Raw genomic sequence first — 576,716 nt, forward strand, 5'->3', positions numbered from 1 at the left:
GGCTTGATATGTCTGCGGCTCCCTTCACGCACACCTCTGCCGAGCTTTCTGCTCTCTGGGCACAGAGCCCAGCCTGAACGCAGTGGGGGTGGGGGTGGGACAGATGGGCATTATCCTGACTCCAGAAACCAAAGACAGCCATGGCTGGCCCCAGGGTTCCCTGTGTTGCCTGGTGAGTGGGTGTAGTCTGTGGTAGCACTGGTCCTGAAATCTTGCCAACTGGGTGTGGGGAGCAGGCCTGGTGGAATCCAGGGTGTGTTCTCCTTAGAGGAGCCAGACTTGATTCTGGCTGCAGAGGAGCTGAGGATTTGTTCTGGAAGAGTGAACACCACAACCCCACTGCAGAGCTCAATGCCCCCTACACCCCCAACCCTACAGCCCTCTCATCCCATTCATTGGTTGCTAGGCAGTACCTGAAAGGAAGTTCACCTCATGTGGGCAGGCAGCCAAGGGTGCATTTGTAGGGAATTTCATACTGCCTTATTCCACCAAAAAACACTCAATGTTACGGCATAAATGTGAGACTTAGGAGCTCCTGCCTCAGAAATGAACTTGTCTTCCCTGTATGCAGTGCTCTTTTCAAGACCAGTATTTACATCCTCCTGAGGAATTCCTGCCCCTCAGTCAAGATTTAGCCTCAGAGATCTCCTCCTGTCTATCTTGTGGGCTTTCTTTGTGCACGTCTCTGCCAGGGCTTAAGAGTACAGCTCTGCCGTTCATCTGTGGACATGTCACTTTCCCCACCAGACAGACCCTGAGCAGCTTCTCAGGAGTAGCAACTGTTCAGGGTGGGGCTTCCATCACCTAATACGAGACCTCTGCCAACGCCAAAGTTCTGTGCAGTCACTTCCAAAGACTCTTTTCTTAACTCTCCTCATTTTAATTGTTATGGTCTCAACTCTTTCCATAATAGTTTACTTACTTATTTTGACCTCATTACTGAATGTTGATGATGAGTCATCTGTGGTCTGAAAAATACAGTGAAAAAATGCTGATACTGCTGCCTACTATGATTTCTGGAGATAATGACACAGGGGCCTCATGTCTTCCACCAACATCTATGAATTGTGTCAGGCTAACTTATTAGACCAAAAGTAGGGAGAGATGGCAGGCCTTTCACATTGCAGGCAGAGGAAGCAGTTATGCAAAGGCTCTGAGGCTGGGGGAATCACAGCCTATTCTAGGAGTTGCCAGGAGATCAGGGTGACCATGGCATACACTTGGGTGTAGGGTGGCAGGCAATCCCTAACTTCAGGCTTCTGCTAGTTTATTTACTTTTTTTGGTCACGCCTAAGATAGCCTGGTGCTGGAGAAGACTCCTGAAAGTCCCTTGGACAGCAAGGAGATCCAACCAGTCAATCTTAAGGGAGATCAACCCTGAATATTCACTGGAAGGACTGATGCTGAAGCTCCAGTATTTTGGTCATATGATGTGAACAGATGACTTATTGGAAAAGTCCCTGATGCTGGGAAAGATTGAGGGCAGAAGGAGAAGAGGGCATCAGAGGATGAGATGGCTGGACAGCATCACTGATGCAATGAACATGAACTTGGGCAAACTCTGGGAGATGGTGAGGGACAGGAAGGCCTGCCATGCTGCAGTCCATGGGGTCGCAGAGAGTCAGACATGACTGGGTGACTGAACAACAAGAACAACAAGATAGCCTTGATAACTGGCAGGTCCAAGGAACACCAGACAGGAACTCAATTCACAGTCACCGTGGGTAATGTCACTTTACCGCAGTTGTTTCTGTTTTATTGGTGAGCAAGACAATTTGGGAGAACACACTGCAGCAATTATTTTCATACCATTATGAAGACTTTTAAAATTCCCAAGGACCAGGGCTGGGGAGGGAGGTTGATCCAGGATGTACGATGGGGTCCCATGTAATTGGAGAGTGGCATTGAGCTACCTACAGCCTGTGGCCCGAAGTCAGGGAGATGGTTTTTCTTTATCATAAGTGGAAAAGGTTTTCCTTTCTGTGTAATCATGTTCATGCTATAAAGCATCCGTCACTAGGATTCAAAAGAAAGAGGTAGCCTCCTAATTTCTGTTAAAGAACTTCTCAAGTCCTTGATTCCTGGTGACCATATGACATTCTCAAGACCCTATTTCCCTTCTAAGCCCCTTCCCAGACATTTCTGATCTCTCAGGCAACTCCACTGAAATGCTGAGAGATTTCTAATGCTAGACTTCTCAGGCAACCCCAGGGATTTCAGAAGAGAAAGAAAATTCTCATTGAATAAGCCCTTATTATGTGACAGGTATTTGTGAGGGAGTTTATATCCGTTTCCTTATTTAATTTTCACAGCAACACAGTGTGAAGCATAGTGTGATTTCCCTTTGACAGAGGAAGAAACAGATGTGCAGAGAGGTTAATCAACTTGCCCTAAGTCCCACAGCAGGGTCAGAATTTGATCTCAGATAGTTTAACTCTTTCACCTCCAGCACACTGTGCTTTAGAGACTGGGTAAACATGAGCATAAATATGTGAGGGACAGGGAGGCCTGGCGTGCTGCAGTCCATGAGGTCATAAAGAGTCGGACATGACTTAGCGACTGAACAACAGACATGAGCAGACCTCCAAGCCTGGCTCACTCTGTCTCTAGGTTCTAAAAAGTGTTATCTTTCAAATGCCTCTGTGGAATTCCACTGCCTTTAACTTTCTTATATAGAAAATAATCACAGATCTTAAGGCTAAATTAACCAATCCAGAGTCACGTGTAGCCCAGTGTTAAAAAGCTGATGGTGATACCAGTAACTTGTGGTGGCTTCCAGAAATCTGCAGACCAAAGGGCAACTACTTAAAGGCATGGAAATTCTTCTTACACTCCTTAACTCTCAGAGGTACCCTGGGCAGGGGGTTAGGCACCCTTATCAGGGGGTTATTTACCCTGTTACCTCACCCTTCATAAAGGAAGGAAGCTGGAGTCGTTGGGGCCTGGAAGAAATTCAAGGGAGCTGCCCAACCACCAGGAAGGTGCTGAGGAGCATAGCCCAGCTCAGGGCAGGGCACCCTCTGGCTGAGAGCCAACAGGAGTGTCAGGGGAGTGTCAGAGCCTGTATAATTGCATTCTTCCTAATTCCTGAGGATAGTGAATTACTCTCCCTTCCTGTTTACCTAGAAGAGCTTATGTAGATAAAATCCTCCAGAGAAAGTCTTAGAAAGTCACTTAAGAAAACAAGAGACTTATAATGAAACTTCCACATGAAGTTTGCATGGAATAATTTGCAGTTGGCACAGGGCACTTGGAGGTTGGGAGAAGCCTTCTAGTGAGGTGAGCAAACAAATCACAGATCATTCCAGAAAGGAGCCCTGATCACCCCCAGTACACTGGTTTTCATGTATGAATCGCCAGCCTTGGAGGCATGGGAAGGGGCTGGGGGACACAGGTGAATGAGGCTTCCTCCACCTTGCTTCAGACTCAGCTCTCAGACCTGAGAGAGTTCCAGGTCAAGTTTACTCTAAGTCACCCATGTCACCATGGCCAGTGAGACCTTGTTCCTGGGCACTCCACCAAGGAGACCCCCCTCCACTGGAGGTGTCAGACTGACAGACAAGCTAAACAAGAGCCTATGGTGCCTTCCCGGGACAGATCCCTTCCATGCCCTCTGCCTGCCTCTTGTTTGTATGAAAGTTGTAGTCTCCCAAGTTGCCTCTGAGTCACAAAATTCTGGCTCAAGAATTAACAATTGAAAGGATGTGAACATGTAGTGACAGAAGCAGCAATTGGGCCAGGAAAACTGGTAACAGTTTAAATAGTAAATCAGCCACATGGCAGTCATAGAATCCCTAGTTCCTAGCCAAAGTACCTGTGCTGTGCTGAGTTGCTCAGTTCTGTCCAACTCTTTGCAACCCTATGGACTGTAGCCCGAGAGGCTTCTCGGTCCACGGGGATTCTCCAGGCAAGAATACTTGAGTGGGTTGCCATGCCCTCCTCCAGGAGATCATCCCAACCCAGGAATTGAACTGGGGTCTCCTGCATTGCAGGTGGATTCTTTACCAGCCAAGTTACCAGGGATGCCTGAAGTACCTAAATAACAGTATCTGATGCACATTTCCTGAGTTGTTTTACAGATGCTAAACCCCCTACCAAATGGAAGAAGTTAACTACATGATGACCATAATCACGTAGTCCCCAGACTGGCTGAAGCCCCAGGATTGGTAATATCAACCCTTGTGACACTACCCTATTACCTCACAATCAGAGAATTATGCTGTTGGCTAATCACATATCCTGTGACACACTGCCCTGCCCCCACCTTGCCTTTAAAACTGCTTTCTTGAAACCAGTCTGAGGGTTTGGGGATTTTTGAGTATTAGTTGCGCAGAACTCCTTGTCTGATACCTTACAATAAAACGCTACACTTTCCCCTCAGCACAACCTGGTGTCAGTAGACTGGCTTTACTCTGTGTAGGTGATGGGACGCACGTTTGGCTCAGTAATGCTGCTTGCTTTCTGAACAAAGGGCAGGAGGTTGAGACTGGGCAAAAGGCGCCCCATGAGGGCAGCGGCTACAGAAGAGTGGATTCCAGCAGCTGCTGGATGAGAAGGGCCAGATGGCCATCCCCAGAGAAAAAGGCGGCTCCCAAGAGTCCTCGCCTCCAGGCCAACCAAATGGTGGGCAAGGCACCCGGGAGCAAGCTGCTGACTCTGGCAGCTCTGAGCAGTCTTCTATTCTACAAAAAAGGAAAGGGAAGGGAATAGCTCAGAATGCTGGCCTGGCTCCAAGAACCCGGGTCCTCCGGAAAGCGGAAACAGCTGCTCAGGCGGACAGCGGGCTTGTCCAGCACAGATGTGCGCAGACTCTGGAGAAGGGGGCGGAGCGCAGGCTGGAGTCCCTTAGCGGGCGCGGCCGCGCCCACCACACCCCCTCAAGCCTTGCCTCACCAGTGGTGGATTACAGAGAGCCCTGGGCTGGGAGTTCGAGAGCTGGCTCAGCTCACTCGCTTCATCACCCGAGCATGAGTCGGTGACTCACGGGCGCCTCAGAAAGATTTGGTGGGGAGGACCCACACCTCCCCGCTAGCGGAGCTTCCAGGGCACCCTGGGCCTCGCGGCCCTCACGGTCGAGGGCACAGAGAAACGCACCCCCTGAAGGACCCCTGCAGTCCCCCTAGTTTTGTCCCACGCCGGGGAAGCCACGTTTTGCCTCTTGCACGGTTGGTTCACGTCCTCAGCCGTTCCTGGACCAACAGGTACTTAAACAGTGTTTATTGTCTGATTAATAATGAGCCCTGTCAGAGGAGGCTTTGGGGCCCACGAATCTCGGCTCCCACTTGGAGCTGTGGGGCCGAGTTGGAAGCCTCCGCCGCTGCAGGGCTTGGCTTTCTCGGATGTAAAATGTGGCTAATACTTCACAGAGCGGATGGGTGCGTTAAACAAAGTAACATATGGCAAGCAGGAGGAGGCCCGATAAATGAGAGTTCTCTTTTTCTGAGCAACTGGAATCCTTGATCACTTCCCTCCAGAGGGAGAGTGTGAAGCCGGCTGAGCCTGTTGGGGCAGGGGCCTTCCTGGTTTCAAGGTCACATCCGCCACCACCAGGAGAGTGGGGCACATCTGCTAGGCTACTGAGCTTACCGAGAGCCCTTATGCTGCGGTTGTGGCCTCGAAGGGGGTGACAGGGTGTGTCCAGGGCCCTGTTTAAACACAGCGTGGTGTGACCCCGCCCTCTGGAAGGGCCTCCCCGAAACCCAGTCCTTAAGCATCTGTTCTCTCCCACTGCTCACCCCGCTCCTCCCGCCTCCCCAGCTTCGCACTTGTTGTTGGCCCTGAGGACGGGTCTAACCAGTAACGGTTCTGGAACAGAGTGGAGGGTTTGCAATGTGAGTGGCTGGTTCCAGGGAGCAGGAATTTTAACCCCTGCTTGACCTAAATCTATACAAGCCTCAGAGCTATTCCTTCTGGTGGAATTCTGTGTTTCAGTGGCTGTAAGAAGACGGTTGTGCATGTCACTTGACAGCACGGAGCGCACTCGGGTACACTTTCCTGAGATCCTCACCACAGATCTCAAGGCAGGCAGGAAAGGAGTTCTTTGCCCCATTTTACAGACAAAAGCATTGATTCCCAGAGATGCTGAGCATCTTGCCCAAGGTCACACAGCTTATTACTGGAAGGATGGGCACTCATTCCCTCTAGGCTTGGTGTTCTCCTTATAACAGGCCAGGCAGAAGAGAGCCATTGTTCAGCCTCATGTATTGAGTTTGGGTAGATATTTTGCATACACACACACACACACACACACACACACACGTGACACAGCTTCCTGTCACTGTGGGCAGGGAAGGGACATGGGAGGTTATCCCTGACTCCATTCTACAGACCTCACTTTAAGAAAACAGTAGGTAGGGCCTGCTGGCCTTGTCGCATCTCTGGAGTCTGAGAACACCTTTACTCTTGCCCCAGTCACCTTCAGGCTGGCCCCAGGCCCCAGGGCTTGCTTAGTTCCTGTTTCACTGAGGTCCTGGGCTAGGAAGCCTCAGGAGGTGCCTGGGACCTGTTCTCTCTCTCAGGCTGGTGGGGGCAGGGCCTGAGCTCTCCCTCCCCCCAACCCCAGAGGCTAAAAGGCAGGCAGCTGCTGCCAGGACCAGTGCCTTCTGCACAGAAGGAAAAGTCATTTCAGAATCACTTGAGAACTCCTTTTATCACGTTATGTTCAGAAGCCATGCACCCACCCCCAGCTGCGGTGTAGTCCAGGGGTATCCCCTCACTGTGGTGCTGCCCAGAGGCTGCTGTGTGGGCACTGAACAGGGTCAGGGCAGAACCGGGAGGCATAAGAACAAGGACTGCAGAGCCCCAGAGCTTAGATTCAAATCCCAACTCCCTTTCTTAGTTAGCAGTTGGGTAATCTTAGGAAGCCCCTGAATCTGCCCACGTGCCAGATTCTCCATTTGCGGATGGTAATAACACCTACCATGTGGGTTGTTATGCAGTTTAAATGAGGTAATAGGTGTAAATTACTTGTTGTGATGCCTGTTTAGAGTGGTTGCTCAAACCATGTTCACGTCACTCAGTGGTCAGTGACGTTAACTCTTTTCATGGCGGTGGTGCCTGGCACGTAGAAATCTTCAGGGCTGCTTACCACGCTTCCCATGTCATGGGTTTCACTTTTAATTTTATGTTGTATCTCCCTAATTGGAATGTCATTTCCTTGAGGGTGGGAATTTGTGTGATTACTTTTATATATCCTCAGTGCTTAGAAGACTATCTGGTGCCTAATAAAAGCTTGGCTTGATGAATAAAAGGAAAAAAAGAGAGAGAGAGGAAGACTGGGAAAGAAGGAAGTAAAACTCCTTAGGCATATGGTTGACAAAGATGGTCCTTGTCCTGGACAGACAAAGGACAGATCAAAGATCTACCCGGCCTGCTGTGTTTATAATGGCCATGCCCGTGGAATTCTGGTGTTTAAAATGGCCATGCTGAACGATGGCAACCATGGTGGCTTGGGCTGGCTTGGAACACACACAGGATGGGTCCTGAAGAAGTGAGAGGGGCTGGGATTCAGAGGTCCAAGAGCAGAGCAGGAGGAGAGCCACCCAGGACCATGGCCGTCCCTCAGTCACACCTGACTAAAGGTCTCACCATTCTAAGAGCATTGAATTTGGAAGTGGCACCCAACCCCGCTCTTAGTGTTTATTTGTTGAACATATCATTATGCAAAATCTCACCATAGGCTAAGCTGCATCTGGTTCTCACTCTAAATGTGGGTTCTGTCCCTTCAGGATATTCATTTAGCTGCCTATTTAGTTCTTAAAGGCTGACCAGGAAAGGTTTCTAGATTAAGCCCCAAAGGAAATGTGCAAGCAAGGTTCTGGAGTGGGCAGACCAAGGGAGCAGTGGTTGGGTGTGGGGCCTCCTCAAGCCAGCCCGAGTCTGCACGTGCTCCTTGTCACACGTGGCTTCTGCTTCAGCCGATGGCAAGGCAGTGCTGTCCACGAGGAAGGAGAAGGGCTTACAACTGAGTATTACAGTCAGGTACCAAGCCAGAAGTCGGTCTGCCCACGTGGGCACAGTACAGTCAATCTAGTGACATGGGGTTGTGGTGAAGGAAAGTGCACTATTAATTGCAGGGCCAAGCAGCTGGAGCTTAAAGGGCCTGAAATCCCATCAGAGTTTTTAAAAATAGGGTGAGAGAGAGGGTTGCAAGGTGTGTGATCAGTTTGTGGACATTCTTCTGCTTGGTGGTGAGGTAATCAGGAGTCAATACCATCAACCTGGTTCCAGTCAGTCTTGGAGGGGTCTTCCTGCTTGTGGACAGCATACAGTAACCTCGTCGACCTGGTGGAGATTTCAGTATAACACAAAGGACTTGGCTCAGAATATTATCTATAGCCCTTGAGGAGGAACTAAAGGTCCTTGACTTTGCTTAATGGCTGAACTATTATTATTTTGTCTTGTTTGGCTATTTTCTGTCTGCATTTTCTCACTTCACTGGCTAAATTTAGTCCTTAAAACTTGGGGAAGGCCTGGGAGGCCAATGTTTTTCTTCAGATAGGAGGCAGTAGGGGACCTGAGGAGGGTTCTGCCACAGGAAGTCCCCATAGGGTCCTACTTGGTTACAAGGGAGCCCCTCTTTTACCTGGACTTGGTCTAGAAGGTGCTAATTTTCAGGATACTTGTTGCTGTTCAGTCGCTCAGTCATGTCCGACTCTTTGTGACCCCATGGACTGCAGCACACCAGGCTTCCCTGTCCTTCACCATCTCCCAGAGCTTGCTCAAACTCACATCCACTGAGTTGGTGATGCCATCCAACCATCTCGTCCTCTGTTGTCCCCTTCTCCTCCTGCCTCCAATCAACCAGTGAGTCAGCTTTTCCATCAGGTGGCCAAAGTATTGGAGCTTCAGCTTCAGCATCAGTCCTTCCAGTGAATATTCAGGGGTGATTTCCTTTAGGATTGACTGGTTTGATCTCCCTGCTGTCCAAGGGACTCTCAAGAGTCTTCTCCAACACCACCGTTCAGAAGCATCAGTTCTTCAGCGTTCAGCCTTCTTTATGGTTCAACTCTTGCGTCAGTACATGACTACTGGAAAAACCATAGCTTTGACTAGACGGACCTTTGTCAGCAAAGTAATGTTCTGCTTTTTAATATGCTGTCTAGGTTCGTCATAGCTTTTCTTCCAAGGAGCAAGCGTCTTTTAATTTCAGCATATTTACCTTATCATAAATAGTCTGAAGTCCCCATGGGCTTGTGAGGTGATGTGGACGGATTATCTGTCTTAATTTCAGACTGAAAAGATGTTTTTGCAGCCCAGGTGACCAGGCTGAGACCTGAGAGAAGAGCCGAGGGAAGAGGCTAAGAATGAGGCCTGGGGGGGTGGGGGTGGTGATCTGCCTGGGACTGGGGGCTCTTCACCCCTACTGGTGGGGACAGGAAGGGAAAAGACAGGGGTCCCACTCAGACTCTGGGTAGGAAGGTACTTGGGGGAAGGACAAAGCAGACACTCTGCAGGACCCAGCAGGTCAGGCCCCCCTTTCCCTGGGAAAGGCCCAGGGTCACTGAGAACCATCTGAGGCGAGTTCTCCAGACCTGGAGCCCTTCATGTCTCACCCCAGGAGCTAGACCTCATTACGGTCTTGGTTTGCATTTTTCTGGATACTGACAAGATTGGCGTCTCCATGTTTACTTAGCTCTGTGTCTTTCCTCTTTTTCTAGTAACTGTTGGTCCCTTCTAGACCCTTTCCACGTGGCTTGGAGTACCAGACTTCATATATTCTTGATTTGAATCCTTTGTCACTTATGTGTGCATATGTTTTCCTGGTTTGTGGCTTATTTTTTCAGTTTCTTTAAAGCACCTGTGGTGGACTGAGGTTCTCAAATTTAAAGCAGTTGAAATTATTCATTTTTAATTTTATGGTTTTTGATTTTGTGTGTGACTACTCCTACCCCATGAGACCCACTTCCATTCTCTTCTGGTTGGATATTGCATCCACAGGATGCTGCCGCTGTTTAGGGACCTGGCCCGGGTCCCATGTGGGATGGGCAGGCTCCAAGCATCCCTTGATGCCAGGAGGACTACCAGGTCAGGGTACACTCTTCACAGTTCCAGTGCTGTCAACTGCACAGCAACAGGCACTGGGCACAAACTACTACTGCTCTTGTGCCAGCCCGATCTCTGCTCTGGGTCAGTACAGAAGGTGCCAGTGAACCCGAGGCTGCAGGAGTCCGCAAGGAGGTGAAGGCATCGCATCCGACTGGCAGTTCTCAGTACACTGCAAGCAGCACAGAGCTGTCTGCTCACCACATGCCAGGATCTGCCAGGGACCATCTCACAGCTAATGACAAATTCCTCCTGTCAGGGCCACAAAGCAGTGCTTTGTGAGGCCGCGGTAGCCTGCATCCTCCCAGGGCAGGGCTCCAGGCCAAGCTGGTCGGCCCAGGCCACCATGGACAATGGAGCTACAGTGGTGTCTGGGCGAGCAGAGTGGTCAGTGTGAGGAATGGCAACAACAGGCAATCTCTGGCAACGGCCAAGTCCACACACACCTCCCAAGGTGGCTGGGAGGGCAGGGCGTGTCTCAACAGTCACCTGGGCAGCTTGAACCTGGTCAAGTTTGGCCAGCACCCAGGCAAGGTCCGCAGACACCGCAACATGATTTTCCTGTTCTCAGTCTCCCACGTTCTCCAGGAGGCCCTTGATAAATAATGAGTCACTCTGGTCCCTGGGCCTGTGTCTGAAGGACATGCTTAGGCAGTGAAGTGGAGAGAAGCTGATAGAAGCCCATGAAGGGAACCCCAATCCTCAGCTCGCCTTTCTGCTCTCAGTTTGGTTGGAATGGTCCCTAGGGAACTGCCCACCTGCAGGTCTAACCATCCAAGGTTGATGCTTGGGTTTTCTGAAGCCCAGCTCTCAGGCAAGAAGGGGGAAGTCTGGTTTTGAGAAGGGATACCAGTACATGTGGTATTTAAATTGGTGTTTTAAAACACCAATAGTAAATACAGTGGTATCAGGAGATTTTTTTTTTTTAAGCAAGATGCTTAATTGAAAAATTTGCATCTTCCCAGTCAGAAGAGCGAGTCTTGGTCTCTGTGGTTCCACCTGAGCGGTCCCACGGCTTGAGTCTCATTTCTGCCTCCACGCTCTGCCTGCCACTTGCCACAACTTCCTGACCAGGCATCCATCCCTTGGCCACCCCTGGTCATCACACTTTCACACACGGTCTCTCCTCTCTTTCCATGGACTATGATTCCAACAGTTTGTGTATAAAGGTTTCCATTTAGCTCAAAATATTTGACAGACAACCTCCCATTATAATAGATTCATATGGAATCCAATATATATTAGTATTAGACTAATTATATATTAGACTTGTAAGATATATACAGAGAGAACATCCAGTAGGTGAGAAACTCTGTAATGATCAAAGAGACTATGAATTCAGTAACCACATAAAGTGATATTTTATTTATCCAATGAACATGTAGGCACCTCTGAAAATCAGCAATGCATAGGTATGCACACTTTATTGTTTACTCAGGGGAAAAGCAGTGGAGAGTTTGCAGACCCCACACAAAAGCTCTAGTTTCTTGAAGGAGACCCCTTATCCTCAAGCCTGGGCATTCTCTTGATTCCTCCACTAAGAGAGAACAGGGCTTATAGACCCAGGTCTGGATCCAGCGCATGTGTAGCTAAGTAGCTTCAGTTGTGTCCTACTCTTTGCAACCCTATGGACTGTAGCCTGCCTTGGGATTCTACAGGCAAGAACACTGGAGTGGGTTGCTGTGCCCTCCTCCAGGGGATCTTCCTGACCAAGGGATCGACCCTCAGTTCTTATGTCTCCTGTATTGGCAGGTGGGTCCTTTACCACAAGAGCCACAGGATCCAGGGTACCTGGTTAAGTGTGGATCTGGCCCAGGCTGTCTGAGCCCCAGCAAATTCTCATCAAGTCTGATCCTGGAAGGACAACTGGTTGGAATCAGAGGTTCTTTACCCTTTGGGGTGATAGACCCCTTGGAATTTTCCCTGAAAAGTGCTTTTTGCAATTCAAGAAATTCTCAGAATCCTGGAGTCCCTCCATAGATACCATGGACCCCATATGGCAACTGATTGGATTGGGAGATCTCAAACATTCTTTAATTTCTAAGAATCTTTTATGATTTCTTGATGCTTACTGGACTTCAATTCCCTGGCAGAAGCTTTCTGGAGGGGTGTTTGCCTCCTCCTCTGCCAGCAGCGTGTGTGGTCAACCATGACTGCCACCTTGTGCTTCTGTTTTGAAACTGCACCTTTTATGGGACCAAGCTCAAGACCCCCACTGTCCACCCTCCACCCCCAATTCTCTGACCTCATTTCCTACTGTTCTGATACTGGACTAATTTTTTTCTGGCTTCTGAGCCTTTGCATTGACAGTCTTCACTGCCTAGAGGTGTGCTTTTGAAGCTATTTATGCAAATATAGTTAGTACTGTCATATAACAAATCATGAAAAAAGGGAGTTTTTTTGAAGCTGATTCTATTCTCATTTGACCTCATATTGAGAAAATATCACATGAGCACATTAAAGAATTTTTTGGAATTTGAGGGGGCTTTGAGAAAAGGCTAATAAAAATTATAGAGGGTATATTAGTCAGCTCTCATTAAGTTTTGCTGCAATAACAACCTCAAAATCTCAGTGACTAGCAGCCACAAAAATCTTTACACTGAAGTTATTTTTTTACTGAGAGTCAGCTATGGCTTTGCTTTCTGAGGCTTCTTCATTGCAGATTGGAGGAGCTAATGAATAGCAGGGCAGTCTCTCACTTTTACCCCCTTCAAGGAGAAAGTGATACTGAATGAAGTAGCCCCGAGCCCCCCTCTCCCCACTGCCCCCCATTAACAGCTTTTATAAGCAAAGAGGCTCAGAGTTGTGGAGTAGAACCTTCCTCTGGCAATGGGGATACTAGGTTCTGCCTTCCCAGAGCAGGAGTGAAGCTGTCACTGCCCCAAAGCAGGAATGGGCTGCCGCCTTGGGTAAAGGATTGGAAGCCTGGGCACTGGAGCCCTCCTGGTGCCAGCCAGGACCCAGAAGTGCCCAAGGTTGCACAGTCCCTAAACCTTTCCACTATAATGCTACAGTAGGGGAGTAAGAGAGCTTCTGGGTGCTGTAAGAGGGCTTCGGGCAAAGGCAATAAGAAGGAAGAAAGAAGAATCATAAGGAAAGCATAGGCCAGGAGGAAAGAGGGGCGGACACGGAATACATGAGGGGTGTGGCAGGTCTCTCCAAGACAGCTCGAAACAGGCCTGCACAGCCAGCCTCAGCAGCTCTCTCTTTCGAGGAAGCACCATTAGCCAACAGCTAAGCCTAAACCTCATTCTGATCCCTCACCTGAACCTCTTCCCAAAAGTGAAGGGATGTTTGAACAGCCTACCTGGAACATAGATGGGTGGTTTGTGTCCCTCCCTTGAAAGATCTCTTTTCTCAGCCACAGGAAAACAAGTTTCAAAGTGGATTGAGAAAGAGGGGTGGGGTGCAGATATGGAAAGAATGAGGAGGGAACAGATGGTGCCTGCTAAGACAACCAGATTTTTCCCCCCAGTTAATCTGGGAATGACCTAATTTACATAGTATTTGCATAAATTTCCATTTCAAATTATAGCTGTCCTAACTTCAAGTATACAGGAGAAAATAAATGAGATCAGGCAATCTACTGTAATTGAACTCAAGCTGACTTCTGTGAAAGGCAGGTCAAGCTTTCAAAGTCTGGCAGATGAGAGGAAGGAATTTTGTGGCTGTCCATTAGCAAAAGGGGGCCTGGAGAAAGCCTCTCCACCTCTCAAATTAGGCAAAGTTACCATGGGTCCATGTCGGGTCAGAGATGTGGGGAGATGAGGAAATTCAACCTCTTCTCGATCTACTCCCCCTTCCACGGTGGGACCATCCTGGGAAGAAACAACGTTAGGAATGGAGCAGAAAAAGCAGAGACCCTGTCCCGAAGTCAAGGTGGTGGCATGGGGCCCAGCAGGCTCTACAGTTGTATGGAAAGTGGGTGTTGCTTCTGCTCATCCCCGACATCTGTCTGGATACTTTGCTCTCCATCCACTCATTCTTAATTTCCACCACATTCCAAAGCCCATCACACACCCTCACAGACACACCAACTCCAAGAGAGTTAGAACACACACACGCCCTGCTGCTGCTGTTGCTGCTAAGTCGCTTCAGTCATGTCCAACTCTATGCGACCCCATAGACAGCAGCCCATGAGGCTCCCCTGTCCCTGGGATTCTCCAGGCAAGAACACTGGAGTGGGTTGCCATTTCCTTCTCCAATGCATGAAAGTGAAAAGTGAAAGTGAAGTCGCTCAGTCGTGTCTGATTCTTCATGACCCCATGGACTGCAGCCTACGAGGCTCCTCCGTCCATGGGATTTTCCAGGCAAGAGTACTGGGGTGGGTTGCCATTGCCTTGTCCCACACATGCCCTAGGGGTACTGAAATGTCAGTCACTGTCACATACCAAGCCTGTCCCAGGTCGGAGAGGAATCTTAGGTTGGCTCCATCCACTAGATGTCCAGTCTTTCTGTCTCTGTCTCTCTCTCCATCTGGGATTACATCAGATCTGGGGAAGTGGCAGGGCAGTGAGCTCCAAGGGCAGATTAGATAAGGACAGAGCCATAGCTGGAGGCCAGGATGGTATCTTGCCCTGTGGAGATGTGTTGGCTGCTACAGAAGAAACTCCCACCATGAGGGGAGGCCAGCCAGTGCCCTCAGTAAAGGTCACTGTGTCTGCTGACAACTCCTGAGGACTGAACTCTGCATCTTCAGGGTCTGCATCCCTCCTCACCCCACTGATTTCTCTGCACAGGGCCCACCCCTCTGTTTCCACCCCCTTCTGCCCTGAGAACACGGTGGGGGAAGCCTTGAGCCTGAAACAGCTTTGGTCAAGAAGATTCCCCTAGAGAAGGAAATGGCAACCCACTCCAGTATTCTTGCCTGGAGAATCCCATGGACAGAGGAGCCTGGTGGGCTACAGTCTATAGGGTTGTAAAAAGTTGGACAGGACTGAAGCGACTTAGAACAGCACAGCGAGTATAACATACACAACAAAAACTTGGCACAAACAATAATATAAAATATCTCATGAGTAACTTTAAAATCTTAATTATAAGTTAAAATGATAATATTTTGGATATATTGGGTTAAATAAAGTGCCTTATTAAAATGAATTTCACCTGCTTCTACTTTTTTGTGGCCCCTAGAGACTTTAAAATTACATATGTGGCTTCTATTCTGAAGTTGAAGCCAGAGATGCTCCCTCATGGCAGCCGCCTCGAAACAGAGCACAGAACAGCTTGGCTCCTGGCGGTGACAGGGAGTTTGAAGAGAGGAGGTGTTAAAGTCCAGGGAGAGGGGAAAGACATTTATTAATATTTCCCAAAAAACTGACTTTGCCATATACTTTGTTGGGAAGGTGTGACCCAGAGACCATACAAGCCCAAAGAAAAATAAAAACAAGACCAGAGAAAGGTATTGCTAGTAACAGCAAGATAATTGGGAAGAGAAAGGGCAAGGGGAGAGGTCTGAGTCTAGTGCTAGCCAATTTTTCAAAAGCTGAGCTTCTTGAGTTCTGGCCCCAACCTTCCCTGGGTCAGGCTGTGCAGTGCCTGAGGGCGGCAGGGGCCCCTGGACATCTGCTCGGCCGTCAGTCGGTCCTGGGGTTAGAATGATGCTCCTTCTGGCCAAGGAGAGGCTCAGAGGCAGCCTCAGTAAAGCCAGGTTATCTCATCCAGCTTCTCCTTTAAAGGCCCCTCACCGGCAAAACCATGTCTTTGGGGGTCATCCCATAGCATAAGAAATACCACACTTTAAGCCAGGGGTCAAGGCCCCATAGTAAATATTTTAGGCTTTGCAGGCCAAGCTCGAGTCTGCCATGGTAGCGCAAAAGTTACCCCAGATGATATTCAAACAGATGAGTATGGCTGAGATCGAACAAATACAGACACTGAAATTTGAATTTCATGTAATTTTCATGTGTTAGGAAATTTTTCTTCTTTTGATTTTTTTTCGTATAAAATGATTCTTAGCTCATGGGTCTATAAAAACAGGCAGAGGGCTAGATCTGGCTGGTAGGCCATACATTATTCTAAGGAAACTCAAAAGCAGAAGGTTGGGTCCTCATCAATGCAAACTAAAAGTAGATTGATTTGATTTATAGAGGAATCTAAGGAGAATATTCCTTGAATGTGTGCATTTAAAGTAAGATTTGATTGTAACTGTTTCCTGACACAAAGTGTTACCTTGCTTCCTTTCCCTACTTTGGTGTTTTTTAAATGGATATTTGTCATCCTGCAATGGCACCCCACTCCAGTACTCTTGCCTGGAAAATCCCATCGACTGAGGGCCTGGTAGGCTACAGTCCATGGGGTTGCTAAGAGTCGGACACGACTGAGCGACTTCACTTTCACTTTTCACTTTCATGCATTGGAGAAGGAAATGGCAACCCACTCCAGTGCTCTTGCCTGGAGAATCCCAGGGACAGGGGAGCCTGGTGGGCTGCCGTCTATGGGGTCGCACAGAGTTGGACACAACTGATATGACTTAGCAGCAGCAGCAGCAGCAGTGTGCTGCAAAACTTATGACCAGTGTTTTTGGATAGAATAGGATAGGGTAGGATAGGATAGCATAAGAGAGAATAAAATATCAGAATTCATCATACATAGTAAAGTTTGATAATGGAACATTTTACAGCTGTGAGTATATTCATGTGCATATTTTATATATGTATATGTGTACTGGATTGTAATGCTAGAGATGTTTTTTATAGTGGATCTTGGTTAAAAAGTTGAGGGCTTGCCTTGATGAGTATTGGGGAAAAGAGGGGTTGAATTTCCAGTCCTCCTAGATCACCCTCAGGATCTGGAATTTCTCTCCCCACCCCTGTGCCCCTGGGGTTTCCTTTGCCGATTCACCCTGAGAACCACGGGTCACATGTCCTCACAGTGATGCACTGGCAGATGGGGTACTGAGATGAGGAAGGCACAGGCCTCACCTCACTGTCATTTTCAGAGCCCACCACACCATCAGCTAGTTCACCCTGCACCTTGAAAACAGTGGCTGGTGTGTAAGAGAAGCTTGGCAAATGTGTGTTGCCTGAATGAGTGACCAAATCTGGACAGCAGGGTTGCAGGTCCGAGTGCTCTGAGATGTGAGAAAGCGCAGCGCAATTGGGGAACTGAAAGAAACTCAGTGAAAGTGACCTCAATGGCTGTTCTGCCAGCTACCCCTCCCGCCTGAGCTTACAAAGACTGCTCATCAGGGCATAGAAGGTTTGGGCGCAGACCACTCCTCCCCCACTTTTTCAGTTGTTGTTCAGTCGCTCAGTTGTGTCTGACTCTTTATGACCCCATGGACTGCAGCATGCCAGGCTTCCCTGTCCCTCACCATCTCTTGGAGCTTGCTCAAACTCATGTCCATTGAGTTGGTGATACCATCCAACCATCTCATCCCCTGTTGTCCCCTTCTCCCCCTGCCTGCAGTCTTTCCCAGCATCAGGGTCTTTTCAAATGAGTCAGCTCTTCGCATCAGGTGGCCAAAGTATTGGAGCTTCAGCTTCAGTATCAGTCCTTCCAGTGAATATTCAAGATTGATTTCCTTTAGGATTGACTAGTTTGATCTCCTTGCAGTCCAAGGAACTCTCAAGAGTCTTCTCCAACACCACAGTTCAAAAGCATCAATTCTTCGGCAGTCAGGATTCTTTTATGGTCCAACTCTCACATCCATACATGACTACTGGAAAAACCATAGCTTTAACTATACGGACCTTTGTTGGCAAAGCAATGTCTTTGCTTTTTAATAGGCTGTCTAGGTTTGTCATAGCTTTTCTTCCAAGGAGCTTATAATTTCATGGCTGCAGTCACCATCTGCAGTGATTTTGGAGCCCAAGAAAATAAAGTCTTTCCCCATTGTTTCCCCATGTATTTGCCATGAAGTAATGGGACTGGAGGCCATGATCTTAGTTTTTTGTATGTTGAGCTTTAAGCCAGATTTTTCACTCTCCTCTTTCACCTTCCTTAAGAGGCCCTGTCATTCCTCTTTACTTTCTGCCCTAAGGGTGGTGTCATCTGCATATCTGAGGTTATTGATATTTCTCCTGGCAATCTTGATTCCAGCTTGTGCTTCATCTAGCCTGCCATTTCATATGATGTACACTGGATATAAGTTAAATAAGCAGGGTGAAAATATAGAGCCCTGATGTACTCCTTTCCCAATTTGAACCAGTCATTGTTCTATGTCCAGTTCTACCTGTTGCTTCTTGATCTTCATACAGGTTTCTCAGGAGGCAGGTAAGGTGGTCTGGTATTCCCATCTCTTTAAGGATATTCCACAGTTTGTTGTGATCCATGCAGTCAAAGGCTTTAGCATAGTCAATGAATCAGAAGTAGATGTTTTTCTGGAATTCTCTTGGTTTTTCTATGACTCAACAGATGTTGGCAATTTGATCTCTAGTTCATCTGCCTTTTCTAAATCCAGCTTAAACATCTGAAATTTTTGGTTCACATACTGTTGAAGCCTAGCTTGGAGAATTTTGAGCATTGTTTTGCTAGCATGTCAAATGAGTGCAATTGTACGGTAGTTTGATTATTCTTAGGCATTGCCCTTCTTTGGGATTTGAATGGAAACTGACCTTTTCCAGTCCTGTGGCCACTGCTGAGTTTTCCAAATTTGCTGGCATATTGAGTGCAGCACTTTAACAGCATCATCTTTTAGGATTTGAAATAACTTATCTTCCCAAGGCCATGAGCTCACCTGAAGACAGGGCCATCTACCTTACTCAGTAAGAAATGCTAGTTATCTCAAAGACTTCAGAAAAATCCCAGCAACCCTGTAGAATTGTCTTTATGACTGAGAGTCATAAAGCAGGCAGTGATAGGCTGGGTGTTGAGGTCAAGCAAGGCTGGGCTTGTCAGAGAGACAGATGAAGAGGACTGTCCCAGGAGCATCACCATAAGCAGCCACAGCTCCTTCCCTTGTGCAGTCACCACTCAAAGAAATTCCTCCCATGGCTCCTTGGAGACTCCTGCCCTTTGGCTTTGTGCCTCCAGGCTTGTGGTGGCATTAAAAGTGCTGCTCCTTGTCACTAGGCTCTTGTGGTTCTAAGTGTGGTGGAGGCAGCTCTGAGGAGTGACTAGATCCCTCATCCTGGGGTCCTGCCACGTGGGTCCTATCTGAATTCCTGCCCTCAGAAACTGGATTTGACGAAATCCCATAACATGAGTTAAGGAAAACTGGGGAGAGGGACGGAGAAGGCAATGGCACCCCACTCCAGTACTCTTGCCTGGAAAATCCCATGGATGGAGGAGCCTGGTAGGCTGCAGTCCATGGGGTCGCTAAGTCGGACACGACTGAGTGACTTCACTTTCACTTTTCACTTTCATGCACTGGAGAAGGAAATGGCAACCCACTCCAGTGTTCTTGCCTGGAGAATCCCAGGGATGGGGGAGCCTGGTGGGCTGCCGTCTATGGGGTCGCACAGAGTCGGACACGACTGAGGTGACTTAGCAGCAGCATCAGGGGAGAGGGAAAGCTCAAGAGGCCATAGGAGAGCCCCAAGACAGAGGCAGACATTGTCACGTTCCCCCATTCTGTTCTCATTCCTGGTACCAGGGTGAATGGGCCCATAGGGTTCACCAAGTTGCTGAAGGAACATGCATGTTCCTGGGCCCCAGGCAGAGGAGATGTGCAGGCATTACCTGGGGTGTTGTGATGCCTCCTGGGTTGGGGGGTGGTAGAGAGGAACCCTCAGTCTGCACGAACATGAGCTTGGGTGTAGCCCCTCCTGCTGGGAGAGGAGGCTTGGTACCAGCTAGCTGACCAACCCCGCAATGCAGGGAGAGCTTCCAGGGACTCATTCCAGGGCTCCCGCCCTTTGCACTGTGACCTTCGGGCAGCTGCACACTCATTAGCATTCATGTCTGCCTTTGGCACAGCCCACTGAACACCAGCCAGCTGGCTGAGACCCTTCGTGTGCAAAGAGTCTGTGTTGTTCAAGATTTCGGATAGTCTTGCGTGTGTACTGATGACCTCAGCTGTGACTGCCGCTCACACCAAGAGCTGAGACTCTGTGACTGGACTCACACCAATCTCTGCAATGTGAACTTGGAGTGGACCCGGAGAAGGCAGAGCAGGAGACAGAGCAGGCTTTCCCTTGCTGCTTTCACAGTCAGAGATTTGGTTGTGACATTTCAATCTGTGTTGTTCTATCATTTTATTTTCTTGAGGTGAAACAAACATCTGGTGCACAGATCTTCATACATTTTAAATGCCTCTCCCAGCCTCTGCACTGTTGTAACGCCGCCCCTTTTCTTCCCGCATGTTCATTTGAATATGAACTTAATGGACGCTAAATAAGTCAGCAGAGTTGCTGTTTTTCATGCGGTTGAGCAGATGTGTTTCTGAGGAAATGTGCTTGTATGGGCAGCCTCACCCTCTCCACCCAGACAGACCACAGGCACAGCCAGCCTCTGGCACCCAGGAGAGTGCTCCAGCCACCTGTCTGGGGGAATTGAAAGTGTAAATGACACCCAGCCCCCTCTGTAAAGTTTCCTCCTCCCCCCATCTCCTCCCTTCCTCTGTATGCTAAGGACCGGTGGGGTTCTTCAGTAAGGAAGGGACAGCACGGCCCCTGTCCTCGAGTGGTACCAACCAGTCCAGTGCTGAAAAAAATCATCTGTGCTCCGCAGACTTGATGGATTAAAAGCAGGGATCGATCTTTCAAGTTCCACCCTAAGTTCCAGCACTTTAGGAGATTCCCGGAAAAGCAGGACAGGCCAGGGAATGCTCCGGGTTGACTCATCCTCGGGTTGAAAAATTCTTGCCTAAAGTCTAACATTCCCAGCCTAGGACTTGAGAAGACTCGTGGAGGTTCTTGAGGGCAGCTAAAAGCTGGAGCAATCACCTGGGCTGGCTTTGTCCCCTCTCCCCCACAAAGGACTGTTGCTGAAGCTGTGTTGTGATGGACCCTGGTGTGTGTGTGTGTGTGTGTGTGTGTGTGTGTTGCTCCGTTGTGTCTGACTCTTTGAAACCCCATGGACTATAGCCTTCCAGGCTCCTCTTTGTTCATGGGATTTTTTCAGGCAACAATGTTGGAGTGGGTTGCCATTTTCCTCCCCCAGGGAATCTTCCCGACCCAGGGATAGAACCCGCATCTCCTTCATCTCCTGAATTGCAGGCAGATTCTTTACCTGCTGAGCAGTCAGGGAAGCCACATGCAACCTGGGCTCAGGCACAAAGCAGCCTCAAGCTGGGCATGGGCTTTCAGGATGTCTGTCTTCCTGGTCAGGCAAGGGTTCCCAGTCTTAGGTACAGCTTGATGTGGGAGAGAGACAGAGGTCCCAGATAGTGAGCCTGGCCCTGCTTGCTCCTATTAACTCAGTCACCTAGCCCTCTCTGGACTTTCCTCTCTTCATCTACTTGGCAAAGGGGTTGAAGCAGATGACCTCAAAGCTATTCACAGATTTAAAACTCCACAGGGAATTTTCTCTCCTCTAAACTCTGCCCACCCCACCGAATTGTTCTGTGACTGGCCCGAGGCGCATCAAAGCCCTGCAAACTGCAAAGCGCTGGGCACACCAGCCTTTCTAGGGACGATGATTCTGGGAGCCCTGTTTGGTCCAGAAATCCTCCCAGATACTGTTCTTAATGGATTTGCCAGACTCTTAGATCAGCGATTTAACAAAAGCCTGGCTGAGCCCGGATTAGGTTTCTGGGAGCCAGGACCTGGGGGGCCTGTCCGGTTGAGCCACTTTCTCAGAGCCACGTGACTGTCACAGACCAGGAGGCAGGCGGGGTGGGGGTCCCTCCCCCATGTCTGTCCCCTGCTCTGAAGTCCTGTGCACAGTGAAATCGAGCAGCAGTGCACCTAAAAAGAACGCCCGATTGAAGAGTGGTGGGTCACTCACACCCACCGGTGGTCAACACACTTCCCACACAGTGAGGGGCCCCAGTCCAGACTTGTAGGTTCCAAGTTGGCTGTCACCTTGGCCATCTTCTCTGGAGCCCATGACATTGCCCCCAGGGAGGCAGGAGGAACAGAGCTGTGAGGAGAACCCTGTAGCGGCTGCTATGATGTATGATGTTTCTGCCACCTTTACCTAGAAGGGCTTCAAAGTGCAGGCAGCCCCAGAAGAAGAGGAACTTCCCCAGGGGAAGTTCTGGTGTCTCCTTGGAAAATCCCACTTAGCTGGAAAAAAAAAAAAAAAAACAGGGTGTTTACTGCTTACATGTACAAGATCTTGTTTAACTTGCACACTTCTCCATGGGGCAGACTTACAGCATCATCATCCCCATCTTACAGGGTAGGAAACAGAGCACAAAAATGTTAAATGACTTACTCAAGGTCACAAATGTTTGACCCCAAGTATATCCAATATCAGAGTGCATGCCTTTAACCACTAAGCCACATTTCCTCCAGAGTGGGAATAAGTCACCTTGATTTGTCCATGTAGACCAGAGGCCACTTTTGACTTGAGATACTGTTTGGCAGCCAAGGTGAAAAGAGTCCTTGTCTGGTGAATTAAATACACAATGAACAAAGACCCCACAACTTTGGAGAAATGAGCTACTAAGGCAACTTCAGATACAACAAGGAATTAGACTTTACTGATGGTGTTCTAGACCTTGAAGCAGTCAGTCCAGGGGGAGAGGGTAATATCTTAGACCAACCACAGTCAATGTCAGGCCAGGGGAAACTCCATGTTGAAGTAAGGGGGGCTCTGGTGCAGCCCACCCTTCTCACCAGCTTCCTTCCCATTGCCAAGCCTGCTAGTTATGGATTTTTTTTTTTTACTAAGAAGGGAGGCAGCCTAGTATTTTTCAATTTGCTGAAAACTCACACGGTGAGTTAATGCTAGAGCTTGCAGTACTCCATATGTGTGGCTGGTCAGAGATGGGCCTCTCGGGTATGAACCTTTTGTTATTTTGAAAGCACTTTGGCTCAAAGCTGGATGTTCTGGAGTTGGCCTTAGTAGGCTGATGTAATGCCACAGACTAAGCTAGGAACAAGTGGGATACCAGCACAGAGGGTATTCACAGCCCTCTCCCAGCAACAGGGGAAGTAGGCCATCATCAGGCTTAGGGAAAGGAGTTGAGAATGTTCACATATCTAAAGGCACTCGAGCCACAATGAGGGTAGCAGCTGGGAGCTCTGTGTCAAGGGAGAGGGGTGTTTAAATCCAGGCTGTCTCCTCAGAGTTTCTCAAACCCAGTTAACCCTTTGGCTTATAGGAAAATAAAGCTGACAACTTTCAGAGACAGCCAGTACATGTGATGCAGCAAGAACAGAGGTACTGAACCTGAAGCCAGTTCTTCAGAGTTATTATTAGCATCCACATCCCTCATCGTTATGATTTTATTCTGTTATTTATAGGACAGGAGAAGTTACCAGACACATTGATCATGGGAGTGACCAAACACACCATTCCTGGCTGAGAACACTGCCGTGGTCATAGCCTCCAAGGAGAGAAGAGTCCTCAAGGCATTGCTCATCCAGACTTTGCCGTGTTTTGACCATACCATCCTTTGCCCACGTGTGATTGGACAGAGGAGGATGCTTGGCCCAGGACCTCCATGCATGGACCGACTGGTATTGTCAGATGTGGTCCAGCTGAATCAAAGATCATTCAAGTTAGATCTTTCTCTCTTTGGGAGTTGATTTTGGAAATGAAGAGAAAACAAGCCAGCTGGTAGCGGGACAAGAATCATGGAGACACACTTAGAAGAGGGGTGTGAAGATTGTCATCGCTGAGTCACCCTGATGCTGGAAATCTAGGACCAATGGTTCTGAACCCAAATGCCTGTGCACACGGGCTGGCAGCTACCCTCACAGGTGGGTACCATATTGTGTTCAAGGTGGAGGATGTGCCTTTTGTTGTAACTGAAGATATATATTGTTACAACAGTGCACCTCAGACAGAATGTTGAGAGAAGTGTTCAACATGTAGAATGGGAGGACCGCAAATGGGCACATTGTATGGGAGAGGTGTGAGAGGTAGAGTGGACTGACAAGCATGGGCAAAGGAACCTCGTGTTTCCTAGGGTGTGTGCAAACTTGGTTTTGTGAGTACAGAGCACAGTTGGGGCCATAGCAGTTATCCTCAAATGAAAACACAGGCTTGAAGAGTAATCAAGTGAATGATATAAGTGGGGATGTAATTTAATCCCTTTGAAGCCTTGCCAAAAATTCTAGTGTTTGAACATGCACCATGGAATTAGTCAGGACCCTTTTAGTTTTAAGTGACAAAGACTGAACTCAAATTAACTTACAAGGGAATTCATGGCTCATATAATTAAAAAATCTAAAGGATGGTACTGATTTTGGTCCTGGCTGGATCCAAATGTGCAGTATCATTGGAAATTAGGGGCTTCCCTGGTAGGTCAGTTGGTAAGGAATCTGCCTGCAATGCAGGAGACCCAGGTTCAGTCACTGGGTCGGGAAGATCCCCTGGAGAAGGAAATGGAAACCCACTCCAGTATTCTTGCCTGGAAAATCCCAAGGACAGAAGAGCCGGGCAGGCTACAGTCCATGGGGTTGCAAGATCGGGCATGACTTAGTGACTAAACCATTGGAAATTAGTATCTATCTCTTACTCTTGCTTTCCTCCAATAGGGTTTATTCTTTGGTTGGCAGCAACTCCCACACTTGACATGATGACAAGCACTGGCTTCATGTTTCATGCTTACCTCCCCCCAGCTGAGGAGGCTCAGCAGAGTAAGAGTAATTCCCTAGCAATACAGCCCAAGTTCCAGGGATGGCTCTCATTGGTCCACCTTGGGACATGTATCCATCCCTGAACCAATCACTGAGGCCAGGGAAAAGCAGCAACCTAATTGGCCTGGCCTGAGTCCTGTGCCACAGCTTTGGATCTAGGGCAAGATGTCAGTACTACCAGAAGACAGGGCTTAAATTAACAATAGAAAAATGGTTGTCCCTGAAAAAAAAAAGAAAAATGGTTGTCCCTGGAGACATGTTGAATAGGCGGTCACACCAGATATCCACCTCAGCCCCAAACAAAGTAGTTGACTGCAATCTCTCTGAGGTAATGATCCTTGAACTCTTGACATGAACCTTCTTGAATGCTGAATGACTTTCTGATTCCAATATCCATGAAAACTAACTATAATTTAATGGCAGATTTATCTACCAGGGTTCTTATTAACAAACAACTAACTCACTCTAGTATTCTTACCTGGAAAATCCTATGGACAGAGGAGCCTGGTGGGCTACAGTCCATGGGGTTGCAGAGTTGGACATATCCCAGAGACTGAACAACAACAACTCACTCTACTTTGTTTAAATAGAAGAACAATGTATGAGAGGCTATTAGGGGCTTACAGACTCTCTGGCAGAGTTAGAGAAGAGGGCTTGAGGCTCTGCAGCTGTAAACCCTGGTCCAGTCACAGGCTTGATCCCACGGCCTCTGGCTCCTGTTACTGGGAGTATCTCTCCCTGTCCTGCCGCCTCTGGGGGCCCCACACTCCTTGCCATACTTCTCCCCCATCACAAAGATGCAGTCCTGTGTGGCAACTGCTCCCTTGCTTTTTACTCTTCTATTTAAGTTTCAAGTTGCTGCATCCAACTGGCAGAGCCCAGGCCACATGTCTGTGTCTGAGCTGCAGAAGTGATTTGGGGAACTGAGTTCTGATCTCCATCCCAGTGAGGCAATGGCCCTACCATGGCCTATTTCCATAACTTAGGAAGGTTATTCAAATGATCCTGGGCTGGCACCAATATGAGCCCCATCCACTATACCACACTCCAAATAGTCAGGTCTTCTGCATCTTCTGGGTTCTGGAGAGATCACACAATGGGGCTAATGCTCTTTATTTCCACAAGTGGCTTCCCAGTGGATCTGTGAGTAGCTGATTTTTGTGACCAATGGAACCCAGTTAACATAGGTAATTTGGCAATGTAATTTAGATAAAATTTAGCTTGGGGATAAGTATTTCCTTGCCAGTAAGATTGGATTGCCAGAGCTCATGGTTTTTTCGTCAAAAAGAAAGCCCTCAGTGGGTCTCTTGATGGTCCCTGTAAAATATGGCCTCATGGAGCCCTCCCAGGAGTGCCAGCCCACAGGCATTTAATAGGCATTTTCACAGAGCTCTACAAGTGCCACCCTGGGCTACTATTTAACCACAGACCATCCCCAGCCATTGACAAGAAGCTGAGTTGCCAGGCAAGGGTCTTCTTGGCCTGATAAAGTCCCCCTGGAGTCTAGAATCCTATAGCAGCCCTTGCCAGGAAATTGGATTATCTGACCTCCCTCCTGTGCCCTCCACTGCCTGATCAGGAGCTGAAGTCATTCAATTAAGAGAGAGTTTTTGAGCATTAACTATGTCCCAGGCATTGTACTAACACTGGACATACTCTGCCCCCCAGGGAGCCTTCAGACAAGTAAATTAGCCAAAGCTCAAATGGCGCGAAGGGAAGCAAGGAAGGGGATGAAAATGTTCAAGTGCCATTATTCAGAAAGAGATGCTTAGTTTTCATTTTTAAGCAGACTTATTGATCAGAGTGATGATGGAAGCCATGGTCTTTGACCTCATGTAAAAGCATAGTCATATTTTCCCAACACGTGATCTAACAAAGAAATGTCTGGAATTGGTGAATTCATTTATGTAAAGGTCTTCTAAAGGTAATGCCATTAAATACATTCAGTTCGATTCAATAGATGAAAAGAATTAAACCGGAATAAATAATGACCACATCAGAAAATCTAGCCGCTGCAGTCAATTGAATATACATAACTGACTGTAGTAGGAAGTCTGGTCTTTGGCTCCTGGGAATGCGTGGAATTCCTCTCAGAATACTGACATATTCCACAAAGCAAAATATGGTCTTTGACAGCTAGGGTAAAGAGGACGTTTCTGCTCTAGACCCAGAATACCAGACCACAGGCCTCATAGTTTCCACGGAGGCGGCAGGTGCCCTCAGAGACCACTAGGTGTCGCTGTGAACCTGTGAGAACGCGGCCTCACGCTGCGGGCACATTTCAGCTGGGTCTGTTTTCAATCAACACGTTGTCAGTTTTTCTACCCGAGGCCCCAGGGGTGTGCTAGGAATTTTTATTTCCTGAGAAATCCTGTGATTCAGCTGCCCTTTGTTGGCCCTGCGCGAGAGAATGAAGGCTGTGCTTGCTCTATCAGCTCCCCAGGCAGGGGGCTCCCAGGCAAGGGTCTTCAGGCCACCAGCCACCTCTCCTCTCTCTCTCTGCTCTTCATCGTTTGCTTCAGCCCTGTTGTCCCCCTCCCTTTTTGCCTCTTCACTTTCCTTTTTATCTTTCTCACCTGGTGCTCAGTGACACTAATGAGCCCTCAGTTGCTCCATGGGAAGGGCCCCATCCTGGAAGAATGGTCCAAGCCCTGGTGAATTTCAAGACATCCAAACAAGCTCCAGCATCAACTAGCTTGTACATTCTGACCTCACCTTCCCCTTCTGATTCTACACTCAGCCTTGCCCCTTCTTCTAAAGCAACCCCAAGATTAAGGCAGTCTTGGGATGGGAGCAACAGGAGGCTAAGCGGAATTCCAGACCCTGGTCCAGCATGAAGGCGCTTAGAAGCCACACCTCCTTTCAGACCCCACCTGCCTCTGCCACTTTCTAGCTCTGAAACCTCTGGGAGGTAACTCACCCTTTCTAATCTTAAATTCTTCATAGGTAAGTGAGAGAGTACCTCCAGATGCGTTATATTAAAAAACATCATAAATACAAAGGACTCCATGAGATGTTCCACATTATAAGCATTCTATAAACGCAAAGTGATTTTAATTATTATTATACGGACACTTAGACACATCAGCATACACTCAAACAAACATTCTCTGGAACTTGTGGCAGGATCATGTGTTAAGGAAAAAAAGGGAAAGGGAAGTCGCTCAGTCGTGTCCGACTTTTTGTGACCCCTTAGACTGTAGCCTACCAGTCTCCTCTGTCCATGGGATTTTCCAAGCAATAGTACTGGAGTGGTTTGCCATTTCCTTCTCCAGCGATCTTCCCAATCCAGGACTTGAACCCAGGTCTCCTGCATTGTAGACAGACACTTTACCGTCTGAGCCACCAGGGTCATGTGTTAAGGGAACAAAATCCAGGGGTATTTATTCAGAGATTCTAACCCTCTCTGTACTTAAGTCAACAGTGATTAAGTTGTTCTGAGTCCAGCTGGGAGATGTCTTCATCGATAAGCATAGTTTGCTTGGCAAAATGCCCTGATCACTGTCCTGTGGTCTTCAAGGAAAAGGCCACTCATGGGTGGAGTTGGCCACTCCCTCCTTCAGGTTTGGTAGGGCTGTCCTGGTTTCCAGCAACCACACTGCTGTTGTGGATTTCTGTGGGTGGCCACAGGACAGAATCCTGACTGTGGGAGCCCTGTGGCTGCTCTTTGCAGGGCCTGCAGCCTCATACTCTGAAAAGCTTGGAGGAGGTTTTAAAGAGAGGACCCAGTGTATTGGAGATGGTTTCTGGACCACTCAGAGGAAGCCAAGTGGCAAAAAGAGCCCCTGCTGACCAACATACATAACTGCTGCCCCTTCGCCTTGGGGAGGAGGAGGCTGTTTCTGAGTGAACCAGATCTTGATTTAACGTCTTTGGAAAGCACTTGAATACTCATAACCAAGATGAGACTGCTTTTGTTGAGCAGCTGACTGGTAGGGAATGTGTATAGAACAGAGCAAAGAATAGACCATGCCTTTCGCACAGCCCAAAGCTGCATGCGCTGGGCTTGCAGGGCTGCAGGAGGCCAGTGGCTATTTCAGATCCCAGCTCAAGCCAGATGGGAGAGGACGCTCTCAGAGCATGTCTGCTGGTCCAGAAGCTGGTAGTGATGCTGCCTGTGTAAGGGTTGATTTCTGCAGCTTGGGCTTTCAGGGAAGAAGAAGCCTTGGGCTTTCAGGGAAGAGATACTTGGTCAGAGGATCCGTCTGAGGGTTCAGTTATCTGACACCTTTCCACATCAGAACACAAATCAAAGGACATAACTGAGCCCTTCAGCATAGGCTCCGTGGAGGCACACCCAGGTTGGTGTCCTGGCTCTGTGACCTCTGGGCAAGGTCCCTTATCTCTCCACCCCTCAGCTTTCTCATTAAAATGCAGTTAACCAGGCTATCCTCAGAGTGCTATGAGGATTTGGAGTTCATGTAACTAGTGTACCGGAGAAGGCGATGGCACCCGACTCCAGTACTCTTGCCTGGCAAATCCCATGGACAGAGGAGCCTGGTGGGCTGCAGTCCATGGAGTCGCTAGGAGTCGGACACAACTGAGCAACTTCATTTTCACTTTTCACTTTCATGCTTTGGAGAAGGAAATAGCAATCCACTCCAGTGTTCTTGCCTGGAGAGTCCCAGGGACGGGGGAGCCTGGTGGGCTGCCGTCTGTGGGGTCGCACAGAGTCGGACACGAGTGAAGCAACTTAGCAGCAGCAGCAGCAGCAGCATTGTACCCAGCCCATGTTAGACACACAGTTGCAATCCAGAGGTTTGTCCAGACCTGTCTGCAGACGGCTCAGGTGCAGAGGAAGCTCAGTGAGGTCAACCAGCACTCCAGACCATGGGCTACCTCCTCATGCCAGACCTTGACAGTGTCTGGGAAGGGCCAACACTATCACATCCTGGGCCGACAGATGAGAGAAAACATTTTAAAACATTTGTCTATTTCAAAAGTTTGTGACAGCCTAGTGGATTGCTGGTGAGAAGGTAAAATAGTGCAAGTACTTTGAAAAAGAATGTCATGGATTTTCAAAAAGATCAATATAGAAATATCATATGACCTAGCATATCCACTCCTAGGTATGTAACCGAGAGAAATTAAAGTGTGTCCATACAAGAACTTGTGCACTAACATCCAGTGCACATTATTCATAATAGCCACAAGGTGGAAATAACCCAAATATCCATCAGTTGATAAGTAGATAAATAAAATGTGGTATACTCATGCAACAGAACATTATTCAGCCATAAAAAGGAATAAAGCCCTGATATCTGCTACAACATAGATAATTCTTGAAAACACGCGAAGTGAAATAAGCCAGATAATACAAAAGGACATATATGATATGTTTTCTATTCATATGAAATAGCCATAGAGACAGACAGTAGGTTAGGGCTTGAAGAGTTAGATAGTGGTGATGGTTTCACAACTCTGTGAATATACTTGAAAACCACTGAATTTATTGGTATGTGAATTAAATCACAAAACCAATAAAAGTGTTACCAAATAAAAAAGACAGCTTAGCATATCATTTGGAGGGTGTTCTGACTGTGGAAGAACAGATGAGATGGGCAGGACAGGAAATGGAGGAGCTCTTGTGAGCCTCATCTATAAATTAGATTAACCAGCTTCCCTCCCTCGGCCACAGATTGTGTTTGGACCCTGCAGGAATCACAAGGCTTCTGAGTGCACTGGGGCCCCACATGGGCAGCGGGATGCTCTTGTCTAAGCACTGGGCCTGTCTCACTTAGCAGGCACCACATGAGAAAACTGCAAAGCTCACAAGCATGCTTAACACTTGCAAGGATCATGTTCTCCCAACCCCAAATCAGGACTGATAATTATGGTTCACGCTCACAGGAATGGTAGGAGATACCATTTTAAGTAGTGACTGTCTCCAAAAATCCCATCTTGAGGCTCCAGTTTTCTAGGACACACTCACCTCCCTATTTCCTTCTAAACTAATTTGCTAAGAATTTAGACTCTCTTGGAAGTCACAGGACACAGGTTTTTTGTTTTTGTTTTTGTTTTTTTGTACAACTCAGATCTCCTGGTAAAAGGCTTTTAATCACAACTGTATTTTTTCAGATTGTGAGCTAATCTAATGCATGGCTTGGATGAATAAGGTACCTGTGACCTTTTCCACAGCAGGGCACTGAGTTCCGATCGAGAAAACGCCATCCAAGTCTGTTTGCTCTGCTTCTATGAAGCCTGTTTGGAATCTTGACAGGACTCAGTTCAATGCATAGAAATACAGAGGGCTTCTCTCTCACAGTGTGCTTGTGTGTGTGTGTGCGCACACACACACACACACACACACACACACCACCACCACCACCACAACCACCACCACCATCACCACTCCAGACAGCAATAACAGTAGATTTCACAGCCTGGTCAGGGGGCAGTTGCATTCAGGAAGCATTGTTTGGTGTTACGTGAAATAACTGTATTTGGAAGCTTCCACTGAGGGAGTGGCTAGACCCTGCAGGGGCACCTTTATTTAAGATGGGAATTGGCCCAGGAGAACTCAGGGCTTCTTTTGTAGCTGAAGCACTCCTTCCAAAAGGTTCTTCAAGGTTTCCATGTGCCCAACACCCTGAACCAAGCCACTGCCATCTCATACCTGGATTAATCCAAAAGCCACCTCATTGCCCCCTCTACTTCCACTCCTGCTCCCTGCCTCCCTCAAGTGAATTCTCAAATCAGCACTCTGAGAGATGATTTAAAACAGAAAATATGTTGCACCCCTAACCCTGCCATGTCTCCTCATCACATTCAGAGCAAAAGCCGAAGTCTTTACCATGGTTTACAAAGCCCTACATGATGAGCCTCTCATCCCTCACTGCCTCATCATACCCTCCACAGACCACACACACCCAACCCTACCTCCAGATACGCGCCCACTTTCCCACAGACACCTGTGCAAAGGCGTTTTCTCTGGTTCTTGTGTTCATCACTGTTCCTCCAGCTAATCCTCAACTTGGTTTTCCCTTTGCACTCTCTGCCTGGGGTGTCTTACCAGTTACCTGCATGACTCTGCCGGCTTCCACTACTTGCCTCTCACCTAACTGTGGGCCTTCCTTGACCACACTATTTAAAGCAGCCATGCCCACCCTTCATAACCCTGACCTTGTTCATAGTTCTCAATAGCTCTTACCACCATTAAAATATCATATATTTATACATAAAGGATATATCTACCTATGACATGTGCATACATATGAAATATGCATACATGTGATATATATGTACATGTGTATAACCTGTTTATCTATCATTTCTATGGAAATAAACAAAGGCTAACTATATGAGAAAAGCAAAGCATATTTATTTGTACCTTACTGTAGTAAGCAAGTCAGCCACCATCACTCTTGGCAGAGACTCAAAAGCAGGCAGAGGAATGGGAAAGCTTTGTAGTGGAACAAAGAGAAGGCTTGGGGTGCTCTGATTGGAGGCTGTCAGCCTGGGGAAGCTGTCGGTGGGCTCACTGGAGGGAGTACATCCTATGGTGTACATTTAGTTTTCTCTGGCTGGTCCTAAGTTAGAAGTGGAGATAAAAATTAGGGAAGATGACTGTTATCATGTCCTGGCCATTTGGGGCTGATATCCCAGGGACGGGGGAGCCTGGTGGGCTGCTGTCTATGGGGTCGCACAGAGTCGGACACGACTGAAGTGACTTAGCAGCAGCTACAGAACTTATTGTTTAGCTTCCTGGATTGTTACTAGAAACAGCCATTCAGCTTCCTGCAAGCCTGACTTATGGCAGGCTGGCTTCCCGGGCTGTTTACTGTAGATAAGGGGGTTGGTTTCCTAGGCAGGTTGCTGCAGGTTGTGTGGGCCCAAGTTCTATGTTTATATATGGTTGGGCCATCGTCCATTTTCATATTCAGTCTCTCATCCCTCACTAGAATGTTAACACTAGGAACATTGTTTTATTTACTGCTGTCTTCCCAGAGCCTAAAACAGTGCCTGGGACCTAATCGGCACTCAGTAACTATTTGTTGATCACCATCACGTTTGTGTAAATCTAGTTAGAGAAGATGTACTCTGCTACATGACTCAGGTTGGAAACCAGCCGTCACCTTGCTTAATTCTATCCGGTTCTACAAATGTTTGTTGAATAGTTGCCACGCCTCCGGAAGGCTCTATATTGGCTGCGGTTATTCACCCCAGGTGACACAGGACAAGCACTGGTTGAAAATTGATTGACAACCAAGATTCTGAATGCTTCAGCCTTCGCTCAACATTCTCTTCTCTCCCACTGCAGACTCACAGCTAGCTCTGAGAGTCCTTCAGCGTCCAGGTCATCCCTCACACTTTCAGAGACTGCTGTGGCCCCATCTGCTTTCTCCCATGCCCACTACCCACGAAACTCATTTATTTCACATTCAGTGCCAGCAGTCGGAGAAGGCAATAGCACCTCACTCCAGTACTCCCGTGGATGGAGGAGCCTGGAAGGCTGCAGTTCATGGGGTCGCTGAGGGTCAGACATGACTGAGCGACTTCACTTTTACTTTTCACTTTCATGCACTGGGGAAGGAAACAGCAACCCACTCCAGTGTTCTTGCCTGGAGAATCCCAGGGATGGGGGAGCCTGGTGGGCTGTGGGGTCGCACAGAGTCGGACACGACTGAAGTAACTTAGCAGCAGCAGCCAGCAGTGGCTGCTGTCTTTTCAAAGAACTGGTTATCGTCTCAGTTGTATTATTCCTTTGAGCAGGCACCACATCTCACCTCCCATACACATAGTGGGGTCTCGGTGATCTGAGTCTACCCCCCATTCCCCACCCCATCCTGTGACTGACCTTTTCCCTGGCCTCAGAATACATCCATCCTCCACATAAGGAAGTCACACCTGACTCAGAGCTGCCATGCAGAGGTTATAAGCAGTATGCTGTTCAGATAACCCAAGACTGGGGCCCCTCCTTGGGCATCTCAAGTATTTTCTAATAAAGGCTTCCTATTAAATTTGTTTTTTTGGCCAAGCTGAGCAACATGCGGGATCTTAATTTCCTGACCAAGGATTGAACCCATGTCCCCTGCATTGGGAATGCGAAGTCTTAACCACTAGACCACCAGACAAGTCCCCACATTAATTTTTTTTTAATATTTAAGCAATTCTGAAATATATCCTCTTCCAAAAAGGAAATTCCAGACTTGGGTTAATTTATCTTTCAAATAGAACACTCAAGGAACCAAGAAACAGACCAGGATGGGAGTGCAAATAGAATCTTTGAGGATGGGTCACAGCAGGCTGCCTGTGGCCACAGCAGGCCGAGTGTAAGCTCCGAGAGGGCAGGGCCCTGGGGCTTCTGTGTGACAACGAGTCAGCACCAGGCACATAGTGTTTGCTCCGTAAACATTTACTGAATGGATGCAGGTGTAAACACACACGGTAAATTTGAAATCAGAAATGCCAAGTTTCAATAGCCATCATTTTCTAGATTCACTATTTGGTTGCTTTAATTTTCTCAGCCATTACAAAACACATTACACAAAAAGGCAAATGATAGATCTACAGACGTGAAGGGAAGTGAAGTCGTTCAGTTGTGTCTGACTCTTTGCAACCCCATCGACTGCAGCCTACCAGGCTTCTCCATCTATGGGATTTTCCAGGCTGGAGTGGGTTGCCATTTCCTTCTCCCTACAGACGTGAGAGAGGGCTATAAGGAGCGTAAGCCTCATTGCCCAGTTTTTCTTCACACGTGCTCTGAACAAAACGGGACAGCAATGCAGACCCCGCTTCCTACTGAACACGAGGGAAAGCTCCAACTTCAGAATTCACCATGGGCTTCCACATCCCTCAGTGGATCCCTCTGTGACCTGACCTCTGAACATGTTTGCTTTAATTTTTAATGACTCAGAATCAGGCAAGTCAACATTAGATACAATAAATTTATATGTGATTAAGTCCTTGGGAAAGAAATGTGAGAGAACTTTTACATGGTTCCCAATGGAGAAGGAAATGGCAACCCACTCCAGCGTTCTTGCCTGGAGGATCCCAGGGATGGAGGAGCCTGATGGGCTGCCGTCTATGGGGTCGCACAGAGTCAGACACGACTGACGCGACTCAGCAGCAGCAATGGTCCCTGGCTTGATTTTACTCAGGTAATTTATTTTTCAAACCTGGTTTAAATAATCTAGTCCTAGACCTGAGACTTCTGATTGCCCCTAATTGAATAGTCCAATATGCAAAAGAAAAAGGCAGTTTCTTTTGGCAGAAGTTTCCTGGTACTACTCCTGACCCATATCTTGGGCTCCTCAGTGTTCACATCTTGGGGCTTGGAAGACAAGTCTTCCTGCCCATCACCAGGGAGAGAAATGACTCTTCAAGCAGACCCTGGGCTTCGAGAGGTCCCTCCCTGTGCCTAACTTAAATCTCTCTTTCTGTCCAAGAAGCACGATCCCCGCCTGCCCTGTCATCTCAGGAGAAGGGAGAACAGCTGTTTGCCACCCTCCTTTTAATCATCCTTAATGGGCTCGTAAACAGTTATCAGGCACCCCCTTCAGCCTTTTCGGAGCTTCATTTTACTTACATTGAGGCTGAGAGCTTCTGAGGAAGGCCTTTTACTCGGGGCCCCACAGACTTGCCGAGTCTTAAATGGGTAATCAGCCACTTCACCCACTTTAACCTCCACAAATGAGCAGCTCTGCCTTCTTTGCAAAATTTAAACCTATTCAAGGGAGTTCCCTGGCAACCAACCCTTATTAATAAATCACACTTGCTCTAGGCCAGGACGGGGCATTTTCTAAATGTTTCTTTTTCTTGAGAAGTCACACCAACGACAGCAGGCACACAATAAACAGTGCAGCTGCTCCCTCCCAAGTTCTGCATTTGCAAGATGGATCCTGGCTGCCTCGTACAGGCCATCCTGGGCCTGGGAGAGTTCTCATCTGTTACCCCAACCGGGAAAGTGGGTACTGCTCCAGTGGACTCTCATCTAGTCCTTTCCTGTGGTCACAGCAGCTAAGGAGCAGGACATGGAGCGAAGGTGAGGATTATTCGGCCTCTACCAGGCACACACTGAAAATTTCCATTTTCTGTTCCATCACAGGGAGGCTTTATGTTTGGATCATTGCTTGTGCCCACGGTGAATGTCTCAACTGTATGAATGGCTAGGGCTTCCCGTTGTGTCTCTACTCAGTCCTGTGGTCTCCCTCAAGAGGAGGTAGAGAAATAGCTGGGCAGGTAGGTTGCAGGGTTGATGTTGTTTTAGCTTTGCAAAAAAGAGTGGCTTTATTTCAAGAGGAATTTTCACCAGGGTGACTAAAATGAAAAGGACTGACGACACCAAGTGTTGACCAAGGAGGAAAGCAATCAGAGCCCTCCATCATTGCCGGTGGAATTGTAAACTGGGGCCACCAACTTGAGACTCCTCAGATTCCAGCAATGGCTCTGGCCATCCCACTCCTAGGAATAGGCTCAGAAGAAACAAGTGTTTGTGTTACCAAAAGATGTGGAAAAGGAAGTTCACTGTGCTGTAATCTATAATAGTTAAAAAAAAAAAAAAAAAAAAAAACTGGGAGCAGCCACCTAAATGTGGGATGGATAAATGACATGTGGTAGATTCCCTCAATGGGATAAGATATACAGTGAAGAGATGGATGGTTACACACAGACATGATGCTTAGTAAAAGGAGCCAGACACAAAAGAGTGTGTTCTGTGTAATCCCATTTATAGGAAATTCCAAAAAGGCAAAAGTAATTTATGACAATAAAGACCCAAATAGTGGTTGCCTCTGGCAGGAGTCTACATGGTATCAAGCTGAGTGCCTTAGATCTGTGCGTCTTATTGCTTTATCAGTTTTACCTTAATGAGAAGAAATTAAAGGTATCTAGTGTGTTTTCTTCTTTCCAGATGAACAACTTATTATTTATTCATCCTTTTTTCCCCACTGCTCTGCCTCTTTAGAAAAAGATTAGAGGTGATTTACAATGGTGTTGAACTGTATTTATCAGTGAAGAAATCTGGGAGACACCAAAATTAAGGCAGGGAAAAAAAAATGTGGAACCAGATGGGAGGGTAGCCCTCAGAATTTAGGCAGCAGGTCTCCTGCACTTCCCGAGGGTGAATGGAATGGAATGCGGCTTCCTAGAGTCAATACGAAGAAGAAACACAAGTCCACATTCAAGTTAACAGTCCAGCTGATCAGAGGCACAGATGATTGAGCAAAACCACTCCTGGGCCATCTCAGAAAAAGGCAACTCTGGGATCAAACCCATTTCTGTTTAAAGTTTGTCAAACACTCCTTCTGGGACCCTGGATCCCCTACATTTTCTGCCTCCCACTCTGCCCTTGAAGAATGTAAGGTGAAGCGGCATCCAGACAGTCAAGTTCGCTCGCTGCATTGCCTAGTTCACTTCTCTGGGTGCCGTTTGGGGGATGCCCCTCTCGTGAAGGCTGAGTTTCTGTTCTTTGGGGTGCTCGGCATGCTGTCCTGGCTCCTGGGCCCCAGGCCTGCATCCTCAGCCTGGACTTTGATGCTCAGACCATCTCTTTCCTTGTCAGTGCTCCTTGGTGTCCTGGTCCCTTTCTGAGGGACAGGTCTTCTTGGAGCAGCTCCCTGGGGGCTGGACTCTTTCCATTTTGGCATTTGGGTTAAGGAGTCTTTCCACTTTCTGGCTCCAGTTTTTGAGTTGAATTCATATATTGCCCCAGTAACTAGGGGGAAAAAGAAATACACAACCAATATATAAACAAAGGAATCCAAGTGCTTCTCTGCTTCCCCCCTCCACTCAGCTCTCATCTCACCCCCAGCTAGAAAGAAGGAAAGCAGGCTTGTGAAAAACACAGACAAGCTTCAACAGCCTGCCCTTTCCAAGAGCTGAGCTACGTGGCTCTGACCACTCGGGTTGCAGATCTCAATGCTTCCCTAGAAAGAAAGGTTTAAGAGAGTCTCTTCCCCAGTGGCTCAGATGGTAAAGAATCTGCCTGCAGTACAGGAGACCTGGGTTCTATTCCTGGGTCGGGAAAATCCCCTAGAGAAGGACATGGCAAGCCCCTCCAGTATTCTTGCCTGGAGAATCCCATGGACAGAGGAGCCTGGTGGGCTACAGTCCATGAGGTTGCAAAGAGTCAGGCAGGACTGAGCAATTACCACATTCACACTTTCACAAGGTCACCTCAGTGGCAGGACTAGAGGCCACAGAAGTCTGGAACTCGATGGGAGCTTCCGATAAATTAGGTCTGTTTTCTCATGGAGTTACCCATTACGTTCTGATTTGTTTGTTTAAAAAGACCCCCTGAATCCCTGCTATAAGCAGGAACCCACCAAATAAGAAAAGAAACTTTGATTTTTATTTACGTTATGTTAGCAGAGATTTACAGACACAGACCCACAAATCTGGCCTCTTTTGAGATGATGCAAGGGAGCCATTTTTATCATGTCGGTGCCAGCAGACGCTAATTGGTGTTTGTTCACATTAGTCTAGTTGGCTCATTTCTTCCTTTTTCCTTCTCTCAAAAACACAGACGCAGAAGAACAGCCTCGGCCCTTCCTGGCTTTTGCCCCAGAAGATCTAGTTTCCAGCGTGCCCCTGCTCCTGCAGCACGAGTGGCCTCTTAGGCAGAGGATCCCACCAGCACTTATGCTAATGTGGGCACATTATGGTAACAAGTACCTAATAATAGAGGGAAATTTAATTCCAGCAGCAGCAGCAGCCTCCCCTGGAGAGGAGCCATCCTCCTTCCGAGGAGGACCGAGCTGAGCCGTTCACATGTGAGGGTGGCAGGAAGCCAACACACTTGCCTCCCGAATTTGGTTTCCTTCCCTTTATTCACGTCTATAATTGAGCCTTTGTAAGTGAAGGGATGTGTGTAAAGGAGCTAAATTTGGAGCTGATTTCATGGGGGTGATGAGAGCTCTGGAGGCCAGCTTTACCTTATGTTCATCTTGCCGACCAAGAAGAAATTCTTGGCCCTGATCAAGGGGAAAAAGAAGCCAAGCTTGCCATTTCTCCATATCTCTCATTACCAACAGGATGGTGTTAGAAGCATTCAGAAAGGATAGGAGGAGTGGGGAAGAGGGTGGGGGGAGATGGAGTCCCAGTAAGCAGAAAAAAAAAAGTGGGTTATTGAATTCACAAATTCCCTGAGTTGGTTTGTGATTCAGGAAAAGGAGGCTAGACAGAGGCATGGTCCTTGACGGGGAGCCTCTAGGTAGAAATCTTCTGAGGCCTCACACGTGAGATCATATGCTTGAGAATCAGCCAGCCAGCTCTGCTTTGAGCTGATCTCATGTTATAGGGAAGCCTGGAAGGGTCAGCATTGTGTAGGCACCACAACCAAGTGGATTGACAGACTTGAGTGAAGAGCAGGACATCGGACAGGGTCCTCCATGATTCTATCAGCCTGGAATATGAAGAGCCCACTGATAGGCAGCACTGCCATGTAATTACCTGGGTCTGTGGCTTCTCCATCAAAGACTGTGTTCATCTGGATTGTTTCCTAAGGAAAAGAGACAGTTTCAAGCACAGCTCTACACTCTTCCTCCCAGGCGAGACTGCTCTTCCTTATAGCCCAGATTCCTCACCCAGGGCCTACCTGACATTTATTTATTCCATAGGTGCTGTGCTAGGTGCAGGGGACACAGCGGTGAAGAGGCAGGGGGGTTACTGCTTGCAGTCAAGCAGGAGCCTTTGACAAAGAGGCATTGCAATATACAGTGAGGAAGACTATGATGAGAGAATATAGGATACTATGGGGTCGTTGGGCAGGGGGTGGGAAGAAGCCATTTAATGCAGACTTGGGGGTAGGAAAGCATCCTGAGTAAATTCTATCTAAGCTGCATAGAAGGAAGAGCAGAAATGCCATGCAACACTGGCCAAGGTCGACATCATCCAAGATCTGCCAGGCAGATGTTATACTCAGGACAGGCACAGAGCTGAGGCCAGTGCAACGCTGCATCTGGGGCTGGCCTGCCTCACCTAAGCCTAGGGCTCCAGGCCTTTTTCTTCCCCAGATCTGTACTCTGTGCTGCCCCCCAGGATCTGACCTCTGCCCATAGAAACACCCCCACCCCTCACATAGTGCCCTTCCATGATGCCACTCTTCAGCAGGCTCACGAGGATGGTGTTTGGAGTTTAGTGGGCCTTCCACTCCTGTTTTCATCACATAAGCCATTACCTACTCACTTGCCCACAACTCCCTGCTGTGAAAAGAGAAGGAATGGCTTTCATCCATTTGATCTGCTCAGAAGCTTCACTTTTTACAGTCTTGGGAATTGATTTATTTAATCGATGAATTTCATTGTACATAGTTCTCAGTCTCTGTGTGGCATCACAATAAGATCCAGGAGACAGGGGATCACCTCTTCCTTCTGTTTGTACACAGACTGGTACTTATAAGCAGCACTTCCTCCTCGTCCCACATATCATTTCCCAAACTCATGGGTCTTGGGTCATAACAGAATCCTATTATCAGGGGCTGGGGAAACCTGGAGTGGTCACCTTCAAAATCTGTCACTTCCCATGGGGTGCATCAGATCAGTGAAATAAAAACAAAGAGGTCAGGTGAAGAGGCAAATCCCCAGCTATCCTGTAATGCTTTGCCTTTACATGAAGTCGTCACAGTTTTCACAATATTTCCCCACCTGTTATCTCATTCCACCAATGAGGAATCTAAAGCTTAAAGAGGCTGAGGGATCCCCAAGGTCAAGGTCACATGGCCAAGCAGAGAGAGCCATTCCCAACCCCATACACTACTCTTTTTCTGTCACTTTTCCCACAAGGTTGTGGAAAAGCAAAGCAAAACTAAATCCTACTGAAGGCTGTAGCACCAGTTCTGGTCTTTAAGTTCCTCCCCACCTCCCCCAGCTCACTCTCCTGGAGAAGTGGTGTGGATAATAAACACCACTATTCAATATTTATGAAATCCAGTTCTTCTGCAAATATATCAGCAGACAAGTTCAGTGGAGGGAAAAAATTCTATCAGGAGCTCGTCACACAGCAATCAGTTCCAGTGGCCACGTATAGGCATCTCCCTGAATGATAAACACTTCCACGGGGCTGTGGCAGGGCTGCCTGGGAGGAGGATGCGAGCCTACCACCCCACCCTCCCCCCACCAGGTATCCAGGGGTCAGCTGTCCTTACCACCATGACCTCTCTCTTTGTGTTCTTCATTTCTGCAGGGAAGAGGACAGAAGTTAAGCTTCTTGGACACTAAATTGACCTTAAAATTCTACCTCCACCATGAGACCTCATCTTCTCTGAGTTTAGTATTGCAGGCACAGCAAAGAATTTTCTGTCTCTAGACATGTTTGTCGACAGCCTTCCATCTTCTCAGAAACACACACACATCATACACAATTAAAACAATTTAAAAATTCTTTTTCCATGTTATTGTTATTACTAGAAATTAGCTTTTAAATGGCTTTGTACGTGCATGCTAAGTCGCTTTAGTTGTGTCTGACTCTTTGCGACCCTATGGACTGTAGCCAGCCAGGCTCCTTTGTCCATGAGACTTTCCAGGCAGGAATACTGGAGTGGGTTGCCATGCCTTTCTCCTGGGGATCTTCCCAATCGAGGGATCAAACCCAGGTCTACTGCATTGCAGGCAGATTCTTTACCGTCTGAGCCACCAGGGCAGCCTAGTGCCACTGGGAAGCTCAAAATGGCTTTATAGGTAAATAAGAAATGTGAAGTTGCTACATTGGTTGTGTGAGGATTCTTTGCATCCTTATGCCCCTTTAAAAAAGTAACTAGGATGAGAGCTTATGGAAACTCTCGTTTATTACAACGATCTCATTTGATATGATCACTAACTACTGCAGTCGAATTTCTAACCCTGTTAGACACCCCTTGTGCATGTCAGATGCATGCACCAATGGCTGGCGTGGTCAGAACAACCGCTTATCAAAAACACTCTTTCCAGGTCTTTGCCCATCCCTCCCCATAGCTTGGATTCTCCCTGAGGCCACAGCTTTGGTGGCAGTGGTGACCTCTCCTCAGATGGACCTTGCTCTATTCACCAATGCCCTGAAATCACTCAGGTCTCCCAGCGCATCTGACTGTACCCAGCCCTCATTTCTAACTAGCCTGACCTAAATAACATGAGAAAATGACCAAATCCATTACACTCTGAGAATAAAGTATCATTTATCCATAAAAAAAAAGAGACATTGGTCTAATACAGAGCACTAGTTGTCCCCTCCGTGTGTGGCAGTGCATAGATTCTGTGTTTAACCCACAGAGAATTCTTCATTCCTGACCTGCTTGGTGGGGAACAGACCTTTAGATGCTGATGTTGAACTGACGGGAGGAGACTCAGTAAGGAACAGGCAGGACCAAGTGAGAGATCTGAGTGGGCCAAAGGCCCCTTGCAGCCCGTCCTGCCTCCCCTCCCTCCAGCTGCGTGTGACCTCTGTTTCATTTCATCCACAGATGATGTGGCAGAAAACCACCAAGACAGGACTGTGCCCTGATTTTCCACTAAGTTGGAGTGCTTTTATATATTAGATTGGCTGAAAAGTTCGTTTGGTTTTTTCCACAAGATGTTAGAGAAAGAACCTGATTGAACTTTTTGGCCAACCCAAGAGTACAACAGAGCCAGCAAAAAAACAACAAGAGCAGCAAACAAAGGTAACTGACATCATACGTACCTACTTTCTTCACCCTGTGAGGGGAGAAAGGGTGGACAAGAATTAACCCGAGAGCATTCTGCCCTGGTTTACACTTGACAACATGGAAGCCTTTGGGCAACTATGTCCCCCAGGATTCAGAGTCTGATTAAGAGAAGGACCAGGGCTGGGGACTAAAGTGAAGACTGGACTCCCAGCCCTGCTTCATCACTATTGGGTTGGGACTAAGGAGGTTCTGAGAACTTGATGAGCTTGAAAACTACTGCTTTCTAGAACTTCAGGGACTCTATTTCCTCTGACACACTGAGGGAGGGCCATGACCACCCCCATCAGACGGCCGGGCCATTCTTCCTGGCTGGGCTTCTTCCCCAGCAGCCATCTGACCAGAAGGGGTGGCTCACCCTGGGAAGGTTCAGTGACTAGGAGTTAAATTTTGGCTTTCTGTAACATGAAGAGCTGGACGCTTGATGTTAATACCCTTCCGTAACAATCTTGAATTCTGTAGTTCTGTGACCTTAATTTTATTCTTTGTTACTGGACAAATGTTGGTTGCCTTATGATACAACAAATTGCCAGAGAGGCCAGGTCTGAATCTGAATCACCAGCTAGTTTTTCCTTTTTTTAAGTCAACCTTGTTGAAAACAATATTTCAAATGTAAATGAAAGCAACCAGGTTCAAGGTGCACATTTAACCATAAATTGCATGTGAGTTGCAGTGTCTACGGGATTACCTCCTTTAAGAACTTCTGCCCAAATCCCATTGCAGAGCACCACCATTCTTACAAGCTTAAGCATCACTCTTTTGGAGCCAGTTTTTTTTTTTCCTCAAATCAATTTGTGAGTGCAGTCCAAATAAAAATGCCTTTTTTAATTTCAGCAGATGCTCAGGGATTTCTTACCTTGAAGTCAAGGTTGCCAATAGCAACGAATGTCCCCAATAAATATGGCAAAATGCAATGCACATCTTTATGCTAATACCTTATACTTTTATCCAGTCTTTCATCCATAGACTTAAAATTATTTGACAGTACTAGTTAATCTTCAAAATACCTTTAAAAGATGCATGTATCTTATCACCCCTTCTTTTTGCCAGTGAGAAATTCCAAAATTGGAGGTTCCAATACCACAAGATACTTGAGTGTAGAGCTAAACTTGGAATCTGAAGTCCTGTACTCACTGGGACTCAGCCATGAAAAATCATGCAACAAGATTTTAAAAACGTGTGTATTATGCATTTACTCGACATCAGGAACAGTGCTAAGTGCTTCCTTTGCATTTGCTCATTTAATTGTTTGGTTTTCAAATAAAGAAATTGAGATTCACAGAGGTTGTCATTGCTTAAAACCATGTACCCAGAAAATGGTAGAGCCAAGATTTGAACCCTAGCCTTATCTGACTCCAAAGCACAGGCTGAGAAACCCTCGTGTTCTCATTGTAAGAGCTACTGAGACTCAAGAAACTGACTCTGGAGAATCTTATAACAATTCAATGCTTTCTGCACTTCACTCTAGTACCTCCCTTTAGCTGGTAATAGACACTCTGTAGAGCATCACTGAAAGAGGCATATTAGTGAGCAGGTGAGGATCCAAGGGAGAAGAAGCTGACCTGCGTTTACAGCCCTCGAGAGGGAGGGATCAGGGCCATGTGCAAAAGAAAAATGATTATTTAGTCACACCAAAGCCCAGTTGAGTCACTGGAGCCAAAAGCTTAATTCCCTTATTAGTTTCTCATGCTTCTAATTCCATCCCATTCTTTAAATATTCCACAAATAACAGCACAGCATATTCCACTGCTACTCATGACTGGCCTTGTTTTTGAAGCTTTTATCCAGGGCAAGGTTACCAAGAAGTTGAAACCCCAATTTCACTGAGAACACATCAAGGACAGGCAGGTGCCAGGGAAAAGCAAAGGAAGGGTTTTCAGGTCTGGTTTGGTGAAGGAGGTCCACCAGGACAAGGAGAGCTGGATGCCTTCCCTATATCTCTGTTTGCTTCCTTCATTCCAGACACGCTCTCTACCCTGTGGAGAAATCTGAACTGTCTACCTTTTCTTCTCCAGACATCACCAGAACCAGTGTCCTCTGAAAGGAAATGATGGGAGGAACCCAGCCCACTGGCAACTTACAGAGTTTTCTTGTGCTTTTCAGTCTTGCAGGGACAGTGTCTGTGGATGGCTTTGGCCAGCAGGACGATCATGGACACCAGGAGACCCAGAAGCAACATGGAGCCCAAAGTGATGACAAAAGGCACATACCAGGCAGATGGAGAATACACGTTCTTCCTCAGGATCTGGTAGGTGATCCTTGGCTTGAATGATAGAAGCAGGAGAGTGAGTGGGGGCTGGTGGTGTCTTTGACTTCAGCACCCTCTCATGTTGGGTGGCTGAGTGTTCATTCTGCTCTTTGTTCTTGCTCTAAATATCTGATATCTGTGTGCTCATCATTCTAGCTGCTTTAACCCATCACCTTATTTATAGTCTTGCCATACATCATCCAAGGAAATGGCAACCCACTTCAGTATTCTTGCCTGGAAAATCCTATGTACAGAGGAGCCTGGAGGGCTACAGTCCATGGGGTCGCTGGAGTCAAACATGACTTAGCAACTAAACCACCATACATCATCCATTAGACCAAAGCCCAGAAAATGTAGGGAACTGGGAAGCAACTCTAGGCTTAATTTCATTCACTCTCTTCCCCTTTCCCAAAGATAAAAATTCCATTGGCATTTTTTTCCCTCCCAAATAATGGCATAATCTAGGGACTAATATAGCCATTGTCTTTCACTGGAAAGGCATGAGCCATGAAAGTTGTTTTTTTGTTTTTTTTTAAATACTTTGTAGGCTTCTCAGTGTTCACTCACTACCAGCTGCATTGCCAGCTGAGCAGGCTGTTATCACAGTGAGACCTCAAGTTCAGTGTTTGCTTCCCAGAGAGGGAGACAGATAACAAACAAGTTATAGAGATTTCCAGATGGGGGATGTCACAACTGGGTTGTGTAATAAGTCCCAGAAAGATGGCGGCTCCTTATTCAGAGGCACCAACTGGCTCCTACCATCACTGAAAGCCCTTGAGGACACCTAATGCCTCCATTCATTGGAAGGAGAGGAGAGGAACGTTGAGCAGCTCTTGGTAAGACTTGGAGAAGCAGAATTTGAACACCTATCATAGGTTGCTTTCTGAGGTTCTGATTCCTTCTGTGTACTCCAATTGTGGGGCTGCTTGCCAGGGGCACAACTTTTACTAGGAGCAGGAGGAAAGGGGACAAAAGAGTCTGTATGAATAGAAGCCAGTTGATCAAGGAGTCAGGGGTGATAATCCTCTTGTCAGATTCTAAGACTCTCCCCTCCTTTATTACACTGATTCTATTGTGGCACCTGCTTATTTTCTTCCTACTGTTTAGGACAATTTGTAATTAGTTTATTAATTTGCATCCCTGCTTGTAATCTGTCTCCCCCTCTAAATCAGAGGTGCTCAAACTTTGGTGCAATCTAAAGGCTTATTGAAAACACAGATTTCTGGACTCCATCTGCAGAGTTTCTCATCCAGTATACCTGGGGATGTGAAATTCCAGGTTTCAGCATTCTTCCCTGGAGGTCATAGTGATGATCATGGTCAGGAGAGGTATAACTTTAATGTTCTGGGGTGGGCTGAAGAATCTGGTCTTCTAATAAATTTTCAGGTGATGGTGATATTGCTAGTCTGGGGACTACACTCAGAACCACTGACCTCTACTCGTAATATAAGCTCCACGAAAGCAGAGATCATTTTTTACTTATTTACCTAAGTGCTTGCTTGATAATATAGGTATTATCGTATCTACAGATTGAATGAATGGAATTTTTTTGGGGTCGGGGTGGGGAGTAGAGTACAGTTTGGCAAATAATGACTCTTCAAAAGAAGTAGAGAAGGGCATCTGGCAGCTTAGCCGCTCTCGTGGACAATGATTCGCAATGGCTCTTAGGAGCAAGCAGAGGGGCTTGTGAAGGCAGCATGTCCATGAATATCAGCTCCTTTGTCACAGGACTCTGGATGGTCAATACCTGATCTTTCACAAGTCTGCATAAATTAGGAAAAGTTAATGGTGCTCTAAGCCCAAGGTCTCACCCGGATCTTTTTCTACCACCCAGTGACTAATCCTATCCAATCCATGGTTGGTGGTCCTGTCAGTATCCTAACACTTCATGTCTTTTCAGTCCATCCCATATTTCTCCTAGGTCAGAGGGCCCCACCAGTATCAATCACAGGGGATGTATCTGAGAAGTCCAGCTCCCAGAGCCCTTACCTTGGGAGTTGTGGTGATAATCGTGGTTGGGTGAGGAATGACACTAATACTCAGTGTCACGGTCCCGGTTTCAACAAGAGCCCCAGCTCTCTTCCTGCCGGACAGCAAGTTGTCATCGGTTATGTAGACAAGCAGTTTGTAGTTCCAGATCTTATCTAGCCCACTAGCATAGTCAAAGCGAGTCGCCAGGATCAGGCTTGTAACATTGGACCCAGCGTTGGGAGAGAAAGTGAAATGACTGTTGATGTTGCCTAAATGAGATTTGATGCAAGGATTTGGGGAAAAGGAAGAAAAGAGCATGAGAAATAAAGGTTTAAAAAAAAAAAACCCATCCAGTCTTTTTCCTTAAACATCCACACTGCAGATGTAGGTTGTTTCTGATGTACTAGGGTGGGGTCAATAACAGAATATGATCCTTAACTGCTCCAGAGATTTCACGAGTGAAATCTGGTTGTGCTGCTCACAACCAGCGTGGCTGCAGTGAAAACAAGAGCAGAAAAGGGCACCGGCACATGTATCTCAGGAGAATGGCCGCCGTGCTGCTGAGTGTCAGGCAGAAACCTAACAGTCCTGGTGCGGTCAGTGACACTGTCAGCATTCGTTTAGTAACCATGTGTAACTCATGCTCAGACCAATCAGTGGGCAGCAAGAAGGAAGGGGGCACGGTCCCTAGCCATAGGCCAAATTCACTCCACGCTTTTCATGGAACGTGGCTGGTCACACCAGTGACAGATGACCCTGGAGTCCCCAAAAGGAAGGTACCGCCTGCTCAGGCAGGGACTGCAGTCCCCATATCTGCCTCCCTCCACCCTCCCTTGGTGGGGGCCGCAGGCTCACAGTTTCAGGAGCCCAGAGCAGAGAGGCTGCCCCTCCCAAGCAGCCCTTGCTCATTCCTCCGGTGGCTCCAGACTCGTTACCGACTGAAAACCAGTAAATGGAGCAAGGGATGATGCAGTTGTTACTCCCTTAGCAGCGAAGTGCCCCGTTGTAAAGACCTGGAGGGTTCTCAGTATGGATTATTTCTATCTCTGGCAGTTGCAGTTGCTGTCTCCAGGCAGGCTCTGCCCCTGGTGACACAGCCTGCTCGAGAGGCTTCCTGCTGCTTGAGTTCCTGCTCTGCCAGGGCTCAGCGGGTGGCCGAGCTGGATTTTTACTCTCTCACGTGAAATTGCTCTGCTTGTTTGGGTTTAAATCTCTGGCCCCAGCACTTCATTAGATGAGCTATTTTGGTCTCATTTCCATTGAGGGGTGCTCTTTTTTCTCTCTCCCACAATGGTATATTTTTAAAGAGAGAAAATGAATGGAGCAGAAGAGAATTCCTGAGGACACGTTTCAAAATGCATTTAATCTATTTCATCTATTATTATCCAGAGAGAGGTTTGGGATCCCCTGCCCCCACTACAAGCTTGCAGCAAAAGAGCTGGGGGAGGAGTTGAACTAAAATATTTTTTTAACTACACTAATCTGATTCATGAATCACGCAACAGGCTGGGAATAGGAGGGTGTGGAGTCACCATCAAAGGGATTCACCTTTCCTTGGGCCTTTGGGCAGCTAAGTATGGGAGTCTGGGAAGAATTAGGTGAGAAGGGGGAACCAAGGAGGAAAGAGGGGTTCCAGAACCATTAGACCCCTCATCCCTGCTTTCCTCATTCAAGACAGCCTACCCTTCACACGGTGCCAGATCAGTATGTGAACTCTGACTCCCACCCCTTCTACCTAAACAGCTGCTGCAGCCTCCAACACCAGGAGCCCTCAGCAAGGATCCAGGAACACTGACATCAATATCATACCTGCGCCAATGGAGTAACGAAAAGACCTAGGGCTGGAATCAAGGTCAGTACATGTGAGCTTGAAGTTGTGAATATTTGTGCCAACTTTCAGATCCACTGGGATGGCCAGGAAATATGAGTTTGGGGTACAAATTGGTTTTTCATCATTTTCTTCAATGATGTTCACAGTAACCTAGAGCAGCAAGAAAGTGGCCTTGTGAAGTAGTTATCATTTAGTCCTTACTGTGTGCCAGGCACTGGGCTGTGTGCTTTTTGTGAATTAGTGAGGTTTAACCTCATCCAAGATAGATAATATGATTATTCCAACTTTATAGATGGGGCAACTGAGGCTTAGGGAGATTAGGTAATTGACCTAAGGCTATTCATTCAGTTGGTGAGTGGTGGAACTGGGATTTGAACTCAGGTCTACCTTACTCCAAGTCCTGTGTTATTAACTTTATCATGTATGTGTATGTGTACATGCATGTGTGATAATATACATAATAATGTATTTCCACAGCCCTCACACACATGCATCTAGACACATGCACTCATCCCCAGATGATGCTGAGTTGTTTTTTCAGTAACAATGATGGATCTGTGGTGACCCTCCTATGCTTCCTTGCTTGCTGCCTCTCTGAGTTGGAAGTTCTATCTTTAACTTTGGAAGATAAAGCAATGGCTCTCAACACTGGTTCCACTTGTCTGGCCCGCTCCAAACCAAATGAATTAGACTCTCTGGAAGTTGGTGCCCAGGCACCAACTGTTTTTTACGTTCCCCAGCTGATTCTAACACGCAATCAGGGTTGAGAACCACTGGGATAGAAGGAGGCAACCCGGCTTAGCCAGGCTCTCATCTGTAACCCAGGCTATCAGCACCACACTGAGCTGGTGGTGCTGGCAGGCCACAAGCAGGGGCCAGCCTGTTCTCTTTCATCACCATCTTTTATGCCTGGTGAATTGGAATATGGACTGGGATGCCTGCCAGCACAGAACATTGAATGTCAGCCCTGAAAGGGACTTATGTGATCATCACCCTTTTTAAAAGCTTATGAATTTTTGAGTCGTATTCATTCTACCTTTGAAATTTGGGGATTTCAGTTATTCCTGAGCCTGGCAATAAATTGAAATGTTCTCTCTAGTTAGCTCCCAAAGTGGACTCCATTCATTCCTCTCAAAAACCCAACCTAACAAACACAACAATTACCTTCAACTAAGCACATCTTTTCCTTAGCTAGCAACGCTGAGCCTCACACATCGTTAAAAACATTGTCCCACTAATTCAAAGCAAGTCATCAGAGGAACTAGACTATTCAGGCATTGGGTTATGAGGTGATTCTCCAGGTGAGAGAGAGAAATCAAGGTACAAAGATAAGCATTGCTCAGACCCCTTTGGAAAATTGGGATCAAAGTTGAGAAATGAACTCTGCCTCCTGACTCTGAACCAGTCATTCTCTCTATCACATAGGGATGCCTGCTGCTAGCTGAGTTCATTTTGCCTTATGCTTTTTCACTTTATTAACAAAAAAGACCAAGAAATATTTCCCTCTTTGTGGCCCTCATATTATCCTCAAATAGTCCTAAACACTGTTAGCACAGATCACTTAAACCCAGGCTCCTCAAAGTATGGCTGTGGACTAGCTGCATAGGTACTGCTTGGAAGCATGTCAGAAATATAGGTTCTCAGGCCCTACTCAGACCTCCTGACTCAGAAATGCATGTAACCAGATTCTCAACATCAGGGATGGCAAAGCAATATAGCCCCATGTCTAGCCAGATAGTTTTTTTAAGACCTAGCTCACCTGCTGTGATGGGGATAGGGTAGGAATAGGGGAAAACTTTGAATACTTGGGGGTGATGCACAGCACCAGCCCACCACAAAAGCAAGGGGAGATTTAAGAGCAACAGAAGGAAGCTTGTCCCCCAGGGCAGCCTTCCATCTCAGTGCTTCTCGCAGTACACACAAACGTGGGCTTAGAGATGTCAGTCTTTATTTCCTGGCACTCCTGTGTGTGTCTGATTGTGCTGAGTGGGATACCATTAGCCATTTCCTGCAGGAGGTGCCCTTTTAAGATTCTTTCTTGCTACAGCCACACCTGGAGGGTGCCAGGGAGACCCAAAGTCAACCACTTGGGCACGTGTGAATGCACCACAACCCCACTCACAGTGACTGAGCTGCTGTCCTCGCTGTTGGTGGCCTGGATTCTGAGAATATAGACAGGGATTGTTTCATAGTCTGCTTTAGTCACCAGCTGGAGTTCTCCCGTTTGGGGATTAATCCAAAATATATTTGGGTACTGCTGGCTGGCCCCTCCAGCAGAGATGGAGTATGTGATGCGGCTCTGGGGGAAGTCTTTATCTGTCGCTTGCACTCGTCCAACCTGGGTTCTAGCTGGAAGAATAAAGTACCTGTGATTACTCCTGAGAATAATATCTGAGATTAGTCCTGCTTCGGGGGTGAGAGGAGGAACCAGGAGCAGACATTCTCAGTGCCATGGGCCAACAGACTTTTGGAGGCCTCTTTGCTGTTCAAACTCTGTGTGTTTTACATCTTCAATTCTATTACATTCAAATTACGTTAATGACACCCACTAGGAAACTGGCCATGTGATCCAAGCAATACTGTGAAGTGTAAAAGACAATTCATGCCTTTATGTAGACTCCAAGTATGCCAATTATTATATGATCATAACACTGGAAAGAACATCCTCCCATATACATCTTTTTGCAGCAGTGTTGTCTTTTTTATTTTTCAGATTTTTCTCTAATGAGCCTGGGGTGCTCTTATAAGCAAAATAAAAACTAATTTTTAAGGGTTTCGCCACAGGATGATTAGGATATTTTTGATTTTTAAATCCTGTTGCATTTGGCTTATTTTACAAGTCTTGTTGGTGGGGCTGCTTGAATCCTGTCTTGCTTGTTTTGTAGAAGTTCTTCCTCATAAATTACACTCCTCAAGGGCAGAATTTGCTTTTATTCAAATACATAGGCTGGCACTATGTGCTTGACTCAAAACAGGTGATTAACAATTGTATCAGGATCTATAAATTCATAAAAAGCCCATTCCTGTTGCATTTGTTATTCACTGGGTAAGGCATAAGGAACTAAAAGCATTTTCTTGAGACCTGCTGTTTGTGTTTTGTTTAAAATGTAATGTCAGGAAATGGAGCTCATCATAAAGAGAGAGAATGAAATGAAGAAGAGATGATTTTAGAGGCAGAGTTTTGGGTTTGTTTGGTTTTTAGTACAGAAGTAGCCACAGTCAAAGGCTGTAATAAACTCTGATTATTGTAGAGTTAACAGTGTTCTCTTCAAACTGGGAGAGACAGGGAGAAACTCAGCCTGATTGGAAGGAGCCTGCAGAAATCGAGGAGTCCTAAAGGGTGGGAAAAAGAGGCCTCCAGGGAATCCTGTGATGGAGAGAGAAAGCATCTTTATTTTGTTTGTAAATGAGAGAAATCTAGAAATGGGAAGCCTTCTATTTTTAAATCTCAATTCTGAGTGAGCTGGATAAAAATCACAATGGAGACCAAGGGAAAACTTGGGCTGCAAAAAGAGAGGATTAGCAGAATCAGGCACCCAGACAAAGAGGCAATCAGGGGGTTCAGAGAAATGCAGTTTAGTCAACAGTTTTTAAAATCTAGATTTCACTTGAAGGGCTCCTCCACAGTGAGGACAATTTAAAAAGAAGTAAGAGATGCAGTAAACAGGAATCAGCGGTGATTTGCTGTGCATAATACCACCAGGGCCTCTGGCAGGGAGCCGCCCTCCGCCCAAGTGCCTCCATATGAACGGGTCCCTCAAGGGCCCTGCAGTCCTGTCTTGTAGGTTACTTACGTGGGCTCAGTTCTGACACGGCAAATGCATAGGACGGACTATCAAAGACAAGAGGAAACTCATTTTCTGGGCTTGTTAAGATATAAATGTAGATGTTATCTGTAAGTGGAAATAGGAAAAACATTAAATCACAATACAGGCATCCCTCGATCTGTTGCACTTTATTGTAGTTTGCAGATAACTGCATTTTTTGCAAATTGAAGATTGTGGCAACCCTGTGTCAAGCAAGTTGAAAAATATGGCACTATTTTTCCAACAGCATTTGCTCACTTTTGTGTCTGTGTCACATTTTGGTGTTTCTTGCAGTATTTCAAACTTCTTTGTCATTATTATATTGTTATGGTAATCTGTGATCAATTGACTTTGATGTTACCATTGCAAAAAGATTATGACTCACTAAAGGTTCAGGTGATGGTTAGCATTTTTAAACAATAAAGTGTTTTTAATTAAAGTATGTTCATTACTTAAAATTTTTTATTATTATTATTTTGGCTGTGCCATGCAGCTTATGGGATCTCAGTTCCCCAACTAGGGGTCAAACTCATGCCCCCTGGATTGGAGGTGCAGAGTCTTAACCATCTGACCCCCAGGGAAACCCCTGTACAGTATTTTTTCAGACGTAAAGCTATTGCACACTTAACACACTACAGCATAGTGTAAATATAACTTTTATATGCACTGGGAAACCAAAAAAATTCATGTGACCCACTCTATTGCTTTGTGCCAGGTCAAAGAGTTTGAACGGGAACTTGACAACTATGAGGAGACACAGATATGGGGCTTTAAGTAAGGAAGTAATATGATGACATTTGTGTTTCCTGAAAATCACTGTCAGAAATGTGATGGGTGCATTGGAAATGGGCAAGACTAAAGGTGGGCAGAATGACTCTTAAAGACTCTTAGCATGGTAAGTCAGCTAAGAAGGGGAGGTTCTGCATTAGAGCAGTACTAGTAGGGTGGGGCTGGGGTACAGTGGAGGGGGAGGCACCGGGTCTTTGAGATTTTAGTAGGTGACACAGAAGAAAGGATTTGGAGACTGATTAACTGTTCTTGGAGAAGGACAAGAGGACTGGTCTGACTCTCAAGAGTTGGGGGTGTTGGAAGTCTCCTTTTGAATACAAATACATCCCCAGCCCAGGACTGAGCATGGTCTAGCACAGTTTAGTCACTGCAATTTAAGGAAGATGCTTTATGAAATAAGTCAAAATGATACTTGCTTTTATAGTAAGGAGCAGCAACATCCTGTACCTGAATTATCATGGTGTATTTATTGCCAGCTGCTAGATTACTTGGATTTTCATAATCTAGATCACCAATCAACTAGATTAAAACAGAGAGATCGGTTTACACAGAATAAACAATCCTTTTAATTGAACTGACATTTTCATATACTGTTGGTGTACATGTAAATTGCAAAACCTTTCTGAAAAGCATTTTGCCCATAGAAGGAGCTTTAAAAAGTTATGTCCATACCCTTACTCACTACTAGAGGACTTATTTGATAGAATTTATCAAGAGACAGAATCTATGTTTAAAGATGTTCATCAAGCACTATTGTCCAGCATAGGCTCAAGTAAGTTGAAGAGAAACGTGATACAGAATCCTACATGCAGGGCTATTTCCATCATTTAGAATATTTATGGATATATGTATAGACTATATATAAAGTTCATGCACAGGGAAGCAGACAAGAAGGAAACATATCAACATGTTAATAGTGCTTATTACTGAATAGTAATGCTTTCCTGTGTTTCCTAGTATAGTAAACATGTATTAATTTCTTAAACAGAAAAATATAGAAGTTATTTTTATTTGATGTGATGAATAAAATTGGTATAACTCTTGAGGATGGGAAGTGAAGAAGGGGGTAGATGAGATGATGGCTGGTGGGCTGCTTGTTCTTCCTGAGGCTTTATCTCTGGTGCAAAGACCACCTCCCCCATCAAGACCACTCCCTTTAAGATCCCCACCTCCCCTGTCCTTCTATCTTTCTCCTTCTTTGTCCCCACAACCGTTCGGTGGGAACCTTGTTGTGAAGGATCTCACACAGCTCACTGAGACCCGCCTTTCATGCCCATGTTCCTCCATTTCTGTGTTGGCCCCCATGGAGATACTCCTCTTTTTTCTTATCCTCCTTTGGGTCTCCCATGGTCCTACAGTGTAGAATTTAGCAAGACACGCTCATGACCCCAGGCCCTGCTCTCTCTCAGCTCACACCGCTATGGCCAGGAAGGAGCCCTGAAACAAACAAGAGTGCTTGAGCCCAGAGGAAACAGAGGTGACTGTGGAGGCAGCTAACCAGACGCACAGGCGGCCAACTGCGGGCCACGCGAGAGAGAATCCAACCCCTAGCACCCCGGGCATAACCATGCATAACAAACAATTCCTGCAACTTGGGTAAAATAAAGAACAAATGGGGAAAACAGAGTCACTGTCAGTTTGTCAGTTACAGTCGGTCGGAGAGGAAGTTACCTCGGAAATTTCTCTCAGTGGGGCAGCAGGAGCACTACGCATGTTAGACCAACCTCCCCAGTGCCCTCTCGATGATGCAATGCCCATTAACTGACCACGATTTTCCCAGAGCCAGCTGGATCCTGTAGAAACCTGCTGCCTCTCCCCACTCCAGATGGCGTGGTGAAGTTGAATCGGTTGTTTGGTGCTTCGCTGTCATCATCAAAGCAGAACTTGTTCAGGTCCAGAAGCGACGTCCCCCTGGCTGCTCTCTCAGGCACCATAATGCTGGCAAAAAGACACGATTCAATATTTTCCCCAACAAATGGTGACTGAGTGTTCCTTCTAACATAGGCCTTAGGCTAGACAGCCTGACTTTCATTTCAACTGAAAGCAAGTCTGTGGTTAAGGCACTACCCGCCCAACTGGTGTCCCCACTCTGCTCTTGCCTCCTTTCAGAAGATTCTTAGCACAGCAGCCAGAGGGAGCCTGTGAAAAGTGTCATCAGATCATGCCCCTTCTCTGCTCCCAAATCCCAAAAGGCTCCTTATTTCATTCCAAGCCCTAACTCCGATCTATAGCATCTTTCATGATGTGTACCTACCACTCACCCCTACCCCTTACCTGTCTGAGCTCATCTACGAACTCTTCTTGTTCATGGTCCTTCTGCCCTGGCCTCCCTATGCTCCTGGACACTTCCTGGGCCCTGGCCTCAGGGCCACTGCAGTTACTGTGCAATGTTCCTCCCACAAATGTGCACACTGCTTGCTGTTTCTCTTTCTTTAGTCTTGAATCAAATGGCACCTTTTCAGGAGGCTCCCTGGCTACCCCATCTAGAATGTCAACACCCCTTGCCCATTGCTCCCTCTCCCCTTCCCTGCTTTACGTTTAAAGCTTGGCACTTCTTTTTTTTTCAATACACTTATATAGTTTACTTACTTATCCTGTCTATTACCTGTCCCGTTCCCCCGACCCCTGGCTCCAAGAATGTAAGCTCCACAAGGGTGAAGATCTTTATCTGCTTTGTTCTTGGCATGCTCAGGAAATACTTGTTGAATGAATGAATGGTAGCTTATGGGACTAGTATAGGAGTGAAGAAGAATATAAGAGAAATATAAATTCTGTCCCTGCCTGCAGGAGTTGATAATCTGATTGGAGGAGATCCCTATACCCCTACACCCCTCCACACCCATGCTTAGAAGATTAGAAATTCCTCTACTTGTGTTCTCATGACTTCAAAGGCATAGAAGGTCCTCCTGACACCTTAGCATCATTCATTCAATAGAGGCTTATTAAGGGTGGAATTCTGAGTCCCAATCTCAGTTCACTCCTGGAGCGAGGCAAATATTAATAACATGCAAATGAGCAAAGCTGCCGCCAAACTCAGAGCCGTCTGGTCAAGCCCAGCTTGGAGTGGAAGACTCTAAAGAAGTGTGGTTAACACCTCCAGGCTTCAGTTCATTGAGTGTCTTCATGTGTCTCCAGGTTTCAGTTTTTCCCTCTGGAAAATGGACTTGTCAGTTAGCTTCTGCTACAAAACAAACCAGCCCAAAACCTAGGGGCTTAAAACAATGGGCACTTATTCTTTCTTACAACACTGTTGGTTATCCATTTACTTTTGGTTCTAGTCCTGCTTGGCTGGTCTCTCCAGTCACTGATGGCTGGCTGGGGACTGATGCTCCCGGAAAGCCTCACTCACATCTCTGGTGGGAAGGTGGGTGGTTTCTGCTTTGTATTGTCTCTCATCCTCCAGGAGGCTAGGCTGGGCTCTTCTCATGGAGATCTCAGAAAGTGCTCCTTCCAAAAGTTGCAAGTGAGGGCAAGTCCCAATGCTAACACTTCTCAAGCCCCTTCCGTGCCATGTTTGTGAATGTTCTGATGGCCAAAGTAATTCACCTAGTTAAGTCCAGATTCAAGGAGTAGAAGGAGATACCCATCTTTCAGAGGGAGGAATGGCAAAATCACACTGCAAAACAGCCTGTGTATAGGCAGAGAGGAATTTGTATGAGCGCTGTTTCTTTTTCTTTCTTTCTTTTCTTTTTTCTGTACCTACCACAATCGTGTTTTGCCTTGGGCAGAATTTCTTATAAAAATATATTGTGGCTGTCATGAGAATGTGCCTGGAAGACTTTCAGCTGAGGGAACATAATGGACCGCAGATCCCAGATGCTGGGCTCTAAAACCCATTGCTGGATTTGCAGTGAGGTCATGTGCCAATGACAGGGCAGGACAGAGATACTAGGCAGACTCATTCCTGTCCCGTGACAGCTGACTTTGGCTCCTGGACTCCCCATTGCCCTAGCCAAGTTCATGGACTGCATAGCTGACTAGAACATTCTTACCCACGCATCCTCCCTTGTTCCTTTACTCAGGTCAGACTTGCATCGCGATCTGATGGCTCTTGCAGCCTAGCCTAGCTCTGTCCCCATCTTCTCCCGTAGGCATTTCCACTAATAAGAGCCTTGCACCTTTAATCCTGTCTTGGCATCTTGTTCTCGGAGCATCAACATGAGTTAAATTCTCTGATCCTCTGTACTATCACTTCTCTCTGCAACCAAATTATGCTGCTTTCTACCTTCCACATTAGCTCTTCATGGCAGCTAAAATTGGCTCAGCAAACATGGAGCCAAGTCTGACGGCAAGCATGGTCTTGGGCTGCTGAAGATAACTGGGTTTGCTTCCGGGAAAGTGGTCTTTCTTGCAGGTGTAACTACATTTCCATGATGCCACCATGGGCAAAGATCACCTCTGTATCTCATCCGGACAGGAGTCCCAGCATCTCTGCTCCTATCTTGATTGCATGATGTCCTGGATGCTTAGAACAGATACTGTCTGTTAAATACCAACTCTATGCATCCTACCAAACTTTAAAAACTCTGTCTTTCATCCTCTCATCACCAAGAGGTTTGTATTCTTGTCCCCATTTTACAGATGAAGAATGACTGGTTCAGAGTAATTTCAAGACCTATCCCAGAAAGCTGATACATCTACGCAGTATCCTCTATTGTTGGTGTAAAGAGTCACAGTACATTTTACTTTAAGTTCCATCAGTGACTCTCCAGGCCCTAAAGGGTTCAGAATATGAGCTCTGAGTACCAGTCTGCAGAAGCCAGGAGGCTGCAATCATGCAAAGACTCTAGGGTCCTGAAGCCAGACATTTCACGCCCTCCAAAAAAGGCCTTCACATTCAGTTGCTTAGGGCCACCTGGCATGTTCTTTTCATTCTCTCCTGCCACTTGGTATTTTTCCCCTAAACGCATGACTTGGAACACCACTCCCCCTCATTCATCACTCCCTGCCTCAAAGGCAGGCTGCCCTCACTCCCAGTCATCTGACCATGGTTCCTTCCCCACGCAGAGGTGACAGGCCCAGCCGCCTTATAAGTCGTCGACCTCCTCCGCCTACGGCTCACAAACAGCTTTCCAAGCGCTTTCAGCCAAGTGCCTGACAATTTACAACCAGAGTGGGGCTGTCACGGCGCCTTTGATGCCTCCATTGGGGCCATGGGCTCATTCATCACCAGCCTGGGAAAGCCGCAGGGGCTGTTTCTATCTCTAGGCTGCCCGGACCCACGGGGGTGGCGGGAAACACGGCACAAAGCCACTTGCCTCTTTGGATCCCTGGGCAGCTTGGCGCCCTCCCACCCTCTTCTACCTGAGTTCCCAAACCCCACTGCAGGGTCTGCACCAAGATCCCTGAAGAAGGAATGCACATTCAGAGGCGAGGCTGTCAGAGCCTGTGGCAACACTGATTCTGTCGTTTGGTTCAGTTTTGATCTGATAGTGTTTTTCCGGTCTGGTGTGGTGGGAATGGAGAACATACCAAGCATGGGAGGATGGTGGGTGACGCAGTCCAGGGTTTCCCAGCCCCCGGAGCGTGCAAATGAGGCTGGGGTTTGGGAGTAAAAACTTCCACTTCCAAGACGGCAGAAGAAGGAGCCCTTTTGTTGCCCGTCCTCATGCTCTGGCTTTCGAGGAGAGACTGTAGGTTACGCCTGCTGGAAAAGCCTAGAGCCCTTCTGGAACCTTGTTTGGAGTTATCTTTAGTAAAAAACACAGTTAGCTCAGTTCCTGGCTGGTGTTGACCTTCAAGGCTCATTTGGAGAGAAGATTATCAAGAAGAGGACTCTGTGTGGGCTTGTCTGGACAGTCTAGGATATTCAAAATGTGATTTTACCAGCTAATATGGAATGCAGTCTGCAAACTGCCATCTCACACATCAGGGGACTCTGTACTGCAGGAAGCCACAGGATACACTTATCAGAAATGCACTGAGGGGAGAAAATTGACCAGGAAGACTGGAGCTAGCACAGCCTCTCCAGTCATTGATACCCAGAGTTCTTACTCTTCAAGCGTCTTCCCCCACCTCTCAGGGCAGGAGAACAAAGGAGAAAGCAGGAGGGTCTAGAAGAGCAGGACATGAGGAAGAGAATTTCCCAAGATGCACTGGAGCTACCCAGTAGCCTTAGCATAGATTTAGATTCACAAGAAACTGAGAGTGTAAAGTTTATGGATCATCTCTACTGCATTCCAGGGACCAAACTTCTCTTAATAGAGGTGGGTTTGATTTATGTAGAAAATGGTGTGAAAGTCCAGTCCTAACTATCTAAGACAACTGTTTCCACCCATCAAACAGATTCTGCTGTTGGGGTTGGGTTAGAACTTGTCACATGTTCAAGGCTATTATTGATTTGATAGGGGCCTCAGCAAGAAGTAGATGGCAAATTAGGATAATTCTGGGAGGTTTAGTCGGAGAAGGCAATGGCACCCCACTCCAGTATTCCTGGAAAATCCCATGGACGGAGGAGCCTGGTAGGCTGCAATCCATGGGGTCGCTGAGGGCCAGACACGACTGAGAGACTTCACTTTCACTTTTTACTTTCATGCATTGGAGAAGGAAATGGCAACCCACTCCAGTGTTCTTGCCTGGAGAATCCCAGGGACGGGGGAGCCTGGTGGGCTGCCGTCTTTGGGGTCGCACAGACTCGGACACGACTGAAGTGACTTAGCAGCAGCAGGGAGGTTTAGTAAAGGAACTATTACAGTGTGTACACAGGGTACATGAAAACCTCAAAGGATGGTGCAGTATCTCAGGCTAGGAAGAATGGACCTCCCTTTCCACTCCTAGGCCTGGAGGAGCCAGAGGGAGTAGTTCCTAAAACCAGAACCAGGGACAGAAGGTGCTGTGTGCAGGGGGCCACCTTATAGGAACGGAGACCTTCAGGAGGTGAAGGGGCGCATTCAGCTAACCGGAGGGAGGAATCTGGAGGATAAATACCCGGACTTCTATCTCCCCCCTCATTCCAGGGCTTCCCATGAGCCAATTGGAAGCTGCAAGGCAAGGGAGCCGTTGATATCCATGGAAGTCAGCCTCCTGGTGAACAGAGCAGGGTGGGGAAGGCTGGAGGCTGGATTTGAAGAGGCGAATAGCGTCTAGAACAGGGTTTAACTGTTTTGATATCAGACTCAAACCCACTTGATTCTTAGCATTATGCTGGGTATACCAATGAGGAAAATAGGGGGACATTTGAGAAGCATAATACAGGAGTTTGTATTTCTATTGCTTACCCAAGACAGTCTTTGTCCAGGGTCCTTTGTCCTTTGCACAACCACACTATGTATTGGGACTGTGTCCAAAGTCACCTAGAGCTTAAAAGTGAACCTCAAAACCCATCAAAGATAAACTCAGAGTGAGACTATCTCACTGGGGACATCTGAAAGGGAGACCAGCTCTGGTGTTCAGCCTTGCTCCAGACACAGGACACTCCCTCAGCAAGCGTCACTGCCCTCCCAACTCCAGGAGGGACCACCTTTAGACTCTGAAGAAATGGGAGACTTGCTATTAAGAAACCACAGAAATGAAGCTAATCTGGGGAGCTATTCATCTTGTGGTATTTAGACAAAATAGTTAGTGGAAAGACGGTTGCTGCTGTTGTTGTTCAGTTGTTCAATCGTGTCTGACTCTTTGCAGCCCCATGGACTACAGAACGCCAGGCCTCCCTGTCCCTCATTATCTCTTGGAGTTTGCCCAAGTTCATGTCCATTGAGTCAGTGATGCTATCTAACCATCTCATCCTCTGCTGCCCAGAAAGATGGTACTGTTTTCCAAAAGGCATATTAACCCAAAATCACAGGGGACTTTATTTAAAAATAATGGTGAGTAGATTGTGAGACAAAAAGCAGGTCAAAATATCCAAAAGAACTTGTATCCCACTTGTATCTGCCTTTCCCCTCTTCTCTGCTGCCTTTTGTTTACAGGCAATTAAGTTGTGTAAAGTGAATTAGATGCTTTGTTTTAAGTAAATACTTGGTTTGATTTATTCATATTACTGATGGCGTGCTTCTCTGGGAGCTCCTAGTTACTGGTCCTAAGTCTGAATTATCTATTATAACTGCTAACCCACAGTACGGTCTTGCCATGAGTCCGAATAAATAAAGAAAAGGCAGAGTCCAGAGAGGGTCTGAAAAGTCCTGTGGACCTGTCACCAACGAAGATGAACGTGTTGTAGAGGAGAGCAAAATAAAAGTATTTTTTAACAGAGTAAGGAAATGGAGAAGGGAGATACAAAGAGGAAAGAAAATGAAAGAGAGAGGAGAAAAAATGGTGAGGAAGGAAAATTTCTCACCGAAAGAGATAGTTCAAATCAACTTATTTTATTGAGCATGTCTCCAGTGCCCATGATCCTTCAGTCCCTGCCAGACTATAGCAGAGGAGTCAAGGGCCCCTAAAAGGGGTGACGTGACTGCACGTGTCTCAGAAGGCAAATACCTGAAGGTGAACTTGGTGCATGTCGAGGGGTTGTCATTAATGTCTTCCACAGTGAAGGTTATCTGCTTGCGATTCTCTTGACCCCCGGAGGGTCTATCCTTCACCAGAACCTCCAGAGATATGATGGGATTTTGTCTTAATTCGCCTGCATCTCGGTCTATTCTGCGTGCCACTTGGATGGCCCCAGTCACTAAGAAAGCAAAGGTCAGAACATGGAGAGAAATGAAGAGTCAGAGACAGATGAAGACTTGGAGTAAACTGGAAAAGAACGTTTTGATGTGAGGACTGGCTTACAAAGAAAATATCCTCTACATACATACAAAAAAAAAAAAAAAAACCCTTATGTAAGTTCCTGTCTTGGACATTGATTGGTCTGGGTTCTCTGTTTAGGAGGCTTCAGGGTTAAATAAAATGCCCTTTTAAAATGAATTTCACCTGTTTCTACTTTTTGTGGCCCCTAGAGACTTAAAAATTACAAATCTGACTTCTATTCTGTTTCTTTTGGACAGTGCTGATCTGGGTTCTCTGTTTAGGAGGCTTCGGGGTACCCTCACAATAGTGAACTCATTTGCCCCTAGACACCCACCTGCCTCAAAGGGGAAGTAGTGATACAGCTGTCGCACAGGACCCTGTTCAGTGACCCCCAACCCCTAGGCCAGCTGCTTTTAGTACACCATTATAGGAAATTCCCTGCTGGCCCAGTGCTTAGGACTCTGTGCTTTCACTGCTGAGGGCCTGGGTTCAATCCCTGGTCAGGGAACTAAGATCCAGCAAGCCATGAGGTGCAGCCACAAAAACATACCTATTACTCCAATAATTTGTAATAGTCTATAGGGAGTTGGTGATGGACAGGGAGGCCTGGCGTGCTGCGATTCATAGGGTTGCAAAGAGTCGGACATGACTGAGCGACTGATCTGATCTGATCTGATACATATAAAGGCATGCCTCAGACCAAAGGAGAAAATATTTGTAAAACAAGCCAAATGGCTGAATTAAAGAATGCACAAGGATGTATGTGTTTGACTTACACTGATTGATCATGAAATAGCTGTTGACAGTAGTGATGCTATAGAGAAGGAAGCTGGTAAAACCTCTGTCATCAGGGTCCTCCGCTGTGATATGGGCCACGATGATTCCTGGACTCAGCTCCTCAGGAATCGTGTACATGTGCGTCAGGCTGGAACAGAATTTCAGCAGACATGGCTAATTTTCAGGGGCACAGGAGGGTGGAGTCTGGGAGGTGGGTATTTTGGTTCAAGCTAAATATAGCGCTGAGCTGTTGGAATTGCATCAACGTTGTTTGGGAGGGAGAACTCAGCAGCTGAAAAAGAGGGGTGACTGCCTTTTGTGTTTCCAAAGATCACGTCCCTGTGGATGCAAAGAAGTCACCACGCTGTGATGGCAGTGATTTATATCGGCTTCAGTCCCTGCCTCCACGCAGGCCTGATGCCATTTCAGATCAGTCTCAGCATTCACATCTTTTAAAATAAGGATCGTTGGCCTGTCCAGCTGTCTTCTCTTCTCCCAATATGTGTGCAGAAGTCCCCTAAATTCTTTTGAAAATCCCTCTGGACATAATATCCAAAGCTATGGTTTTCTGACACCCATCCCATAGCTGCTGCTAGAGGTTCACAATAAATTGTGAACCTTCTCTGTTCTAGTGCCTCTGCTCACTTTTTAGTTATTTTTTTTTTTGGCCGAGGAGGCAGAATTCACGCACAGAACATGTATGCTTGTCCAAGTTGTGTTAACCATGAGGTCAGTTCTCTGAAGGGAGACATGAGCCCCCCGCCAGAAGCCAAGGTCAGCACACTGCCCTCCAAGGATGACTTCTTACAAGGTAACCCCAAATTACCAACTTACCCACCTTCCTCAGACTTCTACTGCCTTGCAACAAGACAGATAGGTTTGAAGTGTTAACTGCACAACTCGGTAATTGAGTAATTTTGCATGTGCCAAGGGAGGCTTATTGTTTAAAATAACTCTGCAGAAAGTCCTTTTGTGGAGGAAAAATCACTTCTGTGGGGCAAATAGTCATCTCTAGTTTCCTGGTCTCCTAAATTTGGGTTTTCCCACGCGGGAGCTTCTCTAAGAGGGGAATACTATAGCCCGTATCTAAAGGATTGAATTCCTTTCATGAGCTCAGAATGCCTCTGTGGTTTCATGCCATCATCTGCAGGGCCAGAGGGAGGAGAAAGGGGAGGGGACCTCTGGGGGAGTCAGAGGCAAGCCCTCCCAGGCCAAGCTTCTCCCCAGATCCTGGGCCTGCCTTCACTTGTGGGGTGACCCCCTGAAGGCTCACTCCACTGTTGGGGCAGTAATCTTGTTCAGGCCAAGAGGCCACCCCAGGGCTCTGGACCTCTCACCACTGGTGGTCCCACAGAAGCCACCGTTCATCCATTTATTGGCTGGACACAGCTCATTCTCAGGGAAACTGTGCCACCCACTGGGGTCCAGGGATGGACAAAGTTGGTGTGGCCAGGGAAGCAGGGGTGGCAGGAACCAACAGCAGAGACAGAGGGGAAAGGGATTCGGCTCTGGCTTCTCAGGCTGCACTAAGTCCTTATTCTACTGTGTGAGAGCCCCTGTTTCTAACATGTTGGGTTGTTTGAGGGGGATGCTACATTGAGGGGATTCTGTTAACTTCCAACAAAGAGGTTGCTAAGACAACCATGCTACCTTCACAGCCTCACCCTTGCTACCCCAAATGTGGTCCCTGCCTTTCTAACCAGCTTCCTGAGGATGCGGCGTCTGCAGACAGACCTCTAGCCCCTCCAGACCACTGAATTAGGATCCACATTTTCAAAGATACCCAGGAAATGTGTATGCACTTTAAAGTTTGAGAAAGACTACCTGTGTAAGGAATTGGGCTTCCCAGTGGTGCTAGGGGTAAAGAACCTGCCTGCCAGTGCAGGAGGCATAAGGGTGGTGGGTTTGATCCCTGGGTTAGGAAGATCCCCTGGAGGAGGGCATGGCAACCCACTCCAGAATTCTTGCTGGAGAATCCCATGGAAAGAGGAGCCTGGCAGGCTACAGTCCATAGGGTTGCAAAGAGTTGGATACAACTGAAGCAACTTAGAACAGATGCGTTGTAAGGGATCACTAGAGGGAAAAGCCACATGTTCCCAGCCTCTCATAGAACAGACAGGAAATCCCCTTCCTCCCAGACTCCTTTTTTTTTTCCTAAGACAGTGGTTCTCAGCTGTAGGTGATTCTGTTGCTTGTCACAACTAGAGGAACGGCTGCTATTGGCATGTAGTGAGTAGAGACTAGGGATGCTGCTTAACAACCTGTGATGCCCAGGACAGCCCCACCACAGAAAGTATCCTTCTTGACATGTCAGGAGTGCAGCTGTTTAAGACCCTGTTCTGTGGGCTCATCTAGTCCAGGCTGGGTGCTCCAGGAACTCAGGTCCCATGAGGAAGACTGATCAGGCTATTGGTGAAGATACAATTACCCAGATATAACATCCTTTCCTTGGCTGACTTGATACTGAGCCTGGCAGAAGATAAAATCTGTGGTTTATTTGGCTTGAGGATCCAAGGCCCAAGTGTGTATAAAATATCACTTAACTTAGAAGTGTCACCCTGAGACCACAGTAGAGATCTGCTAAATGCACTAAAACCAGGACCCTGGCAGTTCCCTGATAGGGGAAGCTCTGATATTACCACTCCCCATACTCTTCTCTCCATGACACTGGCTCACCAGAGCCTGGGCCCATGGCCACACTCAGGGGAAAGGTTGTGAATCCGGGATGACCTGAGATGGTGTCTTTTAAGCCTCTGAATTGTGTCTACACTATCTGGCACCAGGTTGAAAGGACTGTAAGTGAATGCAAAAGGGGTGGGCAAAAAATAGAAAGACCCCCCTGCCCGACTCTAAAACAAGGATCTCTGCAAAAATATAGAGCACTCTGCCTTTGATGTAGCTGGTGAATGTAAGTCAGGTACTCTTATACTCAGCTGCCCAGCTTTCATAATGGCAGCATCCTGGAGTGCATGTTGAGAGTCCAGGAAACACTGAGACATTTGTCACCATCCAGGAGTACAATGGTGAGACATTTTCAACAACAGAAATAGTACTTGCATCGATTGTGTTCATTGCAGAACCTTAACAAACAGTCAAGAGAGGAGAGTTGCTTCCCCATTTTGCATTTCTACTTCATACTCAAACTCAGTCTACTCAAGTCCATTTGAGAAATTAATTGTGTTAATACTGAACTAAATAACTTATGTTTAGTCTCAAGTTTCCATTAGTCATGAATGGATATAAGAGTTGAACCATAAAGAAAGCTCAGCACCAAAGAATTGATGCCTTTGAACTGTGGTGCTGAAGAAGACTCTTGAAAGTCCCTAGGACTGCAAGGAGATCAAACCAGTCAATCCTAAAGGAAATCAACCCTGAACATTCATTGGAAGGACCGCTGCTGAAGCTGAAGCTCCAACACTTTGACCACCTAAGGTGAAGAGCTGACTCATTGGAAAAGAGCCTGATACTGGGACAGATTGAGGGTAGGAGGAGAAGTGGGCGGCAAAGGACGAGATGGTTGGATGGCATCATCAACTGAATGGACATGAGTTTGAGTAAACTCAGGGAGACGGTGAGGGACAGGGAAGCCTGGTGTGCTACAGTCCATGGAGTCGCAGAGTCAGACATGACTGAGCGACTGAACAACAACAAATGTTTAGTCCAAGCACTGATTTGGGGAAAAAGAAGTATCATGGTTCAAGGGAACCAGGAAACCCTCAAAGACAGTATCTAGTTTGAAACTGAGCAAACCTGTTGAAGGAGCAGATGGCTGAGGGACTAGGTTGGCTCTAACTGAGCAGCCACCCTGCCCCCTTCTAGATCACAAGTCCTTCTAGACCACAAGCTCTTGCAGACCCATCCCTACCAACATCCAGGGGAATACTCTGAAAGAAAGTCGACTATTTTTTCAAAAAAATGTTTAGACAGTCACATAGTTCATGCTTCCTGTCTGGGATGGAGCCTAACAGGTTCAACTCTCAAACTGAAAGTAAGAACCAGAGTTCCAGAGCCATCTCTGGGGGCCTCACCAAACAGCCAAGGTCATGTTCTCTTTGCGCAGAGGCGAACTGCTTTATTTTGAAAGACATAGTTCAAACCAGATGTCCTACAAGTTCTGTCCTGTGGGTGAACTTGATAGTCTGCTTTCCCACCTCACAGACTGGGAAGGGGATCACAGAACGTGTCAGCTCCAGCCCCACCACCATCACCTTCCTCTGGGGATCACTGATGAATCCGCATTGCCATGTTGGTCAATACTTGAGTCCGAATCCAGGCTGGGATGTCACAACTGTTTATAAGCTGCCTGTACTGTGCTCCTGCAGAAGCCTGTCAGCAGGAATGTACTGAGTCATCCTTCTGAGCTTAACCTGGCAACAGGCATGGATGGGAAGTATTTCATGGGAGTATCTCTGCTGCTGTTCCCTTCACATTGACACCCAGCATCTGGGCTATAGACTGTGATAATATCCAGAAGTTTCACAACTGTGATGTGTTTTGCCAAAAGGCACTGTTAGCCTGTGAGTGGCTTTAATACCTCAATCTCAGAATACTTTGCAAGCATTCTACATAGTTCTGGGGCCCAGTGGCTTTTTGTTGGTGGGATCTCCTGAGCTGAATTTATTCCATGAATACAGTGAACTGAGGCAGAGCATTTTGCCAGTTTCCTTATGGTGGTTTTTGAGCCTGGCTCAGAAACTGGGGCAGGCAGAATTTTGTAACCAGTAAGTCAGGCTGTTTGCAGAGTCATATGCTAGCTCAGAATCCCACCTCCCTCTCCTAAATCCTCCTATGGGTGACAGGCTCTGGTCTCCCTTTTGTGCCTACGCTACTGCCGGGCACACTCCCACAGGCTGTCTCCACCAGATTCAATTCCTCATGTCAGCTGGGTGGAGGAGCTGCCAGACACAGGTCCTGGATCCACCACAGCAGGAAGAAACTCAGAGCACCCAGCAGTGAGCAGATCCCTTAGGCATCATCAAAACAGCCCTTCCCTCAGTCAGAGACAATGGTATCCCAAGAGTGGAAAATGATATCCCAAGAGGAAGAAAAGTGTCTGGACTAATGACATTCTCTAGGGTTGTGCTCTTACTAACGGTGAGTGCTTTATCCTATGAGTACCTCATATTTACCTTCTACACGTGCCCATTGGCAGGCCTTGCACAAAGCCAAGGCGTGTGGCCCCCACCCCCTCCCCAACATCCTCAGAATCCCATGGTGCACATGTCTTCAGGCTGTGGAGGCAGGGGAACTGAGGTGGAAGGTGGGAGTCCAGAGGCCCAGGTAAAGGACCCTGATGGTCTGGAGCCTCTTCCCTCTCCTTTTCCCTCTCCTCCAGGCAGGGCAAGGGGCAGCCCTCCACCGGGGATGAAATGAGTCTGAAGAGACTTGGCCACTTGAGGCCCCTCCCCATGCCCCGAGGCCTACTTGGTGAAGCGTGGGATCTCATCATTGATGTTCACGATGTTCACGTGCAGCTCCGTGGATGCTCCGAGTCCTTGACTATCTCTCACTTCCACGATGAGATAACTGTCAGGAAACAGCCCAAGTCAGGCAGGGAGTCAAGCTTTGCTGACACTACCACAAATGAGGTGGAGGGAGTGGGGGAAGTGTCTTTCCCCTTTCTGGCCACCCCCTCTCCAGATGCCCCTGCAGAGTTAGACCTTCTTCGCTCATCTCTAAGACCCTTCCATTCCTCATCCTACAGTTACTGTCCATGGCCCCATCTCACGCTGTCCACGTTGCACAGTCTGTCCTCATCCTTCTTCATGACATCCCAGCAAAGTGCCTCTACACCTACATAAAGAAACCAAGGCTGCCGCAGATGAAGTAACTAGCCCTGCTTTTCACACCTGGTGCAGAGCCCAGAGCCAAACCCCAAGACCTCTGTGTTTGCATCCTTGAACCCTGGCCTCTTCTCACCTCCTTCCTCAGAGGCCTGCTTGCCTCTACCGTTTTGCTCTAATGTCAGTGGACAGCTCCGATGGTTGCCTCCCTGGAGCCAGAAGGGCATCCAAGACAATCCTCCAGATGCCCCAGGGACCCTCTCCCACACCTGCATCCCTGTGGTCCAGAGAGTAGGATTTTTGGATAGGGAAGGAGGCCTTCTGGATGATGGCCTTGTTCCCGATCCCTCTTTGGAGCTCACTACCCTCTGAACCTGGCAGCAAGGCCACAAAACACTCAGGGCCTTCCTGGCTGCACCAGGCCTGCTCTTGGACCCTCAGATAAAAGGTACTTCAAGTAAGGTCATTGGCAAAGGCTACCTGCTGTGTCCTGCTTCAAAGTCAAATTCTGTTGTGGAGAAGAGAGTCCCGTTAGCAGACATTCTGAAATTCTTTGAAGGGGAAATCAGGAGATACTAAAAAAAAAAAAAACAAGGGAAAAAGCATAACTAAGCACACCTATGCAGCTTTCCCCAGGAAGTGAGATTGTTCACTTCACATTTTATATTCATGGCCTGTAGAACCTTTTTGATGCAACAGAATGAAGGCCCGAATGGGCAGTTCTCTGGCTTAATGGTTCTTGATTCAAGAAAACTCTGAATCAGTTGGTCTGAGTCTTTGATCCTGATCTGTAGTACCCTGACAAGCTGGCCACTGGATCCTACTTCAATTACAGACAATGCACATAAACAGCCCCCTGCTTCTGAGTCCAGCATCCTTATCCCAACCACAATATTCTCACTTCTGGCTTTTATTCAATGTCTTGGCTTTAATCAACACTGTTTCAACACAGCTCCCATGTATTAGGAAATAGGACAATCCTAAAGGAAATCAACCCTAATATTCATTGGAAGGACTGATGCTGAAGCTCCAATACTTTGGCTACCTGATGTGAAGAGCTGATTCATTGGAGAAGACCTTGATGCTGGGGAAGATTTCAGGCAAAAGGAGAAGAGGGGATGACAGAGAATGAGATGGTTAGATAGCATCACCCAGTCAATGGACATGAATTTGAGCAGACTCCAGGAGATAGTAGAGGACAGTGGAGCCCGGCATTCTGCAGTCCATGGGGTTACAAAGAGTCAGACATGACTTAGCAACTGAAAAACAATAACAAAGCAAATATGATTCAGTCTCTTCCCTTAAAAGAACTTGGGACATGATGTGGTATGAAAATGTTCACAAGCATTGTTCATTGAAATGATGGCAGAGAAAAGGGAAGAGACAAGTGCAAGAGAAAATAACCTTAGCAGGTACTGGCGTCAAAGTTAGAAGCTAGCTTGGACTCTTTAACATTAGATTGCAGAGCTGTGGCAACTGGTCAAGTCTTTGTGCAAGTTGGGGAGTTGAGAGCCTGTCCTCCTTGGTTCCCAGTACTCAGCCCAGCTCTCCTGTGGGCCCCGCTGCACAGCATCACTTGCTCTGAAAGGGACACAGGCTTATTTGTTCATCCCACTAAGGGCCAGTCCATAGGAGGCCCACCCTGTCCATCCGTGGGTGCTCATCAGGATCATGGAGTCCCTTCCTTGCTCCCGTGATGAAGTCAAGAATTGGGTGAAGGCCGTGGATCAGAAGAGCTGAGTCCAAGTTCTGGATCTCACCTCAGGACCTGGGACAATTCCATTCCTTGCCTGTAGTTTAGGGATGAGACCACCAACACATGTTATGGGGAGGATTAAATCAAATGCACACAGTATAATGAAGAGGGCTGCAGCAACATGTGAGGCTTGCATATTTATAGCCATTTATTCCAAAAGGCTTTAAGGGTAGAAGGTGTCATTATTTGCAACTAGGATGAGGGACGATCCCTGATCAGATCAGAAGTGAAGGTTTTGTGACCAGAGTCACAGCCCCTGAAGTCTAGAATCAAAGGAAACGCTAGCCAAGCTTTCCAACCCAGTGATTTTCTGTGTTGTGATCGCAGCTGAGCTCCCCATAGAGAAGAGAGAATGCACAGAAAAGAGATGAAAGCTCTCCTTTGGGGCCAATATAAGATTCTAAAACCATTTTTAAGTGCTTACTTTCTGTTTATTATTTAATAACATTTTCTAGCTGTAATGAACATATTTTTAACACAAAAATTGGGAAAGACAGAAAAGTTTAAAAAAGAAAATATTAATCACCTATAAAATCTCATCATTTTCATGACTAGCCTTCTGTTCTTTTCTATGTAAACATACACTCTACAAAAAAAATTGAGATGATGTTCTAGTCAAAATCATAATATTTTGTTCTTTTGATTTAGAGATTGAGCATTTGCCCGTATTCTTGTCTTATTTTACAGCCTGGTTGGTTAATGATGATACATTCTACTGTAACAGCTTGTTTTACGAAGTCTTCCTTGCTGGTTACTTAAGTGCTTCCAACCCATTGTTAAGAGGAAATATTTGGGCAACGCCAAGGACTGCCCTTCTCTCAGTTCCTACCACACTCCCTCTCCAAATTGTATGAACACTTTGGCAGCACTCAGAGATGTGATACTTATCCCAAGCCCCCCACAGATTGACTGATGGGGCTTGCAGCTGGCAGCATGTGGAGCAGTTCTGGCTCTGTGAGCAGAGCCTTTCCTGCAGAGAATCCTCACATATCCATATATCAGAGGTCCAAGTTGAAGGTGCTAGAATGTAGGGTTCAGAGCCTGGCAAGGCATTTAGTACATGCACCTGAATCGGTTGGCCTTTTCGCATGTGTTTTAAAATGCTCTAGGAGATAGGTCCCCAGATCTGGTTGTTTTCCAGACAGTCGAAGTCTTGGGATACGGAGATGACAGACAGCCCTGCTCTGCTGAAGATGATGGTCAACCAAAGGAACATACAAAGAATATTTGGACCAGGCGCTCTAGGAGAGATAAATGTAGGATATGATGGGACACAGAGAAAAGACTCTTAGATCCGTCTGGAACGTGAGTCACAGGTCGGAGCCTTTGAGTCATGAAGTGGCTCTGGATCCAGACTGGAGCCAGACTACTGAATCTGAATCCTGGTTCTACCACTTTCCAGTTGTGAGAGCTTGTGCAACAAAGAGGAATACTAAGACATGCCCCATGGAGTGATCACGCAAAGTTCTAGAACAGTGCCCAGCCATGATAAGCCCTTCATGTATGCTAACTACTATTGTCCAGTTAGAATGTGGGATCCACGAGGGAAAGGGCTTCATTTTATTCACTGCTCTATCCCTGTGCCTAATACCTAGTAGATGCTCAATAAATATTGGTTAAATATTGGGACTTTATTCTAGCCTTTTCCCATCATTCCCACCTTAAAGAATCTTAACAAAACAAAAAGACAACAATAACAAAAATCTTGCCAGAATGTGGGGAATTTCTTTTAAATTTTTATTAAGAGGCTGATTTCCTGGAATCCTGATTTTTTTTTCTTTTAGATCCAGGCTAATTTCCTTTATCCCTGAACTTACAAGCTTGTGTTAATGGGAATAGCAGTTTTGTACTTAGAAAGGAGATGATATCCACAGACTAAAAATATTGTGTCATGTGGCCATTTGCCAGCGACTCAGCAAAGCTTTCTGTAAAACCTGGCATTCTCTCCCCTTTTTAAAGGCTTGTTTAATCAAAGCTGCTCCCTTGATATTCATTCTTGGAAAACAGAAATTAAATAGAATGAAAGGCAGTGGCAGCCCCTCTCTGCTCCAGCACTGGCTAAGAAAAGTCCTGAGTAATCAGATCAATTCGGTGAACCAACGCTTGTCAGACAAGCTCTCTAGCCTCCCTGCAGGGAATATTCCTTTACCGCCACCCCAGGTTTCTCTATTTGCAGCCCCTTGGCAGCAGCGTTTTGCTCATGGACACAGAGCTTCAGGGTGGAGGACGTTGAGCGAGTTTCCTGCCCCATTCATCCTTTATTGTGCCACCAGTTTGAGGAGGAAGGAGGATGTGAGAGAGCTGGCCCAGTTTCCTGAAATGTCAGGCTCCCCTGGGAGGATGCGCCACCTCCGGGCTGGCTCCCCCCTCACCCCGCTGCAGTTGACGTCATGGGTGAATAATGATTCAACCTGTGCTGGTTTGCAGCCCTCGGTTGCTTCCAGGCCTGCGGTGGAATCAAGCAACAAGAATTCAGCCTTCCAACTCATAGGAACACAGCAGGCAGTTTCCAGGGGCCAGGTTTCCAGAGGGAAAGCAGGACTCTGATTCCTTCCAAGTCCGAAGAGCGCCAGTAACTTCACCAGCCACTGAGAGCATGCCTCCAAGCCCACCCAGAAGGTCCAGACAGAGCAGCCTCTTCCTACTGGGTTGGGGCAAGTTGTAAATACGACATCACAGTCCAATTATTTTTCAGTGTAAGCTGAATATTTTATAAAAGCCCCATTCCTCCCCCTTCCTCCCCAAACCAGCTCAGAGGTGGGAGGTGGCGGATGCAAGTGAGAGGGAAGGGTACCTAGGAGAAAAGAACAACTACCATAAAAAAAAAAAAAAAAGCCCAGTTCAAGCCCTTAACTCAGCTGGACTCAGCTTGTGTAGGTATTATCATGAGGGTGAGCTAGGTGGGTTATAGACAAGTATTTGTTTTTAAGGTGAGCCACGTGTATAAATGCAAAATGCTATAGATATACCATCCTTTACTGAGGAAGCTGCAAACCTTCCTTTCTTCTGTCAGTCTTTTTTCCCTAATCAGCCTTGGGTCCTGTTCTTTGATTCAGGCTTCACTAATCATAAGGACAACAATCCCCTTCTCTTCAAGGAAGTATCTCTCCTGATGTCTGAATAGTCATCAGTGGTGGTGTATTTGGAGTAGGAATTATCCAATTGCTATTGCTATTGCTAAGTCACTTCAGTTGTGACTGACTCTGTGCGACCCCATAGACGGCAGCCCACCAGGCTCCCCCGTCCCTGGGATTCTCCAGGCAAGAACACTGGAGTGGGGTGCCATTTCCTTCTCCAATGCATGAAAGTGAAAAGTGAAAGGGAAGTCGCTCAGTCGTGTCCGACTCTTCTCGACCCCATGGACTGCAGCCTACCAGGCTCCTGCGTGGGATTTTCCAGGCAAGAGTACTGGAGTGGGGTGCCATTGCCTTCTCCAAGGAATTATCCAATAGCACTGCTTTTTCCTTTCTTGAGCAGTCTCACAAGAACCTGGGGTGTAAAGCATTTTGCAAACACTTCTGGTGGTGACTTCTGAGTTAGGCAGATGCCTGGGGGGCAGTGAATGGGATGTATGTGTGAGGGCACCTGTTGTGGGGATGGACGTCCCTGGGGAACAGGAAGGGTGCTATCACTCAGGAAAGAAAGGAGCAGGACACCAAGGACGATTTGCCAGAAAGGGGTAGAAGGGGATGAGCAGGATCCCTTCATTCTGACTGGCATTACCTGGCCCTGGTAAGGGCCTCAATTCCTTCCCTCGTCAGGAAATAGAATGCTGCTCAAGGCATCTTAAAAGTCCCATCCAGTGGGACCGGCAGGCATCTGACAGAAGTTGCTACCACTTTTCAGAGCCATGAGCCAGATGGAAGCAGAGAGAGAACTGCCTTCCCTGTTGCCTCTCCCGGTAGCCCAGCTGGTAGCAAGGTTATGGCTCTTTTGATTTCATCCTTTGTCTGCCCTGGTGAAGACAAAGCACATTTCACTTTATGCAGAAGTCCTTCCCTAATGGAAAGGCCAAGAGAAAGCCCCTTAATGGAGGAATTGGTGCACTAGATCACTTTGCCTCCAGCTGTGAAACTGATTAACGTTCTTTGAGTCTCTGAGGAGGCTTTGCTGCAGTCACGGTGGCCATTTCCAAGCAGCAGGGGGCGGGGAGTGTGGGAGTTGGGTGGGAGGGAGTGGGGCCCATAGAGCCTCCTTCAGGAGGTGGAGAAAGGGCAGGAGGAAATGCCAATGAATATAATTATCCACATAGGGACCATTCTGCATGTCTTTGTGTCCTGATGCTTGCCTCTGAGCCTGCTCCACCTGCACCCATCACAACACAGAAGGTGCATGGGCAGGGAAGCAAGTACTAGGTCTCAGCCATCAACCACGGGGACCTGTGATCACACAACATTTGCACTGTGGCTGGTCCAGAGAAAATGAGCTGTACATGTAAAATACAGGAGTCTGAAGACATACTATGAAAGAAGGGTGTGAAATATCTCATGAATCATTTTTATGTTGGTTATATGTTGAAAGGATAACAGTTTGGATATATTGAGGTCAACTATGCTAAAATGAATTTCACTTGTATTATTTCACCTTTTTCATTGGGCTACTAGAGCATTTAAACACATAGCACTCATTTCCTACTCACAGTCCAGCTCTATTGGGCAGTGCAGGTCCAAACAATGTGCAACCATATGCTTTAAAACTTTAAAACAGAGGGAGCAAGAACCACCATATGACCCAGCAATCCCTCTACTAGGCCTATACCCAGAGAAAACCATAATTCAAACAGACACTTGCACCTCCGTGTTCGCTGCAGCACTGTTTCCAATAGCCAGGATGTGGAAGCAACCTAAATATCCATCAACAAAGTATAACACAAAGGATAAAGGAGATGTGGTACAGTGGAATAGTACTTAGCCAGAAAAAGCAATGAAATTGGGTTATTTGCAGAGATATGGATCCACCTATAGAGTGTTACAGGGCTTCCCTGGTGGCTCAGAGGGTAACGCGTCTGCCTACAATGCAGGAGACCCAGGTTCAATCCCTGGATTAGGAAGATCCCCTGGAGATAGCAACCCACTCCAGTACTCTAGCCTGGAAAATCCCATGGATTGAGAAGCCTGGCAGGCTACAGTCCATGGGGTGGCAAAGAGTCAGACACGACTGGGCAACTTCATTTCACTATAGAGTGTTATGCAGAGTGAAGTCAGAAAAACAAATATATATTAATGCATATATGTGGAATTTAGAAAAATGTGTGTGTGTGTGTGCTCAGTAGTGTGGAGCTCTTTGCGACCCTATGGACTGTAGCCTGCCAGGCTCCTCTGTCTGTGAGATTATCCACGTAAGAATACTGGAGTGGTTTGCCATTTCCTCCTCCGGGGGAATCTTCCCAACCCAGGGATCAAACCCACATCTTTTGCATCTCCTGCATTGGCAGGTGGATTCTTTACCACTGAGCTACCTGGGAAGCCTGATTTGCAAAGCAGGACTAGAGATACAGATATAGAGAGTAAATGTCTGGATGCCAAGGGGGAGAGGTGGTGTGGGAGGAATTGGAAGATTGGGATTGATGTGGGTGGATGCTAAAACGCTTCAGTGATTGGGATTGACATATATACACTATTGGTACTATGTATAAAATGGATGCCCTGTGAGAACCTACTGTATAGCCCAGGGAACTCTTCTTAATGTGCTGTGGTGACCTAAATGGGAAGGAAATCCAGAAAAGAGAGGATATATGTATGTGTATAGCTGATTCATTTTGCTTAACAATAGAAACTAACACAACACTGTAAAGCAACTCTACTCCAATCAAAATTAATTAAAAATAAAAATTTTAAATTTAAAAATAAATAAAAGGAAGGGAGCAAATACAGTGGTTTTTCTATTAGCCTCAATTTTACACAGTCTGTGACGGACACAGTTTCACTTTATTAAATTGGCCAAGGGTGGAGATTTGTTGTAAATCTCTACCCTTGGGGTTGGGGGTTCTGGAGCTGCCCTAGAACTAGCTTTTATTCATCCTTCTTCCTCTAGTTGCTGCCACCAGCAAGGTGGCTCCTGGATCCTGGAACCCACCAGGTAAGATGAAAGGTACACACCAAGCCCAGGTGTGTTGGTGTTTGCTTTAAGTCTGTGCTTGTTTATTCAGGCCAGTGGTTCTCAAAGGGCAGAGGGCATCAGAAGCACCTGGGAAGTTTGCGTTTCAATTCAGCATTGGAACAATTCAGCCTCAACAGAGGCTAGGAATCTGCATTTTTTGAAGCATCCTAAGTATGTCCGCATGTAGGGCTGGAAACACTGTCTGAGAAATACTCATTGTTGCCAGCCTTTTTGACCAGACCAGTCACACAAGGTATCTGGCAAATATGCAGATTCCCAGACCCATCCCAGACCCATAGAGTCCAAAACTCCAAGGGAGAGACCTGGGAAGTGTGGGAAATAGTATCTTAAAGCGGTGAAATAGGTCGCACAGAGAAAGACTCATATTGGATGATATCACTTATATGTGGAATCGAAAAAATACAACAAACTAGTGAGTATAACAAAAAAGCAGCAGACTCACAGATACAGAGAACAAACTAGTGGTTACCAGTGGGAAGAGGAAAGTGGGGAAGGGCGATATAGGGGGAGGGACTTAAGAGGTACAACTATTAGATATTAAATAAGCTACAAGGATGTATCGTACAACACGGGGAATATAGCTGATATTTTATAATACCTCTAAATGGAGTATAACCTTTAAAAATTATGATTCACTATATTGGACACCTGTAACATATACTATTGTACATCAATTATATTTCAATGTTAAAAAAAAAGCAGCAGTTCTTAATCTGGGTTTGCAAGAGCTCACTCAGGGTGGAGGATCAGGGTTAGAAAACCTGATGCCTGGGGCCACACCCAAGATCAGTCACATCAGACTCCTCAGGGGTGGGACCCAGATCTCTGTGCTTTTGAAAGTTCCTCTGGTGGTTTCCGGAGAAGGCAATGGCACCCCACTCCAGTGCTCTTGCCTAGAAAATCCCATGGACAGAGGAGCCTGGTAGGCTGCAGTCCATGAGGTCACTAAGAGTCGGACACGACTGAGAGACTTCACTTTCACTTTTCACTTTCATGCATTGGAGAAGGAAATGACAACCCACTCCAGTTTTCTTGCCTTGAGAATCCCAGGGACAGAGGAGACTGGTAGGAGGCCGTCTATGGGGTCGCACAGAGTCGGACATGACTAAAGCGACTTAGCAGCAGCAGCAGCTGGTGGTTTCAATTTACTGCCAAGGTTGAGAAGCACAGGTTTGGTCAATAGGAAATTAACCCATCTCCTTTCTTCTTGTAGGAAGCAAAATATGTCATTTAGTACCCTCAAGCGGCCAGAATAAAATGTCTGTGTACAAAGGTCACGGCATATTACTTCCTAGACTGTTATTACCTTTTGCTAGTCTGAGAAAGTTTCCTTCTAGATTGTATTCACTGCTCCTGCGGGCTGGCTGTGACTTTCCGTGCAGCTGTTAGTCCCAGCACAGGTGTTAAATACTTCATTAACAATTTCTGCTGCAGTGCCCCATCCCCAAACAATCCTAAACTCACTGTAGAAGCCACAGTTGCAGCCACCCAGTTCCAAGCCCCTGAAACTGCTCTCTGAAATCTTTGGATGGCATTACATTTTCTTTTAAGGGAGCAATACCCATTGTATTGGGCTTCCACAGTGGCTCAGTGGTAAAAAAAAAAAAAAAAAAAATCTGCCTATAATATAGGAGACTTGGGTTCGATCCCTGGGTTGGGAAGATCCCCTGAAGGAGGCCATGGCAACCTACTCCAGTATTCTTGCCTCAAGAATTCCATGACAGAGGAACCTGGAGGTCTACAATTCATAGGGTCACAGAGAGTCAGACATGACTAAAGTGACTTAGCTTGCCGCACTTGTTGTATTTGCTCCAAACCTGGGCTACTTTCCTTCATCTAAAAGGGTAATGACCTGACTTAGGACATACATTTGAGAGGGCCATGACCTTGTTCCTCTGCCTAATTTGGGGAAGATATATTTTTTAAATGGAGATTTAAAAATAAATATTTTTCTTCACAGCTGAGATTCCTTCCACTCTGACCCCCACTGCCTCTTGTACAAACTTCATAGTAATAATTTTATTGAATTATCATTATTTCTTGTATGCATGAAGGTCTCCCACCTAGACTATAAACTTCTTGAGGTACAAAGATGTATCTTATCCATCTTTGTCTCCAGAGCAGCTAATAGGAAGCCTGGCACATAGTGGATTCTTGGTAAATATTGAGATGAACCAAATGTAGGTACTATGCTTCGGGTTGCTAACGTCATCTCTATCCAAAAATCCCTTTTCCCCCAGTCACTACCAAGCAACAGTTGCATAGCACATGGTTCTGGCCAGTGAGAAGTAAGCAGAAGATCTCTGGGTAGGGTTTCCAGGAAGATCCTGGGTTTTCCACAGAAAAAGGGACAAATTAAGTTGGCCTGCCCTGTTTACCCTGTACCCCTTCCTGCTTTCTTTTTTTTTTTTCTTTTTCTTCTTGCCTGGAACTTAGAGGTAAAGCCTGGAGGTACAGCAGCCATATTGTAATAGGAGGTGAACAAAAAGAGAACAAAGCCAGCATGCACTGAATAGAACCGCAGAAAAATAGGAAGAACCTAGATTTCTAAGGGTGGCAGCTGTGCCAGCCCTGGACTGCTTGCACGCCTGCCTCTGGTCTTCTTTTATGGAAGAAGACTAATCCCATATTCACCCCTGTGGTTAAATTTTCTGTTACTTTGGACAAACACATTTGTAACTTATATAACAAGTGTGTTATTAATAAGTATGCATTAAAGCACCTAGTATTGCTCTTAACACATAGTAGGAACCCATTATGAATTTGAATATTAATCACTTATTCATGCAAATAGAATCTTGGATGAATGATTGGGTTGGTTGGTTGTTCTTTTTGACAGGATTGTCTTCTAATGATAACAAACTGATAACCTTAAAACAGCTTTGTTGCAAACCCTGTAGAACCATATTCTATCAGACCTGGAGTTCACTCCCAAAGCTCTCTTCTTCCTGTTAGAAAAAGTAGTCTTGCTGAAGCTGTTAATCTATGCAGCGAATGCAGAACAGCCTCCTTGTATTGCCAGTTCCCCAGGTGTCATATTTCAAGTATTTGCTTCTCTGTAAGGCAGGTTTTCCAAGGTTAGGCAGGTGGCGTTAGCTCTGGTTTTGTCCTCTCCAGCCTGGGCTGCCTGGCTGCAGTGGGTACACAAGGCCCTGCTGGTGGGCAGAACTGGGAGCTGAGGTATCCTTGCTCAGGAATAAACTAGGAAGCCTCTTGGCCTGAGGGTGAGTAGTTAGAAGAGCTCCATTGGCAGACCCCTTGAGGAAACTGATTAAAGGTGGAGTTCAGTGGTCTCAGACTGAACGCCTCACGTCTCCGTCTCCTGCTTTCCTTTGTGGAAGTCCTCCTTTACTTTGGAATTCCTGGGATTCTCTTAGAATTTTCCTTTAAAACTGGCTCCAAACAGTTTGGCTTCATCTCTTGAAAAGGAAGTGTTATTGCCTGCCTTTGAGGTATACATTGCATGTTTATTTTTGAATAATATAGCTGTTTTTAATTACCATGGAATTAAAAAATGCTGAGCAATTTTGATACACCAGGCTAAGTGACTTTCCGTGCATTATCTAATACTAATAATCTCCTTACTGTGGTACGTGTTATTCTATTATTCTTCCATTTTACTGATGGAGAAATTGAAGCTCAGAGAGGTTAAGAACTTGTCCAAGACCGCACAGAAGCATGGATCCAATGTGGGATGTCTGTCTCCAGAGACCCCTCACCTATTCCAGCCTCCCCGGTGCTCTGTGCCTGGAGGTGGACAGCACTTCCCTCCCATTGCCACTTCCCAACCCGCCCCACTGAGACTCCAGGCCACACAGAAAAGCTGCTTTTCCATTTAATAAGGAAACTTACACTGAGGGGTAGGTTTTGACTTGTGTCTTCTGGATCGAAGGCCTCCACCTGGTAAACGAATCCAGGCTTTGTTCCTTCCACTATGTAGAGGTCTAGACCTGTACCAGGGTCCAAAGGGGAATAAGAAACATTTTATTAGGTAAAGCAAAGGAGGAATTCCAAAACCAGGACAGCCATTCACAGTCAAAGGGAGCCAAGCGTATTGGTGTTGTGGGAAAGAAGACAGCTATAATAAAGGCTGTGAGTAAGACCACTGGTCAGCTTGTAGGGGTGGATCCGTTTATAGGGATTAATAAAGAGCTAGGGTTGGCCAAGCTGGTGTCAAGCCTTTGTGTATCTCCCAGGCTGAGGGGTGACCAGGGGGAAGGAAGTAATAAGGGTAGAGAAGTGGAAAGTAGCCCAGGTGGGAATTTCCAGTGTGAGGCTGCTCCCATTCCAGATCTTCTTTCGTGTGTTCTTTCCTCTTAAACTGAACCAAGGTTACCCCTCAAGTGCACTTAGCATCTCAGCAGAAAGTCGGTGAAATGAGAGGCCTCCTAGTGGAACACAGAGAAGATGTGAAAAGGGAGAGAAAGGGCTGCAGGGACTCAGGAAAAGGGACCAGAAATGGATGTCATCTACTTCAGAGTTCTTGGCGGGCAGCAGAAGGGCGGGCAGGGTCGCTGGGTACCACCAGCCCTGCCTGAGGAGCTGCCATGCTCTGCTCCAGTGCCTTCTTTCTGAGAACCTTCCTGAGACGTGACTAAGAATTTTAACATTAACTCACTCTTTTGGAGACGCTGTGCTGAGGGCTTATATATTTTCTCCTTTCATCTTCATAACAGCCCTATAAAGTAGATGTTGTAATAATTATCTCCACTTTACAAACAGGGAAACAGGATTAGAGGAGTTGTGGGGTTGTCTCAGCTGGTAAAGAATAGAATCACAATTCAATAACAAAAAATGAATAAAATGTGTGAATGTTAGTGAGCAATGTTATGGGGAAAAATCAGGGAAAGGAGTGTGGTGAGTTGGATTGCCATGTTAGATAGAAGGCTTCCAGAAGGTTCACTGACATTAGTGTCAAGATTCTTAAAGGAGGAGACGTAGAGGAGAAGGGGAAGGAGCAGATGAAACAGTAGATAGATGCAAAGATGCCAGTGTAGAGTGTGCCTGGGGTATACATAGGTGGGTGAAGAGGTGTGTGGGAGAGGAGATGGGGATTGGTAGGGGCTCATCAGATCTTCTGGGGCCTTAAGGAGACTCTGACTCTCGTTGTTTAATAGGATCCCTCTGGCTGCAGGGCAGGGAAGCCAGTCAGGTGGGCACTGCCATGGCCCAGGTGAGCCATGGTGGAGATGCTGGGGAGGGGCTGGGTTTTGCATAGACTTAGAACCTGGTGGGATTTCCTAGTGGATTTGATGTTGGGTGTGAAAGACAGAGGGGAGTCAAGGATAACTGTGAGGTTTGGGCCTGCAAAACTAGAAGGATGAAGTTGCCATTAACTGAAATAGGGAAGATGAGAGAAGTAGATGTGGGCAGAGATGGTAGGAAGGGGGGCTTCCCAGGTGGCTCAGATGGTAAAGAACCTGCCTGCCAAGCAGGAGACTTGGGTTCCATCCCTGAGTTGGAAGATCCCCTGGGGTAGAAATGGCTACCCACTCCAATATTCTTGCCTAGACAATCCCATGGACAGAGGCAGCCTGGTGGGCTACAGTCCATGAGGTCCCAAAGAGTTGAACACAACTTAGCTGCTAAACAAAAATAACAAATGATGGTGGGGAGGGAGATGGAGTGGGAGTCAAGGGGTCTGGGGGCACATTTCAGTTTAGATTCCAGCACCAGTTCCAGGTGTTGGGGTGGGGGGCAGAGGGGGGAGCACTTCCCATACCACCAAGCAATTCTTTAAGACTGGCTGGGTGTCCCACAGTCCAACTCATTCGGACACTGTCTACCCAGAGATAGTATCAGACTTCACGGGTTCGGGGCTCCATCCTACAAGACAGCCCCTGCCCCTTCAGATGCCAGCACAGGCCTAGGTGGGCCCCTCTGCTTCTGACCAACCAGGTCTAGATTGGAGGTTCCCACAGTCTCCTCCTCAGGTTGGAATAATTTGCTAGAGGGGTGTGCTCTAGTGAACTCAAGGAAACATTTACTTACTAGATTGTTGATTTATTATGAAAGGATATAAGTCAGGATCAGACAGACCAAAGAGATGCATAGGGCACAGTGTAGGAAAGGGGCAGAGAGTTTTCATGTCCTCTCCGGGCACCCACTCCCCCCAGGTTCCACATATTCACCACGCTCTCCGAACCCCTTTCGGGCTTTTGTGGAGGCTTCATTGCATAGGCCACTATGAAGTCACTGGCCGCTGCTGACTGAGCTCAGTTTAACTCCGTCTCCAGCCTCTACCCACTATCCACTGTTCAGCCCTCTACTCACATAGCTGTTTCCCCTGGTGGGCATCCTTAGGTGGGGTCCAAAAGTTACCTCATTAATGTAACAAAAGACACCTTTATCACTCTCATCACTTAGGAAATGCCAAGAGGCATTTCCCTCCTGTGTCAGGAGGGAAAGAAGACCACATATATATTTCTTACCAAAAATCACAACATCACAGATACCGATTAGACATCCAAATGGAGATGCTGGGTAAGACAGTTTCTATTTGAGTCTAGAGTTCAAGGGAGAAGCTGGTGTAGCAGCTTCCTAATTATCTTGGAGCACAACTCTTACACGTGTGTAATGTGATTGAGTTTCTAACTTGCTTTGTCCAGAGGATAGTAGAATGCTAGGTTGAAGTTTAGCCATCTTACTTGGTTTTATTATTAACATGCTATACTAAAGCAGATTCCTATGAGAAGACCTCAAGATAGTTTGTATAAAATATAATGTTGATAGGTTAATAAAGATGACTGGAAAACAACACCCTCCCCCCGCCCCAAACAAGCAAACAAACAAAAATAATGATGGACTTGGGAGTTGTCAGTGTATACATGGTCTTTGAAGCCAAGAGTTTAGGGGAGATGACACAGGAAGTTATCTTATGCTCCAGTCCCTATACTGTGTCTACTCTATAGCAGATCTCAGATACACAGTCCCCTGGAGGCGTCGGCATCCATGGGGAGGATGAACCATGGAAGTCACCGGCTGGTACCCAGTGCTGAGCCTGAAACGGTCTCAGCCCACATTCCTCCAGCATGATCCACTTGTGGTCCTGAGCTCCAGCTCCCTCCACAGGATCAGGAGAGGCCCAAGCCATGGATGGCTAAGGCTTTGTAAATTATTGGGTGTTATTATTGGGAGTCCTCAGCTGGAGGATATTTCATTTATTCCCTGTTCATTAAGCAGCTGCCTTTTCCAGAGAAACAGCTGTTTGTTTATTTACTCTTCTGTTTTTCTCCATCCCCCAGGGTCCTGCCTGATGCCACTGTCTGGACTGCATCGTACACCCCAGTGCGTCTCACCTTTTGCCAAGTTGCCCTGAAACTCAGGCGGCTCATTCACATCTGTCACCTGGACCGTCAGGACCTGCAGGTCAGTGACAGCCACGTCATCCTTCACATAAATCTGCAAGTCAAATATGTGTGGTCCTTCTTCAAAATCTAACTGTTCCATCCCAGTGGTGACAACCTAAAAGCAAATGCAGAAGTCATAGTAACCATGTGTTAAGAAAAGTTCTGTTTTGTGTGTATACATTTTGCAAATGGATATTAACCAGCAAGGAGGCAACCAGCATCCTGAAAACCATCTTTCCCTCACTGTCAGGGGAATGGGCTGCTTTGCCTGAGTCCTTTCTACATAAACCCCATGACACTGCACTAAAAGGACTCCTGTGTGTGAAGCTGCTCTTCACAGGAAGACAAACATTCAGGAGACATCCTAGTTCCATCTACCGGAGATGGAAAACATGAAAGCTTTAAAGCCTGTCACTATTTGGGGTAGGCTCCGAGGCAAGTCCCTTAGATACCCTGCAGACAGTTTGATTTCCTCTTCTTTAAGAGTAAGATGCCTCACTTCCCTGGGATAGCTGTTAAGTTGCCTCTTCACTCATTTCTCCCTTCTAATTTTCCAAGGCCATATCTAAGACTAAATAAGAGGAGAAGGATAAATCTGCAGAAAGAAGAAATGATATTTATTTATATCAATAGCCTCTTTGGGTTTGGGGGTGTATTTCCACACATTCTCCCACTGTAGGAAACGTGTGCTCTGCACAAGTGTTTTGGAGATGTGGGAGGGGCACCAAGAACCAGGGCCAGAGACATATCACTGGAATCTAGTCTGTGACCAGCAGGAGCCTCCGTGGTGTGTAGTGGGAGGGCCCTGCTGAGGTTACCTGGAGGCCAGCCTGTGACCCCTCACATCAACATGCACATCCCTGCCACCAGCATAGCTGTGGAGCTCCAAGAAAGCCCAGAGCCCTTTGCACGTCAAGGACTAAATTTCATCAATGTCTTAATTATGTCTCAATTAATAACCTTTTGGTTATTAGTGCAACTGGGGCCAGGCAAGGAGGCCTTCAGTATTCTCTGTTGAGAAGAACACTTAGCTCCAATCCAGTTTCCATTGCTGGACTTCCGTGTGACCTTGGGAACATTACTTGACTTTTCCCCAATTTTGTTTCCTCATAACTATCATTAGGTAAATAAGTCTCACCCTAGTTAAACAGCTGGAGTATAATACAAGATATGAAAACAAAGAGCTAGATCAGGGTACTGTGGAAATTCAGGGAGAAAACATTCATTGTGAGATGTGTTTAGTCAAGGAGGACTTCATGGAGGAGGTGGTGGGTGTCATGTTTGACTTTGCATAAATCTGGATTGATTATGAGAGGAGAGGATGGTCACGGATGTGAATGAACCCATGCTGTGGAGGGAACACATAGGGAGGAGGGTTGAAAGAGACATCGCAGTACTCCTGTCACCATCCACAAGTAGGGTCAGCCTAGGTGCCACACAAGTGGAGATAACCTGCCTCTCTGCTTGGCACATGGGCAGTGAGAGGCAGCATAACACGAAGGTCAAGAGCTTAGACCCTGGAGCCAGACCGGTTTTAAAGCCCAGGCTTCCCATGGCTTAACCTTGCTGTGCCTCAGTTTCCCTAGCTGTAAAGTAGGCATCTGATGGCATCTGCTTCCTAGGGTTGTGAGGATTCCACGAGCTAATCCATGGGTTACTTAGATCACTGTCTGGGGCTGAGTGAGCACCCAGCAAATGTTGCCTTTTATTGTCATTAGATGTTGAAAACTGTTCAGTGAATGGGTACCCATCAGAGCTGCTCCCCCATCACGACTATCGACTCTGCTTCCTGACTTACCCCCTAGCTTCCAGCTAAGCCTGGAGCCCTCTTCTGAATCCCACACTTCCAGACCCTTCACCATAGTGTTCTCTATTGACAGCCCTTCTCCTTGGGACTGGCTCAATCATCCTAGAGGAAGGAACTAGAACAGTCAAGTAAGGGTCTCAAATGTTGTCTCTTGGAACCAGAGGAATTGGGTTGCTGCCAATACATGGAAAAGTTGCTTTTGTTGTTGTCTTTATCAGCATCCTTCGATAGCTCAGCAGGTAGAGCAGAGGAGTGTAGACTTGATAGATGTGGACATCCTTAAGTTGCTGGTTTGATTTTGGATCAAAGGAAATGCCTTGCTTGTTTGTTTGTCGGCAGAGTAGTGCAACAGGAGCATGCTGGGCTCATAACCCAGAGGTCAATGGATCAAAACCATCCTCTGCTAAGTGTCCTCTTCTGGAGAAGGGAATGGCTAGCCACTCCAGTATTCTTGCCTGGAGAATTCCAGAGACAGAGGAGCCTGGTGGGCTACAGTCCATGGATTGCAAATAGTCGACATGACTAAGTGACTAACACCAGCATGAATTAAATGTTCATGTGCCAGGCTCTTGCCAAGCTGTTTTGTGGAGTATTTTATTTAATCATCACAACAACTAGGTTATAGGTTGGGAAAACTTCCCCTATTTCATGCATCAGGAGACCAGGGCAGGGAGGGGAGAGAATTCCAAGAGTCATGGCTGAGAGTGGTGGAGCCCCCTCCCCACCATTTAAGAAAAGTATTTATTTGCCTGTGCCAGGCCTTACTTGTGGTGCGTGGGATCTTTAACTGTGCTATGTGTAATCTTTAATTGCAGCATGTGAACTCTTAGTTGCAACATGTGGGGTCTAATTTCCTGTGCAGGGATCAAACCCATGTCCCTGCATTGAGCATGGAGTCTTAGCCACTGAACCACCAGGGAATTCCCTGATGGAGCCTCTTTGATGGTGGGCAAACTAGCTGCAGAGTTTTGGTAAAAGACGATGTTTGGTTTTAGGTTTGAGGTTGTTTTGGACAAGACTGAGCAAATCTAAAGTGTCCACAGTTCTCATGACAGCAGATAAGGACAAAGGGGTATCAAGTTCAGAGGTGTGCTAATGGCAGGGGAGCAACCACGGCTGCCCCGTGACCTCAGAGAGTGCCTGCTCTAGCAGCTCGGCTGTCACACCTCCCTGACTCCTGGGAGTTTTCCTTCTTAGTGCTGCTTCAGGAGGAAACCCCAGCGATGAGCCTCAGGCATCCATCTTGCTGGGCAATGATGAGGCAGTGCAGTGTGGGAGTGATGAACAGGGGTTCTTGGGGCCAGCCTGCCTGATCTCAAATCTGAAGTCTGCCACCAATTAGCCATGTGAACTTGGGCAAGTTGCCCAACCTCTCTATGCCTCAGTTTCCCCACCTTTAATATGCAAACAATAATAGCATAGCACTTCATAGTGTTGTTATGAGGATTAAATGAGTGAATTCACAGAAATGTTTAGGGGAATTCCTGACATACGTTAAGTGTTCCGTAAATGTGAGTTACTGTCATCATCATCATTAATCCTCCTCATACCCCTCATACGCCTCCATCATTAATCCTCCTCACTCCCCGAGTCTCAGCAGCTGTGTCCCAAAGCAGGGTGGCCTGGCCTCTGGCATGACTGGAGGTCACCCTTAGGAAGTCCTACACGACTGAGTCCCAAGGCCAAGAGTGACAGACCTCTGAGCTGGAGACCCCAGAACCTCATGGCTAGGTGACCCTGCAGAGTGTCCAGGAGGAGTCAGGTTCTGCCACGGAGATGGCATCGTCATGTTCTGTAGGAACAGCCCTTGTGAGCAGTTTGGGTTGGAGAATAGGATCTTCCTGGAGGGGATACTTGATGATATTGGGTAGTTTCTGGGGGAGAAGCAACCAGTCGTTAAGAACATGTGAACCTGTGGCCCATTCTAGTACTGACACAAGGTCCTGGGTAGCTGCAGGCTGTGGTGCCAGGAGGGCACCAGGATTGGGACCAAATGCTGAACATTTAAGCCCAGATCAGTGGAGTGGCTAAGACATTCTCCATTTGTAGAGGTCAGGAACAGGATGGAATTCCTCCTTGACTGACAGCCCTGTTTGAATCACATGGGATGTAGGAGGGGAGATATGATAGTGAAAGATTTGGATACTTATCCAAACAGTAATAGCTGTGCGTGGCAATTGAAGGGGACAGAGCCTGAGACTGGGAGTAGGAAGACCTGAGTCAAGTTCTTATTTCATCCTTTCTGGCTCTGTGATATCAGACAGATCAGTTAACCTTGCTGTCTCATTGTGATCTTCTTTATAAAATAGGGATTTACAATTTTAATAGTGATAATATCAGTGTTAGTAGTAACAATTAAGAGATCAGGATGTGAATGTGCTTTGAAACCTCTGACAATCTGAAATAGTTTGGTCATCCTCATCATTAAAGGCAATAGACTGCAAGAGGCTGAGAAAGAGGGCTCTCAAGTGGAAATAACCCAAACATCTGTCAACTGATGAACAAATAGACAAAATGTGGTATATCCATATAGTGGAGTATCATTCAGCCATTTAAAGGGAATGAAGTACTGATCCTTGCTACATGTGTGACCTTTGAAACTTTATGCTTAAGTGAAAGAAGCCAGTCATTAAAAAAAAAATACAATATGATTCAATTCATACAAAGGGACCAGAATGGGAAAATCCATTAAGACAGAAAGTAGGTTAGTGGTTACCAGGGCCAGGGGGGATAGGAGACAGGGGAGTGACTACTAATGGGTTTGGGGTTTCATTTTGGGGGGATGAAAATGTTCTAAAACTGGATTGTGGTGACGGTCTGTGAATAGAGTAAAAACCACTGAACTGTACACTTTCAATGGGTGAATTACATGCTATGTGTATTATATCTCAATAGAGCTGTTTAAAAAAAATAGAGCTCTAAAGCCAGACTGCCTGCCTTCCAGTGTTAGCACAGCAATAGCTGTGCAACACAGGGCAAGTTATTTCACGTCTACTAAATTTTTCCTCATTTCCCCTATCTGTACAAAGGGGACAATCATGCAAATAAAATCACTGGATTGTTGTGAATATTACAAAAGAGCACATGTCAAGTCCTTTCCGCAGCATCCAGCGTATACTGTGTGCTCTGTAAGTGTAAACAATTGGCAAGGCCTAGAGGCACAGATGAGCAGCAGCTGTTAAAGATGAACCAGATGTCAAGGGAGCAGGTCTACAGGCAGGGAAGTCACAGAAACGGCAGCTGGGCCCCAGGAATGTTCACTGGATACTGAGGTGGAGGTTGCCTGAATGTGTGCTCCTTGCATGCCAGAGGCCCGCCCCTGGGGTGCGGAGAATACAAGATGCTGGGCTCTGGCCCCCAAGTCCATGGGCTCCACAGGTGTGTTCTGAGGCCCAGATATGCACACTTTTTGAAAGTTCCCTTAGTGACTCTAATCATCAGCTGGGTTTAAGAATACCTCGTATGTTTCTCAGAGAGGCAACCAAGCTCAGACCAAGCAGGCCCACTGGGTACCCCTAGAACCCAGAACAATGGCAGGTGGGAGCTGGGGCAGGGCTGATGATGACTGTAGGAGAGGTTCCTGTGCCCACTGAGGAATGAGGTAGACATGGGAGAGAATGCACTTCAACAGGGTCCCTACACCCTAAAGACATCCTTAGAAGGCCTTTGAGGTTGTCAGTAGAAAACATGCAATCAGTAGGTTCATCCTGCCTAAGGAGAAGTGACAGCTTTGGGAAAGACCAGATGACAAACTAGAAAACAGAGCTGCAGTGGCATAGCTCTTGAGTGTGATTGATTGGGTCTGAATTGTCCAAGAGGAACAAGAGCCACGCAGTATAGCTAGACATCCAGACTTATATTTTTATTAAGGGTGTGTTCTTCCGTATGAAACATCTTCTCACAAATTTCCTACTGAAGAATCACCAGGTACTAGTTCATCGGGGTCTGGTTTCTAAGAAGATCATTACACAAACTATTCCACCCGAAGAATTCGGCTACCATTGGCACTCCTAACACCTGTTATCATATGAGGGTGGTTGGCAATAAGAAGTGAGCCTTTTATTTGTAACAAATTGAACACACTGTTCATTTGGATTGGATTAAATGCAGGGAAAAAGGTCCAAAAGCTACAGGGGCATCTAGCACAGAGGGCTCTAGAATGCCCGGAACAGAATGTCCAGATCTTACAAGAGGGAAGATTAAAGCAGGAGAAGAGGAAAAAATGACCACTGATCCAGAATTCCACCCATACCATCTTCAGGGCCCCTCTTTGTGAGCAGCTCCCTTGGGAATGAGACAGTGCTTACCTCAAAGTCGGTGTCCGACAGCCAGTTCACCCTGAAGGCCCGAGTGAGGGGACTGGAGTTGATTATCAGGGGGAACCCTGGGACCACAGGTGACAGTGATGCTGATAGTTTCACAGCAAACATGTGCACTGAAGTCTCAGGTGGAGAATTCTCTGCCACTTTGCTCATAGCGGGTAAGTGGATTAGGTGTAGTGCCTGTCCGCCTGCAGATTTAAAAAGGATGCAAAACGACATGAGCACAAAGCCTTGTCCTGAAAACAAGGACTTAGCAGCTTGGTTTGTGGCTTCAACTCGTAGCTCAGGGCAAAGCTGGAAGCCGGTCACTCCCCAAGAATGAGGACTCTTGCCAAGAGCTGGAAACGGGAATGTGAGATCTTGGAGCCAAGAAAACAACCACCACTATACGACCACGAAATCTGCTTCTGTCATTCTGGAAGTAAAGCTGCTGTTTTTCCTCTTACCTCTCTGCTTCCTTTCGTGTTTCTCCCAGCTTTTGTGGAGAGCCAGGGAGAGAGAAACGTGATATCTTAGAACATAGACACCTCTGTGAAGGACCCAGTCTGGTCACAGCATCCTCTGTCTTACAAAGACCAGGGAGCCTTCAAGAGTTTATTTTCCTTCTCTGTGTCAGTGTTAAATACAGAGAACATTGAGAATGGAATGTGCATGACTGGAGAACTCCAAAATCACACCAGCTCTCCCCACATCACTAAATATAATCTCATAAGCCCTCTTGGAGGAGGTCACCATTAATCCCACCATAGAGCTGCTAGACTTACACAGGACTGGGAAATAGACTCTTGGAGGGTGCAAACAGAACCTTGTGCACCAGGACCCAGGAGAAAGGAGCAGTGACTCCACAACAGACTGACCCAGACTTGCCTGTGAGTGTCCAGGAGTCTCCAGCGGAGGTGTGGGTCGGTGGTGGCCTGCTGCAGGGTTGTGGGCACTGAGTGTAGCAGTGCATGCATGGGACTTTTTGAAGGAGGTCACCATTATCTTCATTACCTCCACCATACTTCAGCCCCAGGTAAATAGCAGGGAGGGAACACAGCTCCACCCATCGACAGAAAATTGGATTAAAGATTTACTGAGCATGGCCCCCCCATCAGAACAAGACTTACTTTCCCCCTTTGTCAGTCTCTCCCATCAGGAAGCTTCCATAAGCCTCTTATCCTTCTCCATCAGAGGGCAGACAGACTGAAAACCACAATCACAGAAAATTATCCAATCTAATCACATGGACCACAGCCTTGTCTAACTCAATGAAACTGTAAGCCATGCCATGTAGGGCCACCCAAAATGGATGGGTCATGTTAGAGAGTTCTGACAAAACATGGTCCACTGGAGAAGGGAATGGCAAACCACTTTAGTATTCTTGCCTTGAGAACCCCATGAACAGTAAGAAAAGGCAAAAAGATAGGATACTGAAAGATGAACTCCCGTCTGGGTCGATAGTACCCAATATGCTATTGGAGATCAGTGGAGAAATAACTCCAGAAAGAATGAAGAGACGGAGCCAAAGCAAAAACAACATCCAGTTGTGGATGTGACGGGTGATAGAAGCAAGGTTCAATGCTGTAAAGAGCAATATTGCATAGGAACCTGGAAGGTTAGGTCCATGAATCAAGGCAAATTGGAAGTGGTCAAACAGGAGACAGCAAGAGTGAACGTCAACGTTTTAGGAATCGGCAAACTAAGATGGACTGAAATGGGTGAATTTAACTCAAATGACCATTATATCTACTACTGTGAGCAAGAATCCCTTGGAAGAAATGGAGTAGCCATCCTAGTCAACAAAAGAGTCTGAAATGTAGTACTTGGATGCAATGTCAAAACGACAGAATGATCTCTGTTCGTTTCCAAGGCAAACCATTCAATATCACGGTAATCCAAGTCTATGCCCCAGCCAGTAATGCTAAAGAAGCTGAAGTTGAATAGTTCTATGAAGACCTACAAGACATTCTAGAACTAACATCCCCAAAAGATGTCCTTTTCATTATAGGGGACTAGAATGCAAAAGTAGGAAATCAAGAAACACCTGGAGTAACAGGCACCTACAAGACATTCTAGAACTAACACCCCCAAAAGATGCCCTTTTCATTATAGGGGACTGGAATGCAAAAGTAGGAAGTCAAGAAACACGTGGAGTAACAGGCAAATTTGGCCTTGTAGTACAGAATGAAGCAGGGCAAAGGCTAACAGAGTTTTGCCAAGAAAACACACTAGTCATAGCAAACACCCTCTTCCAACAACACAAGAGAAGACTACACATGGACATCACCAGATGGTCAACACCGAAATCAGTTTGATTATATTTTTTGCAGCCAAAGATGCACAAGCTCTATACACTCAGCAAAAACAAGACGGTGATCTGACTGTGGCTCAGATCATGAACTCCTTATTGCCAAGTTTAGACTTAAATTGAAGAAAGTAGGGAAAACCACTGGAGAAGGCAATGGCAGCCCACTCCGGTGCTCTTGCCTGGAAAATCCCATGGATGGAGGAGCCTGGTAGGCTGCAGTCCATGGGGTCACAAAGAGTCGAACACGGCTGAGCGACTTCACTTTCACTTTTCACTTTTATGCATTGGAGAAGGAAATGGCAACCCATTCCAGTGTTCTTGCCTGGAGAATCCCAGGGACGGGGGAGCCTGGTGGGCTGCCGTCTATGGGGTCGCACAGAGTCGGACATGACTGAAGTGACTTAGCAGCAGCAGTAGCAGCAGGGAAAACCACTAGACCACTCAGGTATGACGTAAATCAAATCCCTTATGATTATATAGTGCAAGTGAGAAATAGATTCAAGGGACTAGATCTGATAGTCAGAGTGCCTGAATGAACTATGAACAGAGGTTCATGACATTGTACAGGAGATAAGGATCAAGACCATCCCCAAGAAAAAGAAATGAAAAAAAGCAAAATGGCTGTCTGAGGAGGCCTTATAAATAGCTGTGAAAAGAAGAGAAGTGAAAAGCAAAGGAGAAAAGGAAAGATATACCTATTTGAATGCAAAGTTCCAAAGAATAGCAAGGAGAGATAAGAAAGCCTTCCTCAGTGATCAATGCAAAGAAATAGAGGAAAACAACAGAATGGGAAAGACTAGAGATCTCTTCAAGGAAATTAGAGATACCAAGGGAACATTTCATGCAAAGATGGGCTCAATAAAGGACAGAAATAGTATGGACCTAACAGAAGCAGAAGATATTAAGAAGAGGTGACAAGAATACACAGAAGAACTGTACAAAAGAGATCTTCATGACCCAGATATTCATGATGATGTGATCACTCACCTAGAGTCAAACATCCTAGAATGTGAAGTCAAGTGGGCCTTAGGAAGCATCACTACAAAGCTAGTGGAGGTGATGGAATTCCAGTTGAGCTATTTCAAATCCTGAAAGATGATGCTGTGAAAGAGCTGCATTCAATATGCCAGCAAATTTGGAAAACTCAGCAGTGGCCACAGGACTGGAAAAGGTGTTTTCATTTCAATCCCAAAGAAAGGCAATGCCAAAGAATGCTCAAACTACTGTACAATTGCACTCATCTCACACACTAGTAAAGTAATGCTCAAAATTCTCCAAGCCAGGCTTCAACAATATGTGAACCATGAACTTCCAGATGTTCAAGCTTGTTTTAAAAAAGGCAGAGGAACCAGAGATCAAATTGCCAACATCCGTTGGATCATCGAGAAAGCAAGAGAGTTCCAGAAAAACATCTATTTCTGCTTTATTGACTATGCCAAAGCCTCTGACTGTGTGGATCACAACAAACTGTGGAAAATTCTTCAGGAGATGGGAATACCAGACCACCTGACCTGCCTCTTGAGAAACCTGTATGCAGGTCAGGAAACAACAGTTAGAACTGGACATGGAACAACAGACTGGTTCCAAATAGGAAAAGGAGTATGTCAAGGCTGTATTTTGTCACTCTGCTTATTTAACTTATATGCAGAGTATATCACGAGAAATGCTGGGCTGGATGAAGCACAAGCTGGAATCAAGATTGCTGGGAGAAATATTAATAACCTCAGAGATGCAGATAATACCATCCTTATGGCAGAAACTGAGGAAGAACTAAAAGCCTCTTGATGAAAGTGAAAGAGGAGAGTGAAAAAATTGGCTTAAAGCTCAACATTCAGAAAATGAAGATCATGGCATCTGGTCCCATCACTTCATGGGAAATAGATGGGGAAATAGTGTCAGACTTTATTTTTTGGGGCTCCAAAATCACTACAGATGTTGACTGCAGCCATGAAATTACTCCTTGGAAGAAAAGTTATGACCAACCTGCTGCTGCTGAGTTGCTTCAGTCGTGTCCGACTCTGTGCGACCCCATAGACAGCAGCCCACCAGGCTCCCCCGTCCCTGGGATTCTCCAGGCAAGAACACTGGAGTGGCTTGCCATTTCCTTCTCCAATGCATGAAAGTGAAAAGTGAAAGTGAAGTCGCTCAGTCGTGTCTGACTCTTCTCGACCCCATGGACTGCAGCCTACCAGGCTCCTCCATCCATGGGATTTTCCAGGCAAGAGTACTGGAGTGGGTTGCCACTGCCTCCTCTAGACAGCCTATTAAAAAGCAGAGACATTACTTTGCCAACGAAAGTCCATCTAGTCAAGGCTATGGTTTTTCTAGTAGTCATGTATAGGTGTGAGAGTTGGACTATAAAGAAAGCTGACTGCCAAAGAATTGATGCTTTTGAACTGTGGTGTTGGAGAAAACTCTTGAGAGTCCTTTGGACAGCATGGAAATCCAACCAGTCCATCCTAGAGGAAATCAGTCCTGAATATTCATTGGAAGGACTGATGCTGAAGCTGAAACTCCAATACTTTGGCCACCTGATATGAAGAACTGACTCATTTGAAAAGACCCTAATGCTGAGAAAGATTGAAAGCTGGAGGAGAAGAGGACGACAGAGGATGAGATGGTTGGATGCCATCACCGACTCAATGGACATGAGTTTGAGTAAACTCCAGGAGTTAGTGATAGACAGGGAGGCCTGGCGTGCTGCAGTGCATAGGGTCACAAAAAGTTGTACATGACTGAGTGACTGGACTGAACTGAACTGAGAAACCATAGTAATGCAGCTACAAACCAAGGCACAGCAAACAACCCCCAGAAGTCAGGATGTAGGTGTGGAGAAGCATCTCTCTCAGAGACTCTAGAAGGAACCAACCCTGTTGAGACCTTGATTTCAGATTTCTCGGTTCCTGAATTGTGAGAGAATACATTTCTGCTGTGTTAAGCTATTCAGTTTATGGTAATCTGTTATAGCAGCCCTAGGAAACTGATACAATTGCCACTTATTCAATGTTCCAAATAAATGCATTCTGTAAAATGCTTTCCCTCATTTACTCCTCAGAACAATCCTTTTGGATAAACAGTAGTGTCATCATTTTATAGATGAGGAAACTGAGCTGAAGCACACACAGTGAATAATAAGTAACAAAGTCAAAATTTACACCAAGGTCACCTTCTCAGCCAGCTTCTAACCTTGGCCACCATTAACCATTGGGGACAAAGTCCCTAGAATGGGAGGAGGTACAGGCGGGACAGATCTACAGGGTGGAAGAATTTCTAGAAACAAACAAGCCATGGGAAAACATTGACTTTTATAAGAGAATGTTTTTACTTCAAATTTGAGGGAGGGGAGACAGAGGAGCAGGTGGAAATGCAGGAAAAATTGAAATATAAACACATTCATTGATACAAGCATTCCTAAATCTAAAATCACCTGATTTCGTTTAGAGACTAAAATGCATTATGCATAAGTTATATTTTGCTGGCAGAATTATCTGGTTTTATGGACAAGGACTGTGCAAGGACTCAGAAATATCAATACAGCTGAGGTTTAGGGTGATGTGAATACAAATGGATTTTTTTTAATCTATTAAAATTGACTTTAATATTATAGCATTCTTGTGATTAAAAAAAACCCAGCAGCAATATAGTATGTCTAGAGTATTTAGAGGCAAAAATTTCCCTGAAATAGTTTTTCAAAATGAGCAAAATAATCAATTGCTCTGGTGGGTTGGGTGTTGTGGGTATAATTCCCTCAAGCCCTCTTTTCCCACCATTGGAGTCTCCAGCACACCGCCCTGCCCAGCCAAATTGTTCACAAGAGTGTTCCCTTTCGGCTCAGCAGGGCAAGACAGTCATGAGCAAACGGAAAGACGCAATTTGTTTCCAAGGACCCCACCTGATCTTGCTGCAGTGATTTGTGCCTCTCTAACCAACAAGGAGGTAAAGAAAATATTCGGAGAAGGCAATGGCACCCCACTCCAGTACTCTTGCCTGGAAAGTCCTATGGATGGAGGAGCCTGGTAGGCTGCAGTCCATGGGGTCGCTAAGAGTCGGACACGACTGAGCGACTTCACTTTCACTTTTCACTTTCATGTATTGGAGAAGGAAATGGCAACCCACTCCAGTGTTCTTGGCTGGAGAATCCCAGGGACAGTGGGGCCTGGTGGGCTGCCATCTGTGGGGTCGCACAGAGTCGGACACGACTGAAGCGACTTAGCAGCAGCAGCAGCAGCAACCAACAAGGAAAGAGGCTTCTATGTATGTTTAAGCAAAGATGTAACTCATTAGATTTTTCTCATGAACAGCCCAGGTTAGGGCTTCCCTGGTGGCTCAGTGGTAAAGAATCCTTTTGCCAGTGCAGGAGACACAGGTTCAATCCCTGATCCAGGAAAATCCCACATGCCATGGGAGCAACTAAGCCTGTGCACCACACCTATTAAGCCTGTGCTCTAGAGTCCAGGAGCCACAACTACTGAAGTTCGTGTGCCCAAGAGCCTGTATTCTGCAACAAGAGAAGCCCCTGCAGTGAGAAGACCGCACTCTGCAACTAGAGAAAAGCCTGCGCAGCAACAAAAACCCAGCGCAGTCAAAAATAAATAAAATTTTGAAAAAAATTGGCAAGCTTTCTCTGTAAAGAGCTTGATAATAAATATTTTAAAAAGAGAGAGAATAGCCCAGGGTAAGGTAGTGCACAGCCCAAAGGAACAGACTAAAACTAGTAACCACTCACCTTCACTGAGCACCTATGCACTGGGCATCGTGCTAGGTATGCCTGATTTCATCTGCTCTAACCATGGTCCCTGGAAGTAGGCATCACTGCCACCACTTCACACCCCTGAGACTACACACCCAGTAAGTGGCCACCAGGGTCCTGGTTCACGCATCTGGGTCTGTAGATAGCAGACTGCGTGTCTCTAGGCTTTTGATCCATGCTTGTCGGATGACCCTGCACGTGAGATGGATTGTGGATATTCTATAACCTGGTAACACCATAGCAAGACGGTGCTGGGGCTGGTAAGAGATTGGACTCTCCACCTAGACATTAGATTTGGGTGATGTGACATGTAAGAGGCCTTTTAGGGGAACAGCATAAGGAACAGTGCTGGAGTATTAGCTGGGTACAGTCTCACCAATGAGAGGCTTGCTAAGCCCTACTCAGAGGTTCCCACAACCTCAACCTCAACAGGGAGATTACTGCAGCCACCAACCTTGCTGTGGTAAACTGGAGAGATTGCTCACCAAATATCCCCAGCAGATAGCCTCTACTTTGCTTTGTGGGTAGTATATCCCTTGATCTTGTTGCATTAATCATAACTTCGATAAACTCTGGGTTTGAGAGGCTAATTCTAGAGAAGAACCAGTCTTCCAATCCAAGGCATCTGACTCCAAGGGCAGGGCTCCTTCTCATGGTTCCATGCTGTCTCCTTACACTTACAGGGCTTGCCCGGGTCTCCCTCGAGTGGCCCACTTTCTTATGGTGGTGAGGGAAGTATTGGGGAGGGAAAAGCGGATCTATCCAGGGACCCTCAGGCACTTTGTGTTGGAAACTGTCTGGATAAAGCCAGACTGTATCTGTGAATATTTCTGCGGACATTCTTGCCGGACCTGTTCTGCTCTTCATCTGGTGGTCTTTCCTCCCAAGAAAAGGTTATGTGTGCCAGGGTTGTGTAGCTGAATCCTAAAAACTTTGAGGCAGACACTCCAGGGACATTGATAAGGCAAGTGGCCAAGCTGGGATCTCCCAAGTCTTAGTCCAAAAACCAGTTCCTCCAGTTTCTTAGCTATTAAAAGCAGTGGTAACAGTATTAATAGTAATAACTAGTGGCAAGGGTCCATACTCTAAAAATAGAGCAATTAATATGGTACAGAATTCACCAAATATTCAATTTGTTCGTTCTACAGATAAGTTTAAGGGACGTGTCCAAAGGCACTCTGCTAATCAGGCCTTCCCCGGCAGAGGGAAGGCCAGGAACCAGGGGCCATCTCTCCCTAAGACATGATGCACTTTCCTTCCAAACTTTCTCTGGTGGTCTGAGTGCTGGAGATCAAGAAAGAGGCTTTAATAGAATTTGACTTACACATGCATCTTAATTAAGAAGCAAATTAGAATTGCTGGATGGGTACACTTTGAAAAAGAAAAGGCACACAAAATGATTATCAGTCACTGAGCCCACTGAAACATCTAGCCTATGGCTGAGAGCTTCGATGGATGATGGGTTTGCTTGTTTCCAAATAAGCAAAATCACTGCCTTGCCAGAAAGGGTCCAAGGAGGCCCCCTCACTGGAGCCCACGTTGGGATAAGGAAGGCCTCCGTAGCCTCTGTTCCAGGGGACGAAGCTGGCCACCTGGGTCTCTGACACCAAAGGTGATGAGGTGGCTCAGGAAGTGTGGGGACATTCCTTCTTCTCCCTCAGGGGATGCAGCTGCTCTCTGACTTACTACTCTGTTTTAGTACACAGGGCAGTACTCATCTGAGGCTGTCGCTCAATACATGCCTCTTCCTTCTAGTAACTAATCAAAATCGTAGTGAAAGAATCCAGAGGAATGTTGTGAAAGGGGCAAGAGAATTGGAGTCAGAGCCAATCTGAGTTTTGCTGCTACTTGACTGTGTGGCCTTGGGCTGGTCCCTCAAGTTCTTTGGTCCGTATGTCCACTCTGTCTCTCAGGGATGTGGGGCTACACTGCAGTGGCCATTAAACATTTCCAGTTGTTCAATTGTTCAAGGAGATGCACAGGACCCAAACGAGAATGCTTCCACATCCACAGTTGATTACAGAAAATGGAGAAGGTATAGCAGTTACATTAAAGTAAGGATGTGTGTCCCAGCTGAATGCTACCTCATAGCAAGAGGATGGGAGAGGCCCAGAGCCAGCAGGCTCCTGCTATCTTCTTTCCCTAAGGCCATAGCTAAGTGTACTTGCTCAGACCAGAAACCACCAACTACATCACTGATACCTTGGAAACAGTGAATCCAAATTAGAGTCTCTGCTGGAACTGTTTGTATTGAATATTTCACTGGTCCTGTAGGCACCATCCTGTTACATAACTAGTCCCAACAGCAGAGCCCTCTGATGGGCCCACCAAGACCAGGGGCAAATCGTCAATCTCACCCTCATCAATGAACATTGCTTTTAGGCTGGGGCAGACTATCCCCAACCTCTAGGGACCCATGGTTACAATGCAGTGCTATTAGTCAGCAGGCTCCATGCCTTGAACGAGAGTTAGTTGTGTGCAGGAACTTTAGCAAAGCCACTCAGACTAATTCCAGTCCTACTGGAATTCACTCTCATGGGTACCATATAAGAACATGCATATGCTCAGTATACTATAAAACATTATAGAATGTTGTTGTTTTAGTATATGCAACATCTTCCTGTGTCTTTCATTTTCACAGTGTTATACCTTCCTGGATGGGATGCTCACCCACCCACTTTGGGGGGCTGACTCATGCCCCCCAAAGGCTAATGGAAGGTAGGACACAAAAAAGGTATCAGGCTTGTTGACCTGAGTTTTGTCGACTGAGCACCACCCATGGTACCCATGAGAGTGAATTCCAGTAGGACTGGAATTAGTCTGAGTGGCTTTGCTAAAGTTCCTGCACACAACTAACTCTTGTTCAAGATATGGAGCCTGCTGACTAATAGCACTGCATTGTAACCATGGGTCCCTAGAGGTTGGGGATGGTCTGCCCTGGCCTAAAAGCTAAGAAAAGATGGTGAGACTTCTAATGATTCTGTAAATGACACTAGGTCATCATTAGCAAGAGAGGGAGGTGTTTGTCTTAGAGCATCACTCTGGTTCAGACTGAGAAGGGTGGGTTTCTTGCCAACATCTAACTCTGTGGAGATGGAAAAGCAGACAGATTCCAGTAACTTGAGTGCTTCAGCGGGAGTGAGGGAAAGACAACCAAGTTCCCTTGGAAAAGGAAGAGGAAAGTGGGGCTGAGAGGAGGGATGGCCTTTGCTTTTCTGAGGTTGTCTTAATAGGAAAGAGACATGGTAGAAAAGAGGAATCTTTTTGTAACATTCTTTGGATCCCATATATAGGATTAATCACCCACAGAAAGACTTTCTGGAAATGGACTACATCTTCCTGCCTTTTCAAATGATGAGAGCATTAAGAAGGATGTACACCTAGCTGGTCCTCACGGAGTGTAAAACACTGAGCCTTGGGTCTCTTTTGATTTCCTGACTCACCTAGCTGGGGGCCAGGCCCAAGTGGTAGACTCGTGGATCACCCTAGAGAGATCAAGATGACCTCACATGTGGAGCTCAGCGGACAAAACTCGTCAACGAGCCTGGTACCTTTTTTGTGTTCATGTGGATCTTCCAGATACCAAGGAGAGCCTTCTCTCATTAAACATCCTGGCATTTTTCATTTCCATGAGACTCAGACAAAAGCTAGTTCCCTGGAGACTTTCTCAAAGTGGAGACCGCCTCAGTGTGCAGTGGATTTAAATACACTGAGGGGCCTTTGCTAAGTCCTCCATCTCCCAGGAGTGACACATGTTCCTTTGATACTGATGGAGCCAGAGATTGTTTCACCCCAACTCTTTCTTGTGCTACAGCTGAGTCTTGTGGAGTTTATGTTTTTTAAGGGCCTTGCTTTCTAAGTTGTTGCTGGAAAGGGACACTTTAGCATCCCAAAGAGAAAATGTTTTCTTTCCCTCATCTTAATAGGAGGTGAAAAAGACAGACGCCAATCTCAGTGCCAATATTAAGCAGGCAGAGGATCTAAATTTCTGCATTTAGCGGATATCAGTAAATGAGGAGGGAAAAAAACAGGCCCCCAAAGGGATAATGATCAACAACAACAAAAATTTATTAGCTACCCTGTATGTGTTGGTACTCAGAGACCACAGAGGAATAAGAAATATGAAACCTGTTATTGTAGGGCTGGCATTCCAGTTGAGGATTCCAGGACAGACACATAATGGATGAATTATAACTCCTGCTACCTTTCGGTGAGCACTTACTCTGTGTTAGGTACTCTACTAAACCCTTGACACCCGTTCCACGTGCAGGCAAGAGGAATGTACCCAGCTGCAAACACATGTTGTATCCATGTGCAGAATACAGCAGAAAGAGCACCCACCAAGAGCTAGGGCACTCTGGGAAGGCTCCGTGGACGGGTGGGACTTGCCTGGACCTGGAGGATACACACCAGTTAGACCAAATGAGAGGAACAGAATACTGGAAAATGGTACTTTGTCTGTGATTACTTTGGTGATGCCTGTTTCCAATCTGCTGAAGGCAGGTACTGTGACTGCTCCCCTCCCCCAATCCTCTGTGACCCTGGTGTTTTTGAGATCAAGGGTAAGGAGTAGGTTTTCAGACTCACCTAAGAAAGTAAGAGAGGAGCAGTCTGCATCACAGCAGACCTTCCAAAAAATTGTATTTGACCCGTGGAAGCAAAAGTGCAGTACAGTGTGTGGTCTTTTGGAGGCGGGGGGTTGGGGATTAGCATGTGGTTTTTATTTTAAAATCTCAAGTATTTCTTGCAGATTTTTGTGATATGTTTCTTTCACACATCTGATGAGGAGATACCAAATGATAATGTTTCAGTATGAGATGCTGGGTTTTTCTAACCTCACTCTTCCCCTAATGACAATAAATGTCACCTCTTAACTCAAATGATTATGGTCCTAAAAGCCTATATTTATGGGAAAATCTCCAATGTTTAATTCAAGTAAGAGTCTGAGCAGCTCAAGGCCCAACTTCACACTCACAGTTCCTCCTGCCCTCTAAAAGTTCAAGGTTAAAGAGAGTTCAATATTATTAGGAGACCCGTGATTTATTTATTAACAAATCAAAGGGGAAAAATCAAATAGTCTTATTTATAGATCTGGAGAAAAATTTTGATTTAAAAATCCATTTTGGGCTCAGTCAGATGGGCTCAGAGATGCTTCTGGAAGTAACCACGATGGCTGCCCAAGGAGAACCCCAAGTTCAGTTCAAACTTGTATTGGTTGGTGATGGTGGTACTGGAAAAACTACATTCATGAAACGTCATCTGACTGGTGAATTTGAAAAGTATGTAGCTACCTTGAATGTTGAGGTCCATCCTCTTGTGTTCCATACCAACAGAGGACTGATTAAGTTCAATATATGGTATACAGCTGGTCAGGAGAAATTTGGTGGACTGAGAGATGGCTATTATATAGAAGCTCAGTGTGCCGTTATAATGTTTGATGTAACAGCAAGAGTTGCTTACAAGAATGTGTCTAACTGGCATAGAGATCTGGTACGCATGCGTGAGAATATCCCAGTTGTGTTGTGTGGCAACAAAGTGGATATTAAGGACAGAAAGTTTAAGGCAAACTCAACTGTCTTCCACCAAAAGAAGAATCTTCAGTACTATGACATTTCTGCCAAAAGTAGCTACTTTTGAAAAGCCCTTCCTTTGGCTTGCTAGAAAACCAATTGGAGACCCTAACCTGGAGTTTGTCGCCATGCCTGCTCTTGCCCCACCAGAGGTGGTCATGGACCCAGCCTTGGCAGTACAGTATAAGCCGATTTAGAGGTTGCTCAGACAACTTCTCTCCCGGATGGAGATGATGACCTGTGAGAAAGTGAAGCTGGGGCCCAGCGTCGGAAGTCGAGTTTTATAGGCAACTGTCCTGTGACGTCAGTGGTGCAGCGTGTTTGCCGCTTTATCACACAGCTAAGCAGAACACGTGCTTAATCTTTGGATGCTGAAGGAGATGGATGGGCTTTGGAGTGAATGTGGCAGTTTAAAAAAAAATACCTTCATTTTTTGGACCCACCTATTTAGGTGTTTTGGAACACAGTCGTTTCCTCCTTGAGTTTCAAATATAAGACTGCCATAGTCACATGACAGTATTGAGAGGTGGAAGCTTGTTTGTTACTGTCATTGCCATTCCTTTTCATTTAAAATCAGAATAAAGTTGTATTCCAAATATCTAAGCAAGTGAACTCATCTTCTGTTTAAATGAGCATTTTAAAACCACTAACAGGGAAAGTTGTGCCATGTCACTACTTGAATTGCCTTCACTATTACCACTTAATTTGAAGTCAATTAGTTTAAATGCTCCTAATTTTCTGTATACTTGAATCATTTCACACAAATGTAATGATGAGTCAACAGTATTGTATTTGATAAGTTGTTAAGAGGCGTAAATAATATCGATAGTTAGGCTAAAATAACATCTACCCCACCTGGCTTTGGGCTTAGGTAGTGTCACCTAGAGATGAGATTTGTGTGACCTGTCAAAGGTAGCATTTACTTCAGATGTTTCAAACAGGTAAGAATTATCTTTGCATTTTTTGGCAGAAGTGACCATTTTCTAATGTAAAGTTTGTCGAAGTCCAATGAATTCATACAAATGGTTGCAGGAACTTGAGGGACTTCTCATTTGTTAAAAGTGAATATAATTGTGCATTTACTTTTTTGTTCTTTGATGTTACATGTTTAATGTAAAGTTGGTATTCTAGGAAGATGTTCCACGTTTACCTGCTGTTAAGTACTCCCAAGCTTTAAAGGTTATCAAAGATTAAAGATTTCGTTGGACATATCACAGTTTTGATGGTTTTTCTCCCCCCAAAGAATTTTTGTGGGCAGTGCAAGAATACCACAGGATGCTGCAGCATAAAAGTAGATCTTAGGTAAGCTTCTCAGTGATGTGAACCGAATGCCAAACTTTCAGCAGATTAACCACTTATATTGTATGGTTTCCACATGTAAACATGAATTGGATCTGTCTTGCCTAAGTTTGATCTCGCTGCACCATACTGTCGCAATTAGAAATCAAGACGAGCTATTTTGCTCTTGTAAGTACTACTGTACTATAGTTCAGTTTACCAAAGTTCTTTAAAGAGATGTCCAAGTATCCTTAAAATCCATTTTTATTTATAAGCGAATAGCCTAAATAAGAATAAAAGCTATCTCCTTAACATATAAAACATTTCTATTTCATACCAAAAGTTAACATGACGCTTTATGGAGAACAAGACAAGAGTGTACACTCTTATCATTATTTAACAACAGTCTGAAGGTATAGGGCCAGTAGTTGAAAAAGAGAAAGAAAAGAGATATAGGAAAACAAGGAAGGAAAAGTATAAACATATATTATTTTCAAACCTGAAAAATCCATGAAAATCAACAGAAACATCATTACAAATAAGATAATTCATTAACAGAATTCCATACAGTATATAAGCATCAATTAAAAGATAAAAGGCAGAAGAAGATTTCATTTACAAATGCTAAAAAATAAAAGAAAAAGAACTAGAAATATAATCAAAATGTGCAAGATCCATATGAAAAAAATCTCACAATACTCATGAGAAAATGAAGACTTGAACATATTTCTAGAACCCTGTTCTTGAATATAAAGACTCAGTGTCATACATAATCAGTAACATTTACTAAGCATTTACTAGATAACAGACACTCCTCTAAGTGTTTTACTGTATAACTCATCAAAGATGTAAATTACCCCTAAATTAATCTGCAAATGTAATATGATTGGATTCCATACATTATGCATATACTACCTATTCAAAAATAAGATTTAATTTAAAAAGCTCAATTTCAATAATCCAAGCTGACAACACTGAAAAATCATCCAAGATTCTTGAAGCTCTTAAATAAGGAAGAGGGAGTGCCAGGAACACGAGGTGAATCTTTGCCTTCTGTAAGAAATTTTCTTCTCTCAGGACTAAGACACTAGACCCTTTGCACCTCAGTTTCCACATAGGGTGACTTGGCAACCTCAGCTTGCCCCTAGAGAGCTCCAGAGTAAGGCCAGAATCTGCACAAAGACTAGCTGACGTACACACAAAGCTCTGCCAGGAAAGTTCTTTCCCCAGCTTTAGGTCTTGAAAGGACTATACAGGCCAAGAGGGGAAGTGAAACAGTCCGTATGAACATGGATTAGATGGGGCTTTTGGGGTACCCTCTTCTCTGAATATCCCACCCAGCCTCACAAGGCTCCCTGATGCTGACAGTCCCACACTTGAACAGGGCCCCCCAGGGGCAATTTCCTCCTTCAGGGACTTTATCACACAATGATATCTAACAAACTGAGTGGGCCAAGTCAAGGGGTAAAACGGAGTTCCTACCTGACAGTGCACCCAGGAGAAGCAGGAAGAGGACGACCTCCTGCATCTTTGATAGTTCACTTCTGTGTACATCTTCTAGCGCATCTCTTCTAGCGCATCTTCCAGGGCCTGAACCCTGCGTTATTACACCTGGGGTCTATTCTAGGTGCTGATCACCTTCTGTTTCTGGCTTTGTTGCCACTCGAGAAATCAAACAGAGGCTTTGGTGTCACTAAGGGAGACTCTAAACACCACAGGACTATTTGTTCTCTGATTACCTGCTTCTGTGATGGCATGGTACCAAGAGGTCAGCCAACCAGCTGATGGGGTCAGCTCAGAGCCCATCTTGAAAGTCCACATCCAAGGTGCGTCTGCACAGAGAGCCCCAGAAGAGAAGTCAAAAGACCAACAGAAGAGCAGAGACACTGAGGTGATGTGAAAAGCTGAACACAGCAGTGTCATCCCTGACAGGCTCAGTCGTCCTGTCACCAGGCACCTTGTCATCCACAGAAACGGGTAGGAAGTAAGAATTTTTCTGCTGTTCTGAATTCATGAGTCAGACTCAGACTTGGAGATTAAAGCATTCATTCTAAAGAGAGGAGCCAAGAGCTGGGGCCAAGGAGACAAGCCAGACCCCTTCTCAAGGCAGACTCCATCCATGTCCCCACAACTCCCTCTCCTGCCCCGGCAGCCCTCAAAGACGTCTGTGAAGGAAGAGTTTGGCGGAAGTTTGAATGCACAGGGAAGTGATGTGGCCCATCCCTGGGGCTGCATTGCCCTGATCCATGCTTCCGTGCCCTGTACAGCCCTGTGTGAGGCTGCAAGCCCTGGTGAGTGAGACACAGCTGGAGTTCAGCATCCACTCAGACACGGATCAGTGGCCGTGCAGAGGGAGGGTGGGAGTAGAGCAGCCTGTTCCCTCAACGTGGTGCAGAAGGAAGATAGTGGACACAGTGGAAGGAAACGGGACTTGGACCCTCTCTTCTGGTCCTTTGACTCAAGAAATGCCTGCTGGGGGAGGGGTGCCCACCCAGCAGCCCAAGGTTGGTGGCAAGAGACGGGTGGGGGCACCAGGGACATGAGCCACTGGGAGACCCTCAGGAGCTCTGAAGACTACATCTGCCCTACTAGTGAACCAGCATCTGGATACACAGAGGTCAGCCCTGGCCAGTTAGTCTGTAAGAGCCCCCAAAACTGCCACAACAGATCGAGAGACAACACGGAAGGCCGGCTAAGGAGCCATGCTTGTACCCTTTCCTCTCCTTCCTCCACAGGCAAAGAAACCAGACAACACCCCATACCCAGGTGCCAAACCTGCAGCAGGGGAGAGGCTGAAAGCAAGATTTAAGTTGAGTTTGAGATGGAAACTGTGAAAGCTATCAAGGACGATGACTAACTGAAAGTGAACAGGAAGCAAGCTATTAAGGAACAAGAAAGGGAGATGTAACAGAGGCAGATGAAAAACAATGCCTGGAGGAAACAAAACCATTTCTGTTTATATACCCCTGGATTGAGACTTCTAGATAAACCAGTTACAGCTGCTCCTAGGCACAAGGAAAGTAAGGCTCAGAGAGGATGTGTAACTTGCCCATTACATCCAAAACTTCTCCAAGTCCTTTCTAGCCTCCTCAGTGCCACCTGCAGCCTCTTTTTCCAGTTTGGCTGCCACCGCTGGGGCTTAGGGGCTTCCCTTGTGGCTCAGCTGGTAAAGAATCCATCTGCAATGTGGTTCGATCCCTGAGTTGGGAAGATCCCCTGGAGAAGGGAAAGACTATCCACTCCAGTATTCTGGCCTGGAGAATTCCATGGACTGTATAGTCCATGGGGTTGCAAAGAGTCTGACACAATGGAGTGACTTTCACTTTCACTGGGGCTTATTTAGGTCCTGGCATCTGACTGCGATTGTCCCCATAGCATCCAATGCATCCTGTAGGAAACCGTTAGGTTATTTTCCCAAAAGTACAATTTTGATCTCTCATTCTTCCCTTGAGAAAAGTCAACTTTTCCTATATAAAGCAGGAAGTGAGATTCAGAATATAATGTCAGTCTGTAGGTAAGTTTCTGTCTAAAATAGGTAAATGGCAAGGAAAACATAGGTTTTGTTGTGTGAGCTTAGGCAAATTACCTACCCTTTCAGAATCTCAGTTCCGCTTCTACAAATCAGGAAGAATAACCTGTGATGCAGCATTATTGCGATAGTCCACGAGCTAATGAAGTGAAAGAAACTGGCCCATAGCATGTGTTCTAGCAATACTGTATTTCTCCTAATAGGGCTATAGTAAAAGCTGCAACATAGTAGGTAGTCAATAAACGTGGGCTGAAAAAAAAGATGACTAAACAGTTGCCAAGTTACCAATTCTCACCTCTCAGTTTTTCCTGTCATATTAGTTACTGTAAATAATCCATTTCATTATGCATAATTAAAGCTGAAGTGATGCCTCAGATTAAGTTATGGAAGACGTCAGAATAATTAAGGCTTTGAATGAAAGAAACTCACATCTGTTTAGTTTTCAGCCTGACTGCACAGCGTTCTTCATGTTGCCTTGTTTTCACCAGAAATAGGGAAATCTCCCGTTCCCTCCCCTCCCTGGTCCCAGGATCGTAAGGGTCAGATTTTGGAATTTGCTATGGGATTTTTTTCCTCCTGTAATGACAGCATCTATTTCTAGCCCCTAAGGTTGTTTCTACCATTATGGTGGTATATTGTCCTTTTGTTGGCTCGCATCTCCTTCTGAAATCGTGTGGTCCAGGCATCTAGGACCCAGCTGGGCCAGAATCACACAGAGGCTGAACAGGACCCTGAGGGCCCCTGCTCTCTTGTTCTGACCTCTGAGATCCTAAGTCCTGATTCCACCCAGGTCTCAGTCAGGTGAGATGAATTGGGTAGCTTGAGGGCAGGCAACCCTCTGGGGTCACATGGAAGACCTGGGGGCACTTCCACATCATGTCTGGCCCAGCAATGGTTCAGACCCATAAAGTACCTGAAGGGACTTTTCTGGGATCCAGCTACTGCAAGTGTCTAATTTGCTAGCAAAGGCCTTGTGTTCCGAAGATTCGTCAAATTGGAACTTGCAACATACTTTCCTACAGATGGATGACTTGCCACCTACAAACCCTTGCATTATCTATAATGTCCTTGATACACAAAACGCTATAGACTTCACACGAGAAGTAGAAGCACTGCTGTGAATGTTCGAAAAGTCCAGCTCCTTCAGTAGGTCTGTGGGCAGGGAGGGCCACCTTTATGTCTGTGGGGAAGCTCTGTCCGTGGTTCCCATTCATCCAGTGCTGGAAAACTGGGGACTTCCAGGATCCAAACCCTGGGACAGGACCCCCAGATCATACCATTCACGTGCCCTTGCCTCACAGGCCCCTCTTGGGCAGAGAGTGCTCAGGGCCCAGCACACATTCTCAGCAGCAGCGGCCATGCTGATGGCATGAAGCTGCTTGCAGGAACGGGAAGCAGTCCTAGACAGAGGCTTCCCCATGTAGCTGCTGTACCAGCACGCACACAGCTCCAGCACTCCACTCCCAGGGTTCTCTCACACATCTGTCTCCCGTCAGCCCTAGCATGCCTTTCCAGGCCAGAGAAGCTCTTAAACTTTATTGCATCCTGGTTGCTTCACATGTAACACTGAGCCAGATACATGGCTAGTGATCAAAATATTGTGGACTTACTGAATTTACTTTCTACTCCCTTGCCCTGTGCCATTCTCTCCCCTACCCAAAACACCCATCCAGTGAGAGCCCCTCAGCTCTGGTGGGGAAGGAAATTAAATTGCACAGCCTTCCCTACTTCTGGAACCTCAGGAGCACTCACTCCGAGACTGGCCATGAGGATCCCCTCTGAAGCTGAGCCTCAGTAGGAAAGGAAAAATAATTTCCCTCTGCCCTCTGAGTCCTCAGCTGAGACCCCAGTAATAAAAGACAGATTAGCCAGAGAAAAACAAGCAAAAGTTTTAATATGTATACTTCATGGATACACGGGCCTCCCTTGGTGGCTCAGCAGTAAAGCACCTGCCTGCCAACACAGGAGACATTGTGGGTTCAATTCCTGGGTTGGGAAGATCCCCTGGAGAAGGAAAGGGCAACCCACTCCAATTCCATGGACAGAGGAGCCTGGTGGCTAGAGTCCATAGGGTCACAAAGAGTCAGACACAACTGAGCAACTAAACAACAACAACATGGATGCACAGGAGATAGCCAGGGAAAAAGTGATTTCCGGGGTAGCTTAGAATTCAAGATTAAACACCATCTTAGTAGGGAAATAGGAGGTGGGGGGGTACCTAATCTTACAGGGAAGAAAATTATTTGGGGGAAAGATTTTTAGGGCCCTTAGAAGAATAGAGAGGAGGTGTGATGGTTTTTGATAGAGTTTGTCTGGATGTGGTGTCCACCTCTAGGCAAAACACCACATCTCTTTTCAATTTGCATTTTTCATCTTGCGATTGAGGTTGAGCATCTTTCCCCAATATTAAGGAATCAATACTGCTTCCTTTTCTTTAAATTTTCTGTTCATTTCTACCATTTTTCTACTGAATTTTTGATACATCTCTTGCTGGCTTGCGGGAAGTCTTGCTATGTTAAGGAAATTAACACTTTGTCTGTAATAGGCATTGCACATATTCCCCAGTTTACCATTTGATTTTTGAATTTGTTTATAGGAGTTTAGGCCATGTAAAAAATGTTTATTCTTACATAGTCAAATTTATCACTTGTAAATTTGGAACCATGGCTAAGTAGCACACAAAATCTCTCTGAGATAATTTTTAAAATTTCATCTTTTCTTCTAGTGCTTTGTTATGGTCTGGATGTTTGTGTCTCCCTAAAATTCATATGCTGACATCCTGATGCTCAATCTGATGATACTAGGAGATGGTGCCTTTGGGAGGTGATTCACTCATGAGGATCCTGGAGCTCCCATGGAAGGCATTAGTGGCCTTATCAATGAGACCCCACAGTGGCCCCAGAGGGCTAGCTCCCCCTTCCAGCAAGTGAAGATACACTGGAAAAAGGGTCATCACCTGACCGTGTTGGCACCCTGATCTCAGACTTTCAGACTCCAGAATGCTGAGAAATACATTTGTGTTGTTTATAAGCCATCTGGTTTGTGGCATTTTGTTATAGCAGCCTGCATGGACTAAAGCATACATTTATCATTTTATTTTCCACTCCAAATATGATCTATTTGGAGTCATCCCTTCAGGTGTGAGGTGGGATTCAGTGGGAATTTCTCTGTCCACAGCTGTCTCAAAAGTCTCTTTAGCCAGCTGAGCCAGAGCCCTCCTGGTTGGCGCCACAATTTGAGGACAATGGAATACTTTTTACCTACATCTCCAAAGGGTGGTTATGCTTGGGACAGAATTATTAAGTCAAGGAAACGCCTTGGGGAGCTCTGAACCAGAAGACCATGGTCAGGAAGAAAGAGCAGCTTCTGCCAAGAGATGCCAAATGCACATATGCAGGACTCTACATGTGTATGAAGGTGTTACCAGGAAACGAGAATTTCTGTCTAGAATTTTCATTTAAACTGATTTAGAAAATTTAATCTAGCTATTTTCAGATACACGCAGTCAACTTCACTGCCTTCCTAGCCAGTCTGGTTTGATAGATGAGTCACAATCAAGATTTTCTTCTTCTTTCTCCTTATCCCTGAAGCTGACACCAATGTCTGGCTGCTTTCACATTCGTCAACATGGTGTTGAGGGCTTGGGAAGGGGGTGGGGGCTGGATACCTACTTTTTGGTCCTCTGATGACCTGCTGCTTCAGATGAACCCCATCCTTCCAGTCTCCAAAATGGCCCCCCAGATCTCCTGCAGTCCTGTCCATGGGCTGCATCCTTTCGATGGAAGTGGTGTCTCCTTGTTCGGGTCTTAAGGCCCCATGGGTCTGCTCTCCTCTGATATCTTTTCTGTCTCACTCAGGAGTCTTGTGTATTTTCTAATGACCACCCACACCCCTTTAAGAATACAGGGAACTCAGGATAGCCTCTGGCCCTATATGTCATACTGGCATTTCTACCCCATTGTTGATACAGAACAGTGGAAGCAAGCTTACAGTTGCCCTGCACTTCCTCCATCAAACAGAGCACAGGTCCCTTCCACTCTCAGATCTCCAAACTTACAAAGATTTTCTTGCGTATCTCCAGCAGACACACCCACACCTGTGAGCTGGCCGATGTAGGGAGGATTGAAAGGATGCACGATTTCCGTGCTGCATCTAACTCCTTTTAACTCTTCAATCCTCCTCTGTTTGGGTTGAAGGCTTTATTGGTTGGCTTGGAAGAGGGGAGAATGTGGTTGGAGAGAAAGCAGGGAGAAATGGGTGCTGCTTGCTCATATCTTACTTCAGTTCTCTTCTGTCTATACCTGGATGGGCTTCCCAGGTGGTTCAGTGGGTAAAGAATCCGCCTGCAATGGAGGAGGTGGAGACGCAGGAGACATGGGTTCAATCCCCGGGTCAGGAAGATCCCCTGGAGGAGGGCATGGTCTTCCAGTGGGAGGGCATCCCACTCTAGTATTCTTGCCTGGAGAATCCCATGGGCAGAGGAGCCTGTCCGGCTACAGTCCATAGGGTCTCAAGGAGTCGAGCACAACTGAGGTGTCTAAGCACACACGCATGCCTACCTAGATAATGGATTCTGAAGCCAAGGAGTTTGTGTCTTTGTTTTCTGTTTCTGCACTGTTTGGATTATTGGAAACTAGGACGGCCATGACAAAGTACCACAAACTATGGGGCTTTAACAACAGAAATTTCTCTCTCATCCCAGAGACTAGAAGTCTGAGGTCAAGATGTCAGCAGTTGGTTCCTTTTGAAGGCCCTGAGCAAGAATCTGTTCCATGGTTCGCTCCTGGCTCCTGGTGGTTTGTTAGCATCACCCTGCTATCCATCTTCATCTTCTTATAGCATTGTCTCTGTGTGCATGCCTGTCTCTGTATTCAAATTTTCCTTTTCATGAGAATGCCAGGGACTTCCCTGGTGGTCCAGAGGGTAAGAATCCACCTGGCAGTGCCGGGGACACAGGTCCCATCCCTGCTCCGGGAAAATCCTCACACAGTTCTCTAAAGAAACTTGACTAATACTAGTACAGTACCCGGGATTAGAATTTCAACACACCTTTTGGAGGAACACAGTTCAACCTGCAATAGAAACTATTCAGGGTACAAGTGAACCATGTGCGGGCCTGGGCTGAGGGAAGTATTGCACTAATATTATACATGTGCTATACTCCAGGTCTGCTGTCATTGCCAGTGGCACTGCTTGACAATCCCACCAGCGATGTGTGAGGGCTCCAATTTCTCCACATCCTCCATTTTCTTAATCTATAGGTTTCCCCTCTGCCTCTTTTTTCTCTTGTAAATCATTTTTTGTTTATTAAACTGGGTCATTTTTCTTATGGATCTTCCCACAGTCTATATTCTAACGATTATATTCCCATGCATTGCTTAAAATGTTTATGTTTTTGCTGTATTTCCTGTTAACTATCCCATCCCAGGCAATGCACCCCCGACTCCACTCTGGCCTTGTATCTCCACAAGAACATCAAGCCTTTGCTGTCCCAGGGCCTTGGCACTCACTGTTTCCTCTGTCTGGAACATCCATCTCCTCCACTGGCCCCGTGACTGACTCCTTGTCAACATGCAGGTCTTCAGTTAAATGTCCCTCTTCTAAGAGACCTTCTTTGACCACCCACTCCTGATCACTCTCCCTCCAAGCCCCCTCATCCCATTCATCCATGGAGCTGACCACAGTTTTCACTGTGTATATCTTCATGAGGCTATTTATTTACAGCCAATCAGACTGTGAGTGCCATGAAGCAGGGCCCACATCTGTTTTGTTTCTGACTGCAGTCCAGTATGGGTCACAGCACCATTAACTTGTTAAACAAATGAATGAATCAACACAGGAATGTTGGACCTGAGCTCAAACAAGTGGCAGGATTCTGTGTATCAATCCAATCCCTAGATCCCAGACAGAGGCTATTACAGAGAAGACAGTCATAAATGAACCACCCATTGTAAGCAGAGGAATCAATTAAAGCCCTGTTTACATTTCTTTGTCAAACATAATCACCTAGTGTTTGAATTAAGGTCAGGCTCATTGTTTACAGCCTCGACTGAATGTCAGAAATTGATATGGATTCTACAAGCTTCAGTTGCTTGATTCCCAGGCCGAGGGCCTAGCCTTCCTTATCCAGATGTGAAGAACTAGGAGAGGAGGTACTGGTCCCTCTCAGGTTTGTCCTGTAACATCCAGAGACGTTCTTCATCCTTTCCCATCACAAGATAGGTGGGGGCAGAGCAGGAAGCCCATGGACTTGGACTTAACCTGGAACCCTGCTCCTCTATTTATGTGCTTTGTGACTGGGCAGGTGACTTAAACCCCTGACTCTGCTTCCTCATCTGCAAGGTAAAAATAATAGTACTTTCTCCCTTGCAGAGTTCATTGTAAGAATCAAAGGGTGCATCTGTGTGAAGTATCAAATTCTGGGCACCTTGAAGCTGCTCAGACACAGTATCATTGCATCCCACAGAGAGGCACTGAGTGCTACATTGTTGCCAAGATTTTTAGGAAGATCTTTCCACTTACTGATGCTTATACCACCATCATAAAGGAAGGAAGGAAAGAAAGGAAGAGAGGAGGAGAGGAAAGGAAGGAAGGAAGGCAGGAAGGAAGAAATTTTTCCTTCAGGTTAAAAATTACTACCCTTTACAAAATCACTGTAAACAAGACCTTCATTGATAAATTTTCCAGCTACTGTCGTTGTTCACGTACTTTAAATCTTTTTTTGAAGTAGCAGGATATACATTATCAAAAAATTATAAATGAGACTTGCACTGCACTTTTAAGTTGCAGTAACCAAATTTATAGTGATGGAAACAGAAACCTTATATCACAGCTATCTCTATAACAAAAGCGAGCATTCCTACAGTGCCTTCATGTGCTAGAAAAGGCTCGACATATTTACTATCCATTAACTCATTTAGTCTCTACAACACTACTGTGGGACAGCTGTACTAATATTATCCTCCTTTTTACTCAATGAGGAAACCAAGGCACAGAGAACTTCAGGAACGAGCCCAGTGTTACAAATCCAGGAAGTGATGGAGCCAGGATTCAAACCCAGGCAACTCTGCTCCAGAGTCTGGGTTCCCAGTCACTGTATTGGTAGCCTGTCTGTCTCCGCTTATTGGACTACAGAGAACACCCACATACACAGATAACACCAAATAGAACAGTGCCCCTTGCTCCTAGCACTTCTCTATTAATCCTATCCCTGTATTCATTGGGAAAAAAAAATAGCTGTGTGGGAGGGATGTAAGGGGAGAACCCACAGACCTGAGGAGTATATCTGGTTTGGTTTGGTTCTTTCTTTTGTTCATTTGTTGTTTGCTGCTGTAGCAAGAAGTCCTGCTGTCACTCACTGAACTGGGGGGCCGGCGGAGTGGGGGAGGCGGGGGCTCCACCGTGGGGAAGGAAAGGAAGGTGTTTCTGGGATCTGGGTGCTTATGACTCTCAGTGTTCTCAGCTCAGGGTGTTTTAATCTCCCTAATGAGCACCAGCACCTGCTAGCAAAGCAGTCAGCTTGCCTGCGGGGAAAAAAAGGATGGGATGAATGAATGCTCTGTGCTTTGTTTGGGGAAGAGAAGAGCCCCAACCCTTGATGGATCCCTAGGGCAAAGGCCTGAGAAGAGGGGCTGTGATACTGAGGGGGCCAGCACCAGTGTCTCTGCAGTGAGAGCCCCCCCCCTAAAGACAATGGGTAACCGGAGACCAACAGGGCCCCTTTCCCAGTGAAGAGCTCTATGTTTACCATAGAAACACCCACCAACTTAGACTGAGGCCTGAGGCAGCAACCTGAGAGCTCAGAGGCCCTGGCCTCTTGTGGCTGGAGGTCTCCTGGGCTTCATGGCAGGGGGCCCCATCACACAGGTCTGGACCCCTTGACTCTTACCAGTGCAGCTAGACTCTGGTAAAACTGAAAAGAAGAAAGGTTTTATTCAATGCCCTCAGTTTTGGATGTTTCTCCAACAGATTTCCAGGAGAGATTTTTTTTCCTTTTTTTTTACGTGTGTTCCCCATCATGAACCCTCCTCCCACCTCCCTCCCCATCCCATCCCTCTGGGTCATCCCAGTGCACCCAGGAGAGAATATTCCAGCAAACAATTATTCCCGGAAGTTGGTGAGTTCTCCAGCCATATGAACTTGAGAGACGAGGGGGAGGGGGATCAGGCAAATAAAGGTTTTTACCCAGATTTTCTCTATTCCTACCCTAGCAAAGTGGTCTGAGAAAAAACAATAGCCTTTTCTCTTTAAGTGTTTCTGGGGTTTTGAATTTGGCAGGGTCCTTTCTGCCTGAGAGGTATGCACTTTTTCTGCATTTCCTCTTCTTGGGGATAAAGACTCTGCCCCATTAAGGGGATATGAAGCAAGGGAAAAAGATGTGGGGAAGGAGGGAGCCCACCAAGCCCAGGCAGGGGCTGCCCTGTCTCTGCCCTTGGCAGAAGTGCGTGGTTCCACCAAGCTGGACCCAGGGCTCTCTTTGTGTCATTGCTTTGTCTGCTTAAGGATGATTGGCTGATTTGATTAGTTGACACACTAATGTCCCTGGGAAATTCTAAGTGATGCAAACAAGCATGAAAGGAAACACAGAACAAGCTGAGGTTTTTATGTACACAGGATAGAGGACAGCTCTGCTTTCATGCATCAGTTCCCCGGGTTGGTAATTAATGCTAAGGTCTTGTTAGAGTGGAGGCCAAGGCCAGAGTTTCTTTGAAGAGTTTTCTATAGAACAGGGTTGGTTGTGAGCTACTTGACTCACAGCCTTTGATGATGTGTATCTGCGGGGGATGGACTACACCATTCTAGCCATGGCAGCACCCCAAACAGAAAGTGGCCATCACTGAGGAAGAGTCAATTCAGAGCTCCTTGGGTTCTAACCAGGAAGTTGGTATTTGTGGCAGATGAGATTTCAGAAAATGATAACCAGAAGACATTTCTTTTTGAGCCAGATTAAGGAAGACACATTATGTGTGTGTTTAAATACTGTAATTTGAATACATGGCCTTTGGCAGTAACTGTTGGATTGGCTTAATCAGTTACACATGGTGTGCACGTGTGTACCTGTGTGTGTGTATATGTGAGTACGACTAGGGTGGACCTGCCAGAGACTCCCCATTTCTATCCTCTTCTTGAGGAATTTGTCTTCCTATGAACCCTAGAAGGAAGAGTCAGTCTACCTTGTTTATACAGGTGACTGGACCACAGTGTTCAACCAACTCAGGGGATACTAGGTCATTGTTGGGGCTTTGCCTGTCATATTTTCTCTCTTTTTTTTTTCTCTCTCAGAACATTGACATAAGAGACATGGAGATGGTCCAATGACGATGGTTATGTCAAATCAAGATGGGGGAAATGTGCCAATGAGTAGGTGGAAAGGCAGAGAGAAGCTGGAGACAGGAGCTGACACACCGAGGAGAGCTGGAGGCCCCAGGAGAGAGGCAGGGACAGCTTGAGACGCCAGCACCCCAGCTCCACGCCAAGGGATCTAGAGTCTTCATTGACAGCCTCAGTGTCTGGAAGTTGTGTGTTGAATCCTTATGTCCTGACAGTAGCCCCTGTTAAACTCAACTAGTCTGAGTACTTCTGTTCCTTGCAACTAAATAGTCCCTAAGACAATGTGATTGGGCAAGATGAGGGGAATAGATGTCTAAGATCTCCAAAGATAAGCATATTGCAAAGAGAGTTGTCAGGATGTCTGTGATTTACTTTGAAATACTTCAGCAAGTAGGGTCAGTCCTATTGTGTGTGTGCTGGTTCATTTAAGCTTTAAGCTTCTTCTCTAAGGACCATCAGTTGCTCTAATGGAAAATTCCACTCCAGAATAATCAGCTAGGATTTTATCAGAAAAGCCGCATTCCAGAAGCCACTACCTCGAATGCTTCTGTGATCGTGTCTCACTGACTACTTATGGCTTTGTTCTTTAGCATAGTGAATGTGAGGAATGGATTTTTATTGTTGAAATTAGTTCATTGTTAGTAAGACGAACATTAGAAGTGGACTCCTGTTGGTGAAATTAAAGATATTCAAGATGGGTGGATTGGCTAAAATATTATAGCTATGTACCATTCTTCCCTGCTTTGTGAGCAGCATGGCTCATGGCCACAGAGACATGTGGCCCAGGAAGGACTCACTGCCTGGCTGCAGGTGGTATGGTCAGTTGACTCTGTCAGCCACCCACACCCTCACTTGTGGAGAGCCTTCTTGCCCAAAGCCACTCTTCCTGGGGCAGCCCTGATCCAGTGACTGAGCCAGGTGGAGAATAAAGCCCCAGCCATTCTGACCAAATGCAAGACAACCCTGATGGGCAATATACAGTCCTGAGCTCAACAATGGTTGGTTGAGGCCTCATGGGATGTGCATTGTTGTTCAACTTTTCCCTCTGCCTAGTCTTCCCTTTTTTTTTTTTTTAGAAAAATTATTTATTTTTTTTAAATCTTTATTGGAGTATAGTTGCTTTACAATGTTGTGTGAGTGATATACAATTTCTGCTGTATAGCAAAGTAAATCAGTTATCATATACATATATCCACTCTTTTTTAATTTTTTTTCCCCATATAGGCCATTACAGAGTATTGAGTAGAGTTTCCTGTGCTATGCAGTAGGTCCTTATTAGTTATTTATTTTATATATAGTAGCATATACACCGGAGAAGGCAATGGCACCCCACTTCAGTACTCTTGCCTGGAAAATCCCATGGACGGAGGAGCCTGGTGTGCTGCAGTCCATGGGGTCGCTAAGAGTCGGACACGACTGAGCGACTTCCCTTTTACTTTTCACTTTCATGCATTGGAGAAGGAAATGGCACCCCACTCCAGTGTTCTTGCCTGGAGAATCCCAGGGACAGGGGAGCCTGGTGGGCTGCCACCTATGGGGTCGCACAGAGTCAGACACGACTGAAGCAACTTAGCAGCAGCAGCAGCATATACACATCAATCCCAATGTCCCAATTTATCCACCTCTTTCCCCCTCCATTTTAAAAACTTTAAGTTTTACTCAAATTCTTGTAACTGAAGCAGATTCGAATAAAGCAGTTATTATTAATAAATCTGATCAGATCAGTCGCTCAGTCGTGTCCAACTCTTTGTGACCCCATGAATCACAGCATGTCAGGCCTCCCTGTCCATCATAAACTCCCGGAGTTCACCCAGACTTACATCCATCAAGTCAGCGATGCCATCCAGCCATCTCATCCTCTGTCGTCCCCTTCTCCTCTGCCCCCAATCCCTCCCAGCATCAGAGTTTTTTACAATGAGTCAACTCTTACATGAGGTGACCAAAGTACTGGAGTTTCAGCTTTAGCATCATTCCTTCCAAAGAAATCCCAGGGCTGATCTCCTTCAGGATGGACTGGCTGGATCTCCTTGCAGTCCAAGGGACTCTCAAGAGTCTTCTCCAACACTACAGTTCAAAAGCATCAATTCTTCAGCGCTCAGCCTTCTTCACAGTCCAACTCTCACATCCATACATGACCACAGGAAAAACCATAGCCTTGACTAGACGAATCTTTGTTGGCAAAGTAATGTCTCTGCTTTTGAATATGCTATCTAGGTTGGTCATAACTTTCCTTCCAAGGAGTAAGCGTCTTTTAATTTCATCTCTGCAGTCACCATCTGTAGTGATTTTGGAGCCCAGAAAAATAAAGTCTGACACCGTTTCCACTGTTTCCCCATCTATTTCCCATGAAGTGATGGGACCAGATGCCATGATTTTCGTTTTCTGAATGTTGAGCTTTAAGCCAACTTTTTCACTCTCCACTTTCACTTTCATCAAGAGGCTTTTGAGTTCCTCTTCACTTTCTGCCATAAGGGTGGTGTCATCTGCATATCTGAGGTGACTGATATTTCTCCTGGCAATCTTGATTCCAGCTTGTGTTTCTTCCAGTCCAGCGTTTCTCATGATGTACTCTGCACAGAAGTTACATAAACAGGGTGACAATATACAGCCTTGACGAACTCCTTTTCCTATTTGGAACCAGTCTGTTGTTCCATGTCCAGTTCTAACTGTTGCTTCCTGACCTGCATACAAATTTCTCAAGAGGCAGATCAGGTGGTCTGGTATTCCCATCTCTTTCAGAATTTTCCACAGTTTATTGTGATCCACACAGTCAAAGGCTTTGGCGTAGTCAATAAAGCAGAAATAGATGTTTTTCTGGAACTCTCTTGCTTTTTCGATGATCCAGCGCATGTTGGCAATTTGATCTCTGGTTCCTCTGCCTTTTCTAAGACCAGCCTGAACATCAGGAAGTTCACGGTTCACATATTGCTGAAGCCTGGCTTGGAGAAATAGATAATAATAATTATTAGGTTTATAGTATATTAAGTTATTAGCATTGACTTAATGTTAATAACCTTTTGGTTTGTAGCTTATAAATCTCCATCAATTTGGAAATAAATACCTAATTATATCATACTGTTGATAAATAGTAAGAGAAAACGAGGATCACTGAAGTTTGAAAGAAAGAAAGTGAGGTCGCTCAGTCGTGTCCAACTTTTTGCAACCACCTGGACTGTAGCCTACCAGGCTCCTCCATCCATGGGATTTTCCGGGCAAGAATACTGGAGTGGGTTGCCGTTTCCTTCTCCAGGAGATCTTCCCAACCCAAGGTTTGAACCTGGGTCTCCCACATTGTAGGTAGACACTTTACCATCTGAGCCACCAAGGAAGCAGTGAAGCTTGAATTGATGTTCAATTATTTTAAACCTTTTTTTTAAGCAGAACTAACTGGTCATATCAGAGAAGGCAATGGCAACCCACTCCAGGACTCTTGCTTGGAGAATCCCATGGACAGAGGAGCCTGGTAGGCTGCAGTCCATGGGATCTCGAAGAGTCGGACACGACTGAGCGACTTCACTTTCACTTTTCACTTTCATGCATTGGAGAAGGAAATGGCAACCCACTCCAGTGTTCTTGCCTGGAGAATCTCAGGGACGGGGGAGCCAGGTGGGCTGCCATCTATGGGGTCGCACAGAGTCAGACACGACTGAAGCAACTTAGCAGCAGTACCAGCAGCACCTGGTCATATATATTAACTGGTTGCATTCATTTCTGATGATGGATCCTTCCCCTTCCTTTTATAGGGTTTGATCCCTAATAAACATTTGGCACCCTGAACTCTGTCTTGGCCCCTGCTCCCAGAGAACCTGACTGGTGACAAATAGGGAAGAGGACACCACCGAGACAGATAGCCCTGCATTATGGTGCTCGGGCTGCCAGAACAAAACACCACAGACTGGGCAGCTTCAATGATACATATTTACTGTCTCATGGTTCTGGAAGCTAGAAATCCAAAATCAAGATGTTGGCAAGGTTGGTTCCTCCTGAGGCCTGTGAGGAAGAGATCTGTTCCAGGCCTCTCCCTGGTTTGTAGAAGGCTGTCTTCTCCCTGTGTCTCTTCACACTATCTTTCCTCAATGCATATTTGTGTCCGTGTCCAAAATTCTGTCTGAGACCTTACCAGAAACATCATTAGCATTCATATTTCTAGCAACATTCTGTTCATGATGATGTATGTATTTTCTAAGACAATAGGAACTTTCTCTACAGCTCTTCCCTTTGAGTTCTTAACCGGAATCTCTTTTAATGTCCATATTTCTATCGACAATCCCTTCAAGGCCATCTAGGCTTTTTGTATCATGCACTTCAAATCTGTCCAACCCCTCAGTTCAGTTCAGGATTCAGTCGCTCAGTTGTGTCCTACTCTTTGTGACCCCATGAATCTCAGCACACCAGGCCTCCCTGTCCATCACCTTTTTACCCAATTCCAAAGTCACTTCCACATTTTAAGGTATTCTTTACCCCACTTCCTAGTACCAAAATCTGTATTAGTTAGGGATCTCCAGAGAAACAGAATTAATAGGAGATATAGTGGTAGTGTTAGTCTCTCAGTTGTGTCTGACTCTTGGCAACCCTACGGACTGTAGCCCGCCAGGCTTCTCTGTCCATGGGATTCTCCAGGGAAGAATACTGGAGTGGACTGCCATTCCCTTGTCCAGAGGATCTTTCAGACCCAGGGGTCAAACCCAGGTCTCTTGCATTGCAAGCAGATTCTTTACCAACTGAGCTACAAGGAAGATCCTAATAGGAGATATATCTGTACATATAGATGGATGTATCATATAGATTGAGAAAGAGAGAGAGAGATTGAGATTTATTTTAAGGAATTGACTCACTTGACTGTGGAGAGTAGCAAGTCCAAAGCCCAGAGGACTGGTTGGCAGACTGGTAATTCAAGTAAGAATTATCATTGCAACTCTTGAGTTAACTGGTGAACCTGAGGGCTGGAAACTCAGGCAGAATCTCTGGAGTCAGAATTTCTTTTTCAGTGGTGTGTCTCAGTCTTTGCTCCTAAGGCCTTCAACTGATTGGACGAGGCCCACCCCCACTGTGGAGGGTAATTGGCTTTATTCAAAGTTTACTAATATAAATATTAATCGCATCTTTAAAAAAAATGCCTTCATAATAACATCCAGACTAGTGTTTGACCAAGCAGCTGGGCACCAAACCCAGCTAGGGTGATACATAAAATTAACCATCATAATGTACCCTTAGGGATGGTAACTGAGGCTTGATCCCAGGCAACCCAGCTACTGGCCTTGTGAAGAGGAGCTCTGGCCACCTGCTGCTGAGTCTCAGTGTAACAGAAGCTTGCCTCTGGTGAGATTATGCCTCTGTCTCAAGTGACCTTCGTCCGTGAGGTGGCAGTAAGAGCTCCGAGGACAGAAGGCTGGTCTCCACTGAGCTTACCAAACAGTCTGTGAAACTATTTGAACCTGTTAATAAAAACTGCTTAATAAATTTCTGTATGCATGACCAAATTTGGTGTAAGCTTTGCTTCTTTTCCCAACTGGAAGCTTAGTTGTAGGGTAAATAGTTTACTCTCATTTACATCAGTCTTCTTTTAATAGCTATTGTCAACTAGTAAGACCCCAAGAGCTGTGCGTCCTGACTAGTAAGATGCTAAGAGCTGTGCATCCTGACCCGACTGACTCAGACCAGTTCATAATAATGGAGACACGTGGTTTCCTTTTAGCTCAGGGCCTCTCACATGACTCACCCCTCATTTCATTCAGGTCTGCCTGTTAAAATGTCAGTCCTTCCTAGCAGCCTTCCTTGATGAATCAAACTCCATCAGTCAGTGGAAACAAACACACACACTTTCACACATGTCTGTCACTATAAATCCTGCCTCGCTCTTCTTATTAGCACTTATCAAACCTGAATTATATTTAGCAACATGTTTATTTGTTTATTTGTTTTTCTTCTCCTCCAGTATGTAAGCATCACTAGGGCAGATACCACACTCACTGCTATAAACCTAGAGTGTGGAACCACATGGGCATATGTTAGAAGTTAATCATTAGGTGTTGGTTAAACACATGAATGGACCTTTGGGAAAAAAAAAAAATCTACCATTGGAAGGTGGCAGCCATGGAGCCCTGGGGGCTTTAAGGCACAAAATGAATCATTTAAAACAAGCGACTGGCTATCAACTTTTGGCCTTGTAACTCTGCCTTGCCACTCTCTTCCCTTGTCATTCTCGTGCTCTTGAGCACCTGGATATCTAGTCTTTTACATAGGCTCACCTCAGTTCAATTTCTGGTCCCTCAGAAACTGTTCATCTGACAGTCCAACTATATGAAAAACTCAGCAAATGATGTTTTTACGTCAAGTGATGTGTTTTGACTCTTCATGGGCCAGCTCATGTGCCTCAGCAGAAACACTGAAATACAGGGACAGGTTGCTAATTAAAAGGACAGAGCCTGGGGGTGGGGCTGGTTGCTAAGCCAAAAGTATGTGCTAAATAAATTGATAATGCAATGTAAACTCAGGAGGACATTTTCAGTCCACAGGGAAGGACACTGTTTTCAAATATTGTTTAAGTAGATAAGAAGCAACTATTTATCTAGCCAAAACTTGATACGTCAAATACAAATCATTCTTCATTAAAGCAATTCTCCTAAGTTTCTTTACCAGGCAGCAGGTAGCAGGTTGCTAGTCAGGTTGTAGCACATATTTGCAAATAAAGAAAAGATGTATGTCTAACTAGATCACTCCTCCCAGAACTGGTTTGAATAAAGTTTTATTTTCAGCACCAACAGAAATAGCAACATATGTAACCCAACTGAGCTTCCCAGGTGTCTCAGTGGTAAAGAATCCACCTGTCAAACAGGAGAGGTGGGTTCAGTCCCTAGGTTGGGAAGATCCCCTGGAGAAAGGGATGGCAACCCACTCCTGCGTTCTTGCCTGGGAAATCCCATGGACAGAGGAGTAGTGATGATGGTGGTATTGATGGAGGTGGTGATGGTGGTGATGATGGTGGTAGTGATGGTGGTGGTGGTGGTGGTGGTGACAATGGTGATGGTGGTATTATAGTAGTGATGGAGGTGGTGGTGGTGGTGATGGTGATGGCAGTAACAGCTGATACCACTGGGCCCTTGCTGTGGACCACAGGCCCTGAGAAATGAACTGTTGAAGATCTTCCTCCCACCAGATATAGCTTTAGTCTTCTCATCTCCCCAAGTTCAGAATTGTTGAGTATGTTGGGATTGGCAACTGTTGAGGATTGACCTTCAGGTCATCTTTGCAAAGTTTAGATTTGGAGAAATGTTGCCATCTAGTGCCCCACAGAAGTCTTAACTCTTTAAGCCAATAAACCAGCCTCCCTCTGCCTCATTCCACCCACCCTCCCAAATAAGAGCTCAGGTACAGCCCAGTCCTGGTGAGCATTGCCCCCATTCCTACAGTAGGAACCATGGGATTTTTTTAAAAAAATCACTTTTTCCTCTATAAAATGTACAGAATAAGATCTGGGCAGAAGCAAAGGAACAACAAGAGAATTAAAATGAATATTGAGCTAATTTTACCATGTATAGCATACTAAATTCAGTGAGGAATAGGGGAAAGACATTAGGAGAGTTCTAGATACAACAGTGAAATAAGTGAAGGGAGTCATTGGTCTGGCTTTCCCTTTTCTTTAGGTCTCCTCCCTTCTGTACCTCTCAGATCTTTCCAGGCTCACCTACCTATAAACCTCCCTACCCTCACCCACCTAAAGCCCCTCATCTGTTCTCTCAAGGTTGTCTTCTTTCCTTCTATAGTGGTGGTAGTTTAGTTGCTAAGTCATGTCTGACTCTTGCGACCCCATGGACTGTAGTCCACAAGGCCCCTCTGTCTATGGGATTTTCCAGGCAAGAATACTGGAGTGGGTTTCCATTTCCAACTTCAGGGGAACTTCCTGATCCGGGGATCAAACCTGACTCTCCTTCATTGCAGGCAGATTCTTGACCAACTGAGCCACCAGGCAAGATCTTCTTTCTGCATTTCAGTTCAGTTCAGTCACTCAGTCATGTCCGACTCTTTGTAACCGTATGGATTGCAGCACGCCAGGCTTCCCTGTCCATCACCAACTCCTGGAGCTTGCTCAAACTCATGTCCATTGAGTTGGTGATGCCATCCAACCATTTCATCCTCTGTCGTCCCCTTCTCCTCCTGCCATCAATCTTTCCCAGCATCAGGATCTTTTCTAATGAGTCAGTTCTTCACATCAGGTGGCAGTGACAGTAGCTAAATCCATCAGCTGCTTCTGCTCTTGTTCCTTGCCCTCTCCTGTCAGATAAGAGGTATATTTTTAATGAAACTTTCAATGGCAATGATAATTAGCTATTCCACAGAGTGGCAAGTGGTCTGCCAGGCTGGTGGGGGAGATGCTTTGAACAGGAGGCATCTATAGGACCTCTCTCTCCCCAGGCCTGCTATGCAGCATGATCTTGTCTTTCATGGTGTTTATATACCGACTTAGATTTACATCTTCATTTGCATATTTAACACCAGCCACCCCAGCTAGTCTCTGAGCTCCACTGGGATGGGGGCCAGGTCTGTTTTGTTTACTGCAAATGCTCAGAGCTTAGTACAGTGCCTGGTACACAGAGCACTCTGACAAGTGCTGGGGAGAAAAGTCTTTAGACTGATATTCTGAGAAGTGAGTGGAGACTGAGGAGCGGGGCCTATGACCCCGGCACTGCCTAGTCAGAAGGGATGCAGCTTCATGTTTCTCAGATCATTTAACCCTGAGACGCTGATTCACCTGAAGTCTTAACCTGGAGCTCCCTCCTCCTTCTGGAAGCCAGCATTGTTCACTATCTCCTGCCCCCTTCCACTGGGCCCAGCCAAGCCTCCAAAAGGCGCCAGGCAGCACAGTTTGAAAGCAACTGACTCAATCCCTTTATTTTACAGAGAAAGAAACCCATGGAAAGCAGAGAAAAGTGGAAAGGTGTCAAAGGTAAGAGACTAAAGGCTAAAAAAACAAAAAGTGTTATGTCAGAGAAAGAATCTACTTGGTCATATTTTCCTTGACAGTTCTTCACTGTAATTCAAGAACACCCATATAAGATCTGCTCTCCCACATCCAGGAATTCACTGTGAGAAACATTCAGCCTGGCCTGGAAACAAAGGAGGCCTGGAGAGAGTGTCAGGGGCTTGATGTAGAAGAGGAACCCAGAGGCCAGTGGAGGTGGCTTTGAGGATCCTGGTGATTAAGAGGGTGTGTAAAGGGCCCATCTGGGAAATAGCGGCCATGTTGAGACATTAAGGACAAAGGCTTTTTTGTCCTTTGCCACCCGTGAGGCAGTGCTTTTCTGAGCAGCTCTAATTATAAATCCCTGTCCCGCTAAGATGGGTAAACTTGGCAGCATTTGAGATCTGCCTTGTGTCTTAACTATTTCTCAGTTGGTTTAGGTTTGGCAAAACCCCAAGTGCATTTTGCCAAGCACTCTTTCCCTTAATTTCTAATCCCCTGAGTGGCTTAAGGGAAATTTCATCCATATGTTTCTGAGTCATTTACTGTGAACTCATCTTTTGGTAAAAGAAATATGTTCCCAAGCCAGCACAGTCTAGAGAACAGCAAATTTTTCAGGCTGAAACAGGTCATGCTTTCTTTGGGAAGAATTTCCTGAAATTTTCTTCAGTGCAAGTAGGAGGGAAGGAGAGCAATATTTCCTAGTCTCATAGTTCTTCCCCCACCTGCACGTCCTTTCTTCAGGTTTGGCTGAAAACCTCCTCTGTTTTCTGGGAAGCTGGTAAACGCCATATTTGCATTTGGATCTAAACAAACTCTATAGATTTGTCATTTTCAACACATATTCTCTTTTTAACCTACATTAGAAAAGAAACAAGTGATTATTGAACATATATCCTACATGGCAGGTACAGTTCAGCATCCTGGTGAGATAGACATGACTCTCATATACAGGAATCTGAAATGAAAAAAATATTAAGTTAATTAGACAAGGAATAGGTTTAATAAAAGGCAAAGTCAGTATTCAAGTCTAGGGCTGTCGGTTTCCCAAGTTCACGTTCCTTCCACCTGTCCATGCTTGTTTTCTGCACAGAGAGAAGGCCCAGCACGTTCTAGTTGATAATCATTGTGAAGCTAATGATGAATTCTGGCCAGATATTTTTGGTGAAGTCAACAGAGACTAGACTTGGCATTAATACAAAATAGTTATCTTCTTTTCTATTGCCTCAGGAGAATTTGGGACTTGCCTTACTCACTGTGGGGAGATGTCATACATAGAAATTCTGAGTCTTGATCACACTACTATGTATACATTAGATAATCAACAAAGATCTACTGTATAGCACAAGGAACTCTACTCAATATTCTGTAATAATCTATATGGGAAAAGAGTCTAAAAGAGTGGATATATATGTGTATGTATATATATATAACCAAATCATTTTGCTGTACACCTGAAATTAAACATTGTAAATCCACTATACACCAATATAAAATTAAATTAAATTAAAAAAAAATAAGTTGTCAGTCTTAGAAGTGAGCTTTTCTATAGTACTGATATCCGAGTTATAATTCTCAGTTTACAGAAATTACAGGTAATCAAGGAACATGTTAAGCAATACCATGAGGATGCAATGAGCATAATCCAGAATACTGAAAATTCTATAAGACAGCTCAGTTTCTTCAATAAATGGCTATGGGGGAAAAGAGGGCAAGGAACCTTTATATTAGAAAATACAAGAGACATTTCAACAGAATTCAATATGTGGCTCTTATTTGGATGCTGATTTGAGCAAACCAAGAATAAAAAGAAATCATGAGATAATCAGGGAAATCTGAGTATGCTGGAATATTTTATAATATTAACAAATTATTGCTATGTTTAGATGTGATGAGGGCATTATGTTTATACTAGAAAAAAGAAAGACAGACCTTATCTCTTAGAGATACTACTTAAGTATTTACAGATAAAACTTTATGTTGCCTTGAACTTGTTTTAAAGTAATCTGGAGTGGGATGGGGGATGTTAGGAATGGGATGGGGGACAGATAAAAGGAGACTGGCCACCTTTGAACAAGGATTGAAGCTGGGTAATAGGTACAAGGGGTTAAATACATTAGTCAGACAGATGTTTATATGTTTGAAAGTGTCCATAGTTTTAAAATTGTTATGATTACAATGATCAAAGCTATTCTAATTAATCTAAAATTTCCCCTTTTCTCCCACATTTGTATCTTAATCTTTACAACAACTCTATGAGGTCTCAGATGAACATGCTTTGGGTTTTTGCTGTGGTAGCAGTGGCTTAAAAGGAGAAGAGAAAGAAGGGAAAGAAGCAAGGAAGGAAGGAGGGAAAGAAAGAAGGGAGAGAGGGAGAAAGGAAGGGAAGAGGAGGAAAGAAAAGGAAATGGAAGGGAAGAGAACAGAAGAAAAGCTGAGCCAATGGAGGAGAAGGGAAGTCATTTTATGGCAGGGAGAGTCAATTTTCTGCAGATTCAAGTCCCCCAAAGCACAGAATTTATGTGCATTCACTCTTGGCCTCCTGCCTCTCTGACATCCTGATTGTAGAGCTGGATTGTAGGCGTGGGTCTGGGTGCCAGAACTCTTCAAAGGTAAAGGAGCACTTCACCTTGGCTTGTGTCCCTGACTCCATGGAGTTTCCCTTAATGTTGACATTTTAAAGCTGCTCTCAATAATGTGTACCATGAAGTATATTGGACAGCAAGAATCAGACATACTTGTGAAACTCTTTAAAAACAAAATAAAACTTCCCAGAGATTTTGTCTCCTGGATGAAGTTACTGAAGAAGCAATTTTTAGTAATGTTAGGTTAATGGTAAAGTAAATGTATGCTCCTTGTCCAGTACCACATGAAAATGAGAGTAAGAACTTTACTTTCAGTTATATAACATCACATGCTTTCTTTTTTAATGGACATCCTCTTTTTAAAATTTTTTATTGGAGTATAGTTGATTTACAATGTTGTGCTAGTTTCAAGTGTACAGTAAAGTGAATCAGTTATATATAAACATATATCCACTCTTTTTAAAAATGTTTTTTGGATTCCTTTCCCATATAGGCCATTACAGAGTATGGAATAGAGTTCTCTGTGCCATACAGCAGGTTCTTATTAGTTGCCTGTTTTATATATAGGTGTCAGTATGTGCATGCTAAATCACTTTGGTCATGTCCGGCTCTTTGTGACTCTATGGACTGTAGTCCACCAGGCTCCTCTGCTTATGGGATTCTCCAAGCAAATTGTGTGTATATGTCAGTCCTAATCTCCCAACTTATCCCTCTTTCCACCCTAGTCCCCTGGTAACTTAGTTTGTTTTCTACATTTATGGACACTTTCTAATATGCATAAAAAGAGCTCATAGGTTGATCTGCTCCTGTGATGTTCAACTCCAACGGTTGTCAATAACCATCTTGTTTCATCTATGCTTTTCATTCCCTCACCCCAATGGATTATTTAAAAACAAATTCCAAGCATCCTTATCATATCATCTGCAGAAGTTCTGTAGGATTCTCTTCTTTTTATTTCAGATAAATGGGATTAACAGACAAGCCTCAGATGGATTTGCAGAGTGAAGAGTCCACTCAGAGATAACCAGTCTTGTAGATATGGAGGTAGGAGAAGACGGGATAGCAGTTGGTGGACGCTGCGAGGAAGGAGGGCAGCAGGAACTGCATAAACAGAACTCCAGATTAGAACCCTAGAGGCCTGCCTGAGGGCTGCAGTTTCAAGCAACGGACTTCCTAATACTAATACTCGGAAATATTATTATTTCCGATTATTATTATTTCTGATAAAATATTAATATAAATTAATATTAGTAATACTAATACTAATACACATCTAATTCTCAGAAACAGGGACTCACTCTGAAGTAAAGTGTATAGATTTTGTGATGTCAGTTTTATGTCTTCAGAGTTTCTTTGTGGCTTGCTTTTTAGTTATTAGGAGCTAAATCCTGGGTAGTTAAGGTTGCTGAGTAGGTGATATATTACTTCTGTATTGCTCATAGCTATTGGACACAGGCTCAAGAAAGGACTTAAAGCAAGCCTCAGCATCTCCCAGAGATAAGAAAATATTAGCAAGGCACAGGTGATGAGTAATAAGTAGTCTAAAACTATAGACGTACCATAGTAAAAGTATCTTCCTGGATATCCCTGGGTCTTGGTTGGAGATGGTTGAAAATGGAAATAGTATTTGTTTAAAGTATGTTTTATTCAGAAAAACAAAACAAACAAACAAAAAACCAGAGACACAGAAGTTATCCTTAATAAGAATGTATTCAACTACATCAAAATCAATAAGCCTAGAAGTGAAAAGATGCTCATCTAATGAAGTGGATGAAAGATGCATTCCCCAAAACACAACATAAAACCTTTGCATACAGATAAGAGAACAAGGCCAGAGGGGTCAACACCTCAGACATTTGCTGCAAATCTCAGTGGTCCACAGACAGAGCAGATGGTTACCTTTCCAGCTATCTTCCTAAAAAGTCCTTGCTCAGCAAGTGGACCCTGTGTTTTGGATTTACTTTGACCAACAAAGACATGTAGTAGGTGTGCTGAAAATGAAAGCCATCTTAGGTGAGAAGTTCCTGATGTTCTGGGGTTCTGTGTTATAGGAGATTGGAATGCATGATGTTGGCAGACAAGGGGTCTGGCTGTTAGGAAAGAAGGTTTTCAAACTACAGAGAAAAGATAGAAGATTTTTATGAACTGAGGTCCATAGCATTAACTTTCAACCCTTATTGTATAGTAAAATCATCTGGGGAACTTTTGATTCATTGAATTTTCCTGATTGAGGAATGTTACATGAATTGAATGATTAGATATAAATATGCCACATTTAAGACCCTACTTTGAAAGTAAATTTGGACAAATGCACAAGCTTTGTAATCCACACCACTGTCAAGATACAGGACGATTCTAGCACCCTAGAACAACCCCTTGTGAGCTTCCCAGAACCCCTCTTCCTGGAAGCAACCTCTGTTTCCAATCCCTTTCTTCCTATCTTGTGCCTATTCTGGAACTTCATATAAATGGAATCATATAGTAGGTACTTTGTGTGTTTGTGGATTCTTTCACTTAGCATGATGATTTTTAAGTCCACCCATGTGGTCACTTGAATCAGTAGGTTTTCCTTTTCTGTTGATGAATTGTATCTTATTGTATGGATATACCACAACATGTTCATCCATTCTGTAGCTGACGGACACTTGGATTGTTTCTTGTTTGGGGCTATTATTAATGAAGTTGCTACATCTTTTCATGTTCATGTGTTTTTACTTTTCTTGGATGAAAGCCTTGAGTAGTATTGTTGTCATTGGGTAGGTGTATCTTTCACTTTATAAGACCCTGCCAGACCAATTTCCAAAGTGGTCACATCATTTTATTCTCCCAGATGAAATGAGTGAGAGAGCAAGTTCTACTTGCTCTGAAGTTTTCAGTATTCTTTTAATTTTAGCCATTATTCGGTATCTCATTGTGGTCTTAATTTGCATTTCCCTGATGACTAATGATGTTGAACACTTTTTCATGTACTTATTGGCTGTTTATATTTTTCCCTTTGTAAAGTGCCTACTCAAACTTTACGCCAATTTCTCAACTGAGCTGTCTGTATTTTTTATTACTGAGTTGTAGAAATTGCTTAGATATGTTAAATACAATTCCTTTGTCAGAAACAGATGTGGCAAAAATTTTCTCCTGGTCTGTGACTTGTTTCTTCTTTGTATTAATAGTATATTTTAATGGGCAGAAGTTTTTCATTTTAATGAAGATCATTTTAACATTTTAAAAAATGATTATCTGTGTAACCTAAAAAAAAAATACTCATGCCTGGGCCCTACCCTAGAGATTTGGTTCAACTAGTCTGTGTTGACAATTCACTGGAAATGACCCCAATGCTGGGAAGCATTGAAATCAAAAGGATAAGATGACGGCAGAGGATGAGATGATTAGGTAGCATCACCAACTCATGGACATGAATCTGAGCACACTCTGGGATATAGTGAAAGACAGGAAAGGCTAGCATGCCACACGCAGTCCAAGGGGTTGCTGAATCAGACACCACTTCGCGACTGAACAACAACCACTGCAACAGTCTGTGTAGGCATCAAGCATCAGTTCTTTTTAAAGATTGCTTCAGTGTTTCCACTGTGCAGCCAGGGTTGAGAACCTCAGAACCAAAGGGAAATATGATCTGAAATAAAGAGGGCTCTAAAAAATGAAATTCTGAAAATATGATAAGGCATAATTCCAATTAATGTCAAGGAGTTACCTAAAGTCCCCAGTGTGTAAGCACAGGGAATGCTTATAATGAGGAGGTAGAGACAGAAAGTAAGGACAAGACGGAAGGGGCTATGGTGCTGTTACAGCTCTGGCCTCAGGCCTGTGAGATGCTCAGAGAGCAAAAAATGGACCTTGGAAAATTGCATTTGGGGCAAGAAGATGAATAAGAAAGGCAACCTCCTGCAGTAGCTGGGGAAACCTGATGTGAGTGCCCAGCTGGGGTTTTAGTTTTGCCCTTGACATCTGGAAACAGAGTCTCCAACACCAGTAAAATGGAACACAGGTGGTTACAAGGGAGCAGTAGCTGAAGACAGATGAAAAGGCAGCGATGCAGCCCTGGGCAGCTCTAAGTGAGTTCAGGTCTCGCAGCCCCATGAATCCCAGTCCTGGGAATGGGAGGACCTTAAGAGGTAACTGAGGAATCATGCTGTAGTCTCTGAAACTCACAGAGTAAGGAAACAGTACCAGAAAACCCAAGATGAGAAAATGCTCCAAGTTTAAAAAATAGGGCTGCAGAAACCATCAGGTCATGGCAGTGTCCAGCATCTGCCCTGGAAATGTCCCCATAAAAGACTGGGCAGCCCCAGGCAGTGATCCAGGGAACTTAAACCATCCTGCACCCCTCCCCCCACCCCACACCCCACACAAAGCAGCTTTGACTTCAAATCCATTTGACAAGATTCTCCTCTTGGGATAAACCCTATGAACATGGGCCCTGGCCCAGCCCTGCTTCACTATATTCTTTTTTTTTTTTTTTTTAAACTTTACAATATTGTATTAGTTTTGCCCAACATCGAAATGAATCCGCCACAGGTATACCCATGCTCCCCATCCTGAACCGTCCTCCCTCCTCCCTCCCCATATCCTCCCTCTATATTCTTTATATAAGTGGTAATCTTGTCATTAATTATTTATACTTATTGAGCACCTACTGTATGCTAGGCTAGTATTTCTCAAGTTCTAAAACTCTTGAGTTCTCAAGAACACATGTTCAGTCCAGCCAGAGGTTCAAAGACTTTCATTTGAAAAGCACTGGAGTAAAAGTTAAGAGCCAGTAGATGGATATTTAACTGTTGTACAGCTAGACAGTGGAATATTGTTCAGCACTAAAACAAAATGAGCTTTGGAGACACAAAAAGACTTCAAGGAACCTTAAGTTCATGTTACTAAGTAAAAGAAACCAACCTGAAAAGGCTACATACTGTATGATTCCAATTATACGACAATCTAAAGAAGACAAAACTATAGAGATAGTAAAAGGATCAGTGGTTGCCAGAGGTACAGGAAGTAGGAGGAGGGGATAAATATGCAGAGCTCAGAGGATTTTTAGAGAAGTGAAACCATTCTATCTGATACTATAATGGTGAATACATGTACATTTGCCCAAACCCATAGCATGTACCATACCATCAGTGAACCCTAATGTGAACTGTGGACTTTGGATGATGGTGACATGTCGGTGTCGGTTCACTGATTGTCACAAATATACCCTCTAGTGGAGGGATATTGATGGTGGGGGAGACTCTGCATGTGTGCAACATGGAGCATAAGGGAACTTTGTACTTTGCGCTCAATTTTTTCCTGAACCTGAAACTTTTCTAAGCAATACTGTCCAAGTTTAAACAAATTATAAAGTTAAGAACAGAAAATAAAATTCCGTAGAGACCATCTGGATCCCTCAAAGCATACCCATGCAACCAGTTGAAGAAACAGAGTGTGAGACGTTTTGTATGCATTGTTTCTAATTCTTAAAATCACTTGCAGGATACATATTACTATTTTTCTAATTTTAGAGATGATTTAACTAGGACAGGTTTAAGTAAATTGACCCAAATCACATTGCATATAACTAGGAAGACAGGATTAAACTCAAGCCTTCCACGTGAATGAAAAACTCATGCTCTTGTCCGTGGCTCCTCACTGCCTCCTACAGTGGCTTCATTTTTCTGCTGTGCATTTCCCTGGCTTCAGGTCCACCTCAGACCTTTCTCAGCTTGGCTTTGTTCACGTGGTTCTCCCTTCATCCCAACTGTATTGCTGCCCTGACCTCCTATTAGCCCAGTCATCAGTCTTAATTCCCGGCCCTGCTGACCAAAGGCTTGCCAACCTCATTTTAAGATATCTAGCTCTCTTACCCAGCACTATTCCCATCTCCGGCTTTGATTCTACCCTTACCCTCACATGTATACCCAACCTTGCCAAGCCCAGCCCAGAGGTAGGAATCCAGGCCTTATCCTGCTTCCAGGACCAATCATAGCAGTTTGAGGCGTGAAATGGAAGAACTCATGGCCACCTTCTGTTGCAATTAGAAAAGACCAAATCTTCATCACTTCCAGAAAGTGAAGCTGTCATATTGTCTAAGATCACTTAGAGACCAACATGGGATACCGTCTACGAATGTGAGGTGCTTTGCTTTGTAAAGAGGTGCTTATAGTCCCATTTCTGGTGCCATTTGGAATAAATGGGTGTAATGTCAATACCTTAATTGGTAGCTCTCAAGGAACAGAAGAGCAAGAGTCATTGATGTCCTCAAAAAGTGAAAAATGTGAGCCCAATTTCATCTCCCAGTGAAAAGGAGAAACCAGTCTGGTACTTTGAGTTTAAGAGTAAACGACATGATATTTACTGAATTGAATTTTAAAGAATGAAGTGACAGTAAAGGAGGGTCAGAGTGTCTTTGTAGGAAATGGGGAAGTTGAAAGAGTGCAAATAAGTGGGGGACCCCACCCATGTGACAACCCAAGCCTGGCCAGGATACAACAGCTCATCCAGGAGATGACGTGCACCTTTGGAGACTGGGGTGCCCTCTGACAAGGGGACCCTTAGATATACATCAACTTCCTGCAAACCACTAGCATAAATTTCCTTTAAAAACCATAATTACAAATAATCCCTCCCCACTAGGAACATATGACAGATTCCGTTTTGAGAGATGATCTAGGTCTTAAACAAACCTGGTGACAGAGGGAGATGTCAGGATGCTACGGCCGGAACAAAGGAGAGGTGCAGCCTTTGTTATTTTTTAATTGGAAGAAGATGTTATTTCAGGCAGTAAGACATTTAAGAAGTGCCATTAATTGTTTGTTGCTGTCACTGATGAGAAGGAGGAGAACAGGCAGGGAGTAGAGTTTTAAAATTAACCATATTCAAAAATTGAGGAGTCCCTAAGCCTAGTGGGAAGCAGGTTAGAGTATTTAATACTAGTAAAGTACTAGTTATAATGACAAGCACTTTCCTAGACATCGTAACCACCTCTGGGTTATAATACTGGGATATTAGCTTATTCTGCAAATGTGCACCAAACTCTGTGCATAGCTAGATAAATTAGTCTCCTGCATATTTTTTACTACTGTTTTGAAATTTATGTAGACACTATTATAATTAATAAAATACATACATAGTTATTTAAAGCTTTACTAAACTCAAAGCAGCTTTTCATCACCAAGAACTGCTCCAATCGATGGGTACCAAAAGACAAATGCTGTCATCTGGGTGTGCACAAACGTTTTCCTGCTTAAGAGAGTGAAAACTAAGCTCAAGCCTTTAGGAAGGGTCTATTTGTGTTCATTTCCCTCCCATGCACTTTGCAAATAGCTTTTCCTCGCTTTACATTGAGCTGGCTCCTCAGGTGAGGACAGGAAATGAGATGGATGTGCAAAGAGAGGTGGAAGGAAAAGAGCAATGATTTAGCTTCTTCTCTTTTGTGGTATGGGGAGGTCCACTTCCCACCAAGTAAAAACCTTCATACGTTTTGCCAGCCAGAGGAGCTCTCTGAGACTGCCAACATAAAGTGCAATTTCATTTATTTTTTTAAATCCTCTCCTATTAGAAAACCTAAGAATTATTGGGAAGAGCGATTGCCTGAATTATTCATTACTTCAAAAAGTAATCATTGATTTTCTACAATGTACAAGGTTTGTAAACTGCCCTCCAGCAATTTACAAAATAGTAGGGATGCTACCAGAAAAGGAACAAGGAAGCAATGTTTTGCATACCAAAAAGTCAGACACAGTAATTTATTAACTTACATAAAATTAGATTATAGCTCTGCAATTTGCAAACCTCTTCCAAATTATGAAATTCATTGCTGGCAAGTTGTTGAAAATGATACACCTAAACCCCAGGGTAGCAGTATAAATTGATACAATCCTTTAGCAAAGCAATTTGAAGGTGCAGTCAAGAGTCCTAAAATGTTCAGATCCCTTGGGACTTCCCTAGTGGTCCAGTAGTTAAAACTCTGCCTTCCAGTGTACCAGGCACAGACTCCACGCCAGCTAAGGGGGACCAAGGTCCCACATGCCATGGTGTATAGCCAAGAACTGAAAAAAATGTGTTGACCCCTTGATCCTGTTATTTATGGGAATTTAAGTAAACAAGCCAAAGGAATTTGAAAGTTACATGCAGAAATATTTTCATTGAGCACAATTTCTAATATTAAAATTTTGGAAGCCATCAAGGGTTTAGTAGAGAAGTATTAAATTATAGTAAGGCTACTGAAAGTGAAAGAGGAGAGTGAAAAAGTTGGCTTAAAGCTCAACATTCAGAAAACTAAGATCATGGCATCTGGTCTCATCACTTCATGGCAAATAGATGGGGAAACATTGGAAACAGTGTCAGACTTTATTTTTTGGGGTTCCAAAATCACTACAGATGGTGACTGCAGCCATAAAATTAAAAGACGCTTACTCCTTGGAAGAAAAGTTATGACCAACCTAGATAGCATATTCAAAAGCAGAGACATTACTTTGCCAATGAAGGTCCGTCTAGTCAAGGCTATGGTTTTTCCTGTGGTCATGTATGGATGTGAGAGTTGGACTGTGAAGAAAGCTGAGTGCCAAAGAATTGATGCTTTTGAACTGTGGTGTTGGAGAAGACTCTTGAGAGTCCCTTGGACTGCAGGGAGATCCAACCCGTCCATACTAAGGGACATCAGTCCTGGGTGTTCTTTGGAAGGAATGATGCTAAAGCTGAAACTCCAGTACTTTGGCCACCTCATGTAAGAGTTGACTCATTGGAAAAGACTCTGATGCTGGGAGGAAATGGGGGCAGGAGGAAAAGGGGATGACAGAGGATGAGATAGCTGGATGGCATCACCGACTGGATGGACATGAGTTTTGAGTGAACTCTGGGAGTTGGTGATGGACAGTGAGGCCTGGCATGCTGCGATTCATGGGGTTGCAAAGAGTCGGACACGACTGAGCGACTGAACTGAACTGAACTGACGGCTACTCATTTAAATAATACGTAGCTATTAGAATGTCAGTAATGAAGAATAGTAGAAACATGAGAAAATGCAGAAGATAAAGTACTGAGTGAAGAAAACAATATAAAATTGTATCTATGACTTAATTATAGTTGAATAAAAATATACTATCTGTATTACCTACCAATTGTGAATTTTATCTACTTTTATCTTAGAATGTATTTATACATTTGCTGTTCAGTTCAGTTCAGTCGCTCAGTTGTTCCCGACTCTCTGTGACCCCATGAATCGCAGCACGCCAGGCCTCCCTGTCCATCACCATCTCCTGGAGTTCACTCAAACTCATGTCCATCGAGTCAGTGATGCCATCCAGCCATCTCATCCTCTGTCGTCCCCTTCTCCTCCTGCCCACAATCCTTTCCAGCATCAGGATCTTTTCTAATGAGTCAACTCTTCGCATGAGGTGGCCAAAGTACTGGAGTTTCAGCTTTAGCATCAATTCCTTCCAAAGAACACCCAGGGCTGATCTCCTTTAGAATGGACTGGTTGGATTTGTAGAGCTTGGTACACTAAAGAAAGTCTGAACGTTGAGTACAAAAGAGATTCCTACCAGACTCACCGTCTCCTCCACTTGTATATTATAGACTCAAGAGACCATTGTCACTAATTCCCCACCTAAACCTCAGGAGGGAGGAGAATATTGAACCTATAGTACAAGATACTACAGTGTAGGATTTTCCCTCAAGTAAAGCAATGGGTCTCTCTTTTTGTCTAAACAGGGATGCAAAGAAATTCATGTTGACCACTCAGTGTCTGACACTGTTATAACTGAGAAAGTAGCCTGTTTCACAAAAGCCTCCCCAAAACCTTAATGAAATGTGTTTTTTCCATTGTTGTTGTTCAGTCGCTAAGTCATGTCTGACTCTTTGCTACCCCATGGACAGCAGCCTGCCAGGCTCCTCTGTACTTCACTCATCTCCATTGAGTCAGTGATGCTATCAAATCATCTCATCCTCTGTCACCCCATTTTCCTCCTGCCTTCAATCTTTCCCAGCATCAGAGTCTTTTCCAATGGGTTGGCTCTTCACATCAGGTGGCCAATGTGAAGGTGACGCTTCAGCTTCAGTCCTTCCAATGAATATTCAGGGTTGATTTCCTTTAGGATTGACTGGTTTGCTTTCCTTGCAGTCCAAGGGACTCTCAAGAGTCTTATCCAACACTGCAGTTTGAAAGCATCAATTCTTTGGCACTCAACCTTCTTTATGGTCCAACTCTCACACCTTATATGACTACTGGAAAAACCATAGCTTTGACTATATAGACCTTTGTTGACAAAGTGAGTCTCTGCTTTTTAATACACTGTCTAGGTTTGTCAGAGCTTTCTTTCCAAGGAGCAAGCATCATTTAATTTCATGGCTGCAGTCACCATCCACAGTGATTTTGGAGTCCAAGAAAATAAAATCTGCCACTGTTTCCACCTTCCCCCTTCTATTTGCCATGAATTGATGGGACTGGATGCCATAATCTTAGTTTTTTGAATGTTGAGTTTTATGCCAGCTTTTTCATTCTCTTCTTTCACCTTTATCAAGAAGCTATTTAGTTCCTGTTTGCTTTCTGCCATTAGAGTGGAATTATTTGGATGTCTAAGGTTGTTGATATTTCTCCTGGCAATCTTGATTCTTTCCATAGGAGAAAACAAAAGCTCAGAGAGATTATATGATTTGCCTAAGGTCACACAGCTAGTTGGTAGTGAAGCCGAGTTTCAAACTGATTCAAAGCCATTTCGTTCTACTAGACATACAGTTTCCAAGCCAGTTGGGGGAAAGATGAAGGTGTATTTTCTGTGACGAAATCCAGGCCAGTTTGCACGTAGGTCATCAGCCCATTTGGCCCTTGCGATGTCAGGCTAGTGTTCTCAGTCCTGGTTGTACATTAGAATCACCTAGGGGTGAACTTTAAATTTTTTGATGCCTAGACCTCACCTCCAGAAATTTTTATTTAATCAGTCTTAGGTACAGTTAGGACAAGGGAATGGTACAAAAACTCCCGCAGTGATTCTTCATGCAATAGGCACTGAGAACCACTAATGTAGGCCTTTGCCTTTCCAACTTTTATCCTGGAAACCTATCCACTGGCCCCACAATTTGAGTCGGAATACTCCATCTCCATTCACTCTTCATTTTTTATTGTGGTAACATACACGTAACGTACAACTCACCATCTTAACCATTTTAAAGTGCAATTTGGTGGTAGTAAGTCCATTCACAATGTTTTGCCACCATCATCACTGTCCAGTTCAGAACTTTCTCATCTTCCCAAATGGAAACCCAATCGGCAGTCACTCCCCTTTCCTTCCTACCTCCAGCTCCTGGCAGCCACCAATTTGCTTCCTATCTCTAAGAATTTGCTTGTTCTGGGACACTCCCTATAAGTGGAATTAGGTCATATGTGTCCTGATGTGACTACCTTCTTTCATTTAGCAAGTTTTAAAGGGTCATCATGTTGTAACAGACTCAGTACTTCATTCTTTTCTTGGTTGAACAATATTCTGCTGTACTGTAGATCCCATTTAGCTTATCCATTCATCTGTTGATGGACATTTGTGCTGTTTTCATCTTTTCACGTCCATTCACTCCTCTCCCCAAATCTGAAGTTCCTGACGGCACACCTTTGCAGAAAGATGAACTGGAGAGGAAGAGCTTTATAAGTTCACAATGGGCTCTGAAGTAGCCTTGAGGTTCTCAAAGTGTGATCGCCAACCATCTGCATCAGTATCACCTAGGAGCTTGCTAGAAATACAAATTCTCCATCCCTGCCCCAGATCTTCTGAATCAGAATCTCTGGAGGTAGGTAGTTATAAAACTCTGTTTTAATAAGACCTCCAGGGGACTCAGACACAGGCTGGAGTAATAGACACTGAAGTGGCATTTCAACTTGAGGCGTTTCTGCTACCTTCACTCAGGTCAAGTGGGCTCACATTCCAAACGAAACCCCTTTGGAGCAGTGTGGTCCAGCCCTGGGCAGCCTGCCTGGTGGATCAGTAATCTTCCCCTGTGTGTCAGGATCCAGGTTGGTAGTGTCTTGGAGATCAGCTGGTGCACAAGATGAGGTTGACACGACACCCTCCAGTTATCACAGCTCTCTGTAATAAACAAGCACGTATCATAAGAAATAGACTTCATTAGAGAGCTGCAGCCTAGCAGTTTACATTGTTGAGTGTCTCATTTGAGGGGAAGCACAGTCAACAAGTTCACTTCAGAGATTCAGAAAACAGTTGGCAGGGTCTCTACAGTCATTGGTCTGCTTCCTCTCTCACCTGTGTGGGTCCTGCCCTTCCCAGCAGCCTGGACTCCTGCTCAGCCCACAGTCCCATGGGCTGTGTGTCTTGCGACCTCTGTGCTCTCGCTCACCCTGTCCTCCTTCCTGGGGCCACCTCCTCCTGATGTTCCACTCATCAAAGCTGGTGCATCTCTAGCTACTCCATCAGCCTTTCACTTCCTGTTCTGAAAGCCAGGTGGGAACATCCCAGCTGACTGCCATCTCTTTTCCACCCTTATTTTTGCTACCACCCTTCCTTGGAGCTTGGTGCAGGCCACTATCCATGGGGTCGCAAAGAGTTGGGCACGACTGAGCAGCTTCACTTTCTTTCTTTACCTAATTGTACTGTGCGGCCATCTTCTGTTTTGGGTCTTAGGTGTTAGTTTTAAGGTTTATAGTAAAACTGAACAGAGTACAGAGATTTCTCTTATGCCCCTTGCCCCTTTCACACACACAGCCTCCCCCACTATCAACACCTCCACCAGAGTGGTACATGTGTTACAGTCACTGAAGCCAAACTGACACATCACCATCACCCAAAATGCACACTTTACATTAGGGCTCACTCTTGGTGTGGTCCATCTTACTGGGTTTGGACAAATGTATAATGATATGTATCAACCATTATAGTATCAGACAGAATAGCTTCACTGCCTTGAAAATCCCCTGTGCCCTGCCCATTCATACCTCTCTCCTCCCAATTCCTCACAAACATAGATCTTTTTACTCCCTCTATAATTTTGCCTTTTCCAGAATGTTATATAGTTGGAATCACACAGTAACCTTTTCAGATCATCTTCTTTCACTTAGTAAAATGCATTTAAGTTTCCTCCATGTCTTTTCATGGCTTGAAAGCTCATTTCTGGTCATTTTTATTCTATTATTATGTTGTGCTTCCTCTGCAGAAGTTTAATTCACAACTACTGTGTAAACTTTGATATATATCATGTAGCAGGGGAAATGCTATTTAACCATGACTGTGGCCACTTTCACATTTTAGGACCTAAATTATCTTTCAGTGAAGAAACATACTACGTGAGCCTTGATGAGACTCTGGGTGAGAAAGGCAAGCTCTGGGCATGGCCTGGAAGGTTAAGGAGAAAATGGGAAATGAGCTTGGTTCTGCTTTGTAGGAAAGTGACTGGAATGTAGGAGCTGGAGGAAGTGGTTTGTTGGCCTGATTGCAGCTCATGGGGAGCAGCAAGCCCACGAAGATAGTGACAGCCAGGGCCGTAAGGAAATATGGCGTGTGACTTCCATAAGGGGCAGGACATTTGCTTGTACTGTGCTGTGCTCCAGTATCTCTACACTAGACCAAATTTCAAGCCCAGTTGGGCTGCCTACTCAACCTAAAGCACAAAGGAGAAGAGAACTGGCGTCCTGTGCAGCAGCAAGTGACCTGGGCAGGAAAAGGGAAGTCACTGCCAGTACCTGCCAACCCTGGATGGAGGTGGTGGGCTGAGGTGGAGGTGACCAGTAGGCCCCAGGCACAATCTCGGGAAATCCTGATGAGGGCCTGGCTCTCATAGAAGGGGAGATGGACTCTGCTGACTAGTCTGGATCACAAGAAGATGAGCCCAGAAGGCTGGACCACTCAGAGTCCTGCCTGTGTTACAATTATAGCCATGTAATGTCTACCATGCAAAAATAGCACAAGGCTCTATTTGGCCTTCCCAGGGCTTCCACAGTGGCTCAGGTAAAGAATCCCCCTGTAATGTGGGAGACCTGGGTTCGATTCCCTGGGTTGGGAAGATCCCCTGGGGGAGGGCATGCAACCCACTCCAGTATTCTTGCCTGGAGAATCCCCATGGACAGAGGAGCCTGGCGGGCTACAGTCTTGGGGTTGCAAAGAGTCGGACATGACTAAGTGACTAACCACACACACAATGTCTATCATGCAAAAATAGAACAATACTCTATTTGGCCTTTCTGGATCATTCTGCTGTGATGGTGGCTACATGAAGGGAGAGAAGGAATTTGGGAACATTTTCTGCCAGATAGTTTAGGGAGTCCAATATACTAGGCAGAAATCCTAATGAAATGAGTATGACTGAATATCCTATGGGTACCATACACAGTCGTTTACCCTCAATGTTCTGCCCCCCTCACCACTTATCTGAGATTTCTGTTATCTGCAGCCAATGGTAGTTCAAAAAATATTAAGTGAAAGAGTCCAGAAAGAAACAATTCGTAAGTTTTCATAAGGTTTAAATTGTGAAAAACTTACTGCACCCTTTTGAATAGCATGATGAAACTTCAAGCCATCCACTTCTGTCCTGTCCTGGCCGTGAATCATCCCTTTGTCCAGCCAATCCACTTCTTAGTCACTCAGCAGTCATCTCAGCTATCAGACTAACTACCGTGGTGTCGCGGTGCTTGCGTTCAAGTGACCTGTATTTTACTGAATCCTGGACCAAAGCACAAGAGTAGTGATGCTGATAATTTGGATATGCCAAAGATGTAAGTGCTTCCTTTCAGTGAAAAGGTGAACATTCTCTACTTAAAAAGGAAAGAAAAAATATATGCTGAGGATGCTCAGATCTTTGGTAACAATGAATCTTCTATCCATGAAACTGTGAAGAAGGAAAAAAGGAATTTGTGCCTGTTTTGACGTTGCAAAACCAGTTACAGCCACAGTGATTGGTAAGTGCTTAGTTAAGATGGAAAAGGCATTAAATTTGTACAGTAAGATATTTTGAAAGAGAAAGACAGATCATGTTCATTAACTTTTATTACAGTGTATTGTTATAGTTGTTCTATTTTATTACTGGTTATTGTTACTCTCTTACTGTACCTAATTTATAAATTAAACTTTATCATAGTTATATATGTGTAGGAAAACCATAATACAGTATATATAGGGTTCAGTACTATATGTGGTTTCAGGCATCCACTGGGGATCTTGGAATGTATCCCCCATGTATTCCTTTAAAAAAAAAAACTAGCCCAAACAGGAATCTAACTGCGTTGACGCTTTTTCAGACTAAAATTGCTACAGCTGTGATACACATGGCTATAACTTTGGGGTCTTCAGTCATGTCTGTGTCTGTGCACTAGTGGAAAGTCCTTTGCTGAGACCATCTGGTCCTGCTCCCCTGCTTGCCCTCCTTCAGTTAAGCCCTTGAATGAGTCCATTGGTCCTATCCTGTCTTGGCTGCTGGGGAAAGCCATTCCACACTAACTGGCCCTGCAAAGCACCTGCCACTCAGGAACTCGATAGGATTTAGACCTTTTCTTGAACTCACTGCTGCCTAAGATTTGACAAGGACCATCCCAAGGAGGTTGAGTCCAGGTGGTTTTCCAGAGCAACAGAGGGGCCTAGAACCTGCCTGCCTGGGTGTGAAGGCTGGCTACGATCATGAGCTCAGTAACCATAGCAGTTTTCATAACCTGTTTTCTGAGCCTCAGTTTACTCAACTGCAAAATGGGATGATCCTATGATGAATCCGGTGGTTCATCTCTTTTTGTACTTGTGAGACTTAAATGAGGACAGAATGCTTAGAGCTCTCACTGGCCTGTGTAATGCTCAGTAAGCATGAGCTATTGTTACCCCTGGTTAAATCACAACAGCCCAGAGTGCCTTGCCTGGACTCTATAACGCTGGCTCTCAGTGGAATGCTTACTGTTGGATTATGCTGTGGCTTGTTGCCATTAGCCTCTATTAAGGGACAGCCAGTGGCACTTGTCACTAGGTTTACTCTAAAGTTGTTGAAGACACTGTTTATAACATTGCAGTGTTCTCTTTAGAAGGACTCAAGAGAGAGATCTTTCCATCTAAGCCTCGGAAGCCGCCTCTCCAGATGGAGCACACGGTCTTACTCTTATGAGCGCCGCGAATGATTTAGCAGCCGCACGTCTCTCCTCTCACGGGTCCTGAAAAAGCACGACTTGGCGATGGGTATTTTTGTACAGGTCTCACGTCTGGGTTCATTTTATGACCCTGCCCTTTGTTTTCCTTATGCAGCATCATTCTCCACTTGGTAATAACAATGACAATCCACCGAGTACCTCCTGTGGACCAGCCTTGCAATGGGCACTTTATGTGTACTGTCGTCAGTGATTGCTGGGTTCCACCAGGAAGATGTCTTTTCTAATTTAAAGATTAAAAATGTGGACAGATGATGCAGGGCGGGGGCACCTGTCCAGTCCCTGGGGAGGGGAGTTGGGAGAGCGGGAACCCCAGCCTCACTGTCACACAAGCCTAACTGATGCTCTTCCCCGGCATAGGAGACATTTCTATCTGCTGTCATAAATCCTTTGGGAAATAAGACATAGTATCAGTCAATCAATCAATCACATTTAAAATGATGGCTTCCCTTGCTAGTTCTCTTATTTAACTGATGGTCTTTAGTTGTGGTATCTGATGCTTCGAAACCTCCCAAAGTCCCAGGGCACTCAGATCGACTGCCCTGGGGTGAAATAAAGAAGAGATTAGGAAGCAGCAAAAGCACTGAATTCTGCTCATGGTGCCAGAGAGATAATTTGTTGATTTCAGGCCCTGCTTTCCTCATTCCCCTCCAGGCCCCAGGAGCAACACAAGGACTGATGACGTGTGCATCCTGCGCAGGGCTGCTGGTTGTTCCAGATTAGTTACATCATCGCATGTGGTCCTCGGCTACCCCATGTGAAGTGTAGGGTCAGGAGATGTTCCTCCCGCATGTCCCTGGATGAGCAGCATGACATGGCTGATAAGTCTCAAGCTCTAGAGTCCCTCACGTGCTTTTGAATTCAGCACTACTTCCTCTCACTGTGCCTCATTTTCTTTATCTGTAAAATAGGTATCAGAATACTACTAAAACTGCCTTCTGGGGAGGTACTGTAGGATACTAGTTAAGAACACAGAACCCAATGAGCTTAGTTTGAATCCAGGCTCTAACACTAGCTGAATGATCCAGAGCAAGTTTCTGAAACTTACTGAGCCATTTTCCATCTATAAAATGAAGATGCTTGAGAAAAGTACTGAGGAATAACAGAAATTAATATTTATACATCCGTGCATGCTAAGTCACTTTATTGTATCTGACTCTTTTCAACCCCATGGACTACAGCCCACCAGGCTCCTCTGTCCACGGGATTCTCCAGGCAAGAATTTTGGAGTGGGTTGCCCTGCCCTGCTCCAGGGATTCTTTCTGACCCAGGGATCAAACCCAAGTCTCTTCTGTTTCCTGCACTGGCAGGCAGGAAACAGTGCCACCATAGCACCAGCACCAGGGAAGCCCAAATTAATATTTATAAAAATAGTTTAAGCTATGCTTGTTGTATCGTTAGCACCACATTGACTGTTAGCTAGTACTTTTACTATCCATGCAAAGTGCTTAGAGTGAATGGCAGTTGATGTTAGCTCCTATCCCCTCCCTGATTATTAAGACTCCATGGTAAGCAGTACTCTGGTAAAATGTGGTCTCCAGGATGTGCAAGGACCACCCTTTGTGTGGGAAACTGCATCCAAATTCTCCCAGCTCTCCAGCTTTGCCAAAACAAGAAGGGAAGGCTGGAGGAGGGTGAGGACAGACCATCTTAGATGCAACTAGATGAAGCTTTCCCGGCTCAAGACACAGAGCCTCACCTTTGAATTTCAGTCTAGATAATCCCACAAGCTCAACTCTAAGCAGTATGCAGACAAGTGAGCTTCAAGACCTAAGGACTGAGGGTGTGTTTCTGATGTAAAATCACATGAACAAATAGTCTACTCTTGTTCTTTTTCTGAATGATTCAGCCTGGGAACAGAGGTCGACTTTAAGCGGGTGAGAGATTGTGGCCTGGGGGATCCTCACCAGCCTTTCTCCCCTTCCCCCTCCCAATGCCTCTTCTCCTCTTGGCCCTCCTGCATCATCTCTGATTGTCACACCTTCAGGCACAGAAAGTTACCTTAGCAAATTAGAGATGAGGTCAGAAATAGACACAGGGAATTTATTGAGGAGAATTTCTAAGAAGAGAAAATAAACTGCAGAAAAGATGCTGAAGTTATACATTAGGACCCATAATATGATAAAGCCACCATATCAGCCCTAGATTGCCTATGTCTAAATTTCTCTTATATAGGTGAGAGATATACTTTTATCTTATTATAGCCAATATATTAGTAGCTTTTCCATCAAACAGAGTAAGTCACTTCTAACAGATGGACCCAGATTTGTGCTGACATTCATCTTGCAACTACAAAGGCAGACTTGGAATAAAACTGATACCATGGGTAGCAGAGCAGAAACAAAAAGAAACTGGATCTTTTAGTACATCATGGAGCTGCTGGATCAAGCCTTTCCTGATGCCAAATTTATCATGGGACATTAAAGTTCTATGAATCAATAAATTCACTTTTTTTTTTTAAAGCTAGAGTTGCAGGTTTTGCGACTTGTAGCTGAAAGCATCCTAGTGGATACATGTTTAATACTTTGTAGGAGATAACACTCCAGTATTCTTGCCAGGAAAATCCCATGGACAGAGAAGCCTGGCAGGCTACAGTCCATGGGGTTGCAAAGAGTTAGACATAACTGAGTGACTGAGCACACACACACGCAGGAGATAACATATTAGCACAATATTTTATTTCCAAAGAAAGCAGTATAAGCAGAAGTGTATTTAAAATGCATCTGGGCTTTCTTTATAGTAGAGTCGTCAAACACATAAATAAGCCTGAATGATTTTTTAAGTCACTTAACGTTTATTGAATCCCTACTATGGACCAGGTAAATTATTGTTCATCCCTACAGCAGTACTAAATGGCAGAAATTATTCTTCTAGTTTAACAAATGAAGAAGTGAAGGCCCAGAGGTTTAAGTTAGTTGCCCAAGGTCATCTAACTAATAAGGAGCCAGCTGGGACCAGAACCCAGGCCTGCAAAGGTCTCACACCCATGACCTTTGCACTTCACAGAGCCCTGGACATAGACCCCTTCTAGACCTTATATTCTGCATCTCCTATTTTTAAATCTTTGCCTTTGGGAACCTAACAACAAGGGCTAATTTGAACATTTGTATCAGTCTCATGAAGAAGAGGCACTTGCAGTTGGGGGACCCAGCATATCTTCCTGCTTGAACATTCACTGGTCCCCTCTCTTTCTGACCCCATCTTGCCCTCTCTCACTCCCTGGTGCTGTCTGAAGAATGCACATTTGGCCACGTGAACTATTTCTTCTTCTTTGGGACTGGACAGAGTGTTGAGTGCACCTGTCCTAGATCCAGCTCATTGTCTGTCTCTTCTACTCCTTGGCTCAAAGTCTGAATTTCCCTTTCATTTAAGATTTAGAGTTGGACATTATGCTCCAAAATGACTTTGGCAACAGCTGATTAGTGCTGACGTGGTGCATCCAGACCGAATGTATCTGACGTCCAATTCACACTGGGTCTTCATACCCATTTTTTACCTTGAATGGACACACTGAAAAGTTTTGTTTATTCATTTTTTATTTTATATTTTGGCTTCCCAGGTGGTACCAGTGGTAAAGAACATACCTACCAATGCAGGAGACATAAGAGACGTGGGTTCTACCCCTAGGTCGGGAAGATCCTCTGGAGGAGGGCATAGCAACTCACTCCAATATTCTTGCCTGGAGAATCCCATGGACTGGTGGGCTACAGTCCTCGGAGTTGCAAAGAGTTGGACACGACTGAAGAGACTTAGCATGCAGACATGCACATATGCCTTGTGAGATCTTAGTTTCTCAACCAAGGCTTGAACTTGGGCCTATGGCAGTAAAAGCACCAAGTCCTAACCACTGGGCTGCCTGGGAATTCCTGAGTTTTGTTTACTTTTAAACATGTTTGCTTAAGTTGAAGCATATCATGTTCATTTGCTGACATGATGTAATTCTGTATAAGCAGATGCTGACTCCACATGTGAAATCATATGAGGTGGACCGCCTGTGACTCTGTGCTATTGAGAAATGATCACCCTTCTGTAACATATTTTTAAATATCTCAAAGTAAAAAAATAAGCCAGATAAAATAAAATTTCTTTCTCTTGGCTGAATTGCTATTTTTTTAAATAAGTCACTTCACAATCACCAAATGAGGTAATATCAGTGAAAGTGACATGTTAAATATACAAATATCAGTCACTGACATTTCTTTGAATACTAATGACATTTTGTCTTCCCAGACAAGTCAAAGTCTCAAGTTGTTCTATACCTAAACTTCTGGAGTAGGATTTATCATGGAACTCTCACCACATAAAACAATATCCAAGCAAGTTTCCTAATTCTCTAGAGTGTTTAACACGCCCATGATCCACGGAAGAGCTACACCGCGCATGCATGCTAGGTCGCTTCAGTCGTGTCTAACTCTTCACTACCCTATGGACTGTAGCCCACCAGGCTCCTCTGTCCATGGTATTCTCCAGGCAAGAATACTGGAGTGGGTTGCCATGCCCTCCTCCAGGGGAGCTTCCTAACCCAGGGATTGAACCTGGGTCTCTTACGTCTCCTGCACTGGCAGGTGGGTCCTTTACCACTAGCACCATCAAACCCAAGAGCTTCACTAGTAACCAATACAAGAAGCAATGCACTTCTTTCTGCATCCAGGAAATAGATATTTCCCAATAAGCAACTTAAAAGCCAGATATTCTGTCTTAAATATATTTTATATGCCCATACAACATCTAGTAGAGTACTGTTAAAACAAGACAGCGAAAGAGACACTGATGTATAGAACAGTCTTTTGGACTCTGTGGGAGAGGGAGAGGGTGGGATGATTTGGGAAAATGGCATTGAAACATTTATCAATGATATATAATATCATATATGATATTATATGAAACGAGTCGCCAGTCCAGGTTCGATGCACGATACTGGATGCTTGGGGCTGGTGCACTGGGACAACCCAGAGGGATGGTACGGGGAGGGAGGAGGGAGGAGGGTTCAGGATGGGGAACACATGTATACCTGTGGCGGATTCATGTTGACATACAGCAAAACCAATACAATATTGTAAAGTTAAAAAATAAAAGAAAAAAAGAAAAAAAAATAGTATAAGTTCAAGAGAATGAGACAACAAGCCGCAGACTGGAAAAAAAAATATTTTCAAAAGACACATCAGATAAAAGACTGTTATCCAAAACAAGACTTATAAAACCCAACAACAAGAAATCAAACAACCCAATTTAAAAAATGGGCAAAAGTCAAGGAGAATGTTGATGGCGCTAATATTTTTTAGTGTGAATGCTCCAACAGTGACATGTATCTTGTCCCTGTTGCCATGTTTTGGGACCCTTTCTGCAAGGACCCCAACAAGCTGATGTTCTGCAGAGTCTTCAAGTACTGAAAGCCAGTAAAGACCAATTTAAGGCACACTCCACTACAGATGGTGACTGCAGCCATGAAATTAAAAGATGCTTGCTCCTTAGAAGAAAAGTTATGACCAACCTAGACAGCTTATTAAAAAGCAGAGACATTATCTTGCCAACAAAGGTCTCTTTAGTCAAAACTATGGTTTTTCCAGTAGTCATGTATGGACGTGAGAGTTGGACTATAAAGAAAGCTGAGCACTGAAGAATGGATGCTTTTGAACTGTGGTGTTGGAGAAGACTCTGAAGAGTCCCCTGGACAGCAAGGAGATCCAACCAGTCCATCCTAAAGGAAATCAGTCCTTTAATGTTCATTGGAAGGACTGATGCTGAAGCTGAAACTCCAATACTTTGACCACCTGATGCGAAGAACTGACTCATTGGAAAAGACCCTGATGCTGGGAAAGATTGAAGGTGGGAGGAGAAGGGGATGACAATAATATAATAATATAATTATAATTATATCATATATAATTATATTAATTATATATAACTATAATTAATATTAATTATATATATTATCATATAATCCAGCAATTGTGTTCCTTGGCATGTACCCAAATGAACTGAAGACTTATTTCCACACAAAAACTTGCACATGGATGTTTATAGCAGCTTTATTCATAAACTTCCAAAACTTGGAAGCAACCAAAATGTCATTCAGTTACCTGAAGGGATAAATAAACTGTGGTACATCTGGTCAGTGGAATATTATTCAGCACTTAAAAGAAATGAGCTATGAAGACACAAAAAGTCATTACTAAGTGAAAGAATTAAAATTAAAAGACGCTTACTCCTTGGAAGGAAAGTTATGACCAACCTAGAGAGCATATTCAAAAGCAGAGACATTACTTTGCCAACAAAGGTCCGTCTAGTCAAGGCTATGGTTTTTCCAGTGGTCATGTATGGATGTGAGAGTTGGACTGTGAAGAAGGCTGAGCGCTGAAGAATTGATGCTTTAGAACTGTGGTGTTGGAGAAGACTCTTGAGAGTCCCTTGGACTGCAAGGAGATCCAGCCAGTCCATTCGGAAGGAGATCAGCCCTGGGATTTCTTTGGAAGGAATGATGCTAAAGCTGAAACTTCAGTACTTTGGCCACCTCATGCAAAGAGTTGACTCATTGTAAAAGACTCTGATGCTGGGAGGGATTGGGGGCAGGAGGAGAAGGGGACGACAGAGGATGAGATGGCTGGATGGCATCACTGACTCGATGGACTTGAGTCTGAGTGAACTCCGGGAGTTTGTGATGGACAGGGAGGCCTGGCATGCTGCAATTCATGGGGTCGCAAAGAGTTGGACACGACTGAGCGACTGATCTGATCTGATCTGAAGTGAAAGAAGCCAATCTGAGAAGGCTGTGTATTGCCTGATTCCAACTATGTGGCATTCTGGGAAAGGCAAATCTATAGAGACGTTAAAAAGATCTGTGGTTGCCAGGGGCTAGGAGGTGCGAGGGGTGAATATGCAGAGCACAGAGGATTTTTAGGTCAGTGAAACTATTCTGTATGATACTACAAATTGTGTATGATACCACCACTACATGGTGGGTACATGTCTTTATAAGAGTTGTCCAAACCTGTAGAATGGACAACATCAAGAGCGAACCCTGATGTAAAGCACGGATCTTGGGTGGCAGTGATGAGTCACTTTAAGTTCATGGACCGTAACAAATACATACTCTGGTGGGGGATGTTGATAGTGGGGCAGGCTATGCATGTATTGGGGCAGCAAGTATATGGGAACTCTGAGCTTTCTGCTAAATTTTGCTATGAACCTCACACTACTCTAAAAAATAAAAAGTCAGTTTCACCAGGTAATAGAAAAGGTTCAGCCAAAGCCAATCCTGACTAGCTGCTGTATGCCTCCATTATCCTGGAGGGTGGGAGCAGAGGCTTGGCTTTCTGAAATGCATTTCCACTGGACACAGCCATGGAAATAGACTACAGAAGTTTCTGTAACCCTGGAAACACAAAGCCGGATATATCATTTCAGTCTAAAGGGCAGATTCTAAATAGCCCAGTGCTATCAAACGCCATTGTTAATGCCACACGCGGAGTTCTCACACCACACATGCCATTTGTGGGAGGTGTGACAGGGAAGTCCATAGAAAAAGATCAGTACCTCTGGTCTGAAATGAAATAAGTGTGGGAGAACATTTCATGAAAATTATTTCTCTTCTAAAACTGAAAAAGGTACTTTCTTGCCAATCAGAAAGGCCCTTTACAACTACTGTCAGCTAAAAGACTAAAAGAAAACAACCCCACAGGGAAAATAATTTTCCTGTGCTTCAAATGTTCTGAGGAAGTTTGTGAACATCAATATGAAAGTGAACTGAAACCGCTTACACACCAAGCTATGCACTGAAGTCTGGAGGTTCATATTAAAAGGAAAATAAGCAGATGGCCTAGCACACACAACCCTCCCCCATTTAGAAGCTCTACCAAGACCCAAACTTACAATTTGGGGTTCTTTGAAAGCACCTTGAAAGGCATTTAGTAGAAACTGCCAGCCAGTGCAAGGAGTCTCTTTTTAAAATATAAACTGTCTTGCCGCCTGTGCTTAGCAAGAGGGAATTTGATGTTTTCTAAAATTCGCTGTTCCACTGGTAAGACATTTTTGTTTGTTAACAAACCTGCCTCCATCTAGCTCCCAAACACTGGACTGTGCCCTGCTCTAGAATCAGAGGATAAGAATAACCTTCTTCCTGGCTCTAGCCCTGACCAGCTGTTTCCTTCAGCAAATCACTGAATTCCTCTGTGTTTCATCCTATGAAAGGGAGATGATAAGTGCACGTACCTCCTAAGGTGGAAATGAGGCTGAAATATTAGCACAATGCTTGGCTTATGAGTAGCGCTCCATAATTATTAGTTATTATTATAATGAGCTGTTGTACACAACAACCCTTCTAATAGCTATGAAACGGTGATTCCATCATTAGGCTTGCAAGGAATAGAGACATTTCAGATGACCTTAGGCAGTGATTGACAACTTTTCTGTAAATTGCTAGATTTGGGGGCGACATACTTCAAGGGTTTAAATGACACCCACAGTCAGTCTGGGATTCACCTAGTCCCCTTCTGCATCACTACTAGTTGGGTGTGATCTTACTTGCCCTGGGCTTCCCTGGTGGCTCAGCTGGTAAAGAATCCACCTGCAATATGGGAGACCTGGGTTTGATCCATGGGTTGGAAAGATCCCCTGGAGAAGGGAAAGGCTACCCACTCCAGTATTCTGGCCTGAAGAATTCCATGGACTGTATAGTCCATGGGGTTGCAAAAAGTCAGACACAACTTGAGCAACTTTCACTTTCACTTTACTTTCCACACAGACCGAGTTTTCACATGTTCTCATTTCTCTGGCACCAGCTTGCCAGGAGGGTCTGCCTTGGCCCCCTGACCTCTGATCTGCAGCAAGTTGGACTTTGACTGTGTACCATCTCATGGTGGTGCTCAGTTTAGCAATCTTTCTTTCTGAAATTTTGCATGACAAAGGAGATGATTTTTTTTAAAGTCTTATATGTTGCCAAAATTTGGCAGCACCCTCAGAAAGAGTTTGAAGCCATGCAATAAACCACCACATATCAATTGAGAAACACTGTCCTAAGTTATGGGGTTTATTTGAGCACCACCCTAGGAAATAGAGGAGTCCAGCATCTCTACCACAGAGCCAGGCCTTACAGAGACTAGAGCTCAGTCTAGAAGCTAGAAGGTTGCTTAGGATACAGTGTGGCTCTAACAACTGGGTTATAACAGTAGATAAAATTGCCATCTGTTGAGCTCTTAATATGGGCCAGGCACTATGCCAGGCATTTTACAAGTGTTAGCTATCTTTCTTAAAATCTGTTTAAATTGTGGGATAAAATACTCTTCGATTAAAATGTTCACAACAAATGTACAGCATAATGAACAATCGCAAAGCAAACATTTGTATTACTACCTGCTCAGTGAAGAAATTGAATACCTCCAAGCACTGCAGAATCCCCCTCCCTTTGGGACCTCCTTCTGGTCTCAGAGCCCCGCCTTCCCCTAGAAGCAACCAGCATTCAGATTTTTATGATAATTTTATTACTTTTGTTTATAGTTTGCTCAACAATATATTGCTATATTATATAAACTGCATTATATAGCTTTTGGTTTCGTTTTGCCTATGTTAAATTAGGATCATATGCTGTGTATTATTTCTCAGGTTCAACATTGTATTTATAAGATTTATTCATGCTGTTCCCTGTAGCATAAACCATTCATTTTCAGTGTTGCATAGTACTCCATCTGTGACTATATCACAATCTACTTGTTTATTCTACAATTGTTGGATATTTGTGCTGGTTCCATCTAAGTTATGGACATGGTTGTGTACATATGTTCCAGTTTACATAGCAAGTTCCTCTTAGAAATGTATTTCCAAGAATAGAGTTGTTCAATCATGGAATGTGCATATTTTCAGTTTTATTAGATAAATGCCAAAGCATTTCCCAAATCGTTACACTAATCTATTGATACATTCCCAACAACAACAGGAAATATGAACTTCCTGTTGCTCCATATCCTTACCAACACTTGGTATTATCAGATTTTTCAAATTTTTCCAAGCTGATATGTGTGTATAGTATTTATTTGTAGTTTTAATGCCTGGTTGCTGCTGCTGCTGCTAAGTCGCCTCAGTCGTGTCCGACTCTGTGCGACCCCAGAGACAGCAGCCCACCAGGCTCCCCCGTTCCTGGGATTCTCCAGGCAAGAACACTGGAGTGGGTTGCCATTTCCTTCTCAAATGCGTGAAAGTGAAAAGTGAAAGTTTTCTGGTTATTAAACTTCAATACATTGACTTGTACATCATACATTCATTCTTATCTTTCCACTTTTGCTCAGCATTGCATTTATAGGTTTCATTTGTGTTGTTTCAGGCAGAATCTCACTGTATTTCCCTGTTGTCATTAAGGTTGATCCTATTTTCATATATTTTTAAATTATGTTAATATCTTCTTTGGGTCAGAGCGTGTTTGAATCTTTTTCTTATTTTTTGGTGGTGGGGGTGTTGGTTGTGTTTTTCTTATTGATTTGTAGATGTTTCCCTCAACTTTTAGTTCTGGATACTGGCTCTCTAGTGGTTTTATGTGTTGCAGAAATCCCCCTTTCTCATGTATATCTGTTGAATCTTCATAGCAAGCCCAGTAAGTAAATACTATGGTGTCGTTTTATAGTTGAGGGAAGACAGCAGAGCCTTTGAGAAGTTTAGTGACTTGTTCAAGGTCACCCAGCTAGCTAATAAGCATCAGAGCTGGAAAATCAAACCTAGATCTGCTCAGCTGGAAAGCTGGCCCTTAACCACCAGGTTGAGTTCAGGGTCTAGGGCCACCAGCATCTCTGTACTGCTTTAGAGGTCTTCAGCCACTTCTCCACTGGCTTTTCTCTTCTCTCTTCCTTCCTTCCTCCCAACTTTGGCTTACTCGTGACTTTCCCTTCCTGCCCTTTGACATGACCTTTCTTCTGTTCCCCAGGTCCAAATGTTTCCCCTCACCTGGCTTCTTCTTCAAACTCTCTGAAGGTGGTCTCATTGGCTCCATCTGGCACTGTCCCCTTCACAGGCAGACTCATGTGGATCAAGTCATGGCCAAAGCTCAGGTGTTCTCCCAATCCAGTTGGCTGTGGCCAGCAGGCAAAATCACGTGGTCCCTGGCCTCGGATGGAGCTGTGGACTAGTGGCTGCTCCCCAAAGCAGTTCTGTCCTCTGAATCTTCACTTTTTAGGCTGATCATCACCCAGTCCTTTGAAATCTCATCATCCTGATGACAACTCCCATCTAACCCATTCTACACAGCTGGGCATTTTCTGGGTACCACCTTCTTCCACACTCCCCATCCAAGCCCATCCAAGCAGCAGTGCCTATGTATTCTGTGACCTAGATAACTCTCAAATCTACCCACTTCTCCCCATGCCTATCCTCCACCTTAGTCCAGTGTCTACCCTAGTCCTGCCTGGCCAGCGTTGGTTACCCCTCATACTGCCTTTGCCTAGTTAATGTCCTATCTCAACAGTTCTGGCCTCTCTGACCTACATAGAGGTCACCTGTGTGCTCCACATTCTTACCACATCCTTACCTATGCTCCACAGGGATGTGTAGGGATGATTGACACATCCCTGCCTGACTGTTAGTCTTAGTTGTAGGCCAAAAGTGGTTCATGTAAACAATAAGATATTATCTTCTGCCTATCACACAGGCAAAGATTAAAATAACTGATAATGTTCTGTGCTGTTGAGGCTGCAAGAAAGCATGCACTCTGATTTGTGCTCTCATTTAGGTATAACATCAGTAGTAAGAAATATGATAGCAACTTATTTAAAATTTTTCATATCCTTTTAGCCAGTGTTTCCACTTCTCTGAGTTTTCTTTTTAAAAAAAAAAAAAAGTTTTTGGCTCTACCATGTGGCTTGTGGGGTCTCAGTTCCCTGACCAGGGATTGAACACTGAACCCCAGCCCTCAGCAGTGAAAGCATGATAGTCCTAGCTACTGGACCACCAGGGAATTCCTGACTTTATCCTTTAGAAATAAATACTCACACCATTATGTAAAAAGATGCACAGAATAATTTTCTTTGCAACATTGTTTACTATAGTGACAAAGTGGAAATAATATACATATCTGTCAATAAGACACTAGCTAAATAAACTGTAGTACATTCATAAAACGGAGTGTTACTCAACCATTTAGAAGTATGAGATTTCTTTGTATTCATGTGGAAAAATGTCTAAATATATTATGCTAAAACAAAAAACAAAAAAAAAGAGTATGGTTCCCTTTTATGCTTTTTAAAGATATTACATGTATATATCTATTTTATTTTATTTTTTTTATTTATTTTATTTTATTTTTTTTTTTTAGTGTGACACTTTTATTTATTTTTTTTGACTTCACTTCACTTTCACTTGTTTTTTTTTTTTTTCCCCATCCTGAACCCTCCTCCCTCCTCCCTCCCCCCATACCATCCCTCTGGGTCTTCCCCAGTGCACCAGCCCCAAGCATCCAGTATCGTGCATTGAACCTGGACTGGCATCTCGTTTCATACATGATATTTTACATGTTTCAATGCCATTCTCCCAAATCTTCCCACCCTCTCCCTTATATATCTATTTTAAATTAATTTATTTTTTAATTGAAGGCTAATTACTTTACAATATTGTAGTGGTTTTTGTCATACATTGACATGAATCAGCCATGGGTGTACATGTGTCCCCCATCCTGAACTCCCCTCCCACCTCCCTCCCATCCCATCCCTCAGGGTCATCCCCGTGAGCACTCTGTCTCATGTATCGAAACTGGACTGGGGATCCATTCCACATATGGTAATATATATGTTTCAATGCCATTCTCTCAAATCATCCCACCCTTGCCTTCTCCCACAGAATCCAAAATTTTGTATATTTTTAAAAGTTGGAGGAAAGTGCAGAAGCCTATTGACAGTGGCTATCTCTGGGGAAAGATGATGAGTTTGTGGTGGTGGTGGGGCTTCTTTTCTGTGTCATATATTTCTGTAACATTTTATTTTTCTACTTTATTACTATAAAATAATTTGTAACCTGAAGAAATCTAATACAGAGAAAAAGATGATAATTACATCATTAAGTCTACATTGTGTCTTCTTCTCCCTAGAATATAAGCTCTCTGAGGTCAGCAAATGCTTCTTTCCTATTCAGTGCTAGTTCCCCACAGTCTAGTCAGTGCCAAGCACATAGTAGGTGCTCATTAAACATTCATCAGTGGAATGACTAAATGAATAATGAACTGTTTCTATGATCCTGTAAACTGTGGTACCCACTTGGAACTCTAGAAGCAGCCTGTGGCTACCCCTTCTCTTGAACTGTACTCCATACTTTAAAAACTTCAAAGGTGCTTCCCCTTTTTACAACAGTCCCATAAGGTTCTTTGCTGGTGTTGAGCTTTAGGGCCTTCACACAAGTACTGCACTCAAGCTGGCTTCCCCCTCTTGATTTAGGCAAATAATTTTTTTGAGTTCCAAGTCAGGGGTCTTTGGAGTTTTGTTCGCACCTGTCAAGGTACTGTAAAACTCAATCCCTGATGTCTAACCCAAGGCAAGGCCTACTTGCTTCATATTACCCACACACTTGATAAATATGACTTATGTGTTTACTTCCAGTTTAGTTATAAAGAAAGAAGACTGTACAAGTCAGGGCCTCCAACAGAACTCTGCAACTCTCCATAAGAGAAGTCTCTCTATGTTGACATGTAGGAATCTGATCTTTCTGGGCAATCTTTTCCCAGATTAAACTTAAGCATATTAAGCTCTTTTCTACCTCAGGGCCTTTGCATTTCCAGCACCCTCTACCTGGAAAGCTTTCTCTAGATGGTAACTACTTTTAGATATCCAGGACTTCCCTCTAAGGTTATCTCATCAGAAAGACTTTCCTACTACCCAGTCGAAAATATCCCCTTCCCAAATCCTCTGTATTCTAATTTTGTTTTCTACAAAGCACTTAACAATAACTAAAGTTGTCTTTTTAATGTATTTTGTTTACCTCTTTATTACCTGTTCCCTCTCCCTCCCCAGTGTCCGTGGGGACATTGTCAGCTTATTTATATTCTATCCCCTATGCCTGGAATGCTGCAGTTCAGTTAAGTATGTGCTGAGGGAATGATAAAAAGAGTTGGTCAGCTATCTGAATTGATATCTGCCTGAATTGTCATCTGCTGCTGCTGCTGCTGCTAAGTCGCTTCAGTCGTGTCCAACTCTGTGCGACCCCATAGACGGCAGCCCACTAGACTCCTCTGTCCCTGGGATTCTCCAGGCAAGAATACTGGAGTGAGTTGCCATTTCCTTCTCCAATGCAGGAAAGTGAAAAGTGAAAGTGAAGTCGCTCAGTCGTGCCCGACTCTTAGCGACCCCATGGACTGCAGCCTACCAGGCTCCTCCGTCCATGGGATTTTCCAGGCAAGAGTACTGGAGTGGGGTGCCATTGCCTTCTCCGAATTGTCATCTAGATCCATGTTTATCTGTAAGGATGTTGTATTGCTATCCTGTATTAGTTAAGTGTTAGTTGCTCAGTCATGTCTGACTCTTTGTGACCCCATGTGACCCCATGGACGGTAGCCTGCCAGGATCCTCCATCCATGGGATTTTCCAGGCAAGAATACTGGAGTGTGTTGTCATTTTCTTCTCCAGGGGATCTTCCCAACCCAGGGATTGAACCCAGGTCTGGCACATTGCAGGCAGACTCTTTACTGTCTGAGCCACCAGGGAAGCCCTGGTAACTCAGCTGGTAAAAAATCCGCCTGCAATGCAGGAGACCCTGGTTCAATTATTGGGTTGGAAAGGTCCCCTGGAGAGGTGGTAGGCTACACACTCCAGTATTCTTGGGCTTCCTTTGTGGCTAAGCTGGGAAAGAATCAGTCTCATAATGCAGGAGACCTGGGTTTGATCTCTGGGTTGAGATGATCCCCTGGAGAAGGGAATGGCTACTCACTCCAGTATTCTGGCCTGGAGAATTGCATGGACTATATAGTCTATGGGGTCACAAAGAGTCAGACACGACTGAACGACTTTCACTTTCTTTCATTAGTATCCTGAGACTGCCATAACAAATTATCACAAGTTTGGGGATTTAAAACAATTAAAATGTATTCTTTTACAATTCTGGAAGCAGAAGTCCAACATAATAAGTTTCACTTTGATTTCACCAAAATCAAGGTGTGAAAAAGGTCACACTCCCAGCAGAGATTCTAGGACAGAATGTGTCCCTTGCTCCTTCCAGCTTCAGGTGGCTGCCAGGGTTTCTTGGCTTGTGGCTCCATCACTTCCATCTTCAAGGCCAGCATCTTCAACTCTTTCACTGCTCCATCTTTACATTGCCTCCTCCCCTGTGTGTGTCATTGTAAAATCTCTCTTGGCCTCCATATTAAAAGGGTAGATGTGATGGCATTTAGGGACCAATTGGGTAATTCAGGATAATCTTTCCAATTCAAGATGCTTAACCTAATCACTTTTGAACTGTGGTGTTGCAAAGAGTCGGACACCACTAAGCGACTAAACTGAACTGGATCTAATCACAGCTGCAAAGTAGGTTGACCATATATTACCATAGTTAGTATGTTCATGCGTTTCAGGGATTAGGATCTGATATCTTCGGGGGGCCATTCAACCTCCTGCAGATGTCATTAGTGACCCTGTGAAATGTCTTTGCAAAAATCGAGACAGATCGTATATGCAGGATTCCTCTTTCCCACTTCTCTGGTACTGCCTGCCACAGAGGAAAGCTCATTCCATGTTTCTTGAATGAATAAGTGCACAGAAGATGTGGTTCTGCTCTACAACTCTCCACCCCAGCCCCCTATCACTGGCTTCCCCAGTTGACAGACTGTTGAGAAGCCAGAATGGGTTTGGAAAATGAGTAATCTCCTCCTAAGTGATCTCCATCTGACACACTGCTGATCTCCATTGGGAAGGATGTATAGTTACCAAATGGGTCGCAAGACTAAAATTATTTACAAATGAGCCTTGCCCACTAGGAAGGGTTTGGGCTTTGCTCCTATTTGATCTTTCTCCCTCCCCAGCACTTGGAGGAGGGTTGTATTATAGACAAATTCATTCTTTGGCTTTTGTGATGCTGAATATGAGTATGGAGAGTAGATGTATAGCTGAAGCACTTTGCTGTATAGCAGAAATGAACACAACATTGTAAATCGACCATACTTCAATTAAAAAAAAAAAAGTATGGAGAGAGGGAGATCAAATGGCACTGACTAGGCAGAAGGAAAATTGGTTCATCTTCCCCTGATTGAGGGGGCCCCTGATGTACTTCTTGCAGAGGTGTAGTACCTGGGGAAGGGGGTCAGTCAAATCCATAATCGGTCATTCCATAGTGAAAAAAAAATAAAATTAAAAAAACTACTTTCAAATCCCTGGTCTGGTCCCCTGAGTGGCATCATAAACCTGATTCCTTGGTTATAGAGCAAGTTTTCTATAGTTATTGCATGGATTCAGTTCAGTTCAGTCGCTCAGTCATGTCCGACTCTTTGCGACCCCATGAATCGCAGCACGCCAGGCCTCCCTGTCCATCACAAACTCCCGGAGTTCACCCAGACTCACGTCCATCGAGTCAGTGATGCCATCCAGCCATCTCATCCTGTGTCATCCCCTTCTCCTCCTGCCCCCAATCCCTCCCAGCATCAGGGTCTTTTCCAATGAGTCAACTCTTTGCATGAGGTGGCCAAAGTACTGGAGTTTCAGCTTTAGCATCATTCCTTCCAAAGAAATCCCAGGGCTCATCTCCTTCAGAATGGACTGGTTGGATCTCCTTGCAGTCCAAGGGACTCTCAAGAGTCTTCTCCAACACCACAGTTCTAAAGCATCAATTCTTCGGTGCTCAGCCTTCTTCACAGTCCAACTCTCACATCCATACATGACCACTGGAAAAACCATAGCCTTGACTAAATGGACCTTTGTGGGCAAAGTAATGTCTCTGCTTTTGAATATGCTATCTAGGTTGGTCATAACTTTCCTTCCAAGGAGTAAGCGTCTTTTAATTTTATGGCTGCAGTCACCATCTGCAGTGATTTTGGAACCCCAAAAAATAAAGTCTGACACTGTTTCCACTGTTTCCCCATCTATTTCCCATGAAGTGATGAGACCAGATGCCATGATCTTCATTTTCTGACTGTTGAGCTTTAAGCCAACTTTTTCACTCTCCACTTTCACTTTCATCAAGAGGCTTTTGAGTTCCTCTTCACTTTCTGCCATAAGGGTGGTGTCATCTGCATATCTGAGGTTATTGATATTTCTCCCAGCAATGTTGATTCCAGCTTGTGCTTCTTCCAGCCCAGCGTTTCTCATGATGTACTCTGCATAGAAGTTAAATAAGCAGGGTGACAATATACAGCCTTGACGTACTCCTTTCCTATTTGGAACCAGTCTGTTGTTCCACGTCCAGTTCTAACTGTTGCTTCCTGACCTGCATGCATGGATTACTATTTACTAATTTCTTGACAAAACCAGAGAGTAAAGACCTACTGGGGTGGGACCATGGTCCCCCTCTCCAGACTCCCACCATGATTGGGCTTCTCTTGAGAAGCCATCAGCTGGTGGAGTTTGATGCCCTGAGATGGCAGCTGGCCTGGGCCATGGAGGCCCCACTGCTGAGCAACAGGGGTAAAGCTCTGACAGCCGAAAACAAAGGGAGGTTGCCCTTTCTCAGCATCAAGGTGGTGGTGATCATGAGTCTTACACTCAACCCTCACTGGTGCTCAAGACCTCCTCTCTCCCACCCTGCAGGAAGATGAAAGAGCGGTGGAGTTGAAGACACCCAAGAGAACTTCCATGAGTTCTGTGAGTGGGAGAGACCCTCTTCTCTCCCAAGAATAAACAATGAGAGGGCCAAACAGGCACAGAGAGGGCCAAGGAAAAAGCAAGATGCTCAGGCCTAACTTGAGGGATGAAGAAGGGGTCTTTGAAGTCACATGGGGTTCAACCCGGCACACCAGCATGGAAGCCTGGATACAAGGTCAGCCACAGTGGTCCTAGCTAGAACTAGACTTCCCTGTAGCTATAGGGAATTCCCTATAGCTCAGATAGTAAAAAATCTGCCTGCAATGCAGGAGACCTGGGTTCAATCCCTGGGTAGGGGAACATCCCCTAGAGAAGGAAATGGCAATCTATTCCAGTATTCTTGCCTGGAGAATTCCATGGACAGAGGAGCCTGGTGGTCTACAGTCCATGGGGTCGTAAAGAGTCAGACACGGCTAAGCAACTAACATAAATGCACACAGAACTAGGAATGCATTTGCTTGGAGTGCCCTCCTTACCACAGAAGGGTAACTCTGCCATGAAGCCCAGGGACAGCATTCCATGGAAAGCTGCTTGCTTTGGGGGACCTATGACTGGCTGTGGCTTTCCCTTGACTGTGTATTAGAACCTTGGGTTGGTGCCATAGTTCCTGAGAACACATACATGCAGTTATAAAGCATATTAATGAGACAGTGATTCACTAGGCAGAAATCTAAACAAACTAGTCCCTTCTAACTCCCATTACAACTTTTCATGAAGGGAGGCATACATGCTTTATGGTTGAGGAGAAGAATGCATATCACCAGTTAAGAATGCATATCACCAGTTCTTACTTGCCGTAAGTGATTAAACCCCTTCTTGGAGATATACTGAACCATAGAAACAAAAAGTATGTCCCATCTATCTACAATGTCTGCCCTGTAAAGTTTGAAACAGGAGCTCAAGGGGTTTGAAAGCATCAGAAAAAATACGAAAATTTCTCAGGTTAATATTGAGATTAAAATTTCTCAGGTTAATAGTCCTTTAAAAAAGTACATAAAAATATAAAGGGAAAGACTGGGGAACTTCCTTGGTGGTCCAGTGGCTCAGACTCCATGCTTCCAATGCCGAGGGCCTGGGTTTGATCCCTGGTCAGGGAACTATATCCCACATGTCATAACTAAGAGTTTGCATGCTGCAACTAAAGATCTTGAAAAATAAAAAAAAATTTTTTTTTAAAAAACGGGAAAGACTGATGGGAAGTACACATCTGAATCTACACATATCCATGCACAGATAAAAATCTACCATATATAAAGTTAAAAGACAAATAGTAAGAAAAAAATCTTGCAGCTAACTTCTAACACAAAAGGTTACTTTTTTAAAATACAAAGAACTTTCACACTTCAATAAGATAAATGTAAACACTCTAACAGAAAAATGAGCAATTTCTAGAGCCCAGGAACCACAACTACTGAGCCCTGAGTGCTGCAGCTACTGAAGCCCACGCACCCTAGAGCCCGTGCTCTGCAACAAGAGAAGCCACTACAGTAAGCCTGCACTCGGCTATGAAGAGTAGCTTCCACTCACTGCAGCTAGAGAAAGGCTGTGGGCAGTAATGAAGACCCAGAGCAGCCAAAATAAATAAATAAAAATTAATTTTAAAAAAGAAAAATGAGCAATTTATTTACAAAGAAGTACCCAGAAATATAACTCAAATAACCAAGAGATTAAGTTCTTTCCTGTCCGACTGGAAAAATGAAAAAGAGTAACAAATATTGCATAGATGAGGCCATGAGTGGGAATTCTTACTCATGCTGGCCAAATTTTTTATCTGACAATTAAAAATTTTAAGTGCATATCCCTTTTTACTTATCAATTTCACTTATAAGAAAGTTTTCTAAATAATCATGAACATGTAGAAAGAGTTAGTGGCAGAAAACATTCATTACAATATTGTTAATAAAAAAGAACCTAAATGTCTTCGAATTGAGGATTTAAAAAATGTTTTTATTTACTTTAAAATTTATTAAAGTATAATTGATTTACAATGTTATGATATTTTCTGGTGTATAGCAAAGTGATTCAAATATATATATTTATATACTTTTTCAGATTCTTTTCCTTATAGGTTATTACAAGATATTGAATATTGTTCCCCATGATATACAGTAGGACCTTATTGTTTATCCAGTCTATATATTAGTTTGCATCTGCTAATCCCAAACTCCCAGTCTGTTCTCCCTTCCCCTCCACCCCCGGCAACCACGAGTCTGTTCTCTTTGTCTGTGAGTCTGTTTCTGTTTCAAAGATAAGTTCATTTGTGTAATAGTTTAGATTCTACATATAAGTGATATCATATGTATTGCAATGTCTTTGTCTGACTGACTTCAGTTAGTGTGATCATCTCCAGGTTCATCCATGTTGCTGCAAATAGCATTATTTCATTCTTTTTTATGGCTGAGTAATATTTCATTGTGAGCTTCCCAGGTGGCTCAGTGGTAAAGAATCTGCCTGCCAAGCAGGAGACATGGGTTCAAGGCCTGGGCTGGGAAGATCCCCTGGAGAAGGAAATTGCAACCCTCTCCAGTATTCTTGCTTGAGAAATCCATGGACAGAGGATCCTGGCAGAATACAGTCCAGAGGATTGCAAGAGTTGGGCATGACTTAGCAAGATGGACATTTAGGTTGGTTCCATGTCTCGGTTATTGTAAATAGGGCTTCTATGAACATTGGGGTACAGGTATCTTTTCAAATTAAAGAGTTTTGTGCAGATGTATACCCAGGAGTGGGATAGCTAGATCATATGGTAGCTCTTTCTTCAGGAACCTCCATACTATTTTCCATAGTGGCTGCACCAATTTACATTCCCACCAATAGTGTAGGAGGGTTCCCTTTTCTCTATACCTTCTCCAGCACTTACTGTTTGTGGACTTTATATAATAAGGATGGCCACTCGTGTGAGGTGGTACCTCATTGTATTTTGATTTGCATTTCTCTAATAATTAGCAATGCTGAGTATCTTTTTATATATCTATTGACCATCTGTATGTTTTCTTTGGAGAAATGTCTATTTGGGTCTTCTGCCCATTTTGAGAATTTAAATACATTATAGTTTAAGAACAACTTTTCATTAGAATGGGGCTTCCCTGGTGACTCAGGTGGTAAAGAATCCGCCTGCAATGCAGGAGGCCTCAGTTCAATCCCTGGGTTGGGAAGATCTCCTGGAGAAGGGAATGGCTACCCACTCCAGTATTCTGGCCTGGAAAATTCCATGGACTGCATAGTCCATGGGGTCACAAAGAGTCGGACATGACTGAGTGACTTTCACTTTCATTAGAATACTCTGCTGTCTTTAAAAGTGATTATTTTAAAGTGTCATTTTATTTTAAAATGTCAGTACATCTATCTATATTGTTTATATTATTATATAGTTCTAAATATATCATTTTATATAATAGCATATATATATATTTGGAATGCTATTCCAAGTAAAGTGGCTTGGTTTGGAGATTGGGGAGCTAAAAATATATAAATATATGTCAAATCAATAGATACAGTTATGCATCTATATCAAAATATTAACACTTATTTCTAGATTTATGATAATTTATCTTATTCATGTTGTTTTCTTCTGAATTTTTTGCAAAGATTGCCTTATAAGTGAGGAAAAAAATTTCAAAAAGACAGACTGCACATGTGGACAAATATCTTTAAGCTGGAAGCATCCTTTTAAGCCATTGAGGATTCACAGAATAAGCAAAAAAAAAGTCCAAAGTGGCTCATTTAGAATTAGGGTAGTCATACAATTTATTACCCAAACCAGGACACTTTTGAGACTAAAAGGGGGAGTCTATTAATAATTTTGCATAATTTGGAACTCCTTAGGCAAGCTCAGACTTTTGGTCAGGCTGCTTAGACTGGAAGGTCTGTGGAATTTGTCTTTGAAGATGACCCAGTATTGAAGTGTTAAAGATAAACCACTAACACAGGGACTGCCCTTTTATCAGTACAATTGGGTACAATTTCTAAACATGCTGGCCAGATTGCTAGTGAAGTGAAAGTCACTCAGATGGCCAGAGAACCTTGAAAAGTTCAAGAATCTCACCTAGTTAGCTCATTTGGATCAATAGAGCCCTAATTTTAGAAATTTGTTCTTGATTAAATAGTATTTCTCAAAGAAATATGCCACTTGACTAAGAACACACAGTATTATTACCCACATTCTCTCATATTGTGGATTTTAATCTTGGAATTTGACTTGGTGTAACAGTTTTAAATCCTTCCTGATTCCAAATCCACTCTTGTCTTTGCCTGTTTTCTACTAAGCTCTGTTTTAAGGAACTATTATCCGTGGCCTGAGGCACGTACTTAAGACCCTATCCATCACTCTTTTCCCTTCTGGCTATTTCTATCTCCCAGTCTTTCAGGGCCCAGCTCAAATTCCTCCTCTCTCCTAAGCTCTCTCTACCACCACAGTAACCTGTCCTTTAAGGCACCTAGGCATATCTGCACATCAGATCAGCACCTTCTCACAGGCTATTCTGTTCTCCAGTTACTGACTGTACCTACACTGCCCTCAAACCAGACTGTAAGCTCCTCGTGGGCACAATTACTCACATTCTGTGCCACCTGGCATGTGGCCAGACAAAGTCAGTATGTCAGCTTCTCTTACTCCCAATCATAAAATGAGGGTTGTAATTCCTTTATGTACTCCACCTCCCACCCCAACTTGGGTGGTTGCTAGAGATTATAAGAGATGATTAGTTTGATTAGCCAAAGTCTCTAAATGCCAGGGTGTTGGCATAGGTAGAAAAATTGCCTCACTTCTCAAGTGAGGCAACTAGTGAGATCTTTCTTCCCTTAAAGCATCATGAAACGACACCGTACACAACAAAGGTAGGCCGGGGCAGTTCCGTCCTAGAGAAGTGTCTGCATGTTAAAGATGGTTCTGTAGGTACAAAGAATGAAAGTTTGAACAGGCTCTGATAACACCTGCAATACTATCAACTCCCATCTTACAATATTTTACTTGTATTTAATTCTCCCTGTACAGGGCCAACATGGAGCCCATCAGTTGATCAATGCTCCAACATCTGCCCTGGCCTCCTAAAAGTCCAGCATCTGCCATTACTTGGCATCGATCACTAATGAGGCAACACACGTTGCTAATCAATCATGGGTCAATCCATAATTGAAACAATATTCTTTGCACTCCCGCTGCCAAATTTATTAAACTGATATACATGTCAATGTCTCTTCCTCCAGCCTTTAGATGACTTAATCTACACCTGAAATGTGAACAACCAAATTTAGATACCAAGATCAGTTTATTTATTCCAACATCATTTTACTTATTCCAACACTCAAGTTACTACATTTCTCATATGTGAGAGTCTTCTTGGGAAGTCTGCCAACTCAAATGAATTCACTGTAACCTGCCTCACTCTATAATACTTTATAATTACACAACTGTGGTCAGCGAGGGAAGGTGACCTCTGTTCAAGCAAAATGGAAAACTCCCAGTTGAACTGTTAACATAGATAAAGAGAGACCAAGAACTCCTTTCCTTCTGCTATTCATCTGGCATCTTAGTGAGCATTAGGAAAAGATACACTTTCTCCAAGAAAATTTTCTTTCCATCTGTTACAAAATAATCTTTGTATTTCTGATTTTGTTCGAAGGCACTTCAGTGCCATTCGCCAAGAAGACTGTCACAATAAATCAATGATGTCTGTGATGTGAATGCTGGTCCCTTAAAAGTGGTGCGACCTGGGCTTCCCTGGTGGCTCAGTGGTAATGAGTCTGCCTATGAATCAAGGAAACACAGGTTCGATCCCTGGTCTGGGAAGGTCCCACACGCTGCCAGGCAGCTGAGCCTGTGAGTCACAGCTACTGAACCTGAGCTCTAGAGCTCAGCAGCTGCAACTACTGAGCCCAGGTGCTGCCACTACTGAAGCACACACACCTAGAGCCCGTGCTCCCCAACCAAAGAAGCCACCACAGTGAGAAGTCACACACAACTAGAAAGTAGCCCCCGCTTGCCACAACTAGAGAAAAACCCACACAGCAATGAAGACCCCACACAGCTAAAAATAAATAAATAAATGATTTTTTTTTTTTTTAAGTGGCCCAATTCTGCAGTGTACAACCTGGCCAGGGGGTTGACAACTTCAGTGAGAAGGAGTTGTGCTTTATTTTACTTCCCCTCTGCACCTCAATTTCATCATCTGTAAACTGGGAATAATAAGAGCTACCCAGCATGGGTGTCAGTGCCAATCAGCCTTCCCATTAGAACAGGGAAGCAATGATCTATAAAGGATTCAGAGAATAAGAAAGAGATGATCACATTACTCGATTATTGCCTGAAAACTGTATCCCAAGGTAGAATGCTTACATTTTCTTTTATTCTACAAACATAATTCATCCAGTAACAAAACTTGGCTTTCATATATTGAAAGTGAAAAGACTTGAGTTTTTGGGTTTTTCGGGTAGCAACGATGGATCTCATAGCCCCCACCCTTGCTAGGTGTCTGTGTGATGAAAGAAGCCCACGATGAAAAAGAGTTGACGAGGGCTGGGTGTTCATTCTCTGGAAACAAAAAAGGAAAACTGGAAATCGATGGTCCTGTATCAGTGTTTCTGGACCCCCTCACTATCATCTGGGGCTGGATAAATCTTCATTGTTGGGGAGATGTCTGTGCATCTTATGGCAGGATGTTTACCAGCACCCCTGGCCTGTATCTATGAGAGGCCCCTCCCTGTCACAACAACCAAAAACGTCTCCACACATCGCCAAATCCCTGGGGTGAGGCAGGGCAGGAAAGGCAGAGGCAGCAAATTGTCCCTTGTCGAGAAATACTGGCCTACTTGGAAATTTAAATTTATAGCCTTAGAATCATTCTTGAGAAGTAGTCATCTATGTGCAAGCTGGCCTCCAAACAATGGGGACTTTGTTTGAGCAAACCTGGGCTTAGCTCTGAGTTCTGCAATGATTGTTTTATGACCTTAAAGATGCTAGGCTTCTGTTTCCTGTCATATAAATATAATCCAAACCTTGGCTTCTCATTTTCAGGATTTTCTCCTTTGGAGGGCCAGGCTGGAGGTGTTATGGATTGCTGGGTGTTGACCTGAGACATCACAGCCCAGGCATCCCCCTGCTCACTTGGTACCTGGCCACCTCCCAGAGTCCGGGCTGCCATCTCCTCTTGAATAACAGTGTTGTTACCACACAGGGCTGGCATAAAGTGAAGCTAGCAACTTGCAACCTTGCTACTGTGGCTCCCATGTAAGTATAAGCCCATTACCTAATTTCCCACAACACAGTTACCTAAGACCAGGTCATTTAAAAACTTGAGGAAAGCAAGAGAATGACAGCACACAATACCTTACAAACGGAAGGATACTGGTTGAAGGAGTCCAGAGTCACGCCTAGGTCATCCCAGACAGGTTCTTCTACTGGTTGCTACCTGGCCCGCTCCCAGCCTCTGAAAGGCTCTCCTCCACCTCATTCCTACCCCCCGGGGGACCTCCAGAGGACTGCCATCTGGGAAGCACAGGGGTCCAGTGCTTGTCTCAGGCCTGCTCCCTCCCTCTTCTCCAGTCTTCACCTCCCGGGGCTTTTTCTTCCTCTCCCAGGAAGACCGTCAGATGGGAATATCCACATAGAGGCTCCCCACTACTCAGAGAGGCTGGCCTTTTCAGAATACTTGAAAGACCATCTCTCAACTTTGTTTCCCTAAGTCTGAGATACGTGGTTTGGAAAATCACCTTGGGGGATGCTTTCACTAGAAGTCCAAACTGGCTGTTGCCACTGGTTCCCTGTGAGTAGGAAGTGAGGCCAGGTTTCCAGTGATTTTCTTGATCTGGCCCAGTCTCCATCATGAGATGTGGTACGACGAATGCTGAAGTCCTAATCCCAAAGGTGACAGTGTTAGGAGATGGGACTTTGGGAAGTGACTAGGTCATGAAGGCTCCGCCTTCATAACTGGGATTAATGTCCTTATAAGAGAGACCCTAAAGAGCTAGCACACCCCTTCTGCCAGGTGGGTACATGGTGAAAATGTGCCGTCTATGAAGCAGGAAGCCCTCGTTGAATATCAAATCTTCCTGCACCGACCCTGAACCTCCAGCCTCCAGAACTGTGAGAAATAAATTTCTGTTGTTTTTAAGCCACTTAGTCTGTGATATCTTGTTACAACAACTCAAATGGACTAAGACAGTACCCTAAATACATAATGGCAAAGAAACATTTTTTTTCCCTAAAAGACAGCAAAACATATTATGAAACGTGTGTGTGTGTGCTCAGTGTGATCAGTCCTGTCCGACTCTTTGCGACCTCATGGACTGCAGCCCTCCCCTAGGAAGACTGACAGACTCCTCTGTCCATGGGATTATCCCGGCGAAAATACTGGAGTGGGTTGCCATTTCCTCTTCCAAGGGATCAAACCAAGGGATTGAACCCGCATTTCCTGTGGCTCCTGCATTGGCAGATGGATTCTTTACCAATGAACCACCTGAGAAGCCCATATGTTATGAAACAAGAGTAATTAAAAAATGAGTTGGTCAAAAAAACGGGCACAAGACCTAAACAGACATTTCTTCAAAGAAGACATACAGATAGCCAACAGGCACATGAATAGATGCTCAACACTGCTAATTATTACAGAAAAGGGAATTAAAACTACATCCAGCTACCACTTCACATCAGTCAGAATGACCATCATCAAAAATTCTACAAATAATAAATGCTGGAGAGGGTGTGGAGAAAAGGGAAACTTCCTACACTATTGGTAGAAATGTAAATTGGTGCAGCCACTATGGAAAACAATATGGAGGTTCCTTCAAAGACTAAAAAGAGAATTACCACATGATCTTGCAATCCCACTCCTGGGTATATATCTAGAAAAGATGAAAACTCTAATTTGAAAAGATTCATGTACCTCAATGTTCATAACAGTACTATTTACAATAGCCAAGACACGGAAGTAACCTAATGTCATCAACAGATGAATGGATAAAAAAAGAGGTGGTATATATACATGATGGAATACTACTCATCCATAAAAGAGAATGAAATAATGCCATTTGAAGAGACATGGATGGACCTAGAGATCATCATACTTAAGTGAAGTAAGAGGAAGACAAATATCATATCATTTATATGTGGAATCTAAAAAATGATACAAATGAACTTATTTACAAAACAGACTCACAGACATAGAAAACAAATTTATGGTTACCAGTGGGGAGAGGGATAAATAGGATTTGGGAATTAACAGAGATAAACTACTATATATAAAACAGATAAGCAACAGGGACCTACTGTATAGCACAAGGAATTATATTCAATATCTTGTGCATACTAAGTCACTTCAGCCATGTCCGACTCTTTGTGACTCTATGGACTGCAACCCACAAGGCTCCTCTGTCCATGGGATTCTCCAGGCAAGAATACTGGAGTGGGTTGCCATGCCCTTCTCCAGGGATATTCAATATCTTGTAGGAAAGGAATCTGAAAAAGAAAATCTGTATTTATACGTATATATATATCTGACTCACTTTGCTATACACCTGAAACACACAAAATTCAAAATCAACTATATTTCAATGGAAAAAAAAAAGAGGAATTGGTGCTGGAAAAGATAGTTTAAGCAGTGGAACAGAAAAGAACTCAAAAACTTACCTATATATTTGGGAAGTGAGTATGTGATGGATTCACTACAGCAAAGATAAACAATTCAATATATGCCTGAGAAAATTGGTAACTGTTAGGAAAAATATAAAAAATTAATTTTTTATTTTACATCATTAACCAAAAATGTATAAGACCTAAGTGTAAAAAAAGAAAAAAAACCTTATTAGGTATTAAAAAATACACAAAAACCTTGAGGAGGAGAAGCTCTTCTTAAGCAAGACACAAAAAAGTAAAAGGCCTCATGGACAAGTCTGACACATCTGACTACATTCAAATGAAAAAAAAAAGTGTATTGGAAAAGAAGATACAAATAAGATTAAGAGAAGAAAAGCAACAAGCTGGAAAATTATATTATTTTCAAACCGACAAAAGACTTAAATCTAGAATGTATAGAGAATTCTTACAAATCAATAGAAAGATCTAAGAAAATACCAATAGCAAATCATTAAAAGACAGAGCAATTTACAGAGTGAAAATACAATGGACATAAGAATAAATACTCAAAACATACTAGATGAGGGAAACATTCTAAATGAGGGAAACACAAATTAAATATGCTATTTTTTACCATAATATTGGCAAAAATTAAAATGTTTGAAAATGTTGATTGTTAATTAGGGCATGAGGAAATAGGTACAGTCAGCTAATTCAGAAGACAGTTTGGCAGAACTATTAAAATTCAAAATGTACATGCCTAGCAATTCTACTTTCGGGTAGAAACACTCCCTCATGTGCTCAGAAAGCATATATACAAGTAAAGATGTTGATCACTCTATTTTTTATAAAATCAGAACTCTAAATGTCCACCAATAATAGACTCTGGAACATTTTATGAGCTATTAAGGAGCAGTTTAAATGAATGAGGGATTTCTATATATAGTAACATGCAACAGTATGTGTGAAAAAAAGAAAGTTATAGAAGAAAAATATAGTATCCAGAGAATGGTTTTTTGTACCTGTCAATCTTGTTTATGCTCATGCAAGGCTCCTTCCTCAACCAGGGAGATATATACATATATATATATATACACACACACACATATGCACACACATACATAGATGTGTATGTATCCCTGCAAATGATGCTATTGATGTTGTAAAAATAGAAAAGAACACACAGCAATATCATCTAGACTTGTAATGCTAAATCTATCTAGGAGGTAAATGTATCAAAAAATGGTATGAAAAAATGCCTTCAGAGCTAGCGGTATAATAGAGATCGGGGGACGTTTGAAGGGGTTAATCAAAGGGAATTTTCCCCTTGTCTGTATTGTTTTACCATCTTGTGAGAACACGTTTATACATGATTTTTAAAATTCAATATTCTTTCCCAAAAGAAACTTTTTCTTAGGAAAAAAAAATAATCTGCAGAGACCCCAGTCCATTTATTACTAAGACAACTATTTACACTGTCATGCAGACTGTTGCATCTCCACCCACACTTTGGATTTTGCCGTTCTTGTGCATCACAAAATGGTCTTTCTAGGGTCTTCCCTGAACAAAGGGATATTTACCCTGTCCTGAAGTCCAGGTCAGGATGGAGTTTCAGGCAAAAAATGTTTCAGACAGTGGTCTCCACTAACGGATGCAGGGCAGCAGCCCCATTCAAACGAAAATGAGCTTTAGTTTCCTTTTTAAGAAGGACATTGTCAGAAGCAAGCATAGGAGCCCTCCTAGTGTCAGAGGATCAGCCTGTTTCTGATTTGCAGCTGTTGTCCACAGGATGCACTGCAACTAAAATAATAATTGTAGTGAACATTTATAATTGTCCACTGTGTGCCAGGCCCTACGCTGGGGGATCAGTACCCAGAATCTCGCTTAATCCTCACAACCATCTGAAGAAAAGAGCCTTAGTACCCATTTAACAGATGAAGAAACTGAGGGTCAGATGGATTAAGAAAGCTTCTCAAACACATGACTAAAATGCAATTCTAATTCCTGTCTGCTGATCTCAAGCCTGTGCTCTGGCCTCCAACTGTACTGCTTCCCCTACTATATTACTGGCAATCTGGATGGAGTGAGTGGACTTTGCTTCGATTAACTTGTGTACCTTACTGTTAGATCTGTATTTATTTATATTTAGGTGAAGAGCTCAAAGTGATTTCTAGAACAAGGCTAAAGAGATGCTTTTTTCCTGCCCAACCCCTGAGAAAGAGCAGCGGTTAGATATGCAGCTGGCTTTACCACGCACCGAGGAGTAGAAGTCACCTTAGCCTGCAGCATTAGAGCTGGTCCACAGAGCCCTGGGCTTCTCTGGTGGCTCAGTGGTAAAGAATCCGCCTGCCAATGCAGGAGACTCGGGTTCGATCCCTGCGCCAGGAAAATCCCCTGGAGAAGGGAATGGCAACGCACTCCAGTATTCTTGCCTGGGAAATTCCATGGACAGAGGAGCCAGGCGGGCTGCAGTCCATGGGGTTGCAAAGAGTAGTATATGACAACAACTAGACAACAAAAACAAGGGAGTCCCAAGTGATCAAAGTCACAGTTGAATATGCCAGAGGATTCAAGGCAGTTCTACTTGAGACAATATACTACTATGCTGGCTTTTTTGCCCCAGTTAGAATACAGATTTCATGTTTTTGAAGTATTATTTATTAATAGAATCTGTGTTTATTCAGACCTGGCATGACTAGGGTCTTATATTGAAACTAATAACAAAAAGCCTCGAGTTCCTGTTTCCTTTCCTATTCCTGGTGCTACTGGGTGTCTTTTATCCCAGTCCTACTTGATCCACCATCATGCAGGAGGCGGGGAAGAGGCAGGGAACCTAATCTAACAAGTCAAGTAAGATGGCACACCTGCCCTCCAGATGCAGGGAGCTTTTATAAAAGGTAACAACATATGTAACAAACTTCCCCCCAAATTATAATTCTCAGAGAGAGAGGGTTAGGAAAATAGAGAGCAGAGTGGCAGATGGGATAGATGGATTCAATTAAGGCAAAGAACATCAAACAATTCCAGGGATGCCTTGTTTTAATGGAACATGTCATTTTCTCTTTGTCGCCTCCAGGTAACTCCCAGCAACGGTCTAGGTAGGAAGTAGGGTGTGCACACAGCACCTCGACCCCAGCAGGAGTTTAATATCCTCAAATGAGAGCGCTAATATTCCCTCTTCTTTTCAATAATGTGCTGAAACAGCACATGAATCAGACTAAGTGAATGCAGCCTCTGCATTTGATGCACATTTCCCCAGAACCAGGTGTTATTCAGATTAAATAGGTATTTTCCATTGTCATCTCCATTGAATTGATTTCTTTATTTGGTCTTTGGGAGAGTCTCCTTTTTAATTAAACCAACCACTGTCATTTTTCTGAGAAAGATAATAAAACAATAAAAATATTTACACCCCTTTTATCTTCTTTAAACATGAATCATGCAGGAAGAAGGTGTTACACCTTTGGTAGACAGTTTTATCACATAGACATTATACTAACATGCTTTAAATTACTGTTTTGCAGGTCAATTTATTCCTATTAAGGATGTGTAAGATTCTTGTTGTCACTAAGAACATTTGTGACTATTTACTACCAAAAGAAATTCAAGTCTGCAATAAATTTGCTATATACGTAGTTGGTATGTAAGTATAGATGTGTATATAAAAATATATATGCACCATGCTGACCCTAATACTATTCCCAACTGACTAAAAGTCTAGTAGTTGGATAAGCAAGGCTTTCTTCATTCTCTGGTTCCCAGCAGTATAATTTAATTGATGGCCATGTTATCCACAGTTACAAAGTCATAGATGGGTTACGGTTATTGTTATATCTATAGTCAGAGACGGAGAAGGCAATGGCACCCCACTCCAGTACTCTTGCCTGGAAAATCCCATGGACGGAGGAGCCTGGTGGGCCGCAGTCCATGGGGTTGCTAAGAGTCGGACAAGACTCAGCGGCTTCACTTTCACTTTTCACTTTCCTGCATTGGAGAAGGCAATGGCAACCCACTCCAGTGTTTTTGCCTGGAGAATCCCAGGGACGGGGGAGCCTCGTGGGCTGCCGTCTATGGGGTCGCACAGAGTCGGACACGACTGAAGCGACTTAGCAGCAGCAGCAGCATAGTCAGAGAAACTACGGAAGGCTTAGAGTGGAGACTACAATTACACCTGGTAATTCTAACTGCAATCATGTATACATGTTCTATCAGTGAAACATGGCAATGGTATCCAAAGTCTTGTTTTGGAGAGATGCCACATCATTTTGAGATTCCAACCCATACTTCACTATATTGCAAACTAAAATCCTCCCAGCTAGAAGGGAATAATATTTGGGCTGTCATACCATCTTCAGAGAGCTGGGGAGAAATAACCTGAGAAACTCAACTGGAGTAGTAATGTTAAAATAGTGAACCATGGCTTTGTTTCTCCTGCACCTTAGATGTCCTGACATTTCCTGATGATATATAAGCTTTCATTTTTTTTCTTTTTTGAGTGACTTATAGTGGCTCCCAGAAGAGACAGAATCTTCTGGAAGCTCAAGTCACTGACTCCCAGCCCCTGGGCTTGAGTCCCTTAATCACTGTACCCTCCACATACCTCAAGAAGAGTAGGGTTGTAACAGCCACCATTGTGGTGGCATCACTGTCAGTAAAGAATTTTCCCAACAGTTACATAATGACCTTATGTTTGGGGATCTCTCTATGAAGTAATGATTGAGCTTAAATAGCAAAACTTGAGTACCCAAAAGATAAAATACCAAACTCAGCATGTAGGAGATACTAGTGTAAACCAGTTACACAAAGCTGGCAAAAAGTTTTAGAAAAACAAATGGTATACAACTCACAGCAGGCTCAAAAGAGGAACAAGACAACACTGCTCAGACTTTTTATTTTGTTAAATGCATTTTTCTAGTAAGTTTTTTGTTATTCTATCACCTTCCACCCAAACCACTCTATATTAGTTATGTATTGCTATGTAACAAGTTACCCCAAAACTTAATAATTAAAATGACAAGCACTAACGATCTCACGGTTTATGTGGGGCGGGAATACAGGCTTGACTTAGCTGGGAGCCTCTGCCTCAAGGTCTTTCACAGTTGAGGGCCGGGGCTGTGATCTCAAGGCTTGGCTGGAAAAGGATACGCTTCCAGACTCACGTGGCTGTTGACAGGATTCAGCACCTCACAGCCTACTGAACAAAGAGCCTCAGTTCCTCATGGACTGTTGGAACTTCTCTGTTCCCTGCCACATGAACCTCTCCAATGGGTACCTCACAACATGGCTGTGGCCTTCCCTAAGAGCAAGTCGATGAGAACAAGAGTGAGCGAGACAGAAGCCACAGTCTTTTTGTAACCTAACCTCTGAAGGGACATCACTCTGCCATATTCTCTTGGCTAGAAACAAGTCACTAGGTCCAACCCACACAGTAGGACATGCATACTAAGATGAGGGGATCATTGGGGTCATCCAAGAGGCTGCCTACCACCTTTGCATATACAATGAGGAATAAATACCAAAATGGAAAGAATATTGGAAAGCTGTAGGGGAAGAGGAAAATGTTCTGAGATCTCATTACTTCTACCTCTGGGCTCGCTCTCTCTCTTTCTCCCTTTCCCCAAATCCAGTCATGCAACACATCCTCGGATGAGGCACCTTACTTCACAGTGTATCTCATACCTGCTCTCTCTTCTCCATATGCACGGGACCACCAAAGTTCAGGCTTTCATTTCTTCCACCATGAATAGTGCATCACTACTTTTCTTACCAGCTTCTTTAGTCCAATACATCCTGGATACCAAGACCAGAAAGTAGTCTTTCCAAGTCATACTTTCTATTTATCCTTTTACTACAGAAAGCCCTTTAGTGGCTCTGCATTGTCAACAAAACCCAAATTCTTTAGGCTGCCATAAGATGCCTTTCATAATTTGACCCAAGTCTGACTACAAACTCATCACTCCCAAATCCCAAATAATAATCCATCATCCCAGGTAAACCACACTCAACACCAAAACATACCACACTTGCTCAGCTTGAAGCCTCTGCTGACACCATTACTCCCCCTTCCCTTGGCAAGACCAATCTTCACCTTACCATTATAAATCCTCTCCCATTTCCAAAGTGCAGAGCAGAGTAGTTTCCTCTGTGCCTAATCTTCTCTGTGACACATTTTCTGATCACTCCAAACTAGAGTTCAGTTCCTCCCACAGATAGGAACAGCTTTGAGAGGCCACACCACTCACTGACCTGGCCAGTCACTGGGTACATGGCTTGTTTTTCCAAGAAGCTGGTAAGTTTCACACCTTTCTTCTTCCACAGAGACCATCAGATTGCATCATCACCAGAACTAGCCTGGGTCTCACTTGTCTTTCTCTGCTGGGGATGGTAGTCCATGACAAGCAATAATTGTTGAAAAGATGTATGGATGGATGGAAATGTCAAGCACGGTGTCTGACATATGAGATCAGTAAGTAAAAAAAAAATCTGCTAACACTCTCAGTCCTTCAAATGAGAATCTCCACTCCATGACACCTTAGCCATTTAGTGGTTCCTATGTAGGAACACTTCCAAAGAGAGCAAAGGCAAATGAAATTTATTCAGGTCTGATCAAAAACAAGCCCATTCACACAAACATCACAACTGAAGATCAACCGGAAGCTCCTCCTTCATCGTCCATCCTGATCCTGGCTTTGAGGTACAGGATGCCAAGTGCAGGGACATTAGATGACAGAGCCAAAGCAGACTTCATGACAAAGAAACTTCAAATCCGTGAGCTTCAGTCATGGGGCAGAAATAGTCTGTGAGAACTAAAAGGGTGCGGGGGTGGGGGTGGGGGTGGGAGAGGGAAATATGTCGGTTGTGGGGTAGAGTCCATATATTTTAGGTAATTGCTGCTGCTGCTGCTGCTGCTAAGTCTCTTCAGTCGTGTCCGACTCTGTGCGACCCCATAGACGGCAGCCCACCAGGCTTCCCCCGTCCCTGGGATTCTCCTGGCAAGAACACTGGAGTGGGTTGCCATTTCCTTCTCCAATGCATGAAAGTGAAAAGTGAAAGTGGAGTCGGACACGACTGGGCGACTTCACTGCAGCCTACCAGGCTCCTCTGTCCATGGGAATTTCCAGGCAAGAGTACTGGAGTGGGGTGCCCTTGCCTTCTCCTAGGTAATTCCTAGAAAATGAAAAAAAATTTTTTTTAAATGAGAGATACCAGAAGACCTTTTAACACCTTTGCTGCCAACCCCTGGGGAAGGAGGGAGGAAGTGGTGGGAATCTCAATGAAAGCATCAAACGTCCAAAATCCAGAGGAAATTTAACGCTTCCTCTCTATTAATAGCTGGCCAGAGCAGTTAAGCCTCAAGTGAATTCTCCCAAGAATCAGATCCCTGATTGCCTGCGCTAATCCGGGCGACCCTCATCTCAAAGGAGGAAGTGCTGGAAACGGCTCCAGGGCCTTGGTCCGCTAAGCAGCATCTTTGGAGAGTGGGTAAGTCCTCACTCCCACTACCGTGGATGTGGAGCAAAGTGTGCACAGTGGTTTTCTGAGAGCCGGAGACTCGCATTGCGGGGCCCCGAGTTTTGAGCTTTGCAACGCCCCGCAGCCTGAGATGGGAAGGCAGCTCCTCTAGCTCCAAACTTACCTGCTTTTTAGAACCACTTCCATCTACCCATTGCTCTCAGCTCCCAAAGGCATCCGCAGAATCCTCCACCACCCAAGGTCCACCGAGAAAGAGAAGAAAAGGTGGAGGGAGTGGTGGCTGGGAGGAGAGGTCACCGGGGTCTCCTCCCTTGAGGTGGTCGTCGGGAAAGGGGGGTTGCTCGGCCCTTCTCCACTAAGCGGCAGGGATCCTCTCGGGGGCGCCTCACGGTAGGCGACAGGAACTGGCGAGGGCAGGGCGCGCTGGAAGGGCTGCACGCAAAAACTTTCCGTCCTGGAGCGCAACTCTGCAGGGAAGACAACCCCTCCCACGGCCCCAGGTCGCGCCTCTCCCAGGTCGCCCTCAACCCCCTCTCTCATGTCTGGCCCCTAGGACCCCGGCTAGCGGGCGCCGGGTGCCGGCGGAGCCGCAGCATCCTCACGCCCCGCGCTGCATCCTCTGGTCCCAGCGCTCAGCCCCGCCCCCGGCGGCAGGCGTGCTGGCGGCAGGCGTGCAGGCGCCGGGCCTCTGGGCGCCTCTTTGCTGCCCCTGGCGGCCGCGGATGCCGAGAGCCGAGCCGAGCCCGGCCGGGCGCTGAACGCCGGCTCCTCCTCCTTGCTCTCTCCTCCTCCTCCGCCTCCCTCCTCCCATCCCTCCCTCCCTCCCTCCCCCTTTCAGAACACTCAATGTCGGAACGTTCCGAAGATGACGTCGGAGCGTTCTCGAATCCCGTGTCTCTCGGCTGCTGCTGCCGAAGGAACAGGGAAAAAGCAACAAGAAGGAAGAGCAATGGCGACACTGGATCGCAAAGTGCCCAGTCCGGAGGCGTTTCTGGGCAAACCCTGGTCCTCCTGGATCGACGCCGCCAAATTACACTGCTCCGACAGTAAGAACCCCACCGCCTCCTCCTCCTTTTATTACCCTGTAACCTTTCCATTCACCTAGAGCCACTGGGAAAAAGTGTGTGTGTGGAGAGAGAGTGGCCCCCGGTGTCCTCCATGCTTCTCCCTCTCTCTAAATAAATACACACAGAGACAGATCATCAGTGCACAGAGAGAGGCCCTGCTGCCAGGGCTGTCTGTCTGTCTGTCTGTGCCCTCTCCCCGTGGCAGCCCGCGGGGTGGGCTTTCACAGCCCCACGGTGTATCCGTTTAAAAGGCTACTCTGTTGCTGCTTGCATAGTTTTTTTTTTTTTTTTGGTACCTATATGGGCCAGGTAGATGGAAATCCGGACTTGGGAGAAAATGTTGCATTGTCAATTTTTGAAGGATTTTCATATCCAGTATTTATATCGATCTGTTTGCAAATAAACACTCTCCCTTCCCCCCTTGACTTTGCCTCCCCCCCTTTTTTTTTCTTTTTTTCCTTATTTTCTTTTTTCCTTTTCTTTTTCATCTGCAGATGTAGATTTAGAAGAGGCTGGAAAAGAGGGTGGAAAAAGCAGGGAGGTTATGAGGCTTAATAAAGAAGGTAAGTGGAGCTACTGGCATTTTAGTGTTAGCATGTGTGGCAGAATCTTCACAGGATTTCGACTATAATGTGAATTGTTCTGCTCGGTACAGAGTGACTAAGGCTTGTCAAAAATTGAGCACGCCCAGGTGACTCCTGCTTCATGTTAACTTCTTTCAAAGTACAAATGCAACTGGGGGGTAGAGGGGTCGAGACTATTCAAGGCAGAAGTTTCCTGCACTTCAGCTGGAGTCCACATTTGGACCTTCTGATACATATCTGCTATTCGCCTTTGGAGCATTATTGCCAAATGGTGGGGGGTGGAAATCGTTGAAATGAGGAGCAGGGCTCCACTCACAAGCATCCCAGCCTTCCTTGTGGGTAAATACACAACAGTTTAATGAACCCCACGTGGTCAGTCATCCCAGCAGCTACTTCTCCACTAAAAGCCATGGTACATGGCAAACCTTTGCAGCAAGTTACGTTTGGCCCACTTTGCGTTTGGTCACAGATTGTAATGTGGTGAGCAGGGGTATCTGTGTATATAACCTCCAGCCAGTCACCCATCTCTGTTTCCCCAGCATGGAAATACAGTACCTAAAATGGAACACAGTGAGTAGCTAGGTCATCCCAGACAGAGGCAGGTGAGTGAAGCCACAGCCTGCTAGAACTGGGCATCAAACACACATGGTCATCATAAATAAATCATGGCCTATTCATGTTTGCGAGCCTGCCATATGTAACTGTGGCCTATGGGCTTCACATGGAGCAACTCCAGAGACCACTTTCTGTTGAACGAATGATGGGTTCAATTGAGTTGTGATTTACTAACTGATATCTTATAAATGTGTTTGACTGAAACTGGAGGTGGGAGGAAGTGCAGGGGTGCAGAAGAGGTTGGCGGGAAGTGTGGAAAGCGTTCAGCCATAACTAGGCCATGGGAGCCTGGCTCATCCAAAATGAATGGAGGAAAAGGCCATTAGATGCCAAAGGATGGTTTCCCTCATAAAACGCGATGTCACCCTGGTAGGCAGCTGAAACCTGCTTGGAAAGATGGAACTTGTTTTGTGGATCGCACCTCAGACAGTTGGTTTTCTGTGCTTAATTGTTTCCTGACCATCTAGTGAGAGGAGAATTTGTGCTTCAGAAAAAAAATGACATGGAGGTTAAAAATGCATGCATATTCAAGGACAGCTCTCTAGCATAATGTTTCTGCTAATTAAGCACTTTGATTGGAAACGAAACCGTATTCTAAAGATGTTTGCCTCTAAATACCTTAGTGTGATCTTGACATGTGTCTTTAGGATGCACAAGGGAATGATGTCAAGTGGCCCTCTTACAAGTGGCAGCTTATTTGTGCTCAGTGTCCATGTGTGTTGGCATTGGAAAGTATCACTGGAAATTGTTTTTCTTCACAGACAAACTCTTGACACCTTTAAAAAGTTACGGGACTCAGTTATCAGACCAGTGGCAATGAAGAGGTTTCCAGAAAAGATGAGCTTGTGAAAACCTTTAAAGTTGAATAATGGTCATGGTATAGCCCAGAATTGGCACCTCTTAGGCCTGGTTGATAGATTATGACTATAACACACAAAAATATTCTGCACCCTCCCCCAGGCTTCTATTTCAGAAGACCCTTATTTTCAGATTCTCTTTGCCTCATGAGAAATAGATTCTTTTAAGGGGGGAAAAGAATATAAAGCTCTCCTTTCCTTAGAAGCCACAAGTGGTACATCTTGCTTACATTTGTAAAGATATAAGCTTACATCTTGCTTTCACCTGTAAAGATACAAAGATTTAGCTCCTAATTATGTGCATTTGTATTATGGAACCCCACTTTTCAGTGTAACTGTGCGATTGCTCAGTATACGAAATAGCCATGTATGGGCTGAAATCTCTTTGTTCGTGGGCCTGGTGGAGCAGGCCTGGGTTAGCAGTTTCTGGAGTTCTCCTGGTATGCGCACACAGTTTTCTTCATGGATAGATTGTGTGTGTATATATATATACACGAACTGTATCTCTTCTTCCCGTGGTGAGGAGTTTAAAGGTTTAGCTGAGACTTGGTATAGAGATATTTGGTTGCCAAAGTCCCCAGAAACACTGGTTGCTTTCGTCTTGCCATTGGTCTTCTTGCTGGAGTCATTGTGTGGAAAGTCCCAGGTACCTGATTGTGGATGGATCTCTGCAGGACACAACGTGGCCAGGGTGTGACCGTGTTTCTCCGGGTGGTGAGTGTACATAGATGGACCAGGATGTCATCAGTAGTAAGCAGGTCTTGAGACTGTGCTTTAATAGCAATTAATAGGTGAATTTAGGAATTCCAATTAAGAAATGAAGGTACATGATCCAGATTTTGATGTGAATTTTTTTATTGTAAAATAAATATAAAATTTATCATTTTAACCATTTTAAAGTCTTACAATTCAGTGCTACTGAAGTATACTTAGTAAGTATACTAAGTATACTAAGTGTATACTTAGTAAGTATACCAAGTGATATTACCTATAGTCACAGTGTTGTACAACTCTCAACACTATTCATTTCCTGAGCTTTTTCATCATCTCAGCCAGAAACCCTGTCTCCATTATATTAATATAATAATTTCCTATTCCCTCTCCCCTGGGGCTGAACCCTGGAAACTTGTATTCTATTTTCTGTCTCTATGAAGTTGCCTATTCTAGGTACTATATATTTGCAATGTATGACCCTTTGTGTCCATCTTCTTTCACTTAGCATCATATTTTCATGGTTTATTCATGAGGCAGTATGTATCAGAATTTCACTCCTTTTTATGGCGGAATAATATTCCATTGTATGTATATATCATGTTTTGTTTATCATCTGTTAATGGACATTTAGCTTGTTTCCACCTTTTTACTATTGTGAATAATGCTGCTGTGAGCATTGTGGTATGATATTTTTTATGGACTAACCTCTGGGGGAAAAGCTAGGCTGGAAAAATGAAAAAAGAATCATTTTATCTTCTGCCTCCATCTGGCCACAGTTTCAGAAGGAAGGAAGGACTTGTAGACTTTTGAACAACCTGACTATTGTAATATAGTTCCTTCTCCATTCCTTGAATCTTTTTCTACTTCAGTACTCCACCTGTATCAGTATGAAATGTTAGCTGAATGATTTGAGATTTCTGTAATAAAGTCTTCGTGTTCATGTTACTGTTTATCCAAAGTTAGCTACAATTATGTCAAGAGGAATTTGACAAATGCTTTTTTTTTTTGGTAAATACTTTTGAACTTTGCCAGATCATCACCTGGGTTCAGAAGGCATAGTTATTTCTGTGCTTGAATGTAGTCATGTGGGGTTATATTGAGGGCAGACTGAAGGGTGAAGGGAGCAGGAGAGAGGGCTTTGAGTCTGCTTTCTAATTCCAGTGTGTGACCTTGGGAACCTCACTTTCCTTGTTTGGGCCTGCTCTGTTTCTTGTAAAGTAAGGGAGTGGTTTTAAAATCTCCTCGGTCCTTCTGAGACCTATGAATTTAAGTTCCTTTATTGAATGTACCTACATTTGAGATGCAGTCATACTACACAGACTGTTTAACGGTAGACAATTCACCTGCCAGTGCAGGAGATGTGGGTTCGATTCCTCGGTCAGGAAGATCCCTTGGAGGAGGAAATGGCAACTCACTCCAGGATTCTTGCAACAACAAAAAGCAAGCCTTCACATTAGAAATATCTTAAACTACAAATACTGGACTTATTTTCTTTTTTTTATAAGCTCTTGGTGCCAAACATCACTGCACCTCGTACACAAGCCTAATTCTCCTGCAAATAGTTTGTGAGTGGTGTGTGGCCTTTAAGGCTGAGAAAACTAAGGGTCTGTGACCAAAACCCAGGGTGATGTGTTCCCCATAGTGGAGAGGGGATAGACCTGGATCTGAGGCGCTAAGATTTCCTCAAAAGGAGGGTCCCAGAAACCTGATTAGCTTAATCTGTGAGCTGCCATTGTGATAGGAAATTCCAAGGAAGGCCAATTCATCTAGCTAACCTTTTAAAATAATTTTCTTTCTCTAGCTTCATAGATTTATTGGAAGACATTTTTCTAAGCTAATCGGGGGAAACCTTCGTGATTTAGAAAGATGCCTCTCTTTTCTAGTTGCCTGACCTGAACTTTTTATTTTTTAAAGAATGTGCATTTATAAGTAAGGACCAGGTGTGTATGGCTCATCAATGTCCTGAACTATACATCAAGTTGCCCAAAAATTTCAGAGATAATAGCAGGGTTGTTGTGAAGGTTAACTGAGACAATACAAAAGAGTTTAGCACATAGTAAGTGCTTAATGAATTTGTGCTTTTCTTATTTTTAGATGTCATTAAGATTATCATCATCATATATTAATGAAGCTAGTTCTAGAAAATTTTATTATTAGAATTAACAAGGATTTTTAACTAACCAGTGATGAATGGAAAAGATATACCCAATCAGAAATTTTATTTCTAGAGTAAACCATGTTATCATAATTTTATAAAGCTGAAGATTTTTTGAAAGCTGATTTCTGTCCTATCCATGCTTTTGATGGAGTACAATTGATATATAGTCACTGATAAGTTTTATCAAGTGCTAGAAAAAATTACTTTGGCAGTTTGGGACTTATGGCTGAGAAGAGTTTGCAGAGTTCTTTCTGGGGACCAGGATGTTTTAAAAATATTTTTATTTTTTATTATTATTTTTAAATATTTATACATTTATTTGGCTGCACCAGGTCTTAGTTGCAGCATGTGGGATCTAGTTCCCTGACCAGGGAACGAACCTGGGCCCCCTGCATTGGGAGCTGAGAGTCTTAACCCCTGGACCAGCAGGGAAGTCCCTAAAAAATATTTTTTAAATGATTGATAAGTTGTTTGATCAGTAAGGATAGAAAGTCCTCAGTGGATCACTGTTTGGATCCTTTGGAGGCCTACCTTCCTTACTTCAGGCATGTTTCTGTGCATCAGTGTTGCCAGGTGTTTTGATTTGATGTAGGTAAACTTGTGGAATGCTTCCTTCCCATCTGAAAACTGTTCTGGGGCCAGTAAGATCTTTCTGTGACTGTGAGAGCTTGGTGTTCTGCTAATGCTGGTGGAGTTAGGCTGGAGCACAGGAGGAAGCAGGGAACGTGGGAGTGTGTTCAACTCAAGTTTAAGAATTTTTCAGTTATAGCTGGATGGGGGCAAATTAGAGGAAAGAACTGACCTGATAAGAATGAAGGGTTCTTAGAATCCAAGTCAGGGAAGCTAGCGACAAGTGGTTGAGATTTATGGGAAACTGTGGAATGGTCCCCTTTATCATTATACAGACAACTCTGTTATCTATGCTAATAGGCAATGGGAAGACACCCAGTCCACAGATTACACTGATAAACCTCATTTTCACCATTAATTTCAACTTCTTTCTCCATTAAGCCTACCTTCCTCCCCTTTGGCTAATAAGCGGCAACATTTGTTCACTTTGGCATTTCATTATCATCTCTCTTCTTTTGCCCAGTGCTTGGGATGAAAGGATAGGAGAAGTGGAGTGCCCTCAATGTGATAGGGAGGAAAGACGAAAAGGAGGAGAGGACTTGGAGAATGAATCAACTTCACAGTTTCATCCAGCTGATAGAGAAGGGGGAATGCCACGACCAAGATGGCAAAGCTGAGAGAGGGCATTTTCAATACCATCTAGTTTTGAAAATACTGAGCTTCTAAAATAAGTATCTTTTTATACATACACATATTTCTATGCACTTTAGTTCTGTGGAGAAAGTGTGGCTCTAGCTCCTCCCAAAATAGGAAGTTAGGCAGGTTGGGCACACTTTGAAACACTGCATGTGATCTTGCTGCCTAAGCCCAGTTACCCTGTGCTAGGTTCTCATCATGTCAGTCTACAGGAAGGAATGACACTTTTATAGCTGGAAGATGTAAACTGTTTCTCTCTCTCATTCAAATGTTTCTTATTTTTTTTCAATAACGTTCACATGTTACATAGTTGAGAAGGATATGCAGTGAAAAAGAAAGTCTTTTACCCTTGTCCTCAGTTGCTTGTGTATCCTTTCCAAGATCCTCTACCTGCATTCAAGTAGATACATGGATAGTTTTTCCTGCCTGCTTTACCCATGTGGCTGATAACATCCTGTAAGTACTGCATGGTATCTTGCCACTTCCATGTATCTTAGGTAGTGGTCCACATCAGAGGCAGTTCAGCCTGCCTCTCTCTTTTGTGCCTGCATAGTGGGAAGATGGGGCTTCCCTGGTGACTCAGTGGTAAAGAATTCGCCTGCCCATACAGGAGATGTGGGTTTAATCCCTGGCTTGGGAAGATCCCCTGGAGAAGGAAATGACAACCCACTCCAGTATTCCCTTGTGGCTCAGCTGGTAAAAGAATCTGCCTGCAATGCAGGAGACCTATGTTCGATCCTTGGGTTGGGACGAACCCCCGGAGAAGGGAAATTCTACCCACTCCAGTATTGCCTGGAGAATTCCATGGACAGAGGAGCTTGGTGGGCTACTATCCGTGGGGTTGCAAAAGAGTCAGACACGTCTTAGTGACTAAACAACAGCATAGTGGGAGGGTAGTTTAAGCCTCTGGGTGTCTTGCTTAGTTTTTACTTATTGGTTGATTTGTATTGATTTTTGGTTGCATCAGGTCATAGTTGTGGCGCGCAGGACTTCTGTGGGTCGCACGGGATCTTTTCCTAGCAGCACACAGGCTCAGTAGTTGCAGTGAGCGGGCTTCTCTCTAGTTGTGGTGCGTGGCCTGGTATTAATAGTTGTGGCATATGGGCTTAGTTGCCCCACAGCATGTAGGATATTCATTCCCTGACTAGGGATCAAACCCACGTTCCCTGCATTAGAAGGTGGATTCTAAACCACTGAACCACCAGGGAAATCCCTTGGTTAGTTTTTAATACCCACTTCTGCTCTCTCAGCCTCCGTCATGCCTTTGAGACCGAGTGACAGTGGCCGACGCTAGGCTAGGCCTGGGAGGACAGCCATGAACGAGCACGAGCCCCTCCCTCATGATGTTCCCATCCTAGCAGCCAAGGCAAATGTTGAAAAAGTCATGGCAACCATGATGAGTGCTCAGGGGAAATTGGGGTACCATTGGAAAGCATGATAGGGGGCCTAATTTAGGTTTGGGGCTCAGGGTATGTATTCCTGAGGAAATGTTATTTATACTAAAACCTGGAGAACGAATATGCAGAGCTGGGTGGGACAGATTTAAAGGAAACAATGTGTGTGCAGGCCCAAAGTGTGAGAGAATATGGAATGTTCTAGAAACTAAAAAGTCTGTCACTTGGATGACGATAGCGAAGCAGAGAGTGGTACAGTTTCTCAGCAGGGACTCTACTTCTTTGTGGTAGAGCGCTCTCCTGGGATGTTGTTGGATGTTTAGCAGCATCCTCAGCCTCTAACCCTGGATTCCAGTGGAACCTCCCCTTCCCCTGAGTTGAAAAAGCCAAAAATGTCTCCAGACATGGCCAAAGATCCCAGGAGTGGGCTGGGATGGTACCAAATCACCCTGATAAGAGAACCACTGGTGTAATGTGAGGCTGGAAAGGTAAGAACACAAGAGAAACAGACTCAACAATGTTCTGCTACTATCTGTCCATGTCTTAGGCCCAAGTTCCCTGTGAGGCAGCCTTACTGAATCCTCAGCAGGCAGGTGTGGAGCTGTGACTGTTGCCCACAGGGGGCTACATTTGGAAGCATCTAAATGGAGAAGACTCCACCCCTCACAGAGCTTTCCTCCAAATTTCCAAGATGACCCCTCTGAAACTTCATGTCCATAGTAAATGGTTATAGCGCTGAGATTCAGGTTCGGCTCAGCCTTCCCTCACTGTGGGTGAAAGAGACCCCAAGCCACCGATTCTAATAATAATGGCATTTATTGTATGGGGGCCCCTGATGTCAAAAGCAGCATGGTGAAGCATTAAGGATTTCAGTTTATATTTAAAGTCAGGCTGGAAATACAACTGGCGTTCTGTGCAGTTGATTACCCCTGGGATTTGTCTGAAATGGGGATGCACATGATGGAGAGCAGAGCTGCTGGCTTCAAGATTTCCATGTTAAGGATTAGAAAATAGGGAAAGCAGAGGAGGATCTGATTCCTTAGGCTTCTGGCCCACGTGCCAAGTGGTCTGCGGTGTTATTTAGGACTAGAAGGCCATGTTCACTCAAGTCAGTGGCTTATAGGGGCCTGCTGTTTCCACTCCAGAAGTGGTTTAAGAAAGTTAGACAAATTTGGGTTTTGCCTGGTTTTCTGTGTATATTGTGTTTATATCCTTCAGGCTAACCTTTCATTCATGACGTTTTGTTTCATTCATGACATCCTTTGGAAGTAGACATAAAATGATAGCAGCAGACACACCAAGACCCTGTCCTCATCAACATCTTTTTACCCAAGGACCACAACCCCTGAGGTAGCCCAGTGTTCACATCTGGAAACTCGGATCATTTAGTGACTGCCCCAGAAGTGACATCACCAAGGTGGTGATGTAGGTCGTTCCCAACTTTACCCCTTCTCTCAAGAACAGCTACCAGCTGTTTGTGGACACAGAACCACTGAGAAAATCCTAGGACGTGGAAGTGAGGCTGGAGCACACCCCTGTGCCAGAGAGCAAGACAGACGACTTCAGAAAGGTCAGAGGAGTAGCTACCCACAACTGTATGCCCCTCCCCCAGGCCGGCAGCACCTTGAGGAGAAGCTGCCCCTCTCCTTGCAGAGGGCTGGAGGGGCATCTACCTTCTCCAGTGTTGTTGGTCACTTCTTGGGAGCCCCTACACCTGTCTTGCCTCATGGGGACCATGGGAGAATCTCCAGGGCTTGACCACTGGGAATCTAATCACGCCTGCAGTAATTGAAGGTAGCCATAATGGAAAGGGAGAGGGTTGACCTTTTTCCAAACTGTAGAAACTGAATGTCAAGGGCTGACTTCTTGTGTGTCTCTCTCTCCTAAAATTCTTGGAACGATGTTGTGCCGAAGATGGGCTCCCAGCTAATGCTGGTTGGCTGGCTCTCTTACTCTTTCCCATGGCAGAGCTCAAATTGGCTGCATCAGCCAAATGGACCTGGGTTTGGACCCAGAGGCACTTGAACTAATGATGGGCGTCTAGGGAAGTGCTTCCTGCAAGGGAGCTGAGGCTGAGCACCGTTACTGCTCCGGTGTTAGTCTTGGCTGTGCAGTTGCCGCTGAGTCAAGCTGGAATTCACTGTGGGGAAAGCTTTTGTTTTTGTATGGATGCTTTATCCTTGTACCTGTGGTTTCATAACAGAATTCTGCTTGCCAATTTTAGGGATCGGGTGCTTAAAGAAAAAAGTAAACCAAGTAAATACTCTCTAGGGCAGGACAGAGTAACACCAGGAAAAGATAAAAGTGACTCACTGACAGGCTCTTTGAACATAGAAGCAGTTATCAGCAAACCTGCTCTGTGAAGCTGATTGTGATTCACTGAATATGAACAGTCCGAGGACACCTTCTGCTGGGGGACGGTGAGAGTGGAGGAGCTCTGTGACCCTGCCTCAATGCTCCAGTAGGTCATGGAGTCCCAGGTTGGGGGTGGGGAGACAGGACATCCAAACTGGTGACACCAACCAGGGTATGGAAGATGGTTGAGACACGTGCTTAGTTTGGTCGTGTCAGGCCAAGGTGGTGTCTAGTTCTGTTTAAGAGCATAGTGGCCACAAAAGGACAAATACTGTATGATTCCACTTATGCAGGGTTCCTAAAAGAATTAAATTCATTGAGAACAAGAGTAGAGAACGTTGAGAACAAGGTTACCAGGGGCTAGGGAGGGGGAATTCTCTACTGAGAATCTGTGTTTAATGGGTATACAGTTCCAGGTGGGAAAAATGAAGACGTTTTGATAGATTGATGGTGGTGACAGTGAACCAAACACTTAAAAATGGCTAAAATGATAAAATTTTAGGTATATTTTATTGCAAATATACATTATGATGTTGCAGACTCAGAAGCTTCATGGAGCATTATTTAAATTTGGACCTAGCCACTTACAAGCTGTGTAGTAAGATAACTTTTCTGAGCCTCAGTTTCATTCTTTTCAGAATAGGAATAATACCAGCTCTTAGGGTTGATGTGAAAATACATAAAGTACTATCTGGCATACATTAGGTACTCAGTAATATAAGCTTTTGTAATGATGGTTGTCATTTTTACCAGACACTTGGGTCCTTTTCCTTGTCTTATATGAGCTGCCACTTCCAAGGGGCAGATAGCATCCTTTCTGCTCCAGGAGTGTGCCTGGGCATCTTTAGTCAATATTTTATCCCTGGTGCTTTAAGGCTGCCAGGAATAAACACAAGAGGAGTTGGACCCATGTTCCTGGCTGTGAGTTTTCAAGGCTGAGTCAGTTTCAGTTTTCCAGTGTGGCCATTTCGGGGACCCTGTGTTGAAACCACCTAGGTACTTAACTTAGCATCCCAGGTTGCAGTGACACTGAATCAGAAGCACTCGGCCTAGAGCACAGGAGTGTGCATTTTAACAAGCTTCCCCGGTGGCTCTGTTATTTACTGAACTTCGGTTACAGGAAGTAGCTCTTGACCCTGCCCACCTTGAGAATCCTTTGTGAAACTCTTAAAAATCTGAGACCAGGACCACTCCCAGACACTTGGTTTCCATAGGCTCAGTTTAAGGGATTCTGGGGAGCTGCTTACATGTTTTAAAAATTGATGATGATGCTTATTTGTTTTTAAAAGTAACAATCCTAGCTTCCATTTACTGGTTATTGAGTAGATACCAGACATAGAACTAAATGTGCATTTTTCTCATATAATCTTCCTGACATTCTGTGAGACAATTCCTGTTATCAGTCTCGTGTTAAGAGATTAGGATTCAGGCTCAGAGACATTAAGTGATTTACCCAAGGTGATACAGTGAGGAGGAAGAGCTGGGATTTGAACTGAGAGGCAGGATGATTCCAGAGACATCCTGGAATTTTTGTCTGCACCATATGCCATGTGATGTCTGTTCCTTGACCAGGAATCAAACCTGTATCCCCTGCCTTGGAAGCATAGAGTCTTAACCGCTGGACCACCAGGGAAGGCCCCCGGAGATAGTACTCTTAAGTACTGTGTCCTGATGTTGCTCTAGGAGTAGGGCTTGAACTAAGGTGAGGCCAGCGAGGCATCCAGGACACACATTTACAGATGCTCACACAGGCTCCTGCAAGTGCAGAGCGAGGGCCTCCTTAAATGTTGCAGCCTGAGCACCTCACTTGCCTCACCCTAGTACCATCCCTGCCTCACTCTAGTACCAGCCCTGCCTCAAAACGCATGATCTTTAAACAAAATGGTTATGTTTTTCTTCCCCGTCATGTGTGTGAGCCAGTGGCCTGCTGATAGGGCCCCAGGTCCTCCCCTCAGTGAAATGCTTTTTCATCCCAAAACCCCAGCTCTGGGGCCTCTGTGGTCAGAGCCCTGGCTTCGGGGATATCTCAGGAGCTGACTCAAACTGTTCCTTTTTGGGAGAAGGTGTTAGCAAAGATGGTTGCCAAGCAACTCCAGGGGCATCTATCTACAGGGATGATTTCTCTCTTTTTTTCCTCCTTTTGAACATTTTCTCGGCCGCTTTTCAGTTTCTCTCTTGACGTTGGGATTGTTAGTAATTTCATGAAGGGTGTGCTCCTTTGGATGATGGAATGGAGACTCCTTTTCACTGCCCGCCAGTTAGAGGTGTCCTTTTGATGGGCAGTGCACCTGCTAAGTGGGTGTGAAAGACCTTTGCCTTCTTCAGCTATAGAGACACCCTAGTTGTGACTGGCTGAGGGGCAGTGACAAAGAGGAGTCTGTGACTGGGGTGGCCGAGAGAGACACAGAATGCATCTCCCATATGCAGGCAGGGCCACGTGGTGATGTTCAGGTCCATGATTCTGGCTTTCAGCTACTCCCCGTTAACTAGGGCATTTTGCATTTGGTACGTGGGGGCCTGGCTGATCCTAGAGGGAACTGGAGTTTCTCTCTCTCAGTGGTTTTACATGTGTTTCCCCTTTAGCACTGTCCCTCCTACTCAGTTCCCTCATCAGTGTGGGGTTTCAAGTGACCTTTCATGGGCCCCAGTCACTTGGTCTGCTGGCCAGTGTTTCGATCCTCCCAGAGAGGCCAAGAGCTTGTGGGCTGGAGGACCTTTCCCACATGACAGAATCTGCTGCAGACTGTCAGGAAGAAAGGGAAATGTTGGGAAAGTGAAACAAGGCACGTTTGGGTGAGGCTGGCTCTGTTCTTCCCACCGCAGCGTCAGCCTGGTGAGCCCTGTCTTTAGACTCCAGGCTTCTGTTCTTTGGCACTACACCCTTGACCTTGACCGTTGTGTCCGTCCTCGCCATCTTTTGCAGAAGCAGGGCAAATGGACTCAAGAGAGCCCTGCCACTTTCAGAGGCTCAGACCAAAAACTTACTGGCAGAAGACCTTTAAAAAGAGAGCTGGCTCTGTTTTGTGCAAATCCAATATAGAATAATCCAGCCTTAGACTGGGAGGCTGTTTGCTTTCCAAATGAGATTATTAGGGATTTCATTAGATAATAGACTGCCCTCAAGCTTTTGGGACACCTTATTTTCTTTCCCAAAGTTTTGGTGATGCCCACTTTTGCATCTGTCCTGCTGGCCCCCCTTCCTGGCTTTCCCCTCCCTCCAGGGTTTGCTCTGTGGGAGCCCGCCCTGCTCCTTGCTCACCCCTCTGGTGTGCTGTATTGGACAGCCCCTCACGGATGTTCTCACTGCACTCCCAATCCCCCTAGACACAGTGCAACTGCAGAGCTTTCTTTGTATCTTCCCCTAGCCACTGTCTTGAGAAAGACCCTCCCTCCCTTCCTCTCACCCTCCTGCTCTCTCTGTAGGATCAGTCCTCTACCCCTCTCCATTCCCTCCACCCCCTCTGCCCCCACCCCAGGCAAGCCTCAGTTTTTATAATAGCTGCTTAATTGGCCTCCCTGTCTCCATCTTCCCAGCATACCAATTCAAAATTAATCTCCCGAAAAGTCACATTTTATCAGGTTGTTCCTGGAGTGAAAACCTATCATCACTTCCCCCATCGACTGCAGTTAATGCAGTGTTCTGGGTCCCCTGTGCCTCAGTCCCTTCAAATCCTGACAGGTGGTTTGCCCCTTACCAGCCCCGTTCCTTCCTCGTGCTCATCTTTGGTCTTTGCCTCCCTTTCCTGCTGCAGGGACCAGGCCTCATTCCTTCTGCAGAAGCTTCCCCAGCCTCACAGGCTGTGCTGCCTGCCCTGCTTCTGGATACCATGCTGCTGGCCATAGCCATCATGCACTTCCGCCCCTCCATCTTACACTTTGTGGCCATTCTGTTGCTCACCTGATAATATTATTTTCACAACTGCATTCATTATAATCTGGTGGATTTGGGGGTGAGGGAGAAGGAACACATCTTCCCTTTTTCTTCCCTGAGTTGTTTTCAGCTTAGTGCTACAATTCAGCTAGACATCCAGTTTGGTTTTCAAGTATGTGTCTTGATAGACCTGCATTTTCATTTCTTTTCTTTCTTTTTTTTTTTTTAAACGTGGTAAAATACAAATAACATAAATTTTATCAGTTTAATCATTTTTAAGGGTACAGTTCCCTGATAGCTCAGTTGGTAAAGAATCCACTGGCATTGCAGGAGACCCAGTTCGATTCCTGGGTTGGGAAGATCCCCTGGAGAAGGGAATGGCTACTCACTCCAGTATTCTGGCCTGGAGAATTCCATGGACTGTATTGTCCATGGGGTCACAAAGAGTCGGACACAACTGAGTGACTTTCACTTTCACAACTGAGGAGTGTTAAGTACATTTGCATTGTCCTGCAACTAATCCCCCAAACTTTTGTCATCTCATAAAACTGAAGCTCTATATCCTTTAAACAACTCTACATTTATACTTTCCTCTTTAGAAGCAGTCTGGAGATGATCTGTGAGTCTCTTTGATTTAGCACCTGCTTTTTGACATTGTTACAATTCTGAGAGCTAGCAAGCCTCCTGCAGATTCTGCTCAGGTGGCTCTTTGGAGCCACATGGCAAAAAGGCTCAGCTCAGCATAGGGCGTTGCAGCCTAAGGATCCTCCATGGGGTCCTGCGTCCGTGGTGAAATTCACTGGAAGTGTGCTATGGTTTGGCTCATAGGCACCTTTAAGTAGCATGAAGTTTCTTGGTTCAGATTTGGTGGTAAACCCCACCACTTGCACCCTTGTTTCTTTTTTACCCCACCATCTTTATGTTACAGTTAAAAATTTTCACATGTATGAAAAAAGTTGAAATAATAGCACTATGGGCATTCACATATGCATCCCTTAGAATTAAAAAAATCAGTTCACATTTAATCTGATTTTTTGTAAAGATATGTATATATATATTTCTGTACTCTTTGGAAATCAGTTGTTGACATCATGACACTTCACCTCTAAATATTTATCATCTTGACACATTGGATTGTGTAACCTTGAGCTACTTAAGTTCTCAGAGCCTCATCTTATATAAATATGTATGTGTGTTCTCGCTGAACCATTTGGAAGTAAGTTGCAGACAGCCTGACATTTCATCCTAAATACTTCAGCTTGTGTCTCCTAAGGGCTTCCCAGGTGGCACTAGTGGTAAAGAACCTCCCTGCCCATGCAGGAAACGTAATGAGATGCGGGTTCGATCCCTGGGTCTGGAAGATCCCCTGGAGGAGGGCATGGCAACCCACTCCAGGATTCTTGCCTGGAGAACCCTATCGACAGAGGAGCCTGGTGGGCTACAGTCCATGGGGTCGCAGAGTCAGACACGACTGAAGCACGCATGCATGTATCTCCTGAAAATAAAAGCATTCTCTGACATAATCATAATACCAGAATCACATTTAGAAAACTAGTGTTGATCCCCTAATAGAATCTACTATTTGGTTTGTATTCAAATTTCTGCTATTGTCCCCCCGGTAAAAAAAAAAAAGTTTATAGTTGCTTTATTTCTGAATATATTTTTAAAATATATATCCAGGATCCTATCAAGGTTCATGAATTACATTTGGTTTTGATGCCTCTTTAGTCAGTTTAAATCTAGGGCAGTACCCCCACCATGGATGTATGTGTATATATGTATAGATATATATATATGCATATGTGTGTATTTCTGTGTATATGTATGTGTGTGTGTGTGTGTATATATATATATTGCTGTTTAAATTGCTTCCCATTTTTATCTGTCTGATCACTTCCTCATGGTCTCATTTACCTTCTTTTTCTATGATCTGGTTACCCTACATACCAGAAGTTAGAGCTAAAGTCTCAGATTTAGGCTCAACATTTTGGCAAAAATATGTCCAGGTAATTCTAAGTGCTTCATTGAACATTTCAGCAGGGATCCATGATGTCAGGTGTCCCATTATTAGATATTGATCACTTGGAAATGTGGTGACCACCTCTCTTTATTACAAAGATATGTTTTCTATCTACAGTTAGCATGCCATTCTGTGGGTGATGCTTTGGCACCAACTGAGAACCCTGTTCCCCATAAAGAAATTTCTTAGAACCATCTTGGCCCCCACTGATGATCCTTGCTGGATCAGTTGTTTCTTGGGGAGTTGTGGAGTGGTCATTTTCAAATTCCATCGTTCTGGGAATTCCCTGATGGTCCAGTGGTTAGAACTCCATACTTCTGTGGCCAAGGGTGTGGGTTCAGTCACTGGTCTGGGAACCGAGATCCTGTCAGCCACATGATGCGGCCAAAAAAATAAATTTTGTTGTTCTGATCTACATTTACTGGCTGACATTCATGTATAAAGAAGAGCTCTTTCTCATTAGTAGAGATGAACTATTAAGTTCCTTCTAAAAAGGCAGAGTTACATTCTCCCCTCTAATTACCAATTTTCAGAGTAAGAAGTTGAACACCCATGGTTTGAGCTAGGAAGGAGCAAGGGCAAGAACTGGGCATGTTTCAGTAAGATGCACGTATAGTATGAAAAAACCCATAATCAATGGGAAATTCTAGATATATAGAGCGAGCTTTGTATGCAAAGCTCAGAAGTAAAGTGTGACCACATCTTGGTAGAGTATGAGTTTAAAAACATTGAGAAACATTTTCCCACACACTCAAGTGATCCTCTTCTTTAATTTGGGGAAGGAAGAGGATAATTGCATTTAAAATAATCCCTTTCCTACCTTCCAGCAGGAGTCCAACATTTAGCCTGGGATCGGTGAACTGCTGAAGTTAATTGTGTGATGCTCCTCAGGTTCTGTATCTAAAACAGTGCTTCCTACAGCACCTATTCCCTTGAAAGTGACCAACCACCCAGGCACTGGGTGGGGGGCGGGGGTGGGGGGAGGCATGCAGAATGCACAGGTGCACTAGCCCTGGCCCCTGACCTCCAGGAATTCAGGACTGAAATGTGGAATTGATTCACTTTGTGAATGTGGCTTGAATGCGTGGAGGCCAGGGAAGGAAGAGGTTTTATCAGTCTGCGGCCTACACGACCTTTGACTTGGGGACAGAGACTCTCTGGTTTGTGTGTCTATCTAGAGCACAGGTAAGGATGTGTAATTGGAGGCCACTTAGTGTTTGAGGAATGAGTGAGTGAATGACTGAGTGCTTCATCACAGATGGCTAGAATGGCTAGACCTAGTGAGGGCTGTGAGCTCCTCCAGAAAGTCATTTTTAGAAAAAGGAGTTAGGATGAATCCTGTATCTGCCTTTAACACTGAAGAGAAACAGTTTGTAATGTATTCCAATGGCACACCTACATGGTACCCTGTACAATTCCATGTTTTTTTAATGGCATTTCAAGGAAACAGGTGCCTTTTTTGTTTGGTAATGTTTGTGTATGTGTTGCTATTCATTGTGCTGGGAGTAGGGTCAATCTCTCTTTCTCTGTTAGGTCTCACTGCTCTGGAAGTTAATCAGGAAATTCTTTTCTATCACAATCAACGTTGTGCTAGTAAATGCTTAACGGCTCGCTCTCTAAACAAACTTGCACGTGTACATGTATAGGTTTATTATACATTTTACTGATAAAAGGGTGTTTAGCATACAGTTTAAAAATCATACAATATTTAATACTCTTTACGGTAAATTTCATATCATCAGTTGATTCTCACAGAATGCTTTTGTTGATTTTTGCCAAAATCTTATTCCCCTGGCCAACCTAAGTTTGAAATTGACAGCAAGTGTTGATCTGATGTAAGTGCTGGTTGATATTTTCATTTAAGTCAGTGAGGAAGATGAAAGCGAAAGAACAAAGATGTACATGGGAACTTTGCTCGATCTTTGGTGACAACAGCGACTTCCTTGCTAAATTGGATGATAGTTCTCAAGTACCAAGAGAATATGGTTTGATTTTTGTGTGCTTTTCAAATACAGCTATTGACATGATATACTTTCTCTCTCTCTCTTTTTTATTAAAGTATATATAGTTGATTTACAGTGTTGTGTTAATTACTGTTCTACAGCAAAGTAACTCAGTTATACACACATACATATGTGTGTGTATATATATATTCTTTTTCATATTCTTTTCCATTTTGGTTTATCATGTGCTATACAGTAGGACGTTGTTTATTCTGTATACCAGTTTTGCATCTGCTAATCTCGGACTCCCAATTCATCCCTCTCTCACCCCTTCCCTCTTGGCAGCCTCCAGCATATTCTTTATCAACATGATATACTTTTAAATTTGCATCTCTAAAGTTTTCTGCATCACCTTCTTAAAACTAGGTAATCAAATAAAACCCTGATTTGTAGCATTTGATGGTGTCTCTCATATCACCGCATTTCACATCAGTGCGTTATCACTGAACTGAGTTGGGAAGAGGTGCACATTAGAGCCCTTATATAGGATTTCTTCTGTGCAGATACAGTAAATGTAAATAAAGAGCAGGAGTTAGCAAACTATGGTCCATCAGTGAAACCCTTGTCACCTGTCTTTGTAAATAAAGTTTTATCAGAGCACAGCCATGTTCATTCATTCATCTATTGTCTCAGGTTACTTTTGCACTCACGACCGTGGTTGAGTGAGATGGCTGAGAAGGAGACCCTCAGAACCTAAAATATTTACTACTTGGACCGTTTTGCAAAAAGTTCTCCACCTCTGCCCAAAGCATGGATAATAGTAAAATGTAACAAGATAAATAGAAGTGGTTTGTTTTGAGTATTTATTCTCTTTTTAAAAATAGCACATTTAATTTTAGCTTAGTTAATTTTTAATAATTTCTTAATTGGCTCACCAAATTCCTGAAGATTTAATAATTTGCTTTTACCAGCCTGTATAGGCCAGTCCCAGCTCACTGTTGAAACACTTTGAGAGTTTCAGCTTATAGGGTCAAAAAATGAAGCTCTGACTATTAGGAAGAAGCAGCTGACAACACCAGACTGGAGGGGGAACCACGATGAGAAGGATTGTAACTACTTGAAGTTGTGGTCTCATTGTCCACAGAAATCAGAAGAAAGCATTTTTGAGGTTAGTTTTCATATATTGTTCTTGTCTTTCCCTCTTAGGGTTTGGGGTTTGTTTTGTTTTCTCAAATGAATTTTCTTCAGGGTTAATTTAAAAATTCAATACAGCTTGCGTTTCTGACCAAATTTTGCGTGCATCTGTCTAGAGTACACTTGGGCCCTGACAGGCGCCCGGCACCTTTCAGTACTCCCCCAGATGTTCTGTGTCCAGAGAAAGGAGGACTTCTCTTGTTGGCTGTGAGCAAGAGGCGAGGTGGTCCCGCCAGTTGCCTTGTGCAGGGGTTTTCCTTGCCATCGCTTCCTGCTGGGTGCCTTTGAATGGGTTACAGATGGTTAGGAAAAAGACTTCTTGGCACAGTGAGAGGACCAGGCTCCAGTGCTTTGTGGGGAAGGATTTATAACAGGATGGTAGTTGATGCCGACCCAGAATGGGCCTGGCTGCCCAGCCTTCTTAGAGAAATCAGCTGCCTATGGGTGGAGGGAAGGGCAGGTAAAAAGGGATGTCTCCATTCATGTGGCACCTTTCACCCAGGGTGGTCTTAGCTGGCCAAGGGGCCAAAGGTGTTAGGCCTCTGTGGAGGTGGTGTACCTGGAGATTAAGTACTGGGGTCACGTTCTTGGTGTGTCAGGCTCTTATGGGAAGTATCAATATAGCAAATCCTCAAATCTTTTAAAAGTGAGGTAAAGACAGATGCAGCTGTTGCCTTTTTTTTTTTTTTAAGTCACAGTCTAGAGCGCATTTAATTTTTAAACTTTTAAAAATATACCTAACATAAAGTGTACTCCTTTAGCCATTTTAAAGTATTCAACTCTGTGGCACTAAGTACATACAAAGTGTTGTGCAGCTATGACCACTATCTGTTTCCAGAAATTTTCCAGCATCCCAAACAAATTTTATATCCATTCAATGATAACTCCCCATTCCTCCCCACCCTCAGTCCTGGAAACCTCCACCCTACCTTCTGTTTCTGTGAATTTGCCTGTTCTAGGTACTGCAGATAAGTGGAATTGTGTGTATTTATTTGTCTTTTGTGACTGGCTTGTTTCACGTGGCATCATGTCCTCACAGTTCATCCATATTGTAGCATGTGTCAGAATTTCCTTCTTTTTATGGCGAAATAATATTTCATTGTGTGTATGTAGCACATTTTGTTTGTCCATTTATCCACTGAGGGACCTGGGCTGTTGGCCCCTTTGGGCCACCGTGACTTGCACTGCTCTGAATGTGGTGTCAGATGGGAGTCAGACAGAGGCCTGGAGAGAATCGGTTTATCTGGGATGATTCCTCTCAGCTCAGGTGCAGCTCCCCATCAGAGCTACCAGGAATATGTGTGCACGAGGCCACGTTTAGGAGTGCCAGCCGAGGGCTCAGAGGAGCTGGGGCATCCTGTGGGCTGCATCTGCTCCAGTGTGTTACCGTCCAAGAGAGCCCTACCAGAGCAGAGAATCTGAGAGGCCAGATTGCATGTGACCTCCAGTGCTTCCTGGGTGTGAGGAGGCACTTGCTGGGCAGAGGCTGGTGCAGAGAGTTCCTGGGATTGGGTCTCCCTCTGCCTGAAGTCAGGATGACCTTGGGCTGTTGTAGGAGCAGGGTCTGGCGAGCTTCATCTGGGAGAGAGAGGGTAAGACTGTAAGGTTCCCAGAGCACAGAGCCAGCACAGTGTGGCGGGGAGAGGCTAGGGACAGTGTCTGTCCATCCCAGCTGCTAGAACTAAATACCAGACTGGGTGTCTTATAAACAACAGACATTCATTTCTCACAGTTCTAGAGCCCAGAAGTCCAAGATCAGGGCACCAGCATGGTCAGGGACTGGTCAGAACCCTCTTCCAGTTTGTAGACTTCCCATTATGTCGTCACCTGGAGGAAGAGGCTGTGGAGCTCTTTGGGGTCTAAGAGCTTTTATCTCATTCACGTGGGCTTCTCCCTCATGACCTAATCACCTCCCAAAGGCCCCACCCACAAAACTGTCCCATTAGGAGTTAGATTCCAACATGTGAATTTGGGGAATCACAAACATTCAGACCTTAGCCAGCCAGCCTCTGGGGGTGGGATTTGGATGGCGTGGGGGCCAGAGAGCAGGCTTGACGGCTCAGAGCCTAGGAGAAGATGGTGCTGAAACTTCAGAGAACAAGGGGGGATGGTCTAGAGACTTTGGGAAGGAGGTGCCTCGTGGACAGTGGCCTCAAGTGAAAGGCTGCATTCTTTCAGACCAAAGATGGTGGTGGGATTTTATTATTTTCCTTTATGAAATTCTGGAGCACTGTGTACAGAACCTCTGCTAAGGGTGCAGGAGGGATGCAGAACAGGGATTCTGATTTGTCATATATAAAGCCTTCCAGTGGTGTGAAGACTGATGCAGGGTGAAGGCATATTTTGTATGAGTCTACTTTTCCTCAGGAGGGGTTCTGGGGCTTTCCTGAAATCCCCCCTCCAAGCTATGGTACTCTCTGCCCCTTTCAAAACAAGAGAGAGGGTAAGACTCTAAGGTTCCCAGAGCCCAGAGCCGGCACAGTGTGTTGGGAAGAGGCGGAGAGAGGCTCCGGATCTTTGACTGCAAAGGTGTTTAAAGAAATGTATAGCTTGTGGGGGAAACACACACATGCCCATATATAACCATGAGGTGAGCTCTAGGGCATGGAGATCCAGGCAAGCGATTGATGTGTGTGTTGCTTTAAGAGCTGAATTTATGACATTTTAAAATCTTTTCTGAGGAAAAGCCCTCCCTGGGATGGGGTGGAAGGCTCAGGAGAAGCCTGAGTAGTGGAACCACTTTAAAATCTAGCCCTGCTAACGTGATTTGTGGGGGCTTCCTAGGTGGCTCAGTGGCAAAGAATCTGCCTGCCAATGCCAGAGTTGCAGGTTCAGTACTTGGGTTGGGAAGATCCGCCCTGGAGAAGGAAATGACAACCCACTCCAGTATATTTACCTGGGAAATCCCATGTTCAGAGGAGCCTGGCAGACTGCAGTCCAAGGGGTTGCAAAGAGTCGGACACAGCTAGACTAGTGACTGAAAACCAGCCACAGCATGGTTTGTATGCAGCCTTTTTACTTGGAGACACACAGAGATACAGAGGGAAACAGATAACACAGCATACTAGATGAAGAAGCCACCTTTGAATCTCGTCCCTGGGTACGGCTGATACTAGTAGAGGAGCTTGTCGGTGGAGAAGGAAAAACACAGACTTTGTTGGCGGATCTTAGGTTGCATCTGGGCTCCCCTGCCTGCTTGCTGTGTGATTTCCAAGTTACTGCACCTCTCCGTGCCTCAGTTTGCTCATTTTGACTACAGTCTTGGTCCAGGGGAGAGTCAGGGATAATGCAAGAGCTGACACACCACTGGTGGTCAGGAAAGGACTGCTGTTACTATAGCCTGGCAGAGGGGGTGGGTCTAAGAAGTTCAGTGGTCTCCACAGGTTAACTGCTTGATTGAGCAGGAATTGTAGGGTGAGCAAAAATAGGCCAGAATTTGAGAGCCAAGGGAAGGGAGTGTCCTGGGAAGGTAAGTTTGGAAGCTTCTAGGTGTGGAGATGAGTTAGAAGGAAGTGGCCAACAGGAAGGAGTAAGAACTGAAGCATTTGGGGGCAGAGACCTGCTTTCTGTCTCTCCTTCGACTTTCCTTCTCTCTGGGCTGTGACTTTACCTGGTCCTCCAGCTCAGCCTGCATCCCTGGGCTCCTTGGGTGGGCCTGTGCAGAGACTGGCTGGGCAGCTCCTGAAAGGGGCTGTCCTGCAGCAGAGAATTGTTTTACGAAGGGCCAGCCTCTTGGGTCCCAAGTGGGTCCGGAATGTTAGCTGGCAGAAGTCCCATGCTTGCTGTGTGCCTTCATAACTGAAAGCTTAGGGGTTAGTGCCAGGCCTCTGGAGTGAGACCTGGGTTTGGGGCAGTCCTGGGAGGTCTCGTCACCCCTCAGAGCCTCATTTTTCCATCTCTAAAATGGATGATTACAGGAACCTCATAGGGGTGTTGAGAAGATGAAATGAAGGGACTTACAGCACTTAGCTCAATGCACAGCCTGTCTTAAGTGCTCAGTAAACATCTCCTTACACTGCCGCTGAGTATCCCCCAGCGGAAGGGCTGAGGGGAAGGTACTGTTTAGAATGAGCCACATGCCTTGGCAGGGGGGGCTGTGTTCTGGATGCTGGACTTTATAGCATAAGGAAGTACCATCATGGCCCTTGAACTTGGGCCTTAAGAGGAGAGCCAGCAATATGCAAACCTGACACACCTTTCAGAACATCAGTTCTTGGAACATCAGTTCCAAGATTGCTAGGGTAAAGTATTACTTTTTTTATCATTATATTTCATAGGGGGAAATAACCTGCCAATTAAACTAAAGCCACTATTGATTCTAAGGCTCCATTCAGGTTTTAAAGATATTACAATGTGGAGGAGAGGAAAGTACAGCATAAAATTAATGAAATATAGTAGGACAAAAATAGCATGTAAAGTAAAATTTACATTAATTTTTAAGATAAGGCATGAAAGTTTATGAAACATGGAAAGTTCTTGGTATGGCCCCAGCATATGAAGGTATGTGTGAATTTGCCTCCACGGTCAGGGTGACTCAGTTTAAAGGGTTGAGAGTTGAGAGGAGAGAGGAGTGGCTAGGTTTGATCTTGTAAGTTTAGATGGGAAGTGGGGAGGGGAAGTAACCCCAGATTCCAGAGTACTTGTCATCCTGGGGCCTGAACATCCTCAGGGAGTCATTGTGTGTGTTAACCTCACTTAAGGGGGAAAATCTGCATGCAACACTTTGAGGAGGAGGGACCGTCATGAAAGCAGGCAAACAACCACATACGTCAACGGAGCTAGAAACCACAAAGCACTTCCACCTAGTGAGAGGGACTGCTTCCTGTGACCCACAGGCCAGTGCCTCTCCCAGCGGGCTTCTGGCCCTGGTGTTTGGCGCAGATTCTGAGGGACAAGCAGTCTTGCATCTTGCCCTTAAAAATTGGTGGCACGTCTCAGGCGGGTGAGAAGGGATCTGGTTGAGCCGCCTCCTTTCTGCGGGGCCCTTTGCTCTGCACACCAGGTAGAGACCGGGCCCTGGGCAGTGCTGGTATTGGCAGGTGTTGGAGGTGGCTCCTGCCATCTCCTGGCCAGGGAAGGGGGTCACACCTCCAGGGCCTGTGGAGACTCACAGTAGACTGGAAATCATAGTGTCACCAACTTCAGAAGAGCATTTCTCTCCACAAGAGTGCTGGGCTCTGGGGCTTGGAGAGGAGGCAGTCTGCAGGTGGGGGGATGGAGGTGCTGAGAGATCCCCTGATTCCCTGAACTGATGATTAGTGTAGGAGGAGGAACCGGAGAGCAACAGGAGGCAGCGGCCTGGCCTGAGAACACTCTCTGGGCTGTAGGAGGAAGGGACTTGAATGTAGGAGCATGGATATTCAGCAGGCTCTCTAGGCTGCCTGAATGGGCATTCGTGGATGGGCCTTAATAGTATTCCATTGTATAAATATACTATTCAGAGGCACACTGAATGGGCCTCTATGAGTAAATTTATGGAAGAAAAATTTTTCATGATGTTAAAATGATACAAGATCACTGTACAGAATACACACCAACAAAAAAGAAAAGAAAAATTAGCCTATAACTCTGTCACCTAGAATTAACAAGTGCTGGTCTTTTTTAAAAATAACTTTTAAAATGAGATAATTTCATACTGTTTTGATTATGGTGAGCATATTTCCTAGCTATTAAGTATTCCATTGTGTATGTGTTCCATAATTTATTTAATCAATTCCCTGTCATGGGATATATTGGTTGTTTTCAGTTTTTTATTATTAAAAATAATATTGCAACCAATAAATGTATGTCTTTGTAGTCAAAATTTTGTACACATTCATGATTATTTCCATAGTATGAATTTTTGAAGGAGGAATGCTAAGTCCAGGGGTATGCTATTTTTGAGGCTTTTGATATCCATTGCTAAATTACCATCTAGAAATATTGTACCAATTAACATTCCCATCAGAAGTGTATAAGACTGACTTCTTTCTGAACTTTGGCCAGTACCTCACAAAAGATTTTCAAATATTTATTTAATAAGTTCAAATGTTATCTTTCTTTAATTTGCACTCTCATGAGCACTAAGGAGGGTGAATGCTTTTCATGTGTTTGTTAGCCACGTGTGTATCTGTATGAGTTGTTTTTTCATGGTTTTTGCTTAGTTTTCTATTGGCCTCTTAATCTTTTAATTGTTGATTTGCAAGACTGCTGTATATATTAAAGCTAATTTACTATATCTGTTACTTATATGTGAATCATATGATTTTTGGGAAATCTTAATAGCTCCAAAATTGTGTGACTCTCTGATCTAGCCTGATGAGCCAAATAGCTAGGAAAATAGAAATTCGCAGGTAATTCCCAAGCTGATGGTAGGTGTTGTTGAATGCTGACAAGGGCCACTAGTATTAATAATTATGCTGACAAGAGAGAACTAAGAATAAGAGCTATTACTTACTGAACAACTATTATTTAACAAGCACTTTGCATGTATTAGCCTTTTAATCCTATCATCCTGCAGAGCTGAGCAAACTGGGGCAGAGAAAAATTAAGTACCTCACTTGAGCTTATACAGCTGAATGGCAGAGTCTGGATTTGAACCTGAATCTGCCCATCTCTGCTACCCAGGCTTTCTGTTCTACCAAGCTAACTCTCATTCTCAGGGTAAACCATGTATTTACGAGTCGAGACTTCCTCAACTGCTTCCACAAAGTGTTAGCAGGTTGGAAATATGTGGTAACTGGTCTTTAAAGATGCCCTCGCAGTGAACATGCTCACAGTGTAGTCTGCTCTCTGCTGCACTTAGCTGACCCTATGATTCATGTGTGTGTGTGTTAATAATAGCTTTATTGAGATATAATTCATATACCATAAAAATCACCCCTTTAAAGTATAGAAGTTCATGTCATATTCACATAATTATGCAAACACCACTACCTAATTCCAGAACATTTTAATTACCACACAAAGAAACCTCATACCCCTGAGCAGTCACTCACCGTTCCCTCCTGCTCCCAGCCCCCGGCAACCACCACTCTGCTTTGTGTCTTTATGGGTCTGTTTATTCTAGACGTTTTATATCATTGGAGTTATACCCTATGTGGCCCTTTGGGTCTGGCTTCTTTCACTTAGCATAATGCTTTTACAGTTTGTCCACGTTGTCACGTAAATCAGTACTTCATTCCTTTGTATGGCTTAATAGTATTCCGTTGTATAAATATACCACATTCTGTTTACCCATTCATCAGCTGTTTTTTTCTTTTTCCATCTTTTGCCTGTTATAAATTGTGCTGGTTTGAAATTGTGTACAAGTTTTTGTGTGAACATATTTTTTCACTTCTCTTGGGTATATATCTAGGAGTGGAATTGCTGGATTGTATGATACCTCTTTGCTTAACTTTTTGAGGAACTGCCAAGTTATTTTCCAAAGCAGCTGCCTCATTTTATCTTCCCACCAGCAATGTATGAGGGTTCCAGTTTCTCCATATCCTTGCCAACATTTGCTATTGCCTGTCTTTTTTATTATAGCCATGCCAGTGGGTGTGAAGCAGTATCGCATTGTTGTTTTCATTTTCATTTCGTTGATGACTGGTCATGTTGAGCATCTTTTGATGTGCTCATTGGCACATGTTGGCAGTATTTTTTTGAGAAATGTTTAAAAATTTCTTTGCCCAATTTTTAATTACGTGTTTTTTAAAAATTAGGTTCTAAGAATTCTTAATATATTCTTGATATAAGTCCCTTATCAGGTATGTGATTTGTAAATATTTTTTCCCATTCTATGAGTTGTCTTTTTGCTTTCTTGATGGTATCCTTATAAACACAAAAACTTTTAGGCAGTTTCCTGGCAGTCCAGTGGCCAGGTCTTGGTGCTTTCCCTGCTGTGCATGGCCCAGGTTCAATCCCTGGTAGGAATTGAAGATCCCACAAGCTGCACAGTGTGCCGTAAAAACTTAAAAAAAAAATTAAATGGTTTAAAAGCTTTTAATTTTTATCTTATCATGTTTATTGAGTATTTCTTCTATTGCATGTGTTTTGGTGTCATATCTAAGAAGCTGTTATCTAATCTCAGGTCACAAAGATTTACTCTTATGTTTTCTTCTAAGAGTTTTATGGTTTTAGGTCCTAGTTTAGATCTCTGATCTATTTTAAGGTTGTTTTTTTTTTTTTTTTTAAGAATATGGTGTGAAGCAGGGGCCCAAAGACAGTCTTTTATGTGGTTTTCTAGTTGTCCCAGCACCATTTGTTGAAAAGACTAGTCTTTTCGCCCTTTGAATTGTCTTAGAACTCTTGTTAAAAAATCAGCAGACCATAGAGGTAAATGCTTACTTCTGAACTCTGAGCTCTATCCCACCTGTGTATATGTCTATCCTTATGCCCATGCCACACTATCTTGATTACTGTAATAGGTTTTGAAACAAGGACATATGAATCCTCCAACTTCATGTTTTTTCAGGATTGTTTCAGCTTGAAACAGTGTGGGTCCCTTGAATTGCCATATGAATTTTAGGAGCATCGTGTTAATTAACTGCAAAAAGGAAGCTAGAATGCTTACAGGGATCGTGTCGAATCTGTAGATCAGTTTAGTAAGTATGATTATGTTTACAGTATCAAGTTTTCCAGTACATGAACACAAGATGTTTTCCCACGTATTTAGATCCAATTTATGTCAGTTATGTTGTTTGTAGTTTTCAGTATACAAGTTTTGTACCTCTTCGGCTTAATTTATTCATATTTTATCTTTAATGCTTTTGAAAATGTAAGTTTTTCATTTCATTTTCAGGTTGTTCATTGCTGATATATAGAAATACAGTTGATTCTTTTATACTGTTCTTTTATCTTGCAACTTGCTAAACTTTTTGCTCTAATAGTTTGGCATGTTGTTTGTGTGTATGTATTCTTTAGGATTTTTTGTATATTTGTCATCTGCAAATAGAGATCGTTTTACTTTTTCCTTCCCCATCTGATGCCTTTTATTTCTCTTTCTTGCCTGACTGTCCCAGCTAGAATCTCTAGTACAGTATTGAATAAAAGTAACAAGAGTGGATATCCTTGTCTTGTTCCTGATCTTGGAAAGAAAGCTTTCAAGTCTTTCACCATTAAGTGTGATATTAGCTGTGGGCTTTTTATAAATACCCTTAACAAGTTGAGGAATTTTCTTTTATTCCTACTTTATTGAGTGTTTTATCATGAAAGGGTGTTGGATTTCACAAAATGCTTTCTTTGCATCCATTGAGATGGTCATGTGGTTTTGTTCTTTATTCTATTAATATGTATTACACGGATAGCTTTTCATATATTGATCCACTCTTGTATTCCTCAGATAAATTCCACTGGTTCATGGCGTGTAATCTTTTTATATGTTGCTGAATTTAGTTTGTTAGTATTTTGTCGAGGATTTTTACATCTTTATTCTTAAGGGATTTGATCTATGGTTTTCTTTTCTTATGATGTCTTTGTCTGGGAGGGTAATACTGGCCTTGTGGAATTAGGAAGAGTTCCCTGTGACTCACTTTTGAACAACAGAAGTAATACTGTGTGACAGCTGAACCTAGGTCATAGGAGCCTTACAGCTTCTGCCTGAGTTTCTTGAAACATTAACTGTTGGAACACTCCCTCTTGGAAACAAGTTGCCATGCTGTGAGAAGCCCAGGCCCTTTGGCACTCCTCCAGTGGGCATCCCTAGCTAAGCTTCCAGCTGATGGCCAGTAGTATGGACCAGCCATGTAAATGATCCATCTAGGGCATCCAGTCCAGTAGTCCAGTAGATACAACTACTCAGCTAAAATCTCAGCTAAAAATCTAAGGAAAAACTGCTTATCTGAGTCTTCTCAGTCCACAGAACTGTGAGAGAGATAACAAACTGTGGTTCTAAGCCACAACTTCTTGGGAGTAGTTTATTGCACAATGACAGATAGAGCAGGACAGCACTGACTTCAGCCTGACTCCTTTAGCCATACCTATCTGCAAGAATTGTGGGAGCACACAGTGGTGCTTTTCTCTCTCCTGTTTCTGGAGAAGGCCCAGGAAAATGATGAAATGGCCAGACCACTGAAAAGAAATGGCAGCATGGGGCCGGGGACACCCATATTTGAGGTAAGCATTCTTCACCATGATGGCCAGTGGTCTTGCAGAAAGATCCTTCCTTGCCCAGCTGCAGTCTGCCTTTGTTTTTGGTAGAGAGGTTCAAAACTCACAGCGCTCATATATCAGTCACCTTGGGGCCACTTTGCTGCCCCTGTACCATAGGAGGGCCTTGCTTCAGTGAGTACCCAGCCCTGACTTTGGCTGGCGTTTCAGGCCATCTGCTCCCTTAGCTTCTGAGATGGATCTGTCATGAGGCGTTTATCCTTAGCTCCCCAGCTTTTCTCAGGCTTGAGATCGGTTTCCTAGCTGAGCATCTCAGAGCCTCTTAGTAATTAATCCCCTCTTCAAGCCCTTGAGGAAAGTTGGGCTGCCATTCTAAAGGTGGCGGCAGTGGCGAAAGCCTACAAAAACAGATGAGCCCCAATAATCAGCAAGAGGAGCAGAGCAGGATGGGCCCATTGTGGATATGATAGCTTTTGTGGGTCTGTGCAAATTCCCAAGTCCCTCCCTACCCCAGTAACCTGTGCATTGGTATTAGGTTCCCCTGCTGCCATCCTCTGTGTGAGTCAGCTTTGTACATGTCCACCAAGCCCACCTCTTTATCTAAGAAAAGGGCCCAAGACTTCATATCTTTTATCTTAATCACCACAATATCAAGAACATAAAGGTGTACTGCACATAAAAAAAAAAGCTCAACATCATTAGTCATTAGGGAAATGCAAATCAAAACTGCAGTGAGTTATCACTTCACATCACTAGGGTGGCTATAATATATATAGGCGGGGAAAAAGGAAAATTGTAAGTGTTGCCCAGGAAATAGAGAAACTGAAACCCTTATACATTTCTGCTCGGAATATAGAATGGCATAGCCACTTTATATGGCTATGGAAAGCAGTTCAGCTGTTCCTTGAAAGGCTAAGGATAGTGTTACCATATGATCCAGAAGTTCCACTCCTAGCTATATACCCAAGTTCACACAAAAACTTATACTCCAGTGTTCATAGAAGCACTGTTTACAATAGCCAAAAGATGGGAATAACCCAAATGTCCACCAACTGATGAATGGATCAGCAGAGTGTTGTATATCCTCCAGTGGAATATTATTGAGCCATAAAAGGGAATGAAGTACTGACACATTACAAGATGGATGCACCTTGAAAACATTGCGCTAAGTGAAAGAAGCCGGAAGCAAAGTACCACGTATGGGTTGCCATGAGTTAGGGAACAAGGAGAATGTGGAAGTACAGAGTTTCTTTTTGGGGTGGTACGTGTCCTGGAATTAGATGATGATATCGGTTGCACAACACTGTGAATGCACTAAAGAACCACTGAATTGCATATTTAAAATGGTTCAAATGATAAATTTTATATTATATGAATTTTATCTCAATAATACATTTCAAAAGACAGATACTCCCTGCTTTAATAGTTGTTGCTGTAGGATGATGATATACATTGTTTTCCTAGTAAAGGCCCTTTCCCGGGAAGGCTAAGGATCTTCCTGGAGAGTAGGCGCTTCCCAGAGTAGCTTGATGTAGCGTGAAGAGTGTGGCCGAGGAGCCAAGGAATTCTAATTTCCCGCTTCACATTCCAGCCAGGAAACCTCAGGCAAGTTCCTCAGCCTGCCAGCAGTGTGTCTGAGTCACCTCTAAAGTGGAGATCTTTCTTTAACAAATGCTTATAAAGTGCTCACTCTGTGCTAAGCATTAGTGTTAAGTCCCATTTCCCATCCAGAGGTACTGAGACACGAGGAAGTAGAATCTGTTGTTATTGTTCAATTGCTAAGTTGTGTCTGACTTTTTGTGACCCCATGGACTGCAACACACCAGACTTCCCTTTCACTGTCTCCCAGAGTTTGCTCAAACTCATATATCCATTGAGTTTGATGATGCCATCCAACCATCTCACCTTTTGTCCTCTTCTGCCTTCCATCTTTCCCAGCATCAGGGTCTTTTCCAATGAGTCAGCTCTTTGCATCAGGTGGCCAAAGTATTGGAGTTTTAGCTTCACCGTCCTTCCAATGAATGAATTATTCAGAGTTAATTTCTTTTAGGATTGACTGGTTTTATCCCCTTGCTATCCAAGGGACTCTCAAGAGTCTTGTCTAGCACCACAGTTCAAAAGCATCAATTCTTTGGCACTCAGCCTTCTTTATGGTCCAACTCTCACAACTGTACATGACTACTGGAAAAACCATAGCCTTGACTAGATGGACCTTTGTTGGCAAAGTGATGTCTCTGCTTTTTAATACGCTATCTAAGTTTGTCATAGCTTTTCTTCCAGAGAGCGAGCATCTTTCTTCCAAGGAGCCAGCATGGAAGTAGAATACCTACCCAAAGTCAGAGAGCCAGTGCATAGCAGAGCTGGGTTCCAGCCCAGGCATCCACCGCAGAAACTGTGCTCTCATGCTATCCTTCCAGGAGTTGGTAACCACCCCCACCTCCCACGTTGTTGGAGGGATCTAATGCAACTGCACTAGTTATGCACTGGGAAATCCTCTTATGAATATAAACGCTATAGAGCACACACAGCTCCAGCATTACTCCTGCCTTAGATGTTAGCAGTTAGAGTTATAGGAAAAACACAGGGGCTCCTCTGCCCCAATGACCTGTCCTGGTCCCACCCTCAATGCATTTCTTCTGGACTTCACCAAAGAAATTAGGATTGTCATCTCATGTCCAGCTTTCTTTAGTCATACAAAAATATCCCAGAGGAGTTTTGGGGAAGACTCCAAGATTGCCCTAGTCCACAGGGCCAGACTTGGGCTGGGGGCTGCTGCAGGTAGAGACAGACCAGGTGGATCCTGGAATTGCTACTACCAGCTGAGGCAGGTCAGCCTGAAAAGGGGACCTCACCTCCAGTCAGCTCTTTGTGGTTTGTATTTGGAAAGGGGCCCATGCAGAGGATCATGCAGGGAGTATGTCCCTTCTTGGGGCTTCTAGTTCTGGAGCCCCTGGAGATGCCGGGAAGGACAGGAAGGCTCCATGGCCCCACATTTGACCCTTGGGTGGATGAGAAGTTTGGAAGCAGGGGGGTGTGCGGGAGGCAGGATGCATGTTCTGGAGAAGATACAAAAATTAGGACCGGAAGCCAGAATGTTGCTCAGATTCTAGCAGAGGTGAATCTGAGGATCAAGGAGGTTCAGAAAGTGTGTCAGAGAGGGCTGGAGTGTTGGCAGATTGGATGGAGATGTTCAGTGCACCAGGCTTTTTAACCTAGCTGCAGGCACACAGGCCCCAGGCAGGCCTCTCTCCCCTCCTGCCTGCAGCCAGCCGGAAGCCCTTTGGCTCTGGCTCCTCCTCCTCTTCTCTCTCACATCCACACCCTCATTCTCTGGAACCTTCATAGCAGCCTCCTAACCAGTCTCCCTCCTCCTAGTTACTGCCTCTCACCAATCTAGTCTTACCATCTCTGGAATACTTTTTCCAAAATTCAGAGCTGATTGTCACTCTGCTCAGACACCCCTGGCCCTCAGCCATAGGCATGATTAATGAAGTTCTCGTCTATTTCCTAGCGCATTTCAAGTGGTTCTGTTATGCCATCTTTGTATCCTGACATTGTTTCTTATTCACATCTTTGTTCCCTGGGCTCCTTTAAGAGAGGGCGGGTGTCTCATGTGGGCTTCCTCAGTGGCACAGTGGTAAAGAATCTGCCTGCCAATACAGGAGATGCAGGAGACGTGGGTTCGATCTCTGGGTCGGGAAGATCCTGTGGAGTAGGAAATTGAAACTATTCCAATATTCTTACCTGAAAAATTCCATGGACAGAGGAGTCTGGTGAGCTACAGCCCATGGGGTCCCAAAGAGTCAGACACAACTGAGCACATTCACACGTATCTTGTGTACATTCTTCTTTCCCATGCCTGGCATGTGGTAGGTGCTTAATAGGTGTATTTTCCTGTGTAGGTGTATTTTCACAGGCTATCTTAGTGTGAGGAGGACATGTAGACTCTTTAGTGTTCTCTGTTCTGCACAGAAGACTAGACTTAAGGCTGCCAGTGGGGTGTTGAAGCTCTTCCCTCTCTTCTGGGGATGCTGAGTTTTGGGGGAGGGGTGTAAGGAAAAGACTCATCTCCTTCTGCCCTGTGCTCAAATTCACTAACAGCTGCCATTCAGATGCCCCAGATGGACTGTCCGTTATAGGCCAAATGGCCAAAACAGACTCATACGTGCTAATCAGGTACCGTCTGGAACCCAGTCCAAATGCTGAAGTTGCCAGTAATTATACTCATGTGCCCAACAGACTGAAAGTGAGGTCCAGTGAAGAGTGTCTTGGGCTGAGGCTCGGAAATCCCCATGTTGGATTTGGAGCGCTTAGGCCAGGGAGAAATGCCAAGCCACAGGCAACCATCTTCTAGGTTCAAGTTTTGACATTCATTGTAAGTGCACAAAATCCAGATGCTTCATATTTATTTTCTCTTACTCCTTTTTTTTTTTTTTTTTTTTTTGCATACAGCAGCAACAGCTTCCTAAAAACCTCCCTCAGCTGAGCCGCTGCCCGTAACAGCATGCCATTTGGCCCTTACAAAAGGCAAACCCTCTGCATCTGTATCTAGAGCACCCACAGTCGAACATGTCAGATGTCATTGGCTCGTCTGCCTGGTTGCTTTGTAGGGGTGCCTCCCCCCAGGCTGGTTTCCCTGAAGTTGCGCAATTCGAAGGGTTTTTCAGCAGTTTGGTCTAATGTGAGAGATGCATGTTTGAGCAGGCATTACCCTTCATGAAGAAATGGCTTCCTTTGCTTTTCTGCTGGGAGTGAGAGCAGTCTGCTCAGAGTGAGTGAGAGGATAGGAAGCAGAACTGTGCCCTGCTAACCCTTCAGATGGGGCAAGTGGGTTGATAATGGCTCATTCCTGAATTCCCAGAGACCTAGCTGGTTTGGTTCTCAGGGACCCCGGAGTCCAGGTCATGGCTCCACATCCCAGGGCTCTTGCTCTGGTGCCAGACTCAGAGAGTAATTAGAAGGATGTGGAATCTTCAGAGGGAAATTGTTGCTGCCCCCAGGCCGTTTTTATTGTCTGTAGATTGAGCAGGGGCTGATCCAGGTGGCATAGAGAGCAGTTTTATTATGTGGTCTCCTAGCGTCTGCCCCTGGTCCGGATCTCACAGCATCTAAGCATCTAACAGATCTGTCTGCGCGGGCGACTCCCCTGGTACCAAAAGGGCTGACATCCCTGGGGGCGTGGCCTGCACGGCAGCTGTTTCTCCTGATTTCCAAGGATCCTGTCAAGTGCCTCTGAGTGTGTGAGATTCTGGCTGAAAGTGAATGATTGAGATGCTTTTTTTTTTCCATTAAATCATCTCCCTTCTGGAATAGGTGTTTTCCTAACAACCCTTATGCAAATAGCTGTGAAAAGGAGGAAGTGGTGAAATGTCGAGTGTTGTTGGCTCCTGGCAGCTGTCTCAGCCGTAGCCTTCTGATTTTCTACCAAAAAAAAAAAGAAGAAAGAAAGGCAGACAGACCACCAGCCTTCAGCGTGGCAGCGGGCAGACACAGCCAGGAGGCCTGTGTGGATCCTCATCTGCTACTTGGAGGGCAGATTATGCTCGAACACTGAGCCATTATGGGTCTCTAGCATCACATATTGTGCTTTATTGTCTACACAGCCACTGTAAGTTATTGATTTGCAAATGGGCAACATTCCTTTCCAACTCTCTTGAAGGAGGCTGTGGAGGGAAGCTATTTTCCGAGGGAGAAGACTTGGTTCATTCTTTGCAAACACATTTCCTGTGTAGCCAGACTCCTGCTTTTAGGACCTGTGCCATAGAAAGAGGGTGAGAGGATGCTCTGGTGTCATGTGCATTCATGAGGAAGGCCAGCACTTGGCACTTGTCCCCAGGGGCCCAATGTGCCTGCCACTGGTCCCACGGAAGCTGCACATTTGCCATTGGGCTTGCTGTGTGAGCAGGAAAGTGTGGCCGGAGACTGGTGCCTGTGGCTGAGTCCGCCTTCCAAGGAGACTATAAATCAGATCCACAGGGAGTCGTTACATCCCTGGGCCTACTTTCTTTTGTGGATCCTTCTTCCATGCACCCATCCTTCTCCACCTTTTATGGAGCTCCATTCTTGGCCCCCCTCTCACTGGTGCTGAAGAGAGGGGTCTGGGGGAGAAGGAGCAAGGTGGTGTCATGGTTCCATGCATCCTTCTCAAAACAGCTGTGGGGTATCTTTTCAGTTTCCATCTTTCATGTTTCTAAGATGCCCACTGTTTTATGATTCTGACATCTCTAGAGTTGAGATGCATCTTAAAAATTCATGCTGTATTGTAGTTTAACTGGTCAGTTTTTTCTTAGTGGTGGTGGTTTAGTTGGTAAATCGTGTCATACTTTTTTGCGACCGTATGGACTGTAGCCCACCAGGCTCCTCTGTCCATGGGATTTCCCAGGCAAGAATACTGGAATGAGTTGCCATTTCCTCCTCCAGGGGATCTATCTGACCCAGGGCTCTAACCTGCATCTCCTGCATTGCAAGCAGTCTCTTGTATTGCAGGCAGATTCTTTACTACTGAACCATCAAGGATTCCCCAGTTTTTTCTTCCTAGTACATAAAATACATTGTAGATTTGAAGTAACAGGGAGTAATTAGAAGAAGGCCAGTCTGTGGGCTGGTGAATGCCTTCAAGATAACCTCAAATCCACAGATAGTCTTCGAATATCTGTTCATGCCCTGGTGTCCAGCCGGCAGAGGCATGGCAGCCACTGCCTGCTCCTGATGAAGCACTCTTCTTTTAGGGGTTTTTATACTGCCTAATCCGGAGAAGGCAATGGCACCCCACTCCAGTACTCTTGCCTGAAAAATCCCATGGATGGAGGAGCCTGGTAGGCTGCAGTCCATGGGGTCACAAAGAGTCGGACATTTACTGAGTGACTTCACTTTCACTTTTCACTTTCATGCACTGGAGAAGGAAATGGCAACCCACTCTAGTGTTCTTGCCTGGAGAATCCCAGGGACGGCAGAGCCTGGTGGGCTGCCGTCTGTGGGGTCGCACAGAGTCGGACATGACTGAAGCGACTTAGCAGCAGCAGCAGCACCTGCCTAATCATGTTTGCCACCTGTCTCTGGGTAATTCACTTTTCCTTCACCTCATCTCTGGAAGCATCACCCTCTGCAGTGCCCACAGGGCCTCCTTGCCCTACCATTTACATGTTGGTATTCCATTTTCCTTCCTAAGGCTTTCTCCTGGACTTGTAACACATTCAGCTTATTTTTTTTTTACTTTATTTTATTTTTTAACTTTACAATATTGTATTGGTTTTGCCATATATCAAAATGAATCCGCCACAGGTATACATGTGTTCCCCATCCTGAACCCTCCTCCCTCCTCCCTCCCCATCAGCTTATTTTTTAAGTTGCTTTTCTCATCCTCAGATTCATTTTTGGTTGTTTGAGTGACCCTGCAGCTCTTGTGTGATTCAGGGCTTAACATCTTCCTGGTAGAATAGGACTTTCAGCTAAATATATTATCTCTTCCACGCAACAGAAACATACATTATTTACTGGCAGTCATTTGCCCTGTTGTCCCTGTCATCTGCAAACTGATCAGTGATCCAAGAGCAGTGCTGGTGAGATTGAGACGTACTGCAATTCCAGACCGTTGGAAGCTCTTGTTTCTGTTGACATACATGAGGCTCAAGAATATTTCTTTGCTGCCCTCAAGGTCTGTGCCCTAAACACATTCCATTCACTGGAGGGTTCAGGTTCCCTGTGGGCTTCATCTCTGAACCCTCACCCCACACTCCTCTTCCTCAAGTCTTGCGGGCTCTGCCCCTCTTGGTGTCACTGCCCTTCTTCTGATTTATTCTGGGGATGCAGCCTGTGTCAGGCCTTCCTTCCCTTGTCCCCTCGCTCACTGGATCACATCACCTCAGAAGGAAACTTCTTCTCAGGCATTTACTTAAGACCTCTTTCCCTTCTGCCTTCATCCCTTAGTCTGTTACTAAGGAAAGTTCTGAGGGTTCTCCTTCTTTAAAAAAAAATTAAAAATGGCAAATAGGGGTACCACTAGCCCTAATTCCCTAGAATTTTTTTTTTAAGGAAAATTACAGCCTCTGTAGCCAGCCCTGTGAAAAGCCCCTTCCTGATCTCTCAATAGTGTTTTACTGCCCTTTATGAAAATCAGATCTAACTTGATTTCATGAAGGATCAGAAAAAGGTCTTGCTGGCCAGAATAGAAACTGCTTCCATCTTAGAGGGAAACATACCCCAAGTTCTAAACAAGAATTCACAAGTGAACCTGTGGAACAAAACGTGTTTGTGAGGTAAGAACTACTTCTCCAGTGAATTTTAAGCCTGAAATGCCAGTATACTGAAGTCTTAGCCAGAACACTGACATAGTAAATCCAAATAGAGGCCTCAAAGGACAGTCCCCACCAACTTTGTCCCCCTTTCCTCTGGGAACTACCTTTTCTTGCAAGTTATGACTGTTTAAAGAAATCAACAACAACCCACGGTCCCTAGGGGCATGGAGTAAAGAAGGCAACTTCCCCTCCCCCTGTGCCACCCTGAGGATACGGAGGCCCTTCCCTCTGTTCTGCCTCTTCTCACTGCTTCTGTTAGCATCCAGTTTCCCTGGTGGCTCAAACGGTGAAGAATTTGCCTGTAATGTGGGAGACCCAGGTTTGATCCCTGGATTCAGAAGATCCCCAAGGGAATGGCTACCCACTCCAGCATTCTTAAATGGAGAGTCCATGGACAGAGGAGCCTGGCAGGCCACAGTCTATGGGGTTGCAAAGAGTAGGACAGGACTGAGCGACTAACGCTTAGCATCCGACCTAATCATCTTCCCACCACAGTTCATATGTCTTGACCTCACTGTTCAAAGGCCACAGAATGTTGCATTATTTGACTGAACCATGATTTCTTCAGTGAGTCCCAGAAACTTCCCTTAACCCTGGAAAGACTGGTCCTAGGTTCGCAGTGACATCCTGGGTTTCAGGGAGACCTCAGTCCTTGCCTTCTGTCTGCAGCCCTTTCCTCGCCATAGGTGACAAAGAGGCAGCCTCAGATGTTCCACAAAGAAAAGAATCTCTCACTGTTTTTCCCCAATAATGGCAGAATTAGATCTGGTCCTACATACTTTTAATATAATCCAAGTTATTTCTCCTGTGCCTACAGTATGCTGTGCCTGGTGGTGGAGACAGAGTAACACAGTTGTTCTCCCTTAAGCATCCTACAGACTCTCCAAATAATAAGAATGTCTCTATTCAATGTGTACCTTTCAAGAAGGCTGTTGGCAGTATGTATGTATCAGGATTCTAAAATGTTACGACATTTGACCCTAGTGAGTGTCCTGGGAGTGTACACTGAGTACATAAACATAATTAGGCACACAGATGTATAGACAAGGATTTTCATTACCCTGTTGTTGATGAAAGTTAAAACTTAAAGATGGTATGGGGAGGGAGGTGGGAGGGGGGTTCAAGATGGGGAACACGTGTACACCCATGGCGGATGCATGTTGATGTATGGCAAAACCAATACAATATTGTAAAGTAAAAAATTAAAAAAAAAAATTAATTTAAAAAAAAAGGAAAAAAAAATTTAAAGATGATCTCTATGTCCAAAGATAGGAGACTGGTTCAGTAAGTTGTGGTGCATCCACCCGATGGTATCCTGTACCACCATTTGAAACTGTGCTTTCAAAGACCGTAATGATATGGGAAAATACAATAAGATATTCAGTGAACCATGGAGGATACACACTGTAATCGATATGTTCCCAAATTATTTTTTTCCAACCTTTCATCATGAAAATTTTCAAACGTATAGTGTAACTGGATTTTGCAGTCATCTCTCCCTTACTAGTTCTGCTGTTAATAATTTATTATATTTGCTTTATCATATATAATAAATATATATATTTGATGTGTATGTGATGTGTATGTATCCATCTGTCTTCCATCTACCCGTCCAATAAGTCATCTTATTTTTTTATGCATTTCAAAGTAAGTTGCAGACATTAGTACACTTTCCTGTCAGTACTTCAGCATATATACTGTTAATTAGCATTCAATATTAGTTTATAATTTTTTCGTTGAAGGGAAAATTTACATACAATGAAATATACAGACCTTAAGGGTACAGTTATTGAATTTCCACAAATGCATACTCAAATCCCTATCAAGATATAGAACATTACCAATTATGTTGATTATTGTTCTTACTAAACATACATGCTTATTTGTATATATGTTTATAGCTATGCAGTAGGATTCTAGAGATGATTTTGTTTTCTTTGGTATATTCTTTATTTTCCAAATGATATACAATGTGTACATGTATTCATTCTTCTGTTCAACAGGTATTTATTGATCACATATATGTGGCAGGCTGTGTATTAAATACAGGGCAGTCAGTGGCTCACAAAACTGCAAAACTCCCAGCCTTATGGAACTTACAATCTGCTAGGGGAGAGAGTGAGTGAATCAAAGGTAATATAGCAAAGAGATGGCAAGTGAGTGATGGGCTATGGCAGGGAATAATGCTTGATCAGAGATCTGAATGATGTGACCAGAGAAATAGATAAGATTCTGGGGGGAGAGGGCTCAGCAGATGCAAAGGTCCTGAGGCAGGAAAGGAGAATTGCTGCAATGGCTGGAAGAAACTGAGCAAGATGGAATGTGATAGGAGGTGATGCCAGAGTGTGAGGCAGGAGCCCAGCCATATGGGGTCTTGAAGGCTATACAAGGAGTTAGGGTTTTATTTAGTGTTGAGAGAAGCTGTTGGAGGGTAGTTATCAGGGGAGCGACTTGATCTGACTTCAGTTTTTAACAGCTCCGTCTGCTCAGTGGAGAGTCAGCTCTAGTGAGGTGAAGCCAGCAGGGAGGCTTGCCCTGGGGGTAGTGGGTGAATGTGATTGGCCATGGACACATCCCGGATACCTTGGAGCTGACCCTACCTCCTGAGGTCTTAAAGGTGCAATTGTGGGGAACAGAAAGGAATCCAGGTTAAGGCTTGGTATTTTGGTCCAAGCAGCTGGGGTGCATGATGGGGGCATAACTGATATGGGTGAACCTGTAGAGAGGAGAGACATCAAGAGTTCTGTTTTGGACATGCTGAGTGCAGGTTGCAAGCTTCATTTTCAGACCCTTGAGAGTCAAGCGGGCAGGGGCTCCATAAGCATGGGGGAGGGGTGGCCAGAGCTTTTTCTGTGGGATTTTTTGGTTAACAGATGGTACAGGACCATGTGCAACCCCTTTGGGGGCGGATGGGTTTCAGAATTCAGCTGTATTCAGGTTTTAGAAAGATAATCGACTAATGCTTCCATTGAGGTCTGGGCTATCCTGTAATCAAACACACACGTAGATCTGTAGCAAGTTATAATAATATTTATCCTTCAGTAGAGAAACGGCCACCACTCCAGTGTTCTTGCCTGGAGAATCCCAAGGACGAGGGAGCCTCACGGGCTGCCGTCTCTGGGGTCGCACAGAGTCGGACACAACTGAAGTGACTTAGCAGCAGCAGCAGCAGCAGAGAAATAGACTAGAAAGAGCATCACATCAGTTGGGATATGGTATTGGCATAAAAGATGTTTTGGCACCAAAGTTATGTAAAAACTTTTTTTTAGAGCAAAGGTTTCAGAATTGCAGAAAGGGTATTGTGGGCCAGTATGTACAATTTTGAGTTTGGACACATACCTCCTTGGACAATCTAGGAAGTGAGGTGAAAACAGAAAAAGAGAGGTGGAATCAGAGGCTTAGGCTGTGCAGAAAGAGGGAAAGCCAGAGCGTGTGTCCTCCCAGTGTTTCTAGAAGAAGTGATGGGTCCTGTCACATGCTGCTGAGGAGCAGAGGGAGAAGAGGGCTAACTAGTAGACTTGACCAATCGGAGACTGTGGGTGACTTTGACAGGAGAGTGAAGCACTGGGAGTGAATTTCTGTGTCGAGTGGGCTGAAAAAGAGCATACAGACCTGTTTTTGTCCAAGAAGGCCAGAGGGTGCGTTTTTTAAAATTCTTTATTCATTCATTCATTCATCACCAGTTATTTATTGAGCACAGACACAGCACTAAGGATATATATGTGAATAAGACAGGCAAAGCCCCTGTCCCATATAGGAGGGAGACAGACAATAAATAAGCAAATGAGATAATCCCAGGTGGTAAAATCTACTCTGAAAGGAATGTGACAGGGTGATGTGGTGGGAAGGGTGGATAGGGAGGGCTACAGCTAACCTCTGTGCTGAGGCCTGAATGGTTAGAAAAGAGAACGGAAACGCAGTCAGTGTGCTGAGAGTAGGAAAGTGGCCTGGTGCAAGGTGGCCTTTGTTCAGGACAGGGGGTCAGGTGGAGGTACTCAGGGAGGACCTTGACCAGGAGGTGAGACCTGCATACACAGGGGATGGCTGGTTCCTCCTGCAGAAAAGGGGGTCAGGAGCAGACTGATCCAGGGCTGAGGATACCCCCCAGGGAGAGCTAGAGGGCCAGGATGGGAAACAGGAGAAAGCTGTGGATGGACTGCTGGGCCCAGGATGTGGTTTTCATCTTCTAGCCCATAGACCTTCTGCTGTGATCACAGAGATCAGCCAGAAAATGACCCTGGCAAAAGAAAGTGTTAGTCACTCAGTCGTGTCTGACTCTTTGCAACCCCATGGATTGTAGCCCACCAGGCTTCTCTGTCCGTGGAATTCTCCCGGCAAGAATACTGGAGTAGGTTGCCATTTCCTTCTCCAGGGCATCTTCACGACCCAGGGCTCAAACCCAGGTCTCCTGTATTACAGGCAGATTCTTTACCATCTGAGCCACTAGGAAAGCCCCCAGGAAAAACCCTGGTAAAGTACTTGCTAAATATGCTCAAGATTTAGCCCTGCAGCCAGGGGAGCAAGTTAAAAAGTTATTGCAGAGAAAGAAAAAAATCCAATTCAGTGTTGTCAGTAAAAATTCTTCCTTTGATTAACAAGTCTTGGCCCTAGCATCACAAATTTTTATTTTTATCAGAACCAAGCTATACATTTTGCAAGGAAAATCAGCAGTCTCCTCCCTTTCCTTGATTTCTGTTCCCCAGATGCAAATACCTCCAGAATACTTTTCACAACTTTTTGTGATGTTTTCTTCTATAATTTAAAATATATAACTGGCTTTCCTTGCCATTTCTATATATTTTTAAGTTTAATATAGATAGCATATTCAAAAGCAGAGACATTACTTCGCCAACAAAGGCCTGTCTAGTCAAGGCTATGGTTTTTCCAGTGCTCATGTATGGATGCGAGAGTTGGATTGTGAAGAAAGCTGAGCGCCGAAGAATTGGTGCTTTTGAACTGTGGTGTTGGAGAAGACTCTTGAGAGTCCCTTAGACTGCAAGGAGATCCAACCAGTCCATTCTAAAGGAGATCAGTCATGGGTGTTCTTTGGAAGGAATGATGCTAAGGCTGAAACTCCAGTACTTTGGCCACCTCATGTGAAGAGTTGACTCATTGGAAAAGACTCTGATGCTGGGAGGGATTGGGGACAGGAGGAGAAGGGGACGACAGAGGATGAGATGGCTGGATGGCATCACCGACTTGATGGACGTGAGTTTGCTTGAACTCCAGGAGTTGGTGATGGACAGGGAGGCCTGGCGTGCTGCGATTCATGAGGTCACAAAGAGTCGGACACGACTGAGCGACTGAACTGAACTGAACTGAATAACTTTAATGGGAGATGAAGATTTCAATAGATTCTGCACATAAACACTTCTCCATCCATCCTTCCAATATAGTTACATGACAGTATTTCACTAAATTGGTATGGAGGCGTCTATCATTATGATCATATAAGTCTGGGCTTCCCTGCTGGCTCAGACGGTGAAGAATCTGCCTGCAGTGTAGGAGACCCAGGTTCTATACCTGAGTCTGGAAGGTCCCCTGGGAGGAGGGAATGGCTATCCACTCCAGTATTCTTGCCTGCAGAATCCCATGGACAGAGGAGCCTGGTGGGCTATAGTCCATGGCATCACAAAGAGTTGGATATGACTGAGTGACCAACACACACAAATATAACTCACAGCTTAGTTGCCTCAGTTCAGTTCAGTCGCTCAGTCATGTCTGACTCTCTGTAACCTCACGGACTGCAGCACACCAGGTTTCCCTGTCCATCACCAGCTCCGCTCCCAGAGCTTGCTCAAACTCGTGTTCATCAAGTCGGAGATGCCATCCAACCATCTTATCCTTTGTCGTCCCCTCCTCCTCCTGCCTTTAATCTTTCCTAGCATCAGGGTCTTTTCCAATGGGTCAGTTCTTCGAATCAGGTGGCCAAAGTATTGGAGTTTCAGCTTCAATATCAGTCCTTCCAATGAACACCCCAGGACTAATGTCCTTTAGGATGGACTGTTTGGATCTCCTTGCAGTCCAAGGGACTCTCAAGAGTCTTCCCCAACACCACAGTTCAAAAACATTGATTCTTTGGTTCTCAGCTTTCTTTATAGTCCAACTCTCACATCCATACATACATGACTACCGGAAAAACTGTAGCTTTGACTAGACGGACCTTTGTTGGCAAAGTAATGTCTCTGCTTTTTAATATGCTGTCTGGGTTGGTCATGGCTTTTCTTCCAAGGAACAAGAATCTTTTAATTTCATGGCTGCAGTCACCATCTGCAGTGATTTTGGAGCCCAAAAAAATAAAGTCGGACACTGTTTCCAATGTATGTCACTGTTTCCATTGTTTCCCCATCTATTTGCCATGAAGTGATGGAACCAGCTACCATGATCTTAGTTTTTTGAATGTTGAGTTTTAAGCCAACTTTTTCACTCTCTTTCACTTTAATCAAGAGGCTCTTTAGTTCTTTGCTTTCTGCCATTAGGGTGGTGTCATCTGCATATCTGAGGTAATTGATATTTCTCCCGGCTGTCTTGATTCCAGCCTGTGCTTCATCCAGCCCATCATTTCACATGATGTACTCTGCATATAAGTTAAACAAGCAGGGTGACAATATACTCCTCTCCCAATTTGGAACTAGTCTGTTGTTCCATGTCCGGTTCTAACTGTTGCTTCTTCTATCTGCGTACAGATTTCTTAGGAGGAAGGTAAGGTGGTCTGGTATTCCCATCTCTTTAAGAATTTTCCACAGTTTGTTGTGATCCACACAGTCAGAGGCTTTGGCATAGTCAATAAAGCAGAAGTAGATATTTTTCTGGAACTCTCTTTTCCGATGATCCAACAGATGTTGGCAATTTGATCTCTGGTTCCTAGTGTACTAGGAGTCACCTAGTGTACTATTATTTCATGTCCTTTCTTAAACAGCTCCTTGATTTCTGTAGTCTTTAGCCAGATTATGAGGTTGCACAGACTTTCCAGCAAACTTCCTGTCCACCCCTCACCACTGTTTTCAGTGTAGTCTGTGCCTCCAATCCTGGGCCTTCCTGGGCCCTTGGAGCTTAAATCTGCCTGAGTCTACCTCCCACTTCACCCCACCCAACCCAGAGGCTGAGGTTTACTAAGTCCTTTGCTATTTGTCCAACTGCTCTCCAGCTACATCCAAAATTTTTTTGGTATCTTGGGACTACTGTTGTCTCCTCTCTTACTCACGTTGTTCAAATTAAATTTACTGTCATTTTAGTAAGACTTTAGGAGAGAGTAGAGTTAAGCGTAGTGATCAATCTGCCACATTTAACCAAATGTCTCCCAGAACATTTTTCATACTTCCTGGCTCACGACCTTCCCTTGATAGATGTTGGCAGATGTTCCTTACATAATGATTTTGTCCACCTGTTGCTCAGTTCAGTCCACAGAGTTGGACATTGGGAATTTGGATGCACCATTACCACAAGCACTTGCTTTCCAGAAAGCATTCTAGTTATTTATTTACTTCTGACTGCAGTGAGTCTTGACTGCTGCATGGGCTTTTCTCTAGTTGCAGAGAGCAGGGTCTTTTCTCTGGTTGTGGTCGTGAGCTTCTCACGACGGCCTCTCGTTGCAGAGCACAGGCTCTAGAGCGTGTGGGCTTCCGTAGTTGTGGTGCACAGGCTTGGCTGCCCGGTAGCACGTGCAGTCTTCCTAGACCAAGGACTGAACCCATGTTCCCTGCATTGGTAAGAGCATTCTTAACCACTGGACCACCAGAGAAGTCCTAGAAGTCATTCTGAACCCCTCCTGATTTCCCCTGAGCAGTTTAGGAGACCTTCTGAATAGACCTCAGTGCCTTCAGCCTTTCTCCTTGCAGTAATGAGACTACTTGGCATTCACAATTATTTGGTTACTTGGAAACAGTAAAACTTCCTGCTACCAAGGTGGTGAAAGGAGCAAAGCATTGAGTAGGCAGGCTGGAGCTTGACCACTGTCCAGCTGTGTGACAATGCTCAACTTACTCTCCCTCTCTGATCCTCTTCTCTGTCCCTATGACATGATAAGAATGGATGGAGCACCTCATTTCTTACCCAGATCTTTCTTAGAGCCCTCCACAGAAAACACAGGAAGAGGAACTTTTCTGGTTGAAGGAGAATGGCCCTGGGGTGAACCCCAAAATACTTCGGATGCAACTCAGGGCTCCTTGGGAGCCTGGATAGAGAAGCACTGGACTTGAAGACGTCTCTGAAGTCTCAGTGGGACAGCTCTGTGAACCTTGCCCTTTAAAATGTTCACCCTACAATAGTCTATGATGAAACACTCTTTGCAAGTGGGGAGGACAGGACATGCAGCCCCCTCCGGCCCTGTGGCCAGTGGACGTGTCGGGCATGGCATACGCTGTCCTAATCTCTGTTTCCTGTGCGGAGGCGGGAATGTTGGTTCTCACTGTCTCTTAGAGAAGGCACAGATTTGTTGATTTATGGGCTAAGAGCCCTGGGATGGGAATCCTCCCAACACGGGCTCCGTAAAAATACAGGAATTTATTTTCCCACATTGTTTGCTTTTGATTTACTGTTTTGATGTAGGGCTGCTTTATGACTCAGATGTTATCTTCTGTTGCCAAATCACACATTAGGTATGTATAACGTTTCCCACGCGGTGACATCTTATCCCCTTCCACAGTCATCACCAGTCACACCCTACACCCCACTTCCCCACCTGGGGTGTGGGGGAGAAGAAGGTAAAAACCATGCTAGTCACAAATCAAGGCTTGTCTCAGGCATAGGGCTGTGGTTTTTAAAGTCGTCATCTTTGTGATGTTGTTTGCAGAATAAGGCAGTTTTTCTGAGACCAATCTTAAGCAAAAGCCTGATCAATAAAACTGATAAAATGGAGCCCCAGCTTAAGTTGACGGGTGGGATGAGGAGGGCCGAAGACCCCCATGGCAACCCCCCATCCCCTCCTCTAGCTCTGACAGAGAGATCCCAGCTGTGGGGACAGACCCTGGTGTCACTTCTGCGTCTGATATTTGAGACGAGTGAGTCTACCTCCCAGAGCCTCCCCTTCCTCATCTGTAAGGTGGGGCTGCAGCTACCAGCCTAGACTGAGGCTCTTGGGAGGACCCCAGCAACAAGAATTCTTCTAGTGAACTCCTCCTTAGAATCCATGTACGAGAGGGGGTACCTCCACTCCCCCACAGCCTTCCTGAGAAGAAGGTTTTAGAAAAGCTGTCTCTGTCCCAGCCTCATGCAGCAGTTTGTAATAACTGGATATTCCCTTCTTTCCAGAGAAGGTCCTTGTAGGGTCATTGTAACATCAGTTGTTAAGTGCCTGTGATTTTGCTTGGAATGTAAACAACATGCTGTCTTTGGCCTGATCTGAAAGGAAGTTTGAGTGTTTTCCCCTCTAGAGGAAGCAGTCTTACTTTGGTTAGTGCATTTTGATCATTTGCATGAAGTCTACAATTTTGGTCAGTGTTGAAGAAGGGAGAGCTGGCAGTGGTGTGGATTTCTCAGTGAGTGTGGATTTGTGGGTGTTTTGTCTCTGATCATTAAAATAATTAAATTGTCACAAAATCCTGCAGGTGTTTCTCTTCCCTCCTCCACATGGGCCCATAGCAACTTTGTCTCTGTGTGTTCACTTTGCTAGTCGAGGACCAACCTGTCAAAGATACTGATTGCTTTCTCCAAGTTGGGGATCTGAAGCTACATATTTGCTCATCTTTCCTTGTGAAAAAGCAAATAAGACTGTTTAGTATTTAAATTCTCTTTCGTTTACTGTGTCAAAAGCATTCTCCCATGAAGACATAATTTGAAAAGTCTTCATAGAAAGTAACTCTCATTGTGTAAGCCACCAATACCCTTGCCAGCAGAACCCATGTGTTTCTCTGGTAGAAATCGGTGATGTTCACAACCTCTCATCTCCCTCAGTGAGTGTCCTAGCTTCTACATCCTGTGCTTTTCCTCCCACCTGCTTCCTCTTCCCTCTGGGCTCTGCCTCTGATAAACTGTGAAGTGTGTGGAGATGGCTTCAGCCTTCTGTCCTATAAAATGGGAGTAATAGTGTTCCTCCCTGAAAAGGTTGTTGAATGGATAAGATGTGATACTGCAAGTGCTTAGCACATCATCTGACACATAGGATGTGTGTGATACACAGCTCTTGTGGTTTTTTTCTCTTCAGTATTTTCTCAAATCTCATGTACAGATTCACCAGTCTCACTGGCCATATTTACACCTGAGACTTTTTAATATTCTCCATATCCAAGTCTTTACATGGAATTCAGAGCAAATGCAGTCTTGTCCAAGGTGCTCTGTGTGCAGAGTATTTCTAGTTCATGGTCAGCTTATGTAACTCCAAACCTTGGTCTTCAAACAAGTTAGCTTCCCTGTTGTCCAGGGATGGAAAGTGTTGATGTTACCTGACTCTCTTACATATCAGCAGGGCTCTGCTGGGATCTGGTACCAAGTTCCTTGACTGCTTGTATGTTGACAATGTAACATATGCCCTCCGCCAGCCCCAGTCCTAAGCCATGCACAAAGAAGCCATATGACAGTGCACTTAAGAGCCTGGGTTTGAAGTCAGACTGCCTTGGGGTCAGAACTGACCTCACCACCTACTCACTGATCTTGGAGAAGTTACACACTTTTTGTGTGCCTGTTTCCTCATCTATCAAGTAGTGATAATACTGCTTTATTATGAGAGGTCTGCATTTCTGAAATCCCAACACTCTGAAAACTGAAAGTTTTTTCCCAAAGCTTGAGGCACCCTCATATGGCATCAAAATCTGACCAGAATTGACATATGGCCATTTATTATACTCTCTATCTAAATTAGTATGATTGTTCCTATCACTGCAGAAATACTGCTGGTTTTGATGATAGAATGTAACCCCAGATTTTGCTAGGGTCTTAAGTAATATGTACCTATTACTTTGCTAAAATCTGATAAATTCTGATTTAGGAAGCTCAGTGAGCCAAGAGTTTGGGATAAGGTATTGAGAATCTATAGAAGCTACTTTGTGGGGTTGTTGGAAACATTAAACAAGGGATTTTGCATGAAGCTCTTAGGATGGTCACTGGACTGGAAGTACTCAAACATTAGCTATTATCAAAGACATGAAAGAGCACTATGTCCTTAAGTATGAATGGTTTATTTTACCTCCATAAAAATGTTTATTTTTTATTGAACGGTTCAGTGTTTAATGAATGACGTAAAAATGAGCTGTACCTCCTGGACATGAAGAAAGTACACTGTTTATTTTGGAAAGAGATTCAGAATCCATCACGAGAAGCCAGTTTAAACAAATATGGATGCCACTATGACTGTCAGATTTTTCTCTGTACTCTTGATTACCAGGGTTTACTTTCACTGGCAGAAACAGCGTTCTCAATCTTCCTTTTCCATCTCTCCTTCTGTCTGCATGTGTCTGGCATGGGTTGGAATGGAGTCCAGGGTGGTCTCCCTCTGAGATGCTGTGTTTCTGGGAAATCCTTACCTTGTCCCCTTGTTCTAACCTTGGTCTTCCATGTCAGACTCTGTCAGTTCTTTGAAACTTTGGGAACTCATCCTACTTTTCTATTTCCAAAGGCAGAGAGCTTTTAAATCTGTTGGTAAAATATTACACTTTCTATCTTTCTCATCTCTTTATCTCCAATGACATGTTTTTGCCAAAATCATTGACCCGCTAAGACTTCTTTATGCATATAAGTCCCTTGGTCCTGTTCCTTCACTTCCAGACTTGGACCTTGTTTGGTCTACGTTTGATTCTTGTCTGTTTGATTATTGTGGCTTTGTTTTTTCTTAGTGATCAGGTTGTGTTCTCTTCTTTGACCAGCCTATTTTTTCTTGCATGTTGTATTCCTCTACAAAATAGCTACAGTTGATATTCCCCTGTTTTTCTGTAAGCTACAAGCCTCTCTTATTGCAAGTTCTTCACAAATGCTTCCACTTTGGGTGTATTTTTTTTCTTTTAATGTCATAAAATGTCATTTTCTTGGTTATCCATTTTGAATATAGCAGTGTGTACATGGTCTTCCCAGACTCCCTAACTGTCCCTTCCCCCAAGCAACCGTAAGTTTGTTTTCTAAGTCTGTGAGTCTCTTTCTGTTTGGTAAGTAAGTTCATTTGTATCATTTCTTTTTAGATTCCACATATAAGGAATGTCATATGATATTTCTCCTCCTCTGTCTGACATACTTCACTCAGTATGACACTCTATATGTCCATCATGTTGATGCAAATGGCATTGTTTCATTCATAAAATACTATTTTCTTAACACCAGTGCTAATTAACATTAGTTGTAGTCCAGGAATTCAAGCTTGGATGACACCATCCACATTGGAAGAAACCTAAATTTGCACCTTAGAACTATGCAGTCATGGAAGTGTAGAGTTGGGAAGGACCCAACTCCTCCTTTTATGGGGATCATTTGAGGCCAAGAGATCAACGGATGTCATGCTCAACAGTACACAGTTGGCTGGTGACAGACCTCAAACCAGAACCCAGGTCTCTAGGCTGATGTTCTTACTAAATGTTTTAGTGTGCTTTTTTCTTTTCTAAGTAATACATGCACAATTTCAACCACAAATAACACTAAAAAACTTAGTCAAAGAGCAGTCTCTTGCCCCATCTCTCTCCACTCCTACTGTTGTCCCCCTGGCGGGAACTACTCGTCCCTCTTTTTAGCTGTTTCTTCTGCCTTCTATCTCTATGAAACACGCTCATGAGTACTTCTTTATTTATCAGTTTTAGGTATTTCAGAGATTTTCTGTGAACCTGCAGTTACAGAAAGGAGGTGGTTGGCCCCAAAATTCTTCCGCTCCACTTCCTTCCCCCATCCCTTCCCTATGGCTTTGTCACAGCCCACAGTTAAGGGTCTGAGATTATATTAAGCTTATGTAAATATCCAGTATCTAAATCTATTTAGTTCCTTAGTCACAAGTTTCAGATGTGAGTAGTGGGAGTTCAGATAGTGAGAAACTGATCTCCCCCCAAAAATATCCAAATGTGTTTACTTCCAGAGGATGGAGAGTAAGGATGTGGAGAGTGAGGGTCATCTGTATTTTTCACTGCAGAGTTCAGGAGTATATACCTCCCTGTATCTTTAAAGTAGATGTTATTGTTGTTGTTCAGTCGTCAAGTTATGTCCAACTCCTTGTGACGACCCCATGGACTGCAGCATGCCAGACTTACCTGTCCTTCACTGTCTCCTGGAATTTGCTCAAAGACATGTCCGTTGTGTTGATGGTGCCATCCAACCATCCCATCCTCTGTTGCCCCCTTCTCCTCCTGCTCTCAATCTTTCCCAGCATCAGGGTCTTTTCCAGTGAGTCGGCTCTTCACATCAGGTGGCCAAAGGATTGGAGCTTCAGCTTCAACATCAGTCTTTCCAGTGAATATTCAGGATTTATTTCCTTTAGTATTGACTGGTTTCATCTCCTTGCTGACTCTCAAGAGCCTTCAGTACCACAATTGGAAAACATCATTCTTTAGCACTCAGCCTTCTTTATGGCTCAACTCTCACATCTGTACATGACTACTGGAAAAACCATAGCTTTGACTAAACAGACCTTTGTCGGCAAAGTGATATCTCTGCTTTTTAATATGCTGTCTATTAAAGTATGTGTATTTACTACATATTCATTTATCAGTTTTACATTGATGTTTACACTTCCTGTCATAGATAAGTTTCTTCTTGTCCTGATGATTGCTTTATAGGTTTTTACTTGCATTCTTTTCTGTACATATCCTTTGTTTTGCCTCTGAGATTGGACATGTCCCATCAATATTTTTTCCCCAACTAGCCAGACATCAGATGACGCATATGATGACCCATCATTTCCCCTGTGTTTTTTGGAGCCCGTTGGACACATGGCCTGTTGTGCACTCCTGGGGACTCCCTTCCCCATCATTGAGGCAAGTCCAGTCACTACTGATCTGGTCCCCTTACTTGATTTGCTCCCTTTGCTAGAACACCCCTTCTAGGTATGTTCCACGTGGAAGGTAAGTTTTTTGAGTCCTTGAAATATGGAAATGTCTTTAATCTGCCTTCGTACTTAATTAAAAACTTGGTTTTTGAAATTAGAAATAATCATTACTCAAAATTTTAAGGCCATTTTTATTTTGTCTTCCGGTTCTCATGTCATTCATAATATTAGGTTCCAGTCCTTCATGTGTGACCTGTTTTACTCCCTGAAAGTTTTTAGGATCTTCTCTTTGTCATTTGATCTGAAATTTCTTGATAATGTGCCATGAAAGTCTTCAAAATTCCATTGTTTAAGCAGGTGCTGTGAGGGTGAGCTCTTTTAATTTGGAAATGTATGATCTTCAGTTCTGGAAAATGTTTTTGTTTTGTTTTTTGATCATTTCTTCTTCCCCATTCACTTTGTTTTCTTTTTCTGGAATTCCTGTTTGTCAGGGATTGGACCATAGTGATTCAAAGACTATCAGTTTCTATTAAATATTTGCCTTTTGTTTTCCTTGCGGGAGAGTTGTTATACTTTATCTTGCAAACCATTCATTGAAATTTTTCTTTCACTTGTTGTTCAGTCTCTCAGTCGCATCTGACTCTTTGCGATCCCATGGACTGCAGCACGCCAGACTTCCTTGTCCTTCACTATCTCCCAGAGCTTGTTCAAACTCATGTCCATTGAGTGGGTGATGCCATCCAACCATCTCGTTTTCCGCCCTTCTCCTCCTGCCCTCAGTCTTTCCCAGCATCAGGGTCTTTTCCAGTGAGTCGGCTCTTCACATCAGATGACCAGAGTGTTAGAGCTTCAGCTTCAGCATCAGTCCTTCCAATGAATATTCAGGGTTGATTTCCTTAGAATTGACTGATTTGATCTCCTTGCAGTCTTTCACTTATTTTATTTTTAATTTCCCAGAGTTCTTGAACAAGTTATACTCTACTTGTTCCCTCTTCATTACATCCTGGTTTGGGTTTATCTCTGATGTTACTTAATGACAGCTTTTCTGGATTTTTCTTTTACTCATTGTGTGGTTTCCACATTCCTCTTACTCTTGGCAGATGTCAGTCTCTTTCCTTTTGGTGGTTTTCTTCAAAAGTCTGCTAATCCTTGGTCATTTGTATTTAAGAGTGAGGCATGGTGGCTCAGACATTCTGGGTGTGTGTGTCAGTGGAGGTTTTGACTGGTGGCCTGCTATGTAGGGGGAGTACATTGCAAACTCACTGTTTTTGGAGGATTTTCAGTTTTCAATGTGTAGAAACCTTTTCTTGAAGCCCATTCTGTTTTTTTCAGAGGTAAATCCTGCCCTTTCCTGTCCAGAGGGTGCTTTAAGAGCAGACAGGGGACTGGGACCAAACGCATTGTAACTTTTTTTTTGGTCACCCTGCATGACATACAGGATCTAAGTTGCCCAACCAGGGAATCAAACCCGTACTCCCTGCAGTGGAAGCCCAGTCTTAACCACTGGATAGCCAGGGAAGTCTCAGGCATCATGCCTTTTAGTGTAGCCATTCTCCATCCATCTGTTACCCTGATCCTTCACCAAGCCTCCTGTCCCCTAGCCTGGAGTCTCTTCCAGTCCATTTCCCTAGAAAACACACCCTTAGACTCATATAGCTGCCATCAGCGCACCTCGCCACTGATGTATAGTCTCCAGCTCCCAAGCCTACCAAGGGCTATGACCCAGGCAGACCCGCTCACCTTGTCTCCATCTCCCTTCCTAGACATTTAGGACACTACTTCCTCCACTTCTTTTGTTCCAAAAACATTACTAATGTATTGCTATCTACCATTTTCACTATCTGGTGTTCGTCTTTTTTCTTCACTTTAGAAGTCATGCTAGGAGAATCTTGGTTGAGAGAATAGAGTGAAGGGTAATCTACCCATCATTCAGTCAGTCAGTTAGCAAACAGTGATCATCTGCCCACTGGGTTCTGGGACCGCTAGACATAGAGCGGTGAGCAAAACATAAATTCCCTCTTTCTTAAGCTTCCAATACTGTATTTATTGAAAATGTCATACTCTTAAGTAGCCCCAAATAGCAATTTTAGTGACATAAACTTTAAGAAGCTTGGGCGCGCTGTGCTTTAAGAACCCACATGCAACCACCTGGGGACCCCTTTGTTGTTTGTAATTGGTTACAAATGATGCTGGAAACTTGGGGTGCCTCTCCTGGCTGAGCTGGAAACCACCTATTTGCACATCAGAGGAATCCTTTCAGAAAGATGTTTTGTATCTGCCTTAGACTTTGTAGGAGATAGAAAACACTTTCTGTGACTCTTTTATAAAATCATGGTTATCGCTTCAACAAGCTGTGGTGCAATGTGAAGAATACACACCATTAAAACTTCCTGACCAAAAGTCACTAATATTAGTAAAAGAAAGAAATAGGAGCAGAATGGTCTGTTAATTCCCAGTATTAGTAAGACTCTTCCCCAAACTGTTTTAATCCTGGAGTCTTCTTATCAGTTAAAACTTTTGGAGCCAGCACCCTAACATATGTGTATTTAATTATAAATTATATGCTTTCATTATGCTATAATTATAATCCATAATTTATTAGGAGTATTAGCAGACAGATAAAAAAATTTTAGAAGTGTGAGCTAAAAATAACTAGAATTGCTGTGAACCTAAAACTGCACTTTAAAAAATCAAGTATTAATTTTTAAAAGAAAAAAAAAATTAAAGTTAGAAGTTTCCCCTCCCTGGTGGATCACAGTGGGCATCTGATTCTCACTTAGAAATAACCTGCCGAGAGGGTGGCAATGAGGCCTTGGTGATCCATCCACCATTACTTAGCCAGGGGATATTGGGCAGTACACTTGATTTGGGGCCTCAATTTCCTCCTCTGTGAAATAGTAATAAAAATATAATAAAAAATATTGTCCTGCAATTTCCCAGTCTTCCTCACAGGGTGACTGGGCTGTTAGCCCACAAGTGATGGGCTGACATATCTGAGGATATTCTGTAAACTGTAGAGTACTCAAGATACAAACCCAGGTATGTGACCAGTTGGCTTCCACATGTCCCCACCCCCTCCTACCACCACCTATGCTTTTCCACCATCCAGAAAGCCTTCCTGCTGGTTACAAGCAGTAATGGGGCAAGTGAAGCAGTGAAAATGTCCTACTCTTACTTAAAGAGACAAATAGGACTTCCATGGTGGTATGGGGGATAAGAATTAGCCTGCCAGTGCAGGGGACATGGGTTCAATTCCTGAACTGGGAAGATTCCACATGCTGTGGGGCAACTGAGCCCATGCACACAACTGCTGAGCTTGTGTATCACAACTGCTAAAGCCCGCGCGCCTAGAACCTGTGCTCTGCAATGAGAGAAGCCACCACAGTGAGAAGCCCGTGCACCACAGTGAGAAGCCCGTGCACCACAATGAAGGGTAGCCCCTGCTTGCCACAACTAGAGAAGACCCCCACGCAGCAACAAAAATCCAGGACAACCCCCCAAAAAATTAATTAATTAATTAATTTAAAAAAATAAAAAAGACAAAAACAAAAGGCAACCCCAAGCCCAGATCCTGTACTAATGAGTCAGTGGCATCCTGTCCAGTCAAAAAAGAGCACATTTTCCCCAGCAGTTCCAAGGGTGTTATGGTCTGCTTACTGTAGACATTATAGATTTGGCAAAAGTCAATCTGTCACTGAGAAGCAGCAGCAGTGTCCGTGAGACTAGAATTTCAGTGTGTCCCGGTCAAGTGGAAAGAGAAGGGCTGCATGGCCTCAGTCCAGTGGCTCTGTGAGCTGCCTAGTGGCAAGTCTCTGGGTCACGGGAAGGTGTGTGGGGCTTACACTTTGGAGTACGTGCAATGCCACAGCATAGCAAAACTGAATTTCTGGCTTCAAGCAAAGTAGAGGATTCATTATGCCGGGGGACAATGGAATGTTCGAGTACCAGTTCATATAAGCACCATGAGAACTGTGGCAGAGATGACAGTTAACCACTCTGAGCCCGGACTTCCTCTCTCCCAGCCTGCACATGTGTGATCTCACCCAGTCCTCAGTCTGCTTTTCCATTTTGCAGATAGGGAAGCTGAAGGTGAGCAGGATTAAATAACCTGTCCATAGTCATGGTGGAGCCACAGTTCATACCCAGGTCCTTCTGTCTCTAGAGCCCATGTCCTAAACACTCTATTCTTCCTCTGTAAGTAAGTTATATATTTTTGCCACTGAGAACAACTCACCTCTCTCAGATATCCATGTAACCCATCTTTTATGGAATTATAAGAAGACCAAAACTAGAAAGGACCTAGAGATCTTCCAGTCTAGCCACTTCCTTAGGCTAGATAGAAGCTGGGATAGAACCCCAGGCTCCCACCACCCAGTACAGGATCTTAAAGCACCAGCAGGTAATGTATTGGCAGATTATAGCTGAGTCTTCCAAGGTCATGGAGTGAAATTTGCAATAAAAAACCCAACCCTCCTCTTTTACCCAAAGCTGGAAAGCAAATGGGAAAGTGTTAGCCCTATACATCCACAGCCCACCAGAAAGCAGCCACATGTCTGAGCTTTAGCAAACTGAGAACCACAGCTGTTATCCATCCGAGTGGCGGTCCAGCTCCACCAAGGGGCCAGGTGAGCCTTGAAGGTTCCAATTCCAGCACCTTCCCCCACTGCCCAGGGTGGTCCCTCACTTCACACCCCTCCACTCATGTTCTTGCTTCATTCTCCAAAAAGCTTTGCTCCTCAGGAAGACTCTAAGCTATCAGTCATCTATACCCACTTATGAACTGTAGGCCAGTATATTACTTCCCAGTACATTTGGGCCAGGAAGTAATATATTTTCTTGAATATTAGTTTGAAAGGCTTTGTTTCTATTTCTGTGACCTACAATATCACATCTGTGTCAATATCAGATGTGATAGAGGACATTTGAATGGGACATAACTATTTTTTAAAATTTTCAACAACAAATTAATGTTTTTACTTTTATTTTAAACTATTTTTATTGTGAAATATCCACCACAAATGCAGGAAACTTCATAAGACAAATTCACAAATTTATATTAGGCCAATGCTTGTGTCACTACCACCTGTGTTGAGTGAGAACTTTTATAGTCGTTTAAATGCATTTGTGTCCCCACTCGCCTTCCCCACCCCACAAGAGTAACCTCAATCCTAAAGTTGAAAAACCAAGTTAAATTTAATGTGCAAGGTTGGCCACCCTTGTGTTCAGTGGTAAGAGATGAATATAAACATTGTCTTTTCCAGCTGCAATGTTTTGAGATCCTAATTGGTTCCAGTACCCCAGTTTGGGGGTAAAACATTTACCCTTGGGTATAGTATATTGGGCTTCCCTCATAGCTCAGTCAGTAAAGAACCTGCCTGCAATGCGAGAGACCCAGGTTCAATTCCTGGGTCGGGAAGATCCCTTGGAGGAGGAAATGGCAACCCACTCCAATATTCTTGCCTGGAGAATCCCATGGGCAGAGGAGCCTGGCAGGTTACAGTCCATGGGGTCGCAAGAGTCCGGCACGACTTAGCAACTAAACTACCACCACAGTGTGAGTTATCTTATGCAGCTTTATCCTAATATATGCTGGCCTTGATGCATGCTGCAGACTTACTCAGAAGCACTGAACCTTTGGGAAATCCTCCTTTTCTGAAAGTTGGTAAGACAATTGGATGGTTCCTTTGTTGAACTAAAGCTGTGTTATGCAGCCTTGAATTTGGGCCATTCCAGAGTCAAACCAGGGCTTCCCTGGTGGCTCAGACAGTAAAGAATCTACGTGCAATGCAGGAGACCCAGGTTTGATTCCTGGGTCAGAAAGATACCCTGGAGAAGGGAATGGCAACTCACTCCAGTATTTTTGCCTGGACAATTCCATGGACAGAGGAGCTTGGTGGGCTGTAGTCCATGAGGTCACAAGGAGTCGGACACGATTGAGTGACTGACACACACAGAGTCAAACAAACCCTCAGAGATGAGTTTTCCTCCATCTTGAGCATTCTAAGACTGCTTTTGCTGCTTCTAAAGCAATTCCAAAAGAAGGATTTTAGCCCAGGTAGCTTGTGAGATTTCAGGTCTGGCGTCTGGCCCTCACCTAGGATGCTTTTAAAATGTCTATGAAGCTTCAGTCCTTTTCTCACGGTTTCACCTGAGAGACCAAGTGTTCGTTCTATTTTATGTTATTTAAACTTTTTATTTGGAAACTATTTCAAGTTGCAGAAAAATTTCAAGAATCATGGTACAAAGAATGCTATGCTATGCTAAGTCACTTCAGTCGTGTCCGACTCTGGGCGACCCCATAGACGGCAGCCCACCAGGCTCCCCCGTCCCTGGGATTCTCCAGGCAAGAACACTGGAGCGGGCTGCCATTTCCTTCTCCAATGGTACAAAGAATACCCCTACAGCTTTTACAGAAATCCAGCTATTGTTCACATTTTACCTTATGTGCTTTATTATTTTCTTTTAAGATGGATAAATAGATATACACACACAGACATAAATGACAGAAATATATAGTCACAGGAAATGTTCTTCTGAACTGTTTGAGGGCAAGTGAATTCTTCATAGTACTTTACTGACTAGAGTATCACTGTGTCTAAAAAGGGGACTGTTCTGTTATGTAGCCTCAGTGCAGTTATCAACTTCAAAACACAACATCCAAGCATTTAACGTAATCAGAAGAAACCACCAAACAGCAGTGGTTTCTTCTCTTCTGCACACTGAGCAGTAGACTTCCATTCTCATGTGGTGTGTGAATAGCAATCTGCATGTCTGATTGTTTCAGTCTTATTAAAATTGCCTTCTCCTGTATCAACAATAGGTAGAAGGTGCATATTGATATTTCTGTTTCCAATCAAATGTTTGTTTACTTTTGGCCTTCATTAGGGTCTCTATATTTACATCAGAGAAGTAGTAAAACAAATACTCCATTCCCAAGTCTTGGAAATGAAAGAGTAAACACCAGTATAATTTAACACTTTCCTGATTCGGTGGGGAAATGGTGCTTTTTTTCTGTCTATAGCCCTTAAAGAGGCCGAGCTCTCAGAATAAACACCAGTATAATTTAACACTTTCCTGATTCGGTGGGGAAATGGTGCTTTTTTTCTGTCTATAGCCCTTAAAGAGGCCGAGCTCTCAGTTAAATGAAATGTCATTCACACCCTCTTTGCCCAGCTTCCCCTTGCTGATTGACTTTCACTGTGAACTCTGGCAGCTGGGGTAAAGTACTGATAAGTGACCGGTGCCTGTTCTCCCTTGATTGTTTTCTAAACTCAGAGGTCACTGTTTGTGACACCTGTCATCAGCTGCATCTCACCCAGCTCCCCACACCCTGCTGGTTTCCTAGAGTTCTTGGCTTCTCCTGCCTAAGAAGCAGACATTCCAAAACATTCCTGAACATTCTGGCTCACAGCTGGAGGCAAGTCTCAGCAGACTTATTTCCCAACCAGAGGCCTCCACTTGGGCTGAGGACAGATGTGAGGATGAGAGTGATTTGGAAAAACCCAGTGCTTGAACCCCTCCCTGAGGGATATGTAACATCCCTGTGCCCCAGGCCTGAGAAAGGAGCATGGCTTTACAGGAGTGCTGTGCTTGGAAGTTTCCTGCAGCTGGAAAAATCACATTTCTGGGTTCTGAATCAGAACCATTTCACAGTAAGAATTTTGTTGTATTTCCTCTTTGTTCTTCTCCACCTTAATCTCCCTCATATTGAGTTGCTTTGTCACTCCATTTTCCCTTTGAAAAGCTTTCTTATATAAAAATTTCAAGGGAATACATTACTTTTTTAAAACTCAGTTTAATCGGAGCTGTATTAAAAAACACGTTCTAAGAGTCAGCAAGTGCCTCTTTTCAGCCCCTTTCCAGCCCCCTGAGACCCATTCCCCAGTGCAACCTCTTTAAAGTGTTTTAGCTATTTCTTCTGGTATTGACCTCCATAAAGTTATTATTTTTTTTCTTTTTTGGTCATGCTGCGCAGCTTGCGGGATCTTAGTTCCATGACTGGGAATCCAACCCATGCCCCCTGAAGTGGAAGTGTAGAGTCCTAATCACTAGATCATAAGGGAATTCTCTTGACCTCCATAAATTAGATGCTGATGCCGGATTTCCTGATGTATAGGTTTTGCGTGTTGCTTACTGACTTCCTCTTAGAGGAATTAGGCCCCCTGGCATCACCCACCCTCGCTTCCCCTCCCCATCTTCCCAGGAGAGTTATGCATAAAGTGGGTTGGAATCTGTGGTCAGACTTTACAGTATTATGATTATTTCAGTGTTATTCACTAGAGAACCATCTATACTGGAATTATGCTTTTCTTATATAGTTTTTCCCCCCCTCAGAGCTAATAATTGCCTTTAAAAATTGCTTAGTTTACTGCATACCTGCTGCATGTTCTTCCCAAATGCCCTTGTAGAGCTATCAAATGCCTACCAGTACCATTTGCCAAATGCTCACAAGCAGCATAATCTCTCAGTTCAGCCCTATCCTGCTGCTCCTGAAATCTCCATCTTCCTGCTCCATCTATGCTTGTTACCATCTAGGCATTCTCCAGGGACTTCACTGTGCCTCTGTGTCTTGGATTCTTGTTTTTCTTAGACATCATGTCTACCTCTTTTTTCTTTATATCTTTATTTGGGGAGAGCACATCCTCCAGCAGCTTTCTGAGAAAGGGTGCACAGGAAGCAAAATTTTTTGAGGCTACATAGATTTGAAAATGACGTTTTCCTCCTTCAACCTGAATGATGGTTCATGGGTATAAAATTTTCAGTTGGAAATGATTTCCCCTCCAAATTCTGAAGGCAACCCTCCACTGCCTCCCGGCTTCTGGTGTTGCTAATGAAAAGTCTAGTGCCATTCTGAATCCTTAATGTTTCCAGTCTTATCTTTGGAAGTTTATGATATCTCCTGTTTAGCTTCACAGTAACCTGCCCTAGATTTTTATTTCCTTTCCTCCCAATTAGGGCTTCCCTGATAGCTCAGTTGGTAAAGAATCCACCTGCAATACAGGAGATCCTGGGTTGGGAAGATCCCCTGGAGAAGGGATAGGCTACCCATTCCAGTGTTCTTGGGCTTCCCTTGTGGCTCAGCTGGTAAAGAATCCTGCCTGCAATGAGGGAGACCTGGGTTTGATTCCTGGGTTGGGAAGATCTTCTGGAGAAGGGAAAGGCTACCCACTCCAGTATTCTGGCCTAGAGAATTCCATGGACAGTCCATGGGGTTGCAAAGAGTCAGACATGACTGAGTGACTTTCACTTTCACTTTCCTCCCAATTAACTAACTCTTTCCCTTCTTACTTCCTCCTCCCTCCTTCCCTCCCTCCCTCCTATTCTTCCTTTCCTTTTGGCCCATTCCTTGAGTTGGCCATTCATTGGAAGCTTTCGGTCTGAAGATGCCTTTCTTTGAACCTAATATGTGTTTATATTCCAAATGATTCCTTTGATAGTTTCCCTGTTCCTTCTGGAACTCCCTGTTAGTTAATGTGGGCCAACCTAGAATTGATGCTTTTGAACTGTGGTGTTGGGGAAGACTCTTGTGAGTCCCTTGGACTGCAAGGAGATCCAACCAGTCCATCCTAAAAGAGATCAGTCCTGGGTGTTCATTGGAAGGACTGATGCTGAAGTTGAAACTCCAATACTTTGGCTACCTCATGCGAAGAGTTGACTCATTGGAAAAGCCCCTGATGCTGGGAGGGATTGGGGGCAGGAGGAGAAGGGGATGACAGAGGATGAGATGGCTGGATGGCATCACCGACTCAATGGACATGAGTCTGAATGAACTCTGGGAGTGGATGATAGACAGGGAGGCCTGGCGTGCTGCGATTCATGGGGTTGCAAAGAGTCAGACACGACTGAGTGACTGAACTGAACTGAACTGAACCTAGACTGACCTCTAAGTCCTTTACCTTTACCTGTTGTTCTTAATCCCTGTCCTTTTATGAGTCTGTTCTACCTTCTGGACTGTTTGCTGGACTTTAGTCTCCAATATTTTCCGCAGAATTTTTTATTTCAGTTGACATGTTTTTAACTTCTAGGAGTTTTTTCTGTTCTGATTCTCTTTTCAGGGTACCTTTGCTTCCTGGATGCAGTGTCTTACATCACTGGTGACATTAAATGTAGGATCACACACATACACACTCTCTTTCTCTGTTTTCTTATTCTTCCTCAATTGGTTGTTTTCTTTGAGTTCCACTTTCCAGATGATTTTGGTCTGACTTTTTCACTTGAGAAGGCTTTCCTCAAATGTCTGGTGATTCTTAGAAACAGGGAGTTAATTCATCTCCCCCAAAGGACACTGGACCATTCTCTTTTCCTGCATGGGAAGCATAAGCCACGGAGGGTGGTGTTCAGGACACAGATTTTCCTGCTGTTCAGGACACAAACTTTCACTTCATTCCTTGTTTTTATCGAGTACCATCCTGCACTAATAGGAACCTGCCTGGAGCAGTTTCTCCTGAGAATAAGGCTCACATTTCCTTGACGGTGCTGAGGCAGAGATGGGGGAATGGTAGAGGAAACCTCTAGGGGAGGAAACAAGTCCAGCCTCTCTATTCGGCCTCCAACCAGCCTGCAGTGTGCTGAAGTGCACAGGTATGAAGTGCCGATGTGCAATGTCTGCAGTTTATGACTCCCAGATGGTCTTACACCTGCCACTTCTTCCTTTCTTTACTCCATAATGCCTGGTTCTCCAGGCACAAATGAACAGTTTTCAGAATGTTGGAGAGAAAGGGAATGGGCACTACTGCATACCTCTAAGAATGGTTTCTCTCCTTCCCTGAAGAGAGGAAAATGAGGTGGGGATGGAAGCATGGGAAGACATGCAGGCCCTGCCACCCCCAAGGACTGGCCCCTTCCACGGCCCTGCACCCCTCCCAACAAGGGTTCTGTTCCTGGTCTGTCCCCAGTAAATTGATCTTTAGTAACAGCCCTGTGAACTGATTGTTCTGGACTGGCAATTTCTGTGAAACACAGTAACAAATACAAAGCCCCAGGAAGCAGCAGTTCAGAACATTCTCTTCTTCTTTTAAAGAAGAATTTATTTTTATATCACACTTTCTGTATCTTATCTGAATGTCTAGCCTTGAGGATGTGAGAGACAAATTAAAACATGTCTTTTAAACTATGCAAGTAACTGCAACTCTCTCAGGCCCTTACTTCTTCTATTTCCCTCTCTCATACATTTTTTTTTTTTAATCCTTCTTCATAAGGATTTGAAAGGATTTCTAAGCACTGGAGTCAATGAGTCCCTGAAATGATGAAGCAAGGAGAAAAGACAAGCAATGCACCTGAAGGTCAAGTCATAATAAAAGTAATAATAAAATACTTATTAATAACCTATAAGTGTATGTAAATATAATCTGGTAGCCAAATATATATGGGCATCTTAGCCTCGTATTCCTCATATTCCTCAGATTTAGACCCTGAAAAAAACTTACAAGAAAACACTGAACTGATAGTTTCTCCTCCCCGACCCGTTTGAGAACAGCATCATCATCACAGTCACCCTCACCACCTCAAGTAAGTGCAGTGGAGGCAACAATAAGTTTATTGAGTTTTCTCAAGTTTTCTGGTGTCAACATGGTTCTTGGTCTTGCTGTGGATGATGGTTGTAAGCTGAGTGAAAGAATAAACACTAGACAGACAGGGAAGGCCCCTGGGCAGAAAGCGTACGCTGAAGGGCAGGAAGTGAGCGCCCAGTGGTCACGGGAGACTCCAGGATATGGCGAGGGCTGCTGTGGAGTCCGTCTACCTCAGGAAGATTTCCTGAGGACAGTGTCTGAGAAGAACAGCTTTTATATGAAATGAAATTAGGGAAGAGAAGATTGAGGCCAGAGAGTCATTAAGAAGAAGGATTTTCTAAATGGACAATTTACTAATATCTCCATAGTTTTAATTAAAAAAATCTTTATTGAAGTGTGGTTGATTTGCAGTGTTGTGCCAATCTCTGCTGTGTAGCAAAGTAACTCAGTTATATACATATACACGCTCTTTTTTTTTTTTAATTCTTGTCCATTATGGTTTATCACAGGATACTGAATATAGTTCCCTGTACTATACATTAGGACCCTGTTGTCTCACTTTAAATGCTCATTCACTGAGTCAAAATTAATGTCAACCAAGTTAAATTTGACTTAATGGTATTTTTATGACATTAACAGTGTATCATACTATGGCTTATAAATACATGTTAACTTTAAAAAACTTGGTAAGATCTTCTGAGAAATGCTTTATTAGGGAAATGTATGCTGCTTTAACCTAATAAAGCAATTTACAAGTTTCTTTTTAATATTTGCAGACTGTGAAGGGTGAGATTTACAACTAGTAAAAGGAAATTAGAGTTCAAGATAGATGGAGAAATTATCAGAGATAGATGGAGAAATTATCAGAGAAGACCCAGCTCTTTTATGTTCAGATTTGAGGTCCAGAAATTATGTTCTAGGATACTAAAAAAAGATGAGATAGAATTGCTTTTGGTGAACTTGGCAGAATCAGAGAAAAGGAGAAGACCCAGAAGACTGAAAATAGTTGATTTTTTTGGTTTTCCGAAAAGAAAAGAAAATTAATCCCAGAACCGATAGACTGAGGGAGATTCTAGGCTGTGCTGTTTAAATGGCAGGCTGTGAATACTGGAAGAGAAGGCAGTAATCAGCAGGAGCCAACGTGGGTTTACTAGAAACTGCACGCGCCAGAGAAAGACCGTTTCCCAACTGAGAGGCTTCTGGACTGAGAAACCAGGGATATTATAGACACAGTCTCCCTGCTTTTAACAAGTCTTTTAACCAAGGTCTCTCCTGAATGTATATGGATGAGAGGACAATCTTGTTTCAAAAATCATGCAAGTGGATAGATTTGTGGCAGATGAAAGGCCGTACCTGTCTGTAAGTTGATGAGGGTGGGGATGTTTATTTTGTTCTCTGATACTTAGAACAATGCCAGTCACATAATGAATGCTTAATAAATATCTGTTGAACAAGTGGGCTCCTGCTAAGGCAGGGAGATCACTCCAGGGAATGTTACAGGATTCTTTCCTGAGTTCACTCTACTGAGAACACAGAATACCTACTCTGTGTTCTGTAGAAGCACCTACTGTGCTTGAGTAGAAATCCCATGGACAGAGGAGCTTGGAGAGCTACAGTTCATGGGGTCACCAAGTCAGACACAATTTAGCAATTAAACAACAACAATAGGAAAGCTATTGATAATGTACTCATGAAAGTCTGTAGAGAGCAGAAAGAAAAGCCTCCAAATGAATATTTTTCCAAGTTTTATTGAGGTATACTTGATATGTAACTTTGTATTAGTTTAAGATGTACAGTATAATGGCTTATGTATATACTTTGACAACACCACAATAAGTTTAGTTAACATCAGTCACCTCATATAGTTATAATTTTGTGTGTGTTGAGAACGTTTAAGATCTACTGTCCTAGCAACTTTCAAATATACAGTATAGTCTTGTTGACTGTAATCACCCTGCTGTATATTGCCACCCAGAACTGATTCATCTTATTCCTGGAAGTTTGTGTCTTTTGACCACCTTCACCCAGTTTGTCCACCCTCCACCTCTTGCCTCACAACCACCTGCCTGTTCTCTGGGAAAACTAGTATTTAAACTGACAGAACTAAGACCTCAAATATTCTTCCTGGTCTGAGTTGAATCAATCAAGTTAAACAGGAATATGGGTAAAATCTTATTCATGAGACTTAAAAATCAACTGAACGTGTATATGTGGGGGAGACAGAGCTTAACAAACATTTGAAAGTTCATATGTTTTAATTGACTCTAAGCTTAGTGTTAATAAAGGTTATGACATGGTTGCCAGAAGAGGCCCATTTCAAAAATCTGTTTAGTCATTCATTTCAGCAAATGTTTATTGAATATCTGCTCCGGGCCAGGTGCTATGCCAAGGAGCAGGCTGCACATGCAAAGACAGACGTTTCGTAAATCCTGTAATCCCAGGCAAGAGACTGGCATAGGCTTCCAGGAGCCCATCCCGTTGGCAGTCCCTCCCGCCTCACTGGCTGCACCATCTCAGATTCCTCTGCTAGTTTCCACTTCTCCCTAATCCCTTAGTTTTGTTTTATTTTTATAGTTTTTTTTTCTTTTTTTTTTTTGGCTAAGCCAAGAGACATGTGTGATCTTAGTTCCCCAACCAGGGATCAAACACACACCCCCTGCTTTGGAAGCACAGAGTCCTAACTACTGGGCCACCAAGGAAGTCCCCGTGCCCAATCCCTCAACTTTGGATTACCCCAGGCTCAGTCCTCAGCTGTCTTCTCATCTCCGTCTACTTTTATCCCTTAGTGATCTCATCCAGGCTCATGACTTTGAACTCCATTTGCAGATATCTCCCAGATTTCTACCAACAGCCCAGGCTTCTCTCCTGAGCTCGAGATTCATTGTATCCCAATGTCTGCTTGGCCCCTTCACGTTTAACATATAAAACAATTCCTAGCCTTCCCCTGTCCATTAATTTTCTAGAGCTACCATGACAAAGTTCCAGCAACTGGATGGCTTAAAACGGCAGAAATGTGTTCTCTCGTAGTTCTGGGTATAAGTCTGAAACCAGGGTGTTGACAGGACTAGACTCTCTCTGAAGGTTTTAGGGTAGAAACTGTCTCAGGCTTGTCTCTTAAGCTCGAGTGTTACCAACGATCCTTGGCTTTCTTGCAGACACACTGCTCTAATCTCTGACTCCTTTGTCACTTGACATTCTCTCTGTGTCTTCATGTCATCTTCCCTCTGTGCCCATCTGTCTCTTCTCATAAAGACACTAGTCATAATGAACCAGCATCCTCCCTAATGATCTCAACTTGTTAACTTCTGTAAAGACCCTATTTCCAAATAAGATCACATTCACACATACTGAGTTTAGGACTTTGACGTATCTTTGGGATCTACAGTTCAACCTGTAACAAGCACTGATTTGCTACATCTATAGCCTTCCCACCTCAGCTGATAGCCACTTCACTCTTCTAGTTGCTGTGGATAAAATCGCTGCTGTCATCCTTTGCTCTTGTCTTCTTCTTTCACCCAACACCCAAGTCCACCGGGAAACACTGCTTAGGGTTTACCTACCTTAGGGTTAGGTCCAGAGCCAACCATCCACTTCTCCCACCTCCACTTCTGCTGCCCTCACCTGAGCCACCATCACCCAGGTTACTACAAAAACCAGACATTCAGAGCATGGCACTCCTCTGCTCAACACCTTGCAGTAGCTCCACGTCACCCATAGTCACCACTGGCACCCCTGTGCCACCCACTTCAGTGCCAGTCTCCTGTGCCATTCTTGGCTTCGTCACCTTCTATTCTGGCCCTTGTTTGCTCCTCTCCAACCACAGTGGCCTTCCTGCTCTTCTTACATCCTGCTGCTGCTGCTGCTAAGTTGCTTCAGTTGTGTCCAACTCTGTGCAACCCCATAGACGGCAGCCCACCAGGCTCCCCCGTCCCTGGGATTCTCCAGTCAAGAACACTGCAGTGGGTTGCCATTTCCTTCTCCAATGCGTGAAAGTGAAAAGGGAAAGTGAAGTCGCTCAGTCGTGTCCGACTCTTAGCGACCCCGTGGACTGCAGCCTACTAGGCTCCTCTGTCCATGGGATTTTCCAAGCAAGAGTACTGGAGTAGGGTGCCATTGCCTTCTCCGTCTTACATCCTAGGTTCACCCAACTTCAGGACCTTTGCACTAACTCTTCCCTCTGCCTGGATCAAGGGCTCCTAGATTTCTTCCTGCCTTATGATTGACTCCTTCGCTGTCTTCAAGTCTTTGTGCAAGTATTATCTTCTCAATGACATGCTTTTTTAAAAAAAATTTTTTTTTAATTGAAGGGTAATTAAAATATTGTGTTGGTTTCTGCCATATATCAACATGAATCAGCCACAGGTATACATATGTCCCCTCCCTCTTGACCGTCCCTCCCACCTTCCATCCCATCCCACCCACGTAGGTTGTCACAGAGCCCCGGTTTGAGTTCCCTGAGTCACGCAGCAAATGCCCACTGGCTGTTTTACATATATGGTAGTGTATGTGTTTCCATGCTACTCTCTCCCTTGTCCCACCCTCTCTTTCTCACTGGCCCAATGCCATGTCCATAAGTCTCTTCTCTATGTCTGCATCTCCACTGCTGCTCTGCGGATAGGCTCATCAGTGCCATCTTTCTAGATTCCACATATATGAGGTAGTATACAGTGTTGTTCTCTTTCTGACTTACTTCACTTTATGTAACAGGCTCTTGATTCATCCTCCTTGTTAGCACTGACTCAAATGTCGACGACATGCTTTTTAAACTTCCAACTAACCTTCCCACCAGCATTCCTAATCCCCTATCTGCTCAAGTGAATTTTTCTGTACTACTCTCCTTCTGCATGTGTGTGTGTGTTAGTCGCTCAGTCATGTCTGACTCTTTGTGACCCCATGGACTGTAGCCCACTAGCCTCTTCTGTCCATGGAATTCTCCAGGCAAGAATACTGGAGAGCGTTGCCATTCTCTTCTCCAGCTCCTCCTACATACTGTATGCTATTTGAAGTATTTATTGTTTATTCTTTGTCCCCACCCCCACCCCCGCTGGGATATAATCTCCATGAGGTAGGTAAGGGTCTAGTTGGTTTTGTTCACTTTTGTTTGCTGAGTGCCTGGAGCAGGGTGTAGAGTCAGAATTGAACCCAGATCCCTCTGGCTCCAAGACCTCCTCTCTTCAATCTGTGAAAGACCACTTCCAACTACACAAGGATGAATCCTTTAGACACTCGTTTATTCTTCCTCTTCCATCTATTGCTATCATCCTCGGGGACTTCAGTATCTCTGTAAGCCTGTTTGCCTAACATAGAAAGTTTAAAGTGTTACAGAAATAATGCCTTGTTTATTATGTTCACACCAGGTGAGCTTGGGTACCTTATTTCACCCCCTGTGCATCAGAAAGAGATCACAGTGATACTGTAGTTCACAGGAGTTTTGTAAAGATTACATGAGTTAATATATGTAAGTACTTGCCATGCAAACCGTGAGTACCATGTCAGCATTATTGTAAGACTGTAATATGTTTGAGCCTTGAGGACATTATGCTAAGTGAAATAAACCACAGAAGGATGCACACTGCATGATTCCACTCCTGGGAGGTATGTAATATAGTCAAACTCTCAGAAACAGAGAGTAACGTGATGTTTTCCAGGGGCTGGACAGGGAGGAAATAGCCAGTTGCCATTCAGTGGGTATAGAGTTCAGTCCTACACGATAAAAAAGTTCTAGAGGTCAGCTGTACAATATTGCGCTTATTGTTAATGCTGCTGTATACACAAAAATTTGTTAAGAGAGTAGGTCTCATGTAATTTACTTATTTGGCCACAATAAAAAGAACAAGGCATTAGTCACTAACCCACTCTTCATTTTATTGAATTTTCTCCAGGTTAAGGAAGACCTCCCAGCGTGTTTATGGCAGGTAGGGACAAAAATCCAGCCTCTGACTCTCTGAGTCTTTGTCCCACCCAAAGTTAGGCATCAACGCTATCTGTCAAATCCCAGGAGATTAATGGGCCATGCTCTACAGTCCACACCCCCTTGGGAGAAAATGCCTCACATTTAGCGCAAAAAGTTCTTCTATGCCCCATAGATTGGGCAATGAGAAATAAATAATCCAGTCAGTGATGTTCTCGATGGGTGGCTAGGGCTTCACAAACAGGAGGAGTAAACAAAAGAACCATCTTTGTTTCAAGCATCATTAGAACTAGCAAAGCCTCAAAGTCATTTTTCAAATTGGTGGGCGGCCCCCAGCATCTGTCCGCACCTGGAAGGGGCACTTGGTCTATAGAAGCAGCAAAAATAATTGCATCTTCCATGGCACTTGGGTAGAAGCTCCTGTCCTAATTCATTCTTACCTCCTCCTTCCTTTATAAATATGCCTGGGCAAAGTGACATCCTAGCATTTCTGTTGTTGGTGGTTTTTTTTTTTTCCTCTTCTTAACAAGGAATTCTCTCTTCTCGGGCATTTTAGGTGCTGATTTTCTCATGTCCTAGTGGTGCTTCTAATTAGTCCATGCTTCCTCCCCATAATAGTTTACCACCAGAGTGGGTTCAGACTGGGGGAGGGAGTGATTTGATCTCCTTATCAAAGTGTCAGTGATCAGGTTAGCTGTCTTAGCTACTCATTCGTTTTTATGCCTTTCCAGAAACAAACAGCAGGCTCCTTGCTAAGCGGAGCTGGAGATGATGGGGTTTTGCAGAGTCTCCCAAAAGAGCTCCTTCAGTGCATTTTGATGAAATGCTGTCTCGAAGCCTTTGCAATAGCGCTCACTAAAGAGATGATCTCCTTTTTTTTTTTTCTCATCAGTGGAAAAACACTAGGTTGGGGACTGTATGGCAGAAGCATGCTAGTGTGTCACCTTGTCCCCAAATAACCTGGCACCTGCCAGGAGCTGCCTGCTGATTGGGACTGGGCCCACCATGCATCCCAGAGGGAAAGTACACAGAAAAACTGCCCCTTTTCCCACTCCCTCCAGGCCAAAGGGGATTGTGTATTTTTGAGTGGTTTTTCCATTGCTGAAGCAGTCAGCAGAGATCCTAGAATTCACCTCCACTGCTTCAGAGCTGGAAGGAGAAGCTGCTTTGGACCTTTTTTCAGGACTTGTATCAGTCAGCTTTTGCTGTGGAACAAACTACCCTAAAACTTGATAGCTTAAGAAAATAAACATCATTTATCATGATTCTGTGTGTCAAAAGGGTGCTTCTCCTGGTGTGGACAGCTTAGCTAGGGCTAGATGGTCTAGGATGGCCTCACTCACCTGTCTGGTGTTAGGGTGGTGGATTGATCTTGAGCAGCCTGGATGGGACCAGCTCATCCTATTCTACAGAAGGCCAGTCTGGCCTCCAAAGAGCAGCAAAAGAGGGCAGATGAACCCCGTGCACAATGCTTTATCTCTGTTTGTGTCACGTTTGCCATTGTCTCCTTGGCCAAGGCAAGTTGTATGACCAACTCCAGAATCAAGGTGGAAGGTGAATGCCCAGGGGCATGGATCTGCAGGAGAGTAAACCCACTGGGGATCATTCCTGCAAGGATCTGCCCCAAGAGTGGCCCGTCAAAGGAGTGTCCTTTTCTGTCCCTGTATGGAGTGTGCAGGATTGGTATGGGGTGGCTGTTTCAAGGAAGACGCGAATGGAGGTGTATAGTGGAGTTTGACCCACTAGTCAGTTCGACCCACTGTGACTATAGGCTGGTGGTGACTTCACTTCTCAAAGGCTCAGTTTCTTCACCAATAAACTGGGCCTGAATGAGCCCTCTTCACCAGCTCCTTCAGAAGACTGAGGCAGTCTATGAAGTAGCACAGTGTCTGGCATACAGTTGGCATCTGGTGCTAGCTGCTATCACTGAGAGAAGTTTTGGGTACTCATGGTGGCAGGTTGGGCAGAGAGGGGGTGAGGCTTCCCATAAACAGGAGGCGTGGCTGTGTGGTTAACTGTAGGAGGCCAGTTGAAGACCATGGAAGGACACAGAAGGCTCTCCTTGCCTCTTGCAGACTCAAGCCTTATTCAAATATGTGTGGTTTAAAATAAAAACAAGCCTATCACCCTTGTTCGGTTGATCATGTCCCAGCAGTGGTCACTTGGCTTCCACACCCCACCTTGTGCCCAAAATAGCTTTTGGTTTTCATTATCAGAGGCGTCAGACACTTTGCAGCATTTTCTTACTTGAGATCTTTGTGCACTGGACTCTGTTGCCTGCATCCTTGCTGTCTTGTCGTGGCTCACCACCTGCCCCTCGGAGCATCCCTTCTCAGCATCCTTCACCAGCTACTTCCCCTCCTCTTTTCTTTTTCTGGTCAGTGTTCTCCAGGGTCCATTTTTAGTCCTGCTGTGACAGCATCATTTCACAGGCTGACCCCCACCATGTCCCCTTGTATCTACATGCTCACGATTGTCTTAGTCTTTCTCTGGCCCCATCTTGTCTATTAACCTGCCAATCACTTGCTCAAACTCAATAGGTTACAAAATAAATATAACCGCCCCATCTGTCTTCATCCTTCAGACTGCCAGACAAAATACTATAGACTGAGTGTCCAAACAGCAGAAATATATTTCTCACAGTTCCAGAGGCTGGAAGTCCAAGGTCAGAGTGTCAGCATGGTTGGAGCAAGGCGCTCTTCCTGGCTTGCAGACAGCTGTGTCCTCACATGGCAGACAGAGAGCAAGTCCTGGTGTCTCTTCCTCTTCTTATAAGGGCACTAATCCTGTCACAAGGGCCTCATCCTCATGACCTTATCTAAACCTAATTGTCTTCCAAAAGCCGCATCTCTAAATACCATCACATGGAGAGAGGTTAGGCCTGCAGTATGTGAATTTGGGGGGACATCTTTTAGTCCGCATCACCATGCATACATGCCCTCCTGCTGTATTTTTTAAAAACAAATAAATAGAGTAGTTTTATTGTATTAATAATATGAATTGACTTGTGATCTTAACTTTATTGTTTGTTTTTGGCTGTGCTGGGTCTTAATTGCTGTGCACGGGCTTTCTCCGCTGGTGGCGAGCAGGGGCTACTTCCAGTTGTGGTGCACAGGCTCCTCATTGTGGTAGCTGCTCTTGTTGCAGGGCATGGGCTCTAGGTTATGTGGGCTTCAGTGGTTCTGGTGCATGGGCTTAGTTACTCCACGGTATGTAGAATCTTCCTGGTCCAGGGGTCAAACTCATGTCCCCTGCATTGGTAAGCAGATCCTTAACCACTGGACCACCAGGGAAGTCCCCTCCTTTTATATTCTTATCCACTTTCCCCTCTTCCCAGTATTCTAGGCCAGAGAGCTGCAGGTCATTTCCACAGTGGGTCAGTGCTAACTACCTCCTGGGTCCTTCATCCTCTCTCTCCCTGCAGCCACTGCCCCCAGGTCAGATACCAGCACCCTCCTCAAAGCAGCCTCCTCACCTGCAGGCTTGTTCCAGCAAGCTCAGTATTGCCTCCAAAACACCCATTCCATCTCTGCTCTCCACTCTTCTCACACATATGCGCATACAGGAAGATCTGACCTCCCCACCTCTGTGGCCCCATCTCCTGCCCTTCTTCCTGGCACCCTCGTCTTTGCCACCCTCACTTACCTGGGTTTCCCTGAACAGGCCATGCCCTCTCACTCCTCTGCTTCCCCTCTACGGGGTGCTCATCCACCCTAGCCTGCCTGGGCACTCCTGCTCATCTGTCAGGACCCACCTCTGTTGTCATCCTGAGAAACCCCCATCCCCACCTCCCACACTCCACCCCCGCTGCAGCCCAGCTCTCCTTCCTTTGTACTCTGTACATGCCTGTTTACCAAGTGTCATAGTGAATCATTGGCCAGCTTCCCTTCATGACTAGGAGCTCCTTGAGGGCAGGAATTCATTCATTTCTCTGAATCCCTGTGCCTGGCATTTAGTAATGGCAAGAAATAAGTGTTGAATGAATGAATGAATGAATGGGTATGTGAGTTGATGAGGGCAGTTGTTTTTGGTGGGCCCAACAGTGTCCTCTTTCCTGTACTGAATCACCACAGGTGCCATCAGCTCTCAGCATACACACAGGAGGTATGGTGTCCCCCTTCCTGCCTCCAGCACCAGGGGCCCCTGCCAAGATCTCTGCCCACAGAAAACACCCTCTGAAAGCAGCCTCAGCCCGAGTTCACTGCTCCCTACGCCAGCTCCCTTTACCCTTTCTGCCTGTTCTGCTTGGTTCTCACATCACTTCATGCTGTCCTATTCTCTAATTGTCTGGCATGGCTTAGCCCTTTATTATACCAGTACATTCTACTGTCTGGCTCATTCATTGTTTTGAGAGCATATGTTGTCCTAGCTGCACCCTCGTGTGGACGGTACTTCTTCTGACTAAATCAGTCTCTGGACATTTGTTAATTGCTGCTCCACAGGTCCTTGCTTATAACCCACCTGTTCCTGTCATTTCCACGCTGGTCTCCTTTCCTTCTAGCCACCGTCCCCTTTGCAAAGGCAGAAATGCCTAGGAGGGAAGAGTCAGCAGACCCACGTTCACATGTCAGCTCCACCATTTCCAAGCTGTGAGCCTGGCAGCAAATAGCTTCCCCTCTTTGAGCTTCTGTTTCCTTATCTAGACAATGGAGAGACCATCGCCCCTGCAGGGCTACTGTGAGAATTAAATGAAACAATCAGTGTAAAGCACTTAGCGCATTGCCTAGCAGGGAATAAATAAATAATAGTAAATGTTGGCTGCTGTGATGGATGTTGTTTTCAATATTATTTTATCAGTAAATCTTTCCCTGAAGATTCTAGCATAGCCCAGACCCTGGCTGGCACATGGCACAGCAGGTTAGCATGCTGATGGTTTCATAGGGCTGCCCTGGAAGTTCGACCCCTTACTCATTGGAATGGGAGGCTCACTTCCTCTGGAAATGAGGAGGGAGTGGGGGCAATTCCACTCCTCTCCAACAAGGACTCCCCTCTTCTCTGAACTTAGCGCTGTTCTGCATCTTGTCTTGGTACAAGATGGGGTGTGCTGGCTCTTTACTCAGACACCCAGCCTCCTGGGACAGCCAGGCACAGGAGGGCAGCCACCCCCTTCATCAGGCTTTTATCAAGATAAGATAGCCAGGTCCTTCCTGGCCATTCACATCAGGGCTTTACGGTTGCCTTTTCCTGGTTTTGAGTTGGCTCTCGCTTGTCTTGAAGGGCTTTTCCTGGCACATTCTTGAGGGGAAGGCAGCCTGGGGACCTGACAGGGCATCCAGGGGCTACAGGAGGCTGAGGCCACACCAGTCCAGCCCCAGGGCCATGGTGGGACCCAGGTGCCCTGGCTGAGGGCTGCCTTATTCCCCCTTATCTTCCTTTAACCCCCGGAGTTCTGGATAAGGGCAGGGCTGACACCCAAAAAGGGTAACACCCGTCCCTTGGCTGTGGTGGTTCCTCCCTGAGCTGCCTTCTGTGGTTGGCTGGTGGCCACTCCGCTGGGCCAGAGAGGGGACGATATTCAGGTCCCTTCTCTGTTTGCTAGAGAGGCAAGTCAGCAGACAATTCTCACCCCTAGGCTTTCCCTTGCCCCTCTCAGTTCATAACTGGTGCAAGTGTATAAGATTATAGGCTCTTTTATGGGATGTAACCTTTGGGGGAGTCTCGCCCAGGATGAGGTTGAACAGTTACATCAGAATCACTTGTGAAGCTTTGTTCCAAAATACAAATTCCTGGGACTCCTAGAATTTCTAATTCAGTCTAGCTTTAAACCAGGAATGTACCTTAAAATCTGAGAGGTTCTGCCATTCACCGAGATGTAAAACCATATACCTGGTCCCACCATATGACTGGCTGGGGCAGGAGCTGGGGGGTGCTCTGGGGACCTAGAGAGGTCTCATGCAATGATGAGCTAGTAATGGAGGTCTGAAGCCCCTGATACTGCTTGAGCCCTGCCATCTTCTTAGCAGTAGTCAGGGCCTGGGCTGGATGGGCTCAGGGTCACTGGGGTGACAGCCTGCACTGGGACACTGACTTAGGGGCCCTAGCAGGCCATGGTGTTGGGGAAGGTAAGGAAGGAGCCAAAGCAGAGAAGAGAGGCTGTTCTACCATTCCTAGAAAAGGCCTGCAGTTTGAATGCATGTACACCTTCACCTCTCCATCAGCCCCGTCCCTGGCTGCCTGGGACAATGTCTGGGGCACCTCTACAACCCACCATTGCTGGCACTGGGGTCTGGTTAAGGGTCCACATGGAAGCTGACTGGACGGTAGCCCAACTGGGTCAATTTGACTCAAAAGCAGAGTTGGGACAGTCCAGTTCAGTTCAGTTCAGTCGCTCAGTCGTGTCCGACTCTTTGTGACCCCATGAATCGCAGCACACCAGGCCTCCCTGTCCATCACCAACTCCCGGAGTTCACTCAGACTCACGTCCATCGAGTCAGTGATGCCATCCAGCCATCTCATCCTCTGTCATCCCCTTCTCCTCCTGCCCCCAATCCCTCCCAGCATCAGAGTCTTTTCCAATGAGTCAACTCTTCGCACGAAGGTCTAAGTTTACCAAGCCCTGGTACACTGAGCACATCGTCTTCTGATCCGAGTGTTTGGCCCTTCTGGAAACATGAGATTGTCTCAAGAGCCCTGGCTCTGCCCCGGAAGTTTACACTAGGAAGCCTCTAGAACAGCAGGCACAAACCCCATGGAAACAGGCTGTGCATCTAGATCGAAAGCAGCATTTAAGCCAGGAAAACAGAGCTCTGTGAGCTCTAGACATCCTGGGAGGGGCAGGCTGTGCTGGGCGCTGGAGGGAGCCTCCTTTCGCCAGGAGTTGAGGACCCAGAGCCGCAGGCCCTTTGAGAAAGCATCCTCTTAAAACTGCTCTCCCTGGCATTTGTGACAGGGAGGCTGGTCACAGGCCTGCGGGGGCTGGAGGAGAAGGCCGCGTGGCCACGCTGGGGCCGGTAGTGTTCCAGGAAGGCAGGATCTATTTTTTTCTGGGAAGTGAGAAGCAGTTTAATGGTACTATGAAAAAGCTTCCCCAGGCATGCAGGCCTTAAGTAAATAAAAGCACAAAAATAGATTTTTTTCAAACCGTGTCCTTCCAGAGCATAGTAGGATTTCCTGAGAAATTGGATTGAGTTCTCCCTGACTCACCTGACTGCTGAGTAGAGGAATTCAGAGGGAAAATGTGTGTTTCCTGTAGCCATATCTGCTGAAATAGGGCCGATGGCAGGGCTTACGGCTCTCAACTGGTGATCTTTTGAAAGACAGCTGGGAGTGTCTGAATAGCAGGCTGGGGATTGGGGCTGAAGCTTAGTTGAGCCACCCCTATACCTGAACCCCTACTCTCAGGATGAGAAGTAGCTTTATCATAGAACTTCTGCCCTGCCTGCGTGTTGTAGATTGGTTTCCTGCAGGTATGCAGAGCACTGGGCAGCCCTCAGGAGAACAGGGTGTTTTTCCAGCAGTGATGAGGGGTTGACCCTGAAGTGGCCACACCCTGACCCCACTTCATTTGGATGTTACTACTGCAACCTGCTGTATGGCCAGCTAACTGCTCTATGACCGCAGAGCGCAAAGCAGGTTTTCTTCTGGGCCGAGCTATGAGAGCTAAGACACCAAAATAGTATTAGCATCTTTCTTACATGGGTTTTCAGAAACCAGGCTTCAACTGGCCCCAAACCATTCAAGGACCTAAATATAGTGCCCTAGACCACAGTGGACAGAGTTTGGGTTCCAGCATGGAACTTTATTATGGGTGAGGACCAGTGGTGTACTGGCTTTCTGAGCAAATTTAAGAGCCCTGATATGTAGACTATTTTTTGTGCTCAGTTGTGTCTGACTCTGCCACACTATACTCTTACTGTAGTGACTTTCAGATGACCAGTGTAAAGTCACTAAATATGGAGTTGGGAAGAAAGTCACACAGTTGGCTGCAGTCCACTACTGAACTATGTCTCTGACTTGAAGATCCAAAAAGCTTACAAGGAAAGATTCCTAAGAGGAGTACACTGAACCACATGCCAGGGGTATCGCAGTGGCCCCACCCCTCTGTGTACAGAAAACTCCTCCTCCTTCTGTTAAAAGGCAGAACCTTTTAACCAGCAAGAGGATCCATATCACCCGGCTGACACTAGATTTACTGATGAGTGGCTCCATATTTGTTAGTGGTTTCTGTGATAGAACAGTGATGGGTCACATTGTTTGGATTTATTGGCTTTATCTCATCCCTTGAGGAGCCTGTTAAAACTGCATCCTCCTGGGACTTCCCTGATGGTCCAGTGGTTAAGGCCCTACCCTGCCAGTACTGGAGCTGTTCAGTTGCTAAGTCATCTCCAACTCTTTGAGACCTCATGAACTGCAGCATGCCAGGCTTCCGTGTCCTTCACAGGTCCCAGAGTCTGCTCAAACTCGTGTCCATTGAATCGGTGATGCTATCCAGCCATCTCCTCCTCTTGTTGCCCCCTTCTCCTCCTGCTCTCAGTTTTTCCCAGCATCAGGGTCTTTTCCAATGAGTCAGCTCTTTGCATCATATAGCCAAAGTATTGGAGCTTCAGTTTCAGCATCAGTCCTTCCAATGAATATTCAGGATTGGTTTCCTTTAGGATTGACTGGTTTGATCTCCTTGCTGTCCAAAGGACTCTCAACAGTCTTCTCCAACAGCACAGTTCAAAAGCATCAGTTCTTTGGCGCTTAGGCTTCTTTATGCCCCAACTCTCACATCCATACATAACTACTGGAAAAACCATAGCTTTAACTATATGGACCTTTGTTGGCAAAGTGATGTCTCTGCTTTTTAATATCATGTTTAGGTTTGTCATAGCTTTTTTTCTAAGGAGCAAGCATTTTAATTTCATGGTTGCAGTCACCATCCACAGTGATTTTGGAGCCCAAGAAAATAAAATCTGCCATTGTTGGCCATTGTTTTCCCATCTATTTGCATGAAGTGATAGGACTGGATGCCATGATCTTAGTTTTTTGAATGTTGAGTTTTAAGCCAGCTTTTTCATGCCAGTGCAGGGTATATGGGTTCAGTCCCTAGTGGGAGAACTAAGATCCCACCTGCAGTAGCCAAAAGATAAATAAGTTTCTTTCTTTCTTTTTTGTTTTCTTTTAAGTGCATCCTTCTGAGCTCCACCCCTAGAGAATCTCACTCCATAGACCTGTCATAGGGTCCAGTCATCTACATTCAGGGGCCAGATTGCATGTAATATTCACACTTTAAAAAACCCTCAGCTACTCTTTGGGCTTCCCTGGTGGCTCAGTAAGAATCTGCCTGCCAATGCAAGAGTTGCAGGTTCAGTCCCTGGGTCAGGAGGATACATGGAGAAGGAAATGGCAACCCACTCCAGTATTCTTGCCAGGGAAATCCCATGGACAGAGGAGCCTGGTGGGCTGCAGTCCATGGTGTTGCAGCAGAGTCAGACACAATTTAGTAAGTACACAATAATCACTGCTGTTTACTCACCCTGTGGCTTCGATGACTGAAAGCTCAAGGTCTGGTGGCTTTCAACATAATGATTTCATTCTTGACCCTCACTGTTTTGCTCCAGCCAAACAGGGTTGTTTTCTTCAAGTCCTGCTATGCAAAATTAGATTGTAGATCATAGTAACAGCTAACACTTTTTGAGAGCCCTCCAAGCACCAGACATCAGATGTGTGTTGCCCATCTCATACTGACAGTCATCTTATTATTACCATCCCCATTTTCAGATGAGGAAACTGACACCCAGAGGAATCTTCCAAGGTGAAAAGTCCAGACAAGCTGACTTTAGAACCTACCTTGTAAACATGACACTGAGTTGTTTGTAAAATAATGTTCCTCTGCAAGTCTTTGTCTTTTGACCTAACTAGTTCAAGCTGAAGTTCAGTTCAATTTCTTGGGCATTTGTGTGCCTATAAGATTCTGCCATTGTCTTGTGCGTGCATTCTAAGTTGCTTCAGTTGTGTCCAGCTCTTTGTGACCCTATTGACTGTAGCCTGCCAGGCTCCTCTGTTCATGGGATTCTCCAAGCAAGAATCCTGGAGTGGGTTACCATGCCCTTCTCCAGGGGATCTTCCTGACTGAGGGATGGAAGCCATGTCTCTTGCCTCTACTGCATTGGCAGGCAGGTCTTTACCACTGGCACCACCTTGGGCATCTGAGTGCCTATCAGATGCTGGCACTGGCATAAGTTACCTCATTTAATCCTCCCAGCAACCTTGTGAGGAAGCTGTGACTACCATATTCCAGATAAGGAAAGACAAACCCAGAGAGCCTCTGTGGCTTGCTCAGTGTTGCACAGCAAGCTCAAGGTGGAGCAGGAGTTAGTGGCTCATGCCCCAGCCCTGCAGCCACCCCAGCTGCCTACTAGGTGACTCCTTAGTCTAAAGTGAGGCAGTTGAGGCACTGGCACTCTTTTAAGTATTTGAGCATGTTTCTGACAGCCTTAATATTTAACATTTAAATGTCTGAGATAGTATATAAAATGTTAGCATATAAATGGGACAAGATAGATGTATCTGTCAGCTCCAGGTAGACTGGGCTAAGTGTGGCCTTAAATGCAAAGGACTCTGCAGATACAGAGAAAGGGTTATTGTGACTACGGGAACCGGAGAAGGCTCCCTGGAGGAGGTTGCACTAACGCCGGCCTGGAAGGATGAGTAGGACGTTGGTGAATTTGGAGGGAGGGATAAAGGACGGGCAGTGCTGGAAGAGGATGTGGTGGAAGCTGAACCTGGGACTCAGGGGTGGTGGGGCTGGATCCCAGAGCCTCAGGAAGCTCCCTGAGAATCTGTGCCTTTTCTCCTCGGGCGCAGAACTAACTTCATGCTTGATTTGTGATTGAAGATGTTGTGACTTTTCTCCTCCGGCTGATTGATCCTATTTTCCATTACATTAAAATAGCTTTCTGTAATCCTCTCCATGGTGGATTTTTTTCTTCCTGGACCTCTGGGCTCAGAAGGCTGCCAGCTTTCAGCACCAGCCCATCTGAGGAGTTGCCAGGTGTGTATGACTGGTTGTAGAAGCCTGGATTTGGTGGAAGCACAAACACCTCTTTAAGTTTTCTGAAAGCGAAGGTCCTTTCTGTCCCTCACTAGCACTGGTACATGAGTGGCAGTTCCAGCTGGAGTGACTCTGGCTCTCCTGTTTGCCCCCCTTTCACAAGGGAATGCCTTGGGATATCTGTCAACAGCTTCCTGCAGCCTGGCCGTCCCAGTGGCCTGAGTGCTTTGGACACTGACTCCTGGGGGCATTAAGCAAGTCCTGTCACTGCCCTCTGGCTATGCCAAGTGGACGCATCTCATAACAGAGCCAAATGGCACGTTTACCTCAGAGCTCTGGCGGCATCATCTGGGTGGTGGTTGTAATCATTGGAGGGCGTATGCAGGACTCCATAGCCTTGAAAAATGGCCTCAGGGAAAAAAATGTCGCCATCTCTCTGCCAGTTACAGATAAACCATGACCAGAGCCAATTCTCCTTTGCACTCAGAGCCACTGACAAGTGCCACAGGATCCAGGGGGGGTCTCATCATAGACCCTCTGAATAGGAGTCAACTCAGCACTGCTGTGGGACTCACCGAGCTCCCCAGGCACTGGGATGGCCTCATGTTCCTGGCCACAGTCTCACAGATTCTGAGTCAGTCCCTCTTCTTTATTCCCAAATCTTCAAGCAGAATTGATGGAACCCTACCCCCAGAGCGGAGCAGGAGCTGGCATGTCTAGGGTGAGAGTCTTCTTGACCCTGCGCCCCTAACTGCATGTTCAGATGGCATTTGTAGCAATACCTAAATAGCTGAGGCCTGCCCTGGGGGCAGTCTCATGGAGGCCTCAGTCTGTGTCTCTTCAAATGTTACGGTTCCTGCGTTCACGAGGCGCTGCTGGTAGGCTACTTCATAGACTTGAGGTCCACAACATGTCATCTAAGAAATCACCCAGGTCGCTGTGCTGGGAAGGGTGGAGCATCTCTGTGGTGGATGTGCCTGGCCCTACCCAGTTGATTTTTAAATTAATCTCCAAAAAGTGATGGAAAGCCTAATGGGAAGTGCTGCTTGCATCATTGTTCTGGGTTTAGCAGGGCTGTGAAAGCCCCTGGTGTGCATGGTTTGACTCCCACAGACAGCTAAGGACCCCGGCCGCATCCTGTCCCTTTGCCCTGAGCTCTTGATCTTGTTTTCCTCAAGATGGAATGAAAGCCTCTGGGTCCATGAATCTCAAGAAACAAGATGGCGGACGTGGGTGTGCCTCAGAGCAGCCTCTTTTGAAGTCTACAGTCTATTCAGATTTCAGAGAGAAAGCTGAATTCAAGGAGCGCTTCGATTCATACTTCCACTTTGCTCCTGCCACATGAACAGAACTGTGCTGAAGGAGGGAGACACGGGGCTGTGTGCGAAGCATAGTCCTTGTCCTCATGCAGTTCACAGTGCAGCCCCTGAAAACCAGCTGATGTTTTTCGCTATTGTCTAAGTTCTTTTTTTCTTCTTTTCATTTAGTTTTGTAAAGCCATGTCTCACCCTTGTCACTCAAAAATGTAGCCTTCAAAACCATCAAACAGGCTGAGACTGAGTTAAGTCCACCTCAGAGCCCCGCAGTGCTCACAACTAGAATGCTTTCTAAGATAGGAGGAGAGATGATAGAGATAAAAACATAGAGATGGTAGACAGATAGAGGTAGATATGACAGACAGGTATGACACAGAGGTAGGTGAGATGAGAGACAGGGATAGGACAACTATGATAGATCAAGAGAGATGATTATTTCAACTTCATTTTTACTTTATATTGAGGAATAGTTGAATTACAATGTTGTGTTAGCTTCAGGTGTACATACAGCAAAGTGGTTCAGTTATATGTATATTCATTCTTTTTCAGATTCTTTTCTCACGTGAGTTATTATGGAATATTGAGTAGAGTTCCCTGTGCTATACAGTAGGTTCTTGATGATTGATAGAAGTGATAGATGCTATCATCCGTATAGATACCATCTCTGCGAGTAGGTGGGTAGTAAGATAGATAGTCAGCCTTCACTAACTCCTCCTAAAAATAAACCACTCAGATTTTATGCTCTATTTACCTCTTCCAGGGATTTTCCTTGTAACGTGGGTGTGGCATCCTCCCGCATTCATCTCCTGACACACTCCCTGATGGACCAGCCATCATAACTGAGGAGCTGGAAGGAAACTAAGGGATGAGTTAGTCCATCCTGCAGACTCAGCTTGCCACAACAAGGAAGTGGACCATCCTATTCTAAAAGACAGGAAAGGAAGTGTTTTCATTGATTTCCCTTGACCCATTTAAGTTGTTCTTCACAGCATTGTTCTAGTCAATCTGGAAATTCTCTTTGACCATAACATGTCTTAAAAGGAACAGCATCACTTCCTCATCCTCAAACCCACTGTTTCTTCCCTGAAATATGGTACCTACTTCCCCGTCACTCACATCTCTCTTGGATAGGCGTGGGAAGAGGGAAGACATTACAGACTGTGGCCGGAGACCCTACCTGGACCCTGGAGAGGCCCCGGGATGGAGGTGGAAGGAGTCACCCCTAAATCCTCTGGAAACCAGCTTTACACGCTCAAGCTGTTAACGTTCTCTGGTGAGGGAGGCCCAGGAGAGGAAAAGCCTATTCCACAGAAACAAAGCAAGGCCTGCTGAAGAAGTCTTGAGGGAAAAAGCCCAGGGAGGCCTCCTGATTTTATGAAAACAAATATTATCTTAACTGTAGTTCTCAAGTGGACAATAACATGGGCATAAAGATTTAAGTGAGCATTTAAGCTTGTAAGTGACTCAGGCAGGAGAACCTGGGAGGGAAGGAGCCTGTGGTGACATGTGGCCTTTCCAGAGCATCGTATGCCCCTCCACTTGTCTGGTCTTTTAAGTGTAACTAGGCAGGAAAGCCCAGGGAGGGACTAGAATCTTCCCCAATGTGTTGATGCTTCTCTTCTCTCTCTAATTGAATTGTAGTGAACTAAACAGTCTCTGGGGCTTCCCAGGTGGTGCTAGTGGTAAAGAACCTGCCTGCCAGAGCAGGAGACATAAGAGATACAGGTTCGATCCCTGGGTCAGGAAGATCCCCTGGAGGAGGGCACAGCAACCCACTCCAGTATTCATGCCTGGAGGAGAATGTCTCCCGTGGACAGAGGAGCCTGGCAGGCCACAGCCTATATAGGGTCACAAAGAGTCAGACATGACTGAAGTGTCTTGGCTCACCTGTAAACAATCTTTACTTCCAGGTCCTTGTTGAACATGCTGTACCCATCCTGTCCCTGATACAGAACTTCTCCCTGGCTGGGCCAGGGCATGGGGGCTGACTTCGTGAGGGACTAATGGGGGTGTCCTCTCCATGCAGCTTATCTGTAAGCCCAAGCACCCCTTGCTATAAGAAGTGCTTTAGCCAGGTTACTGTTTCAGGACTCAGCATCCCACCAAAATGGTTACATGTTCCTCATCTGTCTTTTGGACCAGAGGTGGGGTGGTCAGGCCAGAAACCAGCAGCCTGCCAGGCTGAAACAACAGACAAGTTTGCTGGACAGGGAGGAGCCTAGGTGTCCTGCAGCTGCTCAAGAGAGAGAACTAGGGCTGACTTGCCATCCCTGGGAACATTTTTAGGGGCTGCGATTGTCGTCATTGAAGCCTAAGCCAGGAGCAGGCACAGGGGAGCCCTTTGTGCTGTGGTTCTCTTGGCCACTAGCGTCTTCACTGCCCAGCAGCCACTCAGATCCTCCACCAGGCTGGGCTTAGATGACTCCTTGTGCCTTGGGCTGAGCCTGGCTGCTGCGCTGATCCAGACCTGAAACGGGGAGGGTGGGAGAAGTCTGGAGCTTTGAGGCCCTGTATCACCTACTTTCCTGATGTCCCCAGGGTGAGGGAGCACCCCTATGCCCATCCCAAACTCTGTCTTGGGCGGGGGGCATCGCTGTGGGTGGGGTGGGGAGTAGCCATGGTTTGTTGGAGAAGGAAGGAGCCAGGATGGTGGGGACAGGTATCAACCACTCTACACAATGTAGAGGATGCGATGGTTGGATGACATCATCAACTCAGTGAGCAAACTCCAGGCGGTAGTGAAGGACAGAGGAGCCTGGTGGGGTGCAGTCCATGGAGTCGCGAAGAGTGGGGCATGGCTTGGCAACCGAACAACAACACAAGAGTGGCCAGCCCGCGCATGCCTCCTCCTTAGCTTCAGTACTTGTCTTCAAAAGAGCCCCAAGAATGAACAAAGAGATGTAACTGTTAACCTCATGATCTTAGTTAGCAGCATGGATATTAGGACAACTTATTGTCATTTACAACTTGCCCCTTTGACAGAAGAGAAAATGAAGGATTATGGAAAGTAAATCAACTTCTTGGGAACGTCAGCCTTGTTAGCTTATTAATGTTTATTAAGTGGCCACCATGCATCAGACTGTTTGGCTAAGGACGTTTTTAAGTCATGATTTCTGTAAGAAGATCGCAGTCTGGTGAGAGGGGTGTAATCCAGTGACTCCAGTACAGCCTTAAGAAAACTCTGGTCATATTGCTGAGGGCCAGGAGGAAGGGGAGGAGGGAGACCCTGCCTCCCCTCCAAGCACATCAAAGGAATCTTCCCCGAGGAGTGGATGGTGAGTTGGAGACTCTACATACTTACTTTGTGCCAGCCTCTTCACAAACATGTCATTTTACCCCTGATGAGAAAACAAAAGCTTAGAGGGGGTTATCGAGCCAAACAGCAGGGTCAGGACTTGAACACAAGGCTGCCTGACTCCAGAGCCCTGCTCTCAGGCACCACATTTGAGCAGGCTCACCTCTCGTGGTTTTCATTCTCAAGTCTGGGTTCAGATCACCTCCCAGGTCCAGCCTCATACTGTCTCCCTTCCTTCGTTTTGCTTCAGGGTATGACTGGGAGCTGAAGGGGAGCCTGGGGGAGGGGCTGGTCTGGGGGATTCCCCCAGCTGTGGGACCCTGTGCAGTCTGCTGGCCTTGATACCCCATGAGAGCGTGTCTGTAAAGGCCCTCCTCCTGCGGAGGGAGGGATGGGCTGTCTTTCATGGCCATGTGGGCTGGCTGGGGTTTGCGGGGTGGGTCGGAGGTGAGAGAAGCAGGAGCAGGGGTGGAGTTTGGGGCTGGGATTGGGAGGGGTCAGTTCAGGCAGCAGACTGGGCAGCTTCTACCTGCTGTGGGGCCCGTTCCTGGCTCAGCCTTGCCAGGATGTGCCTTGTGGCCCAGCCTCAGTGAGAACAGACTGGGGCTTTTGAGTCCTTGGTTTGTAAGAGAAGGCCCTGTGCCTGCCACCTGCACCCACCCTCCTCACCCACCCTGAAAGCTGGCCGGCACTGCGCACTGCTTGCTTTTCTAGTCCTCCTGTTTCAGTTTCCCTTTCCAGATTTCATTGTTTTTGAAGCCTTCAGTCAGGCCATGAGTTTTCAGAAATCTGAAAAATGGAAAGTGAATGCATTTTTTGTTGTTGTTGAATTTTCCTTAAGGGAAGTTCAATACTCTGCTGGGGGAGTGGCAGGTGTCAGGTCAGAGGTCACTGCTTTGAAGGCCCCCAAATTATTTTGTTCTGTGACTTTAAGGAGAGTTTGGAGTTGGGGGACACACAGAATCACACAGCCATGAGAGCAAAGGAGAAAAGTTCCCCCCACCTCACACTTTCTATTTGACACAAGTGATTAAAATGCAGCTGAAAAGTCTACTAGCAGAGAGAAAAGACACATTAATAAAAACTGGATAATGAGCATATTAAGATTAATGGGAGAAAGGAAGGCATTTAGGACCAGCTTCTCCCACCATGAAAGGTACTTCTCCTGAGTGGCATCTCTGTCTAAATGTGAATCCACTTGGAGGCAGCCATGTGTGTCCTTGAATCACAGTTGCCGTTCTTCCCGATAATCTCCCCTATCCTGAGTTTATGTAATTGGAAGCCCACAAATCAAAACCACTGCCAGCCGAGTTCATCTTTTTGGTAGCTTTCCAAGGGAGTCCAGTGGCACTGGCTCTCCAGCCACCATCACACGGTTGTCACATCCAGAGTTCCCATCACAGTCTGTGGATCCATTCCGTTACCCACCACGGGCAGAGGCTCACACTTACCTTCCTGCAAAAGATTCAGTGTGGTGAAATCACATAATCTGTTTTTTCCATTATGTTGTGTTTTTTTAGAGTCAGTTCAAAAGGGAAACTCAATTTTAAAAGTATATGAAACTATTGTTATACTAGAGTCATATGCTACCTTGACATTTTCATGATTTCTATAGCAACCGGGGTGGTTTCAGAACCCTGAAAAAGACTTTGGGGGAACCTGAGGCCATTTTCTGGGGCTTTTTTTGTTTTTTTTTTCAAGAAATTAAAATTCAATATTGTCTACTTTGCTGTCTTCCTTTTCCCTACTGTGGGATCTTCTGAGCGAGTGCAGGCATCACTGCTGAAGCTGCCCACCCCCCAGCTCCCGGCCTTCAAAGGCAGTCTGCTTCCAGCTGCTTCTGTGTGCAGCCTTTGCTTAACTTGGCCTTCCCACTTGCAAAAGGAAGGAATCCCTCTTTCTTAAGCGTTTTATCTTTTGAACTCTCACCAGTTGTTGCTTGGTAATACCCAGGTCTTGAGCTTTGGAAGGTTCCAGGGGCAAATTCAAAAGTGCACAGAATCTAGTGTGATCCTGCAGCCACAAAACCAGTTGTCTTCCCATCATAGAAACAAATCCTGTACAAATAGCTAATTGGACATGTCACCCTGCCTTTTCCTTTACTTCAGCCATTTTCACTAAGTGAATATTGGGTATAAAGGAAAATTTATACACAACTTTGCTTGTCTGAAGTGTTCCCTCAGAAGGCCATTTATAAAATGCTGCTCCTCCTAGTCTGCCAATTTCTTTCTTTCTTTTTTTAAATTTATTTGTTTATTTATTTGGCTGTACCAGGTCTTTGTTGCGACATGCAGGATCTTTAGTTGTGGCATGCAAACTCTTAGTGGCTGTGTGTGGGATCTAATTTTCTGACCAGGGATGTAACCTGGGCCTCCTGCATTGGGAGCACGGAGTCTTAGGCACTGGACCACCAGGCAAGTCCTGCCAATTTCTTTTTCAGTATTGACTTAAGAAATGGGTCATTAACTACACCCGGAAATCAGTTACTTTTCTACCTTTGTAGCAACTGTGCTGGTGTCCTAAACTGCGTCTCTTCTTCCTGCCGAGCTGGGCTCTGTCCCTTCCATCCCTCCTCTGCCATCTGGGAGTGAGAGGGGGCAGAAGGTGAGGAGTGGGTGGGTGTTTGGGGGAGGTGAAGCTGTGAGAGCCAGAAAAGACCTGTGGGGAACCTAAGTGCTGTCGGGAGGCAGACCCAGGATGCCAGGAAGTTGGTAACATGAATGCCATTGTCAATCGACTTCCACAGATGAGAATTCCACCAGAAGTTAAGGAAGAGGAAAAGTAAAGGACTGCTTGCTGTAAGTGAAAGTGAAAGTTGCTCAGTTGTGTCGAGCTCTTTGCGACCCCATGGACTAGGGCCTGCGGGTTCCTCTGTCCATGGAATTCTCCAGGCAAGAATTCTGGAGTGGGTAGCCATTCCCTTCTCCAGGGGATCTTCCTAGCCCAGAGGTCAAACCCAGGTCTCCCACATAGCAGGTGGATTCTTTACCGTCTCAGCCACCAGGGAAGCCACTGAGAATAACCTGTGTGTGATCCATATATAAGTTGCATTAATTTGATAGTCTGAGCCTCATCTGTGAATAAGCTCCAGGAATAACCCTTAAAGAGTAAGCATTATATTGTCAGACATTGAAAAGAACTTAATTCTCCACTCCCTCATCACCACTCCCCCATCCCCAGCCCCCTTATCATCACCAGAGCTGAACAAGTTGTAGCCTTTTTGTGCTCATTTGATACAGAAAATGATCAGTATGTTTACCTGTCTCTGTTGTGCATATGTTTTGGGGCTAATGATCAATACCATTATCATAAGTTTATATTAACATATTAATTTCCTCTCAAGTTCACAGAAGCCTTTCAGCATCCGATGTGGTAGATAACAAATATAAACTTCTCCATTTTGATAACTAGGGAAATTGATCCAGGAAAGAGTGAAGCCAGAGTAGATGCTAGTCAGTGGTGTGCTGGTGAGTGTTTTCACAGCCAGCTCTCCAAGAGAAGCAGCCCTGGTTTATAATGGATGCTGATTCCCATGGTGTAAATACTCCCACCTTGGCTGATTCAGGCCACAGACATGCCTCACTGAATGCAGACTCAGGAAGAAATACAGTACAGCTCCTGTGAGCTGCAGTGTATAACTGGCACTAATGATTCAGTTCATGGCCTCAGACTCCCAGGTAAGCACTGAGGACCATCTCTGACCTCTGTAAACCCCCAGTTATCTCTCAGGTTCAGCTCAACCCCTAACTCACTGGATTGCCTTGAAGAGTAATTTTCAAACTTTGAGTTGTGACCCATTGAAGGATTATGAAATGAATTTCAAGAGTTCAGCATGTTTTTTTAATGAAATAGAATAGAATAAAATAAAAAGAAATGAGTAGACCAGGACATATGAGAGTGTGATATATGTGTTTGATAGATGATGGATGGATGGATAGATAAAACAGGTATGTATATGTGTATGGGGGGTCTCCCAGGTGGCGCTGGTGGTAAAGAACCCACCTGCCAATGCAGGAGAACTAAGAGTCGCTGGTTCGATCCCTGGGTCAAGAAGATCCCCTGAAGGAGGAAATGTCAACCCACTCCAGTATTCTTGCCTGGAAAGTCCCATGGACAGAGAAGCCTGGCGGGCTACAGTCCATGGGGTTGCAAAGAGTCAGACATGACTAAAGTAACTTAGCACAGCACGTATGTGTATAATGGGTTGGGGTGAAAAACCAAAAAATACTTACCTAGAATCAAGAGTATACCTGTTTCCCCATCTGCAAAATGAAGCTATGGATCTTGCTCTCACCCTGCCAATGATCAGACAGGAGGATAATTAAGATCACTTCTGTGACAGTGCCATGGTGGTGCTATCTGATGTATCTGATCAACAGTTAATTCGTTTGTAGGGACAAAATGGAACAAAACAGACAGGCATGGATTTGTGGTAGGGAAATAATTGAACATGGGGGAATAACTGAACACTGTGATGGGCAAAGTCCCATCATCTTTGTGCATGTTTTCTTGGGGCCTGACCACTGCCTAGAGAGAGCCCTGCCAGTGGCTTGCAACCCTCATCTGTCCACACTTGTGTGTGATGGTGCCGTGCACATAGAGGGAATTCTACAGGTCAGAGGAACCTTGCAGTTTCCCCAGGAGGTCAGCTGTGAATGGTCCTGAAGAAGGGTCAAAGAATGTGCTGCCTGGAGCAAAGATTCTCCCACTGGAGGGAGAAGGAATTAGTTTTGAAAGATAGGGGAGAAGACCTTGAGTAAAGCTTTCTCTACACGCTTTCCTAAATCCCTGGAGGAAGAAAATAAAAGGCCAGGAAAATTTTATAAGCCTTCACAGCAACTCCGTGAGGCAAGAAATGCAAGCCCCATTTTATGGATGAGGAAACAGTTGCTCAGAAAGGTTGGGCACCTTCCCTGAGGTTACACAGCAAAGGGCACTGTGCTCAAAATCCCTCCTTCTGACCCCAGGCCTGTGCAAATGCCAAAGGTTCCTCAGAGCCTTGGTCCTCTATGCAAGGCTTCCATTCATCAAACTGTTTCCTTCATTTTTAAAATGGGATCTTGCTCTTATGAAAGACCTTTGGCTAAGATGGGAGTATGGACTCTAGAGCAGGGGTCTCATCCTGCTTTACAGATCACTCATGGGATCTCTTAGCTTTGTTTCCTTGCCTGGAAAGTGGAATGATGGCAACTTTGTGGGTTAATTATGAGGATTACCTAAGATAATGTTATCAGATAGCAAAGTCTAGAAGGATGTATCTTAACATGCTAACAGTGGTTATCCCGAGGGGGTGTCATTACAGGTGGTTTCACTTTTGCCTTTTTTCCCCCATCTTTGTTCAGTGGTATGCTGGTAAATGTTTAACAATGTGGCTTGCTGAAGAAAAGAAAAAACCTGATCTGTAGTGCCCCTTTCCATGGTGTAAATACTCCATGAGGTCTGATTTCAAGCTACCTCCTTGATCTCACGGAACACGTTGGGAGACTTGCACAGTTGGCTCTCAAAAGCTGGTACAAGCCCACATCAACACACCACCATTTTTAACTGTGTACTAAAAGTTCTGTTTGGGTGGTAAATTGAGAGGGAGAGTTATTAATTAATAGTATATCCAACATGATGCCAGGCATAGTGATTTCCAGTGCTCCCTGGCCTTCCTCCCTCATCCCCAAGCAGACGATACACTGATCAAAATGGCCTGGCCTCTGGAAGTGGTGGTCTTCTGAGAAGCTCCCATCTGGCAGACTCTCAGAACCCAGGAAGCCTGTTGAGATTCTGAGGTCCGATCACTAAGGAATATACAAACAGGCCAGCAGGTCCTCTCAGTTTCCACGGGAGACATACTCTAAGCAGACACAATTGAAACTGCCCTGCAGGGAACCAAGAACAGCCCCAGTGACGCGAAGGGCCCAGAGTAGGACACCCTCAGCGTGGCCAGGCTTTGCCCAGCCTGACATTTACCTTCAACTCTCGACCCACAGGTGTGGGAGAGTGGCAGGGGAGCGGGGGCTCCACAGCTTCCTGAAGGAATGCTGAAGCGGGACAGCAGCCAGAGGCCTGACGGACCTTGGACAGGTCATCGGGGCCCATGACAAAGGTCAAGAGCCATGTTCCCCACCCCCTACCTCTCAGCCTCCCTTACTGCACTCAGTTTCTGGCACAGAGTAGGTACTCAGGCAAGTGTGCGAATGCTTTTTTTGTTTTTTAAATTAATGCATTTCTTTCATTCCCTTATAGCCTGATCTATTGCAGAAAGACTGTAAGGCAGCCCAGGAAATGCTGTTGAATAAATAAATGTTTTAGCCCTTGCCAGCTCCTGGTTTCACATGTTCCTGGATAGAAAATGTGACTAAATCTAAATGAGATGCAAAGTGTTAATAAAGGCTGCCAGTGGTTTTTTTTTTAATTTCTTCTGGCTTTTCTGTATTTTTCAAATGTATCTTCAAAACACACGTATCACTTTTGTTATTTTTTAAAAAAGAATATATAATATAAAAATATTCTGTAAGTTGAAAGTAAAGCAAGAGTGGTGTCAGCAGTGTGGGACTGGGAGTGTCCTCCATGTGCTGGGAGGCTCTGAAGCTAGGGTACCGGATGCTGTGTGGGCCCCGCCTGGGCCTCTGTCACAGCTGGGTTCTCTCTCAGCCTCCCTTGTCACAGGCCCCCGCCTACCAGGCACTGACTAATAACGCTCCCCTCCGGTAACGTCTTAGTCAGAGTGGAAACAGAGGTGAGTCCTAGAGGGGAAATGACCAGCCGCGCCTGGAGCCACAAATGCTGCAAAGATTCAGTGCGCCTGTGCCCCAGCCTGGCCTGCATCCCGCCACGGGAGCATGGGGTCCTCGCCCCAGTGAGGGCCCATCTCACCCTTCCCATCCAGCCTCCCCTGGAGCAGGGGCCTTGGCTCTTGGCCATGTGACCAATGTGTCAATTCCATTTCCTTCCAAGTATCTGGGCTGCACTGGAAGCATGTGTTGGGTTATAAATGAGCCGTCCTGACATCAGGAGGAACTCAGCTTCTCTGTGGCCTCCCCCTGCAGCTAGTAGAACCATGGTGTGTCTGATGGTTTTCGATAAAAACACAGGTTGCGTCTAGAAAATGAGGGCGTGGGGGGTGAGGGGAGAGGAAACTCAGATGTGTGAGGCAAAGCACTTTCATGAAGGCTATGTCTTTTATTTCCACCTGTCCACCCTGCTCTCAGTGGTCCTGGAGCCGGTCAGGTAAGGAGAGGCAGGCAGAGTGCCCTTCAGGGCTCTATCTCCACACAGCGGCCCACGAGGAGGCTCTGACCGCTGGTTTCCTCAAAACTGATCTCCCTACCTCCCACCCCATCTTTACTGAGATGTGCTTCGTGTATCATACAATTTACCCGTTTAAAGCATATAATTCAGTGGTTTGTAATATATTCACAGCTTTGTGCAACCATCACCACTATCAATCTGGCAATGTTTGTATCATCTGCAAAAGAAACCTGTAAACCTTTAGCAGTTCTCCAGTTCCCTCCAGGACTCCCAGGCCAAGGCAAGCACTAATCTCCTCTCTCTGTCTGTGGCCTTGCCTCTTTTGGACGGTTCATATAAAGAGGATCATATAATATGTGGCCTTTTGTGACTGGCTCCTTTCACTTAGCATATGTTTTTAAGGTTCATCCATATTTGTAGTGGGGTTTCCCAGGTGGTTCAGTGGGTAAAGAATCAGCCTGCCAATGCAAAAGACACAGGAGATGTGAATTTGATCTCTGGTTGGGAAGATCCCCTTGAGGAGGGCATGGCAACCCACTCCAGTATTCTTGCCTGGAGAATCCCGTGGACAGAGCAGCCTGGCAGGCTCAGTCCAGAGTCGCAGAGAGTGGGACAGGACTGATGTAATTGAATATGAAGAAGGCAATGGCACCCCACTCCAGTACTCCTGCCTGGAAAATCCCATGGATGGAGGAGCCTGGAGGGCTGCAGTCCATGGGGTTGCTGAGGGTCGGACATGACTGAGTGACTTCCCTTTCACTTTTCACTTTCATGCATTGGAGAAGGAAATGGCAACCCACTCCAGTGTTCTTGCCTGGAGAATCCCAGGGATGGGGGAGCCTGGTGGACTGCTGTCTATGGGGTCACACAGAGTTGGACACGACTGAAGTGACTTAGCAGCAGCAGCAGCAGCACGCATATTATAGCAGGCATTAGCACTCATGTCTTTTTATGGCCAAATAATATCCCATTGTATGAATATATCACATTTCATCTATGCATTCAACAGTTGATGGGTATCAGGGTTGCTTTGACATTTTAGGAATCAGCAAACTAAAATGGACAGGAATGAGTGAATTTGACTCAGATGACCATTATATCTACTACTGTGGGCAAGAATCCCTTGGGAGAAATGGAGTAGCCATCATAGTCAACAAAAGAGTCCAAAATGCAGTACTTGGATGCAATCTCAAAAATGACAGAATGGTCTCTGTTCGTTTCCAAGGCAAACCATTCAATATCACAGTAATCCAAGTCTATGTTCCGACCAGTAATGCTGAAGAAGCTGAACGGTTCTATGAAGACCTGCAAGACCTTTTACAACTATCACCCAAAAAAGCTGTCGTTTTCATTATAGGGGACTGGAATGCAACAGTAGGAAGTCAAGAAATACCTGCAGTAACAGGCAAATTTGGCCCTGGAGTACAGAAGGAAGCAGGGCAAAGGCTAATAGAGTTTTGCCAAGAGAATGCACTGGTCATAGCAAACACCCTCTTCCAACAACACAAGAGAAGATTCTACACGTGGACATCACCAGGTAGTCAATACTGAAATCAGATTCACTATATTCTTTGCAGCCAAAGATAGAGTAGCTCTATACAGTCAGCAAAAAACAAGACTGGGAGCTGACTATGGCTGTGATCATGAACTCCTTCTTGCCAAATTCAAACTTAAATTGAAGAAAGTAGGGAAAGCCACTAGACCATTCAGGTATGACCTAAATCAAATCCCTTACAATGATACAGTGGAAGTGAGAAATAGATTCAAGGGACTAGATCTGATAGAATGCCTGATGAACTATGGACGGAGGTTCATGACCTTGTACAGGAGACAGGGATCAAGACCATCCCCAAGAAAAAGAAATGCAAAAAGGCAAAATGGCTGTCTGAGGAGGCCTTACAAATACCTATGAAAAGAAGAGAAGTGAAAAGCAAAGGAGAAAAGGAAAGATATACCCATTTGAATGCAGAGTTCCAAAGAATAGCAAGGAGAGATAAGAAAACCTTCCTCAGTGATCAGTGTAAAGAAATAGAGGAAAACAATAGAATGGGAAAGACTAGAGATCTCTTCAAGAAAATTAGAGATACCAAGGAAATATTTCATGCAAAGATGGGCTCGATAAAGGACAGAAATTGTATGCACCTAACAGAAGCAGAAGATATTAAGAAGAGGTGGCAAGAATACACAGAAGAACTGTACAAAAAAGATCTTCATGACCCAGATGATCACGATGGTGTGATCACTCACCTAGAGCCAGACATCCTGGAACATGAAGTCAGGTGGGCCTTAGGAAGCATCACTATGAACAAAGCTAGTGGAGGTGATAGAATTCCAGTTGAGCTATTTCAAATCCTGAAAGATGATGCTGTGAAAGTGCTGCACGCAATATGCCAGCAAATTTGGAAAACTCAGCAGCAGCCACAGGACTGGAAAAGATCAGTTTTTATTCCAATCCCAAAGAAAGGCAATGCCAAAGAATGCTCAAACTACCTCACAATTGCACTCTTCTCACACGCTAGTAAAGTAATGCTCAAAATTCTCCAAGCCAGGCTTCAGCAATACGTGAACCGTGAACTTCCAGATGTTCAAGCTGTTTTTAGAAAAGGCAGAGGAACCAGAGATCAAATTGCCAACATCTGCTGGATCATTGATAAAGCAAGAGAGTTCCAGAAAAACATCTATTTCTGCTTTATTGACTCTGCCAAAGCCTTTGACTGTGTGGATCACAACAAACTGTGGAAAATTCTGAAAGAGATGGGAATACCAGACCACCTGACCTGCCTTTTGAGAAATCTGTATGCAGATCAGGAAGCAACAGTTAGAACTGGACATGGAACGACAGACTGGTTCCAAATAGGAAAAGAAGTGTGTTAAGGCTGTATTGTCACTCTGCTTATTTAACTTATATGCAGAGTACATCGTGAGAAACTCTGGGCTGGATGAAGCACAATCTCAAATCAAGATTGCCAGGAGAAATATCAATACCCTCAGATATGCAGATGATGTCACCCTATGGCAGAAAATGAAGAGGAACTAAAGAGCCTCTTGATGAAAGTGAAAGAGGAGAGTGAAAAAGTTGGCTTAAAACTCAACATTCAGAAAACTAAGATCATGGCATCTGGTCCCATCACTTCATGGCAAATAGATGGGAAACAGTGGAAACAGTGTCAGACTTATTTTTGGGGGCTCCAAAATCACTGTAGATGGTGACTGCAGCCATGAAATTAACAGACGCTTACTCCTTGGAAAGAGTTATGACCAACCTAGGCAGCATATTAAGAAGCAGAGACATTACTTTACCAACAAAGGTCCGTCTAGTCAAGGCTATGGCTTTTCCATTAGTCATGTATGGATGTGAGAGTTGGACTATAAAGAAAGCCGAGCCCCGAAGAATTGACGCTTTTGACCTGTGGTGTTGGAGAAGACTCTTGAGAGTCCCATGGACTGCAAAGAGATCCAACCAGTCCATCCTAAAGGAGATCAGTCCTGAGTGTTCATCGGAAGGACTGATGTTGAAGCCAAAACTCCAATACTTTGGCCACCTCATGCGAAGAGCTGACTCATTTGAAAAGACCCTGATGCTGGGAAAGATTGAAGGCAGGAGGAGAAGGAGATGACAGAGATGAGATGAGATGAGATGGGATGAGATGGGATGAGATGAGATGGTTGGATGGCATCACCAACTCAATGGAGATGAGTTTGAGTAGACTCCGGGAGTTGGTGATGGACAGGGAGGCCTGGCGTGCTGTGGTCCGTGGGATCGCGAAGAGTTGGACACGACTGAGCGACTGAACTGGGTTGCTTCCACCCTTAGCTTTTATGAGTAATGCTACAGTGACCATGCATGAACAGGTTTTTGTGTGGACGTATGTATGCTGTTGTGTCTCATAGGCCACCTAACCGATCTTCCAACAGTATGTATTTGATTCTGTCACCACTTTGCTTAAAAACCTTCAATAGCTTCCCATTGTTCCTAAAGTCAGGTTCAAAATCTATGTGCGTGTGTGTGTGTTAGTCGCTCAGTCATATGTGACTCTTTGCAATCCTATGGACTGTAGTCCGCCAGGCTCCTCTGTCCATGGGTATTCTCCATGTTGATCCACAAAGCTTACACCTTCCGGGCTCCCCTCTTGTTCTTCTGTTTCAGCCAAGAGCTTCCTCCTACACACACAATCTCCTTCCATGGTGGACCTGAAAGTTCCCCCTCTCTCCCCTGACCTTTTCTTTCTCTAATCCCTCCTCGGGAAAGCCTGTCCAATGCTTTAGTCAAGGTTAGGTCAGCCTGCCACATGCTTTCATGGGACCCTGTTCCTCCCCTCCTCAGTGGGTACCACAGTTACACCCACATGATGACCTGTGTGAATCTGGTCAATGCTTCTCTTTTCTGCTCCAGCAGAGTAGGGCCCTTGTTCTTGTTCACCAGTCAGCCCTGGCACCCAGCACGGTTGGTGCCCAGCACACTTAGGCACTCGATAAATATTTGCTGGAGAAGGCAATGGCAACCCACTCCAGTACTGTTGCCTGGAAAATCTCATGGGCAGAGGAGCCTGGTAGGCTGCAGTCCATGGGGTCTCAAAGAGTCGGACACGACTGAGCGACTTCACTTTCACTTTTCAATTCCATGCATTGGAGAAGGAAATGGCAACCCACTCCAGTGTTCTTGCCTGGAGAATCCCTGGTGGGCTGCCGTCTATGGGGTCGCACAGAGTCGGACACGACTGAAGCGACTTAGCAGCAGCAGCAAATATTTGCCAAGTAAAGAATGGGTAATGATGGCAGCCAGCAAGCCACTTGTCTGGACGCTTCCTTTTACCCTGGCGTCTTCTGCAGGTGATGGGGGGACTCAGGCAGCTGCCGAAACCAGGATGACTCCTTTTTCTCTCTCCAGCCCTTCTCACCCTGCCATCACCAGAGAGGCCTCTGCTTATGCTGAAATGGGTTTGGGTGAACTTCCCCTCATCCTAAAATAACTGGAGCCTCACTGGGTCCCAGTGAACCCTGGGGCCCTCTTTCAGGACAGAGTGACTCTCTCTATGGCATGAGATTCTGGGTAGCCCAAATGCCGCAGACTAAGCCATCAGTGGTAGCCATCCATTGGCAAGGGAAATGAGGAGGGATTCTTGGAGGCATGGGCTTCTCTGAGAGTGAGGAGCTGCATTTGGACAAGCTGTGTTCCCTTTTCTAAAGATGATTGCCTTTCTGCCAGTCTTGTTTGAAAACCTGCCCTGGAGGACATTCCAAGAAGAAACCATCCACCTTCTAAGACTTGGTTGCTTTTTCAAAACAACCTGTTTTCCTTTCCCCCCACAGATATGCACTTGTTTGGCCACTACCCAGCACACGACGACTTCTACCTCGTGGTGTGCAGCGCCTGTAACCAGGTCGTCAAGCCGCAGGTCTTCCAGTCCCACTGCGGTAAGTGGACTCCTGCACTGGCCGATGTCCAACACTCGAGAGGAGCCCTGCCCTGTGGTCTGGCCCTGGGTCTGTCTGAGCCCAAGGCCCTGGGTGAATCCCCCTGGGTTCTGCCTCGGCTTCCAGGCCGACTGCCTTAGGGGTAGTCAGGGGTAGTCCTCTTGCCAAAATGTTCGGTGCTGTGGGGGCACCAGACAGAAAACATCCCATTGTTTAGGTAGATGGGTGGTGGTCTTTGCAGGGGACAAAGGGGAGGAACAGCAGTGGCTCAAGGAGCCACTCCTGCAGCCAGATGTTCGGTTCTTCCGAGAGACAGGAGGGCCAGGGCAGCCCACCGTGGAGGCCACTGGGGTGCCAACCCCCAGGAAATGTAAACCAAGCCACGAGTTCAGCTTCTTCTCTTCCAAGAATCCTGCTTGTTTAAAAAAAAAAAGGAAAAAAACAGTCATGTTTGGGAACTTGCTTTCCCTCTATCTTTTACATCCTTGGTGTGAAACCCTTCAGTAGTTCCACAGCAAATGCTGGCCTCCTTCACTGCCGGTGTCTTGGGCACACACAACTAACGTCCACACAGCTGCTCCCCTCAGAGCAGAAAAAGGGCTACTAACCTGAGGATAGGAAGTGACTTAACCTGAGTGCAGGTTTCCCTCTCTTCAAACAGGATGTTGTTGGACCAGCCAATTTCCAAAGCTGCAATGTGCTCTGAGTTCCAGAACAGTAGTTCCCAATCTTTCGGTTTAAAGTCTCCTCTCTTTTGTTGAACATAAAATCCAAATGCCCTTCTTTAGTGTAAAATTTCAAAGTGCATTAAACATTGTACCTAAAAAAAGTCAAAGCAATTATCATATCAAATACACTTTGGCAAATTACATATTTCTCCTTTCTCACACTCAGGGTTTCTTCTTTTCCCCTGGCCCTTCAGTTATCACCATTCTGTAATAAATAGATATAAAATAAAAGGAGATGAGCTTGTCTAATCTCACCAGTAAAGGTACTTGGGACTATTGAATAGTTGTATATATCATAATATCAGTTACATATATGTATATATGTATATGACATTTACATAGCGGTGTGTTTCTTTATATAACCTGTGTCTGTGTGTGTACTGTAGCTGTGTTTCGTGTTTATAATATGTAGAAAGAAGAATCCAGGCTTCTGAGACTTTTTGACCTGCATGGGCACAGAGGCTCCTAGCAAATGCTGTACAAAGAGCTCCGTTAAGAGGCCAGGTCTTCCCCTCGTGGCAGCCGCCTCTGTGACCTGGGGCTACTTGCTAAATGTCTCAGGGTTTGGTTTCCTCGTCTCTTCCACGAGTGATGACTTCTGTGGGCGCTTCCCGCTCTAACGTTTTCATTTCTGGCAGATAGAGTATGAAAGGGGCAAGTCGTGTGCTGGGCACTCACTGACCTTCTTGCTAGATGCCCTGTAGCAAATGACCCTCCCTTCCACTGGGAGGAGAGAAAAGGCCAAACCTCTCCCAGGCAGATTGTCAGAGGCGCGGTGCTGATGCTACCAGCTGAGGTGACAAGTAGGGGAGTCAGTAGCAGAGCAGTGGCAAGAAGATCCCACACAGCTGGCAGGTCAGGGAGCAACCATGGAAGCTCTGTGGTCCCTGCTCCTGTTTGTCTCATGAAGATGCAGGAAGGGATCATCATTCATTCATTCCTAGGATGTGCTGCTGTTCTGGGTGCTGGGGTACAGCAGTGAACGAGACAAGGAAAAATCCCATAAGTCATCAAAACCTTCTCTGGGAACTTAATTCACTGGCAGGGTTTCTGATGGAAAGAACCTAAATGGGACCCGGGACCCCCACTGTGCCCTGCAGAATTCCTCCCAAGGCAAGACCCCATATAGCCAGTGAAGGAAATCTCTAGGGCTAGGGCTTGGCTCCCTTGACACATGCCTCCCTCTATCCTGAGCCTTTTGGTTCAAGAGCAAGTCTAGCTTAGGGGCACAGCCGAGGGTTTTGTAGCCATATGCTCTGAGCAATGGCAGTAAATTAGTTTGGGGGTTTGGGGTTACAGATCTCATCACCTGAAACCCGGTCTTCCTGAGCTTCTTGCTGAAGCAGCAGACAAGCAGTGGTAGGACACGACCACAGCTCAGCAAACGGAGGCCTTTAAGCCTCCCTCGTCTGCCAGGTACATGTCCCACAGGTTCCCACCCGCATCTATCAAGGGCAGGAGAACGCAAGGCAGAGCTCAGAACCAGGGCAACACTTAAGGGGCAAGGAGGATTTCTTAGCTGCCCTAAGAATTCCTCCTGTAGTATCACAGTATTTGTTTTCTTGCTCTTTTACCTCCTATGACTAGCCTTGCTGTAATCAACAAGTTAATGAGAATGGCTTTGCATGAGGTACGAGGGACTGTACTAGATGCTTTCCTTATCTTTGAACATGTAATCCTCTCAACGCCCCCACTAAGTAGGTACCAATATGACTTCCAGTTTGAACTTGAGGAAGCAAAGGCTTAGGATTGCTTTGCCCAGGGTCTCAAAACTGAGCATGTGTAGAGCCTGATTTTGAATGCAGGCAGCATAGCTCCTGAGTGAGGGAAGTGCGTGATTCCCTGGCTTGCATAGCCATTGTCCCTCACTTCCTCCCGGTGTGGCTCCCAGGCCCCTCTTGTCCTAGCCCAAACTCCAGGGCCTGAACCTCCGAGTGTGGCTCCTAGTCCCCTCTTGTCCTAGCGCAAACTCCAAGGCCCAAACTCCTAGCCCAAAACCCTTGCCTGCCAGGGAGCACATCATAATACCTGGCTTCAGATTCGATCATGTTAGCTGCAGAGTTTTCTCTCAAAGGGAATCTCGTCTATAGAACCCCAGTATGAATACAGATGCCCAGCAGAGCCACGGAGGTTGAAATTGGGGTGTGGGCTCAAATGCCACTCTCCTGGCCTACTAAGCCACCAGGGTTCCTCAAAGCAGCATTTGAAGTTTGTTATAATGGAGAGAGTGTGGGCTTTGGAGGCAGACAGAGCATTTCACATGACTCCCCTATTAACTACATGATCTCAGGCTGGTGGCCTCCACCTGGTCTATAAAATGAGTGCCCTGCCTGCCACAGGGGGGTTTGGTATGAAAGGACTGGTGAGAGGCGCTTTCCTGCGGTATACCCAGAGCATGGGTTCATTTCTCTTCTCCCCATGGCATCTCCACGTGGCCTCCAGCTGGACACAGCTTGTCCCTCTTCATATTCACAGAACGCCTCCCCAGCTCCTGCCTTGCACTTCAGTTACCCGTGGGCTGTCTCAGCTGTATCCACCAGCTTCGAGGATCCTTTCTGGACCAGGGATGTATTAATAATACCTTTTCAGCTCTGTATTCCCAGCACCCAGAAATGAATTCATCATCACTGGCCCTGGCCCTGGGAAGCAGAGTTGAGGTGGGCAGTGGAAGGGACACAGCTCGGGGGCCAGGTCCCAGTTCGGCCTTACCCAGCCCTAAGACCCCAGACTCTTCACCTTTTTAAGTGACAGGGGACTGGGCTATGTGTTCTCTTGGAAACTTGCTCATTCTCAGTGCCTGGGATTTGGTGCCTGATTTTAAGGATCACAGCATAATCAGAGGGACAGGTGCATAGCAGCCTTCAAGATTTCAGTGGCCTCGTTAAGTTAAATGGAAGTGTGTGTGTGTGTGTGTGTGTGTGTGTGTATTTAGGCAGTTGGTTCTGAGGACTTTGGAGGTTGATGATAATGTGAAACAGTGAAAGCGATTATGGAAAAAATCGTAAATTTTGGAGTCAAACAGACCTGGGTTCCTAGCTGTGAGACGTCAGGCTAATTACATGACCTTTCTGGGCCTCATTTTCCTCTGAAATGAAGGGATAGTTCCTGCCTTGCAGAGTTACTATGAGGAACAGAGATAAAGTAGTTTCCTGGCACATAGTAAGGAAATAAAGAAAGGGTAGCTATTATTGTCAATAAAGTGTGGCTATTTTTTATTATGTTGAATGTTTCTTATGAAAAATGGGAAAACCAATTCAGTCAAGTGTTTCCTGCCTTCGTTTCTCACCCTGTCTCGGGGGATACACGCATGGAGGTCAGCCTGCGGACTCTGGCCTGTGATTCATCTTCGGCTTCCCACACTCTTGGAGGCAAGACTTGTTGGCCTAAAGATGATTACATTGCCAGGAGTCCTGAGGATCCACCTTTACGAATATGGTTTACATTCACATTGGGCTCCAGTGTCCTCCTTTGGAAACACCATCAAGCTCCCAGTATCTCTGGGGTCCCTGCCCAGGTCGAGCCAGCCTTGGCCACCTCCCCCCCGACTCCCAAGACTGGCTGCTTTCCTGTTATTCCTGACTTTGTGCCCCAAGCTTGTGTCCAGATGTAAAAAGCAGGCATGTGCCCATTGCTCAGGAGAACCTCTGCCTGGCCTGGGGCGGGGGGCTCTCCAGGCCCCTGGGGCTGTGCCAGGGGCTGTGCCACTCCACCTGTGTGGGCCCCTCAGGTCTGTTTCCTCTATATAGCAGCCCTTTAGATGCTTTTTAGACCTCTGCCCAAGAGATTACGATTTTGAGGGATTGGTTTGTTTCTAAAGTCTCTTAGGTGAGTTGATGATGTTATTTAGGCATTAAGATAGAAAAGAGGGAAACAGAAAAAGCCTCTCCTTAGGTGAACTGATCTCACTCAGCCAACATCCTTACCCTTCATAGCTGTCCAGCCCAAGTTATGACTTGATGCACTGACACGATGTGGGAGCTGCGTGGTTGGGAATTGCCTCTCTGGGGTGAGTCTTCTTAGGTTCAAGTTCCAGCTCTACCACTTGTTAGCTGTGTGACCTTGGGCAGGTTGCTTTGCCTCTCTGTGCTTCAGTCTCCTATTCTTAAAATGGGATTGTAGTTTTTCTCCTAAGATCGTTTTGATGATTAAAGGAGCTCACATGTGGAAAGTACTTTTAGCACAGTGGTGGAACAAAGTTTGCTTTTAAAAAAAAAGTTATGCTTTCATTAACCAAGTGATAAGCTACAGAGATTTGTAATGAAGTCTTGTCCAAAGGATATTCATTTATGATTACTATGCAGTGTGAGGCTGACCTTGGTGACTTTCTCTGTCGGTATTGTGGATCCCAGCCTCAGTGCGGAGAAAGTGCCATTTCTTCCGAAGAGCCCTCTGTGTATGTTGTGTGTGTGTGTGTGTGTGTGTGTGTGTGTGTATGGGGTCCCATTTGTGTGCGTAAGCCTGTATATAAGCTCAAAACTAGAAGGTTCAAGGTACCTACAATGAAAAAATATTTTTATTACATTTAGAAGTTATATATGTTTAATCAGTTTGAAATATTGTAAGTAAAGGGAAAAATAGTAAGTAGATTCTAGCTGTGGTTTTGTAATTGGGTTGGACATTTATGAAATTGTATGATTTGCCTAAATGAAAGGAGTATGATTTTTTCTGTCCTTTTCTCCTAATATATTTACATAATAAACTACCATAAAGAATAGTTTCTCAATAGCAGCACAGTTAACATTTGGGGCTGGAAAATTCTGTTATGGGGGCATCCTCTGTATTGTAGGATATTGAACAACTTCCCTAGCTTTTATCCACTAGATGCCAGTAGCTACCCCCACCCCCAGGCATGACAGTGAAAGCTGTCCACTAGGGGACAAAAATGACCCCCAGCTGAAAGCCACTGCTGTGAATTATGACATCTCCATTTGTCGTGTAGTATTCTGTGCTTTTCTGTATCCAGGTTTTCCTCCCCATTCAAATACGTGTGTGTGCGTGGGCACACTAAGCCCTGAGATCAGTTCTCTGGAACCACACAGTAGCATGTGGAAAGTTTACTAGTTCAGCCTCCAATGAGCTGGTCATCAGGATAATTTCCCCATCACGGTCATGTTCAAAGCATAAAACAAGATAGATTGCTGAAGTCCATAAAATTGCAGCCCTTCCCACCTCAAAATAAAAAAAAAATGGGGAAAAAGTGGCAAAAGAAATAAAACATTCGTATACGAAGATCCTTCAGAATTTTTCAGCCACTTTTGGTGCTCACTCTCCAAGCAGAGAACCATACGGCACCCTACACCCCAACCATCAGACAGATATTCCTTGGATGTCACTGCTACTTAAATATATATTAGAACCAAAGAACCTAGATGTCATTCAAAAGACAAGATAGGATTAGTTTTTTCCCTTCTTAGAGAGGACCTTTTAGTCCCTTTTTCTGATTATATTTTTGAATGCCCTTCAAGTATCTGTTTTGCATGTTGATGGTGATGCAGTAGAATTTAATGAACTGTGAGCTAAAGCAGAGGGGCTGAGCCACAAAATAAATGAGTGGCAGCAACTGGCTCCTGGAAGCTGGCACCTCCATCCCTTGCGTGCACAAGCAGATGCTGCTGCTGGGTGGGGACCGAGAGCAGCAGAGCCCGGCAGTGCCACACATGGAAGCCTCATTAATGAGGTTTCAGGGTTTCCTGCAATTGTTCTCTTCATTTTGTCTATCTCCGGGTGACCTCTAGTTGAGGAGGAAACAAACCATTTGTGCTTTTGAGCCCTAGAGAAAGGGAGTCCCTCCTAATGTCAGTGCCCCTGGGCTTCCAGGGTATCATCACTGGCTAATTATCCTGCCAGAACTTCCTTTCCGAAGGTGTAGATTGCCACAGAGCAGGACTGAAGTTTTTGGTCAATTAAATGGGATTTGTTTGTTGAGATTAAATTTCTGTTGTTATTGTGAGTTGTTTTTTATGAACTAGATTATTTACACCAGAGACAAAATAATTAAAGGAAATTGGTCAGATTGAACATATTCTTTGTCAAGTCCGGCAGTATTAACTAATAAGACTTGACAAGATCAGGTGAATCTGTGCAAACTTGATTTTGTTAGTGAGATTCTTTTTTTAACCTTAATTTGATGAATGTATCCCTGATCTAAAATTAACTCCTGGCTTGATGTATCATTGGGGTTCCTTACAGTCAGAAACAATGTCTGTGGTTGTTTCTTCTTATGTCATCTTTCCATACTCCCTGGTAAAGTGTAACCATAGGACAGATACTAAGGAAATTGCTACAGTTCCCAAAGCAAAACTAATCATGGACTAACAAATGGTGATACCTTATATCAAGAATTACAACTGAAAAAACCTACAACAAAGTAGCACCACATTTTGCATCCCTTCAAATGTTTATATTTTTGAACTTGCTGCTGCTCAAATTAGAATTAAAAATGTATCTAGAATATAGCAGGTTGACCTGGTCCCAAACCCTAGCTTTTCTTATCTGTTAATGGAAGACAGAAAGTACCAATAACAATTATTGAGCACTTATATATGCTAAGATATTTTTTTTAATTTAATCCTACTGCCACTCTAAGGTGCTAAGGTGCTCTAGTTCCATTATTCCTGTCTCACACCCAAGGACAGGGCGACTCAGAGGATTTCATAAATTTCCTCAAGATCTCGCTGATGTAAGTGGCAGAACTAGGATTCCAGCCTGTGTCTGACTCTTGATGACTTTACTGATTTAATGTTTTGATTCTCAAACTCCCTGCAATAGCGTAACTGAACTTCCATACAGAAAGGTTGTTTTGGTCCCCTGTAGGATGCTGGAGCCTAAATGCGGGCGCTTGGGGGCACCTGAGTTCCCTAACCCTCATTTTTCTAACTTACGCTTCTGATTGTCTGCTTGTTGGCATAGGTGAAAAACTTGGGCACGATTTTGAGGGAAATCAGAATGGAAGAATAAACTGATTACAGTCATGTGTTGAGAGTCATGGCATTTGGATAGACCTTTAAATATCAAAAAGTAAAAAGAGGCAAACTTGTGGGAGAGGTGGAACGGGTACCACCATCAGTTCTGCCTGCAGTTTCTTGTTCATCCCCAACAAATGAGCAGATCCGTAAGAGCCCCACCCCTACCACCAAAACAGTAGATAATTTCCTCTAAATTCAGTGGAATTCCCTTTTCTTGCACGTTTCTGTGAATCAGGTAAATTTTACAAGTAGACAAATAGCAGATGTAATGATTCAGCTCAAATTTAGAGATAGATTAAGAGGATGTTCATAATTTTAGCATTACTGAATTCATTTTTACTTGAAAGAAAAAACCCCTCTTCTTATATCTCATTCAAGCCTGTTTCTTGAAAGCTGAATCTCTTGGGTTACCTTCTTCAGAGTCACATAGCTTTGATTCATTCATTTATTTGAAAAATATTTATTGAGCACCTACTATATGCCAGGCATTGTTCTAGTGCTGCAGACAAATAGTGGTGAACAAGACTAGGGTGTGACTTTCTTGAAGCCTGCATTCTGAAAGTTTAAATAACGTAGATGAAGATGAGATCAAGCCATAGGAAGAGCACATCAGGTGAGGTGTTTTGAGGGCTTCAGAGAGGTGGTGGGAGCAGTACTGCAGAGCCCTGTAGGGCAGAGCCCAGAGTTTGGGCTTCATTCTGGGTGTGGTGAGAAGACATGGGAGGACCCTGCAGGAGGGAAAGACATAGTCTGACTTCTGTTTTCAGAAGGTCACTCTGGCTGCTTGGAGTCTGGGAGACCTTGAAGGGACTGAGGCATAGCTGTGCAGGTGGATAGTGAAGGGTAAACGTGAAATCTATTTTGGAAATGTAACTGACAGCATCTGCTGATGGATTACATTGTAAAAGGGAAGGTCCACATTTAGAGTTAGTTAGAAGGGGAATGGCCAGTGACCTATAGGAAAAGCAACAGAGGATGACAACATGGGAGCCAAGAGCAGAAAGTGTTTGTAGAGCCAATCAAATGCCAAGTGGTTGAGCGAGAAGAGAAAAGGTCACTAGATTTCCACCAAAGGATGCTGTTGACTTCGACAATAGCCATTTCAATATCTTGGGATTTCTTTTTTCCAAGTATAGGTGATTTTATTTTTATATCACTGATAAACCTCTTTTTAAGCTAGTGACACCCCAAGTGTTTTTCCACATTTCTGCTGAGCTCAGCTACTACCCAACTAAATTGTCAGCTGATCCCTGTGCCCTTTGCATCCCACCTGTCACTGTGCCACAGTCACCTGTGAGCTCTAGGTACTCAGCTCTCGAGGGCTGAGACTGTGTCTTCTGCATCCTTGCGTCCCAGCCTGGAGACCTTTCCTGACTTGGTGCACAGACAGCAAGAAGGAAGGACTCCTCTAATCCCAACTCAAGTGCTCTTGGCACTCCCCACTTCACCAGTATTAGCATATATGACAGCTACTGCAAATGCCTGTTTACTCATCCACCCCCATTGCACGCACAGACAGAGGCACAAGCTAGGAGTTTTGAGGAGTCCTTTCCTAGTGCTCACCATTGTGTTCCCAAAGTTAACACGATGAATGCTGGATCTACAGCTGGTGCTCAAAACACTATTTTAAAAATGCATTTTGGAAGGAAGGAGGGAAAAAGCAAGACTGGAAGGAAAACTTACTTCCAGGTTGGGAATGAGCCAAATTCCACAGGTAAGCGAACACATTCGTTTAGAAGATGTTGCTCCTTGAAAGAGAAGTACTGTCACTGTTCAGATGCAGCTGATGCAGGGGAACTGTCCTGCCTCACTTTGCACTGGAGAGGCTGCTACTTTGATCCCTGACCACAGCTGAGGTCTGGAAGGCTTTCACTGTAACATGACCCCGGGCTTCTGACTCATCTCTGGCTTGTCCTCGCTGTTATATGGGCTGCTCCATTCCATTCCTCAGAGCTGTATCAACCGAGGAAAATTAGGAGAACAGCCATCGCTTTATTTAAATCCAAGTAAAGAATGTTGGCAGCGCTGATTCCAAAGGTCATTTTGGAATTGCCCCCATCTGGGGCAGTGAGCAGAGCATCAGTGTTTCCTCCCTGGAGTAGTCCATCCGTTCACTGAGAGCTGGGGCTTGGGTGCACACACACGCCTGGGAAAGACTATGTGCCAGATTCCTCTCTGGAGGTTCTCAGCGCCTGTTAGCCCGTCAGAGCACTCAGAGGTCTCGCAGTAAAAACAAAAATGCATCCCTTTTGCTTTGGAGTCCCATCGCTCTTAATTTATCTGAATTCACCAACATGTACTGAATGACAATAATAATAACAATAATGAACGTTTTTGTTAGTAATGTGGTTCCAGATACAAGCCCACTCCTTCATCCGTGCCCCAAGCAGAAAAACAAACATCTTTTCCGATCCTGCAGGAGAAATTGGCTGTGGAAAGTCTCCCATCCCGAAACTGTGTCTACTGTACTTTATGAGTGGAAGGGTTTTCAAAGGTGGTTTTGACTATCCTTCATTTTCACCTCTCTCCCTGATGCTAGAACCCAGTTCCCGTCCAACTGCCACTCCACCCTCAGTTTTCCTTTTGGAAGAGCATCAGGAGTATTCGCTCAAGGAGTTGACTCTGAGTGCTTTGCCTGGGGTCACTGTGAGGTCCCACCCAAAGTGTCACATATAGGAGTGTATGGGCTTGCCTTGGGGACGCTGGGGCCGGGTTGGGGGTGTGTCTACAGAAGGTTCCAAGCTCTATTGTCTCTGAAGTCAAAGTGCTTCTTCCCGTGGCTTGTGTATATTTACTATGGCAGGTTTTCTTCTCTTCTGGAAAAGGTGCTGTTAAGTTGATGTGGCCTCTTACAATCGATGGCACCCTGGAATCAAGGAAATACTGTAGTGGAGAGTCTGCCCAGGACTGCTCTTTCACGGGGCCGGGCACCTCTGGAAAACAAGTGCACTTTGGGGAATGCTGCATGGAAGGCACATGGGAAATAAATGCGTCCGGGAGAAAATGTAAATTGAAGGGAGTAAATGATGAAAGATTAAGTAAACAGTTCACTGTGATGAATCTTACTTCACGTGGAATGAATAATCGTGTTTGGTTTTTTTTCCCCCCAGAGAAAGTAACTCTAGTCTTTATTTTAGAAAACTGGAACTACCGATTTCTGTCTAAGGTTTGCTTCCTAACTAACCCTGTTATTTGTTTGTTTATTAGCGTCATAGATGCTTTGCTTTTCTCTCACAGGAATTATTTCTTCAAAGTCCTGAGGCCTCTTTCTAAGGTGAATGTGGCTTCCCTCGTGTGGTGGCTGTGATTTTCTGCTTGTCTCGCTAGGTGGCTGTCCCCACCCCATATGCCGTCCTCTCAAATGTGCCTGCCTCCCCCGAGAGCCCTGCTGCGCCTCCCCAAGTAGTGAGAGTGCTTTGACACTAGCCCTGACTGACCGGCTAAGTCAAGGACCCGCCTGTCAGCTCTGAGGCGTTGTCTGATGGTGGCACTCTCTCTCGGTGCTTGTGAATCAAGTTATTGGTGCATTAAAAGAGGCAGGACCTGGATAGCAGCTTGGAAAATTCTTGTGCCACTTTTTCAGCTTCCCCTGTCATACTCTTACCACTGTGACACTCACCCTAGGTGTGGGTAGCCTCCGCCCTGACAGAGAGCCTTTGCCTCAGGTCCTCTGTAAAGTGAGGTGGTGTGGATGATGTTTGAGAGGGGCTGGGAGACCAGTGAGGAGGCCCAGGACAGGAGGGGGAGTTCCCCTGAGAGCTGCCCCCACTCTGACTGGTCATATTTGTGAGCCAGGAAACCACTGAGCTATTTTGATCACCACAGGTGCCCCTAACACAGGCAGAGCTGTGGTCCTCTCTTACTTTCTTATTGTTCCAACTCCCCGACCCCCATCAGCCCACAGACCTTGCAGACCTGTGGTCAGTGTGACTTGACCAGTATCACCCCATCCCACATTCTGTTCTTTTTAGGTTGTTTGGTGTTTTTCTTTCTAATATTTCTTTCATCATTCAGTCAGTGCTGGCATTGGGTTGAACTGGCCACACAGACCAGAGGAAATGGTTGTTTTGGGGTTGGTTTCAGACCACTTTCTATCCCAGGGGCACACAGACTTGTCTGTTTTGTGTGTGTCTCCTATGCAGCATTTCCCCATCATTTCGCAGAAGTTCCTGGCAGACAGAAGGTCCCATACCCACTGTTAACTAGGAATTTATTCAGTTCCAGGACCCTCTTAATTGTAAGATGCCACATCGATGGAACAGCACCTTTTCCAAGGTGACTGGAGCCCTTCTAGGACAGTCTTTGCATCCAGCCAGTAGCAGCTAACTGGGCTAGTGGGCATAGTGTGGTGGAACAGGGCACAGTCTGGGGAACGAGCCAACAGCAGCTTCTGGGGCCGTATGACTAGGTCATAATTAACCCAGGCACATCCCTTCTTTTCTTCCTGGAGTCAGGTACTTTACCTTCCCTTTGGTTTAGAATTTAGTTCAAAGTACAAAATAATGAAGCTCTAATGGCTTGGGGAGTTTCCTGTTTCTGGTGATACCCCTGACAAATCTCATATAAATTAACCTGGTCCCAGATCAACTAGGCCACATGTAGAAAAAAATCACACCTATGCCAAGTAGTAATTGAGGAGTGAGGTTTTAGTTTCCAAATGTAAAGTTTGGTCAGGGGGCCTTACTATTTTTATTTTTGATTTCTAGTTTAATTTGTGATAACCAAGGAAAGTTATGTTATCCTTATAAGAGTAAGGCAGGGTAAGGCATAAGGGTAAGTTTAACATATGTTAAACTTATTTTAAAAAGTAAGCTTTATAACTTAGGATACCTCCTTTGTGATTACACTAGCTTTTTTTTTAATGTCATACGTGATTGGAAAATTTGTATAATCTCACTTTTATGTGCAGGGTTCCATATATTCATTGTTTATTTTGTTATTCAGATCTTGTATATCCTCTGCATTCTTGTCTGCGTGGTCTGTAACTTCTGGGAAGGGAGTTTTAAGTCTCTTATGATGCTTGTATGTCAGTCTCTCCTGAAATGCTAACACTTTTGCTATACAATTGTGAGGCTGTGCTGTTGGATGTTGTTGTTAGTCTCTAAGTCATGTCTGACTCTTTGCAACCCCATGGACGTCAGCACGCTGGGCTTTCCTCTTTTTCACTATCTCCTGGAGCTTGCTCAGACTCATGTCCATCGAGTCAGTGATGCCATCCAACCATCTCATTCTCTGTCACCCTCTTTCTCCTGCCCTCAATCTTTCCCAGCATCAGGGTCTTTTCCAGTGAGTCAGCTCTTTGCATCAGGTGGCCAAAGTATTGGAGCTTCAATTTCAGTATCTGTCCTTCCAGTGAATATTCAGGGTTAATTTATTTTAGGATTGACTGGTTTGATCTCCTTGCTGTCCAAGGATATGTATAAGTTTATGACTCAAGTCTTTTTAGTGATGTAGTATTCATCCCTATTAATGCTTTTGCCTTAGGTCCTATTTTTATCTGATTAACATTGTTACCTAATTTTCTTTTGGTCAATACGTATTTGCCTTATCTCTTTCCAGTCTTTTATTTTCAACTTTTCATTTTGTTTTAGGTGTCTGTCTTGTAAGCAGTATATAGGTGGCTTTTTAAAAAATCCAATCTGATAGTGTCTTTTAATAGATGAGTTTTATCCATTTACATTTATTGTGAGTACTTTATATATTTGGACTTATCTCTGTCTTTCAGTTTGTGTTCTGTGTACCTTGCATTTTATTAGCTTTTGTTCTCCTTTCTTGCCTTCCATTAGATTAGAGAAGTTTTCTTAACACTCAACATTTTCCCCTCTGCTAGCTTGGTCACAATAGATTTTATTTTATCTCTTAGTCTATTTAAATCTATTTAGTGACTACCATTAAGTATTTAACATGCACACCAAATGATAACTTTTTTCTCATACAGTTGTTCAGAATCTGTGTCTTCTCACACAACACAAATTTTTACGTACCAGTCAACTGGTAATTACAACAAAGAATTGAAATCCTGGCTCAAAACACTGCCATGTGTTCTCAGCCTCCTGACTCACAAGAGGATTAGAGGCATCCTGACTGATTAATAAAGCATGAATTTTTGCTAATTCACTCTGTTTTATACCCTGGGGTGTTTTGGGTCATCTGTCTAGTTCAGAGTGATACGTTCATTCCCAGCTCATAAAAATCTCTCAAGTTCCTGAAAATGTTCTGAAGTAGGATTAGACCAAAGAGAGCTCAGAATCCTACAGCCCAGTGTTAGTACCTGTTCCCATAAATCCCATTTGTCACATGTAATGATTTCCAGTGTGAAAATCTAGGGGTTCCTCCTTGTTAACACCTGCTTACTTATCCCTTGATGCCCAAAATTTAATGTGCATGTGAGCCCACTGGGGGTTTCTTGCTACCACGCAGATTCGAATTTGTGTTTCTAACATGCTCCCAGGTGATGCTGATGCTTTTGGTACACGGACCACACTTTGAGGAGCGAGTACTTGGAGAATGAAATGTAGTTAGTAAAAGGGGGCTTTGGCTCCAGGTCTGTGTTCCTTGATACTTGACAGAACAGCAGATTTCAGAAGCATTTTCTATGAAGTGGTAGGATTCAGGATCATTTTAATCATAATGATCATCTTAAGGCCCTGCAGAGCCCTGCCTACTGCCCTGGCCCAGAGTTCTTTCAGGCCCGTGTAAAGTCCGCCTTAACTCCATCCCTCTGGAGGTCAGCACAGCACATGCTCTCAGGCTTGTCACTGTGTCATTTAGGTGTGACTCTGTGAGTCGGTGCCCTGAGGAAGAGCCTGCCTGGGGCCAGGGGCAGGCTTCCTGGTAATTTATGTCTAAGACAAGCTTTTAATAGAGATACACTTTTAAACAGTAACCAGGAAAAAGATTCTCTCTTTTTAACTGGTATCCATTTATAGGACTCAGCTGTTGAAGCTCAAGGGTAGCATTAGGCTTAAGTTTAATCTTCTGTATGCCGTAATTTACAGCACTGAGTAAAGCATTGTACGTACAACTATTTCAGTCATTTGCTGTGATAAATAGCTATTGCTCTTGGCGGAACAGAAACGCCATCTCTGCTTTCCACTTATGAATATTGAATGGTCTCAGGCAGGCTTCTGCTGTAAGTTTTTAAAGGGGAAATCCCCACCGGTCACATCTCCTCAGTGGCCCTAAATGCCATTTCTCTGCTGTGTGCACTAGTCAGTGCTCGATTCGGACCGCAGTTCTGCGGCACACATGTTGTTCCTGGTGAATGTCACACAGGGCACGCCCAGCAGCTACGGGCCCCAGTCCTGCTGAAGGCTGCAGTTTTGCACTGAATGCCTCGAGCTGTTAGGTAGAAGATTTAGCTAGTGGCAGGAAGCCACCAACAGGGATCAGGGAGATATCTTAGAGGTGATAATCTGGCGCAGGGAAAATAGAAGGGGTGTGATTCTGTTGGATTCCTGATGGTGAGAAGATGGTGTTAGCTAGGGAAATTGAAACTAATAGGAGCAAAAGGAGACGGGGAATGCCCAGGTTATAAATCTCTAGGGATAAACTCTTTAGGAACACAGAGACACATATGCCTTCCTCCAGACCTCCCTTAGTTCGGATGCTGTGTTCCCTGCCAGCTGGGAGGAAGCAAAATGTATATTCAAATATGATGCTCAGGTCCACTGACCAGCTTGACCCAGAAGTTCAAGTCCAAGTCAACTGGTTACCCTAGACTTGGGCTCCCAGAAATCCCCCCAATTTCTTTCCTGTGGACAAACTTTCTGCATTGGAGGAACTGAAATCTTTAGATTGGCATCCTTTGGTGTGTCTCATGTGTGTGAGTCTCCACTGGGTCCTTACAAGTACTCCAAGTATCGCACTGGATGGTGAGATAAGGACTCAAGGGCGAACGTGAGCAGAGATGGTGAACGAGTGAAATGGTGCGCTCTTGCCTGCTTCTGAATCCTGTGATGGAGACTGTCTTCCGCAGTCACATTCCCAAATGCCACTTCTCAGCAGTATCTCTAGAAGGTGATTCCTTTGAAAACAGAGATGAGAGGCTTCTGTTCTCACTACCGCCTTTTGAGGGTGATCATGTATCTTTAGAAACAGCTACAGCATCTTGCCATTTACGAAGCACCCTCTCCTAGCGTGCTCATTTTGATTTGAGTAACAGCTCAGTAAGGTGGACTGGTAGGGGCTGGCTTCCCAGGTTTGGAAGCTCAAAGAAGTTTATCAACTTTCCTAACATCACATATCTCACCTCAGTGCATTTGCCATGAACAGAGACCCCAGTGAGAAAATACACAGAGGCCACCAAATAGTATGTCCACAATTGGAGACAAATTCACCTTTTATGAACCTGACAGTCTTTATATTTCTAATTCCCAGCTCCAGGCAGTGAACACATCTTCTGACTCTCTTATATCTCTTTCACTTGAGATCTGAGCTTTCTCTAATAATTATTTGAAAAACAATCTTAACAGTGTTGACTCCGAAGAAATGTTATTCAGCCTGCCTATAGGTTATGATATGCCTTTTCATTTCTTGGCCTGAAGATTCCTTCAGAATAAAGTCACGGTCATTTCAGCAGACATTGAAGGCAGTTAGTTAGTTGTGATCTGCATGCGAATAAATCCACTCAGCATTCTGATTAGTTATAATGGGTGATAAGAGAATTGTACAGACCAAAAACTCCACATACTTGTTTCATGCATGTAAACCTACTAATGAGAATGGGTTTTGGCAAAAATCTGAGCATTGATGTTCCTGCCACTGGACCTCAGAATTGCTTGTTAGTATTCTGGGAACCAGAGTGCAGACACAGATACAGTACAACTTGATCTTGAGGGCCTCTCTCATCTCCTGGCCTTCGATAAGTTTGTTAAACAGAGAGATGAGAGGAAGCAGTCTGGAGAGAGGATGATACGTAAGTGGCTTAAGAGACCTGGCAGTTTAGGACTCCTTGGCAACCTTGCTGTACCCTCCCACCTCTTCTTGCCCATCTGTGAAATGGGCTATGCACCAGGATTATTATTCAAGATGATAATCTTGAGAACATCTTGGCATGTGACTCATGCTATAAATACACCTTGCTGCCATGTGGAAAATAGGAGTTTTTAGCTGAAATGTATAATGGGGTGAGGCAGAGGGTATCAGTCACTGGTAGCAGGAGGATTGCCAGAGGCAGGAGGTGTGCGGGAATGAGGCAGATGCTTGCCTAAAGAAGGAGAACAGAGAGAAGCGTGAAGCATCTGGGGCAATGTGGTGGAATGTTCAAACAAACAAACGCAATATAGATGTTTGGACGTCTGGCCTGGATTTTGAAAGCAGTCAGGGGGTTGGAGATGAGCCTCTGTCTTTTCACCTTGCAGGCTCTGTGCTCCTGCTTTGGCACACACTGAACTCCAGAGGCCTTATCTAACCAGTCCCCATGTGGGGTTCAGCTGCTATGTTTGAAGGCTGGTTGTGTTGCAGATGCAGGGAGGGGTTAGAAACAGCCAGACCCTGCAGCCAGGCTGTATGGGCATGACTGTGGCTCTACCACTGACCAGCTAGGTGACGTTCAGCTGACGCCTCAGTCTCACCGTGTCTTAGTTTCCCCATCTACAGAGTGCAAGTAATATTAGTACCTGTCTCAGAGATTATCAGGAGGACACCTAAGGTCTGTATACATAAGCATAGCAAGGCACTTCTCCAGCCTTGCGAATGGCAGAGAAGAAACACAAACTAGATGGGTTGAAGAATATTCACCTCCAGAGAACTGAGTATGTCAACCATGAATTATGTGGTCATTCTCAGAGCGGAAGCATCTGCTAGGGTCACAGCCAGAACGATGTCCCACCTTGGCTGGACCACTGGCTATATGCTGAGCAGGTAGTGGAGGACTCGTTTTACTCAGGTCTTGAAACCCCAATGCACCTCTTCCCTGCTCCCAGGGAAGATGGAAGCTTGGTAGGGGTTGGGGTAGGAGGGGTCTGTATCCACAAAAACAAATTCCAGTGGCCACTATCCCAGAAATTTTTATCTCCTTATCAGTGTCAGTCTTTCCCAGTCATTTGCTGATACTGTATCTCTGCTCTGGAATCCTGCAAAATCATTCCCCTGTTATCTGTCTGCCTCAGCATGGGGAAAAAAAACCCCTCTCATCTGGAACTCTTGTCTAATGTCTGCCATCCTGCCTCCCAGCAGCGCGTGGGCAGGTCTGCTCTGTGCCGCACACATCTTCAGAATGACTAGATTTCAGGTGTTCAGAGCAAGTGTCTTTAAATCCACTGGTGAAAGGAGACAGCAGTCATCTGCCGGTTGGTGTTTGCCAAGATGTGGCCTCATAACGGGTTGAAGTGATGGCTGCTGGCATGAAACTTGGTTCCCCCTGGGCGTACACCCAGCCTGAACAGCTCCTTTAAAACCAAAAGCAATTTGTCATCTTTTGATTCTCTTCCAGCACTGTCCCTGTCACAGGTAGATAAATGAGGTGGCATATGGGTGTCCAAACGCAGGATCATCTAATCCCAGTGGTTTCCTGCAGAGCCAGCACTCCGTGAGGGTGGAGAACACAGTGGGGTGGTCCCCAGTTTCTGGGTTGTGACCACAAGCACATTGTTCTTCCCCTCCATGTGCCGTTTATATGCATGAAATGCTTTCTTAGAATCCCTCAGCCTCCAGTGTGCCATCGATAGATGCGTTCCTCATTTCAGAATCCTGAAATAAATCACACATTTGTAAGCTCAACATCTCATGTCTGTAGTTCCACTGAATGCCACTAATCAAATCAGTGCCTCAGCAGAAGCAACAGGCACCCCTGAATTAGAACTAAGGGTTGGGCTTGACGTTCTAAAAAGCCTTGATTAAAGAAAGCCAATGGGAATGGAGGTTGCATTTGGGTTCACCTTGAGATGCATGCTCTGTATGTGACTTGAAAGATACCCACATAGTTTTCTACACAGCCCACATGGACTTTAGATTTTCTCAGTTGCATGAAACTAAAGTCACCAGGTTATTCCCAAGAATACAGTAGGCAGAAAAGGTCTCCTGATGCCTCTGGGTGCCTCATGGGTGAGCTGTGACACCCAGTAGATGAAGGCTGGGCCAGTGTGGTGAGTGAATTTGGCTGGCCAGGGAAGGCCCTGTGCTTATATCAAGGGGCTGACTGTGTTGCTGGTCCTGCCAGACAGCTTTGATTTCTTCTGTGGCCACACCCTTCATCCCTGCAGGAGCCAGAGTATCTGAGCCCAGGCTTGGCTGGATTAGCTCAAGTTCATCCCTAACCACAGGGAGGATATCTGCCCCAATAGCGTTTCACTGAATCCTTGAGCATCACTGAAGCAGCCTGAGACAGGAGCAGATGTGGAGCATCTTCTCAAAGCTGGATCTGCTCAGTGTGGAACAGATTCTCACACAGGCCACTGATGCTGGTGACGAAAAGGAGTTTATTGTTCTGAAGGACAAACTAGCATGAACTGTAACATTTAAACTTTCATCCACAGAAGAAATCAAAGCTGTTTGGCAGACCAGCAACACAGTCAGCCCCTTGGTACAAGCACAAGGCCTGCCCTGGACCAGCCAATTGAGTTTTAGCCAGTGGTTCATACTAGCTGTCTTATAGAACTCCGTGGGGCTTAGACTACAGCACATTGGGGTTAAAAGATGGATCTGGGTTCCTGTTCCCTGCCTCTTCCAGCTTCTGTTCTTCATTTACAGACTCTGTGTTTGCTGCATCTACTCGATAAAGTTGGGGAGGAACAAACGAATTAAATGTTGGAAGCACAATAGACACATCTTAGCTCTAAGGCTGAGTAAGGCATCTTACTTACACTTACAGAAAAAGGGAAGGAAGTGTGATTTCATGGAAGATGATAGAACAGAATAGCTTTCTCATTAAAAGACAGGCACAAAACTAAGTGAATCTTTAAGGTAATTCTGCATTTCATTCATGGTGAAATCACAGAATTTTTTTTTTTAAGCTAAAAAAGGCTGAGCCAGCTGTACATGATATATTAAACCCACACATTTACTTACTTTAGAAAAGTTCCTATTTTGAGATGATCATTCCTGGGGGAAAAAAAAATTTTGGTGTGCCTCCTGTCCATTGAAAAGGCTCTATACATGTAAAGAGTGGTTTCCATTCCTTGAATCAGTGTCTTTGAGTTCTGCTTTCTTCTCAAGCTACGTCACAAAGCCAGGGAAGGGAGGGCTGCAAACTCCTTGAGGAAGGAGTCCCTTCTAACTCCTCTTTGTTGCCTCAGAGTATCTGGCAAATAGTAGGCACTCAATCAGTGTCTTATGAATGAATGAATGATTGAGATATTTAATCCTTTAAATCATTGATATCCAGCCTTTAGCCATCAGAATTGTTCACTCGGGGTGGGGAGGTGAGAGGGGGGTGTTAAAATACAGGTGCCTGGGCTCACCCCCAGAGCTTTTTGACTCAGTGGATCTGAGGTGGGGCCCGAGATCTTGTATTTCCACCAAGCCTGCAGGTGATGCTAATGCTGTTGCCCAAGGGGCTATACTTTGAGAACCACTGCTTTGAGGGCCATTCTACTTTTCTGGTGGTGCTAGTAGTAAAGAACCCGCCTACCAAAGAAGAGACATAAGAGACATGGGTTTGATCTCTGGGTTGGGAAGATCCCATGGAGGAGGGCACGGCAACCCATGCCAGTATTCTTGCCTGGAGAATCCCATGGACAGAGGAGCCTGGTGGGCTACAGTCTATGGGGTCACAAGGAGTCGAACATGACTGAAGCGACTTAGCATGCATGCCCCACTTTTCCAAGTCTTCCAAAAGATTGATATTTATAACTGTTTGACCTTGCCCTGTAGAACTGAGATATAAAATTGATAGGATTTGATCAGATAGAAGAGCTACCTGAATCTTTTTCTTAATGAAAAACTACATTCTGTCCCTTGTACAATTATGAGAGAAGCAAGAATTGAATTGCCTCCTCCTTCATGGCTGTAACAGGACACAGCCAGCCAGGGTAGGGGTAGAGAGGCGCACCTTGCAACATTTAAGCCACGTTGCATCTCCGTCCAGTTCTGGAATCCACACTTAGTGTCAGATGCGCTTAACTGTAAAGTTGAAATGAGATGTGACCTTTTGCAGAAGCTGCAGTTGAGCAGAAAGGGTACAGGAGAGGTGCCTATGATACATAAGGGAGCACGTTATTTTGCAAAGTCTTTTCCTGCTGCCTGTCAGCCTGAGTGAAGTCATTAAGCCCCACTGGGTTCAGAAACAAGAGGGAGTTTCATGGCCTGAGGAAGGCTGCTCTCTGCAGAGAGTCATTCTTCTAGTTCCAGATGTCACTTTGGATGGCAGGCCAGGAGCTAGAATTCCAAACCCAGCCTTGGGGGGGCTCCTCCCTTGTATCCGCTTTTGTGGGGAAAGAGTTTTCGAGACCGTGAGGACACACAGTAAAGGCCAGGGATGGGCCAGTAGAGGCACCAGAGGGATACCAGGCTCCCTGAATTCAGAGAACATTGAGATGGAACCTGAGAGGGCAATTGAGGGAAGGGAGGGGACCAAGGCCTCCCTTGAGCTTGACATAGTGAGAGCGTTTAGTGGTCTATTGCTACATAACAAATGACCCCAACATTTAGCATCTCAAAACAAACAATATTTATGGTCAAGATGTGGAAGTGGCTTAATTGGGTGGTTCTGGCTCAGAGTCTCTCATGAGGTCGCCACCAAGCTGTTGTTCAGAATTGCTGTCGTCTGAAGGCTTGGTGGTGTGAGCAGACCCACTTCCCAGGTGGTTCAGTCGCCTGGCTCTTGGCCAGAGGCCTTGGTCCCTCAGTCTCAGTACCTTAGGCCTCCCCCTCGGGCTGCTGACACTGCAGAGGCTCACTGCCCTCAGAACCAACAACCTGAGAACCAGGAAGGGGAGTCAAAATGCCATTGATGAGCTCATCTCAGAAGTGACTCACTGTCAGTCACCCCTGCCTGATTCTGTCCTTTAAGAACGAGTCACGATGCCCAGCCCACATGTGAAGGGAGGGTGGTGAGGTGCCACCTCCTGAAGGAGTGCCACCACAAAGAGAAAGCGCCATTCATCCTCCTCTTGCTGGGTCAGGAGAACACCAGGGTGATTGCTGAAGGGCCTTTGCTGAAAGGCGGTGGGAGCTTTTCAAAGGACCCTAGAGCTGGCTCTGGCGGTTTTGCCTGACTGAGTTGAGGACAGGTTGAGGGGGATGGGAAGAGGCATTCGAAACTCTCTGTGGGCTTTGATCCCACTGTCCTGTAGGCGCCATGCAGGCCCCTTCTCTCTCGCTTAGAAAGGAATGAAGCCACCTCTGAGTCCCAAGGCTCAGGCTTGGTTCCAAAGAAGAGGAAGGGGAGGCTAGCTGCTTAGAACCAACTCTGCACTGATGAGAGAGCGCTACACAGCACGATGTGTCTCCTTGTCTCCTGGCGGGCAGATGGTCTGCCCGCCAGGTCCCCAGAAGGGGAAGAACAGGGGTCGCAGGCTGCAGTGGTGTTCTGGAATAAAGAGGAGCTTCCGAGCTGTGCCTCTCAGGAATGATATTTGGGGGGCAGGGGGTGTTATGTAGCAGGAGGGGGAAAAACCTTGTTCCTTTTTATTGAAGTGATCCCACTCAGGATAATGGCTCAGTACCACCAGGCATGACAGCGGCCAGCCCTCTGTGGCTATGGCTCCTGGGTACCACACAGATGACCTCCCACGGGGGCGAGGACAGATGCTTACGTAGCCACCCCAGCTCCGTAAGTGGATTCTGTTTAGCTGTCTGCTCTTGAGGATGCCAAACTGTTGGTGGTCATATTGTACTATGTCTCTTCTTATCTCCCCCATCATCCCCAGGGAATAAGCTAATCAAACTTGCTGATGATTTTACACTGAGAAGGAGATAGCTAATAACTTGGATGACAAGTATTAGAATACAATGTGATGTGGATAAATTGGGTCCATGTATTAAGGGCTATAAAATGAGATTCCATCAAGGCATGAATAATGGTGCCTGTGGAAAGAATTAATCAAATACCCCATTAAAAGGTATAGGAATTCTGGTCAGATAGCCCCTGTTTAATTACACTCCTGCCCCCCACCCCTACTTCATTCCCCTGAAGCTGCTTTCTAGTAGGAGATATATGGAAAAGAGTTGAAAGGAAAGAATAGAAAAATGGGACATACATTTTGATAGAACGAGATCACGAAGACAGATTTAAAGTAACCAGTGTTTAATTTAGGGGGAAAAAAGGCAATTGGCATGAATAATCATTTACAAATGTAATTTCCAAAGGAGCCCTGTTGATACCATTCAGCAAATGCCAACAAAGCATTTACTTTCTAAAGGGAGAAAGCAAGACAAGAGAAATGAAGGCATCTTCAGGAATGGACCAGAGGACATCCAAGCCATAGAGAAGAAGCAGATGTGAAATGAATGATACAGAAGATAGACTCAACTTCTGAAAGAACTCAGAGAACTGGCATTGTCTGGAGAAGGCTTCCTGGAAGAGGAGACTCCCGCCGAGCCCCAAAGTGTGGACAAGCTTCCATGTACTGCAAATTCGTGAGCACATTCTGGTGACAGGGTTTAGGGAGAAAATGGGCTGGAGCAGAACAGGGGGCACCCGTGGGATTCCTCTCTCCATGTCCACCACCACCACCACCCTGGTCCAAGCTATCATCACCTCTCGCCTGGACAACTGCAAAAGCCCGCCAGCTGTTTTTCCCTGCTTCCACTCTTGTTCCTCTGCAATTCATTCTGCACACAGAAGTGAGAACCAGAAAAGTTAATCATGTCATTCTCCTGCCTTGTGTCTTCCCATTGCTCTGAAGCTAAAAGTAAAAATCATTATCATGGCTACAAAGTCTTGTGTGGTCTGAACTACATCCTGTGCCCGGCTCCCTTTCAGTCTCTCTGTGCCAGTCAAACTGGCCTTCAAAATCTCAGCACACTGGGTATTCCTGCCAGGGGGCCCTTGCACATGCTTTTCCTTCTCTGTGTATGATTTTCTTTCATCCCCTCTTCCTGAAACTGACTCATCTTTCAGAATGCATTTTAATGATTACCTCCTCTTAGAAGACTTCCTGATTGTCGTAACTTAGTCCACTCTCCCTCATACCTTAAAAAAAAATGTTTGTGGTATGAACTTATAATTCATGTCTCCCCTACTAGGCCACAATGAGCTTCTCCGGTAGCTCAGTGGTAAAGAATCCACCTGCCAATGCAGGAGACGCGGGTATGATCCCTGGATCAAGAAGACCCCATGGAGAAGGAAATGGCAACCCACTCCAGTATTCTTGCCCTGGAAATCCCATGGACAGGGGAGCCTGGAAGGCTGCAGTCCATGGAGTTGCAAAAGAGTCGGACACGACATAGCAACTCAATAATAACAACAGGGCCACAAGCTCTGTGAGAGTAGGAACCCAGACTTTGAATCCCCAGGGTCTATCACAGTTTTAATAACTAGGCATTGAATAGGTATCATGACATTTCATTAGGAATAATGAGACTAGTTTAAAAATTCTACTTGACCAGTCAGTATGTAAGAGAGTACCATTGTGAATTACTGGCAAGAAAAACCTGAATTCATGTCCATACTCTGCCACCTGCTGGCTATGCTGGCGTGAATAAATCCCAGATCCTTTCAGAGCCTGTTTCTTCCTCTAAAGTGGTGGTACTAACAGCCACCTCACATGGTTGTAGCAAGAAATTAATAAAATAATATAAAAACATTTTCAGCTGTAAAACCAGGCATAAAGATGTCCTGTCATTTTGCTCATGCGTGGTATATTGGGTCATTAAACATCTGTAAGATGGATGGATGGATGGATGGGTGAACAGATTATCAGTTATAGAACCAGCACAAGAGCCAAGAAGGGAACCTGGCGTAAGGACAGCATGCTGGAAGCCAAAAGAGGAGCGAATTTTTCAAAAAGTAGGAGGAGTCTTTTGATCGCCCAGAATATCACATACAGTAAGTAGAGCAGGCAAGAAGAATGAGGTAGGGAAGAAATCATTTACTTTGAGTAGAAGGAAGTCAGTGATGACCTGAGGGTGTGTCCTCCTCAACCCTGTCTTATTGTTGGTGCTTTCAGTGACATGCCTTATTTGCAAATCACTCTACTGATTTTTAATCTTTTGGGGGGAAATCAAATTGATTCGCATATACAGCAGAGCTGGCCGGATTACTCCAGCTGCTGCCAGCAGGTGCTGACAAGTGAAGAAGTGAACGTCAGAGGATAAGAAAATACACTAAACACTTACTTTAATAAGGCCTAGAAAACATTGATATTTAATTAATTGCCATGGATAATCTGGTTTCAGTTTCAAGGGTTGTTTCACTTTTTACTCCCTGCCTTCCAGTCAGAATAGGGCCGTATGTGTAGGCAGGGACCAGTGGTGTGAGCTCTGATGGCAATTGCTCATTACTCTGTGCGTTTTTCTGTCCCTGTGATGACACCTCACTTTTACCACAACCATCCATGCAGAGTAAGTCACTGTAAAACACACACACACACACACACACACACACACTAACTGGCTGAGTTCCTGTCCTTTTGATTGGCTGCTTCTGCATCGTGGTAGGGCTTGGGCTCACCTTCCGGCCAGGCCCTGATCCAGCCAGTCTGTTTGTCCAGAAATAAAGGATAAGATCGCCAGTGCTTCAGACAGAAGAGTGTGATGGCTCACAGCCCAGCTGCTTCATCTAGAGCCCGCTGTCGCCTAGCTTAGATCTCAAGTGTAGAAGATGCCTATAATCATGCTTCCTCGGAGAGGTGGTGTGAAGATTAAATGCCATAATGCATGTAACATGCTTAGGTTGAGCCCAACCCAAACTTAGAAGTGAGTTAATAGAAACCCAGAAGTCATGATAGATTTAACCCCTTTTCCAAGATCTCCTCTATCTTTGAGCATTGCTGCTGAGCCCCAGCCTGGCTACCCTTGAGGAATTTCCCATGGTGGGTATTTCATACAGCAAATAGCTCTCAGAGGCTGGAATTGGAAATCTTGAGGAGTTCATAAAGGGCTTTTGGGGTGGGGGCTGGGGTGGGAATGGGGCAGGGCCAAGAAAAGAACTCTGTGGAATTCCTAGTGATCCAAGATGAGGCCTGGAAGAGAAGCAGAGGCCAGCCAGGAAGGCAAGCAGTTAGACCTGAAACATCTGAGTAACACTGTCACAGAGCCCAAGCAGGAAGGAATTCCAGGGAGTATCAAACACTTTAGAAAGGTAAACGAGACAATAACTAAGCAAAAAAAGTTTTTGAATCATATTTGCCTTTTCAATGAATTCAGATTAATTTAGTTTGGGGAATTTTAAAGACACACATTGTAATCATTGGAAATACCCTAGAGCGTTGTAAAAACCAGGGTTGGAAATCACTTTACCCTCTACATGCTAAGAGTAGAAATCAATCTTGCAAGCAGATTTTAAAAACTCCTGAGCCCGGGACAGAAATCAACCTGGCTGTCAAATCTACACTAAGTCCTGCTCCTGATTATCTCCTCCCACCCCCCGCCACCCTCTGGCTCCTTCTCTGCACTGTTGGCAGGAAGAAGGATACACATTCCTGATTTCTGTCACAAATACAGTCCCTAAAAGAACCAGAGGAAGCACGGAGAATATAGAACCAGAATGGGATCAGTTAAGTCCTCTGCCTAATTTCTTTTGTCAACCCCCCCCCCCAACCCGCTGTTATTTAGGCCCCTTTTATGGTTTTACAAGCAACGCTGTAGTGAAGTTTCAAAGGCCAACTGGGTTTGAAGAGTACTTTGACTTTTTTTGTTGTTATTGTTATCTCTTGTCTTTTAAAAAAAATTGTTGAAGTATAGTCAATTTACAATGCTGTGTTAGTTTCAGGTATACAGTAAAGTGATTCAGTTATACACACACATATATATTCTTTTTATTTTTACATTCTATTCTGTTATAGATTATTATAAGACATTGAGTTTAATTCCCTGTGCTGTACCGTGGGTCCTTGTTGGTTATCTATTTTATCTATAGTATGTGTATTTTAAGAGTGCCTTGACTTTTTAATTTTTTATTATATCCATCAGTTTGGGAGCTTTTTTTTCCTGTGCAAATCAAAACAGTCCACATACATATTTAATTTTAAGCGTTAAAAATCCTCCCATCTCCATGTATGACCCCATTCATTTCTTTTCTCAATTGTGTGGGTGCCATAGCCCTGGAGCATATAATTTAGGGTCCTGAACTTAATGGGGGTGTCTGGAGGTCACCATTAAGTGGATACACTTCTTTATTAAGTCAATATTTGATAAAGCCTTTTGAAAATGCTAATAAGTATGTTCATGGGACTGCCTGCTAAGATGAGAGAAAAGAAAAAAATTTAAAGCTTGCTTTTATTGCTCCAAACCGTAAGTAAATGGCCAGATCTATCTTCCTTTCATCTATCATTTATATTTATTACATTTGGTGAGTCTGGTTAGTGGTTTAGATTCCTTAGGTTTTTACTACATCCAGATTCCTATTATGCAGTCGTCTCTGATAAAACCTAATGGGATACAACCCTGGACCCTGGAGCATAACGTGATGCCAGACCCCACTGCAAATATGTTTCCTACTAAAGCAAACTATAGTGGAAAACATTAAAGAGAAACATTCCCTGGTCACTTCCAATTGCAAAAAAAACTTCATAAATCACTAGTTCCACAGAGAGCTCCCCCCAGATCACATTTTTTTTCTCCTTGCCTCATTACCTCTATTGTGAGAGCTCCCTTTGCCCACATACTCCTGAGAAAGCGATTATGGTGGTTTGTGCCCTCCTTAAAAACATGGCTTGTGTACCAGTTGTTTTTTTTAATGGGAAGTTATTTGTATTAAGAAATCATGCCCTTGGATGTGTTGGCAAGCACCAAGGGCAAAACCCAGACAGTAGGAAACTGCAGATTAGATGGCCTGAGTTTTCAACAGATAAATGATAAGGGAAATAGATGGAAGGAAGTGGTCACTTAAAAGTAGCATAAAAGATGTCTAAAAAATGGGTAAAACTAAGTGACAGTGTCTAAGGATACACACTAGGGTGATAAAACCATAAATAAACGCATGGAAACAAACACGTAAGTCAAGAGCGTGGCTGCTTTGGAAGCGGGGAGGAGCTGTGATTGGGATAGGGATAGGATAGACGTGTGGAGGGGCCCTGGGGGCTGGCGAGGTTCTCTTCCTGCACCTGGTGTCCAGAGGATGTTTGCCCATTTGTTTTGTGCAGGTTTGAGTGTTTGTACGTTATTTTACAGAACAAAGTTTTCATTTAATGAGTCTGCTTGGGGTTCACATTACCTATAGTCTTTAAGGAATTTGACTTTGGCTTGTACTAAAATATGTCTTACTTTCTCACAAAGAGGAATACCGCAATTCCAGCTGGAAGGGCACCAGTGGAGTTGCCTGGCAGTTCTGTCAAAATCGAAAAGGAAAAGAAGATCGATTGGTGGAGATTTCATGGGTTCTGGCTGCTGAAGACCTCCTGGTCTTTCTTTTTTCCCTCCTTTTTTTCTATAGTCAAGGATCTAGTTCTTTGCTTTTCATCATGGGTTGTGCTGTGCTTAGTTGCTCAGTTGTGTCCCACTCTTTGCGACCCCATGGACTGTAGCCCACCAGGCTCCTCTGTCCATGGGGAGTCTCCAGGCAAGTATGCCAGAGTTGGCTGCCATCCCCTCCTCCAGGGGATCTTCCCAACCAAGGAATCGAACCCAGGTCTCCCACATTGCAGGCGGATGCTTTACCGTCTAAGCTGTCATGGGTTACACACCCACAAGCCTTCCTCACCTAAAACAAAGCCTAGAACTCTGACGACAGCCACGTTGCTCCCGCCCTCACACCTCGCTGACCTGGGGTCACCTTTAAAGACCGCAGGGGGAAATTCCCTGGTGGTCCAGAGTGGTAAGGACTCTAGACTTTCACTGCTCAGGGTCTGGGTTCAATCCTTGGTTGGGGAACTAAGATCCCACAAGCCTCACCACAGTAGCCAATAAATAAAGATCATGGGGGTTTGCTTACTTTACTCATCCCGGCTGTTAGTCTCCCACTTTCTCCCTCTCTGTGGTCCCTGCAGATGCCAGTCTGAAGTGGCCACCCTAATGTGATTTTAGGGTGACCTCTGAAAGACCTGTTCCTCCAGTTGGGATGTCATTCCTTTACCTCAAGGCTTTCACCAAGGCATTTGCCATCTTAGTTTGAATGAGTTAGATGAGAGTTCACTTCAATAGAGGGTGAAGTCATAAAGAACAGGACTCTGGAAACCTGAGGTAGGAGCCCAGTAAGGGAAGACCTGAAAGGGAGTTGGGAGTTTACCTTTTCTTCTTTCTCTTCTCAGCAGATCTGGCCTCAACATGTTGATATTTTTTAGCTTCAGTCTAGAATCTCACTAAAACACAACATTTACACCTGTCTCTGGGGCAGCTTCGTGAAGCTAGTTGTCCAACTCTGTCAGTGCGGAAGCCTGAGTCCAGCCTGTTGGGAGTCAGTAGGGTAGGTCAGCTCCTTGAGGGCAGGGGCTTCATCCTGGTTTGCTAACCATTCAATTCTCAGCCTCCAGCACAGGGCATGGCACAGAGTAGATGCTCAATAAAAACCTGATGAGCTGGGCTTCCCTGGTGGCTCAGTGGTAAAGAATCCACCTGCCAGTGCAGGAGACATGGGTTCGATATTTGACTCCAGAAGATTCCACATGCCGTGAGGTGTGAGGCGGACCCTAGTCCGTGCGCTACAACTATCGAGCCTGTGCTCTACGGCCCGAGAGCCACAACTGCTGAAGCCTGGCGCGCCAGAGCCTATGCTCCGCAGCAAGAAAAGCCGCTGCAATGAGAAGCCAGTGCCCTGCAAGAGTAGCCCCTGCTCACCCCAACTAGAGAAAGTCCACGAAGCAACGAATACCCAACACAGATGAAAGTAAATAAATATTTTAAAATATTTAAATAAATATTTTAAAAATTAAAAAACAAAGCACACTTGATGAACAAATGAATAAACAAGGAACCAGGCCAACAAACAGCTTGCAGCAGCAGGGGGAGCACAGGTGGGCGATGAGAAAGCCACTGCTGTTGCTCTGGTCACTGCAGACTTCTGGGGACATCGCTCTCCTGGTCCCCTCCACCCCGAGCATCTCCTCATCTGAGGCCTGAGGTTGACCCCCTCCACTCTGAGCCTCCCTGTCTTCAACAAGAAAATCGGCCAGTATCTCGTTTCTGAGAAGTGACAGCTCTTAGCACATTTCTCCCACTGGCTCAGCACTTTGGGGTCACAGAAGTATTTTCCCACACACTGTCTAAATTCACGTTGTCTAAAATCCCATGAAATAGGTAACTTCCACTTTATAGAGGAAGAACTGAGGCTAAGAGGGTAACTGATGACTTTTGAGCGGCAGGACTACGCCCAGAACCTGGAGCTCGGGCTCCCCGCCCCCAGTGTCTTTTCTGCTGCACTGCCCTTGGCTCTGGTGCAGATCCACATGACGTGGGATCTGGAGTCAGCCCTTGCCCTCAAGGAGCTTAAAGCCTAATTCCGGCACAGAAATATCTACCTTAAATAATAAACATGGTTCAGTAAAAATATGTAGCACTGCTTGATCCTTCTCCAGTTTCAGTTTCACTTCACAAAGATGCTGGAAAAGGTTATTTCACTGTTATGTCTTAGAAAGGTTCTCTCTGTGCAAACTTACCGAGTATAGACTGTGGTGGCCCAGCAGTCTTCACTGTCTGCTATTGGAAGGAGGGGGAGAGCATAAATAATAGAAACCCAAAGGAAATCCCAAAGACCTCATCTAACCAATGGTGTCATTCTCACAGTTCAGTGGATCTTGTTAGAAATAACCGCATCGTAGATAGAAGAAGGAAAACAAGGATCTAAGTAATCCATAATCTAGAGAACTGTTCCATGACACAGTATTGTAGCAGAGTTAACACTACTGCCTTGCACAGACAAATGTCCGTGTTGTGGGGCTTTCTTCCCTCTAGCTTCTCTTACATATCTTCTGAGACTCTCTCTGTGACTGCATGAGAGAGGCAGGGCTGGTCCTGGGGCTTAGAAGCATTGACTTCTAAGCCAGTGACTTGCCCAGGGCTCCTCCACTAGTTAGTGGTATGGGAGGAACGTGAACCCACGCTCTTCTCAGCCCCCACCCTTTTCCTACTTCCTTTCCTGCAGTGACCCCTCTTGGGCTCCTTTTCCAGCCATCCTTAAGAAGGACCCAGCAGGAATTCCCTGGTGGCCTAGTGTTAGGACTCCAGGCTTTCATTGCCGTGGCCCAGGTTCAGTCCCTGGTCTCGCAGTGGCAACTCAGTGACTCACGTGCTCACCGCACTGGCTCTTGCCAACACTGGCTCATGTTACAGTGGTTAAGCGTTCACTGACCACTTTGCAGTGTTATAATCATTTAATTAGTCTATGCCTAGGAGGAGGAGATACTTTATTTAGAAGCTTACCAGTGAAAACCTCTGAGACTGCAGTTCACTATGATTACTTTGGGATGATCTCAGGATCTGCCCACCATGCTCCTGATCCACTTAGACTGGGAAGATAACTAAGAAGGGCTTTGTCCAAGACACACGCAGCCAATGTGTTAAGGACGATTGTGGCTAGGTTCAAGAAGGGAGGGCAGACAGATGCCAGAAGGCAGGATAAGGAGAAAAACATTTTAGGATCTTCAGAAAAATAACCAGGTCTTTTAATGCTTCTCTTAGGGCAAAACAAGAGTAAAATTTGCCTTCTGTTATCCTGGCTTGGGGATAGCACTGAGGTTCACATCAGTCTGTCAGCCTTGACTGCATGTTAGGGCAACCTGGGCAGCTTTCACATATCCTGTTGGCAGGTTTGAAAACTGGCATCAGTTTTTTAAAACTCCACCTTGGTTTCAGTGTGCAGCCAAGCTTGAGAACCAGTGATCAGATGGGTGGTAGTGGCTTTTCAGGTGTTGACCTGGCTGGTTGTTGTTGTTGAGTCGCTCAGTCATATCCGACCCTTTGCAACCCTGTGGACTGTAGCACGCCAGGCTTCCCTGTCCTTCCCATCTCCCAGAGCTTGCTCAAACCATGTGCACTGAGTCGGTGGTGCCATCCAACCATCTCGTCCTCTGTCGTCCCCTCTCCTCCTGCTTTCAGTCTTTCCCAGCATCAGGGTCTTTTCTAGTGAGTCAGCTCTTCACAACAGATGGCCAAAGTATCACAGCTTCAGCTTTAGCATCAGTCCTTCCAATGAATGTTCAGGGTTGATTTCCTTTAGGATGGACTAGTTTGGTCTCCTTGCAGTCCAAGGGACTCTCAAGAGTCTTTTCTAACACCACAGTTCAAAAGCATCAATTCTTAGGCCCTCAGCCTTTTTTACGGTCCAACTCTCATATCTATACATGACTACAGGAAAAACCATAGCTTTGACTATACAGACCTGGCTGGATTAAACTACATTTCCCAGAAGTCCCTATGCTGTGGGCTGCTCACTGACTGGGCCATGGAGACCTGGAGGAGGAAGGCACAGCAGCAGCCATTTTGTACCACATGCGCTGTTGCCAGTTGGCCGCTCACCTCGCTGGTGGGCAGAGGCCAGACCTGCAGTTGCTCCACCTTCCCCGGATCCTCATTCAGCCTGTCCGACTCCAGGGCCAAGTCTGTGTGTTTAGTTTCTTGAAGGCCTCTGGCTTCTGTGGGAACATGCATAACATGGAAATCAAAGGTATAAAGAATGGACAGAAGTTTCAGTTCATCCTCGTGGGGTTCCAGTTAAAGCTTATGAGTTCCAAATTGTTCTTGATCTCTGTCACTTTCTGTCCTCTTTTCTTCCCAATGCCTGCCCTGTGGACTTCACACTCCATCATCAGATGCAAAAGCAACAGCCTTTTAGAGGCCTTTTAAATAGCAATTGCTGTTGCAAAAGGTCAAATACTTGGAATAGACCCATAGATATACAGGTACATATACCTGTATGTTCAGATCCATTCTTGTAGGTTTGCTTCTTGGATCAAATGCTGACTAATACAGGTGGCTTTCAAAATTGAGGATTAAGGGATTGTCTGTATCCACAGAGAGAGATCCTGTTTAAGAAGGAGATGCCCGTGGCTCTGACTAAAGAGGAAGGCAGGTTTGACAGCTCCCTGTCTCCACCGCCAGCCCCTGGGTGACATCTCAGGGGTGATTTGAAAACCTTAAGTAGATTGGTAGTATCCAGGCCTGGTGATACGTGGGAAACCCCTGGGGAGATCTTAAACGTGCGAATTCTTGGGCTTCGCTCCACATTTAGGAATCAGAATCTCAAGGATTGGGGCTGAAAGTGAGAATTTGTTGCTGTTGTTGTTGTTAGAATGTAGTTGCTCTTGGAAGCTTCCCAGCTGGTGCTAGTGGTAAAGAATCCACCTGCCAGTGCAGGAGATGCAAGAGATGTGGGTTCCATCCCCGGGCCAGGAAGATCCCCTAAAGGAGGAAATGGCAACCCACTCCAGTATTCTTGCCTGGAAAATCCCATGGACAGAGGAACCTGGTGAGCTATAGTCCATGGGGTCCCAAAGAGTTGGACTGAGCGCTTGTCAGCAGCAGCATAGTTGTTTTAAATGTGTCAGATTTAAAAAGCTTCCTTTACCCAAGTTTTTCTGGGGTGCTGGTAGCTTCTGTTTCTTGATCTGAGTGCTATTACATGAGGGTGTTTTGTACATCCAAAGTACGAATCACAGGTGACACATCTGTGATTTGTAGCATCTCTTGTATGCATGTTATACCTCGATCAAATAAAATAAGTCCCACCTTCCCCTCCCTCATAATTCCATATTCCAGTGACTGGCCAAAATTCACTGGACTAACTGATAGCTTATATTCTTCATAGCAGTATTCAGAGAAGAGAAGCATAAAATCCAGCAGTTGGGGAATAGTCAAGATGCATCTATAACCCTAATGATACAGTTCCCTGCAGTTACTGCAGCCCTGAAGAGGAATCTGAAACAGTGGGGCACCGGGCCAGCTGGCAGTGATAGGAGTGCGTGGCAGGACAGTTAGGAACTTCACCTTGGAGCCAGACCACAGAAAGCTTTGGACACCAAGTGAGAAAGAAGGAAAACCCACTTTCAGAGTGAGTGCTTTATTTTAAGGAGCAGTGAGGGGCCTCTTACGGATTTTGAGGATGATGATTGATAAAGGTGGCATTTTTGAAAGTACAATTGTAAATATAAAATTATATCATCCGTCATATGTAACTGCTCACAAAGACATTGTTCAAAACACAAACTGGTGGGTGACAGAGCAGGCCCTGGAGCTGGGAATTGGGACTTTATCTTCCTTTGGCATGAAGACAGACTTTTCCATCTCAGCTTCTTTCTGAAGTGTTCTTAATCTATACCCTGTTCTGGCCTGCAATTAAATAGAAAAATTTTTTTAAAAAGATAACCTCTGAGCCACCAAGGAAGCCCTATTTGAAGGCCTAGGAGGTTCCTATGGAGCATGGCTGTTATAGGTACAGTAAGATCTTACAATAGTGCAGGGAGAAACCTCACTGGCTGATTCATTTTTTAGGCAATATGTCCAACAGTGGTTCTCAACAGGGAGTTTGGACCTGGGGGAGGGGGATTCAGAGGCGACAACAGAGAACTGGGTTGAATTACAATTATCTCTGGGGCTTTTTGAAATAAAGAAGTGCAGGCCCTACCTATACCCCCATGAATGGGTCTGCCACTCCTTCAGTCTGTCCACCAGCCTAAATGCTGTCTTATATCTTCTTTAATATCCAGGGATGGAGTTTAGACAACCTCTTTTTGTCACCCTTTTCTGAGTGTGACAACTTTGTATACCTTTAATTCTCACCTGCCCCCACCCAGGAAAAGACAGCTTCAAAGTCTCAAACTCCTGAGTTTTCAAAATAAGGGCAGAATTAGACCTCAAAAGCAAGTACCGGCTGAGAAAATCAAATCACAGACACATCACCAGACTCCTTTTGAAAGACACATTTTCTTTCTCCTTTTCATTTACAGTATTTTCATTTTATCTTTTCTTCCTCTAAACTCTATATCCTTCATAGCAGAACTCAGAGAAGTAACCATACCCTAAACTCTATTTGGAGGACTATCTAGAAAACGCTTTGATTCCACAGGGAATCCCCTCTGAAACCCAACATATTCCTAAACACCCCTCTACCAACTCCCTGGCGTGTGCAAAGGGCACGCACAGACCTACCTTCACATTAGTTTCTGCTAAAATAGTTAGCAAGACAGATCTAATAAGGAGAACAGTAACATGGGGCATTCCCAAGTGAGAGGCTCTTTCCTGGGCATCCACATTGTTTCCTTCCTTCCTCTCCTGCAGCATATTTGAGAATCCCTGTCCAGTGTCCACGAGTTGCCTCTCCCGCTCCCGTCCCCATCCCCACCTCAGGGCCTTTCTCCAGACTTGCTGAGAACTCTTTGCCGCCATCTTTTCTTTCCAGCGTTTTTCAGGAAAGGGAAGCTCACTTTAATTGGCCTGCCCCGCATTCCTCTTGGTCTCCCAGGGTGGGCCTGGCTCTGGGGACACGGAGGCAGCTCTGCCCACACCTGGCTTCAGGTTGTCTTGCTTTTACTCGTGTGTGGCAGCACCCAGATTGCTTCGCTTGGTTAGTCAAAGCTGGCAGAGGCACACGGTGCAAAAGCTGCAAGCCCCAGACTGGAGGAGGAAGCCTCTGAAGGCAGGAGGGTGAGCCTCAGTTCTCCGGCCCAGTCATCGCCAGGTTCAGGTAGCCTGGAGGATACGCCGCTGGGTCATTGTCTGGCCGGAGGATTCCTGAGACATCAGGATTATGTCTCCGTGGATCTCAGAAGCATTGCGTCTGTCTGTCTGTTTATGTGGTCCAACTGGCACCATCTAATCAGAACAGAACCAGATTGCTGAAGCTGGAGAGACCTCCAAGGTGACAGATCAGGCCTCCACATCCTCTTGTCACACCCCGACTCCCTGAGGCCATGCAGGGAATTTGCTCAGAGTCCCTCAGGTAGGAAGAGAGCTGGGCCACTCTCACAGGTATTCCAAGTCCAGCATTCCACAACCGCCCGTTGCCGCTTCCCACAATGGAAGCTAAGTCTGCTGTGACTCTGTTTTCTCATAATTATTTTATGATCATGACGGTGGGTGGCCAAGACATTAACAGGTCCAACAGAGAGTCACAAGACCCTCAGACCTGGAAAAGTCATGGACCCACCCAGGCTGGGCTTTGGGGTTGGGAGGTATTGACGTGTTTTATATATATGCACATGTGCTGTGCTAAGTCACTTCAGTTGTGTCAGATTCTGCACCCCAGTGAACTGTAGTCTGCCAGGGTCCTCTGTCCTGGGACTGTCCAGGCAAGAATACTGGAGTGGGTTGCCATGCCCTCCTGCAGGGGATCTTACGAACCCAGGGATTAAACCTGCATCTCTTATGTCTCCTGCGTTGGCAGGCAAGTTCTTTACCACTAGTGCCACCTGAGAAGCCCTTGTTTTATGTTTGCCTTTGTTTCTTCTTTCTTAGTCCTCTTCTCAGTTACTTTTTATTTAGGTCTCGAAGGGGCTTTTGCATATGTAGAATTTTTCTGAGAACTGTGACTGTAGGTACAAAATGTAATGTCTCTTAACCTGGGTTTTGATAAACTACACTGCATTGTGTTACAATGGAAAAAAAGTCATATCCTAAGTTATGTATTATATGTATGGAATTTGTGTACCGTGATTTTATATTTGTAATGCATATATGTTTTGACATACTGATAGAAGTATCCTTTACACTCTGGGGGAGGAAATGTGGATTTAATTACAGGAGGACTTTTTTTTTTAGATATAATTGTTATAACATTGTATTTGCTTTAGGTATATAATATAATGATTAGATATATGTATGTATATTTTTTTAATTCATCTAATCAGTAGTGCATGTACCTACTGAAAAATTCAGACAGCACCAAAAGGCCCCCCACTAAGGTCACCCATTCATCCTCCTGGAGGCCACAGCTGTTAAATTCTCCTAAAGATGGGCAAGCATAAATGTGCTTATTTCTTTTTCTTGTTTAATGAATGACTGTATATTATATGCATCATCCTGCGCTTTACCTTTTCAATGTAATGGGTTCATTCATTGCTTTTAATATATATATATTGAGCTCCTGTTATGTGCCAAGCAGTGGCTGGAATCCAGGGGAACCAAGTAGATTCACAGCCTCTAGGGACTTGTTAGGGGATAGAAACAGTAAACAAATAAGTATATGATGGCAGGAGAAGAAACGTCAGTGTGGCGAAGGGAAGGGGGTGCTCTTGGACACGAGCTAGTCAGGGAAGGCCTGTCTGAAGACGCTTGAGGCCAGGCCCAGTGTGAAGTCAGAGCGTTGTGGACACTTGGCAGAAGGACTCTGGGCAAAGCGGGCAGCAGGGGAAGACCCTGAAGCTGGAGCACACTGAGCTGGTCATGCTCCTGGACAACAAAGGGCCAGGTGCCTGAGGGGTGCCACCCCATGCTGCTGGGGGTGAAGCATCCTGAGAAAGGAACCAGGCCACACATGGAGACTCAGTCAGCTAAACTCTTATAAGTACTTGGGTTTGATTCTGAGATGGAAGTTATTGGACAGCTTTTAGATGGGAAGAGACAGGCTTACTGTGGTTGCTGGGTAGGGAACACCTAGTAGAAAGGGGAGGTGGGGTCAGATTCCATCAGAAGGTGCCTGGGGAAATTCAGGTGAGAAATCATGGTGGCCTGGGTTGGACTGGTGATGGTGACACTGGGGAAAAGTGTGTTCTGGAGGTCTTTGGAAGGCGTGCTTCCCAGGTGGTTCAGTGGTAAAGAATCCTCTTGCCAGTACAGGAGACACAGGAGACTCAGGTTCGATCTCTGGATCAGGAAGATTCCCCTGGAGAAGGGAATGGCAACCCTTTCCAGTATTCTTGTTAAAAAATCCCGGGGCTAGAGCCCATGAATTGAACACGATAGCCACTGAGCATGCACATATGTGGGTGGATCGTCTGTGAGGTGTCAGAGAGCTGCAGGAGGCTAGGGTGGCCCCTGGGTTTGGGCCTGGACAGTGGGTGAATGGTGGTACTGGATGGAGATAAGGAAAAGCAAGGAGTTGGAGGAGACAATCTAGCACCTGGTTGTGGATGCATTTGTCACATTAGATGTGCCAGTTCAATGGGCAGGAGTTGGCAGATGGCTGGATATAGGCTTGTGGACTTCAGACAGAGGTCAGGGTCAGAGAGACGAGTCTGAAGCTTATTAGCATATAGGTGGTCCTTAGAGCCCTGGGGACAGATGAGATGAGAGCAGCTGCCCAACATTTTTCATTCCATGGTTCCTCTGCAATAAACAGAGAGATGGACCCGGACCCCTGTCCTGACGGGGCCCCAGCCATTGCCCCAAAGGCCGAGGGGATCAATGTCCTGTCACAGCTGTCACTCCTTTGCAGCCAAATGCATAGTGTGGTCACACAGTGTGAAGGAGAAGAAAGAACTCTGGGCTTGGGTCAGGACCTGGGTTCTGGGGTCAGCTCAGGCACTGTCAGCTGTGTGACAGCCAGCCTAAGGCCCTCCTGGGTCCTGGGCTCATCACCTAGAGGGACTGAACCAGGTGATCTCGGGATCCATCCAGCTGTAACATGGTTTTCCTGTTAGTCAACCAGTATGAAGAGTAAAAAGAATACCCATACACCACTCACATTAAAAAAAAACAAAACCATTATAAGGACATTTGTACAGTGAAAGGGAAACCATGCAATCAGTCGTGGAATGCTGCTGTTTGGGGCTAGGAAGGCGATTTCAAACTTAGAGAAAAGTTGCAAAAATAGTTCAAACACTCCTCCTCATATGTGTGTGTGTATCCATTTTTACATTTTTAATTTATTATACATTTTTGAATAGTTTGAGAGTAAGTTGCAAATATCATATCCCTTTACCCCTAAATATTTCAATGTGTATTTCCTAGAAACAAATATATTCTCTTAGGTAACAGTAGGAAGCTAATATACTTGATGTGGACATAATTCAAATTTTTCCAGTTACACTGTATAGCAAAAAAAGAAAAAAAGTTGGAAATCCAGGCTGACCTGTGCCTTTAGTTAGCATGCCTAACTCATGATCCATACTTCAGTCTGCCATCCACAGCCTTGACCCTTGTGAAGACTCAAAGTCATGTGTTTTGTAAAATGTCTTTTGATTTGGTTTGCTTGATGCTTCCTCACGGTTAGATTCAGGTTTTGCATTTGGGAGTGGAAGGCTCTTTAAAGGTGTGAAATCTGAGTCCTTAAAGGGAGTGAGATCTGAGTTGGGCCAAGGATGAACAGAAATCAGAACAGCCCTTTAACTAGGTACCTGATCTCTCAGAAGCCTGAATGGGATTTGAAAGAGAATATTCACCTGGTGTGGACATGGTGTGTGTGAAATACATTCTGAGCTAACATTTTGGCAAGAAAGGGAACTCTCTCCCCAGTAGACTTATTCTCCCCTGTTATTCTGAGTGTCTGATAAATCGTTGCTTCTATATAAGGCCTGCATGAGCAGTGACCCGAGGGCTGGTGATGGTTCTCATGTTTTACAAATGGGAGACCTGAGGCCCAGGGAGCACGTGCATTTAGGGGCCTCCACACTCATGCCCTTTGTACTCAGCTGTGCTATTTCAAAAGAGTGTTTTCTCCAACAACCCTTGCTTGGCTTTGCTCAAAACAAGGATTCAATAAAGACTCTAGCTCCATTTTCCACTCATGTCAATGACTGATACTTGATTAGCGTTCAGGATTGCTGTCATCGGCATAATTTGCACAGATGCAAAGACCAATTTTGTTGTTACTGAGGCGGAAAGATCGATTTCCTCAGAAGTTATCAGAGTTAGAGGGAACCAATAATCACCGGGGTGTCTCGCTGGCTGATTCTGAAAGGAAGCTTTGTTGCCTCTGGCATCGTGAGCTTTTATGGTGATGAGCCAGGAGGCTGGGAGTTGGAAGGCCCAACTGCATGTGTACGTGCACCGCCTGGCTACTGCACCACGGCCGTGTGACACGGCACAGCGGTCAGCCTCCAAGGTAAAGAAACCTCAGCCACCATCGCTGCCTTCTCAGTGTTGCCCTGAGGGGCACGTGGGACCTTGCAGAGATCACCTTGTAAGCGTGGCCAATGCCATGGTGATCACTGCCTCCTTACCCAGCCGAGGATTCCTGAGGAGAAGACTTCCTCCCAGTCTGAACCTCTGAGCGAGGCTGCCCCGCCCACCCTCGGTGCAGCAGCTGGAGTGCTGGGTTCAAGTCCAGCTCTGCAGCAGACTGCCTGACCACTCCCAGTGTCTGGCAGTGGGCTCAGTGCACTGAGTTCCTGGCCCCAGATCCTGGCACAGATACGCAGTCATCGTTGGTTTTTCCCCTTCTCCATCCTGTGCTTGCTGTCCATTTCCTTCTCCTCACATTGTGCTCCTGCTCCTCCTTTCCCCCGGGCCCCCTCAGTCAAAGCAAGAGTTACTGTTCTATGCCAGAATATGAATCACATGGGCTTCTCCGGTGGCTCAGTGGTAGAGAATCCACCTGCAATGTAGGAGACGCAGGTTCAGTCCCCAGGTCAGGAAGATCCCCTGGAGGAGGGCATGGCAACCCACTCCAGTAGTCTTGTCTGGGTACAAAGAGTTGGACACGACTAAAGCAACTGAGCACGCAGGCATAAACATACAGTGGTTGGGAAGCTGAGTCCCTTCATCTCTGACTGGGAAAGTAGAAAACCCCAACAAATCCTGGTTTGCAAAGCAATGAGCTTGGCCTTAGGAGACTGGCACTTCATCATTTTAGCTGGAGGATCAGCTGGACGCTGGACTGGGTGTGGGTGGGTGTGTCAAGACGGGGAGGGGCGAACTGTGGCCCCTGGGAGGCATCCGCTAGGGGTAGCTGTGGGATCACCAGCCAGTGACCTGTTCCGTTGGAGGGACCAGATTGTATGTATGTGTGTATGGGATGTGGGCTATCTATTTTGATTCAAAATGAAGATGACTTTCCTGGAAGTAAGAATATGGAAAAAATAAACAGTCTGAACATTTGCATGAATGGTTATGAATATGAACTAGGTTACAAATGTAAGTATTTAGAATAGCAACAGAATGAACCCTTAGCAAGTGGTAATCATTTTTTGTGGTGTTTAAGGGCGTGGATTCTGGAGCAAAAATCCTTCACCTCTCAGTGTCTTGGTTTCTTTGTCTATAAAATGGGCATAATCATAGTACCTAAATGGTAGGATTGTTGTGTCAATTAAATGAATTCATTTACATAAGACACTTGGAAAAGTCCCTGGCAGATATTATCTACTATGTGAGAGTTATTATCTGTTGTATTGATGAGAAAGTCAGTGAGAAAATTGAGTTTTGCTCGTATCCAGGCATATTTTGAAAACACCAATGAAGAGGTTGGTAATCCTGAACTTAGAACACAAGCTATATCTCAAGGCTAGGTTTGTACACCAGACACAGGCACACGTGGGACAGTGCAGGCTTCCTCTTCTAAAGCCTCAGATCTCCAGGACAGACATTTGGATCTCTTTGCTGCCGTACATGACGATGTGTTCTTTGAACAAGGATCTTGACATTCACTGTGTTAGTTTCTTAGGGCAGCTGTAACAAAGTACCACAAAAGAAATTGATTGTCTCACAATTCTGGAAGCCAGATGTCTGAGATAAGGTGTCAGCAGGCTTGGTTCCTTCTATGGGCTGATTCTGTTCCAAGGCTCTTCCCAGCTCTTGGTGGTTTGTAAACAGCCATTGACCTTTCTCTGCATGTGGGTGCATCACCCCAGTCTTCCCTTCATCTTCCCATTGTGTTCTCCTGTGTGTATCTGTCTCTGTGTTCAAATTTCCCTTCTGCAGGACACTGTTGTGTTGGATTAGGTCCCACCCTAATGACCTTGTCTTAAGTTGATCATCTGCAAAGAATCTATTTCCAAATAAGGTTATATTCATAAGTACTGGGGCTTCCTTGATAGCTCAGTTGGTAAAGAATCCGCCTGCAGTGTAGGAGACCCTGGTTTGATTCCTGGGTTGGGAAGATCCACTGGAGAAGGGATAGGCTACCCACTCCAGTATTCTTGGGCTTCTCTTGTGGCTCAGCTGGTAAAGAATCCGCCTGCAATGAGGGAGACCTGGGTTTGATCCCTGGCTTGGGAAGATCTCCTGAGAAGAGAAAGGCTACCCACTCCAGTATTCTGACTTAGAGAATTTCATGGACTGTATAGTCCATGGGGTTGCAAAGAGTTGGACACAACTGAGCAACTTTCACCTCACTTCACTTCATAAGTACTGGGGGTTGAGACTTCAACATCATTTAAGGGGATACAATTCAACCCCTTACATTCACAATCCATTAAGCCCTCATGTCTGAATTGCAGAAACTGCTTTCCAGCTGGCTGATCCATTACCCCTTACCTCTCATCCCAGCTCACTTTCCATAAAGGGAGGGAAAACTCCATTTTCACCACAAGGCATCTATTGCATCCCTAATACTGTGATCCGAAAACAACATCGAGCTCAAATGGATCCAGATCACATACCATCAGCACCATGTTGAAAGCCCAGTCTGTACCATGTTGCAGGCTGGGGTCTGACCTGGTTCTGGGTAAAGACTTCATTTGTGTGAGGGACTCTACATTGGCCCAGGGCTCCCTGGCTGAAGTTCAGTGTGGGAATGATGAGAGGGGCCATCAGGGATCTTTTGAGTTTTCTCTGGGCTCTATTCCGGTACCCAGAGGCGGTCTCACAGTGCAATAGTATTAGCTTTGGGAAGTGAGTATCATCTCTGACCTGCTGCTGCCCAGCTGTGTGAACTTGGACTTGCCTCTCTGGAGATTAGTGTTCCCCGTAGTCCACTGGGGAAGTTGGATTCACAATAAAGCTCACTTTATCTTATTTAATCCTCACAGCAAACTGCTAAAGCAGGTGTTGGTATCCCCATTTCACAGATAGTTAGTCAGTTCAGTTCAGTCTCTCAGTCGTGTCCGACTCTTTGCGACCCCATGAATCCCAGCACGCCAGGCCTCCCTGTCCATCACCAACTCCTGGAATTCACTCAAACTCACATCCATCAAGTTGGTGATGCCATCCAGCCATCTTGTCCTCTATCGTCCCCTTCTCCTGCCGTCCCCAATCCCTCCCAGCATCAGAGTCTTTTCCAATGAGTCAGTTCTTCCCATGAGGTGGCCAAAGTACTGGAGTTTCAGCTTTAGCATCATTCCTTCCAATGAAAACCCAGGACTGATCTCCTTTAGAATGGACTGGTTAGATCTCCTTGCAGTCCAAGGGACTCTCAAGTCTTCTCCAACACCACAGTTCAAAAGCATCAATTCTTTGGCGCTCAGCTTTCTTCACAGTCCAACTCTCACATACATACATGACTACTGGAAAAACCATAGCCTTGACTAGATGGACCTTTGTTGGCAAAGTAATGTCTCTGCTTTTGAATATGCTATCTAGGTTGGTCATAACTTTCCTTCCAAGGAGTAAGCGTCTTTTAATTTCATGGCTGCAGTCACCATCTGCAGTGATTTTGGAGCCCAAAACAATAAAGTCAGCCACTGTTTCCACTGTTTCCCCATCTATTTGCCATAAAATGATGGGACCAGATGCCATGATCTTAGTTTTCCGAATGTTGAGCTTTAAGCCAACTTTTTCACTCTCCTCCTTCACTTTCATCAAGAGGCTTTTTAGTTCCTCTTCACTTATTTCACAGATAGGAAACCTCTTAATTAAGAAATTAAAGGACCCACATTTTTATATTAAATGACCCTGCCTCTTTTTTTTTCTTTTCTATCATAATTTATCACAGGATTGAATATAGTTCCCTGTGCTGTATGAAAGGTCCTTGTTGTTAATCCATTCTATATATCTTAGTTTGCATCTGCTAATCCCAAATTCCCAATCCCTCCTCCCCCACCCTCCCTTCCCCTCAGCAACCAGGAGCTTGTTGTCTGTGTCTGTAAGTCTGTTTCTGTGTCATGGATAAGTTTCGTTTATGTCATATTTTAAATTTCACAGAAGTGATATTATATGGTGTTTATCTTTCTCTTTTTGGCTTACTTTGCATAGTACAGTGATCTCTAGTCCATCCATGTTGCTGCAAATAGCATTATTTCATTCTTTTTTATGATTGAGCATTACTCCATTGTATATATGTACCATACCTTCTTTATCCATTCATCTGTCGACGGACATTATGGTTGCTTCCACGTCTTAGCTATTGTAAATACTGCTGCTGTGAATATAGGGGTACGTGTTCCTTTTTAAATTATAGTTTTGTCCAGATATATGCCCAAGAATGGGATGACTGGATCATATGGCAATTCTGTTTTTAGCTTTTTGAGGAACCTCCATACTGTTTTCCATAGTGGCTGCACCAATTTACATTCCCACCAACAGTGGAGTGTTCCCTTTTCTCCATACCCTGTCCACCGTTTGTTATTTGTAGACTGTTTAATGATGGCCATTCTAATTGTGAGGTGGTACCTCATTGTAGATTTGATTTGCATTTCTCTAATAATTAGCGATGTTGAGCATCTTTTCATGTGCCTCTTAGCCATCTGTATGTCTTCTATGGAGAAATGTCTATTTGGTTTTTCTGCCCATTCTTTGATTGGGTTGTTTGTTTTTCTGTTATTGTATGAGTTGTGTGTATATTTTTGAAATTAAGCCCTTGTTGGAAAGACCTTGCCTCTTTAACTAATTCATAAATCCAAGTGGTTTTCCATCTCGGCTACAGAGTATAATCACTTGGCAGGACTTTGGGTTTGAGGTTTGATGTCTCTGGGGGTCAGGACTGAGGAACCCTATTTTGCAAGAGCTCTTCAGGTAGTTCTGATTTAGTTCCAGCATTGAGAGCACTGCTGTAAACGTCCTGTGATCCTTTCTGGTCTAAAAGCTAGAGTAATGCATATTGCCTCTGTGCTTATTGCTAAGCTCCTTGGGCCTTCACTGACCCCTTTCTCCCTTCTGACTTCCCCAACCAAACCCCTTTCTTGTAGTGTCTCACTTGGTGATCAGTTGCCTTTGTGGCCCTCATGGGCTAGACTGGTCGTCATGGAGCTGGATGCCTTCTACCAGATGGCTTACAGGTTCTGGCTTTCTGATCCTGACAGAGCCATCACCCTTCATTCACAGATTGTCTACACCGTATTTTTCAAATTGTCATTGAAACTCAGTAATGGATCGTGAAATCAGTAGAGCGAAGCATTTAAAAATAAAATAGGGAAGAAAAGAGAACATAGGGTAGGTTACATAGTAAAGAAAAGCAATGTCTTGTGAAATTTCTGTTTTGGATCACTCTAATGGGAGAAGGCAAAGAGGAGCTAAAGAGCCTCTTGATGAGGGTAAAGGAGGAGAGTGAAAGAGCCAGCTTAAGACTAAATATTAAAAAACTAAGATCGTGGCATCTAGCCCCATTACATGGCATGGCAAATAGAAGGTGAAAAGGTGGAAGTAGTGACAGATTTCCTCTTCTTGGGCTCCAGAGTCACTGCGGATGGTGATTGCAACAATGAAATCAGAAGACGACAGCTTCTTGGGAGGAAAGCAATGGCAAACCTAGACAGTGTGTTGAAAAGCAGAGACATTACTTTATTGTCAAAGGTCTGTATAGTCAAGGCTGTGGCCTTCCCAGTGGTCATGAATGGTCATGAGAACTGGACCATAAAGAAGACATAACACCAGTCAATTGATGCCTTTGAACTGTGGTGCTGGAGAAGACTCCTGAGAGTCCCTTGGATAGCAAGCAGATCAAACCAGCCAATCTTAAGGGAGATCTGCCCTACATATTCACTGGAAGGTCTGATGCTGAAGCTCCAGTATTTTGGCCATTGGATGTGAACAGACAGCTCATTGGAAAAGTCCTTGATGCTGGGAAAGATTGAGGGCAGAAGGAGTAGAGGGTGTCAGAGGATGAGATGGCTGGACAGCATCACTGATGCAATGAGCATGAACTTCAGCGAACTCCGGGAGATGGTGAGGGACAGGGAGGCCTGGCGTGCTACAGTCCGTGGGGTCGCAGAGTTGGACACGACTCAAGTGACTGAGCACATACACACACACAGGCACAGACACACACACACACATAGTCCAAATATATGTTTTATATATGTATACACATATATGTGTGTATATATATATATATATGCATGCATGCATGCTCAGTCGTGTCCAACTCTTTGTGACCTTCTGGGCTGTTGCCCACCAGGCTCCTCCTAGGATATATATTCTGTTTGCATCAGGTGGCCATATATATATATATATATCCCTATATATATATGGGATCTCCATGAAAAGCCCTTCTTACTGTGAGTTACAAAGTATAGTGCAGACAAAAAATGTTTCAACTGCCCTATATTGGCATATACTTATCGTTGCTTCAGAACATGAAATAAAATGCTACTCCTCTAAGAGGTCATCTGGTCCACTGATCTCCAAAACTGGTGCTCTGCAGCTGCACGAGGATCCCCTAGGAAATTTGTTTAAAATGCCAAATCCTCAGGCCCAGCCCCACAAAGTAAAATTCACTTGACCCAAGAATGTGTATTTTCTGATTCTGAGTTTTGGGAACCACTAATCTAATCTACTTACTTGATTTGACATTGAGTGGCGTGCCCAAGGTCATGTAGCTCTTTAGTGGCAGAGCTGGGATTCTCCACCCCTTGCCCTCCTCCATCTTTCCATTCCACAAGTCTCAAGGGAAGGCCTAAGCTGAGGTCCTAACATGGAATGCTTGCAGTAGAATTACCTGCAAAGGTTTTTAAAAATATGGATGCCCTAGCCCACCCCAAACCAATTAAATGACAACCTCTGGGGATGGGCCTGAGCATCTGGTCTTCTGAGAATGCCTCTCAAACTTTAATCTGCATATGCCTTCTCCCACCCCTGCCCCCAGGGCCTTGCTACAATGCAGACTCTGCTTAAGGTCTGTGTGAGGCTTTGAGATTCTGTTCAAAACAGGTTCCCCTGTTGCTGGTCTGGGAACCAAGCTTTGTGTAGCAGGACCTTAAGGTATGGTCCCAAGTCCCCAAGAACCTGCAGACTTCCTCACCTCTGCCAGCATCTCCCTTTCCTGCCTCACTTTATACTCTGTGGGTTTGCATTTGCTTTCCCTTCAGCAGACTTTCCCCTGTGGCTCAGCTGGTAAAGAATCTGCCTGCAATGTGAGAGACCTGGGTTCAATCCCTGGGTTGGGAAGATCCCCTGGAGAAGCAAATGGGTGGCTCAGACGGTAAAGCATCTGCCTACAATGCGGGAGACCCGGGTTCAATCCCTGAGTCAGGAAGATCCCCTGGAGAAGGAAATGGCAACCCACTTCAGTATTCTTGCCTGGAAAATTCCATGGACGGAGGAGCCTGGTTGGCTACTGTCCATGGGGTCGCAGAAAGTCGGACACGACTGAGTGACTTCACTTCACCCACTCCAGTATTCTGGCCTGGAGAATTCCATGGCCCATATAGTCCATTGGAACGATTGATGCTGAAGCTGAAGCTCCAATACTTTGGCCACCTGATGCAAAGAACTGACTCATTGGAAAAGACCCTAATGCTGAGGAAAAGTTAAGGCAGGAGAAGAAGGGGACAACAGAGGATAAGATGGTTGGATGGCATCACTGACTCGATGGACATGAGTTTGAGTGAACTCCAGGAGTTGGTGATGGACAGGGAAGCCTGGCGTCTGCAGTCCATGGGGTCACAAAGAGCTGGACATGACTGAGTGACTTTTACTTTCTTTCTCTTCAGCAGTGATTTTCCACTGTGTCATTTATCAAAAGTTGGCCTCCCTGCCCACACTTTTAAGTATCTCAACAGCAAGGACCACGGTTTTAAATTCTTCCCCCTTGCCTTCCGCAGCCCATCCACCTAGGCCTGCACTCTTCTCTACAGGTTCCTGAAAAAGGTGGCCGTGTCATCACCAGCTCTGGCTTAACTCCATCCATCAGCAGATAGTGAGGGTGCATTTAAAGGAACAGGGAGCCCACACCCACAGCCTGTCCTGAGGGGGCTCGCCATCCTGCAAGGGGGGGAAAGCATGTGCCTTCGTTGCTACGACTTAAGCCTACTGAGAGGTACGGGTACTGTGCAGTGGGGTTAAGAGCACACAGCCAGATGACTGGGGTTTACATCCCAACTCTGCTGCTAATTGTGCAGACTTGGACAATTACTAAGCCTCAGTTTTCCTAGTTATAAAATAGGGACAAGAATAGCATATAATTTGTACAGTTGTTTTGAAGATTAAATGAGTTAACAAATATAAAGTGCTGGCCCTCGTGGTAAGCTGTGTGTCAGTGCTGGTATAATTTAATTGTAGTACAAGAGAACAGTTTTATGACATGGTAGAGCCTGAAGTATTCATCAAACGTGGATCCTCCAGAGATGGAGATAGTCCATTCCTGGTGGTGGGAACAGCATGGGCAAAGGCCCAGAGGCAGAAACACAAGGACATCAAGAACCAGTTTGTTCTGACTCACACCACAGGGGTGCCTGTAGGGAGCAGTAGCTGATGGGCTTAGAATGTCAGTTGAGGCCAGGTGGTGGAAATCCTTGAAGGCCACACTGGAGAGTTAAGATTTTATTCTGGAAGCAATCGAGAGCCAGTCCTGGAAGATCTTTTAATATAACTTTTCCTATAAAAATCACAGAGTGTGTCTCAGTTCTGAGCAGGATGTCTCAACCACTCCCCTCTTTCAGGTATTGTGGTTAATTTTCTTCATACCTCCTCTTGTCTACCTCACAGTGTTGCTCCAGGCTTTTCTCATTGTCTGAGTGAACATTCAGGACAATTAAATGACCTTCAGTCAGGTCACCATAAGGGTCATATAGCCAGGAACACATATAATCATTGGCGCTCACAGCCCAAAACTTCTGGGCCACTCTGCCAGTGGGATCTTGTCACGTCCCAGCCACAGAACTCTTAAAAGACCATATTCCCTCATTAAGAGCTTTGAGCAGGAACCTGCAGCTCCCACAAGGTTATTTTTCCTTCTCCCCTCTCCTCCCCCTTTAATTCTTAACCCAAGGATAATACACTCAAATGGTAGGCTGTCTCTCTGTCCCTCACACACACACACACACACACACCGTGGGTAGGCAGCAGAGAGAGCTGCCTGCTACTCTGTGATATAGTTGCAAGTTGCCTAACTTCTCTGTATGCCCAAAAGTGAGTTTATCAGTAACGTGAAGGTCATAGGAGTCCACATGACATTGAATTGTCATGAAGGCTAAATGAATTAGTACAAGTAAAGCAGAACTGTGTGTCTTAGCACAGGGTCAATGATCAACAAGCATTAGCTATTATTATTATAACAGAGGAAATTGGAAGGGCTCATGGTCTGCCACATTACAATGAGAAAGAAAATATAATTACCAATTTGGAAAGGAGTAAAAGGATTATAAAAGGCATTGTATGTGAAAATCTGTGACAATAAATTTGAAAATCAAGAGGAAATGGGGAATTTCCTAGCAAAATAAAAATTATCAAAATTGCCCCCAAAGAGGCAGAACATCTGAATAGACCAATAACCATAGAACACTTTAGATAGAGTTCATTAAAGAGATACCCTTAGATAGAGTTCATTAAAGAGATACCCTTTTTAAAAAGCCTTCATGGTCTTATAACTGGATACTGTCTAGTCTTCAAAAACCAGGTATTGCCTTTCTTATTCAAACTATTTCTGCCCCTAGAATAAGATGAAAATTTCTCTTGATTCGTTTTACGAAGCCAGCATGACCTGAATATTCAAGCCTAAAAAGCACAAATCTCTTCTATCTCAAAAGCTTTGAGGTAAAAGATGACCCTAACAAAGAAAGACAGGGAAGAAAGCAAGATTTGGTGTGTGTGACATGCCCTCGCTTGGGCAGTAGATCTGCACCTGAAGGCATGGAAGCGCCACCTGAGCAGCCTCCCCGGGCCCCACTCCTGAGATCCTGACCTTATTAGTCTGGGGAAGGGCCGGGCCGTGGAAACGTTTTCCAGCTTCCCGGAGCCACTGATTAAGGAAACTGGAAATCCCGTTAAGTGCACAAGCCTGGTTTATGGATCTTAAACCAGCTGAGTCGAGCAGCAGTTCCAGGAGAGACTTCCCACCCATCCTTTCATGTGAGCAGAGCTACAACAAGCAGCCGTTGGCTACAGACATACCAAGCCTCCCCTCAGAGCCCAGGGGGTTCCACAGAGCTGCATGTGTCTTGTGCTCAAAGACCAAAGACCTGGTCAGGAACAAGACCTCTCATATTTGTGGATTCTGAGCCAGCAACTTTGCCTGCTGCAAAGGAAGGCCAAGAGAGCCCACAGAAATTTTTGCTCCCTGGAATTCAGGGGGATTTTAATGACAGCCCTGTTCATGATTATGCTGGAGGGTGATTGAGCTTACACCGTGAGCGGCCCTGTGAATAAACAGCAGTGTCAGTCTACATTTTTAGCTCTCCTCCTTAGTCCATTCCCAGTTCCTGGGTTCAGCGCCAGCGTGCACAGCACTGTGACCGCCTGTGACTGAAGCCTCCTCAAACCACCGTGTAAGCATCACAGAAGAGGGAAGAATGCCCTGCATCCTGCCCTTCCAGTAGTTGGCTTCCCTGACTAGGCACTCTGTGGTCCCTTCCAACCACCTATCCTCCTCAGAGACAACCCTGTTAGTTGGATATCTGTCTTCAGCCCCGGCCTTCTATATAAATCTTGTTTCTATCCCTTGCTTCACTTAATAATAATAATAATGAGGCAACTTGAACCATCCTCACCATAACACAGTATGAAAAAGGAATAAATGAGTAGATTGCTGGCTTAGGTTTGGATAATTAATATAGGAGCAGTGCAGACTGTCTCTTCCTCTATATGCCTCCATCCGCAGCAGGAAATCCCACTGGGCCTCTTGGAGTCGCTGCACCATTAAACAAAGGGAGAAAAAGACAAAAGATGCCAAGAACTGGTGGTGAAATGGGACAGTATCTGGTGTTTGCTTTGTAATATTCCCTAAAAGGAACAGTTGGGAGGTAGGAATAGATGATATAGGATTGGCAAAATATTAATTGTTGAAACTGAGTGGTGGGCACATGGGCATTTGTTATACCATTCTTTTTGTGTGTTTGAATTTCTTCTATAAGAAATGAAAAGAATAGGAGAGAACACATGTTGACAGAAATGAGTTCCATCAGCTCATAACTGGCAGAAGATTCCTGACACTGAATGGGGAAAGTCCAAGAAGAGGGACTAGACTCTTGGTGCAGAGCAGTTGGTAGTGCCTATTCAATTCAGTCACTCGGTCGTGACCAACTCTTCGTGACCCCATGGACTGCAGCACTCCAGGCCTCCCTGTCCATCACCAACTCCCGGAATTTACTCAAACTCACGTCCTTTGAGTCGGTGATGCCATCCAGCCATCTCATCCTCTGTTGTCCCCTTCTCCTCCCGCCTTCAGTCTTTCCCAGCATCAGGGTCTTTTCAAATGAGTCAGTTCTTCGCATCAGGTGGCCAAAGTTTTGGAATTTCAGCTTCAAAATCAGTCCTTCCAATGAATAGTCAGGACTGATTTCCTTTAGGATGGACTGGTTGGATCTGTCCAAGGGACTCTCAAGAGTCTTCTCCAACACCATAGTTCAAAAGCATCAATTCTTTGGCACTCAGCTTTCTTTTTAGTCCAACTCTCACATGCATACATGACTACTAGAAAAACCATAGCTTTGACGAGACAGACTTTTGTTGGCAAAATAATATCTCTGCTTTTTAATATACTCTCTAGGTTGGTCATAACTTTTCTTCCAAGGAGCAAGGATTTTTTAATTTCATGGCTGTAGTCACCATCTGCAGTGATTTTGAAGCCCCCCAAAAATAAAGTCTGTCACTGTCCACTGTTTGCCCATCTATTTGCCATGAAGTGATGGGACCAGATGCCATGATCTTAGTTTTCTGAATGTTGACCTTTAAGCCAACTTTTTCGTTCACCTCTTTCACTTTCATCAAGAGGCTCTTTAGTTCTTCTTCACTTTCTGCCATAGGGTGGTGTCATCTGCATATCTGAGGTTATTGATATTTCTCCCAGCAATCTTGATTCCAGCTTGTGCTTCATCCAGCCCAGAGTTTCTCATGATGTACTCTGCATATAAATTAAATAAGCAGGGTGACAATATACAGCCTTGACATATTCATTTCCCGATTTGGAACTAGTCTGTTGTTCCATGTCCAATTCTAACTCTTGCTTCCTACCTGCATACAGATTTCTCAAGAGGCAGGTCAGGTGGTCTGGTATTCCCATCTCTTTCAGAATTTTCCACAGTTTGTTATGATCCACACAGTCAAAGGCTTTGGCATAGTCAATAGAGCAGAAATTGATGTTTTTTTGGAACTCTCTGGCTTTTCCAATGATCCAACAGGTGTTGGCAATTTGATCTCTGGTTTGTCTGCCTTTTCTAAATCCAACTTGAACATCTGGAAGTTCACATACTGCTGAAGCCTGGCTTGGAGAATTTTGAGCATTACTTTGCTAGCATGTGAGATGAGTGCAACTGTGTGGTAGTTTGAGCATTCTTTGGCATTGCCTTTCTTTGGGTTTGGGATGAAAACTGACCTTTTCCAGTCCTTGGCCACTGCTGAGTTTTCCAAATTTGCTGGCATATTGAGTGCAGCACTTTCACAGCATCGTCTTTTAGGATTTGAAATAGCTCAACTGGAATTCCATCACCTACACTAGCTTCGTTTGTAGTGATGCTTCCCAAGACCCGCTTGACTTTGCATTCCAGGATGTCTGGCTCTACGTGAATGGTCATACCATCATGATTATCTGGGTCATGAAGATCTTTTTTGTATAGTTCTTCTGTGTATTCTTGCCACGTCTTCTTAATATCTTCTGCTTCTGTTAGGTCCAAACCATTTTTGTCTTTTATTGTGCCCATCTTTGCATGAAATGTTCCCTTGGTATCTCTAATTTTCTTGAAGAGATCTCTAATCTTCCCCATTCTGTTGTTTTCCTCTATTTCTTTGCACTGATCACTGAGGAAGGTTTTCTTATCTCTCCTTGCTATTCTTTGGAACTCTGTATTCAGATGGGTATATCTTGCCCTTTCTCCTTTGCTTTTCACTTCTCTTCTTTTCACAGCTATTTGTAAGGCCTCCTCAGATAGCCATTTTGCTTTTTTGCATTTCTTTTTCTTGGAGATGGTCTTGATTATTGTCTCCTGTACAGGGTCACAAACCTCCGTCCGTAGTTCTTCAGGCACTCTGTCTATCGTATCTAATCCCTTGAATCTATTTGTCACTTCCACTGTATGACTAAGGGATTTGATATAGGTCATACCTGAATGGTCTAGTGGTTTTCCCTACTTTCTTCAATTTAAGTTTGAATTTGGCAATAAGGAGTTCGTGATCTGAGCCACAGTCAGCTCTCGGTCTTGTTTTTGCTGACTCTATAGAGCTTCTCTATCTTTGGCTGCAAAGAATATAATGAATCTGATTTCGATATTGACCACCTGGTGATGTCCATGTGTAGAGCCTTCTCTTGTGTTGTTGGAAAAGGGTGTTTGCTATGACCAGTGCATTCTCTTGGCAAAACTCTATTAGCCTTTGCCATGCTTCATTCTGTACTCCAAGGCCAAATTTGCCTATTACTCCAGGTATTTCTTGACTTCCTACTTTTGCATTCCAGTCCCCTATAATGAAAAGGACATCTTTGGGGGTGTTAGTGCTAGAAGGTCTTGTAGGTCTTACAGAATCATTCAACTTCAGCTTCTTCATCATTACTGGCATAGACTTGGATTGCTGTTATAGTGAATGGTTTGCCTTGGAAACGAACAAGAGATAAATCATTCTGTCATTTTTGAGATTGCATCCAAGTACTGCGTTTTAGACTCTTTTGTTGACTATGATGGCTACTCCATTTCTTCTAAGGAATTCTTGCCCACAGTAGTAGATATAATGGTCATCTGAGTTAAATTCACCCATTCCAGTCTATTTTAGTTTGCTGATTCCTAAAATGTCAACATTCACCCTTGCCATCTCCTGTTTGACCACTTCCAATTTGCCTTGATTCACAGACTTAACATTCCAGATTCCTATGCAATAAATTGCTCTTTACTCTTTGCTTCTATTACGTCACATCCACAACTGGGTGTTGTTTTTGCTTTGGCTCCGTCTCTTCATTCTTTCTGGAATTATTTCTCCACTGATCTCCAGTAGCATATTGGGCACTTACTGACTTGGGAAGTTCATCTTTCAGTGTCCTGTCTTTTTGCCTTTTCATACTGTTCACGGGGTTTTCAAGGCAAGAATACTGAAAGGTTTGCCATTCCCTTCTCCAGTGGACCACATTCTGTCAGACCTCCCCACCATGACCCGTCCATCTTGGGTGGCCCTACACAGCATGGCTTGTAGTTTCATTGAGTTAGACAACCAATCTGATCACCAATCCATGTGATCAGATTGGTTATTTTTCTGTGATTGTGGTTTTCAGTCTGTCTGCCCTCTGCTGGAGAAGGTAAGAGGCGTATGGAAGCTTCCTGATGGGAGAGACTAACTGAGGGGAAAACTGGGTCTTTTCTGATGGGGGGGCCATGCTCAGTAAATCTTTAATCCAATTTTCTGTTGATGGGTGGAGCTGTGTTCCCTCCCTCTTATTTACCTGGGGCCAAACTATGGTGGACTAATGAAGGTAGTGGCGCCCTCCTTCAAAAGGTCCCATGCATGCACTGCTGCACTGCTAGCGTACTGTGTGTATGTACTGTGGGGCCTATTACAACCCTGAATATTCATTGGAAGGACTGATGCTGAAGCTGAAGCTCCAATACTTTGGCCACCTGATCCGAAGAGCCAACTCATTGGAAAAGACCCTGGTGCTGGGAATGATTGAGGGCAGGAAGAGAAGGGGGCACCAGGATGAGATGGTTAGATGGCATCATCAACTCAATGGACATGAGTTTGAGCAAACTCCGGGAGTTAGGGAGCCTTGCATGCTGCAGTCCATGAAGTCACAAAGAGTCAGACACAACTGAGCAACTAAACAACAACAAATCACAGTGCTCAGCACTGTGTCTGGCTCAGATAAAGTGCTCTCAAACGAGAGTCAGCAGATCCCACTGTTATTATTATAGATGTTAGTGTATCCCAGGACATGGGGGTCTAGTGGGAAAAAGGCTAAGGAAAATAGAATGTATTCAAGGTATTTAATTTGAAACTGTTTTAGTCTTTATAGGTGAGATCACAGAGGAAGGGTAAGTCTTTGTTTCCATAGAATAAATTTGCCAGCTCTGTCTGAAAGCTTCCACCTTTTCAGTTAATGCTGACAATGTCATGTACCCCATCAGGAAGAGAGAACATAAGTGTGAGAGTAGGAGATTCCAGAGCAATGGAGAAATCCAGTCGTGGCTCATATGTATCCTCTCTGCTTGCTCCGTCACCTCCTTACTTTGTCTCATATTCTCTCCTCTCCTTCCCACTCCACCCCCATCTCTCTGCTTATTCACTTTGATTAGACTTTGGAAGACTCAAAATATCTTCCCTTTGAAAAGGACCTGGCCTGGTCAATGATGTTTATAAATCAACATTTAAGAATCACTTTCATTTACTAACAAGCTCCATCTTCCCTGGTGGCTCAGATGGTAAAAGCATCTGCCTACAATGCAGGAGACCCAGGTTTGATCCCTGGGTCAGGAAGATCCCCTGGAGAAGGAAATGGCAACCCACTCCAGTACTCTTGCCTGGAAAATCCCATGGATGGAGAAGTGTGATAGGCTACAATCCATGGGGTCACAAAGAGTCAGACATGACTGAGTGACTTCACTTTCTTTCTTCCTTTCCATCTTCTAAGAAACTCCAGAGCCAGCCAAGTCAAGATATTTTTTTAAAAATATGAAAGAAGACTGAGGGCTGCCAAAGCTTCAGAACAGCACACAATAGACAACAGACCACCAGCTGGAGGGGCCAAGAGTGGGAAGAGCTGGTACATACTTGATTCGGATGTTAACCAAAGATTACTGATGGTCTACTTAATCTGCAAAGGATTACCTTAACAGGAGTCAGACTGCCTCTTCTGACTTTTGTTTAACCATGGAATTTTTGAGTGATGGCAGGTTGGCCTCTCCAGCCACAGAAGCTACTCAGGCTGTGGGGCCCACACAGATCTGAGTGAAGGCTTCACTTTGAGGGTTTTTTTGTTTTGTTTGTTTGGGTTTTAGCTTTGTTTTTAGCATTTACTGGCTGAGAATCCCTTCCATGTGTCTGGGCCTTCCTGGTGCAGAAAGCACATTTATTTTTGGATCATTTCATTTGACATTCCCAGCAGTGGTGAGAGGCAGGCTGGCCAGGAGTCTCAAACCCTTGTTTACAGATGAGGAAACTAATACTTAGAGAATTATGATTTTTTAGGGTCAAATAATTAGTACATGGCAGAGTTACAACTGAATTATTCAATTGTCTGCTATTAGGAGGGTTAACAATCCAGAGATAAAGACAATGTGGTATACTTAATATTGCTTAGCCATGCAATGTCTGACCCTTAGCAGGGCCTCAAAAGGATTGGAAGGGTGGATAGATGTGTACATGAGCGAATGGAGCTCCTGGAAGTTGGAGAGTGGGTCTTTTTCACCTTTGTACCCCTGGTGCCACTACTGTGCTTTGACATACAGGACCCACTTAATAAATATTTGTTGAATGAACAATCCACTTACGTGTGCCATATACTTTTGTACCAAGACAAGAGTTTGTGAAGAAGGTTAACTTTCTGAAGCTTTAAAGAATAGAAGAGGCTGGACTTCTCTGGTGGTACAGTGGATAAGCATTTACCTGCCAGTGCAGAGGATGCAGGTTCAATCCCTTGTCCAGGAAGATTCCACATGCTGCCGGCAACTAAAGCCCATGTGCCACAACTACTGGAGCTCAAGTGCTCTAGGGACCTAGAGCCCCAACTAATGAGACCCTGTGCTGCAGCTCCTGAAGCCTGTGCACACAACTAGAGTGGCCTCTGCTTGCTGCAGAGAAAACCCATGCACAGCAACAAAGACCTAATGCAACCAAAAAAATTATTAAAAAAAAAAAAGAGAAGGGGCTGAGAAATGCAGTGTGACTATAATTATTATTATTTATTGACATATTATTCACCACACTTTGATGTAAAAAGACCTCCCATTCATTCACGTATTTATTCAACAGATTATTGAGAGCCTGCTGAGTACTCAGTTCTGTTCTAGGTATTAGTGATATAACAGTAAACAAAAAAAGGTAAAATCTCTGCTCTCATCAAAATCACCTTCTGTTTGGGAATGACAGGTAACAAGCAACTAAATAGACAACGTTAATAATACTTGGAAAATTAAGCAAGCGAGGAATGAAGAGAGGGATGCTGAAGGGGTTGCTATTTTCTCCATGAAGGTCTCTCTGATTCTGTGATATTTGAGCAGTGACCCAAAAGAAGTGGTGGGGGTGAGTTGTGAGGTGTTCCAGGGGAAAAGCATTTCAGGCAGAGGAAACAGACAGTGCAAAGGCGCTGAGTCTGATTGGAGGGTTTGAGGAATACCTAGGAGGCTAGTGTGACTGGAAGGGAGTAAACAAGACAGACAGTTCCAAGAGATTAAAGGATTTTGAGCAGAAGAGCGATGGTCTCCCCAGACCTTCCTTGATTTAGCTCACCAGTATTGCCCACATCTAAACCAGCAGCATGGCATGAGTACCAGGGCAAACAGATAGACAAGAACCACACACGAGGCTGCAGTGACTCTATCCCCACCCAACGCTGGCTCCAGTTTGCTCACATTGACTACAAATGCTCATTCTAGGCCAACTGTACCCATGGCTTGCCAAGACCTCAGTGGCTATCACTGAGTGCTGTGAGGGCCTTGGGGGTCAAGTACGCCAAGCCATTCAATCAAACTACAAATTCAGTCCGGCCATAGTCTCAGGTGGTTGGCCTCCTAGTCCTAAAATCTCTCAGATTTAAAATTCTGTGATCTAACCTTGTAAATTTTAAATCTGTACTTAGATTTTTACTTTTTTTTTTTTTTTCAATAAAGAATAGGAAAGAATGTGTACATTAAAAGAACATTTTTTTTTCCAATAGACTTTATTTTTAGGACAGTTTTAGACTTTTAAAAATATTGCGAAGGTAATTTAGAGTTCTCACATACCCCGCAGCCAGTTTCCTCTATTATTGACGTTTTACATTAGTATGATAGACTTTGCAATTATTGAACTAATATTGATCCACTAAAGTCCATAGTTCATCCAGATTTCCGTTGTCTTCTCTAATGTCTTTCTGTTCTAGGACACCACATTGCATTCTCTCCCCTTAGGCTCCTCTTGGCTGTGAGCTTTCCTTGCTCGGTAACTTTGAGAGTTGTTTCTGTTGCTTTTTGTTTTGAGGATCTTTCAGTGCAACATGTGGGATCTAGCTCCCTGACCAGAAATCAAGCCGGGGCCCCTGCATTGGGAGTGTGGTGTCTTAGCCACTGGACCACGAGGGAAGTCCCAGCCTTGAGAGTTTTGAGGAGTACCAATCAGGGAGTTTTAGGAAAGCTCTCTGTAGAAATGTGTCTGGTATTTTTTCTCATGATTAGACTTGGGCTGTGGGTCTTGGGGCTCAAGATCACAGAGGTACCCTTTCCTCGCATCATTAGCATCACACTGTCATCATGGTTTATCACTGTTGACATCGCCCTGGGTTACCCGGCTGAGGTATGTTTGTCAGGTCTCTCCACTGTCCCCTTTTATATACACTACTCTTTGGAAGGAAGTCCACACTTAAGGAATAGAAAGTACGCTCTCCTTCCTTAGAATTAGCCATTTCTCCAGGGAGTCCTGGTTCTTTTGATTGAAGAATAATATCAGAAACCAATATCCATTGCTACTGAAGTATTGTTTCTCGGCCCTCTCAGCTGACAGAGCAAGAAAAAAAAAAGTATATATATATATATGTGTGTGTGTGTGTGTGTGTGTGTGTATACACACACACTAACCTGTGTATAAATACATGTCTGTAGATATTTCTATTTGTGTGTGATAAGTGACCCTATGGAATGTAGCCCACCGGGCTCCTCTGTCCATGTAATTGTCCAGGCAAGAATACTGGAGTGGGTTGCCATGCCACCAGGGATGGAAACTACGTTTCCAGCACCTCCTGCATTGGCAGGGAGGTTCTTTACCACTAGCAGCACCTGGGAAGCCCATTTCTGTATGCAACCATCTGTATTTATGTTGAGGAAGAAACAGGAGTTCATACTGATGTCTCCAACTCTAATCTATTACCATATGGATTCTTCTAGCCTCCTCCCCTTACTTATCTGTACAAAGGTCTCCATGGGAAACAGCTTTATCAGTGAGAGTGCAGTGCTGATGTTCCTTTGGTCTTACAGATTCCATTCATTTCCAAAGCTACTTAGGTCAGCCCTTCTCCCCAGTCCTCTTCAGTGGGGTGGTTTTATATATTTATAATACAGTTAGTCTCTGGTCACCATCTGCCTTCCTTCCTGAGATCTGAAGGGCACACTTTTTAATTTACATTTTATCTCAGATAATAAGTCAATTTATTTTAGATAATAAATTTATAGAGAAAAATCACCATGAGATACAAAATAGTCCAATCATACTTTCTCATTTTCCCAGGGTTTTTTTTTTTTTTTAAGTAATTTTCGCTTTATGTAAGACCCAGGGATCGAACCCCGGTCTCCCGCATTGTAGACAGACACTTTACCGTCTAAGCCACCAGGGAAGTCCCATATGTAAGTAATACATTAATACAAGTTAAAGTCCCCTTTACTACTCTTCCAAACCCAGTTCCTCTCCTAGTGGTAAACGCTATTCTTCATCTGAGATGTGATGTGTCTGTGCATGCTTTTCTCTTGCACTTGTAGCTGCATATATATATATATGCTGATAGAAAATGACTAATATTGCTATATATGTTTGAACATAAATGGTATCATACATGACTTCTGCAACTTGATATTCACCAGACGATTCATCTTGGTTGTCTTTCCAGTCTGTGTATGGCTTTGTGCCTCATGAATTTCATTGCATAGAATGGACATGTTGATTACAATCCTGGGGTTTTCCTCCTGCTATTACCAGCTATGCTGCAAGAACAGTCTTCTACATATGCAGTGTTTCCCCAGGAATTGCTGGGGCATAGAGATGCACATTTTAATTGTAACAGCTCCTGTCAAATTACCCATCAGCATATTCAAGCTAGAAAAAAATCTTGTTCTATATTATGTGACTGAGAGGAGAGAGAAGAGGATCCAATTGCTAGTTTTTAATTTGTCTTAATGTTTCTCCCGGGAGAATAGTAACTATGGGGAAAGTCCTATTGTGTGTTATTTAAAAGAACCTCATGCTGTGATGATTTCAATCATTTCTAAAATGTTAATAGTTAATTTATTAGAAGAGGGGGCAGTGTGGTAGAGTGGTCTATCCAGTCTCAGACACTGATTCTAAATAGACGCCGCAGTAGTTGTATGAATCTGCAGGAGCTCCTCATTTGCTTGACAGGGGCCTGGAATGCCACAGTCACAGAAGGACCACGATGGCAGATACTAGGTGAGATTCTTCCTGGCCTCTCACAGGCTCCTGATGAGTAGGAAGTTCATGAGTTTTTTCGTTCAGCCATCATGGGCTAAGAGCTGGGCACTGGGATGCCTTTTTGCCTTCCAGTTATTCAGGCAGATTGGAAATGCCCAGAATGCCTCTGCAGAGGTAACCACTGCATCTCTGAACCTTCCTTTCCTGTTTGATTGAGTGTATGTCGGACACCAGGCAAGAAGCCTGGCACGGAGGGGACAGAGGTGAGGGTGGCATGCCGCTGCCATGGGCTTGCTCACAGTAGCTCCGCCAGCTGTTACACTGACCCTCAGCTTCGTCTTGGTTTGCTTCCACTAAATGGCAAGTGAGACACTTTCTGTGCTGCCTGCAGGAGTGGGGGTGTGTTAAGCATCCTAAAATAATGTGAACAGTGGATTCAATCCTTCTGCACGTGCCAGATGTGCATCCCTCCCAGCGGCACTCTCACAGCCTTCTTTGTGCTCCTGGAATTATTTCCCGGATGATTGGGAGTTAGGATGGATGTGTGCAAGCTAATAACGTGCTGTGCTGCCAGTTCATCAGAAATGGAAAAATTAAATTAAAAAGCTGCTCACCATGTTCCCATTCTGATTAATCAGAACCAGGTATGTGCATGACATTCAAAGAGCAGATTGCTCCAAAGAGGATGCACTCACACAACTTATCAACCGTGGGAAGGCAGAGATAGTGCCATCTGAGGATGAGGTGAGGAAGGATTCAATCCGATTTTTTTTTAAGGTTTATGGAGCATCTTTCATTGCACACTAATTATTAGGCGCTTATTCTCCCAATAGTCCTGTAATTTGCCATAACTGACTCCAGGGTGGGGAAGGCAGAGATGGACAGGATCTGGTTGTTCCCACTTAGAGTTCTTTTCTAGCTTTTCTCAGAGCAAAGGGGATTTCTCTTGTTTGATCAATGGTCAAACAGTAAACTCTCTTTCTCTTCTCCTCAACACTGTGTTCTGAATCTGGTTTGTCCTGTGTAGTGGACTGAACTGTGCACCCTAAAAAATAAGCGCAAACCCCTACCCACCCCCTGCCTATGAATGTGACCTGATTTGGAAATAGCATTGCAAAAATAATTGAGTTAAGATGAGGTTGTATTGGATTAAGGTGGGCAGTAAACTCAAGAGAAAGGAGAGAAAGGTTTGGAAAGAGGCACACAGGGAAGAAGGCCATGTGAACCCAGAGGCAAGAGATGGAAGTGGGGCAGGTGACATGACAAACGGAGAGACAGGGAACAGAGTCTCCCTCAAATTTTCCATAGGGAGCCAACCCTGCCAGCAATTTGCTTTTGGAACTCTGGCCAGTTGAGCTAGGAAAGAATAAATTCCTGTTGCTTTAAGACAGAGTTTACCACACAAAGTTTGTGGTACTTTGTTCCAGCAGTAGAAAACTAATACACCCTGTCTTTTGGTTCTCTTGAAAAAGGAGGTTTTAAACCCAGATATTCTGTTCCCATCAAAGAAAGACCCAGAACCTCATTGAGCAATGACTTTCACTTCCAAAATCTAGCCTATTTGGCAAGTACTGCTTCTCCTGTTCCCCCTGGCTTTGCAACAAAGTCAAGTGCCAATGGGACAAAATTTTTTTTTAATCTTTTTAATTGTTTTTTCTTTTTTAACTTAAAAAAAAAATCAAAAACAATTGACCCATTTATCCTACCCCTTGCCTCTGTTTTCTGTATTTATGAGTTTGAGGTATAGGTGTATATACATATTTATATTTAGTCCCTTACATAGAGAAATCATATGGTATTTCTCTTTGATTTATTTCACTGAGCATAATGCCCTCAAGGTCCATCCATGTTGTTGCAAATAGCAAGATTTCATTCTTTTTAAAATTAAAAAAAAAAGACTCTCTAGTTGCAGCCTGTGGACTTGGTTGCCCCATGGCATGTGGGATCCTAGTTCCCCGACTAAGGGTCAAACCTATGTTCCCTGCATTGCAAGACAGATTTTTGACCTCTGGACTACCAGGGAAATCCCTCATTGTTTTTTACGCTGAACAGTATTCTGTTGTGTGGGTGTGTGTGTGTGTGTGTGGGTGTGTATAAATATACACACTGCAGTTTCTTTATCCATTTATCCATTGATGGATACTGAGAGTTGTTTCCATATCTTAGCTATTGTAAATAATGCTGCAGGGAAGTGTGCTTGTATCTTTTCAAGTTAGTGTTTTTGTTTTATTCAGATAAATACCCAGAATTAGAATTACTGGATCATGTGGTAGTTCTATTTTTAATTTTTTGAGGCACCTCCATACTGTTTTCCTTAGTGGCTGCATCTCCACATCCTCAGCAACACTTGTTATTTGTTATCTTTTTGATAAGTCATTCTAACAGATCTGATATTTCATTATGGTTTTACTTTGCATTTCACTGGTGATGAATGAGGTAGAGCATCCTTTCATGTACCTGTTGCCCATATGTATGTCTTCTTTTGAAAAATGTCTGTTCAGATCCTCTGTCTATTTTGTAACCAGATTATGTGTTTTTCTGCTATTGGGTTGTATGCGTTCTATATATATTTTGGACATTAACCCATTATCATATACATATGATTTGAAAATATTTTCCCCATTCAGCAAGTTGCCTTTTTATTCTCTTGATTATTTCCTTTGCTTATGGAAAGCTTTTTAGATTGATGTGGTCCCATTTGTTTATTTTTGCCTTTGTTGCTTTTGCTTTTGGTGTCAGATTGAAAAAAAATCATCTCCAAAAGCTATGTCAAGGAGCTCACTGTCTATATTTTCTTCTGCAAGTTCTGTGGTGTCAGGAATAACATTCAAATCTTTAATTCATCTGAGCTGGTTTTTGTAGATGGTGTAAGAAGTGGTCCCATTTCATTCTTTTGCATACTGCTGTCTAGTTATCCCAACAGCATTTTTTAAAAGTAATTTTCCTTACTTACTTTTGGCTGTGCTGGGTCTTCATTGCTGTGCGGGTTTTTCTCTAGTTACCGCAAGTGGTGGCTACTCTCTAGTTGTGGTTCCAGGCCTTCCCGTTGCTGTGGCTTCTCATTGCAGAGGACTAGCTCTAGGGTGTGCGGACTTCGGTAGTTGTGGCTGCTGGGATCTAGAGCACAGGTGCAATAGTTGTGACGCACAGGCTTAGTTGCCCCACAGCATATGGGAATCTTCTTGGACCAGGGATTAAACCTATGTCTAATGCATTGGTAGGTGGATTCTTTACCACTGAGCCACCAGGAAAGCACCCCAACACCATTTATTAAAGAGACTATCTATTTCCTATTGTATATCCTTGGCCCCTTTGTTATAAATTAATTGACTATGTATGCATGGATTTATTTCTAGGCTCTCTATTATGTTCCATTGAGCTATGTAATTTTTATACTAATACCACACTGCTTTAATTACTATAGCTTTGTATTATAGTTTAAAATTAATGAGCATGGTGCCTCCCCTCTTTGTTCTTCCTTCTCAAGGTTAGTTTGGCTATTCAGCTTCTTTTATGGTTTTATACAAATTTTAGGGCTATTTGTTCTGTTTCTGTAATGCCATTGTATTTTGATATGGATTGCATTGAATCTGTAGATTGCTTTTCATTTTCAGTCACTCAGTTGTGTCCGACTCTTTGCAACCCCATGGACTTAGCCTGCCAGGCTCTTCTGTCAATGGAATTTTCCAGGCAAGATAGATTGTTTTGGGTGGTATGGACATTTTTTTTTTTTTTTGGCTGTGCTGGGTCTTAGTTGCAGCACACAAGATCTTCTGTCTTTGTTGCAGCTTTCAGGATCTTGGTGGTGGCATGTGATCTCTTAGTTGCAGCATGTGGGATCTAGTTCCCTGTCCAGGGATCAAACCCTGGCACCCTACATTGGGAGCATGAAGTCCTAGCCACTGGACCACCAAAGAAGTCCTGGTATGGACATTTTCTTTATAATCTTACTTACGTTATTTATTTTTGGCTGTGCTGAGTCTTTGTTGCTTCATGGGCTTTTCTCTAGTTGCAGCAAGCTGAGGCTGGTCTCAAGTTGCAATGGCTTCTCTTGTGGAGCATGAACTCTGGGGCACATAGGCTTCAGTACTTGCAGCACATGGGCTCAATATGGACATTTTAACAATATGAATTCTTCCAATCCACGAACATGGAATATCTATTTATTTGCATTTTCTTCAATTTCTTTCACTTATGTCTTGTTATTTTCAATATTTAAGTCTTTCTCTTTCTTGGTTAATTTATCCCTAGATTTTTTATTCATTTAGATGCAATTTGTCAATGGAATTGTTTTATTAATTTCTCTTTCTGATAGAGTATTATTAGTGTATAGAAACACAACAGGTTTTTGTGTATTGATCCTGCAACTTTACTAAATTTATTAGTTCCAGGAGTTTTTGTGTCCACATGGCCACTGAAGTACTCTGTTGGCAGCCGATAGAATAGCTCAGTGGTGGAATGGACACGTGAAGCCTATTAGTTCTGACCTCATGGCCCAGCTAAACAGTTCAGCATAATGGAGCTGCAGCTTGAAGGTGGAGCTAGAATCTACAAACAGGACAAACAGAAAGAGTCTTGACCTCCTCACTCTGCAGTGTTCACAGGGAGGAGGCTACAGTGCTGGGGGCCATCCCAGTTTGTGCCAACCTGAAACACATGGGCTTTGCCACAAAGCAAAACATGTAGGCTTGCACATACAAGGTCCAGGACTTGGGTGGGCAGCACAGTCCTAGGTTCTCTGTGGCCCCTTTCCCTCTGACTGGTGTTTTCCTTCAAAAGATCCATTGTATCTTCCATTAAAAAAAAAATCATAAAATTGTGGGATTTTGGAGCTGCAAAAGAACTGAGGTTTGATTTAGTTCAGTTTCCCACCCCATTTTATTTATAATAATGCTATCTGCCACTTGTTGAATAATAATACCAAATATTTATTGAATATGTACTGTGTGCCAGGAAATTTTCTAAGTGCACTGTGTATGTTAACATATTTGGCAATCACAGCAGAGCTTTGCAGAAGGACTCTCGTTATTCCCAGCGTGTCGATGAGGAAACTGAGGCACAGGGAGTAAAGGAACTTGCAGTAAGACAACTGGCAAGTGGCAGGATCAGGATTCACACCCAGGTTTGTGTAACCCCGAGCCCTCTTAGCCCCCTGTTTCACAGAAACCCCAACACAAAATTATATACCCCACTTCATGCAGCCAAAGAACAAGAGTATCAAGACTTGGGGCCACAATGCTGGAAACAGGAAGTAGTTCTGTATCTTCTTATATAGACCCAACCCCAAACATGCATGCATGTGCAGGCATATGCATGCACTGTCTTGCGCTCTCAGTCTTCCACCTCTGTCTTCCTAGTGTTTGAGGATAGTCCAGTGTCTGTGGCTGGATTAAAATGCATTTTGAAGTCACTATGAAGTGACTTCATTTGTATGATGAATGTTACCCAGGGCATGTGTGGGTGTCTCCTCTCTTGCCAGGGCCAACCGACTGCCCAGCGGCCAGAGAAAGAATGGGGCAGGAAGGCTACTACTTTCTGAAGCCACATCCTGGCCCTGCCATTCAGCACCCAGAGGCTTAGGTTATTGTGGTCGTTGCTGTCCATGCTATTGGGTGGGTAAAGGGTCTCCTTCCTGAGGATTTCTGCAGGGTCAGAACCTGGGCAGAGAAGCCATGTGTATGAAGGAAAAGTTTCTGTAGCCCAAAGTCCCAAGAGAATGAAAGGGCCACAGGGAGAAAGTGAAACAAGTGGCTTTGCCCAAGCGGAGGGAAGCAGGGCTGACCATGCGGCCTCACCAGAGTTGGCTTTGGCTCTGTCAGACAGGTGGACAGCGCCCTGGGACTCTCCAATGGATGCCCGAAAGACACTGGCTCCTCTGAGGCAAAGAGAAGGTGCCTAGATGCTAACTCAGAAAAGGGCTGTGTTGACTCTACCCATTCAAGTCTGCACTCTGTATATATTAATGAATTAACCACTTGCACTGTGGATAACTACCCAGAGAAGGAACTGTGGTCCAAGGGCTGTACCAAGATCAAGATATCAGGCTTCCTGAGTGGTGTTCAGGCTATTTAAAGAAGTGGATTCCAGGTTTCAGATTCCAGCCCATACCTCGAGGTTTCTTATGGCTTAAGAACTCAATTCTTAATTCAACTACATTTCAGCTTTGGTAGTTATAGGGCCAGAGGACATTTAAGAGGTTATCCAGTCACCCTGGCTTTTGGGAGACTCCAGAATTTGGGGCACAGTTGAAGAGGGGCTCCTTTCCTAGTCTCCCTGGCAGCCCAGTCTTTGAGCATAATCTTGGCCAGACCTTTTATGATGGCTCTCTCTGTTCACTACTGCTTGCTGAAAAGCAGAAATCTACTTCAAAAGCACTGTGCACTCCTTATGTAACTGGCTTTTCTGTCACTTGTGGGGTTTTAGTTTGTCCTTTGTGAAGCTGCCAAATCCTAACTCTTCCCGTCTCCACCAAAAGTTCCAGGTATACCCCCGATTTAAATACATATCAGATTTGCCCAAAATGTAGTCTAATCATTCCTAGACTTAGTCCCCCTTTCTGAGAAGGTCTGGATCCCTGATCAGTATCCACTGTACCTGCTCCTGCTCCAGGATGAGCAGAAGCCCGGGGCCACCTCTCTGGTGTGTCTGTTTTGGCCATAGACATCTTTGCCACAGGCATTTTCATTGCAAACATTTTCACTGCATAACTCATTGGCTGTGATAGCAATATTAAATAACAGAAACTAAAAGAGAAACATTAAAAAAAACATAGTGAAACAAAAAATGAGAATTAACAAACAAAAACAAATTAAAGTCTTTATTGTGAAATGCAGAATATTTGAATACTTTTTTTTTCTTTCTTTATCTTTGGCTGCACTGGGTCTTCATTGCCACACAGGCTTTTCTCTAGTGTGGCAAGCGGGGAGCTACTCTCTAGTGTGGTGCCTGGGTTTTTCATTGTGGTGGCTTCTCTTGTTGTAGAGCACAGGCTCTAGGCACTCGGGCTTCAATAGGTGAAGAGGTGGGCTCAGAAGTTGTACCTCGCGAGCTCCAGAGCGTGGGCTCACCATCCGTGGTGCATGAGCTTAGTTGGTCCAAGGCATGTGGAGACCTCACGGATCAGGGATGGAATCCGTGTCCTCTGCATTGGCAGGCAGATTCTCATCCACTGTACCAGCAGGGAAATCCCTGAATACATTTCAAATGTGTGTAGATTCATGGCAATATTGCACAAGTAACTGATTTTATTTTGTGGGTTGTACATAAGCACTTGTCTTCCAAGTCTTCCATTCACTTTATTTTAATATTTATTTAGTTGTGCCAGGCCATAGTTGCAGCTCTCTAAAACTTAATTTGTGGCATACTAATTCTTAGTTGCAGCATGTGGAATTTAGTTCCCTGACCAGGGATCAAACCCGGGCCCCCTGCAGTGGAAGTGCAGAGTCTTAGCCATTGGACCACCAGGGAAGGCCCTGAACAGTATTTTGTACTTTGTTGCTGCTGTTGATTATTCTCCTCACTCAGCATCACATTTTTTCTTTTTCACTATAATTTCTTCCTTCATTGAGCGAGGTGTCAGTTTCCAAATACTAGGGTGCACATTGGTGCCTGAGGTCTGTGTTGCCTTGTGAAAACCTCCCACCATGTGTACTCTTGGTGTACTGTCACTCGTCCCTTGACAGACGTTCCAGAGTTCTATGGGAAACGTGGCTTCGACTCTGTGCCTTCAAATCACTGGAGGATTTGCAAACTGATATGTTATCATTTTCTAGTAGGCTGCAGTCAGGTTTGCCCTCTGTTATTTCACACTTTCCCATAAGTTTTATCACCATATTTTCTATTGAGTCAATATACATAGTGCTTCTCATTCACCATTTTAAGACCACATGTCTACTGTTCACTGTATAGACCATTATGAGAGCTAAGATTTATGCAATATAAGAATAGGAATCCTGCATCAGTGGAGAAGTGAAACCAAACTGTCAGACTAAACTGTCAGCCAGTTATTTTATCTTCTAAGGCAAGATTGCCTTACGGCCAATTAGTTCTGCGGTGAAAATGCAGCAATGATGCTTACAGAGAATATTCCTAGCTCCCTTTTCTAGGGTTCAGTTATTGCCACGGGGTGCTTTTGAATCCTAACCTAGGGAACCAAGAGACGAGGTGGTGCCTGAGTTTAGAAAACTAGAACAACCCAAAGCCCCGGCTAGCAATTTTGTATGTGGAAGCTCTTTAGCCTATAAGGCCTTCACAGTTGCCTGGATTAATGACTGTAAAAACTACCCATGTCCTTGGAGGGAGCCTCTCAAGTCTTCAGAGGTGGGGGAGGGTCTACCCCATGGGTGCTCATGGACTGAATGTGGGAGAAGGGTGTTCCCCAGAGCAAAATCAAGGTCTGTTAGTGGAAGAAGAAATGGGATGGGGTGGGGGAACGAATTCCGAAAAGGCCAAAATGCCAAACATTCTCCCTAGCTCGCTTCAGTCATGTCCGACTCTGTGTGACCCCATAGACGGCAGCCCACCAGGCTCCCCTGTCCCTGAGATTCTCCAGGCAAGAACACTGGAGTGGGTTGCCATTTCCTTCTCCAATGCATTAAAGTGAAAAGTGAAAGTGAAGTCACTCAGTCGTCTCCGACTCTTAGCGACCCCATGGACTGCAGCCTACCAGGCTCCTCCGTCTATGGAATTTTCCAGGCAAGAGTACTGGAGTGGGGTGCCACTGAGCTAGCCACTCCTTTTTGTCTTTCCTTAGCTTCCCTTTCACTAATCTGTCCTTCAACTACTGATTACCAAAGAAAAAAAGAATCTCTCTATCATAGTGGGGAGTGCTCATGGCCTGGTGACTATTATAGCTTGCTGTGTTAAAGTCTCGCTCATTCTGAAAGCTAGAGGTAATATGGAAACGCTGTAGGCAACCTCATACCTGGCCTCCATTCATCATCTGTCTATGATGTCTTTCATACCTGGAGCTGGTGCTTCTTTGCTCAATCTGGAGACTCTCCCGCAAGATAAACCCTTTCTCCCCGTTCACATTCCTGTGCTACAGCCTTCCTTCTGCTCTGGACTTCCTATTCTATTTATGAACCGTCAGAGCCTGGACACATGCCCTGGCAGACTCAGAGCCCATGTGAATGGTAAGCATCCAACCTGAATACCTGCCCTGCACTGAGTGCCCTGGGTTTGCCCCAAGTGCAAGGTGGTTGCTCGCCTCCCATCAGTTGTCACTCTCCACCCTCCCAACCTGGCTGGCCACATTTTCTCCTCCTGCTGTCAGCTGTTGAAATGCAAACTGTATGTGAAGAGGTGTTTCCTTGCCTGGGAGATTCCAGAGTTTACAGGTCTATGCTCTGCCTCTCTGGGGTGCCCTCAGCAACCACACCAAAAGGTCAGTGAGGCCCTGCCTCTTTGGAACAGTGAGTCGAGCACACAGTGTTGTAGCTTCCTTAAATCTTCTTCACTCCTGTCCGCCCAGAGGGTGGAGGTGGATTCCAATTTCTATGGGTTTTTCTGATCACTTAGCACATGCCAGGTGGCACACAGGAACGCAGAATTCGGGCCACAGACTTTCTGTCTCTAATCCAAACAAGAACCTCTGCAAAATGTACTGCACTTCCCGTGGATGCTCGAGCTGGACCCATGTGGGTAGGTGCCCATATGAATGTTCTTCCCTGTGAGTGCTGTCCTGCTACAGATTTCCTGGGAGAGCATGGGGGCTACCTAGCTTAGGGACAGGACTCATTCTAAGAGGTCATCTTGTCATTGTATCTATGTTTGGTGCTTTGTTGTTGCTGCTGTTGTTTTAAAAGGGGTGCTATGCTTAGTTGCTCAGTCGTGTCCAACTCTTTGCGACCCCATGGAGTGTAGCCCGCCAGGCTCCTCTGTCCATGGGGATTCTCCAGGCCAGAATACTGGAGTAGATTGCCATGCCCTCCTCCAGGGGATCTTTCCAACCCAGGGATCGAACCCAGGTCTCCTACATTGTAGGCCGATTCTTTACCATCTGAGCCACCAGGAAAGCCCAAGAGTACTGGAGTGGGTAGCCTATCCCTTCTCCAGGGGAACTTCCTGACCCAGGAATCAAACCAGGGTCTCCTGCATCTCAGGCAGATTCTTTACCAGCTGAGTTACCTGGGAAAGGGAGAAGTTTCAAAATGAGAGTTGTGGGATCAGCTTGGGTAATAAAGAATTTTTTATCAGATTTAAACTTTACCTCCCCCCATATCCTTTCCTTCACCGTGAAAAGATTTTTAGTGCATGATGACATTAACCATTTCATGGTTTTAAATCTCACAAAGAAAAAATTATCATTTTCAACTCCTAATTTTCAGTTACTTATATTCTTTTTATATTCTATTATAAAAAATCTTAGAGATTAATGACAAAAGACATATACTAAAGAATGGGTATGAATATGCAGTTCATAAAAACAAATTCAGGTGACCAAGCATGAAAAATGTCCACCCTCACTGATAAATATTAAACCAATGTTTTTCACTTATAAAAATGGCAAAAGTTGATAAATTAATAGTACCCAGTGTTAGTGATAAAGAAAGGAGACAGACTCTATGGAGCTGGTGGATATGTAAGTAGGGGCTCCCTTTCCGCCAGGCATTTGACTGCATGTATCAAGGGCCTACAATTAAAATTTCTTCTAGGAATTTATATGAAAACATATATATATATATGGAAATGTGTGTAAGCACTTACTTAAAGGACGTTCACTACAGACTTATCTATAATAGCAAAAAACTGGAACCAGTAGGAACGCCAAACAGTAAAGGCTGTTAGACTATGAAGCAGACCTCTAAAAATATTTTTTAATATTTCATGACAAAGAAATTTCATGATAGGAAAAAAAGAGCATTTAACAGGGAAGCCCAATAGATTTTATGGAAAAACCCAAATGATGTTTTTGGCCAACACAATATACAGTGCTCAGTACAGTCACGTTTTTTAAAAATATGCATGTACATGTATCTTTAAACAAAAAATGTAGTAATTATGGGTAATTTTTATTTTCTTCCACATTCATACCTGAATTTTCTAAATTCCTTATTACATTCTCATAGCTTATATAATTAGATTTTTTTGGTCTTAATGAATGGATAACTTGAGAGCTGTGTCAGAGTTAAGGTACCTGAGAACCTACTTTGATTTTGGAGTTTTAAGAGTTTGGATTTTTTCTGGACCAAAATCTAAAAGGATCAGAAAAGAGTTGAGCTCCCATGCAAAGCAGAGTAACTATCTTCATAAAGATCCCCAAATCCTGAAGGGAATAAGGAAAAAATGAGGTCTGCTCAGGTTTTCATTTTGCTGCCTGGACCCTTTCATTGAGAATATGAAGGCTAACTACTTACATGTCACAGTGGGATTTTAATTTATGTAATGGAGCAAGTATTATTATTATTTCTTTATCTTTAAAATAAAAAACCTTTAAATTCTGCTTGTATCCCCTTCTCCTAATTGAAAAGCGTACTTGGTGGTGGTTTAGGGATGGCGTCATTGTTCCCTGAGGCTCCCTTCTTCCTCTCCCACATCCTTTCTTTTTTTTCCTCCTTCCTCCTTTTTGGGGAAAGGAGAGATCCCTTTTCCTTACCTGTGCCTTAAGCCTGTCGGTGTCTGGTTGGGATGCCCCAGCCCCAGCAGAGATATGAGGGCTACAGGCCTGGAGATGGCTGGTTTGGCCCAGAAAGGACTGGGGTCACCGTTGCAGTATTTGGTCTGTGCTTGGAGCTGGGTTTTTTTGCCACCATTAATTCTGCTCCACCTCTGGGATATGGATTTGTGTATGTTTTTTGATAGACATGCCAGTGGTGACAGTTCCTTCTGGCATGCCAGGTTAGTCAGGTAATAAAGATGAAAACAGGGCCAATGCTTAAATGTGAATTTCTGCCATTCTCAAGGGAGCACTTCCTTCCCCACCACCCTTGGGATTAGAACCCTCAACAATATTGGGAACCTGGGCTCCACGTGAGTGTTAATGTAATGCCTTTAGGCATTGTTTAGATAGCTCACCTCTCTAGTTATCTAAGACCATAGCACCCAGGATTAAGGTCAAGATTAAGGATTCAGTTATCCTTAATCTTTCTGAAAACTAGTCTCAGTTTGGTCACCAAAGGGACTCAGGATTCATACTTTTGTAAAGTGAAAGTTGCTCAATCATGTCTGACTCTTTGCGGCCCCATGGACTATACAGTCCATGGAATTCTCTAAGCCAGGATTCTGGAGTGGATAGCCTTTCCCTTCTCCAGGGGATCTTCCCAACCCAGGGATTGAACCCAGGTCTCCTACATTGCAGGCAGATTCTTTCCCAGCTTAGCCACAAAGGAAACCCAAGAATACTGGAGTGGGTAGCCTATCCCTTCTCCAGGGGATCTTCCTGACCCAGGAATCGAACTGTGGTCTCCAGCATTGCAGGCAGATTCTTTTACCGACGGAGCTATCAGGGAAGCCCCAAAAGTGAAAGTGAAGGTCGCTCAGTCGTGTCCGACTCTTTGTGACCCCATGGACTATACAGTCCATGGAATTCTCCAGGCCAGAATACTGGAGTGGGTAGCCTTTCCCTTCTGCAGGGGGTCTTCCTAACCCAGGGATCGAACCCAGGTCTCCTGCATTGCAGGTGGATTCTTTATCATCTTAGCCACAAAAGGAAGCCCAAGAATACTGGAGTGGGTAGCCTATCCCTTTTCCAGTGCATCTTCCTGACCCAGGAATAAAACCAGGGTCTCCTGCATTGCAGGCAGATTCTTTACCAGCTGAACTACCAGGGGAGCCATACTACTGTAAAGCATGACGCAAAAGGACATACATTTTAGAAGATTGGGAAGCTCTGAGGAACCCGGGGCTGCCCATCGCAGAGCATTTCCTGGGTTTAGATGTGGGGTGGTGTACTTTATCTAGTTATCTCACCCAGGTGACCACATGAACTCTAGAAGGTAGATATTACATTCCATTCTCCACGTGAGGAATAAAGGAGGCTTAGAGAAATTGTTATTTGTCCAAAGTTTCCAAACTGACACCTGCTGCTGGAGCCAGGTTTTGAACCCATGCCTATTCCTTCTTGCCAGGCTGGCTCATGGAGCATTGGGCTAAGCTGAGAAATCTATAGTTAGAGTTTCACTTGTGGTATTATTATCAGCCTGGGCTGGAAAATAAGTGTCCATCAGGTTTGCTTTTGACACAGGCTTCTCAGACTTTGGCATGCAGCAGATTGGCCCGGAGAGCTCGTAAAGTGCAGATCTGGGGTCGGTGAGACAGTTTGCCGTCAGTGGTGCTGATGCTCAGGGCCCACAACCCGAGGCCTCCACCTGGAATAATGCCGCCCTCAGTATGGAGACAGTCAAAGGCTCCTGGGTGCAAAATTTGGATTTAAGTTCTGATCCTGCCAATTAGAAGGTGACTTGGGCAAGCTGCTTACTCCCTCTGGACTTGCTTACTCATCTTGAAAATAAGGATTTAAATGGCAGCTACTTCTTAGAGTTGTGAGGATTAGATGAGATAAGCCATGTGAAGTACTTACAATCAATAGTTCTTAATCAGGATTTGCTTTTATTAGTAGCACATGGAGCCACAAAGTCCTGGGAAGAAGAGAAGTGCTGTGGCCTTTGAGTCAAAAGGTGTGAGATCCTATCTAGGTCTCTTCTGTAAGCCCCAGGTCTCCCTGGGGGAGGGGAGGTCTGCAGAGCCCTCATTTGCCTCTGGGTGGAAGCATTAATGTGTACCTGGATAGTTTCTTGCTCTGGGGACCAATAAGTCACTCGGATCCCAGGGCTTACCCTAGAAGGCCTCTGGGACCTCCTGACAGGTGTCCTGAGGATGCACATGTGACCTCCAGGGCCCACATCAGACGGCATAGATAGCATGCAGTTAGCATGTGCTGTTGGCCCTCTGGAGTCCTACCCTTCCGCCCTTGAGCCTTGAGTCACCCTTATGGCCACTGTGCCTGCTGCAGTTTAAGGGCCTCAGTTTCTGCTTCCCTTTCATTGCAGCTGTTTATTAAATTTCTATCTAGGATGCTCCATGATCTCATATCATTTGGAAAGGAAGACAGAAGCACTGGCTCTTGTCCTCAGGGTCTCCTCTGTAGTGGCTTCAGCCACTTCGCCCCTTTCATTCCTATAGCACCTTGGGCTCTGGAGCAGTCAGACACGTGTACAGTGCAGTCATCCCCCTCAGAGTCCGGCTGCAGCACCCTGTTTGTGACAGGAACACAGTAATTTAGAGCCTTCCTGCACTAAGTGTGGTTCCTGGGTCATCAGCATCACCAGGCCCCATCCCTGGCTGTTTGAAGATGTACGTTTTATTATGATTCAGATATGGTAAGGCCAACAGATCAGGAGATAATTGCCACTGAAAAGGCACTTTGTTATTCACAGTCCGCAAGAGCCATGGCATGCTGTGTCACACAGGGCCACCTGGGGAAGCAGCTGGGTCAGTCAGGAGGCAGAGGTTGTGGGGAAAACATGAGCAAGGGCCTTTATTTTAGCGTCCATGGAAAGGAACAGGTGAAGCAGAGTAAGGAAGATTAGGATTGGCTAGATTGAATCATTGAAGCAGGCTCTGGGGTGCAGGGGCAGCCTCCAGTTGTCTGGTACCTGACCCTGGGGTGATTAGGGCAGGGGAATAGTGGCCTGGAGGGTAGGAGTTGGTTGTGAGAGGAGAGAGGAGGGAGCTTTGGATTTGTCATTTTGCATACTAAAAGGGCACTTGAAGGTGAGGCCTTTCCTGTCTCTAGAAATTGACCAGCCAGCATCAGCAAGCCCTTAAGATGTCAGAGCATCAGAAATATAGAAAAATAAAAAAGGCATGACTAATGCACTGACCTACGGAATCAGAATCTGTATTTTAACAAGACCTCCTATGGCTTGAGAAGCACTCAAATAAAACACTCTGACATTTTGAACTCAGTTCCCTAAGAGCAGCAGATGTCTAAACCATTCTCTGTACAAGTAGGGATGATGACTTTGGGTTTGTGAGACTAGGTACCTTAAAACAAGGCTGACGTCTTGAATGGACGGCTATGAGAAGAATCTCTGAAAACATTAGCAGTGCCTGCTAAGTGTGGGTTTATGCTTAATAATATTCTTTCGATTGTCAATAATGGTTTTTGTAGCAGCCACAGATACTGTCCCAACAGATATGGTATTACCTTCCATAACAGGACTTATTTAAAAGGAGGGAACTTACTACCCAATCAGTGGATGGAGATAAAAACCAGTATTTTTATCCCATTTTTACACTGGGAAAACTGGTCATTAAATTTTCCAGTGAAAGCCTGGCTTTCCACACCCCCAAATGAGTAGTACCTCAGTTCCTTTTCATGGGGCATTAGTCTCTTTGGAGTGACCAGTTATTGCTTCAGGTGACCAGTTGTCGTCATCATCGTTCATCTGCTCAGTAGTGTCCAACTCTGTGCAATCCCATGGAATGCAACATACCAGGCTTCCCTGTCCTTCACTGTATCCCAGGGTTTGTTCAGACTTATGTCCATTGAGTCAATGATGCCATCCAACCATCTCATCCTCTGTTGCTCCCTTCTCCTCCTGCCCTCGATCTTTCCTAGCATCAAGGTCTTTTCCAGTGAGTTGACTCTTCACATCAGATAGCCAAAGTTTTGGGGCTTCAGCTTCAGCATCAGTCCTTCCAATGAATATTCAGGGTTGATTTCCTTTAGGATGGACTGGTTTGATCTCCTTACAGTCCAAGGGACTCTGAAGAGTTTTCTCCAACACCACAATTCGAAAACATCAGTTCTTTGGCTCTCAGACTTCTTTATGGTCCAGCTCTCACATCTGTACATGACTACTGGAAAAAGCATAGCAGGTGACCAGTACAACTGACATTTGTCATCACACACAGAAACTCTTCTGGAAGGAGCCCTGATTGGCCTACTCCACTTGGAGAAGAGCCAGTGAGTGTATCAGGAAAGAATAGAGCCAGATGTGGGTGCTGCTTAGAGTTGCAGTGCTTGGGCATAAAGGGACCTTTGAAATCGTTGAGTCAGATCCCTCATTTTAAAGATGAGGTCTCTGAGGCCAAGATGGTAGCAGGAGGCTGGGCAGGACCCAGGCTCCAGGGTCCAGGCCAGCATCCCTAGCACACGCCGTGGAGTTTTCCCCTCCTCCCTGCACCCCTTTTACAGCGTGCCCCTGGCTTCTAGATCAGAGCCCAGACAGACACTTCATGCCCAGTCTGGTGGTGCTGACAATGCAGCCGGTATTTTATTTCTCCACTTTATTTAGTTATACCCAGCCTTGTTGCAGAAGGATTTAGGACTGCTTGTAAAGTTGCAAACAACAGAGCGAGATAGAGTAAATTTAAAACAAGTGAGAAAGATAAGACAGGAATAAGTAGCTTCTCGACAGCATTGCCTGTTGCCACCCTGCTAGGGCTGTTGACCGTACAGCGATTAAATGGTGCTGAGTCTTGTGTCCCTGGCTCCCCTGCCTGACACCCTGGCAGAGCTTTCTCCCTGGCTGGCTGTAGAACTTTTCCCCTTTTGTGATCGAGATGCCCTTGAAGGTCACTCTGAGGGACTGGGAAGTTCTCCGCAGCGGGTCCCATTTGCAGGGTGTGACACAGTGGTGATGGTCACAGTGACAGGGCGGCTGTTGTTGCCAGTGCTCTGTTAAGACTAGGCAAGGGAGGAGAGCTAGTTGGTACGTGAGATCTTCCACCCCTTAGGGCTGTCCAGAATCAGTGGCCTTCTTGGTCCCTTTGTTTTGCACACCCCTGCAAGCTGAGAGGAGGACAGTGAGTGCAGCTGGGGTTCAGAGCTGTTGCCCAGGCTTTCCCTACTCCCTGCTCATCCTTTGTCCCTTTTGCACTCTTTTGACCTCTGTTCAAGCTCCCATCTGTCGGTTCTGCGAGGCCAACTCCCTCACCACCCTGACTTCTTCATTCAGGGCCCCCAGGCATCCTCCTCGCTCTCAGGACTTCCACTTTCTCCTGCAGACAAACTGTGGTCTGAGTATCCCCTGTTCTCAGGTGCTCTGACTCCCTGGTCCTTGTCCCCACCATACTTGGTTTGGGTGGCCTCTGCAGTCCCTTCCAAGACTCTCCTCCTGCAAAGTGAATGAAAGCTAAGAACACAGGGAATCCCAGTACTCACAGTTCCTCTCAGCCCTAGGAATGCTCAGAACTGTGTCGTTATCATTGCTTGGATCAGAGGCGCTAAATCCTCTGCAGTGCATTGGACGATTCCACCCAGGGAGGACTTGTCCCGCCAGAAATGCCAGGTGCATCCCTGCTGATAAACACTGATAAGAATTCAGAGAAGCCTAAATATTTGCAGTTGTACAGTAGCATCAGAAGAGCCACACTGCAGATTTCTTGGTTTGTGCCCAAGAGTTTAGTGAGAGGAAATTACTAACTTATTTTTATCTACACAGTGTGGTCAGAAGGCATTACATTCTAAAGGGTCAGGCTATGCTGGGAATTGTTTATTTCATTAGGCTGAAGTCCTACGGTTGGCTCAACCTGTGCTGGCCTGCATCTGGGACCTGCTAACTTCTTGGCTTAGATGGGCACTCGGAGCCAGAGAGAGCCCCATGAGCTGCCAGTGCAGCCTGTCACGTGGGTGCTGTCAGATCACCCCAAACCCCCGACAGGAGGCCAGTGGCTGGCCCAGCATCAGAGAGTGGGATCTGGCTGCAGTGGGAAAATCTTTTCAGAGGTTTTATTCTGTAACAGGCAAAGGAGTCGAGCACTCAGAGTTAAATGGTCTATTGCCTCTCATAAACCCACCATCATTCCCTTAGGCTTCAAAAATGATTTTTGAGCCCACTGGCTAAGAGAGGTAATTAAAGTTAGCTAGCCTTCAGACCTCTGGAAACTGGTGGCCCGCTGATCCCTGTGTTTTTCTCGCGCTTCACCGTGGGTTGGCTAATTATTTCCTGATTTATCCATTCATTATCTAACACACTTTGAGTGCCTGCTGCAGGCCAGTGCTAAGGCAAGGTCCTGACTTCTTGGCTTTTTCTGGCACAGTGGAAGAGGGAGGCGGGTCCATCAGTGGTTCGAGAGCCAGGTGCCAGGTGCTGAGGTGTGGGCAGCGTGCCGGGAGCATGGAGGGGGGACTCCTCTGAGACCTGGCAGGGACACAGGGTGACTGGGCTCCAGGGTATCCCAAATGTGGCCATGTTTGAACTGGGTCTTGAAAAAATAACCCACAGAGTTAGCCAAGGGGAAGAACAGAAGGGTGGACAAGCATTCCAGGGAGGGAACGCTGTGCACCAACTCCCAGAGACAGGAAGCAAAGACTGTCAGTGGTCCAGTGGCTGGGGGCAGGATGCCGCAGCGGGAAGGATAAGCCTAGCACCGGGCCCTGGAGACCAGGGGAGCTGAGACAGATTCTCCTGTGGCTCAAAGACAGGAGAGGCCATTAGACATCGCCTCAGTGCCACGTGTCAATCAAAATAATTAAAAGCAGAAGAACCAGAAAGCTGATTCATATATCCCAACATCCATTCAGCTTTTTCCCCAAGAAGAAACTTTTGATAAAATAAGGTGAAGTGCCAGAAAGATGTGTGTTCAATAGGATAACACAAAGTAAGTAGAATAAAAGTAGATTAAAAAAGAAAAAGAAAAGGGAGAGAAAAGTAAAGGGAAAAAAAAACACACACCTGCAGAACTGAGTGATGGCCAGCTCTGGGTAGCAGTTGACTACTTGGAGTCAGACAGACCTGAGTTCAGGTCTGACTTTACTAACTCGAGTTTTGACCTCTCTGGTCTTTGATTTCCTCATCTGAACACTGGGATAATAATACCAATCTCATGACATTTTCTGTGAGGATTAATGTGATCCCAGTGGTTTTTACCACTAGTTTATTTATTGCTTTTTAAAGTATTAACCCAGGACAAACAGTAGATTATGGTTTTTGAGGATTAGTTGTCATTCGTGGAATAAAGAACAGTCACAGCTTAGAGCTAGTAAAATAGATTTTAGAAATGACAGAATTTCTATTCATTTATTTATTCATTGGATAAATATCCATCACACACTTTTTTATATTTTGGCTGCATTGCATCTTCATTGTAGCACACATGTCTCTAGTTGTGGCATGCAAGCTTCTCTAATTGCAGCAGGTGAGATCTTAGTTCCCCAACCAGAGATTGAACCCCAGGTTCTCTGCATTGGGAGCACAGAGTCTTATCCCCTAGACTACCGAGAAAGTCCCCCATCACACACTTTCTATGAGCAGGCACTGTGTGAGGCTGAGGACTGGATAGTGAACAAGACATACCTGGTCTTTGCTTTCAGGAAGCTCCTTATCTGGTGAAGAGGACCAGGTATTCAGGGATCCTGTGCTGAAACTTGTGTGAGCCTCCACTGGCAGCTTGTTTGGACTGACCTGAGCCGGTCTGACCATGCAACAGTTGCCCCTGTAGAAGGTTGAGGTGGTGAAGCTTAGCTTCTACTCCCACAACCTCACCACCAGGTGGTAATGAATGCAAGTGTTAAGACTGAAGTCTGCTGCAGAGATAGATAGTTATCAAACAAATGTTTATCAAGTAGGGAGAAAGCAGTTTGACCAACCTGTTTGGTGAACTTGATGAAGTCCCAGCCCTCTCTCTGTTGGTCTGTTCCAGCCGTACCTCAGAGAAAAGGTTCGCTCAAGGCAGCTGCAGAAGTCGTCCAGAGACAGGACTGTTTCCCTGTGTCAGCTTCATGCTGTCATCAACCTTCCTGCTGTGACAGCTGCACTCAGGGGAGCCTCCAGGACCCTGTTTACGCAAGGGTGGGGATGTCACTAAACGTTTTTTGCCAGGCTGCATACCCTGAACACCAATAAGAACCCATTTCTAGCATTCGTTATACTAAATCACAAGTTTCACCAACACTAGCCCATTTTTTTTATGTTCACAATGTTTATCCGGATGTATGTTGATGTATGGCAAAACCAATACAATATTGTAAAGTAAAAAAAAAAATAAATAAAACCAATTTTTATTAAAATTTTATTAAAAATAAAATAAAACCAGTCAAAAAAAAAAAAGAATGTTTATCCAGATAGCCAAAGGACTTAAAGTAGGCAGTGTGGGAATGTGACCTCAGGTTAACACCAGTTGATGAATCCAGACTTTGTATTCTTCATACCCTGTGAGCTGATCACCCCTAGAGGTAGCAGCCAAGACCAACTGGTTCATACACAATAAAACACCAGCTACGTACTCTTGTTTTCTCTTGCATTTGTTTACACACTCAAGTGCTTTAAAGTAAATTAGACATGTAACCATGTTCCATTTCTCTCTCCTATTCAAAAGGTATCATGGAGGGAGTAGCATAGGAGAGCGCTCAGTTCAGTTCAGTCACTCAGTCATGTCCGACTCTTTGTGACCCCATGAATCGCAGCACGCCAGGCCTCCCTGTCCATCACCAACTCCCGGAGTTCACTCAAACTCACGTCCATTGAGTCGGTGATGCCATCCAGCCATCTCACCCTCTGTCGTACCCTTCTCCTCCTGTCCCCAATCCCTCCCAGCATCAGAGTCTTTTCCAATGAGTCAACTCTTCGCATGAGGTGGCCAAAGTACTGGAGTTTCAGCTTTAGCATCATTCCTTCCAAAGAACACCCAGGACTGATCTCCTTCCGAATGGACTGGTTGGATCTCCTTGCAGTCCAAGGGACTCTCAAGAGTCTTCTCCAACACCACAGTTCAAAAGCATCAAATTCTTCGTTGCTCAGATTTCTTCATAGTCCAACTCTCACATCCATACATGACCACAGGAAAAACCATAGCCTTGACTAGACGGACCTTTGTTGGGAAAGTAATGTCTCTGCTTTTGAATATGCTATCTAGGTTGGTCATAACTTTCCTTCCAAGGAGTAAGCGTCTTTTAATTTCATGGCTGCAGTCACCATCTGCAGTGATTTTGGAGCCCCGCAAAATAAAGTCTGACACTGTTTCCACTGTTTCCCCATCTATTTGCCATGAAGTGATGGGACCGGATGCCATGATCTTCGTTTTCTGAATGTTGAGCTTTAAGCCAACTTTTTCACTCTCCACTTTGACTTTCATCAAGAGGCTTTTTAGTTCCTCTTCACTTTCTGCCATCAGGGTGGTGTCATCTGCATATCTGAGGTTATTGATATTTCTCCCAGCAATCTTGATTCCAGCTTGTGCGTCTTCCAGCCCAGCGTTTCTCTTGATGTACTCTGCATATAAGCTAAATAAGCAGGGTGACAATATACAGCCTTGACGTACTGCTTTTCCTACTTGGAATCAGTCCGTTGTTCCATCCTAGATTATATCTAAAGTGACTATAAAGCCTAGTTTGCCTGGGAGAGTCACAGTTTGTACCTGATGCCCTGAGTTCAGTTCAGTTGCTCAGTCATGTCCAACTCTTTGTGACCCCATAAACCGCAGCATGCCAGGCCTCCCTGTCCATCACCAACTCCTGGAGTCCACCTAAACCCATGTCCATTGAGTCGGTGATGCCATCAAGCCATCTCATCCTCTGTCGTCCCCTTATCCTCCTGCCCTCAATCCTTCCCAGCATCAGAGTCTTTTCAAATGAGTCAGTTCTTCCCATCAGGTGGCCAAAGTATTGGAGTTTCAGCTTCAGCATCAGTCCTTCCAATGAATAGTCAGGACTGATTTCCTTTAGAATGGACTGGTTGGATCTCCTTGCTGTCCAAGGGACTCTCAAGAGTCTTCTCCAACACCACAGTTCAAAGGCATCAATTCTGTGGCACTCAGCTTTCTTTATAGTCCAACTCTTACATCCATACATGACTACTGGAAAAACCGTAGCCTTGACTAGAAGGACCTTTGTTGACAAAGTAATGTCTCTGCTTTTTAATATGCTATCTAGGTTGGTCATAACTTTTCTTCCAAGGAGTAAGCGTCTTTTAATTTCATGGCTGCAATCACCATCTGCAGTGATTCTGGAGCCCAAAAAAATAAAACAGTTTCCACTGTTTCCCCATCTATTTGCCATGAAATGATGGGACCGGATGCCATGATCTTAGTTTTCTGAATGTTGAGCTTTAAGCCAACTTTTTCACTCTCCTCTTTCACTTTCATCAAGAGAGTCTTTAGTTCTTCTTCACTTTCTACCATAAGGGTGGTGTCATCTGCATATCTGAGGTTATTGATATTTCTCCCAGCAGTCTTGATTCCAGATTGTGCTTCCTCCAGCCCAGCGTTTCTCTTGATGTACTCTGCATGTAAGTTAAATAAGCAGGGTGACAATATGCAACCTTGACATACTCCTTTTCCTATTTGGAACCAGTCTGTTGTTCCATGTCCAGTTCTAATTTTTGCTTCCTGACCTGCATACAGATTTCTCAAGAGGCAAATCAGGTGGTCTGGTATTCCCATCTCTTTCAGTATTTTCCACAGTTTATTGTGATCCACACAGTCAAAAGCTTTGGCATAGTCAATAAAGTAGAAATTGATGTTTTTCTGGAACTCTCCTGCTTTTTCGATGATCCAGTGGGTGTTGGCAATTTGATCTCTGGTTCCTCTGCCTTTTCTAAATCCAGCTTGAACATCTGGAAGTTCACGGTTCACGTATTGCTGAAGTCTGGGTTGGAGAATTTTGAGCATTACTTTACTAGCATGTGAGATGAGTGCAATTGTGCGGCAGTTTGAGCATTCTTTGACATTGCTTTTCTTTAGGATTGGAATGAAAACTGACCTTTTCCAGTCCTGTAGCCACTGCTGAGTTTTCCAAATTTGCTGACATATTGAGTGCAGCACTTTCACAGCGTCATATTTTAGGATTTGAAACAGCTTGACTGGAATTCCATCATCTCCACTAGCTTTGTTCGTAGATGCCCTGAAGCCTGTGTTTAAATGTACCTCTTTTCCCTTTCAAAGTTGTCCGGTTAGGATAATAGGTATATGGTTACTTTGCTTCTGGAAAGAATGCAGTGGCACAGAAAATGGAGAATAAACCCAAGAGAATGGTTTGAATCCCTCTCTAGTAGTGTTGTTATTATTGTTCAGTCACTACATCGTGTCTACTCTACGATCCTGTGGACTTCAGCACACCAGGCTTCCCTGTCTTTCACCATCTCCTGGAGTTTGCTCAAACTCATATCCATTGAGTCTGTGGTGCCATCCAACCATCTCATTCTCTGTCGTCCCCTTCTCCTCTTGCCTTCAATCTTTCTCAGCATCAGGGTCTTTTACAGTGAGTTGGCTCTTTGCATCTGGTGGCCAAAGTATTGGAGCTTCAGCTTCAGCATCAGTCCTTCCAATGAATGTTCAGGGTTGATTTCCTTTAGGATTGACTAATTTGACCTCCTTGCAGTCCAAGGGACTCTCAAGAGTCTTCTCCAGCATCACAGTTTGAAAGCCCCCCCTTGATACATCCTATTTTCCTCATTTGTCAACTTCAGAATAGTACATTTGCTTGCCCTTCCTCCTAGTCATTTTGAGGGGCGATATTTCTTGGATGTGAATACACTTTGTAGAGAGAACACAAATTAGGGGTTGTTCCTGTCCTTAAACCCAACATCAGTTTATGCTTTGAATGGACTCTGTCTTGGAAGAAAATTAGCTTCAGAATCTAGATGGTGTCAGCTCTTTCTTGTCTTCCTGGAGAATGGATAGACCTGGTAGCCTGCATCTGCCAGGGAGGTAACTAGTTTCAGGACTTACATTTCCCCTTAACTCCATCAGAGAAGAGAACATGACCCTTAAAAGTAAAACCATAAGCCCTTCCTTTGCCTTCATATGCATTAATGTGAAAATTCTCCAATAAAGATTCAACTTACCCTATTATATAGGAATAGAACTCTTTTAAAAGTTTGAAAAGACATCATAACTCATGAGAAGTGAGTGTGCCTCAGCTTGAGTGTGTCACCCTATGGATGGATACATGGATATAGTGAGTGTTCCCGGGGGAACAGTCACTTACAAGATGAGAATGGGGTGAGTGCCACAAGCAGAAGTACTTTTTTGCATAATAATGTAGAATTTTATTTTTTCAAAGTGAGAATGCTTTTTTCTTATTATAAAACTGATACATCTTAAAAACCACCAACCATTTTAGGAAATAAAAATAAATATTTCCAAGTAAAACTTTCCATCTTTTTCCCATGTGTATGTGTTTATATATGTGTTATACATGTGTACCTCTTTGCATATATTTTATATTTAAAAAAATAAAAATGGAATCCTATTGTAGGCATTGTCTTGAAATCTTTTTTTTCTGTCTGCAATTATTGTGGACATATTTCAGTAAGTATAGATCTACATCATCATTTTTATAGCTTCCCAGAAATTCCTGCTGGACTTCCGTCTATGGGGTTGCACAGAGTCGGACACAACTGAAGCGACTTAGCAGCAGCAGCAGCAGAAATTCCACTGAATAGATGTGCCAATAGTTTATGTGACCAGTGCCTGATTGCTTGTTATCTAGGTTTCTTTAGGGACACAGTATCTACCCGCTCTGCTATAGTTATTTAAAATCAATTTAAGATATCTTCACACACATGCACATGCACATCACTTCAAAATTTCACTAGGAGACAACTCATAAGCCTGTTAGATTAGCATCTTTGATTTAGGTGGGAAGACTCCTGAGAGTTGAAGTGTAGTCCAGGAGGAGCTGTAAATTACAGGGCAAAGGGCATATCAGAGTGGAGATCAAAATACTGCACTGTTGTTACAAACTGCCTGAAGTAGAGTCAGTTACTCTAGGGAATACTTCTCATACACTGGAGCCCAGAGCTGGTCATTCCCGAAGCTATATTACTGCTGGGAGCCTCTGTCATTTAATAGCCCTTGAAGCCCAGTGATCAGACTATTCCTTTCAAAGGAGAAACACTCATGTTCACATGTGGGTGAACAAATCCAGTAACACCTCAGTGTCATGAGCCTTGCCGCTGGGCAAGACTTCTGGGAGCCCCACCAGGAACTCTAGCACATAAGAATACCTCACCCCATGAGTCATCCATGGGGCACCCCTCAGGCTTTCATGGAGCAACACTTTACACTCCGTTTACACAAGCAAGCTGGATGGTCTGATTTCCAGGTTTGGCAAATTAGAACTCTGTGAGTAGGACTGTGGAGGCAGGCCCTGACTGAGTATAAGTGACACCAGATGCAGGAGGAAAGTAAAAGCCAGGGACTTCCCTGGTGGTCCAGTGGATTAAGAAGCCACCTGCCAGTGCAGGGGACTCGGGTTCCATTTGTAGTCGGGGAACTAAGATTCCCATATGTCGTGGCAACGAGAGAAACCCACATGCCAGCACTAGAGAAGCCCCCTAACACCACAACTAGAGAAGAGCCCTTGCACCACAATGAAGACCCAGTGCAGCCAAAAAGAAAGTAAAAGGCTGCAAGTGGGGACGCTGAAGCCCTTTTTGTGTAGGACAGAAGGCCTGTGTACTTTCTCTGTTTGTATGCCACAGGTGCCTCTTGTGATGGTGGGGGTGATCACTTTAGCCATCCCTGACCAACATTTGAAACCATGGCATAGAAGAGAAGAGAAAATATTCAAGTGGTTTTTACTTAGTAAAGATAAATCTTACAACCTTTGAAGTTTTTGTGCATACCAGGTTGTTGCCATGTAAAATTCATTTCTTGAGATGGATCAGGGTCAAAAAGTCTGAAAGGTGTGGTAGGCCCTGATATCACCATTTTGTAGCAAAGTATAGAAATGAATGCCCTTAACAGTGACCTTGAGTTATATAAAAAAAAAAAGATCAAATAATGTTCAAAGTATATACCATTTAAGAGAACAGAGTACAAGAGAATGAAGACCTTTGGAAAGATTCCTATTACAAAGTAGCTACAATTTTTTGAAGATTTAGTATTTTTAATCTTAAGTGGAAAGCCTTTCTACCTTCTGTCTAACTTGAACCATAATATAACTTTAAAAAATACCAAATTTGACTTGGTGGGGGGTGGGGAAGAAACCTAAAAAAACAATAATGAAATATTGTACTTTTAAAAAAATTAATTAATGGAAACAAAATTAATTGAACACCAAATTTCATACATACTTAACAAAAAGATATTCACCTTCAGGTATATCTCATAAGGTATTCATCTATCTGTGGTTCACATTAAGTGGAACTTCATTCATTTAAAACCTGTATTAAAAGGCATAGCAAGACTTCCATACTCTGGCAGGACATTGGCTTCCAAAGATAAGCGAGACTCTGAACAAGTCCTCAAGGAACGTGAAGTCTAGTAGTCCAGAGTGCAGTCAACCCACATTGGCTGACCTTCAGTATAAAGTCGTTTTTCAAATTATGGTGTAGTGTCAGCCAAGGCTGGTTGAAACTGACTATCTTCTGAAGAATCTAGGGTCTGTGGTCCCGTATGTGCAAACCTGTCTCTGCAGCTCTGGTCATGAGTTCACATTACCAAGGGTTATGCCAAAAGCCAGGTCCAGGTACGACCAGGCAGGCTAGCCCAGTCCCTGTGAACCCAGGTAACAGGGCAAAAGGGAAGAGTGTCCAGCTGAGCCTCAGGTCCTGACCTGGAAGTCTGCAGGGCAGCATCAGGGAGTAAAGTCAGGCCTGCATCCAACAGCAGCCGCAAGTTACTGCTGTGTAACTTTGCTTCTCTGTTTCTCCTGAGAGCTCAGGCCTCTGTCTTTTCTTGACTGCTCTCCACATATGCAGCTTCATAGGTGGTGCTAGTAGTCAAGAACTTGCCTGCCAGTGCAGGAGATATAAGGGATGTGCATTAGATCCCTGGGTCAGGAAGATCCCCTGGAGAAGGGCATGGGAACCCACTCCAGTATTCTTGCCTGGAGAATCCCCATGGACAGAGAAACCTGGTAGGCTATACAGTCCACAGGGTCACAAAGAGTTGGACACGACTAAAGCAACTTAGCAACCTAGCCACATATGCAGGCCGTATTTTTAAGACCTTACTTGGTCCTGCGCACGTTCCTTCTGTGCGTATGTACTCTGATGCAGTGCCCTCAGTGGAGGGGTCTGAAAGCCCAGAGCGTGGGCAGCAGACCTCAGCTTTGTCTCCTTCACCGCTGTCCTGCTCCAAACTGGATGTACTGTCCTTACCAGCCCTCCCCAAATCACCATATCTGCAAGCAGAGCACTGTTTGTCTGGTCTATGATAGAACTGCCTTTGTTAAGCACACCAGTAACAGCCACAACAAACTAATGCTAACAATTCTGCATCCCTCTATTAGCCTACTTTTGCTAATTTTACTGATTTAGTGGCCATGCCCCTCAGATTTTCAGGAGTTCTACTTTTTAATAGCCTATCCTGTCTTCCCAATGCTTGTCAAACCCTGTGTCCTACTTTTTGGTTTAAAAAAAAAAAATGGTCTCTGTGCTCAGAGGAGTCACAAGGTTCATGGAAATATTCTCCTCACTTTGTGTCATGTAAGCCAGTGAATTTTCCTGCTGAGACTGTTCTGATTTACCCAGGCCCCATATAATTTTCAGGCAGCATGGATGCAAATGTCCTGTGGTTACCAAAACAACCTCAAATAAACTGGTGGGAGGTGCCACCTGTGCATCGCATCTAGCCATAGAGCTTCTCCCACCAACAGCAGCACGCGGATTTGATGAGAGTTCACAACGTTGACTGCCTTAGTGATATTCAACATGAAGTCCACCGTAGCACCCAGCTTCCCTGCTGGTTGCATTTTCAGAGAGAAAGAAGGGGGAGAGGTAGATTCACAAAGTGGCAGTAAAATGTTCTAGGACTTTCTAATCATCCCTCCTGACCTCTCCCCCTCTGCAGTCAATTTTCAGCATCTCTGTTCATGGCCCTGAATGCTTAAATTCATCCCCATTCACTCCTACAAACCCTGTGGCAAACTCATTACTGTAACTTCTCAAATAAAATGCCCCAAACCTACAATGAACCCACTCACATGTATCACAGGATAGTAATGTCACCCCCTATCAAGCTGGGAGTGTGTCCACTTGGCACGGACAAGGGATATGACAGTGGGATCCTTCATTTGGTCCTTTATTTCCATCAGCCTCTGTAACAAAATAACGCAGCAAAAGCGTAACCTTGATACACATGTTGGAGAAGAGATTCAGGCAGATCCCTTCTGCATGCGAGACAGCACACCTTGGAGATGCAGGCGGCATCATGTACAGCTTGGCAGGCCTGCTGGGGCATCCGCTCTGGCGGCTGCTTAGACTGGGATTAGGTAAGGAGCCAGGGGTTAGCAACTGGGTGTGCTAATGAAATCAAAGGAGGACGGGGTGCAGACTGGGTGGAGGTGGTGGCTTTGCATTGAAATAGTAGCTCTGGAATGCAGACTTCCAGAGCTCTCCCCACACTGTGGAGAGGAAGCCTCCCTGTTAGAGAGTTGCAATCTAAGAACTGAGAAACCGTGAGGATGGGAGTTTGAGAAAATCAGGAAAGATGATGTGCTTTTTTAATAAGACAGCTTTACTGGCCTTTTCAGTTCTATCATTCTGTGTTCTGGAACGTGGTAGAGGCAAGCAAGGAGGACTGGGTTAGCAGTTAGGAGACCTGATGTTGTTGATGATTTGCAGTGTGGCCTTGGACATGATTTGTAGCCTCTCCAGAAATCTCAGTTTACTTGTCTGTGAAAATGAAAATAATTGCAGATAATAAAGTACCATACCAGCACAGCCACGGTTCATGGGGCTGAGACCGAGCTTTCTCTGAGCCTCCGTTTTCCTCCTTGTTAAATGGGGATAATCATACTGGCCCTGTAATTGTAGTGAGTGATGAAGAGGACAAGTAAACCTTGGAGTTCTGAGTGAGAGGCCAATCTCACAATTCTGGGGTCGCTTTAAGAAGTCAGTTGTCAATCCGGGGCCGGATGCTGTAGTGAGCCTCATGTTGCCCCACCAGACCCTTCTCTCCAGGGAGCCCCTTCCCTCCTCTCCTCCCCTCCCCTCCCCCAACCTCTTCCTCCCCTTGGCCTTCCTTTGTCTGGGAGGCTCCAAGCTGCCTATGCTGTTGTCTAGATCCATCAGGCAACTGCTGTGTTTCAGATCCTGGTGAAATACGTCTGTGTAGTTTTAAGAAAATGTGGGTTCCTTTGGGAGGAAGGGGTTAGCCGTTACGTGGGTGTGCATACCCTCCACCACTGCACTGGAGATCCCTGGAACCAGAGGAACGACATTTACTCTCCAGAATCAACATGAACCTGGCCTGTGGTTAAAATAGTTTTTATAAACAACCTGTTTCTACCTACTCATTAGTTTTCACTAAACCTCTGGAGTGGGAAAGGGGCAACATTTTATTCTTCAATTCAGAGGCAGATGAGAGAGAGAAGAAGAAGAAGAAGGTGGAGCAGAGGTTAGATTTGAATCCATTCAGCAATTGCAAAATTCTCATTCTTACATTTGCATCCCAATAACCTTGGAATTCACTTTTCTCAAATCCTCAGATAATTCTAAAATTTGATCTGGTCAATTGTGTTGGTGTAAAAATGAGATAGGGCTTAATGCATTCTGGGAAAGAAATGAAAAACTTTGTTAAATATGTGATTTAAGCATTCCTTTTTATTTTATCTTGGCAAATGAAAATACTTTATCCACTGTCACCTGTAAGAGAATCTAGATCCCAGACTGGATGAGGGAGGAAGGTTGGCCCCAGCAACCCTGACCTCAAAGAGAAAAGGGAAGCCTTTCTCGGGACCAGGTGAGAAGCAGCCCGGGGATGCAGTCCCTCCATTCACTTCTTACGTGCTCAGTCCCTTGCTTCCTCTGTGGCTCGGCGGCCTTGCTGCACGAAGCAGGGAACTTGGAAGTCCCATTCCGTGTCTCAAGACTTCCGCTCAGCACACCCCTTTTTTCTCCTTCGGGATTTGCCAACGTCCAAATTCCAGTGCTTGTAATCGTCACCCCAGATGTGTACCAGGGCCTCAGTATTTGCAGAATCTCTATGTCAAGCTTTAAGTTAAAGATGCTTCAAGGAAGCACCCAGTTCCTTCTGCTAATAACCGCAGTTTGTCATGTGACACCTGCCCCTCCTCCCCATTCTGTCTGAAAACCCCCACCCACCCCACCTTTGAACTGTCCTTTATCTGCCAAACATCTCCATTTCCTTCAAGGTGGTAATCTTCTGCTTTTGTTATTTAAGTTCGGTTGTCTTCTTAATTGTTACCCGATTGGTCTGGGGCTTGCATAAACAGTTAACGAAAACACGGCGCACGAGGCAGCCGTTTCGCTTTCTGGGCTTGTTGTTCTTGGCACTGGGTCAGTTCTATGAACTTCTGGTGTCCAACTGGTAGGACCTGAAACTCTGTGTTTAACAAGTGCCTGTAGTCAAAACAGTTGGCGTGTGCAAGCTCGGATAGCTGGTACTGACTGCAGCTGGCCAGCCGTTGGGTCCTGGGCCGTGCGGAACACTGGACCCCCAACCACAGTGCTCTGTTTGGGGGCCAGGCTTTTGTTATTTAGTTTGGGAGGAGGAGGTCTTCTTCTTTTTTTTTTTTTCTTTTTCTTTTCTGTGATGACATCTGCTAATATGGATCGCTTCAGGTTCCAAAAGTACAACGTGTTTACAGTCGTCATAGAATCAGATTAAGTTGGCAGCCCGAGTCTCGCTGTAAGTGGTTTTAGTTTACATTTCTTCTTCTAGCAGGATGTTTTGCATAAATTTTGCTGATCCTGGGTTATTTATAGACTTTTTTGGAAAAAAAAAAAAGAAAAAATGGGGATGCCTGAGAGTTTTCTGTTCTAACTGTGGAAAGTGAAATCCGTTTCTGCAGCTAGAGAAACGGCCGGGTGGGCGTGCGCAGCAGAAGGTTATTTTAGCTCTTGAAAATTAATTTCTCCGAGAGGTCACTTGATAACATTCCGGAGCGTCCTCTCCAGCTGCCGACATCAGATTCCCTGATAATTGTCTTAGGATGTGTTGTTTTCTTTTGGTTGGTCACAAATGGAGTAAAATGAAAGTAATGATGCCATTTCCTCTGGGACGCTCTGGGAGAGTGGATGCAGTGATTGGGTATTGTTTCAAACGTCCGAAATAGGTTCCTGGTGGTTGTTTTGTCCAACCCTGGGGAGCAGTGCAGCCGGCCCAGAGCGGGCGGTGGGACTGGGGGAGGAGCTGAGGAAGTCAGGGGCTGGAAAGTGAGTTTCCAGTTTGTCCTCACTGAAATGACAGTAATACTCCGGGGTTTATAGTAAAAAAATAATAATAATAATAATATTGAACGGCAAGACGGCATGTCAGCTACTGCATGATCTATTTGATTTTCTGGCCCCAGTGGCGGCGTCTTTGGGGACCACGTGCGTGTTTGAATGAGAACTAAAGCCAAACATGTTCGAAATCACTAGGCAGCATTAGCACTCTATGAAGGGGCTTCCCATAATATTTACTAGAGCAGTTGGCTAAAAATTGCTCTGCTTTCCCCACCGCGTGGCTGTGTAATTAAATCAGCCCCTGAGAGCGTGCCTTGAGCACCTCCCATCTTGGTGTGTGTGCTCCCAGAATTTGCATGTCTAAGTAGCATGTTCATCAGCGTAGTAAGTGTGAAGTCCCCGTCTAATGGTCCAGGAGAACGTGGCAAATGAGACACTTCATTGTGCCTCTGGTTAAATATTTTAAACCAAACAAATTGAAAGGGAGGGAGAAAACATCACCTGGGCCTTGTGAAAGGCCTTCTGAGTAGGAAGTCTGTCCTGATCCAAGTACACGGGTCCCTCTCAGACAGGTCCAAATCTCCCACTGCTCCCCACCCCCAGCATCACCAACTTACACATGAAATGAAAATGGACGGTTGAAATGGAAATTTCCAAGGTAGTAACTGTGACATAGGCCGAAACGTGACGTGATTCTCACTGCCCAGTGCTGCCATCAGTGGATTTCTTTTTCTCCTCCATGTCTCTCTCATCTGTGTGAAGAGCTGACTCGTTGGAAAAGACCCCAATGCTGGGAAAGATTGAAGGCAAAAGGAGAAGCGGGCAGTGGAGGATGAGATGGTTAGATAGCATCGCTAACTCAATGGACATAAATCCAAGCAAACTGTGGAGAGAGTGGAGATCAGGAAAGCCTGGAGTGCTGCGGTCCATGGGGTCACAACGAGTCAGACGTGACTTAAGAGACTGAATAACAACAACAGTAATATACAAGCAAGGTTGTTTGTATTGTGTGTTGTTTTTTGGTCTGCTCTAACCTGGCAGAGAATGAGGATGAGGTTTGCTTTTCGTCTTCTACGGTTTAGAGCATGCCCTGTACTTTCTCATAATAGTCTCACTGAGCTGGAGAGGGACAGGTCAGGCCCTTTGGTCCCAGTATAAAGATGTGGTCTTAGCCTGGACGGTGAAGCTGGGGAGCCAGAGCTCCAGCCCGCACATATCTTTCTTTCATCCGCCTTCTCATTCATTGCCCCATCCAAACTGGGTGAACTGGCTGCAACGCAGAGATTAAGAAACTTTTTGTTCTGATTTGATTCCAGTCTGCCTTTATGGATGGGACCCTGTTATACTCCCGATTTCTTCGTCCTGTCTGTCAGGCTGGGGTGGGATTGGAGACCCACCTTTGAAGGCCTTAGGTTGGAGGTGTCTCAGATTGTGTGCTTCTCAGCCTACAGTGATTATGGGTGCCCCCTCCCTACTGTATAGATAATCTCATAGCCTGAGTGAATGAAGAACCTTGAAGGGAGCCCACAGGCGTTTGTGTTGGAGAGGTTGACAGTGAATACTGAGAAGTTTCCCAGCCAGCCTCCTCGCCCTTTGGCTTTTGCATATGAATTGACCAAACCCTCACATCCCACCAACCTTGGGAAAAGGAAGATGCTTTACAGCAGTTCAGCTGTTCTGTGCTGGAAGACCTGCCTCCTGGCAGCCTGAGTGCATCTGTAGGTTTTTCGTTGGCCTAACTGGCAGCTTTCTGCCAGTGGGAATGGTATCTTGGAGAGATTTATAGTAGTAATAATCATAATATGCTTCTTTTATGTTTGCATAGCCTGACTCAACTTTTAAACCTCTTTTACATGCCTCGTCTCATTGACTCCTCCCTATAGCCTTGAAGGGCAGATATTTTTAACCTCAGAACACAGAGGTTCTGGAAGGAGGGAGCCAGTATTCAGACTCCAGCTTTTGGACGCCAGTGCTCCTTGTATTGGTTTCAGCTGCCTAATGTGTATAGTTGGTTGCCACCAACCAACTATATAGGTTGCCAAAAAGGAGGGCAGTCTGGGAATTGGAAAACCAGGTTTTCTCCTTTTATTGTATTTCTTGTCAGTTATAAAGGCATATTTGATTACTCACTGTGTGAAGCTCTGATAAGAGTTTTACACTTAGTCTTTCAACTGCTGATAGCAGGAGGGCTGTTTTTAGCCCCATTTGTTAGTCATCTGTGGGATCTGTACCAATGAAGATGAAGATGCGTGGACCAGGTGACATACCTGCCCTGAATGGCAGGTGGATCAGCAGAGTCACACCTCTAGAGTGCTGTCCACAGGTTGCTGTCACCCCAACGGATATGTTGCGCACTTGGCCCCGTCCTCCTCTTCCATGTTATAAATGAGGATTTAGAAGAAGAATAGTCTTAGTGGCAGGATTATCCAATTTTTCAAGATAGGAGAGATTTAGGAGGAAGAACAATTACATTAATGAGTAGAGTCCAGAAAGATCTCCAGAGGTCAGAGCAGCGGACTGAATCCAGCAAGATGACATTTTTAAAGGACACCTGTGGATAAGCAGCTTGGCAGTGAAGAGTGTGAAATAAGACTTAAGGGTGATGTGGCTGTTAGAAATAAAAAATATAGCTTGAGTGCCTGGTGGACTTAACAGGAGAACAATATCCACAACAGACAGATGGGAGCTGCCCACCTATAATGGTCTCCCTTCTGAGTGTCACAGTTTAGGAAGGCCGTGGGAGCCAAGGATCAGGATCAGAGATCAGGAGAAGAGTGAAAATGACCTTTTGAGAGGAATGATTTTAGAAGATGTCTGAGAGTATTTAGCCTGGAGAAGGATATTTCAGGGAACAAAGCATTTGGCAAAGTGTCCATGGGAGGGAAACTGGACCAGTTCAGGGTGACCTCCATGGGGCAGAAATGGAATTAACATTCAGGCAGAAGGGAGACTGTCCAGTGGTGGTGCTGCTTGGCCTGGGAGAGCCCAGGGCCTGTGCTGGAGAAGCCAGGCTGGGCAGCCCCATGGCTGCCACTCCAAGGAGGTGATGCCAGCCCTGGAAGGGGCCAGCAGAGGTAGCAGAGAATGTTTACCTGTGGGGTTTCTTCTTGCTCTGGAGGTTAGGGGTGGGGGAGTCTGTGACTATGTCCCAATGTCAAAGTCTAAGACCCGAGTCCCTTTGGTGGAAATGATGGCTATATCAGGGATGAGGGGGCTGGCAGAGGGGAGCTGTGCCTCAGCCTTCCACCTGTAAATAGAAGGGCAGCCATCGTGCCTGGTAGGGGAAGAGGGGACTGGGTATTGCTTAAGACAAATCAACACTTCTTTGTGGACCTGAATTGTCTGTCTTGAAGTGAGTACCTATCTGCTATCCTACTGGCCCCCTTAGTTATCTTAAGTTAAAAATTACTTCCTTTAAGTGATTCCAAGAAGAGTTTTAAAGGTAACTCTCAGTGATTCTGAAACTGGTTGTTCTGTGTGTGGCTTGTCTTGGCCCTTACTTTCAGCAGAGCTTTGGGTTTTTTGGTTTTGAGGTGAAATCCATATAACATGAAGTAACCAATTTAAAGTGAACAGTTTGGTGGCATTGAGTACATGTACAGTGTTGTGCAACCACCACTTCTATCTGGTTCCAAATGTTTCATCACTCCAGAATAAAACCGCATACCCATTCAGCAGTTATTCTACTCCCTAGCCCCCTGCCTCAGTCCCTGGCAACCTCCAGTCTGCTTTCTGTCTCTGTGGATTTGCCTATTCCAGACATTTCCTATAAATAGCATGTATATCATACATGACCTCTGTACCTGGCTTCTTTCATTTGCATAGGGTTTTCTGGGTTCATTCATATGGTAGCATGTATCAGTACTTCATTTCTTTTTATGGTTGAATAACAGTGAGAGACTTTATTTTGGGGGGCTCCAAAATCACTGCAGATGATGACTGCAGCCATGAAAGATGCTTGCTCCTTGGAAGAAAAGTTATGACCAATCTAGACAGAATATTGAAAAGCAGAGATATTACTCTGCCAATAAAGGTCCGTCTAATCAAAACTATGGTTTTTCCAGTAGTTGTGTATGGATGTGAGAGTTGGACTATAAAGAAAGCTGGGCACTGAAGAATTGATACTTTTGAACTGTGGTGTTGGAAAAGACTCTTGAGAGTCCCTTGGACACCAAGGAGATCCAACCAGTCCATCCTAAAGGAAATCAGTCCTGAATGTTCATTGGAAGGACTGATGCTGAAGCTGAAACTCCAATACTTTGGCCACCTGATGGGAAGAACTGACTCATTTGAAAAGACCCTGATACTGGGAAAGATTGAAGGCGGGAGGAGAAGGGGACAACAGAGGATGAGATGGCTGGATGGCATCACTGGCTCAATAGACATGAGTCTGAATAAGCTCCAGGAGTTGGTGATGGACAGGGAAGCCTGGCGTGCTGCAGTCCATGGGGTCGTAAAGAGTCAGACACGACTGAGCAACTGAACTGAACTGATTATGTATATACTGCAATTTATTTATTCATCCATTGATGGACATTTGGGTTGCTTGAGCCATTTGGCTCTTGCTAATAGTGCTGCAGTGAGCCTTCATATACAGGAATTTGTTTGAGTACCTGGTTTCATTTCTTCTGGGTCTGTACTCTAGGAGAAGAATTCCTGAATCGTGTGGTGATTCCATGTTCAACTTTTCGAGGAACCACCACACTGTTTTCCATAGAGGCTGTACCATTTCACATTCCCACAGATGGTGCCCAGAGGTTCCAATTTCTCCACATCCTCACCAAGCCTTGTTATTTTCCATTTGGGGGTTTTTTGGTTGTTGTTTTTATATACATAGTCGTTCTAGTATGTGTGAAGTGGTATCTCATTGTGGTTTTGATTTGAATTTCCCTGATGACTAATGATGTTGATCGTCTTTTCATGTCATTATTGACCGTCTGTGTTATCTTCTTTGGAAAAATGTGTGTTCAGATCCCTTGCCCATTTTTAAATTTGGCTGAGCCTGCTTGTTTTTATATATATATATATATATGTAAATATACATATAACATTTTATTTTTTATTTTTGGCTGTGCCAGGCCTTTGTTGCTGGGAGGGCTTTTCTCTAGTTGCAGCAAGCAAGGGCTACTCGCTAGTCGTGGCGCATGGGCTTCCCGCTGCAGTGGCTTCTCTCGTTGCTGAATATGGGCTTTAGAGCATGGGCTCAATAGTTGTGGCACACGGGCTTAGTCGCTTCTCAGCATGTGGGACCTTCCCAGATCAGGGATCAAACCCGTGTCTCTTGCATTGGCAGGCAGATTCTTTCCCACTGAACCACCAGGGAAGCCCAGCCTGCCTGTTTGTATGTTTAGAATTAAGGTTCTAAACTTGCTGCTCCTCAGGTGCCAGAGTTGTATATATGTTTCATCTTTTTTGGCCCCCCCACTTGGCATGCAGGATCTTAGTTCCCCAACCAGGGATTAAACCTGCACCGCCTGCAGTGGAAGGACAGTCTTAACTGCTGGATTGCCAGGGAAGTCCCCATCTTTTTCTTTTTTAAAAGCATATTTGTTCATTTATTTGGCTGTGCCAGATCTTAGTTGCCGCACGTGGGATCGTCGACCTTGTTTGCAGTAGGCAGGTTCTTTTAGTTTTGACATGTGGAATATTTAGTTGGCGCGTGTGAACTCTTAGCTGGGGCATGTGGGGTCTAGTTCTCTTACCAGGGATCAAACCCAGGCTCCCTACCTTGGGAGTTTGGAGTCTTACCAACTGAACTACCAGGGAAGTCCCCATCTTATCTGTTTCCTGAAAAGCTAGGCCACCTACTTATTACCTGGTACCTGAAATGAGCAGAGAGAACAGGCTGAAAGAGGCAGGGGAAGCACCAGAAGGAGCAGAGGGTTCTGGGAGAGAGCAGCCCCAAGGAAGCTGTGACATCTCTGTCCTCCAGGTCTTCCTGGAGCTCTCAGCAGACTGTAGGAAAGTTACTCACAGATGTTTCTGGAAGGACTCAGACTCCCAGGCCATGGGGCCTACCCTTTCATCTGCGTTTCTTCTGGGTATTGCAACATCCAGCAGGCCTCCTCTTGACAGTCCCCTGAGTGGGGGGAGTGTGCCTGTGAGCCCTTGACCCACTGGCCTAGGGTCTGGAGGACAAGGCTCACAGGGTTACTCTTGGGAGCAGCCTGTCTCCAGCCCCCTCCAGTGGGGCTAGGTTAGGTGGGTGGTCAGGCCACACTCCCTGATTCCCACTGGCTCCATTCCAAAGAAATGGATTATAGAAGCCAGTCCCGCCTCCTCAAGCAGCACAGCCCTCTCCAGCCAGAAGCAGGTTTTCCTATATTCTGGGAAGAAACTCTGAAAGAGGAGAAAAGGAAGCCTAAAGTTAGAGACTCAAAATCATGTTCTCCTACAATAATTCTCCTTAGGAGACTCTCTTTCTCTGGCTTTGGTTATATGGTCAAGCTGCTGGAGACAGTCCCAACCTGAGGTGGCCTTGCAAAGGCCAAGTCAGCACTGCCCAGCTTACGTGCCTGAGATGATGCTGTCTTCCCACAGTCTGAAATTCTCCAGTAGAGGCATACTTCTGCGTCTTGGAAAGCCTTTGTGTCTTAAAGGTTTGTTTTTACTTCTTGTTAAAAGGGGTATACTCTTGTGCCAGGGTTAACTTAAGATTAATAGGCAAGTTTTACAAGGAAATGTTGCAAGCAACACAGGAGAGATCCTAGTAGAAGATAAAAATACCTAAAACACACTATACTGCTCTTTTTCTTTTTTAATGGAGGTAAAATTCACATAACAAAATTAATCACCCTAAAGCCCTGAATTGTGGTTGAGTGGCACTCAGTCTGTTCAGTGTTCTGCATCCATCACCTCTATCTGACTTCAAAGTGTTTTTACCACCCCCAAAGGAGACCCTGTACCCCTTAAGCAATCACTCCTCGCTGTCTCCTTCCCCAGCCCCTGGCAATCACTAATCTGCTTTCTGTCTCTATGGATTTACCTATGCTGGGTATTTTGTATCAGTGGAATCATATAGCACGTGACATTTGGGGATCCATTGTCTTTTTTAGACATCCCCTTCCCCTGTCCCCCAAATCTACTGTCTCCTGCCAAGATCAAGGAATAAACTTTCTAAATATAAAGAATGAATAAAAACTCTCCACTTGAATTCACAGTAAAAATGTCCAAAACTGTTTCTGGACAAAAATACAGAAGTATTTTTCGATCTTTATAATGACGTCTCTCCAAAACATAGTGCTGGATATTGCAGTGGACTCTGCCCGTGAGGACAGACAGGCCCTGAGGGAAAGGAGAGCGGAAAGGCCTGAGGTTCCTGCAGGCGCGGGGACCAGGCCAGGCCAGGGGCCCAGGCAACCTGCAGGGGCCATCGTGCAATGGAGCTGCAGGAGGGACCCGGCCCTTCCCAACCGTGGCTGCTCCGGTGGCTGCTCCGATCCTCCTCTGAGGACGCTGTCTCCTCCGACCACACCTCCTGTGTGTGCTGCTCAGGCAAACCCAAGTTCATCTGCCAAATTCAGGATACAACCCTGGCCATTCCGGGCTTTTCTTTCTGCCTTTCCCTAATCGCATCTGGGCGTGCTCTCTTAAAGGGGAAGTCGTGCGTTCTGACTGGCCAGGGCCCTCAGCCAGGAGCCAGCAAACGGCTCCCACAGTCGTGCTGCCCAGCGTGTCAGTGGCTCAGCCTCCTTACCCAAATGGCGAGGCTGTCTCCCCTGGATGTGTAAGTGTGAGCGCAGGGCACACTTGCTACACAGGATGGCTGGGGGCTGGGCCCAGGTCACAGCGGGCGGAGCATGCTGTCAGCCTGCGATCCATTTAGCAAGTCTGAGGTTGAGCTTAGACGGTGCTCCTGGGCTGTGGGCTGGCACTGGGACAGGGCTGAGGCATGGAGTGGGGTGATGAGCTGCCTGAGAAAGAGGTCAGGAGTAGGAGGCTGGGTTGGGGACCAGTCTATTTTGGACAGGCCTTCTGGAGGCGCCAGCCTCGGGGCCTGAGGAGGAATAGAGTGGAAACTTTTCTAGCACACCTCTCCTAGCCCCGGGAAGCAGTGACACTGAACCTTAGCAGTCCATCACCCCCACTTCTCTGCATGTATGTGCAGCTCCAACCACACTTGATGCATTTATCTACTTGCCACTGATTTTTCTTGGTAAAACACCACTTATTTTTATATGCAAGCAGTGTTAAGAAATGTTTCGGGTCTCTTTCGCTGCACTTTAAAAATTGCTGGAAACTGGCAACCTGTGTTTTTCCTTCTTTGCTATTCGTGCACGGTCCTGAGTCCAGTGTGTGTGCACAGCAGGCCCTGAGTCCATGTTGGTGGCTGGCTCCCTGGCGGACTGGTCGGTGCCCGAGCATGATTGGCAACACACCTGGCCTGGTTTCTAGCGGGTCTGGTTTCCCGTGTGCCCAGGAAAACCAAGGGAGGGCTCACGTCCCCTCATGCATAGCCAGGGACTAACTCAGTGCCACAAGCAAGTGGCTAATGATAGTGAAATAGACCCTTGTTGTATTTTAGACTCCTTTCTATTCTACCCTTGGGTTTTGTTTTTATGGTGATGATGTTTGATCTTAAATCATATAAAAAAAAAAAGTATTTTCACTGAAATAATTCAGACCTTCTACTCCTTAAAAAAAAAAAAAAGGAGCAGAGGGAAACAGAAAAGGGCTGGAGGGGGGAAAAACAAGTGGTGTCTCTGTGCGCGTACATTGACAGGGCAAAGCCACACCCTGCTTCAAGACAACTTCCTGTTTGCCACTGCCAACTGCCACTCCAAGGAGAACAGAAATGGTTCCGTTATTAGTGGCTGCTGCAGGACCACGACAGCCCGTGGGTGAGTGGTTCTGAGTGACGCCGTGAGCTTAGCAGTGAGTTGGGACTTTGCACCTTCTGTTGTAGAAGACTGTGGCCTGCACTCCTGAAATTGAAGGTCGGTACAGATAGGAATCAAGCCGCCCTGGCCTCTCCTTACTCAGCCCGTGTTTTTAAACAGTGTGATCCCAGAGCATTCTTATAAGCGGAATAGTTTTAATTCAGGGCAAGGAGAAGGTGGAGAGCTGCCCACCTAGGAAACCTACTTCTTGTCTGGTTTTTTTTTTAAGTCTAGATTTTCAGGTATTAGAGGATTTGTATGAAGTGCCTACTGTGAGTTGTCACCAGGGCAACCACCTTCCATGTATTATCAATCCTTACAGGCTCATTTCTTCAACAGCAAACGAAGTGCGTGTCTATCGGGGCCAGTCCCTGGGCTGAATGCCAGGGATGAGAGAGGGCACGGGACACCTGCCCTTGATGCGCCCAGTGACGGGACTCCTGTACCAGTGGACCAGCAATTACAGCATGGGGCGTGTGCTGCGGTGGGGCCCTCACGGTGCTACAGGGGCACCTGCCCCCTGTAACCGTATGACGTGGGCATTATTGTCCCCATTGTATAGGTAGGGAGACTGGGGCTCAGGGGGTTAAGTTCTTTGCCCGAGTCACAGCTAATGAGTGACAGAGCTGGGATTTGAGCCCAGATCTTTCTGATTCCAAAGACAGCAGTGTTTGGTCCACATTTCCAATGACTCCCGAAGCTGGTGCAGAACAAGAGAATCACCTTGGAATCTTTTTGAAAATACAGGTTTGGGGGCCCTGGCCTTGCTCTCCCAAGAAGAGGAGGTCTGGGTGGCACTGAGCGGTCTCAGGTGGATAGTGGCCTAGGCGCTTTCCCAGCCTCTCACCTTGGGATCCTCCAGCCCTACTTGAGGCGTGGACCACGCATGCCTGAGATCAGGGCCAGGGCTTTCAGTGTGCTTAGCCAAGGCACCTGGGTAAGGCCACTGACATTGCCTCAAGACAGTCTTGGGAAGATTCAGCCCAGCTTTTGAGTAATTTTAGACATTGGGAATCCCCCTGTCCTTGTGTCTTCCCACCAGAGATACCCCAGCTTTGCCCAGTGTCCGGCTGCCTGCCGCTCCTATCTCCTTGGTGCCCCTGGGGCAGGGATGATGTCAGTTGTGCCATCTTCAGGGAGAATCCAACAGCTTATCACAAAGCTGGAAGCCACTAGTTGTCACCTGGGCTGTGGTGGCATTGTTACACTCATGTGACTTGCACAGTGGGTATGTTGGTGGTTGGGGCAGAGATCACCCTGATGGAGGAGTTGATACCATACCGGTGGGACTTCTTGTCAACCGCTCCACTACTGTATTGGCTCTGGACGCATGGGAGCAGCTGGGTCAATAAAAGGTGAGGATGACAGCTCTGTCCCCAGGGGCAGACTGGCTATACACTGGCCTCAAGTTCTTCAGCCCACCTCCCATGGGAACCCTGTTCTGTACTCTCAGGATGACCAGGTAGTGGTCAACCTGGATCTGGAGATCGTCTCCTCTTCCTGAGGGACCCCCTGGGCCATGGCAGCGTCTCTCTTATCACTACTGTTGTGTTTCAGTGTGAAAGAGATGCTAGAAAAAAAAAAACGAGTGAATGAATGAGTGAACAAATGAGGTGTGACTTTAACATATGCTTTTCGGTCCTTCCTCCTATTGAATTTGCACCTGTTTTCTCCCCTTTTGGCCTCTCTGGTTAAGAATGTATTAGTGTTTGTTGCTGTGTATTTTTCTTTTTTCTTGTGTGGATTTAAAAACAACCTTAACAAAACCAGAGCCATCCTATATCTTCCCTTTTTTCCTCATCTATCTATGTTATGTATCCATATATATAGTAACAGATATATGGATACATATCTGTTCATATTGCACTGCTTCCCTGGTAGTTCAACTGGTAAAGAACCCGCCTGCAATGCAGGAGACCCCGGTTCTATTCCTGGGTCGGGAAGATTCGCTGGAGAAGGGATAGGCTACCCACTCCAGTATTCTTGGGCTTCACTGGTGGCTCAGCTGGTAATGAATCCACCTGCAATGCGGGAGACCTGAGTTTGATCCCTAGGTTGGGAAGATCCCCTGGAGAAGGGAAAGGCTACCCACTCCAGTATTCTGGTCTGGAGAATTCCATGGACTGTATGGCCCATGGGGTCTCAAAGAGTCGAACTCAACTGAGAGACTTTCACTTTCACTTTTCATCTGTTTATATATATATATAATATTTCATGTTTTTATAAAGTAATGTTTAGTGTTTATAGATATTGGTGATATTTTTTATTTTCTTGTGAATTTGGGTAGTACTGTCTCACACACACATTTCCTTAGGTTGAGATAACCATCATACCTGTCATTTTCAGTTATTTTATCATAGATCCAGTTGATTGTGGTATTTTTTTTTTTTTTTTTTTGCTATTCTAAATAGTGCTGCTAAGACTGTCTTTGAACTTTTCTTGGGGGAGGATATTTCCTTGAGGTCTATTTTCCAGACTAAAATTACCAGGTTAACAGATCAAATGCTGTCTGTGAATGCTTTTTAACTGCTGTCGTCAGCACGAGGTTGCTCTTAAGAGAACTGTCGTCCCTTGAAAGTACCCCCAGCGGTGTGTACATGTGTTTGTTTCCCACTGGTCTACATTGCTGGGGGCGGTGGGGGGGGGTTTCTTTTTCAGCTTGGCTAAGTGTCTAGTGAGCGCATCCTTGGTGGCTGATGGAAATACTTCAGGGCCCTGGAAAGTCCCTGGGACTCCCCAAATCCTACCCAGCAGTGCTTGATGCCAGAAATGCACACCTGAGGATACATAACTAAGAGAAGAGAGGCGAAAGGGGGACGCTACTGAGAGGGAGGAGTAAATAGCATCCCAAGTTATTTCTGACTTCAGCGTTGTATGCCAGGCCAGCTCTGAAAATGGGAGCTGCTTTGTCAAGAATCTTCCGAGAGGTTGGATCGCTTAAGTGCGGAGAAAAGAGGGCATCCCAGAGATACAAAAGGCATTGGTTCTGGGGCTAGGCAGGCCTGGGCTCTCCTTCCAACTGCCAAGGTCAATGTGACCTTGGTCTTGTTTCATAACCTCATTAAGCTTTAATTTCCCAACTGTAATGAGGAGGCTAACAGTATCCACTTTGAGGGGTTGTTGGGTAGATTATACGTGAACTGGTGGGTGTAAAAGCAGCCTGACACATAGTAGGCACCCAGAAATGCTGCTCCTCTTCCTAAGTGAATGAATGGGCACAGGGGAACCAGATGGCCGAGAAACAAACGTAGCCCTTTGGGGGGATTTGAGAGTTGGGCTGACATGAGCAGTGTAGGCACTGGCCCACACAATGCCTTTTGTCAGAGTGCCCCAAGTGATGCGCATTGCCTGGCTGGGTAGCAGGTGAAGAGAGGTAAAGAAGATCTAGTCTAAGCTAACTGGTGACGGGCACCCCCGCCTGAAGGAACACCTCGAAGCCACTCAGGCCCTGACAGCTTTTTAAAAAGCCCGCCCCTGCCTCCCCTCCCCCAACCTGAGAATGGACGGGGGTCCAGGCAGCTCACAAGCACTCCCGGCACAGCTGCTTGGCATGGTTCTGTCTGCTGCTCTCTGCCTGCCTCGTCACTTGACTTTCCTGTGTCTTCATTTCCTCCCCGCTGAGGAAGGCTGATTCAATATCCCCCTTCTAACCACCCCAGCACACTGTATTTAATGCCCTGCCACAACTGTGGCAAATGAGACCACAAGCTCACATGCTAACACCCTGCTCTCCACTTCTGGGTCTTCATAGACTTCCAACATAGAATTCGACGGGTTTCCCAAATGCAGCCTGCCTCAGTGTCCACAGCTGCAAACTGGGGGAATACCTGCCCCACCACCTCACCGAGTGGCCACAGGATACAGCTAGGTGGTTCCTGCATGATTCCCCAGGCTGAAGTCTGGGCTCTGCCCCTCACAGTCCAGCTTCAGTTTACTTTTGGAAGTTTAGACGTGTCCTTTATGGAAAGCATCCTGACTCCAACTACTAAAGCAGATAGAATCCCTTGATAAAATAGAACCCAGCTAATGATTTGCCAAACGCTTGCTCTCAGACATGGGGGCCAAGAGGTACTCAGCACTGTCCAAGGAGCAAGCCAGGAGCTGGCCTCAGCCCAAGGGAGCTTACACAGGCGTATCGGGCCACAAATGACTGTGGTATGTGTGCACACTCTGTTGAGGGGGTGGGGTGGAATTGATCCCTTAAACACCATATTGGAAAGTTCCCAATGAGTTCTTTCTAAAACTGATACAGGGAACCACATTGGGTGTTGGCAGCTGGCTTGGCCATTCATGAGGCGTCTGTGCTAAGGTTTTAAATGCAGGACATTGATGCTCTGAGTATAAAAATATCTCAGTGAATAAGCCTAAGGGGAGGGGAGGGTTTAGAATTTTTACTGAGGTAGAATTGCCTGAGAACCTGGTAGACTTTTCCCAGTGGAGAGTACAGGCAGAGAATTGTGGAGACACCAGGATTCCCCACATAGCGTCTGCCAGCCCCCTGCTCATCTGGCCTCTGGGATGGCACCCTGGATGGTGGCACCTAACCATACACAGTGAGGCAGGTGGTCTTGGTGACAGAGGCAGGGCTCCGAATTTCCTGTGATGGAAATACAAAACACTAAAAGGATTTGGTTTTTTATTGCTTTGGTCCAGGGGTCCCCAACTCTTGGAGGTTGAGGTCTCACGCTGTGGCTGGCTGATACCTTAATAGCTGCCAATTAGGTGTTTTCCCCCTCTCTCCCTGGGGCAGTCAGGTGCCCTGCTGAAATGCCCATATTCACTGGGGAGGAGAGGTGTGTCCAGCAGCCTTCCAGGTGCTCCCTGCCCACTGCAGCATCTTCCAGGACTCAAGGTGATAGAGCCCAGACTCTGAAGACATCCCCAGGTATAATGTTTCCTAGCTCCATGAACTCAGCCAGCTTGTCTCTCTGACCTCAGTTTCTTCTTCTATAGAACGGATATAATAATTGTGCATCTCTCAGACTGTTGTAAGAACTAAATACTATAAGATAATCCAAGTGTTTCATAGAGTTCTTCTTTCATAGAAATCTTTCCATTGGCACATGGAAAATCTTAGTAAGTTATTATTATTTTTGGTCAAAGGACAAAAAGGGTGAGAGCAGAGGTTGTTGATCCAACATCAGTCATTGAGATTGTTATTGATGTAGTGGACACTTAATTCTGCATGAGCGTCTTGACAGTGATTTCCTGTTTTCACTTCGGAAGGTAACTGGTACTCACAGTCAGCCTCAGCACAATAGATTGGTTTGGTCTTTCTGTTCCACAGTCTAGAAAGAAATGTGTTTTAAGAACTATAGCCTTTTTCACTTTGGGAACTACACCTCAAAGAAATAATCCTGAATGACTTTTTAACTAAATTATAAAAAGAAGAAGAAAGAAAGAAAAAAGTCAGACAGTAAGTAGTTAGAGAAGAACTAAGTAGTCTACAACATGTCAGTGATTAAATGTTCTCCAGGCAAGAGTACTGGATTGGGTAGCCATTCTCTTCTCCAGGGGATCTTCCTGACCCAGGGATCAAACCCAGGTCTCCTGCATTTCTGGAAGTTTCTTTATTGTCTGAGCCACCAGGTAAGCCCTAATTAAATATTACCTAACCATTTAAAATGACCTATATATGGGAATTAGAAACATATGAGTAGAATAACGTAAGTTGAAAAAGAATAATCCAAGGTATCGATTGATTACAGTTTTGTTAACGCATCTATATATATTAACAAAGAATGAGAAAATTTGGAGGAAAAGGATTTTTTTCTCTGAGATTTATCTATAGAATATTTTAATAGTGGGTAAGAAATGCAATGTTCTTTAAACGCATCTGGGCAAAGCAAATGTAATTAGAATAATTATAGGGATCCACCTGAGGCAATCCCTTGACCAAAATGGGTGGGGGGGTGGGGATGAGTAAACCCAAAGTAGGTGAGTTCTTGTATCAGAATGATTGTGATGTAAATGTGGAACACTTTAGCCAGAGACATTCCACCTGCCTGACAACATCTTTCTACAAGAAACTAAGACTGTCTTTCCCATCAGCAGCCCACCCACTTCTCCGACAAGGTCTTCACAGACTAGAGAAACAGATTGGATAGGTATTACGTCTTTATGAAAAATCTACTCTGCCCTACCCAAACATCAGTACTACCCATTTTCAAAAGTTTACCCAAATGAAGTGTGATGCTTATCTCCTAAGTGAAGCTCCAATCACTTTGACACTGTTCCCCACTTACACGGGCTTTGTCACCTGCACCGTGGCTGGTAAGCTCCTTGTCAAAGCTGAGGGGACAGAAGTACAGGTCTGTTTGTGGAATACCATGAAGATGTGACAGATGTAGTCTGATCAACACGGAATAGTTTTGCAAATAGTAAAATACTGCTTCAATCTCTTTTTATGATACAGAAATCTCCCAGTTAAAATAGGAGCGTGAAGGGCCATCTTCCAAATTTGATGAGTATTCTCTTGTATACAATTTGTTCTTTTAATTGGTCATTCAAGAAAAAATTATATGGCTTCTCTCGTGGCCCAGATAGTAAAGAATCTGCCTGCAATGTGAGAGACCCTGGGTTCAATCCCTGGATCAGAAAGAACCCCTGGAGAAGGGAATATTTATATGGACTGAGCATGCACACACACACACACACACACACACACACACACACGCATGTGTGCTCGGTGGCTTCAGTTGTGTCTGACTCTTTGTGACCCTATGCACTATAACCCACCAGGCTCCTCTGTCCATGAGATTCTCCAGGCAAGAACACTAGAGTAGTTTGTTATGCCCTCCTTCAGGGGATCTTTCCAACCCAGGGATCAAATCCACATCTCCTGTGTCTCCTGAATTGCAAATGGGTTCTTTACCCACTAAGCCACCTGGAAAGCCTATATGTGTGTGGTGTGTGTGTGTGTGTGTGTGTGTGTAAGCCTTTTTCTTCTCAGAGAGAAGAAAAAGGCTTATCCATTGATTTAATTTTTTCTGTGAGTTAAGTAGCAGAATGTTTTGGCAAGGTCACTAAGTGTCATTCTCTGGGGGTGATTTTGTAATCACTGATCTGGCCCATTCATTTGTCCTTAAGGTCACTCGTCCTTCTGATTTATCTTGCTCACTTGTATTATTTTCAGCTCTTAGTTTAACAGAATAAAAATTCTCTTCATTTTGAAAGTTTCTCTCCCCCACCAAGAACAGAGGAATATTTCTGCACATCCTTTCCCCCCACCCCTTCTGCCAGCTTTGAGTACATGAGAGCAAATGAGTGAATAAAGTCTGCAGAAAAATTCAAAGCAGTAGTGGTAAAAATCAAGTCTTATTTTAGTTTTGGAAGCTTCTGCCAATAGAAAAAATTGCTAAGCAAGACATTTCTGAGGGGCAGAAACAGCTATGAATTTGAAGTGAGAAGGCTTGGTTCTGGTCTCAACCCTGCAGACTGGTAACTGGTAACCTCTCTCACTGATAACCTCGTCTGTCAACAAGCAGATCAAATGAGCTGACTTTTTAAGACTCAGTTCTAACCTTCAGTGATTCTAAGTCCTGCACTTCCTAATTTCTTAGCTTCGCATCTTGGTCACAGTACACCCCATTTCCTGCCTTCCTGAGAAGCAGCTCAGTCCCTGCCCACAGCATAGAGGCCCCGTTCCTCTCACAGCCATTGGCCCTGACCTTGGCTAGTCACCTCATGCTCTCTGGGTCTTCTTTGGCCAGTCAGCCATGAGGAGGGTGGAGATGGCTGGCTGCTTCCTGCCTGTCTCAGAGGGGTTGTAAAGGCCAGTACAATTTTATGAAAGATGAATTCCTCCAAGGAAGATCCCACCTGAGTAAGATATTTCAATACTTTAGCTGTAATTATTGCTGTAACATTCAGGAGTCATGAGAGATGGGAAGAGAAGGAACAGGCGTAAGAGTGCCTTGTATTCATGATAATAGAGTGGAAAGAGGCCTTCAAGGCCATCTAGGGACCCACTTCATTTACAGATACAGGCATGGAAACTGAGCAAGTTTAAGTGGTGAACTCCAGGTCATAAGCCTAATAATGTGATGCGGTTGGAGTTGGAGCCTGAATCCCCTGGCTTTCAGCCCAGGGTCCTCTCTTGTACATCGAAACAGAGGTCCTAGAACTCTTGGTTTCCAAATCCTTCAATGTGATGCCTCTGGAACTGCACATGTATGCAAAGCCTCTTCTTGATTCTGTGAAGAAAGACTCCCCAGTAAAGTTACTCAGTGCAGGCAACCTGTGAACCCTAGTCAGGCAAAAAAACACCCAACAATCAGATGATCCTCAAAAACCCACTTTCTCCTCCCAGTTCCCACTTCCTCAGAGGACTAGAGCCAGTCTGCTTGGAGACAACTTGGCAGCGGGAGCACAGAGAAACCCCAAAGACTTGTTATGCTGGTCAGAGTACCTGGAACAGCAGCCAGAAATATCTCCCTAAGGAGAAAAGCCTGAGACTCAGGTTGGAGATGGAGGGACAGTGGGATCTGCCAGCTTCGCCCTCATCTTGTTCGTTATCACATTCAACCCAGATGTCCAGCTTTTGATATCTGGTCTTTCGCATTAGGGTATCTGTTATAATTTCATTTATTTCACTTACACATAGTAATTAGGCAATAAGTGTTATATTTGTGGGGCTCTGTAGTAGGTAAGAGGGAGCCAGAAGGGGCTTAGGATTTCAGAGCATTTGTCTTTTGGCGGGGTTCAGGATTCCTTCCTGTAATTGTGTACAGGACTTGGAGGCATTTTTCTTGGGAAGGGGTCTTTAACATTTATCAAATCTGTTACCCTGTCACAGATGGGAACCACGGTAGTGGGCATGCACTAGAGCTCTGCCTTGGGCACCTGCTCTCCTGGTCGGCATCCTCATCCCACCCATCGAGTTGAGACCACAGATGACCGAGGGTGGACGGGTGGGGCGGGTCTGGTGTCCCTGGAACCCCAAGAAGCTGGACCTGGCTGCTCAAGTCCAGGCCCTGCTCCTGTGGATTCTGCCTCCATTGTTATGTCTTCCTGCAAGTCCTCACATGGCACCTGTGGCCCTGGGCCTCAGTGAGTCCTGGAAAGGCCACAGGGACATGTGGACAGAAGCTTGGCCACCTCCCAGATCTAGAGGACGCTTTCATTCAGCCCTGCAGGTCCTTGTGATTTCAGTGCTCCCACTAGGGGTCTTCCCAAGTGGCACTAGTGGTAAAGAACCTGCCTGCCAATGCAGGAGACATGAGAGATGCAGGTTCAATCCCTGGGTTGGGAAGATCCCCTGGAGAAGGGAATGGCAGCCCACTCCAGTATTCTTGCCTGGAGAATCCCATGGACAGGGGAGTCAGGCGGGCTACAGTCCACGGGGTTGCAAAAAGTTGGACATGACTGAAGTGACTTAACATGCGCTAGGGGGTCAGGTTTGAGAAATTTCTGTTGGCTTTCTTAAAAGTCGTACCCTCCTCACTGCCCTCAGGGACCCTGTGGCCTCTAAGTGGCTGTCTGAGGATGTGTGGTTGTGTGGTTCTCTCACTGCGCCCAGGTAACACCTGGCGTCCCCTCTCTGTTCCCGTCTGTGGCAATGATTTTGGAGGATTGCCTGGTAAACGCCTCCGGTGAGAACTCTGGCGCGAGTGCAGTGTGCCATTTGATACAGAGATTCAGAAGGTAATCACTGCTAGTTGGCGGGACAGGATGTCAAGCAAACTGTAGTCAGAACAGAGGCTCCAGGGGCCAGCACTGCAAGATCAGCACTCTGCTCTCTGCCTGTTGTGTATACTAGCATGCATGTGACTCACTTGCTACAGATGACGTGCTGAGTTCTATTCTTTCTCCCCCTGTAGAGAGAAGACACGGTTCAATGTGTAGACCTTCTCCATCTCCGGCGTCTCCACCCTCCAATTCCAGGACATCCCTAGTACAGGTGAAAACGAAAACCTGTCTCAGCGGCCACAACTCTGCCAGCAGCTCCTCAAAGCCATTCAAAACGCCCAAAGACAATCTACTTACCTCCAGCAGCAAACAGCACACAATCTTTTCAGCGAAGGGATCAAGGGACAAACCATGGTGAGTGTCGGGTGGGTGCTGGCGGCTGGCTGACTGTTCTCGCTGCTTGTCCCTGTAACCACAGGAAGCAGTGCTTACCCATTGTCTTTATTCCTGGGCATTGTGTCCAGGAATCTGGGGAAGTGGGGAGAGAAGGGACAGAAAACCATCGTGATGGGATAAGAAACCTAAACACTGGAGAGAACCGGGAACTTTAAAGGACCGTCTGCCTGACAGGGGGGTTTTTTCCACTCCTGAGAGCTGAGGCAAGTTGTGTCTAAGAAGAGAGTAAACGGAGAAATACTCCTCAGTTATACGGTCACCTCTCAATTTTCTGTCCCAGTGAAGAGAAGTGTTGGTATAAATAATCAAAACCACAGCCAGTCCGCCCAGAGGGGAGTGAGGCCATGGCCCTGCCCAGGGCCCTGGGAGGCAGGCCCCCCACAGAGCCCCCATCACAAGCAGCCTGGTCTCTGTTCAGTGAAGTAACTGCCAACAGAGGCAGGTAATTGGGAGCTGACCACAGGAGGAAGAGAGGAAATCCAAAGAGAACATCACCACTTTGATGGGGTGGGAGAGGGCTGGCTGAGATGACTGAAAAATCAGAGGCTTTTAATTGACTTTTTTTTACCTCCATCTTTACGGAAAGTCAGTAAAGGTTACCTATGGAATGGACAGATAGGAAACCAAACAGAAAATGAGGACAGGAAGCAGAAGATGAGTATCTTCAAATGCCAAGAGCCCTTACGGACCGGCTTAGTACAGAGCCTCCAGCCTTATCTTGCTGGCCCTGTGAAGGCAGATGAGGGATAAGTATGGAGATTGTTCATCTATATACTTAAAGAGGAAGAAGTCTTCTGTTAATTCATGCTAGTTAATTACACTTACGTTCATAGCTGGGAAAGCTGTGGATGAAAGTCATCATCAATTGGTTTGTCACTGCACGTGGGAAATTATGATGACTTTGTAAAGAGCTAATTGTGCCAGATCAACTGAGGAGCCTCTCACGACAGAGAGGAAGGGTTCAGACGTGGCTGTCAAGAAGGGGATCACCTGTCATGCAGCCGGGGTTCATGGCCAGGCTTTGCTGTCTTCCAAGTGTTAGGATCTCCATACTGTAGGACATGACTGTAACTGGTTAGGGAAGACCTAGCCTATGAGTGATACTGGTGGCCTCTGGGCCTGCCTGCTGGTCGCGTGAGTGTTCCTCTTCTGGTGACCTCGGAGAGCACCTGAAAGGTTGTTTGCCAAGGCATCATCTCGTGTCCTGATGTAAGTGCTTCCTGAATCACTGCCTCTATACAGATCTCAGCTGGTGACCTTGGGCAAGTGACTCGATCTTGGTGTGCCTGTTTTCCTCATGTGTAAATGAAGAATGCGGTTAACAATATCTCTGCCCCACGGGATTTTGTCTATCCCCGTGAGTATGGCTTCCCTTGTAGCTCAGCTGGTAAAGAATCCACCTGCAATGCAAGAGACCTGGGCTCGATCCCTGGAGTGGGAAGATCCCCTGGAGAGTGGAGAAAGGAAAGGCTACCCACTCCAGTATTCTTGCCTGGAGAATTCCATGGACTGTATAGTCCATGGGGTCGCAAAGAGTCGGACATGATTAAGTGACTTTCACTTTCATGAGGATGTAGTAGTCTAAGTTTTTTAAAAGCAGCAAGTGTGATGTCTGGAGCAGAGCGCATCAGTAAATATTTGATGATCATGTTATCATTATCACTATTGTCACATGTGCCAAAGGACAGAATTCCTATAACTCCTCAACCAGATTTAGAAGCAAAATCTCCTGGTAAAAGTAGAGAAGTGGTTCTTCAAACTCAGACTGAAGTTCAAAATGGAAAAAGATAACCTTTGATTCAGAGTCTAGAAATGAGCTCTAGAGCAACCAAATGAGGGAAACTGGGACAAGGCTCATGGGGAGTGAGTTGGGAGGAGACTCGGGGGTCACAGATCACAGTGTGAATGCTATAAATGATAAACCTGGTCCCAAAGGGCAAGACACAGCACCAAGAATTCTCCTAGGAAACAAGGCTTCAGGGGGACCTCTGGGGTTAGATCAGCCACCATGTTTGGGTCACACCAGCTAGCCTGCACTTACTAAGCCCTGCTCTGGGCAAGGCCCCTTCAGCTAGAGACAGAAGGTGGTTTTGAGAGAATCTGAAAATACTAGACAGGGTCCGAAGAAAGGCAATCAAAAGGATTGCAATGATAGAAATAGCCATTCTGAGAAAAGGACTCCAAAAACTACAGCACTGACCTTGTGTGAAGAGCAAAAAGGTCCTGGGTGATCTACCTGACTGCAAGTAGGTGGATATTCTAGACAGATCAAGGGATGCAGGACCAGTGAGGCTGAGCGTTGATTGCAGCAGCCTCTCTCTCATCTCTGGTCGGTCCGTCCCCTGCCCGCCAACACCAGCGAGGTGTATTGGAGGGCTGGGAATAGTTGATTTGGTGGCTTCCAGGGCCTACCTCAGTTCAGGAAGGCTTCCCTAGAGGGCTGTGTGGAAGAAGCACTGGCCAACAGACAAGAAAAGTCAGTTTAAGTCCCAGCTTGGCCACTAACATTCTGTATGACCCTGAACAAGTCACTTAACTTCTCTAAGTCTTATTTTCAGGCCTGAATATTTTGTCATTTTTAATTCACAGTCCTCAAAACTTCTCCAAGTTTCTTAATTGTCTACTGAGTTTGAGTTGGAATCTCAGCCCATTATATACCGTAGATCCCGTTCCAGTGGGTACCTGAAGTGGGGAGAAAGCAGAGGCAGGGCTGAGTCCCCCTTTAAAAGCCAAACACCTACATCTAGAAGGAGCTTTATCTATAAACACCCTCTACAAACTGGCTGCAAACCCCTTAATCGAGTTGTGATCATTCGATACTGTCCCCTCACTCCTTCCCCACCATGTCTTCCCTTGGTCCCTTTACCTAAAACATCCATCCGTCTTTATTCAGTTTAACATTTAGTGAGTACCTACTGTGACACTTTGTCCCGGCTCTGTAACAGTCCGTAAGGGTGTACAGGGCTTGTCGCCTGTGGCACCTTTGTGCAGGCTAAAAAGAAGCCTGGATGCAGCCCCGGACCAGAGAGCACAATTGGCTAATGACCATCATCCCTTACTCACTTCCTCAGCCTGACATCTAGTGCAGTGCACAACCTGCACAGCTGTACACTGTGCTTTGGTGGCACGAAATTAAATAAGACGCACTGTCCTAGGAAGCCTGTAAAAGGAAACATGCGCCAACACAGAGCAGTGTGACAGGAGCTAAGCCTTTGGTGGCACAGAAGAAGGGCGCCTAACCCAGGCCGAGGACTCAGAAAAGGTTTTCCAGAAGAGGTCACACTTGAGCTGAATTTGAAGAATAAATAGGAATTACACTAGACAAAGAAAACTGGACTAGAATGATAAATCTTACATTGATATAGATACGTATGTGTATATATATATGTACACACACATACATATATAAATCTAATAATATATTTTTAACCACAATTTTTTTTAATCCTTTTTTTTTTTTTTTTTTAAGAAAATGGGGATGGTGTCCTAGGCAAAGGAAACAGAACATACAGAAGTACTTTCTTGTCAGGAGAGCCAGGTGATGAAACTGAATAGATGAATGAGGGCCAGATTATAAAATTCCTCTGTATGAGCTATTCGGGAATTTGGACTTCACCCTGAAAGCTGCATGGAGCTGTGAGAGGAGTGGTTTTAAGGTGTTGTAAGATCCCCGTGGCAGCAGTATGAAGGTGGCTTGAGGGGCCACTCGGGAAGCAGCCACAACAGTGAAAATGCATTTGTATGACCCGGGTGGGGCATGATGACAGCCTGGACCCGGACAGCAGTAGTGGATGTGCGCGGATGGGACCAGATGGGAGATACCAAGGGAAGCTCCGCAGGACTTTGGGGCTGGCTGTGTTAGGGCTTGTAGTACAAAGGAAGAGTGTAGGGTAATGTTCCTGGCTTGAATAGCTGAGTGACTGGTCCTGCCACTTCCTCAAGAGAAGGACAGAAAGGACCAGAGTCTAGGGTGGGGAGGAAAGGAGGAATTCAGCTAGGGAGTCAGTGGAGTTTGAAGTATCTGAGAAACATCTGCGTGGAGATGTCTGCTGGGTATTGTCTGGAACCAGAGATCGGGAAAAACGCCTGGGCTGGGAATGGGGATTTGAGAGTTGTCAGCGTAGATGTGGGCATTGAAGCAGTGATACAGATGGGATTTCCCTAGCAGATATGGAGCTTGAGAGGAGCAGGGGCCAAGGGCAGGGCCCACGAGAATGGGGTCTGGGCGGAGGGGGGTGGGCAGGCTTCCCTTCTCTCCTGGCTCAAGCTTCACTGCTCTTTACTGCCTATCCCAGGGACCACCTTCTTCTCAAAGCCTTTCTCTCTCATTCTTTCTCTTGTTACCAGCCACTTGATATACTGGTATCTCCTTTTAATCCCCGCTGCACTTCATTTTTGCCTTATCCATGCCTCTGTGATGTTGTAGATGAGACCTCTGTATTCCTTCTGCTCCGTGGTAATTGCAGGGCCTTTTACACAGCAGCTTCCCACACTCAGCAAACACAGTACCCTTGTCAGTAAATATTTGTTGAACTGAATGAAATGGATCTGACCATTGGAAAGGATCATAAGATTTCCATTCCTGGAGACAGTTAACCCTTTATCTAGAATTGTCTAGACTGGCACTATCTAATCATGTATAATGTGTACCACACATGTAATTTGAAATTTTCTAGTATCCATGCTGAAAAAAGTGATAAGAAATAAGTGAAATTAATTTTGAACAATGTTTTATTAAACTTAATATAACCACAGTATTATCAATATACTGTGATTATTATCAATAATCAGTGAGAGAGTTCATTTTTTCCCCAAAATCTTAAAAACCCTGTGTGTTTTACACTTAGAGCATATCTCAATTTGTACACTAAAATTTCATTGGAAATACTTGATCCATATTTAGATTGCATTTTAATAAATAGTGATTATAAAGTAGATTTGCGTACCCAAGTTGTTCCAACATATAATGAATTAAAACATTTTCTAATAACTGAATCAAGTACCTATTTTTAAGTTGTGAATTAAAGTTAAATAAAAGTTAACACCAGATCCTCAGCCACATCTTAAGCCCCTCCCCTCTAGTTCATCTTAAGTGCTCTATCAGATAGCACAGACCTGGACACCTGGGCCAGGTAACCCTGGGTGGGTCCCTCTGGTTCTCTGATTTACAGGTGTATGAAGGTGACTCCGGGAGTTGGTGATGGACAGGGAGGCCTGGCGTGCTGCAATTCATGGGGTCGCAAAGAGTCGGACACGACTGAGCGACTGAACTGAACTGAACTGACGGTGACTCCTCAGATCTCTTTAATGTTATGCTTCCTGACAGGAGTTGCTAAATTCCCAGATGGAAGGAGCCCTCCTGCTTTCTCATATTCACCTGCTGCTCCTGGGGGTGCCGTGGGAGCAGAGCCGGAGGACCCAGTTTGGTCATGCAGAGAATCCCCCTGCCTGAGCTGTGTTCCCTGCTTCCAGGAGCTCTGCATCCAAAGGCCAAAACATAAGCTGTGCCTGCAGGTGGGGGCCGTGGCTTTTAGATGAGGTTAATAGCAGGTTAGGGATGCCCTTTTCCAAGTAGCTCAAATTCACTTGTCTGGCCATACAACACCACTCCTAAGTTCAGGCCCACCTCCTGCCATCTCAGTTCAGTTCAGTTCAGTTCAGTCGCTCAGTCGTATCCGACTCTTTGCGACCCCATGAATCGCAGCATGCCAGGCCTCCCTGTCCATCACCAACTCCCGGAGTTCACTCAGACTCAGGTCCATCGAGTCAGTGATGCCATCCAGCCATCTCATCCTCTGTCATCCCCTTCTCCTCCTGCCCCCAATCCCTCCCAGCATCAGAGTCTTTTCCAATGAGTCACATAAGGTTAAATGGTCCATGGGCTTGTTGTTTTCTCCCTTCTGTGCCTGGAGAGGTTAAAAAGTAACTGCATTAGAAGAGAGGAGAACACGGGGCATCCCTGAGCTATCAGCTTTGTCCCCTCTGCCCGCAGCACTCAGGATTTGCCCAGCACCCAGGCTCTCAGAGCCCCTCTCCTCTAGTTCACCAGTGGGGACCACCCCTGGGGAATCCAGACGCCAGAGAATACCCTGCCTGAAGTCCACAGAGCCCATAAAGGTGGAGGAAAGTGAGTAAAGGGGTTTTGTTTCCAGGTGGAAGTTAAGAGGGAATTCTGACTAGTTGGCTCTTATGTCTGTGTTTTGCCAGGGAACCAGCTTCTTGTGTCTGACTTTTCCACCTGCTGCCGCTTCAGCCTCCCTGGTCCAGCTTGATGGGCTGATGGGGGAGCTCAAATGTGCAAAGCCACTGATGTGGGTGGGAGCAGGGAGGAGGTTTCCTCCCCTGCATGGCTTGTTGCCTTCTCTTTGGGCCTTATCAACCCACTCATGTGTGCTGAATGCTAAATGTGCTCAGCTATTAAAAATGCAGGAGATGAGCCTGCTGCTCCAGAAGGAAAATGAGCCAGAGCGAAAGAAAAATCAGCAGGCTCTCGGTTTCCCTGCATGTGCCTGGCAGCAGGTGGGGGAGGGCCCCCCTCCTCAAGGAGGCAGGGCTCCTGTGGGTGCTTAGGATGGGAGGCGTGTCCTCCTGGGCAGTGAGGGCTGGGGGCTAGGAGCACTGTGGAAGCTCTGTGGAGGCGGAAGTGATAACTGAGACACTCTGCCAGGCGCCCTGGGAGAAAGGCGGCTGGCTTATTGCTCTTGCTTGGCATTGGTGTGAACTAGGGGCAAGACCACAGCTCAGTACTGATAGCTCCCACAGGACGTAGGGAGTCATCTCAGGATTTGGCCGAGGCTGGAGAATTCTAGAGACTCATAGGACTGCAGGCCCTCCAACCTGACTCCTCTGACCACCCCAGATCCCCAGCCTGATTCTTGCAGCGGCCCTGCCCTGCTCAGAACTCTTCAATGGCTCTCGGGTGTTTGACTGCAGAAGTTTAACCCCTTTGGAGGCAGATGTATGATCTGGCATTTCCCCACTTGTCTAACTGCCAGTGTTTTACCCCCTCGTTTCATACTCCAGGTGTCGCGATCTCACTGAAGCCCCTCAGCATGCCTCGTGTGTTGGCGTGCGCTGTTTCGCTAACGGCAGCAGCCTCCTTGCCTGTCCCTCTTTGTCGCTGTTCAGTTGCTAAGTCGTGTCGGACTCTTTGGAACCCCAGGGACTGCAGCACACCAGGCTTCCCTGTCCTTCACCATCTCCCAGAGTTTGCTCAAACTCATGTCTATTAAGTCTGTGATACCTGTCCCTGCACATGCTTAAAATCTCTGCACGAGTATTGCTTCCTCCATGAAGCCTTCCCAGACTTTTTATACAGATTGAGGTGCTCCTTCTTCTAAGCTCTCATTAACACTCAGTTTGCCAGTATAAGAGCTACCATCATACAAGGTACTTACTTGCATCTTTAGCCTCCTTTGCCCCCTGCTGCATCCCCATTTTTTAGCCTGGAATCTGGCGTCCAGCAGATGTTTCATAAGCAAATATATGATGAATGAGTGAGCGAATGAAGGAGTCTGTGAAACTAGAACCACTCCTTTGCCTTCTTTTTCCTCACAGAGATTTTTCTGATGCTAAAGGAAACAGCAGGTATAAATAATGATCTTTTGAATTATTGAAGAGAAATCAGGGTGCCATGTGCCACTGTGGAATTCTTTTTCCCTGTTACAATTATTAGAGTTAGGAATGGAGAACTAGGTCCTAAGTGATTAAAAAGGAAAAACCTTCTGTGCTCTGGCAGGAAGGGAAAGGTACTTTCTTTTAAGTTAGAGGCAATAATTACAGTCATACCAACAACACAGCCCCTGCATGTCATGTTCCAGGATGTTATAAAGAATGCCCTGATCAGAAGGGAAGTGAAGAGGTGGCATGGTGTTCCACAGAAGTCCCTCCCTGGCCTCCTGCTTACAGATTCAGCCCCTCGCACAAGACATGGGTTGGGGGGACATTTGGAGGCCAGTTTTTGCCCCGGGTGGTGCAGGTGTGGGTGTCAAGCAAGAAGGAGTGAGGCAGAGGATGAGGGGCAGAAAGCAGGTGGCCTGAAGGAGTAGATGCAGGTTACTGTGATGAGCCACAGAAGAAAGAGGAGAAAGAGAAAGGGCAGGTGGGCACGAGGATGGAAGGAGGGGCAGGTTAGAAGATGCAGGCGTCCAGAGGGCATAATATCTCTGCCAGGACAGGGAGGCATCTGAAAATTAACCGTCTAAGTGCTGCCTGTTCCCTCAGTTTCAGAAGAACAATGGACAGCTCCTTGGGTGTAAACTCAACTTATCTTGTCGAGTTACAAAATTAGGGGCTAGATTGGATTTCCCTGGCAATCCAGTGGTTAAGACTTGGTGCTTTCACTGCAGGGGATGAGGGTTCGATCCTTAGGGAACTAAGATCCTGCATGCCATGCAGTGTGGCCAAAAATAAATGAATAAATGTTAATAGGGATTAGAATCTAAGGAGGAAAATATACTCTAGGACAACTGGGGAGGGAAAAGAAATGATATGTTGCGGGGCGGGGGGCGGGGGAGAGTCTGAGCCAAGAAGGTTAGTAACCATGGTCCTTCGTATCTACAGAGGACATTGTTGGTTTTAGATGCTTTCATAGGCATTCCTGCCTTTGTGCTACTCCTTTTTGAGCCTCAAGGCTGCTCTGTGATGAGATGAGGAAACAGAAGTCCGAGGTGATGAAGAGTTGGGCCTGAGATGACACACACAGAGCTGGACAGGGGTGGAGCTGGAGCTATGGTAAAGAGCCCTGCCTTTAGAGCACCCTGAAGTCCAGCCCCTGTGCCACCCTTCACTTTGCTGAATTAGTGTCCTGGGCCAACCTTTCTAAGCCTTAGGTTCCTCATCTATAAATTGTGGGTGAGGAGGAAACATGACCTCCGGTGTGTGGGCTACCACCTAGCACCTAGCAGTGCTCAGTGTGTGCATGGCAGGGTGAGTGAGGTGCTGTGTGTAAGGGATGGGGGGAGGTCAGCACCCGTCCCCCCACCTTTGTCATCTCAGTGGCTCCTCTACCAAGAATAGAAACAGCTGGAGGCTAGTCCTTTCCTGAAGCATTTGTACTGGTGTAGAGCTGGCCCACTTCGTGTTGTGTTATATGATTTAACCTTCATTGCAAAGATTGGCTTATTCCTCAGACGCTGATTGGGCCAAGTGCTAATAGTATATATATCTTTGGGATAACTCTGGAGTGATGGATACATTTGGTCCAAGTCCCTGTCCTCAGGTAGCTCATAATCTGGCCAGGTCCCAGGGTCATAGAACTAAAACCTTGCTCTTTGATGTTATAAGTGTGGCAGAAACACCAAGGAAGGCAGAGCCAGCACTGAGAGAGGAGAGGACCCGTCAACCGGATGGAGGCAGATGGGGGCGTGTTCACCCGGAGGAGAAAGGAGGGCACAGCAGCAGAAGGAACCGCCCACCCACCGCAAGGCCCAGAGCCAGGCAGACACGCACAGTGTTCAAGGAGCTAGAGCTCCTGGAGGCTGTGGGAGAAGGTGCCAAGGGCGGGAGCCGTGTGGGGCCAGCTGTGAGGGTGGAGTTGGTCCGCTGGGCAATGGGAAGCCCGCAAAGCCCTCTAAGCAGCAGGATAGCAGGGTTGGATTTGCATTGGTGGAGACGACTTGAGCACAGGAAGAGGCTAGATGGAAGATCTGATGATAGGATTTTGATCCAGGTTCTGGCAAGCAGTGAGGACAGTGATGACATTGAAGTAATGCAGAAAGGAGATGTTGATAGCTTAGAATTTTTTAAAAACACAAACTGTATTTAATTAGGGGCAAAGCATCTCCCGAGTTTGCTATAGATCAGTGTGAAGACTCAACTCTTGAAAGTTTAAACAAAATGTGCCTGGCGTTCTGGATGGAGGTGGTTTGGTGTCGGACTGCCTGGCCAGTGCTGGATTCCAACACAGAGAAGGAGGAATAGGGAAGATGCTTCCTGGGGAAGTGCCACTGTGAAGGAAGCTGGAGCAGAGGCTGGAGCGCTGACAGTAGCCAGGGATGCTATGCTCAGAAAAAGCTTCCTGAAAGCAAAGGCTGGGGGCCTGCGCCCTGGTCCCTGCTCCCCTCCTTCCCTGGCAAGGGCACGGAAGATGTTCTTTGAAAGTCTTGTCTCTCCGAGGCAGTGTTGGCCGCAGGGCTTGAGCCAGGCCGTGACCGTGGTGGTGTGCTGTCTGTGGAAGGCCTGGTAGGGGCAGGCTGGATGGCTTTTAGCTCCAGCAGTGGGAGCTGGTGACCTCTGGCGGCTGCAGGTGGAAGCTCGCCCACTGGCCACTCCTGAGCAAAGCCTGGCTACTCTGGAGGCTCCATTCCGCCCTGCAGTAGTGCTCCCTCCAGAATCCGCTTGATTCCTGATCTCTTCCATCTCAAATCCTGCCCTCAAAGGCCCTCAAAGGTCCATGCCTTGCTGTGAGTTTCACTAGGTACTCATTTTCATTGTGAGGCTTCTCATTCTCATATATAGCAGGAAAGCACTGAGCAGGGATGGTTGTTTGATCTGGGAGTGTCTTAAATTTCTCTGGGACTTATCACCCGAGGCAGCACCCCTGCAGGCAGGCCGGTCTCCAGTGCACTCCTGAGACAGCCTGTCCAGCTTTATGTACCCTACCACGCCAGGACTCTGTTTTCCCCCGTTATCTTCCTTTCTCCTCTGGTTGCTGATTTTTCCCATGGTCTTGGAGCATCACGACTCCCCAGGAATGTCGGCACATTAAGTGCCTGTGATCTCTCATTGGGTCCGGAGGCTACCTCCTGAGCTCCTTGCCTTGGGAACCCTGGCTTAACAGAGTGCCAGAGACACTAACAGAGGCTGATGCTGGAACTTTGTGCTTCTAGGGAATCTGGAGCAGCCTAGAAGGGGGCACATGCAGTTCTTCTGGAGGAAGAAATCTTAGGGCCATCACAGAAATCCCCATTGCCTCACACACTTCAGGGTTGCAGAGGACAACATGTTCATATGAGAGGAGACTGGAGTTCCTCTCCCTCTTGTAGAATATGTATCCATGTGGGAACTTTTACCACTAGTCCAGGCTTGGGCAGTGCCTAGGAGACTGGGATGGAGAAAGCAGGTGGGGTTGCAAAGCAGGACCGAGGGCTTCTGGAAAGGGATCAAGTCTGCAAAGGCTTCTTACTCTGTCTTTTCCCTTTGCCACCCCCAGGAAGTGGTCCTCTACTCTGGGTGAATATGGAGGGCCAGTTGCTCCCACTCACCTTCTTTTCCTGCCTTCTCCTCATCATCCACCCGCTCCCTCCATTGTGGGACCAGAAGACTCAAGAGGATAAAAAGTTCTGACGGTGACAACGACTCGCACACAGACATATACCCCAGAAGCATCAGGGTCCGTGGGGGTGGTGTCTCTCCTTCTTGTTTTAGCTACAGTTTATTGAGGGTCAACTATGTGCCCAGGGACTAAGCTAAGCATTTTATACATATTATCTCAGTTAATCACTTCAGATATCTATCATGACCTTCATTTTACTGATAAGGAAACTGAGGCCTGAATAGTGAGGTTTTGAGATGAACCAGGCAAGGCAGCCTCATATGCCTAACTGGGCATTGCCCTCGAGGATGTCCCAATGAGGAGGCAAGGAGGCACAAAAGCCAGCTTTCCAGGCCGGCTACCCTTCTTCTAATGCCCACAGAATTCAGATGGCTTTCCCACCAGAATGCATCTAGCAATAGAAAAGGCAGGATTCAGATCTAGGATTGTCTGATTTCAAAGCCTATGTTCCTAACTATTATTCTAAACTCTGTTGCAACATCCTCCACGTTCTGTGACTTCATTAGAATGGTGATAAGGCACAGACGCCCAGTTCAGCCCTACTTGTCCTCCCTGATTTGATCTCACTTGTCTCTGGCTACATTTACAATTTGTCAAAATCAGCTTGTTCATTTCTCCCCACCTCCTAAGGGAAAATCCCACATCATTCTTCCCAACGACTAATCTGCTCTGCCCTCAACTGATGGACAAGGTCTCGGCCCATCACCCAAGTCACTGATGAAGATGTTCTAATCTTCTTGGCCAGCAATGGGTGCCTCTGAGTTCCACTAGGTACTGCTTTGGGCCGGCACAAAATCTTACTAACCAATCTTTTTTCACCTCGGCTGCTAGGGTCCCTCATCCTCAACAGCTGTGTGATCTGACTACATTTTTCCAGCTTACGGAGGGTGTGTTATGTGGGAGGGCCTCCGAAACTGCAGAGGCCAGGAGAGATTACGCCTGGTGCTTCCTCTCTGCCCGCCAGGCCTTGACACTCAGCCACAAAATAATATTAGATTAATCTGGTAGATTTCCTTATATCCTGTGCTCAGTGGTTGACTACCCTGTTTTCTTTTTTGCTTAAGGTATTTCAAATTGGCTTTCTGAAAGTTTTCCCAGTCTTTTTCCAGATTGAAAAAAAATACTATGTATTCATGCACCAGGGTTTATGTAGCTCCTCCTGTGTCTGTTATACCAAGGCAAGACTTTATAGCTCTGTTATGTAGGCTGATTCTTAGTGATTGCCTGACTTTCAGACTTCAAGAATGTCCCACCTATTTCTTCAATTTAAAAAATCTAAATATGACATCATGTCCTGATAGCAACCCCCCAAATGTATCCAAGAGAACCAAATAGAATTCCTTTTCTGCAGACCTTTTGAAATAGGGTCAGTTCCTCTTGACTTGGGATGACTTACCTACTGTCCCTGCTTGGAAGACAAGAGGCTGGGTGAGATGACCCTTTCAAGGATTGGCCAGTAAATCAGAGATCCTCAGAATTCTGCCAGGCCAGAAGCACAGGTTCATGGGTCTTTGTTGAAGGACTTGGTGGGGAGAAATAGACAGCTGAGAGCTCTCATCAGACATGTAACCCACAGCACGAATACCCTATGTCCTCAGGCTCCTGCCTGTCAAATCCATCTTTCCCCTGTGCTGCTAAGTGGAGCAGGGCTGGCAAAGATTTCTGCAGGCCTAAAGATTTTCTAAACCATTCTTACAAGGCTTATCTGTTGATGATGAAAGGATAAATCATGATTACCAAGAAAGCAGAGCTGGCAGGAGAGCAGCTGGCCCTGTGACACGTTGGTGGCCCTTGAAATGGCATGAGAAGATTCTCCACCTCTGCTCTTTTGCAGACATCACTGGGCAGGGAGAGGAATCTACTCAGGGCCAGGAGAACCATTTTTCTTAAAGTCTGAGGACCCTCCTTGGTCCAGAAAGGTAAATTCAGACAGGCCAGGTACCCAGGAAGCAGACACAGGCAGCTGAAGCAGCACCGGTACAGCCAGCAAGGAAGCTAAGGGAGGACTGTTCTCGGCTATGGGATCCCTTCTAGGGAGCTGAGAGAGAGATGCCGAGATAACAAGGAGATAAGTGCTCCCAGTAGTAGTAGACACAGCAGGGGGACCAGCTGCAGCCCTGAGCTCCCTGAAAGAGTTCATCCCAAGCGAACAAAACAGGCATTATGAAAGCAGCAGGGAAAGAGCAGGGACTCATCCTTCCCTTTCAAACATTGCTCCTCAAAGAAAGGACGTAGTGAACTGATAAATGCAACTAATTGTGAGACCTGGGGAAGTGTGTAAGTGCACACCTTAAGACTGAAAGGGAAGGAACTTGAGGGGCTTTGGTTAACCTTAGGGAGAGCCAAGCAAACAGACTAATAAATTGCTTAGTCAGTCATTTGGGTACTGCCAACCCTCCACCCCACCCAACTCCTAGCACGAAGGTGTTGGAGGGCCTATGTTTGACACAGAAAAGGGAAGAGATGCCCAAACAATGACGGCAGGGATCAGAATCTTTTGACTTCTTTCCAGATGAAAAAAAAGTGAACCTGTTATTCAGGGTCTGTTGCCTAGGGCTGGAACACTGTGTTTATTGGCTGGGAGAGGTGATGGCAAAGGAGTGAGGGGAGTGAGAAAAAGGGGACAGTGAGAGAAAGGAGAAGATAGTCCTGAGATGACAGTGCCCAGGCAGTGGCCCTCCTCACACATGCAGGGGTCTGTATGTATATGAAACAGGACCTGGGGCTGTCTGTAGAGTCTTATGTTAGCCAGGACTGAGAAAAGATGGAAACTTTGGAGTTGGTTTTCAAGATTGGGAGCCACCATCTTGCAATCATTTCCCTCTTTGTTCATCCATTTGGGATCTGGGGGCTGTTGTCAATAGGACTGAAGAAAGGAGACTGAATGGCTGGACTGATGGATGGCATTTATGCTGGAATGAGACTGGTGAGGTTAACTAGGAAGGATCTATACTTCTCTCTCTCTTTTTGCTCTCTCATTTCCTCTGAGGATGTATTTGACCCTTCCCATCATCACTGAGCTGACTGCCTCCCAGTCTTCTCTTAATTCCCGGCAGAAGTGCCATCTCAGCTCAGGCAAGAAGCAGGTTGCCTTGAAGGGAAAGCTCAGAGCCTTTGGGGAAAGAAGGGGTAATACAGAGAAAAGGATCAGGGATGGTCCTCAGGCTCTCCTCCTCTCTGTCTGTAGCCCTTCTCCATTAGCTAGCGGACAACCTTAGCGTTCCTATCCCATCAACTCAATCTCCCTTCTCTTTCTGCTGCCAAGTGGCAACTTACATGACTTCAGGAGTATTTACTTAGTGGCTCTGTTCCTTACTGACTCATCTGGTCTTTAGAGCTCTTTGAAACATTTTTTATCGGATTTTCTTCACTAACATCTCCCCATTCCAATCCCAGAGGACCGCATATCAGTCTTCCCTTCTTTTTACTGATGGGTGTTAGTTTCACATCCTGTCTCTGGGCACTGGGGTTGAAGTCCAGCTGGAGTTCTGGAAGTGCTGGCAGTAGAGGATGTGAGTGGACCACGCTCACGTAGTGGAGAAAGTCTCAAATTAGGAGATCAGTCACACGCACTTGCCGGCCTGTCATTGTTCCAGTGGCTCGACCTGGCGCACGTGTGCTCGCGTGGCTGCCTTATGGGGCTCACTGGAGCTAGATGGTGACTTCAGGGAAGAAATGCAGACTGTGCTATGAGCATCTGAGGACCGCTTGACTCCTTTTTTATGTTTATTTCAGTTGGTACAGTTGCTCTGGATCATTCTATCCTGATATCATCTCGGGAGTACTCACTCTTGTCCCATCATGAGACAAGAGTGGGTCTGAAACGTGAAGGTCTGCGTTTCCTTTCCTGAACTCACTTGGCTTCACAGGGAAGTATATGGGAGGAGGCCACTCATGTGCTAGAAAATCTTCTCACCTGGCTACGAGTCCATGTGTGCATGTCAACACTTCAAGTTTCCCTTTTTTCTAAAGAAGTAGAAGTCAACAAGTTAGAACAAGGGTGACAAATAAATCAACAAGAGCTTTCTAAGCAGAGGCTTATATATTTTTTAAATCAGGATATTGGAGAATAAGCTACATGAGTTTTATAATTTGTGGGATTTTTTTTCCCCTAGTTTATGCGTTTAAAATTTTTTAAACTACAGTGAAACACACATAACAAAATTTCCCATCTTAACCATGTTTAATGTATAGTTCAGGAGTGTTAAGTGTTAAGTGTAAAAAGGCTTGCAGAACTGCAACTTAGTACCCACTAAACCACAGCTCCCCTGCAACTACCATTCTACTTTCAGTCTCCATGAACTTGAACTCTAGGTGCCTTGTACAATTGGAATCATGGAGTAGTAATCTTTTTGACTTGCTTATTCCATTTAGCATAGTGTCATCAACCTTCATCCATGTGTCAGAATTTCCTTTCTTTCTAAGGCTGAATAGTATTCCACTTTATGTATCTACCACATTTTGTTTATCCATTCATCCATCAGTGGACATTACGGTTGCTTCCACCTTTTGGCCATTATGAATAATGCTGCTAAGAACATGGTGTACAAATACCTCTTCACCACCCTGCTGTCTGTAATTTGTACCTTTTAAAATTGAGTGAAGGAACGAGCCTGGAAGAATTTAGTATCCCATGCTGCTAAGTCACTTCAGTCGTGTCCGACTCTGTGCGACCCCAGAGACGGCAGCCCACCAGGCTCCCCCGTCCCTGGGATTCTCCAGGCAAGAACACTGGAGTGGGTTGCCATTTCCTTCTCCAATGCATGAAAGTGAAAAGTGAAAGTGAAGTCACTCAGTTGTGTCCGACTCTGGCGACCCCATGGACTGCAGCCTACCAGGCTCCTTTGCCCATGGGATTTTCCAGGCGTACTGGAGTGGGGTGCCATTGTAGCACTGCGTATTTTACCATTCAGAAGAAGTCAGGAATGCAGCCCTAATTTCACCAGGCAATCTCTTTTGCAGCTTCTTAGTGTGTTGACTTTTCAAGGGCTTCTTGTGCTGTTCTTCAGCCATAGGATGAGTGCTTTGAGAATTGCCATTAACTAGAAAGTGGTGGCAGTGTAGCTTTATCTCAGTGATTGAGACACTGATCAAAGACAGAACTGTCAGTAACTTGGTATCTTACTTAAAATTGCTGTTGCAGTTTCCCCTTACGTGGGGCTTGAGGTCCCACCCCATGCCTAGAAAGCACGTGGTCTTGGGGTGAAGTCTGAGGTTTGGGAGCAGTGTGCTCCACCACTGAGTGCCCTTCTCACTGGCAAAGGCCTATAAATAACATCCGGGATCCTGTTTCAAAGTCAGGAAAGGGGCAAGGGCTAGCAACAACAACAAGGGCTGAGGGGGTTGCTGAAATAATTTCATGAACAAATTGATCAAAGAAATGATCTGTGAATGAATCTTGGAGAAGGGAGAACCAGCCAGCCGTGAGGACAGATAAAACTCCTCCCCTGCAAAACCAGCGTGTCTTTCATGCCCTTCATTGTCTGCAGGCATGTCTGAGCCCTAGTTTAGCCCATTTGGCATTCAGAGAGCTAAGTCGGCTGCACTCTCAGCTCAGGGATGACTTGAGGGTGCTGAAATGTTTGCATTCCACCCTCCTGCAAGGAGGAAAGGGAATCTAGTTCAAGAACCAAAGCAAAGCTTACTCATCTCGTCTCATCCTTTCAGACCCGGAGATGGAGTCCTCCACCACCCCCTAGACACAGGGTCTTCCAGCATGAAATGCACAGAAATCAAATGCATATCCATTACAGGAGAAATGGCAGGGAAGCAGGGCTAGAGTGACAGATTCTAAAGAGCAAACATATACCTTTGTGCTCTGTCTTCTTAAAATTCATCCTCTCACCTGCCAGCCTTGAGAATTGCCTATTTACATAACTAGCTGCCTAAAATGGAATATTAGATAATGTTCCATGGCAGCCCATCCCTGGGACATGAGTGATCCAGGAGTCCTCTGACAGCGTGGAGCATGGCCCGCTGGCCTACAGCCCTGCCTCCATGTACTGTGAGCCTGTCAGCACTCCAAGCTGAGTAGATGTCAGGCCCGGTCGCCTGGGTGGGAGACTAGCCGAGCAGCGGGGGAGGGGGCGTGATTCAGCACGCGGCTCCATGGCACACCGTCTTCAGGGACAGACTGTACTGCTTCCTGAGCTTCACAGCAGGCACCCTGTTCTGCCCAAGGTGCTGTCTTGGAGACTGCTGACAAAGGGGACTGAGGAATGGGGGAGCGACAGGATCTATGGGGACAACTGATCCAGGAGGTAATCAGTCAGCACTGATGCCATCCCTGGCACCATGCCAACCTCACATCGCCGTCGGTCTTTTCTGAGGCATGCATCTCCCTCCCATCAAAACTGGAATCCTGCTGCTCGCTTATAGGAGGAGTATAAATAAGTGATAAGGAAGTGTCCTGATAATGATAAGCAGGGATATCTTCTCAGCAGACCAGATGTATCAAAGAAGGCAATTGTGTGTGTGTTTGTTCATTTATTTTTCAGTGTTCCGGTTCCCGTAGTCAGTTTAGAGAAAATTCCTAACCTAGTGAAGGCAGATGGTGCCAATGTCAAAATGAACTCTACGACCACTCCTGCGGTCCCCTCCTGCTCCACCTCATCCTCTGCCGTCTCCACCCCACCTGTCATTAAGCCGGTCTTGATGTCCAAGTCAGTGCCACCTTCCCCAGAGAAGATCTTAAATGGCAAAGGAATTTTGTCTACCACCATAGACAAGAAACACCAAAACGGCACCAAAAACAACAACAAGCCTTACAGGAGACTTTCAGGTACGTGTCTGTATTCTTTGAGTCTGGCTCATGATCAGACTACAGCTGAGTTGCGTCCAGAACTAGGGAGTGATGCGATCTTATAATTGAGCAGGTCTGTTTCATTTTAAGGGGAACATGGAGTTTACCTACAAATAGGAACTCCCATCTCAAAATGCAGGGGAGAACTTATTCTCTTAATCCCGGGCCAGATTGATGATGGCTGGGCTGAGTTAGCTCAGCACTTAGCAGGAGTTATCCTGGTTTTCCCAAGGCGGGGAGCTCTGCACACCCATAGCACTCTGTGGATTCAGAGGGTTTTGTCCTCGCTCTGACAGGATAAATCGTCCCTAGATTCTGCAAAGTCTCAGGGCTGCAGATTTGGACAGCCCACTGTGATATCTCCCGGTAGCTCAGGGCAGGCTTGGGGCGGTCACATTGGTGCTGTCAGCCCATCTCCATCCTTTGGTCTCACTGGTTTCCAGGTTCATTCTGTGGTCTGGGGCTACAAATGCCTTTCCCACATAAGCAGATTGGAATTCCCACTTGGGAACACTTAGACTGGCATAGCAGGATGGGTGCTGAGGGGTCTCTCTGCAATCTACTTGGTTGTCAGAGTAGGCACTCAGGAGGTACCCAGAAAGGTGCACATGGCCAGTCCTTAAGTCAGTGGTTGGCCCTTGGGTCCCCCAAGTGGATGGTATTTGCTTTGGGTTTGTTATGAAAGGAAATCTGGCAGTTTTACTTTCTCCAAAAGATCAAGAAAAGCTATAAATTTTATAAGTTCTTCACACACCCTGGCCATTTATTAGATGTTAACCAGAAGAAAGAAAAATATAGTTGCCCCTTGAACAACGCAGGGATTAGGGGTGCCAGCCCTCTACGCAGTTGAAAATCCCCATATGATTTCTAGTAGATCTTCTGTGTATGTGGTTCCTCTATATTCACAGGTTCAACCAACCTCCAGTTGTGTAGTACTGCAGTATATATACTACTGAAAAATATCTGTGCACAGTCCACACCCAAGTTATTCAAGGGTTCACCATACAGAGAAAACTGCCCTGTGAAAGAGAAGCTGTGTCCTCTGGCATGAGCATAATTCCTAAGTGCCCCCAAGAATTGTGGGTCATTTTTATTTTTTACTTTGTATTTATCTGTATTTCAGGTTTTCTCTTATGTCTGTAACTTTTTAAAAGTTTGGGTCTGAAAAGTATCTTGTGCCCAAAGGATTCAAATGATACAGTTATATTACCCTGAAAAATCTCTCCATGCCCTTTTCACCCACTGTCCCACAAGAAAGGCAGAGCCTGGCACTGTCTTTGAGGGTGGGGGCCTCTCTGTGTGGACAGAGCCCCTGCACCCAGCTCTCTTCCTGCAGAGAAAGGTCACTGTCACTCTGCAGAGGAGGTGGCATCCCTGAACGAGCTGCTGGATCTGTCTGGGTGCAGTGAGGCTGGGCTCCCTCGTCCTGGCAGAAGCATGACTGTGGCTTCCAGCCGGCACCTTAATCTGAAGTTGTTTGGGGATTTTTTGTGTGTGTTTGTTGGTTTTGCATTTTTTGGTGGTTTTGTCTCATTGGGTCTTTTGCTTATTTCTCTCTCGCTTTCACATTTGGCAGCCAGCTCCTGCCCCCAGCCAAACAACCTGTTCAGTTCCAGGCCAACACGAGTGCTGGTGTGGATCTGGGCACGGGGCTGACTCCACCAGGTCCAAGGGAAAGAACTCGCACCAGGCGGCCTGGGGCCTGGCGCCCAGACCCTCCTCGGTGGGCAGAGAGGGCTCATAAGAAGCAAACATCTCCAGGCCTAACAGTTTTCTCTTCTTAAAAAATGAAGCTTAAGAAAAGAAGACAAAAGCAAAAGAAAGGGGCAGGATGCATTTTGATAGCCAAGCAGGAAATCTGTCTTGGATATGAGAATGGTTTTATTGCAAACATCGTCATCACCACTGTTGCAACCATCCCACAGCTCCCAAACCTTCTTTTAAAAATAGAATGCATTCATTTTTTATGGTCGGATTTTACTCCAGCAAGTTCAGACAGTTTTTCAGGCAAGGTAACCTCTTTATAGCTTGCAGCCATAGGAGGCCCTGAAGGGGACATGCCACCAAGTTTATACATGCCCCTCCACCTGCCCATCCACCTCCCCACCCACCTGCACTGCTGCCCATCTCTGTGAATGCCCAGAAGAACCGTGTCATTCCTGCCCTGCAGGACTCAGGTGTTTGCTGGGTGTCTTCTGGAAATGGCACGGGCCATCAAGAGGTAGAACTATAAAGCTTACAGTGTCTTTAAGAGGTTCTCTCACAACCCTCCATTTTCTAGGGGAGGAGAACATTTTTGTAGCCCAGAAGGAAGAAGGATCCAAAATGAGCATAAAAAGAGTAGGTTCCCTAGAAGTCACCTCGACAGGGGCCATCAGGACTCCAGTGGGAAGGCAGGAGCTGGGGAAAGCCTGCTTCCCTCAACCATCCTTTGTGCCGAGGGGACTGCTTGCCCGGCTCATTCCCTTCTGGAGCACCAGGCTCCAGGCTGGGGCAGAGCAACGGTGAGGCCAGCAGGCCCTGACCTCTCTACACCTGCAGGTTCAGCCTCAGAGTAAAGCCCACACCTGCCCCTGTCTACATGTTCCTGAATCAGGGAAATCCAGTCAGCAAGGCTGCATGGAAGGCCTTGTGCTGAGGACTTTCCAAAGCATGAGAGAGGCAGGTCACACTGACATGTCAAGGAATAATTTCCCACTCAAATGGCTCAAACTATTAGGAAAGCAGGGCAGTGTGGGGAGAGTGATGTATTCCCGGAGCTACCCCAGGGGAGAAAGTGGCCCCAGGGCCTTCCGGTGGCTCTGCCCCGTCTGCAGCCAGCTTTGCCCAGAGGTGCCTGGGGAGATGTTTGGAGTGAAATAAAGCCTGAGAACCACGTGGCTCCTTTCCCTCTGCTGCCCACCCGCCCTCTCCCCTTATGCATTCCCATCCCTACCACATCCCCACCAAAGCTGGACGTGGGAACTCTTGGGTTCAGAGAGAAGCGCCATCTTCCCCCAGCGGTTCTGGAAGCATTTTAGCAGCCGGTTGGAGGGAAAAAAACAAAACAGATTGCCTGACAATGTCTCACTTGTTGGTGCAAATGTGCATTTTTTTTTTTAATGTAGTCTTAATGCCAAATCCTATTTAGTCTCCTTTTTTCTTATATTTTTTGTTTGTTTCTTAAACCAGAGAGAGAATTTGACCCAAATAAACACTGTGGAGTATTGGATCCCGAGACAAAGAAACCTTGCACAAGATCCCTCACCTGCAAGGTATTTCTCTTTCCATAAAAAATACTTCCTGCTCTCGCTGGGGCCTTTGTCGAAATGTTTGCATGCCACTCTCTGCACACGGCAGGGTGTGGAGCCTCGACACGACCCCCAGCTGCTCTTTGTAAGGGAAATGCTTTCTTCTCTTCCATGGTAGCAGAGTGCCTGCCTCAAGCTGGCTGGCTTTTTAAGAAGGAAAAAAAAAAAAAAAAAAATAGGCTTCCCCTGTTACTTGTGAGGCCAGACAGTAAATTGTATTTATAGGCACTCACAGGCGGTTCTAAACCCTGCTACGTTTTAATGTATGCAGGAGCAGCACGCAGCGGCGGCGGCGGCGGCGGCAGCGCCCTGAAAGGCAGCCCCAGAGGGGAGGACGAGCCGCCGCGCCCCTGATCCGGCCGCACCGGGGTGGCCGGGGGACAGCTGACCCGAAGCGGCCGCCCGTGGGTAGCCCCCAGCCCCGTATTTCATACTGAACTGCTAGTGCCTCTTGGGATGGAGGCCGTGGCCCTCTCTGCTTGGTGTCTCTGTGTGTCTGGGCCAAAGCGAGCCTCCCACCTGCACCTGGATTAACTCCAGCGCGCCCTCACCGGTGCCTGTCGTCAGGGAGGTCCTCAGGGGTTCAGCGCTGAAGCTCGTCATCTTTGGCCATTTTTCGGAGGAAGCTTTGGCTCCTTAACGCCAGGAGCGTAGGGCACGGTTGCGTTTTGTGTGGTCTCTGCCTCTTCCCAGCCGCAGAACAGGAGCTGTTGCCTTGAAGTTGACTTTTCAAGCACCTCTAAATTCCCATGAATTGCAGTTTCTGAAATGGAGGGCCTGGGGAAGCAGGTTTATGTGCTGATCAAAGAGGCTGTGCTTTCCATCTCTCTTCTCCTTAGACTCACTCACTAAGCCATCGGAGGGCAGTCCCAGGCCGGAAGAAGCAATTTGACCTCCTCCTGGCGGAACACAAAGCCAAGTCCCGGGAAAAAGAAGTTAAAGATAAAGAGCATCTCCTGACTTCGGCAAGGGAAGTACTTCCCAATCCCCCCGGGCCGGCGCAGGACTCACTGCCGGGACCTTCAGGGAGCTCGGGCCCAGAACCTAAAGTCGCATCCCCTGCAAAATCCAGGCCACCCAACTCTGTGCTTCCTCGGTAAGTCCCCCCTCGGCGATGGAAGCCTTGAGTCCATGGTCAGTGACTGCCTGCTTGATTCGAGTGTGGTCTGATCACCTGTGAAATGGGAGTCATCGTGGTCCTACCTAGTGAGGCAGTTGTGAACTTGAAATGAGAGAATGGGTGTGAGGGGCTCAGTCCAGCGTCTGCCACGTAGTGTCCGGTGGATTTTATTGCTGTCACCATTGTCATGCTCACTGTAGTCATCGTTGCCATCATTGTCATACCTCATAACAGACCCAAATCCGACAGCATGTGTTTTCACAGAGCAAGAGTCAGCTGTAAATAAATACCTGAAAGTGACGCTCAGCCATCAGGCAACTTCCAGGTTGGAGGTTGTTTGGTTTGGCTTTTTTTTTTTTTTAATTTATTTATCTATTGGCCACACTGTGCAGCAGGTGGGGTCTTAGTTCCCTGACCAGGGATTGAACCTGTGCCCCCTGCATTAGAAGCACAGAGTTTTAACCACTGGACTACCAGGGAAATCCCTGGGTTTTTAGATTAGAGGGAAGCCTTGTGGAGGGGAGGGGAGTCAGCACAGCAGCAGAGCCCATTTGTTACAATATTTTGTGAATTTTCCCCACAACTCTCCAGTGGTCAGGGTAGAGGGAAATTTGGTATGATGGAGATGTCTGTCCTTAAATTTCCCTTCACACCAAGAAAGCTCAGCTACTTCTTTGAGATTTTATTTGGTTGTCCTGGGAGGAAATGAAAGAATAGAAAACAGTGGGTACAACATTGTAAGTCAACTATACTTCAGTTTTTAAAAAAAAAGAAAAGAAAAGAAAAACCCACTTGGATTTAGAGTGATTTAAGATCCACATGTGTGTGCTTTGACAGGCAGTGGAGTACCGTATTGAGCCACAGACAATTTCCAGGTGATAAGACTGGGAACCCTCTTTGAGAAATATTTGAGCGCTTGCTCCATAAGCAAGGTACTGTGTTAGGTACTCTCAGGCAGGGGCACAGAGATTAGTGAAACTAGATCTTGCTTTTTAAGAATTTAGAGTTCAGAAGATAAGACGCAAATATCCACAACATCATAAAAGGGAAGCATTAATAATACAATGTAAGTGTAGATACTGATAGCCTCTGATGATTTTTAATGCACACACTGTGAGTCTCAAAGAGTAGTTGTCCAGTCAGCAAGCAGGCATGAAGAGAATAGAGTTATAGAAGAAGAGGATAGAATTTATTTTTAAAGTAAAAGCAAATATTTGATGACAATTGTTACTGACCTACCAGGATGTCTTGTGCCTTCCACTTTGGCGCAAACCTGACCAGTTTGACAGCCAGAGGCCTCCTCTGGAATCACCAACCTTAGCCTCAGACATCTGGGGAGATGCAGTCAGACAGAGTCAGCACCCACACATCCCCATCGTCATAACCACTGTCGAGCCATTGTCATCATCCATTTACTTGCCACTTTCCTTCCCACCCCTCATTTTGCAAGATCCTTTTATGATGACTTCTCACTGTAATGCCAGATGTTGGTGAAGGAGATTGCCCCTGCTTTAGAGTCTAGGAGACAGTTCTGCTCCAAACTTCTGGACAGGGCTTCAGTTCTGTATACACTAGCTTTCACACTTCTTGGTGGCAATGGAACTATTTTATCCCCATAAAATATACCTGATATAAAAGCAAACCTGCCTCCACCTGAAGCCGTCTCAGCCCTGCTTTCATCACACGTGTACCCAGAACCCACTGCCCATCCAAGGGATCACCTCGGATTCACTGAGAACTTCGGGGAACCCCACTTTGTATTTATTTTATTACTTATTTCTGGCTGTGCTGGGTCTTCAGTGCTGCGCGGGCTTTTCTCTAGCTGTAGCGGACGAAGGCTACTCTCTAGTTGCGGCGTGTGGGGTTCTCATCGTGGTGGCTTCCTTTATTGTGGAGCACGGGCTGCAGGCTCTGCGGGCTTCAGTAATTGCAATTCCCAGGCTCTATGGCACAGGCTAATAGTTGCGGAACACAGACTTAGTGCTCCATGGCATGTGGGATCTTCCTGGACCAGGGATCAAACCCGTCTCCTGCACTGGCAGGCAGATTCTTTACCACTGAGCCACCAGGGAAGCCCCTGAAAATTCTCTTTTATTATACATTGCTCCATTGATTTTGACTAATGCAGGCACTTCACACCCAAGCAGTGGTACCTGGCTGAGCAGTGAAACCAGGGACAGCCGTTAAAAAATGAAAACAGGCGACCTTAAGAGCTGCTTCTTTCTGTCCCTTTTTTGTAATTTTCAGGGGAATATTTGTCAATAGAGAAATGCCAGGTGTTTATTTTCTTTTAGAGAAACAGAAGAAAGAGAGAGGGTGAGGTTAATCAGCAAAAAGAATGTCTCTGAAAGGGACAGGGAGGCCAAGGAGCACGTTACAAATGTTGGTAAGAGAATAGTTTTTGAGGATGCTTTTCAAGGCACCAGAAGACTCAGGGGTGAACTAGTGGAAAATAACGTTCTCTTTCGATTGTTTTAGGTTCAAACAAGACCCCATGCTATCAGAGATCGAAAAGGCATGATCAGAAATTAATGTACTCACATAAGACTTAAAACCATTATTTCCCTCATACTGATGATATAATAGATATTTCAATTGGATTCATTATCTATAATTGACCCAAAGAATGACTCGTGAGTGGAATTATGGTAATACCTTCCCAATTGTGAATTTCTCTTGTAGGAAATGCTAACTATGTAACATTTACTTCTTAAATATCATTTTGGTAACCTTGAAAATATTCCAGTTCTCATATTTTTGAATTGCAACCCATTCTTGTAAGGGGTTTCTAAAAGAGGAACTTGAGCCTAGGATTAGAAAAGTAAAAGTCAACTAGCACGGGTTGGAATAGGATTGGAAGTGCAAGGATCAGCTCCTTGTCTGCTAACTAAATGAACGTGGTCATGTCTCTCAGCCTCTCTGGCCTCAAACTGCTCATCTGCCAAATGGAGCTAAGGAAAATTAAGTGAGAGTATCAAGCTCATAATAAGCACTCAGTTGACGGTAGCTGGTAGGAAGGGCCATGGTAGTCAGTGGGAAAGCAGTGGGAGCCAGTGAAGGCCTAGGTGTGACCTGGTTTCCATTCACCCATCCTCCTGGCCTCTGTCCTTCAACCTGGGGGCCCTTGGATAACATACCTATATGCTCTGCTTTCTTGCCCCCAACTCGAAGGGAACACCTTGCTTTCCCCACAGGGCCCAAGGGCTATGGATAACCAGGCCAACCAAAGCCATCAGGACTCTTTGGAAAGGCAGTGGGAGGTGCAGAGGGTCGAGCTGGGCTCTAACAAGCCAGGCTCTGGCCCCCAGGAGGGGAGGAAAGGTCAGCTGTGGAGGTCAGTGCTGACAAGGTCTGGGCACCTTCCCCTCTGTCTCATAGATGAACACACATCTCACCCTAAAGTATAAAATGGCAAACACCAATGAATCTCAGACTGACGAAGGCAGCGGGGAAAGAGGCAGAAGGTCCTAAAAACCTGAGAGGGGGCAGAGGTGAGTCTGCAGTGAAAGCTACTTCAGTTCGTGACTCATTGATAGTATAATCACCAAAGTGGAAACCGTTTCTCTCCTCGACTTAGGTTTATCCCTGGGCTTTTCCTACCCATTTCTCAGTAGTTCGGGCTTTAAAGTCAAACAGACAGACCAGTCTCATTTCCACTTTTTATTAGCTTGGCAACCAGTGTCCTCATCTGAGAAATGTAGGTCATAGTTACACACACCTAAGGCAGTGGGTAGCTCTGATGAGAAAATATATGTGACATGCCTACACATATGTGTGTGTGTGTGCTCAGTTGTGTCCCACTCGTTGTTGTGACCCCATGGACTGTAGCCCACCAGGCTCCTCTGTCCGTGGAATTTTCCAGGCAAGAATACTGGATGAATTGTCATTTCCTGCTCCAGGGGATCTTCCTGACCCAGGTATCGAACCTGCATCTCTTGTGTCTCCTACATTGTCAGGCTGATTCTTTACCACTAGGGACTCAGTTAAGGTCAGTTTCCTTTGTGCTCTTCCCCAAAGCACTCGATTGATGCTCGCGCTTCCTCAGAGTGGTGGGGGTAGGGACTTTAAGCTTCCCTGAGGGGAATTGGACAGGGACCATCATCATTTGCACTGTCTTTAGACCAGACTGGTAAATGGAGAGGGAAGGTGTGATGTAGTGCTGAGGAAGAAGGGTTGGACAGCAGTTTAACACACTTGCAAGACTTTTCCCACACTTTCTCAGGGCCAGTAGCCCTGTTCCCAGTCACCCTCACCAACCCTTGGCTTTTCAGAGACACAGGCTGCTTCCAGCACATCCCATCCCTCCAAGTCCCACCCTGGAGGGCAGCAGTCGGAGCTGGAAGGAGGTCTTGAAAGCATCCACCACTCCATCATTGCTGGAGGGTGCCCTGCGTGACTCAGGCCTGAAAAGGAAAAGGTTCAGAGCCCCTTCTTCATACATGTGCACACATATGCCTGGCATCCTTCCTTCATGTCTCTCTTTGCTCTCAGAGCTGCTTCTGCTCTGGAACTTGCAGTTTTCATGCTCCATGAATCCCCATGATTCTCCTTCCTTCGCCTCCTCTCTTTTGTCTGGCAACTGGAATTTAGTATTTATTTTTTTTTCCTTTTTGGCCATGCTGCATGGCATGTGGAATCTTAGTTCCCTGACCAAGGATCAAACCTATGCTTCCTGCAGTCCAAGCATGGAGGTTTAACCCCTGGACCATCAGGGAAGTCCCAGAACTTACTATTGAGTGTTTCAACCATTAAAAATGGGTTTTTTTCTTTTTAGAAATGTATATATTTTTTTTAATTGTTAACTCTTTAATTTTATTTATTTTATTTTTGGCTGCGCTGGGTCTTTGTTGCGTCCAGACGCTTTCTGTAGTCACAGCAAGCCAGGGCTTCTCTTGTTGCTGAGCATGGGCTCTAGGCGTGACAGCTTCAGTAGTTGCGGCATGTAGGTTCAGCAGTTGTGACTTGAGGGGCTTAGTTGCTCCTCGGCATGTGGGATCTTCCCTGACCAGGGATCAAACCTGTGTCCCCTGCATTGGTAGGCGGATTCTTAACAACTAGACTACCACAAGAGCCCCCAGATTTTTTTTTTCTTGATGAAACTTAATTTTTTGGTGTTGGAGAAGACTCTTGAGAGTCCCTTGGAGTACACAAAGATCAAACTAGTCCATCCTAAAGGAAATCAGTCCTGAATATTCATTGGAAGGACTGATGCTAAAGCTGAAACTCCAAAACTTTGGCCACCTGATGCGAAGAGCTGACTCATTGGAAAGACCCTGCTGTTGGGAAAGATTGAAGCCAGGAGAAGAAGGGGACAACAGAGGATGAGATGGTTTGATGGCATCACCGACTTGATGGCCATGAGTTTGAGCAAGCTCTGAGAGCTGATGATGGACAGGGAACCCGCCATGCTACAGTTCATGGAGTCGAAAAGAGCCAGACATGACTGAGTAACTGAACTGAATATAGACATGTTGTTTAAAAACCAAATAGTCCTAACAGAGAGTGAAAAACAGTAATTTCTGCCATCCTGGAGCTCACTTTACCCTCTCTATGTTAGAGCACCTTTTTCCTGGGGCCCCGTGCTGCCTCCTCTCTTTGTTTGCTCCTTTATTTGATGAAGTGTTTTCTCCATTAGCTTCCTGTGAAAAAGGACATGGGAAGTCAGTTTTTAGAATCCTTATATACCTGAAAATGTTTTTATTCTACTCTCACACTTAATTGATCATCTCCCTGAATATATAAGTGGGTTGAAAACTATTTCCCTACAGAATTTTGAGAGCAGTCTTTGATTGACTTTTGGCATCAAAGATTTTTATTGAGAAGTTCTGTATCATTCTGATTCCATTTTTGATTTCTGAAGCATGGGGCTCTGAAAGTTCCCAGGGATCCCCCTTGATATAGGTCTTTTTTCATTCATTGTACTGGGTACTCAGTAGATCCTTTAAATCTGGAAACACCTGTTTCTGGGATATCTTCTATTACATCCTAAATAATTTTATCCCTACTGTTAGCTTTATTCTCTTTAACCTTCTGTTACTGAGGTGTTGGAGCTTTTGCTCTGATCTTTTCGTTCTCTTACCCTTTTCTCCTGTTGTCTCCCAATCTCTTGTCCCACTGTCTAAAAGACTTTTTTTCACTGCCTAAAAGACTTTTTTTTACTTTATCTTTAAAACTGTATATTAAATAATTTATGATTTACTTGTTAAATTTTAGGATCTGGTTGTGATTTTTACTTTTTCTTTCTTTTTTTGATGGCACCATGTGACATGCAGGACCCTAGTTCCCTGACTAGGGGAACATTGCCCTCTGCAGTGGAAGCGTGGATTCTTAACTGTGGATCAAGTTCTTAAGTGTGGATTCCATTGGACTGCCAAGGAAGTCACCAGGATCCAATTCTTTTTATCTGATTGCTTCTTATAATATCCTACAAGATACCATCTTTTGCAGAAGTGATACCATTCTAATATCTGAAGATAGGCTTCTTAGTTTTCTTTCTTTTCCTCCCTTATCTTCATTTCCCCCAGGTTTGTTTCATGTATGTGTTTATGTGCTTGATATTTGGTTGGTCAGCCTAACGTTGGAGAGTGTTTCAGGAATGTTTGGTGATTTCTAACCATTCATTTTAAAAGAAAGACTCTAATAAGCTGATTGGAGGTCTGTGTGTGGGACTGTCAATCATAAGGTCATCACTCACCAGTCAGCCTTTTGTTGATATTTATGCGAAGTATGGAAGCGTTTTCTCTGCGGCCAGTAAGTTTCCCAAGGGAAGAATCCTGCCTACTGATGTGCTGGGCAGGGGAGTGCCAGTTAAGTCTCTGACCAGGGACAGCCCCTAGTCCCCCTTTTTCTAGCCCTGTGCTCCCTCCTAGTCTCTGCTGGTGGCCCCCTGTCTGGAATCTCAGTTCATTTTCTCTGTTGATTGGAGGGGGAGCGGGCAGGTAGGGGAACGGGCAGCTGGAGCAGTGCTAAGTCATCTGGCTATGTGAGGTAGCAATGATGACCTGTGGGTCCCACAACCAAATATCAAGCCTTTCAGCTCTCCTGCTGTGTTCAGTCCTCACCTCATCTGTGACTTTTGCAGCTCTAGCTGCTCACGGTGCCCTGCTTATCAGGGTTCTGTGATAGATCAGCTCCTTTCCCATCCGTTAACATTCTCCAGCTACAGTCTGTGTCCTAAAAACAGGTTAAAATCCCTTTTTCACACTTGTTGGGACACTTCAAGTGCAAGTAAGAAAAAACCTTGCTTACTAACCACTTCAGTAATTAGGAAATTTCTTACTGCTGGTGACAGGAAGTCCAGAGGTGAAAGGGCACCAGTCCCCAGAGATCAGGGTTTGGCTGTCCTTCTCTGCCCTTTTATTCCACCCTCTTCAATCTTTTGGCTCCATCTTCAAAGTCTGTAGCAAGATGGCTGCAGCACATCCAGAAGAAACAAGGTCCAGATGAAGATGGAAACCAGCTTTTCTTTGCAAAGAAAAATCTTTTTTAGTGGCATTGAGGACCTTGTGGTGCAGCCATCACTACCATGCATCTCCAGAACTTTTTCATCATTCAGTCCTGAAACTCTGTACCATTAAACACTTAAGTCCCCATTCCCAGCACCTGGTATAACCACCGTTCTACTTTCTGCCTTGAACTTCACTGTTCTAGATACCTTGTTTAAGTGGAATCATACAGTAGTTGTCTTTTGTGACTGGCTTATTTCACTTAGTGTAATGTCTTCAAGGTTCATCCATGCTGTAGCATATACCAGAATTTCCTTCCCTTTTGAGACTTAACTAATATTCCATTGTGTGGATATACCATGTTTTATTTATCCATCCATCTATCAATTTTTTTTCCACCTTTGTGGCTTTGTTTTTATGTGACTGTGCTTTGGGGATCTGGTTGGAACTCAGGTATTTGACACCTAGAAAGATTTCAAAACAACACAGTGTCCAAGGTGAAAATGAGGGAGAGAAGAGAGGTATGTGAGTAAAAGCCCCTTCATGTTACTTGAAGGGGTAGCTTTCAAAACAGAATGCAGAAAACCTTTCTTTGTTTTTTTTGAAGATCCTGAGGATTTCCCTGGCAGTCCAGTGGTTAACACTTTGCCTTCCAATGCAGGAACTCTGGGTTCATTCCCTGGTCATGCAGGAGCTAAGATTCCCACCCACCTGCCTCACAGCCAAAAAACCAAAACGTAAAACAGAAGCAATATTGTAACAAATTCAATAAAGTCTTTAACAATGGTCCACATTAAAAAAAAAAATCCTGATTTTTTTTTTTTCTTCTCTAAAACTTTTTCTCCCTGATCAATCAAAACAACTAACAACTAGCTATGACCATTCTTCTGACTCTTCTCCTAATGCGGAGGTGTGTTTTCTTTTGTTCACTGCTTAGAAAGCCTTGATACTGCCTCTTACTGTGACACTGCTTTTCTATAAGCTTAGCCATGACTGGGGTGAGATCTGTTGGATTGTTTATACACATGGAATTAATTCACTCCTTCATTGAGAAACATATTTCTTCAACACCTACTGTTGAGTCAGCCATGCCAATCTGTGGGTCTAGTGGCTTGTCAAAAATTAAATGGAAACATTCACCCTCAGAAGATACAATTAAACTCCATATGACTTGATATTAAAAAACAGGCTTGGCTTCCAGTGAGGAAATTGTGGTCCTATCTGGGACAAAACATTTTTTCATGTAGGTATGGTAACAATGTCATAAAGTCGTAGTTCAGTAGCTCTGTTTGTAAGGCTGTCTTTCATCATCACTGACATTTTGTTGACTGATTTGAGCTTGTTTATCCGGTTGATCTTCCCATCGCGGTCTGCTTTCAGAGAGAAGCAACTGCAGGGCAAGTGTAAATTCCTTACATGCAAATGAATGAATAGTTGTCACTGAATTCATAGATGACTAGTTTTAAGTTGAATTAATTCTCTGCCACACGAGTTTGTTTTTTGTATTTTCTGTTCCGCTTACCTTGTTGGAGTTTTCCCTGGTGCCGGCATTCAGGCAGGGCAGTCTCAGCTCCACCCGATCGTGTAGAGAGCTGGCTGCTGCCTCCCCTCTCAGCCTGAAATTTCTCCTTGTGCAGGTCTGTCATCGACCTGCCTTCCTTAATGTATCGGGAAGGCTAATCGCTCTGATTCTTAGCTCCGTGAAACTGGGTGGGTCTCTTTCCCTCAGAAAAGTTTATTCTGTTTGCTTTCTCTTGCCCTTAGACCATCATCTGCAAATAGCATAAGCAGCAGCACGTCTTCAAATCACAGTGGCTACACTCCGGAACCCCCTCTGCCCCCTGTTGGAAGTGACCTCGCCAGCCGACTGTCAAGTGATGAAGGGGAGATGGATGGAACCGATGAATCCGAGAAGTTATTAGACTGTCATTTCTCCACCCACCACCCCAGACCTCTTGCGGTAGGCCTCCTTCTGTTTCCATCCGGGCATTTCTTTCTCCCTGTGCTATGTGGTGTTCAGGGGGCTATGTCCTCCGATAGCACCCTTCCTAAGCAGAGGCCTCCAGGACAGTGTTTTTTTGAAAGGGCTTTCCCTGAGGTTGAGTGATTGCCTTAGAAATCCCCTTGAATATCACAGAAGGAAAGGTAAGGGCACCCAGCTGATCATAATCCTTTAAACACTTGAGTATTTATGGTGCACCTTGAAGTGATAATGCTTGAGAAACGGTGTTCATAGAAGAGCACTGGGGAGCTGACCTTCCTGCCTTGCCCATCTGAAAGGCAGCCTCTGATTTCAAGAATCAGTCTGGCTCACCTGCTTTGGGAACCGTCTGTCTGAGCAATGTGCCAGGTGCCAGCCCTGGCTGGTTTTCTTCCCTGTTGGTTCTGAGTTATATTGTTCTTAGTAGGTGTGACCATATGGCACAAAACTCGTGTGTGTGTGTGTGTGTGTGTGTGTGTGTGTGTAGGAAAGAAGGAAGCATTTCATGTCAGCATGATAGCAGGTTAATGAAAAGGTCAGTTTCTCCCCAGTTCCTTGGAAGAGTCCACTTTAACAATTCCGAAGATCGTTGAAATCCAGGTGGGAGGTATAAGGAAGCATCAGCTGGAAGCTTGTTTGTGTTGGCCCTCTGAGCACTTAAAAAAGGAATGCCTGGTGCTACCATCAACAGACCTCATTTCAGGGAGGCCAGAAACATGGGACCCTATAGCTGCTTTGCTCTGGTCCCAGCATGAAGCCTTCAAGGTTAGCACTGACTGTCCCGGGATCTCATGGACTGTGTAGGTGAAATCAACCCTGCATCAAGAGAGGGACTCCCTCCCCACTTCTACCGGTGTGCTTCACTAACAGCTTGAGACTTAACCTCTTGGCTAGTATAGAAACAGGGACAGTTAAGAATGCCTCTGTCAGTAATAGAAAACTCAACTCATACTGATTATGCACATCAACCATTTACTTGTCTCATATAGCAAGAATTCTAGAGATGAGTGGTTCCAGGCTTGTTTCTGCATCTCTTCAATGTCATATTGCTGAGGGAGAATTCCCCAACCCTTTTTGCCTTTCATGCACGGTTTGGATATGTTGGCTCCAGCTCCAATGTCACATCTTCACCAAGTCGCATTCTACAAAGTGGGGAAAGGGACCAACAGGAAGGGAGTCTTCCTCTAAGATGCTCTTATGTCATTTCTTAGGGAAGAAGATGTTCCTATGAGCCCTCCCAGCAGACCTTCCCTTCCACCCACCAGAAGTAGGTCACATGCCCACCCCTATACCAATCAGTGGCAGAGGATAGGCTTGTAGGAACACAGGATGGGGCTTCCTATTTGGTTCAGTGGTAAAGAAAATGCTTGCCAATGCAGGAAATGCGGGTTTGATCCCTGGGTCAGGAACATCCCCTGGAGAAGGAAATGCTAACCCATTCCAGTGTTTTTACCTGGAGAATCCCATGGACAGAGGAGCCTGGCAGGCTACAGTCCATGGGGTCGCAAAGAGTCAGACATGACTTAGCAACTAAAACAGCACACAGGATGATCCCAGCCATGATTCATCCCAGGGTTCTGGGAAGAAACCCACCTTTCCTGCTCACTGCTCCATGCCAGATATCGGAACAAAAACATGCTTCTCTTAGCCAGGAAAAAACAGGGAGAGCTAGGGGTGAGATGGCAGTTGATGAGCTTGGCAACTAGTAGAGTCTGCCACAGTGGCCCATGCCTCAAGGAGCTACAGCCCTGCCTGGGGCACCGTATGCGATCAAGAACAGGAGCCTCTGGGGCGCTGAGCCTTGCATCTCTATCGAACTAGAGACATAGGTAGCACAGACAGTTAAGAGGCCTCCAGCTTCCAAGTCTGAAAGTGAGACAGGGCTCTCTACCAGAAGGCCAGACTCTGGAGCACATCAAGATCTCTGTCCAAATGACATGATGCCAAGCTACAGTGGATTAGCTCAACTCGGAGCCTGGCAGATTTGTGTGCCCTTCATGTTTTGCTGATTTAAATGGAAAGGCCATGGATTTGTTTCTTTGCTTTGTCCTTTCTTTCATGGCCAACTGATACATTAAATCAGTTTTTGTAATGAACCCTCGTTTGGGGTGTCTTTAGCAAGGAGACGAAGGAAGAAAAGATGTCTGGACCTGGACCAGTGCCTATATTCTGTTGGGGACCAGCTTCCATGTGGGAGAACTCCCTTTGTATGTTTTCTGGCTTGGCCAGTAAGCACTTAATGTGCGGAAAAGAGTTTTTCATCAGGAATACCAGATTTGATGGGTGGCAAGATTTTAGTGCAACCCCCGCCCACCAACCCCCAAACATAAGCAGAAACAAAACAAAGGGAAGGTCTTGCATTTCCTCCTGAGAACTGTTCCAAAGACTGGTTCCAGGAAGCGTTTGTGGAATGAGTGCCAGCCCAGCACTGTGTCTGGGACGGAGGCCAGGGAGCTGCCGGGAGAGGCCTGGGGGAGGGAGAGGAGCTGCATTTGAGTTATAGAGTCACTTGCAAACTTGCCTGAGCTCTGACCAGCCAAATGTCACCTTCTTGCATTTCTGTCTGCTGGCCTTCTGGGTGTCCTAACATCATCATCAAATGACATTTATTAACCGTCTAACTGCTCATGTTTCAGCCCTGTGTTCAAAGTGTGAGTTCACTCTGAACACTTTGTGTAGGACCTTATCTCTATAGTCCATCCTTTAGCCTAAATCCCTACTAGCCTCATACTGAGGAGTAAGAAGGAGTGGGGGTCTGTGGCCTTTAGACACTTGCAGTCATCAAGACCGCCACAGAAGCATTCAATGTCACACAGAACAGCCACATAGCTGTTCCCAGGTGGAAGGTACTGAAGTGTGTATAGGGGTTTGTGGGAGTTCAGAGTGGCAAGGTAAGTCAGAGAAAGGTGACTGGAAGGTGAGTCTTCGTTCAGGCTCTGAGGGAGGGGAGAACTGGACACAGCCCAGAGAAGCAGCAGCAGAGAGCTCAGCGGCAGTGGCCATGTCCCAGGCAGCCTGGCAGTGCTAATGGGAGGGGAGATGAGGCTGACACCAGGAGAGGAAGGGGTTCAGCCCAGCTGGAAGGGAAGTGGCTCTGTTGACAACAGATGGGAAAGGTATGATCTGTCAACAGGAGAACCTTAGAACCAGCTGTTGCCATTCCTGTGATGGGAAGCAGGGGAGCCCAGCTTCCTTGAGAAGATGGCTGATATGACCGGCCCATGGTGCTGAAAAAGTGTCCTGGCTACTGTTGCTGTTGGTTTGTTTATTTTTTCAACTGAAAGTGCTGGCTCAGTCCCCGGATGGAGAAGGTAACCCTCAGTGCCACAGACGATTGAATGTCACTATTGTTGACTCACCCTGTGAAGTTCTGCAGAAAATCTGGGAGCTCACACAGAAATATTTTTGGCTTCGGTACTATTTGCTTCTTTATTTTGAGGAAAACTATACCCCTGTGTGTTTTTATGTAAATGTTATTTGTCTCTGTGTGGCTTGTATTAGCGTATTAACCTGTAATCCAAGTTTAAAATGTGGTTTTTTCCCCTCACAGTTTTGCTCATTTGGGAGTCGCCTCATGGGACGAGGGTACTATGTGTTTGATAGAAGATGGGATCGTTTTCGAGTCGCACTAAACTCCATGGTAGAAAAACACTTGAATTCACAGATGTGGAAGTAAGTAAGCAGTTTTTGTGCAATATGAGATTTGAGCTGCCCCACAACCCTCTGAGCCCAGTTTTTTAAATGAATGTCCCTAGTTGGCTTTTTTATTGAATGAAATGATTCTGAAATCAGAATTCATGATCAATTCCTGAACGTCAGCCCCTCTTGGTGGCTTGCCTGTAGTTTTTCAGAGACAACTACGATGTGTGGTATGTTTTATCTTCTTTGGAGATGACTTTTGTGTTGGTAATCTTCTAACTAAATGGAAAGGTATTAGATAAGACCTTGTTTATTTAACAAAGGGCCTTTTTTGCCGTAACTAAGACTATCTAATGATATTAAGAATATCCTTCTGTTTGTAATGTTAATGCTAGATATGGATACTGAAACTTTCGTAATCGTTATTGACCAATTTGTAATTGTTTAATGTCCTATGAAAAACTACACAGCGTGGCCAACAGGGCAGATCCAGGACCATGTTGCCAAGTTGGTTAAGCTTGTCTTTGGCCCTTCCCACCTCCCTAGGACTCTCTCCTCACCTCTCTACATACTTTTCTGTACCCCAAACTGAACTTATGTTCCATTTCTCTATGGTCTTTTTATTCTCCAACACCTCTCTGTATTTACATTTTAATAGATTTATAAAAAGGGAAAAAGCCTTCTTGACTTAGGGAAATACAATGCTGTTGTACAGAGTGACACGCTAGGTCCTCTCAAAGCACAGTACCTAAGGAACTGCCATTCTGGACACTTGGTAATGCCAGGCTGACCCCCTGGCGATCTCCAGCCCCCCTGCTCCTGCAAAGGTGAGCTTTTAAGATCTCATAATCTGTAGAATCGTGGATTCCTCAGCTCTAGGCCCAGACAGTCCAGGAAAGCCAACATCGAACCCTTCAGCCTGCTCAGCGAAGCCCAGGAAAGGCTGGGAAGGCATTCCTGAGAAACAGTACTAGGTACTAGGGTAGGATGGGAAGAGCATTTGAAACCTGCCTGCTCCCAGGTCGCCTCCTCTCTCCCAGTGATGGCCCCTCAGCCCCTATTCACCACGACACCCTGAGAGCTTCCAGAACATCTAGAAGCAAGCCCCACCGAGCATGCTGTAAGCTCTCCGAGCAGACTTAGGACGACACACTGACACTTCCTGTGAAGTAGGAAAGGGCCACAAGAGAAGCTGATGGTTTCTTCTCACTTAAGTGACTGCCCAGTGTGTCTCAAGGGCACCCATTTTCTACCTGTGTCCTTTCTGAGCGGCACCCGACGGGCTGCATGCGGGGTTCCCATATTCCTGGTGTCGGGTGACTGAACCCTGTGCGCGGGTCCCCCAGCATGGCAGCTGGCCCTGGTGACCCGCAGCTCTGTGCTCTCCTGTGTTGTGGAAGTGTTAGTCCCGGACACGTGGAAGGAATGTGTTGATCTGTATTTCGCTGCCTGGTGTCCTGTCAGCTCAAGTCCATATTCCTTTCCTCCTCAGGCACAGAAACCCGAGCCACAGGGCATCAGGTCCCTCCCCCCTTTTCAGGACTTGCCTAACAAATCTGCTGTCACTGAGCAACATTGGGGCTGCCTGGGTGTCAACTCTGGAGAGCGTAGCACCCCGCTGCCCTCTCAACCTCGCTGCCCAAACCCCAGGCCCCGACGGGCCCGAACCTGGAGGGATGGCAGCCGATGGGGGCGTGGAAGACATTAGGAAGAAAAGGAACGGCCAAGACTCTTTTTTCTTTAACAAGCATTTAACTCTGCATCAGGAGACGCCAACACAGTATTCTCTTTCAGCCAGGTCAGCATCTGGATCTCCGTGCCAGCCGGCAGGGGAGGATGGGCACTGTAATTTATTCGCATCTGGGGGCTTTTGTATGGGACTTCCCTAGGCCAGCGTGCAAAGCTGCAACTGGGACACAGCCCACCAAGCTGAAATCCACTGCCATTTGGCACCTGAAAAGCACATGAACTGTCTAGCGTGGGGGAAGCGGTTCCCAGGGACAGTGAGCTGCCACATGCCCCTCACCCTGCTTTGCCCCCTGCCCCTTTGCCCCTCCTGCCTCTGCTGTCCACTTAAGATGAGTGGGGGGAGGAAGGGAAGAAGTAGGAAGTATGCAGAAAAATAGCACCCATCCCAGTGCTGAGTGTCAGCCAGGACTGTCAGCAGGCTGAGGACTTCAGCTCTGGTCAGCACAGGCTGAAACCTCAGTGTAGACTCTGTAATGGGGAAATACCGGATCAGGACGCTCAGATGGATCCCGCTTATGGTCATCGATTGGGGCCCTGTCTAAATGAGCCATCTGGTATTTGTAAATAACTTTTTATTACAAGTAACTGCCAGAACCCTGCCCATATGGACTCCTACCCATATTTTAGCTGGTACAAAACTTGAGTGAAGGAAAGATTGAGTGGGATGCCTGGAGAACCACAGGAGGCGGCAGCCAGCAGAGACGATGTGGTGTGCGGACATTGCACCCTCTGAGAAATGGGCCCTGGTGCTGTTAGAGAGGGGTGGTGCAGTGCCAGACAGTTCTAAGGGTGTGTTTAGGCCTTTCTCATCTGATTTATGGGAGTCCTTGGCTGGCATGCTTTGTTGTATTGCTGCTGAGAATTCATCCGCTCACCCATCCACCATCCACCCATCCATCCATTCATTCAGTCATTCATTCATTGCAACAAGTACTATTAATGGAGCCCTTGTTTAGTGTTGACAGCATCTTTTCCCCTCTTTAGGTTTGAGAGAAAATAGGTTTTTCAAACACCATTATGGCCACTCTGAGTTTGGCAACATTTTTCTCCTATATTGGATCTCAGTCTGATGATTTCGAGGACACTGCACTTGTGTATTCAAGGATCCCCCTGGATTCCACCCTAGAGATGGACGCCATGGGCCTTACCAAATTGCAGGCAGAAAACGGAATCCTCGGAGAGAGCAGGGCTAGGAGAGGCGTGTCCTCCTCAGCGGGGCCTCTTTCCAGAGTTCCCTGCCTTGTCCTGCTGCTGAAGGGAGGCACTGTCTCACACCTGCCCGCCTTCAAGTGCTGCTTTCCAAGAGGCAGAGCTAGTTCCTAATTTCTGGGGAGCCCCAGCTACATGGAAAATGACTTCCAGTAGAAACAGGGAGGGGTGAGCAAGGTGAGAAACAGGAAAGAACCTGTTTGAAAATATGCACCTGGCTCCTGAGATGAGTTTCCTCTCTCTTGAGGTCTGTATCCTTTCCTGAAAAGTCAGAGACATGGTGACCCCGAACCCCCATGCTCCTCCTGGTCCCCAGAGTAGTAGCAACATGAACCAAGGCAACAGCTTGGAAGCAGAAACTGTTTCCATCATGAGTCAAAAGATGGAGTTTGTGGGGAGACTCCCAGGGCGACCCTCTACCTGGTGCTGGCCTGGGCTCCACAGAGTGTAGGAGGCAGAGAGTTTTTTTCCCAGGTACCCCCACTCCAGCTTTCAGGAAGGACCCCCCATTTATGTGTTCTCCTGCATTTACTTTCAGAACAAACTAGAAATTCCTGATCCCCTTCTCTGGATCTGTGAGGATTCCTCTACCTTCCCTACTTCTTAACCCGGGGACAGGAAGACCTGCTGAAGAACAGCCATACCCCAGTGATAGCTCCTGAGTGAGTGGGGAGGCAGAGCAAGGTGAAGAGGAACAAATGTAGAAGTGCCTCTCTACAGGGTAACCAGAGACTGTAGACAGCACATGCAGGGGCAGACTGGCCTGTGAGGAGAGGGGTGACTCCAGTCAAGAGCAGGGTGTGGAGGCTGGGAGGGGCAGAGGCTGCAGGGGCACGGGGGGATGCTCTGGCCCCCATGTGCAGGTGGCACAGCCCCGTCCTCACCCTTCTTCAAGCCAGGACCTAAGTGTGAAATGACCACCTCTCATTAAAAATCACCTTCATCACTGCCAGGGGCAAGAAAACAGGGGGATACTGTGGGGGCAATTTCTATTCTAATTAACATTCGCCTTTTATTCGGGAACCCAAATCAGCCATTATCCAATAGCCAAGCATGGAGAAAAGGATCTGAAAACCTGAAAGTGATTAAAACTAGCTTGCCGGATGTTGCAATGGGGGGAAACCATAGGGAAGGGCCATAAATCAGATTCCGCCATCCTTCAAGGCTTCATTTTCCATAGTCTGGTTTCCACCAGGGTTTTCTCTGTAGCCCTGATGCTCACACTTAATCGAGCTTCTGGAGCAATGCAAAGCCTATTTCTCACTGTTTCTCTTTCACTCTTCTCTCACGTTTAGGAAGATCCCTCCTGCGGCAGATAGCCCCATGCCCTCGCCAGCAGCCCACCTCACCACCCCTGTTCCAGCATCCGTTTTACAGCCTTTCAGCAACCCCAGTGCTGTGTATCTTCCTTCAGCTCCCATCAGCTCGAGACTCACCTCTTCTTACATAATGACATCAGCCATGCTCTCAAATGCAGCTTTTGTGACATCGCCGGACCCGAGCGCCCTCATGTCACACACCACAGCTTTCCCTCATGTGGCCGCAACCCTCAGCATCATGGACTCAACCTTCAAGGCCCCACCCGCCGTGTCCCCGATACCAGCCGTCATCGCTTCCCCATCCCACAAGCCATCCAAAACCAAAACCAGCAAATCCTCAAAAGTCAAAGACCTGTCCGCCCGTAGCGACGAGTCTCCAAGTAACAAAAAGAGGAAGCCGCAGTCTTCGACTTCCTCCTCTTCCTCCTCATTACCCCTGCAGACATCCCTCGCCTCCCCATTGTCAGGGCCCCACAAAAAGAACTGTGTTTTGAATGCCAGTTCTGCTTTGAACTCCTATCAGGCGGCCCCTCCCTATAACAGTCTGTCTGTGCACAACTCAAACAATGGGGTGAGCCCACTCAGTGCCAAACTGGAGCCCTCAGGACGGACCTCGCTGCCTGGCGGCCCCACGGACCTAGTGAGACACGTGGGCTCTGGGGGCGGCAGCAGTGACTCCTGTCCCCTCTCTGTGCCCACCCTTGCAGGGGACCTCTCTCTGGCCTCACACAATGCTGTGTCTTCTCTGCCCCTCTCTTTTGACAAATCAGAAGGAAAAAAGCGTAAGAACTCAAGTTCTAGTAGCAAAGCCTGTAAAATCACTAAAATGCCTGGAATGAATAGCGTTCACAGAAAGAACCCGCCCAGCCTTCTTGCTCCGGTGCCCGATCCCGTTAACAGCACCTCCTCTCGGCAGGTAAGGGGCCCGTCCTTCCAGGAGCCTCCTGGCACTGCCCAGGGAGGGGGGTTGGGGAACCGGGCAGCGCCCCCTCCCCCCACCCCTGCTTAGCCAAGTGGTCCAAACAGGTGGCCCAGACAGGTAACACAAGCATGAGTCCCCTCCTTGATCTCCGTCTAGGTGATTCCACCCCTTGCTCTGAGAGAAGTTTATGTAACAGACACTTTGTACAGTATCCACTACGTGCTAGGTGCTGTTCCGAGTCCTGTATGAGTATCACCTCATTTAATCCTCACAATAGCCCAGCACAGTTGACGCTGTTGTAATCACCACTTTATAGATGAGCAGACTAAGGCACAGAGAGATTCTGAGCTCCCCACCTCGCTCTATTGTCAGTCTGGATGATTTCACTGAAGAGTTCTGTTGCCAAGCAGTTTGATCTATTGGCATCCCCTTAGGAAGAACCCGGGGCCTAGCAGGATACATAATGACCTGGGTCCCACCTGGTGGGGTGGGGTGCTGTGCTTCTCACTTTACCAGGCTCCCTACTCCTAAGATAACTCTTTACTTCCTGAAGCAACACTGCAGCTCACACCACCTGGCACAGAAGTGTTCCAGGCCACTACACACAGATGAGGGTGTCGTGAGGGAAGCTTGGGGGAATGGGATGTGGTCCATGAAGAACACATGTTTTTTCCCTGGAGCCCTGTTCTCATCCTCAAGTCTCCCCATTCTTCTCTGGCCAGGATTGCTGTTTAGGAAACCCTCCCGCCCAACTCCAGTGTCATTTGTGTGTAGAGGAAGGAGCACAGGTAGGGAGGGGCTGCCTGGGGCCTCTGCGAGCTGAGTCCAGTGGGAGGGACCTCGCAGGACAGTGTGCATGGACTCTACCAGCAGCCCCAGGCTGACAGAATTCAACGGGCTCCAGCCCTGCCTGGGAGTGAGGGTTTTGGAGGCATGCGAGGCAGTTGTTTAAAAGATGTTTTCATGGTTTTCATCATCTTTGTGTGAGACTTGTTAAAACCTCATGAAGAGAAACTCTTGAGGGGGATTCACAAAACACAAGCAAACATGGGAGAAAAGCAATTTTGGATCTCAAGGGCCAGACAAGCTGCAACCCAAGGCCACGTTTGCAAGGGGTACATAGGTCCTCTCATTAGGGCCCAGACAATTGCACTCATCTGCAGTTGCAGGGATGCTGAGGAGAGGGACCAGAACCCACCGGGCACCCCCACCCTGAAACTAATAACTGCTCGCCCATGCCACCTCCAGGTCTCAGGATGGAGGGCAGATTCAGGGCTTCTTAAACTTGAATGTGCACATGAATCACCAGGGGATTCTCAATAAAGTGCACATTCTGAATCCACAGGTCTGGGGTGGATCCTGAGAGTCTGCATTTCTAACAGACACCAGGCAGTGCTGCTGCACTGGTGTGCTGGCCACAAACTGAGCAGCAAGGCTATAGTGCCACCTGTTTTCAATGAAGTTCTAGCAGCTAACTTTTACTTAATGGCCTGGGCTCTGGTCCAAGCCCTTCATATATTCATTTAATCTTCACCTGTTATTACCCCCATTTTACAGATGAGTAAACCAAGCACAGGAAGGTTAAATAATGTGCCCAAAGTCACACAGTGAGTAAGTTAGGGCTGGGATTTACACCCAGGCGGTTTGCCTCTGGAGTCTGGACTTTTCATCTCTGTCTCTATTGATGGAGTACCTCTGTATGGGTGGAGTGCCTCTGTCTTGAGTAAATGTGGCATGTGGCACTGTTGATTCTTTGATGCAGGACCATATGAAATGTTTTGTAAGCATGCTGAATTAGTCAAAACCAGTGGTGAAAGGAGCAGACAAGCCTCCATCAGATAGAGTGCTCATCAGGAGGGAAATCAAAAAGAGTGGATGAATGTAATGGCTGCCTTGGAGCTAGTCAATGTTGGTTCTCTATTGCAGCTGATGTCTGGGTGCTTGTCACCAGGCCATTAAGAAAAGGCTTTGTCCAGGGTCACCACCGGTGATTTCCAGGTGTTGGGGAAAGCCCTTCAGGAAGCCCTTGGGGAAATCTTAGGCCTTTGGAATCTCTTAGGAGACTGGGCAAGACGTGGCATGAGGGTGAGAAATTCAAGGTAAAATATGCTTTGGGGACCAATAGGGGATCTATTTAATTGTATCTGGTAGTTGTAAGGCCCCAGAATTTGCCACGGAGATACTAAATTGAACAAAAAAACAAGACTGCGAAGGTAAGGCAGGTGTCTATGAAAAGGCGAGTAGCGCGGAACTCCTCCCCTGAGGACGCCGCCCACCGCGAGCACGACGGCCACGCCCACACGCCCCGGCGGGAAGTTAGGAAGGCCTGGGCTTAAGCTGTGCCTCTTGCCGTATTTCTTAACGACGTGGAGTGTGCTGGGAAAACTTAGAAAAGACGCAGGCATTCATTCTCAGCCAGTCCAACGGAGTCTGGGCCTGAGACGAGATGGGTCAGGAACTGCAGTCATAGGTGGGAAAACTGGGCATCCTCCAGAAAACTTGCAGTCTGCACATCTGGGAAACGGCTTGAGAGTTCCCCTCAGTTTTCCCTCTGGGATGAGAGGGGCGTGGTGGAGGCCCCCTGAAACATCCCGTTTTCTCTGACGTTTAAGGTGGAAACACGAGTTCCACACCACAGGAGGAGGGCCTGCGAGGTGCCATGAAGCCTCCTCCTCTCCCCTCGCGACTCGTAGTATCCGGGAGTCTGTCCCCAGCTGACGCCCGTGTCTGAGGAAGGCTTCACTGGTGTCTTTCAGGTTGGGAAAAATAGCAGCCTAGCTTTGTCACAATCCAGTCCTTCAAGCATATCCAGCCCAGGACACAGCCGACCGGTAAGTTACTGGGGGGGCAGAAGTCCATAGGGTCTTCAGCAGGGTGGAAAGAACGTGGGCTGTGGGGTCAGACCCTGGTTCACATCTCATCTCCGGTTAAGAAAATGGCTGCCCGGAGTCTAAAACTAGGCCTTCTGGTAATTGGTTGTGTGCCTTTGGGCAAGTTACCTCATTTCTCTGTGCTTGAGTTTCCTCGTCTGTAAGATGGGCTCATTATGACCCCTATCTCATGTGGCTTTTGTGAGGATTAAATTAATTTATTGACATAAAGCCTCTACAAAATGCCTGAGCCCTAACACACAAATGCTGGCTTTTACTGTTAGCTGCTAATGCTGCTGCTGCTAAGTCGCTTCAGTCGTGTCCGACTCTGTGCAACCCCATAGACGACAGCCCACCAGGCTTCCCCGTCCCTGGGATTCTCCAGGCAAGAACACTGTAGTGGGTTGCCATTTCCTTCTCCAATGCATGAAAGTGAAAAGTGAAAGTGAAGTCGATCAGTTGTGTCTGAGTCTTCACGACCCCATGGACTGCAGCCTACCTATCTACCCATGGGATTTTCCAGGCAAGAGTACTGGAGTGGGTTGCCATTGCCTTCTCCATTTACTGTTAGCAGTTGCATGATGTTGGGCAGATTACTTCTCTGAGTCTCAGGTTTTTCATACGTTAAATGGCAAAATCGACACCTACCTTCTGAGGTCGCTGTGAAAGTTAAATAAGATGCTGTTGACTAACAGGCCTTACTCTTGGCAGACATTGGTCAGCACTTTCTCGAGGCTTCTGATGAGCTATAGCTATGTGGTTTCAGGATGTGGTTTCATGGTGGAACTGTTCAGGGTAGATTTAAGAGGTTTTTTTAAATAAACTTGAGGTGTGTAAACAGTGTAGATGTGATTTTCTCCAGTGGAGTGTGTGCACGTCCTGGGGAGGCCAGGGAGGGTTGTACATGATGGGAAAAAATATGTGTATGGCTATTACATTGTCTTAGAAGTGCCATATGTGTCAGATATAAAATTACAGTGTTTTTCTGTACTTTGGCCTTTGGTCTTTCCCCACAAACCTTGGGTGGAGTGTGGGTGAAGGTTAATAGGGAACAGTTTTGTATCCTCAGATCAGGGAGTGCATCTCCACCAGTTTGAGTCACTTGTGGTGGGGTTTGCACTGAGCACCTGCAGCCCATCCTTTGTGCTAGGGTGAAGGAAGGGCCCCAGGAATCTGCCTGTTGATAGCAGGCCTCCTGAACGGGTTGCAAGGTGTGCCTGGAGACTCCACTTTGACCCTTCGCAGGCACCTGTGCCTTCACCAGCTCCAGGCACACCAGCTGGAAACCCACAGCGGGGTTTAACAGACAGCCTAACTGAATGTAGCAATAACACCAACACCTGTCTTTTGTTGAGCTCTTCCTCTGTAGATGCTGTACTCTGCCCCTCACATACGTTACATACGTTTCAACCTTTTAACAAACTGGTCATGTTGGGGACAAAATGTCATTTTGCAGATGAAGGTGAAGGAACTTGAACCAAACCTGTATATTCAAAGCCTTTATGCCTAACCCAGCACTATGCTTCTTCCTTGGGTAATTCTCCATGCTCTCTGGGGGTTAGTTAGGAAAAGATGGACAGAAAAACAGAACAAAAATGAAGACAGATCAGCTATCCTGGTCCTCCCTCCTGGAGAGGAGCCCCGTTAATCTCCAGGATTTGTTCCTGTGCTTTCCTCCACAGCTGGGATCTTTGTGGCTACCTTCCATTTACCGAGTCCTTTACTTCAGTCACCTCATTTGCTCATCACAGCTGGCTTTTGCTGAATGCAGGAAGTGGCATGGTGTCCTTTTTATTATAGATGAGGAAATGAGGCTATCTTTTTGAACTCTTGTAGGTAACCCCAAATGTATGTTTTTGAAACAAGCTTTTTCTTTTTTCTTTTCTTTCCTAGAAGAACACAAACAGAACGGGCAGGATAAGGACTCTTCCATAACAAGACTCTGAAGCCAATTCCAAACCAATGCCTGGCCACGGGACCCCACCCCAGCCAGAAGAGGGAGGGGAGTGGGCAGTGGGGGAGAGTCTGTTTCCTGTGCCCTACCTGTGGCTCTGGCCTTTCTTCTTTTTTTAATTGACCAATTTTTAGTTTTGAGGAAAAAAAGGCAAAAGAACGTGAATTTGAGATTTACAGAAAACAAGTACCAGTGTTTTGTTTCCGTTCTTTCATTTGCCATGTGTATACCTTCTTCCAAGTTTGGAGTCACTCATCTAGCTTCTGATGCTGCTACTGCATCATTTTGCTCCAGCCACAAGAGCAGACATTGCAGAATGTCTGTTCCTGGTTGGCCTCATCTGAAACTCTTGAACTTGAGCACGTTCAGTGCTCCTTTCCTTGGGTTCTTCCATCTTTCCCTCCCGTCCCGTCCTGCCTGCCACTCTCTGGGTCCCCACTGGCCATCAGAGGAACAGGCTCTCGTACCTCCCCTCTAGACAGCGTGTTGATGGGGGAGGAGCTTTGCTGGGGAGCAGCCTGTGTTTGGGGAGCAGAGAGCTGGAGGGCGGGCCAAGTGTCCCCATCAGGTTTCTAGGGAAGCAGAATAGCAGGAACCAGATGCAAAGTTGAGAACAGCAGCATTTAATGATGGGGCTCACTCAGTACCACTGTGCAGCTGTGCAGCTCACAGATGTACTGGGTTAGGGACAGGGGCAGGAACAGACCTACAGGGTTGCAGGAAGAATGGTGTGGGGGTAGGAAAAGACATCCTCAAAAGATGGTGGAAATTGGGTAACTGTGATCATCTGAGCTTGTTAGGCCTCCATGCTACACAATCCCTCCCAGAGCACCGTGTCCAAGGGCACAAAGCCGAGCAAGTCACTGGGGGGAAGAATTCCAGGGAAAGGGGCACAAGACCTCAGGAAGCCACTCAGGAGGAGGAATGGTACCCAGGGCTGTGGAAGTTCTCAAGCTGCCCTCTGGGGTTTGACGAGGAGAAAAGCAGGGCCAGAAGAAAGGGCTTGAGGGAAAACTGCTATGGAGGGTTAATTGCCAAACCCCTGTTGAGAATAAATACTAGCATTGCCCACCCACCACCATGCCCTTGGCCAGAGGCCCCCATTCCTACAAGCCACCCAGGAAAGAATGGTAAGGCCACCACTTATGGAGAAGAGCCAGAAGGGAGAAGCCAGAGGCCTGCAGCTACAAAACTGTTCACACTGGAGTTCTGAAAGAAACAATACCATAAGCTCTAATTGGGAATTGTAATCAGGAAAGGAATTCCCCATATAAAAATAGGTGTTCTGTGCTATGAATCATGTAACTTTGTGTACAGTATAATGGAAGAGATACTAGGAGTTTTTGCTTCATCCGTAAGTCAGATATGAATGCCAGTTTTGCCGCTGGATGTAAACCCTCATCCCTACCCTAAAGTTTTCTTTCCCATTCCCTCCAAACCCAAAGATCAGACTACTGTTAAATTTCACCATATGATTAGATTTTGCAAAGACGGGAGGCAAACGGAGTGATTTGCATCAATGGAATTGCACTGACAGTGTTTCTTAATAGGATTACTAAAGTTTTTAATATAAAATGATTTTTTTAAAAATCAGGAGTTGATATTAGGTACTAGGACATTAGTTCAGATGAATTCATTTTTATTTCTACAGTGTTAAAAGTGCACTTATATGCTGGTTTATTTCCATCTTGGGAAAAAAAGACTGCAAATTGAAGGGAAGATTGTTACTTTTTCTTTTAAAAAAAAAAAAGGTTAAGGCAGATTTTAAGACTTATAAATGTTTAAGAAATTATAAACAAGGTTAGACCCTTTGAAAAAAGTTTAGAAGATATTCTTAAAGTAAATTTTTATAGTGTTAATTTTGTAATAATTTATGTTTTACTATATTACAGAGCTAACTGACCAGAATAGTTTCAGAAACAATATGAAACTTAGGAAAGTTGAAGCAATGTTTATATTTTTAAAATGTTCTTTGAATTATGTTTTTATTGTACATTTCTTCAGACTGAAAAGTATGTACATATCTTTGTTATTTTTGCACAATTTTCGTCTCGTTCAGTTTTAGAAGTCTGTTGTTTTTTTTTTTAAATAATTTATTTTGAGTTGTAATACTTGCAGGAGTGAAAACAAAAAAATCTCAGCAACAAAATAACCCTCTGATTTACAAACTCTTACACTCAAGAGGGAAAACAAAGGTTGAGAGATTAAGTGGCTGCTTCTGAGAAATAATGTCTCGACAGGGACTAAAGGAGCAATTCAATGGATTTTAAACATTTTAGCTCTCTACATCTTGAATTGCAAGCTGGAATAAAGAGGCTCCCCACTGAATGCTGCTTACTTGGTGAAAGACTGGCTCTGACCAAGGTGAGGACATTTCTGGAAACTGAGCAAAAAGGGAAAACCCACGGTGTTTCTTCCTTCACAGTCAGCTACAGGTTTACTTTATAATGATGTATTCAAAACTCACAGCTTGAAAAATGGAATGCAAATAAAAGGTTTTCTTTCAGTTTGTTTGGATGGAGTTCAACTGGACCAGCCTATAAAGCATTATTGGGGGAATATCCTTTGGGTACTTCTGTTCTGCACACCCCACTCAGCCCTCTCTCCTAGCCCCTTGACTGCACACACCCCCATCTGCCTGAAGATCTTGTGACTTGTCGCCAGCCATAGAGGCTCGAAAGCTCTGGTTGTTAAAGCGTAACGCAATGCATAGACCTGTCAGCCATAAAAAAAAAAGCGACCTGGATAACTTGTATGCCTTCTTTTGTATCAATGTACCAATTGTAAATAATGCTGATCAACCTTTGTAGAGAATAGTTTATACAGCATATTCTATTATTGCTGATTCTCAGTGAACTCTTGTTTTAAAAAAGGAAAAAAAGAAATTTTCTATTTACACCTTCTATTTTGTTATGCTGTCAGCCCATGGCACTTTAACAAAACTCTGTGGGTTTTATGTAGCTGGTCAGTCATGGGGTATATTCAATAACTGTTGTTGCACAGAGGAGAATTTGCACCTGCTCATTTGTCCTTTCCTACTACCAATTTTAGAACCTTTTCCAGAAATTTTGAAGAAAGCATGTCCAAACATTCTAAACAAATACCACACTTGTGGAGTGGGTTTCTTTTCTATGATCCATATTTTGTAACACTAAGTATTTTCCTTCTTTGTCCCGCACCTTTATGTATTAGCACTATCAGATAGAATTCATTCCATGCCTGTGATATTGTAAGCAGAATAAATGTCTAAAGTAGGTGTAAATAGTAAATTCTATGGCTTACAGTTTTAAAAAGGAAAGAACAAACATGTATCTATTGATACTGCCGTGGTGCAGCACCAGGCCTGGAGACATTCTCCAGTGAGCGATTGTATTTTTTTTTTTTTGCTTTTGCTTTTTTTTTTTTTGTAACATGGCTTTGTAAATAAAATAATTTATATGTTTGTAAATCAATGTCTTTGGGTTTTCATAAAATGTAAATTTAGGGTATTGCTTTTTATTGTTCTGGGTGTATGTGTCCTCACCAGACGAGCCTTCCTGCTAGAACCCACATTTAAGGTGTAGAAGAGAGTTCATTCAACAGATATTTATGGAGCATCCCTTTTGTGGCTGCCTCTGAGCTAGGCACTCTGCTCAGTGATGAGAAACAGATACAGACCCAGATGCTTTCTGAAGGCACCCAGGTAGGGCAGACAGTACATAAATACATGATGGAATGCCTAATTACTGATTGTGGCAAATGGTAGAAAGATTTGAGTTCTATGATAGAGAATAACAGGAGAAACCAATGTAAAATGGATTGAGGGGGTGGTTTGCAATCAGGGAGTTGCCTGTGAGAAAGTGAGCTGAAAGACGGTGTCAGGGAGATAATCCCAGGCAGAGCTGGGCCACAGTGGGAAAAGTCTGGTAGATTCTTGAAGACTAAGGAAGACAGAACAGGGAAAGGGATGGGCAGAGCAAGGAAAGGATGCACAGAAGGTGTGGCAAGGTCACAAAAGGCCTCATAGTTTAGATTTCTGTGCTCAGTTCAATGGGAATCCTTTGAAGGGTTTTACATAAGGGCATGATGTGATCTGATCTGTTGAAGGATCTCTAACTGCTGTGTAGAGAATCCATCAGAAGTTGTTGCAAGATACCCAGTGAGACATTGTGTTCATGTGGTTCCAGAATGGTGACAGTATATACTAAAAAAAGTGAATGGATTCAAGATCCATTTTACATGTTAAATTGATGAGACGTGCTTAGGAATTGGATGTAAGAGTAAGGAAAAGAATGACTCCCAGGTTTCTGGTAGAGCAATTGTATTGGGTGGAGATGCCATTTCTTCAGAAGTAGAAAACCAGAGGAAGAACAGGATTTGGGGAGGGGGCAAAAGAAACATTTCATGGAAATAAAGAATTATGTTTTGCATGTTTACGTTTGTTCATGTGTGATATTACCATGGAACCGCTAAGCTGCTGGGTCAAGAAGGCATGAGATATACATGACGGGAGCTCTCAGCAGGGGTAAGCTGGAGGCATCAATCTGGGAATCTTTGTTATATAGATGATATTTAGAGCCACAGATATATGTGTGATTACTTGAGAGAATGTAGGGGAAGAAGAGCAGGCATTTAGAGGTTAGGTGGGAACAGAAAAGCTCACAAAGAACCCAAAGAGGAAGCACTCACAAAGAGAAGAGAGAGAACCCAACAGGTAGTAGTTCCCTGGAAGCTAGGGCTATAGGATGCTTCACGCAAGGAAGAGTCAGCTGAGTTTACTGTTGCAAAAGGAAGAGAGAGACGGTATTGAGTCTGAGGTACTGCAACATGGAGGTCATTGGGGACTATTAATCTAGGTCTGTCATAACAAATTGCTACAACTTGGTGGCCTAAAAGAACATGAATTCTTTCTCTCAGAGTTCTGATGACCAGCAGTTCAAAATCAAGCAGGGTTGCACTCCCTCAAAGGCTGTGGGGGAGATTCCTTCCCAGCCTCTTCTGGTTTCTAGCGATGGCTTACAATCCTTGGCATTCCTTGGCTTGTAGACTCATCAGTCCCATCTGTGCCTCCTTCACATGGCTTTCTGCTCTATTCTCCTGGGTTTCAAGTTCTCTATGGCCTTTCTCTTATAAGGACATCTGTCCATGGACTTAAGGCTCACCCTAAATCCTAGATGATATCCTCTCAAGATACCTAACATAGTTACATCATTTTCCAAATAATTCATACTCAACATGTTCTAAGGGTTACAACTTGGACATAGAGTGATCATAGCAAAGCAGGTATGATGAAGTGGAAGTGTCAGGGGACTGAAGGAAATTCAGTTGTGTAGACAAGTCTTAAGAAGGTTAAAAGGCACAAGGGAGTGTTTAGATTTTGTTTCTTTTTGTTTCTTGTGTTTTTCAAAGTAGAAGGGTCCAGATTGTGATTCATATGCTGCTGAGGCTGGGACAATAGAAGGGAGAGGTTGAAGAAGCAGAAAAAAGGGGTGATTTTTTTTAAAGATTTTTTTCATGTGGAGCATTTTCCAAAGTCATGGAATTTGTTACAATACTGCTTCTGTTTCTAGTTTTTGTTTTTTGGCCACAAGGCATGTGGGATTCCAGCTCCCTAAAAAGGAGTCAAATCCACACCCCCTGCATTGGAAGGTGAAGTCTTAACCACTGAACTGCCAGGAAGTTCCAATTTTTTTTTTTAAAGGGACATTTTTGAAAAGGCAAGAGGAAAGTGAATTTGAACATATGTGGAGGTATTAGCTTTTGTGGTGCACAAAGATCAGCCAATGCATATTACAAATTTTAAGAGCTTATCTGTGCAAAAATGGGATTCGAGTCAGGCAGTGCCAAACCAGAAGTGGTTAGGAGCTCCACCAACAGGAGCTGGGGAGAGATTTTTATAAAGAAAGGGTAGAAGGAAAGTATTGATTGGCTATAGCTTAAAGCCTTGTTGGCTATTTGTGATTGATTGTCCCTAGCATTTTGATTTTGTAACCTTGAGACATTTACAGACTTAGGTACTGATTTGCTTACATAGGCCCCTAGGGCATTAGAGCATCTCAGTCTAATGGCCTCTTTGTTTAATTAATTTAACAGTAGTCAGGGGGACACTTCCTCCAGGGAAAAGGGGAAGAAGTCAGCTTCTAGATTCACTGCTGGGCAAGATTAGAGAATACCCATCTGATGGCTTCCACTTTCTCAGTGACCATGGGCAAGCCAGGTGTGCCTGAGATCTCAAAAGAAGTTTGGGAAGAGTAAAGAGAGAATGAAATAGTTACTAATGAAACTGGATTGCCACACAGTATTGACAGCATATTTATGATTCCTGATCAAAGCACAGCCCTAACATGGAGATGACAGTCTAGGAGAGCTGTTTGAGCACACCAAGGGCAGAGGAAGGCTCCTTGGAGTCAACACTCTCAGGCAAACCGTGGCACATTTCTTGTTTTGCCTCAGGCTAAAGTGTGAATATTTTTGTACAGAAGAGGAAAAAAACAGAGGAAGCCCATTGACATTGCACATAAAGGTATAATTTTATTATCCATAGGCACGAAATGTCAGTGTAGTGCATCTAGCACGAAAGACATCATTTATGCCTTGGTTCTGAGCTTTGTCTGTGACTGGCTATCCATCACTGATCTGGCCTGGGTGACTTCTAACTTCATTCTGAAAGGAGCCTAGACATCCTGGAACTCTGAGAAGCCTCTCTCAAAATTAGTCATAAGCTTGGAGAATCAATGTGAAAACAGGAAGTAATCTTTTAAAAATTTATTTACTTGACTGCTTGGGGTCTTGGATCATGTAGCATCTTTCCTTGCAGTGTGCGCTCTACAGTGTGCAGGCTCACTAGTTGTGTCCTGCAGGCTTCAGTAGTTCTGGTGCTTGGGCTTAGTTGCTTTGTGGATGTGGGATCTTAGTTCCCCCACCAGGAATGGAACTCGTGTCCCTGCCTTGCAAGGCAGAGTCTCAACCACTGGGCCACCAGGGAAGTCCTGGAAGTAATCTTGAAGACCCTCTAATGCAAGAGAGGAAACTGAGACACAGGTCAAATGAGGTATCAAGAGCACATAGCTGGGCTGACGGGCAAGCCTGTCCTCCCTTGTCTGGTTCTCTTTCCATTGTAGTTCCTTGCCTCCTGTAGATATAAACACCTACAGATGTTTCTTCCTAAGCCACTGTAGACATTTCCATAAAGGTATTTTACAGTTCTGTGCGTATCCTAGTTGCTTTACTCAGGTCTCTGGAATTTTACAATACTACAGTATTTTTTCTCCTTTTTGATTTTTCCCATTCGTCAATAACTACTTGCCTAGTGGATTATCTCTTGCTTTCTGATCTGAGACTATTCCAGAACATCAGGTTTCAGGTATCCATGTCACTGAGCGAAGTTCCCAGGAATGTATTTCAATAAGTTTATTTTCTCTTTATTACATCTTCATAAGCCGTTCAACTCAAAAAGTAAATGAGGAAGGTGTAAAGAAGCTAAACACCTCTAACACCCAATCAGTCCCAGACAAGTCTGAATCATTGCAGAATCATGCTGGAAGCCAGTAGTTCAGAGGTGCTGCATTTGTTGTGACAGTTGAAATCACAAATCTGATCTAAGGTCACTAACACTGGAAAAGGTCTCTCAATTTTAAAAAATTCTGTAACTTTTCTGGGTAGCACTTTTTGCCTTTTAACACTCCAGTAAATTTTTAGTCAAAGCAGCAGCAGCCTCACAAAAGCGTTTGCATCTTCAGGTACCTGGGCTGGCTGCTCACTGGGAAGCTACTGTGAAAGTAGGCGCTCATGTGCTCTGTGTTAGGGTTTTCGTTTTCTCTCCACCCACTTCACTTCCCTGTTTGATTTCCTAGCGGGTCTTATCACTAACCCCTTCCTCTACCCCCCGCCCCAAATCTCTCCAGTGTTCCTGAATAACCCAGATACAGTGTAGGGGGATGCAGGGAGAGGGTAACATTTCTGGCACATTGTTGGAATAGGGTGAAGGCAGAGCCTCATAGAAGGGAAGAAAATGGAGAGGAAAACATGATTCTGGAGCTTTTCCTTTGGAAAGAATAAGATGCATGTTTTTGCTCTTGTTTGCAATTTTTACAAGTTTTTTCTGTCCAGCCCAATAAACCGAGAAGGTTTGGATCCGGACTAGATGCATAGCACTGCTCCTGACTGACTGCTGGAGGACACGCTAGACAGGGTACCTCCCACAGGGCTCACCTTCCAGCACTTGGAGGATGTTCCTGCCAGGTCCATGCTGAGCCCAGCATTGTTCAACATTTTAATTAATGAATTGGCATTCAAAGTAACCTTGGTGAATTAAAGCCATGAATACCAACAGACAGATTTATAGAATAGATGTTACCTTTGGGGGCACAGGGGAAGATTCTGATGCTAGAAATGTTCTGTATCTTGACCTGAATGTAATCATGGGTGAAATATTTATCAGGTTGTGTACTTAACGATTTGCTCATTTTACCATGCACTTTTAAATGTAAAAGTTTACACACAGACAGAAAAGGTAAAGGGCAAACTTGGAGCGATAATTGTCTTTGCAGAAAGAAGAAAGTTAGCAGTGATTTGAGGAAAATACTAATAAGCCCGTTTTCTCCCCAGGTCCTCGAGAAGCAGTAGGCACCTCAGCGGAGGGGTGCACAATGGGCTGAAGATAGGGAAGAGGGGCTTGAAATCTCACATGAGGTTGTCAGACCCCTCGAGACCCCTTCACCTCCCACATGCAGCCAAGTGGCTATTTTCTCTCCACCCCTAGCAGGTGACTAAAGGGTTATTTTCTGGAAAAACTGAATTGGAAGCCAAGATTCAGGATCCACAGAGACTGGTCCAACAGAGAAAGTTGTCTTGGGGTGGGATAGGGGATGAAATGAGGCAGAAGATTGTCTCTTCTCATCACAAATTGTAGAATTTTAGTTTGTTACAAAATTGTGTGTGTATGTGTTGCTTTGATATTTTTAAATTTTAGGTAAGTGTATCGTCAGGACGCCCACACAATGATTAAATATATGGGAGCCATTAGATGATCTCACTGTTGTGTGTCCAGAGTGTAGTGTTTGGCCCTGGGTTTGGCAGCTTATAAACACTGGAATCAGGACCAGAGAAAAGCGGTCAAAGTAATCAAATACAGTTGATGGCAGTGAATAGTTGTGGAATACACTGTCCTAGAGATGGCTGAAAATGGAATGCCAGGGATGGCTTTAAAAACAATTCTCCTTCATAGAGGGACTTTCCCAAAGGTGATCTCGTGCTGGTAGAGTTTGGCGTGGATTACCATATGAGTTACATTGACATGCTGCTGCTCTTTCATTCAAAAAACATCTATATCTCATGTTTCCTTGGACTTCAAGTTTATCTGTAGGATCCTCCTAAGTGAAAGTGAAAGTGAAGTCGCTCAGTCGTGTCCGACTCTTCACGACCCCGTGGATTGCAGCCTACCAGGCTCCTCCGTCCATGGGATTTTCCAGGCAAGAGTACTGGAGTGGGTTGCCACTGCCTATGCTTGCTACTGTTTTAGGATCCAGACAACACTGAATAACACAGTTCTTTAGGATCTCAGTGTTGTTTGGATCCTAAAACAGTAGCAAGCATACTGTTGGCATACAATAGATGTTTACTGAGTTAAATGATAGAGTGGTGTGCTGATGGTAAATGTTGAACATCCAGCTTTAGGGGTGGCAGAGGAAGCATTTGCTGATTTCTGTGGTGTTAACACACCCACTGTGAGTGAATTCAAGCTACCGGTATGACCTTTCCGAATGCTGAAGGGGAAGGGGAGTGCACATGAGCCCCCGTGAGCCTGGGCAAGCCAGCTCCAGCGTACAGTGACCTTGGCCAATGCAGAAGACATACTCATGACCAGCAATACTATATCAATTCATGTTAAACTACAAGAAATAATCTAATCCATTAGTCAGGCCAACAAGGAGAATTTACTATCGGTTGGAAATAACCAACATTCAAATGAACAATTTCTTACCATTTTTAAGTTTTGTTTTAAACTTATTCCTGCTTGAAAAGGGCACTGAGGCAAAGTGGATGCCCTAGTTTCCAAAATAATATCCAAGCAATTGTCTTTCTTGTATAAGCAGTCCCCACTCTGTGGGCTGTGCTCCAAGTGTTTCATTTGGAACCTAATATTTTCCTCCACTTAAATGTAAAATCAAGGGTGATTAGGTTGCAGGACAGCCCACAAAAGCCCATAGAGTCCACAAAGCACCTGAAGTCTGATGTCAGTGCTGCTGCTGCTGCTAAGTCGCTTCAGTCGTGTCCGACTCTAGCGACCCCATGGACTGCAGCCTACCAGGCTCTCTGTCCATGGGATTTTCCAGGCAAGAGTACTAGAGTGGGGTGCCATCGCCTTCTCCAGATGTCAGTGCAGGGGTGTTATTTTGAGAAATGTGTCCTCAGTTCCAACTGGGGAAGACAGGATTGTATGCCGCCTGGCTGCTATCCCAGCCATGAGAGACCACTTCCTGCCACCTTGCCATCTGCCAACTGCTAGGAGAGTAGAGACTTCTGGCCTGTACCCTGAGCAGACTTCTAGCTCTAAGCCATACTTGCACTACTCTGACATCAAGAAAACAGCTAACAGGACAGGAATTCCCCTGATGGTGGTAGTGGTGAAGGTGGTGGTGGGAGGGGGAGGAGGGGTGAACTAATAATATTACTGATTATGTGTTCCACATCTTTTCCCATTTAATCCTTGCAATAATTCTATGAGGTTGGTAAGATTATTACCCCCATTTCACAGATGAGAAAACTGCAGTAACTGAGAGGTCAAGTAATTTGATCAAGATCACACAGTTAGTAAATGAGGAAGCCTCTTGGTAAAGGGTCCTTAACTCCTCAAGCAAGCTGTGTAAACAGATCCTCTGAGGTCATCCTTATACAAATAATTTAGAAGCTCAAAGAATGTTGTTCCTAAGTTCTGTTGTGGGCCTCAATTCGATGGACCTAATGAAAGCTTAAAAAGAGCTAGTTGGTGTGTTGGGGGCTAAATTTAGGCTTAGGGTATAATATGACATTTGGAAATGCAGAAGTAGCCTCCCAAATGAAACGGAACAGAAAAAAAGAAGAATTTGTGTAAAAACTGGTGAGATCTGAATGAGGTCTATACCTGAGTGAACAGTGTTGTATCAATGCTGATGTCCTTGTTTAACAAAGACAATGTTCTAAAGTTATATAAGACATTATCATTGGGAGGAGCTGAAGGAGGATACACTGGAACTCTTTGTACTACTTTGCAACTTCTTGTGAATCTTAACTATTTTAGAGTTTAAAAAAAATTTTTTATGAAGTACTGTACAGAGTATACCAAAGCACCAGTTATCCCAATCTGCTCCTTGGGACCCTTCGTACTGTGGCCACGCTGTTGATACGGTCTACATTTTCATGTTTTGTAATATGAATTTAAATTACTGTTTCAAGATGTTTTTAGCATTTTTGCTCTTTTTAGGTCATTGAAGAATGAAGAAAGCTCCTGAGTAGATAACTGAGGCACTATCACAGATAATTGAGCGTTACCATTTCACAAAGACTGTAAGTTTGAGACCTGAGTTCCACAGAACCCTGTTTCCCTATTAAATCACAGTTGTAAAGCTAAAACAGGCACCTGTGTTTGTCTCACCTGATGCAAAAATTAATCTGATATCACTACTAGACCATGTTCTGGTGGGTTTTTTTTTTTTTTTCAACTCTAAAAATCCAGCTCACCAATAAAGCAACTTGGCGAAAATGAAATTATCAGGTTCTAAATTATGTTTCCCTTAATATTTGCATAAAAAATGTTAAATGCATAGTAGATACACCTTTAGTTCCTCCCACATTGACACACAGAACCAAGAATCTATAGATCTAAAGCTGCAACACAGAACTGAAAGGTTAAAAAAAAAAAAAAAAAAACAGAAAACACTTCTAATAGGAAATGAAGTAGGAACTCCTGTGGACATAGGTTGTAGACTATATATAGAACTGATTTCCGCCTTCTCATTTTAATAACACTATTAAGATAATAATAGCTAACACTCATGTAGCTCTTCCTACATGCCTGGCATCATTTTTATAAGAGCTTTACATATATTAACTCAGTCCTGAAGACATCTTCTGTGAGGTAGATATACTGTCTCCATCCTGTCCTTGGGGAAACTGAGGCAGAGAATTTAGGTGTTTGGCCTAAGACCAAAACTGGGTTTTAAAGTGAGGCAGTCTGGCTCCAGGGGCCCCTGCAGGATACTGCCTCACCACACACATGCTCAGAAAGTGGGTTTCGTGTTTTCTCCCTTTTCTTCAACAGCAATCAAAACTCCTAGATGAGACATCTATAACTTGTCCCTGGTTGACACTGAAAATCAAGAGAAGGGGTTAGCCCACATTCTGCCCTGGCCACTCACATCCCCACACTATCCCTTTTATATATACCCTCCCCCAAACGGACACGCTAACCCTGAGCTCTAGGTCCAAGTTTACGGGCAGGTTGACAAGTCCATCCGCAACACCAAAGACCAAGCTTTTTATGTTTAGTGGTCCATAAATGGAGTGAGCACATATTAAGTTGACCTGGGACATTCCAAGTTTTATGGTTGAAAGCTTCATGGCCATGGGCCTCCACACACACACGGTTCTGCACAAACCAGGACAGTCAGTTGGTCATTGTGTGCTCTAGAAACACTTGGGAAAGTATTAAAAAGTTATGATGCCTGAGGTAGCCCTCTACCCTTGTGCTCTGGCCCCCAAAGCAATTATATCAGTCTCTTGGGGGTGAGGGAGAAGACACTGTATTTTTTAATGACTCCCCAGGAGTTTCTAGCGTTCTGGGTTGGTAGGGGCTGTGGGATTCTACCAAGTATGAGCTGGGAGCGTCGAGGCTCTCAGGACTCCTGATTAACATTTTCTAGACCTTTAGCTCAGTTCTCACCAGCTGCTGTAATGTGCGGTCTCAGTCCTGACTGTCCACTAGGATCTTTAATAACAAGAGGAGCCTTTAATAACAAGCAATTCAGGAATAAAAAAGGCACAGCCACTTTGAGTAGACAGTTTGGCAGTTTCTTAAAAAGTTAAACATACACCTACCATATGAAACAGTCATCCCACTCTTAGCTATGTACTCAAGAGAAATGAAATCCTCTGTTCACACAAAGATCTGTCCACGAATAGCCTTGCAGCTTTATTTGTAATAACTCCAAACTGAATGGAATCCAAATGTCGATCCACAGGTGAACAGATAAATTGTAATATATGCATCCTGTGGAATCTTACTCAGCAATGAAGAGGAATAAAATATTTATACATGCAACAACATGGGTGAATCCCCCAAAATAATGTTGAATGAAAGACCAAAAAAAAAGACAAAATAATAGACCAAAAAATATATATATATACTGTATGATTCTATTTATGTAAAATTCTACAAAATGTAACCTACAGTTACAGATAGCAGGTCAGTTATGCCTGGCAATAGGGGGTAGGGACAGGATTAAGGAGGAGTGAGAAGAAGGAACTAGAAAGGGACACGGTAACTTTGGGTGTTGATAGTTATTTTCCTTATCTTGATGAGGGTGATTTCATGATACATACATACATCAAAACTTATCCAAGAGTATACCTTAAATATAGTGGAAACAGTGTCAGACTTTATTTTTGGGGGCTCCAAAATCACTGCAGATGGTGACTGCAGCCATGAAATTAAAAGACGCTTACTTCTTGGAAGGAAAGTTATGGCCAACCTAGATAGCATATTCAAAAGCAGAGACATTACTTTCCCAACAAAGGTCCGTCTAGTCAAGGCTATGGTTTTTCCTGTGGTCATGTATGGATGTGAGAGTTGGACTGTGAAGAAGGCTGAGCGCTGAAGAATTGATGCTTTTGAACTGTGGTGTTGGAGAAGATTCTTGAGAGTCCCTTGGACTGCAAGGAGATCCAACCAGTCCATTCTGAAGGCGATCAGCCCTGGGATTTCTTTGGAAGGAATGATGCTAAAGCTGAAACTCCAGTACTTTGGCCACCTCATGCGAAGAGTTGACTCATTGGAAAAGACTCTGATGCTGAGAGGGATTGGGGGAAGGAGGAGAAGGGGACGACAGAGGATGAGATGGCTGGATGGCATCACTGACTCGATGGACGTGAGTCTCAGTGAACCCCGGGAGTTGGTGATGGACAGGGAAGCCTGGCGTGCTGCGATTCATGGGGTCGCAAAGAGTCGGACACAACTGAGCAACTAAACTGAACTGAACTGATACCTTAAATATGTGCAGTTTATCATGTTAATTATACCTCAATAAAGCTATTCAAATCAGCAACAACAAAACCACCACTATTGAGGCCCTATCGCAGTAGATTCAGTCTCCTGGACGTGGAATGGAGCCCAAGTCTCAGTACTTTTTAAAGGACCATCAGTAGTTTCAAAGGTGGTTCAAATGCGCAATCCTGGGTGAAAAGCACTGCCTTGCTGCCCCAAACCACTAAAAGGGTTTAATACTAATAAGGAGATGGAGGACAAATAGTTGAAGAAGTCTAAGGATGATGATTAAAGAAGCCCAAATTGGCTTAAGAGATAACATTGACAGAGAACAGCTGAGTCCACTAGGTGGCGTCTGGACCCTTCTCTTTAGCATGAGTTCCAGGGGAATTGAAGATTTGGGGCAGAGCTGCCTGAAGTATGTTAAGGGAGCAAGCCCTGAGCACACAAAAGCACCCAAAATTGTTGGAACAGAAAATAATCAGTGACTTGGAAAGACATCAGGAGGTCAAGTGTCATTTGAAGTTCTAGTGTCATTTGAGGATAAAAGAGCATGACTGTTTATTCAGGGACTGAATAACTTCTGAAGAGTAAGTAAATGAAGTTCTCAAGGAGATCATATATGTTGAGCATCGAGCACAGAGCAGAATCCCTGTGTCCAGGAAACCAACATGGAGTCCTCAGTAGATTTTTTTTTTTTAATGTATTAAGTACTGCTGCTGCTAAGTCGTGTCAGTCGTGTCCGACTCTCTGGGACCCCATAGACGGCAGCCCACCAGGCTCCCCCATCCCTGGGATTCTCCAGGCAAGAACACTGGAGTGGGTTGCCATTTCCTTCTCCAATGCATGAAAGTGAAAAGGGAAAGTGAAGTTGCTCAGTCGTGTCCGACACTTAGCAGCCCCATGGACTGTAGCCTACCAGGCTCCTCCGTCCATGGGATTTCTCAGGCAAGAGTACTGGAGTGGGGTGCCATTGCCTTCTCCGGTATTAAGTACATATAAGGTATAACAAATCATAATCCATTGAGCACCTGTGTACCCACGACTCAGGTAAAGAAAATTACCCTTATCTTCCTCAGGATATTGCTCTACAAACCCAATCCCTTTCCTCTCACCTCCAAGGCAAATACTAAGCTGAATTTTTGTGTATTCCTTTGTATTTCTTAATAGATTTCCTACATAGGCTTGAATCTGTAAACAACACATTGCTTTGTTTTGTATGTTTTTTAACTTTATATAAATTGATTCATACAGTTTATATTCTGAGACAATATTATGTTTTTGAGACTCATCCATTTTGTTGCCAGTGGCTACAATCCATTCCTGCAAAGCTTTATAGTATTCCATTGTGACTCTATCTGTTTTTTTAATCCATTCTACTTTTGATGACCTTTGAGCTGCTATGTCTTCTATCGTGAACAGTGCTGTTCTGAACATTCTTGTACTTATCGTGGTACAGGTATACAAGAGTTGCTGTAGGTGTGGAATTTCTGAAGCATGTTTACACTACCAAGATAATTCCAAGGTGGATGTTCTACTTTGGAAAGCTCCGATCATCACTGGTTGTTTTGTTGCACTATAGCCTTACCAGCAGTTGATACTGTTCAGCTGCCTTATTTTTACCAGTTTGGTAGATGTAAAATGGGCGTAAAATGGCATTTTTTTGTAGTTTTGTTTACAGGATTGCTGGAGAGGCTAAGAATATTTTCATATGTTTATTGGCCATTTGTCTTTCGTCTTCTTGAAGTGACTGTTCTGGAATAACTCTCTGGTGGTAGGTAAGGGCACTGATCTCAGAGCCTGGCCCTCAAGAACAGAAGTCCAAGCCTAGAGTTTAGTTTCTCAGGTACTTCCATGGCTAAATAGAGGCCTCTCCTCGCCACCTTACTTAGTGACTCTCTCTCAAAACCACTGTCAAGTGGTCTCTTTCTCCTTAAGACCAGCTCCAAACAGTCTAGTGAAGCATTCACGTGCTTCATGACTGCACCATCCCGTAGAGAAAACGGCCCCTTCCTGCCTCACCACCAGCACTGCTCTGCATGCTGCTCACATCAAAGGTGCTGCTTAGGACTCTCCACTGGACACCCCTGTTATTACAGAAGTTTCCCTGGTGGCTCAGATGGTAAGGAACCTGCCTGGAATATGGGGAACTAGGGTTCTATCCCTGGGTCTGGATAGGGAAGGAACTAACAACCCATTCCAGTATTCTTGCCTGGAGAATTCCATAGACAGAGGAGCCTGGCGGGCTACAGTCCTTGGGCTCGAAAAGGGTCGGACACGACTGAGCGACTAACACATTCACACATACTGTGTGTATTATTGCCATATGAGGCCCTGGATCAACAAGTACTGAGCTAGGTGCTAGAGACAGAAACAGGGAAAGATCATCAGGCCCAACCCTCAGCCCAGATGGAGGACAAGGATATCTTTCCGCAAGGGGCTGTGCACTAATCTCCCTCCTGCCTCCGTGTCTGCCCCACCCCACACTTCCCAAACTGCCTCTTTTGGATGAGGTGTAGACTTGGTGCCCAGGTCTCAGCCAGTCCGGGGCGCGTCAAGTAACCGGGCGGAAGGGGCGGAGCCGAGCGACGGCGACGCTGCCTGGTCGCCTAGCAACAGCCCAGCTAGACGCGATGGAGGCCCGCAGCAGCAGGGAGCTCCAAGCCAGGAATTATTTGGAAAAACATCGAATTATGGACTTGCTGACCTATCTTACCAGCGCCCTCCTCTTTTTCCGGCCGGGTAAGTGTCTTGCAAGTGTCTTGCCTACCACTCGACTTTCCGTCCCACACCAAGCGGTCCTCAAAAATTCCTCGTGTAGCCAGCCATCCCTCCACGCCTGCGTCTCGGGGGACGAAGGACAGCTTCCTTCCTGGATACCACCTCCCCAACTCCGCAAACACTCTTTCATGCCTCTCGGCTAGTTGAGCCCTCCTGCTGCCCGTTAACACTGTGGCTTTCAATTAAACAAGACTTAACGCAACGGCCTCTTTGTGCCTGCCTCTTGCCAAGTGTGGCGGGACTCTGGCCGGTGAGGGTTGTCGCGGGTGGAAGAGACGCTCCGGGGTTCAGTAGTCTGGCTCCTGGCTCCATCCCTTAGTACTTTGTGACTGGTCAAGAGCCTGAATTTCTTTCCCCTCTTCTGGAAAATGGAGACTGTAATAGTACCGATCTTATGGCAACGTGGAGAAGATTAAATGAATAACGTATAAATCATCCTTATGTCTGCAACCAACAGATGTTTCCAGTATTACCCCTGCCCTCAAAGAGTTTTTAATCTGGTAAAAAACAGTTGATAGGGTAGAACAGAAGGATGTTCTTGAGACAGATTTTTCTGACATTTTTAATACACTCGATCCCCATATAAAGTTTGAATCATTCATATAAAGTTTGAATCATTTCATAATTTTTGTGTGGCCTGTAAACTTAAAAGTTATGTGTAAGTGAAAATGAGTTGATGTGCTTCTCCTCAGGGTGGAGAATGGTAGCTTGCCTCATATGGAGTTTCCAAAATGCCAAAATTGCCTATTTGCTTTTGTATAAGGACATGTAAATAGCCAACATTCCAGTTTTGTCAAAAACCACCCAACCAGTATGGTCATGTATAGGGTGATCAAGTTCTTTCTAATTGTTTTAAGACAATAAAGCAGTTAAAAACTCTGCAACAATTAAAAATAGAAAATTTTTTTAAAATACAAAAGGAATGCACTTTTTAATGCACTGGGGAAAAGTTGCTATCAAACTAATTTTTAAAAACTTACTTTTTAAAAATTGACTACTGTCTCTTGCTGGGTTTTGGTAATAGTGGTGAAAATAATCTTTTGCTTTTAGAGGCATATGTGTGTGTGTGTGTGTGTGTGTGTGTGTGTGTGTGTGTGTGTGTGTGAAAACTTCAGAAATAGCAGAAGTAAAACCAATAATCACCATTGTGCATACACCAAAAAGACAGTTTGCAAACCAGGAGGACTCAAACCAGAACAAGGAATGAGGCTCAGAGGTTTATTGTTAGAAAGCAGTGTATTGTGGTGAGAAGGCAGTGACTGTTTATTCTTCACAAAAATTGGTTAGAATATTAGCATCTTCGTAAATGATAGGGAATAGGTTAATGGTTACCTCAGATCAAACTTGGGAAAGTTTAAATTTTATGCTTATGCTTTCCAGAGGCAGAAGCAAACAATGACCCAGGTCAAGTTAATCTTGCAGAAAAAGCTAAATTAAGGTTTGCTTGTATGACTTAATTGGTTTTGTCTGTCCAGGGAATTTTTCAAGATTGGTCTCCAATTAATCTTGATTTTAACAATCCACCTCCCCACCCTGCCTCCTGCTTTTGGTCATTCTCTCTTTGGGCTTAAAAGTATGACCAGCCAATATTACATTATCCTCCGTTACCCTCATTAATGTAGTCAGGCTGAAGAATCACCTACACACCGTTTGCATTAGTTGAGTCCTTAAGTGGGAGAGCCATGTAGTCGTGTTCATCTTTCACAGGGTTATTGCTGATTTTGTCTGGTTGTTGGTTCCTGATGGATGCCATTTGGCACGTGAGTAGCTGGCGACAGGCATTTAAGACTCGAGAGTATACAACACACTAGAGAGGTCAATATGCTAACTATAAGGAAAATAATAGCCAAGGATGGAAAAATTGTCCAGAGCAGAGATTCCCAGGAGCCAAGAATTTAACAAGTTAAATAATTCAAATGGGTTATAACTAGAAGTTTTTTAAGTTTTACCTTTCTAAGTCTACCAACAGGTTTTTTTTGTATTATGTGCCATTAGTTTTAAGTTATTTATATAGGCACAGCCTGGTGTATCAGCAACCATGTAGCCTCATGATCCCTCAAAACAGGATGAAGTGAAGATGTTTTATTTCAGGAAGCCAGTGTTGCAGGTCAGAGAAGGCAATGGCACCCCACTCCAGCACTCTTGCCTGGAAAATCCCCTGGGCAGAGGAGCCTGGTGGGCTGCAGTCTATGGGGTCGCTAAGAGTCGGACATGACTGAGCGACTTCCCTTTCACTTTCCACTTTCATGCATTGGAGAAGGAAATGGCAACCCACTCCAGTGTTCTTGCCTGGAGAATCCCAGGGATGGGGGAGCCTGGTGGGCTGCCGTCTAGGGGGTTGCACAGAGTCGGATGACTGAAGTGACTTAGCAGCAGCAGCAGCAGCAGCAGCGTTGCAGGTGAACTTTCACCTCAATGAGGCCTCCCTGTGCTGTGAGCCATAAGGTAATTTATAATTTAACAAGACGCATTTCTATGGAAACAAAAGAAAAACAAAGGCTAATAGTCTGAGCAAATTATACATTCAGTTTCTGCATTAAAGAGAAGCCATTTGAGGACATTTTTAGATTTGAGTTCGAAGCATCTCCAGATGGTGTAATGAGGCTGGCAGTTACAGTCCGATGGATTTTCCTGGCTTGCAGTTTGAATGTATCTTGTGACCTTCTGGGTGGCCACATAACAGCAGGCCTGCAGGTTGCCCACATATGAGCTGTTGTGATTTCTCTGAGGTTTATATCAAGTTGTACAGCTTATCCAAAAGATATATTCTATTTTCCTTACTACTTTTCATACACTGTTTTTTTCTTTCACCCTTATTGTTGCTAGCAGTTTTATTTTTACATATGAATTATAAATTTTAACTATTAAAAAAAATTTTTTTTTAACTATTTGTAATCTTTGCTTTCCAGTGAAAACTAGGAAGCAGGCAATTGTGAACTATCATATGTTAATATCCTGTAGTGGATTAGCAAATTTATAAAGACATAATCATAACATATTTTTTAGAGACATGGTTTTTTACTATACTATTTGTAATGTGGCAGAAGACATATTAATAGACCCAAATATCCTCTGTCTGTCTGTAAAAATTAAAAAGCCAAAAGTAAATAAACTTATGTTTAGCAGTCAATGTCTTAGTACATTATCTTCTCTGGAAATGATCTAGATATTCAATGAATGTCATTATTTAGTTTAACTTAGTATAAACTTTACATTTATTTAAAACACTTGCCTTTAACAATTATACCTGGATTATCTTAAAGTTCAAAAGCATCAATTGAACATTAAGATAATCCAGGTATAATTGTTAAAAGCAAGTGTTTTAAATTGATGCTTTTGAACTGTGATTTTGGAGAAGACTCTTGAGAGTCTCTTGGCCTGCAAGGAGGTCAAACCAGTCAATCCTAAAGGAAATCATCTCTGAATGTTCTTTGGAAGGACCGATGCTGAAGCTGAAACTCCAATACTTTGGCCACCTGATGCGAAGAACTGACTCATTGGAAAAAACCCTGATGCTGGGAAACACTGAAGGCGGGAGAAAGGGACAACAGAGGATGAGATGGTTGGATGGTATCACCAACTCAATGGACATGAGTTTGAGCAAGCTCCGGGAGCTGGTGATGGACAGGGAAGCCTGGCATGCTGCAGTCCCTGGGGTTGCAAAGAATCGGACACAACTGAGTGACTGAACTGAGTTGATCTTAATGTTACTTGCTGGCAAATTCTGTAACAAATAGCATGAGCTTATTTGACTAGTAAACCCAGATAGAAAAAGTTGTATGTTTGCCTTACATTTAATATTGACTATTCTGAGAAGACATGCTTGTTTTTATTAAACCAACAAACTTAAACAATAGCTTTTATTTATCAAAGATCATTTCATTTATTCTAGATCATGTGAACTTTAAAATCATGTTTGTTTCTATATTTCTGAGAGTTTAGGAATGCTTAATTAATAAGCTCTAATTTTTTTAGGGCTTCCCTGGTAGCTCATCTGGTAAAGAATCTGCCTGCAATGTGGGAGACCTGGGTTCAATCCCTGGGTTGGGAAGATCCCCTGGAGAAGGGATAGGCCATCCACTGCATTCTGGCCTGGAGAATTCCATGGACTGTATATTTCATGTAGTCACAAAGAGTCAGACACAGCTGAGCGGCTTTCACACATTACATCAATTTTTTAAGCCAGTTAAATTGAATTTTTTTTAAATTAATCTTGGCAGTACCATCTAAAAGTAATAGAAAAATGCCACATTTACATAGACATACATATACATAAACATAAACAGGCAGACACAAACAGAGATCTTATAGCCTTCATTAAATTTTAGCCATATTTCAGGTACTGTAGGGGCTTCCATCATAGCTCAGTTGGTAAAGAATCCGCCCGCAATGCAGGAGACCCTGGTTCGATTCCTGGGTTGGGAAGATCCCCTGGAGAAGGGATAGGCTACCCATTTCAGTATTCTTGAGCTTCCCTTGTGGCTCAGCTGGTAAAGAATCCACCCACAATGTGGGAGACCTGGGTTCAGTCCCTGGGTTGGGAAGATCCCCTGGAGAAGGGAGAGGCTACGCACTCCAGTATTCTGGCCTGGAGAATTCCATGGACACTATAGTCCATGGGGTCGCAAAGAGTGGGACAGAACTGAGCGACTTTCACTTTCAGGTGCTGTAGGGGCTTCTCTTGTGGCTCAGTGGTAATGAATCTGCCTGCCAGTGCAGGAGATTCGGGTTCATTCCTTGGGTTGAGAAGATCCTCTAGAGAAGGAAATGGCAGCCCACTCCAGTATTCTTGCCTGGAGAATCCCATGGACTGAGGAGCCTGGCAGGCTACATACAGTCCATGAGTTACAAAAGAGTTGGACACAACTTAGCAACTAAACAACAACAACAAACAAGTATTGTAATACAAAACTCCAAAGAATAGCTGGATCCACACTGTAATTCTGACAGATAAACTAAGATTACCTGCTCACATGGCCCGAGGTTTCTCACTAAAGAGTTCTGATTTGCATGCTATGCTATGCTATGCTATGCTATGCTAAGTCGCTTCTGTCCTGTCCAACTCTGTGCGACCCCATAGACAGCAGCCCATTAGGTTCCTCTGTCCCTGGGATTCTCCAGGCAAGAATACTGGAGTGGGTTGCCATTTCCTTCTCCAATGCATGAAAGTAAAAAGTGAAAGTGAAGTTGCTCAGTCGTGTCCAACTCTTAGCGACCCCATGGACTGCAGCCTACCAGGCTCCTCCGTCCATGGATTTTCCAGGCAAGAGTATTGGAGTGGGGTGCCAGTGTCTTCTCCGTTGCATGCTATAAGGATCCTATTAGATTTTGGAGTCATTTTGTCTTTTAGAAGCTTCTGCATACCAACCAAAGAACACATTTCATTGTCTCTGAGAGGTTTGGGATCCTCTTTTAAGGGTGCCCCTTAAGTGGATTTACCTAAGTTAAAAATTTCCCACAGTAGCCACCACAGTTCCAGAAATGCACACACGTGTGTGCACACACACACATACACATTCACACCTGTTCCCAGTCACTCTCATCTTCCCAATAAAGTTAGAACACAATTTGGATATAATCAGTGTTCAGAATTTACATTATTAGTATTAGGCAGATATCCACAACTAATCCATGTAGTATGTTATGACTATATTTCCTTTGTTTTTTTCCCCTCAAGCTAATAATGCTACATTTTAAATGTTTGCTTCAGTTTTCTGTGTAATTATCACTAGCTCACCCATATGCTCTTTTTTCACAAGTACAGATCTCATCTCATTACATTCATCTCATTTACATTCATCAGGTCATCACCATCCCCACCCCCCCCCCACTCAACCCCCCTGCTCCAGTCTGGACTGACCGCTCACCTGCCCTGCTATGCAGTAATTATCCAGGGATTTCCCTCACTCGCTGCATGGGTGTGCTCTTCAGTTTCCATCCAAGCCCTCCTAATGGCAGAAGAAAGGCAACTTGTACCCTTAGCGTTTGAGACCTCATCCTGATACTGCATACCAAGCTTCTTTGAAGTCACTTGTTTTAGCTGAAATGAATGTTTTGTTCTCCTACAGATACATGAATGTCCTTCCTTATGCACAGTTTTGCTTTCAGCAGTTTTGGTTCCCTGCAGTAAGCTGCAGTATGAAAATATTGAATGGAAAATTTCAGAAATAAACAATTGATGTTATAAATTTCACACTCTTCTGAGTAGTGCTGATGAAACCTTGAACCATCCTGCCTCAGCCTCGAATCGTCCCTTTGTCCAGCCTGTCCACCCTGAGTCACTTAGTAGCCATCTCAGTTACAGATTGATGGTCACGGGACTGCAGTGCTTGTATTCAAGTCACCCTTTTTTTTACCAAAAAATATTTACAGATTTTACCGAATACTGGACCCAAAGCACCAGACCAGTGATGAAGCTAGTTTGGGTACGCCAAAGAGAAGCTATAACTGCTTCCTTTAAGTGAAAAGGTGAACATTCTCAACTTAATAAGGAAAGAAAAAAAGTCACAGAGTGCTGAGGGTGCTAAGATCTTTGGTAAGAATGAATCTTCTCTCCATGAAACTGTGAAGAAGGAAAAAGAAATTCCAATTTTATTGTTGTACCTCACACTAAAGAAGTTACAGCCACAGTACATGATAAATGCTTAGTTAAGACGGAAAAGGTATTTGTTGTTGTTCAGTCGCCAAGTTGTGTCCAACTCTTCGTGACCGCATGAACTGTATACAGCACGCCAGGCTTCCCTGTCCCTCACCATATCCTGGAATTTGCTCAGGTTCATGTCCATTGCATTGGTTTGTATAATAAGGTATTTTGAGAGAGACCACATTCAAATAACTTTTATTATGGTATATTGTTAAAATTGTTTGATTTTATTATTGTTGTTAATTTCTTACTCTGCCTTATTTATAAATTAAACTTTATCATAGATACATGTATGTATAGGAAAACACAGAATATATAGGGCTCAGTACTATCTGTGGTTTCAGACATCTATCAGGGGTCTTGGAATGTATTCTCCATGGATAGGTAAGGGGGAAACATCATATATCCATTTCTTTTTCACTTTTTTTTTTTTTGATGATGAGTTTTTTTTTTTTAATTTTATTTTTAAACTTTACATAATTGTATTAGTTTTGCCAAATATCAAAATGAATCCACCACAGGTATACATGTGTTAAAAAATATTTTTTTAGGTTTTTTGGCTCTGCTGGGTCTTCATTGCTATGCCTGAGCCTTCTCTAGTTACAGAGAATGGGGGCACTCTCTAGGTGTGTTGCACAGACTTCTCATCACAGTGGCTCCTCTTGTTGTGGGGCACAGGCTCTAGGTGCTTGGGCTTTAGTAGCTGCAGAACGTGGACTCAGTAGTTACAGTTCCCAGGCTCTGGAGCACAGGCTTAGCAGTTGTGGTGCATGGACTTAGTTGCCCAGTGGCATGTGGGATCTTCCTAGATCAGCAGTTGAACTGTGTCCCCTTCATTGCCAGGTGGATTCTTAACCTCTTGGCCACCAGGAAAGCCGCTCCATTTCTTAATGTGTTTCCTATTATTCACTGTTGTAAGAATGATGCTCCTACAATAGTGAATAATAAGAAGCATATTTACTATTGTCTGAATGATGCTTGGGCTTCCTTGGTGGCTCAGATGGTACAAAATCTGCCTGCAATGCAGGAGACCTGGGTTCAATCCCTGCGTGGGGAAGATCCCCCGGAGAAGGGAATGGCAACCCACTTCAGCATTCTTGCCTGGAGAATCCCATGGACAGAGGAGACGGGTGGGCTACAGTCTATGGTGTCACAAAGAGTCGGAGATGACTGAGCAACTTACACACATATGAATGATGCTCAGAAAGAAATGGTGTATCTTTATCTTGGATTTTTGCAAAGTTCCTGGCATTATGATATGTATCTCAGTTTGAAAACCTTGGAATTGTAAGGGAGTTATGGAAAATAAGACAGGACAGCGTGGCTGGGCTGTTACTGTTGTGACAATACATCCATGATCCCATATCCTTGATCCTCAAATTATGGAATCTCTGAAAGCCAGTAGATTTTCATAACTCATTTAACAGCCAAATCTGACATAACCTGAATCATTTGGTAAGAAAATCTGGCCTGTCCTAGGCTGTATTGGGAAATACAGCCTCTAACTGGGCAGCCCTTCCCAGTGGCAATTCTATGCTGTGGAAGGAGGGAGTGTAGGGGATAGCATTAAAGGGGATAGCATTAAGGAAATCAGAATTTTTTTTTAAAGTAGTTACCCAGGTAAGGGCTACTGCTTAGGAGTGGTGAAGATAGGATGAATTTGAGAACTATCGATAAAGACTTGGGAGAGAGCCTCATGACTGACTAGGTTTGGGTGTAGCAAATGCTTCTCATGTGAGTTAAGTGTGGTAGAGGCCAGGAGCTGTGGAAGCACACTGCCTAGGTTTATACAGACTGTGTGGCCTCGAGCAAGTGACACTTGGGAGGAGGAAATGAAGTTAGCCACAGAAAATGCTTAGTGTAGTACCAGGCACATGGTAAGGGCTCAGTAAATACTATTAGTATTACAAAGTTGAACTTGAAGTTTGTGTCCCTTGAAAAACTGATCGTCATCATCAACTGTATGTATGTAATTCAGGTGGTTAGTAACATTTGGCTCTTCCCCTTGTGTTTTAAAAAAACATATTATATATACTTCTGTTTACAAGCATTTTTCAAAACATTTTTAGAAGCAGGTGGAGTATAAATTATAGACTCCAAACATGGTGGTGCTAGTGGTAAAGAACCCGCTTGCCAATGCAAGAGATGTAGGAGACCTGGATTCAATTCCTGGGTTGGGAAGATCCCCTGGAAGAGGAAATGGCAAGTCACTCCAATACTCTTGCCTGGAGAATCCCATGGACAGAGGAGCCTGGCGGGCTATAGTCCATGGGGTTGCAAAGAGTCGGACATGACTAAAGCAACTTTGCACTGTTAAGTGGAAAATTCTGAAAGAGATGGGAATACCAGACCACCTGATCTGCCTCTTGAGAAACCTATATGCAGGTCAGGAAGCAACAGTTAGAACTGGACATGGACCAACAGTCTGGTTCCAAATAGGAAAAGGAGTACGTCAAGGCTGTATATTGTCACCCTGCTTATTTAACTTATATGCAGAATACATCATGAGAAACACTGGGCTGGAAGAAGCACAAGCTGGAATCAAGATTGCCAGGAGAAATATCAATAACCTCAGATATGCAGATGACACTACCCTTATGGCAGAAAGTGAAGAGGAACTAAAAAGCCTCTTGATGTAAGTGAAAGAGGAGTGTGAAAAAGTTGACTTAAAGCTCAACATTCAGAAAACTAAGATCATGGCATCTGGTCCCATCACTTCATGGGAAATAGATGGGGAAACAGTGGAAACAGTGTCAGACTTTATTTTTTGGGGCTCCAAAATCACTGCAGATGGTGATTGCAGCCATGAAATTAAAAGACGCTTACTCCTTTGGAAGGAAAGTTGTGACCAATCTAGATAGCACCAACCTAGATAGCATGTATTAAAAAGCAGAGACATTACTTTGCCAACAAAGGTCCGTCTAGTCAAGGCTATGGTTCTTCCAGTGGTCATGTATGGATGTGAGAGTTGGAGTGTGAAGAAAGCTGAGCGCCGAAGAATTGATGCTTTTGAACTGTGGTGTTGGAGAAGACTCTTGAGAGTCCCTTGGACTGCAAGGAGATCCAACCAGTCCATTCTGAAGGAGATCAGCCCTGGGATTTCTTTGGAAGGAATGATGCTAAAGCTGAAACTCCAGTACTTTGGCCACCTCATGCGAAGAGTTGACTCACTGGAAAAGACCCTGATGCTGGGAGGGATTGGGGGCAGGAGGAGAAGGGGACGACAGAGGATGAGATGGCTGGATGGCATCACCAACTCAATGGACATAAGTTTGAGTGAACTCCGGGAGTTGGTGATGGACAGGGAGGCCTGGCGTGCTGCAATTCATGGGGTCGCAAAGAGTCGGACACAACTGAGCAACTGAACTGAACTGAAGCATTTTCAAAACATTTTTAGAAGCAGATAGAGTATAAATTATAGATTCCAAGTATAAGCATTATAGCACCCCATGTAGTCTAAAGGATATACAGCAAGAAATCTTAGTAACACAGCACATTCCATCAGCATTGTTTATTCTATCCTTAAAAAGAAATATAATGAACTGAAATTCAAACATAGATGTTTTCTGATTTTGAAATACAGTTAAGAAAGAAATGACGTAGATTGCATATGTGATTGCATTAGTAGCCTATTTGCTGCTATAGTGTATTCAAAGTTTCACCAAAAGGCAGTATATTAGATTAAAAGTTCACCTACTTCTATTTTCAACACACAAATTCCAAGGAAGGAAATACATGGAGGAGAAACCTATGTAATTAAGAGAGATTAAAAAACATAACCTATCACAGTGAATGGACTTTATTTGATTACTGATTTTTAAAGAGCATTTATAATTTATGAAATTTGTGAGACAACTGGAAATTTGCATAATGTCTGGCTATTTGCGAATGTTAAGAATTTTGTTGGATGTATAAATTGTACTGAGATGACAGTATTGTAGTAACATGAAAAAGAAAAAGGAGTCCCTCTTCAAACAAATGGTGTTGGGAAATATGAGTAACCACATGCAGAAAAAGGAGACTGGACCCCTGTCTTAACACCATTCACATAAATTAACTTGAAATGGATTAAAGACTTAAACCTGATACTGTAAAATTCCTAGAAGAAAACATAGGGAAGAAGCTCTTCGACAATGGTCTTGGCAACGACTTCTGGATATGAATGACACCGAAAACACAAACAACAAACGCCAATATCAACAAGGAGATTAAATTAAACTGAAAAACTTCTGCACAGGGAATTCCCTGGCAGTCCAGCAGTTGGGACTCAGCGCTGTCACTTCCAGGGACCCAGGTTTGATCCCTGGGTTGAGGACAAAGATTCCATAAGCCACATGGCACAGCCAAAACAAACAGTGGAAGCCCTTCTGCACAGCAAAAGAAGCAACAGAATGAAAAGGCAGTCTGAGGAATGGGAGAAAATATGTGCAGATCATATAGATGATAACAAACGAACAATCTGATTTAAAATGGGCAGAGGAACTAGAGTTTTTTCCTAAGAAAGACATCCAAAGAGCAACAGGTACATGAAAAGATGCTCTGTATATTACGAATCATCAGGGGAATGCAAGTTAAAACCTCAATAAAGTATCAACTCACACCTGTTAGAACAGCTGTCATGGGTGGGCCCTGAGGACATTGGACTAAGTGAAATAAGTCAGAGAAAGACAAATACTGTATGGTATCACTTAAACGTGGAATCTAAAAAAGCCAAACTTATAAAAACAGAGAGTAGAATGGTGGTTCCCAGAAACTGGCGGGTGAGGGGCAGGAGAGATGTTGTTTAAGGGTACAAACTTGTAACTAGTCGATAACTATAAAGTCCTGGAGATCTAATGCACAGCATAGTAATTACAGAGAACAATGCTGTATTATAAGCATGAAACTTGCTGAGACTAGATCTTAATTATTCCCTTCACAAAAAAGCAGTGCTCACTGTGTGACGTGATGGAAACATTAACTAGTACTACCATAGCAATCCTCCTGCAGCTTAGATGCACAACACCAACAAGTTGCACACCTTAAAATTAGACAATATGTGTTATATCGCAACCAAAACAGGGGGTTCTAATCTTTTAGAAATGCACACTTACATGTTCACTAATGAGATGATTACTGTGATTTACATAAACACAAGAAGAGGGAACTAGATGGGATCATGGTAAAATAAGACCAGCCACAAAATGTAACAGTTGAAGCTGGTGATGAGATCATTATGCTTTTCTACTTTTATAGATGTATGAAATTCTTAATGACTTTGGCTTTCTTTTTTTAAGAATCTATCTCCCGGGATTGAATGCAGTGATGGGGCAGGTGAGGCATTCCTCTTCTGAGCCACACCATGTCTATACTTCTTTTAGCTTTATTATCACAGCTTCCCTACATTATTTCTACAGAGTGAATTGATCTTGATTTTTCATATTTAATAGTTTAGATGAAAGATAGCCTATGTATCTAAAATACTGCCCTTATATTAGGATTGAACATTTATGCTTTCTAACTGGAGGACTATATTAACCTAAATGTTTGTTTTTGAAAATCTATTCTTTACCCTTTCTTTTAGTTGATCTTCATTCCTATGTTATGCACAAGTCTAATCTCTGGACATTTTTTTTTTCTGTCTTTGGTTCCATCTCTTGATTTTTATTTTTTTAAATTATGAAAGTATGATTACATTTATAGAGACTTGGAAAATACAGAACAAGGTAACATATAGTTCCACTATAACAATTACTAAGTAGATGAATTAAGTTTTTAGTTGGGAATTTTAATATCAAACTCTCAGAAATTACTAGAATGAATATACAGAGAAGTTGAAGGATACAGTAGACCTGAATGGACATTTTTATTCAATCATCTGGAGTAGAGCACTTGTGTATATAATTATTTAATGTTCAATGTCTTGCCTTTCCTGTAAGCAAGGCCTGTATTCCCAGTGCCTAGTACAATACTTCAAACATAGGTATTTAGTAATTGTTACATGACTATTTCCATTTATGACAGACATATTTTAATTTCTTATCAGAAAGCATTGGAACTATTCTTTTACAGAAAGACCAAGAGAGTATTTAATATCTATACTGGAACGGCTGAGAATTGCCAGACTATCAGGCGTGGCTCTCCCTTTCTTTATGGATAACTCTAATATTGCATCTATGTTTGAGATGCTGGACTCCTCGAATAAAGGATCCATATCATTCGTACAGTATAAAGAAGGTCAGTATCTTTTACAAACTGAGGTAATAATTTGTAGTCATTACATAAGTTTCCCTAGTTGAAACTAATTCTCACTTTATAAAGTTTTCTTTTTTCTTATTCTCTTATAGCACTAAAAACCCTGGGTCTGTGTACTGCAGATGAAGTTTTAAAAGATGATGGACATGGAGTAACTTTCGAAAAATTCAGGAATGAAGTGTAAGCTTATTTTTAAATGACTTTATTTTATGTAAATAATGTGGCATGATGTTGACGTACAATTCATACATTTTAAAACAGAGGGTCCTACCTTTTGATAGAAGCATTTCATTCCCTGGAAACTTTCAGCTTTCTGTCTAGAAAGTGAGGACAGGAAGGGCTGACAGCAGTCTCTAAGCCTGGGGGGAGGGGAGGAAGGGGATGCTGGGGTAAGGAGGTTCCAGAGGCCGCTTCATTCTGTTCTCAATGGGAACCCCCAGCAGTTCTCAGAGAATGAGATAGAGAAGCGTCAACCAGCCAGAAGAACTAACAGAAAAGCTTTAAGCACAATATACTAGTTGGAAAATCTCTGTATACAGAGTAATGAAATTTTTCTCAAAATGATTTCTCACACAGTAAATGTTTATCAGCAGTACAGGCTGCATGCCAGCCTGACAGTTTTGGATTTGAGGTATTATAGCATGAACAGTATTAACTAAATGCTAAGTCAGGAAATAAAAAACCATGGGAATGAAACTACTTACAGAAAGAAGCCTTTAGCTAAGCTAGCTCAATTTGTGTTTAAAACTCTAATTTAACATAGTCCAAGGCCAAGGAAAAGCTGGGAGAAAGTTTTAAGATTCTCATCTCATTACTTACATAGATATTCAACAAAAAATATTTAATTACATTCCCTACCTCAGAGCAGATGGCAGCAGCACAGTGTTCCAGTTAAAATGTTTCATCCACAAAGCAAAGGTTGCCCACTGTCACATGGAATGGAGCTAGGAAGTATTCTAAATAGAAAGACATTTGTGGAAAGAGCAAATTCTATTTCAGTCACCATCTCTTGTGTTTTCTTATGGGAAACAGTGAATTTCCAAACTAGATACAGGAACTTCAATTAAAAACATACATTTTAAAGTGATTTTTTAAAAAAATTTATGTTATGTTAGATTACCTGCAACAGTCTTTTCTAACTGGCAAAAGAAATTAAAAGTTGACTGTAATTTATTATCTCTGCTTCTGTATTTTATTTAACAGACATAGTCACTGTGTATATTTGTAAATGGAATTACTCTGAGTTTTCGTGGCCTCTGAGCTTTCTGTTTTTGTTTTCTTAGGAACAAGAGGACTCAGGAAATATGGTCAGCATTTTAATAACACTCTAAGTCCCAGATAATAAATGATTCTATAAAGTTTTCAGTTGTCCAGTTTCATTAATTCAGAACTTCAGCATATAACTTGAAATCCAACTGGCTTCCTTTTTGTTAAAACAAAAAACAAAAATCCCAAACGAAAAAAGACCCTTTATTTTCCAGTGTTAGGCCAGTTTGTCCTCAAATTAAGTAGAATCTCAACATCTTGCTGAGCCAGTTTATAAATCCCAACTTCATTTAGTGCCGCTGTGGCAGGAGGTTGCCCTGAAGTTGACTGCAGGACATCTCTCAGAAGTAAGGCAGAACCAACATTCAAATTCAAAAGAATACAGGCTTCTTTTACACTGTTTAAAAAAAAAGAACAGGAAGGAAATGAGATCTCCATTATCTATATCATCCCATATTATCCTGTAATGATGTCATTTAGAAAAACTAAACAGCTACCCTGCATTGCCAGATCATAAGCCCTCTGTAAAACTATGGATTAACTATTTGGCTCTTTCAACATGTGTTGACTGTATATGTACAGACTTTATATTTCATTAGATTACTATAAGGTAAAAGGATCATTGTTTTAACACATATTCATTACTTCCCCAAATATGATATTTGATACTAACAGTATATTAAATGTAGGTAAAACTTTAGGATATGGGAAAAGAGAAAATTAAGGGACAAAATATAAGCAGATAGGTATACAGAATAAAACAAAAAAAAGGAGAAATAAGTATCATACCGAAATGAGCAAAAAAACCTTTCATTTTATTCGTTTTAAAGGAATACTTTATAATCTCAAAAATCTAAATAAGTTTTATACCAATTTCTAAAAATACTGCTAAGAATTCTTCATATATCATGTTAGTTACGCTGCTACTGCTGCTGCTAAGTCGCTTCAGTCGTGTCCGACTCTGTGTGACCCCATAGACAGCAGCCCACCAGGCTCCTCCGTCCATGGGATTTTCCAGGCAAGAGTACTGGAGTGGGGTGCCACTGCCTTCCCCATAGTTATACTTAGAACCAAAACTAATATCAAATGTTTAAGAAAACAAATTTTAATTTTTCTTCAGGCCTGGCCTGTTGTTCAGTACTAAACATTTTAAATTTCTTCTATTTACTCAATATGGCAGGAGTGCATTTGCTTTCATATTCTATTTATTTCCAAGTAATAAGCATTAAACCAAGTGTTAGAAAACAAAGCTCAACATATAATTTATATGCAGCTCTGATCAACTTTTGGAGGTCATGGGTCACATTTTATCATCACATCTTATGACTATTTTAAGTTTTTAATTGATGCTATGTATACTTAACATCACTGGAAACTTAAAGCTGTTTAAAAAGTAAACAACCTCCTCTAACAATTTGATAACATCGAAGTTAATTGTTAAATATTGTGCTTACTGTTTAAAGTAATTTTCTGGCCTCTTGCAATAGTGAGAAAACAAAGGGAAAAGATTCCGAGTCATGTCAAAGTGCAGCTGAGCAGCTCCTCCTTCATTGAAGTGATTGGCAAGAATTATCTGAAAAAAAGGACAATTCATATAGGAGTTGCCTTTATCATCACAGCCCAAAATACAGTCTGCTCTTACTTACTTCTTGGTAGATGTATATGTCCAGCTTCTCTACAAGCATTTGCCAGAAAACTTTAAATAGGGAGAAGCAAAGCTGCTGCTCTAACTGAAGTAAACGGTCTCGTAAAGTAAGCAGCAAGGGGCAAGCTGAACTGGACAGGGACATCACCGCCTGTTCAGACTGCGATGGCAAGGACAACCACCTGGAAAAAGCAGAAACAGCACTGTCTGCAGCATATTCATTTTTATTATGAAATTTGTCATCATTCTATATGTTTAAGATTTTTTACTTATTTTAAATCTGGGGAAATACACTTTTCTGGGGCATTCTGGCTAAGAAAAACTATATAGCCCAACATTAAAAGTGCTCTCAGAAAATAAATATACCTGTTTGTTTATTTTATGTTATGTTATTTTATTTTTGGCCATGCCTCACAGCTTGCAGGATCTTAACTCCCTGACCAGGGACTGAACCCAGGCCTCAGCAGTGAAAGCCCCAAGTCCTAACCACTGGATGGCCAGGGAGTTCCCTGTACCTATGTTTATACTTTTTGCTTCCCTTGTGGTTCATCTGGTAAAGAATCTGCCTGCAATGCAGGAGACCCCGGTTCAAATCCTGGGTCAGGAAGATCCACTGGAGAAGGGATAGGCTACTCACTCCAGTATTCTTGGGATTCCTGGTGGCTCAGCTGATTAAGAATCTTCCTGCAATGCGGGAGACCTGGGTTTGATCCCTGGGTTGGGAAGATCCCCTGGAGAAGGGAAAGGCTACCCACTCCAGTATTCTGGCCTGGAGACTTCCGTGGACGATACAGTAGCAAAGAGTCAGATACAACTGAGCAACTTACACTTTCTTTCATGTTTATACTTTAGTTCTCAATGAAACACTCTTTATTTAAGCAGGATGATAAAATCTGTAAACCTCCAAATTTAACATGACTTACTGATATAAAACAGTTAAAATGTAAAATGCATTAACATTTAAGACATTAGTTAATTTTACACTGTTAATTTTCAGCAAAACAACAGGGACTATTGACACTTCTAAACGGATAAGTCCTCTGTGTGACACGGCTGTGCTAGGACCGACACTGCCTGTGCTCAAGGAAGCCACCATCTGGGGGAGGTAACAGACATCACAAGGAATCGTGGGCAGTGACTACACTACAGTGCAGGCATGCACAGGTACTGCAGCAACACCTGGCTTTGTCAGTGGGTGACAGGCTAGGCCATTTAACCCCCCTATCAGACACCAGCCGTCTGGATTTACAGCCACATCTGAAGGTTAAGTTATTGTCCATTTATTCTGATTAAGACTGTCAAAACATATTTTAGAAAGATTTCCATCAAAAATGGTTAAAAGTTGGGAGTGCAAAAGGCCAAACTCCATGCTGTCTATAGACACTTTGGAAATCTGACTGCATGTTATCTGTTAACTTTCAGAAACTGGAGTTGAGAGTTGACTTATAAGAAAATACAGAGAACTTACCTCTCTTTTTTATACAGTTTTGCAGCATCTTTAACTTCTCTAAAAACATGGTCTACTTGCCGGGTCAGCATGTCATGCTTTAAACGCTCTAACAGGTTAATCATGTCATCAAAGACAGAGCTTTCCATAGAGGCTAGCTGTCCTAGCTGGAGTTTACTCAGAGTGTTATTCTCTGCAAAGACTTCCAGTGCTGCCTGTTGAAGCTGTAAGAAGAACTGAAAGCAAAAAAATATGTTAACATGTTTAAGATACTTTTTTTTTTAACAGCTTGAGATCTAACTCATATATAATTCATTCATTTAAAGTATACAGTCTCTTTGTTAAGACTCTATGCTTCCACTGCAGGGGGCATGGATTTGATCTCTGGTTAAGGAACTAAGATAACACATTTTGTGCAGTGTGGCCAAAAAATAAATATACAGTTCAGTGGCGTTTCATACATTCAGAGTTGTGCATCTATCAGCAGTCTGTTTTACAATGTTTTCATTACCCTAGAAAGAAATCCCACTCTCTGCCATCATCTCCCAATGTCGTCCTCATCCCCCACCCCTAGGCAACCACTCCTCTTCTGTCTCTAGATCTGCCTGTTCTGGACATTTCATGCAAATGGACTCATATAATCTATGATTCTTTATAACTAGCTTCTTTCACTTGGTATAATGTTTCAAGGTTCAACCATGTTGTAATATGTATCAGTTTTCATTCCTTTTCGTGGCCAAATGATATATCCTATTTATCCATTCATTAGTTGACAGACATTTGGGCTTGTTTCCACTTGTCTTTTATGACTAATATTTCTATGATCATTTGTGTACAAGTTTCTGTGCAGATATATGTTTTCATTTCTCTTGGACATATACCAAGGAGTAGAACTGCAGGATCATATAGTAATTATGTATTTAACCTTTTGAGGAATTGCCAAACTATTTTCCAAAAAATAGTTTTGGAAAGCAACTCTACCATTTTACACTCCTATTGGTTGTGTATAAGGGTACAAATTTCTCCACACTGCTTATAAATGATACTATATTATTATTATTATGGCCATTCTAGTTTGTATGCAGCGGTATCCCATTGTGGTTTTGATTTGCATTCCCCTAATGGCTAATCTCATTTTTTCGAGACAGAGATTGATAGCTACAGTAAACTAACAGATACATGAGTTAAAATAATTAAAATATAATTTTTTTACAGTGTTGTTTTAGGTAGAATTAATACTCTTCTTTCTGCCTTATAGGAAAATAACACTGTGGATAACTAGTAAAACATTAAAAACCAAAAACCTAAATGTCTATTAGTAGGGGCCTGGGCATGGCTACTGGGGATTGTTCAGAGATGACATGTGAGAGCCCGCCTTGGGATCTCTGCTCAAGCTGTCAGGGTAGTAGCACTGTCCTTTTGAGACTGTTCATGGGCTGTGGGAGCCTAGAGCCACCTATGGCCACATTTACCAGAGCCTGCCTATGAGTGAAGCCAGAAATGAATAACTTTAGAGCAGCCATGCCTAATCCTTCCAGTTACACAAACAAGTTCCTCACCTCATGCCACCCCACTCCCCAAATCAGGCCAGCATTAATCTGGGTTTCTGCCACCTATGACTGAAAAACTCCTAATTCTGAATGGGCTGGATATGTCAGGCTTGGCACAATCTGGCAATGGTCAGACAGCTGTTAGTACAGACTCTAATGAATGGAAGCTGAACTCTGTCTATTCTTCCTATTTTTGGGTAATTCAAGAGCTTACATGATTTTTATTTAGTGTATTCACAAGCTGAAGGACTATGAATGTGGTTAAATGATATTTGGTGTTAAACAAAATTTGTACCATAATAACATACCAGACACAAAATTTAGTCATGATTTGAAGAGTCAACTCTAAAATTTGATTATTTCTCTGTTGACAGAAGGAACCAGTTAATTCAATATCAGATTATTAATTTTCTAAGGACAGGGATGATGGCCAGTTCATCTCCGTTAACCGACTACAGCACTGAGTAAAGTAGTTAATGATGTTCCACAAATATTTCACTGAAGCTAAAAATGTGCCCCTGAATGAGTCTCTTATTAAAGCATTGGCACAAGAAGCAAGAATGACTGTTTTATGAAAAAGCTAAGCAGAAAATGGAGCACTGTGGGGGTTGGTGGGGGTGAGTGAATAAAGCACCTACTAAAATTAGGAACATGACACATAAAAGTACATAATGAATGAATGTATTCTGACTAGGTGACTTTATAAAGACAAATGCATTGATCATTACATTCCACTAATATTCATTTTAGGAAATAATTATTTTCCTTGCTCAGCAGAATGATATCATACACATGTATTTCAGTTAACATTTCTGTAAAAAAGTCTTTAAATAATTACTAAGTCCCAGCCAAAAGGCCCAGATTAAAATAAATTATGATTGTGTTTATCAGCTATTTGTTTACATCTATTATTAGTATATTTGTTTCCTGTTTTTTGGCTGATTATCCTGGATTTAAGATAAAGACTTTCATTTTTTTTTTCTCTCACAGTAAAGGAATACATTTTTTTCTATATGAGATGCTAGCAGTATAGTATAATATTTTGTTATAAATTCATAGTATATTGGGGACTTCCTTGATGGTCTAGTGGTTGAAATGCCATACTTCCAATGCAGGAAGTGTAGGGTCAATCCCTGGTTGAGGAACTAGGATCCCCAGATACCACGCTGCTTTTTTAAAAAGGGATTCTTATCTTTTAGAGGTACATATGGAAATATTTACCATGAAATATATCTGAGATCTACTTCAAAATAATTCTGTATAAGCGGTAGAAGAAAGGCTTAAATGAAACAAAATTGGTACTAGAAGATGGGTGAGAGGCATATAGGAGTTCATTTTACCATTCTATTTACTCTTGAGTATGTTTCAAAAAAACAAAATATTAAACAATATTTTAATGTATGAAATATTTAGGTTAAAAATGTTTCTATTTTTATGACTCTTCATAATCTGTCATGTTTGAAGGCACTCAATAGGGACTTTCCTGGTGGCTCAGACAGTAAAGAATCCACCTACAATGCAGGAGACTGGGTTTGATCCCCAGGTCAGGAAGATCCCCTGGAGAAGGGAATGGCAACCCACTCCAGTATTCTTGCCTGGAGAATTCCATGGATTAGAGGAGCCTGGCGGGCTGCAGTCTACAGGGTCACAAAGAGTCGGACATGACTGAGTGACTAACACTTTCACTTTTAAGAGGTATCAAATGTTATTCTTTGATTTTCCTTAAAGTTCTGAATTTTATTGATTTTGACGTCATTATACAAGCTTAGCTTTTTCTGAGATGGCAATTACCATTTAATGTATTTCCCAAGTTTAAAATCTACAGAGGGAAGATTTACTTTATAAACTACAATTTCATGAAAGGATGGCTTTCTTTTCCAATGATTAAAATATCAGCATGATTTAACTATACGAGACTTAGATGAGAAAAACATGTACTGTAATCATACCTCCTAAGTTTGGCCCAGTTTTGATTCTGTCTAACGTGTGTTATTTCTGCTTGCTACAGATTCAACATTTCAAAAGGTAAAACTGTTCAAATTACTAATATATTACTTAATATAAAAGATTAACTTACAACATTGTCAGCCCAGTCTGCTAGCACTGTTGAGATATAGTTCACGGCATTAAGAATTGCACAGTACCGAAAGCCAAGGGAAGCTCTAGTCTCTTCTTTCATCACCTGAGTTAATCGTATCCTAAAATCATCCACTAAGTCCTTCTGTAACTCCAGGAACTGCAACTTTCTGGAAGCTGTGGGAAGATTTTTATACCTGTCTGTGGAGAAAATTAACAAGACATATGAAGGTTTATTGCCTTCCCACGTGGCGCTAGTGGTAAAGAACTTACCTGCCAATGCAGGAGATGTAAGAGACACGGGTTCAATCCCTGGGTTGGGAAGATCCTCTTGAGGAGGGCATAGAAACCCACTCCAGCTTGCCCGGAGAGTTCCAAGACAGAGGAGCCTGGCTGGCTACAGTCCATAGGGTCGCAAAGAGTTGGACATGACTGAAGCGACTTAGCACACACAGCATGTGAAAGTTTATGGTATAGGGTTTTCCTATTGGCTAGCTTTGGTGCCTGGAGAAGGCAACGGCACCCCACTCCAGTACTCTTGCCTGGAAAATCCCATGGACGGAGGAGCCTGGAGGGCTGCAGTCCATGGGGTCGCTAGGAGTCGGATACGACCGAGCGACTTCACTTTCACTTTTCCCTTTCATGCATTGGAGAAGGAAATGGCAATCCACTCCAGTGTTCTTGCCTGGAGAATCCCAGGAATGGGGGAGCCTGGTGGGCTGCCGTCTATGGGGTCGCACAGAGTTGGACACGACTGAAGTGACTTAGCAGCAGCAGCAGCAGCAGCTTTGGTGCCTTTGTCAAAAATCAACCAACCATTCAAGTATGGGTCCATTTCTAAACTCCCTAAGGATATGTGTTTCACAAGTACTGGTATTTGTCAAAACTCATTGATCTATATACTGATGACCTATGCGTTTCACTGTATATAAGTTATGCCTCTAACACAATGTTGTAAATCAACTGTGCTTCAGTTTAAAAGTTACGACTCAATTTTTTTTAAAGGTATATGAGAAAATCATATACAAAAATTATTCCACTTCTTCAACAAATGACATTTTTTAAAAAAGGAAGGAGGAAGTAGGATAGGTTAAAAGAAACACGTGATTAAAGATTTATAGGTGAAAAGGTAAGATGTCTAAAATGCTCTTTAAAATACTTCAGGAAAAAAATCTGTATTTTGGGGGGTGGGGGGAAATACATAATAGAAAAAAGCAATAGTTTTAAACTTTAGGAACAGATAACCTGAGGGTTCGTTATGCTGCTTTTATATATATATGAGAAAATTTCCATAATAAAAGATTTTTAAATCAGTTTTGCTAAATATTTTTGTATTGTAGTGTTTTTCATATTTTTCTTATGAATTATTTACTGACTGGGCTGGAATGACACCTCTTCTGGTTACCCCACAGGCCCAAGAAATGGACAAGGCACAGAAGGACCACGGCAGTGACAGCTCAGTAGCGCCTGGAGAACCAGCAGGTCTGCAGTGCCCCAGGGGCAACATGGACAGGAACAGGCCAACCAGGGCTAGAGACAGCTGGGCCACCCTCCAGCCAGAACATTCTTGGACTATAGACGTTCTGTTACTATTCCGACTTTGCCTTCTCCAGGGGATCTTCCCGACCCAGGGACTGAACCCAGGTCTCCTGCATTGCAGGCAGACTTTTTACCATTTGAACCACCAGGGAAGCCCCCATTCTTGTCCTTAAAGTTACTTTATATTGTTCTATAAACTCTGATAAATCAAAGTGAAGAAAATAATATTTAAAATTTGGGTCAATCACCATTTACTGAAGATACTTGAAAAGTTGAAAGACAAGGGAATTCAGGTAATAAAATTAAATTCTTATGTGTTTTTATGTAACAAATGAGGAATTTTTCCCTCATGTAAACTAATGTTTAAGGTCTTAAATTACAAAAAATCCAAAAGCTAAAATACTGTGCTAGAGTTTTGACCAAAATAGAAATTGAATTTGAAGATATTACAATAATCACTATATGGTATTTTGTCAAACTACTTCAAAAGTACTGAGTGAAGAGTCAGTACTTTTACTTACTTTTTAAAATTTTATTGAAGTAGAGTTGATTTACAATTTGTGTTTAATTTCTGCTATATAGCAAAGTGACTCAGTTACACATATATACATTCTTTTTCATATTCTTTCCCATTATGGTTTATCACCTAATGGACTCCATCCCTCCACCATTCCCCTTCCCCCTTGATAACCACAGGTGTGCTAAGAGTCAGTAGTTCTAAAAAAAACAAAGTTATATCTTTAAGACTATACTTGCCAGTTATAACCAAGAGTAGTGTCATAAAAGTTTCTGCACAGTCTGGAACTTTCATCTCATCCACATCAGTGATATCCTTATATTGGGATATCCAGGCAGCTTCTGATGAGAGCATTGAGTCCATTTTTTGAAGCGCAACTGGCACACGAGAAAGACTATGTCAAACAAGTAGCTACAGATTGTAATTCCTAATCTTTCAACTCATAATTTCTTAGGAATGATCATTTTTCTGTAAAAAAGTAAATGTACACCCTCCTACTAGTTGCACTATATATAACATGCTCTATTTTAAGGTTAAGTAAGATCTTTTACCTCTGCCCGCCACACCTACCCAGAATCTTCCAAATATCTTCACTGACTAGAAAAGCCACATCCAGAATGATTCCATAAGAGCAGAAATACTATATGTAAAATCCATAAAACAGTTAACTCTACTGGCTTAAATTTTTTTTTTTAGTATTTTTATTTATTTGGCTGTGCCAGTCTTAGTTGCGGCACTCAGTATCTTTTTAGTTGTGGCATGCAGCATCTTGAGCTGCAGCAAGCAAACTCTTCGTTGCAGCATATGGGATCTGGCTCCCTGAGGAACAAACCTAGTCCCCCTGTATTGGGAGCGCAAGTCTTAGCCACTGGAGCACCAGAGAAGTCCCTGGCTTAAATATTCTACCCTAGAAATACGTAGAGTACAATTGTGGGAACAACTGAAGCTTGATGGGGAGAAAAGAAGATAATCTCTGAAGGCAACTTGATAAACCTCAACCGAGAAAAATTTAGATGGCTCTAGTTTCTACCCAGAACTGGAGAAGAATAACACCTAAAATTTTGTATTCACAATAAGAGATACCTCTCCCCAGCCTACGGCCATATGAGCACTTACATTTTCTCTCCACAGTCAACCATCTCTGAAAACAGGTCTCCTCTGATAGAATATGCATACAATTAGCAAAAGTGCTAGGATAGCCATGAACGCTGTGTAGTTCTTTTTCAAACAAAAGCACCTCATCCACCAAATGACAGAAGAGATTGTCGTCATAGAGCAGACAAGGAATATCAGCAGCTAACTTCTCAAGAATCAGCATCATAAGGCCTCGAGAAAATTCAAGCTAAAAAAATACAGAAGCATAAGGTAATGAAAAAGACAGCTTATTCATGGACACCTGCAACTCTGAAACTGAAATGCTTTGGACTGAATCTCTTACCCTTGCATTTACCGAAGAGCCCACTTTGTCCAATATTGGCTGAATCTTCTCATCCAGAAACTGAGTGTGGTTCCCGATCCACAGAAGAACCTGAGCCAAGTACCATTCAGGCTAAGGAAGAAGATGAACAGTTTGAATTCTTAAGTCATTCCAACTAGAAAGTTACAGTTAGTTAAATGTTTGTATACATAAGAGCACAATTTTGACTCTGCACTTTACATTCATGGAAGGCTTAACAATCAAATGTTTCCCAATGTACTCCCAATAAATTTCAATAATGTGGCTTAAGTCAACTAATGAATTTACAATACCATAAATATTTAAAACCTAGCACTTTAGAAATATGTAAAAGATAAGTATCACAAAGAATGATGGCCTTTATATAATTTTTTTGGAAATAACTTTCCAAAATAATTTTTAAACATGACTTTCTTCTGTTTTTTCTTTTTTTCAGAAGCTAAATTAAGAAAAATTTGGCTGGTCTGCATTACAAAAAATATAAAGACTTAAGGCAGCTGTAATTATAGAAAAATAATGTAAGTGTGCAGTTTTTTAAATTGTCACTAGAGGTGATTCTATAAACCTTCTAAGTTTTGTTGGACAGGAACTCTAAAACATTTTCTGAAAGGTAAAATCCTGCTGGGTGCTAGATGCCGGGAATACAGAAATGAAAAAGGGGCAGGTAATCTCAGGGCCTGCACAGTTCAGGCTTCGTGTCACAGTACTAGGAGCACTGGAACTACAGTTTAAAAAGCAACCAATAGAACTAACAATTTTCTTACCTCAAATCATTACTGCCTGTCTACAGTAGTTAGACTTCTTTTGTGTCACTTACCATTTCCTAATTGGTTCTACTCTTCTTTCTACCAACACCCCAACCAAGAGTGGGAGACCCATGAAGTACAAAACAAGCTGAATTTGAGAACCAGAAATTCATTGTCATCCCACTCTTCCCTACGTAGATATAACTGCCTGTCCCTTGATTCCTTTACAATTCTATAAAGCCTGTAAACTCATTTATATGTGACATGTACAATGTCTGGTGCAATCAGGCATTTAAAATCATTTAATTCAAAACACTTACTGTAGGACTCCTTTGCTACTTGCACCGCATCACATGTAGAAAGACTTCAAGGATAAACAGTATCCACCCCCTAGCAACTCCCAAGGTTATAATTCTCAACACATTCAATCAAACTTCACTGAAAACAGTTGTCTCTGATTTTCAGAGCAGATTAAAGAAAAAGTCTCAACAGGATGTCCAATACACATGGGTGTGGTCCCTCAACTAAAATGCTGGTGATAATTTCCTCAAAGTCATTCCTGTCACTTATCCCTATACTCTCTCCTGCATAGCTACAAATCATTTTATATTTTTTAAATTATTCTTCTTTTTTATTTTTATTTTTTGGCCGTGCTGCATGGCACATGGGATCTTTGTTCCCTGACCAAAGATCAAACCCATGCCCCCTATGGTGGAAGCACAGAGTCTTAACCACAGGACCACCAGGGAAGTCCCACTACAAATCACTTACACATCAGCACTTCCATTCAAAAGCTAATTAATGCTCTACTATCTTTTGACTCTCACTTCTCTTTCTGATGTATTATAAACCTGAAGGAGCAGTTTGCACAGTGGTACACATGTGGATCCAGTTGTAAAAAAGTGCCACAGCAAATGCTACAGCACATCCCAGAAGAAACTTGAAGAAGTGGTCAGATGGTGTGTTAATGAGTGCACTGCTTCTTAACAACATATCAACACAAGTCCCAAGTTACATCTGTAAAGGACAGTGACAAAACTGGAATTTAGCTCTTTAGAGAAAAAACAGAATTGTGGATAGAATCAGAATTTAACTTAAGCCAGCAAAAGTACAGAAATCCTTAGTATTTGCTATTAATTAAAACCAGGGCAAAAAGCAGCAAAGCACACCTTGCTTATAACATTAGTCTGGCGGTTCCCTCTGAAGTGATACCTGAACCTTTTCTGAAGGGGAGTCAGCATAATCTGGATGGGCAGGATGACAGAAGGGGATGTGGGAAGAGAGTATTTTTCTGGAAGCTGTTTTGGCTCAGTAAATAATTCATCTCTGACATAGTAAAGTCAAGGAAAAAGAAATGCATATATGTATAGATATAGGTATGTATACACACAGAACATTTTTCCAGCAGATATATATGATACTGAGTAAAATTATAACAGATAATATGTACTCTCACTTTAAATTACATATGACTTAAGTAAAAAGTCCATTGGAAATGTTATTAGAATTAATCTTTCCTAAGATAAAGGATAATAAGTAAGGAAACACATTCGAATAATCATTTTATTAAATTAACACTAAGTTACTAAGGCTTCCTTCCAATTTTGCCCAGTTTTTTAATTGTCCCAAGAGACCTATATGTGATGCAAACTTGGGTCAATCATGTACTTCAGAACTCCTCACAGCCCTTCCACCCACACGCAGTTTACCTGGAAGGAGAACAGCACCCCCACTACATACGCACACACAGGTAAGTCCCAACCTAGTACTCCCCCCATTTCGCTTCTTGGCCACTTGCAGAAAGCTTTCCTTTCTGGTCCAAATCCACTCTAGAAAAAAGAAATTTTAGTAGGTTTTACCCCCCAAAAGATACGAGGTTTGTAGTTTCAGAAGCTGACAGAACAGTGTCTCCAGGTTACTGTATATCTCAGGGGCACTGGCTGGTCGACTGATGCCAACAGTTTGAGACTGAGAGGGTGCGATGAATGGCCAGTGAAGCTGTGCTAAAATTTCCTCAAAATCACTGTAACAGAAAAGTGAGAGAAGTATTGCTATCAAACCCAATGAACATCAAATAGCCATCTGAAAGCAATTACCGTGAAATATGGATAAATTCCTTGCCTTGTAAGCTTGTCCTTGAGAATTTTATGCCAGAATTTAACTGTGGCTCTCATGAAACCAAGAAGATGAGTACAGGACGATTCCTGAAGCTTGATGTCAAGTTCCGCCATAAACACCAGAGTAGACGCTGCCTCTGGGACATTATTGGTCATCAGATATTGCTGAATGTTATCACTGAAAGACAAGGAATAGCAAAGTTGAAAGACACTTTGTTCAGAATAATTCCAAATGTGGAAGACTGCTTCTTCCTCCTGCTTTACATAAAGCTACAACCAAAAGAAGAAGGAAGCACCAACTTAAAGTGTTTGGTTTTTTTTTTAACTTGATACCCCAGTCTTTAGGAGCCTGGAATCCTCAGCATCCTCCTAAGAGCAGTGGGCTGTGTTCAGGACATCTCCCTCCACGTTTGCCTGCTCAGCTCTCCTAATAGGACAGACTTTTCCTCTGTCACATTCCATCAGGCACCCCTCATTTCTAAGAAATCTATCAGGCACCCCTCATTTCTAAGAAATCTGTCTTTTGCAGAATCATAATCCAAGGGGAGAATGTGGGTGGCATCTGGTAAGTCAAATATGCTAGTCTTCAATCTGTACCTACTTTGCCCAGCTGAACTTGACTATAGGGAACTTAGGGAGGTGGCACCTCAGAGTCGAGTCCTTTCAAGTTACTGCCAAGCTGCACATAAAATTTAAGGCAAGCTCTATAGCGAGGGTAGCAAAGTCAAATGCCTAGAAAGGCCTGACAGGCAAAGTAAATTAAGAAAAGCAAAGTGGGGCCAAGTAAAAAGCATATACCCCACCCTAAGGCTAGGGCTGTCACACTGGAATGTAGGTCTAATGTGGCCAAATCTTAAACATTTTCAGGAGAATCAGAAATCAAGATTTCCATGTAAAATCAAACTATTAATCAAATTCTGTAAAACAAGCCAAATACAACATGTCTTCAGAACTAATTCAGCATATGACTACCATTTTGCACACTGGCTCAAAGAACATTTGAAAATGAAATGCTTCTTTTGATAAAAATCACATTCCATATCTTAAGACAGAATAAGGAACAAAAGTTAACCTTTTCAATCATTAATCTCTGTTCAGAGGTCATCAGGAAATTGGAAGTTAGTGCTCTCTCTCTAGGCAGCCTGTGTGCATTCTACCAAGGCTTGGCTGAGGAGCTGGAAGCTGACTATGAGCTGGGTTCCCGAAGCGCGTCAGTTCCGCTGGGTGGGCACAGCGCCCTCTGTGGGAACAGGCATGCATCGCCGTCACCCCGCCCAGCTCCACTAGGCGCTAGTCCTTGCTCCACACCTTTGTTTTCCACTGGCTCTGCTTCAGGCAGTAGCTCACATTTGTTTTGTTCTGTATTTTTGACAGCGCTTTGGCCTTCCCCTACTCTCATTCTCTCATTTTTCTTTCTTCCCCTTTTCTAATCATTAAGTTTCCTAACAGATTTTGTCTTTTATAGCTATTTTCATAATTGAAATTATGAAACCAAAACATGTGCAAAATGTAAGCAGAAATGTTAATTCAGCTTGTTTGAAAGGCAATACCAGACATAATCAATCAACGATATGTATTCAATTCAAAAAGAAGTACAACAGACCCTTGAACAACATGGGTTTGAACTGTAGAAGTCTGCTTATAGAAGTAGAAGTATGGGCTTCCCTTGTGGCTCAGCTGGTAAAGAATCCGCCTGCAATGAGGGAAACTTGGGTTTGATCCCTGGATTGGGAAGAGCCCCTGGAGAAGGGAAAGGCTACCCACTCCAGTATTCTGGCCTGGAGAATTCCATGGACTGTATAGTCCATGGGGTCGCAAAGAGTCGGACACCACTGAGCAACTTTCACTTTCAGTCTGCTTATAAGATGCATGCAGACCTGCCATTGGAGGAGCTCTGGTGCTCCTAACCTCTGCTTTGTCAAAGGGTCTACCGTCTTTTTTTTTCTCCCTATTCAAAAGTAGGAGGGCTTGTTATTCATCTAATAATATACTATGTAGCTCTTCTTAGGTGATATCCACTAAAAAAAAAAATTGAATCATAGATAAAGCAATCCGTTTCATTAAGTGACCACCTCTAAAAGGTAAAAAGAGGAATATTACTACTCTGATGAGCTGTTTTGTTAATATGACATTATAATTTTCATTGTGTATGCACAGTACAACTATGGGACTTGAATTTTTTACTCGGATTCCTTTCTTTTAAATGCAAATTAAGCCCCTGAAAAGTTTATGTTCATTCACAATAAAGGAATCATTATCATAATGCTATTTTCATAACAACTGGTAAAATCACATTATTATAATCTTTAATTAACTCAATTATTTAATGGCATCCATGTACTCTCTAAGACAGAGTCTCAAAGGAAAATAATAATTATGAGAACAAAGAGGCTTATTTTACCTTAGTTCTTCAATTTGTGAAATCCATTTAAGGTAAGCAAGATGCCGTTCAATCTCTTCAATTTGGTTAATCATGGCTCCGAGATCTTCCATCCAGGGCTGTGCGGTCAGCAAATGGCTGTTAATGGAACTGAAGAGATGGGTTTCTTGCTCCAGAAATTGATTAAGGAATTGCTTTGATTCTTCTGCCTTTTTTAAGGCAGTGTGAATTCTTTTAGGGATTTCTGATGAAACTGTAAGTACCTGACCATACCAAAAATAAAAACAATAAAAAACAGCAAATATCAGGTAAGATTCTCAAAACCTTCTTTATTAGTTACCTTCAAAATGCATGTATGTTCTAAACAGAAATAAAAATTGTCATTTAAAAGCCTCAAAAGAAAGGTTGGATTTCTGCATCCTATACTACCCAAGCCTCAACATAAAATGCTGATGTGGAGGTGTGTAGGGAGGGCCCTGGTAAACAGTATGTATCTTTGGGTCTACTATCACAAAGCACTTTCAGAGGGTCCAGTGAGAGAACATTTACCTGCTTTACCCACTAAAGATTTTCCTTCAAAAACAAATGAGACTGTGATGATAAAAGTCTGGGTTTCTGTATTTTGCAAAAGTTCGCCAGGTGATTCTGATTTAAGTCCAGGTTAAGAACGAACCATTGACATGCTTGGTAAGATAGCCAGGTAATGTCTTTAGAAATGGTACTTTATTAAATGGATTTTTCTTATAGTAGATAGAAACACATACAAGTATCAGGCATCAGTACAATATAAGAATATATTAGAGGAATTCCAATTTAATCAACACTGATGATACACTTATTCTACACCAGGCACTGTGCTAGGGACTGATAGATAAATTAGACACAGCATCTGCCCTTAATCTCACTTGTTATGAAAGAAAGATGCAGGCACATCTTCAATGGTGGGATTAGTGCAATGAAAGAGATGCCAGGTGTAATGGTGTACTAAGGTGGTGTTTCCCAGACTTGAATGTGCATAGGAATCACCTAGAGATATAGAGTGCAAATTCAGACGCATCAGGTCTGAAGTAGGGACTGAAATTCTGCACTTCTTACGGGGTTCCAGGCAATTGTACTTGCATGGCTCATGAACAGACCTTTGTAGGCTTGGTGGAAATTTTTAGGAAAGTTTGGAAGGCAATGGCATTTCAGGCAAAAGAAACAGCTCAGTCATGATCAGAGAAGAGCAAAATGGGGAGGAGGGCACAGAATCCAGTCCAAAGAAATGCAGAGATGAGCCGAAATAGGTAGGGGGCATCTTGGGCATTACAAGAATACCTGGCTTTTTCCAATAAGCAATGGGATGCCATGACGAGTTTTTAATAAAGGAATAATTCAGTGGGATTTATGATTTAATATAACCATGTTTATTTTCATATTATTTATGATAAAAACTGGGAATAGCAAAGAGATCAACCAGTAAGGGCCTGATTAACTAAATTATGTACAACCACATTTGAATACCATAAAACCATTAGAAGAGATCTATATGTATTGATATATTAGTTGTATTTACATTACATTATAATGTGTATCAGAGAAGGAAATGGCAACCCACTCCAGGATTCTTGCCTGGGAAATTCCATGGGCAGAGGAGCCTGGCAGACTATATACAGCCCTTGGGGTCACGAAGATTCAGACACAACTGAGCACACTGCACATAATGAGTGTACTACTGATGTCGTCTCAGTGGGTTTTAATACTTGCCTGTTCTTCTAACTGCATTTTATTTTCTGTCATCTGTTCTATGAGTTTATCAAGTTTCTTTAAAGATTTAAGGTCATTTCCGACTTCCTTTTCTATAAATGCTGACACACAGGAAGGGAGATCACCATTATCTGTACCTTCACAGACTTGTTCATTTTCAACAAGAGCTGCAATACTTATGTCACCTAAAATGAAAAGAATAACAATTACTCAACACCACTAACTACTATAGAGTTAAAGGAAATGCAAACGATATATAAGGCAACATGTCTACTTTCAAAAGTTAATAAACACTATATATGGCATTTTGTTTACATACAGTATTTGTATGTATATGTGTGTGTGTATATATATATATATGTTCACAAAAATGCCCAAATGACTATAGTGTGTACAAATGAATCTGAATATATATATATATACACACACTATATCTTATGTATTTATATATACAATCAGCCCTCCACGTCCATGGGTTCGACCAACTACATATAAAAAAAATAGTAAAAAGAAATCCAGGAAGTTCCAAAAATCAACATAAATTTGCCATGCTCCAATAATTATTTACATAGCATTGACACTGTATTAATATGTACACTATTATTATTAGCATTAGGTATTATAAGTAACCTAGAGATGATTTTGGAGAAGGCAATGGCACCCCACTCCAGTACTCTTGCCTGGAAAATCCCATGAATGGAGGAGCCTGGTAGGCTGTAGTCCATGGGATAGCTAGGAGTTGGACACAACTGAGCGACTTCCCTTTCACTTTTCTCTTTCATGCACTGGAGAAGGAAATGGCAACCCACTCCAGTGTTCTTGTCTGGAGAATCCCAGGGACAGGGGAGCCTAGTGGGCTTCCATCTATGGGGTTGCACAGAGTCAGACACAACTGAAGCGACTTAGCAGTCAGCAGAGATGATTTAAGCATACAGAGGATATGTGTAGGCTATATGCAAATATTGTGCCATTTTATATAAAGGACTAGAGCATCCAGGGATTTTAATATATGCAAGGGTTCTGAAAGCAATGCCCCATGGATACCAAGTGATGACTCCATATGCATATATATATATGTTGTTTAGTTGCTAAGTCATGTCCAACTCTTTGTGACCCTATGGACTGCAGCACATTAGGCTTCCCTGTCCCCCACTATCTCCTAGAGTCTGCTTAAATTCATATCCATTGGGTTGGTGATGCCATCCAACCATCTTATCCTATGTCGCCCTCTTCTCCTTCAGTCTTTCCCAGCATCAGAGTCTTTTCCAATAAATCGGCTCTTCGCATCAGGTGGTCAAAGTATTGGAGCTTTAGCTAATTCAGGTTTGATCTCCTTGCATTCCTAGGGACTCTCAAAGTCTTCTTCAGCATCACAAATATTATATATGGGTATATATATGTATATAAATATACACATAGACAAATACCCAAATGAATACCTATAAAGCAATTTATTGATCAAGTATACTACAAAATGCTTAAGAGATGAGGCAATTCAGAGTGAAGGAAAAATTACTAAATTCTGTCCTAGTAACCAGAGGTTTCAATAGATGTTGGCATGACAATGCAGTTACAAACACATTAAATGTTTCCAGACAACTGGATCTTAAGAATCTATTTTGTTACTGGAGAGGAAAGGTCAAATCTGATTCTACTGATACAGCTTCTATTAAATTAGTAATATATTTTCAAAATTTGTAAAGAACCAGATGGTATAGTCTAGAATAACATCAAAGGAAGACTCTGGTTTTAAAATGTTTAAAAAAGAAAAATGGCATTGAAATATCTCAAGTGTATGAAAAAAATCTGAAAGGGAGACCAGTGAATAAAAACTCCTCCTTATGTAAAAGAGTTTTAAGCTTCAAATGCAGTTGTACAAAATTGACCATTTCAGACACAGGGAAAAAAGGAAATATGAGAGAAAACACAAATTACCAGGAAAAACTCAAAATGGCTAGCACAACCACTAAATTGTACGATCTGAAGTGAGATTGTTTCCATGGCAAAAAAAGTCAATGATGTCCTGTATTTCACAAGTCAGTTTTTCACTATGCAAGACTCTACACCTTCTTCTATTCAGAATATTTAAGGCATAATTAAGCAAGTTACCTTGAATCTTTGTAGAATGAAGGAAGATTCAAGTATTTCAATTTTAAAATTCTGATTTTTATTTAAACAAAACACTGAAGAAAACAAATTTCTAGTTAAACAATTCACTTCAAAGGCAATTGTTTTTCTAAATTTCTGGACCAACAGCACGGCTCCTCTTTTCCAGATGATTTCTAGCTATACCTTTGTGATGGTCTACACCAGGACGGATTTCTGAACGTGCCCTGAACCTGGCAAACCCAAAGGCCCAGAGCAGCTTCTTGGCAAAGAAGGTAGGAGCGTCACCACCCACAGCTGATACCCTTCTCCTCCTCCACCCCCATGTGCTAAGATGAACTGTTTCCCTTTGAAGTGTGTTTCCATGTGTAAGCTTCTCCTTTTGGTTCCTGGTGGTTTCCCTCTTGCAGAAGCTTAGGAAACCAGAAGTTTGGGTCAGACTTTATACTGGTTAACACCATCATGTCACTGTGCAGCCATTAAGTTCCCTGATACTAAACACGCTCAACTCTACTGAGTCCACAACTTGAATTATTTCATTTACAGGGTTTAATCTCTCTAGATATAAGTTGTACCTAGAAATTTAAAAAAACAAAACCCAAGATAATGTAAAAATTTAGAGGAATAGCCATTGAACTCCAAATGAAAATAAATACTATAAAAGAAAGCCCCAGAGAAAGAGAGAATGGACTTCATGGAAACCAAACATTAGAATAAACCTGAACATACCGTGCATTTCTCTACTCCAGGTTTGCCTAAAGGATTTGGTCTTCTCTAAACAAACCATTTATGGTTTGTTAAAAGCTTGATTGTACTAGCACATATTTCATTACAAAGACTATGGCAATTTCTTAAAAAGCAAAACCATAAAGCAAACAAGGTATGCGCATAAGATAAAGCTGGGGGAACAACACAGCGCCTCCTGGGGAGCACTCCTGGGTGGACTTCACCTGTTCTTCCTTGGAGTTTAACCTTGTAGAACTGGGCTCTTTGCCAAAAATAAAGTGTTTTTCTTTTTTTAAGTACAGTTTGCTGTACAGAAAGTTACAGGTACAGCTTCACAATTTTTAAAGGCTACATTCCATTTATAGTTATAATATATTGGCTATATTCCCCATGTTGTACAATATATCCTCATAGCTTTAAAAAAAATTTTTTTATTGTAGTTGATCTACAATGTTGTATTAGTTTCTGCTGTACAGCAAGTGAATCAGTTATATATATATATCCACTCTTCTTTAGATTATCTTCCCATATAGGTTATTACTGAATATTGAGTAGAGTTCCCTGCTATACAGTAGGTCCTTTATTAGTTCTCTGTTCTATATACAGTAGTGTGTATGTGTCAATCCAAGTCTCCCTCTTCTCCCCCCCACCACCGACCCCAGGTAACCGTAAGTTTGTTTTTCACATGTGTGACTCTACTTCTGTTTTGTAAATAAATTTATTTGTACCATTTTTTTAGATTCCACATATAAGTGATATCATAGGATATTTGTCTTTGCCTGTCTGACTTATTTCACTCAGTGCTTATTTTATACGTAACAGTTTGTACCTCTAGATACCCTACCCCTGTATCGCCTGTCCACACTTACCTCTCCTCATGGGTAACCACTAGTTTGTTCTCTATATCTGTGAGTCTGCTTCTCAAAAATAAAGTTTTAAAGAAACAGCAGTGAAGGGCAAGAGGTTATAATCAGCCTCATTAGAAAACAACAGTCACTTCTGACAAAATGAAAGAACAGCTAAATAAAGATATGCTTGTGTAAAATGTAACTATCAGCAATTAACATAATATATGCCAGTGTTTAACACTGTGTATATTCCCCTCCCCCAGCCCATAAAATTTTTTTTTCTCCTTTGTTCTATTCAATTTATAAGAATCAAATGCTTTTTCACATACTATGAGAACCTGTAGCCCACTGATAGGTAGAAGCAAAACTAATAAAAGTCTATGCCTCAACTTCCCAACTATAAATTCTAACATTTGCCCAGCCTACATTTAAAAGGTTGTAAATGGGGCTAAAATCCATGTTTCCTGACTCTTAACATGATATTCTTACCTTCTTCTTCTTCAGATATGATCAGAATTGGCTGGACTACATCAAACTTTATTACTACAGCAATCCATATACTATTATGTACAGGAGTCTCAATGCCATGTCTTTTCATTTATCTTACATAAAACATGTAAGTTTGTGTGATGTATCTGCAGACACAGAGGCAGGGCTATGGGCAGAGGGAATGTTTTGTGAACTCTAAGCTTGCTGTAGCTTATAGAGTAAATTCTATCTTCACTTTTTAGAAAAAAATTATACTCTTTTGATTCAACCATTTAAATGCACCGTAGTACATTCTTATTCAAATAACATCCTTTAAAATGACCCACTGGTGATTTGCAGGGGTGAGGAGGGAGGTGTTAATGTCTCTCCTCTATTTTTTGTAAAGCACACTTTTAACTGCAGAGAAATTGACCAAGCCACCAAAGGAGGGGCAAAGATAAAATCTACAGCTCAGTGGCATCAACTTCCCAAGCATATGAATGGGGGAAAGGTAGAAAGGGAAGGGTTTAACTGAATGGTATGAGATACTCTCAAATCCTTTGCCTTTAGGTAAAAGGAGCTGAGTTGTGGCAGCTGTGACTGCCAAGTACTATGAAGTGCGCATAGCTTGCTTTCTGAGACAGACTGTAGCAACAGGCAATGTTAAGGGCAAGTCTAAGTCCTAAAGCCAATATGGTAACATGGGCACCCTTTCTGTTACCACTATTCATTCCCAGACTATTTGCCATGGTCAGAAGAACCAAAAACTCTTTGATGGAACAGCTGCTTCCATGCTTCCCCCTTCCTCTCCCCATAAATTTCACTTCAAAAGCCCTTGATGATTCCTTGCTTTCCAAAAGCTTGGCACATTTAGCTCATTAAAGTAAAATGCCAAATGTTCACAACCCTGGCATGTGCCCCTGCAGGTAGTAAACATTGACCTTTTCCCTTTCCTTGTCCAGTTCAAGATCCAGGAACCAGGTGATCTGTTGTGCTCTTCCCAGATCAATGTTAACTGCAAATTCACTGAAGGTAAAGTACAACTAAACAATTATTATTTGACTCCTTTAAATGCAACTACGATGATGGTCATCTCTCCTAGATCATTAGCCCCTCCAAATTCCTGATGCTTAACAAGTTGATGCTTCATTAAAATAACAGGCAGGCCCCAGTTATTTTGAACCCAGTGGAAGGGCAGCACTGGAGTGAAACCACACCAGTCCTTGTACTAGGTAGGGATCAGGAAGTGCTAGTCTCCAAATTACCCCACATATTACAATCTTGAAAGTTAAAAATATGTGCATGATGATAATTAGTATTTATTACCATGCAAGACTGAAGGAAAACGGAGAGGAAGGCAGCAGAGCATGAGATGGTTAGATAGCATCACCAACTCAATGGACATGAATCTGAGCAAACCCAGGGAGATAGTGAAGGATGGAGGATCCTGGTGTGCTGCAGTCCATGGGGTCTCAAAGAGTCGGACACAACTGAACGACTCAACAACTATGCAACCAGGGTGTACAAAAAGGAAAAAACGATACTTTATCTAAAAGATTAACAGGCTAACAAGATCCTTCTGGATGCAGACCCGAGGACCGAGTTGTGGAGAGATGGCTGGGTGGAAAGTGCTAAGGTGTTTGGAATCTGCTTACTTTTCTCCTTGAGGTTCTTCTTTTGGTCACCATTTTCAGAGCAGCACTAGAAGGAGAACAGGTAAGACAAACACATTAAGACTGACCTGATAGGTGGAACTCACATAGAGCTCTCAGAGGGCATCCAGTGGAGGACAACTTCTCAACTTCCTGGGAGGCCAGAGTCTGGAGGTTCCCAAAGAGCCACGTCCCTGGGGCCACCACTGTCACATCCCCAGGACAGCTGGGGTTACCTTGCCTGGCCTCCAGGGGCACATCTCCAGAACGATCTGGGTCATATCACCAGGGATCGCCAGAGCTACGGCATTGGGGCCACCTCCCCCGGGAGGTCTGCCACCTTACCAGAGCAGCAAGGGCCATCTCCCCGGGGTCATGGCAACCGCGTCCCCAGGCCGCCAACTCCACCTCACTGAGACACTCTCCCCTGGAGGTCTGTGCCACCTCAATGGGCCACCAGTGTCCCCTCCCCGGGTCACCAGGGCCACCTCACCGGAGTGACGGGTGGCTCGCCGATCTCGCCGGCCGGGAGCATCCTGCTTCCGCACGAGTCGTCTGCTCCTTGTGCAGCCAGCGTGGCCAATGGATTCTGGCTCCGGCCAGCGATCAGAGATGAGCCTCAGAGACCGTAGCGCCGGACGCCACGGCAACTTCCTGCACCGTCTCTCTGGTTTCTTCCTTTCCTACCAGAGAGGCTCTGCCAGTGCAGCTGCCGGCCGTGTGCAGAGGCTCCCCCTGCCGTCCGGGGGTCGGATCAACCCCTCTGGAAGGAGAAGCCGGGGAGAGGAGGGGCGGTGAGGAGGTCTTTCTTAACCTCGGTAATATCTTCTCCACTGCACTGAGGTCGTTAATGATGGAGCTTGAAGGTACCCCTCCCTCCACACCATAAATTCCATTTAAGTCATTTCAACTTACTATTGCCGATGACATACCAGATGTTCTGAGAGTGTGAGGGGGCTTGTCGACTGGCTTTAATGTAATTTGGTTGGACTGTTTAGCTGCGGAATTTCCAATGTCTTTTATCTGTGGATACTTCTTTTACCGCAGATCAGATACACCTAGAGGTGACCCTCCAACTTTCTACCTGGAGGGTGCAGATCACATTCCGGAAGCTGAAAGGAGGAAAAGGACTCGGCATCTAATATATACTTCGCCAACTGCAGAGACCAAAGAAGCCTGTTTTTTGCTAGAGAGGAGGATTAGGACTGCTATCAAGAGTTAAATAGCCAGGGATTTGACGACTTCAAAACAAACGTGCAAGTGTTACTGTGGAGACTGAAGCCAAAGGGGGAGGGGAAATAAGCAACCCTTAGAGAAAACAGAAAACATTCAACGAGGAGAAAACTTTATTTATATCCTGAGTTGCGTGACCCCCATTGCAACCATAAAGCAGTAACAGTCTACTATTTTAAAAGGAGCATTTAGAGACAAAAAATATAATAGTAGAAATGAAAATTTCAGTAAAATAATTTGAAGATGAATGTTGGGAAGTATCCTGGGGCGGGGACGGGGGCGGGGAGGAGGGTGGGAAGCAAAAGATCAAATAAGTAAAAAATAGGAAAGAAAAAATAAATTAGAGGACCACTCCAGGGGGTTTAAAATCCAAAAAATAAGAGTTCTAAAAAACAAAACAAAACAAACATTGATTAGGGAAAGAATAATCACCAGCAAAACAATTAAAGAAAATTTCTCCTAACCAAAGGTCAAGAGGTTTCATATTGAACTGGGTCCCACTGAGAGCCAAGCACAATGGATTACAACCTGACTCATCCTGTGGCTTGTCACTGTGAAACTGCAGAACGCTGAGGTCAAAAAGACAATCCTAGGCTTCCAGAGAGGGAAAAAAAGAGATCATTTAGGAAGGATCAAGAATCAGTATATCATTCAATTTCTCAATGGTCACAAAGAAACCCAGAAGACATCAGAGCATGTCTGTCAAACTTCAAAAGAAAATTTATTTCACACTGAAATTCTGTACATGACAAGTAAACTACCAACCAAATGTGGATAAAGAATAAAGGTGTGTTCAGACATTCAAGACCTCAACAAATTTCCCTTTCGTTTATTTCTCCTTCCTCAGGAAGCTACTGGAGATGTATGTACTCCATTAAAATGAGGACTATACAAAGGAAAAGAGTGCATGTAATATGGGAAACACGCAGAGGAGAAAAATAAAGTGGGAAGCCCTAACAACAACTGTGCACTTGAGGTAGGTGGTACAGGTCAGAAGGTTCCAGAAGAGATGCCTTTGAAAGATAAGACTGATGGAACTCCTTGTCTGTCAGAATCTCTGGAGAGAGAAGTTTAAACAATCATTAAGAAGGCAGGGCTTGGTTTAGTGATGAATAGTAAAACAAAATAAGACCATTATTAACTTCAAGAAAAACAAAAACTGTGAAGGGAATAGAATTAATCAAAGTATATTACTTTGCTCAAGACGTTTGGCTAATCATAATGAAGTTAACACAAATCTGTTTTAAAGTACAATATAATGATATCGGGCACATAAAGAGGTGGGAAGTGTGGTGGGGGTTGGGGAAGGGCTAAAGGAAGGAAGAAGAGATGAACCCTCATTTTTCATTAAGTGAAGTCAATAGATAGTGCCTAACAACGACATAGCAAGAAATAGAAATGCAAACATTTCATAGAAATGAAGGTAAATATTAAAATAACCAGTGGAAAAAGGTGAAATGACTTTGAGGAAGAAGAAACAGGGAAGGAGTAAGATGGGAATATTGTCTCTGCTGTTTCATTGCAAAATTTACAGGATTTTTGCAGAATTGACTCTAACTCATAGATATGTATAATTCTGATAAAAATTGGGGAAAAAAAGAGAAAAAAGATTACTCTAAACCCAAATTTTTGCCTCTGAAGAATTCTCAGTCTGGTGAAGGAAATAGACATGAATATTAATTTAGGATTGAGTGCAGGTAAGTTCAACAAGGGATATGTTTGCATTGATTGAGGGAGCACAAAAAACCAATTAACTACTATCTGGAAAATGGAAAGAGGCATCTAAGATGGGCAGAATATGAGACAATAAGGATGAAACAAGAGATAAACTGTGTGTTTAGGCAGTTAGCAATCCATAGTGCTGTGCTTCATTGTTCAGTGTGTCCAGCTCTTCTTGACCTCATGGACTGCAGCCCGCCAGGCTCCTCTGTTCATGAGGATTCTCCAGGCAAGAATACTGGAGTGGGTTGCCATGCCCTCCTCAGGGGATATTCCCCACCCAGGGATGGAACCCAGGTCTCCTGCATTGCAGGTGGATTCTTTACTGTCTGAGCCACCAGGGAAGCCCAATCCATAGTGCTGATGTGTAAAAGCAGGATCCTGAATATTATACATATTATACATGTTCAGTTCAGTTCAGTCGCTCAGTTGTGTCCGACTCTGCGACCCCATGAATCGCAGCACGCCAGGCCTCCCTGTCTACCACCAACTCCTGGAGTTCACTCAAACTCATGTCCATCGAGTCAGTGATGCCATCCAACCATCTTATCCTCTGTTGTCCCCTTCTCCTCCTTCCCCCAATCCCTCCCAGCATCAGAGTCTTTTCCAATGAGTCAACTCTTCCCATGAGGTGGCCAAAGTACTGGAGTTTCAGCTTTAGCATCATTCCTTCTAAAGAAATCCCAGGACTGATCTCCTTCAGAATGGACTGGTTGGATCTCCCTGCAGTCCAAGGGACTCTCAAGAGTCTTCTCGAATACCACAGTTCAAAAGCATCAATTCTTTGGCACTCAGCTTTCTTCACAGTCCAACTCTCACATCCATACATGACCACAGGAAAAACCACAGCCTTGACTAGACAGACCTTTGTTGGCAAAGTAATGTCTCTGCTTTTCAATATGCTATCTAGGTTGATCATAACTTTTCTTCCAAGGAGTAAGTGTCTTTTAATTTCATGGCTGCAGTCACCATCTGCAATGATTTTGGAGCCCCCAAAAATAAAGTCTGACACTGTTTCCACTGTTTCCCCATCTATTTCCCATGAAGTGATGGGACCAGATGCCATGATCTTCGTTTTCTGAATGTTGAGCTTTAAGTCAACTTTTTCACTCTCCTCTTTCACTTTCATCAAGAGGCTTTTTAGTTCCTCTTCACTTTCTGCCATAAGGGTAGTGTCATCTGCATATCTGAGGTTATTGATATTTCTCCCGGCAATCTTGATTCCAGCTTGTGCTTCTTCCAGCCCAGAGTTTCTCATGATGTATTCTGCATAGAAGTTAAATAAGTAGGGTGACAATATACAGCCTTGACGTACTCCTTTTCCTATTTGGAACCAGTCTGTTGTTCCATGTCCAGTTCTAACTATTGCTTCTTAACCTGCATATAGGTTTCTCAAGAGGCAGGTCAGGTGGTCTGGTATTCCCATCTCTTTCAGAATTTTCCACAGTTTATTGTGATCCACACAGTCAAAGGCTTTGGCATAGTCAATAAAGCAGAAATAGATGTTTTTCTGGAACTCTCTTGCTTTTTCCATGATCCAGTGGATGTCGGCAATTTGATCTCTGGTTCCTCTGCCTTTTCTAAATCCACCTTGAACATCTGGAAGTTCATGGTTCATGTACTATTGAAGCCTGGCTTGGAGAATTTTGAGCATTACTTTACTAGCGTGTGAGATGAGTGCAATTGTGTGGTAGTTTGAGCATTCTTTGGCATTGCCTTTCTTTGGGATTGGAATGAAAACGGACCTTTTCCAGTCCTGTGGCCACTGCTGAGTTTTCCAAATTTGCTGGCATATTGAGTGCAGCACTTTCACAGCATCATCTTTCAGAATTTGAAATAGCTCAACTGCAATATACATGTTAGGATATAATTTTAAAGTCAGGGAGGGAGGTGGGAGGGGGGTTCAGGATGGGGAGCAAGTGTACACCCATGGCGGATTCATGCTGATGTATGGCAAAACCAATACAATATTGTAAAGTAAAAAAAAAAAAAAAAAAAAAAAAAAAACAAAGTCAAAGAGAACATTAAGCTGTCAAATATTTATTAAAGGGAGTTGGAATGGGGAAGAAGTTTTGAACATTCCTGTGTTATTTTAACTATAAAAGCCAATAAAGACTGCCTTTTTGGAGAACAAAAAAAGTAAAAACTCGTATTTTACTTGGATCTTGTCTAAGGCAGCTTAGGCTGAATTGCAAAGAGGGTAAGTTTTGACCATGGAGTTAGTTAATGTACAAAGTAATGTGAATATTCTTTCTTCCATATATGTTTGTAAAGAGTTGGGCCACAGTTTCAAAGAAGATACTTCTCAAAGGACAGTTCAAACAACAAAAGTTTGAATTACCCATGTCCACTTCTCAGATTTTTTTCAACAAATATATACTTTAGTATTGTTTCATCCACGGTTAGTTGAATCCGTGGATGTGGAACTGCAGATACAAAGGGCTGACTATCAAGTTATACTTGGATTTTCCACCAGACAGAGAACAACATCTACTTCTGCTTCATTGACTATGTAAAGCCTTTGACTGTGTGGATCACAGCAAACTGGAAAATTCTCAAAGAGATGGCAATACCAGAACAACTTACCTGTCTCCTGAGAAACCTGTATGTGGGCCAACAGTTAGAACCAGATATGGAACAACTGACTGGTTCAAAATTGAGAAAGGAGTATGACAAGGCTATATATTGCTTCATTAACTTATATGTAGAGTATATAATGTGAAATGCTGGGCTGGATGAACAACAAGCTGGAATCATGATTGCTGGGAGAAATATTAACAACCTCAGATATGCAGATGATACCACCGTAATGGCAGAAAGTGAAGAGGAACTAAAGAGCCTCTTGATGAGAATGAAAGAGGAGAGTGAAAAAGCTGGCTTGAAACTCAGCATTCAAAAAACGAAGATCATAGCATATGGTCCCATCACTTCATGGCAAATAGAAGAGGAGAAAGTGGAAGCAGTGACAGATTTTCTTTTCTTGGACTCCAGAATCACCACAGACAGTGACTGCAGCCATGAAATGAAAAGATGCTTGTTCCTTGGAAGAAAAGCTATGACCAACCTAGACAGCATATTAAAAAGCAGAGACATCACTTCTGTGACAGAGGTCCATATAGTCAAAGCTATGGTTTTTCCAGTAGTCATGAACGGATATGATTGTTGGAACATAAAGAAGGCTGAGCGCCAAAGACACAACTTAGTGACTGAGCAACAACAAATGAACAAAGAGTCGGTGCCCCAACCCCTGTATTGTTCAAGGGTCAACCGTATGGGAAAAATTAAATTTAGATTGAATTTCTACTGTGTGGGTGTGGTAAAAATATTTGTAGTTTGCTGTCATTAGGACATTAACCTATGAACTAACCACAGTTCAAGAATATGTGATTGTACATGCATTAGGGACAGAAAATTACCCAAAGTACTTAACTGAGATGAATAATATAAGAGGAAGGCAGGATAGAACACTACCAGTCTGCATGAATTACCTATAATGAGCTAACCAGATTCCCACATGTAAACCCTGGGGTTGAAAACAAGTCTACAAGAAAGCTAAACACCAAAGAATTGATGCTTTTGAACTGTGGTGTTGCAGAAGACTCTTGAGAGTCCCCTAGACTGCAAGGAGATCAAACCAGTCCGTCCTAAAGGAGATCAGTCCTGAATATTCATTGGAAGGACTGATGCTGAAGCTGAAACTCCAATACTTTGGCCACCTGATGTGAAGAACTGACTCATTGGAATAGACCCTGATGCTGGGAAAGATTGAAGGCAGGAGGAGAAGGGGACGACAGAGAATCAGATGGTTGGATGGTATCACTGACTGCATGGACATGAGTTTAAGCAAGCTCCAGGAATTGGTGAGGGACAGGGAAGCCTGGCATGCTGCAGTCCATGGGGTCGCAAAGAATCGGACACGACTGAGCGACTGAAATGAACTGAAGTGCTGCTATGGAAAACTATATGGGGGTTAGTCAAAAAATTTTAAATTACCATTGTTGTTGTTCAGTCGCTCAATGGTGTCTGACTCTTTGCGGCCCCATGGCCCCCATGGACATAATTACCATATGACACTGCAATTTCTCTCTGGGTTTATAGCCCCACCAAAGTCCAAGCGCGGCAGCCTGTGCGCTCCTAGAGTGAAAGGACCACAGTGAGCTCCAGCCCCCACAGGTTGCGAGGCCAAAAGATGCGAGCGCGATGCCTCCCCAGGTCCAAGAAGCAGCAGCGGGATGACGCGGGTGAGACCGCCTCCCCTGATCGGTTGCTGCTGCTGCTGCTGCTAAGTTGCTTCAGTCGTGTCCGACTCTGTGCGACCCCATAGACGGCAGCCCACCAGGCTCTGCCGTCCCTGGAATTCTCCAGGCAAGAACACTGGAGTGGGTTGCCATTTCCTTCTCCACTGCGTGCAAGTGAAGTCGCTCAGTCGTGTCTGACTCTTAGCGACCCCAAGGACTGCAGCCCACCAGGCTCCTCGGTCCATGGGATTTTCCAGGCAAGAGTGCTGGAGTGTGGGCAGGGCCAAAAGCGAAGCGGGCGGCGGAGGGCAGGCTCCGCCCTCAGGGGAGGGGCCAGCAGGCAGCGGCGCGTCGGTGCGCCGCACGTGTGCGAGCGAGGCGGCTGTGAGTCCGCCTGAGCGCTGCGGGGGCCTCGGCGTAAACCGAGCTCGCTGCGTATGCTGGGCTGCTCTCGTGGTTGGTTCTTCCGAGTGGTCCTTTCCTCCGCCTTACTCCTGCGCCCGGAGCAGCGCGCCTGCCTTCTCGTCGCCCGGCCTGCGCCGCGCGCACGCTCTCAGGCCCCGGGTAAGTGTGCGGCCTCCCATCTGCCGCCTGGGCTCCGCGGCCAACCTTCGGCCCGGCGCCCCGGCCCGAAACCCACCCTGGAGGGGCAGCATGGACTCGGAAGGAGTCCCGGTCGTGTTCTGAGCCCGCGGCGCGTCCACAGCGCCTCCATTACGGGTCGTGCCCGCGGGAGCGCGGCTGGAGCCGGGCTGGTCTTGAGCCTCGGCGTTGCCAGCCCCGCCCCTCCTTGCTCTCCGGGCGGGTCCTAGCGGCCGCCGCGCCCTCTCTCCTCCCAGCGGCGCTGTCAGCGCGTGGATCCCTGTCCCACTCCTCTTCTTTGCCCCCGAGGGTTCCTAAACTCTTCTTCCTCCCGGAAGACACAACCCTCCTTTATCCTGAAGCCCATGACAGCGCTCCCTTGCACCGCTGGGCCCGCCCACGTTCTTTCATCCTCTTATTTATCTCATTACTAACAGCGATCCTACTATGTTCCGGGCAGGCTCTCAGGTGACTGTTTTATAGACGTTTCCCAGTGTAGGAGCAAACCAGAGTTTTTCCCGGTCAAATTTAAATGAGTGGATGCAGCAGGGGGTTGCTGGGCGTGTTGAAACTAATCCGCAAGGTGTCTTTACCGCCAGCCCTCCACCGAGAGATTTAAAAATACACTCATTGCCTGAGTATTAGGGCCTGCCAAGAAATAAGGTTTGGAGAGTTTAGTCTTTCACATATTTAGTTCTGTTGTCACACCACTTTTTTTTTTTTTAATTCCGAAAATAAAGGCTAACTACAGATTGGTTTTTGTTTCAAGTCTCTAATCATCTGTGAATCCGGCATGCCCCGTCTCCTGGGGCTGCCTTGGCAATTGAGGGAACAGTCAAAAATCAGACTACTGTACAGTCATACTGAAAAGGGACTGCTGGATATGCAGTGATTTTGGTCAGTCATTAGGCAGAGTAGCCAACAGTTCGTATGTATTCATTTACAACTCCTTTTGAACTTATATTTTGGTAGAAACTGGTACAGTAGAGTGATTAGTAAAACATGGCTTTTGGCCCCAGATAGGAGAGAGAAATGGAGAAGGAAATGGCAGCCCACTCCAGTGTTCTTGCCTGGAGAATCCCAGGGACGGGGGAGCCTGGTGGGCTGCCGTCTATGGGGTCACACAGAGTCGGACACGACTGAAGCGACTTAGCAGCAGCAGCAGGAGAGAGAAATGACAGTCCAGCTGGTCCCTTGACCAAGTTTGCTCCTATCTCAGGTCCTTTGTTGGCCCTGTTTCCGCTGCTTTTCGTGTCTAGTTCTTCAAGCCTTTGCTCACAAGTCACCTCCTTAGACTTCACTGAAGAGCACCCCTCTTATTCTCACTGTCCTTACTCTGCTTGATTAGTGGCTTTTACAGATGTGCGTTTCCTGAGATTGTTTTAATTTTTTTCTCTGATATGTAAGCTCAGTGGGGGCAGGAAATTTTCTTTTCCCCAGTGCCTGGACCAGTGCCAGACAAATAAGAGGTGCTCAATAAATATTTGTGAAATAAACAAATCTAACGGATTTCATTACTTCACATATTAGAGTGTAGTGTGTGCCCTGCCGTAATGAGAGGGCTCCTTATTGTGAGAGCTGGAGGGCTTCTTGATGGTTTGCAGAGGAGGAGGAGAGATGCATTTAAAAAGGGTAAGTTGTAGAGGGTTTTGAAGTACAGATGAGATTGAGATTAATATTGCTGTTTTTCAATGTTCATTTTTCAGGAAATAATGTTAAGGGACTATCAATGTTGCATTAAAATTTTGAAAATGCTAAACTTGATTTTTATTGTGGATTGTAGAGGAAGCTTATTTGTGAATCTAATTTCTTAATGAAAAACTTAAAAACTGTTGAAATTGTAAAATTTCTAATCCCATTTGGTTCATTTGGAGTGTAAAAGAAATAAAATCTATTACTTTAGTGTTTTCCTCTAATGAATTGTGTAGGACTTCGAGTTCGTGTGTACGTATCAGTGGATTTCATTTTCTTCCCAGAAGCATCAAGTTTCTGGTCTCTAATAAAGACTGCTTGACATTTGAGATGCTATCTTACTATTTTGGATAGTGTATTTGTGCAGCTTTATGTTTTTTGAAAATTTTTGAAATGTTAATACCATTTTAAAAACTCATAAAGCTAGGCCTTTTACTTCCCACCCCTATCCACCCCCCTTTTTTTCCCCTCCGTTTTTTAAAGCCAGTCGTTTTTTGCAGCTTTGCCATAGAAGACTTGAATATGTATATTTGGATTTTCCTGAATGCAAACTCATTTCCTTAGAGCAGTTGAATGGGGGCAGTCAGGGTTGTTCCGTCATTCTGGTTAAATTCTTCTCAGCCTCTTGGATATTCACATGGTCCTCTCTCATTTAGGAATTATATTTCATTTCGGTCTTCTCGTTTATGTATTTTCTGCTTAAGAAATTGATGCTGATTTTAGTTCTGCCTCTCCTGGTCCAGAAGTTTGCCCAGCTGTTTTAGTAAATATGTTTGTTCTCAGCTTCTAGGCCCACAGACAGAACTTAGCAAAATATATATTAAGTGATGTATAATCACTTGTGCTACATATACCTTAATAATTAATGTCTGTATTAGGGCCATTGGCTAAAACAAATGGAAAATAATTTTGTTTAATGAGCTTGTCTTTGCAATTAAATGTAACAAGAAAAAGAGATCAGGCAAGTGTCCAAAGTATCAAGAAAAAGACTGCCAAAAAATACTAAAGGCCTGTTTATTTGGTGCTCTTGGCAGTGCTTTGAGGGTCTCTTAAAATTGAAATGATGTTTGAAGGAGAAAGCCATGCTTAACCATTAGCCCAGAAAACAAAAGAACCATAAGAAGCTTTGATTTTTTTCCCAGACTCAGCAGCACAGTTCTGCGGTGGAAAGCATCCATAATAAATATTAATGAGCAACAGTTGAATAACAACAGCTAGAACAGACCTTTGACCAAGTCATCATTTTTCTGCTTTCCAGAGAAAGGAACTGAGACTTCAGAGTGGTGGCTCACTTGGTAAAGGGCACAGCCTAGATCAGACTCCAAGTCATATGCCCAGACTGCCACTCACCAAACAAGAGTTGACACCAGTGCTTGATACTTCAGATCCACCATCTGCTAATATCCTCATTCCAGGGATGTTAGGTGTAACAATCCTGTCCTAAGCCTTCTAGAATTTCATTCACATGGGGAAGATGAGGGGATGGAGTGATACCTGTATTTTGGCTTAGGTGACTGGTAATTTGTTGCTAAGATTCTTTGAGGTAAGAGATGCAATTTAAAAGAAGTGCATTTGTGGTGGGAAAAGATGAGATCACTTTAGGGCATGAATTTGATATTTGATTCCACCTCTTACTAGCTGTGTGAACTAGAGCAAAATACTCTCTGGGCTTCAGTTTTTTAGGGGCTAAAGTGGGAATGATAATGTCACATAAGTCACAGGGCTGAAGAGAGGCTTAAATGAGCTCAGAGTGCACACGCTGTCATTGTTTAGCTGTTGTTCCCGTTGCCTTGGACCCTTGAGTGAACAGGGAGTTGGAGATGGGTCTTGGCTGGAAAACGAGACTGAGAAGGAATCAGGACTGGGGAAGGAAGCCGGGGAAGCCAAGTGTAAGCTGTAAGTTGAGCAGGAGGGGAAAAGAGCACCTCGAGATGCAGGAGAACAGCATGGAGTAGAAGCCACATCTTCCACCTGAACGTAAGCTTCGTGCTGGTTGGGCAGTCTATTTGATTTGCTTGTGTGTCGTCTTGTGTCGTGTATGGTGCCTGGAATAATGCCTGGCACAGAGGTGCACGGTGAGTGTTTGCTGAGGGGATGAAGTACGGGTACGAGGAGTGAGTGAGTGTTAAAATGAGTCTGGACCTCTCTTCAGAGGGCTGCCGTTGTTTGGCAATGGTTATCATAAGGGGTTTTGTGACTGTGCTGGTAGGAGGGGCATTGCCTGAGGACCCCTGTTTTCTTGGTGAATGGCGCACAGGAGTTGGAGGGATGGCAAGACAGCCTGGAGGGTTGTCATGAGAAGTCCACTCACCTGGCCTTGTGTTCTCCGGCCAGGAGCACAGGTGGAGACAGCAGAATTGGTCCTCAGTTGAGGTTTGACAGGGATCTTGCAGCAGGACTAGTGAGCAAGAGTGTTGAGTGTTGGTTAGGAGTTTGCAGTTGTTGAGCTTTGGCGTACTTGAGGAAATGAAGTACTTGAGGTGGTATCTTGGAACTGGAGGTCTTGGTGTGTTTGAAAACAGGTGATGGGAGAGAGGGAGCAGTAGAGCTAGAAAGAGTGGTGGTTTGATGAGAGTAGAATAATTAGTATATCTTTTTATACCTTGAACTTTTATAATAAAACATTTCAGACATGCACAGTAGAGAGAATGATGTCATGACATCCCCATGTTCCCATTACCCAGTTTCAACAACTATCAACTCATGGCCAGTCTTGTTTTAAATCTCTACCCTACTCTACTTCCATTCACCACTGGTTAATTATTTTGAAACAAAGTCCAGACTTCATATCTTTTCAACCATAAAGATTTCAGTCTGTATCTCTAAAACATAAAGATTCTGTTTTTAAGTGTAACCACAGTGATATTGCTGAAGTTGAAGCACCAATACTTTGACCACCTGATGAGAAGAATTGACTTCTTAGAAAAGACCCTGATGCTGGGAAAGATTGAAGGCAGGAGGAGAAGGGGATGATAGAGGACTAGATGATTGGATGGCATCACCAACTCGATGGACATGAGTTTGAGCAAGCTCCGGGAGTTGGTGATAAACAGGGAAGCCTGGCGTGCTGCAGTCCATGGGGTCGCAAAGAGTCGGACTGAGCGACGGAGTTGAATAGTGATATTGCACCTTAAAAGTTGACCATACTATCTTAATGTCATCAACTGTCCCCACTGTTTCAATATCCCTGATTGTCTCATAAATACATTTTTAACAGTTGGCTTGTTAAACCTGGATTCAAAGAAGGATCCAGGTTTATTCCTCCTTTTCCTGTTGCTATTCATTAGTTGAGGGACTGTCTTGATCCTTGTTGGGTTTTCCACATTCAGACTTCTGCTGATTGCTTCCCTGTGCTGGTGGTGAACGTAACATCTTCTGTCTCTTTATGCCATCTAAACTAGTAGACATAGTTTCAGTCAGTAAGAACTTCATAGACAACAGCATGTCCTTTCAGGGGCCTGCAGCATCTGGGTTGTCTCTTTTTTTGTGATGTTAGTGGCCATTTATGTCATTGCCCAGGGCTAGTATTTCATTAGGGAATTGCTACTTAGTGTGTCTTTGATCTCTGTAGATGGGGAAGAGTTTCAGCACCTGTTTCAGGACTTCTCAAAAATATCTGCTGATGCTTAATATACTTCTCTGGATTCTCTGGCAGGTATTAGAGAGTTAATATCCTCAGAGAGTCTGCACACCTCTTGAAGGAGGACAAGAGACTAGCATTTATTTAGTTCCTACTGTGGCTAGCCACTCTGTTTGTTATCTCATTTCATTTTCACAACAGTCCTGGGAAGCACATATTATTCATGTTTTTCAGCTGAAGAACAGGGGCTAGGAGAGGTTATTGACTCTGACCAGTTAAACAGCTGGAAAGTGGGGCAGGAAAGCCTGGTGTTTGGGTGCCTGTATGGGTAGTGCACATGAAGGGAGGTAAAATGGGAAGACGTGGACTTAATAGAGAGGAGGGCATGGGATTTGGGCCTCAAGGTCTTTAGGTGAGTCTTAAAGGACAGGTGGTGGTGGTGGTACTCAGTCATGTCGGACTCTTTGCAATGCCACGGATTGCAGCACACCAGGCTCTCCCATCCTTCACTGTCTCTTGGAGTTGGCTCAGTTTCATGTCCATCGAATCAGGTGAGACTAGGTTAATCTGAGAATACAGATATGGAGGACCTCCCACTGGAGAGAGTTCTGTGAGCAGTCAGGCTGGGATTGAGACCTGTGGGGGCTGGGCCTGAGTTAGAGGCGTGTGTGGAGGATTGGAAATCAACACAGTGCTGGATGATGGACGGTGCCGAAGCAGAATGGGAAAGAGGAAGTAACTGGTGTTTCTGTCGAGGCTCTTGGCCCTCAGGTTGTTGAGAAAGAGCCTGATGAGTTCTCTGCATTCTGGGTAGGAGGGAGATGTGCTGCTGCTGCTGCTAAGTCGCTTCAGTCGTGTCCGACTCTGTGCGACCCCACAGACGGCAGCCCACTAGGCTCCCCCGTCCCTGGGATTCTCCAGGCAAGAACACTGGAGTGGGTTGCCATTTCCAGCCCTCCCTGAAGAGAGCAGAGTTCAGGACTTGGAAGGGTATCAGGACCTCCTGGTAGATCCTGTCATGCCAGCTGGGAACTTGGGGTGGGGAAGGGGTTGTTTCTTCTAGAGATGTCTGTGTCTCTTTTGGCTAGCAGGCTACTTGAGGAGAGTGAATTGGGACAAATGGGTGGCCCTGATGTCACTGGGTTGTAGGCGATTGAGAACTCGCCTAGCCTATGTGGTCATCTCAAGCTTAATTTCCACTTGGTTGGAGGTCTTGCCATTGTAGATGCCCACCGTGCAGCCCACCACCTCAGGCAGGATGATTGCATCGTGCAAGCGTGTCTTCACACCGGGGGCTTCTTGGTGGGCGGCACCTCCTTCTTGGCTTCCTGCAGGCGCTTCTGCAGCCATGCTGCTGGCTCTGGAGGCCACGGTTCCAGATCAGCAGCTCACAGGACGTGCTCAGACCCTGGTCGAGGTCCACACCGCCCCTGGGGAGCTGTTGTGGGTTTGGGGGGAAGACTGTGTGTGACACAGTGTAATAAGTGACTCAGGGATGTCTGCCAGGTGCCAGCAACATGGCTGGACTGTACATGTGCTGGTCTCCTCCCCATCCCCATGCCCCTGTGACTCTTTCCGGGGTCCCCATGTCAGGAAGAGTTCCCCTACCCTCTCAAGTTCCCAGGACGGAAAACCCGAGTCATCCTATAGTATTTCCTTTTTCCTCCACCCAGTCCTGTCCGCACCACCTCCTAAATGTTCCTGAACCCACCTCCACCTTCTGTTACCCTTGCCTCAGCCTTAGATCAAGCTGATTTCTTTCCTCAGTTGTTGTCTTACCTAATCTCCCAGCCTAACCCCATCTTTCTCTTTGAAAAGATGCCATGAAATATCTCTGACTCATGAATCAGACGGCAGTTTGGTTTTTCAGCTGTAATTCCCTGCATTCAGCCTGGTGTGGCTTCAACCAGCTCCCAGCTTTAACTCCAGGCTCTCTCCTTGTATGTTTTACTCTTTGTGATGCGGGGCCAGCTTGGTGGGCTTCCTCTAGCTCTCCGAGCCTCTGTGCATGCTGCACCACCTTCCTCCCCGCTTTTCCACAGCCTCTCTCTTACTTAGTCCCCAAAGCTTAGCTCAGGTGTTCACTTCTGGTCTTTCATTAGGAAGGGGTCTTCTAGGACACCCTCACCACCAGTGGCCCCATGGTCTTCTCTGTGTGGCCATGTCTCCAAGTAAGCCCCGGGCCCAGTCTGCCTCCCTCACTGGTGTACAAGCTCTGAGGGCAGTTTTGGTGAAATAAAATGAGAATGAAATAGCACCACATCACATAAGTCAGTGTTCTCTTTTGCTATACCTTGCTTAGAACACATAAAAAATAAATGCTTTCTTACCTGAATTAAGAGATAATTTTTATAAATTGTACAACTAGTTGCAGTCCACTTCTATTCCTGTTTCTTGGTTTCTTCCGTTTTCTTTTTTTTTGTCTTTCAAACAAAATTATTTTTATTGACATTTTCTCTACCTTCCCCGTCATGATCCTTTTTTCCTTTTCCTTTTCTTTCCATTCTTGATTTTTGACAATGAAGCAAGATCAAACATGGATTCTTAAAATTTAGTTCATCATTATTGCTCTGCTGTAGATGCTTGTATAGATGGGATTCTGGCTAATCAAGAGAACTAGGATGTTCTGCTCATTTATATTCTTTATGTTTACTGAGTTTGTATGTTACTTAAAGCATCTCCCTAAATAATTAATATAGGGCTTCCCAGGTGGCTCAGTGGTAAAGGATCCACCCTGCAATGCGGGAGACATGGGTTTGATCCCAGAGTTGGAAAGGTCCCCTGGAGAAGCAAATGGCAAGCCACTCAGTATTCTTAACCTGGGAAATCCCATGGACAGAGGAGCTTGGCGGGCCACAGTCTTTGGGGTCACAAAAGAGTCAGACATGACTTAGCGACTAAATAACAATATAATTAAAATAAGAAAAAGCCTTATCCCTGTTTCACCTAGAGCATCAAATAAAATCAAATTAGACAGGCACTTGCAGTCTTAGATATTAATAAATGTGTGCTCTGAACTGCAAAATATATATGGCTTCCTAGACTTTTGCTCAGTAATGTGTGTACTAGCTTTAAATGATCTGTATTTTTTTAATTGTGGCAAAACACACACAACATCATTCTGACCATTTTTAAGTATATAGTTCAGTAGTGTTAAGTTCATACACATTGTGTAGCCAATATGTAGAGCTTTTTTATCTTGCAAAACTGAAACTCTGTACTTAAACAACTTTTTGTTCTCTTTGCTTTTTTTTTTTAAGTCCATTTTTTACTTTTTGGCTATGCTGAGTCTTCACAGTGTCATGCGGGCTTCTCTAGTTGTGTACCCAGGCTCTAAAGTGCTCGGGCTCAGTAGTTGAGGCTCAGGCTTAGTTGTCCCGAGACATGTGGGATTTAGTTCCTGACCAGTGATCGGACCCACATCCTCTGCATTGGAAGGCTCCGGACCACTAGGAAAATCTCATTCTCCTTGCTTCAAAAAGAAAAAAAAATGAGTATGTGTTCATGTCAGTAAATATATGCATACACTTTTATCTTAATCAGTTTTTCGAAAAGATAGCAAGATCCATGAAGCAAAAGTTAGATGATACAACTGTGGTATTAACAAGTCTTCCTGCCGTCCCCAGTCACCTATACACACACCCTCTCCTAGAAGTAACTGCCTTTTCCAGTTTCTTTGAACATTGGTTTTACATATTGTTCAGCTTATGTACCCTAATGTCATTGTTCTTATTTTTTTTTTTTATGTAAAAGCACTGAGATGAGCATCCTTACAGCTAAAACTTGAAACACTTTAATTAATTTCTTAGGATAATCCCTTAAAGAAGTATTTCTGGGTCAAAAGGCATACATATTTTAAAGGCTTTTGATATCAAATTCCCTGCAGAAGTGCTGTACCATTTTTTCTATGCCACTAAAAGCATATTTGGAAGAATTATTTTAATAATTGATACTTAGGACCTTAGGAACAAAGTTAACTGTGCCTCTGTTTGCTGAAACCCAATTCTGTATAGAAGTGATTTTTACCACCTACTCTCTTCCTTCTAAAAGGTTCTCTTACATGTTTTCTTGGATACTTGAAAATGGAGATGACAGAAATGACTAGTGTGTCATTGAAACGGGGGTCCGTTGCCATAGAAGATAATGACAGTGTGGCCCCAGCTGAGGAGGCCAAGAGACAGAAGGTCTCAGGATGCTGTCCAACCACAGGTCAAGATGGGCTAGAGAACAGCTCTCTACCTAGCAGCGAAAAGGTGCCTGGGCCTCCCGAAACTGCTGAACAGGGTGAAAAGAACTCTGAGGTTCCCTCAGAGGAAGAGGAGGAGGAAGATGGCCTCTCAGAGGAGGATGAGGAGGAGGAGGAAGCGGAGAGCTTTGCAGACATGATGAAGCATGGGCTCACAGAGCTGGATGTGGGCATCACCAAGTTCGTAAGTTCTCACCAGGGATTCTCAGGAATCTTAAAAGAAAGGTTCGTTTTGTTTTTGTATCAAGTTATTTTTGTTTTATTAATTCTTTTCTTTAAAAAGAAATCAGTCTATTTTTCCATTTTTAGTGTTCTGTCCCCAAGGATTTTTCACACCAGTGGTCGGTCAGGAATAGGAAAGCTGCCCAAATAAGTAAATGAAACCATTTGAATATAAAATGAGTAAAAAATAGCAATTTCCCTGTGGCCTGCTTTGTTAGTATGTGAATGGGTATTTCCTTAAAATATATTACTTTCAATGGTAATTAAATGGTTTCGAGTTTTCCCTTGAATTGGTCTTAAAATCTTAAACTCTTTTACCTGAATGGGCCACATCGACAGGAGAGAGAAGGTAGTCTTTGTAGCCAGGTGGATCTGGGTGTGAATGTAGTTCAGCCACTTCATAGTTACTTAACTTCTTTGAGCCTCAGAATCCTTGTCCGAAAAATGGGTCATAATGCTACCTGGGAATAGTTAATAGGACTTTAAATAATGTATGTAAAGTATTTAGCATAAAGGTAAGCTTCAGGGTGGCTCAAGGTAGATACACTAGCTTCCAATTTAGTTAAATTTGCTGTGTTTCATGATTCACTTTAGAATGAACTATGTAATCATAGGGCAACGTTAATAAGCTTTGACCTAGGCATTTTTCTGGAAGAGTATTCTAGAAGCTCAGAAGGTCTTTTCTGTACCTGGTACCAGGCCAAGGTGTGGATTAGACTTCATCACGAAACCAGAAAAAATAACTACATGACTTTGCACTGAGAGTTTTTATTTTTAATACCTGTTTGCACAATAATAAGGCTTACTGTTGACAAACTTTCTCCTAAAATTAATAGGCAGCAAAATAATAATGCTCTGATTTTCTTTTCCTCAGATACTCTGACTTTGTCGTTCACGAAATAGGAAGAGATGGACGAATCAGCCATTTGAGTGACTTGTCTGTCCCAGTAGATGAAGAGGTAGGAACAGCTCTCTAGCAAAAGTCACCTTCTGTATAAAAATAATACTTCCTGGAGATCACAGAAATACAGAGCTTTGACAGCCTCAAATTCTGTGTGTGACTCACTGAGAGTTCTCGTGGTTATTTTAAAGGATCCTTCAGAAGATGTATTTACAGTTTTAACAGCTGAAGAAAAGCAGCGTTTAGAAGAGCTCCAGCTTTTTAAAAATAAGGAAACCAGTGTTGCCATTGAGGTAAGTAGTGCAAAAACACGTGAAAAGTTTTTTTTAAGGTTTTCATTGCGTCTTTTTGGGTGGATGTTTAATAAGTGTCTTCTGGAAGAATTACAGTAGTTAACAAAAGGATGGACTTGCCCTATTTGATCTAAAAGAGCATTGTGTTAAAAAATGTTTTTTATCAGTGGCAGGTAACAAGTATTCAGATAAACTATGGCCAAAAGAAAAAAAAAAAGTTATGTTTTTGCTTAAAATATTTTTTTTTACATGACCACAAATCGACAAAAAAAAAAATCTGCTGTTTGGAATTGTAGAGTGACCATTGTATCACATAGTGTCTGCTGCAAAGGACTATCACAGCCTGACAGAGTGTGGTCCTGACAGGGAGGCCATGGCCCAGCTCCAAAGGCCTCCTGGTCTCAAATGAGGCACTGGAAGGGAAGGGAATTGGGGGAAGGAGGTAAGGGAGTGTTGCTTTGCTTATCTTGAAATTACTGTTCATAACAAAAAGAGCTCGGCTACTAAATAGAACAGTAAATGCCTTTTATACAGTTGTTTGTTACGGAAGTTTTCCTCTTCTCAGTTAGTGCTGTCACTGGTGGCTCAGTGGTAAAGAATCTGCTTCCAATGCAGGAGATGTGGGTTCAGTCCTTGGCTTGGGAAGATCCCCTGAAGAAGGAAATGGAAATGGTAACCACTCCAGTATTTTTGCCTGGAGAATTCCATGGACAGAGGAGCCTGGTGGGCTACAGTGCACAAGCTCACAAGGGTTGGACATTACTTAACAACTAAACTACCACCTCCATGATCCTCTCCAGTGAAATTGTGATGCGAGACATGTTTTTAATTTCAAATCTTCAAAAAATGTAAAACAAACAGGCAAATAATTTTGGCAGTATATTTTATTTGCCCTACTATTTTCAAAATATTTCAGTATATAATCAGTATTTTCAAAATTACTAATGACATGTTTTCTTTTCTTTTTTTCCTACCAAGTCTTCAGAATCCTGTGTTACTTTATACCAGTAGCACATCTCATTTCAGACTTGACATGTTTCAAGTGCACAGTTGCCTTGTATGGCTAGTGGTTACCATGAGGGACACAGCAGCTCTAGGTGATCTCTGTAGCAAAAAAAATACAAGATTCTAAGAATCTTGTAGCACAAGACTTTTAGAGTTGTAAGTTTGTGTTAAATTCATCTTGCACTATATTTTGATGACTTGCTGGATTTCGGGTTGTCAGAAATTGCCACTTCCATTGCTCCCAGGTAGAAAGAGTTTACTGTAACTTCTCTGAATTTTGGGGGATTCCCTCATGGCTCGGACAGTAAAGAGTCTGCCTGCAGTGTGGAAGACCTGAGTTTGATCCCTGGGTTGGGAAAATCCCTGGAGAAGAAAATGGCAACCCACTCCAGTATCCTTGCCTGGAAAATCCCATGAACGGAGGAGCCTGGCAGGCAAAGTCCATAGTCTCGCAGAGAGTCGGACACGACTGAGCGATGTCACTTTTGCTTTTTGCACTTTCAGAATTTATTATTTGCCTCCAACCCTCTTCTCCCCACCAAAATTTCTCAGAAGTATGTACTATTAAAATTTTCAGTTCAGTTCAGTTCAGTCGCTCAGTTGTGTCCGACTCTTTGTGACCCCATGAACTGCAGCACGCCAGGCCTCCCTGTCCATCACCATCTCCCGGAGTTCACTCAGACTCACGTCCATCGAGTCGGTGATGCCATCCAGCCATCTCATCCCCTGTCGGCCCCTTTTCCTCCTGCCCCCAATCCCTCCCAGCATCAGGGTCTTTTCCAATGAGTCAACTCTTCGCATGAGGTGGCCAAAGTACTGGAGTTTCAGCTTTAGTATCATTCCTTCCAAAGAACACCCAGGGCTGATCTCCTTTAGAATGGACTGGTTGGATCTCCCTGCAGTCCAAGGGACTCTCAAGAGTCTTCTCCAACACCACAGTTCAAAAGTATCAATTCTTCGGCGCTCAGCTTTCCTCACAGTCCAAGTCTCACATCCGTACATGACTACTGGAAAAACCATAGCCTTTAATGACTGAATTTACTCATAGACAAAATAGTCAACAATGCCAAGAAGAAAATTCCCAAGAATTGGTTTTGAGAGCACTCTAGGAGGATGGTCCAGGCAATGCAGTGATATATTATCTCTATAATATGCTTTTTCCTACAGAGATGGTAAGATTTACTGTCACGTTAAAAATTATAGTTATGCCATCTACTGAAAGATTTTACCTTAAAGAGCATGAACCTTGGGTAGGTGTCCTCATCTATAAAATAGAAGGATAAACTTTCTGAATTTTTGAGGTCTGAATATGTATTCACTTATACATACAAACTATGGTTCTGTCTCATTGCTTTCAGTGAATTCTAGGTCTAGACTCAGGTTTTTTTTGGCTGTACCACTCAACTTGCAAGATCTTAGTTCCCCCATTAGGCACCGAACCTACAGAGTTCTAACCACTGGAGCACCAGGGATTTCCCCTAGACTCACTTTTCAAAATGAAAAATGTCTTATCTATATTATAATGTATTTTTCTTTTACATACATATTCATTTATATTTTTTATTTTGCTAGAATATTCTTAGGTTTAGCTAGTAGTAGTTATATTACATCTTATTAGCTTGCAAGTTACAGTCCATCAGTGGGTCATGAAATTAGTGTACTGTATCTTAACCAACATTATTTTTTTTTAATTGCAGTGTTGTGTTATTTTCTGGTGTACAGCAAAGTGATTCAGTTTATATATATATATTTTTTTTTTTTTTTTTTCATTAGGTTTGTTTGTTTCTGTGTGTGTTTAGCCTCACTGTGGCCTGTGGGATCTTAGTTTCCCCATCCAGGGATTGAACCCGTGCCTACTGCAGTGGGAGCACGGAGTCCTCAGCACTGGGTGCCAGGGAATTCCCTCCATTAGGGTTTATTATGAGATACTGAATATGTTAGTTCCCTGTACTACACAGTAGGACTTTGTTTTTTCTGTTTTTGTATATAGTAGTTTCAAACTCCTCTCCCACCCTCTTTCTCCTTTGGTTACCTTTGGTTTGTTCTCTGTCAGTATGTTTCTGTTTTGTAAGTAAGTTCATTTGTATCATATTTTAGACTCCACATATAAGGTATATCATATTTTATTTGTCTTTCTCATTCTGACTGACTTCGTTTAGTGTATCTCTAGGTCCATCCATGTTGCTGCAGATGGCATTATTTCATTGTTTATGGCTGAGTAGTGTTCCATTGTATAAATACCTCATCTTCATTCATCTGTCAATAGATACTTAGATTGTTTTCATGTCTTGGCTGTTATAAATAGTGCTGCCATGAACATGTATCTTTTCAAATTATACTTTTGTCCAAATATATGTCCAGGAGTGGGATGGCTGGTTCATATGGTAATTCTATTTTTAGTTTCTAGAGGAACCTTCAGATTATTTTCCATAGTGCCTGCACCATTTACATTCCCACCAACCGTTTAAAAGTGTTTCCTTTTCTCCATCCCCTTTGCAGCATTTATTTGTATACTTTTTAATGATGACTGTTCCGACTGGTGTGAGGTGGTACCTCATTGTAGTTTTGATTTGCATTTCTCTAATAATTAGCAGTGTTGAGCATCTTTTCACATGTCTGTTGGCCACCTATATTATCTTCTTTGGAGAAATAGCCATTTGGATCTTCTGCCCAATTTTTGATTGGGTTTTTTGTTTGTTTTTATATTGAGCTATATGAGCTGTTTCTATTTTGGAAGTGAATCTGTTGTCAGTCACATCATTTGCAAATGTTTTCTGCCAGTTGGTAGATTGTCATTTTTGTCTATGGTTTTCTTTGCTGTTCAAAAGCTTGTAAGTTTGATTAGGTTCCGTTTGTTTAGTTTTGCTTTTGTTTGTATTCTGTACCCACTTTGGTAAGAGTTTGTATCATGAATGGATGTTAAATTTTATCAAATACTTCTTATGCATCTATTGAGATGATCATATGGTTTTGTCTTTTGTTGATGTGATGTGTCACATTAATTTTTTTTTTTTTTTTGGCATGTGGGATCTTAGTTTCCCTACAAGAGATCAAACCTGTGCCCCCTGCAGTGGAAGCACAGAGTTTTAACCACTGGACTGCCAGGGAAAGTCCCTCACATTGATTGATTTGCATGTGTTGAGCCATCCTTGTGACCCTGGGGTGAATCCAACTGGATTATAGTGTATAATCTTTTTTATGTGTTGTTAGATTCGGTTTGCTAATATTTTGTTAAATTTTTTTACATCAAAGATAATATTTTTCTTTATAGTGAGTGTCTTTGTCTGGTTTTGGTATGGGATGATGGCTTCTTAAAATGACTTTGGGACTGTTCCCTCCTCTTAAGAGTTTGAGAAGGATCAGTATAAGTTTCTCTTTGTATGCTTGATGGAATTCCCCAGTGAAACCATCTGGTCTTGGACCTTTGTTTGCAGGGAGTATTTTTTATTACAGATTCTGTTTCATTTCTAGTGCTCCATCTGTTCAAATTATGTTTCTTCCTGATTCAGTTTTGGTGGGCTGTATGTTCTTGAAACTCGTCCATTTCTTCTAGATTGGCGAAGAAACTTTATTGGCGTGTAGTTGTTCACAGTATTCTCTTATGGTTTTCTGTATTTCTGTGTTATTGGCTGTTATTTTTCCTCTTTCATTTCTTTCTTTGTTTATTTGGAATGCCTGGCCAGAGATTTGTCGATTTTTGTTTACCTCTTCAAAGAAACTGCTCTTGCTAACCAACATTTTTCTAACATAATGAAATGAAATAGGAAATAACAGTGCATTGCACATTATAAGGGTTAAGTACTGTTCTGTACATTTTTAAAAGATTTTTAATAAGGTGCATATGCATATTAATATATTGGAGAAGGAAATGGCAACACACTCCAGTATTCTTGCCTGGAGAATCCCATGGACAGAGGAGCCTAGCAGGCTACAGTCCATGGGGTCGCAAGAGTTAGACACGACTTAGCAACTAACCCATCACATATTAATATATATTGCTGGATACTGAATCCAGGTATGAAATGTATTTCTCAGTGTAAGATACATTCAGAAATTGAAAAACAGTTGTATAACTAGTTAGTTTACATTTTCTTGATGTAGATTTTTCTCTTTTAGTAACAAATATACTGGACTGTCATTATAAAGTTTCTCAGTATAGGGCAGGGTTCATTAGACGCAGGAGTAGATTAGATTGCATTATTCAGGGAATCGAGTTTCTGATATCCCCAAACACACAGCTCACCTGCTTTTCCATCTGTGAGCCCTGAGGTGTTCATTGTTTAGCTGAGTCCCTGAAAGGGAGCATCTGTGATGGGTGGCTATGGAATTGGATGGCCTGGAATTCACATCTGGCTCTGCTCCCCTCCAAATATATAATCTTAACTTCTCTCAGCCTCACTTTCCTCGTCTCTAAATAAATGTGCTGGTGGCTTGATAGGGAACTGATGGGGATTGAATAGGACAGTGATTGTAAAATGATTGGTAACAGTACCTGGCAGCTGGACAAACTCAGTAAATGGGTTCTTATGATTTACAATTTGTAAAGGTCTAAAAGATTTCTGATATGAAAGGCACCTAAATATCCTTCAACAGATGAATGGGTAACTAAGATGTGGTACATATATATGCTGGGATCCTACTTAGCCATAAAAAAGAATGAAATAATATGCAACATGGAGGGAACTACTAAGGGAAGTAAGACAGAGAAAGATAAATACTATGTGATACCACTTATATGTAGAGTCTAAAATACGATACAAGTGAACTATTTGTGAAACAGAAACAGACTCACAGATAGAACAAATTTAAGGTTACCAAAGGAGAAAGGGGTGAGGGACTAATAAATTAGGCATTTGGGATTAACTGATACAAACTAGTATGTGTATAGTAAACAGTAAGGACCTACCATGTACCACGGGAGCTATCTATATTTAATATCTTGTAATTATGTATGTATAGTTGAATCACTTTCCTCTACACCTGAAACATTGTAAATCAACTATACTTCAATAAAAAAATAATTAAAGAAAAAAAAGTTCTGAAATTGTACCCTTCTACTTTGGTTACTTTATATCATTATTAAGATAAGTAGTGTTTTTACTAATTCTTTAGTATTATTTCCTTTATTTAATGTTTGTTAAATTAGTATCATTATCTGTGTTTTTAATAGGTCATTGAGGACACCAAAGAGAAAAGAACCATCATCCATCAGGCAATTAAATCTCTGTTTCCAGGATTAGAGACAAAAACAGAAGACAGAGAAGGGAAGAAATATATAGTAGCCTATCATGCAGCTGGAAAAAAGGCTCTGGCAAGTAAGTGGGCTTGTGACCTGGCGTTTCTTCTGCCTCCTCATTCTCCCTGCCTGTTCACACTCAAGGGTCGTTTTGCAGTTGTTCCGAGATGGATATTGACCATATCATTCCTTCAAAGAAGGTGAACAGTCTTTCAGATGCTAAAACAGTCCTGCATCTGAAATCACGGTTACACAGTCACGTGTCTGGTAAACGGGGCAGTAGGTCTTACATGTGAGTACGGATTTGCAGTAATGACAGTGGTGCCAGAGAGAGTCTTACATAATTTAATACGTTCCCTAAAGAGCAGAGCAGGCCGAGCCGTAAGCCAAGAAGAAGACAGAAGAATATTGCTCATTCTGTCCTCTTAATGGAGGTAAGAAAGCTTTCAGGTGAACAGAAACTGCTTGTCACCTCTCCCAGTGGCATATTCTGCAAAGTCCCTATATTGACAGTGCCGCTGCTTTCCAATTGTGAGTACCTTGTTGACTACACATAAAAAACATGGAATATATTAAAAAAAAAAAAAAAGGAATATATAGAAAACCACCCCTTCACCCAAGCCCATATTTCACTGGGTAGCATTTATTTGAAGTGGGTGTGTTGTCAGTGAACCCTGTTTATTTATGTTCTATGTTCTACAGCCACGAAAATAACTATTTGCATATAACCTTAAGAAATATTGGATGATAATTTTTCTTCTTTTATCTGTCAGATCAGTAGATAAAATTTTTATGAAAATTACAAAAGGGAAAATTCCTCACCTCCTCCGCGACCGTTGATGACACCTGTTAGTGAAGAGTTACTTCTAGGTATATTTGTTGGAGTAAAACTCCACAATTGTTATATAACAGAAGATTGTCCAAACCATCAGTGCTTTGTCAGTATTCTCTTGGGATAACCCTGTGAGTGGATGAAGCCTTAATTGTCTATAACTGTGGTTCTAGTGAAAGGAGAGGATGTGAGAAAAATGGGAGCAGAAATAAGATTTAGCTGTGCCTGAGAAAACCATGTCATCAAGTCAGTAGATCTGGATAGTGATATAGAAGTGAGAATCCTTGAGCAGTGGGGAGGAGAAAGTGGAGGTTGGAGGTCGCTTCACAGCAGATAACCAGAAAGGGCAGGGAGAGGATGTGTTCTGGGACTGCTTGAGGGCATGAGTTGTTAATCACTTCTCAGTTCAGAGGCTCATGGCTTGAGTGCTCTATGTTTCTTTGATGTCTGAGTGACAGTATAACATATCACCTTGAAAGCTGTTCTGCAGCCAGGGTTGTCTAGGAGGATTAAGCCCAGTGAGGAGCGACGTGAGTGACTGTTTTTTCCATTCTCCCACTTATCTAGCAGTGGAGGAGAGGTGAATTCCTGCATAGATGATTTGCTGCATTCACTCTTAATTCTCTCAGGAACCCGGGTTGAGAAGGGCTGCTGTGGAGAAGTTCCTTGGAGAGAAGAGGCAGTCCTCATCGGTCAGCCACCTTTTTGCAAAGGCAGGAGGAAGAGGCAGGGTCTTGTTCTGACAACTGTGGTCCTGAGGAAGCAGATTGGAAAAGGCGAAGCCTGTGTTTCTCAGACTGGTTGCTTCTTGGAAATGGTTGCTCCTCCTTGGAGGCAGCCAAGTTTTGTGATCTTGGTATTTGCAGGCCACACTTGAGGCCAGCAGTTTGCCCCTCAAGTGAGTGGTGCCGGATCCCTGGTGTTCTGTGTTTATCCACCTTTTCTGTGCTTAGGCCACACCACGCCTTCCTTTTTTTCCCCCTCAAATAAAAAATTTCCTTAAGGTTTACCAAGTGAGGTACTGAGCTGTGTGACATGAACCACCCCTTTCCCATCTCACATCTTCAATAAAATATTAATTTCTCACTATGAAAAAGAAGCATGAAGCAGGTCCAGTTGAATCAGTGTGTGGACGAAAATTGGGCCCTTTTGGGCTTGAGGGGCTGTGGCATTTATTCAGAGATGGACTAGAGGCCTGCTCTCTGCATGTTCTCTACCACCTCCTCAGAGGCCCGACTGGCACTGGAGAGCCCGTGAGCATCTCCAGGTCTGGCCCGCACCTGCGAGCTGGGGGCCACTTCAAGTAGGCAACACTGGGAACGTAGGGAGAGCTGGTGTCTGGAGACGGCAGTTCTTGCCTGTACAGACAGAACCCAGAAACAGTGACAGCTCGTCCTCCTAGGGCACCTCGCCTGGCATTTGAACAGATTAGCTTTTAAAGCCTCATTGCAAAGCTAAGTTGGAATGTTTTGAGCTCCCTTACTACCAAACCCTGACGTAAGTTGTTATTGGTGGGTCATGCACCATGTAGCAGGTTTGCAACATTCGTAACCTCAGATAAGCCACACAGCCTAAAATACAGGCGTGATAGATTCTAAATCATGGTAGCCAAACACAAATTATTGATACCAGGTCTTTTAACCCTAATGTTATTTGGTGTGTTAATCCAATCTGATAGGGCACATCGATTTATCTACCAAAGTGTACTTATGGTATTTTTCTGAAAATACTGTATAATTATCATACACCATGTACTCAGGTAAATTAACTTATATTTTGAAATAAATAGTGTACATCTCCAAAAAACTTTTTAAAGACTCAAGTTTAAAAAAAATTTTTTTTTCGCCATGTACTATCTAGAGATAATCCATTCTATGTGAAATTAATGGTTTCCAGGGGCATACCTTGGAGAAGGCAATGGCACCCCACTCCAGTACTCTTGCCTGGAAAATCCCACGGATGGAGGAGCCTGGTAGGCTGCAGACCATGGGGTCGTGAAGAGTCGGACACGACTGACCGACTTCACTTTCACTTTTCCCTTTCATGCATTGGAGAAGGAAATGGCAACCCACTCCAGTGTTCTTGCCTGGAGAATCCCAGGGACAGGGGAGCCTGGTGGGCCGCCGTCTATGGGGTCGCACAGAGTCGGACACGACTGAAGCGACTTAGCAGCAGCAGCAGCAGCAGGGGCATACCTGTATCTAGGAGTCTGCAGAGACTAAGGAGGAAGAGCCAGACAGATAAAAAGTTCGTTTTCTGGGAGAGATTGCTGTTACGGAATCCATAGGAAGGGGGGATTTCAGTGATGGAGTGATTAGCCATGGAAAATATTACACACAAGTCCAGCAAGATAAGAACTCTGAAACACATCCACCGATTTTTAGGATCTTGGGGATCATTGGCATCTTTGCCAGAGCAGTTTTATTGGACACCAGTTCACACAGTAGGTTAGGATGGAAGATAATAAATCCGCCATAAAGATAAGGACAAAGAAAAGGAACATGCTTAAGGAGAGGGAGACGTAGGTTTGACTAAAATGCAAGAGCCAGCCCTGAGCATATTGATATATTGAAGGGGAAGAGCCGATGGAGAGGGAGCTGGGTGATGGTGGCTGGAGCAGGACCCCAGAGGAAGCTGCAGGGTGGGTGTGCAGGGGTGCAGCAGGGTAAATTGTCTTGAATGAGAAGGAAAGAATGTTCTGCATGCTACCCATCCTGTCGTCTTTCTTGAGCTACAAACGTTTTTCCTTCTTTATTCATGTGGATCTCTGCTCAATACAGGAATCTTCCTGAATGTAGTTTTCTTTTTTTATCTGGATTCTGTTTCTCCTCTCCCTGGGGCTGCAGTATCAGACCATCAGAAGGTTGCTTCCTAGCCTGAGAATTCGTTGCTTTTGCATTTTAAGTCAGCGTGTCTCAAAAATGTGTGAAAGTTATTTTAAATTCACTTAAATTGCTACCTAGCATTCCAAGGATTTGGAGTTTTATAAAGTCAAACAAATCGCCCAAAGGAAATTGAGACTCACTGATTTTCCATTACTCAAAACATTTCCAGTTAATAAATACATATGCTTATTAACAGTTTGTGTACTGAGTGCACTTAGAAAAAGAAACCTTGTATGTTATTTACCGAGGAGATAATTGAATGCATGCTCACTGCTTGGATTTGCTAATAAGATGCATGTTTGTGAGCCAAACTCATATCGGTTGTCATGGTTTCTCGTAAGGTGTAATAGCACTTAGTGTTTTAGTCTTGTGGTTTCATTTGTTTCTTGTCACTAGATATACCGAAAATGGAGCTTACACTTCATCAGCTTTTATCACAAAATTTTTGTAAAGTTTTTATTATGGACATTTTCAAACATGCAGATAAGTAAAGGAACTAGTATATTGAACCTCTGTGTACCATCAGCCATCTTCAGTATTATTAACATTTTGTTGTTGAATCTGTTCCTCCCACTTTTTTTCCCTTCTTGAGATGTTTTTAAAGAAAATCCTATGTAGTACTTCATTTCACATGTAACTACTTCAGCATATATCTGATAGAAAAGGACTAAAGCCCTAAACCATTATCACCTCCTGACAAAATCAGTAATAGTTTCTTAATATCTCATACCCAGTGCATGTTCAGTTTTCCCCTCATTGTTTCAGAAATGCCTTTTGCATACAGAGGACTCGTTTAAATCATGATACAGAGAAGGTCAGAACATTGCATTCAACGAATGTCTCTTCAACTTCTTTTTATCTATTGGTTTGAAAAGGGTTTTCCATAATTTTTGTATTTTTTTTAAATAATAAAATCAGTGCAGGAAATTCATGAACACAGAAAAGCACAATACAAAACAGTCATCACGTGCAGCCTCAACAACCGAAAGATAATTACGAATAGTGTTCTGGTACACGTCCTCCCATTTTTAAGAAAACAAATCTCTGGATGGGGAGGCATTTTGCCTCTAGTCTCACACCTTTTGCTATGTCCCGTGGGCACAGACAGTGCAGCTTTGAGGATCAATGAACAGGCCACTGTGAGGGCATAGACAGGGAGGCTTGAACCTGTCGGTGAGTTTTCTGCTTGTTCACTGTTTGCCTCTGCGACATTCCATTGTTAATGTCTAAATCGCTGTCAACCCACCACATAACCACCAGATGCTGTAGGAGTTCCTCGGTAGCAACTTCCCATGTGATCATTTGCATGTTCACTTCTAAAGCACTTTAATGTTATTATAAATTAAATACTGCTCTCTTGTGCTCTTTATGCTGTGCATTTGGACAGAGGTCAGAACTGCAGCAGGTAAGAGCGGTTGGCGTTTCATGTAGGGAAAATGAAACGCCAATGAATTTTGTCACAAGTACTAAGTATAGACAACTTTGCTTAAATGGAGGGAGCTGGAAGGAAAACCAAAAATAGTATCCCTGTTCACAATTTCCTGAGGATGAGTTGTAAGGAATTCACACCAAGAACCAAAGAAATACTTGCAGTGCTTTTTCTGTAATATTTTAAGCATACATGCTGTGGCAGTTTTCCAAATGGCTTAAGTGGTCAGGTTGTTCTTTACATTGTAGCTTATATAACTAACCTGTCAAGCAATGCTTTTTGCCTTGGCAAAGGCAGGTGTATAAGTAACTTTAGTACCAGGAGTTTCTTGTGTCTCTAAAGATGAAGAATTCATGAGTTCATGCTAAAGGGTTATTTTAGGCACAAAGAAAAAGGAACATTTCTAAAAGACAAAGACTTTTCTAGGGATTGTGTGAAATATTTTTTCACAGTCTGTTTCTTTCAACGAGTTAGAGAAATGAAGTGAGTTAGATGCATTGTCAATAGCAGCTGCATCTGTGTGTCACATGAGACTCATGGACATTCTTGTACAACATCTGGGAAGTGCAGTTGTGGCTTACACATTTTTCCCAAAGTGTTGATTTTTCAGAACACCTTTCAGCAATGAAGTCTAAATCTTGATGTTGTTTGAATAGATGTTTCTAGTAGTATAATTTAAATGTTTAAAAGAACAGCTGTAAAGTCAGATTCTCCAAAGTCTTGAAATGTTTGTCAGTTTCTAAAAAGTTGAACAGTTGAAGTAGCAATGGCTCAGATTTTTAAAGTCTCCTCTTGCCCGAAGATTGACAGTTAGGTATTGAATGCCAGCTTCTCTCTCTGTCTGGAGACCTTTGTAAATGACCTAGTGTTACCTAAACTTCTGTGACAGAAGTGGCCTTTGGAAAGTCTCACCGTGTCACCAAGCCAGCTTGTTGCAGGAACACCTAACTGGCGAGACAAGGCAAGGTTTGTGGGTTCCTCCATGACTGCTGGTGCCCCCCTGGCCTGCTTACATTCTGGAGAGCCTGTTGATCCCCTTTCAGATACCTGTTTATCAACTAAACCAGGGGATGGTTGGACTCCTCTGTGTTTCTGTATGTGAAGATTGTTCATTAGGTTTAATGACTTGTCATATGACCTGTACTTCTCGCTTTTGATTTCAAATAGAGACAGATAAGTATGCAATCAGATAATTTAATAATGCCTGTGGTCCACACAGCTATAACCATCTAACCTGTGTTTCTTGTCAGTCTGGATCTGATTTCTCGCTCAAGGATTCTCTAGCAAAAATGATCTTGTAGAGTTTCATGAGGAAAACATTCAGCTAACATTTATTATGGTGTACATAACATTTAACTTTTTTTTTTTAAGATCCAAGGAAACATTCTTGGCCAAAATCTAGAGGAAGTTACTGTCACTTTGTACTGTACAAAGAAAACAAAGACACCATGGATGCTATTAATCTGTTGTCCAAATATTTAAGGTTAGTATCTTGTTCTTGTGCCTACGCAAAATCAAAACACAGAAACGTCTTTTTCTTTCCATGCTGATGAAAAGGGAATGGGAAAATAGGCACACAGGTAGCAAACGTACCTCCCAGTTACAGTCTTTTTTATTGTTTTGGCTGTGCCTTGTGGCCTGTGGGATCCTAGTTCCCCGACCAGGGATTGAAACTGGGACACAGCAGTGAAAGTCCTGAGTCCTAACCACTGGACTGCCAGGGAATTCCCAATTTTAGTTTTTGTAGGCAGTAGTTGAATTAATTTCTTTTAACCTCCTTGCATATGGTCAGTGATTCAAAAATGACAATTCTCTAACTAAATGGTTACATATAGTTGAGAGTTACTAGTCCATCCAGCTACAGTAAAAATTAATTGGACTTCCCTGCTGATCCAGTGGTTAAGAATCCGCCTGCCAGCGTAGGGGTCACAGGTTTGATCCCTGGTCCGGGAAGATCCCACATACCACAGAGCAACTAAGCCCCTGCACCTCAACCTCAACTGTTGAGCCTGTGCTCTAGAGCTCAAGAGCTGCAACTGCTGAGCCCCAGTGCTGCAGCTGCGGAAGCCCACATGCCCTAGAGCCCGTGCTCTGCAGTAAGAGAAGCCACCAGTCAGAAGCCTGCACACCACAGCTAGAAAGTAGCCCCTGCTCGCAGCAACTAGAGAAAGCCCACTTGCAGCAGTGAAGACTCAGCACAGCCAAAAACAAATATTTAGGGAAAAAAGAAAAATTAACTGTCTCCCCTGAAAACTCATACTTTGATGTGGTTGCAGAAGTTTGCTGCTAAATCTGAGTTCTGAACTCCTAGAAATCAACTGGACTGGAAACCTGAGACCAGTCAGATTTTCTCATAGGAATGCAATTGTAATAGAATTTGGGTCTCTAAGGATGGGCCAGGTTGCTGTTTTATTTTCAGAAATGGATTCAGGTACCAGAGCAAATCTGTACACAGTGGAAATGTACTTTCTGATATGTGTTTAACCTGGTTTAAACATAGTACATACTGTGATAGTTTGCTCTGACAGCCTTAACAAGATGCTGTGAAGCGAGTGGCTTCAGTAACAGCCCTTCGTTTTCCTGGTTGTGGGGGCAGGAAGCCCCCAGCTGCGGGCGCTGGCAGATTCGGTTGTTGGCTGAGGCCTTTGCCTGTTGCAGGTGGCCGCTGCCTCTGTGCCCATGGTCTTGCCTCTGAGTGTGTGTGTCCCAGAGGCCTCTGTGAGGCCAGGTTTCCTCTTCTTATACCAGGACACAAGTCTAATCGAATGAGGGCCTCGTTTTAACTAATAACCTCTTTTATGGCTCTGGCTCCAAATCCTGTTGGGTTAGGAGCTATTGGGAGTCAGCCTCAATACAGAAATTTTAGGGGAGTGCAGTTCATCCCATAGGACACGGTACCTAATAAAGCAGCATTTTATTTACTGCTAGCTTTCTCTCTCATCTTGTCTGTCCCTGAACCCCGGGAAGAAGACAGTTCCAATGAAAGAGTAAACGGTTGGGCAGGGAGTTCCTCTGAGATCTGGATTGCTCAGAGTTCAAAAATCCTTCCTGTTTCTCTCCTATTCATGTGGAACAGTTTTTATTAAATTCTTCTTAGTTATCTAGCTTACTTGTATCTTCATATTAAAACTATTCTGTTCCCTGTTGTAGCATTTGGCTTTATACAAAGAAATAGCATGTATTTGTGGAAAATTCATATAATATTAACTTTTGGAAATTGAAAATACAAAATTTTTGAAGTGATACATGGTAGATCTAGGATGGATAGTTCTTTACCTTCAGTTATGTAATTATATGAATTGCATGAAATCAGCAGGAAATTTGTTGAATGTGTCAGAAATTTCCTTTTCTGACACATTCCAAGTCACACAGAGCTAAGGAGGGAATTGTCCAGGCATCATTTAGTTTCTTAGCTTTTAAGAAATACTAATTTATGTTTTCCTGGATATATTTTTAAATGAAGTTTCTCCTTACTTTTCTTTTACTCTGTTACTATTTTAAGTATATTTATTTTAAATCTTAAATTATGAGAAGCGTAATTTCCTAACAGTATGTGACTTTGTATGGTTTTGTTTTTGCCTCATCAGAGTCAAGCCAAACATATTCTCCTACATGGGAACCAAAGATAAAAGAGCCATAACCGTTCAGGAGATTGCTGTTCTCAAGTAAGTAGGAGTACATACTGGGGTTCGTTCTGTAAAAATCCTAGCACTGTATCTCCAAGTTCGAGGATTTGCTTTGTGGGGTTTACCTCTTCCGTCTTTAGATAGTGCCTCTGTCTGTTCAAAAAACTGCTTTTCTGTTTGTTTCTTTTCTTCTTGCTTATCTGCATTCCCTAATGTTTTCGCAGCAAGCTGGTATTATTTACGTCATTTTTAAAGGATTTGTGTGGTTGATAGAACCAAGAGAATATGTGCTTCTGTATCTTTTGTCTCTCTTATTCATTGATTGTTAAATATAAGTTATTTAAAGTTTAATTACAAAACAGTGAAGAGCCCTTTTGTTATACACAAGATCTGCAGAGGAAAAGGTGGTCTTTGCTTTTGAAGTAACTATAATGGAGCAGGCAGGTGAATCAGAACTTACACACAGTGATGTAAATGCTAGAATAGAGGTGTATTTGGGGTGTTAGGGAAGACCTGCTAACAAAGTCTGGCACTCACTGTGGGGGCAGGCCAGGGAGGCTTTCACAGAAAATGGGATGCGCGGGGGTTTTTCTTTGTTTAGTTTGGCTGTGCCACTCGGCTTGTGAGATCCTAGTTCCCAACCAGGGACCAAACCCAAGCCCTCAGCGGTGGAAATGTGGAGTCTAACCACTGGACCACCAGGGAATCCCAGTTTTAATCTAGACTGGGCTTCTCTGCCTCTTCACTGCTGACACTTTGGGCTGGATAATTCCTTGTTGAAGGGGCCATACTGTGCACTCTAGGATGCTCAGCAGCAGCCCTGGTCTCTCTCTACCATAGGATTTCAGTAATTTCCCCCTATTCATGTCAGCACTGTGACAGACAAAAATGTTTCCAGACCTTGCTAAATGTCTCTCGAAGAACAGAATAGCCCTGGTTGAGAACCACTGGTCTAGATTCTAGAAGAATGGGTGGCCAGACAGACTCAGGTGTCCATCCTCGATTCTAGAAAGCCGGGCGGTCAGACAGGCTCAGGTGTCCTTGCTTACGCACCCCTGAGGTGGGGATGGTGGGGGGAAGAAGTAACGGGGCAGGAAGAAATGGGGGTTGCAGGTGCTTGTCATGAGTGCGGTGATGGTTTCACAGGCTTATTCGCGTGTTAAGATGTGTACATTTTGCATATGTACAGTTTATTGTTGTTGTTCAGGCACCCAGTCCTGTCTGACTCTTTGTGACCCCATGGACTGCAGCACCCCAGGCCTCCCCGTCCCTCACCATCTCCTGAAGTTTTCCCTAGTTCCTGTCCATTGCATCAGTGATGCCATTCAGCCATCTCCTCCTCCGACGCTCTCTTCTCCTTCTGCCTTCAATCTTTCCCAGCATCAGGGACTTTTCTAATGAGTCGGCCGTTCTCATCAGATGACCAAAATACTGGAGCTTCAGCTTCAGCATCAGTCTTTCCTATGAGTTTTCAAGGTTGATTTCCTTTAGGATCGATTGACTGGTTTGATCTCCTTGCTGTCCAAGGGATTTTCAGGAGTATTCTCCAGCACCACAGTTTGAAGGCATCAATTCTTTGGCGTTCTGCCTTTACTGTTGTGCCTTTACTCGCACAACCATACATGACCACTGGGAAGACCAAACCCTTGTCTGTACGGACCTTTGTCAGCAGAGTAATGTCTCTGCTTTTCAACACACTATCTAGGTTTGTCATTGCTTTTCTGCCAAGAAGCAGTAGTCTTCTAATTTCATGGCTGCAGTCACCATCCACAGTGATTTTAGAGCCCAAGAAGAAGAAATCGGTCACTTTCACTTCTGCCCTTTCCCCTTCTATTTGCCATGAAGTGATGGGCCCAGATGGCATGATCTTAGTTTTTTTAATATTTAGTTTTAAGCCAGCTTTTTCGCTCTCCTCCTTCACCCTCAGCAAGAGGCTCTTTATTTCCTCTTTGCTTTCTGCCATTAGAGTGGTATCATCCTCATATTTGAGGTTGTTGATGTTTCTCCTGCCGATCTTGTTTCCAGCTTGTAACTCATCCAGTCCGGCATTTTAGTTTACCCACTTGTTAATTCTAAAGTCATCTATGCTTGCTATCCCCACTCTAAGGCATGTATGTGCTTGTAATTCCGCTGTCTTTTCATAAAGAAGTTGAGGTAGCACCTCCTCTTCGCCTCCCAGTCCCCTGCCATTTGGCTCCCCTCCCACCTTCTGATTCATTTGAGATAGTGTCAGGATTGAGTTCCCAATTGCATCCTAGTGGATTTTCCAGCCCTTCTCTTCCTTGACCTTGGACCCTGGGCATGAGGTCGTGGTAAAGGCATAAAGGCAGGTCAAGAACATCTGCTGTCTACAGTACGACTTCACTAGCAGTGGTGTGCGCGGTGCCGTGTCTGGGGCAGAGCGGGAGGTGACGCCTGAAGATGCTGGCACTCCCACCTGTTGCCCTGGTCTCTTTGTACCTGAGATGCGTGGAATGTGGGGTCATCTGCTGAGAGTGGAAGGGGATGGGAGTGGGAAAGGGAACTTGAAAAGAGTGGGAAGATTTGATAGCCTGTGTGGGTGATGGGCTGGTCAGCAGCTCCTGAGAGCAGGGGACTGGCAGTGGCTCAAGGGGTCAGCCTTTCCCATACTCTGGATATGGGGCATAGAAGGTTCTTGCCTTCTCTTTGGTGTCCACCACAGTTGTACTTCTTCAGATTGCCTTGTTCACGGCTTGATGTATTTTTTGTGGAAGAGTTTTTTTTCCTTAGTTTTCTTTAGTTTATTTCCTAAAACTAAAATATTTGCATAAAGTGTGTTTTTTATTGCAAACAGTAAATGATGTACATTTTTCCCTGTTAGCATGTAGCAAAAGATATTAAAATATGTTGTTGTTCTTCCATCGCTAAGTCATGTCCAACTGTTTGCAACACCATGATCTGCAGCACACCAGGCTTCCCTGTCCTTCACTGTCTGCCTGAGTTTGCTTAAACTCATGCCCATTGAGTCAGTGATACCGTCCAACCATCTCATCCTCTGTCGCCCCCTTCTCCTCTTGCCCTCAATCTTTCCCAGCCTCAGGGTCTTTTCCAGTGTATCCTAATTTATGAGCTGTTACTCTGTTTTTTAATTTTACATGGTTTTCCATTTCTTGCTATTATAAGCAGTTCCATGATGGACATATTGATAGCTAAATCTTGGCACACATCTGTGATAACTTCATTAAGATAAGCTTAGCAAAAAAAAAAAAAAAAAAAACACAGAAGATAAACTTGGAGTAGAATGTGAAATTCTAGGTGTTAGGTTTTTGATCCAGAGTTTAATTGCCCTGTAGAAAGGTGGTACCAGTTTATCACCTTGATTCTTCTTCAGAATCCCTCCTGACACATTTTAATCTTAAAAAAAAATTATTTACTAATATTGAGTGTCAAAACAGGGCATCTCCTTATTTTGTGTTGCATTTATGATGTGACATCTTCGAAGAATGAAGGTATTCTTCATTAGTCAGCCACCAGGTGTCATACTTGATCACACTGCGACTCTGTCTTCATAGACCTTTGCTGCCTTTATCGTCTTCCTGTTGACTTAGTAAGAAACCATATTAAACACCTAAACGTTAGCCTTTGGAAAGCACATAGCACTTATCTCACGGATGCAGGCTACACCCTTCGTTTGCTTAATGGATATGTGGGGCCGAGTGGATTGGCCTTTCCCGTGAGAACTGGTAGACAGGATAAACCCACTCTGCCACGCAAGGATTTTAATTACTGCTGAATTGATTAGTGTTTGGGATAAGCAGTTTCTCAGCTTCATGTAACTCTCCAAAGTCGCCTAGTAGTTTTCACAGGATCTCAAGCAGGAACAGCCTCATTCAGCATGATTTGTTTCTCTTCCTGCCTCTTCCTGCCAGTCTCCTTTCTGAGCCTGGGCCAGTGTTTCCCTTGCTTTGTTAATAAAGGCATTTTGTACAACATGCTGCTTAGGTTGGCTCCTGGTGTCTAAAAGTGAGATTTTGGTATTCCCAAGTTACTCACAGGATTGCTATGAATTTATAACCAAAGAGCTTGATCCAGGATCATCAAAATTAAAACTGTGAACAGTATCATGAAAGGTATTGTCAGCTTCATCCCATCAGTTCTCAAGGAGCACCCACACCAGCAAGAACTGAGTGTTCTCTTGCTTTCTGCTATGCTAGTGGGGTTCACAAATACATGTTTTTGTGTTCAAGAATCAACTGTAGAATTTGATTCAGCCATGAAAAAGAATGAAGTACATGTGTTAGTTGCTCAGTGGTGCCCAACTCTTTGCTACCTCATGGACTGCAACCTGCCAGGCTCCTCTGTCCATGGGATTTTCCAGGCAAGGGTACTGAAGTGGTTTGCCATTTCCTTCTCTAGGGGATCTTCCCAACCCAGGGATCTAACCCAGGTCTCCTGCACTGCAGGCAGATTCTTGATCAACTGAGCCACCAGGGAAGCCCTGATATATACTATAACATGAATGAATCTTAAAAAACATTATGTAAACTAAGGGGAGTCATATACAAAGGACCACATTATATAATTATGTTTGTATGAAATGTCCCAGATAGGGAGATCTGTAAAGACAAAGTAAGTTAGTGGTTGCTAGGAGTTGCAGGGAAAGGGAAGGGGGTTCATGGTGTATGGTTTCTTTTGGGAGTGATAGAAATACTCTGGAATTAGATCATGGTGACAGTTGCACAACATCGTGACTATACTAAAACCCCTGGAATTGTACACTTTATAATGCTTAAAATGATAAGTTTTTGTTATGTTCATTTTAGCTCAACTTTATTAAAAAAAAAAGAACAAAGCTGTCTTTCATGGCTGTTGGGAAGCAGTCTCCCTAATCTCTTTCCAGAACTGCCAAGCTGCCTATCTGATTCCTTCTTTCCTCTTGACTCTTAAATTTCCTGTCCATTTCTATAGCAAGAGTTACTGACCGAAGAGGTCAGTTCTCCCTTTCCTCCCACTGTTCATCCTGATCCTCTGCTTCCTGGGCTCTTTGGGATTCTGTTTCTGGATTAATTGATGCCCTGTGGGTCTGCCGTCATCTCCATATATCTAAAGTCAAGGACGTGGTTCCCCTGAGCAGCTGGCCCAAGCTGGTACAGACGCACTTCACACCTTTTGGTACTTGGGTTGGACAGGGCATTCAGGGTCAGGAGAGAGGGTAATGGAATGTGAGGTTTGCCTGCTTCTCTGGCTAGCTTCCTGCGTTTTATAATTATTAGTGGACAGGGACACATCTTCTTTCCTTAAGAAATTTGGTCAGGCTGCTTCTGCACATATTGAACCAGGAAAAAAGTTGATTGATAATGCATCAAGAAATTGATTGCCTTCAGGGAATATGGCTAAATTTTCAGCAAGGAAATAAGAATTCTCTGAGATGAAATGGCAGACTGGTATTATATGGTGGATTTTAAACAGTTTAACTCAGTAACAGTGTATTTTTAATGAAGAAGTAGAATAAAATTTCCCCCATAATTTTTCATGTAATGTTGGGACTTGGGAGGCTGCACAGGCCCCTGTGGGGCAGCTTCCGTAATTAGGGTCTGAGTCTAAATACGGGCCTGGGTCTTAAGACCAGGCACTTAGGGCAGAATAGCCTCTCATGCAGGCCCAGGGCCCAGAAGCCACATCCAGACTTTCCCGACCCCTGTAGTTACTTCCTGCCAAAGCTGGAACATGGCTCCTGGCAGTAAGAGCCAATAGGAATGCGCTCAAGGGCCCACTCTGAGAAACACCGTGCAGTCCAGAGTCATAAAGAGAGAAGTGTAGTCAACAAAGTGAAGCTCAGACGCCCTTTGTTCTGGTAGTTCTCAGCTCTTCAGAGGACTCTTGAATTCAGAAAAAAGTTAAAACCACTTGCTGAGGCACAGTGATGTACTGTGTAGCGTTATTTGTAGCTTTAAAAAATTGTCAACAACCCAGGTGACCCAAATTGAAAGTCTTAAATAAAATGAATAAGTAAATTACAATTGATGAGTTATTTTTTACTATGCTATGCTAAGTCACTTCAGTCGTGTCCGACTCTGTGCGACCCCATAGACAGCAGCCCACCAGGCTCCCCCGTCCCTGGGATTCTCCAGGCAAGAACACTGGAGTGGGTTGCCATTTCCTTCTCCAGTGCATGAAAGAGAAAAGTGAAAGTGAAGTTGCTCAGTCGTGTCTGACTCTAGCGACCCCATGGACTGCAGCCTACCAGGCTCCTCCGTCCATGGGATTTTCCAGGCAAGAGTACTGGAGTGGGGTGCCATTGCCATTAGATTATTTCTAATTTTTTAAAACTCTCTTTGCTAAAGTAGAGAAAGATGAATACTAACATAAGAAAATGTGAAAATATTTTAAAATGGCAAAATGTGCAAGTGAAAAACCAGACATCTTGTTTACCCATGAAATATTAGAGCATTTTATTAGAACTGAGAATAAAATGAAGATGACCACACTGTTACTACTACTTATCTTTGTTCTTGGCATTCTATAATACAAAGAATAATTAGGAAAAAGTGATGTAAAAATTAGAAGGAGGCCAGACTGCAGTTTTGTTACTGACGTATGATTGTTTCCATTCAAGGAGTTGACTGAAAGTTATGCAAGATAGGAAAGAGTATGTACAAAAATCAGTATTCAGATTAGAAATTATAACAGAAAAAACTCTTTTACACAGAAGAAAGTAAAGAAATGAACATACCTGGAAACAAAAATTCTTGTAAAGTGTAAGATCTCTCTCTGTGAAGAAAACTTTGAAATGCTATTGATAGATGTAAAAGGACTTGAGTAAACAAATGCTGTAATCTGTTCTTGGATACATATAAATGTTCTTTAATGAATAAATATGTACATTTATGCTGATACTAAATGAAAATACCAATAGAATGTTTCAAACTAATCAAGCTGATTGTAATGTGGGAAAGAATCAGAACCATAAAATTTAACCATAAAAATCTGGAAGAAATGACTAATAAAGGGGGATTAATGTCAAAATATATAATGAAATATATATGTATATATATCATTTAAAAATATTTTTATTAAAACAGTCCCATGGTGATTTTGGAGTAAATTGTACACTTAGATTACTAAAACATTTTTACCACACTCTCCACTCTAAGATGTTTCTGGATTTATAATAATCTGTTTCTTTCACTTATCACCTGTTTTTTTTTTAGAGTAATTTACTTATTTTTATTGAAGTACAGTTGACTTACATTGTTTCAGATGAACAACAAAGTCGATTTTATACTTGTGTTATACATTGTATGTATAATATAAACATATTCTTTTTTAGATTCTTTTCCATTACTGGTTTTTACAAGATAATGAATACAGTTCCCTGTGCTATGTAGTACATACTTGTTTATTTTATATATAGTAGTGTATATATTCTCACATTCCAAATTTATTCCTCCCTCCTGTCTTTCCCCTTCGGTAACCATACGTTTGTTTTCTCTGTGCATCTGTTTCTGTTTTGTAAATAAGTTTTTTTTTAAAACCACATGTAAGTGATATCATATATTTGTCTTTGACTTACTTTCCTTAGGATAGTCGTCTCCAGGTCCATCATGTTGCTGCAGATGACATTATTTCATTCTTCTATGGCTGAGTGATATTCTATTGTATATATATGCCACATGTTCTTAAGCCATTCATCTCTAGATGAACATGTAGGTTGTTGCCATGTCTTGACTAGTGCTGTAAATAGTGCTGCTATGAACACTGGGATGCCTGTATCTTTTTGAATTAGGGTTTTCCTCTCTTCTGGGTGTGTGCCCAAGGGTGGGACTGCTGGATCACGTGGCAACTCTGTTACTAGTTTTTGAGGAATCTTCCTACTCTTCTCCATAGTGGCTGTGCCAATTTACATTCCTACCAACAGTGTACAGAGTTCTCTTTTTTCCACACCATCTCCAATGCTTATTATTCGTTTTTCTTTTTTTAATGTATATTTGACTGTGCTGGGTACTTGTTTTTGTGCAGCCCTTCTCTAGTTGCAGTGAGCAGGGCTACTCTCTAGCTGCAGTGCATGACCTTCTCACTGTGCACGGGCTGTAGGGTGCACAGGCTTCAGGAGTTGCGGCTCAGGAATCGAACCATGTCTCCTGCATTGACAGGCGGATTCTTCATCATTGAGCCACCAGGGAAGCCCTATTTGTAGGCTTTTTAATGATGGCCATTCTGACCAGTGTGAGATGGTACCTTACAGTAATTTTGATTTGCATTTATCTAATAATTAGCATCATTGAGCATCTTTTCATGTGCCTGTTGGCCGTCTGCATGTCTTTTTGGAGAGATGTCTGTTTAGGTCATCTGCCCATTTTTAAATTTATTTATTTTTTTCTGCCCATTTTTGATTGGACTGTTTGTTTTTTGATAATGAGCTGTATAAACTGTATGTTTTGTCAATTAAACTATCATTGCTTGTATCATTTGCAGATATATTTTTCCCAGTCTGTAGATTGTTTTTTTGTATATGGTTTCCTTTGCTATGCAAAAGCTTTTAAGGTTAATTAGATCCCATTTGTTTATTTTTGCTTTTGTTTCCATTACTCTAGAAGACAGAGTTATGAAAATAATGCTGTGATTTTTGTCAAATTGTGTTCTGCCTGTTTTCCTCTAGGAGTTTTATAGTTGCTGCTGCTAAGTCACTTCAGTCATGTCCAACTCTGTGTGACCCCAGAGACGGCAGCCCACCAGGCTCCCCCGTCCCTGGGATTCTCCAGGCAAGAACACTGGAGTGGGTTGCCATTTCCTTCTCCAGTGCATGAAAGTGAAAAGGGAAAGTGAAGTCGCTCAGTCGTGCCCGTCTCTTAGCGACCCCATGGACTACAGCCTACCAGGCTCCTCCATCCATGGGATTTTCCAGGCAAGAGTACTGGAGTGGGGTGCCATTGCCTTCTCCAGGAGTTTTATAGTATCTGGTCTTAAATTTAGCTTTTTAATCCTTTTTGAGTTTATTTTTGTATATGATGTTGGAAAATGTTCTAATTTCATTTTTTTACATGTGATTGCCTAGCCACAGTATATTTTAAACCTGTTATAGAAATATAGCAGTTAAAGCAGTGTGATACTTACACAAAAATGGGTAGAATTAGAATAATTACAGACCCAGATATGTCCACAGTTAGTGTGTAATCAAAGTAGCATTTAAAATCAGCAGAGAAGAGATGTTCTGAGCCAGTGAATTTGTGAATATTTATTTTTTGTAGCCTATCTTTGATGTAGTGTTTATACTCCATAATCTACCTTTAATAAACAAAAAAAGTCAAAAACAAAAAGGAACATGTGATGCTATTAATTAAAAATGCAGAACCAAAGCCACTGAGCAGCAGCTGACAGTTACTGGCTTGTGTATGAAAAACTTTGCCCTCTTCTTTCCTTAGTCTCCTTGTTGCCTAGGATGAAAAGAGTCCATAATTTAAAGCCAGGGGAGAGAGCATGACCTCATCCCCCTCCTTTCTAAATGAGCCACTTTTGGCATCAGCAGTTGACTAGGGAGAGTAAACAGAAACTCCCAGTCAAAGCCCTGGAACCCCAGTGGCCGGACTTCTTTCCTTTTTTGCTGCAGCCAGTGTAAACTTTTGTAAAAGACCAGTAGTGAAGATTAGTGTATTAATGATTGCATGGAGGCCAGCCCTGCTGTAAATGAGACACATCACTACAGTAAGCCAAATGAAACAGAAGAAAAAGTATCCTTTTTACTCTAAAACAGCAACTGAACAAGTGTAAAAGTACTACATTGTTTGTTTATCGGCTATACTCCATACAAAATAAAAAGTTAAAAAAAAAAAGGCACTCTACTTATACCTGGGGATACTGTTTAAAAAAATAATCTCCAACGAGGGACACCCTTTCTAAGTAAACCTTTAATCCCAGAGCTATTTTAAAAACTCTCAATTAAGATTTTACTGTCTAGTCCTTGTTTGTAGAATGTCAGCTGATACAGGAGGAATGGGGGGGCAGTTAAAAACACTCTTTCACAGTCAGCACAGTAATATTTGCGCCTGCCAGCAGCTATCCTTAGGCACTGAAACAGCTGGATGAAAGACAGTGGGGAAACAGGATAGGCACAGAATTTTTAAAATGGCACCCCACAGGTTAAAAATTTAAAAAGGAAAAGGAGAGAAAGGTACCATTTTGCTGTGATACACTGAAAAGGCCAAAGCATCACCTGCGTGACACTCCCACCAAAATGTGGGAGTTTTTTTGTTGTTGCTCAGTCACTCAGACATGAGTGTCATGTCACTTAGACACTAAGTTATGTCCAACTCTTTGCGACCCCATGGACTTCAGCATCCCAGGCTCCTCTGTCCTTCACTGTCTCCCAGAGTGTGTGCAAATTCTTGTCCATTTGAGTTGGTGATGCTATCTAGCTATCTTCTCCTGTGCTGCCCCTTTTCCTTTTGCCCTCAATCTTTCCTAGCATCGGGGTCTTTTCCAGTGAGTCGGCTCTTCACATTAGGTAACCAAAGTATTGGCACTCCAGCTTCAGCATCAGTCCTTCCAGTGAATATTTAGTGCTACTGAGGAGCAGTCCACATCCAAACTCACCCAATTCCTCTCAGTAATATCACTTAGGTTTTTTTTAAGCTCCTTAACTTCAGGATCTAATCAAGAACCAGGACAGTCATTGTTTCCTCACAGTAAGATTTTCAGCATAACCTATGGGAGTCTTACTGTTGAGGAAATAATGATTGTCCTGGTCTTTGATTAGATCCTGAAGTTAAGTAGCATTAAAAATCCCTGGTAGTTCAGACTGTAAAGAATCTGCCTGCGATGTGGGAGACCTGGGTTCGATCCCTGGATTGGGAAGATCCACAGGAGGAGGGCATGGCACCTGCTCCTGTATTCTTGCCTAGAAAATCTCCATGGACAGAGGAGCCTGGTGGGCTACAGTTCGTGGGGTTGCGAAGAGTCGCACACGACTGAGCGACTAAGCACACACACAGAAAAATCTCAGTAATGTTATTGGGGGAATTGGGTGAGTTTGAATCTGGACTGCTCTTTGGTAGCACTGAATTCCCGTAGCCTCCCTGAGGGTTACCAGTGGTGAGTAGCTTGGGAGACTGCTGTTCTTAGGAGACACACTGCACTCTCTTTAAGGGTGAGATGTCCCCAGGCTGCAGCTCACTCTCACGTGGCTCAGAATGTGTGTGTGTGTGTGTATCTGTGCATGTATGTGTGGTATGGGGGTGTTCATATGTCTAGAAATACATGTAAAGTGTAGTGGGAAAATGTTAGCAATTGGTAAATCTGAGTGTAAAGTATAAGACTTCGTTACAATGTTACCAGTGTTTTTTTTAACATTAAGTTGGGAAGTTTTCCAAAGTATAAAAATATTATAAAGTGAACTTACAAAATGGGAGATAATATTTTCTCACTGTGTGGTAAAGGGTAGATTTCCTTAATCTATGGCAACAGAAGAGTATTAACAATCCAATAGAAAAAGGTAGTGGGACGAATAGGTACTCCACAGTCAAGATAATGAAAAAATGTTTGATTCTCTCACAGTAAGAAGCAGGTAAGTAAAAATGAAAATAGCATTTTAAATTTTGCCTGGCAGAGCTAAAAAAGGTTTATAACATGCTGTGGTGAGGAGACGGGCATGAGACAGTAGGCACTGACATATTAATGATGGGAGTGTAGATTGGTATAACCTTTTTGGAGGACAGTAGGGGTTAAAATTTAAAATCTGCCACTTCTCCTTAGATATGAACATATCTAAATCATTCACCTATGTAGGTGTACCATACAGTGAAGTCTGTATGAGGATGTTTGTTAGAGAGTACTTTATAGTAATAGCAGAAGATGGGTAGCAATTTAAATGGCCATCCCAGGGGACTGGTCAGATGAAGGCCAGAGAAAAGATCCAGGCAGTGCAGCAGCCACCCTTTGTGCCTGCACACAGAGCGAGGCAGCTTCTGAACGGACTCTCTGGGTAAGGCAGGTCTCTAATGCACAGTTTTCCAGTTTTCCGTGAATAAAGGAAGATAGTAAACAATTTGTAAATGTAACAAAAATTGTTTTTTAAAAGGGAGGATCTGGGTGCTGGTTACATGATTGCATTCACTTTGTGAAAATCTGTCAAGCAGATCTGTCCATATAACATATATTAGAAGCTTACTGAGAAATTCCAAAGAGAGAGAAGATAATAGGAACACTTACGTGTACAGAAAGTGTTTCTAGAAACTGTTCATGTTGGCTGCCAGTGGAGCGGGGTATTGAGGGACAGAGATACAGCAGAGGCTTTCTAGTATTGTACTTCTTTTTTTCCACTGTGGAAAATTCTGAAAGAGATGGGAATACCAGACCACCTGACCTGCCTCTTGAGAAATTTGTATGCAGGTCAGGAAGCAACAGTTAGAACTGGACATGAAACAACAGACTGGTTCCAAATAGGAAAAGGAGTACGTCAAGGCTGTATATTGTCACCCTGCTTACTTAACTTATATGCAGAGTACATCATGAGAAACACTGGACTGGAAGAAGCACAAGCTGGAATCAAGATTGCCGGGAGAAATATCAATAACCTCAGATCTGCAGATGACACCACCCTTATGGCAGAAAGTGAAGAGGAACTCAAAAGCCTCTTGATGAAGGTGAAAGAGGAGAGTGAAAAAGTTGGCTTAAACTTAACACTCAGAAAATGAAGATCATGGCATCTGGTCCCATCACTTCATGGGAAATAGATGGGGAAACAGTGGAAACAGTGTCAGACTTTATTTTGGGGGGCTCCAAAATCACTGCAGATGGTGATTGCAGCCATGAAATTAAAAGAAGGAAAGTTATGACCAACCTAGATAACATATTGAAAAGCAGAGACATTACTTTGCCAACAAAGGTCCGGCTAGTCAAGGCTGTGGTTTTTCCAGTGGTCATATATGGATGTGAGAGTTGGACTATGAAGAAGGCTGAGCGCCAAAGAATTGATGCTTTTGAACTGTGGTGTTGGAGAAGACTCTTGAGAGTCCCTTGGACTGCAAGGAGATCCAACCAGTCCATTCTGAAGGAAATCAGCCCTGGGATTTCTTTGGAAGGAATGATGCTAAAGCTGAAACTCCAGTACTTTGGCCACCTCATGCAAAGAATTGACTCATTGGAAAAGACTCTGATGCTGGGAGGGATTGGGGGCAGGAGGAGAAGGGGACAACAGAGGATGAGATGGCTGGATGGCATCACCTACTGGATGGACGTGAGTCTGAGTGAACTCTGGGAGTTGGTGATGGACAGGGAGGCCTGGTGTGCTGCGATTCATGGGGTCTCAGAGAGTCAGACACGACTGAACTAAACTGACTTCTTTTTTTATGTGTATTGCTGTTAAAGAAGTTAGTGAGTTTTTCATGAAAACTTTATACCTTTTAAATAATAGCAGGAAAGTATAGATTATGGTAATAGGATTCTGACTAAATATATGTAGTCAGGTAAAGATCATATACATATATATGATGTGTGTTTAAGAAAAAAGACTAGGAGGAAATTCAAAGTTAGATACTAACATTTTTTTTTTAGCTGATGAGACTAAGTTTTACTTTCTTCTGTATTTCTGTACTTTTTCAAGTTTTCTGTAGTGTGATTACAATATTTTTCTGACGGACGAAAATGAAAATATGATTCTTTTTTAATGCTTAGTAAGAACTTTTTTACCTGTAGGAATTGCTCTCTGCTCCCTTTCTCACCCTTCTCCCCTCACAAAAAGTAGAAAATTTCAAACAGAATTGTTCCATTATCAGTATACAAGTAACATGAGACTCTTAAGAATATAACGATGGCCCAGGTTACATCATTCCAGTAGGAACAGGTGTCCTCAGGCTGGAGGAACATTCCAGAGGCGAATGAAAGATCGGCTTACCCCACTGGCCTTGGTGCCTCTCATTTCTGTCTTCACAGCTTCTAGTCTCATTTTAAGCTGCCATTTTCTGTCCTGAACTGTCTTAGATCATTAGCCAGGCAACATATCATGACCATCTTTCTGCTCCTTTTACATTTTGTATTTTTTAGAATAACTGCACAAAGACTTGCCCACTTGAACAAGTGCTTGATGAACTTTAAGCTGGGGAATTTCAGCTATCAGAAAAACCCTCTGAAATTGGGAGAGCTTCAAGGAAATCACTTCACAGTTGTCCTCAGGTAAAGAGCTGTGGTGGGGAGTGCAGACCAGGGAGGATCTTCTTGGGTCACCTCGAGTCTCTTCAGAATGGTTGTTAATTCCAGTGAGCTGGCACCAATGGTCTTGGCGGCCCAGGAAGGCGAGGTGGGGTCCGATGGAGCTGGGAGAGCAAACAGCCACCCCTCTACTCATTCAGCGCCACCTTTGGAATGAGGCCGTCTCCTTGAAATGCAAAAGACAGCTTACGCTTCCACCTACCTAGAATAGGCAGATTCATAGCACAAAAAAGTAGAATAAAGGTTACCTGGGGTGTAAGGTGGGGAGATGAGTTACTGTTCAGTAACTGGAGTTTCAATTTGAGAAGATGAAACAGTTCAGGAAGTATATAGTGGTCGAGGCTGCACAACACTGGGAATGTACTTAATGCTACCATATTGCATACTTAGCAATGGCTAAAATGGTAAAGTTTGTGTTGTGTACACTTCACAGTTTTTAAAAAGACAAAGTCCTTGGGAGGTAGAGAGAAAGCTTCACGGAACAAGCGAAAAGCACAGGAGCCAATCCATGTCACTTATGATTTGCATCCCTGAGTGTGTTTGCCTGTACATTTTTTTCTCTGGGTCATTTGGCCTCCCCACCCAGAAATATAACAGGAACTGACAACCAAGTGGAACAAGCCATGAACTCTCTCAAGGAGATTGGGTTTATCAACTACTATGGAATGCAAAGGTTCGGAACCACAGCTGTCCCCACATATCAAGTTGGAAGGTTTGTATTTAATTTCTTAACTTTTGTCTGAAAGAACTCAGTCACTAAAAAAAAAAAGAAGCAGGATTTTTTTTTTAATCAGTGGTGTTTTTAGTTATTTCTAGATTTCCTGGAAAACTTGGCCAAACGAATCCTTTTAGATGACCAACTGAGCCACAGCCTCCTTCTAAGTTTTGTTCTGTTTTATGATAGTTCCTGTACAAGGTGAAAAAGTAAGTCAGGGTTCAGAGAGCTTTAACCTGATGAGTCAGTTTTCCTCTCCCACCTAATAGCCCATCCAGGGATTCTGTTTTCTTTTACACAGATAAATCTTGGCTCAGTAAGTGACCCAGCAGTAGCGGTTGGGTAACTCAGCCCCAGAGTAGCCTGAAGGAGATGTGTAGTTTATGGTCTCTGTTAACAGGTGCTCCCTAATTTCTTAAACTGGTACCTGCCCTTCCCTCACCCTTTAAAGAAAGTGGTGTAGGATGCAGTTAGCACAGAAAATTTATTTTAAGAACTCTCTCATCAGCTTTGTGAATTTAATAGCAAACCCCTCTAGGTGAGCTGGGGTGGAAATCCCATCAGTAAAGACTCGGTTTATAAGCTTGCTTACACTGTCCTGCTGTCCGGCACATGCTGTGTTACCTAAATGATTATTCACATGGCAGTTAGGATTGGGAAGCTTGAGTTGGAAGTGATCTGAGAGATTATTTAGTTCATGTTCTTCCTGGCACTTCAAATTCTTTGCTTTAGCAAAGGTGAAATTCGGGAGGCAGCTCGAGCTCACTGGTTTGTCAGTGCAGTCCTGAGAGGAGAGGGGTCTTCTCAACTTCAGTCCATGATTTCAGCAGCTGACTCTATGCAGTTGTATTTGTTCACGCATCCTTAAGAGCACAAAATGAAAATATCATGTAGTATTTCCTCTGCCTCTCTGAGGCTGTGTTGTGAGGGTAAGAGCTCAGGCAAAAGGGGGAAATTCTTTGGCAGTCCAGTGGTTAGAACTCTGTGCTTCACTGCCAAGGGCCCCAGGTTCAATCCCTGGTTAGGGAACTAAGATCCCACACTCCACATGGAGTGGCAAAAAAAATAAAATAAAACAAAAACCACTCATATGATTCAATAACAACAAAAAAACCTAATTTAAAAATGGGCAAAGAACTTGACTGTTCCGCAAAGAAGATACACAGGCGACTAATAAACACCTGAAAAGATGTTCAGTACCACTAATTATTAGGGAAATGTACATCAAAACCACAGTAGGATATGACTTTGTACCCATTAGCATGGCTGTTATTTAAAAAAAGAACAAAAAGGAAAATAAGTGTTGGGTGTGGAGAAATTGCAGCCGTTGCACACTGCAGATGAAAATATAAAATGGAACCGCCATTGTAGAAATATGGACAGTCCCCAAAAATTAAAACACAGAGCTTCTACTGTATGATTCTGCAGTTCCATTTCTGGATGTATACCCAAAAGAAATAAAAACACTCAACAGATATTTATACACCTATGTTGAGAAGAGCATTGTTCACAATAGCCAAATGGTAGAAGCAGCCAACTAGATGTCCATTAACAGATGAACCGATAAACAGAATGTCCATAGATGCAGTGGGATGCAGCCTTAAAAAGGAAGGCAGTTTGACACATGCTACAGCACGAATAAACCTGAAGGCTTTTATGCTAAGCGAAATAAGCCAGTCACAAAAGGACAAACACTATGTAATTCCTCTTATCTGCGATTCCTAGAGTAGTCAAGTCATAGACAAAGTAGAATGGTGGTTGCCAGGAGCTGTGGGGAGGGGAAAGAAGGAGTTCCTGTCTACTGAATCCTGAATTGGTCATGGAAGATTGAAGAGCCCTGGAGGAAGATGGTCCTGATGGTTATACGACAGTGTGGCTGGACTTAATGCCCCAGAACTGTCCACTTAAAAATAGTTCAAATGATAAATTTTATGCTACATATACTTTACACGGTTTATAAAACAAAGTGAAAAAAGGAAAGATACTAGTAATGTAAGAAGTCTCGTAGTTAAGCAGCTTTACATTATACCAAGTGTTGGCACACTTTTTCTGTAGAGGGTCAGGTCATAAATAGTTAACTTTGTGGGCCGCAGAGTGTGTCCGGCAGCGCCTCAGCACTGTTGTTACAGGGTGAAAGCAACCGGAGACAGCACATATGTTAATGAGCACGGCTGGTTTTCCGTAGAACTGTTTACAAAATCAAGTGGCCAGCCAGAGAACAAAGGTTTTTGCACACAGAAGTTTTTTTTTCATGGTATTTGGTGCATTACCACCTAGTCCTGAATTAGCACTGTGCTCTTTTTGCAAATATTACTGAAGGCCTAGGCCAGCTGAATAATGTTTTACTCAGGAGGGTGTTTAAAGACTGTTGCAGCATGGTTTGTTCCAGGACTTCAAGAATGGCCAGCGGTGGGATGTCTTTTAGAATAATTCCTTGCACTAGTAGGTTAAAAATCTACTAACTAGTTAGTAGATTAGTTAACTACTAGTTAGTTAACTAGTAGGTTAAATATGTGATCTCATTAGTGTATACAGTAGCATTTTACATAAAACACAAATATCTCATATAGATTAATTTAAATGTAAAAAATAAAAACCCTAGTTTAGAAAAACAGAAAAATTAATAGGAGGGATTTCTGTTTTCTGGTGGTAGGGAAGGGCTTTCTGACTCCAAGTCCAGAAATCTTAATGAGGAAAAAGTGTTCAGATATGATACACGAAATATATCCTTTGTGTGGCAAAAGATAGTATAATAAAAGTAAAAGGAAAAATAGCGTACACGTAAAGATCAAGCAGGTCTTGAAATCTATACTCTGAAGTGTTAACAGTGTTTGTTTTTTACAGGTTAGATACCAGGTAACCTCCTTTCTTCTGTACTGTTTAATTTTATAGAAACATGTATAACTTATAATCAGCAAAAGTAAAGATACTTCCATTTTGGTGAAAATTATAATGCAGAAAGATAAATTGTATTTATTCTCTTTACCTAGGCAAGAATTTTTTAATAGAATGGAGAAATTTTTTGAAAGTTTCAAATAAATATTGGCATGTAAAGACTGATTTATATAGATAATACCATGTAAACAGCTTAAAGCATGACCTGGTAGTATTTTAAAAATGAGATATATTAAAAATGTATAGCATTTTAAAAATGAGATGATAGTAAATGACATAAATGTTATATTCTTAATTTTCTTCTCTTTTTAGTTCTTTTGACATTTACTTGTATTATATCAATATTAGTTTTTCTGCTTTTAAGTTTAATAAAATATATAAAGTTAACATGATTTGTTCACTCTACAAATTTGGGCAGATAAAACTCATCTTAATACAAAATTAAGTAAAATAAATGCTGTTTAATTTTAGAGCTATACTGCAAAATTCCTGGGCTGAAGTCATGGATTTAATATTGAAACCCCGTTCTGGAGGTGAGAATAAAAATAATCTTAAGGAAAAAAAAAAAGGAATATATGACTTGATATTCATGAAATTGCTTTGAATAAAAGTATAGGTACAAATTACCATCATTATTTCAAAATTTTTGCATCTTTATTTTTGTACAAGTCTTATGTATATATTAAAGACTTATAATTTATCTTTTATTTTCAGCTCTTTAGCTCAAGCTCATCTAATTTATTAACTCATAAATGAATACATTCATTTCTTTGTGCACTACAAAATCTCTGAACATACAGGAATCCAAACAGATTTCACTGGTGGTTAATTTGTTATAAAAACATAGTGTAATATAATGTAAAAACTTGGAGAAAGCAGACTGAGAATTTTTGTTTGAAGAGTTCATTAGAAATTCTAATGTCATACTGTATTGAAAAAGGATTTAAGTATCATGTTACAAATCACCAAAATAATTATGTCCACTGTGGATGATTATTCATTTGCACATTAAAAAGAGATAAGGTGGTCTAATTGTATGGAAAGTAACCCATTACATTCAACAATACAGTAGAAAAAGAGAGGGAAGGAAGAAAGGGCTGCTTAGGTTTTGTCTGATGTTGAGTCGGCTTGGCAGTCCTCAGTGGTTGGCTTTAAGTCCTGAGATGGTAGCATGAAAGCCATCTAGTTCTGTAAGCTCTCTGCCTTTCCTGTCTTTTCATTTCTGATTATTGCTCTCAGGTGAGCAGAAGCTCTTCCGAGTACCTCTGTCCCAAATAGCAGTTCCTAATTTTGTCTTCTCTGGGAAATGTTTTAAGTTATGAAAGTCTGTCTTTTGGATAAACTGTTTAATCACAGCTTTTTTTCTCCCCCACTCCAGCTGAAAAGGGGTACTTGGTTAAATGCAGGGAAGAATGGGCGAAGACCAAAGACCCAGCCGCTGCCCTCCGAAAACTACCTGTCAAAAGGTGTGTGGAAGGGCAGCTTCTCCGAGGACTTTCAAAATACGGAATGAAGAATATAGTCTCTGCATTTGGCATAGTGAGTGCAATTTGTGAAGTCAGGCCCTGACTCAAGGTCGCTTAATGCTTTGAAATTTTTATCTTTAAATTTTACTAAATTTTGAAAGAACAGAAGGTAAATAAGGCTCCCTTGGTGATCTCTGAGAGCGGTGCTACCTGAGTGATCCCTGTTTAGACCCTGGATGGTGACCGGGGAGGGCGACGGGTGCAGACAGTGGAGCGGTGATGATTAACACAGAGGGCTTGAAAAAAGCATCTGCGTGGGAAATAGTAGCTATGAGGAAGTTTGATTTAAATGAAGTATTAATATGAAGTATTAATGTCTTGGTATTTGAGAAATCAGAACCCATCATAGAGGTCATTTCTTGGTCACTCTCCAGCATCAGAATGTAACCTGCCTCAGTGAGAGGGTTACACAGTAAGTGGTCTAATTGACTACATTTTAGTGTGGTTTCTCTGGGTGCCATTTTGGTGAGTATAGCCTATATTTGTGTTTGGATACCATAATCCCAATAGACTAAAAGTTTAACTTTTAATTGTTAAGTCTTGCTTGTTGTTCCCCAGATGTACCCCCCAAAAATCAGGATTCCTGTTCGAGGAAATTAGTGGTCAATCAGTCATATAGGCTTTTGCCTTCTGTACAGTTAGAAAACACTTAGCTCTATGATTGATGTGTAAGTTCCTTGAGTTTGAAGTCTGTGTCTTTAATTTAGTGCAGGGGTCCCCAGCCCCTGGGCCACGCACTGACACCCGTCCGTGGCCTGTTAGGAGCCAGGCTGCACAGCAGGAGGTGAGCAGTGAGTGAGTGAGAGATGCTTCATTTGTATTTACAGCCACCCCCCATCTCTGGCATTGTTGCCTGAGCTCCACCTCCTGTCAGATCCATGATGGCTTAGTAAGCATAATGCACTTGGATCATCCCACCCCTCCCCACCCTCTGTGTCCGTGGAAAAATTGTCTTTCACCAAACCAGTCGCTGGTGCCAAAAAAGTTGGGAACCGCTGATGTAGAGTATGAATTCCAAAGCACTTGTTTTCTTCACATTCACGTCTGCACTGTGTGGGTACGAAACGGGAGCTGCTGCTGACTGTGAATACCTTGCAGCCTGAGGGGTTCCGCCTCTGAAATTGGTATCAGTCACTGTTTCTGTAAGCTCTTAAAAAAATGGGAGATGGAAGTTAGGAGTTTCTTATAGAAGTGCGCCACTTAACAAATGGGATGTCTTGGCAAGTACAGTTCTTCAGTATTCAGAATTTTTTTTTCTCTTGCTTGTTTTTTTTCCTCCCCTCAGATACCAAGAAACAATCGCTTAATGTACATTCACAGCTATCAGAGCTACGTGTGGAACAACATGGTGAGCAAGAGGATTGACGAGTACGGGCTGAAGCCTGTGCCCGGCGACCTTGTTCTTAAAGGAGGTAAAAGGCAGATACCATCCTTACTCAGCCCACCTTGGGGTCAGTTGTTTGACACTAGTGCTGAACATCCAGCCTGGCTTCTGGTTAAGATAGAGAGCTTGTGTCTGGTAAGCTTGAGATGAAAGGACAGTATAAGCTCAGACTGACTGGTTTGGATCTGTTATCTTTAAAGAAAAATGCTTCTGAGTTGAAAATATGCACCTTAGTCTCCATTGTCTTAACTAGGATAAGATTTGGAATAAGTGTTGCCTAAAATCCCTTTCCAGATCCTAACCTGGGTCTGTCAAATACTTCTCTACACCTCTGAATGTACTTCAGCCTCCCTGCTGTTCTAGGTCAGCCTTGAAGAGTTTCTTTTAGTCAACACAAGACTGGAGCTCCCTTTGCTTGGGGGCTGTGATGTGCATACTCACTGCCTGACGTGTTCATAAAATGTGCAGACAGCCCCATCTGCTACGACCCGTACTGTGTGCCAGGCCTTCTAAGTAAGCCCTTTACTTTAAAGCTCACAGGATTACTGTGAAGTATGCTGTTTTTCAGACGAGGTTCAGTCACTCACCCTAAGGTTCCACAGCTGGTTTTAAAAAAAAGAGAAATCGAACTAAGTCTGTCCATTTCCAAAGTCCATGTTCTCCTGGTGTAGTCTGCCCTGAAACTGTCTAGGGACAGAGCCTGCTCATCTGTAGGTGTGCCCAGTAAATCCGCTAGAGCTTATAATTTGTACAGAAATTTTAATTAATCTTTTCCTGATTTAATTTTTCCTTATCCAGTATTGGTCACATCTGGTGGGTTTTAATGTCCCCTGTGCCACCACATTTCATCCTCTAAATACTGACTGGGTTGTCTTTTTTCCCATAGTTATTCTTCTAGCAAAATGCACTCATTTGTGATAGCTTTCAAGATTGTGTTTTGTAGTATTATTTGAGGAAAAAGCTAAAAGGATTCCTAAAACATGAAGTTGCAGCTGAGAAATAGTTTAAGTTTTCTGCTTTTTCTAAATCCATATCTGTTTCTTAAATAGATAAATAGAAAAGACAGAAAGCATATATTCCAAATTAATTTCTTTAAGCCACTGAACCTGTATCAGCTTGCATTTCTTATTGCTTAGATGTATGTAATTTTAGCAGATTGGGCTCATGAAAATCCTGCCCATATTCTTAATTTATTCATTGATGTATTTTCAGCCACAGCCACCTTTATTGAGGAAGATGATGTTAATAATTACTCCATCCATGATGTGGTAATGCCTTTGCCTGGTTTTGATGTTATCTACCCCAAGCATAAAAGTAAGTTCCCTGTGTGGGGAAAATAGTTAAAGTCTAACATATTTAAGCCACTGGCACCCAAGAGTACAGAGAGAGGAAAAGAAAATCAGTATTAATTTCCATCAGACTTGAAAAAAAATGTTTAGATTTCAAATATATGTAAGCCATGTTTACTTGTAAAAGTCTCCCTCGTATGGATGCATTCAGATGGATGATTTAAATCAAGAAACCAGATCGTGGAGATTGTGGTGGTAGTGATAGTGTTGGTATTATTATTGTTGTTGCTGTTACTGTTGGCACTGTTATTTAAATTTCTGAAATTTGCTAACTCTTACTAATGATGGAAGAATTTGGAAAGCGTCATTGAGGAAGTGATTGAATAATTCTACTTTGTGGTGGTTTAGTTGCTAAGTAGTATCTAACTCTTTACAACCCCATGGACTGTAGCTCGCCAGGCTCCTCCGTCCATGGGATTCTCCAGGCAAGAATACTGGAGTGGGTTGCCATTTCCTTCTCCCAGGGATCCTCCCGACCCAGGAATCAAACCTGGGTCTCCTGCATTGCAGGCAGATTCTTTATGGACTGAGTTGCTAGGGAAGCCCCAATTCTACTTTAACATTGCTTTTTTAAAAGCTTTTTTTTTTTTTTTTTTTTAACCATATAAGTAATATCTGTTCATTGGACTCAGAAGTTTATAAACTGGAAACTTAGAAATTTCCAGAAGCTTAGAAAGTTTATCAACTAGAAATTCCCTACCCTTATTTCCCATGGCCCAGAGGCTGTTGAAAATTACTTTTGTACCTTCATGGATGCCATTGTTGGAGGGTGGCGGGGGGAGGATGGTTGTTCAAGGATTCAGAACTTGAAAAAAAGGAAGCAGCCCTGAGTGTGGGACCAGCTTGGTGAAACTGACCCTGAAAGTTTACTCTTCGCCCGGGCTGGTCTGTAGGAGGTGTTTTCCTGTTAAAAATCTTTTCTCTTGAGAGGGCAGAATTAGTTTACTTATTGATGTTATATTCCTTGAAGTTACAGAATGCTTAGGATTAGCACCCTTCTTTTATAAGGTAAATACTTAGGAAAGAGTTGAGTGGTTATCCTCCATTTACATGTTGACTTAATCACATTGCTGTGTGAAATTGGCCTCATGGAGGGAGAAGGATTAGAGAAGAGCGGGAGAATGAGGAAGGGAGGTGCATGCCTGAGGAGCGTGGCTTACCTGTGCTGTATGGATGGCGGGAGTGGCCCGGTGGGGAACCCAGGAGCTGGAGAAGGCAGGCACTGAGGTGCTCAGAGCCACATTTGCCCTCTTTCCAAGAGAGAAAAAGAATACATTCTTTTCTTCTTTCTGGTACCTCTTGAGGTCAGAAACGTTGGGTTAGGCAGTATCACTTACTCAGCACAGCCTCTGACAGAGCCTCTAGTGGAGACTTTGTGGCCAGGGCAGGGGCTCACAGACTGGCTGGGTGGTGGTCCAGGCATGTGGATTCATGACATAGGCTGTTGATGTCAGCGGCGCTCAATCAGAGATCCCAGCTGTCCTCATAAGTGGGTTGTGAGGTCTTTCCTTGACCCTGGTCTACCTGACATTTTTTTTACAAATGACTTGAATAAGAAATCTGATTAGCATGTTTGCAAGTAGTATTACCCAAAACAGTTAATTATATGAAAAGTAAGTATTAAAAAGGTATTTAAAGTACCACAGAGGGCATTTAATACAATTAAATGTAAATTCTCACATTTATGTTCAAAGATCAAATGTATAGATGGAAAAGGCTACTTTGGTGGTAGTGTTCATAGAAGCTATCCAGTGTTACATACAACATAAGCCTGTTACCCAAGGCAGATTAGGACTCTGTGGGGACTACAGAACATTTAGGGGAACATGTTGGTCTAGAGAAGAAATGGCTTAAAGTCCCAGTACTTAATGAACACATGTGGAAGGGAGCAATTAATCTATGTCCAAAAGCAGACAACAGAAGTCACACAAAGAGTATTTCAGCTTGGCAAAGGAAGATCTTTCCAACAATTGCATGCTTCACGAGGTAATAGCTCCCTGTGGATGGCAACGTGCAAGCAAAGGCTGGGTGCCCGTCTCTCTGTGGTGTTATAAAAAAAGATACTACATCAGGTTCGAGGGTGAGCCAGATGGTGTTCCCAGGTCTCTTATTTTTATACATTTATTTATAACTACCTTCTTCTGGAAAGAGTTTGAGGCTCTGCATATAATCTCTTCCAACTCTTAGAACATGTAAGTTGCAGTTGAGTAATTTCTGATGAAATGGTCGTTTGTGCCTGTCTTGGGAACCTTATACCCAGATACTGTGTCTGGTGGGAGAGAGAATCTGCAAGTTGAAAACAGACCTAAAGTGGACACACCTAGTACCAGTTAGTAAGGCAGTAAATTGGAATTCCAGAGAACAGGTTGGATTATAAGTTGATGTGACTAATTTGTTAAGGTGATCTAACTGAATTTTTGTTACCTTCTTTGTAGTCAAGCTCAAGATAGCTTGCTGACATGCTGCATTCCACATAACTTTTTTGTGTTTTTTATTAGTTAGTGAAGCCTACAGGGAAATGCTCACAGCAGACAGTCTTGATATTGACAACATGAGACACAAAATTAGAGATTATTCCTTATCAGGGGCCTACCGAAAGATCATTATTCGTCCTCAGAATGTCAGCTGGTGAGTAATAGTCTTGAATGAAATAGAACTGAATTACTGTGAGATTTTAAGCTTTTGCATCACGTAAATATTTTTCAGTGCTTACCGCCTGGTATATGAGTGTTATTGTTGTTATTAAATAGTATTCTCATAACTACTACTATTCAGTATTTTTAAAGTTATCAGGAGATAAATGAATTCAAATATAGTGCAAGTGGCTAAGTTTACATCTTATTGACGTTGGTAAATTATTGAAGAGATGTGCCAAGAATGAACTTTTTCCGTTTCTAAAGAGACTTGATATTTTCTAGTTCTTACTCAGAATTAGCTTTGAGTTCCACACTCTTATAATTGTTTCAATATCATGTTTCTAAAGAGAAAAAGACATTTGTATGAACCCATTTTAAAATACCTTAATACTTAGTATTATGTAAAGCTGTATTTGATAATTAAAAACTTAAAGCCTGGACCAGTTGCCCACTGTCAGGAAACTCTGTCATTTCCTTCTCTCTGTCTCCTCTTCTCCCTCTGCCTCCTCCCTCCTGTTCTCTGGATTGCGGGAAGAGGTTGGCAGAGTTGTCCTTGCTCTTGCCCACTCTGGAGAGCAGTTTCTCAAAATGACACAGTGTTGTTAGTGGTAATAACCACTCTAGAAAAAATGTAAACGCTGTGATTAATTCAGTTGCATCTCTGCCAAGTGAAGTTTACTACATACCAAACACATACAACAGAATTTCCATCCTAGGGGAAACATCTCTCGTTTTTCACATAGATTGCCATCATCTTTCACTTTGCTGTGTAGTATTTGTATGTAAAATCTAGCCTTATTCTGTTACTGAATAGTCTCACCTAGAATTATCCACACTGGGCCTCTGTGTTTTTCTTAAGCAAATGGTGATGAGCAACCTAGTACCTGTTATAGAAATTCACATTCACACTTTTCTTCCTTTATATGTTCTGAAGGGAAGTTGTTGCGTATGATGATCCTAAAATTCCACTCTTCAACACAGATGTGGACAACCTGGAAGGTAGACCACCACCAGTGTTTGCTTCTGGTAAGTTTACTTGGCCATCAGTTCTATGTCAACTTGGAGGTGTTTTCTCATACAGAAACATATTTTTAAAAAACTTACCATCACTGACCACCTCCCAACCCACTCTGTGATTTCTATTTTGTGTTTTGTCATTTTAGTTTTAAGATTATAGCTGGAGATCAATGATTAAAGCAGTGTTTTGCACTGAAAATGAATGAACATTATAGAAGGTTATAATGTCATGTGATTGAATATCCTTCCCCTCACCATAGAGAGCTAACAAAGATGAGTGAAAATCCAGCAAGAGAGTCTAAGACATTGTCTGCCTTCTCACCATCAAATTTTTGTTGCCTTTTCTTTGTCCAGTTTCGCCGTGTGGTGAAAACATTGTACATGGGTTTCTTCGTCTGTCACCCACCCTTTTTAGGAAGGGTCCAGGTAGAATTACTGTAGAGAGTCAGCTGGATCCTTTACTCACAGATCCCTTTCTTCCATGCTCCTTCTCTGGGAAGCAGGCTGGGGAAAGGACCATAGTTCTTTCTGTATGGAGATTACGTGACTCATACCAGGCTGTCTGCAGCTGCCTTACTTTTCTGTCTGTTGTCTCCTTTCTTGCCTGGCAGAAGGCAAATACAGAGCTCTGAAGATGGATTTTTCTCTCCCTCCTTCTACCTACGCAACCATGGCCATTCGCGAAGTGCTTAAAATGGATACCAGCATCAAGAACCAGACCCAGCTGAATACCACCTGGCTCCGCTGAGGCCTGTGTCCCTGTATTAGAAAATGCAGACTTGTGTTTGCTGGCTTCCTGTTCATTTTCCTCTGAGTGCAGGCCCCTGTGTGGATTTGGGATCTTTGTAGTAAAAGACTATTTGTATTTTTCCAAGTTTTTATTAGCTTAATTTGCAGTATTTGTACATATATAGAAATCGTGAGGATCCTCACTCTAGTTCAGAGAATATAAATTGGTTAGAATATATTTCAGGTGCTTAAATCATAGCAAAATGTCAGCTTTTATTGGCTTTATAATCATTTTAAAGAAATTTGGTTTAAGGTAGCAGTTTTACATTTTGCTACATTCTTGAAGGGCCATAGGAATTTTTAATGCATCTCTGAATGTATACATAACAATGCATTTTAAGAGAAAATGCAATGAAACAAATATTGACTATGGATAATAATTAGTGACACCCCTCCCCTCAAAAAAAGCCTATAAATATAAATAACAGTACTTACGCTCATATTAATGGTGGTAAAACATCCACAGGTTTATAAACACAAAAGTGATTATTATTATCCATGAACCAGGTTCAACTAAGTGTATATAGACTTTCCGGTTGCAATAGCTTTTGCATTTATTATCATTGCCTTGCAGGAGAGTTGCATCAATAGGGCTTTTTTTCTTTATGTAAACATGTGCAGCTATTTTCAGTTAAGGTCTACTTTTTACTCGAGGTGCCTTTTATGTTAACTCTTCCCTCTGGACTGACATTTGCCCAAAAATAAATGATAGAGAAGAAAACTTTTGCAAACTTAACAAGGGCTCCTCCTATCAGCAGCTTCCCTTTGTTACCCATGGCGGAAGTCTTTCCAGTTCTGGCCATGCATCAAACTGTGCTCTGGTACGAAAGCATAAATATGCCTTTCCAAGGGTGTGTGACATTATGGTATCAATTTTTATTTTCTATCATTTCTAGAACCAAATATAATAAATCTTTTTAAAAACTCTGTCCTACTGGTAATATTAATAAATGACATAAAAACCTAAAACTGAATGCAAATGAGAATCTTGGCCCTGCCAAAGGCAAAGAACCAGGTAAACAAGGGCTCCTCAGAAACGGTGCGTCATGACCGAGTGTTGGGTAATGACAGCATGTGGAATTGTAGGGCTGGCAGACCCTGTGAAACTGGAGGCAAGGTGATTCTTACAGTAGCATGACTCACTTGCCTTCCAGCGTGCTTTCTTGATGGAAGAGACAGGGATGGAGAAAAGCTGTCCTGCCAGGAGCATCACACCAGCGGAGTGTGGATGTTGTTCATCCTCTCTCTGGCAGTGGAAACAAGGTGGAAAACTGTTTCTATAGCACTGGCATTTTAATGATGTCCTTCACATTGTAGAGGTTAAAAAGGTTAGAACTCTCCTGGTAAATTAGCCTTTCAGCTGGCTAGTTTCTAAAGAATCTTTTGCCTCACAAGGACCATAAGTGTTAAATGTATATTGGACTGTTTGTACTTTCCAGTGCTAGCAAGTTATTCTTCATCAAACTGATTAGTGAGAGTGTTTATTATGGGAACCAAGGTCCGTCTAGTCAAGGCTATGGTTTTTCCTGTGGTCATGTATAGATGTGAGAGTTGGACTGTGAAGAAGGCTGAGCGCCAAAGAATTGATGCTTTTGAACTGTGGTGCTGGAAAAGACTCTTGAGAGTCCCTTGGACTGCAGGGAGATCCAACCAGTCCATTCTGAAGAAGATCAGCCCTGGGATTTCTTTGGAAGGAATGATGCTAAAGCTGAAACTCCAGTACTTTGGCCACCTCATGCGAAGAGTTGACTCATTGGAAAAGACTCTGATGCTGGGAGGGATTGGGGGCAGGAGGAGAAGGGGACGACAGAGGATGAGATGGCTGGATGGCATCACTGACTCGATGGACGTGAGTCTCAGTGAACTCCGGGAGTTGGTGATGGACAGGGAGGCCTGGCGTGCTGCAATTCATGGGGTCACAAAGAGTCAGACACGACTGAGCGACTGATCTGATCTGATCTGAACTCTACATATTGCAAGTACATTCAGTACTTCTGCATTTATAAATTCACATTACCCCCCAGAAAAGAAGTGAGGCTAAACTTACGGTTTCTTCATTTTTGAAATACGTATGGCTCTTTGTGACAAGTTAAGTCTCCTGGCTGCATAAGCCGATTACCAGTTTGTATATGTCTCCTCTTAAACACCAGTGGGAAATAATGGTTCACGGCAGACTCTCAGAGCCATTTTGAGACTCGGGGACAATTAATCCTAGGGACTTGGTTGACTGGGAGAAGTCATTGCCTTAGCATTTTGTTCTTAACACTTGGAGGCGAGTGACAGGATTCCTGAGGCAGATTAATGAAGCCTGGCAGCAACTTCATCCTTAACATAAAAGTATCTTTGGAAAAAAAAAAAAATCTTTGTTTCCTAAATTTTTACCTGAAAGTAATAATAAATGATGAATATTTCTTATTATAATGTGAAAGCAGTCTATTTACTAATAGAAAAGTAAGCTCAGTAATTGTAGTCTGACCAACTGTTTTGTTCATGGTTTTATGTAGTAGATAATAACTAGACAGCTATGACACTAATAAAAATTGTTTTTTTCCTGGTTGATTCTTGAATCAACTGAAAAATTGGTAGCAGCTGCAACAGCCCATCCATACTTAAAAGTCTACCAGTTGTTCCAAGCTGTACAGACTAGCACAAACTGGTATGTATTTGCCCTGAGATGCATTTTGTGGCCAGTTCTGAACTAAAAAATAAGGGTATGGGTGTGGGTACATAATACAAAATAGAATATATGTAAATGCTACACTAACTTTTTATCTGTGCTAATGTGTGTACATGTGGTATTTTGAGACATAAAAGCAGTCTAGGAGCATTGTACTCTATGGTTAGCATGGGTGAAAATATAATTGAAGAACCTCAAAGCCATGGATGGCCAGGTTTTGCCCTTCATAAATTGAAGAGCGTACTTGCAAAACAAAGGATAATTGAAAGGTTTTTCTTTATTCAGTGAAATCTGCTTTCCTATTTTACGGGGCTACATTCCTGTAGGATAAAACTTCTGTTTTGAATGGCAAACTCCGTGGAAAGTCAAGGAAAAAGTATGGACGTTGTCTCCAGGGGAAAGAAAAGGGTAAAGCGTGTGTACACTCAATGCACACACACACATGTGCCAACTTTGCATACACTTTTCTGCACTTCAGTGTAATATTCAGCTAAGACCCCCGACTCTGAATAAGTGCTTTCCAGACCTTAATGTGCATAGGAATCACCTGGTCTTGTTATAGTGCCCGATATTTCAGCAAGTCCAGGTAGATTCGCGTTTCTAACAAAGCTCCAGAGGTGCTTACGCTACTAGTCTGCACGCCACATTTGGGGAAGCAAGACCTGTGTGCTGGGCAGTACGGCAGCCACTTGCCACGTGTGGTTAATTTAAATTTAACTGAAAATAAAACGTAAAATTGAGTTTCCCAGTCACACTAGGCACAGTTCAAGAGCCCCATAGCCATATGTGTGGCTAGTAAGACAGCACTGCTCTGGATAACAAATCTGCCCCTCAAGATACACGGGAGGTACAACACCCAGTGATGCTAATGATGAAAGGCAAATGCTCAGGTAAATACATTCCCCAGGTGCAAGTGGGGCTACGTGCTGTTAGATCCAGGGCTTACACTGATGACTTAACCAGAAAAAAGTCTTAACTGCTGTCATTAAAAACTTTCCTTCTTGGCTGGCACACATTATAGCTTCTTATGAAAGCAGCAGCTACAGAAAGCAAGAAGGGTTGAAGGGTTCATATGATCTGTTGTCTTGAGGAGTACTTGATGACTGTTACAGCTTTTTCACCCATACTGAAGACTCCTGCCAAGTGACCAGTATATAAAAGAGGTGGCAACAGAGAGCTGTAATGGGAGAAGTTATTCAGAGCCCTGTTCTCTGATACATACTTACCATCCCCAGAAAAGCTCTAAATGTTTTTCTAGAGCAACTCTACCCAATAGAAATACCGTGTGAGCTACATGTGTAATTTAGAATGTTCTAATAATCACATTGGTTCTATTTCAAAATACCGTGTACATTTTACACTTAACAACACATCTCAGTTTGGATTAGCCACATTTCAGTATTCAATAGCCACTTGTGGCCAATGGCTACCATATTAGACAATAAGGTTTTGAAAGATCACTTCTTTATTGCATGACATTGGTATAGTGGTAAATTTGTCTTGAGTACTCAGGTTTAACTTGTAAAACTGGGAATATGTAAGTTTGGAGTAAGACTGGTTAAATGTGATTTTGAAATGCTTAATAGATGATTACATTTTATGGTGATTGGGAGTAAATATTTTTGCTATGGGAACACATAACAAACATGACTGTTAATAGATGTGAAATATTTCAGGATGCTTGAAATTTTCCTTAAGCAGTTCTGATGACAGAGTGTAATTTTCTCTCCTCTGAATAATGCAGAGCTAATCCCTAGTGCAACTTCTTTTTAGATTTTAGATTCCAAATATATGGAATGTGAATTGAGCTTTCAGGGACGAGAGTGAGGATTTTGTGACTGGTTAGCATATAAAGCGTGGGAACTCAGGTTGTTTGTACAGACGTGGTAAGGTGATTGAAGCAGGGCTGAAGTTTTTGCCTTGTTTTTGCTTATAGCTTTTGTTGGGATATATTTCATATATTGTACAGTTCACTTATTTAAAGTATATAATTCAGGGGTTTTTAGTATATTCACAGTTGTGCAGCCATCCCCACAATCAATTTTACAATACTTCTATCACCCCAAAAAAGAAACCCCATACCCATCAGCAGTCACTTTCTATGCCCCGCCCCTGGCAGCCACCATCCTGGCAAGAACTACTTTCAGTCTCTATAGATTTGTCTGTTCTGGTCATTTGTATAAATGAAATTATACAATATGTGATCTTTTGTAGCTGATTTCTTTCACTTACCTTGTGTATTCAAGTTTCATGCATGGTGTAGTAAATATCAGCACTTCATTCCACTTTGTTACTGTCATTCAGTCGCTAAGTCGTGTCTGACTTTTTGCAACCCCATGGACTGTGGCACACCAGCCTTTCCTGTCCTTCACCATCTCCCAGAGTTTGCACAAACTCATGTCCACTGAGTCGATGATGCCATCCAGCCATCTCGTCCTCTCTCCCCTTCTCCTCCTTTTGCTTTCAATCTTTCCCAACATTAGGGTATTTTCCAATAAATCGACTCTTCAGATGACTAAAGTATTGGAACTTCATCGTCAGTCCCTCCAATGAATATTCAGGGTTGATTTCCTTTAGGATTGACTGGTTTGATCTCCCTGCTGTCCAAGGGACTCTAAAGAGTCATCTCCAGTACCAAAATTTGAAAGCATCAATTTTTTGGCTCTCAGCCTTCTTTGTGGTCCAACTCTCACATCTGTACCTGACTGCTGGAAAAACCATAGCTTTGACTATATGGATCTTTGTTGGCAAAGTGATGTCTCTGCTTTTTAATACATTGTCTATGTTTGTCATAGCTTTTCTTCCAAGGAGGAAGTGTCTTCCGTGGCTGCAGTCACCATCTACAGTGATTTTGGAGTCCAAGAAAATAAAATCTCCCACTGTTTTCACTTTGGGACTGGATGCCATGATCTTAGTTTTTTGGATGTTGAGAGCTTTAAGCCAGCTTTTTCACTCTCCTTTTTCACCTTTGTCAAGAGGCTCTTTATTTCCTGTTTGCTTTCCGCCATTAGAGTGGGTATCATCTGTATATTTGAGGTTGTTGATATTTCTGCCAGCAGTCTTGATTCTGGCTTGTTATTTATCTAGCCCAGCATTTTGCATGATGTACTCTGCATGTAAATTAAATAAGCAGATTGACAATATACAGCCTTGACATACTTCTTTCCCAATTTTGAACCAGTCTGTTGTTCAGTGTCTGGTTCTAATTGTTGATTCTTGACCTGCACACAGGTTTCTCAGGAGGCAGGTAAGATGGTCTGGTATTCCCATCTCTAAGAATTTTCCACAGTTTGTTGTGATCCACAGAGTCAAAGGCTTTAGTGCAGTCAATGAAGCAGAAGTAGATGTTTTTCAGGAATTCTCTTTCTTTTTCTGTGATCCAATGATGTTGGCAATTTGATCTCTGGTTCCTCTGCCTTTTCTAAATCCAGCTTGAATATCTGGAAGTTCTCGGTTCACATACTATTGAAGCCTAGCTTGAAGGATTTTGAACATTACTTGCTAGCATGTGAAATAAGTGCAATTGTGCAGTAGTTTGAACATTCTTTGGCATTGCCCTTCTTTGGGACTGGAATGAAAGCTGACTTTTTCCAGTTCTGTGGCCACTTCTGAGTTTTCCAACATTGCTGGCATATTGCGTGCAGCACTATAGTATCATCTTCTAGGATTTTAAATAGCTCACCTGGAATTCCATCACTCCCACTAGCTTTGTTCAGAGTAATATTTCTAAGGCCCATTTGATTTCACACTCTAGGATGTCTGGCTCTAAGTGAGTGACCATACCATCATGGTTATCCAGGTCATTGAGACCTTTTTTGTATAGTTCTTCCTGTGTATTCTTTCCACTTCTTAATATCTTACACTTCTGTTGAGTCTTTGCCATTTCTGTCCTTTACTATTTCTTTGCATGAAATGTTCTCGGTACCTCCAGTTTTCTTGAAGAGATCTCTATTCTTTCCCTTTCTATTGTTTGCCTCTGTTTCTTTGCATTGTTCACTTAAGGCTTTCTTTCTTATCTCTCCTTGCTATTCTCTGGAACTCTGCATTCAGTTGGGTATATCTTTGCCTTTTAGTTTTCTTTCCACAGCTATTTATAAGGCCTCCTCAGACAACCATTTTGCCTTGTTGAATTTTTTGTTTCCTTTGGGATGGTTTTGGTCACCATCCCATTGTTGCATTGTTGCAAACTTCCATCCATAGTTCTTCAGGCAATCTGTCTACCAGATCTAATCCCTTGAACCTATTCATCACTTCAACTGTATAATCATAAGGGATTTGATTTAGGTCATAACTGAATGGCCTAATGGTTTTCCCTACTTCCTTCAATTTAAGCCTGAGTTTTGCAATACGGTGCTCATGATCTGAGCCACAGTGAGCTCCAGGTCTTGTTTTTGCTGACTGTATAGCATTTCTCAATCTTCGGCTGCAAAGAATATAATCAATCTGATTTTGACATTGACCATCTGGTGATGTCCTTGTGTAGAGTCTTCTCTTGTGTTGTTGGAAGAGGGTGTTTGCTATGACCTTGGCAAAACTGTTAGCCTTTGCCCTGCTTCGTTTTGTACTCCAAGACCAAATTTGCCTGTTACTCCAGGTATCTCTTCCTACTTTTGCATTCCAGTCCCTTTTGATGAAAAGGACATCTTTTGGTATTAGCTCTAGAAGGTCTGTAGGTCTTCACAGAACCTTTCAACTTCAACTTCTTCCACATCAGTAGTTGGGAAATAGATTTGTATTATTGTAATGGTAAATGGTTTGCCTTGAAAACAACTGAGATATTTCTGTTGTTTTTGAGATTGCACCCAATTACTGCATTTGGACTCTTGTTGACTGAGGGCTACTCCATTTCTTCTAATGACTTCTTGCCCACAGTAATAGATATAATGGTCATCTCAATTAAATTTGCCCATTCCCATTCATTTTAGTTCACTGATTCCTAAAATGTCGATATTCACTCTTGCCATTTCCTGCTTGACCATGTCCAGTTTACTTTGATTCATGGACCTAACATTCCAGGTTCCTATGCAATATTTATTGCTCTTTACAGCATCGGACTTTACTTTAACCATCAGACACATCCACAACTGAGTGTCACTTCTCCTTTGATTCAGCCTCTTCATACTTTCTGGAACTATTTCTCCACACTTCCCCAGTAGCATATTGGACACCTGCCAACCTGTGAAGCTCATCTTCGGTTGTGATATCTTTCTGTCTTTTCATACTGTTCATGGGGTTCTTGAGGCAAGAATACTGAAGTGGTTTGACATTCCCTTCTCTAGTGGACCATGTTTTGTCAAAGCTCTCTACCATGACCCGTCTGTCTTGGGTGGTGCTACATGGCATTACTCATAACTTCATTGAGTTATGCAAGCCCCTTCACCAAGACAAGGCTGTGATCCATCATTCCTTTCTGTTGCCACATAATACTCCATGTGTGAATGTGCCACATTTTGTTTATCCATTCATCAATTGATGGATTTCTGCGTTGTTTCCATCTTTTAGCTGACATGAATAATGCTACTATAAACAGTTTTGTTCAAGTTTCTGTTATGATGTATGTTATTATTTCTTATGAATATATAGCTAGGAGTTGAATTGCCAGGTCATATAGGAGCTCTGTGTTTAATCTTTTGATAAATTGCCATACTGTTTTCCAAAACATCATTTTACACTCTCACCAGGAGTGTAAGAAGATTCTAGTTCTCCACATCCTCAGCAACACTTTTATCTGATTATGGCCACCCTAGTGGTTGTGAAGTTATATCTCATTGTGGTTTTGATTTGCATTTCCCTCATGACTAATTCTGGAGAAGGCAATGGCACCCCACTCCAGTACTCCTGCCTGGAGAATCGAAGTGACTTAGCAGCATGACTAATTCGGAGAAGGCAATGGCAACCCACTCCAGTACTCTTGCCTGGAAAATCCCATGGACGGAGGAGCCTGGTAGGCTGCAGTCCATGGGGTCGCTAAGAGTTGTGCACGACTGAGCGACTTCACTTTCACTTTTCACTTTCATGCACTGGAGAGGGAATTGGCAACCCACTCCAGTATTCTTGCCTGGTGAATCCCAGGGACAGAGGAGCCTAGTGGGCTGCCGTCTGTGGGGTCGCACGGAGTCAGACGACTGAAGCGACTTAGCAGCAGTAGCAGCAGCATGACTAATTGGGCTTCCCAGGTGGCGCAGTGGAAAAGAATCCACCTGCCATTGCAGGAGATGCAAGAGACATGGGTTCAATCCCTGGGTTGGGAAGATACCCTGGAGAAGGGAAGCCTATCCACTCCAGTTCTTGCCTGGAGAATTCCATGGACAGTGGAGCCTGGCAGGCTACAGTCCCAAGGGGTGGCAGAGAGTTGAACAGAAATAGTTTTCAACATAGAAGATCTGATTTTAACCAAGACAAAATATTTCACTCTCAAAAACCTTAGTCTAGAAGACACAGTTACTTCATTTGACAAGGAAGCCATCATCCACTGACTTAACCCTTTGGAAAGATGATATTGCCTTAGTTGATTCTAATACTCTGTCTAATGATGTGGAGCTAAAGCCTGTCTTGTTTCTTTTCCTGGGCCATCTTGGCTTTTTAGAGCCAGGCCCTTGTGCTTTAGTGAGGAAGAAGTAATGATGTGAGTAAGTCCAAAAAGTAAAAACTCAAACTTAGACATTGCTTACTTTAAATATAACATAGCTTACTGATACCTCTAATTCTATAAAGAAAATGTATGCATTATTCGTACCCCGGATATTTATTGCATTCCTGGTACAGGCATGCCTCATTTTACTGTATTTCACAGAAACTGTGTTTTTTACAAATTGAAGGTTTGTAGCAGCCCTATGTGGATCAAGTCTATTGGCGTCATTTTTCCTACAGCATATACTCATTTCATAGCTCTGTCACATTTCGGTCATTCTTACAATATTTCAATTTTTTTCATTATTATATTTGTTATGGTGATCTGTGACCTTGATGTTACTCTTGTAATTGTTTTGGGATGCCATAGACTACAACCATGTAATATACATGTTATATATATATAACATGTTATATATTTATATATAATATAACATGCTTATAATACATGTTATATGTGTTCTGATTGCTCCACTGCCAGCTGTTCCCCCGTCTCCCTCCCTCTCCTCAGCCTCCCTATTCCCTGAGACACAACTATTGAAATTAGGCCAGTTAATAACCCTACTATGGCTTCTAAGTGTTCAAGTGAAAGGAAGAGTCATATGTCTCACTTTAAATCAAAAGCTGGAATCAAATAAACAGCAAGGAAAATATGTTTAAAGTCGAAAGCTAGGCCTTCTGTGCCAAACAGCTAGCCAAGTTGTAAATGCAAAGAAATTTGAGCAAAATTAAAAGTGCTACTTCAGTGAACATGTGAATGATTAGAAAGGGAAACAACCTTATTGCTGATAGATAAAGTTTTAGAGATGTGGCTAGAAGATGAAGCCAGCCACAACATTGTCCTAAGCCAAGTCTAATCCAGACCAAGGTGCTAACTGTCTCTTTGAAGACTGTGAGAGGTGAGGAAGCTTCAGAAGAAAACTGAACCTAGCAGAGGTTGGTTCACGAAGTTTAAGGAACGATGCCGTCTCCATAGCATAGAATTTCAAGGTAAAGCAACAAATCTTAATGTAGAAGTTCCAGCCATTTTCCAGATCACGCTCAGGTAATTAATGAAGTTGGCTACATTACGCAACAGATTTTCAGTATAGACAAAAACAGCCTTTTGTTGGAAGAAGATACCATCTAGAACTGTCAGCTATGAGAGAGGCGAAGCCATTGCCTAGTTTCAAAAGACAGGATGAAGACTCTTGTTAAGGGCTAATGCAGCTGGTGTCCCTAAGTTGAAACCAGTCTTCTTTTACCATTCCAAAAACTCCTAAGGCTCTTAAAAACTATGCTCAGTCTACTCTGCCTGTGCTGTATAAGTGGAACAACAAAGCCCGCATGGTAGCACATCTGTTTACAGCGTGGTTTACTGAATATGTGAAGCACACTGTGGAGACTTAACTGCTCAGAAAAAAAAAGATTCCTTTCCATAGTTAGGAAGCTTGGGATGGACATGCACACATGACTGTATTTAAAATGGATAACCAGTAAGGACTTAACTGCATTGCACAGGGAACTCTGTTTAGTTTCACGTGGCAGCCTGGATAGGAGTGGAGTTTAGGGGAGAATGCTACATGTATATGTATGGCTGAGTCCCCTTGTTCACCCAAAACTATCACGTTGATAGCTTATACCCCAATACAAAATTTTTTTTTTTTTTTAAAGATTCCTTTCAAAATATTACTATGTATTTACAAAACACTTGGTTATCCAAGAGCTCTGATGTAGATGTGTGGCAAATTTAAAAGTTGTTTTCATGCTTGCTAACAGAACATCCATTCTATGTTCAAGGAATAATTTCAACTTTTAAGTCTTATTATTGAAGAAATACATTTTGTAAGGCCCTAACTAATACAGGTTGTGATTCCTCTGATGGATCTGGCCAAAATAAATTGAAAGCCTTCTAGAAAGGATTCACCATTCTCGGTGCCATTGAGAACATTCTTGATTGGTGGGGAGAACCAAAATATCAGCATTCACAGGAATTTGGAAGAAATTGATTCCAACACTCAGGGATAATTTTAGGAGGGCTCAAGACTTTATAATGGAGAAGTAATTGCAAACATGATAGAAGTAACAGGAGAGCTAGAATTAGAAGTGGAGGTGGAAGATGTGGTTGAATTGCTGCAATCATGATGAAACTTCTAACAGTTGAGTTGCTTCTTATGGATGAAAAAAGAAAGTAATTTCTTGAGAATGGAGTCTATTCCTAGCAAGGAGTAGACTGAGAAGATTGTTGAAGATTATTGAGAGGATTGTTAAAATAATAACAAAGGATTTAGAATATTATATAAACTTAGACAATTAAACTGGTGGCTCAGACAGTAAAGAATCTGCCTACAATGCGGGAAATTTGTGTTTGATCCCTGGGTTGGGAAAATCCCCTGGAGAAGGAAATGGCAACCTGCTCCAGTATTATTGCCTGGAAAATTCCATGGACAGAGGAGTCCACCGGGCTACAGTTTGTGGCATCGCAGAGTCTCGTGCATGACTGAGCGACCAACACTTTGACTTTCTGAAGGTTTGAGAGGAATGACTCCAGTTTTGAAAGAAGTTCTTCTGTGGGTAAAATGCCATTAAACACCACTTGCAGACTACAGAGAGATGGTTCACAAAAGGAAGAGTCAATGTGGCAGACTTCATTGTCGTCTTATTTTAAGAAATTGCCATAGCCACCCTTGCCTTTAGCAACCACCAGTCTGATCAGCAGCATCAACATCCAGACAGGACCTTCCACCAGCAAAAAGATTATCTAAAGACTCAGATGATGGTTAGCATTCTTTAGCAATAAAGTATTTTTCTAATTAAGGTATTTACTTTTTTTTTAAGATATGATGCTATTGTATACTTAATAGTACAACACTTTTATATGCACTGGGAAGCCAAAAAACTCATGTGACTCATTTATTGCAATATTTGCTTAATTGCGATGATCTGGAATGGAACCCACAGTATCTCTGAGTATGCCTGTTTATGGAAAGCACTGTGTTCGTTTACCTTTAAGGAGACCTTGGCCTTCAAGGAGCTCTTGAAATTAGTTTGTCCAGGACTTCCTTCCTGTGCATATACCAACTGATGGTAGGAGAAAAACTGCCGTGCATCCTAGTCCAAAAGCATGCTAGAAAGGGAAGCCTGACTGCATAATAAAACTGGAAAATTAATCAGAAAATGGACATTAAGTAGATAGTCTAGAAACTGGAGATGAATGTGAAGTTTGTAACATTAGACACATGAATAATGTATTTCTCTTACAAACTAGTATATGTGAAGTAAGCAGCAAAGATACACTGCATAGCACAAGGAATTATACCAGTTATTGTGAAATAACCTGTAATGCAGTGTAATCGCAGTGATGTTGGATCACTATGCTGTACTGAAACTGACAAAATATTGTAAATAAACTACACTTCAATTTTTAAAAATTTAGCGAGTAAAAGAATATATTTCTCCTTAGATGAGCAGTTTCCTAATTTTTTGATCAGCAAAGACATAATTTTAAAGACATAACTACACAGATCGGCTGTGTTAAGAAAACCAGAGAATTTGGGGTCCAGTACAATACTAATGGCAAGGTTAATGTTAATACAAATAACTACAAATGGTTTTTTCTTACAGCTCATCTTCTAAAGGCTTTCTAACAAAAACCATCAAAGCTAATGTTGAAGAATTCACTGTGTATTTTTTTTTCAAAGAATGAGCTTTTGATTTCATTGCCTTTCTCGATTGTTTTCCTGTTTTTGGTTTCATGGATTTGTGCTCTGACTTTTCAATTGTTTTTCTCTCCTTGTTGTAGGCATAAATTGCTCTTTCTCTAGTTTCTTAAGATGGAAGCTTAGGTTATTGACTTTAGATTTTCTCTGAAATGCACATTTAATGTTATCTCCTACTAAGTACTGATTTTGGTACATCCCACAAATTTTGAGAAGTTGTATTTTCACTTTCATTTAAGTTCAAAATATTTTTTTCTTCTGACTTCTATTTTTGACTGATATGTTATTTAAAGAATCTTGTTTAATCTCCAAATATTTGGAAATTTTCCCAAACAAAGCAAAAAGCCTATGGACTGGGTGAAAATATTTGCAAATGACGCAATCAACAAGAGCTTAATTTCCAAAATATACATACAACTTAGTAACAAAAAAGCAAACAATTCCATCAAAAAATGAGCAGTAAACCTAAATGCACATTTCTCAGAAGATATACAGATGGCCAAAAGGCATATGAAAAGATGCTCAATATCATTAATTATTAGAGAAATGTAAATGAAAGCTATAATGAGTTTACCACCTCACAGTGGTCAGAATGGCCATCATTATAAAGTCTACAAATAAGTGCTGGAAAGGGTGTAGAGAAAAAGGAACTCTCCCACATTGCTGGTGGGAATGTAAATTGGTACAGCCTCTATGAAGGATAGTATGGACGACCCTCAAAAACCTAAAAGTAGAGTTGCAATATGATCCAACAGTCCCACTCCTGGGCATATATCCAGACAGAATTATAATTCGAGAAGATACATGCACCCCTGTGTTCGTGGCAGGACTATTTGCAATAGCCAAGACATGGAAACAACCTAAATGTCCATCAACAGATGAACGGATAGAGAAGAAGCGGTACAGATACAACGGAATACTACTCAACCGTAAAAAAGAAGAGCAAACTGCCATTTGCAGCAACCTGAATGAAACTGGAGATTTTCACGCTAAGCGAAGTAAGTCGGAAAGAGAAAGATAAATATTATATCATTTTTATGTAGAATCTAAAATATGACACAGATGAGCTTATTTACGAAACAGAAACTAGACATAGAACAGACTTGTGATTGCTGGAGGCTTGGGGTGACTGGGGAGGGATAGATTGCGAGTTTGGGACTAACAGGTGCAAAATACTAGTAATATATATAGAATGGATAAACAAGATTCTGTTGTTACAGCACAGGAAACTATATTCAATATCCTGTAGTAAACCATAAGGAAGACGAAATATATATATATAAGTTAAGCTGAATCACTGCCTCAACTGGAAATTACCACAATATTTTAAATCAAATATGTGCTGTGTTGTGCTTAGTTGCTCAGTCTTGTCCGACTCTTCATGACACCATGGACTGTAGCCCTCCAGGCTCTTCTGTCCATGGGGATTCTCCAGGCAAGAATACTGGAGTGGGTTGCTATGCCCTCCTTCAGGGGATCTTCCCAACCCTAGGATCTAATCCAGGTCTTCCGCATTGCAGGTTGATTCTTTATCATCTGAGCTACCAGGAAAGCCTAAGAATACTGGAGTGGATAGCCTATCCCTTCTCCACGATATACTACACTTCAATTTAAAAATATTTTGGAGTTTTCTAGCTATCTTTCTGTTCTTAATTTCTAGATTAATTCATTTTGAAGTGAGAATATACTTAGATTTTTCTTTTACTCTTCCAGTTCCTTCAGGTGTATCCTATGACCCATAATGTGGTTACTCTTGGTGAATGTTCATGTGAGCTTGAAAAGATATAGGAGCTCCTGGCATACAGTCATTCACTATATAGTAACATTTTCAGGCTCACTGATTCTTTGATTATGTCCACTCTACTGATGAGCTCATCAAAGGCAGTCTTCATTTCTGTTACAGTGATTTTTTAAATTTCTGGTATTTTTTTAAATTCTTTCTTAGTGTTTCTCTTTGCTTACATTACCAACCTGTTCTTGCATATTATCTACTTTTTTCATTAGAACCTTAATCATAATTATTTTAAATCCCAAGTTTGTGCCATATCTAAATCTAGTTCTGATGCTTGCCTTAAAGCTTAGTATGCCTTGTAAATCATTGTTGAAAGCCAAACATTGTGTATCAGTTAATAAGGACTGAAATCAATGTGTTCTGTGTGAAGTTTTATATTAATATTGCTAAGAGTTGGATTGTATTTCATATTTGCTGCAGCTGTAAGTGTCAGAGACTCATTTCCTCCAGTGTCCTTGTTTCTGTCTTCCCTGTTGTCTCTGTGATGGAATAGAATCTGCACCTCACCCCTCTTTCAACTGTAATCCACTGTTACAGCCGTGGCCCTGTTGACCTGGTAATGTATTGGCCAGAGAGGAAATGTTCTATCGTCCTATGTTTAAATCTCAGTCTTTTAATGGGCCCTGTGTCCCTAAACTTTCACAAGTGTTTCTCAGCATTTTTACCCCTAAGGTGAGAGAAGAAAGCTGTGGGGTGGTGTGTTAATTTGGGTAATTTCCCTTCCACCAAATCAGATAAGGCTCTGGTGAAGTCTTTTCTCCCTGCTGAATAGGTCTTTGTTAAGGAGAACGCTGGGCATATTTCAAAATGGTTACTTTTCCCCTCCCCCTGCCAGCAACACAAGTGTTTCTTCTTGGCTCTTCATAATGAGAACCTAGTGGGGTTCCTGGAAGTAAAACCCACTGAAGAATGGAGGCCTCTCTCAGAAACAGCCCCTCAGAGTTTTTCACTCTAATGTCACTATCCAGTTCGTCAGTGTAGCAATTCCTACTGGTTTATGGCTCCTGCAGCTTCTTTTTCAGGTAAACTGATCTTCGTCTGTGATTCACTCTGTTCTCCTCTCTCTCCAGATTCTGAGGTGACAGTTTGTCCTGCTGCCTCGACTGTCTGTTGACTTCAAATGAAGCCATTAAAGTCATCGATTTTTCAGTTTGTTCATCCTTTCTGTTTTAATGATGTGATAGACAGCTTCCAAACTCAGCGTATCAGAGCTGACTCTACAAGCCCGCCTGTCCATGTGTATTTTTTCAAATTAAACATTTATGTAATTAATCCCTCTTACTTGAAATAAATTTTTGCGATGCTGGTGCTTCTCAAACATCCAAACCACCTAAAATAACTTGTTAACAGTTTGCTGTGATTTGATTTTTTTCTCTGTTTAGTAAAGTGAACTCGTTCAGTCGTGTCTGACTCTTTGCGACCCTGTGGACTGTAGCCTGCCGGCTCCTCTGTCCATGGGATTCTCCAGGCAAGAATACTGGCGTGGGTTGCCATTTCTTTCTCCAGGGGATCTTCCCAACCCAGGGATCGAACCCAAGTCTCCCGCATGGCAGGCAGGTGCTTTATCCCATATGTGTGTATATACCATATGCCCCTATAGGTATGTACTCACATATATATGTACACATTTTTTATGTGATGGTAATGTGTGCATCATATTATGCTACAACTTCTTTTTCCACTTAATATTCTCTGTACTTCCTTTTTCTTTAAAAGCTAAATTTATTTCAAATGAGGTTTATATTCAACTGAGAAAATTGGACTTTCCCTCAGGAGTCCTGAAATTTCATTTATATTATTAATATATATATTATATTTAGCATATATTAATACACTGTATTCATACTATATTAAAATGTGATTCTGATAAATACCAGAACATTTTAATTCATTTCTCACTGCTTTTAATACAAGTATTCAATTATTATGTTCCTAATTTCCAAATAAAATAGCTCATATAATAAATAGAAAAAGCTGAACTAAGTTTTTCTATTTTCCATCTTCTAAGAGTCCAACAAATGTTTGAAAATAAATTTCTTTTTGTAGCTTTCCTTTCAAATATATTTCTGGTTTAATATGGCAGACTGAACACACATATATCTTCTTTCTCTCCCAAGGTCTCATTAAATTATGAAATTCTGGAAGAGAGTGAGCAGGTGGGATCACACTGATAGAGAAAAAGAAGAGAGAATTGCACCTAGTTCCACACACTGTATGTAATGAAGGAAATCCTGGCAGCTGGCTAGTTTGAGGTCAGTACACGAGCAGGGCTGGACCAGAAAGGCCTCTTTAGGACCATTCACTACCAAAGCATGCTTAGACTCGCAGGGAGATGTGGGTCCCTCCCCACTCATCTTCCATCATGTATTTATTCAACAAAGATTTGTTGAGCACATTGCAAAGCACTAGGCGCTGTTCCAAGTGTTTTTTCCTGAAGAAAGTGGGCAGATGGACCGAGGAGGGCACCCAGTGAAGTGCTTCAAGCCTGGGCGAAGGAGAGCGGAGCCCGAGCCTCAGAACTCCACGTCAAGCAGCTGTGGGTGGGGAGAAGGAAAGGCAGCTCAGAGGGAGAGAAACACGCTAAACCTGCTCCATTGCAAAGTACAGCCCTCCTTAATTAGGTGACTGTGGGCTTCCCCAGCCTGCCTGCTGCCTCTGCACCGGCACATCTGGTGAGGCAGGCTGGAAGGCAAGCCCTGCCACTTGCTTCCCTTGAGGGAGGCCAGCTAGGGAACAGAGAGCTCCACTACTAAAGAAACCCACCCGCCACGGTCTAGGCTAAGCAAGGAGGCCTTTCTTTGTTCCTGCATCTGAGTGAATGTCAGGGCTCACCAGACGAGAGGAAAGGCAGCAGTAGCACGGAAGAGAAGGACCCAAACGAACTCACTGAAATAACAAGCCCTGTAGGAGACATAGATAACTCTAAAATCAGAAGAGACTTTCAAATTGTCCTAATTAGCATACTCAGAGGATAGTGCATCTATCACACACAGAGTCTGCCATGAAAGGGAATCAGTCAGACCACTGAAAGATTGATTGCCAAAATAACCTACTGGATCAGAAGAACGATAAAGTAGAAACCTGGAGGCTGAGTAACAGGAAGGATAAAGGAGAGGAAGCCTCTCAGAAACCAAAAAGCCTCCAAAGCAGATGGAGGATATGTTAATGTAAAGAAAGAACAAAGAGGGGAGAGGAGGTCCACACATTCCAATGACATTTCAGAAATTTTCCATAAAGGGAGGTGAAAAGCCATGACACCGGCAAAACATCCAGATCAGACCAATTTCAGATTTCTCATTATCAAATGGTAGAAGACACTGGAGCAATGTTTTCAAAATTTGAGGAGAAAAGGGTTGGACCATGAAATTTTTTTTTTTTTTTTAAAGCTGGGTTTATTTATTTTTTTTTATTTTATTTTATTTTTAAACTTTACATAATTGTATTAGTTTTGCCAAATATCAAAATGAATCCATCACAGGTATACATGTGCTCCCCATCCTGAACCCTCCTCCCTCCTCCCTCCCCATACCATCCCTCTGGGTTGTCCCAGTGCACTAGCCCCAAGCATCCAGTATCATGCATTGGACCTGGACTGGCATCTCGTTTCATACATGATATTTTACATGTTTCAATGCCATTCTTCCAAATCTTCCCACCCTCTCCCTCTCCCACAGAGTCCATAAGACTGTTCCATACATCAGTGTCTCTTTTGCTGTCTCGTACACAGGGTATATTCTGTATTTAGCTAAGACATACCAAATGTGGAAGCAAAATAAAGATATCTTCAAGCATGAAAGTGAAAGTGAAGTTGCTCAGTCATGTCCTACTCTTTGCAACCCCGTGGACTGTAGCCCACCAAGCTTCTCCATCCATGGGATTCTCCAGGCAAGAATACTAGAGTGGGTTGCCATTTCCTTCTCCAGGGGATCTTCCCTACCCAGGGATCGAACCCAGGTCTCCTGCATTGCAGGCAGACTCTTTACCATCTGAGCCACAAGGGAAGCATCTTCAGGCATAGAGAAATTCAAAAAGTCTGTATCCCTAATGAGAAATTTTTTGAAAAGATTCTCTAGCAACATCAAAATAAATCCAAAAGAAGAGGATGACATAGGTGTAACAGAAAGAAATCAAAGTATAATACAAGACTCCATGGACTGCACAATCCTTGGAACTCTCCAAGCCAGAATACTGGAGTGGGTAGCCTTTCCCTTCTCCAGGGGATCTTCCCAACCCAGGGATTGAACCCAGGTCTCCTGCATTGCAGGCAGATTCTTTACCATCTGAGCCACAGGGAAGCATCTTCAGGCATAGAGATATTCAAAAAGTCTGTATCCCTAATGAGAAATTTTTTGAAAAAATTCTCTAGCAACATCAAAATCCAAAAGAAGAAGATGACATAGGTGTAGCAGAAAGAAATGAAAGTATAATACAATATGGTTAATGATAGAGAATATATTAGATATTGATATTAGATTCTTGTTTGATTGCTATTAGTATGTTAATAACATTGGGTTATAGTTTCCTTTTTTCCATTGGTTGGAATATACTATTTGCTTCTGTAATGATATTTGGATTTTCATAGCTTTTATGACACTACAATTTTCCTCTTTTAGGATTTATTCATTCCTTCAACAATGTTTATTGAGCACCTATTTACCAGGACCTGTTCTTGGCATTGGGCATATTCAGGGGAACACAACAAAACTTCCCACGTGGGCTTACATTCTAGTGGGGAAACTTATAGATATTGTTAAGTCATAAATGCTGTTTTTTTGTTGTGTGCATGCTCAGTCGTGTCCAGCTGTCTGCAACCCTATGGACCATAGCCCACCAGGCTCCTCTGTCCATGGAATTCTCCAGGCAAGAATACTGAAGTGGGTTGCCATTTCCTCCTCCAGCAGGATCTTCCCAACCCAGGAATCAAGACCTGTGCCTCTTGAGTCTTCTTCACTGGCAGGTGGATTCTTTACCACTGCGCCACTTGGGAAGCCCTTGATAAATGCTGTGAAAATTAACTAGAGGAAGAGAACAGAGAGTGACTGGACTGAAGAAGGGTTGCTCTTTTAGATAAGTTAGTCAGGAGATCCGGCATCTGAGCTAAGATCAAAATCCAGTGAAGGAGTGAGCCATGGAGAGCAAATGTCCAGGCCCTGAGGCAGAAACATAAATGTATGGCTGCAGCAAAGAGGAAATTTAGCTCTAGGTTTAAATAGATAAACTAAATATTATGTCAACAAAGTAAAATAATAACAAAAAGATGAAAAAGAACAAGTATATCAACTTACTGATTTTCAGAGAAGGATCAGTAGATACAATCTGACATTGATCATTTAAGAAATAAATGACTTCATAAAATAAAGACCAAAAGGTAGCCACTAGGAGAAGGAGAAATAAAAGCAACTAGACCTGTTGGAAGGTAAATGGGGAGAATCAGGGATTTGTCACAAGGGTAATAACTCACCATATATACCGGGAAGTAAAAAAGTCTAAAGTCTGATAATTCAGAATACAAAAGCAAAGGGACTTAACTATTATAATAACTAAAGAATCCAACAGGAACTATGAACAGTGGTTGTCTTTGTCTGTGTCCCTGAGTGTGAGGGAGCGCTTTCACTTTTCATTTTCTACCCTTCAGTCAGTACTACTTCAATTTTCTTCTGCCTTTTCTTTTTTTTTTTTTTTTTACCTTGCATGTGCACTGTAATTTTAAAATAGTTTAAAAATAGTGCCAAATCTTTTGTGTTCCAAAAGCATTTAAAGAAACTTACAAATATACAAAAAGCGACAAAAATAATAGTAATAATTAGATGAATATGGGAAGGAGCGAAAATCATCATAGCACGTTTGAAGCTAAGGTAACGTTAGTCTTTAAAAATTATTTAACATATGTAACAGATTTATCATGGCTTAGCCATTAAGAGATTAATGCTCTGCTAACTATTTTTCGTATATTGAATATTTCTCTGTTAACTCCAGCAGAAAATTCCCTATTTTGGAGATAGTGACCCACTGGAGACATATGAGAGAAATGAGCCAAATAATTCCAGCCAAAAGTCCTTGACCAACATAATATGCTTTTCTAAATTTAATTTACCTGAAGAGAAGATGGACACTTTTGTGATGGACACAAAGGACCTCAAAAACTGAAGATGGTAACCAAGATTTGAATGTAGTCTGTCTTTTTTTAAAGTGGTTAACATTTTGTGTGTGGTTTATAAATTCTTAAAGATGACAACTTCAACGCTTAAAAGAATAGAAATCTTTTCTTTTTTTTTTGACATTTATGACATGTTACTCAGCCAGCAGAGGGAGACAAGGCTATACAGCTTTTAGCAGCTACACTTTTTTTTTTTTTTTTCTTTTTAAATTGAAGAGTAGTTGATTTACAGTATCATGTTAGTTTCAGGTGTACAGCACAGTGATTCAGGTATATATTCCTTTCCAGATTCTTTTCCCTTATAGGTTATTACATAATATGGAGTATAGTTCTCTGTGCTGTACAGTGGTCCTTGTTGGTTATATGTTTTGATATGTAGTTGTGTTTAGTCACTCGGTTGTGTCTGACTCTTTGCAACCCCATGGACTGTAGCCTGCCAGGCTCCTCTGTCCAGGGGATTTTTCAGGTAAGATTACTGGATTGGGTTACCATTTCCTTCTCCAGGGGATCTTCCTGGCCCAGGGATCGAACCCGTGTCTCCTGAATCTCCTGCATTGCAGGCAGATTCTTTACTGCTAAGCCACTGGGGAAGCCCATATATAGTAGTGTGCTTATGTTAATCCCAGCCTCCGAATTTATCCATCTCTCTACCTTCTTTCCCCTTTGATAACTGTAAGTTTGTTTTCTATATCTGTAATTCTCTCTCTCTCTTGTGAATAAGTTCATCTGTACCATTTTTATAGATTTCACATATAGGCAATTTCATATGAAGTTTGTCTTTCTCTGTCTGACTTGGTATGATCACCTCTAGGTCCATCCATGTTGCTGCAGATGGCATTATTTCATTCATTTTTATGGCTGAGTAATATTCTGTTGTGTGTGTGTGTATATATATATATATAACACATCTTTATCCATTTATCTGTCAATGGTCCTTTTAGGTGGCTTCCATATCTTGGCTATTGTAAATAATGCTGCTATGAACATAGGGGTGCATGTATCTTTTCAAATTACAGTTTTTCTCCAAGTGTATCCCCAGAAGTGGGATAGCTGGATCATATGGTAGCTCTATTTTAAGTTTTTTAAGGGACCTCCATACTGTTCTCCATAGAGGCAGCACCAATTTACATTCCCACCAACCATGTTGAAGAGTTCCCTTTTCTCCACACCCTCTCCAGCACTTATTTTTTTAGATTTTTTTGTTGATGGACATTCTGACTGTAGTGACGTGGTACCTCATTGTAGCTTTTATTTGCATTTCTGTAATAATTAGTGATATTGAGCATCTTTTCATGTGCCTTTTGGCCTTCTGTATATCTTCTTTGGAGGAAGTGTCTATTTAGATTTTTCTACCCATTTTTTGATTGGGTTGTTTGGTTTTTTGTTCATTTTGAGCTGTTTGTATATTTTGGAGATTAATCCTTGGTTTGTTGTATTGTTTGCAAATATTTTCTCCCATTCTGTAGGTTGTCTTTTGATTTTGTTTATTGTTAACTTTGCTGTGTAGAAGCTTTTACATTTAATTAGGTCCCAGTTGTTGATTTGTGTGCTTATTTCCATTACTCTTGTAAATGGATCTAAAAAGTTAATGCTGCAATTTATGTCAGAGTCCTACCTGCATTTTCCTCAAGGAATTTTGTAGTATCCAGTCTTACTTTTAGGTCTTTAATACATTTTGAGTTTATTTTTTTGCATGGTCTTAGAGAATGTTCTAATTTCATTTTTTTTTAATGTGTAGCAGCTATACTTTTCAACTAGCAAAAAGGATATCAGTCTATGATGAATCATCAGAATTCAGAAATGGTCTTAGAGACCATTTTCCAGATGAGGAAAATGAGACCCAGGGTAACATATTGACTTGGGCCACAGTGAGCTCCCCTCTCATCTTGAACACCTTTCCAGCACTTTTCAGTGCTCTTTCCTCTACCTTGGCTTCTCAAAGTGGGCAGCAGTGCCCTCTCAGCATTCTGAAAACGTGTGAGGGCATTGTCAATTGTCACAATAATTGGGTGGTGCACCCCACTCCAGTACTCTTGCCTGGAAAATCCCATGGATGGAGGAGCCTGGTGGGCTGCAGTCCATGGGGTCGCTAAGAGTCGGACATGACTGAGCGACTTCACTTTCATTTTTCACTTTCATCCATTGGAGAAGGAAATGGCAACCCACTCCAGTGTTCTTGCCTGGAGAATCCCAGGGACTGGGGAGCCTGGTAGGCTGCCCTCTATGGGGTCGCACAGAGTCGGACATGACTCAAGCAACTTAGCAGCAGCAGCAGCAACTGGCATTTTAATGCATGGAGATTGCAAATACAAGATGTCTGCCATACAGGGACATTCACATTTAATGAAGTCTTGTCATTCACCCTGTATAACTTCCAAATGTCCTATCAAACATAGGTTAAAAATCTGTTTATAATTATGTGACCTTAGAAATAAACTTCATTTTACACATAAACACAAGTATTTTTTACACATTTTAAAATATACCCTGAATTTCCCAAGAAAACAGTTTTCATGTATATTCAAGGAAGATTTGACTGTGTTATGGTCTGATCCTTAGCAAGAATTTTTTACCCTTTCAACATGTCACCTATGTCAGCACCATGCAGGATATTCAGTTCACTATACAACACACTTAAGTTACTCTGTAGTTATAACTGACCTCTGGTGGCTTAGCTGGTAAAGAATCCACCTGCAATGTGGGAGACCTGGGTTTGATCCCTGGGTTGGGAAGATCCCCACAAGAATGGAATAGCGACCCACTCCAGTATTCTGGCCTGGAGAATTCTATGGACTATATAGTCATGGAGTCGTGAAGAGTCCAACACAACTGAGCAACTTTCACTTTCACTTATAACTGATCATACTTACTTCGATATTACATTGAGATTCAACTGTCTGATTTATTTCATTAAGCTTTCTTGTATAATAATGTCTGAAATGCAAATGCATATCTCCTTTATTTCTAGTTTATAATATAGTTGGAGCAGTCATTATCTTGATCCTTTATGAAATTATATTTGAGTAAAAATTATATGATCAATAAATTTCATTTATGGAAATATAAGAGACCCTGGTGATCCAGTGGTTAAGACTCTGCACGTCCACTGCAGGGGGCACAGGTTCTACCCCTGAGTAGGGGACGAGGATCCCTCATGGCATGTGGTGTGACCAAAAAACAAAGAAAATAAAAATGCAAGGAACTCCACGGGACTTCCCTGGAAATCCAGTGATTAGGCTTTGCAATTTCATTGCTAAGGATCTGGGTTAGATCCCTGGTCAGGGAACTAAGATCCCACAAGCCCCATGGTGTGGCCAAAAAGAAATGCAAGTGACTTCAAATGGCTAAAACAGTCTTGAAAAAGAAAATCAAAGTTGGAGGACTTATATTACTGATTTCAAAACACCCATAAAGATCAATGGAATAGAATAGAAAATCCAGAAATAAATCCATACATCTGTGGTCAATTCTTAGCATGGGTGTAGATCTTTATTATGTTGAATTAGGCAACAATTTCTTTGATAGGGCATCGAAAGCACAAGAATAAAAGAAAAAGTAGATAAATTAGACTTTGTCCAGATTTAAAACTTTTTTGTGTTAAAGGGCACTATAAAGATAGTGAAACGACAACCCATAAAATGTTTGTAAATCATACATCTGATAAGGGTCTGTTATCCAGAACATATAAAGAACTCTCACAACTCAACAACAAAGACAACCCAATTGAAAAATGGACAGGGAATTTGAAATGACATTTTTCCGAATACAGATGGCCAAAATGCACATGCAAAGATGCACGGGCATCATTGATCATTGGGAAAACACAAAGCAAATCCACAACGTGATAATACTTTACACCCACTAGAATGGCTATAGTTATAATAATAATGTAATTGCAAGTGTTGGCCCAAATGTGAAAAACATTTGAACTTTCATGTATTGCTGAGGGGAGGCTAGAATGGCATAACTACTATTTAAAGCAATTTGACACTTTTCAAACTGTTAAACACCAGAGTTCCCATATGAGCCAAAAACTCCATTTCTAGCTATGTACCCAAGAAAAACAAAAACATTTCACACAAAAAATTGTACATTAATACTTAAAATAACAAAAAAGTGGAAACAACCTAAATTTTCATCAGTTAAATATCAGCTATATATGGAACATTATTCAGCCGTAAAAGGAGACGAAGTATTGGTGAACAAAAATGTGAAAATATTAGTCGCTCAGTCGTTTCCAACTCTTTGTGACCCCATGGACTGTAACCCACAAGTCTCCTCTATCCATGAAATTCTCCAGGCAAGAATACTGGAGTGGGTAGCCATTCCCTTTTTCAGGGAATCTTCCTGAACCAGGAATCAAACGTGGGTCCCCTGCATTGCAGGTGGATTCTTTGCCATCTGAGCCATAAGGGAAATATTGATACATGTTACTATATGGGTGAACCTTGAAAACAATGCTAAGTGAAAGATTTGGGATATAAAATGTCACATATATGATTTCATGTATATGAGATGTCCATAATAGTCAAATCCATAGTGACTTAAAATATACTAGTGGTTTCCGGGAGCTGGGAGCTGATGGAATTGGAAGTTACGGGGTTTCTTTTTGGCTTGATGGAAATACTCGGGTTTAGATAATGATAGTTGCACACCATTGTGAATATAATTGAAAAATACTGAGTTGTGCAGTTCAAAGGGTTAAAATGGTGAATTTTATTTTGTATGAATGTTATCTTTAAAACATTTTAATAATGATAACAAACTCTTTACAAATTATATTTTAATGGGAAACAACTATATTTTTCTAAGATACAAAGTACTAAGGGTATTGTTTTACATTTTGGCAAGCCTCTTTGATGTCTGGTCTAATAGAAAATAGTTAGATTTCATATCTGCTTTTACATTCATCCTGTTGCAATATATTGTTTTGGTTGAAGATTATCTGGCCTTAAACAAATGCAGTTAGAAAAGTGGGAGCTCACCTTTCAGAATGTTTAAACTTTTAATATTTAAACTTTAAAGGACTGACCAAATGTTAGTGAGAATCTGGAACTTCACAGTTCTCATACTCTTACTGGAGAGACTGTAAATTGGTAGAACCACTTTGGAAAACAATTTGGTGGTTTCTTAAAAGTTAGAGTCACTGCAGAGTGGTGCAGCAGAAGCATGCTGGGCTCATAACTCAGAGGTGGATGGATTGTAACCATTCTCTGCTATTGGTGTATTTGCTTCCCTTGTAGCTCAGTTAGTAAAGAATCTGACTGCAGTGCAGGAGACCCGGGTTTGATTCCTGGGTGGGGAAGATCCCCTGAAGGAAATGGCAACCCCCTCCAGTATTCTTGCCTGGAGAATCCCATGAACAGAGGAGCGTAGAGGCTACAGTCCATGGGTTCTGCAGGTAAAGGTATACCCCACCATATGACCCAGTAATCCCATCCCTATGTATTTATCAAAGAAAATTGAAAGCACAGTACCTACAAAATCTTTTGCATAAATATTTATAGCAGCTTTATTTGTAATAGCCCCAAACTAGAAACAGCCCAAATACCCATCTACAAGTGAATAGTTATACAAATTGCAATATAGCCATTCGACACAATTCTGCTCAGAAATGAACTGATGGTACATGCAACAATACTATGAATCTCAAAATAATTATGGGCCTTCCCAGGTGGAGCAATGGCAAAGAATCCACCCACCAACCAGGAGATGCAAGAGATGCAGATTTGATCCCTGGGTTGGGAAGAGAAGGAAATGGCAACCTACTCCATTGTTCTTGCCTGGAAAATTCCATGGACAGAAGAGCCTGGTGGGTTACAGTCCATGGGGTCACAAAGAGTCGGACATGACTGAGCGACTGAACACACACAGAAAATAATTATGCTGAGGGAAAGAAGCCAGACCAAAAAAGTATACATACTGTATGATTCCATTTTTAATAAATTTTATAAAATGCAAACTAATCTGTAGAAAGCAGGTCAGTAGTTCCTTAATTTAAGAGTGGGAGTGTTTCAGGATATTGGGAAGGAGGGATTTACCAAGGAACATGAAAAAATTTTGGGAGGTGATGGATATATTCATCACCTTGGTTGTAGTAATAATTTTTCAGGTGAATAATATATTAAAAGTTATCAAATTGATCATTAACATGTACAGTTTATTGGTAAGTCAGTTTCACCATAGTAAAGCTGTTATAAATAAATAAATGTTTAAAAAAAGGATCAACCAAATATACACAGAGGTCTTGTTCAGATCCTGTTTCAAATCATTTGTAAAATGATGCTTAAGAAAAGGGGGAACATTTAAATCCTGACTAGGTATTAGACTATGTTAAGGAATTATTAATATTTTTTGTGTTTGATAATGGAGTTGTTATCTTAAAAAGTATCTTATCTCTTACAGATATATGTGAAGTATTTATGGATGAAATTTTATAATATCTGGGATTTACTAAATTGGGGTAAATGATGGGTATGTATAAAGCAAGATTATCCAAATAACTAATATCGCATTTAAATGATGGTTACATTGGGGGTTTATTATACTGTTCTTCCTACAGATGTGAATGTTTGAGATTTTCCATGATAAATCATTTGATTTTTTAAAAGAAAGTTTATTTTAGTCATGCTCCAAAGTAGCGGAATGGACTCACTGGCTTCTAATCTTCCCATCCAAGAAAACATGCTTTTTCTATTAAATGATAATCTCTATCATAAAACTTTCTACTTCTCACTAGAAGCAAAAAATCGAAGTCTGAAGGACTCATGGGGTTTTTTGACCAATTACTCATAAATCTCTGTGCTGATCTACTGTTGGAAGCATTGCTTAAAAGATGAAAAAAAGAGCCAGTGGCATCAGATAAAAATGCTATTTTAAAACTTACTTCTTAACTCACCCAAAAATCTCACAGAAATGACCCTGTCACTGGAGAGAAAGTATCTTATCATTCTTATCTTTACTTTGAAACTCAAACAAAGCAAATTGCATTTTTATTCGGACTGGAAGAGAGCAGATGTGGTCTGATCTTTTCTGACTACATAGAAGTTTTCTGAATAAAAAACTGAGCCAACTGGAAACTATCTCTAGGGGGCAAACAAGATAAGCAATTATATCAAAGTGTTATTTTCAAAAGTTTCAGGTATGACTCATACAAGTAGAGAATGACCAAATGGAAAAGTATTTCTTTTCACGTCATTAGTGAAGGAAAAACCAGAATGATATGGCTGGCTCAAAGAGTGTTTGAGGAACTACGCACCGTGAGGCCTTTCCAAAGGGAAATTTTAAGTCAGGGTGTTCGACTTTCACCTAGATGAATCTCCAGAGAATTAGGCTCTGTGAAAAAAGCCAATCCCAAAAGGTTACATACTATACAATTCTTTTAATATTCTTGAAATAACCAATTTACAAAAGTGGAGAATAGATTAACAGTTGCCAGGGGTTAAGAAGGAGGTGAGTGGAGGCCTGAGAAAGGTGATGTGACTATTATAAAATGACCACATGAATGAAGTGAGTCAAAAAGAGAAAGATAAATACCATATTCTGATGCAAATATACAGAATCTAGAAAAATGGTACTGAAGAATTATTTACAGGGCAGCAATAGAGAAACAGACCTAGGGAGTTGACTTATGGACATGGGGAGAGGGGAGGAGAGAGTGAGACGTATGGAAAGAGTAACATGGAAAGTTATATTAAAATATGTAAAATAGATAGCCAAAGGGAATTTGCTGTATGGTTCAGGAAGCTCAAACAGGGGCTCTGTATCAACCTAGAAGGGTGGGATGGGGAGGGGAATGGAAGGGAGGTTCAAAAAGGAGGAGATATATGTATGTATGTATGTATATGTATATATATATACACACACGTATGGCTGATTCATGTTGAGGTTTGACAGAAAACAAAATTCTGTAAAGCAGTTATCCTTCAACTAAAAAAAAAAATGATCACATGAGGGAGATTGATCATGATGGAAATATTCTGCATCTTAACTCTATCCATGTCAACATCCTTGCCGTGATACTGTATTACAGGTCAGTGTTGCCACTGGAGAGGTGTTACCACTGGAGAGACTGGGTAAAGGATGCACAGCAGCTCCGTATTATTTGTTACAACTGCATGTTAACCTGAAATAATCTCAAAATTCAAAGTTTAATGTAAAAAAGATGGTTCTGTTAGATACAAAACTAGTTAATATCATATGACAATAAAATAATAACTTTGCTGTTATATTTTTACCAAATCAACTTTACCTTTACTGGACAAAAACCTGCAAGTTAACATGTAAATTCATACAATCTAAGCCTTTGGTCAGTAGTGAATAGTGAAACAAAGGGAATTCCTTTAGAAAAGGGTCCGCAGACTGTGGTCACCTGGCTAGTTTAGCTGCTGGTCTGATTTAGTGTAACCCGTGAGTTAAGAATGGCTTTTACATTTTTTAAAAAGGATTGTAAAAAACAAAAACAGAAAAAAAAAAACAAACCTAAAACCTGAATATTTGCTATCTGGCTCTATAGAGAAAAAGTCTACTGGCCCTTAGATTCCATAAACGATAATGAAATAACGCTTTGGTGAGCCTGTTAAACAGTACTTCGATGTGTCATTGAAAAGACATGCTGACCTCTCTATGCCTTATTTCCGGGTTTTGAACAATATTTTTTAACAATTAATACTAAAATTATATGAACCAGTTTGCATTCCTTCTGCCTTAATCACCATATTTTCAGAAAACCTTCACACTATTTTCTTTAAGTAATTCCTCATGTATTTCCTCAACTGAATTAATACTGATCTTCAAGCAGCTTCTCAGAACTCAATGTAGAGTAGTGTGTTCCTATTATAGCTTGCCCAAGTCAAGGGGAATCCATCCTTGATTATATTTTTGTAGTTGCCATTTTTTTATACAAATTATAATTTTAAAATGTTTACAAATTTTACCCCCCCCCCAACCTACCAGCTAATAAAAGGCTTATCCATTCCCACTGTTTTATTCGTTTTCAAGGATGAAGAACTTAAATTTCAAATGTCAGAAGAAAATGTATTTTTGTTCCATCCAAAATACTTCTCATTATAAATGTTTCTTTGGTTAAAGAACAGA

General features: G+C 44.1%; 5 protein-coding genes, 1 long non-coding RNA gene, 2 other non-coding genes and 1 pseudogene across 21 annotated transcripts; 5 read left to right on the forward strand and 4 right to left on the reverse strand.

Moving 5' to 3' along the window:
* The first annotated feature begins 4,967 nt into the window (after positions 1-4,967).
* On the forward strand, positions 4,968-83,417 carry LOC138987631 (uncharacterized). Of its 2 annotated transcripts, XR_011464019.1 has the most exons (6): positions 4,968-5,201; positions 23,343-23,801; positions 42,058-42,255; positions 44,401-44,545; positions 48,260-48,368; positions 83,293-83,417. It is a non-coding gene; the product is annotated as an uncharacterized lncRNA (long non-coding RNA). The 2 variants fall into 2 exon arrangements; XR_011464018.1 differs by lacking the exons at positions 4,968-5,201; positions 23,343-23,801 and having other exon boundaries at positions 40,808-42,255.
* CDHR3 (cadherin related family member 3) lies at positions 34,648-105,072 on the reverse strand. Its single transcript, XM_070369632.1, has 19 exons — positions 104,897-105,072; positions 89,512-89,714; positions 83,347-83,512; positions 79,901-79,998; positions 68,650-68,747; positions 67,814-67,915; positions 62,389-62,537; positions 61,361-61,550; positions 54,709-54,880; positions 53,359-53,461; positions 52,142-52,240; positions 50,470-50,696; positions 48,326-48,497; positions 46,535-46,785; positions 44,379-44,560; positions 42,276-42,289; positions 40,768-40,799; positions 39,075-39,123; positions 34,648-37,338 (listed from the first exon to the last, which is right to left on the reverse strand). Exons 1-19 carry the CDS (start codon positions 104,940-104,942, stop codon positions 37,034-37,036), a joined length of 2,658 nt encoding a protein of 885 aa, XP_070225733.1. The 5' UTR covers positions 104,943-105,072; the 3' UTR covers positions 34,648-37,033.
* LOC102278254 (GTP-binding nuclear protein Ran-like) lies at positions 101,708-103,098 on the forward strand (annotated as a pseudogene).
* Positions 105,073-179,540: 74,468 nt separating the features above from the next.
* Positions 179,541-434,449, forward strand: ATXN7L1 (ataxin 7 like 1). Of its 8 annotated transcripts, none has more exons than XM_005901437.2 (13): positions 179,541-179,753; positions 180,269-180,337; positions 276,552-276,656; positions 386,473-386,695; positions 404,510-404,793; positions 407,986-408,068; positions 408,944-409,200; positions 418,434-418,629; positions 422,201-422,322; positions 423,782-424,087; positions 426,543-427,482; positions 430,245-430,319; positions 432,252-434,449. In XM_005901437.2, the coding sequence occupies exons 1-13, from the start codon at positions 179,573-179,575 to the stop codon at positions 432,291-432,293; spliced, it is 2,883 nt and encodes a 960-aa protein (XP_005901499.1). In that variant the 5' UTR covers positions 179,541-179,572; the 3' UTR covers positions 432,294-434,449. The 8 variants fall into 8 exon arrangements, with proteins under 8 accessions (XP_005901499.1, XP_070225734.1, XP_070225736.1 ...); XM_070369633.1 differs by having other exon boundaries at positions 432,255-434,449; XM_070369635.1 differs by lacking the exon at positions 423,782-424,087.
* TRNAG-UCC (transfer RNA glycine (anticodon UCC)) lies at positions 344,142-344,214 on the reverse strand. The gene has a single exon. It is a non-coding gene; the product is annotated as a tRNA-Gly (tRNA).
* Positions 409,632-409,704, reverse strand: TRNAR-UCU (transfer RNA arginine (anticodon UCU)). The gene has a single exon. It is a non-coding gene; the product is annotated as a tRNA-Arg (tRNA).
* Positions 434,450-449,144: 14,695 nt separating the features above from the next.
* On the forward strand, positions 449,145-488,821 carry EFCAB10 (EF-hand calcium binding domain 10). Of its 4 annotated transcripts, XR_011464021.1 has the most exons (10): positions 449,145-449,272; positions 462,006-462,170; positions 462,281-462,368; positions 466,097-466,263; positions 471,585-472,004; positions 474,121-474,202; positions 482,949-483,054; positions 484,858-484,969; positions 485,784-485,853; positions 488,554-488,821. XR_011464021.1 is itself a non-coding variant. In XM_070369642.1 (4 exons), the coding sequence occupies exons 1-4, from the start codon at positions 449,164-449,166 to the stop codon at positions 471,634-471,636; spliced, it is 414 nt and encodes a 137-aa protein (XP_070225743.1). In that variant the 5' UTR covers positions 449,145-449,163; the 3' UTR covers positions 471,637-472,457. The 4 variants fall into 4 exon arrangements, 2 of the variants coding, with proteins under 2 accessions (XP_070225743.1, XP_005901504.1); XR_011464020.1 differs by lacking the exons at positions 474,121-474,202; positions 482,949-483,054; positions 484,858-484,969; positions 485,784-485,853; positions 488,554-488,821 and having other exon boundaries at positions 471,585-472,457; XM_070369642.1 differs by lacking the exons at positions 466,097-466,263; positions 474,121-474,202; positions 482,949-483,054; ... (1 more) ...; positions 485,784-485,853; positions 488,554-488,821 and having other exon boundaries at positions 471,585-472,457.
* On the reverse strand, positions 463,492-487,146 carry RINT1 (RAD50 interactor 1). 3 transcript variants are annotated; one of them, XM_070369639.1, is made up of 15 exons: positions 486,967-487,146; positions 486,477-486,522; positions 480,674-480,858; positions 478,949-479,190; positions 476,552-476,725; positions 476,304-476,453; positions 475,600-475,756; positions 473,667-473,777; positions 473,345-473,570; positions 472,464-472,605; positions 470,174-470,369; positions 466,568-466,782; positions 465,101-465,281; positions 464,909-465,027; positions 463,492-463,851 (listed from the first exon to the last, which is right to left on the reverse strand). In XM_070369639.1, exons 1-15 carry the CDS (start codon positions 487,006-487,008, stop codon positions 463,659-463,661), a joined length of 2,379 nt encoding a protein of 792 aa, XP_070225740.1. In that variant the 5' UTR covers positions 487,009-487,146; the 3' UTR covers positions 463,492-463,658. The 3 variants fall into 3 exon arrangements, with proteins under 3 accessions (XP_070225740.1, XP_005901503.1, XP_070225741.1); XM_005901441.3 differs by having other exon boundaries at positions 470,174-470,373; positions 472,468-472,605; positions 486,967-487,145; XM_070369640.1 differs by having other exon boundaries at positions 470,174-470,373; positions 472,468-472,605; positions 480,811-480,858; positions 486,967-487,059.
* Positions 488,822-494,006: 5,185 nt separating the features above from the next.
* Positions 494,007-549,081, forward strand: PUS7 (pseudouridine synthase 7). The gene is made up of 16 exons (XM_005901443.3): positions 494,007-494,227; positions 503,568-503,988; positions 504,860-504,944; positions 505,078-505,179; positions 511,355-511,499; positions 517,938-518,049; positions 520,154-520,231; positions 534,191-534,319; positions 534,942-535,067; positions 538,437-538,498; positions 539,344-539,504; positions 540,777-540,903; positions 542,088-542,189; positions 544,723-544,852; positions 545,795-545,886; positions 546,489-549,081. Exons 1-16 carry the CDS (start codon positions 494,101-494,103, stop codon positions 546,623-546,625), a joined length of 2,136 nt encoding a protein of 711 aa, XP_005901505.1. The 5' UTR covers positions 494,007-494,100; the 3' UTR covers positions 546,626-549,081.
* Positions 549,082-576,716: the final 27,635 nt, after the last annotated feature.

This window comes from Bos mutus, chromosome 4 (assembly GCF_027580195.1).
Source record: "Bos mutus isolate GX-2022 chromosome 4, NWIPB_WYAK_1.1, whole genome shotgun sequence".
Classification (NCBI taxonomy): domain Eukaryota; kingdom Metazoa; phylum Chordata; class Mammalia; order Artiodactyla; family Bovidae; genus Bos; species Bos mutus.

Coding starts and splice junctions, on each gene's coding strand:
- CDHR3 (XM_070369632.1), bottom strand. CDS start 104,942: ATGCAGGAGGTCGTCCTCTTCCTGCTTCTCCTGGGTGCACTGTCAG. Junction 62,538..67,813: donor GAGATCCCACGCTTCACCAA/GTAGGCCTCGGG, acceptor ATTCTGTTCCAG/CCTGACGCACATGTACACGA. Junction 37,339..39,074: donor TGGAGAAGCCACAGACCCAG/GTAATTACATGG, acceptor TTTTCCCCCTAG/TTACTGGGGCAATATATGAA.
- ATXN7L1 (XM_005901437.2), top strand. CDS start 179,573: ATGACGTCGGAGCGTTCTCGAATCCCGTGTCTCTCGGCTGCTGCTGCC. Junction 409,201..418,433: donor CCCAACTCTGTGCTTCCTCG/GTAAGTCCCCCC, acceptor TCTTGCCCTTAG/ACCATCATCTGCAAATAGCA. Junction 422,323..423,781: donor TTGAATTCACAGATGTGGAA/GTAAGTAAGCAG, acceptor TTTCCTCCTCAG/GCACAGAAACCCGAGCCACA.
- EFCAB10 (XM_070369642.1), top strand. CDS start 449,164: ATGGAGGCCCGCAGCAGCAGGGAGCTCCAAGCCAGGAATTATTTGGAA. Junction 449,273..462,005: donor CCTCCTCTTTTTCCGGCCGG/GTAAGTGTCTTG, acceptor ATTCTTTTACAG/AAAGACCAAGAGAGTATTTA. Junction 462,369..471,584: donor GAAAAATTCAGGAATGAAGT/GTAAGCTTATTT, acceptor GTTACCCCACAG/GCCCAAGAAATGGACAAGGC.
- RINT1 (XM_070369639.1), bottom strand. CDS start 487,008: ATGCTCCCGGCCGGCGAGATCGGCGAGCCACCCGTCACTCCG. Junction 466,783..470,173: donor CAGACTGGGCTGACAATGTT/GTAAGTTAATCT, acceptor TTTTGCTTTCAG/TTCTTCTTACAGCTTCAACA. Junction 463,852..464,908: donor CCAGAAAATTACTTTAAACA/GTAAGCACAATA, acceptor TTTTTTAAACAG/TGTAAAAGAAGCCTGTATTC.
- PUS7 (XM_005901443.3), top strand. CDS start 494,101: ATGCTGGGCTGCTCTCGTGGTTGGTTCTTCCGAGTGGTCCTTTCCTCC. Junction 504,945..505,077: donor CTGTCCCAGTAGATGAAGAG/GTAGGAACAGCT, acceptor GTTATTTTAAAG/GATCCTTCAGAAGATGTATT. Junction 544,853..545,794: donor CGTCCTCAGAATGTCAGCTG/GTGAGTAATAGT, acceptor TATGTTCTGAAG/GGAAGTTGTTGCGTATGATG.